This window comes from Mustela nivalis (assembly GCF_964662115.1).
Source record: "Mustela nivalis genome assembly, chromosome: 1".
Taxonomy (NCBI): domain Eukaryota; kingdom Metazoa; phylum Chordata; class Mammalia; order Carnivora; family Mustelidae; genus Mustela; species Mustela nivalis.
This window is the reverse complement of record NC_139020.1, coordinates 40,704,554-41,281,269: the sequence shown is the minus strand read 5'-3', so window position 1 is coordinate 41,281,269 and position 576,716 is coordinate 40,704,554. Positions and strand designations below refer to the sequence as shown.

At 34.9% G+C, this 576,716-nt stretch overlaps 1 protein-coding gene across 2 annotated transcripts; it reads right to left on the bottom strand.

The window, feature by feature from the left end:
* Positions 1-143,459: 143,459 nt before the first annotated feature.
* On the bottom strand, positions 143,460-507,648 carry EPHA3 (EPH receptor A3). 2 transcript variants are annotated; one of them, XM_082745038.1, is made up of 17 exons: positions 507,433-507,648; positions 488,118-488,182; positions 409,797-410,457; positions 273,483-273,638; positions 272,440-272,775; positions 223,070-223,194; positions 220,071-220,233; positions 212,620-212,722; positions 211,850-211,917; positions 206,583-206,708; positions 200,132-200,317; positions 189,586-189,647; positions 187,765-187,974; positions 167,268-167,417; positions 165,556-165,749; positions 151,996-152,151; positions 143,460-146,266 (listed from the first exon to the last, which is right to left on the bottom strand). In XM_082745038.1, exons 1-17 carry the CDS (start codon positions 507,518-507,520, stop codon positions 146,161-146,163), a joined length of 2,955 nt encoding a protein of 984 aa, XP_082601164.1. In that variant the 5' UTR covers positions 507,521-507,648; the 3' UTR covers positions 143,460-146,160. The 2 variants fall into 2 exon arrangements, with proteins under 2 accessions (XP_082601164.1, XP_082601165.1); XM_082745039.1 differs by having other exon boundaries at positions 220,071-220,230.
* Positions 507,649-576,716: the final 69,068 nt, after the last annotated feature.

Genomic DNA, 576,716 nt, shown 5'->3' with positions numbered 1-576,716 from the left:
TTTAAGGTAGGCAGAGATGTGTGGAACAAGTCACAAAAAGTGCTCACCACAAAAAACAAAGAAATGTATTAGATTATAGTAAAATTTTACAGTTTTGTTTCTTAGAAAATACCATTAAAATAGTGAAAAACCAAGTCAGAGAGTGGAAACAATATAATTATATAAAACTTGATACTTATATGAATATACATTAATATCTAAGGTACACACTATGTATTCATAGTATATATAACATATAGGGTGTATATTTGATTTTAGAATGTACACTGTATGTATATTTAATATATATATTGTAATTATAAACATAATATATAATTATATATAAGTTATATATAGAATCCCACTTTATATGAATTATATATTAATATCATATATATAGATAGTTTCCATCAACATGTGCATATATAATTTAATATTTAATAAAAAATAGAGAATCCAGTAGGAAAATAATTTACAGATACTTTACAAAAGAAGATATTTACATAAACAAAATATATGAAAAAGTGTTCAACATTATTTATCAGAGAAATAAAAATTAAAAATGCAATGAGATTCAACCACAACTTCCAAAATGGTTAATTTAAAAATACAGATATTGGGGCGCCTGGGTGGCTCAGAGGGTTAAGCCACTGCCTTCGGCTCAGGTCATGATCTCAGGGTCCTGGGATCGAGTCCTGCATCGGGCTCTCTGCTCAGCAGGGAGCCTGCTTCCTCCTCTCTCTCTCTGCCTGCCTCTCTGCCTACTTGTGTCTCCAGGACCCTGAGATCATGACCCGAGCCGAAGGCAGCGGCTTAACCCACTGAGCCACCCAGGCGCCCCAGCCAGTTGAAACTCTTAACAGAACCGCTTTGTATTACACTTTATTGGATTCTAAATGTTATCACATTTATACCCTATGTCCCAGCAATTTCACTCTTAGACATATATTCAGTGGGAACACATGTGTATGTTCATTAAAAGCAATGCATAAGAATATTTACATCATTATTTTCTTTTAGCCCCAAACCAAAAGCAATTGAAATATCTATTAAGAATAGAAAGGGCATGGGTGCCTGGGTGGCTCAGTGGGTTAAAGCCCCTGCCTTTGGCGCAGGTCATGATCCCAGGGTCTTAGGATCCACTCCCACATCTGGCTCTCTTCTCAGCGGGGAGGCCCTCCCTTCCTCTCTCTCTGCCTTCCTCTCTGACTACTTGTGATCTCTGTCAAATAAATAAATAAATAATCTTTAAAAAGAAAGAATAGAAAAGTAAATAAGTTATGATATATCCATGGAAAGCAACGCTACCAGTAATGTGACTCAGCAACCAAGCCTGTGTTGTGTGCCTGTGGATCTTATAAATCTAATGTCCAGCCCGCACAGTCAGACATAAAAGGGTAAATGCTGTATGATCTCATTTAAGGAAAGTTCAAAACCAGGCCAAACTAATGGTGCTATAAGTCATAGTAGTTTTAACCTTTGGGTAGGCGAAGTAGTGATGGAATGGATGAAGGGACTCTTTGATGCTGTGAAAGATTCAATTTCTTGATCTACTGCTAGTATTTTATGCATTCAAGAATGATGTAAAAATTTATCAAGTTATATACTTGCGATTTATCTGTTTTCTCTGATTTTTCAAATGATGGGAACTTAGATTAGACCAGAGTGAAGAAAGGGAGGTATAGGCCGATGTGAAGGATATTTAGGGGGAAATGTACTAGATTTTATTATTGACAGCAAATGGATGAGTTTGAAAGAAGTATTGTTGATATATTCCATGTGTACATCTTGGACAACCATGACACTGGTAGAATTTTTTCTGTGTTATAGAGCATAGAAAAAAAAAAAACTAGATTGGGGTGGACTCTGGAAAAATTGGGCCATTTCCTTTAAATCTTCTAGAAGCAAACATCAGGTTTTACTGGATATAATGGTTTTGGAGTATGTTATTGTAAAACTTATTGTAAGTGATCAAAATAAATGGAAAATTTTCTACTAGTAGGGGTTTTCTGTATAGTAGTATGGGGAGAAATCTTATTGGAATACAGCATGAAAATTATGCTTTCTCTGTTTACCTTTACTTCACTAACTAAATTATATAAAGCCATACAACACGTCTATTTTAATTTTAGTTTTTTTTTTCCAACATGTTTAGTTTTAGATAAATTATCTGTAGAATAAGTGCTCTGATCAGATTGTGTGTGTGATCATTTCTAACTTTGAAGCTTATAATTCTCATACATTCTAGCTTATCTTAAAATAACAGTATAGCCATAGTCAATTCCTTCATAATTCAGCAAGCCATGTCTTGCAACAAACTTTCACTTTCCCCTATGATTTTGTTTTTTGTCCCCCTCCAAAAACACCAATTTAAAATAATTTTAATTCTACTCACAAAATATTAATTTGTGTCAATGTTATTTGTTTTCTTCATATACCTACACTGCTATTTCCATTCCATGAACTAACAAACTGTTTCTTTATAGGTCTGTTCTATCAGAAGATTCCCATTCACATAGCTCTGAAAGGGGAAAGTGATTGAGAGAAAATTAATTTTTTTTTACCTCCAGGAATTTTCCAGTAGCATAATGGATATTAATATTCCTGTTGGCAAAGATTTCATTATATTGTGATGGTGTTAAAAACCATTTTGCTTGAATTATAAAAAATAAAAAGTCCTTGAATAAAATCTAGAATTTCTATTATGCTTTACATTTCATAATGTGTTGGCATATATTTTGTTATATAATTCTCATAAGGATGCTATGCCATTGGCACAGACTGTCTGAAGAATACCCATGCCCCAGGCCAATGAATAACTAATAATTTGCTCTTGTTTCTCACTCATATTCTTTATATTTCAAATTAAAATTTAATTATGCAAGTAATGCATGAATATCTCCATTATAAAATATTAAAATATTACTAATAAGACTAAAATTTCTTTTGATGATTAACCTTAATTTTGCCCCTTTAATGAGAAATACACATATTTATGAGTTCAATGTATACTTTTAAGCTGTTCAGAGCAAATACTTAAAATTTGCTTCCATAAAGTATGTATTTTAAGCTGTGTTTCTCTCTTTATACATAAACACACAATAACTATAGGTACTATTTAGCAATTTCTTTTGCTGTTTGTTAGCTAGTGTTTAGTAATTTGTTTTCCTTCCAGAACAGTACTTACTTATTCAACTGCATTGTTAATTTTTAGTATTGTATAATATTGCATAGTATGAGCATATAAAAATTTATCTAGTTATTCTCTAAATACATGTATACATTTAGGTTGTCCTAATTTCTGTTACCAAAATAAATCAATGAGTATTCTTTAAATATTTCCTTTGGTGCACATATAAGTGTTTCTCTTGGTAGGTCTCTAGAACCTAATGATTTGAATAAAAATATGATTTTTACTGTCACAATGACTCTCAAAGTGTCTGTTATATTAAACCCTTATAAACAGTGTATAACATTGTCTTTTGCCATAAAGATACTTTGTATTAGTTATATACAAACTTCTAATTTATTGCTTTTGCTTTTGCCTTTTTAAGAAGGCTACCTAAATACCGAAGTTATTAACATATTCTGTATTTTCTAAAAAATAGCATATTTAGGAAGTTATTTAGACTTTCTCTATTTATGTGAAGTAAGATTATTTTTTTTTTTTTTTTCAGGGTGCCTGAGTGGCTTAGTGGGTTAAGCCTCTGCCTGGGATCAAGCCCCGCATCAGGCTCTCTGCTCAGAAGGGAGCCTCCTTTTTTTTTTTTTTTTTTTTGGTCCCCCAAAAGCACTGATTTTATTTATACAGAGTCCTAAGCACTTCGGCGGCAGGGAAGGAGTGGGAGAGGTTCCTTTTTCAGTCCAGGGGCCTCCATAATGTTGGTCTGCTGCTACTGAACATGCAGACAAGTGGCATCATGGATTTGGTAAACTAACTACAATGTTTAATCTCTCTCTGCTAGAGCAACAAGGTGAGCATCAATCTCTGCTTCTGAAAGAATCCTGAATTTAGGATTTTTCAACTGTAACTACTCCAACTTCTATTTCTGAAGGTTTGAAATCAATTGATAGAATAGTAGATAGGCATGTAATTGCAGTTTCCACTCTTTACTCAGATGTCCAATAAAATTTCTTCACTTTCTTTTCAAGGAAGCTGGTTGACTCAGTTTCTTTAACTCCTGCTGCAGTGGCTTTAAACCCACAGTAGTAATCTGTCTGCCTCTCTGCCTACTTGTGTTCTCTCTGTCAAATAAAAAAATAAAATAAAATCTTAAAATTTTTTTTTTCAAAATGAATTTCCACTTTTCTGGAAAAGATTTGTTAAATAGTCTATTCTTCCAACATATTTTTGAAATACACCCACAAATTTTATGTTCCATTGGTGTATTCTTCTCTTCTGGCTATGCTTTTAAGTCCACATTGGTTTGAGTTTTGATAACTGGCACAGCCTGTTGACTGTATTTCTCAGGAGAACCCTTCCAATATAATTACATCTATAGCACTTTACTTTAAATATATTCTTTCCTTTTTGTTGCAAGCTTGTCTCTGCTAGCATCATATTGAGAATTATTTTTCAATTTATCCTTGGCTCTGTCTTTTCTCAGAGAAATTTCAAGTAAATTTTTATTTACTTTAATTATAGTTATTGACTTGTATAAACCTATAGTTTTTCCACTATTTTATGTTATTGTATTTCAAGTTCCTACCTTTCTTACTCTTCGTTATTGTAAGAAATGCTTTTTTTGTTTCATTTATTTTGTTCTACTGCTGTAAAGTTATGCCTCTACTTTTATACTAAGAGTTCCTTTCATAGACCTATTTAAAACTGCTTTTGTAACAAATTATAGAGTTATAACTGTTATTCCCCAATGGATAAGGAATATAGCATGTTTTTATTTACATCCATTTTCTTCCCATCTATTCCAGGTTAACATGTCTACAAGAGTGGAATTTTTGTTTAAGACAATGTACTATTTGAATTCACAGCACTTTCTATTCCCCCAAATTATTTTCTGACTTATTTTATTTTCTGTGTAAAAGATGAGCACCAAAGACACTCCTAATGACAACTTATAGTGACTGTATGTTGAAAAGGACAGAGTGAGAAACACATTTTTGAATCTCTCTCCCACACACTCTTTATCTTGCTTTCTTAGAAAACAGGGTCAGAGGCAAAAACTAATAGGTTACCATTGCATAGGGGATATGATACCCAGCAAGCATGAATCAAAGATAAAGAAAAGTGAAGCAAGGAAGGAGGTAGAAGAGCAAACACAAGATGGTGCACTTCAGAGCTGGTCACAGCTTTGCCTTAAAATACATTTTGTTGCTCAGTTACATGGGACATATCCAAGAAGGCCACATGGAGACCCTTGTGTCTGAAAACAGTCAACCATAGGAGAAGAGGGAGCAATTTATTTGCTGAATCTTTCCTGCCTTCCTTATGTCCTTGGTCAAAATCTTCCCCTTAGGGCATTCATACCCCATATGCCTGTTTGGTTTAACCTGGCCAATTCTCTGGGAAATCACCAGGGAAATCCAAGCTTCCTTGGGCATAATCCAGCCACTGTACAGGCACAGGGATCTCTTCTTGTCAGTTGGCACCAAACAAAGGGTCCTTCAGTCTGTGGTGTTGATAACAGTGGTGGGTCTCAGAGCTTTGCAGCTCTGGGAACAGCATGGACCTTCTGCTAGAGCTACTCTAGCCAAGAAGCAAGGCAAGTAGCCAAAGTCCTAGGGGGGTATTGGTTGAATAGATCTAGAATAGCAGATAAACTAGGTTCAGCATACATTCACAAAATCTGAAACAGAACAAGGGGAAAATACAAACAAGGACAGTGAAAACTAGATTTGACATATATCCAATTTCATATATAAATCCAGAATGAAAAAACTGAGTTAATCAGAAAGAAAATTTGGTAGTTATTGCCAGCAATCATTAGAGTTTTATACCTCACTCTAACAGTGACTATCTTTTAAAATTTATTGAAGCAATGCAAAATTTAACAACCAAATTGGGAAGAATAAAGGAATGGATGAAGGAATTATATATCCTATGATTCTTAACTGCCAATGGAATATAAATTCACATACGATAAAAAAGGTTTCTGGAAGTAATGGGTGCTTTTGGTTGGGATAAGTTGCCTGGAATGTTCCAGAAAAAAAGAAAAAATGAAACAAAACAAAACAAAAAAACAGATTGTTTAGGTGGTTACATATCATGACCAAAAAAAAGAGCAGAAGAATCTTGAGTAGACATGCCATAAATAAATGTCAAATTGCCTTCACAAATGCAGTTAGTTGTTATGTAGAACAGTACCTTAAGGTGAAGTTCTGAAAGGGAAAATCTATAAATATCCACACAAACAGTGAAAAGAATTATAGAAATTTCCTGCAACTTTTTGCAAATTGAAGAATTAAATAAATATCTTCCTGTACAATGTTGAGAAAGAAGGAAAAATCTACTTTAAAATATTGCAACACTGAATTCTACATCTGAAACTAGTGATGAACTGTAAGTTGACTAATTGAACTTCAATAAAATACATAATAAATAAATAAAAGAAACTTAAAAAAACTGCAATATAATTGAAAAGGAGCTTCACCCTACAAATTCATATGAAAATATACTTCAGACAGTATTTTTTAATTAATAAACTCTATTTTAGAACAATACTGAGTGAAAAGCACAGAGCTACTACATATGCCATGTTCCCACACAAGCCTGATGTGTGGGCATAATTTTTCAGTTTCATACCGAGAATGTGATTGCTGAATCATATGGAGAGAGTATGTTTAATTTTGTAAGAAATTGCTAAGTTATCATCCAAAATGGCTGAATCATTTTGCATTTCCAGCAGCAATGAATGGGAGTTCCTGTTGCTCCATATCTTCATCAGCATTTGGTATTGTCTGTGTTCTTGATTTTGGCTCTTTCTAATAGGTGTGCCATGATATCTAGTGTTTTAATTTACATTTCCCTAATGGCATATGATATGGAGCATCTTTTAGTATGCTTGTTTGCTATCTGTGTATCTTAGTGGTGTGTCTATTCATCATTAACTTATTTTTTAATTGGGTTGTTTGTTATCTTATTGTTGAGTTTTAAGGTTTCTTTAAATATTTTGGATAATAGCCCTTCATCATGGTGTCTTTGCAAATACTCCAGGTCTTTGGCTTCTCTCCTCACACTCTTTACGTCGTCTTTTTTGAAGTAAAAGTATTTAATTTTAATGAAGTCCTGCTAAACAATACTTTTTACAACCAAAATATTTTAGAAGATTTGTGACTAGGATTACAAAAAACTTACTGTAACTGCAGTAAAACAGACGCAGTGTTTGACCATAAGAAGAAATAACAGATAAAAAAAAAAAATCGAAAAGGTGATTCACAGACCTGTACCCCTGAAGCAAATAACACATTACATATCAATAATAATGATAATAATAATAATAAATTAATTAATACAAAAGAGACACTTGGGTAGCTTAGTTGGTGAAGTGTCAGACTCTTGATTTCAGCTCAGGCCATGATCTCAGGACCCCGGAACTGAGTCCCATGTTAGGCTCTGCACTCAGCAGAAAGTCTGCTTGTGCTTCTTTCCCTTTGTCCCTCTCCCTGCTCACGTCTCTCTCTCTAAAATAAATGAATCAACTCTTTTAAAAAATTTCAAAACATCAATTAATAAATAAAATAAAATAGAAAACAAATAAATATATAAGAAGTTGAGTGCAATGAATCAATAAATCAATTAACTGCCAGTACTCTCTTTCCAGGGGGGAAAATACAAAACTAAGCTCGTCTTAGACTTCTACACTTCTGAATCATTAAATTTTAGAAAACAAAATTTTGAAAGTAAAAGGGCATAACATTACCCATGTTAGTTTGACTCCTTGTTATGGTGAATTCCTTAATGCACTTTATTTGTGTGTGAAGCACACACAAAAGATCAATTCAGTACATTGAGACTTGAGTGTTTCTCATGTTGAAAATCAGTTTTACTATTTTTATTTAGTACTTTCATAGTTAAATTATAGATATTTGTTTTTCACATAGAATAAACTGCTTATGAAGTAAGAATTTACTACAAAGGCACACAGCTTAAACAAGAGCATTTTAGGAACTGTTATATATTTAAATTTTTGTCTAAGAATAAAGTGATTCACTTGCTTTTTGTGCTGTTCTGGGAAGTTCACTTTCCATTATAATTGAAAGACATAAAAAAAGTTTTGTCAACAAACTTCTATATTGCATAACTTCTCCCTCTCCCCCAACTTCAACTTCACTTTGGCTTAAGGCTACTTTAAAAAGAGAACAGTAAACCATTAGAAAAGGAGGAAATTTCCAAACACTGGTTTTAATTTATTATAAAAAATATGTTGTTGATTAAAGAATTCAGTTCAGTCTGATGAGAACCTGATTCGTACCAGAACCAATCTCTCCGTCTTTGTTCTACTATGTCAAAAGTACAAAGTGGGCCATAGGCTAAAAATAGTTAAGGAGTACTGTGGGACAGTTTGACAATGTGCACTTTATTTGCAAGATAAGTTAGCATGGGTAAACAAAGCTGATAGGCACCTTACACGGCAGTAAGAGAGATAAAGCTCAGTACTAATGTCAGTTATGTTTATTATAGTCATTCACTAGAGAATAACTCAGAAAATAGCAACTGAATATTTTGAATGCAGCTAACAAGCAAAAATTTAGACTTCACTGCTATACATTTACCCACTCTGTATGATTACAGAGCAAGCAAAGGAAACGTCATTCACATATATTGTAGAAGGTACGAAAGCTTGTATGCGCATTTCCCTTTGAGGATGCACATATATTTTCCAAAAACATCCATCAACCTTATATTTTACCAACTTAATTCTAGTTCAATATGATTCATATTTGTTCTATGTATCCCATTAGAATGAGATTGTAAGACCAGTTTTCCTTTTAATAATTTTTTTTCTCTCAAATGTATTTGTATTGTCTTTGGGGATTTATGGAGCAAAGGAAGAATCATATGTTTAGCCTGATTTTCTAACTCATTAGATGCTGCTCTATAATACAATCTTATATTTTGGGAGTAAACTGTAAGATAGCCAGACAATTAGATTTGCGTACTAGGAAGTAAAGGACAGTGGCAAATATGTACAAATAACCTAGAAATTATGGCATAGAATGGTGTAACTGGAATTAAACTATAGATTTGCTTTCTAGGCCAGGAAATTCAGCTTTATGACAGATGAGGATTATTGTTTAGATCCCTAAAGTTCTATGCTAAGAGTTAGAGAAATGGACCTAGTGCATCTTTCATTAAGATATCAGAAAAGAAAAATCTGGGAGGGTTTTAGTGTCAGCATGGAATCCTCCGTTAATACAGGTTTTTCAATCAGGTAAAAATTAATTCCTCAAACTGCAGAAACAAACATAGAAACAAATAAGGACAGGTTCCTTTTTATTCTTCAGTGTGTTTCTCCATAAAAGAAGGGAAGAACGGATCTTGTCACTCAATAGAATAGTGATTCTCATGATATATGATGCTTTTCATTATCACTTATCCCCTGAGGTTAAATCTGCATAGGTTCATTAACTAAAAAGTCTTTGTTTAATATTCTTTATTCTATGTCTCACAGTCAAATTATTATTTCCCATATCAATATGTAGTTGAAAGTCACAGCTGTCTGTGAAAAGTACAACAGTTCTGGTATAAAATAAAAAATAATAATCCCAGATTATTAGAATCAATTATAATATGGGTTAGATTTTATTTTTGCCTTGTGTGCTTCTTAATTCTTTCCCTCCTTTTACAGAGGAAGTGACTGCAACCAATCTTATTGTTTTAGTAATTTATGAGAAAGGCAAGCCATGATAGCACAAAGAGAGCTATTGCCTCACTGCCGCTTCCCCAACCTAACTATATAACCATGTTTGCCCAAGCCATTGCAAATAGAAAAACTCTATCTCATAATGATGGCGTTACTGTATTACCACCCTGTCAAGACATCTCTTTGTCTTCCCTGCCAAAAAGATAATTAAGGCCTAGGATTTTCTTGTATAGAAATTCTAGAGCCACAGCTGGGAGGGAGTCGAAGGCTTTTTATTTTAATCACTTAATATAGTCACTTAATAGATTATTAGTAGATTTTCTTTTGAAAACTATTGTTGTACATTATATAGTATGAAACTTGTAAATAGTTTTATTAAATAACTAAATATTCAAGTTTTAATTGTGTCACCTATAATTTTGTAGTATCGTTTTTTTTTCTTTGTAATACCAACTTACCATTTTGTAATTTTGTGAAACAAACAACCACATTTACCAAATATATTTAGAATTTTATCACAAAATCTTCTGAGAAAAATTGATTCAGGGTAAAAAGAAAAGAGGAAAGCATACCATATAATATAATACTAACATTGTGTGTTGCTTTAACCTAATGTCTGTGGTCTATAAAGTCTACTTTTAATTAAATATTGAGCAATGGACCCATGAAAACTTGCAAAACTGTTTTATAATTAGACATAGAATGGGGTCAGATAGGCTAATTCTGATATAATCCTTATAAATGAAGTCAGATTATTATATTAATGATATCTTTCCCCTTTTTATAAATTAAAAAAAAATTCTCAAGTATTTTATATTTTTAACTGTGTTTTCAAAGCAATAAATAATTTTTATTTAAAATTTTCCCTATATTGATTTGTATAAGCTTTATTTTAAAAGTACTTTATTATTATCATCATTATTATTATTTATTGAAAAAATGATGAACATACAGTGTTATGTTAGAGATAGTACTTTTGATAACAGAATGTGTCAAGGAATTTTATTTGCCTGTAATAAATTTTTCAGACTGTGTATCAGAAAAATTCAGTAAATTCTTGATATCTTCCAGCTGAACTATAAATAGCTTGTCAACTATAGTCTTATCAACATTTTTTGTGAATATAAACATGATTGATATTTAAACCAGAAGAGTGTGATCATTTTTTAGTTTAGATAGAAATAAGCCTCTTCATGATGACTGGAGACACTCAGAAAAGTTCCTCTTCTACCCCAACTCCAAAAAAGGGATGAAATTGGTGAAACCTCTTGCATAATGATCATTGAAAGAAAATGCTTGTTGGTATATACCATAATTGTTTTGATTATAGAACTTATCTAGGGAGAGGTCTTATCTAAGACTGCCAACTGTCTATATTTACTGGTGATAATGATAATATAAATAATAGTGATATAAATAATAGTAATTATTTCTTGAATTTTCACAGTGTGCTAAGTATTACATTCAGTGCTACTACAAGCACTGTTCCATTATTGTCCCAAATAATACTGAGAATAACCCTGTAAAGTAGGTACTGCTAGCATTTCTGCAGCAGTGAGGGGAAACTGGACCTTCAAAGTTAAATATTTTATCTCGACCACCCTGATAGAATGTCTCATGGCCAGGACTTAAATCCAAATGGCTCTGTCTCAGGATCTGCTTTCTCTCTAACCCCATCATTTTTTTTTTCTTTTCTGCAAAGATAACATTTTCAGAAGTGAAGATTAGCCAAATCTAAAGATATTTTTGTGAGATTAATATTCTAATATGCATCTTTATCTCTATTCATGTTCTTTCCCACAGAAATTTTATGAGTAACTGTAATTTGGCTGAGTTGAAGATGACATTTAGCTTCCTGGGTTTTATACACCATTCTCCTGGAGTCTCCATTCTCCAGGCACACCAGATTTTGTATTTTTAGTAAATATTGAAAGAATCTTATATTTATTGTGGAACATTGGTTCTAGCCCAAGGACATAAAAATGGAAACCTCAACGTGGAATTTTATAAAGTCCTGTGAGAATGAACTTGAACTTATTTACAGTTAGGATTTGGGCATATTCAAAATCTCTTGATGGACTGAAAACCCTCATATGGGGTCAGAGAATGGAAAAGAAAATTGGGGTCTTGAAACAAACAAGCCAAAACAAACACATGGACAAGTTAGCTGGAGTAAGTGAAACTGAACATGACAGTTGCTCTAATTCAGTAAACACGAAAAGAAACAGAAAATCTATATCTTTTAAACATATCTGACTCACAACCAAAGTTAGGAACCACTGGCATAAAAGAAATGTGTGTTCATAAAGTGTGCAAGAGCTCTGCTATGATAAAAACCTTTGAAAGAGCTTGTCCCAGGAGGCATAAGAGGTTTCTCTGTTGACCTATTTTGAAGAAAGAGCACGTTGATGAACAGCCTAGAAAAGGTCTGCAGCTACAAAAAGGACGCTGATGGACCCAAGGACTCGGTAGCAGTGAAGGCAGAAAACCAACAGTTTCTATGGCCCAGAAAAACAGTGAAGGCAATGCTAGAAAGCTGTCTCTATCCAAAGGTGAGGGACCCTCACCATCTTGTTTATTAGTTATGCTTAATATCTAGAATCATATTTTACTCATAGGAGATGCTCAATCAGTAATTGTTACATAAATGAGCAAAAAACACTAAGGCCAAAGACCCAAAGACTTGGAATGTTGCAAGTATCACAAAATATCAAGTGATAACCAAGCAACATTTATTTATTCACACATGCATGTCTCTCCAGATACTCAGATGATTAATGAAGGAGATACAAAGGAAAAAAATTGGATTTTTTTGTTTGTTAATTATGTAAGTGAAAGCTTAGGGTTTGAGATTTATAACACAATGCATTTAAAATATCATATATGTATATTCACAGATGCGACAAGGGGATAATTTAAGTTCAAATAGAACTTTTTGATATGTATTTCTTCCTTTCTCTGAGATCTGGTCTAAACCACCTGGCAGATGGGAACTCTAGACAATTGTAGTTAATGGCTAGATCTGTCTTCACCTACTTGGTTAATTCAGCCTAACCCCAAGATTATTAAAATTCATATGTTTCTGAAATATGGTCTCAATTGACTGGTTCCTTAGAGAAATATATATTTGCCAGTGTAATCACAGAGGCCCAAATTCCTGGTAGGCACTTAATATTACCTGTTTCAATAAGGATGAAGCAGCTGCTCTGTCTCCATTCATCTTTAGCAGCTCAAACTAATGGAAATAAAAGATAAGAAGCTCCTATCCAAGTTATACTTGCATATACTTCTGTATGTATTATACCTAATATTATATATGCAACTATACATGGATTATATACATATATATATTTAATACATTTATTAAGTATAATTTACTACCTGAGGCAAAATATCAGGGACAGTCTCACTTCTACTGTGAGAAAAATTACATCATTTCATTCATTTCAAACCAAGTAAGATCTGGTTATTTTTTCTCCACTAGTCTGTAGGTGAAGCTTTTTATTTTTATTTTTATTTTTAATTTGACAGAAAAAGACACACAGAGAGACAGAGAGAGGGAACACAAGCAGGGGGGGAGAGAGAGGGAGAAGCAGGCTTCCTGCTCAGCAGGGAGCTGGATGCGGGGCTCAATCCCAGGACCCTAGGATCAGGACCTGGAGCAAAGGCAGATGCTTAATAATTGAGCCGCCTAGGTGCCCGTGTAGGTAAATCTTCTTAATAAAAGTTTGAAAATTCTTCATTTTGATATTGAACTTCCTGCCCTTTTTAAACATGTGCCTTAATTAGTTGGAGACTTTAGAAAGTTTCTCTCATCACCACCGTATATGGTATTTAAATTGTTTGTTAATCAATGCAAAAATATAGACCTCATAGTTTTTTTTTTTTTTTATTTCTTTCACTTTTGGTTTGTTTTATTAGATGTGACTGCTTTTACAATACCTCACTGTAATTGGTACCAGACAGTGCACTGTCTAGAATTAACACATCAAGTCTACAAGGTAATTCTAGTACAGTATTTAAAATTAAAAATGAAACACAACATCTGAGAAAGACATATGTTTGGATTCGTGATTGACAGCTTTTCTGATTTGAATTTAAAAAATTGTTTTGCTTTAAATGCAAAAACAATTATCAAAATATAAATTTCTTCTATTTTAAAAATATTTGTGTATATTGTATCACTGGCATTTCTTCTCATCTTTCAGATATTCCCCATACTATACAAGACGTTTTTACCAAGTGAAACCCAGGTATCCCAGGTAAAAATTTTGTAAGTCTAGTCCCATTTGTTCAACATGGAATTACACAAATACAGAAATTTTAGTTCTACCTAATAAGGTTTAACTGTCATATTGAAGAAAGGAGACAGGTGCTGGACTCAGTTATTCATAATATAAAATCATTATCAAGCACTTAAGCTCATCTAAAAGAAAACTTTTTATTTGATTTTAAGTCAAATTTGATTTTAAGTCAATACAATGATTGCTTTAACAAAAATAATGTAGTCCAAAAGATGATGATCTCTTTTTGATTTGGGTGATGCTCCTCATTTGTTTTATTTTTTAAATGATTTTATTTATTTATTTGACACAGAGAGAAAGAGTGAGAGAGGGAACACAGGTAGGGGGAATGGGAGGGGAAGAAGCAGACTCCCTGCTGAGCAGGGAGCCCAGCACCCTGGGATCATGACCTGAGTCAAAGGCAGATGCTTAACAACTGAGCCTCCCTCAGTTGAGGCAACCCCTCATTTGTTTTAATATCTAGGGGTTATCATTCATATTTGAAAGTTTTTGAGTGTAACACTTGCCTTATAAAGCCAATTTCTAGGAATGATTAACAGGATTTGACATGAAAATAAATCTAAATTAAAAAATCATACTTTCAAAATGTTAGAAAAATCTATGGAAAAGAGACAGTTTTTTTTTTTTTTTAATGAATCATGTGGGATTATCTTTGTATATGGAAAAAAGTGAAATTAGATCTCTCCCTCACACTAGTCATAAAACTGCAAAAATAAATTTCAGGTTGATTAAAACTTTCAATGTAAAAGCCAAAAGTATTAGAATGAAATATTTAATATGTTTATGGATACTTTAAAATGCTGCTAAAATACCATTAGTCCAGCAAGTCCATAAGCTTCTCTGTCTGGTATGATTTGATTAATTCTGATTACATTTAGTAAAGGCTTTAACAACATTGCCATCGTAAATATTTATTTAATAAAGTCAGGGAGGGGTTGAGTGCTGATCAAGATGTAGTCTTCTTTTAAATTATCTGTTATTATTAAAGGAGTGCATTAGCAGGTGTGAACAAGGAAAATAAGGCAAAAACGAAGCACCTCAAACTGATTCTTTCCTTATTGTCATGTTCTGAACTGACAGAAATGATTCCAAACAGTTGCTGATCAGCAATTCAAAAGGATATTCTATTAAGTTATTTTGAGTATATCTGTTTTGTGATAATGTAAGATGTTAAAATAATATAACCTCCGCCAGTGAACTTGAAGGTAGAAATCATTTGGCAATCTAGAGACAAAAATGTTCCAAGGCTAGATGCTGGAAACAAGGCCAGTGTGGATGTGGGTTCCCATGTGGTATGAGCTGACAGGGACTACACAGCTCTCCTTGCCAACACTGATTCCCCATTGACATGTCCGTCAGTTGAGAGAAAATGTTATTGGTATGAAAGTTGGAGCTGTGGGAGAAAAGGCATAGAAATTTAGAGACAAAAGCAGTGAGTGTCTGAAAGATCAGTGTTAAGACAGTGCTGAATCCATAATTTGTTTTGTTTTGTTTTGTTTCACATTTTGTTTAAGGTCACCTAGGAGAAGAAGAAAAGCAATTAACATACTGAAAAGAAAATAAATCACTCTATCAATTATATAATTTATGGAAAATTCTGGGAACTTGGTGACCTATGGGAATCTTCCTTCAGTTTACTCCCAAATACAAAGAGTTCTCCCTTCCTGACAATAGGACGCAAGTGAGACTAAGACTTTTCTCCCTTGAGGAATGGGCAGCGTGAACTGGAGCTCCAGGGGAGATGGGAAATCTCTGCAGAGACATAGTTACTATTGGAGGCAAGGTCAGCATCAGTTTCTTGTAAGTGTGCTGGGTTTCTTTGGCCTGTAAATGGCCACTCAGGAGCTAAATGGGTGAAGCAAATTGTCTCTCACCCTATATCTGGGCAAGTGCAAGCAGCAAGTCTCTTTAAGGCCCTGCATTCATGTTGTGGTAAACTGCCTTTTTCTGGGTTACTATGTATATCCATCACTTATAACACAGAATACACTCATCAGAGTACCAACAACTAGCTTTGGTGACATGATGAGGAAAATTGGCTTTCCCGCTGAAGGGTTCAGATGCCAAAGAAAAACATTCAGTTGAAACAAACAGAATGCATGTTCAGCAGATAGAAATGAGGGTAGGAGTGACAGGTAGGAATCTGAATAAGAAAAATATATATGAGTTCTTAGGAAATTGAGCTGAAGTCCAAAGCGGACTCCCAAGGCTAAACAACAAACCTGTTCCCAATCAAATAAACCAGTAGCTCCATGGAAGGAAAGAATAGTAAATATTCAAGCCCAAATTAGTGGTTGGAAATGTAAGAAACAGCTCAGATTTTCAAGAGTATAAGTTCAAAATCATGAAGAAAAGATCAGAAGTTGGAGAATATAGTCAAGTGGAATTGTATGAAAATAGCAGGTTTATAAAGTGAACTACAAACTGATGATGAAAAAATAAAAGTTTAGCAATAGAAGACAATTTTATTAAAGTGAAGAGCTAAATAAAGACATACCACAGATAAAGCTATGTGAGTTCAAGATCATAAACTGATAAAAAAAAAAAAGCACACAAAATCAGTCATTTCCTGACAAAACCTCTGAACCCTAAGAATCCAAAAAGGGGGAAAAAAAAAAGAGCAGAAAGAACAAGGTCCCTACAGAGGGAAAAAGAGTATGTTGTCATCAGACTTATCTGCAACCCTGATTCTAGAAACAAGTATAGCATCTATACAATGCTGAAGCTGAAGACACCAGTACAAAATAGTGCACTCAGCTAAGTTATCATTTGGCAAATCTATCTAATAATAATCAGAAATCCAGAGAGTTTATTACCCACGGTGATCTTTTGAGGAAAACACTCAAGAAAAGCCTGTGTCATTTGGAGTTCTTATTATCAATAACAAAATATATTCTGAATTCATAAGCAGAAAAATAATTTGTTAAAGGGAATTAGATGCACAGAATTTCTAGAAGTCCAGATTGTCAGGATTAAATATAATATACTATGTCTGGATTACCCTAGAAAAAAGATAATAGGAGAAATCCCATTCTCCATCTTGTCGATTGTGTCTAGAAATGAATAGAAATGCCTGCATTAACACATAACAGTGAGGAAGGTTACACCTGAGAAGGAGAGAGAGAATGGGAATAAAATGTAAAAGCGGATGGCTATATTTCACTCTTTAAACTTAGATAATATTAGAACATTTTACAATCAAAATATTTTCAAATATTGTATTATAACAATGTAGGATAGAAGAGAATTTCTATTCATAGTTTCAAAAAAAGGAAATAAAAGATAAAAACCACTGCAAAGTTTGACACTTGTTTTGCCTTTTGAGATTCACAGCTTTTAGTTCAATTAAAGAATGGAATTCTAAGCGAGGCATTCAGCGTGGCCTAATAAAACAAGACCCTACCAGGTAGATTTGATCAGTGTGAATTAAAATATTTCATACACTTGAAAGATAAGAAATTAAATGTGGTGTGGGCCTAAATTGACTCTTTTTTTACTTAGATCTAAATAAAGGACTGACATTGTCTTAATGGAAAATACATCCACCCGTATACCAAGGTCATCACAGCTTAATTGCCTCAGATTTCAATCAGTGATTTATCAAATATGAATATCCTTTGGGATTAAATATATAAAAGCCTGAGCCCATATGTGTAAACTATATTTTGTGATTTGTATAACAAAATATATCACCAGCGACCTTGTAAAATGCATGCGTACCCATGAAGGCAAGAACCAAAATGCATTGTTCATTGTGCAGAACTGACAGAGATAATAAATAAAAAGTAGCAGAAATGTGAATGCAATGCATTGTAGAATTAATTCAACGATTTGTCAGTTCTTAGTTTTGCCAATCTTTCAATAAAAATATTCTTAAAAGTGCAATGTTATTTTTTAGTAAATTTTTTTAAGCCTTTAAAATTCTATAAAATGACAATATCAGCTTTCTTTATTGATGGACAAAGTAGGACATCTTAGTGGCAAACTTGTTTATTCAGGAAAGAGTGGTTGGAATGTCCCCTACATATTTGCATGTATAAATATAAACCAAATAGGAAGACACTGTATCTGGAGAATTGTGAAGTAAGTACTCAAATCTCTCCCAAAGTTGTTTGGAGTGTAGTGATGATCTAGAGGTAGAAAATGGACATATTTGAATTGGGCCAAAAATATCTTCTGCAAGGAAAGGGATTGAGACCATAACCACTTTTTTTTGAAGTTTAATATTATTAATACTTTTCTGATGGAATGCCATGTACTTAACTGATGTTGACTACAAAGAAATTTTTCTTTTAAATTCACCAGGAGAAAGACTTTTTATTGCTAACTCAGACTCACCCTCAGGACTGATGTTTTATTTATTATTTATTTATTTATTTATTTATTTTTATTTTTTTTAAGATTTTATTTATTTATTTGACAGACAGAGATCACAAGTAGGCAGAGAGGCAGGCAGAGAGAGAGAGAGAGAGAGGGAAAGGAGGGAAGCAGGCTTCCTGCGGAGCAGAGAGCCCGATGCGGGGCTCGATCCCAGGACCCTGAGATCATGACCCGAGCCGAAGGCAGCAGCCCAAACCACTGAGCCACCCAGGCGCCCCAGGACTGATGTTTTAAATGGAAGGTCCAGTTCCAGAATATACATGGCTAGGGCTGGCAGTCCTTTTTAGAATTAAATTCACTGGTATGAGGGTATGAGCTGTGCCTTTGAGAATAAACTGAATAGGCTCTAATGTTGGAATCCAATACCAGGATTGGTAGAAGAGTCTGGATCACCAAAGAAGGGACCCCTGCAATGAAGAAATATTCATTAGAATATGTGGGAGTAGTGTCCAGTTGCAACATCATATATAATGAGACCAAAAGCACAAGTGCCAGTGTTTGGTCAGTTTGGGCTACTGTAACAAAATACCATATATGTGATGGCTTAAATGATAGAAATATATTTTCTCACAGTTAATCTCACACCTGAGATCTCACACCTTGATCTCACACCTGAGATCAAGGTGAAGGTACAATTGGGTTTTGGTAAGAGCCCTTTTCCTGGCTTGCAGTTGGCCACTTTCTTGCAGATGGCTGGTTTCTTTCTGTGTCTCCACATGGCAGAGAAAGAAAGACTACAAAGCTCTCTGGTATCTCCTTAGAAGGGCACTAATTCCATTATGAACGAAGGCCCCACCCTCATCAAGACATAATTATTTCCCAAAGGCGCCCTCTCCAAATGCCATCATACTGGGAGTTAGTGCCTCAGCATATGAATTTTGGGAGAAACTCAATTCAATCTACAACAACTAGGAACTTACCAAATTTTGCCTGTCTTTCCATCTGTACCTTGCAATAAGCATATCCTCTATATGAATAAACCCCTGGATTTAATGGAATGATGGAGTACTAGAGAGATTTTAGTCTTCTGATTAATCAGAAGAGTGAGTTTTCTAGAAATTAACTGGAATTAAAAGAAGTGTAAACAACCTTTTGACATTTCCAGAATGGCTGGAAATGTCAGAGTTTTATGGATTCACCTCCCAACAAAATAACAATAAATGGAGATGAATTATAAAACAACAACCAATTAAAATCTCTGGAATTTTTTCCAAAACCAAACAGTGCATGAAGACACTTCATTCAAGAAAGCTACTAATTTAGGTAAGAAGGGGAGTCTGTAGCATTTAAAAAAAGACTTTCTCCCTCCCTCCAAGCCTCAGCTCAGCATGACAAAAGCTGCATTCCTAGTGTGTATGGCCCAGAAGTGGAGGAATTCTTTACTCTAAGCTCCCAGTCAGGGGCTAAGGCATCTCCACAGAAGGGGCCTATATGTCATGCACTCGCCAGCTCCATGCTGCAGAAGCTAATTTGAGGAGAGGGCAGCCAGGAGGTTGGGTCTCCTTTCTTAACCCAGCCATAACTTGGTAGTAACAGAGCCTATAACCCAGGCAAGGCAGGTCAAGATGAATGGAACTTCTATGAATGAATGGAACTTACTTTCATCCCAGTTTCACACAGGGCGAAGTTTCTATGCCTGAAAAAGCAAGCCTATTTTTGTCAATGAGACCATTTTTGTATGAGAACAAATGAAACTTCTAATGTGTTTAACCACTAAGATTTTATAAATTGTTATTACAACATATTTTATCTCAACCTGACTACCACAGGCAGTGTTACAGGAAGTATAAATACAAGAAAGTCTGAATTTTAAAAATTTAAAATTCCAGTGTAGTTTATTGGGGATGTAGTTTAAGCATGTTTGAGTATTTCCATATTTAAAATTTAATAGAGGGCATTTTACTTATTTTTTAAATGTTCTTTATTAAATTTTTCATTTTTTCTCATATAAAAATTGATGAGAGACAGTCTTCTTTTAGTTTTTTAAAATTATTTTATTTTACTCATTTGACAGAGAAAGAGAAGGAAAGATCACAAGCTGGTAGAGCTTCAGGCAGAGGGAGAGGGAGAAGCAGGCTCCCTGATGTGGGGTTAGATCCCAGGACCCTGGGATCATGACCTGATCTGAAGGCATAAGCTTAACCAACTGAGCCACCCAGGTGCCCCTGGAAGTCTTCTTCTAAGCCATGATTTCAGCATCTATGTGGCTCCCATGTCAAAGACAGAGAGAGATGGAAGAATTATTACACTGTCACATAAATGCCTTGGCCAAGAAGTGAGGAATGTAAATTTTGCTAAAGGCCATTTAAAAAATAAATAATTCTCAACACTGTTGATTTAAATTATGATAATGGTGGTAAGTTAGTCAGTAAAACTATAAGTAGTATGTGGTGCACTTTTACTGGGAAACTTGAAAAAAATTATAATAAAAAGTCGTGGTTAAGATGTAGGGAAAATCACAGGGTGCCATGTCTATCTCTAATAATGAAGGGGCAAGGACATGAGATAGTTACTATAAACTAAGGAGAGAATTGCCGGGAATTGTTGCCAAATCTGTGCTGTTAAAATTAATCATGGAATAAAGATGGGCCACGGAAAACGTGCCAGATAAAGAACTGGGGTAGTAAGTGTAAGGACCTCTTTAGCCAGCGGCTTCCATTAAGGTTAAACAATAATATTGCTTAACCCTTAAACTATTCCTGCTCTCCTTCCTCCAGGGGACTTACTTAGAAACAAGTCCTAGAAACCAGCCCCAGGTAACAAAGCCCAGATACAAGGGTGGGTTAGGCCAGGTGGAGACATCCCATCAGTGGGGGGTTGCATACTGTCTCCCTAGCTACCAAGGAGAACGGGCCCCACCTTTTGGGAGCCTTTTGGGCACCAATTCTAACCAAGGTGATAGGCTAGGTCAAATGTCTACTATAGGGTAAATTATAATTCAATTGGTCACCTAGCATCACTGTGCAGCTTTCTCTATGTGTTACAATTTCATTGGTCACCTGTGCGTGGCCAGGCCCAACCACATGGCCTTTGCCCTTAAAAGCTAGTCTGTGAAACAGAGAAGGGTCACCCTCTCTTATAAGAGGAGCGTCCCCGAACGTTCGGTCTGATTCTTAATGCTTGATGCAGAATAAAACTTTGCTTGACCTTCCCTTTAATATCAGTCTCGCTCCTTTAATCACGGACCCATTTTGGGGGGAACCTAACATAAGCACCCTGAAAGCCCTCTCTTCCCTTCTTCAAATGTCCCACCATTGTCATTCACTGAAAAAATCTAAATAAAAGTCCAAGGTCAAGGTAAATTTTTGTGGTGGTCTGTACGGGTCATCCTCTGAGGATGCAGAGCAGGATACAGAAAAGTGAGCATGGGTCTGAAGAAGCACAGGGAAAAGTTCATCTAATGAAGCTTTTCTAACTAAAATTTCACTCTCACAGGGGTTGCATGACATTGTAAGAAAAAACTCACCTGTTACGGTGACTCAATCTTTAGCTTGAATAAGAATCAGCTAGAGGACTAAAACGAAATTAGTAGAATTCTTTCCAGAGCTGTTATCAGCAATGGGGCCTATGAATGTGCATTTCTATGCTATTGGGCCCACACTTGGAGAACCACTGAACTATAGAACCAGAATAGCCAACTTTTAAATCCTTGCTCTGATTTTTAGTAACTTGGAACCATGACTAATCTCTCAACTTCGCTGCTCTTCAGAGATTTACCTATTCATATATTAAAACTCATTAACTGCTAAATAATTTTTGAATTTTTTGAAGAGAATGTTTGTGTTTATGTGGAATGACTTTGTAGACATTACTGTGAAATTTCATGAGAAAATCCCTAGTACATTGTTTGGTATTTGAAAAATATGAATATACAGTACTTGTATTCATTCTAATATGTTTTAAGTAAACAATTAAATTAATTCAACCAGAAATAATTTAAAGCCAGTGAAAATCTATAGAAAGCTATAACATTCAACGTGCTAAAATAATGATAAATATATAACTTTATTAATTAGTCTTGATTAAATTATTTGTGTATACAATCCTTACCTAAGGTAGCAAATCTATACATAATAGCTATATCATATTTTGTGCTCATAGACTCTATGAATACACTGCAGCCGTATTTTCATTATCTCTTAATAAATGACTCTCATGCTTTATTTGAAGGCAAATGGTAAATGAAATTAATAGTAGTTTGCTCTGTGTAGTAAATGAAATTTTGCTCTGTGTAATAGGCAATAATGGATCACCTTTTGTAATAAGCCAGTAATGTTTCATTTATATTGTACCCTCTGGGAAATTAGATGTCCAGGATAAGTAAAACTTTCCAGAGAATTAATGCTTAATCCTTGAAATAAAATATTTACTCATCATTGCTTTGTAAAACACTCAGACAAATAATTTCTTAACTTTTAATTTTTTTATTTCGATATTTCAAAATGATTAAGTCACATTATGAACTGTGGTGCTATTAACATGCTCTAATACCATGACACATGAAGAGAAACCTTTGAGACAAAATATATGATATTCCCCTTATCCATTTCCCATGCCTTATTTTGCTATTCTACCTCCTTTATCCAACAACAGAGCAAATCTGGAATATGTAATGCTGTTTTCACTCAAAGGATGCCAACTTCTTTCTGTCTTCATGTTTGTAGTTCTTCTTTTATGCAGCCCTTCCTAAAATCCTAAGGTGGCTTTCTGCAGCAGTTAATATGTGCCCATTCACTCATCATTCCCCTCTACGTTCTAGTGTATCCTCTCCAACCAGGAAACCAAGAGCTTATTTTAAAATGAATTAAACATATTCTGTATCCCAGATGAGGTATAGGGCTGAGGGTTAAGAATATTAATTTGGAAGAGATAACCTATTTACTTACAAATTTAAGATTTTTCCCAGATGATATTGCCCCAAATGAGGACTGCCACATAAGAGATGGACATTTTTATTATATGATTTGATTACATTGTTTATGATTATTTCATAGTTGTCTATTAAATATTATTTACTTAAATATTAGAACATTTAAATTAGCACAGCAACTATTTCTGGCTTCCCACATTTATTTCTTCCTGTCTTTAGATATGTGTATATAAGTCCCAAATAATGAGAGACTCTGGCTCTCTTGTGGTTTTTTTTTTTTTTTTTTTTGCCACACACATTCAGTTTCTAAAATGGTAGTTCTCAACACTGGATACTGGGTGGAATGTGCCAGATGTCACTTGGCTGCCATTCATAATCACTTGCTTTCTGAGCCCAGATATTTTGATAAAATGAGTCCAGGTAGGGGCCTAGTCCTCAGTGGTTTTTGAATGTTCTCATCTGCTTTGATGTGCAGTCATGATTGAGAATGAGTTACCTAGACTAATGCCAGATACAAAGTAGATGTTCAATAAATATTTGTGAATAAATGAATAAATACATAAATATTTATTGAATGCCCTTTAAATGTCAGCTCTATGACAGCATCAGTGAAACATTGGTATAAAAGTCACTACCTTTACCTTTAGAAACACCTGGGTGGCTCAGTCAGTTAGGTGACTGCCTTTGGCTCAGATCATGATCCTGGAGTCCTAGGATCAGGTCCTGCATCTGGCTCCCTGCTCAGCAGAGTGTCTGCTTCTACCTCTGACCCTTCCCCTTCTCACACACTCTCTTTCTCTCTCATTCTCTCTCAAATAAATAAATACAATCTTTTTTTTTTTATTTTATTTTTAAAGGTCACTACCTTTAAGACACTCCTGATGATTTAGAGGTGTTTGTACTGCAATATCATAATCACCTTCATTCATGGATAATGTGGCATGGCCTCAGTAGTAATCATCCCATTCACCAATATATCTCCTTTCCCTGTGTTCTCTGAGCTGAAGACAGCAACACCACCTGCTCTTTCATCCTCTCCAGAAATATTTGGATCATCCTAAATACCTCTTTCTTTGTTCTCATATCAAATTGATCCCCAGGTCTTATTTTTTGCTCCCCCTGCAATATTGGAGGGTTTTTTATTTTTCTATCACTTTCTTCACACTACCACCATATGCATACTCCATTCATCTGAATCCCTTTCCTAATGGCTCTCCTAGCTTCTAGTTTGGAACACTTGCAAACCATTCTCAGATTGTTCTAGAACACAAAACTGGACACATCTGTCCTTTCTGACTTGAAACCCTTCAATGCCTCCTCATTTAATTCAGAATAAAATCCATATCCATACATTTTTTTTAGGACCCTGAAATATGGGCCACCCCTAGCTTTATTTCTTAAGTGTGGCTTACTTGCACTCCACAATCTAATTCTAATTACCTGTGCCTTGAACCCATCTATTACTCTCTTTTTCTCTCTGGATTTGGTTTTGCTATTTCCTCTGCTTATAAGGCTTATCTTCTCTTCATCTCAACCTCATTTTACTAATCGTTCCTCCTCGAGTACTTATCTGAGACTGCCCATCTTTCAAGACACCTTCACTAATCCCCAAAGAATATTTGTTTAAAAACATTCAATACATTACAAAGGTAATCCTTCTTTTTAATAGCTCACATCTTTCCTGGAGCACAATTTTACAAGGGAGCAAGACTAGGTTAACATCTCCAGTTTGGCCATGCACATGTATTCAAAATGAGAGTTAGAGGTATCCTCAAATCCTGTTTAAGGATTCCAGTGAAATAGGAACCTTCTAGGTTTACTTGGGATCTCTGGAGTACACTTCTGAACCTCTACACTTGAATAATCACTCTATGGCTTTTGACATACTTACTGGCCCACATTTCTAGGTTCCATAATCCCCCAGACTGGCAGCATTGGGTACATGTAGTTACCCTGTCCACTTCCTAGGTCTTCCTAGTGATATGTTTCTCAATATTGTTTGATTCTGTTCACAAGGTATATTATTATACTATCTCCACAATGTTAAGGGGATCAGTGAAAAAGACTGGTTTCCTGATGAAGATATGCAACTCACTGAAACAATAATCATAGGTAGTCAGAAGTTGAGGAAATGGAAATAGATATTTACCAGTACCTACAATGTGACAGCACTATGTTGGCTGCTTTGCAGATTTTATCTTTTCTAGAATTCTTTAAGATATATGAGCTTCTCTCCATCCTATACATGATGACAAAGTTAAGAACTGAAGAAACCCTGGGATTCAAACTCAGACATGCTGACTTCAGATTCTACACTTTGACCATCAAAACATTCTGCCCATAAGACAGTTGTAATATGTATGAAATCTTGCTGCTCTATATATCCTATAAGATTCATAAGAAGCTTACCTCACTTAAGCTATTGAACATTAGGGAGTTGGATTTAAAATGGATCACTTGTGGGAAATCTAACAATGGTGAGGCAAGCAGAAATTTGATGCATATTAAACTTGAAATATTATGAACAAGGCTAAACCTTATGCTTTTTAACTATTCTGTTCTTATCACCGGAGTTCAACAAGAAGCTGAATGTTTAAGCAAATATTTTGGTTACAAGCTTAGGGACATATTCTTTGAGGTCAATACACTATAATTAATGTAACTTATGCTTTCTCTATAGGCTTTCCTTTAACATAAATAAAGGTAATCCAGGGTTCATAGCAGAGATACATACACAGTCTCCGCTACTTTGCAGGAAAAGAACAAATTCCAGTCTAGTTTGGCTTCCTGGAAAATTATTTAATTTTATCTCATGTCCATAAATGCATTTCAAAGGACAGTATTATGAGCTCAATTGTGCCCCACACAAGAAGATATGTTGAAGTCCTAACCCCAGTATTTCAGAATGGGACCTTATTTGTAAGTAGAGTTGTTGTGATTGTAATCAGCTGTAATTATTTAAGATGAGCTCATAATGAATTAGCGTGGCCCCCTAGTCAAATATGACCTTGTTTTTAGAGTCTTCAGAAGGAGCCAACCATGCTGACACATTGATTTTGGACTTCTAGCTTCCAGAGCCATGAAAGAATAAATTTTCATGGTTTCAAGCCACTCAGACAGTGAGGCTTTGTGATGGTAATCTTAGGAAATTATTAGGAGGAGCTTTATCTGTTTTTGATTAATGTTACTTTAAAATTTTATAAATAATGAATACAAATATACACTAAGAGGATGCTAGAATTTATATAATCCTCAGGTACACACACTCGACCAGACTGAACCTCTCTAGAAGTTATCAAAGTGTAATCTTTAACTAATTTACATGGCTATTTAGTAGCTGAAACATAAAAGTCATCAGTAAAGAAAATGTGCTGTTTTAGAATTTTTTCAAGTACTTTTCCTAACTTAAATATGAGTATAATACTATAATACCAAAATTAGTTTAGTTCCATTTTACCAAGGTAAAAACAGGAGTATCAGTGAACTTTCTAATATTACAAAACCAGGAATTACAATGTTTAATTTAAATTCCATCTTCTTTCCACAATGTATATGTTAAGATCACTTGTTCACTAAATTTGAAACAGAATGTCTTGGTAATAAGTGTAACTTCTTTCATTACTGGCAGACTGAGGAAATAGCATATTATAAAGTACTTCAATAGAGCATCTCTTCTCAATCATGTAAAGGAAAACCAAATTAAAATAATAGACCATAACTTGTGAAATTATGTTGAAGCTGGATATTTGTTAGTTTGTTTACAATATGTACTTTAAAAATATGTCTTCACTTGGAATTCTAAACCAATTGTATAAATAAAAACAAAACAGAACAGCATACAGATTGAGAGAAAATATTTTCAAACCATATATCTGATAGGAGATTAATATCCAAAACATGTAAGGAATTCATACACACAGACACACACACACACACACACACACACACACACACAACAGAACTTGATTAAGGACCTAAATAAACATTTTTGAGAAGAAGACAAACAAATAGTGAACAGGTATGTAAATAAATGCTCAATATCCCAAATTATGGAAATACCCATGAAAGCCACAGTGAAATATCAAACCATGCTTGTTAGAATGGCCATTATAATGAAAAAAAAAAAATAAAGATGGGTGTGGAGAAAAGAAAACACTTGTACACAGTTGGTGGGAATATGAATTGTAACAGCCATTGTGGAAATAGTGTGGAGTTTACTCAAAAATACTAAAAATAAAATTACTATATAATTCAGCATTCCTTCTTGTGGCATATACCAAAAAGAAGTGAAGTGAGTATCTCAAAGAGATATCTGTGTTCTCAAGTTCATTGCAACATTATTCATAATAGTCAAGATGTGGAAACAGTCAAGCATGTGTCAACATATGAAAGGATAAAATGTTATATGGATATCACATATATATATATATATGATATTACTGAGCCTAAAAAAGGAGATCTTGTCATTTGCAGCAGTATAAATAGAGGCTGGAAGATACTATACTAAGTGAAATAAGCCAGACCAGAAAGAAAGAAAAAAAGACAAAAAAAAAAAAACAAAAAAAACAAAAAAAAAAACACCACCCACTCAATCTCACTTACATGTGAAATCTAAAAATTTGAATACATAGAAGCAGAAGGTAGAATGGTGCTTACCAGGAGTAGTGAAGTGGCAAAAATTGGAAGATGTTGTTCAAAGTACAAAGTTAAATTTTTGTAGGGTAAATAAGTCTAGGGAGATAATTTACAGCATGGTGACAATAGTTAATAATACTGTATTGAAATTAGTTAAAAGAGTAGATTTTGTGTGCTATCATTACATATACAAAAATGGTAAGATATGTTAATTAGCATAACTGTAGTAATTGTTTCACTATGTTTATGTGTATACCAAATCACATTGTACCCCTTAAATATACATAATTTGTAATTAGAAAATAAAATTAAAAGGACACAAAAATTAACTCTTAAAGTCCAGAATCAAAATATTACTATAGAAGAACTAACTATATTATACTATATATAGTATATAATATATATATTATACACACTATATTATATATTAATATATATGATATATTATAATATATATTATATATACTATATTCTATACTATAGAAGAACTAACTTGAAGTGGATATCAATATTTGGGGCCTCTGTAACAAATCTTTAACATTATTTCTGAGCATTGAAACCTGGAACATCCATTGCACTTCTGTGTTCTCAAACGCAGACTGCATGCTCTTGCACCCACTATAGTGTCCTAAGATAAACCAGCTCTCAACTGCCCTTCCCTGACTTCTACATCTAGTTTATATAATAGTATCTCTGCTTCAAGCAACCTCTTGCCAACAATGTCAGTCCACTTGACCTATCATCTTACTGTCCCATTCTTCATGTGCCTACACCTGAGTAATTTCTCATTGTTGGAGGTAAGTTGTAAAACTTTATTGTTCTGGAGTATAAAACAATGGTTAATGGCCATGTGAGGGCCAAATTCCAGCTCCGCCACTTATTAGCCTGTAACATTGGTCAATTTAATTTATTTATTCTCAAATTCTTCATCCATGAAATAAGAAAAATAATACTAACTCCATAAAGCTGCAATGACAATTAAATAAGTTAATATAGCAAAGTCTCTAAAATAGCACCTGATTCATATTAATGCTCTATGAATATTATCTATTAGCACTATTATTGGTGCAATATTGGTGCAATACAAATGTATGTCTTTAATTGTCAACTCTCTTTTCAATGCACATTGTCAATCCCACTGTGATTCACAAGTCAACTCACTCTATTCTTAGAAAGGCTAATATGTATCTCTAGCACTCCACAAAATCTTTGAGCTCATCATTTTCCTTTTGCCTTACTCTTCAACAAATGGTTTTGCCTCCTATTATTATAATTGATCTGAAAGTCTCTCTTTCAGGTTCTTGTTTGTAAATTCTAAGTTTGTAAATAGACCAGTGTTTCCATGCATTTTTTATATATTCTTTCTCTTATAATACCAGAAGGGTCCAGCATATTATTTGAAGTTTATTGTTTAAATTTTTCAGCCTGTTCTCTGGATTCCATCTTCATCTCCTTAGAGACTTTGCTCTGTGAATCAATTTCTCTCTCTGTTTCTGAATCTCTCTTACTTATACCTTCAATGTCTCCTTCACAAGTGACTCTTGCCCATCAACACTTAAACATATTCAAGATTCTCCTGTGTTACATGCAAAGTGAAAACCAAATCAAACAAAAATTATTAAAAACAATTAAAAATATCTTCTCATTACCATCTTTTCCAATGATCAAACTTTTTTCTTTCCATCACAGGAGATTTCTTGAAAAAGTTTTCTATGAGTCCTGACTTTCAAACTGACTTGTTTGAGTGTCAAATGAAATAATATGTATAAAGTCTCACTCCTGAATGAGACAAATGGACAAAAATCTGAAATACATTTTTTTAATAAAAGTCAATTATTCTTGCTAATATGCCATCACCTTCCAAAAAGTAGGTATATCCAAAGTAACTAAATAATTTACTTTTTCTAAATGTAATAGAAACTTCCCAGGCCTCAACATCAGAATATGATTGTTTTCTTGCTGCTTGACACTACTGTTATCAACACTAGTTCCTGGATATTTTTCCCCCAAATTCTCATGTTTACTCCTTCCCAGTGAGCTTTTTGAGATTTTTTTTCCTTTGCTATGGCTTAACTTTTGGATTATTCAGGTTTTGTCTAAGGACACTGCCCCTTCTATTCTAGGGAAAGATTTAGTTGGTAATTTTTGGTGGGCAGTCTAATGAAACTCTCCTTTTGGACTCTTTCATACCTACTTTTCTTTCCTTTATTTATTTTTTTAAGGATTTATTAATTTATTTGAGAGAGGAAGAGGGAGCATGTGAGCAGGGGAAAGGGAAGAAGGAGAAGAAGAGAATCACAAGCAGTCTCCATGTCTAGGATGGAGCCTGATGTGGGGGCTATAGACCACCTGAGCTGAAATCAGAAGTCAAACACCCGGATGGTTCAGTGGTTCAAATCTTCAAAACCTTCCCCAATCTCATGCATAATTGATGATTTGGCTTTCTATTTCTATAAGAAAATACAAGCAACCTGGAAAGAATTTTCACCGGTTCCCATAACCACATCCACCCTCATTGTTGTCCATATTCTTTTCTATTCCAGCAAATGAATTGTGTATCCTGGACAAGTCCAAACTCTCAATCTGTGCTTTGAATTTTGTCTCCTGTCACTTATTTCAAGACATTGTCCCATAATTTTTTCCCCTTTTGCTCCACTATTTATTTTTTCTTTCTTTAAATTTTTATCAACATACAAAAATGCTGAATTCTTTCATCTTAAAAATTTTTTTCTTTATTCTACTTCATCACTGTTTCTACTTTCCCCCTATATCCAGACTTCTTTCTATAACAACACTGTTAAAATGAATATTCTCTTTTTCTTAGCTTCTTTATTCTCCATCATTTGGTCTTCTATATCACTAATTCCTTCTTCTGCCTCATTTATCCTGGCAGTAACAGCCTCCATTTTTTATTGTACCTCATTAATAGCATTTTGATTTCAACTTAGTTAGATTTTAGTCCTTTTATTTCTCCAGAAGGGGATTTTATTTCTCCAGAAAGGGGTACTCTAGTATCTTCCATGCTTTTATTGAGCCCAGCTAGCACCTTGGTAATCATCATTTTGACTCTAGTTGGCAGCATCACAATTCCAGAATCTATTACAAAGCTGTAAGCAAAAAGACAGTATGGTACTGGCACCAAAACAAACATATAGATCAATGGAACAGAATAGATATCCCATAAATGGACCCTCAACTCTATGGTCAACTAATCTTTGACAAAGCAGGAAAGAATGTCCAATGGAAAAAAGACAGTCTCTTCAACAAATGGTGTTGGGAAAGTTGGGCAGCCACATGCAGAAGAATGAAACTGAACCATTTCCTTATACTATGCACAAAAATAGACTCAAAGTGGATGAAAGAACTCAATGTGAAACAGAGGAACCCATCAAAAACCTATAGGAAAACACAGGCAACAACCTCTTCAACCTCAGCCACAGCAACTTCTTCCTAGAAACATGACCAAAGGTAAGGGAAGCAAGGGCAAAAATGAACTATTGGGACTTCATTGAGATCAAAATCTTTTGCTCAGCAAAGGAAACAGTCAACAAAACCAAAAGACACCGGGCAGAATAGGAAAAGATATTTCCAAATGACATATCAGGTAAAGGGCTAGTATCTGGGTATGAGGGTGGCTCAAATAGTTAAGAGTCTGCATTTGGCTCAGGTCATGATTCCACAGACCTGGGATAAAGTCCCACATTGAGCTCCTTGCTCAGTGGGGAGCCTGTTTCTCTCTCTGCCTGCTTCCCCCCAGCTTGTTGTCTCTTTCTCTCTCAAACAAATAAATAAAATCTTTTTTTTAAAAAAAGGGATAGTATCCAAAATCTATAAAGTACTTACCAAACTCAAAACTGAAAGAACAAATAATCCAATCAAGAAGTGAACAGAAGCCATGAACAGACATTTCTGCAAAGAAGACATCCAGATGTCCAACAGACACATGAAAACGTGCTCAATATCACTAGATTTCAGGGAAATATAAATCAAAACCACAGTGAGATACCACCTCACACCAGTCAGAATGGCTAAAATGAACAAGTCAGGAAACAACAGATGTTGGTGAGGATGTAGAGAAAGGGGAACCCACCTACCCTGTCAGTGGGTATGCAAGCTGGAGCAGCCACCCTGGCAACAGTATGGAGGTTTCTCAAAAAGTTGAAAATATAGCTATCCTATGACCCAGCAATCACACTACTGGGTATTTACCCTAAAGATACAAATATGGTGATCTGAAGGGGCACGTGTACCCAAATGTTTGTAGCAGCAGTGTCCACAATAGCTTAACTATGGAAAGAACTTAGATGTCCATCAACAGATGAATGGATAAAGAAGAGGTGGTACACACACACACACACACACACACACACACACACACAATGGAATACTGTGCAGCCATAAAAAAACCCAAAATCTTGCCATTTCAACAATGTGGATGGAACTAGAGGGTATTATGCTAAGCAAAGTAAGTCAATCAGAGAAAGACAATTTTCATATGATCTTTCTGATATAAGGAATTCAAGAGGCAGGACAAGGGGTTGTTGGGGGGGTAGAGCGGACAAAAATGAAACAAGATGGGACTGGGGAGGGAGACAAACCATACGAGACTCTTAATCTCAGGGAAAAAACTGAGGGTTGCTGGGGGGTGAGGGAGATGGATAGGGTGGCTGGGTTATGGACATTGTGGAGAGTCTGTGCTATGGTGAATGCTGTGAAGTGTGTAAAACTGGTGATTCACAGACCTGTACTCTTGAAGCAAATAACACATTATATGTTAATTTAAAAAAAAAAAAAGAAAGAAAAGAAAAACAATGAACATTCTCCAACTTGGTTCTTCTTAGTTGGTCTTGAATCCAGCGTCATCATTTTTATCCCCACAACAACACCTAAATTACAGAGATTTCTCCTCCAACTATGGTTTCGCTTTTTGCATTTCAATTACCTATAGCCAACAGTGGTCCAGAAGCAGATAATCCTCCTTCTGACTTAATAGTAGAACCTCAGTAGTAGCCTTAAATGTTCAATGTCTGTGTCATTCACCTCATTTCATCTAATCAGTTAGGCATTTTATTACCTCCTATCATTACAAGAAAGTGAATATAGTTTAATAAAATATTTTGAGAGAGACTACATTTATATAACTTTTATTATAGCATATTATTATAACTGTTATTTTATTACTAGTTATGATTGTTAACCTCTTGCTGTGCCTAATTCATAAATTAAATTTTATCCCAGGTGTGTATAGGTAAAAATAGAGTATATATGGGGTTCTATACTATCCGTGGTTTCAGGCACTTGGAACATATCCCCTGTGGATAAGGCAGAATTGCTATCCTTTTGTTGAATCATATTAATGCTATGTTCGGAAGCTGATGGCCAACCCTCCTTTTTCATCTTAACTTCTCAGCAGCATTTTTTCCCAATTAATCACTTTCTTCCTGAGTACTTTCTTCTATTGGCTTATCAGACAGTAGTCTCCTAGAGTTTCTGCCAAATATGCCCTTTCCTTCTCTATGTAATCTGTTGATTTTTTCTCATCTCCCTTATCTCTAAACTTAAGAGTACTCAGAGTTCAGTCCTTGTATGGATAGCCACACTTTTATATCTACAGTAACTTTGTGGATGATCTCATCTGATTGTGGTACTTTAAGCCCACTGTATGCTGACAATGCTCATGTTTGTATCTTAATTTATGTCTTCAGCCCAGACTTCTCTTCAAGTGCTAAATATTTTCTCTGGGATGCTAATGGGTACTTTGCACTTCGTATGTCTAAGTCTGAGCTCTGTATTACCCTTCAAACTCAGATACTTGTACAATTTTTTTTTTTTTAATTCCAGTTAATGGCAACTCTATTCTCTAGATCCTCAGACAGAAACACAAGAATCATCCATGAGTCCTTTCTTTTTCAAATTATATTTTCCAGCAAATATGGCTGTTTAAGGCTTTAAAATATCAGAATTTGAGGATTTTTCACTATCTCCAGTTACTTACATCATACTGCAAGCCACTGTTACTTTTTGTAGTCATGGGAGGCAAAAGCAGAATTATTTAACGAATGGTGCTAGAAGGTTTGGTTGAGGAACCAAAGAGCCTGAGAGTAGTGAGCTTGTACTGACCCACCTGAAGGGGCGCTGCTTCCCCTGAAGCCTGAGTCTCACTCCCCAAAAGGCCTCTGGTGGTGAGGGCTGGTATTCTCAGAGAAGCCTTGGCACATATGACTCCTAAACTCAGAATATGTTTCCATCATGAGTATTCCCTCTATACAAAATGATTTTAATGTTTGAAATCTAAAGAGAAAGGATAGGAGAGGGCAGAGAACGGAGAGCATACAGGTAACTGGTAATTTGACAAGAACAGTTTAAGTGGTGTCTGGAAGTAAAAAATCTGATTGCTGCAGGATTAAAAAGAACGAAGGATTTAATTTTCCTTTAGGTTGAAAACTTCTTCACTGACATCTGTTTCTTAATCACACTGGGTATGTCTGTCCTCAACCACCTACCCACCCATCTGGCTATTCTACAATAGCAAAACTCTATCTTAATTTCCCTGCCTCCAGAACAGTTTCCCTCCCCCAATCCAGTTGCAACTAACTGAGACTAAAACCTGAAGTTTCTCAAATGATCTACAAGGCTTTTTAGTTGTGGCTCTTTTCATCTCATCTACTGCACTCCCTCTGGCTCACCAGCCCAACTCCATTGACTTCCCATTGTTCACTGATCCAGTCAAGTACATTTCTACTTCAAGGTTTTGCCCTTGATGTTTCCTCTGCCTGGAGTGCTCAGCACCCTGAAATCACAATGGGTTGTATCTTCATACCCTTACCTATCATGTCATCTTCTTAGTGAGTGCTCAACCCAGACACCTACCTAAACTGCAATTTCCTTATCACTGATGTGTTCTTTCTAAATTCCTTTCCTGCATCACTTTTCTTAGAACTCATAATTAATAAGCTTTTATATTTTATTTATCATATTATTTGCTTTACTATAATGTAACTGTGAAAATAGGGATTTTTGTTTGTTTTATTCACTGATATATTTATAGACCTTATGTCTATAAGGTGTTGATAAATATTGGTTAAATGTATAAATGGTCTTATGAGGACTGAAGTAAATTTTAGTAAGCTGAAGAATGTTAGAGGAAGATTTCAACAGAGCTGAGAAACTTGGACTCTCAATTTCCCCTGAACATCCTGCAGCAGCAAAATCAGACCTCCCCAAGTTTGAGGAAACTAGACATTAATTTTTAAAAACTCTTTTAATTATTATCTTTGGTGGTGTCTCCTCCCATCCACCTTGGGGAAGGCTCTTGACTTTTCTTTTTAAAGGGGGAATGGAATATAAAATTGTTTAAACCTAAATGTATTGATATGTGTGGAATTACTTGGAATTCAGGATTTAGTTCCAGCCCCTAGGATGAACTTCAGTGGTTTGATTTGTTGGATAAAGAAAACATAGACTCAGTAGTGGCCTAGAATCAAAGACGTTACAATGCCAGAACTTCCCTGGCATACTACATAGAGAAAGGATTCCAAAGGGTTAGGGAATGGAAATATTGGAGCAAATATATTATATTTATCTTGATGACTCCTCCCTAACAATATGAACATCTTACTAACTGGCCTGGTGAAGAGGCATTAGCAACCTCCCTATATGCTTTAATTAGACAGGTGTGTACCAGAGTACACAGTAAGGCAGTAAGCCTTGAGAAGTTTCAAAGGCTCTCACATTAATAATTTCCTCTCGTGTTGGTGAAATGTTCAGGCTATTCTTTAAAAGTGAAAGACAATTTTGTATTGCTGTTTAGGAAGAAAGATGACAAATTTTAATGTTTTGTCATTTTGTTAAATTTTATATTGTCTACTCTATCCCATTTACTGGGACATCCATAATGCTATCAGTGCTGAGTGGAACCTGGAATAAGAGAAGACTCTTTAGCATACCCAGTCTGAAATGTGGGCTGCTCTGCCACCTGTACCTAATGACATGGCATAATTAATCATGAAGAACAACAACAAAAACAACAACAAATCATGAAGAAAATCTGTCTGACAGATAGGGATGTAAGATGGAGCCTCTGGCAAGCCCCAATATTTTAATAAGTGTTGAGACCATACCTCCTGCTTTAATCATATACTGAACCTATCATATCCATAAAATTATGATGTTGGATAGTAACAAAAGCATTTCATTGTGGAATGAATGGAAACGGCATATGTGAGACCAAGCTATCAAAGGTCTACATTGCACAAGTAATTAGCATAAGCAGATGGTTCGAAATCACAAATACCTACTCCTAGAGCTTCACCACTTTCCATTCAATCCACATATAGGAGTTCATGGAAATTTACTTAGAACCAGTTAACTGAAAGAGAATAAAAGAGTAGGCATGCTTTACAGATGGGTATGCACAGTAGCATGTACCATTAAGAAGTGTATAATTGCTACATTACAGCCCAACTTGAGGCTATAGGAGACAACAGTGAAGAGGAATCTTTAACTAATTAAATTTTAAGCACCATATCTAGTTATTTATACAAAAATAAATGGATGAATATGTATGTTTATTTAAAGAAAGATTGTGTGTGGTATGGGTCTATATTGGTTCTTAGATAGTGGCTAAGTCTTGTCTTGCTGGAAACAAAGAATAAAATTAGAATATTTATGATGAGGAGGATCAGGAAAGATATGGATGAACCTCACAGAAGGGGTAAAAAGAAAGAAATCATGTACCAAATTGATATCTTCTAGAGACACTCACTTCAGAGACTCCATAATCAGGTAGACGAGGTGGGCCATCCTGTTGTCAATCAAACTTGTTTTCCAAATATTCCACTGTCTCCTCAATGGGCCATGTACAAAGAATATATGCAGAGATATGGGCTAGGACTGGGCTCAAAACATATAGGCTTTCCCTCATTAAGACTGGTCTGGCTGCCACCTGCCCAACCTTTCAATAGATGTTATGGTTAGATTATTTTTGACCCCTTCTTTCAGATGCAAGGAAGTAATTTGTCTTCATGAGAATATATGTACATATTCCAAATATGAACTTGCCTTCCCTGTCTGATATACTTCTGCCAGAACATCCATTAGTGGATTTTACATAATGCTTTATGGCCTTGTTATTGACACATCATTGCCTGCAAACAAAGAACTCATTTTAAAGTGAAAGAAATGTAACAATGGGCTCATGTGGGAGAGATTCATTGGCTTACTATGAACTTATGAGAAAGAAAGTATTTGAAAGAATAGTGTTATGGCCTGTTGAAGATTCAGTTGCACCCCAAAGTTATAATGCAGTCCAATGGATGATTTCACTTTCTCTTTAGTTAGAATGTACAAGTCTGGGAACCAAGCTGAAAAGAGACCCCTTTAATTTATATATTTAATAATCCATTTCTTGAACTTTTGCAGCTCACCTCTGGAAGGTACTCGTGGCTGGAGGAGGTGTGTATATACGAAGGAACATAATCATGGTTCTGTTAATTAGGTAGCTGAGACTACATACAGGGCTTTCAGGACTCCTTTGATGCTGAAAGAAATGTAAAGAATAAAGTCAGTCCACTGGTCACAGTGCTTATCCCTAATTATGTAGGGAAAATTGGTCAGGAGCTTTACCAGCAAGGCAGAGGAAGACTCATCCAGGGAAGTCACTGAAGTACCTCTTATTAATGCCATAACGAGTTATAGTCATCAATGGCAAACTGCATCAACCCAATAAAGACAGGTCGTGCAAGGGTTTGGATACTATAAGAATAAATATTTGGATCATTCTGCCAAGTAAAGATGCTGTCAAAGGGCAGGAAGAGATAGTTTCAGAGAGTAAGAATAAAGAATGGTTGGTGTAAGAATAAAGGCATAATTATCAATGTTTAGCCTAGTGACCAGATCCACAGTTGGACACTATGATGGTTCTAACTTACGTTAACCATCCTCTGCTACCTTTCCTGAAAAGTTAAGGTGATGGTTATTGTTTTAATAGTGGTTCCATGGGGAATATGATGGAATTGAGATTATCCTTTAATGAGAAAGTGTCTCTCTAGTCTGAGAATTTTTCCTTCCATAAAGTATCTGGAATGGACAAAAATTGGTAAGAGTAGTGGAATATACTTTATAGTCTCCACTAGCTCTCCTTCACTTTCAGGCCTACTCTCTACACCTTGCTACCTACTATGTATTTTAGAGGCTAGTCCTTATAGGTCAGTCATCCATCCTTAATGTCTGGTTTTAGTTGGATTTGACCAATGCAGACACCATTGGAAGGTTGGTGGAAAAAGAAGATGGGCTGAATTTCTGGTAAATGCAAAATAATGATTGATTCTTTCAACAAGTAGAGTGCCTATTGAATGGTTCTAGGACTGATTGGGATCTCATTTTTTTTTCCTTTTGTGTTTTTAGTAATGTGGGTAGTAAAGATTACCACAGTTGCAGGTCCAGAGTGCCTTAATATCCTTTTATTCCCTCTTAATACTGGGCATATGTTTTAGAATCTTAATCATTGGATTAACTTCAAAATCCTACACAAGTATGTCTTCTGTTTTCAATAAACTGTAACTAACACAGCTAGTTTTCTCAGAGAAGGAAAACAGATTCCTTCTTCTTGCAAAGGAGTTCAGGGAAATTTGGTACTTAATGATCCTAAGGTTTACTTGGGTACCTACATTCAGATATACCCACCCCAAGTACTATAGTCTTACTCTTTCTCCAATAATACCCTTACTTGTATATAACATACACAACAATTATGTATTCATCTTTGATTTTGGCCGTATTATTAGCAATGTCTTCCCTGAAGCTTTAAGCTTAAATTCTAAATTTAAATTCTAGATTTGAAGCTCTCTTCTTGTGCCCTATATTTTGAGTGGAGCCTTCAAAGTCCTTACCTTGTTTTTCCCAAGAGCTCTCTTGTGCCAGGGGCAGTGATGATTCTTCCTTGCATCCTGAATAAGCATCATTATTTCCATGGTGAATGATCAAGTGGAGAAATTCCTTGATTTCTTAAAGTCTCGCTTTTGACTGGCACTTTATTCCAAGCAACCACAGGCAATAATTTACATAATCATAATACTCCTGCAAATCATTGAGTAACAATATTCCACCCAAACACATTCATCTCAGAAGCTCAAGCTGAGGACTTTTATCTTGGGACAACCTCTGGTCCCAAGAACTATATTGGTTAATTCAAACCAGTTATGAAAGTTCTACTGTGACTATTTAAACAAATATAATTAATTCGGGAATCAGTTACATAGATAATAAAAGAGCCAATACACCAGTAGGGATCTATGAAAGAGATCCCAAGATGAGAAATAACAGGAATCTTTTACCATGGCTAAGCTGGAGGGAAAAGAGGGGGAAGTATTTCCTCCAGAACCAAAGAACCTAGATCCTCATTGGAACACGAAATTGATGAGGCCAGTCTTGTAGCAGCAGCTGTGTCAGAGATGACACTGGGCCCTATTAGTCCTTTTCTTTGGCCAAATTCAGCCAGAAGTCACTTCACACAAATATCAAGAAAACGTAGCCTGAATAGATCCATGTTTTTTGATACTCAGCAGAGAAGGGGGAAAGAGAGGAAGCAGCTGAGGTCAATGAGTCAAGGGGTTGTAGAATGTTCCTAAACTGAACTGAATTCAGGTTCACTTGAGAATGACTTCAGGGTTCACTTCCTGACATTTTTCAGACTACTATGGTTCCAGGGCTTAGCTCGAATATTTGACTCACTTTTTCTTTCTCGATGTAGTTTCACTTTTATTCAGTATCAGTTTGTAGAAAGCAGAGATTAATTCCAGCCATCTCATCTAAATACAATATATAATACTTTTAACCCGGCAGAAAAACTGTTAAAACAGGAAAATATACACCACTGAACCAAAGAAAAATTCCTACCAGTTTCTTAGTGTACACTAAAGCTCTCCATAAGTATTTCTCTTCTATTACTTTAGTCCTTGAGATTCCAAATTCCAACCTAAAAATTTCAGTCAAAAGAGAGAATTGAGAGCTCATTCCTTATTGGGTAGATGACAAATGGTCATAAATGAGTCTGTAGGTCATTTTTTTAGGTATATATAAAACCAGACACCTAACACCCAAAATGGCCATAACTCAGTCCAAACATTCTTTCAATCAGTATCTAAGAAAGAATAGATTACTTAAGTAACCCTTCAGTGAAGACCTCAGAGTTGCTGTCTTTTTGGCCAGCTTGTGGGGACAAGTATCATCAGAAACAGAGAATGAGATTACACTTGTCATCAGAAGAGCAAGGTATCTGTGTTTCATCTGTTATTAAAATGACTTCCTATTATCTTTTTTGAGTAATAATCAAAGTCTTTTTTCTAACTAGTAAGACACCTTCATGTCAGAACTCTGAGCGTGACCTTGCTACCTATGAATCACGTCAGATGTCAAAGTCAGTGTATGTTTTTCTTTAAGATGGTAGACTGTATATGCAGCCATTGGTAAGAGTAAAATATGAGCATCACTGCTCAGCCTTGGAAGCATCCTGCTAATAGTTATCTTAAGAAGCAGGATTTAATGTATTTTATATGAATGCAAAAAACATTTGCCTTCCCTCTTCAAGGAAAAAAAACCCCTATATTATAACTGGTGAATATTCACAAGTAGTAATTCCATAAACTTTCTGAAATATATCCCAGTGCTATGAGGGGATTCTTATTCTGGAGTCTTAGGCTGTATTTCTCCTGCACTGTCTTCAATAAAAAAAGAAAGTTACTGCTCACTTTTTTATCATAACATTCTTTTCCCAGCCAGAAGTCAGTTTTGTTATCATTTTATCACTATAATTGCAATTCTACTTTCAGTCAAATATATCTTCTATAGCTTATATGTGTTGCTTATAACATACATTTATATTACTTATGTATTTTATTACTTGCAGTGAATTAATTACTATTATTATTGTTTATATATTAAGAACCCTAGCATTCTTAAATAGACTCTTCATATTTGTGAATTTTTTAAAATGTTATCTACATTTGTCAACTATTAAATTTAAAATCCAAAATGTTCCTTCTTTCTGTTTATTTCTCTTTTTTTCCGCAGCACTTTGCTCACACCTTTAACTACGAATAACCTCACATTCTTTTTACATATCTACTTTCTAACCACTCCTAGTGGGCGAGAATGAGAATTTCTTACCAGTGTTTTGGTTCGGAATGCCCCCAGACCCCAGCACAGAGAAGAACTCAACAACTAAATAAGTCAATGGATGAATGACTCTAAAATAAATGTAGTGCTTATGTATATGGCAGTGTTGAGTTGCTAGACAGTTGCTATATCTAATCCTTATTTTGATCCATATTAAGTAATTAGTCTGCTGGTGGGTTAATTTTAAATTAAAAATAAGATGGCAATTGTCTTATGAATAAATTAGAACGCCCCCTTATGTTTATGTAAGTCCATCTTTCATGTATTATGAGATTCACATAAACAGAGAACAAATGTATTTTGTGACCATCATTTCAGCAGTGATAAACAGTGCTCAAAATCTAGTAGATGTTTTGTAAGTATATGTGAAGTTATTTAATATATTGATAAATAAATATTTTTAAAAAGTGATAGCCTATACCTTTTGTACAGATTCAGAAAAAGAGTAAATAGAACAGTAGATAATAGTAGGCAAACAAACAAACAAACAAAAAACAAAACTAGAATGTATTTAAACTTCATTTTCTTAAAGATTTCAATAATGAGGGTAATAGTTAATTCTTTTTGAGCATTTTTTTGGCCAGAAACTATAATAAAAAATTTCTATGAATTGTATATTTAGACCCTCCCACAAAAGCATTTAGAGTAAAGAATCTCCATTTTTTTAGATAAGTAGTATGAAATACAAGGACTGAGTAAATTGCCCAAAATCTTGTATCTCATAATTAGCCTTGTCTGTCAGTATTTAAATCTATGTAATTTAACTTTACTGACCATAATCTTTTTTTAAAGATTTATTAATTTATTTTAGAGAGAGGGAGGAGGGGACACAGCAGAAGGAGAGGGGGAGAGAGAATCTTTTTTTTAAATTTTTTATTTATTTTTTGTTTTTTGTGGTTTTTATAATTTTTTATTTTTTATAAACATATATTTTTATCCCCAGGGGTACAGGTCTGTGAATCACCAGGTTTACACACTTCACAGGAGAGAGAATCTTAAGCAGACTCCCCACACAGAGCCCAACCTGGGGATGGATCCCAGGATCTTCAAGATCATAACTGGGGCTGAAATCAACAACCAGGCACTCAAATGACTGAGCTACACAGGCACCAATCCACTGACCATAATCTCTTACCATGATGCTGTGTTAACTCTCCAAGCACAAAATGAATTTATTATTTTGAGTATATGCTAATGTACTACAGACAAAACAGATGTTAACAAGGTGAGCCAAGTTGAAGATGTTTTTCCCTTTGCTTTGCTTTATATCTATTATGCTCTGAAATGAATTGCACTATTTCATTGTTCAAGGATATATTCTGCACAAAAGCAGCAAGCACTTTCAGCAGACCTGCTTCAGAAAAGTATTCAACACATTTAACAGGTTCAGCCAAAATTAGGACATGAAATGGGTCCTCTCTTTAAAACTTGTCCATCATTTTAAAGATTGGTGTATTTTCTTTCCCAAGGAAAACTACTAGGTTGTTTTGTGACTTTTATTTTCCATGAAGAATTACAGTTCCATTTCAGCTAGCAGAGATGCTACATAATTTAAAATCATTAAAAATCATTAATACACATAATAGGAATAGATTTTAAGGGGATTTGATTGTGATAGACTATTAACTCGGCAAGTGGCATTTAATATTACCTCCAAAAATACTATTATTGTAAGAGTTACATTATTTTTGAAATAATATGTAGCTATATTGATAGCATCAATCTATAATAGACTATGGATCATCGTTTGGATTTGCCTCAATGAGAATAATAAATGTATCAATTGTCCTAGATTATTTTTTAATCCTTACTTATTCTTTCATTTTTGGTGTTAAATTATATATTCGATTCTTTCTGTTTTCCTCCTCCCCTTCTTCTTCTTCTTCTTCTTCTTCTTCTTCTTCTTCTTCTTCTTCTTCTTCTTCTTCTTCTTCTTCTTCTTTTGGTGGAATACTACAGGATTTCTGAACTGCATAATCAGATTTTAGCTAGAAATTGTTTATCTCTCTAGGAAACACATATCCTTTTAAGTTACAGGAAGAAACCATGCTTCCTATTAACTCAGAGAATACAAGTATTCACGGGAAAGGGCAAAATTTAGGGATATTTCTTAAAATGCGCTGAAATCATAGCAGAGGAAAGTAGGTTTCCACATTCTTGGCAGGTTGCTTGTAAGTCTGAAAGATACACACTCTGTTTTGAAATATCCTGTGACAGACTCACCACATCTACTGTAGTGTTTATATAAGGAACTCCTCCAATGGTTCACCTGCTTGCTTACTGATGAGTGAAGTTGTGTGTGTCTCAACTGGAACTATAATTGGCACTTACTCTCCTTTCAGAATACTGGCATTTCTTTTCAGGAAGTTCTTAGCTCAGGGGGAGCTAAATGAGGTCAGGAGGATCTTTCAAGTAGGTGAGATCATCCATCAAGTATCAGTTCATTTACATTCTCCACATTTATTTGAATAGCAACTAGTACCGCCTATTCAACAGAATTGTAGAAGTTTTAACAACGTCTTTGCGTATTTGTTTCCTATTTCACATTTAGTTGTCAGAGTCAATTTGCAGCACTTTCTAAAGACATTCTTTCTGCCTAGAAATTTACCTGATTGTAAAAATGAATAATAGTTTTCCTAACCACAAAGAAATGACATTTATAAATCATTTTAATGATGTAATAACTTAAAATTGTATTTTAAGTGGAATTATTAGAAATTCATGTTTTCTTATAGGTAAATAATTTTTTTCCCTCAAAACAAACTCTAACAACACATAATGATACCAAAACTGTTTATTGAATATTTAGATGCCAGGCACTATGATAAGCACTTTATATATATAGTTCCTAGTTCTGATATTTATTTCATATGTTAGTATTATTATTTCCACTTTACTAGTAAAGAAATAGAAACTCAAGAAAGCTAAACAATATTTCAGTACCCTAGTTTTTAAAAAACTTATTTGATACAGAAATAGAGAAAAGAGTAGGGAGAGCAACAGGCAGAGAGAGAGGGAGAATCAGGCTTTCCTCCAATCAGGGAGCCTGACATGGGGCTCTATCCCAGTACCCTGAGATCATGACCTGAGCCGAAGGCAACCACTTAACTGAATGAGCCACCCAGGTGCCCCTCAATACCCTATTTCTAAAAAGAGATTAGGCAGGATTTAAATCTAGGTAACTTTGGCTCAAATATATATATAATGTTCCAGCCTGCATCCTGTTTTATAAATGGGAATATATTTCCCCAATGTTAGTGTTGGTCAACTGAGATTGAATACATTCCAAAAAGTAATTTTTGAATTTTTAAAAATATATTCTGGTAGCGAGGATTTTTAGAGCAGTGAAAATATTTTATATGTTACAAAAATGGATATATGTTATTATGTATCTGGCCAAACCCATAGAATGTACACTGCCAAGAGTGAACCCTATGGAAAAACCATGCATTTAGGGTGATTATGTTGTGTCAATGTAGGTTTATCCTTGGTAAAAATGTATCATTCCAGCAAGTGATGTTGATAATGGGGATGGTAAGTGTGTGAGCTGGCAAGGAGCATAGGGGGCATCTCTGTATCTTCTTTTTCATTGTGTTGTAAACCTACTAGTACTCTTAAAAAAATTAATAAGATGGAGAACAACAAATATTAGCAAGGATGTGGAGAAAGGGGAATCCTTTTATACTGTTGGTGGGAATGTAAGCTGGTACAGTTACTCTGTAAATAAGTATGGAGGTTCCTGAAGATGTTAAAAATAGAGCTACCTTATGACCCAGGAATTGAACTACTAGGTATTCACCCCAAAGATACAAATGTAGTAAAAAAGGGGGCACCTGCACCCCTGTGTTCATAGTTGAAATGTCCACAATAACCAAACTATAGAAGAAGTCGTGATGTCCTTCTATACAGATGAATGGATAAAGAAGATATGGTTCATATATACAGTGGAATATTACTCAGCCATCAGAAAGGATGAATACCTACCATGAATGGAACTGGAGGGTATTATGTTAGGTGAAATAGTCAAGCAGAGAAAGACAATTATCATATGGTTTCACTCATATGTGGAACATAAGGAATAGAGGACCAAGGGGAAGGGAGGGAAAACTGAATGGGACGAAATTGGAATGGGAGACAAACCATGAAGAGACTCTGGACTCTGGAAAGCAAACTAAGGTTACAGAACGGAGGCGATAGGGTAACTGGGTGATGGACACTGGGGAGGGTTTGTGTTAAAATGAACCACTGTGTATTATGTAAGGCTGATGAATCACAGAACTGTACCCCTGAAACAAATAATATGTTATATGTTAATTAGTTTATAAAAAATAAAAAATTTTAAAAAAAAGAAATAAAAAAAATTAAAAACTAGTAAAAAGAAAAGAAAACAAACTTAGTATGATTTCAATTCTTTTAATTTTACTGAGAATTGGTCTATAACCTAGCATTTGTTTTATCCTGAGGAATACCCCATGTGCATTTGAAAAGAATAAATATTTTCTGAAAGCATTGAAGACTAGACTAAGGATTTTGAGGTAGATTACAGAAAGTCTTTGTTGTTTATTTAATTTTTTGAGGGGATGCATTGGAGAGTAATATTATTTGGATTGAGTTTTAGGATAATAATTGATGGGATAAAGTGGTGAGGGAGATTAGGGGCTCATTGTAATTGTTTGAAGAAGACATTATTGTCACAGTTTATCTGTATTCAACCCAGAATAATTGCCACCTCTTGAAGACTATTCTACATTGCATGGAGAAGCTAGAACACACATTTACTAGAACCACCTCTTATTTTTTAAAAAGACTTTATTTATTTAATTAATTGACAGAGAGAGAGAGAGAGACATCAAGAGACAGAACACAAGCAGGGTGAGTGGGAGAGAGAGAAGCAGGTTTTCCTTGAGCCAGGAGCCCAGTGCAGTATTCGATCCCAGGACTCTGGGATCATCACCTGAGCCAAAGGCAGACACTTAACAACTGAGCCATCCAGGTGCCCCCAGACTCATCTTTTATATACAGTTCCAGATTTTAGTAATGGGAGCACTCTGCACATGGTTTGAACAGCAAAAGAAAAGGAAAACCCATTTTCCTCAAGGTAGAATTGCAGCCAGAAGAACGAGACAATGTGAAGTTCCTAGCAGGCTGCTGAGAAGCTCATGACAACTACTCACTTCTCTGCTGCAGAATGAGACCGTACAAATTTTAGAGATTAGTGAAAATGTGGCAGCTCCCTTCCAAGCTTTTGAGAATCACGTTGGCGCTTCAGGCTAGACAGTAAATGTCTTCTTCCCTAACCTTCAGTGGCAGCAACCTTACTTTTGGCATTGGCTTCCTGCCTTTTCATTCCACAAACATTTCCCAATGATCATGTAAGCCCCTAGTAATACATGAAACCTTTGTACTCAAAATACATTGAGTTACTTCTTCTCTTTTTTTCTGACTTAATGCTGATTGATGCAGTTTTAGTGCTGTTAGTCTAGAGTAATAGAATCTATAAGATGGGACTCTGAAACTAGTTCTGTAATCCTATTGGATTTTAATTTAGTAATAGCTTCATTGCCAGTGAAAAATGGAAATTGAAACACTGATGGTCCTTACAATACAGTTGTGAAATGGTGAATTAAATTATCACAGATAATCATATACCAAAATAAGACAGACTTTAGGAGACCAAATAACTATAGCAGTAGATACAATGGAGGAAAAAAATACAAGAACCTTGGAATGAGCTGATATCTTTTAAATATATTGGAAAATTTGAAGAAAGGAAATAGATTCATTGCTTTTAATTTCCAATTCAAGGCCAAGGCTCTGAAATAATTTCTTATCTGTTATAGTCTTAGGGCTAACATTTGTGATAACCAAACTCAAAGCCTGCCCTTCCTGCAGATAGCTAAATTATTTTAAGAGCAAATCAATTTATAGTCTTGCTAGTTCTTTTTTGTTAAAAATTATGGTATTGATTTGGAATAAATAGAATCTTGAGAATAGGAATGGAATGTTTAAGAAGATGTTGATAAATCTGAATACCTTTCTTACAGTTATGTGTTGATTGTGTTTTCCCCAAATTCATGCATCGGTTCTAACCCCCAGTACCTAAGAATGTGACACCTTTTGGAAATAGGCTTATTACAGGTATAATTCATTAAATGAGTTCATTATGATGGCCCTTATCCAATACAACTAGTGATTGTATTAAAAAAGGACAATTTACATACAGATGCAACCTTGCACATACAGAGAATGACGTGAAAATGAGACAGAAATCTGAGTGATGCATCTAGAGGTCAAGAAATGCCAGATTTTCAGGAAACCATCAGAAACTAAAGGACAGGCCAGGAACATATTTACCCTTACAGTCTTTCGAAGGAACCAACCCTGCTAATGTTTTGATGTTGAATTCCTAGCCTCCAAAACTGGGAAATAAAATTTATGTTTTTTAACTTACCTCCTTTATAGTACTTTATTATGGTAACTCCCACAAACTAATACAAATGCTATCCCCCAGTAAGCCTACTTTAGCTGAAGTAGTAGCCTTGTTCTCTGGTAGAAGATTTTAGTTTTCTCTTTACAGAACTGAAGGAAGTACCTTTATCATTAAAAATATATATATATTTTTAGGCCAACTATTACAGTGGAAGTTACCACCATTGAAATTTGCATCCTGAATGCAATGGAGATAATAGAGGCTCAGAGAAAGAAAGGAGAAGCTTCAATAGCTCCCCATCAGAAGCCAGATGGGTATTGTTACTATAATGAGTAGCAAGAATAAAATAATAGTGAAAATGGCTTTCCTCCTCGAAGCGTTTGTCACTGATTTATTGATTATTATGATTAGGACCTATGTATGCGCATCTATTAAAATATTGCCTTGCTTATTTAATAGTGATCCCAAAAGTCAACTCTAAAGGTGATCCTCTCAGCAACATTTCAAGCATTACATTTGCATGTTCAACATTTTCATTTGTCTAGAAGAAGAAATGGCCAGAGAGGCAGATCTATGTTATTTCATGGAAACTAGCTAATAGTTTGGCTGGATGTAAGAGATTTGAAAGGGAAAAAGAAAATTAAGATTGACAGGAAATTCTAGGGAAGAAGTAGGTGGATGAACTTTTGTTACAGAACAAACTGGATACTCACCAACTAGCTGCACACGAGTCTGACTAACCAGGTGGATAGTGTAATCTGTATGAGGGTGTGAATCTGCCACTTTGCCAGCCACCCCAGGCCTCACTAAGGATGGGAATGTTTTTACCAGTGGAAATAACAGAGGTACAATCCAACAGGAAACTCAGATGGTCATCTATCTTTAGTCACATTTATCTTTTTATGCCATTGACATAAATCATTAGTCAAAGAAAAGGCTTACTTTTCTGACTGGGATAACTGAAAACACAGAAGTGCAAATACATAATGGGGGTCAATACAGAGGTTCTCACATCCAATAGTAAAAGTCAAAGGCCAGGTGAAAGCATACTGATGTGCTAAAATGCTAGCTGAGAGTAGAATGAACATGAAATGGTTAGTGGAAGAAGGAAGTTAAATATCATCCATAACCATGTATCTATACATGTGCTTGTTTAATTGTTTAGTATATATACTACATTTACTTGTTTAGGATATACACATATACACACCACACATACACACACACACACGCACACACACACACGGATATATATTATGCACACAAACTATTTTGGAGTTTATTTTATCTCTGTCACTTCTTATATTTAATACAGATACATTAGTATTGTTTAGCCTTGCATTTCAATGTTTCAGTTACGGATATCTAGATCTTCACAAAGCCAAATATGGGTAGTTTTGTGATTAATGAACGTCATACTCAGAACTGTGAAGTGGTGTATCGGACTTTTTATCTCTCCTTTCAAGGAGAGGGCAAGCATCTCTTCAGTTATATGGGAAAGACCAGAGATTATTCAAAAGGAAAAATACGGAAAAAATGATGTTCACCAAAGACAAATTCTGCAATTACCAGTTTTCAACTTGATATCAGCACTTCCAAATCTCCACTGTATTTTTGGGAAGAACATTTCCCAGAATTGTTTTCCTTGTTTGACTCAAGGCTAGTTTGCTAATGAGAGGGACATAATCCAAGATATGAGAGACAGAAAGAAGGAGAAATCAAATTCTCACTGGCATCCACTTCCCACTGAAGACCTTGTGTTTTGTTGTAGGCTTCGCTCCAGGCAGGGACCCCAATGTAGGACTGGATCCCAGGGCCCTGGGATCATGATCTGAGCCAAAGTCAGACACTTAAAGACTGAACTACCCAGGCACCCCAGCTTTCCTGATCTTTAATCAACATTTCACTGATTTCTACTCTATCAGTTTTTTACAGCAATGATCTAAATCCATATTAAAAAATATATATTTTGATTGCATAGAGTGGCTTCTGTTTTCATGGCCATGTTCTGAATGATACAGTGATTATGACCCAAGTCTGAGAAATAGGTATGAAAAAAATGCAGATTTTTAAAAATTTATTTTTAGCATAACAGTATTCATTATTTTTTCACCACACCCAGTGCTCCATGCAATCCGTGCCCTCTATAATACGCACCACCTGCTACCCCAACCTCCCACCCCTCCAAAATGTAGATTTTTATTTTATGTAAACTATATAGTCTGTTTTATTAGTGGCTTAGGATATGGATAGTATTTGATCAATTACAAATTAATCATACTTCATTTTGTTTTCCATTTGAGAAGTATACTTACAATGTGTGAATGACATTTATAGGACTTATGAAAAAAAAAAAAAAGCAACCCTGAAGTTTCCCAAGAAAAGAATGCTGTCACCTACATAATTGTTGGTAGAGAACATACTTCTGTGTATAAATCTATGTATAAATTCTATGCAGTGGATAAGCAAGATCAGTGTTAGATTTTCTTTTCTTCTTTTTAAAATTGGTAGCCTAACATTTTCCCAAAACAGTTACTAAAATTTTATTTCATTTTAAAGCTCATTTTCTTATTATTATTTTTACACAGCCTCTCAGCAACTATTGTAGACCTGAACTTAGGAATTTTTAGGCAGAAAAATGGATTCAGTTTTTAGTACATTCAGGGAACTAACAATTTAAAGTAGGAAAATATCTGCATTTTCTAAATTGACATCACTGTTGCTTGGTATTAAAATGGTTTTTATTAAACATATTATTATGTAATTGTGAATTATGCATCATAAACTAATGCTTTTAAGTTTGTTCAGAGTCAATACATATTTTGAAATCAGATCACAGCTTTCAAAGTTAATCATAACTTAAGTTGCTTAGGTGCAATAGCCAAAAATATTCAAAATAAATATAAAAGAAGGGATTAAAGACTCAGGATTAAAAAAGCACTTTATATCAATTTACTTCAAGTAGATTGCTTTCAGGACTGCATGAGCAAACTCATTCACAATACGTTTTAGAAAATTGAGTCATAAAATGAAATAGAACAACAAAAATTGCAAAATATGGGAGAATATAGGCAGCAGGATAAAAGCTTAAAATTAGAATTTTTCAGTATTAGCTTTAAAAGCCTATTTGTTCTCAAAAGTATTTTATTATAATGTTAATAAAATTTTTGTTTGTTTTTGCCAGCATATCATAGATTATAGACAGGATCTTGTCCAGGGGATGGGGCCATTAGTTTAGCTAAATATCATAAGTAATAGAAAGAAATATAATGTACTAAACTTGACTATATAAATCAGTAAGTCACTAGCAAATTTTTAGAGGAAAATGGTAGATTATAGTAACAATCATTTCAACAAGTTTAGTAGAAACATTCCAAAGAACAAGAAATATCAAGAGACATGGTCTTATTAATGACTATGACACAATAATCTAATTTAAAATAATTGAATTATTAGGGTCAGTTGAAACCTGTGTGATAAACTACACTTCATACATCAAAGTCAATTAGTAACTAAGTCAGTCATAACGCCCTTCAAACAAATGACTATATTGATTCACATTAAAAGAATTTAACTGGAAATCAAAAATACCAGATGCAGTAAAGCTTAGTGATGATTCACAATTTCTAATGTAATCAGAAACTAAGTCTTTTAATACATAATTGTTGCTACTAAATATAAGCTGCTTAGAGGGAAGTGAGAAATAATATCTATATTATAAGATAATAAGATATTTATATAAGATATATATAAATATATATATAAGATATATAAATATATATAAGATAGATATATAAGATATATGTTTATATATATATCTATCTTATATATATTTATATATCTTATATATATATTTATATATCTTATAATATCTATAATATATATGTTATAGATATAATACATAATATATAATAAAGATATATATATACCTTTTAGGTGTTATACAAAATGCTAATCACTATCATGTTTTAAAAACAACAATAAACCTTGAAAACATTCTGCTAAGTGAAATAAGGCAATCACAAAAGGAAACTACTGTATTATTCCACTAATATGAGGTATCTATAGTAGTCAAAGTAATAGACAAAGAAAGTAGAATGGTGGGTGCCAGGGACCAAAGGATAGTTAATGGATACAGAGTTTCAGTTTTGAAAGATGAGAAAAGTTCTGGAGGTGGAGGGTAATGATGACAGCACAGAATTCAATATACTTAATGCCGCTGAACGATATACACTTAAACATGTTCAAAAGAGAACATTTTATGTTATATATATGTTATCACAATTTTAAATAAATAAGACATTATTTATTTCAAAATAAATAAATAAACATTATTTACTTTAAAAAAATGTGTGATCTCAGGAAACATGGCAAGAGATGTGCAATAAGAGAGTATGATGTCAGTCATGATATATAACTGCAACAGACATAATGTCAAAAAATTGATACAGAATTCAGCCTTCTCCTATAGGCCTGCCATTACAGCTATGCCACATTCTATTAATCTTAGCTCACCTTATTGGATTTAGGGCATCTGGAACCTCTGTTTAGTTTCTTCCAATGTTGTGAGAAGTCATGCTGATCTGCTGTAGTGTGTATCGTTCCTTTGGGCCTGTTCTCATGACATGAAAAGTTTGGGAAGCATTGTTGCTAAGTTCTATGAGTTTAGAGGAGTAGAGATCACTATGCATTGAAATCCATTTATGAAACTACATAAATAAGACACTTGAAAAAAAGATCGTAAGTTCTGAGTATAGTTTTCGTAGATGTTGTAGTTGCACAAATTGTTGGAGAAAACACGTAAGAAAGCATGAGGCATGGGCAAAAAGTGATGAGTAACTCAGCTTGGTTTTATTCCAAAGAACAGTGAAAGATTTGTAAAGTGGATTGAGAAAAGCTTTGGGAATGACAGGTGATAGAGTAGATGAAAGCGGGTATTGCAGATTTAGTCTCCGGTTTTTGAGTTTTATTTCCTTCAGAAATAATCCGATAATACATAAAATCATCAATTGATGCTACCTTTCTTAATTGTACTATTAACAGGGATAAAAAAAAATCTTTTGATTTTGGAATGACATCTTGAACTAAAAATTGTATTGTAAGAATGCAAGCAAAATAGAGGAATGATTTTTTGATGTATATATGTGTATCGTTACAACATATATAATCCTTTGACAACTGAAGAAAATAATCAGTCTCTGAGACCAAAATAATTAAAGAAAACTGTGTATATTTGAGCAATGACTTTATAATATAACCAGGCTCTATAATAATGCATATCTTTGAAATACAGTTGCAAATAACAGAGATAAAAAAAATCTTAGAGCAGACATCTGACATGGTATGTGTATTCCATTCAATAAACAGTTTTTATGATATCTTCTGTAATTCTGTTACAGTTTGCTGGAACCTCAACTTAATGAAATGAACAGTGACTCGGATGACACTATTTCTTTGCTAAACTGACCCAGTGTTTAGTCACAATTTGTTAGCAATATATTGCAATTTTAAAAATCTTTACCATCTTCTGAGACCACCCTGATTTGATAATTGGAGGTCCGCGTACCTTATTATTGTATGTCATTCAAGTGTCATGATTGGAGTAGCCTCTGAGTTATATGAAAAATGTTAAGTCTCAGGACATCGTGTATGATTTATGATGATTGTTTTCTTCTCAATTTAACTAGATTCTCAAGGGAGCTGAAAAAGTATCCGTCATCAAATTACCCTCAGGCCTCTGAAACAGAAGCAGGAGAATTGTGAGTCCCTTGTAACTGGCAAAGGCCACTTCCTCCCTAGTGAAGATATTTCAAAACTGGTCCTGGCAAAGTAAATATTTCTAAATGTCCTTGAATTCTGCAGGGTTCACCTACTTCAGTCTTGAATCTAAGTAATAAAAATAATGTAGGAGGCTTAGGCAAGAGGATGAACAATGAAATGATCTCTGTCATGGTTGCCGTCATATTTCTTTTCTCTAAAATGGTATTGATAATTTGAAAACCTATTCATACTTTCTAAGATTTTTTTCTCTTTCTCTTTCTTAGCTCTCAATAATATCTCCTTTGTCCTAGAAATACCCTGAGCTTAATTACATACAAACTAATTTAGTCACAATTAATTGAGAGGTTACTGAAGGTACAATGATACAAGGCAGTGCTTCAAGAAATTTAAAAAGAAGTTGCACTGTCCCTAATGTTTTGAAATGAATGGTTTGAAAAAGGTAAAAAGTATATGTGCTGGAAATTGACACAAACATTTAAAGATACAAGAAAGCTTATTTTCTATGATTTGGGAGTAATTGTTTTTACAATGACACTAACTGACCTTCGAACACTCACTCATTTAGTGATTGCTAAATTTTCAATATGAAATCTGACATACTTTGCTAGGTTTTGCCACGTGGCATTTTTTCTACCTTCTGTATAGGTTTTTCATATTGCATGAATATTAATATAACTACCCACATAAAATGAGTTCTTCAAAACAAGTTCTTCCTCTGCCTTATTCACCTTTTGATCTGTAAGGCATAATACAATATTCTTTTTTTTTTTTTTTTGTAAGATTATTTATTTATTTATTTGACAGACAGAGATCACAAGTAGGCAGAGAGGCAGGCAGAGAGAGAGGAAGGGAAGCAGGCTCCCTGCTGAGCAGAGAGCCCGATGCGGGGCTCCATCCCAGGACCCTGAGATCATGACCTGAGCCGAAGGCAGAGGCTTTAACCCACTGAGTCACCCAGGCACCCCTACAATATTCTTTTTATGTTAAATATTAATTGGATATTAAGTGAGTCAGTGAATGAATGAATGAATGAATGAAGCATGGAATTGAAGGATACCAATTCAGGTCACATACCACATCTTCTTGATCCATTCATCTGTTGATGGTCATCTAGGTTCTTTCCATAGTTTGGCTATTGTGGACATTGCTGCTATAAACATTTGGGTGCACGTGCCCCTTCAGATCACTACATTTGTATCTTTAGGGTAAATAACCAGTAGTGCAATTGCTGGGTCATAGGGCAGTTCTATTTTCAACATTTTGAGGAACCTCCATGCTGTTTTCCAGAGTGGCTGCACCAGCTTGCATTCCCACCAACAGCGTAGGAGGGTTCTCCTTTCTCCGCATCCTCGCCAGCATCTGTCATTTCCTGACTTGTTAATTTTAGCCATGCTGACTGGTGTGAGGTGGTATCTCATTGTGGTTTTGATTTGTATTTAAATATAAGATTTTTATATAATAAAGGTGTCACTGCGTATCAGTGAAGAAAAGATGGATTGACACTTAAAACAACTGAGCCGCCTTCTAAGAGATATTTAGGTGTATATCTGACTCCTTAAAACAAAACAAAACAAAATTTATGGACTGATGTTTAAACTCTCTGAAAAATGAACCCAACTGCACTCAAAGAAAATATGGAGAGTGTTTTATACAATATTAGGATGTGGAGGTAGAATTGCTTAATATGATATCAAGTCTAAAATCTTAAAGAATGATTGATAAATTTAACTTAATAAAAATAAAAATAAATTATATAAACAAAATCAAAAGACAGGGAAGTTTTAGAAACATTTTTGTAACAATTATCATAGTTCAATTCTTATTGACTTAACATATTAAGTGCTCCTAAAATGAAATGGCATACATCATGAAAACAGAAGTTGCTGGAAGAAAACACAAATTAATTTTTTAAATATAAAGAGATGCCAATGTCATCTATGTTAAGAGAATGAAACAAGAAGTACAGTTTTGTGAAAGTTTAAAATTTTGTACTTTTTTATGTGGGACAATGTAAATATCCCTGTGGGACAATTATCTATCATGATTTAAAATGCAAATTATTTTGAATTGGAAATTGCATGTTTAGGAATTTATCTTACAGATATTCTAATATGTTTAGAAGTCTGTACTTCTCAGGTATATGCTCTCAGTCCCTCAAGGCATTCTTCATATGATACGATTTTTAGGTCTTACATAATTCTCACTGTCACTAATTTAGTTCTTATTTACTAGTATTCTCTTGAAAATCTGTCAAAATTGTTTGACTAATTAAAAGCACAGAGGTTAATATATTTCTGCTCCCTTAATAGTGACACTACACTGATTACTGTAATTTAGAATTAAATTTTTCTGTCACAATATACAGTTAGTTTATATGTATTTATTTATTTTTAAAGATTTTATTTGTTTATCTGACAGAGATCACAAGTAGGCAGAGAGGCAGGCTGAGAGAGAGGAGGAAGCAGGCTCCCTGCCAAGCAGAGAGCCCGATGCGGGGCTTGATCCTGGGACCCTGGGATCATGACCTGAGCCGAAAGCAGAGGCTTTAACCCACTGAGCCACCCAGGAGCCCTAGCTCATATTTATTTTTTGATGAGTTATAATCAGTTGTCTGTGTGTGTGTTTGTGTGTATTTGGTAGACTTTATAAACTAAAGATATATTTAGGATCTAGAACAAAACAAATCAAAATTTAATCTTTGCTAAATAAGTAAAGAGATAATGTCACCCAGGTATCTACATTTTTGCTTCCATGGGGTAAACCTTCTATCCTATAAAGCGGCAATCAAGAAGTTTAATCTTCCTCTTTCTTCACAATCTTGGATCCTCTCAGGCATTTTCTAGAATTTTGGGTTTCTTTGTGATTACCTTGATACCAAGATGATTCTATATAGGAGTCTACACAAGATGTGCTTGATTCTTCTCAAGCTGCTTCAGTTGAGCTGTTCAAGAAATCACTAGGTAAATCAGACTGTTTTCCTCCCTGAGCCATTCTTACTACATCAGTGTCTACCAATATAATTATGCCAGGTTACCATGGGAAAAAAAATGCATTACTTTTTCTTAAAATAAGCAATTCTAAGATAAACATTTTATGGTAGCTTCAACAAAGGTTGAAATGGTAGCTAAGTTGCAATTCCCCTATAAGTTAGAAAGGAAAGAGTCCTTCAAGACTTAATCCTTCATGGGGCGCCTGGGTGGCTCAGTGGGTTAAGCCGCTGCCTTCGGCTCAGGTCATGATCTCAGGGTGCTGGGATCGAGTCCCGCATCGGGCTCTCTGCTCGGCAGGGAGCCTGCTTCCCTCTCTCTCTCTCTCTGCCTGCCTCTCCATCTACTTGTGATTTCTCTCTGTCAAATAAATAAATAAAATCTTAAAAAAAAAAAAGACTTAATCCTTCATAGGATGGTGTGTGCAATGGATCTCTTTCTCCTCCTGATAAATTTTTCTCGCTTGGAGCTCTGTCTTGCTCACATATAGTCCTCTCTTCAACTCTACATGTAAAAAAAATTATAATTTTTTTTCTTTCGAAAGGAAAAGTAATGACCCATTGTACATTAAACTCAAACAATGTCTCAAGTTTTAGTTAATACTCATAGACGTTCTTTTGTTAAGTTTTTACAGGTTTCCAATGGTAGATACTGCTAGAAAAGAGCTGTATATCTGTCATTTGTTCCAAATAGTAGTAGTCTTACATGAAACATTATTTCTTAACATGGCTATATTACAGGAAAATCCAGATAGATTTTTCAGTGTTTTCCATTAGTGCTTTTTTTTTTATTCCTACCCAAAGAGATTGGACCAGCTCTTATGCTGCAGTTTAAATTAAATTATTGTAATATTGAGTCTCACCCAAAATGGAGATAGATTGGTTTACTGATGGCATATTTTGTAGAATGGACAGAAGTTTTAATGTTTCTAGTTGCTGATTTCTCCCTCCCTCCCTCCTTATTTTTTTTTTTTTTTTAATTCTAGGAAGTCTCTGATGAATTGATACAGAAAGCATGAAAGTGGGACTTATGCAGCACATGCACAGCCAGATAGGTTAACAAGACAGATTACACTTGATCTTAGCCAAAAGACTGAGAAGCGAAAACAAGACAGATTATTTCAGGAGAAATGTGAGATAATTTAGTCAATATGTAATATTGAGATAGAAATGTTTTAAATGACTGATTTGGGTATTTAGGAATTATAAAAATACAGGAAGTCAAGATGTAAGTTATGACAAGGAAGACCAGAAAGGTTAATCAATTAAAAAGAGTATTTTTACTGCTGACAATAATGAATCAGATGTGCTATAAACAAATGTGGAAAATGTCATAAAAGAAAAGTTATTAAAGTGGTGGTAGCATTACAATAGCTTTGAATCATCCAGAATTATCAAGAATAAATATAGAGCAATCCTATATCTTAGGTCTTCAGGGACTGAGCAACAAAAGCAGTAGTAATTATTGTTTTCACGGATGAGACGAATTAAAAGGAAACCTATTTTTATTTTAAGGCTTGCATGTGGACTGAAAGTGAATAAAAACTTGAGGTTTAGACAAGTTGTTCTTAAAGAGTGGGAGTCCTAAAAAATACTGTTAAGTGGCTGAGGTGACAGGGAGAAATGTAGAGAGAGTTTGAGGGGGAGGTAAGTAATTAGATAAAGATTAGCATTGAAGACTAATGGTGAAGAATCTGTATTATTGTCATTTACAAACCTTAAGTGGATGGGCATATAAAGCTGCTTGCCAGGAAATACCAGCCACGAGACAGAGCCAGAATGAGCTTTCATGACAGCTACACCAAACAACAGTCCCATCTACATTCATTCCTTGAATTTTGATTCCACTTGCCCTTCTCCCCAGTGGTAATCTCTGGATGCTCACTGTAACTCATTTCTTTCTTACTGGGAGAGGCAATCCCCATAATCTGTATACTTGTACCTCAATGTCAGGATGATTTGTTTTTGCTACTTGCTTCACCATTGCCAATGAGTTTATTTGACTCTTTTGCGTGTCAGCATCTTCATGCTAAAAGAAAATATTCTTACCTGCAAATAAGGCATAGTCCTTAGAAGGCTTTACCTATGTTGACTTTCTCTATGTGGTTCTTCCTGGGGAATTATATTTCCCTGTTTAGGAGGTTACATCTCCAAAGTGCAATGTTGTGTGCTAGTGGTGTGACCCCTTATGAAGCTATCTTAGCTTTTCCTAACAAAGTAGAGCCAGATTTCTTCATCTCTACTCTTTCCGGTTTACGAAAACTCCTTTCCAAGAACCTGGATCAATCTTTAAGTCTGTTTTACTACTACTACTACTATTATGGCTGCTACTAATTTTCTTCAAAGGATTAGTTCCAAAATTCCCCTCATTAGAGATCTTAGAGATAGCTGTATACATAGAATCAATAAATAGATGGTCTCAGATTCCTGGCAAAGGTCATAAATAAAGTTTCCATGTGATTTTGGTGCATTTAATAGAGGGACCAAGATAAAACAGAACGATTCATTTTCTTGGTTTCTAAATATCCAAGCTTAATCTTGACTTTGAACATAACATTAAAATTTACAAATGATCTGTCACAGAAGTCTTCCTTCTCAAATAGACATGGCAATAATGAGTAAAGGTTTATTATAGTATATTATAGAGTACATGGTACATATTTTTGCCATTTAAAACACTCTGTGATAATAGGTGAAGGTTTGAATTTAGAAATCAGACACATTTTCAGTTGTCTGTTCTGATGCCATACCCTGTGTAATGGTCATTAACACCAGATTTCTTGCAATTAACCAGTCCTTTTGCTGTTGATTCTGTTTCAGTAGGCATTAAGTCATATAAAATATTCAAAATAGTTGGGTTAAACACCTCACCCCCATTTCAAAATATTATCCACACATGTTTAATATAGAAGAGTAAACAAATAATAATGTCTTGACTCTCATTTCAGTTTTCATTTTATATTTCTTATCAGACATTAATATTGCTGAGATGCATGCAGCATTTGTGTTTTTCTGTTTCCCCCAAATAGGCCTTGATCATTTCTCTAAGTAAATGCTATCTTGACTTGGGCCCCTGAATCCTTGCTCCACTGCAACGAAAACAAAACTGCAGAGCTTGATATAACATGCCTCTCCTGCTGAGTCCCTGTCGGTCCAGGTGTTAAAAATTGGACACTTTTTTTTTATGCCCCTGATATATGAAAACAAAACCAGAAGGAAGCTTGTCGAGGAAACTGTGTTTTAAACAGTAGTAGCTCAATCTGTTGATTTACAGGCTACTGATTTACAAGCTGTGAATGAATTGAAGCCTTCAGCCACAGGAAGCTCTGCCATTGGGAAACCCTATAGCTCCAGCTGGAGCCAGGGGACCTGCTTGACTGCTAAGAGGAAAACTCACTCCAGGAGCCCTCTGTAATCAGAGTTGTTAACCAGAAGGAAATGTCTTCAGTGCTCTTACATGGCTTTTAATCAGATACTGACAGAGTGCCTTTGATCAACACATTTGCGCCGTGAGGTTAACTAGAGGGTTCAGTATGTCCACATAGATTTCACAGTCAGCTCCAAATGTACACAACCAACAGAGAGACTATTCAAACCTGATCCTGTTGCCGGCTCCCTCTCTGTCCTCTCCACCTCCGGGGTCTCTTGTGGGGATTAATGAACTGCATTTTTCAAGCATCTTGCCATCTCTGAACTAGAATCGAGAGGCAAGCACGAGGCATTGTTGTGGAAGACGGCTTGTTACTTCTTTGATATCTCCACACGTCTTAATTGAAACCTTAGACAGAGGCTCCAGCCTGCTGCCCTGTGTTAGGCCTTCAAGAACACAGTGGTGGAGAGAAAGAAACCTCAGGGAGGAATTATCTCACAGACAGAGATCACTGGTGGGTGAAATGGCCCCGGCTGAGTTATTTTTCATTTGCCAGCTTGGTTGGTATCCAGGATCCGTGACTTGAAATGAAACTACTCTGTAGTCACAGAGCAGAGAAACAAAGTTGGCACAGAGGTGCCAGAGAAAACGGCTTTCAAGGTGAATCCCACGACGTTGAGGAGAGAATTATATCTTTTTCTGTCTCTTTAATTGCCTGTGAAGGATTCCATGTATTTTGTGTTAGCAGACAAGATGAATTAACTCTGTCTCATTGTAGGGGAAAAGAAATGGCTGGGTGTGCATTGATCTTGATGTCAGGAGATATGGATAAGCTGATAGTATCTTTGAGTACAGATTAAAGCAACACATTACAGGGTGAAAGTTTATTCCTGCACTTTTACCTATTCATTACAGTTAAGTATGAACATAAATAATCATGAAAATGTGCAAAACTACAGATAGCAGTCAGGTTTAAGAGAGTCAGAAATAAAATAGGAGTAGTAATAGTAGTGAAAATAATAATAAACCTAAGAGCTTTCTTTCATTTAGGTGTTGGCATAGGATTGACCATATGTATCCAAGCGCTACCAAGAAAAACAAAGACAATCGTTAGAAAGAAATATCTTTTTTTTTTAATCTTAAGTATTCAGATCTATAATTTTAAATAGTAAATATAAATTTCAAAATACAACTGTGTTTATAAGTACTTAAATCACTTGGTTTTTATTTTTAAAACCCCCAGGAAATTGAAGAATCGCCTTTCATGATATAGCTACTGCCCTTAAAATATGGAAAAAAAAATCATTGAGGAAAAATGAGAGATAAGTGGTTATGGTTTTTTTTTTAATATATTATCTTGAAACTGCAAAGTCATTCAAGCTTAGTGAATTATTTTTTTCTTGCTTTCTTTGAAATTAGCTAATATTATTCTAGTTTGGGGAGAAACTAGTATCTTTACCACCCGGACACCAATGTTTACCTCAAATGGTGTCATAATCTATTTGTCTGAGAATCTATAGGTTAGAATTTTACAGGTTACATATAACTTATTATTTTTTTAAGAGGGAGAGAGAGAGACTGAGAGAAAGAGAAAGAGAGTGCAGGCACTTGAGCAGGGGGAGGGAGAAGCAGACGCTGTGCTGAGAAGGGAGCCTGACATGGGACTTGATCTTTGGACCCTGGGATCATGACCTGAGTGGAAGGCAGATGCTTAACTTACTGAGCCACCCAGGCACCCCAAGTTACATATAATTTAAAATAAGTAAATGTTAAAGCTTTTCTCAGTAGAATTCATTAATTTTGTTTTTCACTTAGTTCTGATTTCATGAGGAGTCAATTTAAAAATCAAAATAAAACATAACATTTTTAAAATTGCCAACTACAGTGCTTTAATGAGTTTTAACAAAGTTCTAACAACACTGGTATAATGGCAAATATGTTAAGTTAGGAACTGGTACAAGACTTTGAAATGTGCCAATAGATCACTGGATGTCCTTTGAATGAAATACTGGGAATTGCATAACTGACCTTCTGGAATTATGTGAGTCTATAGGGGTGTCTACCTGTGATAGATAGAGGTTAAATTGAAAAAAAAAATGAAGTGATGCAACTGTTTCCTGGATTTATTTTATATAGCCATGTAAATGATTTTTGCTCATGGCAATGCAAATGGATTTATGCAGAAAGCTCTAGAATTCTTATTTGAATTGATTTTAACAGCTTGCTGTTTCTCTCACTAATTAGTGGATTAAATAAAATCTTTGAAGACTCTTTATTTCATATTAGTATGATAGTCACAATTTACCCTGTCTGAAAATTATACTGAAACAGACATGAGGCAGAAAAAGGAGTTCTTTTAATTAAAATAAAAGCTAGCTTATATTAGTTTTCCATTATAATGACATTATTAAAAAAATAATGTTAGATCTGCTGGTTAAAAATATCTTCTTACAGTGTATAAAATTACAGAATATATATTGGGGAGTATTTTTTTTCATTCATTAGCATTTCTTAAGAACCTATATCAGTGTTATATGCATTCAGTATTTATTGTTCCACATGAAACAAAATATAAAAAATGGAAATGAGAAATATAACCAAATCTAATGGAAAGGAATATATATGTAAATACCACAGGAAGGACGGAAATCTTATTCCTCCCTCTCCACAATTGATTCTAAATAATGCCAAGTTCCATATTACAGTGTACCCCCAAAGGGTGGGAACAGAACTTTTAAAGGTGTAATCTGACATCACAAAGGAGTTTTTTCTATTTGTTTTTGTTTTATTTCCTCTAATTTTTAAGAAACCAACATGAAAATTGGGCTACTTTGATAATACAAATGTGTTGGGGTTCTGTCAGTGGACAGGGAGCAATGATTGTGAAGATTTTCTCAATCTTAAGATTGGGCTTTTATTCTAAACATAAGAATTTAACAAAATAAAATGTTCTCCATAATTAATCTTTTGCAATAGAATTATATCATTTTTCCCTTTCATACAACCTATGAAAAATAAATGTGTGTGAAGAGTTTATTTTGTACTGTTCCATTTTGAAAACTTTAGGTCAATTCTTTACTGGTTTAAGGAATTTTATTATGACATGCCTTGTGTAGTTTTCTGTGTTTCTTCTGCTTAGTTTTTATGAAATTCTTGGAATTAAAGGCTTAAAGTCTAATCAGATCTGGAATTTTTTCAGCCATTTTCCCCAATATTTCTCCTCCTCATAGGATTTTAAATCCAATATAATTTGTCCCCATAGCTCATTGATGTGATTTAATTACTTTTCAGTCTTTTTGTCTTGTTAAGTAGGTTTTATTGTTGTGTCTTCAAGTTCACTAATATTTTGTTCTGCAGAAGCTAATTTATTCTTTATATCCTTCAGTGTATTTTTAATCTGAAACCCATTTTTTATCTCTAGCAGTTTGGTTCGGCTCTTTTTAAATATTGATATGATGATGTTTTTCTTTAATTTCTTGAATATACACTACATATTCATAGTAGTGATTTTAATATCTGCCTGATAAGTCTAGCATCTCTATCATTCTAAGTTCTTTTCTACTGATTGAAGTAATTTTATTGTATGAGCTGTAACCTTCTGATTTCTTTTCATGACTGGTAATCTTTTTATTGGTTTCCAGATATTGTAAAATTTCATTTATACATGCTAGATTTTTGAGGGCATCCCTTTAAATATTTTAATCTTGTTTTAAAAAGACATAGTTAATTTACTTGGTTACCATTTGATTCTTCTGAAGCTGCTTCCGGCAGGATCAGAGTAGTCCTTAGTCTAGGCTACTCTGGCCCCAATACATGAATTTCTGAGTATTCTACCTGAAGTCCCTCTTATCTTTCACCCTTGAAAACATGATCTATTATCAACCCTATATGACTTCAGTAGTTATTCTGTCTCCTTTCTGCAGACTTATGTAGCTTTTTCACATGATGGTCAGTACTCAGCTGATGATTCAAGGAGAATCATGGGTATTTCCAGAGTTCTCTCTGTGTAACTCCATTGCTTCATTTATATTGTTCGGGCTTCCCATTGTGTAAGGCTGGAGAACGAGTATGATTCCTTTTACCTATAATGGTTGGAAGCATAAGTCTGTTCTGTGCCTCAATTAAACTGAGTCTTCTCTAGCTTTGGGGCTTTTTTTTTTTTTTTTTTTTTTAATGTCTTGAACTTCGCATGATTGTTAATTGTATAATATCTGGACCAGATACTAAAAGCTATATGCCAGGCAAGAATGAAGAGCTAAGTAGGTAGCCACCAATGACCTGAGCAGGGCTTAATATATGTGTAACTCCATGCCATAAAGGTAAGTTGTTTGGTGTCTTCAAGAAGAGAACACAGTTTTGTTTTTCTTTTCATGTTTAAAAGTTTATGAAAAGTATAGAGGGTAACATAGTTTGTACTATCTTAAGTGCTGATGAAATGGGCTGCTATGAACATTTGTGCAGCTTGTGCAGTGCACAGTTTTTAGCTTGCCTTTCCATTATAGCCTATAATCTTTCCATCATAGCCTATAATATATATCTGCAGAAGTGATATCTCTTCACGGAGCTTATAAGAAATATGGAATTTCAGGTCCTGCTCCAGACCTACAGACTCAGAATCTGCATTTTAACAAGATCCCGGGTCATTTCTATGCTCATGAAACTTGAGAAGTGTAGATGTGCATCATGTCTTGGAGTGGGGAAGTTCACAGCTTGCCTAGCAGTATGTATCCATCTGTGGGATCCCAGGTTGTTAAAGGGTCTCCCTCTGATAAGCAAGATGACTTGCAGAACATTGTTGAGGCCTCTGGGTGGCCAACCACAGGTTTTTTGTGTAAGACACAGAGACCCTGGAGAATGTACTATTCTCTCTTTTTTCTTTTCTTCTCTTTTCCCCAATACTGTTGTATTGGAAAAAACAAAAACCAACAAGACAAAAAACATAGGTCTTCCTTTTCCTTTACCACTCACACAGAACACCTCCCTTCTGACACTTCTGGCCACCAACTGTGTGGGATGTTTTCACCACACCAGGTAATTCTTCATGATGCCAGCTCAGTATCCCACAGTTGTTTTTTTTTTTCTTAAGATTTTATTTATTTATTTGACGGAGAGAGCAAGATCACAAGCAGGCAGAGCAGCAGGCAGAGAGTGGGGGAGAAGCAGGCTCCCTGCTGAGCTGAGAGCCCGATATGGGGCTCGATCCCAGGACCCTGAGATCATGACCTGAGCTGAAGGCAGAGGCTTAACCCACTGAGCCACCCAGGCACCCCAGTATCCCACAGTTTAACTCAATTGTGACTCTATCTAGGGAGCGTGTCATATTTTACAGATTAAAAGTTCAGTCCCACAAAACTTCTTTGTCCCACTTCAGATGCTAATCATGAATAACACGTCGCCAGGTTGCATACAACTTCTGTCTGTCTGGCTACAAATCAGGGGTTCCCACAACCCTCTCCACAGGTTTGATTAATTTGTTAGAGTAGCTCACAGAACTCTGAAAAAGGCTTTATACATTTACCAGTTTATTAAGGAACATGCTAGAAGATACAGATGAATAGTCAGATGAAAAGATACAAAGATCTGGGAGGGTCCTGAGTGCAGAAACTTCTATCCCCATGGAGCTGGGGTGTGTCTTTCCCTCTCCCTCTTGGCACACGAGTGTGTTTGCACACCTGAAAGCTCTCCAATCCTATCCTACTAGGATTTTTATAGAGGTCTCATCACATTGGTATGATAGATTGCTAACTTCCTCTCTGTCCCTTCTTTCTTCTCAAGGATTAGGGGCTGGGACTGGGAATTCCAAGCTTCTAATTGTTGTCTGGTCTTTCCCCTGGCCAGTCCTTATCTAGAAGCCACACTGAATCATCTCATTAGAGCAAGATACTCTTGTCACCTAGGAAATTACAAGAGTTTCAGGATCCCTGTGACCCCAGGAACCGGGGTCAGAGATGAGTGTATACATTTTCTGTTATCTCACCACTCTCCTCTGGTTTCCATTGGCCAGCCATGGCTCCAGGGTATCAGACACAGCACTGAAGGAAAAATTATTGTAGCTTTCTCATGCCCATCAGAGAATATTATGTGCATTCTCTCTCTCTCCAAATATTTGTACCCTGTAAGCCACAATATGAAGCCCTGGCTTAGCTTTATCAGAGGCATTCAGTGAGAGTGTCTTGATAATTCTCAATAAAACAGAATATCTATCAAAGGATTATGCAATTTATGTTTGCATAGACATATGCTATTCATATCTTTTCTCTTTTAAGTATAAATCTCACATTCTGAAGTAATTATATTGTGGGAAGTTGGCCAATTTCAGTATACTTAATACTAGATTGGATACATTAATTGCTAGCTGAATAAAGAGGGGGAAGTTCCCTCCTAACAGATTTTCCCCAGCTCTCTTGTTAATAATCCCCAGCAGTTCTTAGGGAAGAGACCTGTGTGCTTCACTCTACCATCAAGCTGCCGGGTTGCCAACTGGTCAGTTAGGATATCAAGCCAAACTGAAGGAAATAACCAAGACTTTAATACTTTGCTGAGATAGTGTAACAGGCAAATATAGGCACCAGCTCTGTAGGGTTCCTCCCCCTCCACCCCCCAAAAAAGATGGGTCAAGTGGATCAGCATAGACAGGGGGAATCTTTTCACTACTGACATCTCTGAAAGAAATGCTCTTGTCATGTCATCTAGTACTGTGGACCCACAGTACTAGAGAGAGGAAAAGGAGGAAGTCTAGTAGTAGAAAGAAGTCCTGGGTAGAAAGAAGTGTCTTAGTCAGATCCTCCCAATAAAGAGTCTTCTGAAGGGAATAGGAGTGCAGGATATGCATCTGAACATGAGTCCTTGACTCATGTCTCCATAAAATTGCAGTGCAGTAGCCATGTGCTGAGCCCTGTGCGGGGAGGGCAGCTTCCCTCGCCCTGAGGCCTGCCAGGAAAAGCCTTGTCATTGCCTACGGTCAGGCACAAAAGATCACACAAAGCATTTTGGCCTGGAGCTGGACTCCTCACATACAGTTGAAGACATCTGATACAAAGATACAGACTTAAGTCAGAGAGTTCTGGTATACCTCTGTAAGATTGATTGCATGGGATTCACATATGAGGTTTTTGTCAAGACTGACAGTGTCGCTACACACATCTCCAGGCACTGCTAGACAGGATCCTAATAGGCAGGAGTTAAAAGTCTTAGCTGAAAAGTTTATATCAGCCTGAAAGAGAATATAAAACATTTGTTTCTCAGTGGAGATTGTGTCCTTGAGCAATGCCGCTCACTGTTTTCAAATGTTTGCTTACCTGAGGGTAAATATTTATTATTTATTTGGCTTTTTAAAATTTTTGTTCTTTGTTTGAAGCATCATGGATGAAGTTTTGACAATGCAGATATTGAGGTTAATCTATTAGCTACTTTGAAGGAAAAAATTTTCCAGGTCTTTCAGTGGTAGTTTTGGTAAAGGGTGATATCCTTCAAGGCAATATATTTTTGTTGTGAGTTTTAGCAGTTTTAGATTATATTTTGCTGATTCTATTACAGAAATGCCTGTAGCAAGACCGCAGGACTTAATTTCTTTTCAATACTTATAGTCATAGACATTCTTTATTCTTAGTGTATACTGCCTCCCTAAACTGCAGTACATATTCCCAATATCATATACTCTTTCCCTTCACTCTAACTCTGCCTTGGGCCATAGCTGCCTTTGCCAGCAGGCAGGTTCCACCTTGAAATCCTAAGCACAGCTTCTCACTAGGCTCTTACCTTCTGTCTGAGTCCAAGGCAAGGGGAAATAGCAGTTTGGACTTTACAGGCCAGGAGACACCTCTGAGTCCCCAAGAGTTTTCTTGGACATATCGAATGGAGAGAATTCCTTCGAATAACTGGAATTCGGTATTCTTTTAATCAGAAAGTGGGGTGTTAGAGATATTCACTCAGATTTTAAAACTCTTTCCTTATCTTGAATCATTTTTATTTTTTCTAATGTCATGGAACTATTTAAACTGGTTATTTTTGGAAATGGTCAAAACTGATTAGAATTCTCATGAAGTGGTAGCTAAGAACTCATATGATACATACGAAACAATGGCCATGAACTTTTCAGTAATCTGATGAACAAAAATGAACATGGACTTTTAAGAATCAACACTGGTTTGTAAGTATAATGATACTGGGGTAAGAATAAGCCTTTGAGTTTTCATTAGAATGCCATAAAACCCTGGAACATACAGCATGGTCAGTAAACAGCTGAACATATTAATTTTTCTGCAGTATTTAGATGACTAAAGAGAAAGGTATGAATGGCTTTTAAGAGCTACATTTCAAATCATATTATGTAAAAATAGAGAAACTCTCTTAGAGAGTGAAGAATAATGGCATTGTTCTCCAGGTTCCCAGGTCAACAGAATATCGCTAGGTCTGGGAAATGTGCTACAAAATTGGAAAAAACCGTGGAAGGCTCTCTAATCACGATTAAGAGGATGATTTATAAGAAATTGAAAATGTTTTCCAGGGAAAATATGTCTACACTAGGGGAAAAAAAAAAAAGTTTGGCTATTGGCTAGTGAAAATTTCTCAGGCTTTATCACATTGACAACTCTCAAAGTCTAAGATGTATTAATAGCTGACCAAATGTGTTAAAGTTCATTCGTGTTTTCAAAGTGAAAAATAGTTCAGCATGATACCTACATATCCAGAAAGAGTTAATATTTGTCTGCTATTGTGACTAATCTAATTGACAGGTGTTATGATGGTTATGACTAGAAACTTAGCTCTGAGTAGTTAGCAGATAAGAATTTAGATTCCAGAAATGTGAATCAAGCACATTTTTGAGGAACATAACGTAGTTGCCACTCTTTAGATGAAAACTGAGGTAAGAAATAAGTGAAATCTGTGTATAAGAAAAATAAAGTAGTTTAAAGTAAAATATTCATGCCTGTAGTGTTGCATCTCTCATGCCAGAGAGAGGAAATCACATAACATAAATCTTCAGAAAGGAATCTCTTTAGGAACACACACCTAATTTCTAACATGACTCTTTTCTGTTTGCATTTATGCCATCAGAACATTTCTCCAAGTCAAAATCATTTGATCTCAAGAAACACCCAGAAAGCCTTCCACAGAACAACTAGAACTGGTTGCTGATTCAAACTCTTCAGAATAATGCTGGAGGAGCAAATTAAGAGGTTAAAAACCAGTAAAGCTTAGGCTTTCTAAATCATGTCTTTATTGCGACACGTACATGAGAGTGAGTTTTAAAGTGTCTCTATTTACTTTCTTCCTCATGGTTGGAAATACAGATTTCCTGAAACAGAACAATCTAAACCCGTAATAAAAATGAAATGTTGATGGCACACTTTGTGGGGCTCCACACTCCTTCATGGTGCTGAACAGACCCAGTCAATAATAACAGGATAGCAGTGGGTTACTCAAGGTCAATATTCTGGTTACATAAAGAGAAGCTTTGAGATGACTGTAGCTAGTGTAATGAGAAATTAGAATATTGATGAGGACATTTTCTGGTTTTAAGTTCCAGGGGAAAAGAGAAGGAGGTTATTTATATTTTTTATTCCAAATATAAATTTTAAATATCCATTTTATTGTTAAAAGAAGAATTTATTTACTACCTAAAAAAGTGGTGAATAATTTAAATGTGTCAGGACTTGGGCTAGGAAATTTAGAAGAAATAAAAATTGACTTCTTCTTCCCAAACTTTCAATTTAATAAAAATAAGACATATAAGTAAATATAAGAAAGATGATAATAATAGAATGCAGTCTTATAAACAGAGAAAATTGTTAAAATTGAATTCCAACAGAGGAACCAATAAAACTCTAATACTAATACAATGTATTTTGTGGATAGAAAAAGAGGCAATTCAATTTCATACATAATTGGGAGCACTCTAAGTGAAGATTTTATTTTTTGTGTGTATGTGGGATATTTTTGAACCTTTAATATGGTAACGTATGTGGTAAATTTACAAAAAGTATATGTAAATCAATTTTGAATATCTTGAATTTGCTATCCTACACAGACTCTGAGGGACTATGTCTAGAACACAGTTGAAAATATGAGACAATGGCTTACTGAGATATGAACTGCATACACAGGTTTGTGTTTCAACCACAAAGGCTGTTAGTTGCAACCATGAATTTGGAAAGGAGAAGGTGTAAAAGCCAGGTAATATAGTAAGAGATCAACTGTATTTGAAGAGTAAGAAAAGAAACATAAACCTGAGAAGTCAGATATATAGAGAGAGAATGAGTAAAGGACTACCATTTGAAGCCAGCGGGGGTAAGTCTGTAATGGAGTGGCATCTATATTTGGATGACACAAAAATCAAGGGAAGTAAAGACTTAGGGATGGTTACAGAATTTAGAATTTGGGTGGCACTGATTTTTTAAAGAAGTTTCGGCAAACTGTTGAAGGCAACACACAGGTGGTAACTTAAATAATGACTATGAAAAAATGAAAACCAAACATAAACTATTTCTCAAGTTATTAATACATAAAGAAGGACTAGCCATTTGATGGCACCTTGAAGATAAAAACAAGGTGTATAGAAACTAGGTTTATTGGTAGAAAGGTTAACTTTCAAGAAGAAAGGTTTAATGAAGAGGGAAGAAACCAAGAAAATTAATTGTGAAGGATGAGCCTGAAGGATTGGGTAATGGTAAAAAATGAATTGGTTTCCTTTGAAGAAGATAATGTAACCTTCTTTTTAAAAATTTTTTTTTAATTTTTCTACAGGGGAGGAAACTTGGTAGAACATATCTTGCCTGACAGTTTCTCTTCCTTAGAATGATGTTCTCTCATGTCACCGGCATCTGGTTTTATAGGTTTTGTAGCATTTATACTTACCTTTGAAGCATAAAGTATGCTTTTAACATATCTACAGAAGTAATTTCCTTTAGAATACTACAAAATCATTCTGAGCATTTTGATTTGGCTGATTGTGGCACTCCTTTCTCTAAGAGGTAATTCAATTCTGGAATTCAACCTTCTGGAAAAATAGCTCCACTTGTATTTACTTTATGATGGAGATATAATTCAGACAGCATGTCATTTACCTTGAGCAAATAACATCCCTTCATAAATGGAATTTTCCCTCAAATTTATTAAAAGTGGATAATTACCTTGTCCTCATTTTTTTTCAAATTTATATATTGAAAAATAATAAAAAAGGAGAATGCGTGGAATGATAAATGATATCGATTAATAAGAAATCAGTAAGAAGCAAACCTTATGTATTTTTTAAATCAACCTTTACATTACTTAGATTAAAAACTGTTTCTTAAAATAGAGGTACAGAATATATCAAATTTCATGCTAATGACCATCCACTGATAATCATCTCAAATTGATTACAAATACACACACACATACACACAAGGCCACAGGAATTTTTTATACTTAATATGTCTGTTATTATTTTTGAAGATATTTCAAAGCCATACTTGATAGTCTTATTCTTTTTTTTTTTTAAAGATTTTATTTATTTATTTGACAGAGAGAGATCACAGTAGACAGAGAGTCAGGCAGAGAGAGAGAGAGGGAAGCAGGCTCCCTGCTGAGCAGAGAGCCCGACGTGGGACTCGATCCCAGGACCCCGAGATCATGACCTGAGCTGAAGGCAGCGGCCCAATCCACCGAGCCACCCAGGCGCCCCGATAGTCTTATTCTATAAACAGAGTCCCAACAATTGAGTTAAGACATTTCAGAGTACGCTCTTCTAAGTCAATTAAGGAAAATTATTGCTTTGTCTTTATTCTGAGTTGTTGGTCTAATACTCCCAGAATGGGCTTTGTTCTAGGTATTTTATTTCCTACAAGAATTGGAACATAGGGACACTTGGGTAGCTCAGTCAATTAAGCTTCTGCCTTTAGCTCAGGTGGTGATCCTGGGGACCTGGGAGGCAGCCGTGCATCAGGCTCCCTGCTCAGCAGGGAGTCTACTAGTCCTTTTCCTTCTGCCCCACCCCTACTCATGCTCTCTTTCCTGCTCTTTCTCACTCAAATAAATACATAAAATATTAAAAAAAAAAGAATCAGAGCGTAGGTTACTCTTATACCCTAACACATCAGAAAGCAATGGCGACTTTCTTTATCATTGTTTGCCTATTCACTGAAAAAGTTCATTACTAGTACGATTTACCTGACAAAATTCTTAAAGTTGACAATGCTCGCCATTACTTATGCTAATAGAAATATGCTACCAGGTGGATCCTTCTCCTAACATTTATCCAGCTTTAACTGCATGCACAGGAAAAATCCCCAACACTCTCCAACTGCCAGTAATTCTGTAATGTCCCCCCAAAAAGATCTATTGTTCAAATATTAGCACTAAACAAAATCCATGTAATTGTTTTGTTTTTGTTTTTGCTTTAATTAGTTTCAAGGGTAGAATTTAGTGATTCATCAGTTGCATGTAACACACAGTGCTCCTTACATCAAGTGCCTTCCTAATATCTATCACCTAATAATCCTTTCCCCCACCCACATGCCCTCCACCATCCCTCACTTTGTTTCCTAGAGTTCAGAGTCTCTTATGCTTTGCCTCCCTCTCAAGTTTCATCTTATTTTACTTTTCTTCCCTTTCCCCTATATTCATTTGTTTTGTTTCTTAAATGCCACATATGAGTGAAATCATATGGTATTTGTCTTTTTCTGATGGATTTATTTCAGTTAGCATAATACCCTCTAGTTCCGTCTATATCATTGCAAATGGTAAGATTTCATTCTTTTTGATGGATGAGTATATATGTACGTGTGTGTGTGTGTGTGTGTGTGTGTGTGTGTGTGTATACACCATATATATACCACATCTTCTTTATCCATTCATTCATCAATGGGACATCTGAGCTCCTTCTGTATTTTGGCCATTGTGAATATTACTGCTATAAATATTGGGGTGCAGGTGCCCCTTTGAATCACTATGTTTGTATCCTTTGAAAAAATACCTAGTATTGCAATTGCTGGTCATAGGGTAGCTCTATTTCTGACTTTTGAAGAAGCCTCCATATTGTTTTCCAAAGTGGCTGCACCAGCTTGCTTTCCCACCAACAGTGAAAGACAGTTCCCCTTTCTCTACATCACTTGTTGTTACGTGAGTTGCTGATTTTAGCCATTTCTCTGGTGTGAGGTGGTATCTCATTGTGGTTTTGTTTGGATTTCCCTGATTTTGAGTGATGCTGAGCATTTCTTTATGTGTCTATTGGTCATTTGTATGTTTTCTTTCTTTTCTTCTTTCTTTCTTTCTTTTCTGTTTTGTTTAAAGACTTTATTTACTTATTTTACAGAGAGAGAGAGATCACAAGTAGGCAGAGAGGCAGGCAGAGAGAGAGGGAAAAGCAGGCTCCCAGCTGAGCAGAGATCCTGATACAGGGCTCAATCCCAGGATCCCGAGAACATGACCTGAACTGAAGGCAGAGGCTTAACCCACTGAGCCAACCAGGCTCCCCTGTATGTTTTCTTTGGAGAAATGTCTGTTCATGTCTTCTGCCCATTTCTTGACTGGATTTTTTGGTTTTGCTTTTGGGATGTTGAGTTTGATAAGTTCTTTATAGATTTGGAATACTAGCCCTTTATCTGATAAGACATTTTCAAATATCTTCTACACTGTAGGTTGCCTTTTACTTTTATTGACCGTTTCCTTTGCTGAGCAAAAGCTTTATCTTGATGAAGTCCCAGTAGTTCATCTGCCTGTGTTTCCCTTGTCTTAGACGTGTCTAGCAAGAAGCTGATGGAGCCAAGGTCACGGAGGTTGCTGCCTACGTTTTCCCTAGGATTTTGATAGATTCCTGTCTCACATTTAGGACTTTCATCCATTTTGAGTTATTTTTGTGTACGGTATAACAAAGTGGTCCAGTTTCATTCTTCTGCATGTGGCTGTTCATTTTTCCCAGCACCATTTGTTGAAGAACTGTCTTTTTATAGAACAGAAAACCCAGAAATGGACCTTAAACTCTATGGCCAACTAATCTTTGACAAAGCAAAAAAAAAAATATCCAATGCAAAAAAGGATCGATGTAATTTGAAAGAAAAAACTAAAACAGTTTGTGATTGATGAAATGTTTTAAGCTAATTTTTTTAATAACTTCTTCAAAATCGCTGAAACACAGTACAGCTGTGATGATATTGTGTATAAATTGGGTACAAATTCATATAAATTGGGCAGTGCATTGTTAGAAGGAGGCAGAAAGTAGGGAGCAGATGCTTCAGAGCAGCTGCCCGAGAAATCAAAGGTACTAATTTAGAAAGAAGGAAAACACTCCCAAAACTACTAAAACAGAAACTCACATACACACACTTAAACACACACACGGACCATGCTGTACATGAAGAAAATAATATGAACAAAGTTAAGTAAATATGCTTAATATGTACTTGACCCAGTATCCTAAATGCATGAACTGCAGAGCACTGCTATTTAAAAATTCAGATTTCTTAGCAGATGGATTGGAAATCTGTATTTTTACAAGATCTCTGTGTGATTATCTGTGCATGATTATTCTGTACACTAAAGTTAGAAAACCAATACTAGAGAATGGAAGAGGAATAAAAATAAATCCAGTGATAAAGACTATAGAATAGCTATTTTATTTCTGATACACTAATATAAAAAATGCATTAGTGAAATAATAAATAAAATGAACATTCCAGGGTCATAGCTTTTTATAATTAAGTTCACCATGGTAAAAATTGGGAGCCAAGAAACAGAATGCTTATGTTTCAATTTTTAAATAAAACGATTACAATATGTTGAATTTGAGTACTGAAGTAAGGTCAAAAGGAAAGCACATTCATGATTATTGAGGAAGGCCAAAGTGTACAACATAGATACATAGGAAGGTAGGTTGACAGTAAGCAGAGAAAAAGGGAGAAAAGGATATAGTCCCATTTTTCCAAATTCAATAATAAGGGGAAAAAACACAGAATTGTTTAAGTTAGGTTTAAGAAGTTTATATTTTTCAAGTTTTCTATTTTTTATAAAATCCACAACTCTTCCAGTGAAGGTCAAATGTCTATTTCTCATAAAAAGACCAGTCTCTTCCTGCGTACTAACCTCATCATCTGACAGATGTCAGATATTATAACATCATTCTCATTGTGCATGTCTACATATAAGTCAAGAACCAAAACATAAATAAACAAATAGGACCACTGTGTAAGTCCCAGTACAACAGTAATTCTGTGCTCTGGCTTAGAGATTGGAAACAGATGTAAACCTTTGTAATTATGCATGTTTCAGGATGCCTTCCAAGCACAAAGACAGGTGCTTTAGAAATTGTGGGTTGAACTGGCAGAACGGAAACATTATTTGTCTTTCTGAAGTGAAGAATGAGAGATTAGAGTCAATGCAAACACATTAATCATGAAATGAAATTTTCAGGACGGTCACTTATTCGTGGACTTCTGGTGTCACCCCAAAATAAAAGTTTTAAAATTGCTTGAGTTATTTTCCTATGTTTACTAATGAATACATCATAAGGATTAGGATATGGTATAATATCTGAAAATATGTGGTATAATATATGAAGGTATAATAAAGTATGCTACATGAAGGATCATTACGGAGGGCCTTTGCTCTTCTCCACAGTAGCATTTCACCCATTCCAGGAAAATGGTGCCTGAACTTCATCTTCTGACATACAGATATAACACTGGGAAAAAAAAAAAATACCCCCAATAACGGTCATTAACATGCATGTGAAATGCCAACATCCATTTTCCTTTTTTACTTTTATAATTGGGCTCCAGTTTTTTAGGTGATCGTGGTACTCCTTGCTAAACACCACATTTCCCATCCTCTCTTGTAGCTAAATATGACAAAGTCCTGGACAATTTCATGTAAGTGAACATACATCAGACTTCCAGTAGGTCTCCTTAAATGAACATCCTCCCCTCTTCATTTGTGCATAAGTTAAGTCCTTTCGAGAATGGAAGTCACATGCTAAAGATGGTGGCGTATATACATAGATGGGAACCAGTGACTTAAGGCACTGTGTGAGAACAATGAAGCTGGTGTACCAACTTTTTCTCCTACCATCAGAATTCTCTAATGTAGTAGAGAAATAAGCTTCTTCCATCTTATTCACACCACTGAGTATTTAATGTTTTTGTTTGTTTGTTTATTCTCAGCAGATCCAAATTCTCTATGCAATACAGATTAAATTCAACCAATCTGTATGGTATGTTTATCATTTATCATCTTCTATTTGAGGCTACAGTGGTGGATCAGAATGGACATGTTTAGTTAACAGTCTGGTGCAGGGGTCCACAAACTACAACCCATGGGGAAATCTCCCCACTTTCTGTTCTGGTAAATAAAATTTTATTGAAATACTTATTTTTCTTGTCTATTGCTACTTTCACACTACAATGACAGAATTGATTAATTATGCCAGAGACCTCATGACCCACAAAGCCTGTAATAATTACTATCGGGGCTTTTCAGAAAAAGTTTGACAACCCTGATCTGGTGGGAGTCTAAGACACGTAAATGGACACTTAGAATAATGTGTGGTACATATGATAGAAAGGGCCCTGGATTCTAGGTAAAAGGCACTGAATAACCTGGACATGAGAGACCAGTTCCCAGAGATGGTGATGTTGAAGATGAACTTAGCAGGATAAGTAGGTGTGGATGAGATAAGTGAGTCAGTGAGACCATTCTAAATTCAGGAAATCGTACAAGCTCAGAGCTCAAAAGTGACAAATCCTGTCAAGGGAGATGAATATTAAAAAGTGCCTCATGAAGAATAAAATAATAACACCAAACTTAGAAGTCACTACAGAGGCAACCAAGAAGGTGCAGGATTCTGCTCAGGAGAGCTTAGAAAAATTAAAGTCATGATTTACTTGTCAGTGAACTGCTGGGTATTTGCATCTTAAATTTCATTGTCTCTAATTTTAATTTAAAACAGAGACACATTTTATTTTAGGAATGCAGTTAAATTAGATGCAAAGTGTATGAGAGTGTGTCAGAGAGAGAGCAAGCAGGTGCAGAAATTGCCCTTGAACCAACCTTGCCCACTAGGCCCGGATGCCAAAATCAAGCATGAATAACAGGCACCTGAGTTTCTTGCTGAATTGCAGACCCCAAGATTCACCATTTAGAGACTCTGATTCAATGATCTGGGATTGGGCTCAGAAATTAGGAATTTAAACAAATAAAAAAAAAATAATCAAAGTGATTCTGCAGAATGCTGCTTTAGAACAGACCCATACCTCAGAACCTCTGGAACATCTGAAAAAATTAGAGTGTTAAGGGATATCCTGAGATAGGGAATATAAATCCAAGGGTTGTGCACTTGAATCTATGTTTTAATAAGTTTTCCAGTTGATTCTCATATGCAAAACAGTTTCTAAAAAATATTTCTATGTTTCCAGTTCTGTTGCACAAATTCATAAGCATTTATGACAGTTACTACACAGGGAAGCAAGGAAGCAAGGAGCAGTGTCTCAAAGCGCATACAGTGGTGATGTGAACATGTAGTAAAAGGGCTAACTCTTGTCTCTTGAATCTGTGTTCTGCTTTTTCCCACTGTATCTTTCTTGAATCTCTCTCATCCTGTTCCTGAGGCATTCCTGGCTTTGCAGCTCCACATAAAGAGAAAAATAGTCAATGTGAGGCTGTGAACAGAGTCACTGTTTTATTCAGAAACCACTTTCTTTGCTATAATTTCTGGAGTCGCTGTCATTCCATTCCCACATGTTAACTAATATTATTTAATAACATCTAAAATGCCTCTAGAACTTCGCTTCTTAAAAAGGAACATCATTTACATTATCTTATTTGATCTTGCAAGGCTTTACAAAATGCTTTGGATTAGAAGTATGGATTATAGCATTCATTTTCCAGATGAAGAATGGGAAACACTGATATGACTGTAGTTGGTCAGAAGAGCAGCCCAGGCTTAAACAAAAATATTCGAACTCCAAGTCTATACCTTGAGTATTTATGCATATTTAACATAGTAAAAGGATAACCTGTTAAGAAATGACTCACTGTAGATGTAAAACACACACACACACACACACACACACATTTTTAGACAGCTATTTTGAGATAAAAGGTTCTTTTTTATTATTTCCAAAACTGTAGTATTCCCTAGTTATCTTTGAAGAATAGATAAGGTTCTGGCAATTCTTAGTTAATTCTTCACTACTGAGATTTGCTTTGCATTAGTCCTCAAACTAAAAGTGAAAGGGCTCATAAAGAGAACTGGATTTAAGGTACTGGAAGGGGTAGAGGAGCACATGTGAAAAATGAGTTTTAACTAAACCAAATAAAGCTTCTGAACTTGAGTCCACAGCTGCCAACATGCAGCAGCTGATCCTGACTGTGAGACTGAGTGTATTTGCAGTGCTGGAGGCACTCCACAAGTGTGGGTCAGGAGGGACAACCAATGTTCTAGAGCTCCTCCTAGCCTATAGAACCAGAAAAAAACTATCTTTCATCTTCATCTTGCTTTCTGATCTTTAGCTAGATCATGCCTTTGGCAGAACCTTAATGTAAACCAGCTGCAAAGGAGTTGGGGAAATATATTTTCCAGTTCTAGCCTCTTGTGATAGCAAGACGAGCACAGAAGGGCAGATATGAAGATTAGTGCCAACAGGAAATTGATGGCAGAAACTTGTCCATCGAAAAGTTTAAAATAACCTTGTACTTCATCTACTGAGAAGAATAAAGATGTAAAATAATATGTAACTTTAGTAGGAGATAGGAATGTACATGGTTAAAAAGCTATATTTTAAATCTTCAGTTCCTATGCAGAATAGCTAAATTCTCCACCTTGTTACATGCTCCATTAAAATATGGTCAAAGAATTGCATGAACACAATGGGAAGGCAATTGTAACTTAAAAAATTTTAGAAAGTAATAAAAATCAATGTTAATTTAAAAAATCCTGTGATTGTTTTTATTTAAGTAAAACATTTTGCAAAGAATAAATATATACTCTGCACTGTATGTACAGATGTGTAAACATGTACACAAAACACAAATATATATACTTACTATTATGACTAACTTCAAATATCTTCCTGGATGTATAACTGGATATCATATCTTATATATTATATATACTTATATATAATGTCTATGTACATCTCCAGAAAGAGTTTTGAATTTAGTAACAATTTAGAATTTTAGTTTCAGCTAAATTACTTTTATTGGCTCAGAGGCAGACATATTTTTAAAATAAGGAAGTGTAGGATTCTGGGTATCTATTTCCTAAGTTGATTTGCACAGTGTACAAAATTTGAAACTGCTTAAAATCAAATTTATACAAACATGAAGAAGACATTTTGCAGTCTCAATTTGAAATGAGAAATCTCCTTCAAATATAGTATACAGTTCTTAATCTCCAGTTACATTTACTTAAGAGATTTCCATTTCTATTTACTAGATAACTCAGAGTTGCAATTTAGCAATAACTTTGCATTATTTCCTTGTACTCTGTTTGGTACACATGGATATATTTGATCAGCAGGTAAGTTTAGAGACATCATTTTACACTGTTCCAGTCACATCTTAAATTAGCACATAGTTAATTCTTATCAGACATTTTAAAAAATAATCACAGTGAAGAAAATAGAAGTACAGCCTAGCAAACATCATGTTATGTCTTAATTAAATCTGGCTAACAGTGCTCCCTTTTTTACTTTAGGTAATGCAAGTTTAGGTGCTATCAGTGAAAATGTATCCTAATAAAACTTTCTTTCCAATAGACAATATATACACTCAAAGTAATAAAAACAAGAAGACTCTGGCCAAATTCTTGACAAACATATAGTCAGCCAATTTCCCTTTTTAGATGACAGAAATAGGAGAAACTCTCTGTTGAATTCCACCCATAGTCTTTGATAGCATCAACAAGGCAAAATAACAAGGAAAAAGATACTAGAAATCTCTGATTCTCATGATAATGTAGATGACATCTATTTTACATTTGTTTCAGACTAAAACACTACTTTACCAAATATTTTGGCACCTTCAGAACTAATCATGGAGGGTTCAGAGGTTATATAGGAACTTTCTGTACTTTCTGCTTAATTTTCCCATAAACCAAAAATATATGGTAAAGTTTGAGTGAGAACAAAAGGAAGAAAAAGCACATGTGTTAGGTGAAGGAATATACCATACACCAGTGATTTTTAAATATAACCATTATCAGAATCACCTGGAGGGCATGCAGAATAGATTACTGTATTCAGCCTCCAGAGTTTCTGGGCAATATTTTATAAATTATGTAGATATAATAAGTTTTGAGTTATTTGATAATTGTTAATGCTTTACTTAATTTTAAAATATCATTTGAGGTACTATAAGGATGGTGACACAAATCCATTATTTTATAAACATATTTAGGAGGAACTGTTTGTAGTCAATTTTAAATATCTAAGAATTTTTTTTTATATCTTTTGGGATTTTTTTAATTTGCTAATTAGGAAAGTGGTATTAAAATGTTTAGAGAAAACATCTTCATAGTTCTTTAGGAAGTTAATTATTATACAAAATATAATAGAAGTGATAGCTCCATGCCCCAACAGACAAACATTCAGTCATCTAAAATATTCTGAATTTTTGCCAGGATTTTAGAAAACATTCACACTTCTATTGTTGTTCTGACTTAATGAATTGACACAACAAAAGAAAATATTGAAGTATAAATTCCAGTTCCATGCAATAGTGATATAGGCTGATAAAAACCTGTATCCGTGTGGAATACTGTCACCTACATAGAGTTACCCAATTTTACTGATCCTTTTGCCCCAGTTTCTCAGGTGTGCAAGAATGGATGGCTCCTCAAATTGTGTGACATTTTGTTCTGGCCCCTTATTGTCCATGGCAACTGATATCTCCAGTTTAGTTCTTTTTCCTTAAGCTTGCTTCATCTATTTGGGTTCTTTAGTGATTTGATTTGAATTTTAGGATTTTTTTTTATATCGTGAAAAATGGAATTAGATGTTTGATAAGGATTGCATTGAATCTATAGATTCCTTTGGTAACATTTATTATTTTCCATTTTCTGTGAGTCTGTAGGAAGTGGATAATGAAGTCCAGACTCACTAGATTTTCTTGGGATCACTCACCTATCTGTATTCAGCTAGTTGGTCACCACTGAGCAACTCTGTTATTCTCCATTTTCATGTTCCAAATGGTTTTTCAGGACGAGTTGTCATGATGGTGAAGATTTCTATGAATCAATGGAAGTTTTTAAAGTCTTTTTGAGTTCTAGGAGTGGATATGTCATATTGATACTTCCACCATACTGTATTGGCCAAAGAAAGTCACAAGGTTAGCCCTGATTCAGGGGTCAGGGAAACAGAGACCACCTCTTGACTGAAGAAATTGTAATGCTACAAAGCAAAAGGGATGCCTAGGGGGAGAAGTGGTGAATTCAGCCATTTTTTTGTAGTTGGTTTACTACAGTGTTTTTCTCCCAATACAGGCAAAAATCACAAACATAATTTCACAATAAATCATTAAGTGAATTCTGAAATAGATGAGGCATAGCTGAATTTCAAATTAAATTAAACAAGATAATTTCTGTAATACGTGTGGAAACGATGGCAGCATGTTGCTTTGGGTTGAGGTGATAGCTAGACAGATTTATAATAAAATAAATGGCCATATCCAAACATATTTATTTATAGAAAAGTGTCAACTTAAAGAGACATTTCCAGTGGCAGAACATAAGGCTTTATTCTCAAGCAGGTTCTATGTAACACTTATCACCATTTATAAATGACTTGTATAAAAACATGACTCTCCAAATAGAAAATGACACGAATCTGGAAGGAATAGATAGTATTCTGGATGACAGTATTAGTGTCCAAAAAGAACATGACAGGATGAAATAGGGATCAAATTAAATGTGGCAAATTTTAACATAGATAAATTTAAGGCACAGCAATAAAATTGAAATCTCAAAATGTCCAATTATAACCTGGTTTAGCTGGATAAGCATCTTAAGGGCTTTAGTGAACAGCTGCTTCAATAATAATCAACAGTATGTGCAATTTACATAAAACATCTGTGAATATAGGTCACATTATTATCTGAGCTATGTATATTCTAGAATAAAGTGATAATCTTTTCCCCAAACTTCAAAACTTACTATGCCTTCACTCTATAACTAAGCTATTGAATATACTAGTGATAATTAGTTTTAGCACTATTTCTGATATTGAGTTTCAGTTAATGTCTCAATGCCATTTGAAAATCAATTGCTTGGGCATCTAAATTCTCATCAGTCTGTAAAAGAGCATTAAAAAATGGTTATATTCTGTGTCAAATAGCAGATATTGTAAGTATCACAGTTTCTGATTATAAAGTAATAAAATTAGAAATTAATAGTAGGGCTTATTCAAACTATCAGAAATGAAAATAAGAAAAACATGATATCTAGGTTTTCTACTATTAATAGAGATTAAATTTTAAAACACAATGACTTATTAACTTAAAAATAATTATAATTATATTTTACATAAAATTGATGATATATGGTCAAGCTTTGACTCAGTAGAAAATATATAGAGGCATTATTTTTAATTTAAAAGAAAAGGATAGACTTCTGATTTCAGCTTGAGCTGTGGAAAGCTGGAAATAATGTAATTCCCATCCTAAAAACAGGAAAAGTCATTATAATCTATAAAATTATTACCTTTCCTGAATCCACTGGATGAATGAAATCTTAGGTCAACCGCTTTATAAGCTTCCAAAAATTTGGGAAGCAATAGGTCATTGGTAAATTATTCTCAACCCCTGAGTGAGAAAGATTTCAACCCCTAAAACAGGGACACAGGGCAAGCCTAACACTGAGGCTAGGGACAAAAAAAATGACAAAAAACAACAACAACAAATAAAAACCCTTAGCAGAATGCAGCAAGCACCAAGTATCATGCAACAGCAGTCTATTTTTTATGGAAACACAAAAAATATACACAAATCTTCTATGGGGCACAATCACAAAGGGAAAACCTAAAGCTGAGAGTCAAGGAAACTGAGGAAAACTTTCTGGCCAAGCACGCAAGTATGAGAAATTCTAGGGGATTCTGAAGCCAATGGTAAACTGAAGGTAGCCATGACAATAATAAACTCAAACACAGCTCAACTCTGAATAAGACTGACCCAACCCTAAAACTGACAATCAAGATGAGGTCTAGTATATTATTTGCTATAGTAATTATTCCATATGCACTTAAAAGCAATGTGTTCTGGGTATGAAACATTCACTATGACAAGTCATATCCTAGGCCTAAAAGGAAAGCTAAACCTCAACAAATTAAAACAACTAAAATCAAACAAAATAAGTTCACTGGTTAAAGCGGAATTCAATTAGAAATCAATAACCACAACATCTGAAACATCCTCAAATATTTATAAATAAAACAGCACAGTTCTACGTATTCCATGGGCTAATGGGGAAGTAAAAAGAAAAAATTGAAAATGTTTTGTATTGATTGACAATAAAACACTATATATCAAATTTGTGATGTTCTACTAAATAAAGAAATACTTAAGGGGAATTTTATGGAAATGACACTAATATTAGAAAGGAAGAATTATCATAAGTAAATGATCTATAATCTCATTTTAAGAAACAAATATAAGAAGAATAAATTAACAAATATAAGCATAAGAAATGAGATAATATCATAAGAGCAGAAATAAATCAATTTTAAATAAAAAATAAAATATGAAGGAAATCAAAAGGTGTTTCTTTGAAAAGATAAATAAAATTGCCAAATATTGAGCCTGACTATCCAAGGCAAAAGGAGAGAAGCAAATTACCAGGAACAGTAAAGAAAGAGGGGACATTATTACAAAACCTAAGAATATTAAAACTAAAGAGAACTTTATAAATAATTTTATACTTTAAACCCAACAACTTGAGTGAAAATAAATTCTTTGAAAGACCAAAATTCATTCATGAAGAAACAACCTGAATAATCCTTTCATAAATTAATCTTTAAAGTCTTTTTATACTTTTAGTTCCTGGTTTTATATAAAAAGTTTGGAAGTCAGCATGACCTCTTAACAAGTGATAGAAAGCTAAGCAGAGGAAAAATGAAGAACTCTTCTTGAATCTGTGAGATAGGAAAGAAAGAGCAAGAAACAAAGAGAGGAGGAAAATATGTAAAGTAATTATTTAATGCATTATTTTATAAAGAGAAAAATCTAAGGACAGCAACTGTAGGAAAATTAAAAAATAAATTTTAGAAAATTTATAGACAAAATAATTTATAATTTGAGAAGATTAATATATAGATTAATAAATATTTATTTTTAAGACTGACAAACAAGAGCCAAATCAAAAACCAAAGTACACAAATCCATTTTGAAAAAAGTGACATAAAAATGAACAAAAATATTCAATTATAATTAAACAGAAGATACAAACAAAATTAATAATTTCTTTGTCAAGTAAAATTTTCAAAATTAGTTGAACAAAAATTTTCAAAATTATTTGAACAAAAATTTAAAAATGTTAGATAAATTGTCTAGAAAAATCAGAGATCTACTAAGTATATCTTGAGCTCAGGTAGATTTATTACTAATTAATCCCAAGCTTCCAAATGAGAAAAAATGGTTCTTCGATATTAATTTTTCTTCAACATAGAAAGTAGAAATAGTAAACTAAAAGAATAAATTTAAAACCTATCTCTTTTTACAGAAAAAGAAAAAAAAAGGCTAAAATCTAAACATTTTAAAGTTTAAGCCAGAATTAAAAGAGTAGGTAAAAACAAATATTGGAAAAAACCCACTTTGGAATGCAATTCTTTTTATCTTCCTAATCTTATTATTTTGTGTTCATTCTAATTCTTCAGAAATATGCTACACACACACACACACACACATACACACACATACACACACCCACACAATTAGACATGTCACCCAGGACTGATCATTCTTATTAGTCCAGTTTGTTAGATACCATGAGAGGTTGAATTTAAGCAAGAATAATATGAGTTCTTTCCCTTTCTGTCCTATACAGGCTTTGGATATATATCAATGATAAGGAGATCCTTATTAAACTCTGAATGCAATTTTATGTTTATAATAAAATTTACATTTAATGTACACTTTTATTTGCGTTAAATAAAAACATTAAAATAGAAATAGAGTTTGTGTGGTGGAATCATGGGGTGTTTTCTATATTTCTCAACTTTTCTATTGTTTTAAACTTGAATGTGTTTGTTTATATATTAAAAGTTAGGAAAATATAAAATCATGCACAGAATGCATTGTCCCACAACTTTTGGAAGGACACATTTAATTTAGTTTTTAAATACATAAAGATCTGCAAGAATTCAGACTGCACTTTACCTTTTTTTCCTCCAAAAGCTAAAGGCAGTAGTGAGAAGAGGTGAAGAGTAGGACAAGAAGTTCCATCTGTGGACTCTGAAGAACAAACTGAGGGTTTTGCATGGGGAAGGGGAGGGGGGTTGAGCCTGGTAGTGGGTATTATGGAGGGCACATATTGCATGGAGCACTGGATGTGGTGCATAAAATAAAACTAAATTAAATTTATAAAAAAAAAAGAAGTTCCATCTGCAACTGTGAAAATTAATTGTGATACTTAACTGACTGAGACACCAGGTGCCCCAATTCATATGCTTTCTTTAGTCATCTGTACACTCTTTGAATCCATCGTCACTTTCATACTGGTCTATAATAATAAACAAGATACTTTAAAACAACTCCTTTGCATAATGCCTTAACTTCAGGTTAGGCAATATGCAATGCAAGTCACTTTATTCAAATAGAGAAAAACTTCTATTTAAGGCACTTTCATACATAATTAGTAGCACAAAAGGATCAATTTGCTATGGAAACTTTCCAAGTTTACACTGTCTATTATTTCTGTCAAACCAGATTAATGTCTTACCTATAAATTTAGCACCTTTATTAGCCTATTATTATTTCAGAAAAGCAAAACTATTTAGTCAAATTCCCATGAGAAGTTTTATAGATTTGGCTTTTTTTTTTTTCCTAAAGCTGTCAATTCTAAGAGCACCCACAGTTCAGCCCTTTCCTGTTTCAAGGAAGAATGCCATTCCCATTGGTGCCATCCTGAAAACACATTTCTTTTAATATACTAGTCCAGAGATATTAACAAATTTGTCCTGTAATTCTTCTATCCCTGCCCTTTCTCCTTGGATAATTTTTACATGAGCTAATATTTGACACCCATATTTCTCAGAATGGACTGTAAAACACGTCTGCCCCCCTCATTAGTGAATGACCAGCCTCCTGTTCTCCTGCCCAGTGTGCAGCTGACAAGAAGCAGAACAATTTGACAGCGATGTGTGTGGGGGCCAGTGGTTCCGTGGAAAATGGGAGGAGAGGGGAGCAGAGTCTGCACTGTCTAGTATGTGACTTTACATCAGACAGTTTTTCCTAATAATAGGAAACGTAAACCACAAATTGGAGGCAGCAAACATGGTGATCAAAAATATGATTTTTATAAAAAGCGCTATTGTCATTATCTCACTGTTTGGCCTCTTCAGAAGGACCACACAAGCTTCACAGGAAGACTATTGTGAGAATCAGTAGCCAATTGTGTGCAGCACAGCACAGATATCATGTAAGATTTTGGATTATACCACTTTTTGGTTTTTTTCCAAATTGAAAAAATGTGCTAAATGGGTGTAAGTTAAGACTACATCTCATTCAGTTTGATCTGTTTCTCTCGTATCTTCTTCTAAATGCCCCGGAGTGGCTCTAAATTTATAGTAAAATGGGAAGGATAACATTTTTACCATTTAACCTAAAAGAAGATTTCTGCAAGAAATTATGAGTATGAAAATGTTTAATGAATTTGAAACATGTACATATGTATTATGCAGTTATGTAGTCAACCTTCTATCTTATTGGATAGGTCATGACTATGTCTTTTGATTCTGTATTATTTTGATGATTTTTCCCTCCTGTGCCCAAATACACAGGCACAGATTTCTATTTTTGAGAGCTTTTAGTGTTTTCCAAGAAAATTCATGATATTTAGGAATTTAAGGGAATTATCATAATATTTTTTAAAAGATTTTATTTATTTATTTATCTATTTGAGAGAGAGAGAAAGAGTGCATGAGTTGGGGGAGGAGGGGCAGAGGGAGAGGGAGACACAGACACCTCACTGAGCTGAAAGCTCAGTATGAGGCTGATCCCAGGACCCTGAAATCATGACCTGAAGCTGAAGGCAGATGCTTAATCGACTGAGTCATCCAGGTGCCCCTAGAATATTTTCTATACCTAAGGAAACGTGTCCTTAATGGTATTAGTTATTATTTAGAATTGTACCTTAAAGGTACAGTGTAGAAACTTTGAATAAAATATTTTATTTCTCAAGGAAATCTGTAGTTCATATTTGGTTGTTGCTTTAATTAGTATATTCATACTTAGGTTATAGGGTAAATTTTGTACCTGTAAACCTTGCCTTACTTTCATATTAGTGTTTAGTCAGGAACTCTATGATGTCATATTTACATTTTGCTAAGTAAAAACCTAGATTTATTCTGAATATCTTGCTGGATTGGCTCTGTCTCTATGTGGAGTGGTTTTAGGGATGGGGAGAAGATCCTACAATCAAAAAACTTCATCTCATATAAATATACTTAAATTTATGTTAAGTACCCTCTAGAAGAAGGATCACCATAAGTCATTATTAAATTTTCAGGCTTATTCTGAGAGCATATTTTAATGAGAGTAAAAAAGGGAAATATAAAGATCTTGCTCTTCCCCTTCCCCCACCGACCCCCGCTGCTGGAGTAAGAAAATGGTGCACCCAAATGGACCCTAGTATGCTCAAGTTTAAAGAAATAGAACTAAATTAGAATCTGTTTGCAGTTATCGATAGATAAAATGATTTTTTTTATGTAGTATGAGCTAAAGAAGGAGATAAAGAGTAGGAAATCAAGGATATCAAAACCCATAGTAAAATAACTGTTTTTCAAATTCAACTAATTTGTCTTTCAACATGGGAAGTTTTAAATAATAACCTTGCTGGTTTTCAGGGAACAAAGTTAAGAAACAGATGATAATGCCACCTGATAAAAATATTTCCTCATAACATTTCTGTTAAGATCGAATTTTCTTTTTACTGTTAACTCCAGTCAAATACAGCCAGACTTTCTGTTCTTACACTCTATTTCAGTTCTCAAAATAACGTAAGAATCCAATGTTTTCTCTTAATTATTTAGCAAAGCTAAAATGCAGATTTATTGGTCTTATTAAAGTGAAATTTAATGTCATGAATGTATTTTCACGATGTCAAATCAACTCTGTCTGTAAGAGCAAACTATGACAACTGAAAAGAAAGCTCTTTTCAATCTTGTTTATACTTACAATTGAGTGATAAGACTTTCAGATTTTTAAAAAAAATGTTTACAAACAATTCCAAAATAGAAAGGAAAATAGATTTTTAACTTAATTGTAGTACCATAACTCTCCAATGGTGAGGACCTGCTGAAAAGAGCTCTTAAATCCAATTAAGATAATGAAATGTTCACACAATTTTATTAAGCATTAGCTTTTTAAACACGAATGACTGCTTAAACAAAGTCAGTAAACTAGGAGAGCATGCTTCATACATTCTCTTTTAAGATGCCCTAAAGTCATTCATGTGTAGTGTGTAATCAAACACAATGTTTCTCCTTCCTTCACTATAATTTTTTTCAGAAATGTTTAAAGTCTGCTTATTATATGATTTAACATAGCATGATTTTTCCCTGAGCACCCTAGGGCTCAGTGTTCTCACCTTGTTATTATTCATGTATCTATCGTAAGTTATACATGTATCATAAGTTTACTTGTATTGTTGATTATAATCTAGAGGATTCATGCTTTAACTGTTGAATTGTACTGAGAGTCTTTCAAGGCCAGAAATACTGCTGCATCCTTTCTCTCCATAACACACAGCATGTTTTCCCCTCCATGACTGATACTGAAAAATACTTACTATTGAAAATACTGGACAGGATATTAGACAAAGATGAGAGTTTAAAGAGGTTCATATGTAGAGCAAACTATCAGTAATGGGTCTGTTTGAAAACTGGATTTAACCTTGATAAAAAAAATGTCTGGAACTAAATACAGAACACTATTACTGACTTGTTTACCATTAGATGTAAGCGATTTATTCCTTCCAAAGACTTACATTTTCATGATGATAAAAAAAAAAATCTTTAACTACACATGTTTTATTTAAATATTATTTTAATAAGTACATTTTGCAATAAACTGGAAGCGTAAGTACTCTAAGTAACTTTATAGAGTACAGTTAATATAATAGGCCAAACTATAAAAGAAGAAACCAAGTAGAGATGAGCAGCTATAAAACAGAGCCAGTTGTATGTACAAATAAATTAACCCGTAAACAAAATCCGTCTCTGCAGAAATATCTGCTAATCAAGGAAATGACTTCTCTCTGAACTGAAAAAGGATACTTCTTCCAGACAAGTGATCATACTGGCAAATTTATGATAAACAAGAGATGTATCCTGTGTTCTTAAAGTTGTGGTAGCGAAAAAATGCAGGGACATGCAGCAGACAAAGCATCGACGAGGAAGTGAGGGAAATTGAGCAAATGTCTTCTGAGAATTGTAAGGATAATTCTCTCATTAGAACAGTTAAAACCAATGTTTCTATTGTTTTGTTTTTGATATTTGGCAAACTGCTGTTAAGTGTCTCCAAGTTATGGACAGCCTTGAAATTCTAAGAAAAACTGATGGTGAATTAGAATGAAATGTGTACCATAGACTTCTAATCTCCTGAGATGTTCCCTCAGAAGGAGATTAACTGTTCCGTTAATCGAGGAAAGCTTATGATGTACTACCATTTTGAAAAGAACAGCACACTAGCGTATACAAATCTGTGAATTATAGGAGAAAAACACAAATCCAAGCATGCGTACACAATCCTGGCTAATTTTATTTAACTCCAAGTGAAATCTTTTTGCAACCTAACACCCATGAAAGTGTCAGAACTGGTATTCCATTAGCAAATCTCGGAAGACTAGTACATTGTTTTCTTCTGGAACAGGTGAGAAATATCCTGATTAATTGTAATAGTGTTTGATGGCAATTCAAGATTACTGAGTACATATTTATTGCAGTGAAATGTATGTGACTTTAAAACATTTTTCTCTGGACTCTGCATTAAAATCTTTTAAATTATAATGTCATGGTAATGTAAACTAATATTTGTGTTTTATAGATTAACAGAAAAGTTTATAAAAGCTATTGGTGATTTCAAAAACTATTTACAGGGGCATCTGGGTGGTATAATCCGTTGAAAGCCTGACTCTTAATTTTGGCTCAGGAGTGATCTCAGGGTCATGAACTCAAGGTCGTGGGATTAAGCCCCACACCGGGCTCCCTGCTTAGAATGGAGTCTGCTTAAGTTTCTCTCATCCTCTGTGCTTCCTTTTGGCTTTCTCTCTCTGTCTCTCAAATATATGTATATTTATATACATATTATATATATGTATATATATAAATTTTTAAACTATTTTTATGGGCATCTATTTGAATACCACAGATTACAAGCATCACTTGCTACAGGATAGGAATAGTCATGATATAAAGTACCTCTTTTTGGAGGGATTACTATATACCAGGCAGTGAGAACTTCCTCTTAATGACTGAGACTCCTTTTTTTTTTTTTTTTAATGTTAGTGGCAGAATTACCACAGAGTTCAGTCTATAGATGTCAGACTCCAAAAGATATGTAAATTTTAAGCTTTTTACCCCAGAAGGAAATAATAATCTCTAGGACAGAAACCGTTTACATGTTAACTCAGAAAGTGTCCTGAAATGTTGCAGTAGGATTTCCATAAGCAGAGGAGAGAAAAGAAGTCATTTCAAAATGTAATACCAGGTAATGCTCAGAATACGATTGCCATAAATTAGCTAATAAAGAATCTAATTTTTTTTTTCAATCTGTGAATGGATATAAGATGTGCTTTCTTTCCTTTCACTCCTAAAAGAAATATACTTAAATTTGTTCAGTGTAGTCACCAGAACAACTTTCTAGATGTTCATTAATCCCCCACCCCCTTCCCTGCTCTTGCTAGAGCTTTGACTTAAAGATGGGAAAGTGGAAGTAGAAAGGAATCAGGTTTGTAGTGGACCATTATTGCCAAAGCATCTCTGTTGCTCTGAAAAATCTGTTTCTGTCCCATTGAAAGCTAGGAGCTGGCTGACCGGGAAGGTGATCAGATTTCCATTAGCAGTGGAAGGAGTTATCTGTAATAAGGATGAGAGAAAGACACAGACACCGGGGACTGGAATGCAGAGCACTTATATCATAGGACTCTAAAGCTGAAAATAGAAGTCTGTGTAAAACTTAGGGAAAGAATAGTCTTCAGAGAGTCAGAGAACCATCAGTGAAAGCAGCCTGTTGGTAGGTGAACAAAGGAAGTCTTTGTGTGAACACAGGCTAATTAAGTCTTGCAATTACCGAAAGAGCTTTCTTTTGTGTGGAGGAGAGAGACATATAAGAGTGATGTACAAGTTCAGATTGAAAATACTTATTCATATTCTTTGGGAGAGGGGCCATTTGCCTATTAAACAAAGCCAATGTCACCCATTTCCCGCTTTGAGTAGACATGGGGAAAGCGGGAAGAGACGGGCTTCTAAAGTAGGTGAAATTGTTGGCCATGAAAAGTGCTTTTGACTCACAGTTTCAATGGATTTAACCTTTATTAAATATAGAACCCCTATCAAAATAGCTATAAGCTGAGAGAATCGCTTCCAATACACACTCCTTTTCTTAGTAGTCATAGAAAAAACAAAGCTCGATAAGCTCTTGCGGCTGAAGTATTCTTCTCCCATATGGGAGTTATTATTTCCAGTTCAATGTGTCTCAAAGTAGGGGTCAGGTCTCCCAGAGGCCAGAGGGGTCTGAGAGGGTTAACACAGAACAGAACTACAGAACTCTGAAGTGATCAGTGTTGATGATGGTGGTGAACTCTGAGCTATGTAAACCAGATGAAAAGGCCTCTACTCACTAGCCCTAGCCTTCACTTGTCACCTGGCACATGTCCAAATATACTCCATCTCCGAGAGGGGGCTCCAAACTGCTATTGCATGGCCATGGCCACAAGGAAGAACTTAGGAAAGTCAGCATCTGCTTGCTTTTCTGTGTGGGAAGCATGGAGACAGCCTGAGAACCTGAAGCAAGTTGAGCAGAGAGGAAAGGCAAACTTAGAGCAGTTTCAAATATGTGAAGGAAGTTTGTCGATCTCTTTTTGGCGATAAGCCAAAGCTCAAGGTACTTCAAATAGTCTGGCCTGGGAAAAGGCAGACTCTGATTTCTTTATTTTCTTGAGAAGTTCTTATCCAACTATTTTCTGATGGTTCCTCCTGTCCCTCATCCTTCTGCTTCGTTCTTGAGATCGACCCAGCAACGCTGTATTTCCTAACTGTAACTTCATCTGAAGAATGTCTCAGGAATCCATGAAGTAACAGGGGGTTCATTCTTAACCACCTCATTACGGTGTGTTCTCTGAGCCCTTACGCTCTTACAATCAGTGACAAACAAATAAACTGAGAGGAGGGAGAGAAATGTTTATGATCCCCAGACACAGCCCTTTCATCATTCACCATCTTCGTTCTTAGAATGGCAAAGAGATCCCCTTCTTTTCCCAACCTGTTGACACCCACTGTAATTACTCCCAGCAAGGTAACTCTCTGAGGCAATGTTTCACTTCTCCTTAATCACACAAGCAGCAGTTTCCACCGTGTCAGAACTGACGAACAGTGACACCCTCCTGTTGGCCAGGTCATTTGTTGGCAGAAAAACACCACAGTCACTTTAGTGTTCATCTTTCAAAATTTCTCATGCAAATGAGGTACGGTAATTAGTGCTGACCTTCTCCTATCACCAGCTGCCAATCAGCTGTCCATCCTCCTCAGACAGCAGCCGCCTTGTTCTGTGCAAAGATGGGCCTATGAGGCAACATGGTAGCCCTAGTGGTGTAAGAGGGCACGGCTGGAAAATGAGCTTCCTGACAGACCACAGTGACAGACCCAGGCAGGACAATAGGTGGTAGGTATTAAAAATACTTCTTTTCAAATATCTTCTAGGAAACACCCAAGTGTGTAGCATTAGGATACCTGACCCCAAATTCAGATTCTGAGGCCGCATTCAGGCCTACAGAGCAAGAATGCCTGTGTATGAAGCCCCTGAAAATAAATTTTGCACAGGCACCTTACCCAGTTCCCTCAGCGCTCAAGTTTGGGAATGACTGGTTTCCAGTTAGCCTGTGTACCTTCCCACGCCTGGGCCAGAGCACACGCTTTCCCAGCATTAAATTCAAGCAACATCGTTACATCTTTTTTGTTGTGTGAGATATTACAGTTTGTAAACATGTGAACAAGGTGTGGCACCTGCCCTCAGGGTTTTAGAATTTCTTAACCTAATTAACATAGTCCATCAAGGACTGTAGAATCTCAGCTATGAAGAAATACTTGTAAGCGAGAAATACCCAGCATGCACTGAGAAAATGCCCTAAGTGTGAACGTGAGTTTCTTTGCCCTGCCCCCAGCATGAAGTACTCTTCATGTTACGTATCTTTAATACTTAGCCATTGTTTAGAATTGAAACTTTAGCACAGACTTTTTTTAACTCCTTTTTTTTCCCGTTCCAGGATTTATTGTTTATGCACCACACCCAGTGCCCCATGCAATACATGCCCTCCTTTTCTTTTTTCTTTTTTTCAAAGATTTTATTTATTTATTTGACAGAGAGAGATCACAAGTAGGCAGAGATGCAGGCAGAGAAAGAGAGAGGGGGAAGTAGGCTCCCCGCTGAGCAGAGAGCCCCATGTCCGGCTCAATCCCAGGACCCTGGGATCATGACCTGAGCTGAAGGCAGAGGCTTTAACCCACTAAGCCACCCAGGCGCCCCAATACATGCCCTCCTTAATGCTCACCACCAGGCTCATCCATCCCCCCACTATCCTCCCCTCCAAAACCCTCAGTTTGTTTTGAACGCAACTTTAAGTTGAAGATCAGCTAATAAACTGCTTCATCTCTGGCAGTCTGAAAAGAAGCATGTACTTAGAAAGCATGTGCTTAGTTGTTTTCAGATATGTAAAAATATAGGTGAAATATCTGGAATTTGGCTTATCTCAAAATCTGTAACTTCTAGAATGTTTGTGTTTCATCAGCAAGATCTAATAGATGATTTATCATGAGCTTTTATTTCCGCATGAAGTCAAAGATCATCCTAAAGACTGTCGAGATAGCCCCATCCAGAAAAAAGATAAGAAATTCATCAATAGATAAGAAATTTTTAGTCAATGATAGAATAAGTATTCCCAAATATTCAGAAAATCAGTGAATTAAGCCTACCTGAAATTCAGTGGTGCTTATATGGTTTGGGAGAGTTTATTTTACAAGAAGATAATAAGTGGACATCTTTATTTTTTTGCATTTCTTTTTTGAAGAATAAAACATTTAATTTTGGTGGAGAAATACTCATTCTCACTTTTGAGATCATCTAGGTGATAATAAAGATTCAAAGAAGTTATTTACTTTGACCAAAATTCTTACTTAATGTCTTTTGAACTGCAATGTATAAGGTCTGGTCATTTCCCACTGTGCTGGCTATTCCTCTTGGATAAGATCTGACAACTAAAGAGCCATTTGCTTGGTGTGGAAAGAAAGTTCCAAATCTGGAAGGTGCTGACTCAGCTGGGCAGGAGGTGGTAAGATTAATGGACACCAAACTTTGGGGAAAAGCAGTCTGAGTGTTAAGGGCCTTGGTGGGAGAAACATTCCCCAGTGAAAGAGAGAACACACACTTCGCCCTCCCATTCACCCCATGGCCAGACATCCTGTTGCATATGTGTGAGTCCCATGCAGGAGGACTATTGGAAATTTGTATCTCTATTCAATATTGACTGAATTAAAACCAACTCATCATACATTTTATCATACACATGAACTTCTGAAATACTTTTATAGGAAGTCAATTTTATTTTCTTCAATAACATATGCATTCTACTGGAAATAGCAAGAATAATTGCAACAAAGAGTCTGTCGAAATACACATGAAAACAAGATACACTCAATAGCATAAAGTACAGCTTACATGCTGCAAGGTAGAACGGGAAATTGTGACTAGATATGCAATGGAAACATAACAATATATTAAAAGAAAATACATGGCATACCACCTAAGGATTGTTTGATTCTCTAATATTTATTTAAAATTTGCATAGTGTGAGAGAATAGGCAGGCAAGTGTTTGTCTGTGTCTGGCACAATATGCCCCCCCCTTTTTTTTAAGATTTTATGTATTTATCAGATAGAAATCACAAGTAGGCAGAGAGGCAGGCAGAGAGAGAGGGGGAAGCAGACTGCCTGCTGAGTAGAGAACCCTATGCTGGGCTCAATCCCAGGAGCCTGGGATCACCACCTGAGCTGAAGACAGAGGCTTTAACCCACTGAGCCACCCAGGCACCCCTGTTTGATAGTGTTGCAGACAGGAAAAAAAAAAAAAAAAAACCCACACTTTGCACCTTCCTATTTACTGTTTGTCCGGGATGTTTGACACTTGAGCATATCCCGTTAGTAGACTCCCAAAGAGCACAGTAATAGAGCAGCGCTAACGTGATCCAAACCATGTTTAGCTAACAGACAATTTGCCAGTATGGGTAGTTCAATTTCAAAGCTAGCCTTAATTCACATGGTGAGTTAAAAATATTAGAGTGCTGCAGATACAAAATGAAATTTTTTTTTAAATTCTGTAAATATTTACCAAGTATCTGCTCTGCACCAGGGGCTGTTTCCAGCCACTGAAGATCTAGTGATAAATAAATGACTCATCAAGTATGGAAGAGTGCTAATATTCAAAGGGGAAGAATGGAGAGTTACACAATTCAAGGTCAATGTAGATGCAATCTAGAATGAATGTCATCATTCTCTATTCTCTCAGTAGACAAATAAGTAAAGACTACAGTTTTTGTGCCTTTTACCTGGCTGCACATTTGCTCTTGCTCATTTCCTTTGTAAATTCAATGTTCCGTGCACAATATAATGGAGAATGGAGAGGAATAAACGAGAAGACCGAGAAATTGGTATCATCTTTCACACTAATTAACCTTCTGACCTTAATTTTTCTGAGCCTCAGTTTCCTGAAATAATTCATAGAATTTTACGTAAGAGATAAAATGAAGCTTCACTTATGGGAGGTTGTACTGTACGAAGACAGAATAGTTATAGACTGTTTTGTGAGTTTTCGCATTAACTTTTTATCAGTTACATCCAGGAGAAAATGTTTCAGATGCAGTTCACAGACAGCAGTCATCGCTGTGTGTATATTGGGCAATTTCCCTATACTTGACTTTTCATTTCTTATTTGTTCATATCTACTTTTCGAGGTAGGGGGTAAATATTCGTTGTAGAGGAAAAAGAAAACTAATACATTTTTTCCAGTTAAAAGAATTATACTGAAAATACATACATATGTATAGGAACTTAAAATACCTACAGGGCCTCATGTTTTACAATCCTGTTGTAAAGTCTCACTTTTATGTTGTCTCAAAGGAGCAAGTCAAGAATGCAGGGGTAGGGATCCTGTGGTGAAATTTAGTAGAGTGACGGCTAATGGTGAAATGAACAATTTGTCTTTTGAAGAATGGTGAGAAAACTGAGATTTTCTCCTTTTCCATAAAATATTTTTATTTATAATCCTCTTTTTTAACACACACACACATCCACTCATGCACAAACACGCACACAATCTCCTCTATCTCCCTGAAACAGTTTGCAGAAAGTGCTGAGTAGAATATCCTGATCTTTTCCTTTTTAATCCTTGCTTATGGCAGTGATTATTTTACCAAAAAAGAGAGAAAAGAGGACTATTCCAACCTGAAAAAGTTCAAAAGTCCCTGTTGTTTAATAAATAATTAAATGAAGTCTTAAATACTATTATTCCTTTCTATTCCTTTCTCTACCTTTAAACTAATATAAACATGTCCTTCCTTCTAACAAACAAACAAAAAAATTTGTTAGTTGTTTGAAATACATCTCCTGGTGAACACTTTACACTTTAATCTCTAAACCATTATTTTCTTCCTGGCTCAGCAGGAAATTCTGCCTGTCATTAAATCAGTAACCCCTTATGTTTATGACTAGCAATAACTACAAGAGCCAGACTTAGGTGTGGAGTAAAACTTGTCTAATTAGCATCAGTCCACACATTAGCATATGTTGATAACAGTGTTTCATAGGTTATAATATTTTGGCATCAGTGACAGATAACAGAACCTAGCATAATTCTTCATTATTATTTTATCTTCTTGCTATAACTTCTCAAGCATTTGTTTGTCCTTTTTTTCTTTTTTTCTTTTTTTTTTTTAATATATTTCCAGAATTTCTCCCAGCATCATGACCCTTAGGTGCCTTGTTCTTGCTTTGTGAAGAGGAATCACATATAAAGATGTTAACATCTTTATATCACCAAACCTCTTACCCCTCTACTTTACAGTTCTGTCTGTTGATTTAGATCTGCTTCAAGATCCGTAATTCATCGTTCAAGATACTGGAAATTGACTGATAATTGTATAAAATCCAACTATTGTAGTATAAGGAAAAATAAGTAAAGAAGGAAAAAAAAAGGAAAGAAAAATTGTAGAAGAAATGAACCATTCCTATTAAAATGATCTAATAGTTGTTTAAACAAGTTCAACTCAACTGAAAATCTACAAGGATACTTGATGAGACTATATATTTTTTCCCTAATTTTCCTAAATGGCCATAGGTGACAGTGTTAAAATACATAATATGATACATCATTTGATAGTTTATTTTTAAATAATCACCCCAGGTGAATTTTTATTAGAACCATTAGAATGGTTTGAGATCAAAACTAAGATTGTAGATTATACGTTCATTAAAGTTCAGGGTGAAAAAAGAGACAGCCTTAATCTTACCATTTACAGCTTTCTCTGTTGGAAAAAATTCTGATTCTAGGAATGTTTTGCCCCCATCCTTAAAAAGTCTAGGAGCTCCTTCCTGAAGCCTCCCAATCCCCCAATATGTATTTTCCCTTGCTGGTTTCTTGTCCTTGGGTGTACTTCTTTAGATGCTACGTGCAAATTACAACCCACCTTTAACTGAGTTGTTTTGCTTGCCTACTCTGTAAGTTTCAGAAAGTCACCACCTTACATAGGTGGGTGGTGACAGTACAAAGAGAAATTAGGGAACCCAGATATGTCAATAAGTCCAATCTAGGTAATGAGTTACTTACATAACATCTGGTTCCAAATAGTTTTGTTTGGTGCCTATTACTGTTTTGTTTCTGAACCAAATCATTCTTGAAAGAATGAGAAATTTATTCTAAGTTGGTGTTGTTTCTAGTCCTACTCCCAAATAGGGACCCAAATATTTTTCTCTTCTACCATACAACTCTCAAGAACATCCCACTCTTGGTATACTTTCATGTAATAACTTCCCAACTTAATTCTATGATGTAGTTTCTGACCTCTCCCACATGCTGTATGTGAAATTAACCAGTGATCTCCTCTTGTAAATTTCAAAGCTTTTGTGTGTGTGTGTGTGTGTGATCATTACTCCTAATTTTTTCCAAACTGTGTGACATGTTAAACATCTTCTGCTTAAAATTATCCCTTGATTTTAGTCATTAGAGGATTCTATTTCTACTCCTTACTCTCAATGTACTGCTTATATTTCCTTAACTCCTTTTCAATGATTGTTTAAATTGTGCCGCATGACTCGTATTTTTTTTAAAGATTTTTATGTATTTATTTGACAGAGAGAGAGACAGCGAAAGAGAGAACACAAGCAGGGGGGAGGGCAGAGAGAAGCAGGGATCCTGATGTGGGGCTCGATCCGTGGACCCTGGGATCATGACCCAAGCCGAAGGTAGAAGCTTAACGACTGAGCCACCCAGGTGCCTCATGACTCATTTATTATCTCTCTGTTCTTCATTTGTTTCCTTCCTTGGACATCTCATATCTTCTGATGACTTCAATTATAAACTCCAGTAAAATGATTTCTAAGTTTACCAAACTTCTCTGGGTCAGCCCTATAAAGATGTTGTTTTCAACTGAATGTGTGATCATTGTCTCAAATTCCTTATGTTGATCAAATACATCAAGATTTTCTGACTTGGTTCTCCTCCACACGGCTTCCTGTTCTCTAAGACAAGCCAACATTTTCCAAGTTTTCACATTTGCATTTTTGTAATCCTTCCTGACTTTTTCCCGCCAATGATTGTATTCAGTAAATTCTTCCACTCCTTTTTGCCTTCATTTGTCCCTTTCTTTCCATTCTGACTGTTATTAGTACCTTCCAGTCCAAGCTATCATTCTCATATGGCTAGTTTAACAATCCCCTCAGCTATCGTTTTGCCCCCTTAAACACGCCCTACAAACCATTGCCAGAAGAAACTTTCCAAAGCATTAGGTTTGCTCAAATCCCTTTTTGGAAAAATTTGTCAAAGCTTTCGCCATTCCTATTATGTAAAACAAGACTGAATTTATTCATCTTTGTCAGTTGTCTCTTTTTATCTTCATTTCTTTTGGTTAAAATTATGTAAAACTATATTCAATAAAATTGTTCTAACACTATTTTTTAAATCTAAAAATGTATTGTCTCAAAAAATTTATATTTTTCTACTTATAAGAAAGATGTGAGATTTATCCATTTGTATCTGATAATGCTATTTGCATAACTGTATTTATATTCATATCTGTACTTTTTGCCAGAAGAGTACTGTGTATATTCCCTTTTCATCTCTTTCCATATACTAGACTCAAGAGCTATTTTAAATTTCATTTTACCTTCTATAAGATCCAGCAGAAATGTTTAGTCTTCACTCATCTTAATTCCTTGGCTTTATAATAGAGAAAGTCAATTTGCTGCTTATCACTAATTAATATTGTTCATTTTCTCCACCCCCTCCTTGACCCCCTTCACCACCACCACCACCGCTACCTCCTTCTTCTTTTTCTTCTTCTTTTGTTAAAGATTTTATTTGTTTGCTTGGCACAAAGATAGAAAGAGAGAGAGAGAGGGAGAGAGAAGGGGGCACAAGGAAGGGGAGTGGCAGGCAGAGGGAGAGGTAGAAGCAGTGTCCCTAATCAGCAGGAAGCCCCTACAAGGTTCAATCCCAGGACCCTGGGATCATGACCCAAGCTGAAGGCAGACGCTTAACCAACTTAGCCACCCAGGTGCCTGCCCCAAACCACCTCCTCCTCCTTCTAGCCCTCTTTTTCCTCCTTCTCTTCCTCTTCTTCTTCCTCATCTTCCTCCTTCTTCTCCTTCTCCTCCTCTTCTCGTAAGCATTGAGTTTCCAAGTGGGGCTTAAGTACCTTGGAGGCAGAGAAACAGTCATATAGTCTTTGTCATATCATCTCCTTAAAATATTGTACATCGTTAATGAAAACAATAAATAAAAAAAAGAAATAAAAAATAGAGAAAAGAGGATAATCTCATCAGTTCATTCAATACATATTCTAATAAATTCTTCTTTAAATGCCTTAAATTAGGTCAAAATAAAGCTCAGAAAGCTGGCAGTGTGTGGATTTTTTCATTTTAATATTTTTCTATTAAGTTTATTGTTAGTTGCTTCTTGCATCTCATTTTTTTTAAAGATTTTATTTATTTATCAGAGAGAGAGAGGGAGAGCGAGCGAGCACAGGCAGACAGAATGGCAGGCAGAGGCAGAGGGAGAAGCAGGCTCCCTGCCAAGCAAGGAGCCCTATGTGGGATTCGATCCCAGGACGCTGGGATCATGACCTGAGCCAAAGGCAGCCGCTTAACCAACTGAGCCACCCAGGCGTCCCTTGCATCTCATTTTTTTAAACCTTCACATAGAACTTGTATTGAACATATCTGATCTAGGCCTTGGAACCATGATTTTAAACAATCTTTAAAGTTCTAAAATTTAGAACAATGTTTTCAAGTAGTTATTGGGTATGTTCCTTTTTTCTTTTATTTGACTAAGACTAGGTATGAAATATAAACAACTAATACATATCTACAGAAATATAATGAAAGGAAAAAATAAAATACAAGTTAATGTGAAGCTTATCACCACAATGCAGATTAACAAAATATACAAATGTAATCTACAATGAAAATGAATCTATTTTTGCCAGTGAATTTGCATTTATATTGATTTCCATCATAATTTTAAAGGAAGTTATTTCAAATTATTTCTTATCCAGTCATAATTATAGCAAACCATAAATTTAAAACATAGTTTTAAATCATATAAGTATGTTTAACAATACATTGTAATCAATATTAAAAGAATATATTTGTGATAAACTAAAGCTTGAAGTTTTACTTACCCTCTATTACAACTATTAGTTGAAACTCTATGTAATATTTCTTTAGAATAAAGAACCTATGTTTTGTAAGGGTTTTGCTTGAATTTCAGGCTAATTAAGAAGAAAATTGAAATATAAGATTCTTTTAACAAACTGGACCTAACAGTAATTCTCTCTTCAGACTGTCACTTTATGTTTAAATTGTGTTTAAAGCACATCATGATGTTCTGAATCTATGCGTTAGATCAAAGCTAAGCTCTTTCAAAATAAATCAGCTAATTCCAACATCAAATGTGTTTCTAGGATGAAAGTTAAACCTCCAGTTTTAAGCTATCAAGAACACTTAAGTACTATGTTTCTAATCAGCATAATATAGAATTCCAGATATGGAGTGGACCTTAGAGATAACTATTTCAACCCCCTCACTTTACATGGAAGCACAATTTATTTATTTTATTTTATTTTTCTTGGAAGCAGTATTTACAGAGATTAAAATGCAGCTTGCCCAAAGTCTCACAGCACTTATGATAATGATAAGAGGCTGATAATCATATGTTCTGGCTTCTAGTTTAATTCCCTTTCTATTATAATCTTTCTGTATCCCACTGAAGTAAAATGGAAGCCTCTTTGAGAGTTCCTTGCATGGTGGTTGAACTGAGGACAGAGTAAGTGCTTAAAATAAGCCATTATTGTCATTCCTATTATAAAAGATTTTGCATAAACATTTTACTAAGTTTGTGATTTTTTTTTTTAGGTGGTAGGTATTAAATGAGTGTTCTCATGTTTCCTTTTTCAGAAGAAAAGAAAATAATTTGGTAGAATAGTTAGTAATTCCCTACTATGAATTTCATTTCTGTTTATCTTCTCTTTTAAAGAATGTACTTTATATAAACTAGCTATCTAACTCACATATCTTAAGTATAAGTGAACTTGTCAGTGCAGTGGAAACTAACATATACAGGAATGAAATTTATCTCAGAATTTTTTTAAAAAGCATAGAAGAGAAAGATAAGTTAGTCATCTATTTTTTTCATATCATGTGTGATATACAAGTTGAGATAAAGTTATGTTTTTATGAAACATAGAGGAGGTCTCAATTACTATCACATGTTACATGTGTGAAAGGTGAGTATATTGTTAAAATGAAAGAGATGTAATGGCTTGGTGTATGCTAGAACAATAGAAACAGATCTTTAAGTTAAGGTAAATTATGTTCAAGATTAATGACTCAAAAATTAATCTGTAAATGTAGATAAGTACATATAAAAAGCACAATTTATATCTCTTAGTTTAATATTATGGCATTTTGTAAGACCACAATATAGAAGAAGATGAGTGAAAATTTGAAAAATTAGGACTAGGATAAGATGTTAAGCAATACTAGTAGAAAATTACAATGCAACAAAATGGCATTGTCAACCAACTGACTCTAGGTACAAAAATGCAAAAAAAATTCTAATATTAACATAGTTCTAAACAGCTCAGAGGATCATAGGGTAAGGGAGGGAAAACTGAAGGGGATCTCATCAGAGAGTGAGAAAAAAATATGAGACTCTTAACTCTAGAAAACAAACTGAGGGTTGTTGGAGGAAAGGTGAGTAGGGGTAACCAGCTGATGGGAATTAGGGACAGCTTGTGATGTGATGAGCACTGGGTGTTATATGCAACTGGCAAATTATTGAGCACTATACCTGAAACTAATGATGTACAATATGTTGGTAAATTTAATTTAAAAAAATAAAATAAAGAAATCACATAACATTTAGTGTATTTAAAGAAAAATACCATTCCTTTATACGTTCTAGGCTTATAGAGATCTACACGAATCCTGAGAAGGAGTGCTAGAAGATTATAGACCAAACTGATATCAGCTGGCTGCTTTTGGGGGATTGGTGGTGATGACCAAAGCAGATACTAACTTTATGTGGACTGTTTTAAATTTTGTATTAAAAAGAGTGTATTCTTATTAGATTTAACTGAAATTATTTTTTAAAAACAATATTCTAAAGTAACTAGGGAAATTTAGTGAAGGTAGCTGAAAGGTAAATAAGACATTAAAATAATGTGTAAAGCTATCAAGATTTATAGAAGTCTGAATTTATAGAAGTGTGAATAAGTAGTTCCCTATTATCACTCAGATTATGGCTCAAGGATATGGAGTTTAAATTAAAGACTATATGGCAGACTATACGGCAGTTAAAGACTATCATGTACTTCATGATGGTTGCATGGTGAAATAAATTGCTTATGAAAACTGGAATCCTCTTCTTTGAATGCCATTAGAAACATTCCGATAGGGCACCTGCATGGCTCAGCTGTTTAAGCGTCTGCCTTTGGCTCAGCTCATGAGCCTGGCATCTTGGGATCAAGTCCTACCTTGGGGTCCTTGCTCAGCCCAGAGCCCTGCTTCTCCTTCTCCCACCCCCTCAACTTGTGCTCTCAAATAGAAAAAGAGAAAAAATTCTCATAAGTCTGGGATAAAACAAGTATGAGGACTGAATGATTATGAAACAGTTAGCCACTATAAATGTCTAACCATCTCTTTTACAGTATTTCATATTAAAAAATCAACTGTCAAACACACCCTGAACCAGCATGAAGGTCCTGTTGCATAGATTCCCTATGCAATTTTATGAGACCTCTGATTCTAAGATTGGTGGGGATGAACCACGTGTCCATATCCATCCCCTTTTGAACAGGGAGACATGTGTTGAGGTCTAAGGAGGATTAAAGTTAAATGCATTTGTAATCACCTGTGAGACTTTATTTGTGTGACCATTTTATGTTTTCCAAAGATAACTTGATTATTGTTTCACCTGGCTAATTCTTCCATTATATTCTTAAAAACTCAACATAAATCCCGTAAGATGTTAAAGTGTAATCAAATGCTTATTTATTCACAAAGATTATAAGGCTGAAGTGCAAAATGAAAACACAGTAATTAAACCAACTTTCAATGAAGAAATAGGAAAAACAAATTTAATGTTAATGCTGTTTTTAAATTGAAGATTAAAAGTCCATCCAAGTTGGTCATCCTTTCCCAAATGGGATTTTGATCAAGCCAATGATATTTCCCTTTCTGCTTGAGGGCAGCTGTGAACAGGTCTCCCAATCCAGGGAAAAGCCTGATTCCATGAACCCACCCACAGAGTTTTGTAAACATTCAGGATTCTACATGTGGTATCACTCAGTTATTAAATGGAAGCCTGTTCTTCCATTGTATCCGTGTCATTGTGTGGGTTTCTCCAGTTCAGTGCTATGCATCATCTTGGATTAGACAAGCAACAAACTCTTCTGTTTGGAACTGCAAAAATATAACAGATGAAAGAATTTACTAAAAGAGGAATTGAGGGGCTAGAGAACCCTCTTTCACAACATCCTCTGGGATACATCAGCCAATGGCAGCATGAAACAGGGCTTTTGGTAGGCATCCATGTTTCCATTTCAGAGACAGCCTTGTACTAGGAACAGCTGCAGGGTAGAAGGAAGAAGCACACATACACAGAAACCAAATCCTACCTAATTTTACAGAATCAGTGCTCTTATAAGAGAAAATAAATGTTTTCAGTGTGTGACTACAAACTCCAAAAAATGTGCCTTTTTTAGATAAAAGCTTGTGAGGTTATGACAGCGTACTTCTAAACTGGAAGAATTTTAATCAAATATCATTTCAACCTCAGACACACATGGCAATATTCTGTCTTGCTCTTGGTATTCCCTCTTCATTTTATATTTTGACAAAACAAAACTCTGCTACTGGGAACTTATTTCTCATGCCTCTGAGGTAATTCCCTAGATAATCAGGATGTCACTTGAGTTTTCAGTGCTCAAATCTGACATTTATAACTCCCCAAAGACAAGGTCTGCATAGTTTTACCAAGTGCTTCTCAGACCTGAAGTTCTAACACTAGAGACCCAAGAAATATTTATTTCTGCTTGGAATGAATGAAGGTGGTGTCCTAGAAGATGTTTAAAGGTTGTTGTAACTGATTCTGTTTTCACACTTTCATGCCTGAGAAATGCTCTTTCTCTTACATTGTGCATCAGGGAGAATTTACGTTTGATAGAGTTTAAGGATTTTTGAAAGGTTAATTTTGTTTTGAAACAAAGTGATAAATATCTCATCCTGCAGTTTTATTCGAAGATGACTGGAATCACTTATGTCTCCTGATGGAAGATAAAAATGATATGTGGAAGCATCCTATTATCCATGAGAGCTTCCAGTCTCTACATCAACAAGTCCTGATTTGACTGATTTGTGTTTGGCTTGATGCTACTTGAAAATAAACTTTCAGTTCCTGCCTGCACATACCTATTCTCTCTTAGAACCATCAATCAAGACTTTGTTAGCTGAAGTTCAGGAAGGCGGTGAATTTATATTGCCGATTGCAAAGACAAGGTCCCAAAAAGAGGGGATGCAGATGAAACTGAGACAGATTTTACATAGGGTAGAAGTACTAAATATTTTTTGAAAGATTCTACATATGGTATCACTCAGTTATTAGATGCTTTATCTTTCCCCGTCATGATGATAAATTTTCCTCGGTCCTGAGTAATACACTATCTCTTATATTAGATAAATTAAGAACTCTGCTCAGTATTTCTCCAAGAGGTCACTAACCATCTGTACCCCATTGCCTGAGGATACAACATTAAAAATGAGATATATTTAGCTTCACTGAGAAACAAACACTGATCTTCACTTTATGCCATATGTTATTTTCAATAAAATACCCTCTAAGAGCACATTTTCACGACCAGCTCTGATAGTGTAGGTATAAATTAACATCCTCTTGTCTTGCCTTCTTTCAAGCAGTTTTGTGTCTGTCACTGACCATGCTCTTGGTGGAGACTGTTTGCAATCACTAAAATCTCTTTGAAGATGTTCAGTAGTTTTGCCAAACATTATGACAAAATTAGACATACTTCAATTTGATTTTATAAGTGCCATCTGCCCTTTAAAAAAAAATGTCCATAAAGAGCCTTAATATGGCATTTATAGTGCAGGCCTCAGGATGACTGGCTAAGAAGGCCTCGGAGAAGCATGCAAATATATTTAAAAATCTAGACTATTCATAGGAAACTCTCAAGGAAGAGTTGAGGTGACGCCATTGCTTTCATTTGCAGCAAGAAGAATTTATAGAGGTCAGGCTCAGATCAAAAGTAATAGAAAGGTAATATTTAGAAAAGAATTTGCATCAGTGAAGATGCCTTTCCCTAAGATCAGTTTTGATCTATGCTACTGCTTTCAATTTTATATGTCATATCTTGGATTTCCATTGTCTGTCAAAAATCATGATTCTAAACATACGGGCGTAAGTTGGCAGCCAGTGAACCAGCATCGCGAGGCTATACTCAAACAGTGGTCAGAACTGTTCTGATTCCATCAATGCCTACTTGTCTCACACCCCAGGATGAAGCCCCCCTCCCCAAGGAGACCCAGGTGGCCACAACAGCTGCAGGTCTAATCAAGGAGCAGGAAGCACTATTACCTGCTGATGGCTCCAGAGGGGACATTGTTAATCCTCTTTCTGCCATGCTGGAAGGGAAAGTGAGGTCAATCTTGACCCCAACAGCCTCGTTTCCCACTTCTCTTCTTTCCCTTAATCTAGGTCTTCGGGATGTCGGAACATTTACCATTCACATGTTTAGTGCTACCAAACTAAGTCATGAGGCAGACATTGGATCAATGCTGGAGTTGCGCAGAGAAAGGTAAGCACATCAGCATTTCTCTGACACAGGAATATCATGTTTCACGTTTTATAACAGTGCAGGAAAAGTTTAAATTATCAGAATATCCTGGCAACCCTCCTGGCAGTGTTACTGGGTCAGTTCTGCCCTATGATGATTTCTACCCCAAAACTGTGAGAACTGTGAGAACTCTGTTTAGGGCTAGCCTACCCTAAATGTTTTTGGGCATTACTTCAAGATAAAGTGTCTCAGTGCAAAGAACACTGAATATCCCTCTACTTGAAGAGAGTCATTTTCAACTATTTTAAATAATTTTACATTTTCATCAGAGAAAAATGTAACATTTGCTTTCAGCTGTTTGCGAGGTAGCTCCATACTTCCCTAGTACAAAGCTATAAAGTATCTTATTAGAGCAACCTAGTCTGAGATAAACCATATTCTTCCCAGATAAGTTCATTTTGTATTATATAAAAAACATAAGCAGGCAGATTTAACACTAAATTGATTTATATATATTGAAATAAAACCTGTGTTGTATGCCAGCTGAATCTTAGAAATATAAGTACTTAAGTCTGTCCTCATTGATTAACCTCCTTCTAAGAAATCTAAGTCTCCTTTATACTTGGATATAATTAAGGGAAAAGTAGACAAAAATCTGCTGAATCTACGGCTCTCCTGAAGAGACACATTCAGGACCTCAGAAAAGAGACAACAGTTCGCACACATTACAATAGGTAAGGAGCCTCTCGATAACCAGGTGACTTTTATATATTTTGCCACAAAATTTACAAACTTAAAAAATTGCAGAACACAAATTTAAAAAACCATTTCAGCCTTTGACCATCATGTCAGTACCAAATGCTGTATTGTGATTCATTCAGTACAATACGGAGCAGCATTTCCCAGCTTGTGTCTGCAAAACAGATACCTACTTAAAAGCTTTCTGTGGTCAAATAAATTTGAATGATGTAGAAAAAGCACGGTTAAGCAGATGTTTGGGGGCTGCACTTTCTAGAGGCTTTTACAAAGAAAAGCATAGAGGTTCACCAAGAGAAGGTATCTAGCGTATAATATTTTCCAAACTTCATTGGTCACAATACCACTACTGGTTTTTCCAAAGCAGATAACTTTGTCTAAACCTGTATCTTCCCCCAATCCAGGACCCTCTGTTTTCCTTTGAACGTGCATACTTTGTAAGAATAAATTTTAACAATGTACTTTCATTGTGATCCTTGGAAATAAATCAGCTGTAGTTCCAATGGTGTGGTAACTACTCTTTTTTGGCAACAAAAGAAGTGGAAGCACAAATCAGCCTGTAAAGCTACCTACCTACCAGCAGCACTTGTACATGATGATAAGAGTTCCAATTTTTCTTTTTTAAGCAGGGATTTCCCTAATAACCTTGATTTCATTTTTAAAATATTATTTATTTATTTGAGAGAGAAAGAGAGAGCACAAGCAGCAAAGGAAGAAGGAGAAGCAGACCATCCCCACCCCCCAACCCCGAGCAGGAAGCTCAATGAAGGGCTGGATCCTGGGATCATTAACTGATCAGAAGGCAGACACTCAATTGACTGAGATGCCAAGAAACCCCTCGTTTCTTTTCTTTTCTTCCTTTCTTTCTTTCTTTCTTTCTTTCTTTCTTTCTTTCTTTCTTTCTTCTTCCTCCTCCTCCTTCTCCTCCTTCTTCTTCGTTTTCTTCTTTTTGTATGTTTTCCCTCATTTTAAAAATTTAAATTCAATTAATTAACATATAGTGTATTGGTTTCAGAGGAAAAGGTCATCAGTCTTATATAATAACCAGTGCTCATAACATCAAGAGTCCTCCTTAATCTTCATCACCCAGTTTCCCCATTCCCACTAGCAACCCTCATTTCTAAAGCATTTAGTTTACAAAAATTTCTACATATCACAGAAAAATAAACAAAATATGTAATCTGTATAACTCTTATCACAAACAGTTGTTGAGATCAGTTCTGTCTTTAATTAAACAGTAAATCGTGTCATATATTTGACCATCCATAAGGCTATCACAGAGCTTTGCAAAAGTTTATGTTTTTAGGGAATAGAAATAGTGGGCACGAAGAACTCTGAAGACTTACGTATAATTTGAAATTTATTTTTCCATCAACATTTTTAAACTCCCCTTGGTTTGTTCATGCCAAATAAAAGAGGTCAATAATCCCTTTGATGCTTTGCAACAACAAAAAAAATGTTTATAAATCACACATAATCCATTATGACATAAATTTTGGTAATTGTTAATTCTAGACAATAATGTTCCTTTTGGGGAGGGCAATAAGCCATCTAAAAAATGTTTTGTTTTGGGGCACCTGGGTGGCTCAGTGTAACCCACTGAGCCTCTGCCTTTGGCTCAGGTCATGATCCCAGGGTCCTGGGTTAAAGCCTCTGCCTTCGGCTCAGGTCATAATCCCAGGGTCCTGGGATTGAGCCCCGCATCAGGCTCTTTGCTCAGCAGGGAGCCCGCTCTCTCTGCCTGCTTCTCTGCCTACTTGTGATCTCTGTCTGTCAAATAAATAAATAAATAAATAAATAAATAAAATCTTTAAAAAAATGTTTTGTTTTGAAACCAGTGAACATAATTTAAAATTGACACTCTCAAATTCCATGACTGTTTTGTAATTATAAAAACAATGGAAGAAAACAGTGATTCTATGGGTAGCTTTGGAAATTTTTCTCCGTACTTTATAAAATGTTGATGTTTGGAAATTTTTCTCAGTACTTTATAAAATGTTGATGATACTAAAAGACAGCCAAACATTTTTCCTGAAGAATTCTGAAAATGGACAAAGGTCAGACAGAGATTCTGGAACTAAAGATCCCTTATAAAATCCAAAATTATGAGCAGCTGGTTCTATCCAACTCCTGTGAAGTGGAGTGCTCTGGTTCAAGAGTTTTCTTGTCATGCAATCAAAGGACGGAAACATTAAGATTGCAGATGGAAAGTGGTGACACACTGTAATTTCATACAGATCATGATGGTTTGGTGACATAAGAATTACTAGACCATGAGGCCTGGGGTCCATGAAATGGATTAAAGCTTTATTGCTCTTTGGAGTTCTGACAATGACAAATGCTCTCTCTGATGTTGGGATTATCTTGTCTAAACTTTTGTTTCCTTAGTTTCAAGTTTCACTTTTTCCTTAACCATCTTTTAAGATCGCAAATAACTTCCGTTTTCTTATTGTTACTGGAAGGCGTTTAGAAACACTCCCTTGGTTTATGCCTTCTTCTCTGGCATCACATCCGTCCATATACTCATTTTTCAATTTCCAATATCCTGATAAGGGTTTTGGATGATAGAATTAATGATATGGTCATATGACCTAACTCCAAATTCCTTTTAAAAAACAAAACAAAACCAAGGAAAAGTATGAATAAGAGACTTAAACAAGAAAATCCAGACACAAAATATTATGAATATTATTTATTAATACATTTATCCCACTGCTGGCATCAATTAAAGAAGCAGATGTTTGGCAGCAAACTTTTAAATAACAAGTCAAACACATCATATATGCCTTTTCTACCATGGCACTCACATGCACAGAGTTGCATAAGTAAGATCTCTGATTTAAGTTGGAAATAAAGACTTGAAGTAAATTTCAAAAAGCATTTTGCAAAGGCACTTTTTTTTTTCCTTATTAAAATGGGAAAGATAACTGATAGAAAAAAAGTTGTTTTTTTTTTTTCCTTCTGACTCTGAACCTGTTGGCACTTTTCTCTCTTCTTGCTATTCTGCCTTTGTCATTATCATGCATTGTGAAAACACTGCTTCTGGTGAAGTTAAGTGGGTAAAATCTTTAATATGAAAGGAATTGTATAGTACACCAATTCAGCAAAATTTGATGGCATTAACATTCAGTGTTTCTCTAGTACCTGATAAAAAGTGTGTGAAAGTCTTGCAGATGGAAACACATTAGGATTTTACATATTGCTAAAAATTTCCAGCAAACCAGATTGGAAATTTTGTTCTAAAAGTATAACTTTCCAACCTAGTTTCAGACTACATTTGAATTATTGCAATTGCAGTTACTCTTTAAAATACTTAAATAATTGAATAGTGGAATGGATGATCTAGTTAAACTAACTCTCCTATTACTTTTTCTGCCTTACAAAAATGAAAACAGCAATACATGTTCTAGGTATCAAATAAGAGTTACATCAGTTGGCACAACAAAGCAAGATATACTTTCCTTTAGGGAAAGTAGGCAGAGAAAAAGGTCAGTGAAAACAACTGGATGTATTGTAGATTTAACAAGACAGGAAATAACAAGTGTTCATGAAGATGTGGAGAAAGGGGAACCCTCTTATACTGTTGGTGGAAATGCAAGCTGGTACAGCCATTCTTGAAAACAGTATGGAGTTTCCTCAAAACATTAAAAATTGAACTACTCTACTACCCAGCAATTGCACTGCTGGGTATTTACTCCAAAGATAGAGATGAAGTGAAAAGAAGAGGCACATGCACACCAATGTTCATTACAACAATGTCCATGATAACCAAACTATAGAAGGACCTGAGATACCCTTCAACAGTTGAGTAAATAAAGAAGATGTGGTTCATATATACAATGGAATATTACCCAGACATCAGAAAGGATGAATACCCACCATTTGCACTGGGATGAGTGGAACTGGAAGAGATTATGCTAAGTGAAATGAGTCAAACAGAGTAAGAAATTATCAGATAGTTTCACTCATATGTGGAACATAAGGAATATCACAGTGGACCACAGGGGAAAAGAGGGAAAACTGAATAGAAAAAAATCAGAGAGAGACAAACCATGAGAAACTCTGGACTTTGAGTACCAGACTGAGGCTTACAGAAAGGAAGGGGCATGGGGTGATGGGGTAACAGGATGATGGGTATTAAGGAGGGCACATGTGGTGATGAGCACTGGGTGTTATACACAACTAATGAATCATTGAACACTACATCAAAAACTAATGATGTACTGTATGCTGGTTAATTGAACATAATAATAAAAAATGAAAAAAAGTATATTAGCACATAAAAGATTAAAAAAATTAAAGTAGAAATTTCCTGTGATTTAAAAGAGAAGGTTTTAAGAACAAATGAAAAGTTTATGGAAGTTTATTTCATTTCTTATTCTTTCATTAATCCCAGGAAATTAGCATGGTTTTTGGTACATGAATATTTAATAACTGTTGTAATCATTGGCCAGCTGTTTACAAACAACTGAAACTATATTGTGTACTGAGCATTGTTTTAAATCCTTTTTAAAGTTTTTATTTAAATTACAGTTAGTTAACATACAGTGTAATATTAGTTTCAGGTGTAAAATATAGTGATTCAACACTTCCATACAACACTCAGTGCTCATCACAACATGTGCTCTCCTTAATCCTCATCACCTATTTAACCCATCACCTGTCAACCTCCCCTCTGGTAATCATAGGTTGTTCTCTGTAGTTAAGAGTGTGTTTCTTGGTTTACCTCCCCATTTCCCCCCCTTTGCTTTTTTTTGTTTGTTTATTTATTTCTTAATTTCCACATCTGAGTGAAACCAGAGGGTATTTTCTTCGACTGACTTATCTCGCTTAGCATAATATTCTTTAACATTATCCACATCCTTACAAAAGGCAAGATTACATTCTTTTTGATGGCTGAGTAATATTCTATTGTGTATTTATATACCACTTCTTTATCCATTCATCAGTTGATGGACACTTGAACTGCTTCCATAGTTTGTCAATTGTACATAATGCTACTGTAAACATTGTGGAGAGTTTATCCCTTTGAATTAATATTTTTGTGTTTTTTGAGTAAATACCTAGTAGTATAGTTGCTGGGTCATATGGTAGTTCTATTTTTAACTTTAGAGGAACTTCCATACTGTTTTCCACGGTGGCTGCACCAGTTTGCAATTCCACCAAGAGGGTTTCAATTTCTTCACATTCTTGTCCAAACCTGTTGTTTCTTCTGTTAATTTTAGCCATTTGAACAGGTGTAAGGTGATATCTCATTATAGTTTTGACTTGTATTTCTCTGATGATCAGTGATGTTGAAAGGTGACCATGAAACAACAGAAATAATATCCACCACATAAATGAGTTTATAAAGTTAAAATATTTCTATTTCCTGAAAAATTAAAACAGGTAAATTGAGAATTAAACAGGGATACTTTTAAATCTCAGTTGTCACTAACTGTACCCCTGGCAAATGTCTGATCTTCTATAAGCCCCAGTAGCCACATGAGAAAAATAGTATCTACATCATAATTATGTTAAAAATTAAAAGAAATATTCTCTCTTTTTAAAAAGATTTTATTTATTTATTTGACAGAGAAAGAGAGAGAATAAGCAGGGGCAGTGGGAGGCAGAGGGAGATGGAAAGACGGGCTTCCCCTGGAGTAGAAAGGTCAAAGTGGGCTTCAGTGCATGGCTCAATCCCAGGAGCCTGGGATCATGACTCAGACTGAAGGCAGACACTTAACCGACTTAGTCACCCAGGTACCCCAAAAGAAATATTTTCTGTGAAGTGCTGCTCCACAAAAAGCAGTGAATAATAAATTAGTCTCTCTTCCTATATCAGAAAACTTAAAATCAAGAGTAATACAAGTTTCATTCTTCAAAATTTGAGAACTTCAGTATTGGCAATAACATTGTGTATGGCATTGTTTCTGCATAGCATAGTATTAGGAAAACAGGACATCCAGGATTTTTAAAAGTCAAAATGTCACTCCTATCTACACTTCCATGTGTTTCTTCTCTAAAGATTGCTAATGGCTTTCTTGGGCAAGCTGACAGAGTTAGGGTTGGTATCCTTAAATTTCTTAGTGAAAAGACATCTTCCACATTTCAAGATATCACCTGGAAAATAGTTTTCATAGTAAAAAGGAAGCTGAGACTCATGAAAAATAATTTTGAAAAACTACATATGTTATAGACTACACGAGATATCACTAAATTTTTATGACATTTCTAGAAAAGAAAAAAAAAAATGTATAGAGACAGAAAGCACATCACAGCTTGCCTGGGGCTGAGATTGGGAGTGGGAAACTGCGAAAGGGTGCAAAGGGAATTTCTGCATCCTAAAACTGGATAGTGGTGATGGTAGCACAATTGTAAAAATTCACTAAAAATTAGTGGGCTATTTACTTCAATAAATAAATTTCATAGTATGTTAATTATATCTCAATAATGTTATATAAAAACAAGTTATAATACAGCATTATATTTGCATTATGGGAATATCAATTTCTTTACACCACTGATTGACACAAAAATGTACCAATTTTTGCATTCAGCCTATTTAAGAAATTATACCCTTGAGGGGCACCTAGGTGGCTCTATGGGTTAAGCATCTGATTTTGGCTCAAGTCCTGCTCTGAGTCCTGCTGCCTAGGCTGCTTGCTCAGCAGGGAGTCTACTTGTCCCCCCACCCTTTTCCCTACTCATGTTCTTTCTGTCTCTCAAATAAATAAATAAAATCTTTTAAAAAAGGAAATTACAACATTGAAAACAATATGTATTATTATTATCTTTATATCTTCCTTCCAGACTCTCAGTAATAACAAGTAGAATCCTTCCCCAAATAGAAACTACATCTTGTTTATCTCTGTATCTTTCATCTATCACACAAAGTTTTTGGCACATCCATTGATAGTCAATAATATTTCTGCTGAACAAATACTGTGCATTATAAAGACTAAATATAAACCTTAAGAAATTAAATAATTTTCAATATTTCCATTTCACTAGTAAATGTGCTTTCACTGAGACTGCTTAACTATATTTATCTCTGTGATTTTAAATTATTTAGAAACACAGTTGAACACTGCATTTAGCAATAAATGAGATTAGTGATAATTTACCCATGAGAGGAAATAAAGATACCTCAGACTAAAATTTTCAATGTAATTTACTTTAACTTAGTTTTGGTTTTTTTTTTTTCATTGTTTGGGAGTTTTTCGTTAAGTTTATCTTTGCATCAAGCAAGAAAGTGGGTGTTTTACAAATTACAAAGTAAAAATTAGCAACAATATAAAATGTAACTGTTTTAATAATTTTTCATATTTTATCTGTTTCTTAGTAGTTATGAGAGTTTTGATGCCATTTCACTGTACTTTCTTTCTATATTTTCCTATTCTACCCATTTAAAGTGATTAAAATCTCATATTAATTAAATACTTATCATTTATGCTTATGACTAAATTATGATAAACATCTCTAGAGTAGGAAGAATTAGTATAAAATTTCAATACAGAACTATCTATTGACATTTTGTGTTGTTAACTTACTAGGTATATAGATATTTCAGATAAAGTCTTTAAGAATACGTCTCAGAAAAATCCAAGAGCATTTAATCTGAATCATATTACTTACAATAAAATATATGAAAATAATATATAGTTTGGGACCTCTGAATTATACTCAAATCAAGAAGTTGAATGGAAAAATAAATTTCATTTAGAAATTATACACAATCTTTATAGTATTGAATGTCTGCAACTTGGGATATTACAGGTCCTGCCTAGCACATAGTTGACACTTAGTAAATATTAAAATAAATAAAGAAGGAAGGGATGGAGAGAAGAAAAGCAAGAAAGAAGAAAGAAAAAAAAAGAAGAAAGGAGAGAAAGAGATTCTTCCATGTGTTTTTTCAGTAATGAAAACAGTGGAATCCCCAGTAAAGCTGTGTATGGCCAATTCATGATAAAAAACATGCTGTTAGCTGTATCATTAAATGATGCAAAGATCCCCTGAAGGCAAATGTCGGGGCTGAGACAGATGTCCTCAATCATGAGAGTTCATACAAAAACGTGCTCCATATGGTTTAGAACACAAGATGTATGGCTCAACTGGCCCAAGAACAAGAAGAATACACAGCAAGCAGCAGAGAAGAGGAAACAATACAAAACAGGCACCATGTTAATAATAGTGTTGATAGTATAATAACTAATGAGAGCATGCCAATTAACAATGGCTCATCTGCACGTACATGACTGAACTTTTTAAGACATGTTTTACAGTCATGTAAAGTTCAATTGCAGCATATACATAAAACTAAAGTGAAGAGGAGACTTTATCAAACCAAATCTTTTGATGTATATGCCTACATCCTTACTAAGGGTAGAAAACATTGTTAAAATTGGTTTTAGAACTAAAAGAAGAAATTACATCCAGACCCTTAGGAAATTGTCCGTCTCCTGTACATGTTTAAGTATCAGGTCAATGTGCTTTAACTCTGTTACAAGATCAACTGCAGAGATCTGCATCTAGCATTTTAATCTAATGTTTCCTGAAATAAGCAGTTACTGTTAGGAAAACCAATAAAAGTGCCTCTTGCCCACAATTTAATAAGGAGATTTCCACCATGGGTAAACAAATACAATCACAAAGCTACACAAGACTAAAGCCACTCATAAGAGCCATATTTTCTTCTTTAACAACCACATTGAATGAAATAGCTGGCCAATTTTTTCCATGCATTTACTGTGTAGGATCAAATAGTTCTGCTAATCAAAATACAAATTTGCTGAATGAATCAGATCTTCTAAGAGCCTCACATTTTTCTTTCAATTGTTAAAAGACTTTGGAAACATTTTCAAACATTTCAGACTGAATCTAATAATTTACATGTTCTACATAGCAGAAAACTATATTCACAGAGTAGCCATTTATTACATTTAACGTCTACTCATTTGAAACAACATTGCCAGTCTTCCAAATGTAGAGTCCATGGTAAGCTAGAAATATATGGTTTATAATTTAAAACCAGGAAATAGAATTTTTTTTTTATTATTTTAGTTGGGATGGAAAAATAGCTTCCATAGAAAATCAAAATATTCTGTTTCACCAAGGTAAAAGTTCAACCTTATATAAATTGTACTATTACATAGTTCAAATGTCAAAAATGAAAGCCATTTTACTAACAATGAGAAGTAGGAGAAGACTTGTTCTCTATTTTGAAAACAATTATTGATCAGTTTTAATGTAAAAAATTATTATCTGAGTTGGTCAAACGTCTAACAATGGCTCCTAAAGGTTTTCCAAAATTTACCTTTTTTTTTTGGTTTGTTATAAAAGTGTTTTGTTCTTTGGATTTATTACCTTTTAAGCTCACTTCCTTTACAGCTCAATTCTGATGAACATAAATCCAAAACCAGGCCTTTCATTGGACCAAGAAAAGTGAGTAGGGAAAGAAGAATTTACCTACTTGAGTAGGTAAACTAAGGAAAACATTTACCTACAATATTCCATTTTATCCTTCTAACTCTACTAGCTTAATACAATTATTTTAATAGACATAGTAAAAAAACAGAGTCTCTAAAATTCAGCAGACTGAATTATATTCCACTAATAAAAACAGCTAAGAGTATTGACATCAGGTCTATTTTACACTAAGTCTTGATTTCTTCCCACTGTGGTATTTTTTAATAAGCATAACAGGATGTACTTACAGTGACAATAAATATCTGATGATATTCATGTTTATTCATTTATCCATTCAAAATGGTCACTTTTTAAAAAATCTTTAGTGTTTCAAACACCTGGGGCATGCAAATAAAAAATTATTATGGCCAATCCTCCACAAGTATACAGTATAATGTCTAAGGATATTTCAGATATAGAAAACTAAGAAAAAAGCACTTCACTCAGTGAATGTGGGTTTACAGCCCACTGCTTGGATGATAGGAAGAGCAATTTATCACAGCATCCAAACTCTTGTAGGAGTCAGAAAGGACCAAAATGTTTTCATGCTTCAACATTAACTTGCACATCCATGTTCACTATATACTTCACCTCTCTATTTCACCAACATATCCAAGGCTCAGATAAATGCCTAACACAGCAAATAAACAAAAACCACATTACTTGTTGCTGTTGCTTAAACACATGGACTTTTGGCTTATTTTAGTATTAGTAGAGAACTCCAGCTAATTTGATGCTTGTGTTCCTATTGTCTCAGTTGCCAAAGTTATTAAAAATTTGTTGACTCTCACAAAACAAACTGAGGGTTGCTGGGGGGAGGGGGTTTGGGAGAAGAGGGTGGGATTATGGACATTGGGGAGGGTATGTGCTTTGGTGAGTGCTGTGAAGTGTGTAAACCTGGTGATTCACAGACCTGTACCCCTGGGGATAAAAATATATGTTTATAAAAAATAAAAAATTAAAAAAAAATTTGTTGACTATATTACTTATGGTGTACTTTTCTCTCCATGAATTATTTATTTTGTAGCTTAAAGTCTGTACTGCTTAGCCCCCTTCCCATATTTCACTCTTCCTAACTGGCAACCACTAATTTGTTCTCTGCATCTATGAGTCTGTTTATGTTTTATGTTTGTTTGTTCATTCATTTGTTTTTTTTTTTTTTTAGATTCTGCTTATATATGAAATCCTGTGATATTTTTCATTCTCTGTCTGATTTATTTCAGTTAGCACTATATCCTGTCAGTCCATCCATGTTGTCACAAATAGTAAGATCTTATTCATTATTATGGCTGAGCAATAATTCATTGTGTATATATACCACATCATCTTTATCCATTCATCTGTTAATGGACATTTGAGCTGTTTCCTTATCTTGGGTATTGTAAATAATAATGCAATAAAAATAGGGATATATATAGATAGATAGATAGATAGATATAGATAAGTAGAGATAGATATGGGTCTATCTATCACTATCTATCTATATCTATCTACTTATAGATAGATATAAATACATCTCTCTATATGTGTGTGTGTGTATATATATATAGATATATATATAAAATCAATGCACAGAAATCAGTTGCATTTCTATACACCAACAGCAAGACAGAAGAAAGGGAAATTAAGGAGTCAATCCCATTTACAATTGCACTCAAAACAATTAAGATACCTATGAATAAACCTGACCAAAGAGGCAAAGAATCTATATTCAGAATACTATAAAGTACTCATGAAAGAAATGGAGGAAGACACAAAGAAATGGAAAAAATGTTCCATACTTATATATTGAAGAAAAAAATACTGTGAAAATGTCTATACTACCTAAAGCAATCTATACATTTAATGCAATCCCAATCAAAGAACCATTTTTTTTCAAAGAAATGAAACAAATAACCCTAACACTTATGTAGAACCAGAAAGGACACTGAATAGCCAGAAGAATGTTGAAAAAGAAAGCCAAAGTTGAAGACATCACAATTCCAGACCTCCAACTCAATTACAAAGCTGTAAGCATCAAGACAGTATGGTAATGGCACAAAAAACAGACACATAAAGCAATGGAACAGAATAGAGTGCCCAGATATACCTTCAACTCTATGGTCAACTGATCTTTGACAAAGCAGAAATGAATGTCCAAGGAAAAAAGACAGTCTCTTCATCAAAGGGTGTTGGGAAAATTGGCCAACCACATGCAGAAAAATGAAACTGGGCCATTTCCTTACACCACACACAAAAATAGACTCAACGTGGATGAAAGACCTCCATGTGAAACAGGAATCCATCAAAATCCTTGAGGAGAACACAGGGAGCAACCTCTTCGACCTCAGCCATAGCAACTTCTTCCTAGAAACATCGCCAAAGGCAAGGAAAGCAAGGGCAAAAATGAACTATTGGGACTTCATCAAGACCAAGAGCTTTTGCACAGCAAAGGAAACAGTCAACAAAACCGAGAGAGAACTGACAGAATGGGAGAAGGTATTTGCAAATGACATATCAGATAAAGGGCTAGTATTCAAAATCTATAAAGAACTTAGTAAACTGAACACCCAAAAAACAAATAATCCAATCAAGAAATGGGCAGAGGACATGAACAGACATTTCTACAAAGAAGACATCCAGATGGCCAATAGACACATGAAAAAGTGCTTAGCATCCCTCGGCATCAGGCAAATACAGACCAAAACCACAATGAGATAGAACCTCACACTACTCAGAATGGCTAAAATTAGCAATTCAGGAAATGACAGGTATTGGCAAGGATGTGCAGAAAGGGGAACGCTCCTATGCTATTGGTGGGAATGCAAGCTGGTGCAGCCACTCTGGAAAACAGCATGGAGGTTCCTGGAAAAGTTGAAAATAGAGCTGTCCTATGACCCAGTAGTTGCGCGACTGGGTATTTACCTTAAAGATACAAATTCAGTGATCCAAAGGGTCACGTGCACCTGAATGTTTATAGCATCAATGTCTACAATAGCCAAACTATGGAAAGAACCTAGATGTCCATCAACAGATGAATGAATAAAGAGGAGGTGGTATATATATATACAAGGTACTGCTATGGAGCCATCAAAGGAAATGAAATCTTGCCATTTGCAATGACATGGATGGAACTACAGGGTATTATGCTGAGCGAAATAAGTCAATCAGATAAAGACAATTATCACATGTTCTCCCTGATATGAGGAATTTGAGATACAGACTGGCGGGGGGTGGTTATGGGGTAGGGAAGGAAAAAGATGAAACAAGATGGGATGGGGTGGGAGACAAACCATAAGAGACTCTCTTAATCTCAACAAAACAAACTGAGGGTTGCTGAGGGGAGGGGGATTATGGAGAGGGTGCTTGGGTTATGGACATTGGTGAGGGTATTTAATATAGTGAGTGCTGTGAAATGTGTAAGCCTGATGATTCACAGGCCTGCACCCCTGGACAAATAATACATTATATGTTAAAAAAAAATAACTAAATAATCAATCAATTAATCAATGAATAAACAACAACAACAAAGATGTTATTTATTTATTTTACAGAGTTCGCAAGTGGGCAGAGAGGCAGACAAAGAGAGAGTAGGAAGCAGGCCACCCACCAAGCAGAGAGCCCGATGCAGGGCTCAATCCCAGGATCCTGACATCATGACCTGAGCCAAAAGCAGAGACTTAACCCACGTGCCACTCAGGCACCCAAGAAATATTTTTTTTAATGTATTTTTATTTGTGTTTTTTAAAAAATGAGTGTTCTAATTACTATCATTATGTAGTATCACTTAATGGTTTAAAACATTGTCACTTAAAGTCACTAATCTCTTGTTTTCTGTGGGTTAGAAATTCAGGCATGGCATAATGAGATAGCTTTTCTCTCCATGTTTTCTAAGCCTCAGAGGGAAGACTCAAAGCCTACAGTATGGAATTATCTGAATTTTCATTCATTCACATTCCATTATTAATATTGGCTTTCATTGGGGACATAACTGGGCTATTGCCTGGAACACTTATACATGCCTTGTCTTTGTGGCCCTGGTTTCCTCACATTGTGGTGGTTACTTCCAAGTACAGGCATCTTAGGGTAGAGAGAGGAGGTAGAAAGCTATCAAGAGTTGTGAAGTCTGGGGTGCCTGTGTGGCTCAGTGGGTTAAGCCGCTGCCTTCGGCTCAGGTCATGATCTCAGGGTCCTGGGATCAAGTCCCGCATTGGGCTCTCTGCTCAGCAGGGATCCTGCTTCCCTCCCTCTCTCTCTGCCTGCCTCTCCATCTACTTGTGATTTCTCTCTGTCAAATAAATAAATAAAATCTTTTAAAAAAAAAAGAGTTGTGAAGTCTGAGATTTTATCCTATTTATAAGCCAACAATTTATCTTGTCACACTTTTTTTCCCCAAAAGATTATATTTATTTTTTTTTAGAGAAGAGAGAAAGAGCATGAGTGGGGAGAGGGGGAAAGGGACAGAGATAATCTCAATCAGACTCCCCTCTGAGTATGCAGCTTAATAGGAGGCTGGATCTCAGGACCCTGAGATCATGACCCGAGCCAAAACCAAGAGTTAATCGACTGAGTCATCCAGGTGGCCAACCCCGTCATACTTTTGTAAATGGTGGTGGAAGGCCTGAGGTTTCTGGATGAGACACAATAGATGGTTCAGCCCTCACAGTAATAGCAGAAGTCAGAGTGCCTTTAGTTTCACAATGCTAGTCCCCCAAGTCCCAATGTCCACAGAGCAATGCATTTATCTTAAGTTTTCTTTGCTGTCCTTCATCAACGTTTTGCAACTCTCATCATTAAGATCCTGTGTAATTTTTGTTTAACCTATACCTAAACACATCATTTTCTTGGGCACATTATAAATGATATTGCAGTTTTGATTCCAGTTGCCACATATTCATTGTTGGTTCCTAGAAAATGATTATTTTTCTGTTTTGATTTTTTATCCCTTCACTCTGTTGAACTCACTTACTACTTCTAAGTCTATTTTTTAATTTTTTTGTAGATTCTTTAGGACTTTTCTATGTAAATAATCATGACATTCAAAAATCGTAATGATTTTATATCTTCCTCTACAAAACATATAATTTTTAATTTATTTTTCTTTCTTCATTGCTCTGGCTACAACTTCTAGTACTATGTTGAATAAGAGTAATAAGCAAGCATTTCTGCCTTGTTCCCAGTCTCAGACAAAAGCATTCAATATTTCACCATTAAGTATGATGTTAGCTGTAATTTTTTTGTAGATTCTTTTTATCAAATAGAGGAATTCCTCTTAGCTTTCTAAGATTTTTCATGAACAAGTGTTATAATTTTCCAAATGATTTTTCTATCTCAATTGGTATGGTATGATCATATGATTTTTTAAAAATTTTATTTTATTTTTTCAGTGTTCCAAGATTCATTGTTTATGCACCACACCCAGTGCTCCATGCAATATGGGTAGGCTCCCCTATCCCTCTCCCTTCCAAAACCCTCAGTTTGTTTCTGAGTCCACAATCTCTCAGGGTTTTTCTCTACCTCCCATTTCCCCCACTTCTCCTCTCTTTCACCCAATGTCCTCTGTGTTTTTCCTTATGTTCCACAAGTAAGTGAAATGATATAATAATTGACTCTCTCTGCTTGAGTCAGTTCACTCAGCATAATATCCTCCAGTCCCGTCCATGTTGATGCAAAAGTTGGGTATTCATCCTTTCTGATTGAGGCATAATACTCCACTGTATATATGGACGATATCTTCTTTATACATTCATTTGTTGAAGGTCATCTTGGATCTGATTTTTTTTTCCACTAACCTAAAGATATAGGTGATTATACTGATTGATTTTGAATATTAAAAGAGCCTTGCATGCCTGAAACAAATTTCTTGTGTTCATGGTGTATAAATGTTTAATGCAGGGGCGCCTGGGTGGCTCAGTGGGTTAAAGCCTCTGCCTTCAGCTCAGGTCATGATCTCAGGGTCCTGGGATTGAGCCCCACATTGGGATCTCCGCTCAGCAGGGAGCCTGCTTCCTCCTCTCTCTCTCTGCCTGCCTCTCTGCCTACTTGTCATCTCTGTCTGTCAAATAAATAAATAAAATCTTTAAAAATAAATAAATAAATAAATAAATGTTTAATGCAGTGTTGGCTTCAACTTAAGAATTTTACATTAAGTTTATGAGAGATTTATAGGTGTAGCTTTTATTCTTTCTTTTATTTCTTTACTTTTTTCTTTTTTGCTTGTCTTTTGGTATAGGCATCATAAAAAAAAGGTTGAAGATTATCCTTTTCTCTTTCATTTTCCAGAAGAGATGGTATAAAATTTTTTTTTGACATGATTATATAATATGTCAGTGAAATTATCTAGGCCTGAAGTTCTTTTATCCTTTGGAGATTTTGACTTATGAATTCAATTTATGTAATGATTTATCTATTTTTATTTTATTTGGACAATAGTTTATCTATTTTGTTTGGGTCGAGTTTTGATAATTTTTAGTCTTTGAGAACTGTATCTGTTTTAATCAGTTGTCAAATTTATGAGTGTAGTTTTTAGTATTTGCTTGTTGTCCTTAGGGTCTGGAATAATATCACTTGTTTCATTATTAGTATGTATGATTTACATCTTCACTGTTTTCAGTTTTATTAATTTTTTCTAGAAATTTAGCATAACTTTTTTCGTTTTTGATTGTTTTGTAAAGAGCCATTTTTTGAGGGAGGAGTCAAGATGGCGGAGAAGTAGCAGGCTGAGACTACTTCAGCTAACCGGAGATCAGCTAGATAGCTTATCTAAAGATTGCAAACACCTGAAAATCCATCAGCAGATCGAAGAGAAGAAGAACAGCAATTCTGGAAACAGAAAAACAACCACTTTCTGAAAGGTAGGACCGGTGGAGAAGTGAATCCAAAGCGACGGGAAGATAGGCCCTGGGGGGAGGGGCCGGCTCCTGGCAAGCGGCAGAGCAACCACGCACAAAATCAGGACTTTTAAAAGTCTGTTCCGCTGAGGGACATCGCTCCAGAGGCTACCTGGGGCAAAGCCCACACGGGGTCAGCGTGGCCTCAGGTCCCGCAGGGTCACAGAAGGATCGGGGGTGTCTGAGTGTCGCAGAGCTTGCGGGTATTGGAACGGGAAAGCCGGCTACAGAGACAGAGCTGACAGTAAGCTCGCAGCTCGGGGTGACCTTGAACCGGTCGCAGGCTTGGTGAGCTCGGAGCGCGGCCGGAGGTCAGGCAGACGGGAGTAACTGGGCGCTGTTCTCTGAGGGCACACTGAGGAGTGCGGCCCTGGGCTCTCGGCTCCTCCAGGCCGGAGACCAGGAGGCCGCCATTTGTATTCCCGTCCTCCGGAACTCTACGGAAAGTACTCAGGGAACAAAAGCTCCTGAAAGCAAACCCGAGCGGATTACTCACCACGGCCCTGGATAAGGGTGATGTAATTCTGCCTTGGACAGACACTTGGGAATCACTACAACAGGCCCCTCCCCCAGAAGATCAACAAGAAATCCAGCCGAGACCAAGTTGACCTACCAAGGAGTGCGGTTTCAATACCAAGGAGAGCAGCAGAATTCCAAAGGAGGAGAAAGCCAAGCATAGAACTCATGGCATTTTCCCTGTGATTTTTTTTTAGTCTTGCAGTTAATTTAATTTTTTTCTTTTTCATTTTTTGTTTTCTTTTTCTCGCCTTCAGGTAAAATTTTTTTTTTAACTTTTACCTTTTTCTTTTTTAACGATTTTTTACTAGTTTATCTAATATATATATTTTTTCTTTTTTATATTTTTCTTAGGTGTTTTCTTTTTTTAAATTTTTTTTTCTTTTTTCTTTCTTCCTTTTTGAACCTCTTTTTATCCCCTTTCTCCCCCCTCAAGATTTTGAATCACTTCTAATTTGGTTAGAGCATATTTTTCTGGGGTTGTTGCCACCCTTTTAGTATTTTACTTGCCCCTTCATGTACTCTTATCTGGACAAAATGACAAGACGGAAAAATTCAACACAATAAAAAGAACAAGAGGCAGTACTGAAGGCTAGGGACCTAATCAATACAGACATTGGTAATGTGTCAGATCTAGAGTTCAGAATGACAATTCTCAAGGTTCTAGGCGGGCTCGAAAAAGGCATGGAAGATATTAGAGAAACCCTCTTGAGAGATATAAAAGCCCTTTCTGGAGAAATAAAAGAACTAAAATCTAACCAAGTTGAAATCAAAAAAGCTATTAATGAGGTGCAATAAAAAATGGAGGCACTCACTGCTAGGATAAATGAGGCAGAAGAAAGAATTAGTGATATAGAAGACCAAATGACAGAGAATAAAGAAGCTGAGCAAAAGAGGGACAAACAGCTACTGGACCACGAGGGGAGAATTCGAGAGATAAGTGACACCATAAGACAAAACAACATTAGAATAATTGGGATTCCAGAAGAAGAAGAAAGAGAGAGGGGAGCAGAAGGTATACTGTAGAGAATTATTGGGGAGAATTTCCCCAATATGGCAAAGGGAACGAGCATCAAAATTCAGGAGGTTCAGAGAACGCCCCTCAAAATTAATAAGAATAGGCCCACACCCCGTCACCTAATAGTAAAATTTACAAGTCTCAGTGACAAAGAGAAAATCCTGAAAGCAGCCCGGGAAAAGAAGTCTGTAACATACAATTGTAAAAATATTAGATTGGCAGCTTACTTATCCACAGAGACCTGGCAGGCCAGAAAGAGCTGGCATGATATTTTCAGAGCACTAAACGAGAAAAACATGCAGCCAAGAATACTATATCCAGCTAGGCTATCATTGAAAATAGAAGGAGAGCTTAAAAGCTTCCAGGACAAACAAAAACTGAAGGAATTTGCAAACACCAAACCAGCTCTACAGGAAATATTGAAAGGGGTCCTCTAAGCAAAGAGAGAGCCTACAAGTGGCAGATCAGAAAGGAACAGAGACCATATACAGTAACAGTCACCTTACAGGCAATACAATGGCCCTAAATTCATATCTCTCAATAGTTACCCTGAATGTTAATGGGCTAAATGCCCCTGTCAAAAGAAACAGGGTATCAGAATGGATAAAAAAACAAAACCCATCTATATGCTGCCTCCAAGAAACTCATTTTAAGCCCGAAGACACCTCCATATTTAAAGTGAGGGGGTGGAAAAGAATTTACCATGCTAATGGACATCAGAAGAAAGCAGGAGTGGCAATCCTTATATCAGATCAATTTGATTTTAAGCCAAAAACTATAATAAGAGATGAGGAAGGACACTATATCATACTCAAAGGGTCTGTCCAACAAGAAGATTTAACAGTTTTAAATATCTATGCCCCCAACGTGGGAGCAGCCAACTATATAAACCAATTAATAACAAAATCAAAGAAACACATCAACAATAATACAATAATAGTAGGGGACTTTAACCACTCCCCTCACTGAAAAGGACAGATCATCCAAGCAAAAGATCAGCAAGGAAATAAAGGCCTTAAACCACACACTGGACCAGATGGACATCACAGATATATTCAGAACATTTCATCCCAAAGCAACAGAATACACATTCTTCTCTAGTGCACATGGAACATTATCCAGAATAGATCACATCCTTGGTCCTAAATCAGGACTCAACTGGTATCAAAAGATTGGGATCATTCCCTGCATATTTTCAGACCACAATGCTCTAAAGCTAAAACTCAACCACAAAAGGAAGTTTGAAAAGAACCCAAATACATGGAGACTACACAGCATCCTTCTAAAGAATGCATGGGTCAACCGGGAAATTAAAGAAGAATTGAAAAAAATCATGGAAACAAATGATAATGAAAATACAACAGTTCAAAATCTGTGGAACACAACAAAGGCAGTCCTGAGAGGAAAATATATAGCGGTACAAGCCTTTCTCAAGAAACAAGAAAGGTCTCAGGTACACAACCTAACCCTACACCTAAAGGAGCTGGAGAAAGAACAAGAAAGAAATCCTAAGCCCAGCAGGAGAAGAGAAATCATAAAGATCAGAGCAGAAATCAATGAAATAGAAACCAAAAAAAAAAAAAAATAGAACAAATCAACGAATCTAGGAGCTGGTTCTTTGAAAGAATTAATAAAATTGATAAACCCCTGGCCCGACTTATCAAAAAGAAAAGAGAAAGGACCCAAATAAATAAAATCATGAATGAAAGAGGAGAGATCACAACTAACACCAAAGAAATACAAACTATTATAAGAACATACTATGAGCAACTCTACGCCAATAAATTTGACAATCTGGAAGAAATGGATGCATTCCTAGAAACATATAAACTACCACAACTGAACCAGGAAGAAATAGAAAGCCTGAACAGACCCATAACCAGTAAGGAGATTGAAACAGTCATAAAAAATCTCCAAAGAAACAAAAGCCCAGGGCCAGATGGCTTCCCGGGGGAATTCTACCAAACATTTAAAGAAGAACTAATTCCTATTCTCCTGAAACTGTTCCAAAAAATAGAAATGGGAGGAAAACTTCCCAACTCATTTTATGAGGCCAGCATCACCTTGATCCCAAAACCAGACAAGGATCCCACCAAAAAAGAGAGCTATAGACCAATATCCTTGATGAACACAGATGCGAAAATACTCAACAAAATACTAGCCAATAGGATTCAACAGTACATTAAAAAGATTATTCATCATGACCAAGTGGGATTTATTCCAGGGTTGCAAGGTTGGTTCAACATCCGCAAATCAGTCATTGTGATACAACACATCAATAAAAGAAAGAACAAGAACCATATGATACTCTCAATAGATGCTGGAAAAGCATTTGACAAAGTACAGCATCCCTTCCTGATCAAAACTCTTCAAAGTGTAGGGATAGAGGGCACATACCTCAATATCATCAAAGCCATCTATGAAAAACCCACCGCAAATATCATTCTCAATGGAGAAAAACTGAAAGCTTTTCCACTAAGGTCAGGAACACGGCAGGGATGTCCATTATCACCACTGCTATTCAACATAGTACTAGAGGTCCTAGCCTCAGCAATCAGACAACAAAAGGAAATTAAAGGCATCCAAATCGGCAAAGAAGAAGTCAAATTATCACTCTTCGCAGATGATATGATACTATATGTGGAAAACCCAAAAGACTCCACTCCAAAACTGCTAGAACTTATACAGGAATTCAGTAAAGTGTCAGGATATAAAATCAATGCACAGAAATCAGTTGCATTTCTCTACACCAACAGCAAGACAGAAGAGAAATTAAGGAGTCAGGGGCGCCTGGGTGGCTCAGTGGGTTAAGCCACTGCCTTCAGCTCAGGTCATGATCTCAGGGTCCTGGGATCGAGTCCCGCATCGGGCTCTCTGCTCCACAGGGAGCCTGCTTCCTCCTCTCTCTCTCTGCCTGCCTCTCTGCCTACTTGTGATCTCTCTCTGTCAAATAAAAAAAAATAAAATAAAATCTTTAAAAAAAAAAAAAAAAGAAATTAAGGAGTCAATCCCATTTACAATTGCACCCAAAACCGTAAGATATCTAGGAATAAACCTAACCAAAGAGGCAAAGAATCTATACTCATAAAACTATAAAGTACTCATGAAAGAAATTGAGGAAGACACAAAGAAATGGAAAAATGTTCCATGCTCCTGGATTGGAAGAATAAATATTGTGAAAATGTCTATGCTACCTAAAGCAATCTACACATTTAATGCAATTCCTATCAAAGTACCATCCATCTTTTTCAAAGAAATGGAACAAATAATGCTAAAATTTATATGGAACCAAAAAAAAACTCGAATAGCCAAAGGGATATTGAAAAGGAAAGCTAACGTTGGTGGCATCACAATTCCGGACTTCAAGCTCTATTACAAAGCTGTCATCATCAAGACAGCATGGTACTGGCACAAAAACAGACAGATAGATCAATGGAACAGAATAGAGAGCCCAGAAATAGACCCTCAACTCTATGGTCAACTCATCTTCGACAAAGCAGGAAAGAATGTCCGATGGAAAGAAGACAGCCTCTTCAATAAATGGTGGTGGGAAAATTGGACAGCCACATGCAGAAAAATGAAATTGGACCATTTCCTTACACCACACACAAAAATAGACTCAAAATGGATGAAGGACCTCAATGTGAGAAAGGAATCCATCAAAATCCTTGAGGAGAACACAGGGAGCAACCTCTTCGACCTCAGCCACAGCAACATCTTCCTAGGAACAATGCCAAAGGCAAGGGAAGCAAGGGTAAAAATGAACTATTGGGATTTCATCAAGATCAAAAGCTTTTGCACAGCAAAGTAAACAGTTAACAAAATCAAAAGACAACTGACAGAATGGGAGAAGATATTTGAAAACGACATATCAGATAAAGGACTAGTGCCCAGAATCTATAAAGAACTTAGCAAACTCAACACCCAAAGAACAAATAATCCAATCAAGAAATGGGCAGAGGACATGAACAGACATTTCTGCAAAGAAGACATCCAGATGGCCAACAGACACATGAAAAAGTGCTCCATATCACTCGGCATCAGGGAAATACAAATCAAAACCACAATGAGATATCACCTCACACCAGTCAGAATGGCTAAAATCAACAAGTCAGGAAATGACAGATGCTGGCGAGGATGCGGAGAAAGCGGAACCCTCCTACACTGTTGGTGGGAATGCAAGCTGGTGCAGCCACTCTGGAAAACAGCATGGAGGTTCCTCAAAATGTTGAAAATAGAACTGCCCTATGACCCAGCAATTGCACTATTGGGTATTTACCCTAAAGATACAAACGTAGTGATCCAAAGGGGCACGTGCACCCGAATGTTTATAGCAGCAATGTCCACAATAGCCCAACTATGGAAAGAACCTAGATGTCCATCAACAGATGAATGGATGAAGAAGATGTGGTATATATACACAATGGAATTCTATGCAGCCATCAAAAGAAATGAAATCTTGCCATTTGCGACAACATGGATGGAACTAGAGCGTATTATGCTTAGCGAAATAAGTCAAGCCGAGAAAGACAACTATCATATGATCTCCCTGATATGAGGAAGTGGTGATGCAACATGGGGGCTTAAGTGGGTACGAGAAGAATAAATGAAACAAGATGTGATTGGGAGGGAGAGAAACCATAAGTGACTCTTAATCTCACAAAACAAACTGAGGGATGCTGGGGGGAGGGGGTTTGGGAGAAGGGGGTGGGATTATGGACATTGGGGAGGGTATGTGCTTTGGTGAGTGCTGTGAAGTGTGTAAACCTGGTGATTCACAGACCTGTACCCCTGGGGATAAAAATATATGTTTATAAAAAAAATTTAAAAATTAAAAATTAAAAATTAAATAAATAAATATGGTGACTAACATAACATTAAAAAAAAAAAAGATTTGTTTATTTGACATAGCACCAGGGAACACAATGGGGAGAAAAAAAAAAAAGCCATTTTTTTGTTTCACTGATTTTCTTTATTGTTGTCCTGTTTTATTTTCATTAGTATTTTCTCTTATCTTTATTATTTCTTTTCTTTCACTGCTTAGGTTTTAGTTGTTGCTGGGTTTTTTTTTTCCTAGTTTCTTGATGGATTATTGATTTGAAGTCTTTCCTCTCTTTTAAAATAAGAATACAGTGCTATATGTTTTTCTCTTATCACTACTTTAGGGCCATTTCATTAATACTAATATCTTTTGTTTTAATTTTCATTTAGTCCTATGAATATTCTATTTCTTTTTAGGCTTACTCTTTTAACTATGGATCCCTTAAATGTGTGTTATTTAATATTCAAATGTTTATAGATTTTCCTGTTGTCTTTCTCTCATTGATCTCTAGTTTGAATCTATAATGATGAAATATCATATGTAATATGCTCTCTATTCCTTTCAATTTGTTCAGTTTTTCTTTTTCTTTTTCTTTTTTTTAACCCAATGTATGGTCTACTATTGTGAATATTCCATTGGCACTTGAATGCAATGCATTTTATGATATCATTTGGTGGAGTATTTTTATAACATCTATTAAATCTTGCTGGTTAATGATGTTTTCATTATTCAATATTGTTGCTCACTTTTTCTCTGTCACTTATGTTTTGTCTATATTGAAGTTCCCAACTATAATTATGAATTTGTCTATTCCTCTGTGGTTTTTTTATTTTTTGTTTTTTGGTTTTTTACCTGTAATAAATGAGAATTGGTCTAGGTATCTCTACAGGTCTTCCTAACATCCTGCAATATGTGAACAACATTGAAGACTATAAGTTTGTTTTACTTCATGTCTCTTCATGAAGGGGAAACAAAAGCAAAAATAAAGTGTTAGGACTACACCCAAATAAAATGTTTTTTCATAGTTAAGGGAAATATTAACAAAATGAAAAGGAAATCTAATGAAAGGAAGAGACATTTGTAAATGAGATATCTAGCAAGAGGTTAATATCCAAATTATGTAAAGAACTCATATAACTCAACACTCTCCCCCCAAAATAATAAGAATCTGATTAAAAGTGTGCAGAGGACTGAATAGATATTTTTCCAAGGAAGACAAACATATGTCCAACAGACACATGAAAAGATGTTCAACATTATTAATCATAAGGGAAATGCATATCAAAACCACAATAAGATATCATTCCACACCAGTTAGAATTCCTAGTATTAAAGAGACAGGAAATACCAAGTGTTGGTGAGAATATGGAGAAAAATATAGTTTCATGTTCTGTTGGTGGGAATGTAAATTCGTGCAACCACTATGGAAAACATTATAGAGTTTTCTCAAAAAATTAAAAATGGAAAAACCATATAACCCAGTAATCCCAGTGATCCCATAGTACCTTGTAGTTCCATCCATGTCATTGCAAATGGCGAGATTTCATTTCCTTTGATGGCTCCATTGCAGTACCTTGTATATATATATACCACCTCCTCTTTATTCATTCATCTGTTGATGGACATCTAGGTTCTTTCCATAGTTTGGCTATTGTAGACATTGATGCTATAAACATTCAGGTGCACGTGACCCTTTGGATCACTGAATTTGTATCTTTAAGGTAAATACCCAGTAGCGCAACTACTGGGTCATAGGACAGCTCTATTTTCAACTTTTCCAGGAACCTCCATGCTGTTTTCCAGAGTGGCTGCACCAGCTTGCATTCCCACCAATAGCATAGGAGCGTTCCCCTTTCTGCACATCCTTGCCAATACCTGTCATTTCCTGAATTGCTAATTTTAGCCATTCTGAGTAGTGTGAGGTTCTATCTCATTGTGGTTTTGGTCTGTATTTGCCTGATGCCGAGGGATGCTAAGCACTTTTTCATGTGTCTATTGGCCATCTGGATGTCTTCTTTGTAGAAATGTCTGTTCATGTCCTCTGCCCATTTCTTGATTGGATTATTTGTTTTTTGGGTGTTCAGTTTACTAAGTTCTTTATAGATTTTGAATACTAGCCCTTTATCTGATATGTCATTTGCAAATACCTTCTCTCATTCTGTCAGTTCTCTCTCGGTTTTGTTGACTGTTTCCTTTGCTGTGCAAAAGCTCTTGGTCTTGATGAAGTCCCAATAGTTCATTTTTGCCCTTGCTTTCCTTGCCTTTGGCGATGTTTCTAGGAAGAAGTTGCTATGGCTGAGGTCGAAGAGGTTGCTCCCTGTGTTCTCCTCAAGGATTTTGATGGATTCCTGTTTCACATGGAGGTCTTTCATCCACGTTGAGTCTATTTTTGTGTGTGGTGTAAGGAAATGGCCCAGTTTCATTTTTCTGCATGTGGTTGGCCAATTTTCCCAACACCCTTTGATGAAGAGACTGTCTTTTTTCCTTGGACATTCATTTCTGCTTTGTCAAAGATCAGTTGACCATAGAGTTGAAGGTATATCTGGGCACTCTATTCTGTTCCATTGCTTTATGTGTCTGTTTTTTGTGCCATTACCATACTGTCTTGATGCTTACAGCTTTGTAATTGAGTTGGAGGTCTGGAATTGTGATGTCTTCAACTTTGGCTTTCTTTTTCAACATTCTTCTGGCTATTCAGTGTCCTTTCTGGTTCTACATAAGTGTTAGGGTTATTTGTTTCATTTCTTTGAAAAAAAATGGTTCTTTGATTGGGATTGCATTAAATGTATAGATTGCTTTAGGTAGTATAGACATTTTCACAGTATTTTTTTCTTCAATATATAAGTATGGAACATTTTTTCCATTTCTTTGTGTCTTCCTCCATTTCTTTCATGAGTACTTTATAGTATTCTGAATATAGATTCTTTGCCTCTTTGGTCAGGTTTATTCATAGGTATCTTAATTGTTTTGAGTGCAATTGTAAATGGGATTGACTCCTTAATTTCCCTTTCTTCTGTCTTGCTGTTGGTGTATAGAAATGCAACTGATTTCTGTGCATTGATTTTATATACTGACACTTTACTGAATTCCTGTATGAGTTCTATTAGTTTTAGAATGGAGTCTTTTGGGTTTTCCAATAAAGTATCATATCATCTGCAAAGAGTGACAGTTTGACTTCTTCTTTGCCGATTCAGATGTCTTTTATTTCTTTCTGTTGTCTGATTGCTGAGGCTAGGACTTATAGTACTATGTTGAATAGCAGTGTTGATAGTGGACATCCCTGCCATGTTCCTGACCTTAGGGGGAAAGTTCTCAGTTTTTAATTGTGAATGATATTTGCTGTGGGTTTTTCAGAGATGGCTTTGATGATATTGAGGTATGCAGCCTCTATCCTTATTCTTTGAAGAGTTTTGATCAAGAAAGGATACTGTACTTCGTCAAATGCTTTTTAGCATCTAGTGAGAGTATTGTATGGTTCTTGTTCTTTCCTTTATTAATGTATTGTATCACAATGATTGATTTGTGGATGTTGCACCAACCTTGAAGCCCAGGAATAAATCCCACTTGGTCATGGTGAATAATCCTTTTAATATACTGTTGGATCCTGTTGGCTAGTAGTTTGGTGAGATTTTTCACAACTCAGTTCATCAAGGATATTGGTCTGTAATTCTCCTTTTTGATGGGGTTTTTGTCTGGTTTGGGAATCAAGGTAATTCTGGCCTCATAAAATAAGTTTGAAGGTTTTCCTTCCATTTCTATTTTTTTGAACAGTTTCAGAAGAATATGTATTAATTCTTCTTTAAATTCTTGGTAGAATTCCCCTGGGAAGCCGTCTGGCCCTGGGCTCTTGTTTGTTAGGAGAGTTTTGATGACTGCTTCAATCTCCTTACTGGTTATGGATGTGTTCAGGTTTTCTATTTCTTCCTGATTCTGTTTTGGTGTTTATACATCTTGAGGAATGCATATATTTCTTCCAGATTTTCAAATTTGTGGCTATAGTTGCTCATAATATGTTCTGATAATTGTTTGTATTTCTTCAGTGTTGGTTGTGATCCCTTCTCTTTCATTCATGATTTTATTTATTTGGGTTCTTTCTCTTTTATTTTTGATAAGTCTGGTCTGGGGTTTATCAATCTTATTAATTATTCAAAGAACCAGCTCCTAGTTTTGTTGATCTGTTCTTCTGTTCTTTTGGCTTCTATTTCATTGATTTCTGCTCTGATCTTTATTGTTTCTCTTTTCCTGCTGGGTTTAGGCTTACTTTGCTGCTCTTTCTCCAGCTCTTTTAGGTGTAGGGTTATGGTGTGCACTTGAGACTGGAATTCTTCCTTTGTGCTCCAGTAGTGGTTTGTCTCTCTTTTGCTTAGCTTTTTTATTCTCCATCATTTCATCATTTGGTCTTCTGTATCACTAATTCTCTCTTCTGCCTCATTTATCATAGCAGTAAGACCCTCCATTTTTGATTGTACCTTATTAATAGCTTTTTTTATTTCAACTTGGTTAGACTTTAGTTATTTTATTTCTTCAGATAAGAATTTTTATTTCTCCAGAGAAGTTTTCTCTAATATCTTCCATGCCTTTTTTGAGCCCAGCTAGCACCTTGAGAATTGTTGTTCTGAACTCCAATTCTGACATATTATCAATGTCCATATTGATTAGGTCCCTAGCCATTGGTACTGCCTCTCGTTCATTTTTTTTGTAGTGAGTTTTTCCACCATATCATTTTATCCAGGTAAGGATATATGAGCAACAGAACAAAATTCTAAAAGGGTAGAAAAGACCTCAGAAAAATGCATGCTAGCCAAATCAGAAGAGATCCAAAATCAGGGGGAGAAGAAAAAAGGAGGAAAAGAAAATAAAAATAAAAAATTATATATATATATATATATATATATATATATATATATATATATATATATATATTAGATTGGTGAATAGAGCTGAGCCACCCACTTGATTTTGGGTGTGTTTTGGTCTCTTAGAGGAAACTATCTCCCAAAATTTTTAAGAAAGAAAAAGTTATATATGTACAAAAATAAAGGTAAACATGATGAATGGATGGAATATAACTGTAAAACTAAAAATTAAAAAAAAAAAAGATTCCAAAAAAGGAATTGATAAGATAAGTTGGTTTGAAAAAGAAAAATAAAAAGGGAGAGAATGTGCTCAGGCTGGAGACTAGAACAAAGCCATGTGCTCGATTTAGAGTATATTTTGATCTATTAGAAGAATTTGTATCTCAAAATTTTAAGGAAAAAAGAAAACCCTCTATATATACAAAAAATAAGGTTAAATACAATGAAGGGATAATATATAACTATAAAAATAAATGTTTAAAAAGATTTTTTTAGAAAGGTATTGTTAAGATAGACTAGTTAAAAAACATTAAAAGAGGAAGGAGAAAAAGTTAAAAAAATAGAATAAGAAAATAATTAAATTTTAAAAATTAACTTTGCAATACTAAAGGCTCATGGGGAAAATGCCATGAATTCTATACATTGATTTCCCCTAGCTCTGGTTCCTCTGTTCTCCTTGATTGGTCGAGTGTGGTCTTGGCTGAATGTTCTTGCTGATCCTCTTGGGGAAGGACCTGTTGCAGAGAGTATCAAGTATCTTTGCCTGAGGCGGAATTGCACCACCCTTGCCAGGGGCCAGGCTAAGTAATCTGCTCGGGTTCACTGTTGGGAGTTTTTGTTCCCTGATCACTTTTCATAGAGCTCTGGAGGACAGGAATAAAAATGACTGCCTCTCAATCTCTTGCCTAGAAGAACCAAGAGCTCTGGGCCCCACTCCTCTGCCTGCCTCCAGAGAAAGTAAGTCAGTCCCTCCCATCTCCCTGGTCTCCAGCCATCCTCTGCTCATCCAGCCTGTGACTGAGCTTTTCTATTTTTGTGGCACAGCCGCATTTGGAGTCTCCAAACCCAGCAGATTCTTGCCACTCACTCCTGCACTACTCCTTCTTTCAGAAAGTAGTCAATTTTCTGTTCCTAGAATTGATGCTCTTCTTCTCTTATATCTCCTGTTGAGTTTGCAGTTGTTCAGAATGGTTTGATAACTATTTAGCTGAACTCCTGGGACCTGGTATCATTTCAGTCTGCTACTCCTTTGACATCTTGCCTCTCCCTTAATAAATAAAATCCTTAAAAAACTATTTCTTGATCTCTTTCATGTGCATAATATTTTAGAAAAAAATCATTTCCTATAAAAATTTAGTTTTATTCTTGGCCTTGTCATTCACTAATTCTATAAATTTTAGTGAGTCATTTATCATATATGTATTTCTTTCCTTCACAGCAGGACAAGATATTAAGAGTTTCTCTTGTTACCTGTGGTGATATTGAATTAGAATTATTTATCTCTTAACAAATAATTATGTCTATTCTGAATGAACTAGGCCATGAACCAGGTTTTATGTTAGATTAGACTTGCCCTTACCATATTCTTTCTGTCTCTCTCTCTAAGTGTTTAAGAGAAGCATGACCTAAATGGAATTCAACATTATGTTATTTACTGGAATCCACTGTGGAATTCAACATTATGTTATTCACTGGATCCACAGAATACAGTTTGAAAGGCAATATTTAATTATTTGTTTTCTAACAATACACTTAAACTTCATTCAACAAATACCTATTATATGTCTACTTACATACTGTGTGCCAGGCCCTATGTTAGGCATTTGATAAGTGATCCATCCCCATTAGGCTAAAATTTATAGATGTGTCATTCTAGAAATTTCCATGCTGAGGGGAGGCTATGTGGGTCAGTCATTTAAGCATCTGAATCTTGGTTTTAGCTCAGGTCATGATCACTTGGTCATGAGATCAAGCCCCATTTCAGGCTCTGCATTCAGCATGGAATCTGTTTCAAATTCTTTTTCCCTCTCCTTCTGCTTCTCCCTCAACCCTATTTGTGCTCTCTCTCAAATAAATAAATAAATAAATACACAAATAAATAAATAAATAAATAAATACATAAATAACGTCTTAAAAAAAACACAAAGCACAAAACTTCCATGCTGAAATGATTCCTCATATTAAACTGTAGTCAATTAAACCAAGAAAAATTCCTATTTGTAAAATATCTTTGAAAATTTAAACATTGAAAATCTCATCTATTTGATTCTGAAAGCACCTACTAAGCATTCATATACTGAAAAGATTTTATTACCTTAAGATATTGTACCATGGGGACACCTGGGTGGCTCAGTTGGTTAAGCAGCTGCCTTTGGCTCAGGTCATGATCCCAGCGTCCTGGGATCGAGTCCCACATCGGGCTCCTTGCTCCGCAGGGAGCCTGCTTCTCCCTCTGCCTCTGCCTTTCACTCTGTCTGCCTGTGCTCGCTCTCACTCTCTTTCTCTTTGACAAATAAATAAATAAAATCTTAAAAAAAAAAAAGATATTGTAACATGATTTCAATATTCCATGGAGTATGAAATACATATATGAAATCATATAACTATATGTATATATATATACACAAAATATATAGATATTTATATCTATATATATTATTTATATCTGTATATATATAATATATTTATATTTATATCTATATATATCTAAATGTATATAGATGTGTGTGTGTGTGTATATATATATATATATACACACACGTATATACAGTCAGAAACACAAAACAAATTGATTATTAGGGGGATCTCCAGCCTAAAATAAATAATAATATTGGCAAATTGAGCATTGCCTAAAGGATAAACATTGCCTGAAGGAGAGTATCCAAATTAATTTGACTAGAGTCTTTTTCCATTTTTGTGCTGCTGAGTTGCTGATATGAAATATATATTTATTATATGAAGCATACCTATGGCAGTTAAATTCAGATAGTGTTATCTATAACAATTTGTATTGGCTTCTTCCCAAGGCTTTTGATTTGCCATGTATTAGAATAAATGAGAACCATATGAAAGTCAATAAGTTCTTGATAGTACATGACATTCTGTGTTCTCTCATCCTTGATTTTAGCAAACATTCCAAGGTTATGGCTTCTATCATTGAGGGTGATAGGCTTCAAAAATGTAAGGGCTTTTTTCTTGGCTTCAGATAAGAATCCCAAACTTAACACTCTTCCATAAATCATTGGTGTGGAAATCTGTCAGAAAATAGCACAACAGTACTACTTTTTCCTTGTGGTATTTGGTGTTTCCAAATTAGATTATTTGTTGAATGTTCAAGGGAGTATGTTTGCTTGAAGGGTTCACCATATGTCAGACAAATCTCATGCTCTTGAAATGGAGTTCACAGAAATGAAATCAAGGGTTACTGTCTGTTCCTTCCTCTGGCATGGTAGTAAGGTTCTGCAAAAATGTGTCTCTACTAGCAGAGTTATGGAGTAACCTCATGTATGTTGGAAAGTGGCAAAATGGAGACTACCCAAGACCTTAAATCAGAGAGCATTTTAAACTTGTTCTTCAGATTTTGTTCTCATTAGTAATATAATTCTGACAGGTAATAGAGTGTGGTCATTCAGAGCATGAGTCTTGGAGTGGGTTTTGACTTCAATTCTTCCACTTGCTAGTTACATGATATGATGTGATTATTAACTGCTTTAAGCCTCAAACTATAAAGTGGATAATAACATACTCATTTCATAGGTCTTTTGGGAAAGTTGAAATAGTATATATTAAGTTTTTGACACATAGTATATACTCAGTTGATATTTGTTATTATTATTTGGAACAGATCAATATAATATACATATGTGTAATAGAAATTATCCAGGAGTTTTCAGATTGTTATTTGTTGTTGCTATTACTATTGTCTCTTCTACTATTTCTAACTTAACTGGAAAATTACCTTTCTTCAAATCAGGAAGATGATAACTCACCTAGCAGGAAAATATGACTTAATTATGACTATTCTCTATCAGCTTGTAACTGGGTTTTCTCAAAGAATTTCAGGGTGAGGACTTCTGTAAACCTCCAAAATCTTTATTTTATGGTGTATTTAATTCTACCACTTATTTTCCCCAATTGTGTCTAGATCCCCTGGGTCCACAGAATATGCATCCCAGATGCCCTGTAAGAAGGGTGGCTTTTAGTAGGCATGTTGACGTTATTTGTACATAGTAAGAGAGTAGAAAGAATCAGAAAAGCTTTGGCATTTACCTTGTTAAATTTTTATAGCTAAGCTCTGGTTCAAGGGTCTACTTAAACAACTTAACTGCACTAAGAAAAATGAGAGCATTGAGACCTGTGAAAGGAGTTCACAAAATTCTATGAAAATGAACCGGTTTGTGAAAGGAGTTCACAAAATTCTATGAAAATGAACCGGTTTTAGCAGAAATCAGTACATTCAATGATCCAAGATACACAACTAGAATATTAACTAGTTTTATTGACCTGAAGGAAATTTATACTTCTTTTTCTACAAGACCAAAAATAAATAGGGACATGGTCTTTTATTATATTACCAAAAATTGTTTTAATACATTAAGTCAACTCAGATAATTCTGAATGCTTATTACATATCAGACATGTGCAATGGATCAGGGGGCACAGTGGATTATAAGGCACAGTTCCCGGTAAAGTGCTCTCAGCCACAAGTAGGGTTGGTACCTGAAGAAAAGGGAATTTCAGTATAAGTTGATGTGTTATGCAGGATGAATCACAGGATTCCTTTGCTACACACAAAAAAGGAAACCCAGCACATGCTGGGGAGATAAGGAGAGGAGTAAATTAAAAGTTGGCTAGGTGATTCTAAACAAAGGAACAAAAGTTCAAAATCTCTGATGCATAAAAAAGAAAAAAAAATGGAAATATTCAAAGCACTACGAGGGGTTCAGTGCAGATGTGTATGGTGTGAAGAGGCAGTGGACAGACATGAGAATATGGAGAGAAGCAGGTTTTTTTTTCAAGGCAGATCTTATGTATCACTATTAGGTAGTATTCTCCATTTCAGAAATAAGTTGGCAGCTGTGAACTAAGAACAGCCCTTGGATATGTCTTCATTATTAGATGGGTTACCATATTTAAAGTATATAGAAGTTTCACAAAAACTCAGATTATGAATTATTTTAGGGGTTCCCAGAAGGTTCAGTTAGTTAAGTGTCTCCTTCTTCATTTCAGCTCAGGTCATGATCTTATTGTCCTGGTATCTGGCACCTCTGGCTCCTCGCTTAGTGGGGAGTCTGCTTGAAATTCTCTCCTTCTCCCTCTATCCCTCCCCACCACTCTCTCTTGCTTTCTAAAATAAATAAATAAATCTTAAAAAAATTAAATCTTTCTTTTTTTTAAAGGAATTCTTTTAAGAGATTAAGAATTCACATTGGATCCGTGCCTCCTTGTCCCTGAGAAATTGCTTTTGGAGGAACAAAGGGTGCTTTCAGGAGGCACCAACCTCTCCACTTGCTTCACTTATTTATATCAACTGCCAGTGCCCTTGGCATTTGTATGTGTAAGAGGAATACATAATTAAATTTGCTCTAATGTATTGGTCTGACTGATATTAGAGTTATCAGTACCAGAGAGGGGGTGCACTATTTAGGAAATGTCTTTGGTAATCAAAAAAGTAAGGAGGTACCCACAGAGATTGTGGTGGGAGGTAGAGAAAAGAAAGAAGTTAGCATTCCTTAGCTGGCATAGTGGCTTTAATGAACCAAAATAAGAAAAGCGAAGAGTGAAGGGTGAATTTTTTTTTTTTTTTTTTAAATTTTCAGGTTAATCCACTTGAAAGTGTCATTGTCTCAGTTTGGGATCTTCAAGAAACAGACACTGAGAGAGAATTAGACCTGCATGCCAGTGAAGGATCCAGGCAGGGAGCAAGAGAAGACATAGGGAGCGTTCAGATTGAAGTTCTTGTTTGAGGCTTATGGAAGGACAGAGCAGAGGAGGGGTTGGTAGGGAGCTCAGGCTGCAGTGCAGCTCGGAGAGCCCTGGGGGAGGTAGGTGGGGGAGGTGAGCCTGAGATATAACACTGATGAAAGGAGGCTGTCACCGGAGTAGAAATGGTCTTACTCTAGGACTCTCACCATGCTGCTGGGCCTGGGCCTGGTGCTGTGCTGGGATTTCTGAGAGTAGGACAGCTCAAAGTTCTCAGCTAATCGCTCTCCTTCTAGTAAGTTCTCTGTTGTAAGAAGGTCTGAACAGTTCTGGTCCAGAGCAGACCCAGGAGCCGCTAATTGAAGTTATCAGGTGTAAGTAAAGAGAGAAAAATGTTTAAAATGGTTGTCTATAGAGAATATGGAATGGGTGAAGTTAGCAAGAGGCTGATGTTCCCTTAATAGTTCTTTAGAGAACTAGCTGCTTCTTAGTATTATACATGTCCATAAGGAGGACTTGGGGCAGAAACTGCTCTATAGATTCCTGTACTCTATAGTATAGATTTCTCTTTACTTTTCTATTTAGGCAACCTTCTTCTTCCCCATTCTCTTGCAGTTAAATAAAATATGAGTTCTAGCCAACAGAAAGAGAGAAGCAATGGGTGCCACTCACAGGCAAGACTCATAAAATCCACCACAGACAAGTCTCCCTTCCATTTTACTGGCTGGGAGCAAAGGATTCCAAGGACTTAGACTCCACAAGTTGAAGAGTGTGGGATCTGAATCACTGCTAGTAAGGCTGCCTGACAAAAAGCTACTCTGGGTAATTCTGTATTTAACATTTTGCTGTTTTTCTATTTTAAGCTGATGAGATTTGGAGATTTAACTATTAACTAGCAGCTAGCATTAACTTCAGAAAGGTAGTTCAAGATAAAGTTATATATGTTTGTATAGCATAAATGAAGATACATAGATCTTTGCATCAACTCAGAGACACTATCACCTTTGAATTATTTTTTCTAAAGCTTCAGACTCACATCTTCAACATCTATTAATTTGTTAATGTTTGGCAACACCATAAATTTTGCACTCATAATTTGAAGCTAACATTTCCTTATTCCCTACTTTTAATGGTGCCTTCACTTCCACAGAGAGTCATGACCTACATTTTATGGTTCACTTTGATTCTTACCTTTTAAATAATTGTTTCATCAAATTGATAAATTCTGCTAAATCTCTGTGTCTTTGTATGCATTTCATGATTCATATTCTTTTCACACCATTCCAGAGTAAATGCACAGCGTTGTGCCTATAGCACCAAAGTAGAGTTCTAACATTGAATAATCTGTGATAGCCTCGCCACAAACCATTTTTGCAAATTGCCACTGACACTCTCCCCAGAGCACATTTTTGGATTATAGCAGCAATTATTTTATAAAACTAACACAAAATAAGAAGGTTCCAACTTGAAAAATATCTATTTGTCTACTTAGTAGAATTACTTTGGGAAGGTGACTGGGACATTCCTAACCTTGATTCCCTCACATATTAAAAGTGAGTAATCTATTTTCACAGGACTGTTGAAAAGATTGAATGAGTTGCTTTGCAAACAAATGGTAATAACAAAACACCTATTTCATAATAGTGCTAGATACATGTTTATTGAATGAATAAATATATTCTTCTTTACCTCTTTCACTTTATTTAGCTAATTTGCTGCTTACAAGTTATTCCCTACTCTAGTCAATGTTATCAAGCGCTATTTCTCCTTTAACATAATCTTAAATCTGACCTGTTTGGTGATCTCTCCCTATCGACTTTGTCTCTATGGAATTCTTGATCACTCATCTTGGCTTATATTATTAGTTAGCTTTTTTTGGTTTTCATGTATAATCATATTCTTTAAATAGATTGCAAATGACAATGGACCTACTTTATAAACAGTATCAGGTGTTTCCTAAGTTGTATCTGCAGTTGTGGTTGTTTGTTTTTCATTTCAGTTTTATTGACCTGTCCAAAACTATTTCGTTCTTTTTTCATAAATGACATGCTGATTTTCTTTTGGACAGAAACCACTCTGATACCTCTAATCCTGTAGATCATCAATTCCATTCACTTGGCCCCACCCACTGTCTCCAAGGGTAAGCACATGACTAAGTACTTGCCAATCTCAGTATTTCATTCTCCTTCCCAAAATGATTCACATAAGGTCTGTGAACTCAAAATTCTCGTTCTCCTTAACCTAATTTGTTTTTCCGTTACTTATAAGCAAAATATTTGCCAAATAAAGTTGTGTTTTTTAATGACAAAGGTAATACTTACTGCTTATTTTTTCTAGCTTATTGATAATGAGATTTAGAAAACAAAATTGATTATATAAATGAACATTCCTCACTACTGGAGAAAAAAGAAACAGAAGCACATTCTTTGTGGCTTATATAAATTTCATTATTTTGCTCTTTAAATAAGCACATATCTTATAATGTTTAAAAAAGCTTCAAAGACCACTTCTGTATTCCAATCTGTAAAAAATATTTTCATTATGTTTATTATAAAAATATAAATGTTTCCACTACAAATCATTTTACATTAGTAAGAGGCCATCTACATTGTATGATATAAACTAAATGTGTAATTTTTGAAAATACAAGTTTAAAGTAAATACATATTGCCAATCATATCACATTTATACATGGCTTAATTGATACTTAGCACAGCATAAACTGCGTGAGTTACCAAAAATAAATAATATATGTAAATCAAATTTAAGATACAAAACAGATAATATGGTACATAAAATTGTGAAGAAGTGTGTTTTCATGTTTATTGAAAGTCAATGCATGTCCTATACAAAGAGATGGCCATCAGCATTCTAGTACCTCTACTCCACAGTTAAGAATCGTACACTGTTATGTTTACATATGTACAGAGTAAAAAGCATGTAAAGTAAATTTATAAGAGGTCAGATAGAAAAATAGTGGAAAAAATGAAGAGCAATATACTGTGTATACAATCTCTACTTTCAAATGGAAACCACAGCCAAAAGAAGTGAAATAGATCTAGCAAATCTCAACTTCTATTAATTCATGAAATGCACAGATTTTGAGTATTCTCAGAATAGTAACTAAGAAAGTAAATGCTAGTATGGGAAAAAATGAGATTGAAGCCAGATTTAAGTCTTGATGAACATTCCAAAACACAAACAAAATATCTGATTTACAAAAAAAAAAAAACAAAAAAAAAAAAACAGAAAGAAAAAATATCTTTTAGCTGCTTCTAGCAGGCTTAAGTGAAATTTGTAATTAATTTCATAACCGCATATATCTTTTTAAAAAGTTCATGCTCTTATATATCCAATACAGAATTCTAGTAGGATGATTTTACTATAAGGAATATTGCAGAAATCTAAGAAATAATCTCATACATGAAGGAACACAACCTAAGCTTTATTACACTAAATTTACAACAGATTAGCACTTGTGAATTTTGATCTGTGACTGTAAGGTGTATAGTGTTCCATTGTGCATAAGAACATAAGGGTTGCAGCTTTGATTTATTCATCCAACTCTTGTGACGTATGCATTTCTCATGTCTATTCCCATAACATGATCCTATCAGCATTAGAAAGAATATAGATAGAACTAAAATGTTGCTTCACAATATATTAGTCGCTAGATCTCCATCAGGTATACCTTTTCAAATATTACTGAGTACACTCATATTTGGCCCTTATGGAATAGTAAATCTAAGTTCCTGCAATGAGAGATCTCTCCATTGTCTACAGATTTTTTTAGTCATTTGCTAGATAACCAGCTCGTGTGAAAATCAGATGCTCAATAAATGCAGAGAAGTTCAAGGCTTCTAAGTTATACACCAAAATTACAACAGGTGCATTTCAGTGGAAGACTCTTAAAGATAATATTACCTGCTATTGATGATCACAATGTTTAATTAAATTAACTAAACCCCAGTGACACGATGAGTAGTTTAGTTTTCATTATTCCCTATAAACAGTTCAACAAGTTTAAGCAAAGATATTAAGTGACATTTCAAAGCCAGTCAGCAAGTGATTTTTGTTAACTCATGCATTGGCCTCTAGGCTTTGTTGCCAATTAATGCAGCAATCTAAATAGGATTCCAATTTTTTCCAGTGTAGCTATTCTCTACTCAGGAGCTCAAATGTAGCTCCTTTACTAATGGAGGGAGTTAATGGTCTCCTAAGCACCAGAGCAGGGCAGGTATGTCATTGAGAATCCATTACATACAAGCCAGTATATTACACTAAATTAGGAGCATACAGTTTGTAATAAATGGAGAGACAAAAATGGATAGGATAATTCAAACTGAGATTTAAGTAATGTATGAACAGAGAAGGGGTTTGGTTTCTCTCTTTTTGTATACAGATATAGGTACATAGAAGTGGATGGTTCAGAAAATCTGGAAAGAAACCCATCATTCCCCATGTCTAGTTTACCATGTTTCTTACTGCTGACAATTTTAAAGAACATTTGGCACTTGGCTGTAACAAATCCAAATTAAATCATCATGCTATAAATAGAAAATAATAAAAACAATTCAAAAGAAAATAAATATGTACTTTTCTTCAAAATTAAGACACATTTTTACATGGTAATACTTAAGAAGCTAACAATTAAAAATGTATAGTACTTAAAACAACTACAAACTTCATTTCTAAATGCTTTTAACAGATAAAAGAGAAAAATACAATGAAAAAGGTAGTATATATGGCCAGATAGTTTGAGGTATAAACTCCTCTATTTTGCTTGCTTTTAAAGAAACAAAATACCTGTTACAGATTTCTTCTGTGTATAAAAATATCACAAGTCTTTTCTTTTGTGGCTATTAGTAAACAGAGCCACCATGTTCATCTTGTTATTACACTTGTTCGGCTTTTATGATAATCAGTTTATGATCAATGGCTCTATGCTAGTTCTTCATCATTCCACGCTGAAGAATTTTAATTTAACCCATCAACTAATATAAAAAAGCAATTACAAAACAAAATACACCCCCCTCCCATCCACTAAATGATAGGGGAAAATAAAGAGTCTTTCAATTCCATGTTAAGGCATTTGTATTCATATCTGAGTGTCTTATTGGGCTTGGGATTGCCACCAGCATCTCCAGCATTATCATCTGTCTGCAGAATGATACTAGATCTTCCACAGCCACCACTTTCTTCCAGAAATTACACTTTACACTGGAACTGGACTGTTTTTTGATTGTGTTTCTAGAGCTTTAATGCTACTGATGATTTTCTTCTGTGGACCAACCACAGTGACACCAACCTTTTTCATGTCACTGTAAAGAAAGAAGAAAATGTGTGGTGAGAATCTTGGTTTCCTGGATGGTATATTAGCAGAAGATTTTCAATCAGCAAATCTTGCACAAACATATATCCCAGTGCTTTGAACCTAATTTTCTGATTTTTGCATTATCCACGTACTCTATCCTGATGATTCCACCTCCATCATTATGAAGAATAGATGGTTTAATGGATTGACTTGTGTCCCCTCAAAATTTCTGTCCAACTGGAACCTCGCCATGTGACGTTACTTGGAAATGGTGTCTTTGCAGATATAATCAAGACAAGGATGGAGATGAGATCGTACTAGATTAAGGTGGGCTCTGAATCCAAAGAGACTATATTTAGACACAAAGTGACACAGACAAGAAGGCCATGTAAAGATGGAGGCAGAGATTGTGGAGTTATGTTGCTGCAAGCCAAGGAATGTTAGAATATACCAGAAGCCAGAAGAGGCAAGGAAAGATTCCCCCACTCCAGACATTTTGGATCATGTATGGGCCTGCCAATGCCTCGATTTCCAAATTCTGGGCTCCAGGAACTGTGAGAAAATAAATGTCTGTGGTTTAAGATAATAAGTTTGTGGTAATTTATTATGGCAGTCCTAGGAAACTAATATAGATGATAAATTCTTTGTGGGTCATTATCCAATTTCCTTATATCTGGGCTAGCTTGGGGATTATTTTTACTGCAAGAGCATGTTGGAAGTAACACTGTATCAGTTTCCATTTTCAGGTCTCAAGAAATTATAATATTCCATTTGTGTTTTGAGACACCATCACTGGGCCCTGAGATGCCATGTAATTCTGACTAGCTTGAGACTATGACATTGGAGAAACCATGTGCAAGCATTTAGTCTACATTGCCAGCTGTGTAGCCGTCTGCATCAGGGCAGACATAAAGGAAATCATCTCAAGCCTTCTGGACTAGACCAGATTCATGTTAGATGAATGTTTCAGTCAGCACCAACATTAGGTAGAAGAATCACCCACCTGAGCTCTGCCCAAATTCATAACTGATGACATCGTGATATACAATAAAATTGTGGTTTTGAGGTAGTTAGTTATATAGCCATAGACAACTGAAACAATTTCTTTAAAGTATAAATTCCTTTCCAAGTAAAAGCAGTGACTATGATCGATTTCCATTTATCAAAAATATTTAACTTAAAATAGTTCAAACTTAGAAACCTAGAAACCAGGCATTAAAAATAAAGATTTTTTTTATTGTGGATGCAAAAATAAAGATTTTAAGAACAAAAGGAATTTCATTTGGATGTGGGAGAGACTTAGCTAAGCATGTGCAAATGATTAATTAAATTACCTTGATTCAAGTATTCGTTCAAAAATTCACCTCTTTCAAGTCTTGACTCAAACATAGCCCTCTCAGAACTCCTTAACTGAACTTCCTATTTAATATTGCAAAACCTCTTGCACTCATACCTGCATTTCCTATTTTCTTTCCTTGTTTCATTTTCTTCTAAAGCATTTATCACCAACCAGCTTTTTGCCTTTCCTTCTGATTTATTTTCTTTATTCTCTGTCTTTGTCCCATAAGAAGTTGAATTCCATGTGAAAAGGGATTCCTGTCGGTTTTGTACTCTGTTTATCAACCACACCTTGAACAATGGCTATCATTTAGTAGTGGCTCAATATCTACTTAATGAAGGATGAATAAATAGACTAAATTATATTTACCTGGGGAAGGCCATAGAGGAGTAAAGTATTGCTTTGCAAGGAATGCCAGGCTAACTGAGAATGGCCAGAAGGAAAAATATGCATTCAAATACGTGCACATACACAGAAACATACAGAAGGGCTTCTTTCATTTTGATCATAAAGAAAAGAAAGAAAAATTGGGAGTTCAATTACACAGAAATGGACCAATTGATTTCTTAAAAAATGGGTTCCCAAGCAACAAAGGTGTACAAGCAGACACTGGATAACCATTTTAGAAGGAATCTACATGATATTTATGTATCTGCTACAGAAAATTAACCAAGATGGGGTTGCATTCCTATCACCTAGGTTGGGAATAAAATCCTGATGACCTGCTCTTACCTCCCTGCTACCTTTCAAGGGGCTGATAAATTCTCAATGTATAGCTTGTATCTTGTCTGAGTCTTCTCTGAGTTTCCTCTAGCAGCCTTGCTTCACCAGGAAGGCTAGTGGTTAGATACGGTGACACCAGACTTGCTGCTCTGTGTAACTGTGGATAATGAAACTCTCCCTTAGAGTAACATAGGCTATTTACATATGTTGATCCCCGCTTCTGAGAATATGTGTTGTACAGGGGTTTGCTTCTTTATATACCATGAATCTATCTTTTAAATGAATAAAAAGCATTTCCCCATTTATCCTTAACTATAGAAGTTTACAGACAGAAAACAGGGAGATATAAATATATTTGTACGAATCAATAGATCCTCAATCTTTTTGTATTTCTCCTCTCATTTTCTTCCAATTCTATATTATACTTTCATGACTTGCCCAGCTCTATGACTCTTGTTCCAACAGGAAGGGACAAGTGTTCTTCAGTACATTGTCCCCTTTATCACTTTTTTCCCTCTCATCATTTTTTTTTTTTTAAATAGATGTATGTCTTAAACACACTCCTCAAGAAATCTCTTGCATAAAACTATTTCATATTCTGTGCCTGGACCCAATGTAAATAAATAATACATAATTTTGTATATATTCAATGCAAAGGATTCTTGGAGAAAATATAAAGTAATTAACTCTTTAGGTTATACCTTAGCTTAGATTTTTATGTCCCCTCTAGCTTCCCTACCCTGCCAACGTGTCTCCTACCCAACCAGCCTGCCAAGTCTAAAATAGTTGTAAACATCAGCTCCTGTAATCTAAATAACATTCCCACGTGCTTATCTCATTTTGACTACCCTATTCAGAAGAGCAGTGGAAAAGTTCAAGTCTAAAGAGCAGCTCGAGACTGAGACCAGAGGTTAATAAGCTATCTGGCTGGCACTTCAAAGGCAAAGGATAGGTGATGACACTGTAAGAATGGCATCCAAGGGTGCAGGATAATGACCTGTAGCAATTAATCTGCCTAATATTCATTGCACACACTCAATGCTCTCTCCAGTTTCTGTAAGCACTCTTGCCCTTTCTTGTTCTCTCTTCCCATTTCACATTAACCTCCCTAAATCCATCGGAGGCTCTGCAATAATATTTTAAAACGTGTTATTTTGACTGAACAAAACTGCATATTTTCTGGATTTCATTTGAAAATTAGATAGCTTGATTAGCTTGTGTGTCAAGGAAGTCCCTACACTAACTGAAATAGATAATTATTTACTTGGATATGAAGCTCTATTGACCCTTTTTCTGTAACTTGAAGATCTGGAGAGAAGAAAAAAAAAGAAACTCAATATCCTTTCTTAAGCATTCTGTCCTATTTGAAAAGAATATCTAGAGTTATTTTGTCAAGAGAATCATTTCTGAATTGAGTCTGGATGACACAAAAGAATCGCATTTAAACAAAAAAGCCCAAGACTGCAAAAGGTAGGATGAAATACCAAGTTAAATATTTTATAACATTTGAGGTAAATATGTTGCCTCATTCAATTTCCCCATATTGCGTATTATGCATTTTTTAATACATTTTCATTTTTGTTATATAAACTAGGAGCATGAAGGACAGCACACTGCAGAGATCCACAAGACAATTATTTTCAAGGAGTTTTAGGTCAAAGATGTTAATTCTACATTGTCCCTGCATTAAGGAGATAGGACAGGAGAAAGAACATTGTGGGGATTGAAGTAGATGTGGAACCATCTGGCTTCGTGTGAAGGACAAATCTGAAAGAGCAGAGTCTCCCAGGAAAAGTCAGCTTTCATCTTCCGTGTACATTCACAGGTCATTCAAATAATAACAATTAAGTTAAAATATTTTCAACAGCCAAAAAGAGCTCACTGTCCAACAATGGACTGTGGAGACAGACACATCCCAAACTTGGAAGTAGAGCAAATGCCACTACTTCATCGTTTTAAGCAAATAGCCTTATTACCACATTCACAGCTCCCAACATATGACTCTATTTAAACTGTGAGCTAGCAGTTAATCATATTAACAGTGTTCTGCTAATCCACTCTAGCATGCTTTTTCATTATCTAAAAGCTCTGAGTGTTGATATTTGATGGAGAATAAACATTTGTATACCTTTGTCTTTGGAAATCTGGCAATGGTGCAGAAATGTCCAACTTTGTGTTTGTTCTTTGCTATGCCTCTGTGCTCTGAAGCAGGTGTCTTGTAGAGCATAACCCTAATTGTTTACATTACTAAAATAAGAATTTATAAAAATATTTAAATACATTAATATATCCTGAGACTGTGTCTGATCAAAATAACTACCACAGAAACTCAAATGGTATTGTTGATTGAGTCAGAAGTCTATTCAATAAACATTACATTCCACTTCATACAGAAAAGCCAACATGTGTCAAGTAGATTGGAGTGGGTTTATTTTCTAAGAGCAAATTCTCCTTCAATAGGAACGTTCCCTTCCTAAAGATCTTTTTGTGAAGTTCTGTGTTTCCTATTGGAATGCTATATTATACATGATAAGCTTTACGTATTTGTTAGGCACTTGTATCTCTATTAATTATACTGTACACTCCTTTTTGACATCTAATCTGTTGCTCTCCACAGTGACTTTGTTTAAATGACCAACAGGGTGACAATGAAAATCTTTAAGTATTCAACATTTGAATATTAAGATATTGAATGGCAAGGATAAGACTAAAGGAACTTGTGCATGGAAATGCAAAAAGAAAGTCACTATGCAAAAAAAGAAAAACAATGCAGTTAAATTAGGACATCAATTAAATTGGTTTTCTTTCACAGAGAGATGGAGAATATGGCTTCTGGCTTTTCCTTTTCCACTTCCCAATTACCATATCTTATGAAGGAGGACTAATTTTATTGATTATATATTGGATTCAGTTAATTCTTTATAAACTCTCTTTGCCTTAGACCCATGTGTTCAAAGGATTCTTATTATATCAAAGAATTCTTATTAGCAAAAATCCCTAAGAAGCACAGCATGTTATACTTGATATTTGACCTTTACACATGACACCATAAATTAACACTAATTAATGCATACTAATTATGCATATCCTGTATTTCCAATCTAACTATAAGCCTTTTAAGGAAAACAATAATATTATGTCTTAAACATATTTATAACTTCAGTTTCTAACATGATACCCTTCAAAGGATAGACAGTCAATAATAAGTGATGAAATACAATTATTTAGTATTTGTGAAACTACTTTTAGACTTTAATGTGTTTCCCTATATGCCATCCTATCCACTTAGTCCTTAATTTTCCTCTTCTATAGAGGTTGGGCTTTGTTATAAATAACAGAAAATCACAAATGCAGGAATGCTTTAATCATCATGCTACGTTTTCTTATGTCTTAAACTAAGAACTTGGGTCATTAGGGCTGGGAGTGGGTATGTATCTGTTGGTCTATCTGAGAAAGGTCATAATTCAATAAAGACACCTATTGTGGGGAGCTATGGTGAGGGAGAAAAGACATCAACACACATAAATCTAGAAGATGTCATTGACAAAGAGACCCAGGACCCAGAGGACAGTAAGAACCTCAGAGGTTCAGCTAACATGTATAGCTCATTAATTCAAAACATGTATGTCCAGCAGAAATTTCAGAATCATTCAGTCTTAAAATTTTTCTCTTACTCTGTGGAAATCTTGGCTATGGTGTCACAAGAACTGTACTCCACGCCTGTGAAGATTTCCTTGCACTGTGCTGTCCGGACACCATTAAGCCAGTCACCTGTTGTGCGGAAGGTAGTGATGTCGACATTGCTTTGGTCCAGAAGAAGATTTGATGGCCTGCAAAAAACGAAAACACCAAAGGAAGAGAGATCAGGAGTCAGCAGTGTTACTGCGTGTCAAAATTTGACACCAACATCAGCAGGAACTTCCAGACTTCATGTGGTGTTCCTGTTTATTTGTGGAATTTATCTGCCATGAAGGCTTCATCTGTTCAAGCTGGCAGCTTGCAAGAATACTGTGCAATCATCTTGTCTCAGTGCTTCCCTCTCCACTCACGACCGCTTTGTAAATCATCAAAACTTTGCCAGTGGAATGCATAAATAGACCAATACATACTTCTTCAATTATTTTCTTTAACTATTAGCAAAGATGGTGGCAATTCAGGATCCAGTTATAGTAGACATGCCATACTGAATACCTGTCTGGAAGTTCATTTGTAGACATTGTACAGGTTGCTGTCTAAAGGACAGTTGAATAACTGAGACTGAATTATGGTAGGGCATAAAATCAGCACAGATGTAAATAATGTCACATAGGTCATTAAAAATAAAAATCACAAAAGAAATAGAAAAAGTAGATGAGTAACAATAAATGAAATTCTCACATATATGACAACATCGAATGGAGTTCATGATTTATAGAGAAAGATGAAAGAGGGAGAGATAAATAGATAATAGATATCATGACTGTGGTTTATATTGCACAATACAATCATCATTAAGGGAAACTTCTAGAACTGTTTTATATAATTACATGCCTTACCATAGATCTATGCCCAACTGCAAGATCTGGTGAATAAAAGGAACAGCAGGGACATAAAAGAAACAGAAGGGACAATATTTTTATCCTGGGAGAGCCAAAAGAAGCAGCCTTTTGGTAAAATGCCCTTGGGGTGTTTTTTCAGCTCTCAGTGACCCATATAATTGTCCTTTGACTCATAAGACTGGGACCAGTTACCAGATAGAAAATTGATTGTCCTCTTTTTTCATTTTCTCCTCTCAAGGAAAGGAGCTTGAGCAAAAGTAGTTATGAAGACCTTTGTTTTGAGATGAATATTAACAACTGGCAATAATGATTACATTGAATATTATGCTTCTATACTAAGCATATTACACAGATATGAAGGGCTTTAATTCTTACAACATTGATGATAATATGTCCCTACAATAGATGTGGAAACCAAAACTAAAAGAGATTAAATCACAAATCTTGGTTTCCTCAGGCAAAAAAAGGCAAAACTAGGATTTAGAGGCAAGTTATTTTGTACCAAAGCCCACACTCCTGGCCACTGGTGGAACTTTGTTCATATTGCTTTTCTCGTGTTTCTCTTAAGTACTTTGTGGTTCCAAGATGTGGCCTCTTTGATTTTTATATTCCACAAAATGTAGAGGTCTAGTGCACAAGCACTGGAACCATAAGGCTTGGGATGAACCCTGGATATAGCTCACACTATCTGATCTTCCTTCTTTCTTTCTTTCTTCCTTTCTCTCTTCCTTTCTTTCAGATTTATTTACTTATTTGAGAGAGAAAGAGAGAGAGAAAGAGTGAGTGCATGTGCAGGTGGAGACAGAGGGAGAGAGAGAGACAATCTCAAACAGGCAGTACACCTAGCAGGATCCCAAGAGCTCAACACTGGGCTCAATCTCATGATCCTGATATCATGACCTGAGCTGAAATCAAGAGGCCAATGCTTAATTGACTGAGTCACCCAGGCAACCCCATTGGTTTTCTTATCTTGTCTGTTTGCACATCTGTAAAATGGGAATGACCATCACAGTAGATTTCACACAACTAAAGATTAAATGGGGTTTAAAAAAGAGTACATATGTTAAGTGAAACTCAGAGATGTGTAGACATGTAATATGATATCAGTTAGCTATTTGTTATTCTGACATAAGGTAATACATCTAGTCAAATGGTTGAAGTTTTTAAAACTTCAAAAAGAAAATAATAATCCCAGTTCATGAAAAATACTAGGAATGTGGTGATGCTGTTAATTATCTTTCTGAGCAACTAGAAGTTTAGTCATGTACAATCTTAGGAGCATAATAGGGCAACAATCTCGTAAAGCAGGTATAATTGGAGACCTCATTAGAATAGCCAATAACTTTTATAAGCTCACAATGATTCTATAACCAATGCTTGCAAATAGGTATGCTATTTTCACTTCTGTAGTTTCTGTTTTCATTACTGCAAATAATATATATTATTAACATTAAAAATGTGTGTGTCATAACCCAATCTTTAACTTATAATTGAGAAGGTACATTTAGATTTTTACCTTTTCAAAGTTATCCTTCAGAATGTTTCATGTTTTGTGATACTGCAGTTGAATTGAATTAGCATTGAACTCTTAAAATTTTTTTAAATTATTTTTAAAATCTCCAATGTTAGGATTTGTTAACTAAACTTCATATTTTCCTATCTATGAAAAATTAAATACTTTGCCTAAATGAAATCTATTTTTTGAGGTGCAATTTAGAATTGTCAGAAGACAGAACAAATGAAGAATATACTAACATACATTTATCCTTATTTTAGAAACAAACTCAGCTCTTTAAAGTACCAATTCAATAATATTTTTAGAAGTAGCATGGAATAAAGACAGAAGAAACAGACTTGACAAAATTAAACTGCTTAGTGTTTTATCTATGAATAATAACCATTGATTATCATTTAGGAAATGTGGTAAAGCTCATGTTCTCAGGAGGAAAAGTTTCTATAAAGCAAATCTACAAATATGCCAACTCTACTGACATTTAAAAGGAATTTTTAATTGGGAGATTTTTATTACCACTGATAATATTTCTCAACTCACTCCTATAGAAAACATGCTTAAGTGTGAGGCTAATATTCTCAAACCTGAACAATTTTGTATCGTGTCCTAACCCTGCAGGCTACTGTTGGAGACACATGAGAGAATGTAAATTGACAGTCCATTTGGATTTTGATGGGGATACATTAAATTTTTTGATGAAAATAAATTTTTAAGTATTTTTTTCATTTGATATAATGAAATATTAAGGAAATCTTAATACTCAGTTGAAGAAAAAATTGATAGCATGAGAGCTTGGTTCTGTCTGTATTTTTATCCTCTACAGATAAAATAGCTCAATAGCTAGTTCCCTCCCTCTCCTGATCATTTGTAAAGAAGAGGGCAGCTGAGAAGGGATGGCTTTTCAACCTTCTTTCCATTAAACTAAACTCAACTATTGCAATTTCATCTACCTCAAGTATTTTATTTATAAATTAAGACCAAAAAATTACAGAGTTTATAATTTCATTTATATATTATAGTTTAGTTTTAACTAACAGAGGTTATCTTTAAAAAATGGAAAAGAGACAAAAATTAGATATTATTTTAAAAATCATTGACTATCTTTCCTTCAAGGAATACCTAGAAAACTACACAATATAAATAGAACATTGTATAAATTATTCTCTTCGGGGGAATATGTAAAAATAATTTTCTATGACTCTTTAAATTACTCATCTGTAAAAAAGGTTAAATCATTGAAAATTTCTTGGTTTTGTTTTCTTTCCCAGGAACTTGAGGAATTACAGATGCAGATACACAAGCCAGATTCCAAAATTTACACAATATTCTTGGATTGTTTTAACATGGCCCTCATGGGTGAAATAGCTTTTGTCACTAGCCAGCATTACATAGAACACTGGACCCCTTGGATAAGTCACAGAATTAGCAAACAAAATTGATAGGAATCCCATTAAATCAGGTGGAGATAATTTTATAAGAAAAATGAAGTCATACTTAGAAGACAATAAAATACTAAACCATCTACAGGCAAACGTGCACACACACACACACACACGCACACGCACATGTGCATACAGGCACATACACACACACACACGCCCGCGCACACACCCCACAGCTTGTATTTCTACAGTAGCTGCAGTAAAGAATCTAATGTCGACTCTTGGTCCCATGAACAGCAATACTCCTTTATTTATGGGCTTGTGGGTATGAAGAATCAAACCCCAGGACATTTATTCAGAATATTTATGAACTGTGCCTAATAGCAAAATGCAGAACTTTTTCTTCTCAGTTCAAACTGGTTTGTATTTTTAACTCAACACTATAGCCAGACTCAACAAGAGTTTAGAGAAAATTAGTATAAACAAATTGAAATGGAACAGGACGTGCAGATTAGGGATTAGAGTGACCCCAACTGAGTTTTTCTGTTTATTACTTGGATCAAAGTACAATGAAGACAAAGAATGGCCTAATTTTAATGCCAGTGACCTCAGAATAACCAGCCCTGCAAAGTATCATTTTTCCACTTCCAGGATTTCTCTGGGGAATTCAAATAAAAATTGGTTCCTTTCCTCCTCAGAGAGGACATCTGGAGAGTTTATCAATGGATAGGAATTTGTCTCTCACTGTGAAGAGCCTGTGATGTCTCTTCATGCGCACCAAGGGAATGTACGCTTTTTTGAGCAGCTGCAGGCATTGGCTATTTTTTTTTTTTTAGACCCAGCCCCAGACTTGGGTCTGAAGGGGAAATTTATAGGCTGGGTGATGTGCTCCGTGAGCTCACACTTTTACTAGACAAATTAGATAGGTTTCAATCCATGCAGCTGTAAACGGTGTCCTGCAGAGTTCCACCTGATCTTTTACAGCTTTTCATAAATCAGTACCTACTGGCCGCAAACCGCAGTCATTAAAAAGAAATCATGGAAATTACATGTTTGCTCAGGGGAAGCAAAAAAATAACTTTCCTCCCCCTTCTCTCTCCCTCCTTGTATTTAGGCTTGTGAATTATTCTTTTATGGATTTTCATACTGTTGCATTAAAGAGGTATGCATGTATTTTCTTCCCATCAATTCCTATTTTACCTGCAAATGGTTTCATACCAATTAGCACCCAATATTGGGGACCAAATATCAATAAAGAACTGCCAGTCCCAAGAATATCTTCCATAATGAGGTTATTTCAATATTGAATTAGAATTCCAAATCACTAGGATTGAATGTTAAGTTATCCTTTTAGAATATAAAGACTCCTTTTGGTATACAAGTGGCTTTATTTTTCATGTATTAAAAACAATGATTAATACACATTTCCTTGATAAGTAAGTAGGTCCTAACTACATTTAGAAGTAAATATCAATAACAGCGGAGATGAACACTCTATGACTATAATTATCTACATTTTGTCTGTTGTTCTGAATAGTTCCAGGGAATATATGTACTCAAGTATAGTTTCTTAAAGACAGAATATCAACTATATCTATCTTTATTATTGTCTGAAATTAGTTGTCTAATTTTTCAATGATTCTTCTTGATTAATTGTTAATTTTTTTTATTTTAAACAATGTCTTCCTGCTATAGTTCAGGGGTAAATCTTGTATTTGTCAATTTTTATATGTGGATAATTATCTACATTTTGTCTGTTGTTCTGAATAGTTCCAGGGAATATATGTACTCAAGTATAGTTTCTTAAAGACAGAATATCAACTATATCTATCTTTATTATTGTCTGAAATTAGTTGTCTAATTTTTCAATGATTCTTCTTGATTAATTGTTAATTTTTTTTATTTTAAACAATGTCTTCCTGCTATAGTTCAGGGGTAAATCTTGTATTTGTCAATTTTTATATGTGGATTTATTACAATTTTGATCTTTTTATCACTCATATTAAAAATTCCACATAAGATTAAAAAAATTTAATTTGTCCTAAGTAACTAAAAATAATTTTGAGTGTATAGAGTTCCCAATAGGAAAGTAGTATATCCATGACACATTAAAGAAAAGTAAAGTCCTTGTGTTTATTTTAGTTATCTCTGGGCCTTAAGGATAAGAATCTTAGCAGTTATAGCTATTACATCTGGTTTAATTCCCCCCAATGGCAAAATTACCTACTTTGATTTTTAAGATTAAAAAAAAATCATCTGGGTCTTTGGCACACTCGCTTCCCTATAAAAGGTTCTTCATCGTATTTGATCAGTGAGGAAATTCCCCTTGTCAGTTTCAGAATTGGAGGTCAAAGTCAACGTTCGGAAATAGATTGTTTTTGATTGTTAGACTTCTCTTATAGGATGTAGTATTTGTCAAAAACAGTTATTCTCAAAAAAGAATTCTATCATATTCTCTTAGAAATCAGAAGTATTTTATTTACATGAATTTACTGCTATTAACAGGGAAACATTACTAGTGTTGCTTATGTTTACTCCTATTTATCTTGCCAAATTAATAATAAAAAAAAAATTCCTTCAAAGTTAGTGATCAATACAATGGAACAGTATATTTTAAATTATTTCAATAAACCACCTGAGTATAATTGGATCTATAGAACCTCATTCTAAATTATAATTAGAGGGATGCTTGGGTGGCTCAGTTGGTTAAGCACCCTGCTCTTGATTTTGGCTCTGATCATGATCTCAGGGTCCTGAGATGGAGCCCAGTGTTGGACTCTATGCTCGGTAGGGACTCTGCTGGAGATTTTCTCCCTCTCCCACAGCCTCTCCCTACCATTCACATGCTCTCTAAAACAAGTAAATATTTTTAAAAAAATTTTTTTAAATTACAATTCAATACATCGTTTAAGAACTTATGCCATGAATTTGGTTGCCTTCACTTTAGAACCTCATTCTAAATACATGGGATGTATTATTCAATACTTTATGCCAAAAATATGTATTCCATAAATTAAAATATTATTGAAGAATCCAAATGCCTGGAGTATTAAATTATGTAAATTTAAAGAAAAAAAAGTCTCTATTTTATTTTATATAAATGTCCATAAGTTAAAAAGGAATTTATTTAGTGCCTAAATAGAAATGAATCAATTCATCTCACATTTTTCTCTATTGTTAGTCTTCTTTATTTTTAATTTAGCTACATTCATAAAAATAACTTAATTCATTTAAATACAGGAGCTATATTTTATATAGAATATTAACCATTTGAGTATTTATATAGCATAAAATATGTACCATAAAATAATTTAAATTATACATGATTAATTCTTCAAAATAGTCTCTTTTAAAAAATGAATTTTTAAATTTTCTTGGTGGGGGTAGAGAGGGAGACCAAGAGAGAATCTCAAGTAGGCTCCATGCCGACACTGATCTCACCACCCTGAGATCGTGACTGAGCTGAAATCAAGAGTCAGACACTTAACCAACAGAGCCACCCAGATTAAAAATGAATTTGATTTATTTCTCCTATCTGTGTAACTAAATTATATGTTAAGTAGGAGAAAATTTATCATTCTAAGACCATTTTCTATTTAGTTTTATGGAAGTATTTTTTTCCTTTTTTAAATTATTTATTTATTTATTAGAGCGAGAAAGAGCACAAGCCGGTGGGGAGTGGTAGGCAGGAGAGGGAGAAGTGCCCTCCCTCTGCCTGATGTGGGGTTCCATGTTCCTGGGACCCAGGAGCATAAGTTGAACCAAAGACAGAGGCTTAACTGACTGAGTTACCCAAGTGTCCCATGGAAACATTTTCTATCAAGAACTTCTTTAAGAAAAATTTTGTTCTTTTTTTCTTTTTTTAAGATTTTGTTTATTTATTTGAGAGAGAGAGAGAAAGAACACAGAGCTGGGCAGGGGTGCAGAGGGAGGGGCACAGGGGGAGAAGCAGACTCCTCACTGAGCAGGGAGCCTAACAAAGAGCTCAACCCCAGATTCCACGGGTCATGACCTGAGCCAAAGGCAAATGCTTAACCAACTGAGTCACCCAGACTCCCCGATTTCTTCAATTCTTAAAAAAGGAGGGAACTTTGTTTACAGTTTTACACATGTGTGTTACATTTACATTTTTTTCTAAATTTTTAAAAGCACTGTTTTTTTCATTAACTTTTCACATCCAATTATAACTAAACCTCTTAAAATGTTGTATCTCATGTTACCATTGTAAAAGAATCAAAATACTTCTCTAAAAAGAACCCAATGTTATCACCCTTGCTTAAGTGAATGGCTTTTTTCTCTCAGTCGTCTTGTTTTCCCCAACACTCTTAAGCAGCTTTTGATAACAGTTCATTCTATCCACTTCTGGAAAATTCCTGGAGCTGTGGATTCAGTAATGGTCTAAGTCACATTTTTAATTCTGCCCCTGATTTCTACCAACCACTTGGTATCCTTCTGCTCTGTGATTGGTACTGTTCCCCCAAAGCTCTAAAGAGACCGTTTTCTTTCTCTCTGGGTAGTGTATGCAATGGGTTAATGCTCTGAGATATTTATGAATGTTTCATACTTTTTCTTTTTCTTTTAGGACTGCCATCCACTGACATTAATTGGCTCTACAATCCCCTTATAAGGGGCCAGAAATCCTCATGAGCTACCATCACACCATGTTACATAGGATGGAAGCATTCACCCGTTTCAATTAGCTTCCTGGCCCTTACAAACATTTTGGTTCTGGATTAAGTGATGGAGGCGTTCAGAAGCTTAAAAAGGCTCCCTAAACATCAAGAGAGCCCAGAGGCAGCAAGAAGCAGCATAGAGACAGATTGGGGGAGGGGTGGGATGACCCAATGTCAACTTCTGTGACAGACACCCTCCACTACTCATAGATTAAAATCTCCCTATAACCATGAGATATCAAAGTTTTAATTACAAATTACAATACTAGAAAAATAAAAAGAGATATATTTGTGGTAAAGCCCATCATTACTAGGGGCACCTGTGTGGCTCAGTCAATAAGTGCCCAACTCTTGACTTAGGCTCAGGTTACGAGATCTAGCTCTATGTCAGGCTCTCCACCCAGTGTGGAATCTACTTGCCCAGTTTGTGTTACCACTCTCTCTCAAAAAAATAAAATCTTAAAAAAAAAAAAAATCAAACAAACCAACCCAGCATTGCTAGATTGAGGTCTGTACCCCTAGGCAAGTTTCTTGAGGCTTTTTATGATCTTCATAGAGAAAAGGCTCTATATTGATTGCCCAGGTTTAATTTCTCCCCCAGTTTGATATGTGAACTTGTAGTTTCCTGTGGGACTTGGTCTCATTGTTCCAAAATGCTCTTCTGTCTCACAGACCTGCTCTTCCTTATGCCCTTCCTATGCTGTCAGTGAGAGCACTGTTCTCATGTCCTCCATTTTCAAAACCTAGAAGTACTCTCCAATACTTTCCCTGTCAATCTGCACAGCTCCTTGGCCACCATGTCCTATAATACTTCAGTAAAACTTTTAGAACTCATACATTTTCTTTTTGTTTCCTCTGCTCTACCCGAGAGAAAGTTCTTTCTTAAACAACTGAAATCATCTCCCAACTCCTTATTATGAATGTCTTTACTCCAGCCCTTCTTAGAACTATCTGCCAGAGACCTATTTGATAGGCAGCAGACCACATGTCACTTAAGTATCTTCCATGGTTTCTCTTTTCTTTATGGACAAAAGTCCAGATCTCTAATGATGCCACAAAATCTTCCATTATCCTGTGAAATAATCTATCAGGCTCTTTCTTCATCTTTGCCTTTTTAAATCCTATATTTCTGCAGAATTGTATGATGCCAAAAAATTTGGAAGTATCTTGAGTTTTTGTGTGTTCGCTTCTTTGCACAGTGTTCCCATAGCCTGATGTGATCTGATCTGCCTAAAGATATTTCATCCAGTGTTCAAAAGTTACTTCTTCTCTATGACTAATCATCATAGAGCCTAGTAAAATGCCTGGCACAAAGTAACTTCTAATTGAACATCTGTGGCTTCATATCAATGTACTGTCTAAACTTCAAGTTCATGTATGTCTCCTTCAATTACACTACTTTTAGGAAAATAAATCAATTACCATAAGACAAACATAACATAAAATTTTATATAACTCTCCTTCTCTTCTCACCACCGCCTGTAATATCTAAGTTTTTAGTTGGCACACCTTGACCATCTGCTAATATATCCTCCTACTTACAGCAGGAATATTCACAAAAACACTCTCAGTGGAAGGTTCTCTGGGAATTATTCTGTTATGAATCACCAACTCTAATGAAGGTTGAAAAGTGAAATGATGCATTGTAGAAGGATTTCTGTAATGTATATGAAATAAATTTTGCCATGAAACTAACTAGACACAGGCTGACTCTGGAAAACATCATCTCCATTGGAATGATGGAATAATGTTACTTTTCCTAATGGAGTTTATAGGCATAATTCTATACACTAATCTAAATAAGTCATTCAGAAACTTGAATTCTTGGTGCTACCCACAAAATCAGATGAGGACAGTCTCCTAGTGTGCTTGGATGAGGACATTTTGGAGGTGAGTTGATAGAGACATGAAATTTTCCTTAGGAGAAAATTTTAAGATTTTAGTATTATGACTAATGTCTGCATAAATCTATATAATGAAAAGAAAAAAAAATAACAAGAATTTTTTTAAAAAAATCCTTCTATTGAAATGGATGTTTATTATTTTAGAAAATGTATATTGGTGTACTTAGTAGATAGTCATTGAGTTCCCAGTACCAACTTGGTACTGGTAATATAAGAGAGACATGGCATCTGATCTCATAGGACTTAGAATTTATCTGAGTAATGGATACTTAAAAAGAAAACACACAAAAGAAATTAAATTAGGAAAGCAGTGGAAGGGTGAAGCTACCACGAGAAAACAAAAGCATAAATTTTTTTGAATATTAATTTTGAAGACACTGTGAGACTCTGATTTGAGAAGTTTGGCCATGAAGTCCTGTGGATAAAGAAGGAAGGACCTGGCAGAGATGTGAGACCAGCAGAGATAATGTTGGCAAACAGCATCTCCTAAATTCCCTGTGTGATAAAAATCACCTGAAGTTTTTTTTTTTTTTTCCTAGACCAGGATAACTGTCTATTTAATTAGTTATCCTGTGATTCTTATTGCCTGGGAATTTTTTTTAAGATTTTATTTATTTATTTGACAGAGCAGGCTCCCCACTGAGCATAGAGCTCCATGCGGGGCTAGATCCCAGGACCCTGGGATCATGATCTGAGCCTAACGCAAAGGCTTTAACCCACTGAGCCACCCAGGTGCCCCTTGCCAGGGGAGATTGAGAAACAATGTAATTTAGCACATTTCTGTGGCAATGGTTCTGCCCCCCAAAAGTATCTAGATATGCAAAGGAGGAAGGAGGGAGAGAGTTGGGGGAGAGGGAGAGAAAGGAAGGATTTGCCTCTGACAAGTAGATGGACACTTGCTCTACGCCCCTCTTATAATTAGAGAGAGAGAGAGAGAGAGAGAGAAAAAAAAAAAAAGCAAGACGGGTAGGTGCAGGCACCTAATTTTTTGTTTTGTTGCCAGAATTTCCCATCTGAGGGCTCGTATTTTCTCAATGAAGTATGTGGCAAGAACATCACTGGAAAATTAAAGGGGGGTGGGAATGAGTTTAATCAGTGATTATAAAGGATGAAATAAACATTATTTAAAATGGAAAAGCAAATTTTCTAAAGAAAAAAATGTTTTCTTGACACTGTTATATGGAACTTAAGGTTGTTAACTAATAAATTTACATTGATGCAATCCTCCTGGTTGTGTGTTTTAAGGGCAATAAATAAACATATAAACAAAACTTCCATGACTTTTATATTTAAGTGAATTAAGATATATGGGACCTCTTAGAAAAATATTTTCCTAAAGTTACTTACTTCGTGACAAAATACATAGAATTTATCAAGTACTAAGAATATATATTAGGAGAAATAATATTCAATTTCAATAAGAATAGAAAAGTGAATTTAAGAAGTATTTTAAAATTTGAGTACTAGGAGATATCCTGTTATACTATGACCAGATATTAACACCATTTCCCCGACACAGAATTGGAATTAAATATACCTTGATCATATTACATGAGTTAGAAATATTATCTTATAGAAATGGCTTGCATGTCTTTTTTATGATATGGAAAGAACTGAAAGATATTTATTTTTTGTTGTTCTTGCTTTCCCCCCATGACTGCTATTGAGTAAAGATCAAAAGAAATGGATTCAGGGTACAAACTATGGCCCAGAGAAGGGATTTCTCCAACCCGTTGTGTGGATCCAACGCATCGGGCAGATTTCCAAGAGAGTCTGTACAGTTTCTCTCTGTGAAGATTTGAGCAAGAGATTCAATCTTACAGGATAAGTTACAAGTAGTTTTTCCTGCTAAGGATATATCATCAAGTTCAATCTTAGTGACCCCTAAATGTTATTTTCAACAAATAATCTATAATCTTAGATGCTGATATTAAGACTTTGGTTCAGATTCCTCTTATTCATTTCATCCAAATATAGTGCAAAACCTGGATCATGTAGTCTTAATATAATTGTTCCTCTTAATGTTAAAATGTTAAAAATCATATGCTATTATAAAGTGCAGCAGCAAATGCTCTATCAATTTGAAAAATCATAATTCTCGGTGATTATCAGCAAAGACAGCAAAAGAGAAACAAACTCCTTTGAATAAAGCATTATGTTATATCTTTTTGATATAACATTTTTTATGAGTCATCTTTTACATGAGTCATGGTAAATCATCACTCACTATGTAGCATTTATACATCCCATTTACTACTGTGGATATATATGCATACTGAGAATATAGTTCTTTTACTACAATCATGTAATTGTCCTATGAGAGCACATATCATCAGAATGGAAAAGACCTGCTTTGCTCTTATGTGTATAATAAGAATATAAATCTTTAAGCATGACAGCTCTCCCTTTAGTTTGTCTGAGAAGTATTAAATATATTAACACCTTTTTTTCCCTTCTCATGGCCACTGACAAAATTCATCTCTCATTCCCTACTTCTCCAATAGCACTTTTTAGATACACTTTAACTTGCATTCCTCAAAATCATTAAGAGAACAGAGGAGGAATATGCATAAAATTTCATGTCTGTCACGCATTTGGAATTGCATTATAGCTTTGATGTACTGACATCTGTCTTCTGTTGCCGGACACTGACATTATTTTATACTCCGTTTTATTCTCTACAGTGTCTAACAAAGTCATTGGCACACAATATAGGTTCAAAAAATGTTTGTTTAGTTACACAGTGGGGGGAACTGCATCTGCTGGCCCAGTGCAATGTTTTGGAAGCTTTATTATTTTTGAAGCTTTATTTTAGATGAGGAATGAATCACGACTTTGCTAGAATTCACCACCACTCCAGGAGATTTCATTTTTTTCTCTTAAAATTTTTGTTTACATAGTAGAGAGTGAAAAAAAGCTACGTGTCCAGGGTTCCTATCTCCCGAAGATTTAAACCCAAGCCCAAATGTAGACTCACTCAAGTCAAGCTGGAAATTAAAAATATCTCTGAATTTCATCATTACGATTAAACAACATAAGAATTTCTCTTGGAAGTTTTTTTTTTCTTTTTTTTTTTTTTAAGGAAGAAAAGAAAGACACTTTTCTCCAGTCGTCAGGAAAACAAGCTTCAAAGAATGCAGTTAGGGAAGTGGGAGAAGAAAATTAACACAGTGGAGATACAGAAATACACTGATGTGTGAGTGAGAGCAAAATCTGAGTGTCACCTTGCTGCCGCGCTGGTGATGATCTTCAGGCTGCCTGGGTTCCGGATAAGCTTGTCCAGAATGCTGACAATCTGCTCAAACTTGGGTCTGTTGTTTCTGTCTTTCTGCCAGCAGTCCAGCATCAGCTGATACAATGCAGCTGGGCAGTCCATGGGGGGCGGCAGCCGATAGCCTTCATCCACAGCTTTAATCACCTGTGTGAGAAGCAGTTTCCAGGGACTTCAGAACTGAGACTCCTTTTATTCTCCGTGGGAAGGGTACACCAATGTGAATATTTTAAAGTTAAGTGGAAAAGTTCTCATTTTCATTTACTTAATAGGATGACAGCTTATCAAATAAATAAGAGATTATTCCTGCCTAGAGATGTTATATAAAAGGAGAGCTTGAGAGAGAGAACGTGAATTCAGGAAAGAAGCATTTGTCAAGCTCCTTTTCAGATGAAAATCAGAAGAAACATTTTGTGATATAGGAAATTCAATGAGTTATAAAGAAATTATTATGTGGTAATACAGATTTATATGGAATATTATTTGTACGTGAATGGATGCAGAAAAAGTTAGTGTACAGATTTGTTTATATTTCATTCAAATGGTACCTCCCAAATCATAGTAAGTTTTTTAGGAAGGATCCTATGTGCCGAATAATGAAGTGATTATTAGTTCATTTGTAATTTTAAATCACATAAAACAGTGATTTTCAAACTTACTGTGTATCAGAATAATCTGGAGGACTTAATATATAGATTGTTCTCCTCTGATTCCATAAGTCTAGAGGAAGGCCCGAGAATTTGCATTACTAAAAATTCCCAAGCCCTGCTAAAGCTGCTGGTCCAGAGCCCACAGTCTGAGATCCTTGAATACAGAGAAAATTTGGACAAAAGAGATGTGGAAAAGTGAGTCTGATTTTCCCAGCACTATTATAAACATAGCTGGATTGGAGAGTACAGAAAGGTTTTATTTGCAAATATGGTAAAAACAGTTTTATATGTAGTGGGAAGCAAATGACTAAAATCATCTGAGCTTTTTGTCTCATGTATCTTTGAGATCATGCTCATAGTCTTTGGCTAAGGAAAAAGAAAAGCCTCTGAGTGCTGATCCCATGTCAACAGCATTCTTTTACTAAGCATTTGCAAGACATGAATTCTAAAACCAAAAATCCTTTTCAAAAATCATATCACAGTTACAATAGAAAGTTTAACATTATTTTTCCAACCATATACTTCAATTCGTATGACTAAATTCACATGTAAGTTTAATACATTAAGAACAACAACACACAGACATTCGTTGCTTTGTCTGACACTGGGAAATGCTATGTTTAAGTAAACAAAATGCTGGCATAGATGCATTAATTAGATCTACAGAGAATGGCATACATGTGGCTTTTTAATGTTACATAGAAACAATTTTATAGCAAAAATACTTCAAACAGTCCCCGATATCTACTATCTTTTCAGTCACTTGTTTCATTACATTCTTATTACAAATGTCCTTATTTTGTCTCATTTCTAAACCCCTGCTTCAGGGAAATGTGTAAATCTGTAAGAACAACTCAATTAACATCCTTGCAAGACTTGGAAACTATTTCATTTCTTCTAAGTATTCTATTTCAATGTCACAAACTGGGAGCCACCTGGTTTCATTATGCTCCACTTCCTTGCACAGCTTGATCTCTTAATCTGAACCCATAACTCATTGACTACAAATACTTACATCCTGATTGGACATCTCCCAGTATGGTCTCTCTCCATAGGACATCACCTCCCAGAGAACAATCCCGTAACTCCATACGTCGCTGGCTGACGTGAACTTGCGGTAAGCTATAGCTTCTGGTGATGTCCATCGGATTGGGATCTTCCCTCCCTTTAAATATAAAATTATGCACATATGTGATCAAGACTGAATTTGTCAGAGTACGTCTAAAATGGAATATGGGTTTCTGCTGAACTATCTGGATGTTCTATTTTAATGCCAAGCAGAAGCAAGTGGCATGCCATGTACTGAAGTGTTTACTTACAATTAATCTGTTGAAAGGAAAACATTTAAAACTTATTTAAATACTGCTGGTTTATATCAACTATGGCACATTAATTACTCATCTGAAAAAAATGACCTAAAGTAGGCGTGCTACATGGTATATTAGAATTGAACGTGGTATCCTGAGTCAACCTTTATTGATTTAACATAGCTTTATGTTTGACCAAGCAATCTTAGTTCAGAATGCAAGTTAATATTTGTAAAGAACTATACCAAAAGAAGAACTTATACCACTCCTTGATATATAATTTCTCATTGGTATTTGTTAACTAAATAAATTTTAAGTTAAATTATACTCTTAAAACACTCTCTTCGATTCATAATCAATCATCTCGATAAATTTACCCGATGCTTCACTTCATCATGAATCACTGAAGTACCTTCCATGCACTAGGTAGGCACCACATGAACTAACTAGATATAATAACTACATTCCCAGAACTTACAGTCTAGAGGAGAATCTTGCTTAGCTGAGTTATGGGAGATATAAAGATATAACTCCCATGGAATTTGCTCTCAGTTTAATAAATATATTTAATAAAAATGTGTCGAGTAGCAGCCATATGGGAAGTATTAGGCAAGTCGCCGTGGGTGAGACAAATATAAATAACACACTAGCCCTTCTGTTTGGAAAATCTCAGGCAACTAGGAATGACCATTAGTTGTTTTGAATAATGAAATGCAGAACGAAGTATCTAGTACTTTGTTTCTCAAACTTTATTATATATATGAATCAGCTGGAGCTTGCCCCCATTAAAATGGAAGCACTGATTCAGTAGTTACAGAGTGTAGCCATGGTCTGCTTTTCTCAAAAGTTCCAGATAATGCTTGCTGGTCACACTGGTCATAGACCTTCCAGGGTCTACGCAGCAGAGATGGCTATGACGCAGAGTACGGGGCTGAGAGGCTCACTATAGAGACTGAGGAGGTCACATATGAATTGAGCCTGAAAAGATGTACAGATCTATTTTAAAGACTATTTATTTGACAGAGAGAGATGCAGGAAGAAAAGGGAACACAAGCAGTGGGAGCAAGAGAGGGAGAAGGACTTCCGGCTGAGCAAGGAGCCCAAAGTGGGCCTTGAACCAAGGCCCCTGGGATCATGACCTGAGCTGAAGGCAAACGCTTAACGTACTGAGCCACCCAGGCGTCCCTATGAGCAGATTTTTGATATAAAAAAAAGGGGCTCAATGCTGAAAAGAATTCACATCATCCAAATCATAAGGCCTATTCATAAAAAGGTTTGTTTGGCTGCCTAGCACTTCACTGGTTTTGAAGTAGTGCTGGGGGCAGGGGGATGTGAAATATCGCTATGGAGAAATGTATCTTAGGAAATAAAGTTATTGCACCACATTACACCTGAGCTTCTTCATGCTATTTGGAAAAGTAAAAGTTCTGGTTCATAGTATAACTGTGGGGCTAAGTGACAAATTTCAATAAAACCTTTAGCATAGTTCCTGGCACACAGTAAAGACTCAAGAAACATCAGCTTAGCCCTCTCATACTTGGAGGGAAATACCATATATCAAACAAAGTATCAAACAGAGAAGGAAAATGTATGTTCTCAAAGAAGTTTCCAGTGCGATTATGCTTCAGAGTATGTGGAGGAATATAATGGAAAAGGATGGAAAAAGATCAGGTTGAGGCTTAAGCATAATCCTCAAGTAAACTGAGCCAGCTTAATCCTGCAGAGGACAGGATTGATCTACGATTGGAACTTTCTCCATAAACTTGGGGCTTTTCCGTGATGCTTTCATACAAGTGAACTGCTCAAGGAGAATACTGCCATAGGTCTTTGAAGGAGGTGGGCTTTGAAGAATGCATGAAACGGCAGTGGAGCGAGCACAGAAAGGGTGACTGAGCACAACCTTCTTGAGGAGCTAACAGCCGAAGGCTACATGATGCTCTATGTTGGTGAAGTAAAATAAACCAGGTTGGGGAGACGGGAGTGAGACTAATAGCCTTGGGAGGTCCTGGGGAGACACTACAGTGCACAGTGTGCCCTGCCAGGAGTGGGATGGTTTAGAATCAGAAAAACGGAACAGAAAACTTTTATGGTCCAGTAGAGGAGAAGGTCTTAGAGGTTTCCCTTTCCTTTCTCTCTCACTCACTCATTCACTCTCTTCTTCACAGTTTGTCTTACTTTCAACATTTTAAAGGATCCTTTTCATACTCAGATTTGGAGGGTAAAAGAGTGCCTGGGTGGCTCAGTCAGTTAAGCTTCCAACTTTTGATTTAGGCTCAGGTAATCTCAGAATCCTGAGATCAAGCCCCACATCAGGCTCACACTGGGTGTGGAGGCTATTTAAGATTCTCTCTCTCCCTCTGCCCCTCTTCCTCCTGCTCACCCTGGCTCCTTTCTGAAAAGTAAGTAAGTACGTAATAAATAATAATAATAAGTAAGTATGTAATAAGTAAATATAAAATAATTTTATATATTTATATATTAATATATATAAATATATATTATTTATATATATAAATAAAAATAATAAGTAAGTACGTAATAAATAAATAAATTTGGAGGGTCTAATATTGCCATTTTCTCTGACAATACATTCAATCCTAAAAGTACCTAATAATACCCAAATTAACTTATTTGCACCTGCCTAGATCAAGTTCTGGGTCTAAGGATTCAAGGTATCAAATATCATTAATTTAGAAAAAAAGAAAATTATACATGTGACATGTGACAAAATCTATTCAGGATGCCAAATGACATCATCTGGCATGTTTTCTCTTCCTTAAAAAGCTCTGAGAATTAACAGAAGTCAAACAAAGCTATATTCACAGAGCAAAGGAAAGATAATATTCTGCAGTACCAGTTATATATCTTATCTCTGCTATAGACACTTTGCCATTTGCTTTCCTTTGTCCGGAGCCAAATTACTGAGAGCATAAAAACTGTGCTTAAAAGGAAGTCCTTTCCTTGATGAAAACTTTGTATCTATTTAGAAATATAAGGCACAGATACAGGTCATCTTATGAACATCCTTAGTTTACAGTAATCTATGAACATAGACAAAAACATTAGGTTGATAACTGTCAGGAACAAGAGACCTATTTGTTGTGTTTGACCTCAACCAGGATGAAAATGGAACACACTGAAGTTGTTTCCTCTTATGTGCTTCATCGCTCTTTTCCACAGAGGAGAGCAATGAGAATATTTTAATAAAATTGCTGAAAATAATCCAATCAAGAAATGGGCAGAGGACATGAGCAGACATTTCTGCAAAGAAGACATCCAGATGGCCAACAGACACATGAAAAAGTGCTCCATATCACTCGGCATCAGGGAAATACAAATCAAAACCACAATGCGATATCACCTCACACCAGTCAGAATGGCTAAAATCAACAAGTCAGGAAATGACAGATGCTGGCGAGGATGCGGAGAAAGCGGAACCCTCCTACACTGTTGGTGGGAATGCAAGCTGGTGCAGCCACTCTGGAAAACAGCATGGAGGTTCCTCAAAATGTTGAAAATAGAACTGCCCTATGACCCAGCAATTGCACTATTGGGTATTTACCCTAAAGATACAAACGTAGTGATCCAAAGGGGCACGTGCACCCGAATGTTTATAGCAGCAATGTCCACAATAGCCAAACTATGGAAAGAACCTAGATGTCCATCCACAGATGAATGGATCAAGAAGATGTGGTATATATACACAATGGAATACTATGCAGCCATCAAAAGAAATGAAATCTTGCCATTTGCGACAACATGGATGGAACTAGAGCGTATCATGCTTAGTGAAATAAGTCAAGCAGAGAAAGACAACTATCCTATGATCTCCCTGATATGAGGAAGTGGTGATGCAACATGGGGGCTTAAGTGGGTAGGAGAAGAATCAATGAAACAAGATAGGATTGGGAGGGAGACAAACCATAAGTGACTCTTAATCTCACAAAACAAACTGAGGGTTGCTGGGGGGAGGGGGTTTGGGAGAAGGGGGTGGGATTATGGACATTGGGGAGGGTATGTGCTTTGGTGAGTGCTGTGAAGTGTGTAAACCTGGTGATTCACAGACCTGTACCCCTGGGGATAAAAATATATGTTTATAAAAAATAAAAAATTTAAAAAAATTGCTGAAAATAGTAAAGTACAGAAAAGTGATCCTTTTAAGGAAAAACAGGGCCACACCTGTATTTCAGTTTAGAAGGAGAATCCTTCCCTGTGCGGTTTTGGACACAGGCATAAATGCTATGGGAGGGATGTCTCCTGGGAGCCCATCTTTTTAATGGTGGCTCTGCCCTGCACCATCCCTGAACTTGCCTGGGACTGGTGTAATGTGCTCTCTAAGCTAGCACGTGGTTACAGATTTAAGCAAATTATTTTCCAATCGAGTGCTAGCTATTTACTTTCACTGGGTACATTTGATTGAAATCCTCACAAAAAGGAAATGCATTTGGAAAATTAATTGGTAAATTATTTTAAAGAATACATTTAAATTTTGAGTTGTGCTGTCTTGCTAATGTTTTGTAATCATTATAGTCTTCCAAACTATAGAAATAGAGGTAAACAAAGATGGCTGGAGATTATGGAATATTTTTGGTTTTGGCAATGGTTTTATAATATACATAAATCAATTAATAAAAGTGTCTGATCATTAACAGACTGCTCATAAATATCTTGCCCTTTCTTCTCTTCTAATTCCTTCAAGTGGTTAACACATTTTGTATATTGATACAAAGGATTTATTAAATGAACATAGGAAGGAAAGCTTATGGTTAACTACAATATATTATTCAAATTTAGCAATTGTTGCTATTGCTGCTAAAAATAAATCAGACTAAGAGGAATTTTATACATATTTTTCTTTTTCCATGATTGGCAAACAACATGGAGTCACTCTGGCTTTAAATGAAACACAGGAGTTCAAGTAGTAGCTCTTGTCCAATCTGTTGCCATGAGTAAATTTTTTTGTCACAGTTTGTAATAATTTGGAATTCTTAGCCTATGAAAATCTAAATAGGTTGTAAAGCTGAGGAAATACATGCTATTCTTTTTTCTTGGGAGGCTCTTTCCTTGTCTGCCTTCTGTAACTAGTAAACTTAGTTGAACATTTTGGTCAAGTGTGAACTTATTGGTGGAAAATTTAGGAACATTCTAGGCCAAGTTGGTCACTCCAGGTTCTGTGATCCTTCTACCTTTTAATCTTATGAGTAGACTGGGATGTTCAGAAGAGTAACTGTTTTGCTTACTCCATTTCTGCATTCCTAGAATTTAAAACAAGAGTCTGACTTTCAAGTTCTCCTGTTTACAACAGCTTGTTTCCCAGAGGTGTATGTAGATTTGTGGAGAGAGAATATAATCACTTACGTTTACGGCCTTAGAGTGGTAGATTTTACTGAAGCTATTTGATAATTTGGGGCATATTTTAAAATACAGCTCACTTAGAAAATAATACATTGAACCTAGTTTTTCAGAATATACAAATATTAAGAATGAGCTAATATATAACACAATAATAACTTTAAAAAATCATACTATTTTCTTATGCCTTATTTCTCCTCATGCTATTTAACAATGTTGTTATTTCCATAATAGTAATAAATATAAGAATTATTAAACATCAAGTTTTTATAGTATCTATAAAATTATGAAAATATCCCACAGGGTTGTGCATAGATTAAATATTTTAGAGTTTTCAGAATTCTATAAAGATTTTCATTTGACTCAACAAACAAAATACATCCTACAACAACTATTTCAATTTTAATATTGCAGGTACTTTACCAACCTAAAAATAAATAAATATTGTTGTCTCTGAATATGAATATTAATCCATTCCTTTGTAGTATGAGGTAAGTACAATTTTTATACATAAAAATTAATTATGCATGGCTAAGATTCAAGTGCTGAAAATACATGATGTATTTACCTGCAAGGTAAGTTTGTCTACTACAGTTAACTCCAAAGACATATTAATAAAACAAAATCAAAACATCAAAAATAAAGAGGCCATGTTTAAAATTTAGAGCACCAGGGGAAGGAATTAAAATTTTAAGTGCTAGATGAAGAACATATGAGAATAAAATATTAACAGGAACAAGAGTCATAGTATTCAGGGGCGCCAGAGTGGCTCAGTCGGTAAAGTGTCTGCTCTCTCTCCCTCTCTCTTTCTCAAATGATTAAATAAAACCTTAAAAAAAAAAAAAAGCATACTATTCATTTCATTCTGTTTGTGAAATATCCCCAAGTTCAACCTATTAGGCTTGGTGGCAGATGGCTAAAGTGTTGTGTATATATATATACACAACATATATATATATGTTTTTTTTCCCTCACAAATGGCAATGTAGTCTACATTTCCTCAGGCAACTTATGGTCCAGTATGTACAGGAGAAATTATAAAGTACCTGAGAGGGACATTTGATCTTCAGTCCCATTTTTTACACATTATTTACACATGTTGGGTAATTTTAGAACAAGCTCTCTGTACAGTAGCAAAACGACATTTTAAGCCAGATTAATGATTTGTTGTGGGGGCTACCCTGTGCATTGTAAGATGTTTAGTAGCACCCCTGGCCTTTACCCACTAGATAACATTAGCATCCCTCCATTTGTGACATCCAAAAATCTCTCCAGACAATGCCAAATACCCCCTAGGAGCCAAATTATCCCTATTTGAAAACTACTGCTTTAGACGGTATATAATAAGCTTTACTTAGCAAGGGAAAATAATTCAGACGAGGTCCAGGATTTATCCAGGATTTTATGTAGAATAAGTGGAATTAACTTTTTCATTTTTTTTCCTTATTATTCACACCCTTTCTAAGGATATTTTTATTTCTGTTCTAGTCAAGTAAAGGCCAAGTTCTTCAGAGCTGATTTTGATACCTCCTTTTAGTAAATATAACAGTATCCTTTTGAGATGTTTCCCTCTATTTTTAACTTTTTTATGTTTTCATGCTTTTTTATTATTTTATTTTATTTTTATTTATTATTTTATTTTATTTTCTCCTCTCTTCTTACCTTCTCTTTTCTTCTTTCCCCCCTTTCTTTTTCTTTTTTGAAAAGGGGATAACTTCTTATTACTAATAAAACTTTAGTTAAACACCAATTTCTTTATCAAATGGAAGTATCTATGACCGAAGAGTTTAGTAAGAAACAAGTTTTTTACTTCCAGAGTAAAAAATGGCTACAAAAACATTAATGTCATTGACATAGTGAGACACTGGATACAAGTCCCTGAGGGCCCAATTTGGTTCTGAAATATGGGTGAAAGAAGAATCCATACATTTTAATAATGCCTTATTTCACAATAAGGCTGACTGCCTTCAGGTTGAATATCTATATATCTGAGACTATCAAAATAAAAAAAAATGGATCTATAAGAGTCTGACTCACTAAATTTCCTACAAGTCATCCCTTGTACAATTTATTCATCCTTCTGCTTCTTGTTGATCACAAAAATCCCTTTTTCCCCCTACTCCCCACCCCAATAAATTCAAACTTATATTGTTTGACTTCGTTTATATTTTTCAGGTCCAGAAATTGCTTTCTCAGTTATATATGTGCGAGACATTTTGAAACTTTAGATGCTTTTCAAATAACTGCCAAACACATCCTTCATTGGGTTACCCAAAGATTTGGAGTGATCATTTGGCATACTTCTTTTCTGCCACAGTAAAACTATTCAAGTACAACTGCTATTAATGAGCTAAAATTTTGAAATCAGTTGACAGTTTAAAGTTTGGCTGATAAAATGCTACTAGGCACTTAGAGTACTCTAAAGTACAACTAGTTACTATAAAGATGATTTATGAAGATGTATTTTTTACAATATACGAATACATTGTAAAATGAACACATTTACTTAAGGTGGTCTCTATATCCATATGTAAGCTCCCCAGATAGTTATTCATTTGAGAAAATTCTCCAATTGCCTGGAGCAACCTCAGAATCATAGCATATGGAGTATATCTAAAACCTCAATTACAAAAAAATTAAAATTTAAACAAATTTAAAAAAAATAAAACCTCCATTACAGAGAAACCTCTTTAACAGACTGAAGTTAATGCTTGTTTCCCATATTGAAAGCTGCAAACCTAGAATCAGTTCCTTTCCGTGCTGATGTCTCATCTAGGTATAGCTCAGTAATTGGAGTGCAAGAGAATTTATAGTTATTCGTTCCATCTGTTTAGCAGAAATTAAGTGTCTTGGTTTCTGGTCAATTTTTAGAATACTGTTTAATTTAATTTAGCCAAGCTTCTTAACTTCTCTGTGCAGCTATCTTGTCATTCACCAACTGAAAATTATGGGGAGTATCTCTAACAGCTGGACTGACCTATGAACCTTAGCTCCTTGAACTTTCAAATTTCTGTCTGAAACATACAAGCTTATCAAGGATGCTGATGTTTTTGACATTCATTATTTTGGACTCTTAAAGATGGTCCTAAGTTTGGATTTACTTATCTATTGGATGTCATATCTGGATTTACTCCTATAGAATTCTTAAAGAAAATTTAAAAGAGAAGAATAAAATGGTGCAATTAAAGATACTTGGGAGTCTCTGGGCAGAGGCATTACATAACTGCTACACTCAAATCCAGGATTATAGTTGAAATAGTCCCAAACCTTGTTCACTTTGTCTAGAAATAGCAGTTGGAGTAAACCTATTCTCAAAAGATCCTGCAATTCAGTTCTCTAAGCTTAATGAATTTAGACAGTTCAAATGAGGCATTTGGCTAAAAGCCTGAATTTTTCAGGCACTCAACTAAAGCCAGCTCTTTCATTATGGGTTAGGGGGTTTCAAATCTTGATTTCTAAAGAAAAGGAGTATAATTGCTAAACTCTCTGGACATTAAGGCATAATATCTCATATCTGCCCCAATTTTTCTCTAATTATATACACAAATCTCTCCCTGCTGATTTCATAAATGCTTAGCTGATCCACAGTTCACACTGCCTACCCGTGAGCTCTGTCAGGTCATTCTTAGAGTGACAAAGGACTTCGGAGAGTTTATCTTAGTAAACCCTAAGTAATTGAGTGTTTAACCTGGAGGCAAATATTGGCTTCTCAGGTTAAAAGTGGAACCACAGAGATAAATCATTTGACTCAAGGATTTAGCATCTATCTATTGTCAGGAACTGAACTTCATTCACTGTAGACAACAGTAGAAAACAAGGTGAAGGGCAAGCCAGGAAGACTCCCAGGGGAAGCATCTGTTCTAATCCCCAGTAGTTCAAATCTAAAAGCCATTGAGAGAATTGCTCCAGCAGATGTTGATTGCCACAAGAGATCAGAGACAGATGATTTTTTAGGTAGCAAAAGCTTATCCCTTGAACTTTTGAAATGTTTCAACATTATGTGAAATGCTTAAGAATTTCTTAAAATACAAGAAAATCTTCAACTTGCATTCTAAGTTATTCTATTGCTATCCAGGTAATGCAGTATACAAATAAACAACTTTTCTGTTACTTTCTGTTAGTTTCAAATTAGGTCATCTGATGTATAATGTCTATTTTCACCAAAAACAATACAAACATATACAGATAAGGTTGAAGATATTTCAGAGTTCAGTGAGGTTTTAAATATTAAACTTTTGTGTTTTATAGATACTCAACCGTAATTATTTTAAAGATTAAAGAAATTCATTTGAAAGTGTATATTTTTAGCACTCTGAACACAGTTTTCCAAAGAAACAATGTTATAAGCAAATAAATCAGAAAGACCTATTCAGTATATAATTGCAATAAAAATAACAGAAACAAAAATATTAGGTTCATTCTAGTTAGTAACTAAAAAAGTACGAAACTTGAATAAGCTTGATTTGTTTAATATTGATGATTGAGAAATAAGGAAAGATAATATAATAGGTTGAGAATCTCATAAATATCCAAAAAGACAATTCTGACTGGACATAATGGTAATGGTTCCCTTATAGGCTTATATTTAATAAATAACAGCTTGAACTAGGGGTCAATTTCAGAGCAGTGGTCAGCAAATGAAAAAGGAAAAAAGTCACGGAAGTGTATCTGAACCATGACATATAGAATTATGGTTGAAAAGGGGTGACAAGACAGAAATGAGTCAAATTATTAGCCATTCCAGACATCCAGTGGTAAGACTGACTTAGGACTTCAAGACTGTGATACTTCCCAATGCCAAAGGAGCTGGGCTGGTCAATGACTTTGGGGCACTAGGAAAATCTTCAGGTAATGTGTAATCACATATTTGAAAATGTGGGATATTCACAGCAAACTGGAAATAATATCAGAAAGTGATTTTTACTAAGCTTCCAGGCTCACCAACATTACAGACTAGACCAGTCACTATGAGCCTGATGTTTAGTCTGAGTCAAACCATTAATCTGACTAGTTAATTTGTCTTCTTGCAAAGTGAGCCTGTTGGAATTAGAACAATGATTAAAATTGATTTATTAAATTGAAAAGATTGTTAAAGCAAAATAAATCTGGTTAATTAACTTTGATATTTATATTATTTTCTCCTCCTCTATCACTAATTCACTGCTCTAATGTCATTTTATCAGGGAAACTCTTGTAATCTTCCTCACTGAAATAACATGCCCCCCCCCACACTCCACATATTCTTCATCTTACTTCTCTGCCTTGCTATACCTTTACTAGTTGGTTTATTACCCGAATTCCCACACTAGAATGTCAACTCATAAGGTCAGGGCTTTGTTTTATTTACTGTCCTAGAACAGTGTCTGGCATACCATAGGCACTCAAACATTGAATGAATGAATTATGCACTTAAGAGAAAATTTTTAGAGAAAATGTTAGAGACCGTGTAATATTTTACATACAACCTCTGTATTACTATGTTCCACTCTAAAACTATAGCTATGATTTTTTTTTCCTCACTTAAATCTGGATAGATTTTTTTCACATGTAAAATGCTTATGGTATCTATCTCTGGGAATCAGGTGACTAGAAAGTACTAGATCTCTCATTAAATATTGATGCAACAATGACAACTGAGATTATGATGTCTTCTAGCATTTTCTGATATTTGAATACATGACTTTACTTTGTGAAGCTGCATGAGGCATATCCATACTGATGCTAAGAGAGTAGGGAATAAATTCATGATTGACATTACTTATTTTGGTTCAAAACTTAAAATATATGAAGGCCACTGATTAGATATTTATGTGTTACCTTTTTTTCCATTCATGTGAGGACATATGATATATATTACTTATCAAAATAGTATGATTTTCTTTTTATATCAAACTGTTTCTTCATATTCATAGTTTTTAGTCCTTGACTACAGAATAAAGGCTCATGTTCTCTATTATTTATGTCCTTAGAATGGAGTTATCCTGAAGAGGAAATTTTAACTACTTAGCTTCTAACTACTTGCATTAGCCACTTTTTTTTTCTTTCTTATCTTGCAAATGAAATTAGGTAAAATAACTGTAGCAGAATATTTCTGGCATCAAGTTGGCAGAATTACAGAGAAAAAAAATCAAATAAATTATTATGTAAAATAAGATTTCTTTCTCCTTCATTTAACACGCAATGCCTGTGATAACTTTTCAGTTGCTTTTATCTCCTAAAAATCAAATAGTTACTAATGGGTTATAAATGTAATGAAAGGGAGAAACTTCTTATCCAATATAAAAATCTAACTGCAGAGGTGCCTGGATGTGCCTGCAGGCAGTTGTGTCTGCCTTCAGCTCAGGTCACGATCCTAGGGTCCTGGGATCGAATTCGGCATTAAATTTGTATTTGGGGTGGGGAGGTAGGGAAAAAAAAAAATTCCTGCTCAGCAGGGAGCCTGCTTCTGCTTCTGCCTGTTGCTATCACTGCTGGAGCGCTTGCTTGAGCATGCGCACTCTCTCTTTATCTCTCAAATAAATAAAATAAAATAAAATAAAATAAAATATCTAATTTCTAACCACTTAGTATACATCTTCAGGAAATAAAAAGGAAAAAAAAATGAAAGTGAAGAATATAACGAAAAATAAATCACCTGGCTCTCTCAAATTTCCCAAACCAGTTTATGTGGTAATTATATCCCTAAAATGAATTTGGGGGCTTGAGAATTGGATTGACTTTATATAATAGAGCATGTAAATTAGATAAAAGCCTATATTTTCCCAAACTTGATCTTGTTAAACGGTAAATTGATCACCATCGTGGTGGAATTTTGGATCCCATCTATTTGAACATATGAATATAAAAATGTTCATTTGCATAGATGCATGCATGCACATAAGAAATGCTAACCGCTTAAAATAAAATTTCATAAGGAAAAAGGCTAAAAATAAGTTAGTGGTAAACAGTCTTCACCAATAATTTCATGGTTCTCTTAAACTGAAATGAGTTGGTAGTTCAGTGCAAAAAAAAAAAAAAAAAAAAAGGCAACATGCCATAACTGTGCTCTGAATTCACATGATGGGAAACCAAAGAAAGGCAATTCATATTTTGTTTGTTTTTCTCAACAACAAAAAGTTTCTGATGGTTTAAGTTTGCAGAGCTAACTGCTCCATCCCCAGTAAAAGATGATTTATAGCCTTTTGTATGCAGCTGCTGTTATGCACCCCATGCCTTTCTTCAAAACATGCTATATCATATTAATACTATAAATCAAGACTTTATATCACTTGATAAAAACTAAAATATTCATTTCATTTTTAAAGTGCATTTTCATGACATAGTACCTAGAACAGTGGTTCTCAAAGTGTCCTTTATGCACTTCAGGGTGTCTCCCAAGAACATTTCAGAGGGTCCACAAGATTGAACGATTTTCTCAAAACACTAGAGCATCACACCTTTCTTACTCTCAAATCCCACGTGTACAGTGGAATTTTACAAAGGTTACAGGATGCATAATCACGTCGTATAATGGAAAGTGTCAATGTTTGGAATTTCTGCATAACTCAGTAGTGAGAAATGAGAAGAAATAACTGTGTGTGAGTACTAAAAGAAATTCTGATTTCCTACTCAGTTCCCTTATAAAAAAGAGAAAACATACAAAAGTGTATTTTATGATCTGAGCTGACACTCACATCTCAAGGAATACTATTGGGACAGAAGGCAGGAAAACCTGTGATACACTTAAGACAGTGTTAAAGCAGCAGAGAAAAATGTCTGGTAATTGTTTTGAGTTTCAAGGCTCAATGTCTTCTCAACTCCTCGGGTGTTCCATCCAGTTTAAAAGAAAAAAAAAGTACATACGAAATTAGTTGATATAAATTCTGTTCCACTCTCCTAACTTGCCTGTTGATTGCCAAGCTGTTTTTAAAATGAGATCAGTAGACATCCCATATTCATTCAGTGGCACTGAATCAAACGCCTCTCATGATTCCTTAGTGCAATTACCCTCTACCTAAAGGCAGGAACATTCTGAGCAGGAATTGGGCAACAGGCTTAGTGCACTGAGGCACTGAATGCTAATTTTTGAACCCCAGTGACTCTGAGTGATATGTGTTAAGTGTGACCGAAGTAATGTGGGTAGCTTCTTCTTTTTTTTTTTTTTTGAGATTTATATAATTTTTTATTTTTTATAAACATATATTTTTATCCCCAGGGGTACAGGTCTGTGAATCACCAGGTTTACACACTTCACAGCACTCACCAAAGCACATACCCTCCCCAATGTCCATAATCCCACCCCCTTCTCCCAAACCCCCTCCCCCCAGCAACCCTCAGTTTGTTTTGTGAGATTAAGAGTCACTTATGGTTTGTCTCCCTCCCAATCCTAGTGGCTAGCTTCTTAAAGCAGATTCACCAGAGTGTGTTTATCCAACAAGAATGTATGGCACACACTCTTAAATGGTGAACCTGTTTTTCTGAAGTAACCATAAATTATAGGATTGCCTAATCAAATAAAGAAAGTGAATGTCTAAGCTGAAAAGTACTGGTTTGGGTTTAAAAAAAAAAAAACTAGACTTCATTATATGACAATGTACTAACTTTTCTTATTTATTAACTATAAATTTATTGAGACCAGAGTTTTATCTCAGGCAAGTATGCTTCCCAAAACACTATATGCTTAAATAATTCTGAATTATGATATCCTTTGCAATCCAATTTTAAAGATAATTTCAAAATAGATTTCCCAAAACATTTTGTATAATAGCAGGGTTCCTGTAATATGTACAAATTCTCAAGAATTAGTATGGCAACACTCATTTAATTGTTTCAGTGTGTTTGTTTAAAAAACAAAATAGCAGTCCTATTACTTTAGAACATACCTAATAGTTTAGGGTAAATTATAAAATTGGTGTACCAAACAAGGAGATTACAGGAGATTAAAGATTTCTAAATTATTCGAGAAATGCAGATGCAAATTACAGCTTCTCAGAAGGAAGTTTGGACCCCCACAGATATTTTGAGAAGTTTTGAGAAAATACAAAGATGAACATTGAATAATTCTAAACAGCTGTTTATTGGCAGTTAATGAGCCATTTGGTTGGTGTAGTTTTTAATAATCTTCTGAGAATAAAAAGTGCAGAGAGCCTGTCGCATTTTTATTTCATGAATGATAATGAGGAATCTTGACAGAGCAACATCTTTTTTTATTTTTTTTTTCCCCTACTAGGGTTAAGAAATGGTCTTCTGTACCCCTGGTCCTTAAAAGTAACAGTCAGTACAAATGGAGCTATGAAAGTTAACCCAATATATTCTCTAGAGAGCAGATGATCCAGATTTGGATGAAGCTTCCAAGTTTCTACAAAAAAAAAAAAAAGTCATGCCTTAGAGTTTCCTGGAAATCAAAGCTAATATTGAAAAAAAAAAAATGCTCTAGTTTAAAAATAAGATATGGCACAGAACCTGACTAAATTACCAGAAATCTAATATTTCAAATAAAGGCCTTTTAATCAAATACTTTTTATTAAAACTGGAAGTATATCACAAACATATATATAATATACTATATATATAGTGATTGCTGTACCATGGACGAGACCTGCAAGAATGATACTTTCTGTGCAGTGTGTTTAAAGCTCAATAGTAGCAGAAGGTTATGAAGGATATCTTTAGAATGCAGAGTAGCAATGAGCAGAATAAAAAATATTTCTCAAAACTATAAATATATTATCATCTGTTGCATACGTTATCTCCTGGGATGATAATTTATAGTCATAAAAATGATGCTTTGCTGTAGAATATTGGCTAATTTTTCTGGAGATGAGAGAAGGAACAGAAGGGACACTAAAAGCACTATCCACATATTTACTCAGGTTTTGTAATTTCTTCAAGTTTTCAGAGCTTTATAGTCATAGTCACTGCTATAAATTTAATTAAACTAGCTGTTAGATATAAAATTTTATTTTATTTGTTTCGCTCTCAACCTAGTGAGCTGTATTCCCAAGAACAGCAACATTTTTGTGCAGGACACATCTTAAGAAATACTAAGATGTTAGACAGTGAATCCACTACAGAGTCTAGCTGAAAATGGGAAATGCGAAAGAGAGTGTAATGTAAAAGGCATCAGGAGAGTTCCAACTCCTTTATCAACTCATCTAGGAATATCTCCAGGACGCTGTGCTTCTGAATTTCTGGTTCTATCTCTGTGGCTTTGTGGATGAAACTCAGTCTGGCAAATTGGGTTCTTTCTCAGAATGTGAGATAGACGTCACATGACACACTTGGTCATTGATAATAGATTTGTTGAAATTGATGTTTTAGGAAAGAATGAGCTTTTAAATTTTTTTTAAATTAATAACTTTCTTTTTTTTTTTAAAGATTATACTTATTTGACAAAGCAAAAGAGAGAGAGAGAGAGGGAGGGAGAGAGCAAGCACAAGCAGGGGAAGAGGGAGGAGGCTCCCCACTGAGCAGGGAGCCTGATGGGGCTCCATCCCAGGACCCTGGGATCGTGACCTAAACTGAAGACAGGAGCTTAACCAACCGAGCAACCACCAAGCGCCCCAGTAATAACCTTTTAGAAACATGAAGAAAACAGCAGAAGTTGACATTTAAAAACTGCCCATTCTCTTGGCTGGTGCATGGGGGAATAGTCTCTTTTATATGTTGCCACTAGATGTGAAACTCTATAACAAACTATATGGAAAACAATTGGGCAATTCATATATGAAAATCATGCACATATCTGCATGCATTTTATTTATTTCTTTTTTAAGATTTTTAAAATTTATTTATTTGTCAGAGAGAGAGAGCGAGAGAGAGTGCAAGCGCACAAGCAGGCAGAGTGGCAGGCAGAGGTGGAGAGAGCAGAGTCCCTGCCAAGCAAGGAGTGCCTGATGTGGAACTCGATCCCAGGACTGGAATCATGACCTGAGCTGAAGGCAGCGGCTTAACCGACTGAGCCACGCAGGTGTCCCTCTGCATGCATTTTAACTCAACAATTTTAACTCCAGAAATTTATCCTGAGGAAATAATCATGGCCAGACACTAATCATTTATCAGGATTACATCAAAGTAATGTTAAGAATATCAAAACTCTGGAATTTGCTTAATAGTGCATTGGACAAATAATGTATGTATATGGATAAAGTGGGTTATGACACATTATTTAATGATAATGTTAAAATTCATCATTTACAAAATTTTACATTTTATATTTTAAGTTAAAATAGTCAAATTACAAAACAACATTGAGTTTGTAAAAGAAGAAATTACTGGATTGATAATGGATATCATTTTATATATCAATATGTAATATCCCATTTTATAACTATATACATAATTGATAATTACAGTTGGTTACTTTTGGTAGTATCATTAATGATGATCATATCTTTATTTTCTAAAATTGCCATGAAAAAAGAATTCTATAAAGAAATGTCTTTTCAAAGGAACCTGTCGATAAATATATGAAGAAATAATCAGATGCATTTTGAATCATATTAATAAAATTAAATCAATTAGATACTAAAACTAAAAAATACAAAAAAATCATAATATCTATTTTTATCAGTATATAGTTAAGTATACTTTTATTTATTTATTTATTTTAAAGATTTTATCTATCCATTTGACAGACAAAGAGCACAAGTAGGCAGAGAGGCAGGCAGAGGGAGAGGGGGGATACAGGCTCCCCATTGATCAGAGAGCCCGATGTGAAGCTCAATCCCAGGACCCTGAGATCATGCCCTGAGACGAAGGCAGAGGCTTTAACCCACTGAACCACCCAGGCACCCCTTAAGTACGCTTTTAAAATGGGCACAGAAGATCCACTTTGACAAAGAAAATCCACTTTTAGGGTTCTATCATAGGGAAATTATCAGACTTATATACTTAAGAATGTAGATGGATCATTTACACATTTGTATAAAATATTGAAAAGCATCTGACAAAGTACAACATTCATTCATGATAATAATCCTCTGCAAAGTAGGTTTAGAGAAAACATACCTCAACATAACACAGGCCTAATATGAGAAACCCATAGCGAACAGCATACTTAATGGTAGAAACCTGAGAGCTTTTCTCCTAACGCCAGAACCTGGTGGGCAAGGATGTCCACTCTCACCACTTTAATAGAACATAGTATCAGAAGAAATTAGACAACATAAGGAAATAAAAGGCATTCAAATAAGGAAGTAAACTCTCATTATTTGCAGATGGTATGGAACTATATATAGACAATCTGAAAGACTCCACCAAAACCTACTGGAACTGATAAATGAATTCAGTAAAGTAACAAGACACAAAATCAATGTACATAAATCTGCTGCATTTCTATATACCAGTAATGAAACAGCAGAAAGAGAAATTAAGAAAACACTTGCATTTACAATTGCACCAAAAACAATAACATATCTAGGAATAAACTTAACCAGAGAGGTGGAAGACCTATGCTCTGAAAACTATAAAGCACTGACAAAAGAAATTCAAAATGATGTAAAGAAATGAAAGACATTCCATGCTTATGGATTGAGAGAACAAATATTGTTAAAATATCCATACTACCCAAAGCAATCTACACACTTAAGTAATCCCTACTAAAATACTAACATCATTTTTCACAGAACTAGAACAAACAATCCTAAAACTTGTATGGAACTACAAAAGACCCCAGTAGTCAAAACAATCCCGAAGAAAAGAAAAAACCTGGAGGTATCACAATTCCAGACGTCGAGTTATATGACAAAGCAATAGTAATTAAAATGGTATGGTACTGGTATTAAAAATAGACATACAGACCAAAAATACATATATAGAACAGAAAACACAGAAATAAATTCACAATAATACATTCAATTAACCTTTGACATAGGAGAAATGAATATAAATAGGAAAATGACAGTCTCTTCAACAAATGGTGATGGGAAAACTGGACAGCCACATGCAAAACAATAAAACTGAAAAACATTCTTTCATCATACACAAAAATAAACTCAAAATGGATTAGAGACCTAAATGTAAGACCTGGAATCATAAAAATCCTTTAGGGGAACACAGGCAGTAACCTCTCTGACATCAGCCTTATTAGCATCTTTCTAGATATGTCTCCTGAGATGAGAAATAAAAGCAAAAATAAACTGTTGGGACTACATCAAAATTAAAAGTTTCTGCACAATGAAGAAAACAATTAACAAAACTAAAAGACAACCTTCAAATAGGAGAAGATATTTGCAAATGACATATCCCATAAGGGGTTAGTGTTCAAAATATATAAAGAAATAACATAATTTAAGATGAAAAAACAAATAATCCAATTAAAAATGGGCAGAAGACATGAACAAACATTTCTTCAAAGAAGACATACAGATGGCCACCAGACGCATGAAAAGAGGCTCAACATCACTAATCATTAGGGAAATACAAATCAAAACTACAATGAGATACCACTCACTTGTCAGAATGGCTCAAAGAAACAACACAAAAAACAAATGTTGGTGAGGAGGCAAAGAAAAAGGAACCCTCTTCCTCTAGTGGTGGGAATGCAAACTGGCACATTCACTGTGGAAAACAGTGCGGAGGCTCCTCAAAAAACTAAAAATAGAACTACCCTATGATTCAGTAATAGTACTACTAGGTATTTACCCCCCAAATACAAAACACTAATTCAAAGGGATATAAGCACCCGTATGCTTATTGTAGCACTACTTAAAACAGACAAATTGTGAAAGCAACCCAAATGTCCTTTGAGTGAAGAATAGATAAGAAAGAAATGGTACATCACACAACTACACACACACAAAGGAATATCATTCAGCCATAAAATGAGTGAATTTTGCCATTTGCAACAATAGGGATAGAGTTAGAGAGCACAATGTTAATGAAATAAATCAGTCAGAGAAAGGCAAATACCATACAATCTCACTCATATGTAGAATTTAAAAAACAAAACAAACAAGCAAAGGGGAAAAAAAGAGAGAGACAAATCAAGAAACAGACTCTTAACTATAGAGAACAAACTGATAGTTAGAAGGTACCTTGGTGGGGGGTGGGGATTAAAGAGTAGTCTTACCATAATGGAAAAAAAATTTAAAAATAACAATAAAATGATAAAAATTTTTAAAAAGCTAGAAATAATAATTTGACCAATAATTAGGAGTCGATTTTAATAAAATGGTACAACCAGATAGAACTGCTGAAAATGGAAACTTGAAGATTATTTACTGACAGTGAAATATATTCGGCAGGTATATCGCTAAGAGAAAAGCAGGCTATACAGTGATATTATGAATAATCCCATTCTAATTATGTATTCATGGATAGGTGTGTATAATAAGGAGGCAGAAAAAATCTGGAAGAAATTGACTGACAAAGTTACAAATGTTCTCTGTGGGTGGCACAATTACGGATGACTTTTCTCCTTTTTATTGCTTTGTTTTGAAATTTTTATGATGTGAGCATGTGCTCCTTAGGTAAACATGAATTTTATAATGCTTTAAAATTATATCTAGTTGGATGGAGGTACTGAGAATTTATCCTGTTTACTGAAAGTGGCTCAACCAGATCCAAAAATGCGTAAATATAAAAATCCCAAGACTTCAAACATGAGTGAATCATGCTGCCTTTCTGGGGGACACATTAAATCTATCTATGACATTTCAGAATTAGCATCATTATCCACTTTATAAATAGTGACCATCTATTTGCCCAGAAGAAGTAACAATAGTTTAATGTTAAAGGATACATTTCCTTCACGGGAAGACATAATTGACAAAGCATTGAGAGACATGACTTCTATTTATTTGCAAGTCCACATAACACAAGGCGGAAAACAAAGATAAAAGAGGACAAAAAGAAAAAGAAAGAGTGACTCACTCTTGTTGTGTAAGCTGCTTCGGGATCATCCTCTAGAACACGTGAAAGTCCAAAATCAGAAACCTTACACACCAAATTACTGTTGATCAAAATGTTTCGAGCAGCAAGGTCCCGGTGAACATAACCCATGTCTGAGAGGTACTTCATGCCGGATGCGATCCCTCGAAGCATCCCCACTAGCTGGATGACAGTAAACTGGGCATCGTGTTTCTGAGAAGTATTTCAAATACACAGTTAAGATGTGTTGCTCTTCCTTAGGGTATACCTCGGTTAAAAATCTCACATACTGAACTGTAAAAAGACTGACTATATACATTTTAGTTCTAAGAGCACTCCAGCCTAATAAGGCTAAACCAAAATAGCACAGTAGCTGCATTACTGAATACTTCATTACAAGGAGGATCCCAATATTCTGACTTCAGGTTCAAAATTAGATCTTTCCTGGTCTGTTGGTGATAGACAAACCCCTCAGAAATTTTACGTTCAAGAACAGCAAAATGAAATGAATCCTGTGGCTATTTTAGTTTTACATACTTATTTGATTGAATGTCCGTTCTTCCTTCCGGTTTTTCAGATTTTTATTAATTACTTCAGAGAAGGTGGATGTTACATGTTTAAATTATCATTATAAATAAATAATTCAGAATTAGAAATATTTACTGAATATTCATTTTCTACTCAATCTTGAGTTACAGGTTATAAAATGGAAGACAATAAAACACAAAGTCAGAGGTCTGTATTTAGAAAAGTTTCCAGTTTACTTGGATTAAAATAGAAATACACGATTTATATGATAAATAGGTAAGTAGATACACACATATGTATATACCTATGTGCATAAATGCATGCATAGATAGATATAAAATTCTATGTTTAGTTTTATCTACACAATAACAACTTAAAAGAAAAAAAATAACAACTTAAAAGAATATTTATTATAATGGTTTTAATCATCTGATTTGAAAAGTACTTGTTTTTTGAATGCTTGGGAAAATAATTGCTGGTAAAATTTGTATTTGCCTCATGAATATTAAAATAAATAATTTCTCATTTATAGAAAATTTAAAATTTTCCTCTATGAATGAATTGTACTATGCTTCCTGTCTATCTATTTCTATATTATAACACTGAAAGCATATTAAAGACAGAGTATAAAGTCTTTTTTTAACCCTTGAAGTGATTAGTGATTGGCAGGATCTTGTTCCCCAACAAACTTATTTCTTTGAATATTTGCTGAAGCAATCTTTAAAAATAAAATTTCTAAGCTAAAATCATTAAGAATATGTATGGATGCATATATATCACCGAAATGATATCTCTGAATTGAGACTCCTTTGGAATTATAAAACTTGCTTATTTTCTGAGACAAAAGCTCTGTGTGAGAGATAGATGGTTTTCTATCTAATAGCAGTCTGAGGTTACTTTAAATGAAGAAAAGAGAATGCTCATCTTACATCAATCAACGTTATTTATGTCTTACTTTAAGGATCTTTTAGAATTTTCTATTTTAACCAATGTGAATCTCGGCAGTACGAAAAGGCTGAAGAAGTTCACACAAATTTGTTTTAAAAATATAAACCTTTAACTTGGGATGCTGCAAAATAAAGATATGATTTTAGTCTTCCTCTTACTATTTAGTTCCCTCAATTTCAGTTTTACTTTAAACTTCGTTATCTAATAACTCGCAAAATATTAGAGGTTGTCTCACATTTTCAGCGATTCATTCCATATTTATGCATATATGTGTATAGATAGAGGGATAAAAGATATAGATAGATGCGGATGAGAGATAGATGAATATATATAAAATCTTCTACTTACACGTAAGAAACTGTCCAAGGAACCATTCTCCATGTATTCTGTGACAATCATGACTGGTTTACCTGGATATATGGTAAATAATAAATTAAACATGATCAGCAGAGTTCAATAGATATCATGTCATGAATATGTATAATACAATTTGATACACTGATGAATTAAAAAATGTAAAAGCTTTCCTTGTCTTCCCAATTTTGCAAAATTGCAAAAAATATTTAATAGAAATAAAACAAAAAAATTGAAGATTTGTTTTCAAAACAAGTGGCTATAACCTGTAGTATCTCAATCAGCTTATTTGGCATGGCTTTCTGTGAGCATAAAATATGCCCCCTTTTTTTATCTTTAGTTGAATCCTAGCTGATCTACAAAATGAAGTATTTCTGCCTTCTAGCCCAACATATAGCCAGGATTTCCACAATCATTTATCCTTTGTACAGACATTTATAGAGCTATGTACTAGGTGTTCCTTTTTATGCTGTTAGAGCAAGTAAATCAAAGTCCCCATCTTCATGGATCCTATATGTGATTTTCATAAAACAATTAAGATGAATAATTAGAATTCTTAAAAATCTGTATTTGATTAACACATTAAAAATATAAAATCCATGTTTAAAAGGAAAATAAAATTAAAATAGCTGTTGGCAGTAACTTATAATAACCATTTTAGAAATATGTGCCCTTAAATACAATTAAATCTTTCAATGAGCATTTAACTTTATATAGCACTTATTATGTGCCAGATGCTGGTTTAATTATTCTATATATGATAACTTTTTAAGTATTATCATTTCCATTTTACACATGAGAAAACTAAGATATGTGGAGGGTAATCAACTTACTCAATGTCATACAGCTAATACATAATAAAGCCAAAAGCAGCAACTTGAATCCACTATGCTGTTACTCTTGGAAATTTATACTGAGGGAAATATTTAAAATATGACAAGCATTAGATACAAGAGTGTTAAGTATACTGTTATATGTATGTACAAATAGAACAAATGTTCAACTATATAATGATTCAGGCAACTGATGGGTGTAAATTCTATGGATTATTCTGAATTAAAATAACAACTCTGAAGTCTGTGGCATTTTAGATAATTGTCACAGTTTAATGTCATGGGAGCCAAGCTGAAAGTATACCTCTCTATATATATTACAATAGCAACTTGGAAAATAAGTAATGCAAAATGAACAATTCAAAAAGACAAAGAAATATGAAAAATGGGTATTTTATATATAGAAAATACTAGTTAATTTTTTGCATGATTAGAATTATGTAACATTACATATTTATACATATATATATATATAACATACATACATTACACTACTTTATGTTCACACCATCTTGTGCTTTAGTGATATATATTATTCCCATTTTATGGTGTCCTTAACTGAAAGCATCATGGATTTAAAAAACCTGCTGAGGTTACACAATCAATTAGTTCTCCAGCACATTCCCAACACGGCTATCTCTGATTTTAGAACCTACAGTATTACTACACTATAGTTCTCTTCCTTTATTTTTGCTATAATATTGTTTTAAATATAATTCCATCATGTTACAAAAAAACATGCTTGTCTTCCATGTCTGAAGGACCTGAATCTAGTCTTGACTAAGCACTGTTGAAGGACCTTGAGCAAATAGCTTTTATTTAAATTGATTTTTTTCTTATTAACATATATGTATTATTTGCTTCAGGGGTAAAGGTCTGTGAATCATCAGTGTTACACAATTGACAGCATTCACCATAACACACACCCTCCTCAATGTCCGTAACCCAGCCACCCTAGACCTCCCCCACCATGCCCCAGCAACCCTCAATTTGTTTTCTGAGATTAAGAGTCTCTTACGGTTTGTCTCCCTCCCTGGTTCTTTTTAACAAACATTGATGCACCCCTCATTGTACTGCACATTTAAGTTTTCCTCATATGTTCCTTCTAAATCATGAAGTTTAGTTTGCTATTCTGATGATAGAAAATAGCTTTCTGAGGAGCCTGGGTGGCTCAGTCAGTTAAGCATCTGCTTTCAGGTCAAGTCATGATCTCAGGGTCCTGGGATGGAGCCCCTGTAGTCCTCCCTGCTGGACTGGGAGTCTCCTTCTCTCTCTCCCTCTGTCCCCGTCCCCAGCTTGTGCACTTTCTCTCTCTCTCTCTCTCAAGCAGATAAATAAATAGCTTAAAAAAAAAAAAAAAAGCTTTCTTTGCTTGCTTTTTCTTTTCATAGGTAAAAAAACTTAATTCACACTAGCTATGAATTATATGGCTTGGTAGTATGAAGGTTATACTTGCTGTATTTAGTATTTGGATGTATCCCAAGTTATAGGTCTTATTTATTAAAAGGTAAAGAAAAATTATTTAAATTCTGTAATTTTCAAATAATTTTTATATATGTAACAATTGACTGTATACCAATCTGTTTTCCTTGAAGGTACTGATTTAATATTTTGGGTAACATATCATATATATCTAGTTAATCTGGTAATGTCTGAAACGTCATTAGGCAAAAGCTTAAGCCTCTAGAACTTGCTTCTTCAAAATTCTAATTAAACTTTAGATTTAACAATATTCAGGAAGAAAGGGAAGATTCAACATTTCCTTGAAAACTTCTATCTATCCGGAACTGATCAGTCTAATGCCTAAAACCTGGTCCCAGAGACTGAGCTGAAATTAAAAGAATGGATGACTGAACAAATGAATGAATGAATGAATGAATGAATAAAATCCTTTATATGTATGTTCTCCATAAATCATTATAATTTTCTATGTTCTTGCCTTAATACCATTCTATGAAGAATAATATGCTAGCAAAATCCAATGCATACAGTAAGTGTAGTCACAGATATTTTGCCTCATACAGCCAACTCTCAATTACAGTGGCCAGTTACTGGGTTTTCATACTACCCAGACCTTTGCTTATCACTCATTTCCTTCTGGCGCCCAGCCTTAGGACCATTTCGTTTCTTGTTAGCATGTCTAGTGGAATGTTTGGCAAGGGAAATAAAAGTAGCTGAAAAATCAAACCAGTCAATTAAGCCAAAGCCCCATGACCATTCAGAAATCAGATCAGGCTGCATTTAGCTCTAAAATTTAGATATTTGTAAACACATCAGTTAATATGGGCAAGTCTAAAAATATGCTTTACATTAAGTTCAAAGATTCAGCAAACCCAAATGTACAGACAAAGAATAAACAGAATCACAAATATTCCACCTTGGAAAGCCTTAATTTCTAAGTTTTATTTTTTTAGTATCTAAGTTTCTATTCTACCTTAGTTTCCCTGTGCTTTTGATTATAATAAATAAGGTTAAAGGAAAAGAAATTCTCTGCATTAGTGGTGAGAACTAGTTCTAACATGTACTAAATATAGCTGGAAATTATTTATAAAATATCAGTTCATCTGCACGTGGATGCAATGTGTTCTTCTATCAAGGTTGCATGCTCTCTCATACGTATTTTGATTTAGAAGTGATACTCTCATGTTTTCAAGGGCTTATATTATTCGCTGCTACCAGAAATCCTAAAGTGCATATGAATATCCATAGTGAAACTCAATAAAATTATTGTTGGATGACTGGCTGAAATGGAACTTCAAAAATAAGCAAAAAAAATGTGCAGTGGAATTTTGCTTTTGTTCCTAGGTTGACTCATGAGTATAAATAAAATTATGATCTTTCATAACTAAAGAGTTCAGGGAAGCAAATCAGTCTGTTACAATCAGTTCATTTCCCCAACTATTCCCAGTGGTTCAGATATATTATTAATCATTGGACCACTGTTTGATGACTCAAGAAATGTGATTTAGAGTATATAAGAATTCCAGGTTCAACATTATGTATTTCACCACAGCCTTTATAATCACATTTTCTAGAAAAAGGACAGGGAAATGTAATAAATATATAGCCATACACAGAGATTTATCTTGTAATTATCAAATAAATGTTGGCTTTAAATTGAAATATTTTCTTTCAAACATAAAAATTATTCATCAATGATAAAAATATTAAAACTCATTGGGGTGCCTGGCTGGCTTAGTCAGTAGAGCATACAACTCTTTATTTTGGGATTGTAAATTTGAACCCCACACTGGATATAGAGAGTACTTAAAATTTTTTTTTTTTTTTAATTATTGAGGGGCAACTGGGTGGCACATTTGGTTTATTGACTGACTCAATTTTGTCTCAGGCTGTGATCTCAGGGTGCTGGGATCAAGCTCCATGTGGGGCACCAGACTCAGCATAGTCTGCTTGAGATTTTCACCCTCTTCTATAGCCCTTCACCCCACTTGTTCCTGTGCTCTCTCTTTCAAATAAATAAATCTTTAAAAAATATTGAAATTTAATTCATTTTCAAAGGAAATGCTATTATTTCCCATTACCAGTAATTGTATCTCACATATTCTGTCTCATTTCCAAAAAATTAAAAACACACTCCAATACATGAGTGTGATATATAAAATCAAAATCTTTGACCTTAGCAGCCAGCGCTCATTATTAATATGTAATCAGAATCAGAATGGAAGCAAAAAAGCATACACAGCAGGAGGTAAACTGAAAAAAAAATTGACAAATATGTTTCATTATTCCCAGGAAAAAAGACTAGAATCATCTTTGATTAGAAATAAAATGCTTTGGTTTTAGATTTTCATGTAATGTACCTAACTAGCTGATTGAAATTAGAGTATTTTCTGTGGTTTACTATTAAATCATATAAAAATACAGGACAGTATTTTCCAGATTCCATTTTAATGAAGACATTATTCATTTTAAGAATGATCCCTATTAGGATGCTTGGGCAGCTCAGCTGGTTAAGCATCAGACTCTTGATTTCAGCTCAGATCATGATCTCAGGGTCGTGAGACAGAACCATATATGGCTCTAGGCTCAGTGTGGAGTCTGCTTGTCCCTCTCCCTACTCCTCTGCTCCTTTGCCAACTCTCTCTCTCTCACACATAAATATATATATTTTTTAATGATCCCTATCACACCCACTGGTCTATAAATTAAGGAGGGCAGGGGCCAACTCCATGTTGTATGTAGTTCTAGCAGCACCTAGCAGACTGCCAATTAAAACTGATCACATGACTATCATTTCAGGGTGCCTAAGGATAATCTCTCTCTCCAAAGTCAGGCTAAGAAGCACATTCTCCAAGTCTTCCTTACCAACCATACTCCAATCTTAGTACACTGAATGCTTTACGTTACTTTACACTTTTAAATTTTATTTGTGTTTAATTCAAAACAAAATTTAATAGTTTTTAAAACAGGAACAGCTGAAAAATACAGCATAGGCTATACAGCCAACAATATACCATCCACTTAAAACTAATTATCATTGTATATCAACTATACTTCAAAAAAAAAAAAAAGACAGGAATGATATTTCTACTCTTTCTTATTTTATTCAAAGGTGGTTTGTAAAATAAGTGCAGTAACAATTAATAAATATGTAATCTGAATGTGCTCAGTTTGATTTTGCAAGGACAGCTTAGATATTTTTCCCTTTTCAATCTTTCTACATTTTATTTATTTTCTTTTCTATTTGCAAAAATTAAGACCTTGTGTATAATAATGAATTGAGTTGATAATACCAAGATTCTCATTTCTACTTTAAGATAAATGCCTTTCATGTTTTACTACTGAATACAATGTTGTAAGATTTTTGTTTTGTTTTGTTTTATGGTTTTTACATACATTTATCAGGCATACATATTTCCATGTAGGATGTGCTGAGAAACACTTTTTAACTAAAATGTTTATTTTCTGTATCTATCGAGATTGACTTTTTCTTTTCTATCTACGTTGTGAATTTCTAGAATGATTTAATAGCAAACCAACTTTGCATTTTTGGCATAAACCAAACTTGAGCATTACATAGTATCTTTTTTGATAAAATTATTAACTATGGCTTTATAATTATTCCAGTGTTACTGAATTTTTGTTCACACATTGCAGTTTTTTTTTTCTCCCTCTGAAAAATATTCTTGTATGATTTGGTGTCAAAGATATCCTCAGCCTCATGAGTAAGGGATGTTTCTTTTTCTCACTTTTTGCAAGAATTTGTGTATGATCAGAATTATACAGACAGTTATTAAACAAGTGTATAATTATGGTTCTTCCTTTAGGAGAGTTATTGTATATTTAAAAATTTAAAATTGATCTTTGGGCAGATGTAAGTCATGCTCTAACAAATGTTGTTAAGTTGCATTTAACCTTTCAAAAACATCATAAACCTATCTAAATGGGGAAATACACAAAAACAAATTCTTTTTTAAATTCAAGTGTGGCCAATTCAACCAAAAAATATAAACGGTCAATGTTGAAGAAATAAGGAAAATTCTTAAATGTGTAAAAATTGCATTCCCTGTCTTATATTTTCTCTAATATATTTGAAAGATTTTCCTAATTTCATTGTTGTGGATACTTGGATAGAGATGGTCTCAACTCCTTTCTAAAATTAGTCATGAATGTACCCTTGAGACAAGTGCAGAAGAACACTGTCAGAGAGAAGCAAACAGGACATAGCAAGAAATTGGCGTGGTCAACATAGAATGACATTTTATTTCAGCAATATCTTTATCATATGCACAGGAGATAGAAAGGTGCAAATAAATGACTAAGACTTTGCTGTAAAGTGAATGCTCACATCAGTATAGAAATGTTTTAATTATGAGAAACTGTCCAAATGTTCTGCTTACTGTATTCCTTAATGATGTAAAGTTACAATTACACTAATTATTATTTTTCTAGTTTTCAGAAAATAATCCCTCCCAAATACCAACAATACCACATCAACCTTATCTAATATAATTCCTTCTATTTCACTTGGTAAAAAATGGCCAATGTGGGTCTTCTTGAAGTATGAACATTATTTGACTAATGGTGTGATGGCAGAAATATCAAACATTTGCTAAAAATAAGTTCCATCTTTTTGAACTTCGACTAAAATTGATAACACATGTTAGTACCAAGTTCTGAGCAGAGACTATGCCCCCAGCTTTCTGCTACTTTGAAGATCAGAGACTCTCTCACCTTCTCTTGTTTAAGACCATCAAGCTCAAAACTTATTACAATTGTTTATGGTTCAATTCAAATAAATGGAAATATAATGATTGAATAAAGGGCTTTCTCTAAATGACTTGAAAATGATACTTTATAACAGATGTAGTGTTTCAAACATATAATTAATAGAAATATTGAGAAGAATTATTATTGAGCAAAACAAAAGGAATTGCTTTCAAGAATTTTTCTTTTCTATACAGCCAAGATTAATTGATAAATTCTCAAACTTACCAGGAGTAATAATTTAGGTTTTCACAGGTCTATTTCACTTAATAAAATATATACCTATATAATCTTACTTGACCTTTAAGGTATCTGGAAATAGTGAAGTAGAACTTCTATTCTGAATCAGAAGGGAAGAAACTGAGTCTCTGTGAGTGCTTTGATTTGCCACAGGACTCACAACCAGTTGGGTTGAGTCAAAACTTGAACTATTACACTCTAATTCTTAATCCAGATACTGATATAATTGGTTTTCTTCTGTAAACACAATTTTGTTTATTAAATTGTAAGCTATGCCTCACTCGTGTGTGTGTGTGTGTGTGTTTATGAACTTTACAATTAGATCGTTCTAGCAGTCATATATTCCCAGGAAAAAAAGAAAATAATAGCAGTGAATGAATAGCTTCTGGTGACCAAAATTGCCTTATTTATATGTTAAATGAAACATATTAACTTCATTTTAAGTCATTTCTATTTCCTCTCAGATGTTATAGGGTACCAGACTTAGAGATTTTAAATATGTCAGAGGTTCAAAATCTTATCTAGTTTTGCTACTCTATTATGTTTGCACTATACAAGATGACTGGGATCTATATAGTCAAATTTGGCAACCTCTTACATGCTTATTTGACCTGGGAGAGTTATCAAATTTAGAACTTTCACCCCAAGAATAAGGCAGTTGTAATTCACATTAGAATGTTATAAAATCAGACTTCAATAAGGCATTTAATGTGTAATACCTATGATTTTAAAAAATTTTTTCCTTAATGCATTCTTTTTCTGCAGTTTGGTCTTGGGTATTATTTTATGGATTTCTTTGTCAGCTGGCCATAATTAATATTTGATTATTTCATTTTTATATTTAAAGAAAACCCGCCATAATGATTATGGTTTAATGTTGCTCATCATTCAGTGAATGAATTTATAGGTAACAGCTAGCAAAATATAATGGGTCATTTCCAATAATTTAATAACACTGGAAACCAAAAAGTCAATTTACATTTGATAACATGTAAAAGCCTATCAATAAACAAATTTAAATCTAATATTTATTTTGATAGTCACTTTTATCTCATTCTTTATTAAGTGTAGGTGTTGGAAAAGTTAGGTGGTAGATAATTCTGTCCATGCTAAAATATGATGATGTTTTCCATCACTCCCTGACTGATGCAAGCAGTTATACAGTTGTGCTTCCTTGAAGCATGCGTTCAATTTAATGAACCAACACCAAAGAAAGACCTATAGGTAGAAGATACTGCTCTTTTTTCCATCTAATCAATCAATCAATATTTTTAAATTCCTTAACATTGGTAAGTTAAGAATCTAGTATGATCCAGTTTCTATTTTTATCACTCCTTAAAAATAACACGGACTCTTTCCCTTTATGAGAGTTCACATTTTGTTTTAGGTATTAAGAGTTATTAATTCTTTCCAGAAAATTTTTTAAGCTTGAGGGATTTCTTGCTATGATCAAATTATTAGAGAAATTTAAAAAAATCAAGATATAAAAGAAGTAAAATACAAAATTAAAATTAGAAACTTTTTGTCCATTGTTAGGGACAAGAGGTAAAACCAACAGACCAAGTTTCCAATGCTATTTCCAGGAATTTCTATTTAGATAAGCTGCTTGCTCTTTACGGGTTATCATTTGTTCTAATGCAAATGGAATTATTGTATCTAATTCACAGAGTAGTGATAATAATGAAATGACATCCATAGTACAATGTCAACTCAAAATACAATACAATAGTCAACTCAAAAAGAAAACCTTATGAAAAAAATCTTATGAAAATTAAGTTAAAAGAAAAACGGCCATACAAGTAAAAATGAGCTTCCTCCCCAAGGGGTGTGCTCGCAATCTGAAGGACAACCACTTGGTGAGGATGATATAAAAGGGAATAAATGGCTAATTGATTATTAAAATCCCAGTGAGACATAATTCTTAATTCTATAGGCATTAAGTAGTATGGTCTTGCCCTGGAGGAACAAAGGATTTGAACATTTTCCCAATCTTACTACTACTAGCAGTGTTTTTATTATTAATTTAAAAAATAGTTAAAAATGCTCTTCATCAGAAAATATTTCAGAGTTACTACTAGTATGGCCTAATATTAGGAGTACGAAGGGAAACATGCTTCTTACCATACTTAATATGGGCTTACAGTTTATGGTTTAGTTCTACATTACTCAGTTCTTAATCCCATTTATTATATAAGAAAACTCCAAAGGAAATCAAAGTACATTTCAATTATACCATGCTCTTGTGAGAAAGGAACTGCCTTTTTAGTCACACTAAGATGAGAATAGGTATTAGTGCCATTTGGAAAGAGCTCCTTGTAATGTTAAAGAAAAATATCATCGTGAAAAATATAATGTGTAATGTCTGTTGGTAACCATAGAATATGTAAATGTGGTGCCAATGAATTATCCCCTAAAGGATGCCAAATTTCCTGCCATATGTTGTCTTTTGCTCTAAGTAGTTTGCTGCCAATTTAGTTTATTCTTCATCCTGTGCTCTAAAATATTGAGGAAAAAAAACAATCCTAGAGCATTCTCAAGAGGTTTTCATTGGTACTGGAGCCAAAAATCACATACCTGCCTCACGGGATTCCTTTTGAGTCCGGCTGGAGAAACTATCATGGAAATAAGTTCAGATCTCTATCATGGGCAGTGAGCCAGAGTTTCCCCAGACCAGTCAAAAATCCATCTGGGACTCTAGATTAGAATTATTTCAAATCCACAGAGAACCAGGAAAAGGCCTAGGGTCTAATGTGATCCCAATCTTTACAGCTCGGAAGCAGTCCCCAAACTCCCATAATTTTCCTAAAATCAAGGGAGTAAAGATTTGGAAATTTAACTGAAACTGGTGAACAGTAAAAGAAAAGGCAGCTAGCTGGGAGTTCCCAGCAATTCCTGTCAAAATCGAGTCATCGTTTTTCCTTCTTACTCTACATAACAGAGACTTCTCCACAATTCACTTCTTAACTGTCTTTTCATCAATGTGTCTTAATACCGACCAATTTTTTTAGCTTCTATTTTTTCTAATTTTTTAAAGATCTAGAATAGCACTTTCAATATAAAACTACTTAAATATCTTTGTTCTTTTGTCAAAGAAAGACATGTTAACCCCAAACTAGTCTTTCTGTTAAGACTGACACTTATAAAAAAAAATCAAAAATCAAAATTCTTTAATGATTGAGTTTAGCTTTAAATAACCTCTGCTCAACAAAGGCAAAAATCTGTCTTTTGACTTGACTTACTCTTAGTAACAACTCCCTCTAGTCGAATAATGTTGGGATGGTCAAACTGTCCCATAATACTTGCTTCTCCCAGGAAGTCTCTCCTCTGCTTTTCTGTGTAGCCCACCTTCAGGGTTTTGATGGCCACTGAAATCTCTTTTTTTGAAGGAAGCTTTAAGCGACCACTGCACACTTCTCCAAATTCACCTGTTAGAAGAACAGAACCACAACAAAAGGTAAGGACTTACATAATAAAAAGGTATCAGTAAAGAGTAACTCTTTCCCCTCAATAATCCCATTCAAAATATTTATACCTTTGACCCACAAGATGTACTCTGTAGGCTTTCAACTTATTTCAGAAGACGGTAATCAGAGAATCCCTAAGAAACCTCAGGGGATCCACACCCTATGGAAAATGGACCTTGTAAGTGGCCTCATACATTTTTAAGTACCACATTGTGATAAAAAAAAAATATGAAAGAAACAGAGGAAAGTCGAATGCCATATCTAATAGGGTTTTAACTCCTATTCTCATAGCTACCATTTCCTGAGGTTGATCAGCAGAGCAACACAGATATTATGGGTTGAGCAATGGATTAAATTTCAGATGTTTCCAGCCATTCTGTTATTACTAAGAGAATCAGTTTAGTGATATACTCAGACTCTCTGAAAATGAGAACAGTAGCATCTGCTATCAATTCATTTTATTGGAGTATTGGCATGTCACATTACTGACATACTAGTTGTAAAATTCTCTGAGCTTCTGGAAGGAAGAAGAAAATACTAGTATCAAAAAAGGGTAAAAACCTTTTCTATAGAATTACTATAAATATTTTCTTTGATTCAGTATCTCCAATAAAAAACTTGTCTTAAATGCATGATTAACCCAGAATTTACTAAATATGGAGTGTTGCTGACTTTTAAATAGTCTAAGTGAACTAATATAAAACTGCCTAGAAATAGTTGTGGTGCTAACTTCATATATATTGTTATTAAGAAGATTTACCCATAACTCTTCATCATGTTTTGAGCTCCCTGACGGTAGACATGCTTTACATTCATTTCTCTCACCCACTGCTTGCCATGGTAATTGCCACAAAATAGTGTCACCCATAGAACGTTCCTTGTTCATAGAGGAAATCCTAATATTATGTGGATTTGTACAATACCTTAAAAATGTGTTTTCTTTTTAAATATCAAATAAGAGATTTTTCTGAAAAGGTTTAATTACATTGTTAGGGTACTATGGAATGGAAGAGCATTCTTGGTCCAGCCTTCTCGCTGTGAGTTTTTGTACAAGCTCCATGTCCCATGGCCCAGCCAGAGAAAAGCTGTCAAGAAGTGAGATGTTTCTTTCCTATATTTTGTTCAAACAAGTGGTTCAACTCACAAAAGCAGCAGGTTATCCTATTGATTTACCAGCTGCATTACTAGGAACGGCTCGCTTCTCTCCAGGAAGCTCTAAACTCTCCCAGATTTGACCCTTTCTCGGGAATCCAGTTTCCAAACTGGTGGTTTTTGGAATCAGTTTCCAAAACAATGACTTATGCTGTAACTGGTCAAATTCATTTAACGTCCAAAAGCAGTTACTTATACATTTTTTAATAAATACTCATCAATTGGCAACAGTTTGACAAGATATATTGAAAAACACAGAGTTATAATACTAAATAAGACAGATTTCATTTCTTACCTTTGAGGGAGTATAGAGAAGATAGTGGTATCTGTAGCTAGAGTGTTCTTTCAGATTACAGGGAGAATCAGGGACAGAATTTGAGAACATTCATTGACTTTTTGAAATCCCAAGTAGAATATGTCATTATAGAGTGTATTCGGAAGAGAAGTTATGATGCAAAGTAAACCACTGTTAGAATATGTAAGCAGGAGTAAAGGCTGCAGGGAGTGGCTCAGTGATCTACCTTCTGCTCAGGTCATGATCTTGGGTTCCTGGGATCCTGACTTGGGCTCCCTGCTCCATGGGGAGTCTGCTGCTTCTCCTGCAACCCCTCCTTGTGCACATGCATGCGCTCTCTCTTTTGCGTGCACGTACACCCAGAAATAAATGTATTTTTTTAAGAATTAGGATTCCTTTCATGATACTGGGTTATTAGAACATTTCCAGAGAGCTCCAGTTCATGTTGTATAACATTAATTTTGAGTAAACCATAAGGAATCATCCACAATAAGCTTTAATTTTCTCTAAGTTCTGCCATCATCATGAGCCAATATGCTGTAATGCATCATGTTTTAAATTTTGATGTTATCATCACTTATTTCTAGACAATAAATCACTTGTCAACAGATTGCAGGACAGACAGTACAGAACTGTGGACAGAGTATGGATTCTAGGGTCTAATTGCCTTGGTAACTTCTTTTGCCTTGGTAACTTCTTAGCCATGTGATTTTAAGCAAGCATCTTAATCTCTCTATTATTTTGTCTCCTGTCTGTAACTTGGGAGCACCAACTGTGTCTAACTCATGAGGTGTTTGTGCAAATAAAAGAATGAATATTATGTAAAGACACATAGTAAGTATCATCTACGTGTTGGTCACTATTTTCCTCTCTGAGTTCAGACCCACCTTAAGAAGGATAAATTACCTATCTCTAAAAAGTTAGATCAAATTGAAGCACAAATATAAAAATGATTTTTAAACTGTCAAATTCTGTATTGATGTGAGAATAGGTGGTTGTGATGATGATGGTGGTAGCAAGGTTAATGTCACCTTAGACAAGTATTTGTGAAGGACAGCATTTTGTGAGAGTACCTCACTGGGACCATCAGAAGAAGAGTTTGAATTTCAAGTTGGTTAATTAGAGTTCCTTTCTTTCTTCTCAATGGGATAACCAACATATGTAAATGTCTATCTACCTCCAAAATTCAGAAAATGATGTTTCAGTAATGGTAATTAAAAAAAAAAAATTGAAATGTGATTGTTTCACCATACAAATACTAGAAATGGTCACCAGTATATTTTACTAAACATAGAAATATTAAATATTAATTCAGTTCTCTTTATATTAACTTAAACAACAGTGTTGAAAAAATTAACAAAGATTGGCCAAACACAAGGCTGGATTTTACATGGTCTAATACAATTAACTTTGAGCCCCCCAAAAAAACAAAAAACAAAAAATAGATCCTTTCATTCCCATCATTTCTAGGTAAAAGCACAACTACAATAAGATCCTTGGAAATAATTGCTTGATTTTTTAAATCCAGTAAGTATAGCAGTTTTTATTTGTCCTTTCTGAGAATGGACACACTGTATTCTGATTTAAGATACACAGTGCAAAATTGTTCAAAGTAAAATTTCTTACACTCGTGTCATTTAAAATAGAAGAAAAAAATCTACTTGTATTTAAGTAGAATGACATTCTGCCTTCAAATTCCACTCTCCTTCTACCGTTTTAACAAGAGAAGCATAATAAAAATATATATGGAACAATGTTGATGTGTCAGGTAAGCAATGTTCAAGAATTATCTCAATCCTCACAAAAATGTTAGATGAAGGCGTTACTGTCATTATTAATGTCTAGTATGAACTTTGAAATTGGAAAGTACAACATTCAAATTTTGGTTTTCAATTAATAATTATGTGACTATAGGTCATTCAAATTTTTAGCTCATCTGGTGAAATGGAGACGACGCCTACCCAAATGGCTAATAAAATTAAATACCATGTGAATGCCTAATAGGATAGGGAATTAAATGAACATATTCTACTTTTAGAAATTTTCAGTATTTAGATTTTGAAATAATGGTTGGATGGAGGAGTAAAACTGGAAATTTGAGTCATTCTGAATTCCAATATTAAAAAAATTACTACTTTGAGTAAGTCAATTTGTGGTTCAGTTTTAATTCTGTTATTCTCAATATGGGCATAATTCTTCTAATTAGCCAAAGTATAAATAAAAGTTTCCCTTATACCTATTTCTTTTTATAATATATCCTACAGAAAATTAGAGAATTATCTCACATATGTAGAGTTTTTCTGCATATTTAATTGACTGAGAAAGTTCTGTCTTTGACTGAAAGATTCAGTACTAAAGCAATTGGAAGATAGATGCTAATCAGTTTAGCATAACTATTAAATTTTTATCAACAATATTACTTTTAAAATTTAAAAGGACATAGGAAATGAGTAAGTGTATAAATGAAAGAAGGCTGGCCAGGAATACATTGTTACTGAAGTTGTGGTGGAAATGGGTACTATTATACTATATTCTCCATTATTATACAATTTCATCTACTTTTGTAGATAGTTTACATTTTTCAAAACAAAATTTTAAGAAAAATTGATAGCTTTCAAAATCTCCATCTACTATTCTGTCTTGGTGATGACAAACCCTGAAAGGCAAATCAAGACAGACTAGAATTGGCTGGATTCAATATTATACTGAAATCTTCCAGGAGAAGTGTAATCGACCTTGAAGATATACTTGTTTGCAAACAAAACAGGCACAGTATTATTGCCCTGAATGTGGCAAATGAGGATATTGGCTACAAAAACCTGAAAATGGGGCATATGTCTATTTTTTTTACAATATGTTTGAAGAGAGAAATGAAATAAGATGTTTGTCCTGATCTTTAATGAGTGTCGGGGATTATTAAATGAGTTAGTATAAGGAGCATTTCTTCATTTATCAGATACCATTTTTATTTTTTAAAATTTTTTAAAAGATTTTATTTATTTACTTGACAGACAGAGATCACAAGTAGGCAGGCAGAGAGAGGGAGGAGGAAGCAGGCTCCCTGTGGAGCAGAGAGCCCATGAGGCTCCATTCCAGGACCCTGGGATCATGACCTGAGCTGAAGGCAGAAGCTTTAACCCACTGAGCCACCTAGGTGCCCCTATCAGATACCATTTTTAATGTGTTTTGTCTCCACCACACTGTTCTATATATCTGGCATTATCAATAACATTGACATATTTAATTTTATTAATGCAGAGAGTCCCAAAGTTCAAGGTCCTGATGTGTTTGTCTGGTCTTCTGGACACTGGCTGAGCCTAAATGGGTTTCTCCTCCTCACATCGGTTGAGTGTGCAAAGTCTTTGTGCTACCTTTGCCCCTGAGTTTTCCATGCTGGGAAGCAGTGCACTCTTGTGGGGCATTAATACCAGCACGACAAAAAGCCCCCATGTCACAGAGAAGTTTACAAAGCAGAACTACACAAATGAAAGAGAGTAATCAATATATATTTGTTCCAATTGCATTCATAGATATACTATGAGTATGTATATTCTTAAGTCTTAGATTGTGGAAAAGGAAGCTCATACTCTATTCTCCTTTTATCAATTGCTAGTTCCATATTTTAATATTACCTGCTCATGTGAGTTTTAGGAAGATAAAATATGAATAAAGTTGGAGGGGAAGATTTAGTAAATTATCGTTTTATTTAGATAATATGAATTACTCAGACTGTCCTGTTTGAATAGCAAATGCCGCTAGAATTCCAAACACTGGTTTGATGTACAGAAAGAGAAACAGAGAAATTATATGCACATCTGTGTAAAGAAGCATCAGTCATATATATAGTACTTGCCAAAAACATGATTCGATACGTTATGTATAATTCAATGAGTTAATTTCTCAATTTTTCTATTTCCTACATCAACTTTGCTTTTGTTTTTAAAACAATATTGACTAAGGAGATGATGGAATGAAACTATTGTACAATATTTATTTTTACTTTTAAGTAGTAGTTTTTATTCAATTGCACACTGCGTGTTTGTATTTGTCCATATGTTAATGTGTAAATGTGAAAATATCGTTATTTTATAAGTATAATTTTTATTGGAAATATGAATCTGCTTTAAAAATCCATAGGTGTTTGTTAATGGATCTATGATTGACTAGATTCATGATTAGAATGAAGAGATGTCTATATGAAGGCAAGCTTCAGCGCAATGAATTAAGACTATACAAAGTTACAGGCAAATATTAAAATGAACCATTTAAACTGTTCACTCAAAAATAGTTTTGAATAAATTTGAATAAAATGTGTCATTTATGATTTTATTTTGTGTTGTCTCTTTTTTTAATTCTGAAGAGCATTCTAAAATTACCTTTTTTACAAAATCAAATTTTCACTTTGTGAGCTTGTTTAAAGTAAGACACTTTCATCCTGTTATCCCCTTTTCAGCCAAATAGGCTTTGTGACACATGATCAGCACAGCCCCGGGAGGACTGAGCTCTTGCGGCTGCTGGCTCTGAAATTCAATAAATAAAAAGCTGGCCATGGTCTGTGAGTCTGTAAGTCTGGCACCTTTGAAATCATTACATTCTGTTAAATGCTCCTTCATTTATTTATTGCCTGCCTTTGATCATGAAATCAGGGGGGAAAATGTCCCTTTTCATAGCAGTATAACTTAGGCTTGAGAACTTGAGTGATCTCAGACGGCATTATTATTCATAGTTGTAAACTTGTAATTAACACAGGGTTGGGGGTGAGATTATTTTGGTGGTTACCTGCTCCAACAACTTTGTCAATGGATATGTTGGTGGCATCCAACTCCTTAGCAAACTCGTGAACTGCTTGGGTAGGGTCTTCGTATGTATGTGGGTCAACGTAAGTCCTGAGACCTGGAAGTTTTACTGTTTAAGGGAAGGAAGAAAGGCATTATTATAGCTAGATTTATTTAAGTTTTATTGATGCAATTTCATAATCACATTATCAGTGGAAAAAAAAAACCCATTACAAAAAAGTACACCCACTTTAGTTTATTCTCAGGTATCATGGCAATTGGCAGACAGAGAAGTTGAATTAAGTACTGAACCACTTAAGAAACAAACTTTCCCATAATGAAACAAAAGAGGAAACACAATGAACTTTCTCTGAAAAAGCATTAGAAGGAAAATGAACTTTCAGAAAGGGGAATCTCAATGAAAGGATGGTTCTGGATTGAGTAGACCCAGTAATTATTACCAGAAGCATGAGTGAATGAATACCATCACACTATTACACATTTATGATTCTACAAAGCCTGCAGTAAACAGATATTTATAACAAGGCCACATCTGACAATAAATCAAAGTTTGTGAAATAATTTCATAAGGTGGAATGGCAGCTATAATTACAGACAAATTAATTAAAGAACATAAAACATCATGGTTTTTGTCTGACACTATTCTCCTTTTAGTAACATTCACAATCAAAATTTCACATTGCTATTGTAGGTCTTCTTAAACCTGTGAGAATATGTATATATAATGTGAGTATTAAATGCATGTACTATTACGTGCATGTACAATTAACTGAAATCTTATTGTATAATTTTTCAACATAGTTAAGGACAATATAGATTCTCTGTAAGTTTAATAATGGTTCTAAGAAGCTAAATTCCAAACATAAATTACATTTATAGTTTATTTTATATAAACCTCCTTCATCATATATGCACTTATTTAATTATTCTGAAGGCAAAATTTTTTGTGATGATCTATAATTAAAATAGCATGGGTGGAAGATTCAGAAGAATCATTTTGGATCTGATTTTATATTAATGAGAGTCCTACCATTTGGAAAAATAAGTTATATTAGAAAAAATTTGGAATATTCAATAAATGAATTTTCTCTAAAGTAAAACTATTTTTTCTTTTTTGAGTAAGCTGTATGCCCAATGTGGGGCTTGAACTCACAACCCTGAGTTGTGAGTCACATGCTCTACTTGAGCCAGCCAGGCACCCCCTAAAACTAAATTTTAAAAAAGGGAGACGAGGCTCTATTAAAGTACTCAAACATGCTCTAACATTAAAGAATATTGTGTATGTACTAATATGATGGATTTTTACTTTTAATTTTGGTAACATTGGTAAAAAAAATATTGGTAACATTGTTTTAGCAAGGAGCAGGGATGACAAATAGTGATATATTTTTTCATTTATCACACTATATTATCAAAAGACTTTTTTAATACTAAAGTAACAAAATCAGATGTTATCCTTTCCGGTTTAATTTTTTATTGAAAGAATCTTAATGAAAAATGCAACTGAACATTCTGTGATGACCAAAGACTTCTTCAACTCCATTTTGGACTTTGCATGAAATGGGTGCAAAGACTGAAGACCACAATTATTCTGGAAAGCCTTCAGCTCAATGGACATTAGGCCAACAGGTCTAGCATTTCATAGTGTGGGCTGAGAAAGAATTAGTTCATTGACCTATAGGACATCTTTATAAATGACATGGTTATACCACATAATAATTTATGTTCCTGCAAAGTATCCATAAACGTTTTGAGTAATGAAATAGAAGCATACAAAAAAATGGATTATAAAAATAAATGGTGGTTAGGGAGTAAAAAATCAGTTGTCCTCAGCTATGTTTTCAGATTATTTTAGCTATGTTTAGCTGTTTTCAGATGACTATAGAGTGGGTTTGGGAGAGTTGGGAAACAAATGGAGAAGAAAGTCTAACACTCGTCCTACTCAAGCCTGTGTTGACAAGGAGCGCCACCATAGTGCCACCTCTCCATCCTGAGGCCAAGTGCAGATATTTCAAGAAGACATATCTAGGGAGTTACATCCACAGAAATGGGGAAGTGACAAGTCCTTTGCTCTGGCTTGGGCAAACTGTGGATTAAAATAGCTTTTGAAGGTAAGAACTGTTACTTTTGAAGCTTTTCTACTTTGAACAGCTCAGCAAAAAGAATAAATGAGGTGCCAGAGAAAGAAGGCTCTTTCTATTTTCTATTTCTATTTCTTGCTATTCAGGCACCTGGCATGAGTGCCTGTTATGTGGTTAAGGTCCAATAAATGAGAGAGACTTTTTGTCGTTTTAAGTATTTTCATGTTAAGAATGTTCATTCACAATTATTAATGTAAATGAGGTTTCTAGAGACAGAATTTGGGCTCAGAAGTGTCCATTCCTTTTGAGCTCCCAGATCAGTTTGCAAGCTTCTGCCATTATTGAAAACATTATTGCTTCCTATCAAAATAGATGGCCGAGCCACTCATTAGGACAGTGGTCTTCTATAGTTTATTATTACACTAAACCTATTTCAATATTATCAGTATCAAAACACTTTACCCTTAAAACAAGCAAACAGATTAAGGAAAGCTCTCATACTTTTCTTGCTTAGGTTAAGGAAAACAGTAAAAGTAACTGTAGACTTACATAAAAAGTCAGAAAATAAAATGTGTCAGAATCTTTTCATGAAGTCAGTTTGGTTACATTTTAATGAAGGCTTGCCTCAAAGTTTGGCTAGGCTATATGATCATTCTATTTTGATTCGTCTCTAGTAGATTGTAAGGTAAAGAACTAGTAAGGTAAGGAAATTAAGTATTACTTTTCAAGGAAAGAGAAACATTTTTAAAGATAAGGTAAAAATCAAGCTTTTCCCCCAAAATGAAAATTTTTCTTGTAAACAATTACAAATGTTTTACTTTGCTCACCTCAAGGAAATGAAGTTGGAAGCGATTTACTAGCATCAGAATTTGCAAAGACCATAATAAAATGAGCTGTCAGAAGCAAAGCCTCAAACATTTATAAATAAGCATTGGTTTTAAACAGCCTTGAAAGTGTTCTTAGAGTTACCTCTCATACCTGGCAGCCCTAGGGTAATATATGTATTACTAAATAATCTGAAAATTCAATATCATTTCCAACTAAAATCAATCAATCTCGTTTCAATGAAGTAAAATCATATATATTGCTTTTTTTATCCACACAAAGTTTAGGGAACAATACAAATATAAACATACACACATCCCCAAGTAAAATAGCCTGTTCACTGTGGGAGTTTGGCTGCTGACTTTTAACTGCTGACCCTAGAGGTTCCAGGAATCAGGTGATGCAGGATACAAGGCACATAATCCCTTCACACCAATAATTAAGGGCAACATACAGAGTAGCTGGGCTGTGTCAAGAAAACCAGATAATAAACACATGCACACGTGTTAAGCTGCACTACTTTACAGCTCGTTCTGTGCAAACACAATAATTTACATTTCCATTTTACCAGCATGAGTTGCCCTAAGGATAGCAAAAAATAAAAAGACCTAGCCAGAGAGGGCAAGGGGACAGGATCTTAGGAGGTGAAACACATTTCTTTCCTTTTGAAGCAATATTATAGGATTTGTAACAAGGCTGGAGGGAATAGTTCATAGCTAGAGCTTTTTAAAGTAATACCAAATAAATGGTCTGAAATAAACCAGCTGTAGCATTAAGACGCAGAAAGTTTATGACATGCACATAAGTTACCTTATGCCCTTATAGCTAGGATAAAATGCATTTCTCTTTTGTTTGTCTGTCATAAGAATATTGTGCATTTGAAGAAAATTAAAGTCTCAACCAACTCTCCCAGAAAAACCAACAGCTAAAACAGACTGGAGTGATAGAGGGACCTGTTTACAAGTGGGTTACAGAAATTTATCATTGTTCCAAATTCATGAGATTTACAATTTTGATATAAAAAAAAGTATGGTTTTGCTCTAAAGACAATATTTACATTGACTATCTAACCCAAATTAAGAACAACTTAATCCACAGGAATGTAACTGCTTTAATTTATGCATGGTGACTGGGACTCTGTGTTTTTGGGGATGATGAAAAAAGCTAGACAAGTATCCTGTAATTTGTTCATTCATTCTTTTACGACTTCTGAGTTGGTAACCTAACTAATCTGAAATGATGAAGTGAGTCTACTAAGAATGTACTACTTTGGCTTTTGTGAATTATTCTGTAAGGACTACAAACAGAAAATGTTCTCTGTAAACTCTGTCGCGGTGTTCACATTACATCAATTTACATTTCGGAAGACTTTTTTTTTTTTTTTTTTTTTCAAGCCACTGTATGCCCCCTGCATGTTAGCTACAGGTAATCAAGCTTTTACTTGAGTTATAACGAGAGCTATAATTTTTAGATGCAAAGCCACTGACTGATACAAAGTATGATGCTGAATTGACAATAATTATACAAGGCAACGGTGAATTCCAAAGGAAGTAATGTATACAAGAACACATTACTTATATTGAGATTATTTGAAAGCACATAAATCTATACTAACTTCCATAAGAACATTCCCTTTGAGTCCACTGATTAGTAATTGCCACATTAAACTGAGCCATAGTTTGGAAAATCAAAACACCTGGGATGATTTATTTTGCCAGAAGAAGAAGAAGAAGAAGAAAAGAGTCCTCTTATTAGATATAAACACTTCATTTCCTAAATGAAAGTATTTCTTTTAGAAAATATTAAAAAGACACTAAACTGATTAGTATTAAAATATGAGGGAAAAGTGCAGTCTTTCCTACCAGTTGGATATCGTATAACTCCAAAATAGTTTATTTTAAAGGCTCTCTCCTGCTTGGTTGACAAAACAGAGTACGGCATTTCACATAAACAGAGGTTTATATTTATTTGGGAGTTAGGAAAAGGAAAAGGTTCCTATTTAGATTTTAGCAAAGGACAAGAAATGAGGAAATTGAAGATACGCTTTGACTTTCAGCTACGCAGAGCTGACTATAGACCATACTCCACATCCTATGCATTATCTGGATAGAAACCACAGGTTATCCTTCCCTTTAGCTTAAGTATGCTGAAATGTGACCATGTAAAAATTACTTAATGTGGAGCCATGAATTTCCTTCTCCATTTAAAATTAATTTAATTTGCTCAATTCTTTCATAGAACTACTTTTGCATTCTCTTTGTGGGGAAGTTATCCAATTACAAATCAATAACTGGGAAAACTGAAATGGTAAAAACCAAAGCACCAAAACAGCTTAGGAACTTACAATGTCCATTCCCGAAATGAAGCCTTTTTTCATCTGCATTGTGTTTTGACTTGTTATAGCCACAGAACCTGGAGGTTAAGTCAAGGGAAGAAACACAGAAAGAAAATATACGTAAAGCAATTATCTATGTGCAGAATGTGCAAAGCACAAAAAAGTAAAGCATTTTCCTCAAACAATTAAATGCTTTAGTAAAAGTTTAATGACTTCATATTTTCTAAATCCTTTATAGAAAGCCTCTTTCTCTGGGGACTCTGGAAAGCTGCCTAATGAGGAGATACGTAGAGCTGATTCCCCACTGTGCAGACCCCTTCAGCTCAGTTTTTATAATAGCCTTAGAAAGTGTTTATAGTTTTTTTTTTTTTTTTTTAAACAACTGCTGTTAGAATGAATGAAGGGTAAAGTCTCCATTGTTAGTGATTAGCGCTATGCTGCGTTACCAGTGTTCTGGGTGAGAAAGTGACAGGGAAATCTGGGGCATATTTGAAGAGTAAGAGGATAATTGGAAAAAGAAAGTAAAAACTACAAGTGAGGTCAAGAGAGAGGAGAAGTGGAATGTGTTGAAGAGTGGGGCAGGAATTTAATGGAGGAAAGAAAAATCAAAACTAAAGATGGAGAAAGAAAAGAAAGGGAGGAGAAGAAAATCTAGATCTAAGTGGAGACATGCTTATTTGTTAAAATACTTCATGGACCACAACCTTTGGATGTTAGTGGCCACTGAGGGGAGGCAAGGCAATAATGAAAGTAAGTGGTAAAAGAGCCCGTGGACTCACCTCCCGATCAAGACGTAGGTGACGACTGTGAGCAGGATAATCGCCACCGCCGCTGAAATGGCAATCATCACTACTTGGCTGTTTTCCCCAGAAATGGAGAAAGCTGTGAGGTAGAGAAAAAAAAAAATAAGAAAAGGCCAGGCATTAACACACCATAACTAACATCTGCACAGAGAAACCATATTTACACTGGTTTTACCTGAAATTGGCTCACTGCTTAAGCCTGTATAGATAGAACTCTTCATTTCGTGTAAAAAAAAAAAAAAAAGAAAGAAAAAAAGAAAAAAAATTTCTTACAATGGCGCTTGAAATTTCTAATTAGTAAGATAAAGTATTCTGTTTCAATGGCATCAATCAAACACACCTTGAGTGCCTAGCGTGTGAAATATCCTGGGCTGGTTTTGTCTATCCTCACTACAGAGAAACTCACTGGATAAACCAGAAATTACCAGAGGCACATAGAGAACAGGTAAGAGTTCCAGGAACAAAATGATAAAAACAATCTAATCAAGCTTGTTTAGCCTCCAATATCTAGAGTTATTTAAATGTTTTACAACACATACCACCAACAAATTGTTCTTCCTGTATTTCCTACCTTTGTGAATGGCCCATTTGCTCACTCACTCACCTAGATGAGGTATTGGCAAAGAAGGCCCAGGGATCAAACCTGGCCTGCCATCAATTTTTGTAACGCCCAGGAGTTCACATTATTTTTATATATATTTTTAATGGTTGTAAAAAGTTAAAAGAATATTTCTTGACATGTAAAAATTATACAAAATTCAAGTTTGGGTGCATAAGTAAAATTGCTTTGGAACACAACCGCATTCAATTGTGTATTGTCTGGCCACTTTTATGCTACAATAGCCAAGTTGAGTAGGAACAACAGAGACTATACACACAAGGCCTGACATTTATTATCTGTCCCTTTACAGAACAAGCTTACTGACCCTTGAGCTAGACCAATGCTTCTCTAACTTCATTTGAACCACTTGAGAATCTTTTGGAAAAGTTGTTTGTGATCCAGTTGGTCCAGAATGGGGACCAAGACTGGACTTTTCTTGTGAGCTTACAGTGATGCTAATGCCGCTGACCCAGTCAACATTTTGACTAGCAAAGACATAGACCATAAACATGAAGTCATCTCATCTTTTCCCTTTTGATCCTTCAATATCCAATTAATTACCAAACTCTTTGAGTGTTTTAGTTTATGTCTTCATTTCCCTTCTGGATTACAATTAGAAATTCCTGATTGGTCTCTATTTACATGGCCATCAGTGTATTCCTTCTAAACCATGAATTTGACCATGTCGTTCTCCTGCATAAAAGTTTTGCAGGGCTCTCCATCACTTTTAAGATAAAATGCAAATTCCATACCAGCGAAGGTAAAGCCATTTAAGAATCTAGTCCTCTCTAACCCCAGCCTCAGCTACTAACAAACTCCATAAGAATCCCGATCTCTAGACCTTCTAAAAATATGCTCAGCTCCTGGAACAACCCCATTCACATGCTCATATTTTAACATATATTACTCTTGTAATAAATGTCGGTGCACAAATGAATGAGGGATGAATGAAAAGAGCTTAGAAGACAGAGTTTGATTATTTGAATACCATCTCCTCTCCAGAAGCCAGTATCTGATGTTCAGCCTCATCAACATCTAACCTTGGAAGGTTTTCTGGAAAATAACGCTGCTTTAGGAACAGCTAGGTGATACAAATGAAGAGACCTGGCAGATAGGCTATGAGAAGTTTCCTCAGCATCTGAAAAAAAGAGCTCCAAGTGTGGCAGGATGGCATCCTCATAATATAAACTGCTGCAAGCACTTTATTCTTTACTACCAGCAAACTGTTGTTTACACCACAGTGGCAGTCATGGGAGTGCCTGCTTCGATCTCTCCGCTGCCAAGCCTGCAGTGGCAGACAACCTCCAGCTGCTACCCCTTCAGGACCCACCGCAGCCTCCATGCACGGGCCATGCTCCCCTCCATGACTAACCGCCCTAGGGGACCAGAGCCAGGCCCTCCCTGCTCAGTGCAGGACTCCTCAACAGCAGTCTTCATTCTGGGGCTCCTCATGGTGAGACCCTCCGAGCTGCACTGCTGTCTGAGGCTCCTCCTTCTCCATGCTTCTCTTTCCCTCCAGCTCTTCACAGACAGCTGGCCTACATCCCAGCCAGAGGTGCTGCTTGACCACTTCTGCTCTTCCTGCCTGTTTCCCCTACCTACATCTCCCCCTATAAAGCTCTTGTAATTCCATCTTCACATCTGCCTCCCAGAAGACCTGGACTGATACATACCCATGCATGGGACATTGATCTGTGATTAGTCTGCAAAATAACTTAACCTAGTGATTCAATAATTCTCCATAAGCCTATAATAATAACTTGATCTCTTACTTTCCATTTTGTATCCTGTAATAACTTATAAAGCCCAGCAAGTTCTACCTTCTCTGCACATTTTAGCCAGTTGATAAAATAAAGGTCAGTGAAACTGGGAGGGGAAACATGGTAGAAGAAAGAGGACTTCTCGATTTCTTTTTCTGTCACAGGCAGTAGAACATCTCTGCAATTTCCTCTAGCTCTAAATAGCTATGGATCCTGGAGACTATCTAAAGCACATAATCAAACTGATCATTTTTGCTGGTGAAATTAGCAAACACTTTAATGAGTAATATTGACTAAATGCATAATAGAGTTGTCCAATGACTTTATGTGGCATGCTGCTAAACATTGATACCTATTATGTGTCTTAGAAACTCATTTTGAATATTTACTCCCACAAGCAAACTGCTTCTCCTGTTTCTAGCTAGGCACTGCCCATTTTAGTATAGCCTGTACATACTGCCAGCTTCCTCTCCCTAAAGCAGGCTGGTTAGGAGATCGTTCTTGTGAACCAGAATGCCTGGATTTGAACTTATATGTTCTCTGACATAATATCTCATTGTTGTGAGGATTAAATGGGTAATGCAGTTAAAACACTTAAAACAGTGCCAGGCACATAGTAAGTGCTTAATAAATGCTACATATTTTTATTATTTCATTTCCTCAGTGAAAAATTGGCAAAAAGTGCTATGGATTCCATGTCTACCCACTGAGGGTTTCTAGACAGTTGACTGTATTTCCAAGCATGCCACAGTTTCATACTCTTCGTACTTCTTACTTAGGAGATGTTGCCTTGACTCTAGGATGCTTCTTTACTCCGACAAAATCTACCACTTTAACATTACATATATATACATATTTAATTAATTAATATGCACATATATAAATAATATATTAATAAATATATTTTAATATGCAATCACAGCACTGGATCAGTACTCCAAAACTTGGAGATTCTAGGGTCATTGACCTCACTTATTGGTTATACAACCTGAGGGAAAAAAACATATAAACTTTGTGTCCTAGGCCACATAAAAAGGAAATAATAGTATTTGAATAGCTTACAGAACAGGACCAGATAAAATGATTTATAAGAATGCTTAAAATAGGGGCGCCTGGGTGGCTCAGTGGTTTAAGCCTCTGTCTTCAGCTCAGGTCATGATCTCAGGGTCCTGGGATCGAGCCCCGCATTGGGCTCTCTGCTCAGCAGGGAGCCTGCTTCCCCCTCTCTCTCTGCCTGCCTCTCTGCCTACTTGTGATCTCTCTCTGTCTATCAAATAAATGAATAAATAATCTTAAAAAAAAAAGAATGCTTAATATATTATCACATAAATACATGAGTTCTAGTATCAGACCCGTAATTTACCAATGGTATGGTTTTGGAAAACTTGCTTAAACCTCCCTATTTCTCAGTTTCCTCATCGGTAAGAGGAAGATGATAATCATTGTAAAAAGTAAGACATTTTAACCAAGTTCAAAAAATATTATCTAAATTCCAGGTAAAGATATACTTTGTTCTATTGAAAATTATGTATATGTGTTATGAATGAGAACTTTTCATATAATTTATAAAAATAAGAACTAGAAAAAATTAAAAAAATTAAAAGTACAATAAATAGTAAATTGTTAAAAGAAATCCAAACATGAGACTTTATATATATAATATATGTAAATATTATATAATATATAAATATCAATATATAACAAATAAGACTCTTATGTTCTTAGAATTTTAAGAAGATATCATTTTTATTAAAAAATATAGAAACTCAGGGGTACCTCGATGGCTCAGTTGGTTAAGTATCTGATTCTTGGTTTTGGCTCAGGGCATGATCTCAGGGTTGTGAGATCAAGCCCCACATCAGGCTCCACACTCACTGGGGAGTCTGCTTGAAGATGCTCTCACTCTGCCCTTACCCCCTTTCTCTCTCTCTCTCTCTCTCTCAAATAAATCTTAAAAAAAAAAAATAGAAAGTTGAGTTTTGTCTTTTTTTTCCCGGCTAAGACAAAAAATACTTTTTTTTCCTCATTTATATTTAAAGGCTGGAATAATTTTATGCTGAAGCAGCAAGAGTAAATTGATTTTTTTTTTTTTTAAATCAAAGTGAGGGGAGACTCGGTGAATCAGTCAGTGAAGTGTCTGCCTTCAGCTCAAGACATGATCCAGGGTCCTGCAACTGGCTCCCTGCTGAGCAGGGAGTCAGCTTCCCCCACTCTCTCTGCTCCTGTTCCTGCTCGTGCTCTCTCTTGCACGCTCTTTTTTGCTCTCTCTCTCTTAAGCAAATAAATAAAATCTTTAAAAAATAAATAAATAAATAAATAAAGCTGCTCAACTCAAAGATTTTTATAAATGTAGAGGAGGTGTTAAAAAGCTCATCTTTTCCTATCCTCTCTTCAACTGCTCTATCAATCAGTGGAAGTATTGCAAATATAAAACTTATCTGGCAAAACCCCAAGACCCTATAGTTTTCCAATGGGATTATTTCTTAAACCTCAGACACTGAAGCTTCAGAAGTGGTTCATGCAGAAGGCCACTCCAGCAATATCTATAGTAAATCTGGAGTTACATTCATGTATTGGAATTTGTTGTTCCCTTTGCATATTTACATATCAGATAAAGTTAAGTGCTGATTAAGAACATGCATGCGTGGAACATAATGAAGGTTTATCTAATGGTGATCTGACCCTCCTGTCCCTCAATATACCTAATTACTACGACAGGGATATAATGCACATTTGTTTCTTTCTCTTCCTGGGATTTGGGATCTTTCTTGGTAATGCAAATGTAGATTTTGTTGTTGTTCCCTTAAATATCATTTAAAAGTTTGATAAAAAAATTCAATTTGTAATCATTTCAGAACAAGAAACTTTTCTGCAATGACCCTGGCAGGCAGGGAGGAGCATGCAACTCTTGATCTCAGGGCTGTGAGTTCAAGCCTCTTGTTGGATGTAGAGATTATTTGAAAATAAAATCTTAAAAAAAAAAAAAGAAAAAGTAAAAAGAAACTTGTTTTGCACTACTTAAACATTAACAAAAATATTTAGAACTACTAATGTCAAATTGCAATTAAACTTTTTTATTGTGTCACATAAAATTTTAAATTTGTTTTTAAAACTTGTTCAGATGTACTCTCATGGCAATTTGTACCATTTTGATTTGAATTGTCTCAGAGAACGATTTCTCCTTGGAACCTAGTCCCAGAGTGAAGACTGTTTGGAGAAGAATCCTGCATTAGTCAGAAAAGGCCTGACACCAGTCCCCTTGCAGTGTTTAGTCCACAAGGGAAGTGTGGCCCGTGCATGGTGGCTGTGGTGGGTCCTGAAGGAGCAGCAGCTGGAGGTTGTCTGCCCACTGCAGGCTTGGCAGCATGGAGATCCGAGCAGGCACTCCCATAACGCCACAGTTGGGTAAACATGTATATCCATCACGGAGGATTAGGAGAGGTCTCGAAGTATAGACGTATGCTTTTGAGGATGGCAGCTCCCCTTTGAGTTAGAAGAATTGCCACGTTTCAGCTGTGAGCTAATAATTTCTAAGAACACTAGGTTATCAGTGCCTTGCAGGAGGTACAGCTTGTTATTATAAGAAGCCTTTCTAATCACCTGACCAAAAGTGTGCCATAAAATTACTACCTGATAGAGTAACTATTACACTAACTTGAACAGTTTTGATAATTTATGTTAATCTTCAATGTTTCTATTAGATATGGATTGTGGGCATAATAAAAATATTACTGTACCGAAGCCAACATGATTTTAATGTCATGAACAAAATATTTAAGTAAGAAATATGCATGCCAGGAGAAATGGCAAATTGGAAAAAATCAGAAGAGATTACTTTGTCCTGAAAGGGTTTCCTTTCAGGACAGTGCAGGCCATTGTCAGACCTTTCCCAGAGAGTCTCTTTCTAAAGGGTGTTCATCTTTGATTGCCTTTCTAGGCTATTTTACAATTGAATTTAAGTTGCAGACAACTGAGTGATATATATAATTTCTCCCATTAAAATTAAAATAAAACATTCACTGGAGACATAAATGGTTTATGTGCAGTAGAAAAGATTACTTCAATCATTACATTTGTTGTCCTATAGGATATTAGTCAGTTTGGGGCAAATTAGTAAATTTGTTTAAGTATTCCTGATTGCCTATATAGGTACACACACAAATATGTATTCATATGTATATATGTATCTGATCTTCAAATTTTCCTTTAAACCTGTTTAATCTAAAAAAATAAATAAATAAGCCAGTTTAATCTTTTGGAGGATATAATGAACATAAATAAAATATAGATAAATACATAAAAGTCTCCTCATTAATTAATAAACTAAATAAAATCCTTAGTTTGAATGTGTGTTCACTCTGTATTAGTACTGTGGCCATGATATTAACTTTTTAAACATTATATTTCAGCAGAGGGTTTTTCTAATCCAAAGCAAATACATTTGAAGGAAAGAAAAATACCACTGGGAAAATGTTTGCCAATTTTAGATGTATTTATGCCAAATTTGGTGTCAGACACATAAGACTATCCAAACTGCTTGTGAATGTGAATGAGGTGATAAATCACGATTTAGAAAATCCTCAATCTCCAAGTGACACAAGATGAATGTGTTAAGGATTAAAACAATATTAAAATCCTCATGGATATCAGCAAGTTTTTTTTTTTTGTGTGTGTGTGTGTGTGTGTGTGTTTTAAATAATTCACTGGATTATGCAATGAACCCAGGACATCTGGATTAACAAGTACTGAGGGTATGTTTCCATATTACATAATTTTCCTCAAAGCAATTTATGGCCAGTAGAGGACCAGTAGCATTTCAGCATTCGAACATGTTTGGTGTGTAAAAGAGAAAAACAAGAACCCAGATGCATACCCACACAAACACAAATCTGCAGACTCAATACCATACAAATTTTCAAATATTTCAAGCAATTTACTTTCAGTGTATCTCAATATGTAAGTATTATCTAAATGTTAACAATTAAAATTTAGAGAAAATGAGAATGAATTATCAGACACCTTTACAGCAGCCCTCTCCCAATACATGACGCTGAAATAATACGTACAGTCTGGGCTAGTTTCAAACTCAAACTTGCGACTGTTGGTCCCGTATCCAGCTGCCGTTCGGGCTCGGATTTGGAATACGTAAGTAGTGTCAGGCTTGAGGCTACTGATGGTAACGTTCGTGCCTCTTGCCCTCAGAATGGTATAACTTGTCTCTTGCTCCTGCTTTGAGGTAAGAAAAATCATGTTAAAATCATATCTTCATAATGCTATCAAATGATAAAAAGGTGAACCACTCAAAACCAGTTCTTTCAGATTTTAACATAGAGCATAAGACACAGAAAAGAAACAACAATCATTTCACTCTCTGAATGCAGTAGAGGCATAAAGAATTTCCTAACTTGGGTAAAATGATTTGTGTCCTGCACATGAAGCAGGGAAAGTTTTCATTCTTACCAGTTCGTGAATATGCCAGGGAAAGTATCTTTTCTTCCAGGCTAAGTCTGAATGAAAGCTTTGATCTAATTTCAAAAATAAATGTACAATGAGGAAAATACTCCTGTGAATTAAACTTAATAGGAATGCCCTACTGATTCTCAGAAAAGTATTTTTTATTGATTATGAAATATTAAACTCAGAAAAGGTCCAGGTTTTAGTATATGTGCTGCTGAAGTGAGCACAAGTCTAGGTTTTACATATAGCTCTACATTCATAACTTTCTAGGCATCAGTTATACGTGCACTGTATTTATTCTAAGTCACTGTGGTTTAGTAGAGACAAATATCTCTACTAAAGAGATATTTCCCCAAAGGATCTCCATCAGGGGACCCTTTGTATATTGTATAGAAATTGTATATTAGGGGATTCACAGTGCACATTAACAGGAAAGTTTTTTGTGTGTCGAGACTTATATAGAAAAAATGGATTTACACAGAATTGTGTTTTTCCCCTAAGGCACATTAATATACATGGAGTATTTTATGGGGAACCTGATTTTGAACAATGGTGGAATGTCCCTGCACCTGGGGTGAAACCTAGAGTGGATATCCTTAACCAAAATGACATAGAATATTACAGAAGTGTACATTACAGATATTTTGTGCTAACTAGTTAAAGAGGCTAGCTATGTACTAGATAACATGTAAGCTGGTATATTAAAAAATGAAGAGGATCAAATATATTTATTTTACAGAAATAATTATTTTATTTGTGAAAAAATTTGTTGAGCCTATACCCAAAACTTGACTCTGTGCATCACCATTAGTGAACTAGTCAAGAAAGCTAGACCTTACAAAGCTTAAATTCTAGGGAAACATTCAAAATATTTCTAAGTATTATATACATTTGGGAATAATTTTTAAATTTATGTATGTCTGATATAAATATTTATATAAGCAGATATTAAAGATAATATTGCATGTACATTTGTATCTAGTTTTAAAATGCTTAGGGAATAATGAATAGATACAGCCATTTTTTTCCTTCCACTTGTTAATATTATTTTAATACAAGGATGTGCATTGTACTTTGTTAATAAATTTGAAAGTTCAGAATTTTTTTTATGTTCATAATAGATATAAATATAAATTAACTGCATTTTTAAATTAGCCCTGTAGACCTAAAGTTTAGGTGCTTCCTGGCTTTGCTATCTGAACTGAGATGTGTCATTTTTCTTTTTATTTTGTTGCATCGTCTATAAAACATGGATTGTTACATTTGCCCAAACAATCTTGTCACACTTTTAAAAATAGAAGATCATGATCAGATGACTATTTCACAGTGCTGTCTACAGAGGAGGACCAAAAGCCAGCAAATAAGTTATCTATACTAAGACTTTAGCACAATGAAGTTGATTAGGTCTCTCTTTTCTTTTAATGAAAGGAACGTTCCTTTTCCCGCATTGGACAGTATGGGGGAAAAAATAGCATCACATTTAAGAAATACATTAACCTCAATAAAGAGAATAACTACACAATGCAAATGAATGTTTATACATTATGCTTTTTTGCCAACTGATCATACCACTAATTCTCATGTCTCTAATAATCCATTCTCATGTAGAGCAAGACATGTATTACAGGAAAACACACTAAAGGAGGGGTCATGGCTGCCAGGATTCAAAACCGAGACCTGTTCACTAGCAATGAGGCTGTGAGAAATTCGAATAATGCCACTGACTCCGTTTTCTTATTAGTGAATGAACCCAATTATCAAATTTCATAGGATCATCAGACAACTCAAAATAAAATCATGTACACAAAAGTGTTCTATAAAGTATTATATAAATATAAATACGCAATTTGATTTTAAGTCATTTGCAAATACTTTGTCAGCTGCCCACAAATATGTTTTACTCACATTAGTAGCTATAAAACCATCCAGCTCTGATAAGATCTGAATATCTTACTTTCGAACCTATCTATAATTTATAACCAGGGAGAAATAAGTACCATTTAGAGGTGATGAAATACTATAGCCTACATTCTACTTATAAATAATCATTGTACTAATTTTTATAATTGAATTATGGAACCACAATTTTATGACATGGAGCAAACTTATCCATCCACTCCCACCTTCCAAGTTACCTTGAAAGTATCAAGAAAGCTTTTCATTGCCAGTTCAATAATATGATGGCTTTGCTATTAGTTCAATGTTCCCATCTGTACTGAATGAAATTCACGTGAATGTGAAGGTCAGGAAGTGATGCTGAAGGCAATGAACTAAGGAGTAGCTCGTCAGTAGGCTAAGGAATCACTGTGAAATAATTGGTAGAACAGGGGTCTCAGCAGAGGACATAAATGTCATTTCTAATGCCATAACTCGATGGCTTAAGTTTGGTACTGACGTCTTTGCTGTGACATATTGTTATAGAATGGGGGATATTTGACACAATTATTTCAAAACCCCCCTACTGATAAATCAAAGGTATCACACGACCAGAGTTCCAAAGAGCTTTACCGCTTCTTAGCAACACCATTGGGTTCTTTGCAAGTATACAGCTCATGAAAAGATTACCTCTTTCCCGACACAACCCAACCCTTTCACATCATCTCCCCACCTTTTCATAGTATTTGACCTCGTAGTCCAATATGATCCCATTAGGGTGCTCAGGTTCCTGCCAAGATAAAGAGATGCTGTTTCTGGACGTTCGATCCTTCTTAATCGTCATGACAGGCGATGGAGCTGTAGAGAAACAACAGGAAGGGATCGTGGGAGGACACAAATCAATCCAATTAGGAAAGGTGGTAAAGGAGCACAGAAGAAGAAAGGAACAAGCAAATGCAGGCCATCATTGCTCTTATCTTTGGCAAGAAAGCACTATCTCCATTTCAAAGGCTCTGGAGTATTAATCTGGCCCCATATCAAGCCCCAGCAGCTGGATTATAGCCCTGGTACATACAGGCCTATGGAAAATGAGCTGAGATTTTCAGCTGCTGGTGGACTAGTGGCAAGTGAGCAGATGTTTTCAATCTGCTACTATAATGTAAGCAATGAAATATATTTGATATATTAAAAAAAGAACCAAACATCAGGGCTACCTATTTGTTATAACGTTGCAAAGTTATTAATGCCAGATTCTGCAGTTCATTGATAACATTTTCATATGCAACTCTGTAAGAGGACTGGAATCTATTATGCAAAAGGAGTCCCATGGTATCTATAGGTAATAATAATATTTAGTGTATTGTAAATGGACAGGGTTTAGAACATATTATAGTAGGTCTTGACTTTTCACAAAAATCTCTCATGAATAAAAATATTTATTAGGAAACAATAATCATCTGCTTTTGTATTTTTATTTCGTAAAATGAAAATATTTATTAAGAAGTACAAAGGATAAATGAAACAAGATGGGATTGGGAGGGAGACAAACCATAAGTGACTCTTAATCTCACAAAACAAACTGAGGGTTGCTGGGGGGAGGGGGTTTGGGAGAAGAGGGTGGGATTATGGACATTGGGGAGGGTATGTGCTTTGGTGAGTGCTGTGAAGTGTGTAAACCTGGTGATTCACAGACCTGTACCCCTGGGGATAAAAATATATGTTTATAAAAAATAAAAATTAAAAAAATAAATAAATAAATAAAGAAGTACAAAGGAACTGACTGCTCTTTGTGTCACAAATCTCTGGATAGATACTGAGGTATTTTACTGGGTGTTGACTCTATATTGATTATGTTTTGCTATGCATTATCAAAAAGTACAGAATAAGAATAAAAAACATCTGTTTGGATCAGATATCATACAATCACCCTCATTTCTAATGGAAGATTAAATATATTTTAAGTGATCTCCCACTTTAAATCCTTCCATTAAAAAGAAAAATGCATACGATCCCTCCGTGTACTTCTGGTTTCAAAACTCAATGTTGGTACACTGGCCAGCTGAAATATCTCACTGTGGGGTTCAGCAGCAACCCGTCCTGAGGGAATGTAACAAAATAAACTGCGAACATGAAACAACCCCAAATCAAGAATCCTCACGTGTATTAACTATTGATCATTTTCACTGCTAAACAACCTATTTTTTTATGAAGATTTTTCTCAGGTCGAGTACCATTAGAATCCTGTGTATTTGTATTCCCTTTAATAGCTAGCATTAGAAGTTTTGTATTTGTGGATTTGATGTTTCTGTGATTGTCACATGCTGACTTCTGCGTCTAACTTCTCAAACCGTTCCTGTACCTAAATGCCTTTCATTTTTACTCCTCACTTAAAAATAGAGTTTTCATGAAGCCTGCCTCATGACACTTTATTAGAAAGGGTAAGTCTAAATGAAGAATCTATTGCAGTAAGTTTCCCATCCTCCTATTTCTATTATTTGTAAGAGCTTATGAACTCTTTTGTAACTAAAGTATCATTAATTTAATGGCCTGGAAATGATTATTTAATCTTTTGCCAAGGAAAAATGTAGGTGTTGCTTTTCTGATGGAAAAGTAAATACATTTTCTTATTCATATTTTGCTCCCATTAGCAATTACTGTCATGTAACTTATCATAATTTACCTTTCATACTTAATTTTCATCTATTCATTGTAATAATTTTATTTCCTGGATTGGCCTCATCATCATCTTACCTTCCACCCCCCTGACCAGTAGTGGTTTGATGCTCTGAAATTGAATTTAAGCAAAGGATAATTTATTTTGGTTATATTTAGTTAAAAGTTTATAAATGTATTCAATGTTTCTAAATATATCACTCAGTTGTAAGTAAATAAAAATGTTAATTTTTTGAGAATTCTTTTAACCTAACCATGTTACTTTAAAAAAAAATAGCAATTCATTATCTAATTGTTAATAGAAAAATTATAGTCTTAACATCCTGGGAAATAAGTTTTGCTTTTTGTACAAAAACAGAGAAATTCCACGAATTTTCCTGCTGATTAAATCCACTAAAAGAGTAATTTTAATATATACTTAATGGGGCATTTCAAAGATGGTTGATGTTGGAACAATTTCCTAATAAACCCATGGAGATCCTACATTTATTCCATATCACCAGGAAACTGGTATATTTTCCCTAACAGTTAAAATACACTTTCAAAGAAATTTTGAAACTTATCATGCATGACATCTCTCCTTAAACACACACACACACACACACACACACACACAACAAGAGAGAAACACATTCATTTCAAAGAATGTGAAGAAGATTGTATTAGCTTTTTAATGAAAGCTTTGCAGGCTGTTTGGGGTCTGCCCAAATTTTACTGCTTCTGCACTAAGCAAGGCTTTATAACTGTTGAAATTCTTCAAAGGTCTCTGAGCAAGCTGCAGGGCCCTGTTTGACTGTAATAAATAGTCTTTTGTAATTCCACACTTACTTAAGTAGAGGCAATTGCTCCAAGCTTGTGCCATCTCTAAGTTAAATGAACCTTTTCTGATTGCTGCTTTTAGGCCCCTGTTAAGTCATTTGTTCTGCTCTTTTAATACACGCCTCTTGTGTTGGCTGCATGTCAGCAGTTTCAACCCAGTGCACCAGCTGGAATCCCGTTACATTTAGGTAATGCTCATTAATATTTTAATATTAATAAATAATTAACAGAACTTGTTTTTCTCTCTCCTAATAAATAATTTTAAGACATGATAAAACGTACTTCAGGAAGAGTTGAATTCTATGGGCACGCCTCTGTATCAATGCTTTTTAAAGTGTTTTCTAGAACACTCTTAACTCACATCTTGAAGTATAATTCATCCATACTGCCTCATGCACTCATAGAATCCGTAATATTAATGAGAAACCATAATATGGACTACATTTCTTTAGGTTAGTTTCCAGGTATTAAAGAGTGATTTGTTCAAAGTACTAATTTCTAATATCCACAGAAATTTCTTTCAGTTTATTATTATGTTGCGTAAGAGAACATGGTTTTGCAGTGTATATCATAAAATAGATTTGATTTATTTTGTCTTCATTTCTTTTTTTTTTTTTTATTTTATTATTTGGAAGAACGGTGGGTCATAGTTCCATAGGATGAAAAAAAATCATCCCAAGACTAGAGAAGTGCTCAGTGCTAATGTAAGAAGTACACAGGAGGAGAACAAGTCTTCCCCAGCAAACTGCAGGTATATAAGGAGAAACAACAATTACTTGTGAACACCCCGATATTTCCAGATTGGGCGTTTTAATCTGGTGCCTCTTTTATATACCTTAAATGATATATACCTGAAATGATTCTCTTACCAAGATGAAGAAATTGATCATAAAGTAGGCTATGGTGAAACTGGTCAAAGCCTCTATATAGTTTAGTAAATGCAGACTTCTGCAAAGGGGAATATATATATATATATATATATGTAATAAGAAAAATTAAAACAGTAAGAAGGAACATGGTAACATGAAAAATTAAAACAATAGGAAGGAAATAATTTTTAGTAAGTTAATAGCCCTCTTTAAAATAATACCTTGGTGTGTAAAATACATTTTGTGGTATTGGTGTTTGAGAGGAAGCAAATATTTGACCCTTAGCTTTTGCTATTCTGGGTACAGTTAGTTATACACATGTCCTTTGGAGAATAAAGAACGGAGACATGATATACTTAGTAAAGTAAAATGTATTATATTTTAACTGAAATATTTCTTAAAAGAATACACATACAAGAAAAATGTTGGGGGGGGAAGAGAGGTTCATGAATCACACAGTTATCTGTCCTCTATGAAGCTTTCCTATACTGACACTATACCACTGAGAAGTTCTGAACACTCCAGGTACTAAAAAAAATATCTTGTGTTGCCACAGTGGACTTGCTCATGGCTCTTTCAATTAATTCTTCTTTAAATTTTTTCTTTGTCATGACATAGAGCTATAAAGATTTTCAGATATTTTCACCTTATATTGTCTACTAGTATGTGTTTTGTAAAAGCTGGTATCAAAATACTTTTCAATTGTTATTCTAGGGAGACATCACTTTCTGGGAACGAAGGATTGAATGCTCACTGGGTGCTTACTTCCCTAACACCAGACCACTGCATCTGGCAGCCTCTTGAATCACAAACATGCAGTGGCTAGTCTAGAGGACAGAGAAACAACAGAGTATAACCCTTAATAGTTAATAACCGAACCCTAGTTATTTATTTATAGAGGAAAGGTAAGATTTCCTCTCATTGTCAGGGTAACCTGAGCCATTGACTACATCTAATGAAATAATAATAAAAAAAAATTACAATGTAGAAGCAAAAAATGTTGGGCTAAAGAGATTTCCTTGTAAAGAGATTGAGTTAGAAATGGGGCTTGTTGGTTTACAATTTGTATTTGAGTTACACTTGATACACTTACATGCCAAACCTACTGACAGACATGGAAGAGATTCATTATTTTAACTACGGTGTTTTTAAGCTAAATTTACCATTATTCTGAAGCTAAAATATGACCCATCCTTAGAATCAGGAAGTCAAAACTTCAAAATTCAACTCCTAAAGGATCTGGTTTGGTTTGTTTTTATTGGGACTTTCCTCTTTCTGGGTTTGGGAATTTCTAATGAACCTCTGAGGTATCTGTGGTTTAGAGATTGGACAAGTTAAAGCAAAAACAAAAAGGATTCAGTATTTCTTTTCTAAGTAAGCCAAAGCTTTTAAAAATTATCTCCATGGGAAAATGTCATGCAGTAAATGGTTGAAAGATTTTTACTTTGAATCAGACATGCCTTTAAAAGCATTACTCTTTTATATTTTTTGTACCATTCATTACAATGCCCACTTAAGAACATTTCCTTCTTGGGTTTTGGGGTTTTTTGTTTTTGTTTTTTTGTTTTGTTTTGTTTTGTTTTGTTTTGTTTGGAAGTGAACCCTTCTATTAAATCCAGAAACACTCTTGGGTTTGAATTAGCATAATCATTCATAGCTTCATGTTCTCAATCTCACCACCCTTACCCTGATTTCCTCAACCTGTTGTTCTCTGGAATTTCCTGTTTGGGTCTCAGGACTCACTATCTCTACAGCCTAACCAGTTTCAATTTCAGCGTTACACTCCTTTATATATTCTCCCTCACCAAGAACCCTGCATGCCAAAAGCTTCAACATCTGACAGCTGATGAATATTCTTTTTTCAACTCTAGTTTTCCAGCACTGCTTCAATTCAAACTCTTGCCATTTTTCACCTGGATTCTATACTTTTCATCTCAATTGTTTCAGAAATTCAATTTTCTACACATTTTGATGACTTCTTATTTTATAAAGTAAATGAAATATTAATATTCCCCTCCTTCAAAATTTTATAATTTCAAACAGTTTTTTTCCCTAAACCTATTAGCTAAATAATAAGAGTCCAAAAGAAAGGTTAAGGAATCTACATTTTTAAGAAGTTTGTATCGGAAAACTCTTAAGATCATATATTTGGGAAATTCTGGACTACAGTTAAATACATATATTGAAATTTATGACATAATTATTAAGATTCCTCATAAGACTACCACACACATACAGTTTTAGTATTTAGTGCTCTCCTTTCAAATTTCAAATTAAAATTCTAAAGCTAATTTCTTTGGTCATCTGCCCACAATGTGCTGCTACACTTGCTATCTGGATCTCTTCCTTTTTTCATCTGAAAAATCTCTTGTATTATTATCCTTAGAAATCAATTGCTAATATAATTCTCCCAAAAGCCCTTCCTGAATCCCTTAGGCAATAGTTAATCAGCTTCTTCCTCTGTTCTGATATACAGAATAGTTGTTCATTCTCTTAATATTTAGCCCACCACATTGTGTTGTAATTACATAATTTACTTACCAGGTGTCTTCCTACTATATTATAAGCCCCTCAGAGTCTTCGGTGCCTAATGTCATGACAATCTTGCATAAAACTAGCTATGCACTTTGGATAGCTTTACAGTAAAATATACAATATATTTTGTGGTTATTTCCTTTGAAAGATAAGTTCTATTTAGCTCTTGATGTTAAATAAATAAAATTCTAACCAAAATGAAACCTATAATGTGTTTAGCAGAGATACCATTATCTATAAAATTATGTCATTAATTTTCTATAGTAAAGAGAAAAATAATTTTCTCAACTGAACTAATAGTGATGGAAGAAAAACATTTTCAGGCATACACATTAAAGATAAATTTTGAGCAATACTGATAGAAGAAGGGTTCATTTCATAGGTGTTTATTGCATGGATTCTTCAAGAAAAGATTCCATTTTTCTTTCTTTTTTTTTTTTAAGATTTTATTTATTTATTTGACAGAGAGAGATCACAAGCAGGCAGAGAGGCAGGCAGAGAGAGGAGGAAGCAGGCTCCCTGCTGAGCAGAGACCCTGATGCAGGGCTCGATCCCAGCACCCTGAAATCATGACCTGAGCCGAAGGCAGCGTCTTAACCCACTGAGCCACCCAGGTGCCCCTCTTTTTTTTTTTTTTCCAGTTGCCTTCCACATTCCTTATTCTTTAAACCAAGTTCTCCCTTTTTTTTTTTTTTTTAAGATTTTTATTTATTTATTTGACAGAACACAAGTAGGCAGAGAGGCAGGCAGAGAGAGAGAGGAGGAAGCAGGCTCCCCGCTGAGCAGAGAGCCCGATGTGGGACTCTATCCTAGGACCCTGAGATCATGACCTGAGCCAAAGGCAGAGGCTTTAACCTACTGAGCCACCCAGGTGCCCAAACCAAGTTTTCCTTTTAATGTCATTCAATATCCACATAGAATCAGAACAATCCTCAAATATGTTGTTTTTAAAAAAATAAAACCAAACAAAACAAAAAACCCTAGTTTGTCCCCTCCTATGTTTCTCTTTTATTCTCCTATTATTACCACAGCCACAACACTTCTGACACCTCCGGTCACCAAATGTGTGGGTTTTCCCGACACCAACTAATTCTATGACACCAGCTGGGTTTTCTACAATTTAAATTCTGACACTATCTACTGGAAATAGCATCAGATCCCACAGGTTAAGGGCTCAGTCCTACGAGACTGCACCCCACTTAGATACCAACTACCAAATTGTAGGCCCCCAGGTTACTCACAACTTCTGACCTGGCTACAAATTGTAGGTTCCCATGACCCCCTTCTTCAGTTTGACTTATATGCTAGAATAGCTCACAACACTCAGGCAAATACTTATATTTATCAATCTATTAAAGAGCATGATAAAGGAGATACAGATGAATAGCCAGATGAAGAGATACACAGAGCAAGATCTGGGAGGGTCCTACGAACAGGAACTTCTCTCTCTACTGGAGTTAAGGTATCACTGCCCTAGGACAAGGATGTGCTCACAGACCTGGAAGCTCTCCAAATGCCATACTGTTGGGATGTTTATGGAGGCTTCATCACATAGGTGTATTTCCACCCTTCTCCCTTCTCAAGAGAATTGGGTAGCAGGGCTGGAAATTCCAAGCTTCTAATCATGGCTTGGTCTTTACATTGACCAGTCCTCATCCAGGTGCTATTCAAAAACTCACCCAGAGTCACCTCATTAGAATATAAGACACTCCTTGTACCCAGGAACTGATAAGAGTTTCAGGAGTCCTATATCAGGAACCGGTGTCAAAGACATAATACTGGAACAGAAGTATGCTACTAGTGTTCTATTATTTAGAAAACTACAGGAGTTTGTAGAGCTCTGTGCCAGGAGCAGGGAACAAAAACCAATATATAGTTTCTGTTATCTCACATAGGTGATATGGCTTTAAAAAATCTATGGAGGGCAAACCACAGGTTTCTAAATACAATGTTCCGAAGTGAAAGAGGTTAATATTGATAAAGACCTATTTTAAAACTCTTGTTGTTCACTTGGAGTTGATTAATCTCTGAAATAAGGAATCACATAGGTAGGAGGGGTACCTAGGTGGCTCAGTTAGTTAAGCATCCAACTCTTGATTTCAACTCAGGTCAAGATCTCAAGGTCCTGAGATAGAGCCCCTCATGGGGCTCCACACTCAGCATGAAGTCTGTTTCTCCTGCTGTCCTTCTCCCTGCTCAAGCTGGTGCACTCTCTCTCTTTCAAATAAATAGAAAATCCTCAAAAAAAAAAAATTAAGGAATCAGTTATGTAGGAAATATTAGAAATTAGAGCAAATAAACATTTTTTTGTCAACTATTTGTCTTTGAAAAATGTAGTATACTAGAAAATTTATCAAAAGTATTGAAATCTTGGGAAAACTCAGTTAACATCTTATCCAGCTTTTGAGTACAGACAAGGTTATTTTAGTATAGAAGTTTCCAAAGATTAAGGGCGATAATTGTTGAATGTAGCTAATGAAAACATGGTGGTGAGAAAGGATTAGGATGCAAAATCAAGCCCAGATGAAAGAACAAATCTTAGGTTATAACCAAGCTAACCACACTGTGAGTTTTTGTTTGCTTGTTTGTGTGTTTGTTTTAAAGCACTGAGGAAGTAATAAGGTCTCTTCTGACTTAGAGTCACTCAGGGGTAGAGCTGCTACATTCCAGCACAAGACAGACAGAACTGAATCTGGACCTTGGGAGCACTCTCTGTGGAGCTCGTGACAAAGGGCTTGCTGCTTTCTCATTAACTGCAGGAGTGGAGAAGTATGACTTAAATACATGTTAGTGCGGAAGGGGGCTGACACTTACCCTGCTTCCATTTTACAGAAGATGGTTAGAAATCTAGTAAAAAAATGAGCCCATTAGGCTGTTTGATCCTTGTGCTCAATGGAGACAGAAAGGGGAGAAAATTTTACATTGTATTATTTACATTATATTATGTTATATTTGGAAACAAGGCAAAATATATACAGGTCTTAAGTAAATTAAACTTTTATTGGCAAATTATAACTGTAGATAGATGGAAAGAGGCCACTGATAGAAATACTCTATATTTTGAGTGGAGTGGATATCTTTGTCAAATGTCATTGAATTTTACACTTACAATTAATACAAGTTACTATATATACATGTTATTTCCATTTAAAAGAAAGTAAAATATATATATATGCATATATATGTGTGTGTGTGTGTATATATATATATATATTTCTTTTTTTAACTATCTTTCTTTATTTTCTGTATTCTTGATCCTCTGGCATCTGAAGCCTTGCTGACTGGGTGGGGATAGACTGCCTCTCCCAAGGTTAGCCAATTCCTACAAATAGCAAAGACTGACCCAGGAGAGTGCTTTTCATATGAAATTAATCAATCCTGAGCCTTCTCTATCTGAATTTATACTCTAGGAGACAACATTTCCCTGCTTTAATCATCCCAAGGCTCGGTATCAGACAGCTGACAGGTCCCTACACCTCAGAGTCCACTGAAGTTTTTCTAATTGGCTAATCCTAGGTCTACCTATCTTATCTCACCTTGCCTTTCTGACAGGAATCATCATAAAGGCTCTCGCCCATGCTTTCTACTCATTCTTTCTGCCTCCTAACTGACCCTGATACTCCTCTATGTGGCCTCTATGGTGTGGCAGTCCCCCCTTCCTCTTGGGAACTGTGAGTAACAAACTATCTTTTTCATAACAATCATCTCTTGACCAATTTTTGGTCTCACTATACCTGAATAATAATAAAAACTACATTTTAAAACAACTAAATAGTGTAACATTGTCTACAAGTTATTGCAAGCAATAGACGTCCTCTCAACAGCACTATGAGGTATCTAAGAAAATACTTGGCATGCACACAATCTTGTTATAACTTTTTGTCTTAGTCCCATCAAATCCAGAGCCTTCCATGATGTCCTGTCTTTGATGTCTAACCAACAGTAAAGGTTAAAACCAGCCTATCGCAGCTTTAATAATAGCTTTAACCTCTTATGCTACTTAAGGAATAGGTGTTTCTGTACTTATAAAGTTGCTGTCTGTTGGGTTCCTGTGTCTCTGTTCATCAGCAGTATGATTTTAGCCAGATAACATCAGCAGTTAGACAATATACACTAAATCATGAACTAACACTTTTGTCTGTACCTACCCCTACTTGGCAATGCTGAGAGTCAAGGTGAAACATTTTGTTCTGTCTTTACCCCATCCTTTATGGTAAAGAAAAGATAAGAAAATGAAGAGAATGATACCACAGTTGCATCTGTCCAAGATTCTGGATTAATTATGTAGTATTAATTGGGGTTTTTGTCAGAAGTAATAAATAACTAACTTTAATTGAGGAACCAAAATTTGAAACACATATACATCCATACATGCTCACACACACACACACACACACACACATAAACACACACACACACATACACACGCAGTCATGCATTCATGTATTTGTATGACTTCGAGTGTGATCCTGTAATAACTTCACTTTCACTTATATATGTTCTTGGATGAATGATTTATTCCCGAAGGAGTGACAACTGTCTTTATAAGTATCACATGCATGAGTGAGCAACCATTACTGTTCATTGTTGTATGAATCATGAATTTTTATAGTGCATTATCCCTCTATAAATGTACACCATAGAAGTATATGTTACATCTAAATATTATTGATTCTGTGTGTGGAAGCAGAAAAAATGTTGACAGATTGTGCTTAGCATATGGCATATGTAGGTCTGGCCCATTTGGCTTGTATGTGCCTAGCAATTCTACCCTAAGTGCAGCAGAAACCAACTGAAGCAGGAAAGTCCACTTTCGGAATCACAGAGGCTGATCTCTTTCTCAAGGAGCTGAAACCTTCCATACCACGAAATCTTCAAAGGCTGTTCAAACACTGGAAATCAGATTTTCAAAGTTAGCTCAGACTTACCAAATTTTCTTACGTATAGAAATACTCATTGGCTTGGGGGAACAAAAGGGGGGGGGCAAGGGAAGAGTCCAGAAAAGAAGATCTTTGAAAGGTCACTATATAGAATGTAGAATATTTGATTACCATGAAATCAACTTCCTTAGCAGCCCTACTTCTATGTTACCTTAATGCTAGGAACTTATTTATGGTATGGTTATATTCTTAAAGAACACACTAGTCTTTATTTGTTAATTTGAAAGAAATCACCTGAAAAATATATTTTTTGAAGATTATTTATTTATTTAGGAGAGAATAAGGGAGCGGGAAGCTCAGGAGCACAGGAGGAGGGGAAGAGGGAGAGAAGCAGACTTTCCATTGAGTGCAGAACCAGGCCCAGACCTTGTGCTGGACCCCAGAATCCTTGAGATCATGACCTGAGTTGAAATCAAAAGTCAGGCACATAAGGAACTGAGCCACCCGGGTGCCCCTCACCTGAAAATTTTCAAGTAAAATAGGAAAAAGTTAAATGCATTTGGCAATTCCATGACTCTTGATATGCAGTCTACATCTCCTCAAATTATGCATCCCAAACCCATTATCTGATTTCAATTAAAATTTTAAAAATTAAGTAATAAAAAAGAGGTTGTGATTATCAATTTTTTGTTGTCTAGCAGTCTGAAGGATGCAGGTGGGAATTATGCTAATTCAGGTATGTTTGCATATTTATACAAACAAAATGCACACCAGCAGGGACTTATAGAGTTTCTAAAAGCAATCATGCTTGCAAAATTCCTATTTTGGCTGTAAAATTTGCATTGTTCATGCTTGCATTTAGTAATACTTCCCAAATTCTTTTTGTTTCAAATTCCCTCTCTCCACTCCATATCACTTGATTAAGAAATGCAAGCACTCAATTGTGATAAATAACATTTTACTTCCCACAAGCAGAAATTCTAAAAAATTTAAGCAAAAAACAAAGAGGAAATTGCAAAGGCAGACTACCTGCTGCTTAATTTCCATGATGCCTGTGGTTTGACCTCTTTGGTTCCAGGCATAAGATTAATTTATCTAAAGAATTTTTGTCAAATACCTTTTGAGCTAGCATGAGTTTTGGAAGAATTTAAATTCTCAAATCTATCCAAATAAGGAAAATACATCAATACATATTTTTGCCATTATGTAAACTCCACATAATTGACCTCAGAATTTTAAGAACTGGAGCAAATTAATTTTCACATGTAACATAAAAATTTTAGCACATTAGAAAAAAATAGCCTAAAGTTATTCCATTTTTGGATTGCATAAGTAAAGCTAAAAAGAAAATTATGTGGATACATATATAGTAATACTTGTTTCTTTTAAGAATTTGGCTTTCACTTTAATGTGTGTATTTAGTTTCCTGCATTTCTAATTCCCAATAGCTAACAGACAATTATCTTTAGTCTACACAGAGCAAGAGTTCTCAGACAGTTCTGGGCAAACTTCAGGAAGGAATATAGTTCGTGTTATCTGAGGTGTGGAAATATTCTAAAATTCATTCCCAAGTTTGTGAACTCAGGTCACTTTGTGTTGAGTTTTATTTATGAAAAATTAAATTCAATATGACGACTCTTAAATTAGAATTTATGTTTTAAAACTTGAACTTTAAAGGCAATGATAGGCTCATCATTACTTATTAAGGGGATAAAAATATCCTAAAACTGATTTGTATGGCAATGGTTGAATCAGTCAGAAGAGTTACTAAAAATTATTGAATTGTATACTTGAAAAGGGTAAATTTCATGAGATGTAAAACCCACCCCAATAAAGTTACATGTTTATGTATATATGTATATGTAAAAGAGTAATCTGAAATAAAAATTAGTACACATAGTTTACCAGTACTGACGTGTGGTTATATTAATTATATGGCTTTGAATAGTCTTGAAAATTTTTCTGCTGTGTTCCAATTTTTTTCTAATTTTCAGGCTTGTTTGTTGAAAAAAAAATTGTATTTGTGTGAAACTATTTTATAGGCAATATTACTTAATACAGACCTGGTCTGTCAGATTTCTTCTGGAATTGAAAAACAATAAGCCAAGAATCATTATTATTCACATTACACAGTCTGTGGTTTAGCTTTAGAAACATGCTTTTCAAGTTAAATTTCCTTCAAAATGCACCTAGCTAGAAAAAAACAAAATAAGGGAAAAATGCTACAGGCAAAGCAAACTTGAGGTTTGAGAGGTCTGGCAGTCCATTCTCAAAACACAACTGGGTTTTTCTACTCCAGCTACATTATACGGGGCTCACAGTTGGTTTTCAAATACACATTTATGGATCTATGTGTACATCTTGGTTTCCTGGATGGTTAACATGTAGTACTTTTATTTTTTGTTAACCTTAGGAATAACTGACTGTCAAATTGATTTGGGACTATAAAGGCTTGTTTAGTACTCTGAAAGGGGATCAGGGAACAAGAGACCTTGTAAGGCCACACGTTGGATTCTAAACAATGTATACAGTTTGTAAATGAGTGCAGGTGGAATGAATATTCCAATAATATATAATGTTCAATATAAAGCATTCAAAGCATAGGCAATACACATAATCTATATAATGTCTGTGTTCTTTCCATTCATAAATTCAGGGGAAAAAGTGTATACAAAAACATTGGGAAGTTCTTTTGATAATCCACTACTAGCTTCTAGTGAAATGGTAGATCATGAAATCAGACCAGAAAATAATCCATCTAAATAAAACAAGTTTTGAACAACAACAACAAGCCTATGTTTTTGTTCTAAAACTTGTATCAGTTAAATTTGCAATGAGGAAAGTGACTACAAGAACTACAGACACAAAAGAAAAACCTTGAGAAAAAATTTTCCAGCACATTCCATGAAAAGTCAGCAGGGTTTTACAGGAAACAATCAAGTGATTGTAGGAAGAAAACATGCAACCAAAGAATGTATTCAGTTAACATCTATAATTTAACAAAATAACATATGGTCAAAGTCACTTTTTGAAGACAAATTAAAAGGTCCTTATGGACTACAAATTGCTAACTACCAATGTTCATTTAAGGAAACAACGAATAATATTGATGACTGACTATCCCAAGACTGAATGCTGCAAAATTGGCATCTGAATACTTAGTGTTGACTTTGCTGGTAACTTTGAAATCTTAAATCAACACATTTCATCCAAATACAGATGGAAGATATGCAATGTAGAGGAAACTATGTTTATGTTTTTAATTTTTAAAATAAATATAAAATTATAAGAACTGACAACAAATAGTTTATTAAATTTGAACATAAGCTCTTTCATCATCAGAAGCCCAATACAGGTGAACAAATTCTATACCCATAGTTAGATATTTATAAAAAGAACATGGATGAAATGTAAAACCTGAATGTAATAATCTTGAAAATCCTGCACAGGAAGACATTTTTATATTATACACTATATACTATATTTAAATATTTAATATATTTATTATCATAAATATGTATGTATCATGTACATATGTATCTTATCTGTGGTTTTGCTTTCCAGGGTTTCAGCTGCCCCTGGTCAACCACAGTCCAGTAGCAGATGATCCTCCTTCTGACTTTTTGTCAATAGTCAGTAGTAGCCTAATGCTATGTTACAATGCTTCTGTCATTCACCTCATTTCATCTCATGAGGTAGGCATTTTATCATCTCTCATCATCATCGTAAGAAGGGTGAGTACAGTACAAAGGAATGAGAGAGGGAAAGAGCAAATTCACATAATGATTATTATGTCATAATCATTCAATTTTATTGTTAATCTCTGACTGTGCCTAATTTATAAATTAAACTTTAACGCAGGTATGAATGCATAGGAAAAATACCATATGTAGGGTTTAGTAGCATCTGTGGTTTCAGGCATCCCCTGGGGGTCTTGGAATGTATTCCCCTCAGATAAGGAGGCACTACTGTGCACATTTAAATATATATCTATATTAGTATCTATCTAACCTCCTATGTAAGCTAAGTTACTGATCATTTTATATATTAGATTCACACATCTTTTATTTAATTCTAACAGCTATCTTAAGAAATGAGAATTATTGGGGCTCAGTGGGTTAAAGCCTCTGCCTTTGGCTCAGGTCATGATCCCAGGTTCCCGCATCATTGGACTCTCTGCTCAGCAGGGGGCCTACTTACTCCTGTCTCTGCCTGCCTCTCTGCCTACTTGTGATCTCTATCTGTCAAACAAATAAACAAATAAATAATCTTTAAAAAAAAAAAAGAAAGAAAAGAAATGAGAATTATTTTTTCTGATTCCACAAACAGGAAACCCAGAATTAAAATATTAAGAAATTCAGCTAAAACAAGTCAGCAAATGGTGGTGCTCCTATTTCGCTTTCACGTCCTTCTCTCATTTGAATCCCTCCATTCATACCTGCCAATACTTTTTGCAATACAAATAATGAGATAATATGTTTCTATTTTAAAGAAAAGGAAAATATAAATGGTAAATTTTTTAAGGATAAAAAGTTAATGACTGGGATTTAACCCATACTCCTCTTTCCTACTATCCTACTGGAATAAGACTAAAGAAGTACTGAGGTAGTTCTCCAGAAAGACATTGGAGACAATATAATTTGTATTTCATTTAATAAAGCAACCATACTAACTAGTCTTATAGCTCTCCTTATTATCATTCTAAAGTCCTTTCTAAACTAATAATACAAAGAATATATCTGTACATGTTCCTTTTTGCATATTTTTTCTTTGTATAATTTTGACCAATTCCTTAGTAAAGAATATTAAAGTAAAGAGTTTGTGTTTCTATTACATGCTAGGCATTGTGGAAGGTACAATGGGTAAAACAATGTAAAAAGCAGATGTGTAGCCCGCCTTCATGAAGATCGAAAACATTTGCATCACTAGAGTTGGATTTCTTTACAAATTACTGATACCCCATGTTCCCCTAAATGCATATGGAACCTATTATATTAGTTAAGCACTAACTGGTTTGAAGTATTCTAACCCATCCAGGATACCTAATGTGTATTTTGTTGGTGTCCCAACAAAATCCCTTTGGAATTTACAAATGTAGTGTAACTTTTCTATTTCAAGCTGCCAGCATCTTACTCTACTTGGGAGGGCTTTCTTTGAGCATCAGAGTCAGCTCTGCCAAACACGTCAGGCTGGACATTCTAAGAATTAATATTCCTTCAATTTACCTCTCATCCTTGGAACAGCTCTCAGTCAAGGACTATTGGGGAGTTGATGTATGATAACCCAAGCTTTCTCTTCATTTGGGAGAGATAATTCTCAAGCAAATATTCAACACCAGCTCTCCCTGTTCAGCAGCAGAATTAATTTCCAGTTTCCCACAGGGGAACTTGACCATTGCCTACCCCTAAAGCGGTTGCCTTCATTACCCTGTTCCATTGTCATACTCCCCTACCTGTGTCTCCTGGGATAATCTCTCCCCAGAAAACTTGTATTCAAATTCTCATCTCAACATCTACTTATAGAAGAATACAAACTAAGACACCTTGGGTCTATGAAGAATTTCTGGGATACTGATGACAGCCAAGTCTGTCTTGAACTCTGTATAGATTTTTAAGATACTTAAACAATTTACGTTTGCTCTAGATAATAGCTGATTCTGTCATTAGGAAGTTTTAATCCCCATTGGGTCTGAGTTTAAGGAAACCAAATACAGTCACACAAACAAGTGCACAATTTCACAGAGCTAACATACACACATATATAATCTTACTCCAGCATTGTTAATGTCTCAAAGTCACTCTTGAGAGTTGTAAATGGTAATATAGGTCATATTAGAAATTATTTAAGTAACAGGACTGTGGTTGCTATAGTGGGATGAGATCATTTGTGATACGGCTTGGAAGATTAGTGGCATCCCTTTCATTCAGAGAGGATTCTGTTTTTCTATCTACTCTAAGTTACGAGTGACTCTTCTGAAACAAATGGTTAGTTTTTAAAAAATTCTATCCTTTTCTCCTATGCTCAGAATGCAGCATTGTCAGGTTAGAGAAGCAGAGGTGTTTCATTACTTGGTCATTCTTGGGGATTCCCAAGCAAATACCAAAATGTATCATGACAATGGGCCCTTAAACAAGAAGCAGATATCACAATGCACACCAGATCTACAGAATTTTTTTTTTTTTTAAGATTTTATTTATTTATTTGACAGAGAGAAATCACAAGTAGACAGAGAGGCAGGCAGAGAGAGAGAGGAGGAAGCAGGCTCCCTGCTGAGCAGAGAGCCCGATGCGGGACTCGATCCCAGGACCCTGAGATCATGACCTGAGCCGAAGGCAGCGGCCCAATCCACTGAGCCACCCAGGCGCCCTTTTTTTTTTTTTTTTTTTTAAGTGGAAAACAGAACAGAGGTCTCCTGATCTGTTGAAACTGCTTTCCTATTCTCTGATGACATTGCTGGAATATCTCATAGCTTTCTGTTACTTTCAGTTATTAATACCCAGTATACACAGGGTAAAATGAACATTTTCTGAGTTTGAGAGATAAAGGTTGGCAAACTTATTCCTTCTTTCTCTTTTCTGGTGTTGAAACACTGAGGAGAGGTTGTGGAAAAATAAAAAAGTTCACACAACTGCACTGTATTTGTTGAGTTCCATTGTTTTCTTGACTGATACCTGCTTTTAGAATTGTGTGCTAGCTTTCTGTTGCTACTTATGACTTTTTCAAAGGAACTGTGATATCCATTTCGAGCTACTTAGAAAATCCTCCAGATATATCTGGTCCCAATTTTTGAAATTTTCTTTTCCATGTGGTATACTTAGTACATTTTTGTACTATTTTTTATCTTAGTTGCCAATTCCCAAGCAATAAATATATATATATATATATATATATATATATATATATATACATATATATATATAATCTTTGCTTTTGGTTTGGAAACTCATTTTGAACAGATCTTTCTGTTGTCTTAATAAACTCTTGATAAGTATTATATATTGTACTATACATACTACCTATATCATAGTAGTTGGACCAAATGAGTTAGAGTTAACTTCTTATACCTACATTGAATAAAACCACAGAACAACACTTTTATCATCCTACAACATCCAAAGCTTTACAGAACGCAATTTAATTCTATGTTGGGGTAACATGTAATACAAGCCCATAAATGGAAGGCTGGAATAGGATTGAAAGGGAGCTAATATAGATCTCTAAATAAATCCTTCCTGCTGACTCACATGGTGAGTGAGAATTAAGTCCAGTAGAAATCAGACAAAGAGGCCGATAAGCAAGTGCCCTCTGGGAGAGACTCCTTCGCAGCGATGGTGATATCCTGGTTTCCTACCGTCTAGCAGACTTCACCAAAGAGACATCTGTCATGTAGGATTTGAAATTAGGCGGGCCTATCCAGAAATTTTCTGTTTTTACTTCTTCAGTTCCCACATTGCCACAGCACAGCAATTACTCCCAAAATATTATTTTATGAGATAAGGCAGATGTTAGAAAGAGATAGGCTATACATAGAGGCTTATGCAGGTAGCCTATGTAAAATGAGGAAAACATTGTACATTGTATTAAGTTTTATCTTGCCTGAGGATCAGTCTTAAGAAAATGGTTTTGAAGAAATTACAAATGAACACTATGTTTTCTTTAAAAGTAAGATCAAAGGAGATGAGTAAAAAGCCCAATTTATTTCTTAGGTTAATATTTACATACTTACATAAGTCTTATAAGACTTTATAAAAAGTCTTTACCCTTTTATAAGTCTTTACCCTTGCAAAGATTTGAAATTAATAAAAAAAAAATTATCTCAGGGAGTTGCCTGGGAGGCTCAGGGGGTTAAAGCCTCTGCCTTCGGCTCAGGTCATGATCTCAGGGTCCTGGGCTCTCTGCTCAGCAGGGAGCCTCCTTCCCCGAACCCCCCCCCCCAACCTCTCTGCTTACTTGTGATCTCTGTCTGTCAAATAAATAAATAAAAAAAAAATTTTCAGGAATAAATATGAGGGGTCTCTGGATGGCTCAGTTAGTTAAGCTCTCTGACTTGATTTCGGCTCTGACCATAATTCAAGGTTGTGAGATCAAGTCTAGCATTGGGCTCCACACTAGGTGTGAAGCTGCTTAAGATTCTCTCTGTTCCTCTCCCTCTGTCCTTCCGCCCTTAAAAAATAATTAAAAAAAAAAAAAGAATAAATATGAACACTATACAGCATGAATTCTATTAATTCCAGAGACCTTTAATCAAATTAAAAAGTTATGAGGAAAAACAAGACAAACAAAACACACTCATAAATACAGAGAACACCCTAATGGTTGCCAGAGAGAAGAGGGGTGGAGAGATGGGTGAAATAGGTGAAGATGATTAAGAGCTACAAACTTTCAGTTATAAAGTAAATAAGCCATGGGAATATAGAAACAAAGCATAGGGAATATTATATTAATGGAATAATAATAACTGTGTATGGTGACAGATGGTGACTAGACTTATCTTGGTGAGTATTTCATAATGTACATAAATGTCAATCGCTGTGCTGTACACCTGAAACTAATATAACATTGTATGTTAACTATATTTCAATGGAACAAAAAGGAATTGAAACCACTTTTATGGAGCAAAAAGACTAGAAAAACAAAGTGATAAAATACTTGGGAGGACCACATATTTTCTTAATCAAGATGCATTTGTTTGACTTTCTTCATGCAGCAGTTCTACGCAGATTCATCCTTGGTTCTTTTTGTGGTTTAAATGGATTTTAGGCACACTGCCCTTTAAACTATATTACCAGTGCAAAGTGAGATAACATACCTTTTGTTAAGAGTCAGATGTTAAGTTATTCTATTTGTTTTATTTATGATTTAAGGTAACTGTCTCATTCATCAAGAATAACGCTAACCACAGTCTTGAGGAGACAGAGACTAAGCTGTTCAAATGAATGACTATAAAGTGAGTAGCTTGTGCCAAAGGATGATTCATTTGATTTAAAACACATTTGTAGAATAAATTTTGGAACTGTGCACACTTGTTAATTTTCTCTTTTGTGATTTCCCTTCTCTTTTGTCAGTTGGCAATCAAAACCAACATTTAGATACTGCCAAGTTTGATGAAGTGGTTAAGAGCATTCCTGGGAGTGGCACACATGCCAATGAATCAGCTTTTTACAGTAAGAAAAAAAAAAAAAGTCTGTGCTGGTATTAACAAAAGTTGCTGTGTGGTTTTGGGTTTTTTATTTAAAAAAAAAAAAAAGTTGGGAGAATACAGAAGCCTGAGCTGAAGTGTGACGGTGACAAGGAACTATCAAAAATAAGTGATATGCTCCATCATACTATAAAGCCATAAGGTCCAAAACTATCTGAGGCCTTGTCAAGTTTAAGGTCACAACTTGTGAGACTGGGAGTTGTCTCAGGGTCTTCTCTCGATACCTCCTGTTTTCTTATCCGCAGAATCCACAGGGGCTGACTGATTCGTTTTTTTTTTTTTTTTTTAAGATTTATTTATTTATTTATTTGACAGACAGAAATCACAAGCAGGCAGGCAGAGAGAGAGAGGGAAAACAGATTCCCTGCTGAGCAGAGAGCCCAACAAGGGGCTCGATCCCAGGACCCTGGGATCATGATCTGAGCCGAAGGCAGAGGCTTAACCTACTGAGCCACCCAGGCGCCCCAGGCTGACTGATTCTAAGAACTTCAGATGGGTCATTCTTTCATTCTAAATCGGGCAAATGTCAATCCCAATTTGATTTGAATATCTCAGACCAGGTGGATTATTGGTTATGAAGAAATGTGCAGTAGCATTTTTCTTCCCTGCTTTCTCTGTGCCATAAGATCATACATTTTTGGAAGTGAACGAAGCTTTCAGATAACTTCCTAAGCTAAAAGTGAATCATGGAGAATTGCCCGATAGAAACAATGGACATGGATTTGATCCTAATGTCCATCCCCAGGCATACTCTAATAACTCTTTAAATATTGATTACTTAGCAACTATGTTTCTTTTCTGCATAGATGATCGAAGTTGACCAGGATACAAAATTTTCCATGAAAGAAAGAAATTATTTCCAGTTTTGAAAATTGTTTCATGTTTTTCTGGTCTTTTCTTTTTTCTTTTTTCTTTTTTTTTTTCCTTTCATATTACTCTGTTTTATACTAAGAACTAAGTAGAGGAACATAAAGGAGAACAAACTTCACCATCAAGTTTCCCCTACTAATTCTGAATGTGTCAGACAAGATGGCTGCACGTCACTAAGTTAGAGAAGACCCTGACTGACAGTTGGTACTTAGGAGACTTCCTCCATCTCTTTGATAGGGGATATTAAGGTACCAGCCTCATTCTTCCTTTTCTCTTATGTATCTTCTTAGTTCCCTATTATACACAGTAGAAGTGGACCTAACATAAAAAAGGTTCCTGTATAATGAATACAAGGTAAAGAAAGATAGTTAAGCACATGTTCATTAAATGAGTAGAGAAGCTAATCTTTCATGGAAATTTAAGACATGAGAACAGATAGAAGATAGTTTTGTTTAAATATGGGTAAGTAAAATATTAGGTAAACTGTGGCCTTTAATATGAATCAAAACTTCTCAAAATCATCAATCAAAAAAAAAAAAACCTGAAATTAAGAAATATATATGTGAACAACTAACATGAAGTTTTTGCCAAAATGGGCCATACAAAAAATAATTTACAGAGAACCTGAGCACCTTGAAACATTTATTTTCATATAGTTTAAGAGTTTTCATATAGTTTAACACTAGTTCCATATTGACCTCCTCAATTTCTTGGTAGTTCCTTTATTTTCTTAGTTGATGCCGCCTAGTGAGCTGCAGATGTTTAGTCTAGGTGCACAAAGAAGATAGAAAGCAAAGGTACCAGTTTGAGAGGGCATGTCACATTTTTACTTTTTAGTTCAATAACTTCTCAGTCCTTATCCAATTCAGTTCAGTTCAGTTCAGTTCTGTTCAAACACTGCCGATTTCAGGCAAAGTGACTTTCTAGATTCACCCATACTTTCCTCCTTTTCTCCGAGGGTTGATGAAGCAGGTTTTCCTATTCCTGTCTATGGCTTAATTCCATTCTTTCTTACATATCATTCCTTAAGTCCTTGAAAGCCCTGCCTATCCTGTCGGTGATATTAATTAATGCTATTTTCCTTTGTGTGGCATACTTCCATAGAAGAGACAGTGATGGTTAAGAATGCAGGTACTGCTGAGGCACCTGGGTGGCACAGTCAGATAAGCCACCAACTCTTGGTTTTGGCTCAGATCTTGACCTTGGGGTCCTGAGATGGAGCCCCGTGTGGAGCCCTGTGTGGAGACAAGCATGAGGCTTTGCCCTCAGAACAGAGTCTGATCAAGCTTCTCTCTCTCCCTCTGCCCCTCTTCCACCTCTGTCTCTCTCTTTCTCTCTCTCTCTCTCTCAAATAAATAAATAAATAAATACATGTATGTTTTGGGGAAGAAAAGAGAATTCAGATTACTTGAATTCTGATTATGATGCAGCAACATCTGTGTGAGGTTCAGCACGTTACTTCCTATCTTTGCCTTAGTTTCTTCCACTGAAGTATTGGGAGGACAATCATTTCCACCTTATGGGCTGTTATTCCTAATAAAATCAGTATTAGATGATATGCAGAACATGATTAGCACAATGCCTGCCACATAGCATGTACTTTAACATTGCAATCCAGCTTCTGTTTCGAAATTTTACTCTGAATTGTCTTGAATAATCAGATACTTTCCCAGCTACCAACTACTGTAGCTTTATATTCTGATCTAATTCAGTGAAACCTCTAGTATTTGAATCCTGTGTGCCTCCTTTCCTTTTTCTTACATCTCTTTCACTTAAAAACTATTCAGAAGTTCAGAAGTGCCTACTTGGATAGGGACCAAGGAAGCCAGTGAAGAAGACAAATGTGGGCCATGCCTGGATTGTGCCCTCAGGATCTTAGAGTACAGCAGGGAAGATTAAATGCATATAAAATATCATTCTAATGAAAATTAAAATAGGAGAGCACCAGAAGGGATACTGCTAACTCATAATGTAGTGCTCTGGAAGGTCAGATGAAAGCACAATGACTTCCGGCTAAGAAAAATTAGAGAAAAGAATAGTGGAGGAGCTGGCATTTACTATGGGCTTTTCAGAATGGAAGACATTTGGACACATAAGTAGTAAAGAAGTGTATTTTAAGTAAAGGTTACCAAATTGGCCAGACTTCTTATGAGAATAAGAAAGGGTTTTTTGTTTTGTTTTGTTTTGTTTTGTTTTGGGAAGATTTACTTACTTTACAGAGAGCACGTGAGTGGGGAGCCGGGCCACAGGGAGAGAGAGTCCTCAAGCAGGATCCCCACTGAGCTTGGAGCCTGGTATAAGGCTCCATGCCAAGACCCTGAGATCACAACCTGAGCCAAAACCAAGAGCCCCCGCTTAACCGACTGAGCCACCAGGATGCCCCTAGAACAAGAAAGTTTTAAATTCACTTTGTAACAAGGAGTAAAGCAGATTATGGTTGGAGTTTGCATAAACCCCGCTTGTGAAATGTCTTACCTTCCAGGCTAAAAAGTCTTGTTTTGGCTTGTTTTGTTTCCTGTGAATGATAGGGAACCATTAAAGCTTTTAGAGGAGGTAAGTGACCTGATCAAACCTGCATTCAATAAGATAAGTCTTGTCGTGATTTCATCATACTTCAGTATACATGGATAAGACAGGGTACCTGCCTTTGGGAAGTCACAGAACTGGCTAAAAGCAAGTGATAGAGCTGTGAACAGGTTCCTACAGGGAAGTGAGAGGAGCTTGCTTACTCCCAGGGGGAAATGGAAAACTTATGAAAGGTGACTCATGAACTAGTTTTTGAGAGATGAGAAATGAACAGGCATGGAGGGAAATAGCAGAACCTCTTGTAGGTGGTAGAAGTTAAAATGTTTAAAATGGCATGAAACTGTAGAGAGTTTATGAAGAGTACAAGGAATTGTATTCATGGAGCGTAAAGTGGAAAGGTATTAAAAGAAAAGTAAGCATGGAGCAGGTCACAGAGGGCTTTACAAGCGATAGTAAAACACTTGGACCCGAGGCATTCTGTAAAACCAATGAAGTGGAGAAACAACTCCAGACCAGTGGTTACTGTAATAGTCCAAGTGAGAGATCATGATGACAACCCAGGTTTAGAGATACCTGTGAAGACAAAGGATGTCACAGAAGTAGGGGAGAGCTTGTGTTGGTGGCATTAAAGGGCTCATGTGACTATATATCCACTTGTTAGACATTTGATATCCATTCTATTCCAGCCACCGCGGAAATACATCAATAATAGATCAATGTGCAGAGTGGACAAAAATCCCCTGCCATCATAAAGCTTATATTTCTTGAGGAGGACCAAAAGAAGAGATGACAAGAAAATAAAACTTCATAAATAAGTTCGCAAATGGTTATTTCCTAGAAGCAGGCTGAGCTTTGGTCCCACAGCCAGCTTCTTCTCCTATGCTCAGTAGCAATTGGTTGCTGTTCCCACGATCTTATTTTGGGCCCTTTTTTTTTTTTTTTTTTTTTTTTTAATTCTATACTCTATATCCATTCCTTCTGTCTTCAACCCTTATGATTCCCAACTCTACAACTCATATTTAAGTTCTCTCCCAAGAATCAGACTTTGTCAGCTGCTTACTTTATATGATCTTTTGGATGACCACCTGCATTTTGCCTTATTCTCTTCAATTTCAAAATGCTCTATACTATCTTATGCAATCTTCCTCTTTGTCCTTTATTTCATACTTGCTTATGTCGTTTTCGTATGTGAGTGAGCTGGAACTCTGCCATGCTCTTTAATGCACACCTACTTACTTTGTACATCTTGGTTTTCAGATCTGAAAGGTCATCTCCTTAATTTCCTCAGGCTTAGTTCAGACCTTACTATCCCCCACTTGGGTTAGTGTTAGTTTGTTAACTGGTCTCCTTGCCACTTTACTCACATCCCTAAATCACAGGTCAGATCTTGTCACTCTTTCGCAGAAGAGTTCTTTTGTGTCCATCCTGTCCCGGGTCATCTATAACATACAGAAGTACCCTTAGATATAAAAGGAAAATAAAAAGTCCTATGCATGCTTGACATGCAAGGAGTTGCATAGGCTCTGCTAGAGAGATGGGTTTTCTATACCAAAGAAAAGTAGAAGACAGATATGTTATTCAAAAGTCACTGACTGTTTCGATCCCTATTCTTTTCTGTCTATTGTTAATGTTGTTACTCCGTTGGCTCAGGAACCAATCTTTCTCAGAATGTCTCATACAGAACTGAATATTAAGGAACAGTGGCGCCTTAAGTGGCGCTGTAGGGTTAATGAATGCTTCCAGGTCGGACCCTGACAGCACAGGGCTGTTGCTGTGTAGGAATCCCGGAAGTCAGAGTGTAGAGGAAAGCCAAGATATGCTGTATCTGCTCTTGTGCCTGAGCTCGTTTACTTCAGTTAAATTCTATACCCTTGACTAAATCTGTTTGGAAATATTGGTTAGTTAGTGTATGCCTGCTTCGGTCCAACTGAATACCACCGGAGGAGTGCAGACCTCAAAGCACTTTCCCCATCCACATCCCTCATTCAGTGCTCCCTAGTGCTTCCCTCGCCTATGCTTCACCTGAATGGTTTCTCTGGGAGAGACAATTACCTCCCTAGCCTCTCTGCTTTTCCTGAACTGTAATGCTCTTATTCCCTTTCGCACTGATCAAATGCTTATTTATCTCTCATTGCTACCTCAAAAACCCACCTCTTCCATAAAATCTTTCTTGATTTCCCAACTGGAAATAATCACTTCTTTTCTTTATACTGATACATTTTGATTATAAAAAGTATATTTAGTTGATTAAGTGTTGAAATAATTATAAGTTCCTTGAGGGGAACAAGCATGTATTAATTATTATATTCCCCCACAACACAGCACAAGGTTGGTTGTAGAGCATAGTCAATAAATATCTTTGGAGTTAAATTGAATAATGAAACATTTCATTGTTATAATGGTGCCATCACTTTACAAAACAAATTTTAAGAAAAAATTTTAAAAACAACAAAGACTGATAAAAATGCAGAAGAAAAAATAACTGAACACTAGTTAATACGTATTTTGGGTAAGGTCTGTGTATTACTGATTAACTTAGCTTTACTCTAACAAATTTGGGAGGAAATCAAATATAAATGGATGTCAAAATCCTTTACAATTAAATGGATTCAGAAAATATTGATAACATAATGACAGTCTTTAAATATGTATGAAGTTTAGAAAAATTAAGCATCATCCTTTGAAGCCAACATAATAAACATAAACCTAGTTTTCAGTGGGTGCTTCCCATCTTTTATTTCTACAAATTCGGTATGTATGGCCTTAGACCAGGCAGTTAATCTAAGCTCAAACTGAGCAAAGACATCAAGTGTGAAAGGGCTGTAGATTTTCTGCCCATCTGCAACTTTGAAATTGGGAAAAACTTTCTCCCAAGCACTTCCAAGTGCTTGCTGACCAGATTTGGCTCTAGAGTGTTTTAAATATACATTGTCAGAAGCCACTTTTATTTTCTGAGCCATTAAATCTGTAGGATTGACTTGAAGTTGGTATACATTAATGTGCTGAAAAAGCTTCTGAGTGATTTGTTAAAGTAATTCCATGTTTAAAAATCACTGAGCTGAAGGTGTGCATAGATAGCTCCACCCAAAAGATGATAAACAAGCTCTGTGAATGGTGCTATTGGTAGCCACAATACTGTCCTAAATTTAGGGATGTCCCTTGAAAACAGAGAAGGGGAAGAAGTATGGTAAAAGCTGTCTCATCAAATTTGATACTGTTTCTAGAATTCTGTCTGAGGAGGTACATTTGAAAGTGATCTCCAAGGGGTGCCTGTGTGGCTCAGTCTGTTAAACGTCTGCCTTCAGCTTAGGTCATGATCCCAGGGTCCCGGGATCCAGCCCCACGTCTGGCTCCCTGCTCAGTGGGAAGTCTGTTTCTCCTTCTGCCCCTCCCCCTTACACTTGTGTACTCTTTCTCTCAGATAAAAAAATAAAATCTTAAAAAAAAAAAAAAGGAAGAAAGGAAGTGATCTTCACAGACCTGTACCCCTGGGGATAAAAATATATGTTTATAAAAAATAAAAAATTTTAAAAAAAAGTATAATGTGAGCATGAAAATGTTTAACAATAAAAACACACTATAATGTGTGTCGTTGTACCAATTACGTCGCTATGGATAAGCCATCACCCAAAGGAGGTCTTGAAACTTAGTATATTTGGGATAGGATTGGGGGGAGTATATTCTCTGATGCAGTAACCATTGTATTCCAAAGAAAACCTAAGAAAAGAATCCCAAAGAATAATCAAGACTCACAGAAAGAGAATATCAGTATGGTCAGTGGGTGAAATCCAAAGATTATTATTGTCTATGGAACAACTTGTCCTGGCCTTTTCCTTAAATATATAGTCTAGAAACTCACTTGGAAGAGAGACTGCAATCACACAGAAATATGCACACGCACACACACATGCGTGTGCGTGCACAAACACATGTACCCTATTACCATGGAAACTGTAATGTAATGGTTAATTTTTTTATGTGTCAACTTGGCTAAGCCACAATACCCTGGTATTTCATCAAATACCAGTCTAGGTGTCACCATGAAGTTGTTTTTCAGATGAGGCAAACATTTAAATCAGTAGACTTTGAGTAAAACAGATTGAACTCCTCAGTGTGGCTGGGACTCATATAATCACCCTGAAGACCTTAACAGAAATAGGCTGAAGTCTTTCCCATGGAAAAGGGAATTCTGCTCCAGAATGCCTTTAGGCTCCGCGGCAACACTCTTCTTCCCTGAGTCTCTAGCCTGCCAGACTGTCCTGTAGATTCTGGAATTGTCATCCCTCACAATCACACGAACCAGTTCCTTAAAATAAATCTCTCCCAATCTCTCTCTCTCTCTCCTCCCATACACACGCGCGTACATGTGCGCCCGCACACACACACACATGCACACATATACACACATACTTTACATATACATTAATATAATTCAATAAATGCTTTCCAAAAATACTTATAAAACCAAAAGCTATGTAAAAAAAGAAAAAGAAAAAGAAAAAGATACAAGGCTTTATTTAGTATTAATTGATAGAATTATTGTCTTTGGTGCCATAGTCAACCATCTTACAAACTTCACAATCTGGGCTTGTATAAGTCCTCTTTCTTAAAATTCGAGGAGGAAATGGAGGTTAATGGGCCGGACTAAACTCTTAACTTGAGTTGACAAATATAACCCTGGTAAGTAAGAACATTTCCTTTTAACTGTGAACAAATACAAAACCACATTCATCTGGCATATTTTTGGTTCGCATTGTGTTGGTGATTCTTTTTTACAGGACAAAGGCTGATGACTCAAGCTTCTCTGACATTTCCCTCATGTAGTGTGCATCCTGCCACCTGTCAGTCTGGTGCTTTTCATAAACACTCGGTCACATATGTTAAACACGTTCCCCCTTGTCCCACTTCCCAACACCAAAACACACGAGCACACTATTCACACAACATTCAAGGAAAATGTCTTTCCGCTCCACTTTCAGCATTGCTCATTAGAGTGGCTGTAGGAAGCTTTCTGGTTGTAGCCTTTGAGACTAAAACATCACTCAATCAGTCAATAACAAAACACACACAAAAACTGGAATCCAAGTGCAGGTGACTACAGTTAGGATGAGAAGCCCTATAAAGAGGTATTGACAATGAAAGCAGCTGCCTGGCACCAACTGCTGTATGAAGGCAGCTGCTTTCTGTACATCTAGGTGGAGCAAAGCTCACTCCTAAGCAGCAGTTGCTACCCTCACAATAACTATGCAGGCTAATCTCCCACCAGCCCAATGAGTATTTGGAGAACAAAAGGAAAATGATTGTGTTTCTCCCTGAATCATAGATATACATAATGAATTTTTGTCTTCAGATGGTTTATTTCTCAAGACATGAGACATAGACATCTCCAAAAGAAACGAACACACACTTGATTAATAGCAGCAAGTTCCAATTTGAAAAGACGAGATGGGCCAATACACTTATTTTTGAAAGAAATAATAGTGGTTATTATTTCTGGCATGGGGTTGTCTCACATAGCCATTCTTCAGGTTTCAAACTACAGCATTGGGTTTTCAGTGCAGGAGCCTTTAGCGCTTTCAAATTATAATCAGGTCCTTGGGAAGGGTGGGAGTGATCATCATTTTTCACACCTTCACTTGGGATATATTTAAGGCACAGTGTTAACTACATATGCACTCTATGTTAAACACATACACAAATCTTGCTTTTCCCATAGTACTAGTGTAGGTCATCATTCCATGATAGACTCCATTACCTCCCATTCGAAGAAGTAACAAAGAGAGAATTATTAAATAATGATCACAGGCATCTCTCACTGCTTGTGAAATTCAAGTTATTATCACCTCTCCAGGCTAAGGGAATAGCAAGAAATAGTCAGAGAGGAGAGCAGCGCAGGTCTGTGGAGATGAGTGCTCAGAAAACGCTCATCTTAGCTCTAGGAATCCTTGAAGGGGGAATCTCATTAAGTAAAAGCAACCTTTTAGTGTTCCCTAGACTAAACTGTGAAACATTTTTGAAAAGCAGAAAATCCTTATTTATGGCAGGAATGTTTGAAATTCAAAAGATAAATGCCATTCGGAATGCAAGCATGTTCTAGGTATCTAATATGTAATGGGACACAGCTGTGATAACAGCCACTGAACCAGGGGCCTCTCTATATCATGTCATTAGTTGACTTGTTATAAGCCGATCTTCTGGTCCTTTTTATAAGGGCCACTGGGGTAAAAAATAAATATATCATGTACTGAACATCTGTGGTTCTGTCACAAAGCACCACTCATATCAACTTTCAAGCTCATATCTTGGGCTACACATGACACCCTTTTAAAAAAATGGATCTCAACAAAATATATAGATTAGGAACTCATGGGCCTTTATTTCCAAAGGATAAAGGATACGAGAAGGCCTGAGCTATACTCTGGGCAAAAACTAATGCATCCTTTTTTCTTATTGTTTTAGTGTATTCTTCCGGGTTCAAAACCATATGTGCACTCTAGATAAGATTCAGGTGATTATTTTATATGTGAGATGTTAAGTGAGGAAAGGAATGTCAAGTGTCCAATCTATTGACTTAGTAAATCATCAAAATCATGAGTCAGTGTTTAAGAACATGCAATTATTAGTAGCAATTCCTGCCTGAGCCCCCTCCCCCAACCTTTTTTTTTTTTAAATTTTTTAAACAAATCTATCAGGTCATAAAGAGGTTCTTTCATCTTTTTATGATCAAATAAAAAAATAATGTTTGTTTCCTTTAGGAAGAAACAGGCAAAGTAAATAAAATATTTGAAATAATTAGGAAATTATACCTGTTATAAAGTATTTCAGAGAAAAGTAAACATTATTAATCTACATAATGAAATAGTTCATGATATTAAACACTAATATAGTTATGAGAGGCTTATTTCATAGAGAAGGTATGGGGGAAGGAAGAAATCCAGTCAGGTTTTAAGTAATCTAGGTAAGATATGATAGAACAAGCATAGCAATGAACATAGTAAGAAGTGGGCAGATTCTGATGGATTTGGAAGGCATATGTTTTTATGAAAATGCTGATGGATCACATGTAACGGTGTGAGGGAAAGAAAGGAGGCAAGCATAAATCTAACAGCTTTGGTCTAAATAACCTGGAAGGACACAGTTAGTCTTAAGATGAAGATATCTGTGGGTTAACAGTCCCATATTAGCAACTGACAACAAGATCGTATGGGTGAGAAGAAGAATGCTACTCCAAGTGGTCCAACTTTACCCTTAGCGGTTTGTGGAAGGATCTTAGGAGCAAGGTGGACAACATTTATCTAATTAGTGATAAAGTTCTGGCAAGTGATATCACTTTTCTATTTACAGAAGTGAAGTTCTTTTTGAAATACAGTTCAGGATATGAAAACCGGGGCTTGATTTAAGTACATTGTTAAGCTGTTAAGAGTCCTGGTGACACATGGTTGAACTAACTTCCTGAAAGTAGTAAGTTGTTTACTGACAGTTGGGAAAACCACTGTATTGGGAAGTCCTGGCTCCAAATTCTCCTCAGCTACCTAAGCTAGATAAATAGGGCTAGAGAACTAGTCTTAAAACAGCTTTTTCTTCCATCAGTTAGGGTAATGATGCTCCAAATATAGAGATTTTTAAGGCTTCAATGATACCTATAAAATACCCAGTACCAGTATTTAGCAAATTGCTGGCACTCCACACCTGGTTGATACTTTACATAACACATATGCTGATTTTTGTTTCCATTCAACATAAAAAGTAGCCTTTAGGCTACTACAACTGGAAGATACACACAAATACACACAAAATAGCTAATGTCCACCAATCCAATAAGAAATAACAAAACAAAATAATAAATAAGAAACTACTAATAGCAGAGAAGTGATTATTTCTGAAAAAAAATATATAAACTTTTAAAACTTCATCCAGTATTCTAAAAATTATAGTAAATGGTAATATAAATACCAGTATTAAATATGAAATCCACATTTAGAATCTTTTTAAGTACTTCCCAAGAAGATAAACTCATCTCCCAATTAAGTGTATATGCAGGTTGATTGATATAAAGAATGGCAGATTATTCCTTTATATCTAATTTCTCTGATATATTTCTCTTTGAAACTCATTTCAATAGCTTTTTATTTGTAAGAGAGTGAGCAGTGTCTTTTAACTTTCAGAAATAGGTGATATTTGTAAACATGGATGTCCTAATAAATATTAGCAGATAGAGTAGTAAAACCTGGCATACTATTAAGTCATCAGTGTTAAATTATGGCTATGTGTCTTTAGAAAAATTTTAATTCATGCTTATAAAGATTATTATAAAGATTATTATGAATGTTTCTAAAATTTTGACATTTTCTTAATTTGCTGAGATAGTTTTTTCCATAATAATTACTATCAATGATTTCAGTGTATTCTAATTTCATATACTTTATGTGGTAACTGTCTATAAATTTGTATATTTAAATAGAATGCTTCATTACATATAGTTAAAAAGCTTGGTTGATCAGCAGAAGAGTGAACGCGCAGATTGATGAGTGAGACCGATGTGGAGTTTCACTAAACAGATGTAAATATCTGGTCTTATCCCACTATTATAAGTTTGTATATTTTGACTAAGTGCTTTATACAATCCAGACACATTCAGCTGGAATATCATTAAATTTGGCATGAAACTATCACTTAATTTGTACATAATTTTCCTTTTTCCTGTTTGTGGAAATACTTGAGATAGTATTCTGGTTTTTAGCATCTAAAGTCTCTCCTTTAGAAATAATAATTTTCAAAAATGTGAAGCTATTACACATAATTTGGCATTATCTGTGAGTTGAGATAAATCTGTTTCATTGGGTGGCTTCACTGAGCTGCTGATGCTTGTTGAAGTCTCCTGGCAGCTGGCTTTGCCTGCCTTTTCTTGGCCAAACCAATCAATTTCATGCTGGTTGCTTAAAATCTTTAAGATCTCTTACTAAACTGAGAGCTCCTTGAAAATAGTAGCCACATCTTAATCATCACTTTATCCACAGTGCACCCAGGATAGTACCTGGCGATACTAAGCACTCGGTCATCACTTAGGCAACAGAAAAAAGCAATTAATCATGTGTGTGGTTTACGGACAGAGAAAACAAGGAGTTACCTAAAAGTTATTTTGATCTTCAAGACTGCATTTCTTGCTCATGTGCCAAAAGTTCATTAAATATACTAACTACCAAGCAAGTGTTGGTCACTTAATAGTAGCAAACATTATACAGGATATTACAGGCATTGGTTCCCATCTTTACCCTATCTCAGTGTAGAGCTAATCCTTATTTAATAAATAAGAAAGAGTAAAAATACCCAAATGTAATCAACTTAGTAGAAAAGAGATTTTCTCCTCACAGATCTGTTAGACTTTATAAACATTTTATAATTTCACTCTTTCTGAGCTATACATTCTTCTTGAGCTTTGAATATACACACACATGCACATACACACATAAATAGCAAGTTGTAAAACTTCATTCTTTATCTAGCTATTTCATATCAGGACTTCAGTAAGGACATCTATCTTCTATCTGTAATAATAAGCATTTATGAAAATAGCTTAACATGGATGCATATTTCAAGGAAGATTGATGGGATTTTTTTTAAAACTACTCAGAAATAAAAATTTCCAACTAGATCAAGCTTTTCTACCATATCAATTCAAATCAATAAAGAACTATGTTATGTTCTTTTGTTATGTTCTATATTATGTTTACTGAAAGTTAATGGCATATTAGGCAATGTATTTCAGATGTCAATGATGAGAAACCTTTTTGAAACCATTTTTTTTTAAAGATTTTATTTATTTATTTGACAGACAGAGATCACAAGTAGGCAGAGAGGCAGGCAGAGAGAGAGAGAAAGGGAAGCAGGCTTCCTGTGGAGCAGAGAGCCCGATGCGGGACTCGATCCCAGGACGCTGAGATCATGACCTGAGCCGAAGGCAGCGGCTTAACCCACTGAGCCACCCAGGCGCCCCTGAAACCATTTTTATATAGAAGGAAAATAAATTAAGCCTTACTCAATGAAACAAAAATAGAGAATCTTTTTCCTGGTGTATTGGAAATCTGCATAACTGTAATAAGTATTCCTTAGAGGATATATACACAACCTCCACAGGTGGAAAAAGATGGACAAACTTGCTCAAAATCTGTATGCAAATAACAAGATGAAAAAACACATAAATAGAACATGAAGAAAAACATTTTTCTTTAATATCTGTAGAGAGCATAATTTTTGGCATTTAAAATATGCTCTTGGAAATATAATAAACTTACTGAAATATACTTCAAGAAAGAACTAATATTCTAATGATAAAAGATGAGTATTTCCTAAGTCATTGAATTTCTTTTTTTCCTTTTAGGAATTTGCTTTTATTTCTTAACAGATTAATATGTAATAGGCATGGAGAAGCTACAAAATTTTAGGAAGTCACACAACTTCTCAAGGTCAAAGTTCATAAGGTGTATTTTTGTTTTCCTAACTAGCTGGTTTTGAGGAACCATGGAGAACAGCCTTCAAGCTTTATTCATCAAGGACAGCTCCTCAAACCTCCTTATGGCCTTTTTTTTTTCTTTTTTTGACACACAATATTACATTAGTTTCAAGTATACAGCATAGTAGTGTTTCAATTTCTCTATGTTATGCTAGGATCACCACAAGTATAGCTACCATCTGTCATCATACATAGCTATCATAATATCATTGACTATATTCCTTATGCTGTGTTTTTTTTTTTTAGGTTTTATTTATTTATTTGACAGACAGAGATCTACAAGTAGGCAGAGAGTCAGGGAGAGAGAGAGAGGAGGAAGCAGGCTCCCGCTGAACAGAGAGCCTGATGTGGGGCTCGATCCCAAGCCAAAGGCAGAGGCTTGAACCCACTGAGCCACCCAGGTGCTCCTATGCTGTGTTTTTTATTCCCATGATTTACTGATTCCATAACTGGGAAATCTGAATCTCCCACCCCTTTTGCCATTTTGTTCAAGTTCCTGGCCCCTTTCTTGGTTTTTGGCGTTTATAGTTCTATTCTGGTTTTTTGCTTATTTATTTATTCATTTGTTTTTTAGATTCCACATACCAGTGCAATCATGTTGTATTTGTCTTTCCAGTCTTATTTACAGTATTTTAAGTAATCACGAAATCTTTGTTTCACATCACAACATTGTTTCTTTGGTTAGAATTTTATTATTTTAAGTCTATATGAAATGATTGTTACAATATTCTTTTGTCAGAGGAAGGATTCCTATAAATAAAATAGCAAATGAGAAAGGAGATTGTTACTCAATTAACACCACAGAAATACAAACAATTATAAGAGAATGTTATGAAAAACTATCTGCCAACACAATGGACAAACTAGAAGAAATGGATAAATTCCTAGAAACATAAACTACCAAAACGGAAACAGAAAGAAATAGAAAATTCAAACAGACTGGTTACCAGCAAATAAATGGACTTAGTAATCAAAAAACTCCCAACAAACAGAAGTCCAGGGCCAGCTGGCTTCATAGGTGATTTCTACCAAACATTTAAAAAAGAGTTAACACTTATTCTCAAAATATTCAACATAGAGAAAAAGAAAGAAAAGTTCCAAATTCATTCTGAGTCCGGCATTACCCTGATACCAAAACCAGATGAAGACACCGTAAAAAAGAGAGAAAGAGAGAGAGAGAGAAAACTGCATGTCAATACATCTGATGAACATAGATGCAAAAATCCTCAAAAAAATACTAGCAAACCAAATCCAACAATGCATTAAAAAATAATTCACCATGGGACGCCTGGGTGGCTCAGTTGGTTAGACGACTGCCTTCGGCTCAGGTCATGATCCTGGAGTCCCGGGATCGAGTCCCGCATCGGACTCCCAGCTCCATGGGGAGTCTGCTTCTCTCTCTGACCTTCTCCTCGTTCATGCTCTCTCTCACTGTCTCTCTCTCAAGTAAATAAATAAAATCTTTAAAAAAAAATAATTCACCATGATCAAATGGGATTTATTCCTGTATTACCAGGATGGTTAATATTTGCCAATCAATCAACAGTATACAGCACATCAACAAGGAAAAGGATGAGAAACATATAACTATTTTGATAGATGGAGAAAAAGCATTCAACAAAGCACAGCATCTATTTATGATAAAAACCCTCAACAAAGTAGGTTTGGTGGGAATATACCTCAACATAGCAAAGACCATATATGAAAAGACCACAGCTAACATCATTCTTAATGGGGAAAAACTGAGAGATTTTCCCCAAAGGTCAGGAAAAAGAAGGATCTTTACTCTTGCCACTTTTATTCAACACAGGACTGGAAGTCCTAGCCACAAAAATCAGACAACAAAAAGAAATAAAAGGCATCTAAACTACAAAATTCACTGTTTGCAGATGATGACTATACATAGAAATCTTGACAGACTCCACCAAGAAACTGCTAGAACTGATAAATGAATTCAGTAAATTTGCAGTATACAAAAATCAATGTACATTGCATTTCTGTTGCATTTCTATACAATAGTAATGAAGCAGCAGAAAGAGAAAGCAAGGAACTGATTCCATTTACAATTGCACCAAAAATAATGAGATACCTAGGAAGAAACTTAACCAAGGACAGGAAAGATCTATACTCTGAAAACTATAACACTGATGAAAAAATTCAAGATGATGCAAAGAAATGGAAAGACATTCCATGCTCATGGATTAGAAATGTTAAAATGTCTACATTAGACAAAGCAATCTATACATTTAATATAAATCCTATCAAAATATCAACCACATTTTCACAGAGCTAGAACAAACAATCTTAAAATTTGTATGGAACAAAAGTCCTCGAATAGCCAAAGCAATCTTAATTGTGCTTAATTGCATCACAATTCTGGACTTACATTACAAAGCTATATTATATATATATTATATTATATTACAAAGCTATAGTAATCAAAGCAGTATGGTGCTGGTACAAAATAGACACTCAGATCAGTAGAACAGAATAGAAAACCCAGAAATGAACCCACAACTATATAGTCAATTAGTCTTTGACAAAGCAGAGTAAATATTCAATGGGAAAAAGAGACGGTGTTGGGAAAATTGGACAGCAATGTGCAAAAGAATAAAACTGGACCACTTTCTTACAACATACACACACACACAAAAAAAATAAAAATAAGCTAAAGACCTAAATGTAAGACAGGAAGCCATCAAAATCCTAGAAGAGAACACAGGCAGTCATCTCTCTGACATTGGCCATAGCAGCATTTTTTTCTAGATATGTCTCCTAAGGCAAGAGAATAAAAGCAAAAATAAGCTACCTGAACTTTATAAAAATAGAAAGCTTCTGCACAGCAAAGGAAACAATCAACAAAACTACAAAGCAACATACTGAATGGGAGAAGATATTTACCAATAATAGATAGGTAAAGGGTTAGTATCCAAAATATATAAAGGACTTAAAAATCTTCACACACAAAAAACAAATAATCTAATTAAAAAAATGAACAGACATTTCTCCAAAGAAGACATACAGATGGTCAACGGACACATGAAAAGATGCTCATTATCACTTACCATCAGGGAAATGCAAATCAAAACTACAATGAGATGTTACCTCACAACTGTCAGACTGGCTAAAATCAACAACACAAGAAACAACAGGTGTTGGGGATAATGTGGAGAAAAAGGAACCCTCTTGAACTGTTTATGGGCATGCAAACTGGTGGATCCACAATGGAAAAGGTTATGAGGGTTCCTAAAAAAGTTATGGTCCAGCACTTGCACTACTAAAGAATAGGAAAACACTAAGTCAAAGGGATACAAGCACACTACGTTGTTAACTAGCTGGAATTTAAAACTTAAAAAATAATATTTTGTATTGATTTCTTCCCATATCTCTGCCCATTTCTTTTCTTCAATCATTATGGACATTCTTTGCTTGACTGTCATTTTATTATTCTTACCTATCCTTTTAATTAATTAATTAATTAATCTATTTATTTATTTATTTATTTTTTTAAGTAGGCTCCATACCTAGCATGGAGCTCAATGCAGGGCTTCAACTCACAACACTGAGATTAAGGTCTGACCTGACAACAAAAGTCAGACAGATAACTGATTCAACCACCCAAGCACCCCACACATCCCTTTTTTTTTTTTTTTTAAGATTTTATTTACTTAATTTACAGACAAGTAGGCAGAGAGGAAGGTAGAGACTGAGAGAGGAGGAAGCGGGCTCCCCGCTGAGCAGAGAGCCCGATGCGGAGCTCGATCCCAGGACCCTGGGATCACGACCCGAGCCAAAAACAGGGGCTTTAACCCACTGAGCCACCCAGGCACCCCACATCCCTTTATTTTATGGATATTTTTGGGTCTTGTCTTTGCTCAAGTTTCAGTAGAATAGACCAATATAGCCTACTGCCTATTAGACATTTTGATTAGACCTTCACAGGGACACCTCTGTGCTGGCTCAAAGCCTATATATACATAGGCATACACACATACACACACACACACACACACACACACACACACAGATGTATGTGTGAATATGTGTGTGATGAAAGGAGCAAGAATAGCTACTTACACTGAGAGTTGTTCCACATTACACATACGAATTATAATTCTGAAAGAACTGAGGCCTAAACCAATCACATCAAATAGATTTCAGAACTTGATCTCATGTTTTTATATTTATTCGTATATATTTTATTTCATTTTTTATTTCCCTCTGGACAAAACAAGCGGTATGATTATACTGGAAATGGGGCACAATGACTTTTTTAAGCACTTCCTTGGTTACTTATGCTGTCTCTCATTTTTTTACTCCTCACAACAATCTGTGTGAAGTATTTTATCTATTTTAGAAAGGATGCAAGGGCTCCAGTTTAGTCCAGTAACTGCCTTAATTCATTTTTAAATAAAATTGGGAATAAATTCCTCAAAAAATAAAAATAATAATTAATAATACATATTAATGTATGTAATATATAATAATAAATAGTAAATGTTTTATAAAAAATATAAAACAATAGCTATGATAAGTGACCCATTCAGAGGATCGGATTGGGAGCACAGAGAGTCTTTTTGGACACCCATTCCAGAACTCTCCTACCCTGACATATAACCTGTCCTTTAAAGCTAATTCTTAGACAAAATTGTGAACAAAGATTTTCTCTCTTTTGATTTGTTATAATTATTTTTTTTCCTAATGAGATGAAAATAAAAACCAATAAGAGATTATTTCTGGATCATAACAAGTTTTCAAGGTAAATGCTATTTATTCATTTATTTATCTTTAAATATTTGTGTTTTTTATTTATTTTTGAGAGAGAGAGAGAGAATGGGAACAAGTGGGGGGTGGGGCAGAGGGAGAGAATCTTCAAGCAAACTCCCTGCTGACCACAGAGCTCAATGTTCCTCAATCTCAGGACCCAGGAGATCATGATCTGAGCTGAAACCAAGAGTGGAACAGCTAACTGACTCAGCCATTCAGGCGCCCCCAAGATAAATATTCTTAAAGTAGCATTGATTAATAGTAAGCACAATCTTTCAAAGCTACTTTAGAAATTTGGGCTACTTTAGAAAGTTTGGGATAAATAACTCTCTAATAAGGCAATTCAGGTTTCTAGTTCTTATCAGCATTGCTCAAATCATGTGAAATTTTGATTTTAAAAGAAAAAGTATCATATGATCTACATGCCAGTCAGTCAAGATTTTACAATAATACAATAACCATTTTCATATATTTCTTTTTTCAGCATTACTTGTTTATTATGAAAAAATTTTGTTATGAAAGAGTCTGGCCAATGGTAGTAAAACATTTGCTTCTGAGAACAGAGTATCTTCTCCTTTTAGATATGTTCATCTACTCAATTTCTCAATGATTTGCACATATTACAATTATTCCCTAAGGACCTTCCATGTTTAATTTAACCCTTAAAGGGTAGAGCACATTTAAAATTTAAATCATTGTTTTTTCTATGTTTTGAAACTAAAAGTATTCTGTTGGGGGCAAATAAGAACAATAAAGATTTCTGTTGCCAAAGAAGAATTTTTTGCTCTTGGAAAGATGCAGTGAAGATGGCACAAGTTAGCATTAAATGGCTATTTCTTTCTTAGAATTTATATGCTTTAGTTAACACTGCATTTCCTCCTCCAGCTGCTTGTTGATATGTCTACTCTTGTGAACATCCTTTAGGAGAAGCCAACAAGAAAGACAAGCACAGTCCAGGCACCTGTCTGCTCCATGGATAGTAGTTATGCTAAGGATCAGAAAGGAAGATGGGATGAAATTTTTTTTTAAAGATTTTATTTATTTATTTGACAGAGAGAGATCACAAGTAGACAGAGAGGCAGGCAGAGAGAGAGAGGGAAGCAGGCTCCCTGCCGAACAGAGAGCCCGATGCGGGACTCGATCCCAGGACCCTGAGATCATGACCTGAGCTGAAGGCAGCGGCTTAACCCACTGAGCCACCCAGGCGCCCCGGGATAGGTTGAAATTTAATTTGGATCCTGGAATCCCCCGTCTTCATCTACTTGTTATCTCCATAGAGTTGTTGCTTTAAGTTCACATAAAAGTTCTGAATAACTGTGGGGACAGTCTATGGTTCTGATTTTGTTTAGCTTATAGCTCCAGCTGCTGATCTATAATCTGCCTCCATCCCAGGACATGATGGCTGAAAGGCATCATTAATGTGTTAAACGATGTGGAAGGCTTCAGACACACGAGGACATATCCCCCAGAGTGATGTTCCTAGATGCACAGGTATCTGCCTCAATTTCAAATCAGAAAGAAAGAAGCTAAATGATCACACAAGTAAAATGCACCAGGAAAATTATAATATATATATTCACTCATAATCTCTGAGCCTGACTTGGGCCTCACGTGTTCCCTGAGAGAAATAAAAGGGTGAGATTTCCATTTTCAGGGCTTGTTAATCATACTAGTGAAATAAGGAGGGCAGGATTCATCATAGTGCATTACTGGAATCTTACCTCACTGATTTGTGGTTGATTTTCATCACACTTTATCATTCTAACTCTCTTCACTGATGTTGCAAAACACCTTCCTCCCTGTTCTGGAAGAATTAATGCAAATTCTTCTGGTATCTACTTTACTTTCAGTCTACATCATTATGTGACAGCATATATTTCTATAAAGACTACACCAATATGTGTTCATATTTTAATAACAGATGCAACTTTGTGCCTTTTCTACCTTTGTACTGAAACATTTGCTTCCTCAGAAACGCTAAAGACTGATCAGCTATCTTTGACATGAGATGTTCCAATATCATATCCATATATTCTGTTCCTAAATTACAGCAGAACAAGGAAGATAGAGTAAACATATTTCAAAATCAGAAATATAGAAGATTTAGAAATATTGTCTTATCAATGTAAAAAATCAGAGTAGATTCTAAACTTAGCCAAAAGGAACTGATAGTTCTTGGATTCATTTTTTTTTTAAACCAAAAATCTTAATTTATTCTTTCTTGTCATTAAATAAAAATTCAAATATACAGACACATTCAATATTTATTTTTTAAAAGGATGTATTGCTTATTTAAGATGTATTAAAGATACCTGTTTCTTTTTCTACTAATGGACAAATCACATCTTATGATAGAAACTATACACCTACATTCAGAACTCTAGTAAGATAAATTGAAAGAGGAGGGAAAGTTCCATTCACTCTAGGTAAGAATCAGGGTCACGATAACATTCATAGAGAAAAAGTAAGTTTAAATGGAACTAGAAAAAATTATTTAAAATGTGCATACTTGGAGCAAAAAAAAAAAAATCAAGATTGGGGAGATATTGAAAATGGAAATAGTAGAGCAATACTAGGACCCAGAGAATGGAGAGACATCTCTCTCAACTAACATAAATTCAGAGAAACAGGATGGCATTTACCTAAGTGTCAAACTATGGGTAGTTAGTCCAAAAATTCTAGGATTGATGGTAGTAACTCAGTGTCAACAATCTGGCAACCAGGAATCCAAGTAGAAAAAGGTTCAAGTCCCAAAAAACTATTTTGGGGGGTTTGGATTTATGGCTCAAAAGTTTTAAAAATGCCATGTTAGATTTGAAAATAATAATTACAGGGGCGCCTGGGTGGCTCAGTGGGTTAAGCCGCTGCCTTCCGTTCAGGTCATGATCTCAGGGTCCTGGGATCAAGCCCCACATTGGGCTTTCTGCTCAGCAGGTAGCCTGCTTCCCTTCCTCTCTCTCTGCCCGCTTCTCTGCCTACTTGTGATCTCTCACTGTCAAATAAATAAATAAAATATTTTAAAAAAAAAGAAAATAATAATTACAGATAATGTTAATACTCATATAAGTCCAATGATGTTACCTATTTCATTCTTTCATTATAATTAAGTCACTCAAATGCCAAGAATTTTATTCATTGACTTTATTTTCTGCTCTTTTCAATACTTCTTCTTAAAACACAAATTGAATGAAGTTACTCTTCCACTCAAAGTGTTTATCTCTATCCAACATCCCATTATGCAACATTCAGGTTGCTTGGTCTTCCTTGACTATTCAACCTGAGTTCTTGTTACCCCTTAAACAAGACCAATTTCTTCCTTTCAGCCTAGCCTTCAGGAAACTCAGCTCCAATATTGTGATATGATATATATACTTCTTTTTACGTCTATCTGCTTTATTTCTATTTTTCAAAGTACATTTAATTCTTCTTCAAAGGTTTCCCCAAAATTTCTAACTAATTTAATTACATAGTGTCTTATGTATATTTGTTTGTTTCATATATATTGCTTTTTTAAAAGATTTTATTTATTTATTTTAGACAGAAAGCACATGAACGAGCACAGGCATGGGTGGAGGGGAATGGGTGGCAGAGGGAGAAGCAGGCTCTGAGCTGAGCAGGGAGCCAGATGTGGGCTTCATGTCCAGGACCCGAGGATCATGACCTGAGCCAAAGGCAGACGTTTAACTGACTGAGTCACCTAGACGCCCCCTCATATATATTGGTTTTTTTGTTGTTGTTATTTTTTTTATTAATTTTTTATTTTTTATAAACATATATTTTTATCCCCAGGGGTACAGGTCTGTGAATCACCAGGTAGGGAAGCAAGGGAAAAAATGAACTATTGGGACTTCATCAAGATCAAAAGCTTTTGCACAGCAAAGTAAACAGTTAACAAAATCAAAAGACAACTGACAGAATGGGAGAAGATATTTGCAAACGACATATCAGATAAAGGACTAGTGTCCAGAATCTATAAAGAACTTAGCAAACTCAACACCCAGAGAACAAATAATCCAATCAAGAAATGGGCAGAAGACATGAGCAGACATTTCTGCAAAGAAGACATCCAGATGGCCAACAGACACATGAAAAAGTGCTCCATATATATTGTTTTTAATTCTGTACTTAGATTGCAAATTCCTGCACGTCTTGGGCACATATGGCATGCAGGTAAAAGAGGCATTCAAACATATTTGTTGACCTCTTAACACTTTTTACACATATCTCAGTGGAAAAAAGTTGCTAAGAAGTAAAATATTTTTATTTAAATTCCTACTTTTTATCTTGGAATCTATTACAGACTATTACAATTAATCACATCATTTACTTATAAATGCTATAACCAAGAATTTTATTTTATTTGATTTTTAAAGATTTTATTTATTTATTTGACAGAGAGAGATCACAAGTAAGCAGAGAGGCAGGCAGAGAGAGAAGGAAGCAGGCTCCCGGCTGAGCAGAGATCCAGATGCGGGACTCGATCCCAGGACCCTGGGATCATGACCTGAGCTGAAGGCAGAGGTTTAACCCACTGAGCCACCCAGGTGCCCCTATAACCAGGAATTTTAGAAATTGACATTAAGAATGGTGAACAAAGTGTGAGGATCTAAAACAACTGAAAGGAAAAATCAGTAGCATGGAACAACTTCTTATATGTGTAAAAGATGAACCAAAGATGCTTCCAAGTGTTAGATTAGGATCTGGTGAACTAGGGAAATGATGGTTATCTTGGCAAAGAGGAAAAAAAAAAAATAAGGAAAGAAAGTTGTTTGAGGGAGAATATATTTAATTTTGAATGATGAAAATTTCCATTAAACAATCATTCATTCAGTAAACATTTGAGTGATTACAAGGTGCTAGAAGGCATTGTTCTATGTCTGAGAAATACAAATGCGAACATCAGAGAAGATTCACAGCCTCATGAAATCTATATTCTTCCTGACACTTTAACATAAAGATACAAATAGGAAATTATTGAAGGACTTGCTATCACACGAGGGCAGAAATCAAACCTTAGTATGAATGAGAGAACAAAAGAAGTAAGGATTACACTACAAAATGTGTGTGTGTGTGTGTGTGTGTGTGTGTGTGTGTGTATTATCTTAGTCTGAAAATTAGGAGGAAAAATAGGATGAAATCTTGAAGATCACACACTTATGTCAATATTATTATTGCTGCTTCTGTTATTTCATTCTTTGTAACTTCCTCTAAGATGAAGGAAAACCTCAACAATTGCCCAAAAGGCAAAGATAAAGAGACAGGAGCGCTTGTGCTGAAGGTGCTAGAGGAGAAGGAAATTTGTTTGAGAGCACATTCTATAAAAATTCTGGAATCGGTGAAAGTTATTAAGTACAAAGTGAGGAAATTAGACTTAAAGAAGGCAGGTTTGAGGTGGGGGGAGTAGTATGTTCTTCCTCTTAACCTTTACAGTCTTGAAAGTGAGGACAATGTAATAGGAGGCAAAACACTTTGCTGTGTCTCCTCTAATCTCAACACTCAACTCACAAAACATTTCGCTTCTGGTTACTAAATGTGTAACACACACCTTGCAATTCTGACCCATGAGCTGGGTCTCCTACAACTGACTTCAATTCTGATACGATCTACCTGGAATTAGCATTGGACCCACAGGTTAAGGGCTGTCTCCCTGTCCTCCGTTCAGCTGCTAATCTCAAGTCCAGGTTGGTATCTGTGATTCTCTCCCACCAGCTCTCAATCAGAGAGAGATTTCTCCTTGGGTCCAACTAATTTGCTATAGTAGCTCATGGAATGCAGGAAATATATTTTTTAAAGATTTTATTTATTTATTTGACAGACAGAGATCACAAGTCAGCAGAGAGGCAGGCAGAGAGAGAGGAGGAAGCAGGCTTTCCGTGGAGCAGAGAGCCCGATGCAGGGCTCAATCCCAGGACCCTGGGATCATGACCTGAGCTGAAGGCAGAGGCTTTAACCCACTGAGCCACCCAGGCACCCCCAGGAAACATTTTTTTACTAGATTACCAGCTTCTTATGAAAAGATACAACTCAGGAACAGCCAGATGGGCGAGATGTGTACGGCAAGGTGTAGCCGAAGAGGCACAGAGCTTCCCCCTTCTTTCCAGGCATGTCATCTACCAGCACCTGTATGTGTTCACCAACCCAGGACCTTTCTAAATCCCAACTTCTGGGCTTTTAGGGAGGCTTAATTATATAGGTAAGAATGATTATATCATTGGCCCCTGGTGATTGAAATCCATCTCTAGCCCCTCTCCCTATTCCTGGAGTTGGGTGTGGGAATAGGGGACCTGAAAGTTTCAACCTTCTAATCATAGGGTTTGGTTCCTCTGGCAATCAGACCCCATCCTTAGGGGTTTTCCAAAAGCCGATTCATTAACGTAAATGCAGGCCTGGTTGGAGGGGGTTATTATGAATAACCAAATATACCTTTATTACTCTCATCACTTAAGAAATTCCAGGGGTTTTAGGAGCATTATGTCCTGAACTGGGACCAAGACCAAATGTATTATTTCTTATTATAAATCACAGTATCCCCAAGGGAAAATCATCTGTGGAGAAGGAGAACATGAAGGTTGAGATTAGGTTTGCTGAAGAGTAGAGATGATAAGGACGGTCTAGCACAGAACCCCTCTAAGAAACTCTTTGACAGATGACTGAGAAGCAAGGACCAAATTTACTAGGGATGGCATAAGTTAGAGTAAATGTTCCAACAATCTCCCTCTCTGTCTCCATGGCTAAGCATTTATTTTTGTAGCCACATGGCATGAGTCACAGGATGACAGAAAGAATTTGAGGGTAAAAGAATGGAATTGGAGTTGGGAGACATAAATAAAAAGTTTGATCTCTTGATGAAATGTTGAAAAGGCCTCTGGGATCTCAGTTTTTCTAGATGTAAAATGGGGGTGGGTGAACCTCAGAACTGAAAGGCCCTAAAGTCTCTATTAGTGCTCCCTATTTTAGCCTAAGATCATCACATGCTATAGGATAGTGAAAAGTGGCCAGCTGCTAGGATGGAGGTTGAGAATAAACTGAGACAGTCCACTAGTGGAATGATTATTTCCAGAACTGAGAAGTAAATACATTCATTCAGGGAAGAAAACAAAAAGTCACAACTTACACCAAGTTATAACTTTACAGATTTTTTTTTTCACAATCTGCAATTCTTTCTGAACATGTTTGCCAGATTCATAGATAGATACAATCTTTATGTAGAGTCCATGCTTTTGATCTCACTGGCATACTTTGTGAAAGTATTGAACAAATATCCGAATTTACAACATAATCCTCTACAATTTAGAAGGTGGCTTATCATGTGGTCATCGCAAGGCTTTCACAATGTAATCAAGCGAAAAATCAACAAACTCAATCTCAGAAACTAAATTAAACAGGACACATTCACGTTCCTCCTTTATATCCTTGTCAAAGATAGAGAGCCTAGGAGGAATTTAAACACCATGGCATCATATCTGTCACAGCCGTATCTTTCTAGTGGTAGGAGTTCATTTTTCAAGGCTACCAGTCCATTAACCTTCACAGAACAAAAATAAAGCAAAACAAAGAAACACTCCCTGAAGAAATGGCATTGCTCCTAATCTTGGTTATATATCTTACTGTGGGGATTTGAAGATAGAACAAAGACCTTTATCACCCCAGGCACACGAAATGATACAGAGACCCTGAAATAAATATATAAAGTGCTTAGTGGTGCATAGTGTAGACAAATTTGTAATTTTTTACAAAAATGATAGTGGGGTTAGAGAGAGTAACTGATATCATCCCTGTTAAATTTGTCTTACCTCGTGATTTGTAACTGGGAGGGCCAAAGCATCAACCCCATTTATTTTTTAATGTCTTGGCCTGCTCTTGGTTGCCCTTACCTCGATTCATTCACTGTATATATCTGGAACTATTAGTTTCCTGATAAATGCATTGTCAGAAAGCCAGAGGCCAATGATAAGATAGGAAATAAGGAGCTCTTGCTTGTTTTTATACGTTGCTGTTTGACTTGGGAGATAATTATAACACAGATTGATGCTCCTATTTTAAACAAGGTAGTAAATCAGCATGAAATGTAGGATTTGGGAAAGCCATGTGCCACATAATTATAATTTCTTAAAATCCCTGTGTTCACCGAATATGAGAAGCTGTAATCATGCAATATATAGCAACAGAATTACTCATCTCTTTCGCTCATAGAAGACAGTTAAGTAAACCTAAGTTACAAATTTTTAAATACTATTAGTTATGAAGTTTAAATGCCGTTAACTGAAGTGAAGCAAAACATATGTTGTTTGGTCTGGGACCTAGATTCCGGTGGGGAAAAGTACAGATTCAGTAAACCAGATTAAAATAATGACACAGTACACTTCATTTAAAAGTCATGGCTTTTCCACAAATAAAGTTTACTTATCACCAAGAGAGAATGTAAAAGTATAAGAGTTCCATCAGCATAAGCGAGCAGAAGCAAAGTAGGAACAAAAGAGGGGTGTGGAATCAGATAGGGAGACGTCTGCACATGGACTCTGCCAGGGATAATAATCAAAATACCTATTAATCACATAGCAGGGACAAGGTCCCCTCAAGAAGGAGGAGTTCCAGTGCAGGACTGCAAAGACCTCCCCCTACCTCCCCACCCTATGCCAGCATTTATCCTTTGGTTGCCAAATTATGGGAGAGGACAAGTAGAGCTGAGACACTGCGTTTAGCAGGCTACCCAGGGCACCTGAGAAATGAACCAATACAGAGCTATTTGTGTAACTCCCCTGCAGAAGTAGTTAGAACTACTTTGAACTAGTACAGAAGTGGTGCAAAATTTTAACCTTGAGCAGACTCATTCTGATGCATAATTATGGAATATTAGCCCTGGGTGACAGCTCTTAACTGTGCACCTTTGGTGTTTTAACTAATCTTCCTGAGCCAGCCAAGTGAAACAAAAGAGTTGTCTTCTAGCTAGTTTTTTGGCTGCTGCTCTAAGACCTTTCCCAGCCAAAGAGAGAATTTAATCAGCTCTCTTTACCTTCGCCAACGCCATCCAGTACACCTCCTGCTATCCTCAGAGCAAAGGGCGAGTCCCATGAGACAGCAGAAGGGCTTCCAAATTCAAGCCACATGCAGGTAAGAGGCAAAGTTGACTCTCCATCCTGACTTCCAGCTCCAAGGTGAATCCACCTGGGAGCAGACCCAAGAATCTGTAGTTCTAGTTGAAGCATTCTCAGGCCACATTCTGTCTCTTCCTTTTCTCCCCTTTTGGCTCCATTATTTATTTCCATATAAACAATCAATGGTATTTCTGTCTTAAGCTGCTTGGAAGGTAGTATCCCTAATTACAGTATCTTAGAGCAACAATTTTATACAATGAGCATCAGCTTAACTTTGCACAGGCTTTGCTGCCTACAAAAGAAAATGGTTTATTTCTCATTCATCACAGTTATCAATAATGGAAACACTGTGATCACCTTATCTCAAAGGGGCACCATGGGTGTGTCACATGTGTAGACTTTGTCAAGTATGACCTTCCCATATGTTTGAGAGAATCACAACTGAAATCCCGTAAATAATTTTGGACTCCTCACTGCTTAAAAAACAAAACAAAAACACAAAAGCCATAGTCAAGAATTATCAGAGAAGGAGAAAACACAGAGAAGATTAAAGGGGTGATTGAAAGAACAAGATTTACTAATAGTAAAGGGAACAGAAACGTTGTGGATTTAAAGACAAAGAAAGCTGAGAAGTATGCTTATTGTTTAATTTTTCCATTTCCTACTAAAGGTCATTGTCTTACAACCTGGCAACGTAGCATTTTGTTCCAACTGGAAAAAGATTGTTGGTGAAAAATAAAAAAGTAATTTATATTTGCAAATTTTTAGATCAGTCATTTCAACTCTTCTTCACTAAGACCTCTTTTCACTATGCTTCTCTACAAGTTCCTTTGAATTTTAAGTACAAATTATATCTATCAAATAAAATGGATTTTCTTTTTTTATTAATCAGAGAATAATCTCAGCAAATAAAACTCAGAGCTACTGAGGAGCATAAAATAGCTGAATAGTGATATAAAAATATGATATAATTATAACATAGATAAAGGTATTTCTAGTTTTAAGTATTCTGCATAACCTTTTGCAAGCTACGTTTCAATGTCTGTTAAGTTCTTTGGAATATCAAAATGTGTCAAGGAGGCCCACCAGTACCATCTCCAGTGTTCCAATTATTTAAAGATTCCCTATTGAAAAGCAATGGATTAAACCAGTTTAAAATTATCTAAAAAATTTGATCATTCCAACTTAAAGAATTAAATTGAGTTATTCAATGTAGCATAACTGTCTAAATGTGATGGAAAAATAAATTCTGGGCGTCTTTCTAAAAAATTGTTTTCTCAACCTTTTTTCCACTCCCTCTGTCAAAACCATTACTTGGCTCAGAGATGGCAGGAGTAGGAAGACTCCAGCATGTACTCACCAGCCTGGTTGGTCGTGATGCTGACTGCAGCGACCTGTCTTGGTGGCGAGCTCAGCTCTGACACCCCGTTAATGGCATCGATCTCAAAGGTGTAGTTAGTATGTGCCAGGAGGTCTGTCACTGTCACCGTGGTGTTGGTGAGTCCAAACTGTCGAGGGAGGAAGCGGACATTTGGGCTGCATGGCTCACACTGTTTTATATTCCACCCACATTTTTTACATATGATGTTGAAGGTAACATCTTTCCGGCCTCCTGTGTCCAGGGGCCAACTCCAGTCCAGGATGACCGAGGTCTCGTTTATATTAGAGATAACATTTCTTGGTGCAGATGGAGGTCCTGCAAAGTAGTTCAACAAAGATTAATGAGCCTCACTTCTGTTTTCTACTACAAGGGAAATAGATAATTTACAATGGAACTGAAAGAGGTAAATAACCATCTTGTCTCTATTATATACTTTTAATTCATCCTTAGAGGATCCATGAGATTATAGACACATGGATTCAAGAGCACTGTCCTCCCTAAGCCATGAACGGGGGAGTTTTGATTTAAGTTGAAGATGCATTCACATAGTCCAACAAGGGAATGTACTACTAAATTCAATGCCCTCGTGAATAGTTATGAAAACTTTACTATTAGTTTTATAAATCTTAGTCCTTTTTCCCTGTGACCTATGACCAACACATAACAAGAGGGAATAGAAATGTAAAAACACAAATCCCATGACTATAACCTCCCCTAGTCTGTCAAATGTAATACAAGATCTAAACCAAGATAAAGAAAATTCTCCTTCTTTCTGGGGGTCCTGTTGCAGGAAGTGCTTTAAAAACTAATTCATTTTGCGTGATAAATGTTGCATTTGTGGTGAGCCAAGCATGGAGAGTGAAGCAGAGAAAGCTTTCAACTTGCACATGGATAACAGAAGGAAATGGGCCAAATGCTTAAAAATAAATAAATAAAAATAAAAAATTAAAAAAGCGCCATAACAAGAATTAAAAATAAAATAAAACAAACATGGAGGCATGGGTTGCAGCAAAACTACTCACGGGTACAAGCCATGGATGGAGGGTCTTTGTCTGCTCGGAAGTAATTATTCTCACACCTGCAGTTCACTGAACCATCTTCCTGAGTAGAACTGTGGGGTGGGCACTTGGCACATTTCATATTACCATCCGCAGCCTTGTAGAAACCTGGTCGGCAAGCTACAAACAAAACGGCTCTTTTAAATTCTGAGATAATTTTGAAAATGTATTTTTGAAAGTATGTAAAACAGATTTCCGAATGTTAGGGTATGCATTCATTATGAATAAAAATCCACCCCACCGGCCCCCCCCCAAGAACTTACAGAAGCAAATAATGTGGCCCAGTGTCGTTTCTCCACATATACATTTGAATTTACACCAAATGTTAAGGGGAAAAAAACCCCGAAGATTTAGATTATTTTGGCACTAGAGTGTGAGGAAATTTCCAGCTCATGTTTTCACAGCTTTCCTTGGCATTGAACTATTTGTGGAGAAAATACAGCAAAGCCATGTCATCATGTAGCCATTCCCTTTTAAAACATGATGCAATGTGTACACTTTCTGTACTGCAGTTAGCCCTGCACTACATACTCGCTCGGGTTTTATGGGTTTCTGTGTGTACAACTCTATCTCCACAAATTGTAAGCAACTGAAGGAAGAAATCGTGGCTTCGTTATTTTAAGATTCTTGATGCGTGGTTTCCAGGAGCAGTATTTTTTTTTTTTTCCCTGCCTTGACAGTGTTGTTCCTTAACTTCTATAGCAATGGCTTAAACTGAGATTTTAATGTATTTCCTTGTTTGAATCTCAAAAACATAGTGAGGTGTAATTTCTATTTCAGTATAGTTCCTTGTCTATATCTCAAATACATGGGAGGTATAATTTCTATTTAAACTGATCTACTTGTGAATTGTTACTAGATTAAGGTTGCTTTTTTTTGTTTTGTTTTGTTTTAAAGATTTATTTATTTTAGGGGCACCTGGGTGGCTCAGTTGGTTAAGCATCTGTCTTTGGTTCAAGTCATGATCCTGGGGTCCTGGAATAGAGCCAAGAAGGGCTCCCTACTCTGCTCAGCGGGGAGTTCTCTTCCCCCTCTGCTCCTCCCCTTTTGCCCCTTCTCGTGCTCCTGTTCTCTCTCTCTTAAATAAATAAAATCTTTAAAAAAATATTTATTTATTTTAGTGAGAGACACCAAGATCATGACCTGAGCTGAAGTTAAGAGTGGGCTGCTTAACCAACCGAACTACCCAGATTCTCCAAAATTAAAGCTTTTTTTTTTTTTATTAATTTTTTAAAAAGATTTTATTTATTTATTTGACAGAGAGAGAGAGTAAAAGAGAACATGAGAGGGGAGAAGGTCAGAGGGAGAAGCAGACTCCCCGCACAGCTGAGAGCCCGATGTGGGACTCCAGGATCATGAACAGGGCCAAAGGCAGTGGTTTAAAAAACTGAGCCACCCAGGCACCCAGAGTAAAGCTTTATAAGTAAGTGTCATCTTTTTTTCTAGACATCTCTGAATGACATTTCTTTAAGTCCAATTAATCGTGATGAAGTATTGATTTCAGCTGCCCATTTAACATTCTTCATATATTTACTGTTTTAACAGAAATATGCCTCTACTATATTAGTTTTGCTTAATCTGTATATTAAATTCAAAATGCTATAATGTTTCATGTGATCCAGTACCAAAGTTAAATTGAGAACTGACATCACCACAAAAATCCTGCAAGAAGTCTCTTGACAATGTTTTGAGGATTCAATTCAGGCTCTAAAGTTTTTAAATTTCCTCCAGATTATCTTTGGAAGTTAATGATTTCTTAAATCTCTAAAACTCAATGTCGATGCTACATTGAGATTTGATGACTTAAACAACTTAGAGAATATACCCTATAGATTGCCTTTATCACTGAATCTCGGAATTTTCCTACATCAGTTTCATATTGTGAATAACAGGTTATTTGCATGCAAGTAAACCTGTGCGGACAAATGTTAACTTTCATAGTCATTAAATGCGTTTTGAAAGGTAACACATTATTTCCATAACAGTGTGTCTTCCTACTGAATGTTTCTTAAATAATACACTGCCAAGGGAAATCTACTGTTAAGACCCATGATTACAATAACTAAAGATGACAGCATTTGTTAATCTAGTCTTGCTGTTTTCTAGTTTCTATCAAGAATGGCTGCATTCGAATTATCTAAATCAAATAAATTTCAGTGCCGCATTGAGAACCACACAGATAAATTCTATTGCCCTAACCAAACACGGATTAGGATTATAAACTTTTGAACATTGTTCTTGAGCACAGGTTAGAAACCACCACTCATATCTCATGTCATATTGCCTCAGGGGAAAATGATGTAAAGTATAAACACTTAACTTCTGGTTTCAGTTTAGCTCATTGAGCGCCTTTAAATTTGCAAGAGGGCAATACTGAGTCTTTAAAAGCTAGAGTTGTAGTGTTGGCATCTACTTTGTTTTTTGGTTGCTGGGAAGCTTATCTGCATGTTTTTATTGGAGGTTTTTATGGCTTCTGCAACATTTAGCATAAAGGTATTCACTAAAAACTCAATCACTTTTTGTTAATATTATAAATGGCTATACTCTGGGATATTTAAGGAAAAGACGAGACAGTCATACAATCACTTCTTAGCTCCAACACTGGACTTCTAATAATAACTTCAAAGTAGCTAGAGTAAATCAACCTAGAAGTTAAGAATGTGATTCAAACTAGTAACTTGATTTTCTCTAAATAGGATTTGATAACCTTAGATACAATACTAGTAAAAGGTAGGTAGACACACGCACATTCCGTTTAACAAATCCTTGGCAATCATTTATTTACTCTTGTTCAGGCTTTCTGTTAGCCTTGAAGGTACAAATGCCCCTAATTCTGTCTATCTTAAAAGGGCCTTGCAATGAAAAGCAGGCAACAGACATTTAACATAGGCCACAAGGAGCAAGCATTCCATTTTGACTGAGCTGTTGGAAGGAACTACACAGAAGGAATCTCATTTGAGAAAGATTAGAACATATAGTAAAAGCTGGCCTGTAAGTAGCATAATTAAATACACAAATACGAACAGGAAAAGAGAAACTGTTAAGTAGAGGAACACGATGGTTACTGTTGGTCGCATAGTAAACACCTAACTCTGCTTTCAGCTTGCTGATAGAATTTTGATTTTGTTCAGAATCGCAGTCTGCTGAGTACTCCTTTACACAGATATGATTGCAAATAGTTATGGATGTCTCAATTGATGTCTAAAAGATGGACAAAAAGATGCAAACAGAAATTTGATGAAAGTCTTCGAAATCTCTCCCCCCCACCCCAAGGAGATGGTCCAAATGTAACAGAAGCCACTCTACCTACATTATTCCAGCATTGATTCTCTGCATAATGGTTTACATGTGACAATAAGTTAAAGGCCAAGAAAATTAGATGTATAACCTTCACCTGATTCAACTAGCACCTCTCTCAGGATTTCTTATAATGTCAGAAAAATAACACCATATTTGTTTAAGTCACAATGGGCAAATTCTTCATCTCTACAGTGGAAAATATTTCTAAGGGATGGGAGACAAGCAAAGAATGCAGTTGAGAGGTACTAAGTAGAATTACAAGCTAACAGAGCTAAAAAGATCCTAATAAATCACTTTGGCCAGTCTGTGTATAGTCCGTCTGAGGACCCACAAGTCCAGGACTTCAGGTGCCACACAACTGGGACAGCCCCTACTCTGCCTCTTCTGGTGGTAGTCAGGTGATTGGCTCTACTTCTCCAAATTGTTAATATTTATGAAATTACAACCATACAGAGTCCAATAATAGATTCAATAGCAACATCCTAAATTGTGTAGACTTTTTTACTCTTTCTGAAAAACTTTCATAGGTACCATCTCAATTGAATCTCACAACAATTGTATTGAAATCATTGGGGCAGATATTAATCTATTCATTTTACAGAATGGACAACTGAAGCACAAACAGCAAAAGTAGCATGCCCCAAGATAATGAAGAATTCAATGGCATAATCCGAAAAAAGAGATTTTCCCACTGTTTATTTTATATAAATCACCTACTGAAAACAAATAACTCTCTAGAACCTTGAATTATTTTCCTACTAATTGTAAGCTGTTGTTATGACATTGAAGAATAGTCATTTAAAACTTATTTAATTAAAGAAATGCAAGTCTTTCATCATCTACTCTTAGAAAATATATCACAAAGGGTAATGTTTTCTCATGATTCTCTAGGATTTTCTATTTGATGTCTGTAATTGTTATGGGGGAAGATGGGCAAGTGTTTTTTGCTGGAAGGGCAGAGCTGTTAAATTCAGGAATAGCACAACTTACGGTATGTGGGAATTTTTGTTTTTGTTTTTTTTTCCTTTCTTGCTACAAGCAGGATCTTTAAATTTTCTACTAAAATTTTCCAACAAATTTGAGAATATGACTGAATAATTTATATTCATTAATAAAATTATACTGATAGGAAACACTCCTTAAATTCATAAGGAGAAATTCTTTATATAGTATACTTGCTTTCAAATTTTTCCCATCAGTAAATAATCTCTCTTCTCTCTCTTCCTTGCAGTCAATCAATTTGTGCTTAAGTACCTATATACCTATTATACCATCTTCATCTTTCAAAAAATTCCTCCTGGAAGAATTTGAACCTTTAGTTCTAAGGAGCATAAATACCTGTGTTTTAGTATCTTGCTTATAGTAATAAAAGCAATGATTGTAATTTAAGAGCACCTCCTTTCTCTTTGAATGCAAAACTAGTGATAAAACAATCAGCACATTTCTTTCATTCAAGTAGTATTTCAGGGACTAAGAAGGTTTAGCATAAAAAAAATCAGGTAAAGGAGTAGAGAGTAATGTTTTTCTTCCTTTCATTGGTCAAGGGAAATCTTAGTCAACTTACTACAGAATATCACGGAAAAAAGAATGGACAAAATGGATACTAATTCAGATTTATCCAGTTTTAAGTTTTAAAATTAAACAAAACAAAACAAAGCAAACAAACAATATATGCTATATAGTTAAGGCCTTCCCTGGTTCAGGCAAGCTACTAAAGCAATATTCAGCTAAGGTGGATACACACATATTCGAAATCACTGGCAGAATGACAGAATTCTGATTTACAGATTTCTTCAGGTAACCTGGTATATATGTTATTCTCAAACACTGGTTAAATTACTCACAGATTTCAATCCCAGGGTAGTAAAACCAAAGAACAACTACACAGTTTCATATCATTTGAGTGGAGGCAAATTACAACCCTAGTTTTTGTGGTCCCAGAAATGTTTTATTCCCCTGCTTTATTGAAGAATTTTGAAGTAGTGAAATGTGGTAGGAGCTCTCATCTTTGATTTTGGGTTGATGAATCTAAGTAAGGTGAGCCATGAGTCTAAATTAATAATCATTAAAAGCCAGAGGTGTCACTTCCTTAAACCTTACTAGATAGCAGCATAGATTTACTAAGTAATGAGCATTGTTTATACAACATTTGGATTTTTAAAATTCATTTTCCTCAGACAAATATGTATTAATCTCCAAAATGACCTAGACACTTTATTGTGTCCAGTCTTACAGTGATAAAAGCTGCAATCCTAGCTTTAAAAAGATCAAATCCATATGGCATGGCTTAGAAATGGATCTCCTGGCTTGAAAATGTGAGTGCTAAGATCATTTTCAATATGACATTTTAATGTCATTCTCATCAAGAAATTCTTTCATTTCTCTTTTTAATCCCAAGATTTCAAGTTGTTTTCAGCATTTTACAGGAAGAGCACTGGACTAAGAAGGAGAAAATGCAGGTTAGGATCTAATCTTTTTCTGATAAATGGGTATCATCCCAAAGGCACTGGCCAAGAGTATACAAATTCTAATTATGTCCTTGGGATAGCGATTTCTTTTTCTATCCCTAAGTCTCAAGTTCCATTTGTAGTAATCATAGTATGTTCTCAGGTTAGAGCCTGAGCAATATAGAGATAGGACTTACTTCCTATTCATTTTGTATGCAGAGTGTCTAGCACATTGTTCAGCACCTAGCACTTGATGAGATACATTTTGAAGTGAATGAGTAACTTGAACCCAATTTTAGTCCCTATACTTCTATTTTTTTCATTTGTCAAGTGATGGGCATGGACTAACTTATCTCTAAAAACTCTTCACATTAACACTTTAAAAGGTTAATCCTTTGTGTACCAAGATTTGTAGGATTCCTAGAACTTTCTAGGTTGCAATAAGTAGATTGAAGTACTTCACTTTCCTCACTGCTTTAAGGATTAAAATTTGCCACTGAAATTACAAAATAACATAGAGCAACAAGACAAAGAAAAGAGATTCTCTTCTGACTTAAAAGAAATATTCTTGAAAAATAAATGACAGATTTTTACTCTTTTCAGTGTTTTTCTGTATCAATGTGGTATGTATTCAAAGGACATGTTGATTTCACGATTGAATGGGTTGAAAAATAAATTGACCACCAAACAATTCCCTATTTCATAGTTTTATCATAACAAATAACACAATAAAACCATATGTGATCTTACACACAGTTCAGATGGAGTAGATGTTTAAAATTTTGAAAATCTTAAGGGAATGAACAAAAATTAAAATATGATATTCTCTTTAATTTTGTAAAATGTAAGAAAAAATTTTTCCTTTTTTTTTTTTTGAAATTTTATTTATTAGATAGGCAAAGATCACAAGTAGACAGAGAGGCAGGCAGAGAGAGAGGGAAGCAGACTCCCTGCTGAGCAGAGAGCCTGATGCAGGGCTCAAATCCCAGGACCCTGAGATCATGACCTGAGCTGAAGTCAGAGGCTTAACCCACTGAACCACCCAGGCACCTCAATTTTTTTTTCTTTTTTTAATGACAAGGGAAATAGGCACAAGATTGAAAATAAAGTTTAAAAGAGAATACATTTCTCTTCTCTGTCTACTAAAGGTAGACTTCTAGTCTGCCATGAGTTTTTGTCTGTCCTTACTAATCTAGATTTTAGTTCCTCTATTCTAAGCGCTGAGTTAGTGAGAATATGCTTGCTCACTTATTGAGCAAGCCCCAAAACTTATTGAAGAACCCAAGTTGGGCCACAGTAGTACAAAAATGATAAAGTCCTTGCCAAATGTTAATCTGTTATTGAGAACACTAAAAAATGTGAATAAAATAATAGAATGAAGCCAAAATAATAATAATTTGTAGTGAATGAATGAAAAATATTTTGGGAATCTGCTGATTCCATATTTATGAAGTGGTAACAATAAAACAGGAACTAAATACTACAGGTCAATAGGTAGGTTAAAAAAAATCCAACTATCAGCTTTGGAAAATAACAAAGAAAAAGAATGAAATAGAGAATATTATGAGCACTGTGTATACAATGAATAATAATTATAAAAAGGTTTCAAGATAGAATCTTGGCCTTATTCCCAAAGCACATAGCATACTTTCCTCCAAGTCATAATTGATGGCTTTAAGCTACGCTGATACAGAGAATGGGTAAAGTTACCATAGTGAAAGGAAAACAAATGCACTTAGTAAACCATGGTGGCTACTGTTGAAAGAAAGTAGACAGCCTTTCAATTGCAAAGTGAATTTTGTCTCCAGTTGACTAATGTGGTTGACTTTTAAGAGAAAACATGGTCCTAATTAAGGGTTAAAAGGCTCATTTCAATTTGAATTAACTTTAAATTAAAAATAAAGCTGTTGGTAAATAGGTCCCATTTAGTATTCAGACTTTAGCTCCATAGACACAGGGCTATATTATCAATTCCCAGCCATAAACACAAACTAATGACCAGAACCAGCACTGACTAAACAGATGATTTCCTGGCCTTGCAATTCCAGACCTGACAGGGTCTATTTGCCGGTACAAGGTCAAAGCAACTGTTTATTCCCAAAATGAGCTGCACTCCACAATCTTACAGGAACTCTATTCTTTGCCATTTGAATAGAGGTACAATGCTTTGAGGCAAGGCCGAAGGATTTCAATACACTGGAAGTGGCTACGTTCAGTCATTAAACCCTGCCTGCAATGTGCAGCATTTACAAAGTGATCAAGTGTTTCCTTCTTCTGTTCCTTCCACTGTTCAATAAAAGAGGCCTAAGGCAAAATGCCACCACACCATTAAACACAACAGAATCAATCACAATCTGGTGTGGCTCAAAGATAGCTTAGTAACAAGACTTTATTGTGTTTGTTGTTGTTCCATCAGATTTAGCAAGACAGGTGCCAGTAGACCTGAAATATGTCCAATGCACAGTGGCCACAAAGAGAATACTAAAACAGCCTCCGTCCTGCAGATTGTCGCATTTGGCCAGCTTTTCCGTTGTCTTCCACTTTCACGGGAGAACTGTGGATCCTCAGAGTAGCACTTATTTGAGCTTTTCTGTTCTTAATTATCAGTGCCCAGAGATGAGACCCATTAACTAAGTTTACAAATTCATAAGAATACTATGTATATAACAAATAAGGTAAATATTAAAAGAGAGGAAAAGGAGGGGTGATTATGAAAGAGAAAGTCATTTTTATGGGGTTTTATTATGAAGAATGTAAATGTAAAATGCAAAGGGCCCAAATCTATACTCAAGGCATACTGAGAGACAGCCCAGAAAAGACTTTCAGGATAGTGCCAGAAGTCTTCTGTAGACCAGAGTAGCACTGGAATGTCTAAGAAAACTATTCCTAGGAAGGGGTTTTGGAGAAGGTAAATCACTTCTATGCTTAAGAATTACTATAGATGAGCATTTTCCAGGCTGCATTGGAACTGTAATTAGGGCACGGGGAGATCACCAGGCCAATACTTACGTTTATAAACTAATTTTAGAATAGAAGTTCCATAATAGATTTGTAATCACCCAGAGTAAGAGTTTGAGACACAAATCATGAAAACCTTAGATGTGATCTCCAAAGGATCTCTTGCATGTAAATGCACAAAAAACAATTAGGTCCTGTGCGTATTTATATACACAAAGATGTATTTATGATATTGACAAATTAGAAAGAATACCTCAAACTAGAAAGGTAGTTAAGTTATCCCATATTCATACATTTTTACAAATAAATTATGATGTGTTCATACATTTATCTGACAGAGTTGACATCTCACACAGAAAGATGTTCATACCATTTTTATGGGGAAAAAGCAGGATAAAATAATAAATATGTAACCCTGTTTTTAATTTTCTTAGTAATGTTATCACTTATCTAATGACAAACAAAAACTAAAGGGGTTTTAGAAGCGAAAAGGCTGTAGCACGTACACACAAACATATCACAACACTTCAATCAATGAACACTGTGTGTGTGTGTGTGTGTGTGGTGTAATTTGAGCTTTAGGTACATGTCAGAAAGTAAGAAACTAACTATGCATACTATGTGTGGTTTAATTTATATATTGAAATTACTCTTACTTTACTACACACACACACACACACACACCCCTCGCACACATTTTCGCTATGGTTTTTACTAGTTCTTGTTTCTATTATACTGCTCTAGGTATTTTCTTTTTCCTCTCCTCTCTTCTTTAAAAAATCCAACGTGGAGGAAAATTATCATTGACTGCGAATGTCAATAGCTCCACTAATGTGAATTTCACACTTCTGATCACAAGTAACTATACTTCACTTGGGAACATTTAAACAGAAAATAGCACAATCTTTAAAAACCAGGATTTTAAAGAAAACCTATAAAAGGTAGAAGACTCAGAGGAAAAACAAACAAACAGAAAAAAGAATTTTATGGATGCTGCAAGAGACAGTGCAAAAATATTTGCCATCTTAGTTACACAGTTAATTATCTACTCTCCAAAAAAGAAGATCACCACCTAGAATTTGAAAAATGGTGACATCATTATATTTTATCAGAAGTCCTTTAGATTTGCTTTACTTTCTCGATAAGTTTATTTTAAAATAATGTCTATTTTTATCTTGAAGAAACACCTTTGCAACTTTCAAATTTTTATTTTAACACATCTTATGGTCCTATCAGCTTTCTATCCCATTTTTATCTTGTGAAATTTATTAAAATGACTGATAACATTGTGGTCAAAAATGATGCATTTAAAAGAAACCTACAGGGGCACCTGGGTGTCTCAGTCAGTTAAGCTGCTGCCTTCAGCTCAGATCATGATCTCAGGGTCCTGGGATTGAGCCCCATATCGGGCTCTGGGCTCAGCAGGGAGACGGTTTCTTCCTCACCCTCTGCCTGCCTCTCTGCCTACTTGTGTTCTGTCAAATAAATAAGTAAAATCTTTAAAAAAAAGAAAAGAAAAGAAATCTATAATGTGTCATTTATGTGTTAAGTATTCATTTTATGATCACAAAATATTACCAACAGGAAGTGTGTAATTAGAAGTATCCAGTACCTTCATGGCTAACATTTGTAAGATAACATAGAAAAAAATGAATTACTGTAATTCTGAGGTCTCTTTTTTCATCTATATTTATGTTTATGGTAAATATTTATCTCCAGATAAAAAGGGGATTTCTATTCAACATATGCTGAAATTTCATTCTCTAAATGGGTAAGAATGAACTTTACAAAGGAAACATAAAAAGCAAATAGAAGTCCATAAATAGATGCCCATGGGACCAACAAAACCATTAGTCAAATAAGTGTTTCATAAAAATTTTAACCAATCATGTATTTTGAAACTGTTAGGGAAGACATAAATGTTCATAACTGTATCGAATAGCATGTCTATATATTTTAATTTTACATAAAATTATTTCCATCCTATTCAAGAAAAAAAATATTTTTCTCCTTGCATAAGAATATGAAGTTTTCAAAGAAAAAAGAAGTCACTATGAGGTTTCACATGCATATGTCTATTCTAATATATATGCAAAATATCTCTCCTTAATTAAGATAGAAATAAATTTCTCAAAATATAGAAAAGAATCTCATGGGCAGAAGACACAGCAATAAATCATAGTATTTAATGGTGTTATTACAATAAAAAGGAGTGGGGCACCTGGGTGGCTGAGTCTGTTAAGTGTCTGACTCTTGATTTTGATTCAGGTCATGATCTCAGTGTGGTGAGAGCAAGTTGGCCTCTGGGTGTGGAGCCTATATAGGATTCTTTCTCTCCCTCTGCTCCTTCCCCTGCTCAAGCTCTCTCTCTCTAATAAATAAATAAATACTTTAAAAAAGAAGTAAAGTAAAAAGACCAGGTTCGAATTCCTTAAAGAGGTTAATTTTTAAAGATAGAGGCAATCGTTTTTGTTCCTGCATAATTAGACTTTATTATTCACAACTTAACATTTGACTTGGGAGACAGATCATTGAATAAAAAAGATAAGATTAAATTAAGTAAAATTCATCTAAGAGGAAGAAAGAATTAAAGGGTGAAGCTATACTAGAAAGATGAGAAAATATGACTGAAGAAATATTAAACTGCATTGCTTATAGCTGGCAAACATATACCATTTTTCTGGTACAGAAACTGGGACACATTAGAAATTTGGAACATAAGGATGAAGAACAAAAGAGGACATCTGCCATTTTTGTCCACTCTGTTTGGTTATTTTACATAATTTCAGATTTGGTCACCTGTGCTGAGCGTTGTTGCCCTGGAAGGGAAGAGGGTGGTGGGAGCCAGAGAGAAAAAAACAAACAAACAAAAAAAAAAAAACAGGAGAGGGAAGGAAGGTGGAGAAGAAGGTGTGTGTGTGTTCCTATTTAAAACCACTGAGTAGATTTTGCAAGTTTCTTTCAAGACAGAGGTCGTTATGTATTCCACCCATCCTCTGGAATTATTATTTAGAATTTTGTTGGCTTACTTTAGAAATGCATTTAGCTTAACTTCTTCTATCCTACTAATTTAGCGGCTTATTTCTTGTACTTGAGGCTAGAGAAGTAAGGGACTGTTCAGGGAATGGACATTAAGTCACATCTTATTCCAGAAGGCTTTGAAAACCCAGGCAGTGTGATACATAAGAGATGAATCATTAAACTCTACACCTGAAACTAATATTACACAGTATGTTAACTGGCTCGAATTTAATGAAAAAATTGAGGAAAAAAAAGAAAAACCGAGGTAGATTGCATTACCTGTTTGCAGCACCTTCCCCATATCTAACCACTTGAAGAAAATAGCTCTCACCTCCATGTAATATAATAAATGCCATTTCCTGCAAATCTCCTCCATGTCTAGCACTGCACTTGTACTTCACTTCTGTACTTACAATGATCATGTGGCACAGGTATTATCTACTTTTTCTTGAAGAGATGATTGAGGCTTAATGATATTAATAAGTGCATTGGCTGCTTATCCTTCTATTAAGTGTTATAACCAGAAGTGAAATCAAAGTCTGGAGATTTCTTAGACACAGATATTTATGTGGTTTGTATTGACTGCCTTCTCATTCTGTAATATTTAAAGTGATCACAAATGTGGACTGGCAGTGAATCTAGCACCTTAAAATTAATGCAAAAAATATATATATGGTGTAACTGTAAAGATAGTAGGCAGATATTACTGGGCATGTAGAGAAATTGCTTCCCTCATTTTGTTGGAGTAACCATGGATGGTTTTCTTCTACAATATCTCAGGGCTCCACCTAGCCAAGTGAATAGCTCTGATGGAGGAAAATTCTAGTCACTGAGAAGTGGGAATGCTTCACTGTTGGCAGACTGAGAAAGTATCTCTGAGCTGGATATCTTTGCAGAGGAGTGTGCCAGCTCACCAGAGAACACATTTTCTACTTTCTCTATGTTATCAGCTGAAACAAGGAACTTTACTGTGTAGAGCGGGGGAAGCCATACCTTTAAATAGGCTCCAATCAAAACCTAAAAGGGCGAATGCAATTCCACTTTTTTGGTTTAGTCTTCTAGGCATTTAGAACTCTCAAGAAGCCTAGGGAAGTAAAATATTCAACTTTATCATACAACTGGATAGGTCATTTTCACCAAAATATAATATTGTATTTGGAGTTCTTCAAAGTGTATATTGAAGTGTAAACTGCTCAGGATACCAACAGGAGTGGAAAAAATAGCACTTTTCCCAAGACATTGGAGTAGATTTGAGGCACTTCAGAAAAAAATGCCAAACCAGGCCTTCCACAAAACTGCTGATCTGTACTTGTCACTCCAATTAAGTAGGAGACCCAACTAAGCAACAACAGATTTAGAAACCAGTCAATTTTTTTATTAATTAGAACTGGAAAATGTATATCTAAAATGCCTGCACATAACTTATAACAGCTGGATCCATATTCTTTTCCTTCCATGGAACTCTTGGTTTCATAATACGTTCAACATATTTGATAATATATAGTAGGAAGCTATACCTAAAATGCAGAACATATTTTTGTGACTATACAAAATTCCATTCATGTTCAATAATAGCTGAAATTGCCTGAGAACACAGTCCAGCACCCGTTGACTGTCTTCACACTGCACAAGCCACAGGAAACTCCCCACTACCTGTAATCCTTCCTTCCAAAGTATGCTCAACTCCGTTGATAATTGACACATCTTGTCAAGCAATAAAGTTATGAGACTTACGTATAAACTAAATACTGAGATATAATCATGCTTTTACAAAATGTATCAGTAACATTATACTCTTTAAAACTCAACTCCTCTTATATTACTGTGGTGTGATAGATAAGATAATGAGCACCTCATGGGCTTTTTCTCCCCCTTTATTCCTTGGTGCCTATTAGAATGCTTGGCTCATAAAAAGCAACTTTTGAGAGAAGAATGAAAGCCTTATTCATCTCTTCATAGCAGTGTCCCATTATAACATTTCCAATGCACATTTACTAGGTTCAACCACTCATAAACATTTCAGAATAAATTTCCCTTTAAAGAATCAGGCTCATGCTATGAATCAATTATAAAGCTTCATAATGAAAAAAAATGAAGGAAGATGGACAATTTTTAAAAAAAGTATGTGTTCCATTAGGTGCTAAATGCAGAAATACATGATATAGTATGTATAATATATACATAATATGTAATTATATATATATATGATTAATAGTAATCATACATTGTACATAAAAGCTAGAAATAAAAAAAGCTCTAAATTTCTTCTAAACATTTCTTTTGAAAAAATTCTTGAGTTATGTTTAAACAAATATCCCCAGGATAAAAGGAAACATAAGGCATATTTCCTAAAGGAACTTTGTTTCCTAAGTGAAGATGTTAAGTTAGTTCAGAACAAAAGGGAGTACGTGGATTTCCAATTGAGTAGTATAATTATGTACCATTGCTATGGTATACATATCATATCAAACCATCGATATGGTATACATATCATAATTATTGATATGCATACCATCTAACTTTGAAAAAGAGGACTATCATTTTCTGTGATACACATAAAACACTACAAGATTTATGTGATATGCGAAAGACAGAGGCAAAAAGTGAACAACAGATCATTCTGGGGTGAAAGTCTTGAGGTAAGAGTTTTGAGAGTTTTTAGGAGTACTGTTCACAATAAACCCAAAGTGGAAATAATCCATATCCATTAACAGATGAATAGATAAACAGAATTTGGCACATATCTACAATGGAATATTATTCAATCATAAAAAATGAATGAAATACAGACACCTACTACAATATAGATGAGCCCTGAAACACTTTGTTAAGTAAAAGAAATCGGATGGAAAGATCACATATTATATAACTTCACAGATATGATATATCCCTGAATAGGTAAATCCATAGGGACAAAAAGCATCTGCTTTTCAGTGATTGTGAGGGCCTGGGGGAAGAAGAAATGATGAAGGACTGCTTTGTGGGCCAGGGTTTCCTTTTGAGGTGTTGAAAACATTTTGGAATCAGAGAGAGATGACGATTGTCTAGCCTTCTGAATATATACTTTAAAATAGTTAACAAATGTTGTTGCTCTTGTATGTTATGGGACTTTAAAAATTAAAAAAAAAAGCGTTTTGAGAGTTTTGAAAGTGAAAGAAAAAGAAAGTATAGCTGAAACAGCTTCAAATCGGTCTGGGGAGGCATGCAGACAAACCAGGCATGCAGTGCTGTGTTTATATTAAGGGTTTGTTTTTACATAGTAAGTGTTGTGGGAAGTCGCTGAAAGGTTTCATGCATGAGATACCCATAATCATATTTATATTTCAAAGAGATCATTCTTGCTCCTATGGGACAGATGCATCAAAAGGAGTCAAGAATGGAGTAGACAGATACTACTATAATAGTCCAAATTAGAAATATTATGACATAAATAAATAGTTATGACCATAGGAAGAAGTGTATTCATTTGAGATATATTCTCTAGATAATATTTCTAGATCTTGGAGAAAGAATGGATGGAGAACACTGGGTGGAAGAAACCAGAAGAACTGGCACCTAAGCTTCTTGTTCAAGTTGTTGGGTGCTATTCCTATTGTCTGAGTTAGGGAGTGAGTGACTATATAAGGAAAGACACACCATTTAAGTTTGGATACATTGCACTGAGTTAGCCAAGTAAGCATTTGCTGTACTAAACTGTGTGGCATTTATCATATTTGTACTGTAAAGAAACTGATTCCAGTACTCCAACATTTTCCTTAACTATTTCCAATAGTTAAGGAAAATGCCAATTTAACTCTTCTTGGTCATATACATTTTTGTTTATAGACAACAGATGAAATTCATTATAAAAAAATATGGGTTTCCAGAGAAACCAACATGATCAAGCGATCTATAGGATTTTTTTTTAATGTAAGACTACTGAACCAACAATTTAAAATGCAATGTCAATCCTGGAAAATCAATAGGAGTTATCAGTTTGGTGTGCATATTATAATTGTAGGAACACAGTTTTGGATGGTTAGGTTCAAAACTTGACTCTTCACTTTTTTTTTAAAAGATTTTATTTATTTATTTGACAGAGAGAGAGAGATCACAAGTAGGCAGAGAGACAGGCAGAGAGAGAGAGGGAAGCAGGCTCCCTGCTGAGCAGAGAGTCCAATGCGGGGCCTGATCCCAGCACCCTGAGATCATGACCTGAGCCAAAGGCAGGGACTTAACCCACTGAGCCACCCAGGCATCCCTTGACTCTGTCACTTACTACCTGTGTAACTGAGCCAGTTACAAAGTCTTTTCATATCAGTTTCTCTGTGTCTATAAGATGGGAGAGTAAAAGAGTCTTACCAGGATTTTATAGGAATTAAATGAGAACATGTAAGTTTCAAGTACATATTAGAAATTAACAAATATTAAAATATATTTATATAAATAATTAAACATACATAATGTACACAAGCAAACATTCCTAAAATCTCTGGCATGAATCAACAGATTTTGCAGTGTATTTGAACTATATTAAACCACATTTGCCTTTTCCTAATTTTCTTCTTTTGAGATGTATTAAGCATTTGTTTCTCCTTAAAATATGATTGCAACATCATTCTCAATTAAGATTCTGTTTTTTCCAGAAGATTCACAAAAATATATCACAAAAGAGCACCCTTTTGTCTAAGTCCCTTAGTGACAGATGTTCAGCCAGTTCTCTACTGTATCGTGTATTCCCAACTATCCATTTGTGACCCTGGAGATTTCCACAGATGTCTTATACCCATACAACTTTCTACTAAGATCGACAAACCAGAGCAATGTTTTGCCCTTGGTTCCTTGTTGAAATGCCAGCCCATCTCATTACACACTACTAATACCTTTATCCTTCTTTGAAATCTTTATATTTACTAGTAGAAGGACCAACACAGAATGGGTCCCTCAAAGGTAATTGAAATGATTACCTCCAATTTGTAGTTCAAAGCCTCTTTGCTTCTTTATTCAGATTCATTCTTCCCACCCCCAATACTGGCAGTTTTTTTTTTTTTTTTTTTTTTGGCTGCTGTATGCATTAGAAAATACTTAGAAACTTGGCTGACTTCCATCCACATCTTGTCCTCACTTCTTGAAGGATCTTTCTTTTACTGAGTTTCAAAATAAATCTGACTCTAAAATTCTTTAGTTTTCCTGAGTCTTATTTCTCCATAAGTACAGACTGTTGCTAAGGTGATACTGATCTTTTTAACTTTCAGCCACTTGTCCAAATCTGTACCATGTTGGCACTGACCAATGTCTCCCCTGTCTGATAGCTTTTCTGACAGTTAATGAGAAGTAAAAGGCTAGAGCTATTAGTCCAAATCCTAGAGGATAAATGTCCAGATTAGAAAAACCACATTCACATATGGCAATAATTGGCAGCTCTTTTAGGTGATCACAGCCTTATTTCCAAAGACCCAATGGATACATGAATAATTCCTTAGTGCCAAATAGGAAGCTCTCCTGAATAAGATAAGTATATACTGCTTTTGGGGGGGGAGGTACAGTTATTGCTTTTTTTTTAATGGACTTTTTCAATAAAACAGATTCATCTAAATAGTTTATGACAGAATTTATATAATTCTACCAAAATTCCAGACTTAATTAGCACTTGGCAATAGAAACCTGAGAAATAGGATACTTCAGTCTCACATCTTATAAGGTATTAGATATTTTAATTAACAAAAGCCAATATGTTTATATATCTAAATATCATAGTAGCACTAGGAGCAGCAGCTCAGCAAATAATATTCCTTCAAGAACCTTAATATCATTTATTGAATGCTATTTAACTAATCTATTTCATTCTTTGATTTTTCAAAAATAGCAGAACATGAAGTCTATGTAAAAACATTTATTAATTCACTATTTAAAGATTCAATTTTATATGGAGTCATTTATTTATCCTTCAAAGTCCCTTTGCCCAAGCTGGTTTTCAAGACTCTATTGAACTCCTTTCTGTTTATCTCTAACCTTTCTGTTTAATCACACGTAGTAATAAATGGAACATTCCACAGACTCACAAGCAATCAACAAATGAGTAGAATATTGCAGCTCTTCTAAAGGAAAAACAGACATTTAAAGGGATGGCTGAATTAACAATGTGGCTTTAGAACATATCTTAGAGCAGAAAATATTTTCACTTATTTTATTTTAATATCTAGATGTTTAACTTACTATTATTTTAGTTTAAAGTGTAAGTGCAACTTCCATATTCAACTCTATCCTTTCATGTAGGAGGAAAAGCAACCTCAAGACTGAAACCTCAATAGACCTGTGTTCTAGCCCTGAATGGCCCTATTTTGGCTGGGTGCTAGCTTATGTTAAGGGAACTTGTCCTAGAGCCCAGCTTCAGAATGAGAAGAACCTGACAACAATTCTTCCCCTCACCTCTTGCTTCCATTATACTAACAGCCTAGTTCTCTGAGAAAATTAAATATATATATATATTTTCCTGAGTCAGTTTAACCTGGGATGCATGTACTTTTGATAATATTTTACTTTACAGACATGTTCCCATACTGAACTCTGGGAACAGTCTAATATGACAAGCCAGTGGTACGAAAGTCCTCATGAAGGTACAGAAAATTTTTATTATCTAACATTCTTTCCTCTGTCGATTGCCATAGATACAGAACGGATTTTTCAACAGCCAGTATGATGTTGATTCTATTTTAGGAATTCCTTTTTAATTTTACTTTATAGAGGAATTTCTAGCTTCTATCCATATAGATAGGCAGTTATTCATCACATGAAAAATAATTTTTTAGTCAATAGGAACACGTTTGCACATACAATCCATTAACAGTTTTTCAGAAGTTGTAAAAGACTTCCAGATACTTCCTATGATGTTGTATCTCTATATTCATTGCAGGTAACTTAAAACAAATTTTTGTTAATTACGATCTTAAATAAGCATATAATTAAATTTAAACAAGGATTAAAAACCCTTGCCATGTAGCTCCATGGCTTAAAAAAAAAAAAACCACAAAAAAACAAAAAACAAAAAAACACAGGATTGTTTTATTTAAAATCCCATATCCTAGGATAAATAGTCTTCCTCATCTATTTAGCATTGGTCTCCCAGGATTAGAAGATGACACAAGATGCTTCAATGATTACACTGGAAAATATGTTTCCCCTAAAGCAAAGATATTATCCATGTAGTCACCTTTAGTTTCTTATCTCAAGTTACTCTTTCATTTGCTGAATTTCTATTCCTCTGTGTCAACTATGACTTGAAAATTAAACACCTTGGGACACTAGGGAATAGCATGAGAGGAACACTATTCTGACCACAGCTGGAGGCCACAGAAATGCTGTTGCACCAGATGAAGCGAAAGGCGGGGATGTCTGGGGAGCCTAATGTCAGACAGTTGGCACTTGCATCTGGTTCCCCCCTCAGTATTTTCTATTTGAACTCTAGGTACATGAATGTATGCCTATAATTCTTCTAAATATTACTAATAAGACATGATGTATAATAATCCATATAAAGCAATGAGTTGCCCTTAGAATAACACAAGTTTTTCAATATTAGAAATTTCTAGTGCTCAGAATTCAGAATATTTGGAACATAGCCATTGCTTAAATACATGCATTTTTTACAGTAACAGAAAAATATCTTATTTATAAATGCTTTATATGTATGTATAATGTATACCATTACTTTAGAGATAAACCGAAGAGTATTTTAAATTCATTTCTATGGATATTTATAGAAAGCAGATTAAGAGCAATTTGTTACATCATGAGCCTCTACTGAAAACATGTTAATCTTTGTAGGGAATTTACATGGTTGCTTAGCATTAAAAGAGAGAGAGTCTATTATCAACATTTCAAGGGATCAGTTTGCACAATCTGAGGTCCCCAGTTCTCCCAAAGGATCAGCCAATCTTCTGGCAGGACAAGTTGGTCAAGTCCCCTCCACAAGATAGGGTTTCAATGGGTGGCTTCATTGTGTTTAGCCTCTTCCAGTTTCAGTTTTCTCACGATCCTGACTGGTATTCCTGACTTCCGTTGGTAATTTTGACCCTTGGGTATATAGTTCAATTTTAGTATATTATATTCTTATTATCTCTCTGTGGGGCTCTCAACACTATTTTATTGGAAGTTCATTAACAAAAGGAATTTTGTCCTATATATCTTAGAATATTAGATATCTTAACACTGTTTGACACAGTTAATGCTTGTTGAAACAAATTAACACATACATACGTGTACACATACATGCAGGGTGTGTGTGTGTGTGTGTGTGTGTGTGTGCGTGTGTTTTGGGTGGTTAGTACACACACCACATCACAGTGTGGGGTCCCCTCGTGATCTCTCTCCTGCCCCCACTTCCACTCTCAGTGTCTCTAACCAAAGTTCTTAGATTCTACAGGAAAAATAACTGAGAAAAAAGAGAAACTATACTTACGAATAGAAATTTAGAAAACTGCCTACATTTTGTTTTTTTGCTTGTTTGCTTTTTTAAAAAATAATTTTATATTTTATTTTATTTTAATTTCAGTATAGAAATATACAGTGTTATATTAGTTTCAGGTGTACAATATAGTGCTTCAGCACTTGCATACATCATCCGGTGCTCCTCATAACAAGTGTCCTCCTTTAATCCCCACCACCTATTCCCCCATCCTCTCACCCAGCTCCCCTCTGGTCAGCATCAGCTTCTTCTCTGCAGTTAAGAGTCTGCTTCTTGGTTTGTTTCTCTTTTATTTTCCCTTTGCTCATCTAAAAAAACTGCCTATATTTTGGAACCTGGAAAGAGCAAATGATACTGGGAAGGAGATATACAGAGTGATGAATGGGATATATGCATACTAGGGTCAATTATTTCAACACAAGCATGGACAAGAGTAAAATATTCTGAAGGAAATACGTAAAGTGTAAGAACTGGGGACGTGTGGTTTGAGTTATCAGACTTTTAGCCTAAGGAACATTGACATTTGTCATTCCTTTAGGGAAGGGTGTGTGCGTGTGTGTGTGTGTGTGTGTGTGCGTGTGTGTGTTTAATTCTGATTTCATTTCTGGAATCACAATTAAACACAATTCTGTTTAAATGCAATTGACAAAGTTTGAGCGTTTGTGTAAGGTGTTACACATTTTCAAGTATGTATACTATAAGAAAAATCGTTATTAATATCAGTTCTTGAGCTTGATAACTCTATCATTCTCCAGTAGTGTCATTTTTGTATCTTTACAGATTGTGAGTTGATTCAGCTTGGCATCTCCAAAATGAAAATTCTACAGTGAGGTTTTTGATGAATGTAAGCTCTTATTTGGAGATGCAATGCAATTAACCATAAATACCAACAATATATCCTTTCTGTATCAAACTAGCCTGTCATCTGATCATCTATGTGCAAAGTCAGATACTTTATCTGGCCATTTTGTGTTAAAGGAATGAGGGCCTGGATACATAAAGGGATTTCAAGAAGAAGTCAAATTACTCAACTGAAATCATCTGAAAAGGAAAGGATTTGAAAAGAAGCCAAAATAACCAAGTTATACAAATTATCATCATATCCCAGCCCTCCCCTGTGACAGAAACATCCAATCAAAGATTGGGAGATTGCTTAGAAAAGAAACTTCTTTAATAGTTGTTAATAATGTACAAAATTATACCTTAACATCTCATTCCAGGAAGAGAACAGTAAGTTTCATTTCACTCCAGAAAGCATGATTTCCATTCATGAACAGTATAGCTTTCTAAAATATCTCCTCAAGTTATTATGGTGTTTTATAACCAAGCCTGATTGTAAAATATGATGTTACAAAAAATCAATAATAAAATATTCATATGATCCAAGATTTTCCCAAATTGAATCTGACTGGGTCATGGCAGTATGCTGATGTCTGGAATGCAAGTAATATACTATATTATTGATGCCTGTCAAATAACGGAAATTGTTACAAATTAATTCATCCCTAACCTAATTAACCCCGTGTGCAATATTATATGCATTCCAGACGAGTACTGTTTTGCTCTGGCCATAAAACTAGGAAGGACAATATTTCAACCTATAAAATCGCCTTTTAAGCCACTTAGAAACCTCAAAGAATATTGCTTATGTAGAAGTGATGCAAAAGAATGCATTACCTCATCTGTTTGAATTATTTTTGGTCTGATACAAAATGTTCTAACTTTTTTTAACTATAAAAATAATCTAAGGAAAATGTCTAGTCTGTCCTACATAGTGAGTATATAGAATACTTTCATATTAATAGTTTGCATTTTTAGAAATAAAAGCTATGTACATTTTGGAGGGGAAATGGGGAAGCCTTAACATTTTCTTGATATCACAAAGTAAAACTTGTTTTCTTTTTTTTTGGTAAAAATTGTTTTCTATCCAGGATATCCAATAGTTCTGACTTTACAGGTCAATTTATATCAAGATACATTTTATCACTGCATATGGTTAGGACTATTCCTTTTGGAATTTGTGGGAAGGTTGTTAATTTTTAATGGAATTTTGCTATTTCTCTTCAACTCTCTTTAGACCTTTTCTTTCCCATTTCCATTTGTCAATAATGCCCAGTCCTTTGGTAATGCAGACCCTGATTCAAATATACCTAGATTTGAAATTTTCCTGTGCTCCAAATCTGTCTTGGATCTACAACACATTAATATTTATCAGTTCTTTATTTTCTTTCCTGCTAGTTGAAAATGCTAGTATGCTGTATATCTCTTAGTTTTTTTAACTTACTATTAAACAGTTAAAAAAAAAAAAAAAGGTAATTCCAAAGAAAAAAATCTAATTGTGGAGATGTTCTAAACTATTTCAAGCTGACTTTCTGTGACCATCATTTTATATCACACTGCAACATTTTCTTTTAATTATAGCCAAAAATTTCTAGTTTTTCTAATTTTAGAATAACTTGATACTTGAGTAATAGATTTTAAAAGAATGAGGGTGGCCTTGAAAAGCAATAGAAAATGCATGCAGATGGTAAATTTGGATCTCTGGAAGAATCAGTGTTTTGCTGCCTTCTCAGTGATCTTGTTAAAGTTATTCAACCTCTTTGAACTTAATCTCCACAGATGCAGACTAACTACAAAAATGTCTGCCTCAAAGAGTGGTCATGAACACTGAAATGACCATTCATAAAGTGTTAATACAGAGCAGGTATTTACTAAAAAGGAGATTTTATTATTATTTTACAGTTACAGTTAACAACTGGCACTTATGTAGAATGTTAGCATTTTTCAACTCAGCATTTCAATCTAGGCATTGTTTTAACATACATAATTATCAAGTATGTTCAAAAATCTATGGATTTGGTTCATTTTCTATAAAAGCACATTAGACACTCTTAAGAAGAAAGCTGTAGCACATTTTTAAAGAGAGTACTTCTTTCTGCCTTCAAAATCTAAAACAGTGACAAAAACAAAAGCGCTTTGTTGTTAATTTCCATTTTAAGATATCTTATATATAAGATATATATATATATATTAGATATATATATGTACATATATATGTTTATGTATATATATCTAGATATATGTAGGCATCTACATACCTATAGCTATATTAAGAGAGAGGGCGAGATCTCTGTATTGTGCTACATGTTGTCAAAATGCGTTAGTGAAATATCATATCTGATAACAACTAATGTGAAATGATACCCCACTGATTAGAATGTCATTGATGCTGTGGCCTGTTGTTCTTGACACCACAGAAGAGGATCAAAGCATCTTTCACGGTGATAAATTTGGCAATATGGACGGGAAATAACGCCAGAGAGACTGATTAAGTGTTAACATTCCCACCTGGTGCCATGAAAATAGGACACGATATCCATAATCCAAGATGATTTCCTCCTCCTGTGTTTGCCCTTGTGCCAGCTACAGTATTTGAAAGAGTTAATACTGACAAACACTTCCATCTCCCCAGGTAAAGAACAGGTTATAAGAGGTGTGAATCCTTTCAAGAAATACTTTTTATATTTATATTAAATATTAGAAAGGTAATTCAAGTGGGCATAAAAATATGACTCATCCATTTTCCCTGCTTCCACATCTGGGTTGACAGATACCCCACACAAGCTGTCTCTTGACTGACAGTCACCTCAGTGGGCACTTTTTTTTATGATAATGCTTTAGAGATAATTCAGGGGACCTGCATCCCAGATTTGTATTTTCAAGGAATAACATGAACTAGAATATGAAGTTCTGAAACGAGAATAAGTCTTTATTTGAAACCATGCTTCATCTATCATAACTAAATTTGCTAGCACCTCTCATCTTCATGTCACTGTCTTCTCTCCATGAAACTATCTGTGAGGCAAATCCAGTGTAAGGCCTGAAGAGAAGGAACTCTGCCTGAACTGCTAGAGCTTAGATGGTTAAGAAGATAGCACTGCATTTTTATATTTCTTTCTTTTTCTCTCTTTTTTTAATAAAAATTTTTAAGAAAATTTTTTTCACAGGCTTCAAGCATCCTAAATCAAAAGACAGCAATATTCATTCAACCTTAAGGAAGAATCTCCTAAAACAAGATTAAATGTCATTGCTAATGGTAACACATTTGTGTGAGTCACTACTATCCACAAGACAAAAAAGCTTTTATTAATTCCTGAAGGTGCACTGAATTGTTCCTGTCCACTGAGTTCTGAACCATAGCTCTTGTTCTAAATGTCTCATTACATAATATGACTGACACAATCAAAGCATGCTTTCCAACACTGTCCTTCTCAAGTCCATTTTTTGTTGGCATACACTCCTGTGATAAGACTTAACATTTTAACAAACATAAAATAAGTTTTTCAGACACATTCACATATGTTTCTCTCTCTCTCTCACACACACACACATACACACACACACGAGTTTTTTCCAAATATATCCATCAGGGAGTCATTTACTGGATGTACCCAAATGATGTAATGATGTAACAGGTATTTCTATTACTAATTTGTAGATTTTAGTCAGGCTTTCTGGTCCATTTGAAGGCCCCGTGTTTACACTTTGTAGGCTGCCATCTAGGTGCCAGATAGCTGAATGCATCTTATGTTACTGATGAGGTCATCTTCGAGTAGCATGCTGAGAACAGCAGGGCTATCACCAGGCTCTGGAAATGAGGCACATTCATGAAAATGTGTGTCTTCATTCGTATCCTTTAATAATTTATTTCCAAGAGTTTTCACTCTATAATCAGTGCACTTTGGATCTTTGATAAGCACATTATAAATTGCTTTGCATTACATCACATTGATGCCCACTATATTAGAGTTCTCCCATTGTTCTAACAAAGTATCTTATTCATCTCCATGGAATCCTCATGACTCATTGGTTTATATAAGAAATTTAGTCTTATACTTTCAATGTAACAAACCAAAATGCAAAATATTGATTAACTACTTTAAAATTAGAAAAGAAGCTTTATATATAGCATCAAAAAATTGATTTGGCCATGTGCTGATAATTTCATGGTGGAAAAAGGGACTCAGTTTGACAATATTTGATATTTGACTACATAATCAGTGGCAGAAAAATTGATCTCTTCGAACATATTTAACTCATGTGTAATATACTGTAACAGCAGATCACTCAAACAACCAGATGGAGAAAGGCATGTTGAAGTGCTTAGTAAAATGAAAAGCAATATAAAATGCTAATACTAACAATATGTGTCTCTATGTGTACAATACAATATTAAATTCATATTATAATTATCTCAATTCTAAGTTATTACCACAGAATCACAAAAATTTGGAATTCTTAAAAGAATAGTTTGCTTTACAAAAATTATATGTTCCCCATGATAATAGTATATATCATTTTATTTTACTGATGACAGCTGGAATGACAAAGATAACAGAGTGCAAGTCTAATGATTTTTGCTTTTTTTCCCCTTCTGTTACTATTCACTAATATATTACTTCTTTTCTTGAATTATTTAAAAGCCCTCTGAATGGTTAAACATTAGACTTTATATTTGCTATATATATTATATAATATGATATAATATCATATGATAACAATAGCTGGGGTGGGGCGCTATGCTTAAAAAATTTCTGATATTTTGCTAGAAGCAAATTACTATCAACTTGAAGTAGATTTTGATAAGTTAGAGATGTACACTGAAATCACTACAGAGACCACCAAAAGAGTAACACAAGGAAGTATTGTTTAAAAGTTAACAGAGGGGGCACCTGGGTGGCTCCGTGGGTTAAGCCTCTGCCTTCGGCTCGGGTCATGATCTCAGGGTCCTGGGATCGAGCCTCACATCAGGCTCTCTGTTCAACGGGGAACCTGCTTCCCCCTCTCTCTCTGCCTGCCTCTCTCTCCTGCCTACTTGTGATCTCTCTCTCTTTCTCTAATAAATTAATAAAATCTTTTAAAAAAATTAACAGAGCAATTAAGGTTATAAAGGAATTAATTGCTGTATTAAAATAATGGTGTAACAGAACAAGAAAAGATTAAAGAAGAGACAGAATTGGGGGAAGCACTCAGAAAAAAACAGAAAACAAATAGCAAATGGCAAACCATACTAACTTTTATATTAAATGTGAAAGAATTAAATACTCCAAATATATGGCAGAGTCAGTCAAACTGTCAAGAAAGGAAGAATTAATTATTTACTATCTATAAAAAAATACATTTCAAACTCAAAAACAAAAATAAGTTAGAAGTGAAAAAGATGGAAGAAGATACACCATGAATATAATAACATGATAGAATTGGAGTAGCTATATTAACATCAGATAAAATAAACTATTATTAGACACAGGAGAGACATAAAGCATCAATATAGTGGGGAAAAGTACACATATAAATGTATCTGAACCTAGTTGAATGTCATTTCTCAGCTCAAAATATGTAGTTGCAAATTACTGGCAAAAATTCATCCCCTTAGCTATAGTCTGTAAATAATTTGCTCTCTTTTGACTTCTTCCTGCTTGTTTTCTGCTAATTCAGTTAGGACTCTTAGCGTAACCTTTATTTCAAACACTCTCCCTGCACCATGGCTCATCATTTTGTGCATTGCATGGCCCCTCCCCCTACTCTAAGTCATGGCCAGCTTTGTCTATTAAGCCTCCCTTTACTTCAGAGCATGCTACAGAAGATGCTGACACATTTCATGTTGATTTTATTTTATTACAACAGGTCACAAATATATGAAACCAAAGACCTGAAACAAAAAATCTTTGTGGAGAAATGGATCGATCACAGAAAGTGAGGGACTAAGAGTTTGAAAAACCACACAGATGCCATTCCCTCAACTTCTCTAACTTTGTCATTTAGTTTACTTTGAGGATTTTCTTTTCATTTTTGGTGACCCTTTTCCTACAAAATAATGCCTAAGTTGTACCATACCCAATGCCACTCTTCAGTATTTTTGGCAATTCCTCATTGGATAACAAATCCCAGAATAATTTTAGACATTACATAAAAAATATTCCAGGTCACATTACCAGCTATGAAGTGTTGAAAATACAAGTGAAAATACAGTATTCTTCTGTGCCAAGGAAGGATACTCTGAAGTCAAAGAGCCTTTTGGAAGTATTAGTAAGATACATAATAAACAATTCCAGAGCCGGGATTTATTGAAGAAAGACAATCCATATTCACTAACTCAGAATAATAAACATGAATTTTAAGAGACCGTTAATGGCTTGGACCATAACGCTCCCAAATCCATTGCATCTTTTGGCTTGCACTAAAGAGAATGTTGAACTTGAGCACATCTGAAAATTCTGAAATGCCTTGACTCAATTATGATTATAATTTGTTTTTTTCCAATCTAAGTGAATGATATACATGGAAACAAAATGAAGAATTTTAAAATTCATTTCTGTTACTCCTATCCCAATAGGAGATTTTGTTCCATTTGGACGCCAACGTTTGCATGGTTTCACTTAGATTGTTGGTCGGCAAAATAAATGTCAAAATCAAGAACAAAGAAATGGTAATATTCACCAAAAAGTCCATTTCTCCAAAATGTCAGCACTCCTTGTCAAGGTTAATAGGAGAACAAAGGAGAATGTGCTGAAGTTAAATTTTTAAATCTTTTCTTTCTCTTTGCAATCCAAAATCAGAAATACATCTTCTTTCTTTTTCCTTTTCTTTTTCTTTCTTTCTCTCTCTTATGGGGAGCATCATTATGTAAAATGTACCATGCATTTTTTTCATTTGAAAAAAAAATTGTTAAATAATAGGAGTGGCCACTCATAGAAAACTTACTATTTGCCAGTTGCCTTCCTGATTTTATTTAATTTCACTACAATCACTTGTATAGGTACCATTATGAGCTCCATGCTATAGAGGAGAAGACCAAGAACCAGATAAAGGAAGTAACTAGCCAGGAAATGGATAAGAACAGAGGTATTTTGGTTTCAGAGGCTGTGTTCCTAATCTCTATGCTTATAAAACAAAACAAACGAATTATAGGCTAAGATATCTGAAAAAGACTAAAATTTGCTTTTTTACTATTTTGATACTTAATATATTTGTCAACACATCAGCAGTCCAACTAAATTATCTAGGTCTTATATTCAAATGGCTACCAAGACCTAACAGTGCTGCATTACTGGTAATTTATTTTATTTACTGACTTCCAAGGGTTTGCTACTAATGAATAGATGCTTTAATTGGCAGAATGTGTTCCTGCCTTTTGGAGAAGTGAATAAGGTTTTGGAAATAGCAGGAAGATCCAGGATGTAAAAAAAACAGGATAAAAAAATGTAGTTTATATCAAGAAATGGAAGGACTAAAATAATTTAAGCTAAGCTTCATCTCCTCAAAGTGCTTTTAAGTGAAACTACTTACCATATGAATATACAGTTTAGAAACACTATATGAACACTAAGAGTTTTTAGGAAAGCATTTCATGATGTTCCCAAAGCCATCTGACATTATTTTGTGCATTTGGAAGAATGATTGTGATCATCTCTTCCATTTCTACTTCTTTTGTTAAAGGCATTATATTTAATATTTTTCCTATCCCTTAAAATTAGTACTCTTGTGATCTAATATGCTTTTCTACCTACTTGTCTTTTACTTTTATATATCTGCTTTATATATAAAGAACCCTAGTTTGAACTGCTCAACAGGTCGTACAGATACCAGCTCATTAAAAACTCTACTGTGCGACAGTCTGTGGACATTTTAGAAATTGTGCCACTTTTCACTTAGAACAGAGAGTTTAAGGCTTGTGAAGATCACCCTGTGGGTTTTCCGTCAGAGATGTGACTTACTATAAGAATCTTGGTTCTGAAGTAACAAGTTCAGTTTCTTCTGAATGTTAACTCACAAGATGTGTAACTCAGAGTGACAAAAACCACAGGATATGAGAGTAACAATATGGAATATTTATGTGTGTGGAGGCATTTTATTCTGTAGAAATAAGAAAGGAAGGATGAACCCAAATATCTCTCAAAGCTTTTAAGCCTGTATTCAGTTGCTTATTAAAAAATAATGTAGAAACTTGACTTAAATTACTATTGACACAGGAAGCACAGGTTTGGCAGTAAAATAAAAAAAAATGTTCTTAGTTGATGACTATCAAATAAATGAATTAAAATAACAGTAACAGTATAAGCTACTAGTTTGGAAGTGCTCTGAATATGAACAATTGTCAGAGGCAGGCCCCTGGCCAGGGCGGCCTCCTCCATTAAAAGATGGCGCCTGGCTAGTTGCCAGGTTAGGATTGCCTCATGAGACTAAGCGGAATGCCCAAAGAGGAAGTAAACAGCATTGGTTGCTAGTGAAGTTGTTCGTTTAGGTGCACAGCCTGATTCGCTCCCTCCTGTACCCTGCTCGCTGATTGGTCATTTAAACGTATATAAGTGTGTAGACTTGCGGAAATAAAGAGAGAGTAGATACATCTGAACTGGGGCTTCTTGTCATCCTTGCGGGTGGAGGGCGGTAAACAATAGGCTAAAAAAGATTCAGATAGACATGGGGCTCTGTGGGTGTGTGTTCATGTGTGTGGTGCATGTGTGTGGACATGGGCATATGGCATGAGGTTGAATGTGTACGGCAATAATCACCAAAAACTGCATGACTTTGAGAGTCTAAAACTAACAATTAGTATTTCTCTTCCTCATACGTCTTCCACCTGCACATGATTCTTGCCATTTATTCCATATTAGATATTATCAATTATAGTGCCTCGTATTCATTAGCCTCTCTCCCAATGGTCATAGATGAACTCAAGACACTGCCTTCCTATATGAAACAAACAAAATAACAAACTCTTATATTCCCCTTCTCCATGCCAAAATGCTTATGTAACTTAATTTTTCATATCCAAAACAATTATGGAAAAGGTATCCTCTCCTTTTTCTACTTTCATATGTCCATCTAATTCTCCAACTTTAACCAATTTAATTGGAACACAGGGATAAATTTCAAGAACTAATCTTCCAAATGCTAAATGGAAAGGGGCTTTTTCTTTACTTTCTTACAGTCTCTTTCATCTGTAAAGTGATATTTGGTACTTTCCCTATGCCCTCGTTCAAGAAGCTCTCCCAGTGTTGGGACATGTTTTTTTTGTTGTTGTTTGTTTATTTTTGTTTTTAATATCTTTTTGAAAATTTCTAACAATATTCTCTAATATTTTACTATCTTTTTAACTATCTATCTTCTTGGGTATCTATAAAAATTTTCCTCTGTTTGTCTCCTAAATGTAGTAATTAGGGACCAGTGATCATTCATATGTAAATGAATCTAGGGGTACCTGGGTGGCTCAGTGGGTTAAAGCCTCTGTCTTCAGCTCAGGTCGTGATCCCAGGGTCCTGGGATTGAGCCCCACATAGGGCTCTCTGCTCAGCGGAGAGCTGCTTCCCTCTCTCTCTCTGCCTGCCTCTCTGCCTACTTGCGATCTCTGTTAAATAAATAAATAAAATCTTTAAAAAAAAAAAAAAGATAGTCTAAAAAAAGATTGAATATCTTCCTGAACCCATTACCTTTGCCATTCAATCCATTTTACATGTGCATTCAACATTAACCTTCTTATTATTTTCAACTCAGCATTACTGAGTTGCATTCAGATAGCTATTTTCAGCTTCTTTTATACAAACTTTTTTATCATTCTACAAATCTCAATGCCTCAGTCTCACCATCTGCAACTAATACAGCCAAAGTGATGTTTCATAATGTTTGCTGAGTTGAATGTCATTTCTCAGCTCAAAATCTGTAGTTGTCAGTTACTGGCAGAATTCATCCCCTTAGCTATAGTCAGTAAATAATTTGCTCTCTTTTGACTTCTTCTTGCTTGTTTTCCACTAATTCAGTTAGGACTCTTAGCATAACCTTTATTTCAAACATTCTCCCTGCACCACGGCTCCTCATTTTGTGCATTGCATGACCCCTCCCCCTCATTTAAGTCATAGCCAGCTTTGTCTATTAAGCTTCTGTTTACTCCTCGCCTTTGATGATTCTGGTTCATACCAAAGCCCTTTCTTAAACTTCTTTGTCTCTATCTATCTATCTATCTATCTATCTAATCTAGTTTTAGCTATATAGTTGATGATGATGAAGAGGAGGATTTTGTGTAGCTAGACTATTTCTTTAGCAATTTTATTTATTTATTTATTTATTTATTTATTTATGAGCTAGAGATTAAGAGAGAGAGAGAGGAGGAGAGAGAGAGAAAGAGAAGAGCAGAGGAAGAAGAACAAGAAGACTGCTGAGCACAAGCCCGACATGGGATTTAATCTCATGATCCTGAGATCATGACTTAAGTTGAAATCAAGAGGTGTTCACCGTCCGTTAACCTACTGAGCCACCCAGGCACCGCTAGTGTAGCTAGGGGTTTAAACAATCTTAGGCATGACATAAACATAGAGAAGATACTTTGAAACAATCCATGCATCAGGAAAATTGAAATTCATCACATTTCCTGACACCTAGGAAAATGTAGTCTCTTATACCAATGCATATATGGTAGTATAAAATTTAATGTTAAATTTCTATTCCTTTAAATTTGAAGTTACAAATATAGGCCTAATATTTTGGAATGTCAGAGGAACAAACAAGTATTTAATGTAAGATTTATTTTTTTAATTTTGAGGATTTTTCTTCATTCCTAACCAAAGAAAGGTACTTCATCTAGAAAGGATTATGTCAAATTCAAAAGGACCAATTAATTTCACAGTTGGCAAGTATCACCTGACAAGTCATGGAAGACACAGATATCTACTCTCAGCTTTCAGGCTAGCCAAACCACAGCATAGTCAGGACCAAACAGACTCAAACCCACAGGGCTTTTCTGAGGATTACTCGCAATTTGGTATGAATGAATGGCTAGACTGAGCTTAGGTGAACTGACCTGGAAAAGCCAGGAGTCTGATAATCTATCAGACCTTAGTTTTAAAACACTAAATTTACTGCCATTATATATCCCATATCTTTGTTTCCCAAAGGCCTAACCCAAAATTCAACTATAATTTGTCATTCAGAAGTTTATATGGTCACTAAGTACTTTCTGGGATACTTTCTTAAGGGTCGAAATAGGAAAATAAAATTTTCTGAAAGCCAGTGCTAACACAAATTCTATCGTAACCACAAATATTCACAATTCATCTAACAACCTCAACTTTTGCTTTCATGATAATTTCAAAAGAGCTAATTGCTGTGAGGTGACTTAAATTCTCTGCCTAGAGTTTAATGGGAAGGATAAAGCCAAAATAATATAGTAATTAAGAAAAATGGGTTTGAATTCTTTTTTTTTTTTTTTTAAAGATTTTTTATTTATTTATTTGACAGAGAGAGATCACAGTAGGCAGAGAGGCAGGCAGAGAGAGGGGAAGGAAAGGAAGCAGGCCCCTGCTGAGCAGAGAGCCCGATGCGGGACTCGATCCCAGGACCCTGAGATCATGACCTGAGCCGAAGGCAGCGGCTTAACCCACTGAGCCACCCAGGCGCCCGGGTTTGAATTCTTTAGTTAGAATTTTGGCTTCACCATTTACAAGCATTACGACCTTAAATGGATCACTTAACCACTTTGTGCCATACAGGTTTTCACCTGTATGATGGGGACCAAGACAGTAAACTCTCATACAATGATTGTTGAGATTAATCAATATGAAATGTAGAATACTTTGAATATTGCCTAAAACAGAGTAGGCACAAAAAGAACACCAATGATGATAATAATGATGATGATGATAATGTTGATGATGACGATGATGGGGATAATGATGACGGTGATGACTGTGAGGGACTATTCTACATCTGCCGAGGGGTACCAACTGATTCTATCAATGATAATTGCACACAATAGTAGTTACTTATTTTTGCATCCACATTTCCCCTTTTAGAAAATGGAGCTCTCCATGAAAATTACTTTTGTTCTACATGACATTTGACTTGGTGTTTTATTGCTAATTGGCTAGAATAACAAAAGAAAAATAAAAGGAAGTTGTCTTCACCAATCTTTATTCTCTGCAGTGTAAACCAGAGCAGACAAATCTGATAGGACACACATTGTGAGGAAAAGGGATGCAAACCCAGAGAAGCAATGATCTGGAAGCAGTCGACGATGAGTTGATATGGTCAGTATGGAAAATGGAGAAAACATGAAGATACCTTACAGTTTTCCATCTAGCAATCAAGAACCGAAATATGGGGCACCTGGGTGGCTCAGTGGGTTAAAGCCTCTGCTTTCAGCTCAGGTCACGATCCCAAGGTCCTGGGAGCCACATCAGGCTCTCTGCTCGGTGGGGAGCCTGCTTCTCTCTCTCTCTCTCTCTGCCTGCCTCTCTGCCTACCTGTGATCTCTCTGTCAAATAAACAAATGAAATCTTAAAAAAAAAAAGAACCAAAATATGTAGTAGAATGAATGAATGTTAAAGGTTAACAAGATATTAAAGAGTAAGTTTCAGAGGTGTGAAGTGACTTATTCATGTTACACAACAAGAAAGCAGAAACAATGAGGAATTTTTATGTATGATTTTCCATATCAATCTAATATTCTTTCCTCTACCTTACAGGATGGGTTCAAAAAGGAACTGCTTGTATCTCCAAAGTGTAAATGTATTTACAAATGTTCATAGAATAAAACTAAAGTTACAACATGTCAATTCTGTCCTCTTTTAACAGATAGTATAATCTGTCATGCAGAGGGACACTTCCTTTAGCTCCTATTTTTTCCTTTATTTTTAAAAAAGATTTTACTTATCTGAAAGAGAAAGAATGAGAAGAGAGCATGAGCAGGGGGGAGGGTCAAAGGGACAAGAAGACTCCCTGCTGAGTGCAGAATCCAACACCAGGCTCAACCCCAGGACCCTGAGATCAAGACCTGAGCTGACGTCAGACACTTAACACCCTGAGCCATTGAGGCACCCCTACTTTTCCTTCAAACTATAGCAATTTTCATGTGCTTTGTTAAACAGTTAATCAGGTTGAAAAGTATAAATCAGAGAGGGCTGATGGGAAGATGATTGTAACAGTAAAAAAATTATATATGATTTTAACAGTAAAAAAACAAAAGTAACAAAACAAGAAAAAGATGTGAGGAAATGGGAAGAATTACAAGTTTATATGGGATGATTCTCCAAAGAGAAACAATTCCTAGAACAAGAGAGAACCATGCGCCATAAAAATTGCTAAGTGATGCAGTTTTAAATAGAAATTAAATTTTAGAAAGTAATTCTTAAAATGAATAATCTTTTAATCACATGACCAGAGAAGGTAACATCAAAGTAAGATGCTCATTCACCTAATGACACTTCTGGAAACATTTTCATTTTCATTTATAAATTCATCAAATATGTATTGAGAGGTGACTATGTTTCATGAACTTTTCAACGTGCTTATGATTCATCAGTAAACAAAACCAATAACCCTGCCCTCTTGGCGTTTCCATTGTAGTGTGTACTGAACAGTAGGGAAGGGAAGGGGAGAGAGGGAAAGGAACTAGACAATAAATCAGGAATAAAATAAATATATATATCCTGTTTTCTGTTAGAGACAATAGCAATTCAAATTTAAAAATTAAAAAAAATATATAGGGACACCTGGGTGGCTCAGTGGGTTAAAGCCTCTGCCTTCGGCTCAGGTCATGATCTCAGGGTCCTGGGATCAAGCTTAGCATCAGACTCTCTGCTCAGCAGGGAGCCTGCTTCCCCCTCTCTGTCTCTGCCTGCCTCTCTACCTACTTGTGATCTCTCTGTCAAATAAATAAATAAATAAAATCCTTTAAAGAAATAAAAATAAAAAAATAAACTGTGACGTTAAGAAAGTAGTGTGTGAGGGGAATATTTTAAATAGAGCAGTCAGCTTGTCAGGGATCTAATCAAACAGTGCAGGTCAAGGCTTTTATCACGTAGATACCTAAAAAGACAGTTCCTGGACTAATAAACAGGCAGGACACAGTCCTTAGGATGAGGCTCGAGTTGAGGATGTTCAGTGTACCCAGACTGATGGAACTGATGGGGAGAGTCATGAAAGATGAGTCCCCAAAGTCAAATTATGTGTAGGATTCAAAGTCAGTACAAGGGTTTCAACTTCTATCCTGAAGTAATTGGGGGAGCCATTGAGTGTATGGGGCAGAGGAGAAAATGAATTGGCTAACTTGGAAAAATATCACTTGTCTGTGTTGAGAAGAGATGGTGGGAGGGTAAGAGGGGTTAACACTGAAGCTCAGTAATCCAACTTATACTGGACTAGAAAGTGGGGAGTTTGTTGTTAAAAGGCCTAAGTCTGATATGGTGCTGGTGATGAAAATTTTATCAAAAGCCGCAGCAGGTTCTACAGATCCAAAGACCTTTAAATTTACATCCAAGTGAGTAGCAAAGCAAGGGCTAAGGAAACTACAGGAACAAAAAGTTCTCTTAGTTATGGGTTTCAACAGATTGTCAATGTAGAAGAAAATAACCTAAAGATGTTTATTGTTTTAAAAGTCAGCATGGAAAAGAAAAGGAAGTCTGGATCAGCTCTTACTTGGTGAAACTATGTTTAATTACTAAAAGAGACAGCAACTTTAAACTCCCTTTGGTGATTTTGGTTAGAAAAGCACAAAGATACACAAAAGGCTATCTGAGCTATTTGGGAGTGGCAAAAGTTTTCTGTACTAAACTTTTTAATTTTTTTTTTTCCTGGTGTAAGAAGCCCATTTTTTCAAACCATAGAAAAAAATAGTTGCTTTATTTTTAGCATCCTGAATATATTATAGTGACTAATAAAAACAATATGAGATGGTTATTTATATGAAATATTTCCAAATAATCCAAATATCTCTCAAGTATCATTTCTAACGTGGACTAACTATATATATAGATAGATATAGATATAGATATAGATATATATGTAATAAGGATGTGTGACAATCAATTCGAATGTAATAAATTATCTCCGTCTTTCTCCTGCCCCCACTTGTTTTCTCCCTTTTACCTTCCCCTTCCTTTCCCCCTCTTGTTTTCTTCCTTCCCCTTTCCCAGATATTCAGGTTTACATTTTAAGATCATCTTTTTTGAACTAAAGAGAAAATATTTTTTAAAAAATGGTACTGGGAAGAAGTTTTTGAAGATAATAGTGAACAGAAGACAGAAAAGAGCATTTAGAGCAATTACAAGCAGAAAAAGACAATGTGTGGAGGGCAAACACCATCAATCAAAATTATTTTAAAAAGTCAAGAAATATCTTGAAAGACGTTCCTGTGGCTGATATAAAAGAGGTTACTGCCTGTGTTCTCCTCTAGGATTCTGATGGATTCCTGTCTCATGTTGAGGTATTTTATCCATTTCAAATTTATCTTTGTGTATGGTGTTAAGAGAATGGTTGAATTTCATTCTTCTACATATAGCTGTCCAATTTTCCCAGCACCATTTATTGAAGAGACTGTATTTTTTTCACTGTATATTTTTTCCTGCTTTGTCGAAGATTATTTGACCATAGAATTGAGGGTCTATATCTGGGCTCTCTACTCTGTTCCACTGGTCTATGTGTCTGTTTTTATGCCAGTACCATGCTGCCTTGGTGATCACAGCTTTGTAGTAATCAGGTAATGTGATGAAATCAGGTAATGTGATACCCCCAGTTTTGTTTTTCTTTTTCAACATTTCCTTAGCAATTCAGGGTCTCTTCTGATTCCATACAAATTTTAGGTTTATTTGCTCCAGCTCTTTGAAAAATACCGGTGGAATTTTGATTGGAATGGCATTAAAAGTATAGACTGCTCTAGGCAGTACAGACATTTTAACAATGTTTATTCTTCTGATCCAAGAGCATGGAATGGTCTTCCATCTTTTTGTGTTTTCTTCAGTTTTTTTCATGAGTGTTCTGAAGTTCCTCGAGTACAGATCCTTTACCTCTTTGGTTAGGTTTATTCCCAGGTATCTTATGGTTCTATATAGGAAATGGAATCAATTCTCTAATTTCCCTTTCTGTATTTTCATTGTTAGTGTATAAGAAAGCAACTGATTTCTGTACATTGACTTTGTATCCTGCCACATTACTGAATTGCTGAGTTCTAGTAGTTTGGGGAGGGAGTCTTATGGGTTTTCCATATAAAGTATCATGTCATCTGCAAAGAGAGAGAGTTTGACTTCTTCATTGCCAGTTTGGATACCTTTTATTTCTCTTTGTTGTCTAATTGCTATTGCTAGGACTTCTATTACTATGTTGAACAAGAGTGGTGAGAGTGTGCATCCTTGTCATGTTCCTGATCTCAACAGGAAGGCTGTGAGCTTTTTCCCATTGAAGATGATATTTGCTGTGGGTTTTTCATAGATAGATTTTATGAAGTTCAGGAATGTTCCCTCTATCCCTATACTTTGAAGAATTTTAATCAGGAACGGATGTTGGATTTTGTCAAATGCTTTTTCTGTGGTTCTTCTTTCTTCTCTTATTGATTTATTCTATCACATTGATTGATTTGCGAATGTTGAACCATCCTTGTAACCCAGAGATGAATCCCACCTGGTCATGGTGGATAATCTTTTTAATGTGCTGTTGGATCCTATTTCCTAGGATCTTGTTGAGAACTTAGCATCCATATTCATTAGTGATATTGGTCTGAAGTTCTCCTTTTTGGTGTGGTCTTTGCCTGGTTTGGGGATCGGTGTAATGCTGGCTTCATTAAAAGAGTCTGGAAGTTTTCCTTCTGCTTCAATTTTTTGAAACAGCTTCAGGAGAATATGTGTTATTTCTTCTTTGAAAGTTTGGTAGAATTCCCCAGGGAATCCACCAGGTCCTGGGCTTTTGTTTTTTGGGAGGTTTTTGATCACTGCTTCAATCTAATTACTAGATATCGGTCTATTCAGGTTGTCAGTCTCTTCCTGGTTCAGTTTTGGGAGTTTATAGTCTTCAGCAAGATCAAAAGCTTCTGCACAGCAAAGGAAACAGTCAACAAAACAAAGAGGCAACACACAGAATGGGAGAAGATATTTGCAAATGACAGTACAGACAAAAGGTTGATATCCAGGATGTATAAAGAACTTCTCAAACTCAACACACACAAAACAGATAATCCATGTCAAAAAAATGAGCAGAAGACGTGAACAGACACTTCTCCAATGAAGACATACAAATGGCTATCAGACACATGAAAAAATGTTTATCATCACTAGCCATCAGGGAGATTCAAGTTAAAATCACATTGAGATACCAACTTACACCAGTTAGAATGGCCAAAATTAGCAAGACAGAAAACAACATGTGTTGGAGAGGATGTGGAGAAAGGGGAACCCTCTTACACTGTTGGTAGGAATGCAAGTTGGTACAGCCACTTTGGAAAACAGTATGGAGATTCCTTAAGAAATTAAAAATACAGATTCCCTACGACCCTGAATTACACTACTGGGTATTTAACCCAAAGATACAGATGTAGTGAAAAGAAGGGCCATCTGTACCCCAATGTTTATAGCAGCAATGGCCATGGTCACCAAACTGGAAGGAACCAAGATGCCCTTCAATGGACAAATGGATAACGAAGATGTGGTCCATATATACTATGGAGTATTATGCCTCCATCAGAAAGGATGAATACTCAACTTTTGTATCAACATGGACAGGACTGGAAGAGATTATGCTGAGTGAAATAAGTCAAGCAGAGAGAGTCAATTTCATATGGTTTCACTTATTTGTGGAGCATAATGAATAACATGGGGGACATGGGGAAACGGAGAGGAGAAGGGAGTTGAGGGAAATTGGACGGGGAGATGAACCATGAGAGACTATGGACTCTGAAAAACAATTTGAGGGGCTTGAAGGGGTGGGGGGTGGGAGGTTGGAGGAGCCAGGTGGTGGGTATTGTGGAGGGCATGTATTGCATGGAGCACTGGGTATAGTGCATAAACAATGAATTCTGTTATGCTGAAAAGAAATAAAAATATAAAAAGTCAAGAAATACAGTGTGAACAAAGGAAGGAGAAAAGAATAAAATCAATGCTACTTGAGACAATCCTGTCATAAATATTGTTACCAAACCAAACACTATTGCTGTTTTTCAAATTCTAATGTCATTTAGAACAAGAAAGATACAAGAGCAAAAGCAATGAGCTAAACTTCAGGAGAGTATTAGAAAGTAGAGAACCACCATGATTCCAAATTCAGAGAGCACAAAGACAGTCTGAAGATTTTTAGATATCTTAAAACATGTGGGGAGGAGGATATTAGAAAAATAAGCAGCCATGATATACACATGAAATGAATACCATATGGTATTCTTCATTCACATACAATATCTTTCACCACTTTGCTCCTGACTGCAATCTCTAATCACTCCCACCTACTCAGGTCTTATTCTCAACTTGTACTGAGTTAGCACAGAGTCAAACTCCTCAAATGGATATGAAAGAAAAGGCTTTTGTACCTCCCACAAAGCAAGTTAAATGTTAGAATCCCCCCCCCTCTTTTTCCCCCATTATATCAATGAGAATAGAGTAAAAGAGAGACTGTTTTATAGCAGATAAAAAGATTATCAGTAGGTGGCAAAGGGACTATAGGTAGGAAAAATTGACATTATATAGAAGTATTTTTATTCACTATAAAACTTTAAAATTATGTTACAATATGAATATGATTGACTTTAGAATATGAACTAAGTAGATTGTTTATTCTAATTACAGATGACATGACTTTTGGGATTTTACAGATGGACAATAAAATGAAAAAGCTGATGCTATGCCATCCTTTAATGTGAATATTTTTTTAAGGTTCTATTTATTCATTTGACAGAAAGAGAGAGAGATCACAAGACAGAGAAGCAGGCAGAGGGAGAGGGAGGAGCAGGCTCCCTGCTAAGCAGAGAATCTGATGGGTGGCTGGATCCCAGGACCCTGAGACCATGACCCGAGCCGAAGGAAGAGGCTTAACCCGCTGAGTGACCCAGACGTCCCCCACAATGTGAAATTTAAAATAATTATTTTATTTGTTTATTTAATTGTCCAGACAAGATTCTTTCATCAGTGTAATTAAATTTTTTCTAAAGCAATGATGTAGCCAGAGTTTATTTCTCTTTACTTACTTGAATACATCCAAAGTTAAAAAGATCAATATCACAAAATAGCTATACCACATTTTGTTTTAGATCCCTATATCCCCAGGAATGTTGCTGAAGCATCACATCCTTACTCTTACAGAGCTTTTTAACACCAACATAATATCTTAGATTAACATTCCAGGATCTGTTCTGTTATGTTGAGCTTCTTAGAAAATAAAAATAAAAATTAGAATACATCCCCACTTAACAGAAATTTGTGGAAAAGATCATGATTTCAACTCTAAGTAAGTATCCTGTGGTATTTTATACTTAACTCTCAATTTACACAATTAATATTTACTATAATATATTAGGATTCAAAGGACTGAAATTATTCTTTGAATATAGTGGCTGAATCCATAACAAACACCCACAAGCATGGCAAGATGCAAATATTTAAATATGTAAATCAAAATATCATGTGACACAGTTTAATTAATATGAAACCCAATTTTATTACTGAAAGTGGCATTTATTCATCCCTTGAGTGTGGTTAATATGCTAGTCTCTGTTCAAAGTAAGTTTAGTAAAATCTCTTTTTTTTAAGACCAAATATATGTTTTATTACTAAAAATAACATTATCAACTGTTTCTATCAGAACTATCCATAATATATCATTCCAAATAACTATTGCAGAAGACTGCACATTTATCCCACAAGGCAGCTGAAACTCAAAACATTTTTGAGAACTCTCTTTTGACACTGCCACAAGAGACATTTTATGAGCCACAAGAGAAAAATTTCCTCAGGGCTTTAAATCCATGACTCATTTTTTTTTTTTTTTTTAATTCTCTTCTTTTCATCCCTAAATGGCCTTTCTTATTTGGTAATTCATTTAACCACCAGGTTTGATGCTAGATTATTTTTTTTAAGATTTTATTTATTTATGACAGAGAGAGATAGCGAGAGAGGGAACACAAACACTGGGAGCTAGAGAGGGAGAAGCAGGCTCCCTGCCAGGCAGGAAGCCTGATGTGTGGTTTGATCCCAGGACACCTAGGATTATGACCTGAGCCAAAGGCAGACCATTTAACAACTGAGCCACCCAGTCTCCCTAACTCTAGATAATTCCTAACAACTTGAAAATTCAGCTTAGGAAAGTTCAATTCACCTTGGGAAGAAAAAATCAAAATGGGTTGCTAATGCATTTATTTAAAGAATGGGTCATAGGTTCTGAAGGTATGATTTGGTACCTTCACAGAACATCAGACATAACTACTTTATAAACAGGTCTCACAAACAATGTAACTTAAAAGTGAAGGAGAAGCAAGAGATACTCAGAAGTCTTTGGAGAATAGGTATGGCAATATGGTAAGAAGATAGAGGCTGTATATTTTGAGAGGTTTTACTTTTAAGAAATTGGTTTCACCACACAGGTTTTTCTTTATTAAAATAAATGGCATACACTATATTGACTCAGTATATCTTAGTACAGAGCAGTATGACATTGTGGTTAAAAACCTGAACTCTGAAGTCAGACGGTGAAGGTTGAAATCTGGCTCCAAAGCTTATTACCTGAGTGATGTTGGGCAAATTTCAGACAATGGAGATAATTGTTGAAAGTATTAAATGAGATCATCTAAATAAAGCCGTTTAGCATGGTGTCTGGAAACACAGTGTGTATTAAGTAATTCAGTCTTACCATTTTTCCCTCTGCTTCTTAGCTTGCGTCTGTGTGTGCAGTTTTGTTAGTACATCAAAGTTTATGTAGACTGACAATTCTAAAAGGGTTTCAAGGGTAGTTTATATTGACGTTAACTTTACTGCTTTTATTACAGAAAAAAGAAATAAGTTGGAGTAAATACTACCTTCCTGATAGAGGGGGAAAAATACATATATACGGATAGATGATAGATAGATAGATAGATAGATAGATAGATAGATAATCCAATGCGGAAAGACAAGAAAGATATTTTGGTCTTGAGACTTTAATAGTTTCTTGTGAATTAGAAGATTTACTGAGTTGCTACATAATAAACAAAATGAAGTAATCACAATTACCCAAGACATAAATATACTGTGGTTCAAGTCCTGGTAAAAACTAGCACAATGTTTTCAAGTCTTTCTTTTTTGGGCTTAGGGGTAAACATAATGTGAAAACAAAAATAAAATAATCTTATGTCCAAAAGAAAAACTGATACAGAAAAATGCAGTTACACTGTAACACTATCTCAGATTTTAGGTAGGCAAAACTGACAGTAACTGCTGCTTAGTGGTATCAGAATTGTTATTTAAGGCTAGATAGTGTACAAAACACTTACATTTTCCTACTTGATATATAGTGTTAGACAAGCTCCTGTCCAACAGGTTTTCTTTAAAATTCTGCATGTATCATTTTAATGGCAATTATCTAAAAGAAACTGGGTTCTGAAGCTGGATATATTGATATTCAAATTCTGACCCCACCACTTCTTGCTGTCACATTGAGCAGAAGACTCAGATCAATATCCTCATTTGTAAATTACAGATGGTCATAAAAGCTTCCAACAGTGCTGTGATGATTGAATGAGATAGTCCATGTGCAGACTTTTGCAAAGTGTTTGCACATATTGCACATTTAACAACTATTTCTATTTATTATTATTTTATTATTATATCACTATTTTTCTTCAGTTCATTTTAGTTTCAGATTTCCAGACTAAGCTCTCCTGGTGTGCCATTTTCTGTTGATAGTTTCATTATGCTCTTTTATCTAAATGTCAATCATCTTATAAATTTCCCCTTTTTTCTTTCCCACATATAATCATCAATCACCAACTTCTGCAATTTATACCATATAATCCCTCTTCTGTCTTTTCTTTTTATCCACATAACCAATGTATTAATTCAGTTTAGATAAGTATAATAATTTTCTTACTATTCTCCCTAATATCTGTTTCCCTGTCACTTCACACTGATTATTCTTGCTCAAAATTGGTTTCAGCATCCTATTACAAACTGGTTCCACAATTTTAATGGTTTACTGCTGCCTTTATGTAAAATTATAAACTTGAAGTTTCTAAAATCTAGAATTTGCATACTTCTTTAAACATATGATCATCTTTTATTGCCCTCTTAAAATTATCTCTTCTTTGATCATTTTGCACAGCATACTTCTAATATGTAGTGTTTATCTACATGGAAAGACTTTCTCCAAATGAATATACTAGCCTCAGACAACTTACCAACACTATACTTTGTCTATGTAGGGGTCTCTAAATGTATAATTCTCAGTAAATTCTTATAAGGTTGAACTCTTGTGTTTACAAACCAGTTAGTGGTTAATTATATGTTGTTTTTTATCTGTTCTGTAATGTTTAATTGACCTATATCCTATACTTTTTACTCATTTTAAGAATCTGCACCATACTGGGATGCCTGAGTGGCTCAGTTGGTTAAATGTCTGCCTTTGGCTCAGGTCATGATCCCAGAGTCCTGAGATCAAGTCCCAGGTCTGGCTCCTCGCTCAACAGGGAGCCTGCTTCTCCCTCTGCCTGCTGTTCCCCTTTATTCCCTCTCTCTGACAAAAACAAAAACAAAACCTTCAAAAAACAAACAAACAAATAAAAAAAAAAAGTAGAGAGCTGGTATTTAAAAGAAAAAAAAAAAAAGAATCTACAACACACATTACTCTATAGGATTGTATACCTTCCTCTGCACCTCTAATATATAGCCTTAAAACACTCACAAACAAATATTTCAAGAGAATCAATACATAACAAAACTCAGTCCTTGAGTCCTCACTGAGATAGAGTAACAGGGACTAGATTGACTATATCATAAGAAAAATAAGAACAAGAAACAAACAAACAAAAATGTATGAAAGAACAGTTTTTAAGTCGCTGAATACCAGGCAACAAAAACAGTGAATCTTAAGAAAAGGGAAATGGCTAAGATGAGTATTTCAGTGTGACATCTTCCTGCCTTTAGATTTTCCTGGTGGCAATATGGGCAGGAGGAACCAGGAACAGAGCTCAGGAAACTCCCTAATTTCAGGAACTCAAGCTGAAATTCCAGGGAAACTAAACTGACTAGAGTTCCCAGGAAAGAATAGCAGAGAGGAGAGAACTGCATAGAGAGAGAAAAAGGTCATCTGTGAAAGATCCCCTCCTTCATGTTTCAGCAGAGCATTAACAGCCCATGAGTGAGAAAACCTCTTAAAGCCAAGGAAAGAACTACCCAAAAGTATTGGAGGCATCATGTTTGGTGCTCACACAAGGCTAGGAAAAATACTTGCTCTCACCAGCCAAATTGGAAAACATCAAGATTCGTGAAGCATTAGGTAAAGTACATGTAAGTGTCTTACCTCAGTAGTGAGGAATACTCAACCCTTGGTTTAACAGTGCTGTGATCCCACAGAAAAGATCTTAAAAGCAAAATTCACAAGGATAAATCTGCTTCCCAATTATGTAAGTGTGCACCATAAAAAAAGCTCAAGAATATTTATAGGAATACAAAAACACCTAGAACTTAAGAAAGTGAAAGTCACAATGATTGGAATTTAAAAAAAAAATTACAAGTCTTGTAGAAAAATACAACGCCTAATGAAGATGAAAATCAGTCAATCAAAATCAACCCAGAACTATCACAGATGTTAAAATGAGTAGGCATGGCCATTAGAAGTGTTATTAATGCTGTATTCCATATATTCAAAAGGTCAAATACATAATGGGGGATAAAAAAAGGATCCAAATAGATTTCTAAAGATAAAAATTACAACATTTGATGGGGTGCCTAGCTGGCTCAGCCTGTAGAGAATGCCAGGGTCATGAATTCAAACCCCATGTGAGGTGTAGAGATTACTTTAAAAAAATTACAACATCTGATAATGATAAATACACTGAATTGAATTGGTAAAGATCAGATACTACAATGAAAAAGATTCACGAGCTTGAAGGCATAGCAATAGAAACTACCAAAAATGAATACAGAGAAAAACAAAAAGTGAAGAGCATTAATGAACCCCAGGACTACTTCAAGTTACCTAATATATGTGTTACTGAAATTCCCAGTGGGGGTCAGGAATATTTAAAAAAATAATAACTGAAATTATTCCACATCTGATGAAAACTAAAACCCCACAGATCCAAGATCAATAAAACTCCACCAAGGCACATCATAAACTGTTCAAAACCAGTAATGAGCCATCTGATAAGCAATGACAAAAAAGGTACACCTCACATAAAAAGAAATAAAGGTCACAACAGATTTCTCATCTTGGAACAGTAAGATTGAAACATCTTCAAAGTCCTAAAAGAAAAATGTTTCAACTCAGAAGTCTATGCCCAGCAAAGTATCTTTCAAAAAAGCAGGTAGATAAATTTTGTCAGACAACCAAAGTTGAGGGATTTATCACCACAGACTTAAACTGTAAGAGAATAGAAGTCTTTAGGAAGTAAGAAAATGATACTAGATAGAAATGTAGATTTACATAAGAATGAAAAACAACAGCATTAGTAACTACACTAATAATTATTTGAGTTCTAAATATTTTAATCTTTTGAAAATGTAATTGAATTTTAAACCAAATATTAACAATGTATTATTAAATTATTAAATGTATTATTATTAAATGTATTATTAAATTAAATATAAACAATGTATTATTAAATTACACAGCACATGTGTAAAGATGAAGATGTTTGAAAGCAACAATTTAAAGTCTAGGAGGGAAGAAATGGAAGTATACTAGTACAAGATTATTGTATTATATATGAAATGGCATATCACTTAACAATGGACTATGATAGGGGCACCTGGGTGTCTCAGTCAGTTGAGCATCCAACTCTTGATTTTGGCTCAGGTTAAGAGATCGAGCCCTGTGTCAGTCTCTGTGGTCTGCTGGGAGTCTACTTGAGATTCTCTCTCTCCCCCTGCCTCTCCCTTCCCTCAAATAAATAAATAAATAAATAAATCTTAAAAAAATGAGTAAGGGTAGACTATGATAATGATTTTATATATATATATATATATAAAACAAAGAGTTTGAATTTGATTAACAAAAGAAATAAAATATGGGGCGCCTGGGTGGCTCAGTGGGTTAAGCCGCTGCCTTCGGCTCAGGTCATGATCCCAGAGTCCTGGGATCGAGCCCCGCATCAGGCTCTCTGCTCGGCAGGGGGCCTGCTTCCTCCTCTCTCTCTGCTGCCTCTCTGCCTTCTTGTGATCTCTGTCTGTCAAATAAATAAATAAAATATATATAAAAAAAAAAAAAACAAAAAACAAAAGAAATAAAATAGAATCATAAAAATATACTTGATTAATCCAAAGGACAAAAGAACAAGAGAAAGTAAAGAAGGAATAGAGAGGGTGCCTCAGTGGCTCAGTCCATTAAGTGACAACTCCTAATTTTGGCTTAGATCATGATCTCAGGGTTGTGAGATCAAGCCCCATGTGGGGATCCATGGTTGGCTTGGTGCCTACTTAAGATTTCCCCTCTCCCTCCCCCTCCACCCCTCTTATCCTGCTCCCCCCACTCTGAAAAAGGAAGAGGAAAAGGAACATAAAATAAATAACAAGACAATGATTTAAACCTAACTATCAATAATCACATTGAGAATAGTCTAAGCAACCCAATTAAAAGGCAGAGATTGTCAACTTAGATTTATTTATTTATTGTAATCTGTTCTTTAAAAGATTTATTTATGTATTTGAGAAAGAGCAAGAGCTGAATGGGGGGAGGGGGAGGTGGGGCAGAGGGAGAGGGAGAAAAGCAGACTCCCCTGCTGAGGATGGACCCTGACTCTGGGCTGTATTCCAGGACCTGAGCCAAAATCAAGAGTCAGCCACTTAACTGAGCCACCCAGGCGCCCCTCAAGTTAGATTTAAAAGTAATACTACATGTTGGCTAACTGAACATAATAATAATAATAAAAATATATAAAAAGTAAAAGCAATACCAAACTTTATGGTGTTTAAAAGAAACATCTTAAATATAGACACATATGGGTTAAAAGTAAAAGAATGGAAAAGATATAAAATTCTAAAACTAGAAAATAGGTAGCTTAATGGTTTTATTAAATTAGACAAATGACATTTCAGAATTAAAAATATTGAGAAGATAGGGGCACCTGGGTGGTAGAGTCACTTAAAGTTGGTTTTGGCTCAGGTCATGATCTCAGGGTGGTGAGATTGAGCCCTGAGTTGCACTCAGTGTGGAGTCTACTTGAGATCCTCTCTCCCTCTCCATCTTCCTTTCCACTCATGCTATTTCTCTTTCTAAAATTAATAAGCAAATCGTTAAAAAATTATATTGATGGAATAAAGTTTATCTCAAAGGAATAAAGGTGTGAATTAATCAAGGAAACATAACAATCATGTATGCTTATACAAATGAAGACAGAGTTCCATAAAAAAGAGAGAGAGAGAGAGAGAACAACAAGGAAGAACAGGCAAATACAAATTGGTAGATGGAGATGTTAATACCTCTCTCAATAACTGATAGAACAAGTCTGGAGAAAATCAGCAAAGATAGAAAAGACTTGGCCAGTACAGTCAAACGATTTGAACTATTTGGCATTAATAGAACACTCCACTCAGTAAGAGCATAATACATACTTTCCTTATGGTCACACAAAACATTATAAAGGTACATTATGTTTTGGGCCATAAAAGAAATCTGAGTAAATTTTAAATAATCCAAATGACACAAGATCTGTTTTGAAAGCAAAACTGAATTAAATTTACATTCAGCAATGATAGGAATACTTTCTGAACAAATGTTCTAAATACTGGAAATCAAATAATAGACTGAAATAAAACACAGTTCAAAGAAGAAATAAAAATGTAAATTAAAAAGCATTTTAAATTGAATGAAAATGAAAATACCACATATTAGAATTTGTATAGTGCCAATAAAGCAGTACTTAGAGATAATGTATAACACGAAGTACCTATGTTAAAAAAGAAAACTCTCAAAAGCAATGACCTCAGCTCACACCATGAAAACAAATCAAACACGAAGGAGAAGAACAAGAACAAGAAGAAGAGGAAGAAGGAGAAGCAGGAGGAGGAGGAGGAGAGGGAGGAGAGGAAGGGGAGGGGGAGGAGGAGGAGAAGAAACAGAAGAGGAGGGGGGAGGGGAAGGGAAGGGAAAAATAATAAGGAGGAGAAGAGAGAGGAAGAGAAGGAGGAGACAAAGAAGGGGAAAGGAATGAATAAAAAGGAGGGGAAAGAAGAGAGGGAGGAAGAGGAGAGGAAGCAGAGGAGGGGCAGATTAAAAATAAGCTGAGGAAAGAAAATATTTAAAATCACAGCATATATTGATTAAATAGAAAACAATAAAATGTAGAGTATCAATGAAATCAAACATAGGTCTTTGAGAAGATCAGTAAAGTCGAAAACTTCTAGCCATAATGGTGAGGGAACAAAGGAAAAATAACAAATTACATATATCAGGAAGAAGAGAAATGGCATTACTATAGATACTACAGTATAGGAATTAGAAGAATAAGTGGCTGTTGTGAAAATGTTTATTCCAACAAATTTGGCAACTTAGATTAGATGAAGAAATTCCTTGAGAGATGAAGTTCACTCAAAAAAAGAAAAAAAAACCTAGATGGTCAAATATCTATGACATAATTTCAATTTGAAAAGCATGAACAAAGTTGGAGTACTAACACTTATGATTTCAAGACTTAATTCAAGACGTTGTGTTGCTGGTGGTAAGACAGAAAAATAGGTCAATAGAACAGAAAACAGTGCAGTAACAGAATCACACATAACTGACAGATGATTCTTTAGAAAGGTACAAAGGAATTTAGTGCAAAAGTCCTCTTCTTTCAACAAATGTTGCTGAAGCAATTGGATAGCCATTGCAAAAGATAAACTTCAAGATTTGTATCACATTAAAAAAATCAATTAATATGAATCATACCCTTACTGGGAAAAAAAAAAATCTAGAAGAAAGCACAGGAGAAAAACATTGTGATCTGTGTCAGGATACTAGTTGGCAATTTATAGCTGACAGGTCAAATTCAATCTCCCACCTATGTTTCTAAAATGTGTGCGCTAAGAATACTCTTTAAATATTTAAATGATTGAAGAAATTTTTAAAAGAACAGTATTTCATAACATATAAAATGTGTGAAAATCAAATTTCAGTAAATAGTTACTGGCACACAAGCACATTCATTCATTTGTACTTTTTGTGTGTGTCAGCTTTCATACTACAGGCACAAAAATGGTTAGTGAGGTGGAGGCTATATAGATACAGGGCCTAAGTTGCTTGCACCTGGACCTTTAGAAAAAAATTGCCAACTCCCATTATAGGCAATTTCTTAGATATAGCAGTAAAAGCACAGTCCATAAAAGAATAAATTGATAAATTGGATTTCATCAAAATTTAAAATTCACCTCTTCAAAAGACACTATGAAGAGAATGAAAAGCATTAAACCACAAACTGGGAGAAAATATTTGTGAGACAAATATCTGATGAAAGAATTGTGTTGCATGTACAAAGAAATCTCAGACTCCATGGTTTAAACCCTCAGACCCCCTAAAAGTACAAAATATTTAAACATGCATTTCACAAAAAAAGATATATGGATTGGAAATAAACACATGGAAAGACGCTCAACATCATTACTTTTATGGAAATGCAAATCAAAAGTAAAAAAAAAAAAAAAAGTATAATAAAATAACAAATATGCACCTATGAGAATGGCAAAAATTTTTCAAAAAATACTGACCAGGGCGCCAGGGTGGCTCAGTGGGTTAAGCCACTGCCTTCGGCTCAGGTCATGATCCCAGTGTCCTGGGATTGAGTCCCACATTGGGCTCCTTGTTCAGCAGGGAGCCGGCTTCTTTCTCTGCCTCTCCCTGCCACTTCGCCTGCTTGTGCACTCTCTCTCTCTGACAAATAAATAAATAAAATCTTAAAAAAAAAAAAATACTGACCATACCAAAAGTTGACAAAGCTGTGAACTGGAATTCTCAAGTAGCTCTAGCAGGAATATAGTAAGTTATAGATACTTTGAAAAACACTTTGCTACCTTCTTACAAGCTTAAATGCCACATGATGCAGCCTGCCCACCATTTGATATTCATCCAAAAGAAATGAAATCCGTGCTTAAAAATATCTTATGCACAAAGGCATACTCAATTCAAAGATTTTTGAAATTTAGAATAAATTTCAGCAACCACAGTGTGTGTGTGTGTTTATGTGTAAAGAAAGAAAGCAAGATTTTAAAAAATTACATATAGAGACTATGTAAAGATTTTAGTATATGAATTGTGGGGTCCTCAACTGATAGGCTATATTTTCTGAAGGTCAAATACAGTTAAAATGCTTTATCCTGTATATATTTGAAATATATTTGAAATAAATTTGAAAAATGCAATATTGTATTCATAAACAGCTTCTAAAAGCAGGGCATTCGAGGCAATACAGTAAGATGTGTTTTCTCTTTCTGTTTTATTTATTTATTCATTTATTTATTTATTTATTAAGTTTTAGTTAACATATAGGGCAGTATTGATTTCTGGAGTAGAATTCAAGGATTTATCACATCTATACAATGCTCAGTGCTCATCACAATACCCTCTTTAGTACCCATCACCCATCTAGCTGATCATCCCTGACCCACCACCCTCCAACACTGAGTTGATTCTCTATCATTAGAGTCTTACGGCTTGTTTCCCTCTGTCCTTTTTTTCTTTTCCCTCTTCCACTATATTCATCTGTTTTCTTTCTTAAATTCCACTTATGTGTGAGATCATATGGTATTCCTCTTTTTCTGACTGACTTATTTTACTTAGCATAACACACTCTAGCTCTATCCACATCATCATTGCATCATTGCAAATGGTAAAATTTCATTCTTTCAATGGCTGAGTAATATTCATATATATATATATATATATATATATATATATATATGAAAGTGGTCCACTTTCATTCTTCTGCAAGTTGCTGTCCAGTTTTCCCAGTACCATTTGTTGAAGAGACTCTTTTTTCCATTTCCTACTTTGCTGAAAATGAGTTGACCATATATTGGATCCATTTCTGGTTTTCTACTATGTTCCATAGATCTATGTGACAGCTTTTGTGCCAATACCAGGCTGTCTTGATGATTATAATATAGCTTGAAATCCAGAATCATGATACCTCTAGTTATGGTTTTCTTTTTCAGAGTTACTTTGGCTATTTAGGGCTTTAGTGGTTCCATACAAATTTTCAGGATTATTTGTTCCAGCTCTGTGAAAAACGCTGGTGGTATTTTGATAGATAGCACATCAAATATTTAGATTGCTTTGGGTAGTATAGACATTTTAACAACGAACATGGAATGCTTTTCCATTTCTTTGTGTCCTCTTCAATTTCTTTCATAAATGATCTATAGTGTTCAGAGTACATATCTTTTACCTCTTTAGTTAAGTTTATTTCTAGGTATCTTATTGTTTTTGGTGTAAGGTATGTTTTCTAAGTTCTACATAAAAGCTAAAGTAAATTACTTTTATAAGTGCCTTCCTTAACCTCCTCTACTTTCCTAATTAAATAATTCTTCACTTATTATCAAAGGGATTTCTCAAAATAATTATAGTATCTTTTTAGCAGAATTTTTGGAACTAGAAATATTTAGGCTTATTAGTCTATTGAGTCCAAATCTTATTGCCACCAGAACATGAGAGTTTGTCAAGCAAGTATTAATTTGCCTACCAGGGTGTTTACATTCATCTCTGTTCCCCAGGCATTGGTGGAACCATGCATTCAGATGAATCTTGCTTTAAAAAGTAGACTGAGGATCATACATTATCACAAGTTCATTGAAGAACAGAATTTTAATTTATCCTGGTCAGCTGGCACATGTTCCATAAACCAGGCCAAATTTTTAGCCTCACAGGATGGAAAGTTCTGATCTTTGAAGTGACAGACTCATAAAATGGAGCAAATGATCCTTACACATAATCTCATGCAACATCACACTTGAAGGTCCTCAGCAATTTACTAATAATTCTTCAGTCTTAAGTACCTACAACATTATAAGTTATCTTGTATCTGTCTTCTTCTTCTGATTTTATTGCTCAAGAATTTTGTAAATAACTTCCATCTATTCTCATCTTTTTGTTATTATGGAAGACTGGTCTCAATTAGGTGTTAATTTATAAAACTGGCAAATGTGTACTCTTTCTCAATCTTTCTCTCTCTGACATAATTCTTAGAAAATATTTCTGAATAAAAATCTGAATCTTTTTTGCAGACTTCTTTTCCTCTGTGATACAAACTATGGATGAAACTATATGCAGTTGAATTGTGCACCATCTATAATTATTTCTTAGATATTTAATCAAAGTACATGAGGGAGGGAAGGCAGTCTAGGCCAGCTCTCATATTACATAAATGATGGTACTTGGGATGAGAGAAGTTCAGTGACTTACTCATGGCCACAACATGAGGAAATTCTTAAGCTGGACTTGGATCCAGCTTCACTCATTAATTAGTTAGACATTTGAAGTGATGAGCCATACATTTTGCTAACTACAAATCCTGTATAGAGAAAAAGGCACAAAGCCCGCCATCTGAATGAGGACACATCCTTCAACTCAGTGGATTCTTGGTATCTATAGTTCTTTCTCAAATCTGCCATTAAAGATACATTACATTACAAGAAAAATACTTACAATATTATATAAAAAATATGGGTGAGTCTAGTTTATTTCAATTACAAAATACACCAAATAGCTCTAAAATAAAGAAGTCATTTATTGAGGAAAGACTGCTCCTAGTTTTTATTTGACTTATACATCTAGCAGTAACGGTGAAAACAAATTCTTCATGCAGTGCTAAAGCTTAAAATAGGTAGATGTGATTTTTATTTACACATATGACTTCAATCTCCTTTGCAGTAAGGTACAACTTTACTGTTAACCAAACACATGGTTACACTTTGCTTTTAAGTATACCAAAAAAGAAAAAGAAAAAGAAGAATTTGTAAGATATTTTAATTTTAAATTAACACTTATCACAGTTCCTTTTTCATAGTTTGCCATTATTATTTTTGAGTGTATTTTTGAGGAGTTGTATCCATTCTTTCTAAACCGTGAATGATGCACATGTGAAAACACATTTTCCTCTATATACTATTCTGATGAGACCACACTTCTAACAATATTTTGTTGTTGTTGTTGATTCAGCAGAGAGAAGGGACAAAGAATATATGAGTGAGTTTAGTAGAAATCATCAGAAGATTGTTGGAAATAATGATACTATTCATTAAAATAATATTCATACCTCTACAAAGTCTATAAAGGAAGACAGAAGTTTTGTTTATAACATTTGTATAATAAAACTTCAAGAGAAGTGTCTAGTTAAAATGATATGATCAACAGAAATGAACATTTAGGATAGCGACAGAGTTGTCTAACGGGGAGTTAATAATAGCCTCACAGTTTGTATTTTTTTTTTTTTTTACTTTGTATTTGATAAAACATACGAGAGATCTCAGAGGATGACTCTTAAACTGAAGCCAAGCAACACAAGCTGTTACATCAGGTGATTTTGAGCTGAGCTTTCTTTGATGCTTATAATCCAGAAAGTTTGATTTACCTATAATAGCATCACTCACCAGAAAGTCCACCCAATGTAATACAGTGTAAAAGAATTCATTTCTATCACTCAAATTTGAGTGGAAAGAAAGGAAGAACGGCAGAGTGGCAATGAATAGGAATCACAGCTTTTTTGTCTTCTCTGTGCATTTCTTTTCCTCTGTGTCTAAGTCTCAGCTCTCTGTATCATCCTCTTGCAAGAGTACATGCACAAAATCTCCCATTCTTAACCTTACATCACTAAGAATTCAGAAAATTAGGGACACCAGGGTTGCTCAGTGGGTTAAGCCTCTGCCTTCAGCTCTGGTCATGATCTCAAGGTTCTGGGATCAAGCCCTGCATTGGGCTCTTTGCTCAGTGGGGAGTCTGCTTGTCCCTCTGCCTGCCTCTGGGCCTACTTGTGATCTCTGTCTGTCAAATAAATAAATACAATCTTAAAAAATTGGGGGAGGAGTCAAGATGGCGGAGAAGTAGCAAGCTGAGACTGCTTCAGCTAGCCGGAGATCAGCTGGATAGTTATCTAAGGATTGCAAACACCTGAAAATCCATCGGCAGACCGAAGAGAAGAAGAACAGCAATTCTGGAAACAGAAAAACAACCACTTTCTGAAAGGTGTTTTCTTTTTTTAAAAAAATTTTTTTTTCTTTTCTTTTTTTTTCTTTCTTCCTTTTTGAACCTCTTTTTATCCCCTTTCTCCCCACTCACGATTTTGGATCTCTTCTAATTTAGTTAAAGCACATTTTCCTGGGGTTGTTGCCACCCTTTTAGTATTTTACTTGCCCCTTCATTTACTCTTATCTGGCCAAAATGACAAGACGTAAAAATTCAACGCAAAAAAAAGAACAAGAGGCAGTACCAAAGGCTAGGGACCTAATCAATACAGACATCGGTAATATGTCAGATCTAGAGTTCAGAATGACAATTCTCAAGGTTCTAGCCGGGCTCGAAAAAGGCATGGAAGATATTAGAGAAACCCTCTCGAGAGATATAAAAGCCCTTTCTGGAGAAATAAAAGAACTAAAATCTAACCAAGTTGAAATCAAAAAAGCTATTAATGAGGTGCAATCAAAAATGGAGGCTCTCACTGCTAGGATAAATGAGGCAGAAGAAAGAATTAGTGATATAGAAGATCAAATGACAGAGAATAAAGAAGCTGAGCAAAAGAGGGACAAACAGCTACTGGACCACGAGGGGAGAATTCGAGAATTAAGTGACACCATAAGACGAAACAACATTAGAATAATTGGGATTCCAGAAGAAGAAGAAAGAGAGAGGGGAGCAGAAGGTATACTGGAGAGAATTATTGGGGAGAATTTCCCCAATATGGCAAAGGGAACGAGCATCAAAATTCAGGAGGTTCAGAGAACGCCCCTCAAAATCAATAAGAATAGGCCCACACCCCGTCACCTAATAGTAAAATTTACAAGTCTCAGTGACAAAGAGAAAATCCTGAAAGCAGCCCGGGAAAAGAAGTCTGTAACATACAATGGTAAAAATATTAGATTGGCAGCTGACTTATCCACAGAGACCTGGCAGGCCAGAAAGAGCTGGCATGATATTTTTAGAGCACTAAACGAGAAAAACATGCAGCCCAGAATACTATATCCAGCTAGGCTATCATTGAAAATAGAAGGAGAGATTAAAAGCTTCCAGGACAAACAACAACTGAAAGAATTTGCAAATACCAAACCAGCTCTACAGGAAATATTGAAAGGGGTGCTCTAAGCAAAGAGAGAGCCTACAAGTGGTAGATCAGAAAGGAACAGAGACCATATACAATAACAGTCACCTTACAGGCAATACAATGGCACTAAATTCATATCTCTCAATAGTTACCCTGAATGTGAATGGGCTAAATGCCCCTGTCAAAAGACACAGGGTATCAGAATGGATAAAAAAACAAAACCCATCTATATGTTGCCTCCAAGAAACTCATTTTAAGCCCGAAGACACCTCCAGATTTAAAGTGAGGGGGTGGAAAAGAATTTACCATGCTAATGGACATCAGAAGAAAGCAGGAGTGGCAATCCTTATATCAGATCAATTAGATTTTAAGCCAAAGACTATAATAAGAGATGAGGAAGGACACTATATCATACTCAAAGGGTCTGTCCAACAAGAAGATTTAACAATTTTAAATATCTATGCCCCCAACGTGGGAGCAGCCAACTATATAAACCAATTAATAACAAAATCAAAGAAACACATCAACAACAATACAATAATAGTAGGGGACTTTAACACTCCCCTCACTGAAATGGACAGGTCATCCAAGCAAAAGATCAGCAAGGAAATAAAGGCCTTAAACCACACACTGGACCAGATGGACATCACAGATATATTCAGAACATTTCATCCCAAAGCAACAGAATACACATTCTTCTCTAGTGCACATGGAACATTCTCCAGAATAGATCACATCCTTGGTCCTAAATCAGGACTCAACCGGTATCAAAAGATTGGGATCATTCCCTGCATATTTTCAGACCACAATGCTCTAAAGCTAGAACTCAACCACAAAAGGAAGTTTGGAAAGAACCCAAATACATGGAGACTAAACAGTATCCTTCTAAAGAATGAATGGGTCAACCGGGAAATTAAAGAAGAATTGAAAAAAATCATGGAAACAAATGATAATGAAAATACAACAGTTCAAAATCTGTGGGACACAATAAAGGCAGTCCTGAGAGGAAAATATATAGCGGTACAAGCCTTTCTCAAGAAACAAGAAAGGTCTCAGGTACACAACCTAACCCTACACCTAAAGGAGCTGGAGAAAGAACAAGAAAGAAACCCTAAGCCCAGCAGGAGAAGAGAAATCATAAAGATCAGAGCAGAAATCAATGAAATAGAAACCAAAAAAACAATAGAAAAAATCAACGAAAGTAGGAGCTGGTTCTTTGAAAGAATTAATAAAATTGATAAACCCCTGGCCCGACTTATCAAAAAGAAAAGAGAAAGGACCCAAATAAATAAAATCATGAATGAAAGAGGAGAGATCACAACTAACACCAAAGAAATACAAACTATTATAAGAACATACTATGAGCAACTCTACGCCAACAAATTTGACATTCTGGAAGAAATGGATGCATTCCTAGAAACATATAAACTACCACAACTGAACCAGGAAGAAATAGAAAGCCTGAACAGACCCATAACCAGTAAGGAGATTGAAACAGTCATTAAAAATCTCCAAACAAACAAAAGCCCAGGGCCAGATGGCTTCCCGGGGGAATTCTACCAAACATTTAAAGAAGAACTAATTCCTATTCTCCTGAAACTGTTCCAAAAAATAGAAATGGAAGGAAAACTTCCAAACTCATTTTATGAGGCCAGCATCACCTTGATCCCAAAACCAGACAAGGATCCCACCAAAAAAGAGAGCTATAGACCGATATCCTTGATGAACACAGATGCGAAAATACTCAACAAAATACTAGCCAATAGGATTCAACAGTACATTAAAAAGATTATTCACCACGACCAAGTGGGATTTATTCCAGGGCTGCAAGGTTGGTTCAACATCCGCAAATCAATCAATGTGATACAACACATCAATAAAAGAAAGAACAAGAACCATATGATACTTTCAATAGATGCTGAAAAAGCATTTGACAAAGTACAGCATCCCTTCCTGATCAAAACTCTTCAAAGTGTAGGGATAGAGGGCACATACCTCAATATCATCAAAACCATCTATGAAAAACCCACCGCAAATATCATTCTCAATGGAGAAAAACTGAAAGCTTTTCCACTAAGGTCAGGAACACGGCAGGGATGTCCATTATCACCACTGCTATTCAACATAGTACTAGAGGTCCTAGCCTCAGCAATCAGACAACAAAAGGAAATTAAAGGCATCCAAATCGGCAAAGAAGAAGTCAAATTATCACTCTTCGCAGATGATATGATACTATATGTGGAAAACCCAAAAGACTCCACTCCAAAACTGCTAGAACTTATACAGGAATTCAGTAAAGTGTCAGGATATAAAATCAATGCACAGAAATCAGTTGCATTTCTCTACACCAACAGCAAGACAGAAGAAAGAGATATTAAGGAGTCAATCCCATTTACAATTGCATCCAAAACCATAAGATACCTAGGAATAAACCTAACCAAAGAGACACAGAATCTATACTCAGAAAACTATAAAGTACTCATGAAAGAAATTGAGGAAGACACAAAGAAATGGAAAAATGTTCCATGCTCCTGGATTAGAAGAATAAATATTGTGAAAATGTCTATGCTACCTAAAGCAATCTACACATTTAATGCAATTCCTATCAAAGTACCATCCATCTTTTTCAAAGAAATGGAACAAATAATGCTAAAATTTATATGGAACCAGAAAAGACCTCGAATAGCCAAAGGGATATTGAAAAAGAAAGCCAACGTTGGTGGCATCACAATTCCGGACTTCAAGCTCTATTACAAAGCTGTCATCATCAAGACAGCATGGTACTGGCACAAAAACAGACACATAGATCAATGGAACAGAATAGAGAGCCCAGAAATAGACCCTCAAATCTATGGTCAACTCATCTTCGACAAAGCAGGAAAGAATGTCCAATGGAAAAAAGACAGCCTCTTCAATAAATGGTGCTGGGAAAATTGGACAGCCACATGCAGAAAAATGAAATTGGACCATTTCCTTACACCACACACAAAAATAGACTCAAAATGGATGAAGGACCTCAATGTGGGAAAGGAATCCATCAAAATCCTTGAGGAGAACACAGGCAGCAACCTCTTCGACCTCTGCCGCAGCAACATCTTCCTAGGAACAACGCAAAAGGCAAGGGAAGCAAGGGAAAAAATGAACTATTGGGATTTCATCAAGATCAAAAGCTTTTGCACAGCAAAGGAAACAGTTAACAAAATCAAAAGACAACTGACAGAATGGGAGAAGATATTTGCAAACGACATATCAGATAAAGGACTAGTGTCCAGAATCTATAAAGAACTTAGCAAACTCAACACCCAAAGAACAAATAATCCAATCAAGAAATGGGCAGAGGACATGAACAGACATTTCTGCAAAGAAGACATCCAGATGGCCAACAGACACATGAAAAAGTGCTCCATATCACTGGGCATCAGGGAAATACAAATCAAAACCACAATGAGATATCACCTCACACCAGTCAGAATGGCTAAAATCAACAAGTCAGGAAATGACAGATGCTGGCGAGGATGTGGAGAAAGGGGAACCCTCCTACACTGTTGGTGGGAATGCAAGCTGGTGCAGCCACTCTGGAAAACATCATGGAGGTTCCTCAGAATGTTGAAAATAGAACTGCCCTATGACCCAGCAATTGCACTATTGGGTATTTACCCTAAAGATACAAATGTAGTGATCCAAAGGGGCACATGCACCCGAATGTTTATAGCAGCAATGTCCACAATAGCCAAACTATGGAAAGAACCTAGATGTCCATGAACAGATGAATGGATGAAGAAGATGTGGTATATATACACAATGGAATACTATGCAGCCATCAAAAGAAATGAAATCTTGCCATTTGCGACAACATGGATGGAACTAGAGCGTATCATGCTTAGCGAAATAAGTCAAGCAGAGAAAGACAACTATCATATGATCTCCCTGATATGAGGAAGTGGTGATGCAACATGGAGGCTTAAGTGGGTAGGAGAAGAATAAATGGAACAAGATGGGATTGGGAGGGAGACAAACCATAAGTGACTCTTAATCTCACAAAACAAACTGAGGGTTGCTGGGGGGAGGGGGTTTGGGAGAAGGGGGTGGGATTATGGACATTGGGGAGGGTATGTGCTTTGGTGAGTGCTGTGAAGTGTGTAAACCTGGTGATTCACAGACCTGTACCCCTGGGGATAAAAATATATGTTTATAAAAAAAAAAAAAAAAAATTTACAAATATTGAAAAGTTCTTGGTTGAGGTCAAAATATCACGTTCACAAATATCACGTTCACATTCCTCTGTGTTAGGACAATGAATGCCTTGATATGAATTAACTGTAAAGATAACAAAAAAAAATAAAATAAAATTAAAAAAAAATAAAATAAAATAAAAAAAACAGGTTATAATCTAAAAAAAAAAATACAATCTTAAAAAATCAAATACTTTTATAAGAAAAAGAATTCAGAAAATTAGATAAAACTATAATTTCTAATATGAGATTTATATATGCTACATATCTATATGCATTCTATAGATATGACATATCTATTACACTATATATTTATATACTATATGTATCTCTGAGAAATTCAACAAACTAAAAATTGTTCAAGGCATTCAAATAAACTTGCCTGGCACAGTCTGTCTGCTCCAGGATCCCATTATAAAGGATGGATTACTTTAATATATAACATATAATTTCTCTCCTTTTTCATAGAACACCCTCAGGAGTAAATTCTGAAATCATTAACTTTTAGAACCAACTTTAATACCAATTTTAGCCAACTATAAGGGAACTGGATTAGCATTCCTGGCCATCAGTAGGAATAAAGAATAAAAGGCAGATCCAAGCAACAACTTCCTTCTACCAAACTACAACCCCACACTAGAGAAATTCAGATACGGAAATTTAAGGTCTATACACCTCAATGATCCCTGATGATAGGTGGCTACCACACACTAGCTCTGTGACAAGGAGCATGTCAACTCACCTTTCTGTTTCAGTTCCTTAGCTTGTAAAACAGTGTAGTAATAGTTGTTATCTCCTAAGGTTGTTCTGATGACCACAAAGATTAAGATATGCAAAAATTTTGTCCTTCACATAGTAGGTGTTACATTAATATCATCTGTTACTATAATAATCATATCATGATTAACATGTCTATTAGTAAAACTTTACCATCAATATAGGGTAAAAATATCTTCAGAATGCTTTATTAAGGCCAAAAGACATTTAACAGAAATCTTTCCATCAATCTTAGTTTAAATAAAAATGCTTTACATTTTGAAGTTTAAACTTTAATCATCTTGAAAGTTTTCTCATCTTTCTATAACACTGAAGAAAGGCAGTATCATTTATGCAATAATTATGATGTTTTTGAGTTTAATATACCTGGTAATGGTAAAGGTTTGCATGAACAGTATTTATTACCAAATTAGTTATAGGGACCTTTGGTTGGTTTTGCCACCTGAGAAGATGCCTGGGTTACGGTCACCATTTGCCATTAACATAGAAGGATTGTCTCAAGTCTATATCCGCATTGGTTCTTTAACAACCCACAATAATGGAACATTGAAGTCTATAACACTTTTCATCACATAATAGTTACTGTGCTTGTCCACACACAGGCACTTTAAAATAGATATGCCATATACTCTGTATCCACTCAAGGATTCGAGATAAAGTCTATGAAAGTGGCTATAAATGTCAACATTATACAGCATCATAGTCCTATATTTGTGGCAGGAAGGCGTATTACCAGTTTAAGGCTGTAATCATTCATGTCTTACCAAGTAATGGTATGACACATCCATTTAGAAAGATGTTCTGTGCTCGGAGAGTATTGTATTAAAAAGACAAATGCATATATACCCTATCCTAAATATACAACACTGACTATGTATGTGAGAAATTGCTTTTTATCATGGTAACTATTATAGATAAACATTGAATGATTTTTTAATGGTACTCTTTTATAGCTGTGGCTAAGTCATCTTCTGTTAACGATGCATGCACATCTTAGGCTTTTACCTTTTCTTCCAAAAAAAAAAAAAAAAAATTCTGGTGTGTTTTTCTTATCCGGCAGTCATCTCTATAGAACTGGGATAGTAATCTAAGTTAAATTACCAAATTCAGACATTTTTTTTTTAGTTGTCAAAAAAAAAAAAAAAGATAAACTATTTGACATATTTTCTTCTATTCTTAGGAAAAATTTGAAGTCAATGTCCCACCTTGGAAGAATCTTGAGTGGGAAGAAAATAAGTTTCAACATAATTGACCCCAACTTGGGTCAGTATCGACCTGTGTAATCTGGGCAATTTCCTAATTGTCCATGTGTAAGTAAGGGTGTTGACCTCAGTGATCTTTTTGAAAATGCTCTGCTTCTAAAAAACATTTAAAGCTGAACTAAAAATGTTTGCTCACCCTTCTTTTATTCCTTTCTTTTGTCCTTAGGGTTTTTTGGGGAGAGGATATTTAATAACCTTGTTTACCTGTACAATATATATTTCCAGAATGTTATAGTTATTCCAGAGAGTGATGGCTCTTTCTTCTATTTAGCTATCACACCCTCCCTGAACTCAGTCAGCCCACAAGCAGCAACAAACCTTGTAAATGTCAGTCTCACTGACCTCACCATTATCACTCTTTTCTGTTGCAAAGCATCACTATAACCATAAAAGGGCACTTTTACCATTGGGTCCTGATGGCTTGGTTTAGAATCTCAATTTTCTTACTATGATCCCTATAGCCTCTGACTAGGCATTTAGCATTTCTGTGCCTCAATTTTCTCACCTGTAAAATGAGGATAATGATGGTGCTTGCCCTCCAGGACTGTTCTGTATTTTGAATAGCCTTATTACATGTAAAGACAGAGAACAGTGCTTGGTACTCAATAAATGTTAGCTATTGTTTTTTTTTTCTGTTTCTAACTGTTATGCAGCTATAAGTGTTGTTGTTGTTGTTGTTGTTTTATGTTAAAAACCAAGGATAATTTTAAAAATTCTTTCTATCAACAAAGTATTTCTAGAGGGTTCCCCATTAATCAGGTTTAGTCAATAAAGTAGATCATCTTTGTGTTTGTATAAAGCTTACATTCCAGTGGGCACAAAAGGATGATATCCAAGTGAAATTAAAAATGAGTAAGATATTTTCAGGGACAGATAAGAGTCACTAAGAAAATTAAACAAGGATGTGTGACAGAGATGAAGAGGGCCAGGAGAGTAGAGTGGGGGTGGGGAAAGAGCTTTAATTGCTCATATGCATAATCTCTCTTTTTTTATTTTTTTGAGGATTTTATTTGACAGACAGAGATCACATGTAGGCAGAGAGGCAGGGCAGAGGGAGCAGGCTCCCTGCTGAGCAGAGAGCCTGATGTGGGGTTCAATCCCAAAACCCTGGAATCATGACCTGAGCTGAAGGCTCAACCCACTGAGCCACCCAGGCGCCCCCATATGCATAATCTCTTAATGTTGAAGTGAATCAAGCCTCAGTTCTTGCACATTATCTCTGCTTTGCTTATGCAACCCTCCTTCCTTACTGCACCAAGTCTCAGGGCTTAAATATGACACCCAAACATACCATATACTTTGATTAGCTTCCTCAAACCTGTGACACTGGTAGTCACTTACTACAATAAGTGACATTTTCCCTTCATGAAGATCAGAGACCCTGGAGACATCCTGGCAACTTGTTTTCCTGTCTTCTTATATCCAATGCAGGAGCAAATTCTATGAACTCGAAATATAGCCAGTTCTTTCCACCTAAACTGCTGCCACCATGTGCCCAGACTCCCATGATTCTTGACTGAGTTCCTGGAAACCTTCCTAACTGCTCTTCTGGTGTTCACCTTTGCCCACCTACTGCTGAATTCCCACACAGCTACCAGAGTAAGTATAAATTGGATGATGCGCCTCTTCTGTCCAAAGGCTTCAAAGGCTCTGAATTCATTCAGAATAAAAGCAGAAGTCCACCATGGATATAAGCCTTCCTTGATCTGTCCCAGCTCCCTTATGTTATCCTCCTTACAACCCACTCCTCCCTCTCTACTTCACTCTGAATCTGGTGAACTGACCTCTTTAATATTCATGAAAAACACAAACAAGGCTTCTCTGCTCCAGGACTTTGCTCTTCTGCAAATACCTGGCATGTTCTTCCACCATCAGCATGGTTTGCTTCCTCCATTCCTTCCTGACTTCATCTAAACGTCACCTTTGCAGTGAGGCCCTCTTTACTAGCTTTTATAAAGTTGCATCCTCAATCCTTAGCATTTGTTAACCTCCAAGTGTTTTTTGGTTTGTGTGTGTGTGTGTTTTGTGTGGTTTTTTTTTTTTTTTTGCTTTATTTTGCTCCATGATACTTATCACCTTCTAACAAATTTATTTATTATATTGTATTATTTCTTCTCCCTTAGGGTATGTATACCATAAAGGCAAAGATTTTTGTCTATGTCATTCCATGCTGTATTCCAATTGCAGAGGCAACTGCTTAGCATATAATGTTCTTTCAAAATGAATGGAATGAATGAATGATTTAAAGACAGAATATGTAGTCCAGGAAGCTTCTCTATGAAATAAGATTTTTCTGAGCCCTAAAGATCAAGAGGCAGACAACCCGCAGACACTCTGGAGGCAGAGAATATTCTAAGTAGATGCAATGACCTTAGCAATTGTCAGCTATTGGACAGAGAGAGGAGAGACGTGAAATGACTTGCAGGTTTAAGTGATTATTCTACTTCTGTATTTAAACAAAACAAAACAAACAAAACCAGGAAGATCATTGTTTGGAAGAGAGTTAGTGAAGAGGAGAGTGATCCGAGCTAAGTTCTGAGGAAGAAGTGGATAGTTCATTTCAGGGTTTCTAGGCTTGGGGTGCTTGGGTGGCTCAGTGGGTTAAAGCCTCTGCCTCTGGCTCAGGTCATGATCCCAGGGTCCTGGGATCCCAGGGTCCTGGGATGGAGCCCCGCTTTGGGCTCTCTGCTCAGCCTCCTCTCTCTCTGCCTGCTTCTCTGTGATCTCCATCTGTCAAATAAATAAATAAAATCTTAAAAAAAAAAAAGTAAATTTTACTTTAGACACAGATGGAAGTACTGTTAAGGGGGATGATTAAAGGTATGGGTTGAGTAAAGTGATATAATCCAGCATTGCTATTGTTTTTGAAAATTCATTTGCCTTGCAAGGAATAGGAAGTTATTTTTTACTTAAAGAAAGTAATCTGGGAAATCACATGATGAAGATTTTTAAATCAGTAACATGAAAATATCTGAAAAATTAAGTCCCTGATGCTCCATATTTGAGGAGAAGTTCATGGTAGGAAAAAAAAATTCACAGAATTCACTTTTTTCAATATAGTCTAATATTCCTTCATATTCTAAATTGAATTTGTCAGTGGTCCTATTACTGTTACTGAGAATTGTTTATTTTTCTGAAGGTTTCACATGGTTAACAGTTTCATTCACTTTCCCTGAGTCTTTTAAAAAAAGCCTACTAAAATGTAGCAAGTTGCATTTATAAAATTTTCTAAATGATGTACTACAGATAATGACTATGGATTTTTAAAAATAAGAATAGATTTTATGTGATCCAAAACATAAACCTGTGACACCACCAAATGTGGGTTTTGGATACAGATTTGACTTCATTAGTTGATTTTTTAGAATTACTTGGTATATAGTTACGTTCATTGTTACATATATGTGCATGAAATTCTACATAGCTATTAAGTCAATATGTTAATAAAATAATAGCAACAAAAAATTTATAATAAATTTAATGTGATTACATTAATTTAACTAATAATACATTAATGATAATAACATGCTACTAAAATTCTAGTATTTTATACTGTATCTGTATAAATGTCTACAAATGTCCTATATTTACGCTAGCATATCACTAAGATACATCACTAAAAGCTAAGTCAACAAGGATACATGGATAGAAAAGTCCATGGAATTTCAAAAGATTTTTTTTAATACAAATGCTATAATTGATGCACTGCCATTTTAACTTAAAAAAAAACTAAACATATTCCATCTGTTCCATTATGATTATTTTCTTTGTTCATTTCTAGTGCATATTTATATAATGAGAAGGAAGAATTTTCAAGTTTGTAGAAACAGCTAAGTGTCAAAAATACGTGCAAGGACTATAAATTGTCTGTTTTGTATTTCGCCATGCTGTATGATGAGATTTGTATATAAAGAGTAGAATAGAGAAGAAAAAGGGATAGAAATGTGTATTATTTTTGAGCTATTTTGTCACCCAGTTATCTTGCTTCTGCTTTGTTCTCATTTAAATTCTTATTTCTATGTATGTCTTTTAAAAATACCAACATATTAAATAAAAACATGGGAGAGAGCAAGGTGTGTATCAAAAAAAATTATGATCTTCCATTAAAAGTAATGATCTATTTATTCCCATGAGTATGGATAAACAGAGCATCACGTTCCCATTATATAGGAAGGCAATGGGTTTGGAAAAGATTAAAAAAAGGCAGGAAAAGAAACTCTTGAATGAAAGGTACACAGCAGATGACCTATACTTTTTAAAAATCTGCCCCCAAGAAAAGGTGCTTAGGATTTATGATTAATCAACAAAAATAGATAACTTCTAAATTAGAGGATAAATATCAATATTAACTGCTATTTCTTCAACTCCTTTGTGTCTGGCATATAGAAAATGTTCAATAAATTTTTATAGAATATCAGCTTAAATATCACTTCTCAGTGAACTTTGAAAATAGGTTATTATAGCAATCATCACAATTCTGATTAAATCATTTTTGAATTATATGTATGTTTGCTCAAAGATTGAAAATGTCATAGAAGACAACATAGTGTCTATATTTACTCATCAATGTATGTTGCCCTAGATATATGCTCAGACCTAGTAGATGTTCAATAAAACCGTTGAATGAAAGACTGTGTAAGTGGATCTTCAAAGGAATGTGAATGCCATGATGGACATTTGGTAAATAGCATTCATTATTTATCTATTATCATGAGCTAATCTTCTAAATAAAATATACAAGTCTAAATGCAAGTATTATGATTATGTGACAGGATACAGATGTTCTTTTGGGAAAATAACTCAAAACTCATTATTTTTATAGATAGCAGTGATGAAGACAGTATTGTTAATAAATGTAATATAGTATATATGGTTATATCATACTTATTACTGGGTGGTATGTCCTTTCTATATTTTAGAGCTATATATTGAGTTGAAGCATGCATAAATACAATGAAGATGGTTTCATCCACCAAAGCCATGTCTTATAATTATGTTGATGCATTGCTTAATTCCACTAAAACCCAATTACACCACGTTTGACTCCCTGAAACACAACCATCCCCTCCAGAATAGTTCACTCAGTACTGAGAGATGAGAGTTCTGACATCACTCCTCTGTGCTTTGATTTGTGTACATTGCACAACAGAGGAAGCATGGCGACAGTGCCACACACTTCCCAACTTCACCTCCATTTTTTCCCAGTCTTCTAGAGCCATTTTATTGATTACTATTAACTCTGAGATGATGTCTTTATACCAGAATCACAGAATGGTAGAAAGACCATCAATAACCACGTATTCCTTAAGTTCTGTTTGAAAGTCCAGCTAGGGATGCCTGGGTGGCTCAAATGGTTAAGCGTTGAACTCTTGATTTCAGCTGAGGTTATGATCTCAGGGTTGTGAGCTTGAGCCCTGGGTTAGGCCCTGTGCTGGACCTAGGACCTGCTTAAGGAAGGATCTCTCTTTCCCTCTCCCTAAGCCCACAAAAGACCATTTAGTTTCCTAACTAAAATATCAGTATTTTCTATAAAACAGTATTCAAAAGAAATGGAGAAATATGAGAATTGCTAAATAAATCCACTTGTACTTTCAAGAGATAAAAGCCATTACATGAATTCCATATCAAGCTGTTTTGGTATAATATTTTATTCTGTGTTTCCCATAACACAAACATACACATAGACACATGGGGGCACACACAAGTAATGTTGAAACACTGTATTCAGTAATTTTATTTATTTTTCTGAGATTTTAATACTATGAGTTTATGAAATGAATACAGTATGATGAAAGAACATTGCCAGATATTATGCTTTAATAATATTTTTAAAAAGATCATTTCTTGTTATTGAAGTATCTATTTTTGTATCATAACTAGTTGAATGTGGCTTTTCTCAGTATAACATATAGTAAAATTGAGTGTTTAGATATTATTTATGGTTATTTTTCTTTTCTTTGGTGATCACTGGCTACTTAGCAAAGAGGACTGTAATGAACACTTAACACTTAAATTAGTAGTCAAATGTAAAGCATAGTTTCCTTACCCTAAATTTAGGATCATTCTAAATAAATATTACAAGATCTTCTAATGTGACAGATGGTGTATTAAGGAAGATTTTGTAGCTTGGGAAAAAAAAAGAGAAGAAAAGAAAAGGAAAGGAAAAAAAATTAAAGTCTTATGTTAAAAATCAGCTTACACACTAGTTCACTTCACTGAATTTTAAACAAATTAAGTAATTTCTTTGAAATTTTAGTAACATTTATTTTGGACATTTATTAAATACACATCTAAACCAGTGACCAAAGGCAGTTATACATCAAAAAAATGAAAATATAAAAATTAATTAGCTACGGACACATGAAATATATGAATATAACTTATTCAATAACTCTAAATATTTAAGTGTAAAACAAGTGTTTGTTCCTGACATTTTCTCTAGCACTTTCTAGAATGCTAAACAGAGTATGTAAATTTCATTACTAAGAAAACACTCTTTCTTTAAAACTCATATATTTCTTCCTATCTGAATGAGGTTTTGTGAGTGTGTGCACATACTAATAAAAAAAAAAAAAAACTCTAAGAAAACAGAGTGTAGTTTCTTTGATATAGCTATTTACTTGTGAAACCAATTTTAAATTTTAAATAAAAGGCTACTCCTGGAATTTAAATGATACATAGTCTGCCATTCAAAAACCTAGAAAAGAACCCCACCTTATACACATTTGGTTCAAATTTTCCACAGTTTAAACTACCACCAGGCAAGTCAAATGCATATTTAAGAATCCTCAAGTTAAGGACGCGGTTGTAAACACACATAAATATGAGCTCCGTCACACCCCTCCCCCAGCATAAAGCACTTAAAGTAATGAAATCTGTCTTCTTTTTAGAAGTTAATTTGCACTCATTTTAGAGCATTTCTTCTGGGAAATTAAGGCAAATCTCTGGGGTAATGGGCCTACTATCAGAAATGCTCTACCTGAGAAGTTGATAATTTATATATACAAATCTTTAATAAGATTTATCAAACTTTGAAAATAGAGCAATCTCTTTCACTTTATTCCTAATTTGTGTAGTCATGGTTGTAGGTTATCGAGAAAGGGAGAGGAGAAGGAGTCACAAAAATAGGACCTTGCACAAGATCACAAGGTAGAGGAAGCCCACAAGCCTTTTGGAATGTCCTCCTGCTGGGTGTGCACATGGCATTCCACTCAGCCCATGAAACACTGGATTGTTTAGCAATGGAGGACCCTGAGAGCAAAGGGAAGGCTGTGTTGCAAACGTTTTCATTTAATGAAGTTAGTAAACTAATCATGTTTCCAGGACTCTTCCTGACAGGTTGATTTCCCACCTGATAGCGCCAAGCTTCTCAGGCTCTCACCACCTACGGGGCAGAGACCTGCTTCTAGCTACACTTGTGGCAAGTTCCAGGCTGCCAGTAGGCCACAGAGGCTGAGCAAACTTGATACCCTGTCTGAATAATGTCCCAATATGCCTGGGATTAAGAATAAATCTTTTAAAATGAAAAGTAAAGCAGGAAATATATATAACATACTCGCCTTTGGGGTAAAACTCCTCCAACAGAAAAGTATTTTGACTCTGTTTTAAAGGACTGCTGGGGAATTATACATGTTTTAGAAAGGCATCTTGTGTAAAAAAAAAAAAAAAAAAAAAAGTATAAACCCATGATAAAGCTTGTAAAAGCAAAGATCTTTGTCAAAAAAAAAATTATTTTTGAGACAAGCCTCACAAATGTTTTTTGGAAAGGCAGCTGCAGCTAAACTCTTGATAGCAGTGTGAGAAGTGAGAGAGTTAAACACCCCATTGAAACTATATTCTCCATCCAAGGAGAACCTGATAGAGAATCTTTTTGTAAAAGATTTTTTTAAAAGGAGACAAAAGAGTAAATCGTTTAAATTGCATTAGCTAATACAGAGGGAATTTTCATAAATGGGAAAATGAAGAGTTACTGAAAAGTAAAGTTTCAGGAAATATTTAGAGAGAAAGCGACAAAACACTAGAGCATCATATTATGACAACAAATAGAATACACCAGGATCATTTTCCCCATTAAATGGGTAGCTTAGAATTTGAACTAAAAACCTATGAAATAAAAGTTCTCCAGAGGGTGCTATTCCTACACTAACATATCTTAAAATGCTCAAGTGAAAATACTTTATTTAAAAGCATTGTGTTTTCACAAGCCTACAACAATTCTACCATTGTCGTCTAGTTCTCAACTCTTATTTTGTGGTGCAGATTTATTTTTGTATTATCCTTTAGAGCTCAGTGTCAGCTTAGATTTAAGCATTTTTAAAGATCCATCTAGTCATCTATTATGGCCACATAATCAGGAATTTTCGGGGGTATGGGTGAGCCCGGTGATGGGTATTAAAGAGGGAACGTATTGCATGGAACACTGGGTGGTAAACACAAACAATGAATCATGGAACACATCAAAAACTAATGATGTAATGTATGGTGACTAACATAAAACAGTACAAAAATTATTAAAAATTAAAATGAAATTATGAAGACAAGAAACAAGTGTTGGTGAGGATGCGAAGAAAAAGGAACCCTCACATACTATTGCATATGAATGTACATGGGAATATAAATTAGAAAGCCATTGTGGAGAAAAGCATGGACATTCCTCAAAAAATTAAAAATATAAAATATTGTATGATCCAATAATTTCACTACTGAGTATTTGCCCAGAAAAAATAAAAACACTAATTCAAAAGCAAAACAAACAAAAAACAACAACAAAATAATTTTTAATGCATGAAATACCCATTGTAGGTTGGCTAGAAACATTCAAAATCTTAAAGGATTTTTTTGTCCAGTTACATTTTACTTGTGTTTTAGATATCATTACCTCATTAAATGTGCCTGTAAATCATTCCACTTTAAAATTCAGAATTAGAGTATATGTTTTATTATTACTATTCTTATTATTAATAACATCACTGTGATTTTTGCATGAAGGCAAGAAAGTCACCAATTTAGAGAAAAAAAAATTACAGTTTTCAGAGAAAATGTAAGCCTTGATATGAGACTATTATTCCCAGGACATGAAAATCGGTGATACAGCGGCAAACAGAGAGATGGCATGGTTTCTGAAATTCTGATACTTCAATGCATTTAGCTTGTTTCTTGGGGAGGTGGGAAATGGGATAAGTAATGCTATTTTATATGGATATCCATGCAATTAATCATGAGCTTTACAAAATGACATCTTAAAAGGGATCTACGTGTTGAAAACTGTTAAATTGATCCTTAGTATCACTTTGGAAAGTATAAAAGTTGCTATGATCTCCTTAAGTTAAGACTACAGCTGGATAGCTTCAACATAGACTAACTTTCAGATATCCTCTTTAATACATAATGTGTCCTTTAGTGCTATAGTAAAATACATCATTTCCTGTGTTCTGTGGGAATCTAGACTTCCTGAGAGGCCTATTCAGATTAGAATCATAAATCTTTCTCCTGAATATAGAGAGCCTGGTAAAACTTTCTCTCTCAATCAAACGTATTTCATATTTTCTTCCCCAAATAACATCTAAGAAGTTAAGAGAAGGACTGTTATCAATCTCTGCTGCTTTTGACTCCTGTGTTTTTAATTTATATGCACATTTTAAATCGCCATATTAAAAATAGAAGAGAGCAAGTTATCTCAGAACACTGTATTATCAGAACTTTAATTAGGAGCACTGTGGAGAAATTTGCAAAACCATTCTCTTCACAGTCAGGCATCCATTGGAGCATTCCTTCCTACTCAATCAAAGTATATTCAGTTTAAAGAATTTGCAAGTGACAGCTTCAATCAATAATTTAAGCAACCTGGCAGAAGCCTCACTCCGAACAGCGCATTGCTCTATGGACATCCTATCTGAGATAGAGGGGATTAAGAGAAGGTGTTCCGAGCTTTTCATACTACAGCTTATTCTGTAAAAGACGGACATATTTTTACCGATGGCATTCTGTGACATTGATAAATCAATCAGACTATGTTCTGGAGGTTAAATTACCTATGTACAGTTTGAGAGCAGGGACACTTATACAAGATGCATATCCTTGAGAGCATCTATTTTAAAAATGCAGGCTTCCATTTCTCTGATTTCCTGAGAGAGCACTCTTGCCTTGTGGCCTCTTTGAGGGTTTTTCCCTGGTTTTTTTCCTCCTCTGTCCTATGCTCACTGACTGCTACTTATCCCCAGGGGTCCAGCTCAGACATCACCTTCTGCAACCCTCCAAAACTTGATCGAGTATTTCTCCTGAGTTACGCAGAATATGTAATGTACTGCATTACAGTGTATCCCTTTTAAATGAAGGAAGAGATTTTTCCTTACTCATTATTAATAGTACCTGTCCTCAGCAAAGTTCATTGCTCTCTGTACTCTGCAATATTTATTTAATGAATAAAAGAAATGAAGAATTTTTTTCATGATATGGAGTTGGAATAGTTAAACCAAATATGAAGAGCTCCAGTAAAACCACACAAACTAAAAATTATATCCTGCCAGCTACTAACTAGTGGAAAATGCTTGAGGATTTTAACACATTAGTGAGAAAATTCAAGATTGTAGGAGTGTGATAGGAATGAGCATGTTTGTGAGCTGGATAATTTGAAGGCATTTTCACATACAGTATCTCATTTGAATTCCCTAGTATCCAACAGAGGTAAGAATCTAACTTTCATCTGCACAGATGAGGGTTTGGTGCTGTCACAAGTTGGGAACTTTGTTAGTCCAATTACAAATGTGCATTTTCCTCATTACAGACTGTGAGGATTAAGGAACAATATAGTTGTAGAGGAAATCTGGTTTCCTCTATCATTAGAATGCCTTGTCTTAGAAACATCACAGTTCTGTGTCAATGGATTTTTCTTTCTTGTGTCATGTCTTCTTGATTTTAGGAGCTGTCAGTGATTTTTAAAGAACAAAAATCTCCAGGGAAAAGAAGGTATAGAATTGATATTGCTCCCTCCAGGACCGTCTCCTAGCGCATCTAATAGTTGGAAATTTGGATTGACATGTATATGGAACCAAGTATGGTGGGAAGATAGGGACTTTAGAATCTCTCAGACTTGAACTTCAATTTTAATGAAACTACTTACTAGCTGTTCATTTGAATAAGTCACAACCCCTCTAAGCTTTAGTTTTACCATTAGTAAAATTTTCCAAGTATTAATGTATACTGAGTAGAATGTTAGGAGAATTGGAACAAAATATAGATGTGAAGTGCCTGACATACATATCAAACTATGAAATGGGAGCATGAAACCTCAATGATAAATGTCTACAGGAATGATGAAAATCCTCCCATTTGATAGCTATATTGGGAGGAGGAGCTTGGTAGTGATTAAGTAGCAATTTCAGTTCTTCTTAAATTTTTGTGTTATCTTCCCTGTTCCTCCTCTCTGGTTTCCACCCTAACTCACTGTCCAGTCTTCAAAAGTGCAAAAAGCTATAACAAAGAAGTACAAGGCAGGCATTTAATTCACTATATGGAAATGATGCTTTACCAATACTGATGTCCACTTCTTGATAAGTCATTTTAATTATGACACAAGTCTTTCAGACACATTTTTCTGTTCTCTATGAATTCACAGAAATCTAGGACATTCAGATAAAGATAGCATTCCTTACTCATTAGAAAAAAATTTAATACAGATCATTACATAAAATGTCTGATGATTTTACCTAAATGATGTGTCTCCTAAATTTTCTCCTTTCTAAATATCTAAATATTAAGTATCTGCAATATTTATAGAGCACTAAAGAATACTTTTGAACATTAAAGTGACAGAAATTGAATGATTTATTTTCTTAAACTTTTAAAAGGTCAATACCTTTAAAATATGTCAGAGAGGGCAGAACATCAACTATTTGGAGACTGGACCAAACGGGAAAGAGGTAGATGAGTTGGAAACAACAAACAAAGTCAATCCTCATTATTGGTGAATTCTGTATTTGTAAATGTGTCTCCTCACTAAAATTTATCTGTGACTCCAAGGTCCAGACTCGTGGCTTTTTCATTGGCCGGTTTGCACAGAACAGCAGAAAAATATTTGACCCGCCATGCAACGTTTGAAAACAAGGAGAAATTCTGTCTTCTAGTTTCAGATCTCATTCTGTAAACAAATGGCCTTTTTGCAGTCTGTTTAGTGCCACATTTTTCACATTTTTTTAAAATATATTTTGCTAGTGAGTGTGATGTTTAAATCGGCCCCAAAGCAGAGTGCCAAAGTGTTGTCTAGTGTTCTGATGCACCTTATAGAAAAATACATGTGTTAGATAATCTTCCTTCAGGCATGAGTTATAGTGCTGTTGGCTTAGAGTTTAATGTTAATGAATCCACAATATATACTAAATAAGGTATCTTTAAACAGAAACACACATAAGTCAAAGTTATGTGATGATCAGTGTATGAAAATGGGACCAGATGCTCAGAGGAAACAACACTTGCATTTCCTTAAGAGGAGCAATCCAGTATTGTGGTGACTTTATAGGACATAACTTTCAAGAAAAATGAGAAGTGACTATGTGTGCTACAACTATTTTACTCTTAGCATATTTTTTGCCATTCTAATATCTCCTTGAGTAGCATTCATTGACATGCATTGTATTTATTCAAATTCTCTTCTGTTAGATTTTACTAAAAAAAAAAAAAAAAAAAAAAGTTGATGGAAATGGGGGAAAAGTTGGCTACTAATCTATGAATATAAAATTTTATCTAAGGTATACTCAGTGAAAGATATAAAATAAACAGAAGAAAGGCAGAAATGGACAACAAAGAGAAAATTACATTCCTATAGCTTTCTAAGTCTCTTTTATTACTTTATCTCCTTTGTACTTCTCTCGTAGGTATTTACAAGCATTTTTATTTTCAATTAACACAAAAGCAAAGTGAGGCTTAGAGAGACAACGTAACATCTTTATGAATACATGAGTGGGGCTAAAATAGCTGGTATAAAGAAACCTTTTGGCTCACAATGCTTATAGCAATTACTTGAGTAAACTGAAAATAGATCTTCTAATGATAATACTTGTCCTTCTGGCCTAATAAACCACTTTCTTAGACAAGGAAAACATTCATTTCCATTAATGAATACATAGCCAGTTAATGAAGATTATTATTTTATAAAGAATATTAAAGTCAGACTTTATTTCAGGTCGGAGATGGGTGGTTTCTTAAGGCTTTTATAGTAATGATTAGAGAACATTAATTCATTAAAATATGTCCCAGATTTACACATTTACTTTCAAACATCTATATTACCGAGTTGTGAAAAATAATCCCTTCATTCACCTTATAGTATTCTAACTTCCCATGCGTTCCATAGTTATTTTGAAACATAACAGATTATGAATATGAACAAAGAGAAAGAAAGTAAATATAAATGTGCATCAGACTACACTAACAGGAATGATTTCAAGATATTGAACAAGCAATTCTCTCACACAATGAGAAAAATGAGAAATATGATTTCATTTATTGTAAGCACGCACGGATACTTAAAAATCTGGCATAGCATAAGTTTTATTTTCCATTTTCTAACAAATATTAATGGATTAAAATGCCATGATACTCATAACAGACAAAGTTCAAAGACACTACATTATTTGTAAAAGATGGTGTTTTTGTTTCAAAGCTGATACAATTTTCTGGCAGTCTATCAATAAAACCACAGGTGTGAGGAAGATGGCTAAATTATATGACTTATGAAAAATTTTCTTAATTTGAATGTTAAGTAAAAATTATAACTAGAAATTGTATTTTTATTTTTAAATATAGTGGCCGAAAACTGATAATGCTACTGATATAATTAATGGTAAATACAGACTCATTTGATAGCATTTTCTTTCCTTGTATTTCTGGTCATTTCTTCTTTCTTTCTGTTTTTCCTTATTCTTCCTCTTCTTCTTCCTTGAATACAAATCAAGATCTAAAATATCTTAGAGATGATGAGGTCCAAAGACAATGAAGACCAAAGAAAGACATTTCATGCAAGTCACTTAGCTTCGCCAGGAGAAATTTAACCCTTATAGAATTCCAGGCAAAGAAAAGGTAACATTTTACTATGCACATATTCAGAAATACATCCAACTTTACTATACCCCACAGAAAAATAAACTTATTTTGGATTTTTAAAAACATTATCTTAGATTGCTATTTCTAAGTGTTTTCCTTGTTATTTGTCTTTTTCTTTTCTTAACTTGTGTCTTCCAGGATATACAAAAGGTGATAGAGTGACTGCATTTAAAGATTTTTCTTCTTCAAGTGCCTGGGTGGCTCAGTTGGGTGAGCATCTGCCTTTGGCTTTAGCTCTCATCATGATCCCTGTCATGCACTGGGCTCCCTGCTCGGTGGGAAGTCTACGTTTCCCTCTCCCTCTGCTACGCTTTCTCTTTCTCACTCTCAAAAATAAATTAGTTCATGTAAAAAAAAATCCTTTTTTCTTCACTATTGTTTGGTTTCATAGTTTCTGATGAAGAAAAATAAACAATTTCTTTTTTTGTCTCAGCGCTGAAGCAGAGAATATAATGTCAATATGGAAGTAATACATGGTGAGAATAATCTATATTTTGTGTACACAAAAGTTACAAATATGTAAAAGAGAGGGCATTATTCTTTCCATATTAATGTTCCTACTTGATTATTTTTTTTAAAGCATTATTGCTGCAACTTGGGAAATATTTGGTGAAGGAACACAGATTTTGTTTGCCTATTTGCTTTTAAATTAATTTTTATCAGAAAGAAATGGAAAAGAGAAAAATGACATAGAAGGGAAATTTTGTAGGAAATACTATTTCAAAGTTGGCGTTGAATTTATTCAAAAAGTTAAAACTACAAGGCACAGACAAAATTTGATAGAACACAGATCCTTGAGTATAACTTTTACTGAGTTCCACTAAAAGTGGGACATGCATTTAAAATGGTTATAGTGGACTGAATGCATACTCAGGCCACAAAATTCAACCCACTCTTGTTTCTCTTATGGAAATAAGATAGAAGTGAAGGTCAGGCTGGCTGTAGATCAGGAGAAGCTGTCCACATGGCTCACACTGTTAGTCATGAAGAACAGGTGGACCAACAGCTGGCCAAAGACAGACAGGCACAAACTAGGAGGCAGTGGACAGTCTGTCAAAAGGAGGGTGGAGAAGGATTTCAGAGTCTAAGGTCAAAGGTAATCCCAAACCCAGTCTTCTCCAAGTCAAGGATAATGCTCTAACTGGCAAGGATAATGATTAATAAGAGTACTACTAACAGCGGCAATAACAATAACAATATGAGATCTCAGTTACTAAGCATTTACTGTTGGACACCATGAAGAATGACTTAGTATATAATATTAATGGATCCTCATATAATATTTAACTCCCATACCATGGATAATAAAACTGAGTTTTGGATTTCTTATTCACAGAGGATACACTAGCTTCTTGAGGTCTGCTTTATATACACTTCTAGTGCTCCTGACACCCTCGTCGGAGAGGGACTATTATCATTCACATTCTAAAGATAACTCAGCACTGAAAGACTAGGGACTTGAAGTCACACAGCTCATAACTGAAAATCTTGTCATTCAAAGCTAGGCAGTTTAACTGCAGAATCTATGCTCTAAACCAGTGGTTCTCAGACTGCAGCATGCATCATAATCGCCTGGTAAGCACATATTGCTGGGCCCTATACACAGAGTTTCTAACTCAGTTGGTCTGGAGTGGGACCAGAGGGTATACATTTCGTTTTTAAATTTAAAAAAAAAAAAAAATCTGAAGTGTAATTGACATACAATATCATATTTACATTTATAACATGCTCCCCAGTGATGCTGATGTGTCTGGTCCGAGGTTCACACTTTGAGAACTATTTCTCTAAATTCCTTCTTGGATGTGGGAAGTTCAGTGAAGTTGTCTATACCTCACAACTTAAAATTTGTAAAATATGTAAAATATGTAAAATCAATCTTCCCCATAAGATAGTTCTAATGATCAAATAAGTTATCTCATAAAACTGCATCTGATGCACAAGAAATGCTAAGTGCATAAAAAAGGTCTTATTATTGGAAAGCAAGAGTTACAAAAGCAATATTTGAATTATATTGTAATGTTTTAAAGAGTTGGAAAGTAGAAACAGTCATGTCATAAAACTATCATCTTCTTTTTTTTTCAATTCACAGGTTTATCCTGTGTACTTGTATAAGATACAAAACCTTGCTTTGACCTCAAGTTCTTTTTTTTTCCCCCTTAACTTGTAAATAAGAAAAATTATATCATTTACCACAACACAGGAAGGTTGAAAAGAATAACTTGTAAAATTATTTTATAGCACTTTGTGAAAATAATGGAGTATATAAAAGCTAATAATAAATTTCACCTTCCTCAAAGAACATTGTAAATTTTCAATCTTGGCTGATTTACTGCTACAGCTTAAGTGCTAAAATTATAGACAGGAATTTTTTTCTTGAAAAAATCATCACGGTTAGGCTTTCTCTTTTAATAGGTCATTAATATAATTCATAATTTTCTAATTGTCTAGTATCCTGAGAATACATTCAATTTTCTCACTTTCAAGGACATTGATTATGTAATAAAATTTTGGTTGCTTAAAAATAATAAAAACAGAAACATGAGAAACATGATAGACCACATATGTTAAGAAATAAGAAAAGGGAAAATCAAATTTGGAGATTTTAGGAAGTTGAAGTATCCCTTTAAATTTTTGAGAATGCAGTGAACTTGAAGATGAGTGATTCTTTCTTATTATTTCTTTCTACACAATGAAGATTAGCCATATGAACAGACATATCTTTCAGCAGCAATAGCATTAGGAAACATGTGTTTTCAGAAAGAAGAAAGTTAATCTACTGAGGGCAGTTTGAAACTGGTGTGGCCTCCTAGACGAGGTGTCAGAAGTTGTGAATTTTAATCCCTCTCAAACACCACCCTATACTCCTGACTTGTGTGGCCTAGGGCAAGTGACTTGTTTCTTTTGGCATTTAAATGCATCCTCAGGAATAATGGATAAAATTACATTAACCTACCACAAATAGGAAACTTCATTATTTTTCTGAACTACATCAGCAAGTCCATCCTAGCTATTAGAATCTTCATGTGTCTTTTCTAGACTTGACCTTAGCCAAAAGGTGGAGAAGCAATTCACGTTATCTTTTCTGTTATCGTAAACAATTGGTTGAAACTTTGTTGAAAGCTAATGTGAAATGAGACCAATAACAGAAGGGAGCTTCCAACCAGCTAAAATTACTAGCAAAACATACTTGTAGCCTAATGGAATCACACTGTTTTAAAACAAAAGCCTATCAGTTTATCTGTTATTCTTTTCTCAAACTTAAACCCAGGATCATCTCAGAAACTTGTTAGCATTATGGTATAAAATTTTTTATATTTAAAACAGGTTAAGTCTTTACTTAGTTCCCACTTATTTTCAGCATTTATTATTACTATTTTTTTTTACAGTTCAAAAAGATTGAAAGTAAGCCCAAGTTTAAGTAAAAATTAAACAATGATTAATTCTGTGTTGTAAGACTATACTGGGACAGCCTTCGTCAAGATATTTTTAAAAACTTAACGGATTAAAAAGCAAAATCTCCTTATGAAGTCTTTATTTTGAATATGCCTTCTACCAGCATGAAGGACTTTTAATGCTCATTTAGTCACATCCTTTCTTTGGGATTCTGCTTCCAGGCTACCAGGAAGAACACTGGGGCTGTGACATGTAAGTCTGTCAGTGATGCCTAAGATCTTCTTTTTAAATGAGAATAGGATTCCAGAATGAATAAATCAAGTTTCTCCCTCTCTGCCTAAGAGAGTAACATCTGAATTATCCACAGTGTAAAATAACCAAGGATAATTAATTATATGCTTTGAGTCAACCCTCACTCATTTCCAATTCAAGTATACAGACATCTTTTTTTAATGTAGTTACAAAGAAAATAACAATGATACTATCATCTTATATTTCTTAAGGTTTTGCCATTATAAAATCATAAAAAAAAAAAAAAAAAGGTTACTGGCCTCCAAAGATCTTAGCCTTTTCAAGGTTTAATAAGTAAGTTTCTGCTTCTGAAGAAAAATGTATTAGAACATATTAAAATAAGTTTTGAAAATATTTCATATTTGGTAAATGACCATGATATTTTTCATTGTTAAATTGTTTTCTAATCTACTCTTGTTTCTGAATTTTACTTTTGATGATGTACCTTTTAATAAAATTAATTTTTAAGTAATCATAAGAGTGATATAGCAACAATTACAGTGACAGGAGAGAAAACAAAAATATAAAGAAATTTAAAATGTAAAAAAAAAATGCAAGTAAAAAAAAATATATATAAAGAAATCTAAAGTGTAAAAAAATATGGTCACTCGTAATGATTGACTATTTGAATGACTTAAGAAAATTTATATCCTCAAGACTGGCAGAAAATTAAGAAGTCTTTTATAAGGAAACAGCCAACTAAATAAAGAGGCAACCCACAGAATGGGAGAAGATATTCACAAAAGACACTACAGACAAAGGGCTGATATCCAAGATCTATAAAGAACCCCTGAAACTCAACACCCAAAAAACAGATAATCATGTCAAAAAATGGGCAGAAGATGTGAACAGACACTTCTCCAATGAAGACATACAAATGGCTAACAAACACATGAAAAAATGCTCATCATCATTAGCCATCAGGGAAATTCAAATTAAAATCACGTTGAGATACCACCTTACACCAGTTAGAATGGCCAAAATTAGCGAGACAGTAAAGAACAAGTGTTGGAGAGGATGTGGAGTAAGGGAACCGTCTTACACTATGGGTGGAAATGCAAGTTGGTATAGCCACTTTGGAAAACAGTGTGGAGATTCCTTAAAAAATTAAAAATAGAGATACCCTATGACCCTGCAATTGCACTACTGGGTATTTAGCTCAAGGGTACTGATGTAGTGAAAAGAAGGGCCATCTGTACCCCAATGTTTATAGTAGCAATGGCCACAGTCACTAAACTGTGGAAAGAACTAAGATGCCCTTCAATGGGCGAATCAATAAAGAAGATATGGTCCATATATACAATGGAGTATTATGACTCCATCAGAAAGGATGAATACCCAACTTTTGTATCAACATTGATGGGACTGGAAGAGAGTATGCTGAGTGAAATAAGTTAAGCAGAGAGACTCAAGTATCATATGGTTTCACTTACTTGTGGAGCATAAGGAATAACGTGGAGGACATTGGGAGATGGGGAGGAGAAGTGAGTTGGGGGAAATTGGAGGGGGAGACAAACCATGAAAGACTGTGGACTCTCAGAAACAAACAGGGTTTTGGAGGGGATGGGGATGGGGGTTGGGTGAGTCTGGTGGTGAGTATTATGGAGGGCACATATTACATGGAGCACTGGGTAAGGTGCATAAATAATGAATTCTGAAACACTGAAAAGAAATAGAATAAAATAAAATAAAAAACCAAAGAAAAGCCTTTTATAAACATTTACCTGTAAAAACAGACTCTTTTGTCAAAATCTATAAAAGTCATTAAAGTTCATTGATTTATATGTTGTGCTATAATTGAATTTAAATCTTCAATTAAATGTTGACACATCTACAATATGAGACAGAACTTTTAAAAATCATGCTAATATGAATATCCAGATTAATCTAGATGGGAACTAATCCGGTTTTAATAAGACAACAGTTTCCAGTGCACATGAGGGCTATGGGATGTGGCAATTAGGAAGGACTCTAAGGAGTCAGTTGACCTGGGTTCAAATCTTATCTCCTTTACCTAGTAACTATGACCTAGGATAAGTCTGTAAACTGTAGGTCTACTTTCCTACTATGTAAAGTGGAATTAATAATAAAATTTATTTCATAGGTTTTTGGATATTAAACTGCTAGTGTTCATCAGACTGGAAAATCCTGAGTCACAAAAAGTTCCCAGACTTCCAGCTCAAGTCTGGAAAACTTCCTTAGAAATAAGAAACAGAATTGCCTTGCATGTATTCTCACAGTAACTTCTTTCTCCTCTCACATTCACCTGAGGCAGAGGACCTTTGCCATGGAGAAGAGGAGTGTAAGAAACAGGTTGCCCAGTTGTCAAACCTTTCCTCACTCTTAGGACTTAACTTTTAAAGTGTTCTAGGTTTCATAATGATGAAAGAAGCAAGAATACTGCTTAATTCCTGACCTCTGCCATTGTTTCTATTATACTTTTCCCTAAAATAATAATATCAGCAAATAAAGGGATATATCAAGAAACCAGATGCTATTTCTTAAAAAGCAAGGGCATCATTTTATCTATTTGATTGTAAATGAGAACAGGAATTCATTAAATAATAAAAGTCATATTACATTTTACTTTCTACATTTCCCAAAAAGCATTTCAGGAAACAATGGTACATCAGATGTTTACAAGGATTATTAAAACAAGTCTTTAGAGGGGAATTTTCTTCAGAAAATAAAATGTCTTTTCTGTAGAACTACTCAGAGCTGTTACCTTAATTGATGTGCTTAATGAAAGTGAATGTGTGAGGGAGAATACTAAATACAGTATTTCCCAGAATTATTTGGCCTGGGATTCCCCATTTATCCCCCCATCGCTCTAAAGGACTAAAGTTCTCTATGATGCCAGTTTTGGGAAATTTAACTTTTGATAAAAGGTTCCTTAAAAACAAAGAGAATTTTTTTTGCATTTTTCATTTATTATATTATACAATTTTGGAGATACATTTACACTAAGAAAATTATGATACTAACAAAAGTTAAAGTAGATCAAAGAATAGTCTTTGTTAATGCTGAGAAGAATTTTTAAACTTTAATCAACTTCCAAAAGATATTTTAACAATTTGGAATGCCTAAGTTCCATCCAAATCTTGAAATTATCAAAAGCATAAGAATTGTTTTCCATTCCACCTGTGTTCTCAATGACTCTTTGGAATTTTAACATGGATTTGGACATTTTGTGCATGGCATTATTTTAATTCCTAAAGTGGAAAAAGCACGTGTTTTCTTTGAAGATAGAATTCCAATTCTGCCTTTATTCATTAATTCAATAAGTATTTCTTAAGATCTTAGAGTGCCACACTTGGATCTATGCTTTTGGGATATAACAGCAAATAAGACATATACTGGTTCTGTCTGCTCTCATAGTTTAAAGCCGACCTGGAGACACAAATATTATCCAATTTAGTTTAGAAATTACTTAATGTAATAAGTACTTGCAAGCATAGGTGCATGTGATGATGAATTTTATGTGTCAACTGGACCAAGAGATTCTGGACATCTGGTTAAACATTGTTTGTGAGTGTGCTTGTGGGGTTTTTCCAGAAGAGATGAGACTTTGAACTGGTGGACTAAGTAAGGCAGAGAGCTCTTCCCAATGTGGGTAGGTATCATCCAATCCACTGAGGCCCCCAGGAGAACCAAAATATGGAGGAAGGTCAATTGAATTCTCTCTCTCGTCCTGATTGCTGAGAAATGAATCTTCTCTTGTTGTGGGACTTGAATGTACATGATAGGCATGTATAGTTCTCAGTCTTCTGGACTCAGACTGGAATTTATGCCACTAGCTTTCCTGAGGTTCCAGTTTATAAATGACAGATTGTGGTACTTCTCCATCTCCACATATATGGAGATGGAGAAATCCATCTCTCTCTCTCTCTCTCTCTCGCTCCCTCTCTCTCTCTCCTATATATATATATATATATATATAATAGCCTGGAACACTATTTAACAATGAATATATGTCTCCTATTGGTTCTGTTTCCCTGGAGAATCCTGACTAATACAGTGCAGATGAGTATCAATATGGAAATTTATAACAAAGGGAACTCATCTACTTAAGAAATTAATTAATATGTAAACCAAGACTAAAAGATAAATAGGATTTTATAGAGAAAGGGATCATATAGATGTGGAAGTTGATGAGGAAGGGAACATAGAGGAGGGCTGACATCTATGGGCCTTTAGAATTGTGCATCATGCCACAGAGAGTATTTTTAAACCTTGAAACCTAATGGCATTTTCCCTGCTGGAATTAAGACTTGCTTGGGACAAATCACCCCTTTATTCCTTCCATTTTCTTCCTATGAGAATGGGAATGTCTATCCTATGACAGTACCACCATTGTATTTTGGAAACACATGACTAATTTTCTAGTTTCACAGGTATGCAGATCAAGAAGGTTTTGCTCCTACATATATCATATGAAGTCTCATTCATTCTTGATTTAAATGATAAGACTTCAAATTTATTGAGTCCATGATATTTAGATGAGATTTTAACTTAGAGCTGATGCTAGAATGGATTAAATTTTAAGAATGTTGGAATGGGGTAAATGTATTTTGTATAAGGGATGGATATAAATTTGGGGGCCACAGGGAAGACTATTGAGTCCTCCCAAATTTATAGTATCCCCTCAAAGCTAAAAAACACTGGAAATGTAACCTTATTTGGAATAGGGTCTATGCAGATGTAATTAGTTAAGATGAGGTCTTGTCTTAATATTTGATAAGGATGGGCCTTAAATCTAATGAGTGGTTTCCTTAGAACCTACTCATGGAAGACACAGAAAAGAAGACCATGTAAAGACAGAGGCAGAAATTAACAGTAACACAGCTATCAGTTAAGAAATGCTGAAAACTGCTGGCAAATGCCCAAAGCTAGGGAAAGAGTCTTCTCTAGAATGTTCTGAGGGAGCCGGGCCATGCAAATACCTTGACTTCATACCATTAGTCTCCAGAACTGTGAAAGAGTATTTTCTATTGTTGTAAGCCACCCAATTTGTAGCTACCTGTCACAGTAGCTCTAGGAATTATTTCAGCTTCTCACCAAAGTAAATACCTTGGGATATTTTTGTTTGCATCATTATACATACTGATAACAATGGTCTGTAATATGCCAGTTTCTTCTGAGGCTATTATATTATTACTTGGGTTTTGTTCAGTGGAAAACTAAAATTGTAACTTTGTAATATTGCATGTTTTATGTTTTACCTAATATTAAGTATGGCAAATAAATAATATCAAAGGTATATTAAGGACAATACTATAATATCATATTATCTATTATTATACTATATCTAAAATAATAATACTATATAGACAATGTTATAACTGTGTGTGTTTACATGTATATTTCAGTATCTGTGTGTTTGAAAGTTAAAGGTTGCATAACTCTGCAAGTAACTACTTAAAAATATAAAATGGTTGAAAACGACTTTTGAGGAAAAATGTAATTATAATATACCAGTGTTATGAACAAATCAATATCTGATGCTTGTGGTTAACTTTTGTTTAAATAATTATTTTCCGGGTATGTAAATCTAAACAACTTGCATGTGGAAATCAGTTTTGTCAAACATAAAATTATTTTTAAAAAATATTTATTTTGGGAGCACCTGGGTGGCTCAGTTAAACGGCTAACTCTTGGTTTCAGCTCAGGTCACGATCTCAGAGTCATTAGATCAACCCACACCTCTAGCTCTGCACTCAGCAGTCTGCTTGAGACTTTCCCTTTCACTCTGCCCCTCCATGCCTCTCTAAAATGAATAAACAACATCTTTTAAAGATATATTTATTTTGGAGAGCCGGGGTGGCTCAGTAAGTTAAGCCTCTGCCTTGGCTAAGGTCATGATCTCAGGGTCCTGGGATCCAGCCCCGCATAAGGCTCTCTGCTCAGAGGGGAAGCCTGCTCCCCACCCTCCCGTCTGCCTCTCTGCCAACTTGTGATCTCTGTCTGTCAAATAAATAAAATCTTAAAAAAAAAATAAAGCTATATTTATTTTGATCCTCTATATATACAAATCCTGTGCTAAGTGCATACAGTTTACAGGGAAAGAAACAATCCACACAATTTAAAAATGCATATAAAATAATAAGTTCTCCATAGGGTGTGGTCATAGAAAAGAACAAATAAGTGCATTTTCAATCCAGTGGTCAGCGCACAGCCCTCTGAGTATATGACTTTTAATTGAAGGCTGAAGTATTAAAAAGAGCAGAACACACAAAGAATAAGGAAAGTGATCAGCATTATGATAGAAAACACTGCATGTGTAAACACAGCCTAAGCAATGAATTGCAAACCCAAACACGTCAAGAGGAAAGAATATGCAAATGCCAGCATCATAAAATCAAATAACTCTAGAATTACAAAATGTAAAACCATGTTGGGCAGACTTCCGCCCAAGAGTGTCCACATAGGCTTTTGTAGACTGAGTCTGAAAGCAAACACCACCATCACTGGTTTCATAGACCATCTTATCATCCACTAGTAAATCTTACTGGAAATTAAATGGCATGCGAAGAAGAAGAGCAAGCTCAGCCAGCAAGCCAGTGTCCTTTGTTGGAGTAAAACTCCACAGAAAGAAATGTAGAAAGAATGGATGACAGCAGGACCCCTAAGCAGCTGCTATGTGCTGAGCAGTAGCTAGACAGCCTCAAAGATTTCAGTGGAACGCGGTGGACGCCCATAGAGTCCTAACAGGAAACAATGGCAAAGGGCAGTCCTTCATGAATCAGCCTGGTGTGGAAGTCAGCACAGAGCGATATTTTGACTGTGTACAGAACAAAAAGGCAAAGAAAAAAAGTAATATTATGTTCTGTCAATAGTGCCTACAGCAGCAGTCCAAAGCCTCTTATTTTCTTGTTTCTTGTTGGAGATTTCAGTCAATGGTATACCTACAAAGTGATCAGACACAGTATTTTCTTGAAATAAAGTATGTCCTGCTTCTCACATAGAAACTTCTAGTACAGAACTTCCTCAATATATGATGGAGTTACATCCCAATTAACCCACTGTCCATTGAAAATATGTCAAAATGCATTTAATACACCTAACCTACCGAAGTCATAGCATCATGCCTTAAATGTGCTCAGAACACTGACACTAGCCTCTAGGTGGGCAAAGTCATCTAAAACAAAGCCTACTTTATGATAAGGTGTTGAACATTTTGGGCAATATACTGAACAGTGTACTGAAAATGGGAAACGGAGTGGTTATGTGGGGACAGAATGCTTCTGAGTGTATCAGCAGTTTACCCTTGGGATCCCATGGCTGACTGGGAACTGAGGCTCCCTGCTACCACTGCCCAACATCACCAGAGAGGATAACACCTTAGCATTACGCTGGAAATAGATCAATATTCAAATTTTGAAGTACAGTTTCTATTCAATGTGTATTCCTTTCACACCATCATAAAGTCAAAGAATTGTAAATTGAACCATTGTAAGTCAGTGAGCCATCATAATTCGGTGACTTTCCAAGATTTGCCAATTAATTCAACACTTACATAAGAATATCCACTATGCCCCAAGCATTTTTTTAGGCCCTTGGTACCATCTATAAACCAAATACATACCTGTTGCAACTTCCCTTGTAGTCAGAAAGACAGACAATAGACATAATGGTTAAAAAAGTCAATGTATTAATAGAAAGTGTTAAGCTCTCTGGGAAAAAAAAATAAGTCAAAATAAGAAGATTGGGAAGTTCTTTGGAGCAGCTGCATGTAGTAGTATTAAAGGCCACTATATTTGATATTTACTCAACAATTGCAGGTTAGTGACAACATAGTGATGACCCTCCCCTTTCCTATCATGCTCTTCCTACCCCATGTTTAATATCCCTCAGATAATAGACGAATCCACTTCAACTCAAGTTACTTATTGATGTTTAAAAACATGCCTTTCCTATAGGAAAGCTTTAATTTTAGTTCAGAATTGAGATCTCTTGTGAGTTCTGCTGAAGTGTGAAGCCTCTAGCTCTTCTAGTTGTTAGCAAGTAAAGGACATTTATAAAAGGGGTATTCACGCTTTGAAAGAGTGTGTAAAAATATTAAATGCTGCCAATACACTGGTCCTTCAAAAGTTTTGCTTTACTTAAATAGAGTTGATGCTGTTTGAATAGGAAATTTTAAACTGAGCAAAATTTTTAGGATTCACTCTACATACAATTGTAAATATATTATCCATTATATAGCCTCTCATTATTTAGGGTGAATGCAACATCAAAATGGAAATAATATTAGTCACAAAACTAAATATATAAAAGTCATTCTCTATTTGATTAGTGTAGAGAAGAGTGATTTCAGATATTATCTGCTGACACTGACTTCTTAACAAGCAAAGGTATGTTTCCAACATTTTTTAATAAGAGCTTATACAGATGTACATTGTTACTAAGCACACGGTCTAAATGTGGATTAAAGTGGTTATTTTAGTGTGGAGAAAATAACCTCTTTAATCCACAGAAAACAAAAGACTGTTCAACCTTCTTAATTAGTGCCTTCATAAATAGTATCAAATGATAATAATGTGGAGAAACATGAATTCAAAAGTATCATTTGATACTATTTATGAGGGCACTAATTAAGAAGGTTGAACATTCTTTTGTTTTCTGTGATGTTTTTTCCACCTAAATTTGGAGAGAGTATACTTAGAATATGGAGAAGAAGCAGGTAGTTCAACTTCACAAAGTAAGATCACGAGTTCCTCATATCATGTACTTTTGCTATGTTACAAAACAATACTCAGGCTATCTTTTCTTTTTTCAAATAAACTTTCCACAAACTATAATTTCAAATCAGATTTTCTTAATATTGCACTTATCTTTAGCCATAAACTTCCCTATTAATTGGCTCAATTTGGTGCTTAAGACAATATAAAATGAGGTTGGAATTTTAGAATATTTATGGACCTAGGTATCTCCCTAAATTGTCCTATTTGTTTAAAATAATATCTTAAAGTTTACATTTTTGCAAGAAATTGACAATTGATCTCTTCTGTGAGTGCAGCTTACTAATAAACATGTGCAATGTACTTTCAAGTTCAAACTATAACACTTGTCTACATAAAAACTAAGAGAACAGAGGAGTGTTCTAATGATTAAAGGCTGGCCTAAGCCAGGCATATTTTTGAGAGCTTTTATTTTAAAAGAAAGTGTAACTTTGAGGTGGAAAGGAGAACATAGCGTGGGTGTGAATTTTATGTATCTTTTAATTTTATAAATCCATTCTTTTCAGAGAAAAGCTCAAGAGTTCCTCAAATATAAGTGTATTATATCTGTCTCAGTTATGTACTTGGGGGATTTTATCCCTAAAGTGAGGTATAGTTAACCACTGGAAAAAGAAAAAAGGGATAAAATACTGTAGCATATAATTTATAGTTATTAACAGGGAAAACTTTGGGTTTTTTTAATGTAAACCTATAACTCCTGCTGGGATCAGAAGTATCATTTGCAGAACTCTTTTAACCAGTGTTTCACCTCTCCACTTGTCAATGCATAAATCTTTTTCTATTGCCTGGAATAACTAAATGACATCTAGCAATGGGGAATTACTAAGTTGGGGGCAGGGAGAAGGAAAGTCAGTTTAAAACAAACCAGTTAGAAGAACTAAATTCTATCAAGGTCTTCCCTAAATTAAGTTGATGTTTTATAGGATTACTTTAAAGGATAGGATAAATACATAAAGGAAAAGATATATATGTTTTATACTATTACTTTAAAGGAAATGATATTATACATTATTACTAATATGGTATATAATATTATATCATATATTACTAATATATCATCATTATATTACACATAATATATATTCTGAAAACTGTATTGTACCTGCTATTGACATCTATTAAGGTAAAGCATTAGAAACTTGAACAATATTTATAAAATATGAATAGACTAAAGTTGAATATTTCCTTGTTATTAGGACTTAGAAAAAAGTATCCATTTTTTTAAATGCTGAAAAAGAAACTGACTAAAGGGATATGAATTTCTTTTTTAACAAAATGCATTTTGCATCTGTGTTACACTTGAGAATTTTCTTTTTTAACACCAATAGCCAAAAATATAAAATGTTCTCTCTTGTTCAGGAATTTAGTCTAGCATAATACATGTTAAATATGGTCCAAACCAGCCCTGGAATTCAACATTTCTAAAAGAATTCAATGAAACATTAATTATCATTGTTCTTGGCAAGCATATGTGGAAATTTGGAAATGGTGTACAGTATGAGAAATATATGGAATCACATTTACTCTGCAAATATTTCATATTTCTTTTTAAAAGAACTGTTCCTCTATGACATGTTTTTGCTCTATAATTTATTATTCCTGAATAGACGACCTACAGAAACTGAGATTCAAAGTATAATCCATAATTTTCTCCCCCTTAGGCTGTATATAACATAATTATTTTTATCCATTTCCATATGCTCCTTTTCAAAAGACAAAACAAAATGCTGTCATTAACAAAGAACATACATAACATATTTAAATAGAGATATCCTAGGATACTTGCAGTGATACAATGCCCCAATACATTTTTTTATTAAATAGACTATATGGCTAAAAATTTGAATTTTTTCATCCCCATGCAACAATAGGATGGAGTAAAGCAAGATATGTCAATGAACTAACTTACTCTATATAAGACACATTGTCAAAAAATTAAATTGCTATTAAAATAAAAATGGTATTTGAGTATTATTGTTAATTATACTTGATTAACATATTTATCTTTATAATTATGGGAGAGTCAAAAGAGCATGGGCTCAGTAATCAGATTGATTTGTGTTTAAATTAGAGTTGTACCCTTTGCTGATTATGTTACCTTGGAGAAATTATTTAATGTCTCTTAACTCTATTAATTAGATTTATATCACCTACCTTCAGGGTTGAGATATTATAAAAAACATATCTAACACATAATCTGCCTTCATAAATTTCAGTCACCTTTCTCATATATCATTTTTAATGTTTATATATGATAAATTAATTTGGCCTAGAATTGTTACTGTGATTGAAACATTTATCACTTTCTATAGATTATTACATTCGTCTCCCTCTTTAAAGAAATAACCTTAATCTATTTGAAAAGTTAAAAAAAAAAAAAAAGTCCTGAAAAGAAGTATGTCCCCATACGTACTGATTCAACAGGGTTTGTTTATTTTTATCTTTTCTTATTTTTCTGTTTATAAAAAAGAAAAAAACAAAAAAGCGAAAAAGCCCAATTGTTTGACAAGATTATGGCAAAAGAAGTTCAGTATGGCCCAATAGTTAGACACTCAATTTTATTTTATTTTATTTTATATAATTTTATTTTATTATTTTATTTTATGATTTTATTTATTCATTTGAGAGAGAGAGACAGAGAGAGTGCAAGCAGGGGGTCAGGCAGAGGGAGAAGGAGAAGCAGATTCCCTACTGAGCTGGGAGCCTGAAGACGCAGAGCCTCATCCCAGGACCTGGAGATCCTTCCCAGAGTGAAGGCGGAGGCTTAATTATCTGAGCCACCCAGGCTTCCCCTATTTTTTTTAAACTAAGAAAGTTGATTGATTTTATCCAAAACAAAAATTTTGGATACTGAATTCTGAAGATTTTCAAATTTCCCAAAGTGACATCATTATACATGATTTTTTTATGTCGCACTGCTTAGAGCTAAGGCTGACCTTTTTTGCTTCACGGTCTCAAACAACTAAGTCTACATCTAATGTTTCTAACAATTTCATGAAATGTTGTTACTAATATTTGCTGATTGCAGGCTCATGAAAAGATCTGTAGAGCTCACTTAGATGAACATGACCAATTCTTGTCAAATTTGCAGTCTCATGGAAAGATATTACTAAAAATTCACTGGGAGAAACTTTACCACTAGAGGGATTTATTTGTTTGAGGCTTCATGCAGAAATAGTATTACAGACAAACACAGAGGGAAAAAAATGGTAGTATTTTTCATCCGGAAGCCATCCCAAGAAAGTAAGAGAAAAGAGCCTGAGTAACAGGCAATGATAAGATAGTTTTGGACCTTTAAGCAAATTCTGATGAGTTAATATACCTAGTCTGTAGAACTCCCTGGAACCTCCAGACTGGTTTAAGCATTAGGTTAGTACAGGATATCAGCAGCAATAAGAACAGAAAGTAACTGAGATTAGATTCTTAAAAGCCTGGCTGAGGAATCCGGGATTCGGTAGAAGACCCTGAGGGCTTAAGGAAGTAATATGACTAGACTCATAAATTAAGGAAATTAATTTTGCAGTTCTTCCTAGGGTAGAAAAAGGTAGGGAGACATAAAAGACAAGCAAAACCCAAAAGCAAAACGAAACCAAAACAAAAAAAAAAACCCAAACCATAATTTGTAATACTTTGTTAATACATGTGAGAATTACTAAAACAGTGTGGAAAATACCCAAACTGACGAATAAATATGAAGGGAAGAACCAACTGAATAAATGTGTGAGGGTAGTTACATCAATAAAGCTTCTTTGGGTCTAGGCAAGGAACAAAGAAGCGTTTGCTATTACAGGAAAGTGGCTCACAGGAGCTGATTTTGTAGGGAGGGTGTTGACTTTGGTTTTGAATAAAATCAATCAACTTTCTAGGTATTAAAATAAAATTGTCCATATTCAGAATATAGTACTAGAAATATGGAACCTCAATTAAAAGACATTAAAAACTGGAAATTGTTGGTACTATTGGGTACTCAAGAATGGACTCAAATGAACAGTGTTGGTTCCTAAACTAGCACTCCTCTTCGTCTTATTTTCCAACACAACGTTAAGTATCCATGATCCTCTTCCTCTCCCTTGCTGCCATTACCCTCAGAGCACGCAGATTGTATCCCAGCTTTAGGGATGGAGGGTGATTGTTTCAGGACAGTGAGTGAGCTTGTGACTTGACTATCATCAGTGAGACATTATATAAAGTCAGCTGAGAGAAGTCTGAGGGAAAAATAATCCCCTCTTAGAGAAAAACCTAGGAAGACAATCTCTCTTCTGGAGATAATGCCTGGAATTGCCACAACCAAATTAACTACCAGCTCCCAGTGATAAAACTGCAGGGATTATGGCAGAGCAAAGAAAGAATCTGGGTTCATTATAGTGTTTTTTATTTCAAATAACAATACATCCTGAAACACATCCTACCTCTGCACCTCCTGCCATGTAAGCTAGACACATTTTCCTGATTTTTTTCTGTTGGTTCAACTAGGGGTATCTATTATTATACCCAAATGCAGTTCCCGCTGCTAAAAACATTTAAAATTTTTTCTATGTCAAAGGACCAAAGGGAAATAAAAATGGGAACAGAATACTGGCATTGGAAGTTCATGTTTTAAATTGGGAAAAATAGTCTTGTAGATCCACATTGTGGAGATTAGAAAAGGACCAGGGGTGATAAATCACAGAGTTGTAGAAAGACAGACTTTCTAGAATGCGTCTGGTTAGCAACAGAGCACTTGCTTCAGAGAGATCAGGGAAGATGAGAATTGAGAAAGAAGGTCATTAATTTGGAACCTGGAAGTCTCATGTTGTGAACTCCAAGAACATCATTTCCACATGGTACCACACACAAAAAAATGGGCAGGGATTTTATGATGAAAAAGTACAGACAACATATGCTGTAATTCATTAAGGAAATGATTAGATTTCCTTATTAGCTTAGATTAAGGAAAGGAAATAAATAGAGTAACTTGAGCAGATATATTGAGAAAGTATTTTTGTTTGTGTTTTGTTTTAATTGGGAAAACGTAGGTATGCTCAAATTAAAGAAAAAAAAAGGTAAATTAAAGCCAGGTACCATAAACGATAGACAGCTGACATAAAATAATTGAAAATTACTTCAAGCATCTGTGTTACCCAAGGCTCTTTACATTAGTATTGTCTTTACTTTCAGTCTCTGTGGGCAACCTCATCCACTCTCTTGGTTTTTAGCTGTTCCTATTATTGATCAATCTCACAAATCCATATGTCAATCATGTCTTTAGCAATGAAATTTAGACTCAAATTTTAAGTTTGCTTAATAGTTATACTTTGATGTTCCACTATGACTTTGAGTACAAAGTGCCCCAAACTGCCTTCATCACTTTATTCACAGTTCTGTATTTTCCCCACACTTCCTGTTTCTTATCAGAAAACTGGGTCACCTAGATTTCTCTCTCCCTTAGGTAACCTATTTCTATGGATTTCAGATCCTGTGTACTTTGGGATCTGTTCCTTTCTTTAGTTTTATAAAACTGGTCCAGGAAAAGGCCATCACCATCTCTTGAATTGGCAACTCAAACAGCCTCCACCTTTGTATCTCTAATTTCACTTCCATCACCAAGACCTATCTATGTCAATTGTTTGTTTCAGGACATTCAAAACTAACCCCTCACACACCTACCAAAAAGCACCTCCCCAGATATTTACAAAAAGTTCCTGGGATGTTATACGAGATAATATACTATCTGTCCCTTGCCTATTTCTCAGATTAACACTTTCCATCCCTGCCATACCCTTGGGTTTCAGCAACACCAAAATATTTGTCATCCTGCTTACATCCTACTTCTTTCTTTCCTTCAGAACTTTGTGATGACCCTTTGTCGTATTTTAGATTCCTTTATCCATTTTATCTCTTATATGCCTAATTATCTGCCAATACTTCATGCTCCACCTTAAGTTTATTTGATTTTAAAATCATCTTCTATCTCCACAAGTTGGGCTGAGTCTTTTCCAGTCTTACTGGATGATGTCCATTAATATCTACTGCTTTGAAATAATTCCCTTGACTTGACTTCTTCCTATTGTTTATATCCTAAACATGGAGCTGTTGGGAGTGAAAACTGGGACTTATATTTGCAATCATCCTCAATATCTAGAAAAGTATCAGTGCAGAGTAGATATTCAATAAATATTTGTTGGTTTGTGCTGAATATTTTTATTAAGGGATCGAGTCAGCAAATACCAAATGTACTATATCTATCTATATCTATCTATCTATCTATCTATCTATCTATCTGACTCAGACATATCAAGCATCAGTAAGAACTCCTAGGACAAGAACTTCAGTTTCATATTGTCAAGCAAGAAAATCCACTCTTCCAAAGAACATTACACAGACATTACTTTCTGATGACTTCAAAGGTAATAAAGGGCAAAATGAGTAAATCATTAAAATGTAAGCAGTGAATTTTGAAAAAAGCCCAGAATATTTATTATAACTCATATTGGACTTTCTTAGATGCTATTCAAATTTCTGTCAAAGAAAAGTGATTGAAAGTATGTCCACTGTATCATAGAAAGTGCAGGGTGACTATTGTCATGCAGTATATTCATACACAAAATAATTGGGCTGCCATAGCCCATGGAAATGATGGCAACTTCATTGTGTCCCTTGCAAGCTCTTTGACACAACCTAGCGGGAGAGGCAAAGAATTAGGTCAGCAGGAGGTCAGATCTATTCAACAGAAGATCATGGTATAGACAGCTATGTCCTATATCACATTAAACGGATGTCGGAGCCATCAAAATGTTACTCCATCTTCCAAAAAAATAAAGAGTTTCATTAGAAAATACAAAATTTCAATGCCACACCTTATTCCTTTTGAAAAATTAAAACATATAATTAGTTCATAACAGGAGCTAAATGAGTTGTAAAAGTGTATTTTATAGTTTGCTGAGAGGATTTTTTTAAGCTTTTGAGTATCTACAATCCTACTTACCCCATTAAAAATAAAATATAAACTTAAAAATCTCATAATTTCATTGGAAGCTTTTATTGGGCCTTTTAGCTCTGTTGATGTTTCTCAGCCATGTTAAAATCTTCAGAATAACATGGTCTAAAGTGCAGAAGATTGTAGAAGATGATTGCCACAATCCCACATCATGTGTGAACATTATGTCACTGTCTTAAAGGGTTTCCCTTTAAAGAGTCAGTTTTTCTATGGTTTAAATTGAGCATACCCGTCATACAACACGAGAGAAAGCAAAGAAGGGCTGGGATTTTAGCCTACACTTCCAGTAAAAGGTTTTTTTTCCAGTATCCAACTGTGGGTCTAATTTATTCTCCTGAGATTCCCCATTCTAGTATTTCTAAATGATCTTGTATATGACAGGGTTTTAAATAACCTTATTATGCTCTTTTACATCATAGACAAGGATTTAGAAAAGCTGTCCTTGTACAATTTGACCCACTTCCCTAAAGACTTTTTAACCTGAAGCAAAATCCATTTAACCAGCCGAGGCTAGCACTCTGATAGCAGTAGCTGCTAGCTGGATGCCCAGTTCCATGATGTACACAGGCATCCACATCATCTCCAGATGGTCCTGAGACATCAGACTTAATTCACACTTCAGAAAAGGTGTTACAGATTAGTCTTGTCTGTTGCAGTAGGATTTTTCACAATTATGAGAGTCAACTAGATTTTTAGATTTGTTCTATCTCACCAGAACCATCAACATAAAGAACCTTATAATTTTTCTTTCCCTTTCTATTTCATTATTTTTCAAGGTAAATACAACCTCTTGGCAATGTATAAATATTACTCTTTAATATTTATAACATCAACCAATTTCTTTGCAAGATACAGAAAGTCATTTTATAAGGTTTGATTATATAATAGATATGAAAATACCACAATGCTATAAGATTATTAACTACAAAATGCTTTAAAAGATAAACAAAATACTCTTTTCTACTGTCTTTCTTTCAAATATCATTTAGTTAATTACATATCTGGATACTCTAGAATGCATTAATATAATAACTTTAAATTTATGTCCAGGATAAGAACATAAAAGATATATGAATTTTTAATGTAACTTCAAGTTTGTTTGTTTGTTTGTTTTAAGACAAATTATTACTAGGTTTGGCATGATATGTGATATTTATTTTTAAAAAACAATGAAATGAAGGAGAATTAAAAAACATTACAGGCACTGATCTTCTGGTTTGGTATTTATTTATTTTTAAATGCTTCTTCAAGAATATCCAGCCACATTTACTCTTTCTGCAATTCTCTTCAATAACTCAGACTGACTTGAGTGACAGCAAGTGACAGAAGCATAACAGTTCATCTGGGGGGTTAACTGCAATTGAACTTTGCCCAAAACAATCTGCTCAACTGCATTTTCATAAGAACAAGTGTCACTTCATTTCCAAAAACAAATGCTTAGTACAATAGCAAGAATTTGGAAAAATTAAAAAGCCAATACTTCCAATATGATCATTCAACTGTGCACTATGTAGTTGATTAAATGTTCTCATAATATGATAGCCACTAATAAAGTTGCCTATCAACATCGCTATTACTGTTGCTGGCACCATGGTGAATAAAATATACAGGCACATTAGAAATAAAGACAACCTGAAGCACTTCTTTCTATTTTCTATTCTATTTCTTTTCTCATGTTAGTATTTGTAGAAACACAAATTTTACAACCACTAATTAATACTTTTGTAAATAGAAAGAATGAAAAGATATATATATATATAAACATATATATTTATTTGTTACTAGGATTAAGGGATGCTTAACTCTAGGAGCCACCAGGGGCTGGTGGTGAATATTATGGAGGGCACATATTGCATGGAGCACTGGGTGTGATACATAAACATTGAATTCTGGAACACTGAAGAGAAATAAAATAAAATGAAATGAAAAAAATAAAAAATAAATAAAATTCAATCTACTTTAAAATGAAAAAAGGAATTAAGGGATGGAATAAAATATTTTTGGGGGGTGTAACTCATACCATTCTGAAAATCATGCTATTTAAACTTTAATATATGAGCATACATACCAATTTGATTAAGGTTTTAACTCCTAAGCAAAGCAAACATAGGATATAATAAAGTTATTTTCTTTTAGATTTCCTTAAAATGGACAATCCTGAAAACCCCATTTGACTGACTCAAAAAATCATCTTAGTTTTGGTTAAAATGTCTCACTATGGGCAAATTTCTCCCAATATTTTTTTCAGAATTATTGTATGTCAATAATGTAACATAAAGTTTGCATTGCAAAAATATAAAATGAGATGTGGTGGCAATATTTTTACATTTTCAAATGTAAAAATAATTCCTAAGATCCAAATCCGGACAATGTTTTGTGAATTCTAAAAACAAGCATTGTTAAAAGTAGTATGAAATAAAATATTAAAAAGAGAGCCTTTTTTTTCCTTCCTGAGTGGAAATATTCTCATACTTTACTAAATAAAATGGATTAAAGGTAATGAAAACACAAGTAATGAGATAAATAAACCTGGGGAGTAAGATAATGTTTACCTAATACCTGTCCTATGCTCTGGAGAAACTCATCCAATCAAGTTTTAAATCATTATAAACTACAGAAAATATGAATTATAAAGGAAATACTAAAATATTTTACTGCAATCACAATTTAAATGGTTCTCACATTGAACTATATAAGAATTCTTAAGTTATTTTATTTAAAACATTAGTATCAATGTGTGATCCTAAAAAATTGTTGTTGTTGTTGTTGTTGTTGTTGTTTTTAACAGGAATTGTCCATGTATTTTAGCCTGTGGCGGGAATAGCTGTCTCAGTAGAATTACAGTTCTTGACTTGAACCTACTTGAAAAATCATCAGTTTATATGGCAGCATTTGTAGCAATTAGATAAATACATTCCTCTTTAGACTCCGAGTTGGATTCCCAACTCTGCCAACTGTGCATTTCCTTTCATATCCTCATTGATTGGAAAGCACCTTAAAAGAATCAACCTAGGTTTTGAAATCACCATTTTATTGCACTAAAGGACAACTTAATCTTGTTTTCTGAAACAGCGAAGTGTAATTTTATTTACTGCCCCATCAATAAGATCCTGAAACTTGAGATTTATAATTCTGTTTGATGGTTCCTTTAGTTTATCTCAGGGGGAGAAAAAAACTATTCAATAATTATAGGAATATTTAGTTTTTGTTCTTGTGATATATTTTCTCTTATACTTTCATTTTTAAGATACTCAAAATTAAAGATATTTTTACTTGCATTTTAAGAAGTAATGAAATATTTAGATTAGAAACAAATAAAATGCACTACATTCTTTAAAAAACAGTGTAGAGATTCTTAAAAAAAGCAATTGACTAATAAACCACTTAAGTTTCTTCATTTTAAAAATGAAGAATATGATCATACTTGGCAAAGAGAGTTGTTATGAGGATTAAAAGCATCAATATATACAAAAGTGATGGAACAATCCCTGGCATAAACTAAGAACTCAATAAATAGTAGTTAATAATAGAAGTGATGGTATTAATTAACTGGTAGTAGTAGCTGTAATAGAGGCATCCTAGTCGTTGATGAAGCAAAAATAGTTGCGACAAGATTGCTAAAATGTATGAAAATCACCATTACTGTAGTATATTTGAGCTAAATGCACTGGGTTAGTGTCAAACGCCAATCAATTTTCAATTACCTAATATTTAGCTACAGGAGGTCAATAGTGACTGGTTGATTCACTGATTAGCATGTGGTATGAAAATTCCCACCAGAAGCGTGGAGTAATTGGGTTTGAGTAAAATAGTTAATCGCCTTTTCCTGATTCTCCCTGAGGAAAAACAGGAAGAAATCAAAAAGGACAAACATTAAATATAAGGTTATTATCCAATGACTAGTTTTGTTTATTTGCTTTTGTTTTTTAATGTTCAGACTAGATATTGGTTGGTTCAAATTAACAAAATGGTGATTAGATTACTGTAGGTAGGAAGCCGTGAGGTATATAATGAAAAGAAAATGAGTTTTTTTTTAAAGAAAAAAATATATCTTTCCTAAAAGAAATCAAATGTTTTGTTTGATTTTGTCTGTTATCTCTGTTTAGTTTTCAAGAACTACTGCTGCTTAATAATTTCTCCATTTAGCATTTCAGTTTTAAAGTTCTGTCTCAAAACTTGCTCTGTAGGGACTATTGAAACTAATTGTCTCAAATCAGCTTGTCAATCTTTCAAACTTAAATTAGTGCTGCTTTGTGTTTATTGGCAACCAATTGTCATTAATTATTATTACTTTATTACTTTTCTACCATTTATCATCAAATACATAATTATATAATTATCCATTTATCAGACACATAATTAAAAAGATGAAATGTGAATAGCCTTATTTCCTTGCTCTATTCTGAATTTAAAAGAAAATGTCTCATAAATGAGCATGTTCTATTCATATAATTAGAAAAAACAATATATGATACATTTGTTCTGGAGTAGATATAAAAACATCATGTAACTAGGGACTTTACAAATCAGATAGTCACATAAAACAGAGAACTATTTTTTATTAAGGTGTTGTAAAATGTTTCTTATTCAATAGAGCATTTCACCCTTTAAAAGGATACAAATATACTACATTTACAAGATGCTTGAATAGTTATATAATAGTGTATGTACTTCAAAATACCAGTAATGTTTTTTTTTTTTCTCCTCAAAATCTTAATTGCATTAATTATGCATTCCCCCAGTCAAACACTCAATGAAGCAAGCATTACAGTTACTGGAAGCCTTTCAGAAATCTGCTCAGGAAGTTGTTCTCCACAAAAAAAAACAAACAAACAAACAAAAAAAAACCCACCCACCTAAACAAAAACATCACCCCCGCCCAAAGAAACCAGAAAATCACATCCTAAGATGATATCACTGCTTCTACACAGAGATTCTCTAGAAATACCATACAAATATATTATTTCAACCATCTGACCTGCTTTCTTCCCAGAAGTAGAATCTTGGGAAGAGCAGCCCCTGCTTTGGCCCCACTGGGGTTAGATGCCAAACTCTTGACCCTTCCTCTTGAATGTGCTCAGTTGTCAGTTTTGCCTACCGCAGCTGTTGGATATTCCAGAGGATCAGATGGCCAGAATAGGTCTGGAATAGACCTATTAGCATCTCAATACAGCCTCTTCAGTCCCCTTTATTACCAATTCACTCAAATTAATTAATTTTTAATTTTGCACTACCTCAACTATTATAAATCAAGTGAGCCAGTGAGACAGAAAAGCACACTGAAACATGAAACTGCCTGTGGTTTAAGTCACAGAGGCTCAACCTATGCAATCTGTCACTTTGAAGATCAGAAAAAAAGGAAAATTATCCTGTGCAGAGATTATTGAAAAAATATATTTTGATGAATTATGCTCTTTTCAAAAGGTCACAAAAGAGAAGAGAAGTGGTGATAAATGTCTGTGATGTGTTTAGATCCTTAAACCCAAGATATGGATTCAGAAAGACCAGCTCACTAAAAAGAATGCTCCTGTGATTTCCCATTTATTTTATCTGAACCTAACATTTTATTGTCATATTAACTTCTATACTGTACAAATAATGACTTTGAGTTTTAAAATTCACAGCACCTGTAATTATATAATACTCTTGAAATTTAAGAATTATTATTATTATTATTATTATTTAGGTGCAGCTTTAATTTCCTTACAGAAGTATCTTCTAAAAGTGTGAGTGATTTGGATTAGATAATCATCGGAATTATAAACTGGTATTTTGAAATGCAGAAAGCAATGAAATCACTGGCAAAATATCCCTCTGTGTTCCTTTATCTTTAATTTACTTGAACTGGTCTCAGAGTAAGAAAGCATTTACTTTTAACACTACAATCCTCTTTGAGTGAGGACTGATTGCTTTTGATATTCCATAGTGCAATGTACATAGTTATAGATATATCATACGGAGCTTTCTTTTTGACTTTGAGCTACAAAGTAGAAAGAGCAAAGATTAAAGGTGTTCAATCATTCCACCATACTGTGTAACTTCTTACATCATATTCTTGAGCAAGGAAATGTGGCCAAATTTAAGATGTATTTATACCATGACGGGTAGGATTTTTTTTTTTTTAACCTAATATAAACTTAGCTGTTTGAGACAGAATACAATTGGTTTCTGTTTCTGAGAATAATAAAGGGTAGATTCATGGCTACCAAGTAACTCCTAGAAAGTTTTCTTTCCCTCTCAAATATAATCAAGCCCATGGTGTGGTTTATTACAAACATTTATGAAGTCATTTAATTTTAAATATTTGCAACTATTTTATAAGTACTTGGCATTTAAAGTTGTGGAAATGAAGTAAGTAATTTGTTGAGGTTAACAATGCAGTAAAGGAAGAAAGATCAACTCATATTTTAGACCACCATTTCACAAATATTCCTGGGCAAAACTGCTTCCCAAAACCTATATTTGTTAACAGATAAATTACCATAAATGACAACTATCCACATTAAAACAAATATAAAATGAAATACTTCCCTAAACTGAGGGTTGTTAAATTCAAAAATAGATTTCTTATGTTAGAATTGTGGTTAAAGTAGAATAGTATCCTGATATGGGACTGCCTTAATTGTGGTTCTGACTGGAAGCAGAAGATAGCAAATATAATATTGAGATCTTTAAAAAATGTAATTATCAATTCAAAATTGGGTTCACATACCTCAACAATATTTCACACTATTAGCATAATGAAAAATTTTCTTGCTTCCCAATTCTTTATTGTTTTTATTGAGATTGTTATGCAAATTCTGTATTGGTTCTTTGGCAGAGAATGTTGGGCCAACTGCCAAATTAAATAGAAATCGCCCACATATTTCCATATGCTACCCCATGTTGTGTAATTATCTCCCTTAAAAATGTACTTTTCATTTTAGTACTTAATACTCAACATACTAATACACAGTAAATGCCAGTTATTTAAAGAATATACTGATTTTCTCATTTACCTTTTTTCATTTTTAGTGTATAAGAAAGTAACTGATTTCTGTACATTGATTTTGTATCCTGCCACATTACTGAATTGCTGTATGAGTTTTAGTAGTTTATGGGTGGAGTCTTTTGGGTTTTCCATATAAAGTATCGTCACCTACAAAGAGAGAGAGTTTGACTTCTTCATTGGCAATTTGGATACCATTTCCTTTTTGTTGTCTGATTGCTATTGCTAGGAATTCTAATACTATGTTGAACAAGAGTGGTGAGAGTGGGCATCCTTGTTGTGTTCCTGATCTCAAAGGGAAGGTTGTCAGTTTTTCCCCATTGGGGGATGGTATTCACTATTGGATTTTCATAGATAGATTTAATGAAGTTGAGGAATGTTCCCTCTATCCCTATAGTTTGAAAAGTTTTAATCAGGAATGGATGCTGTATCTTGTCAAATGCTTTTTCTTCATCAATTGAGAGGACCATGTGGTTCTTCTCTCTTCTCTTATGATCTATTCCATTTACTATAGCACCAAGAACCATAAGATACCTGGGAATAAACCTAACTGAAGAGGTAAAGGATCTGAACTCAAGGAACTATAGAATACTCATGAAAGAAATTGAAGAAGACAAAAAAAGATGGAAGACCATTCCATGCTCATGGATCAGAAGAAGAAACATTGTTTGTCTAAATTACCTAGAGCAATCTGTACTTTCAATGCCATCCCAATCAAAATTCCACCAGCATTTTTCAAAGAGCTGGAACAAACAATCCTAAAATTTATATGGAACCACAAGAGACCCTGAATTTCTAAGGAAATGTTGAAAAAGAAAAACAAAACTAGGGACATCACATTGTCTGATTTCAAGTTTTACTACAAAGCAGTGATCACCAAGACAGCATGGTACTGGCACAAAAACAGATACAGAGACCAGTGGAACAGAGTAGAGAGTCCCGATATGGACCCTCAATGCTATGCTCTTATAATCTTCAACAAAGCAGGAAAAAATATACAGTGGAAAGAAATCTCTTCAACAAATGGTGCTGGGAAAATTGGAGAGCTATGTGTAGAAGAATGAAACTTGACCATTCTCTTACGCCATACACAAACATAAACTCGAAATGGATAAAAGACCTCAATGTGAGGCAGGAATCTATCAAAATCCTAGAGGAGAACCAAGGCAGTAACCTCTTTGATATCAGCAACTTCTTTCAAGATATGTGTCCAAAGGCAAAGGAAACAAAAGCAAAAGTGAACTTTTGGGACTTCATCAAGATCAAAAGCTTCTGCGCAGCAAAGGAAACAGTCAGCCAAACAAGGAGGCAACCCATGGAATGGGAGAAGGTCAAAAATGACACTACAAAGAGCTGATATCCAAGATCTATAAAGAACTCCTCAAACTCAACACACACAAAACAGATAATCATGTCAAAAAATGGGCAGAAGACATTACTAGACACTTCTCCAAAGAAGAAATACAAATGGCTAACAGACACATGAAAAAATGTTCATCATCATTAGCCATCAGGGAGATTCAAATCAAAACCATATTGAGATACCACCTTACATCATTAGAATGGCCAAAATTAATAAGAGAGTAAACAACATGTGTGGGAGAGGATGTAGAGAAAGGGGAACCCTCTTACACTGTTGGTAGGAATGCAAGTTGGTGCAGCCACTTTGGAAAGCAGTATGGGGATTCCTTAAGAAATTAAAAATACAGATTCCCTATGACCCTGCAATTACACTACTGGATATTTACCCCAAAGATACAGATGTAGTGAAAAGAAGGGCCATCTGTACCCCATGTTTATAGCAGCAATGGCCACGGTCACCAAACTCTGGAAGGAACCAAGATGCCCTTCAAAGGACAAATGGATAAGGAAGATGTGGTCCATATACACTATGGAGTATTATGCCTTTATCAGAAAGGATGAATACCCAACTTTTATGTTGACATGGATGGGACTGGAAGAGATTATGCTGAGTGAAATAAGTCAAGCAGAGACTCAAGTATCATATGGTTTCACTTACTTGTGGAGCATAAGGAATAACACAGAGGACACTGGGAGATGGAGAGGAGAAGTGAGTTGGGGGAAATTGGAGGGGGAGACAAACCATGAGAGACTGTGGACTCTGAGAAACAAACTGAGGGTTTTGGAGGGGAAGGGTGTGGGGGGTTGGGTGAGACTGGTGGTGGGTATTATGGAGGACGTGTATTACGTGAAGCAACTGGGTGTGGTGCATAAACAATGAATGCTGGAACACTGAAAAGAAATAAAATACAATAAAATGAAAAAAAGAAAAATATACTGAATATTGTCATTACTATTCTCTCAGGTATCTCAAAAAACCCCCTGCTCTGATTGCTTGATGTTAGTATGCTGAGAGACAACTGTTCTTTTCTTCTGAAGAAGGGCTATAAGTCTAAAAATTAACTCAGCTTTACTCTAACATAATCTTACAAGCTACAAAATTGATCATGATTTAATATAATGGTCAAGTTATTCTTGTGCACAAATACTAATCATCCAGCACCAAATAGCTTTTCATACAAGTTCATCATAATCATAGGCAGAAAAGCTTAAGGAAAAAATGTCAACAAAAAATAAGATTTTATGACAGTTATGTATGTCATCTGATTTATTTCTTTTTATTATAACTGAATTCATAGAATGAAAGTAACAATCTTTGGTTTATGAAACCTTTTTTAATTGGTTCATGTATGGCAATCATTTATGTATTTATTCATTTGCTTCCTTATTTGTTAATTCATTTGTTCATGCATTCATTCATTTATTCATTTTTTATTGGATTATAATACTGTAATAAGTGTAGATCAATCATCCAGAGTATGAACTTGATGATAATTACAAACATCTAACCATATTATTTCCCTAATCCATTTCTGTCTCCCTTCACTTCATGTAATCAATAACCTTAGCTGTATTTTCACCATGATCTTGATTCCTCCTATTATATGTATGAGATACATATATCTTGATTTCATAAATACTTGTAGCACTTTAAAATTTTTAGTTCTCTTTAACATTAGAAAAAAATAGTCTCATGATAGATACCACTTTAAGGACTTTCCTGTCACTTAATATTATATTTCTAAGATTCAAACATAGTTTTATATCATTATTTTTCCTTAATTTGGCTTGATGTATACTATTCTATTGTGCAAACTTACTATAGTTCATTCATCCATTCTCTTTTTATTTAGATTATTTCCAGGCCTTATATAGCTTGAACAATGTTTCATGAAAATTCATCTTCCTGAACATAAAGAAGAGTTTTCCTGGAAGATATATATATATATATATATATATCTGTATCTATCTAGGAAAATGGCTTATATCTTGTGTTAACCCAAAACTATTTACCAAAGTGGTTAGAACATTTAAATTCTCATGTTATTATTTAGACTAGAAGGTGTGAAGCCACACCTTCTCTAAGACTAGAAATCTCTAATTTAAATAAATAAATAAATTTATATGTAATATATATGATATATAAATTTTTATACAAATTATATATAAATATATGATATATGTGTGTGTGTGTATATATGGACCTGGATGGCTTATTTGGTTAAGTTCTCTTTTTTTCTTTTTAAGATTTTATTTATTTATTTATTTATTTGTCAGAGAAAGAGAGACAGAGAGCACAAGCAGGGTGAGAGGCAAGCAGAGGGAGAAGCAGGCTCCCCGCTGAGCGAGGAGCCCAGAGCAGAACTGGATCTCAGGATCCTGAGATCATAACCTGAGCTGAATGCAGACGCTTAACCAACTGAGCTACTCAGTCTTCCCAGCATCTCACTCTTGATCTAAGTCAGGCCCTAATCTCAGGGTTGTGAGTTTAAGCCCTATGTTGGGCTTCATGCTGGGAATGGATCATACTTGGAAATACACACACACACACACACACATATGTATGTATGTGTATCTATATACATTTAAATATAAATTTATAGATAAATACATACTTTCCAAGTAGGCTCCAACCATATATTTATATATAAATTCATCTATATATACTTTTTCAACTAAATAGTTAAAAATGATAATTCATTGCCTTTTTGACTTGTGTTTCTCTCGTCATTTATTATATTGAACATTTCTTCTAATGCTTATTGAACACATATACTTACTTTTGGGGGAAATTTAATTTATGACTTTCACTCATTTTATTTCTTTGCTTAATTATTAATAAATGTAAATTCCTTATTTATTACTAATGCATATATTTTTCAGTTGTATGTGTTGAGAATAATTCCTCTCAGTTTGAAACTTATTTTACTCTCTTAAAAAGTATTTTGAAAAATCGAATTTCTTAATTTACTATAAATAAAAATTTAGTGTTAAGGTTTTAGGAGGGTTCCAAAACAAGAACTGATGATTATAGCTATATTCAAGAAGTTTTAATAAATGTACAGATATATCATGTTCATGGATAAGAATAATCTATTGAAAATACATCAATTTTTTGTAAATTTATGTACAGTTTTAAAAATTCCAATAAAAATCTCAACAAGAATTTTCATAGCATTTAATAACATGATTCTTAAATGTGTATGAAAGAATAAAGGATAAGAATTGTCAGTAATATGAAGGGCAGGAATGAGAGATTTGTCTTTTCAGATATCAAGATTTAATATAAAACTATAGTAATTAAGAAATTGAAATATTGACACAGGATAAATATATTTATGTAAAAGATATTTTATTTGAGGCTTAGACCTCCATATTGCCATTAAAAGTTATTTTGTTCTATCCCTTTGAATGTCAAAAGATTGTTTGAGAAAGAGTCCACTTTTCATGAATATTTTCTTATTTTACAAAACTATCAATGGGTATCAGGAAAGAATTTATCTTGAAAACAACCCAGCTAAAGCCCAACCAATCACTATATCTTGTTAAAAAGACTCATCCTCTTTTTTTTTTTTAAACTCAGGTATACTACTGAAATTCATCTCTAGAAGTAACTAATAGTCACCATTACCAAGGAAGAGAGTAGCAGGTTTTATTGGTCCATATGTACCAAATCATAACAAACCAATATTACCTTAGTTACAAAATTGACAGAAAAAAACAATGAAAAGTAAATGAAATTCAGTCACACAGACTGAAAGGGAGTACATTACTGTGTAGTTTAATAATTACTTTTCCCACATGTTTTGTAGAGCTTTAAAGATTTTATTGGTTAAAATACATGAAAATGGTTGTCACATGGAAAATTAATAACATCAAAATTTAATGTAAGTTCTGGTATAAATCAAATTCTCTTTTCTATTGCTAGCCTCAGTTACTTCATTAATGTTATTTTTATTCTATTTTTATTTCTGTTTATATAGCATCATTAATCTATAAAAATATATTTAAATTGATCTTTCATTTCATATCAATTTTAAGTTGCATTTTTTTTCTTTTATGGCATAATTTATTAAATTCCTAGCCCATATTCTTTGCCTTTTATTTATCTGAGAAATGAAACACTTAAAACTACAACTATGGAATATACCACTCAGACTTAAGCCATTTTATCAGAGGCTTCCTTTCACTGTTCTACCTTCCAACTAAAACACTTCAATCACAATCCCCTACTGTCATACTTTTTTGCTTGTACAAAAGATAAGAGAATAGAAAAATCTCAGTCACTTTAATGATGGCAACAGTAACTTCTATAATTCATAAGCATTTTGTACAAACCTTGGACTTCTGAAAAGACCAACTGATAACTGCATGAGCTAGAAAAAAAAAGGTAGGTCTCACTAAAGAGAAAATAAAGGGGAACGTTAAGTTCCTCCAATTGACTGTTTAAAAATAGCAAATCATCATTATAGAGAACTACAAAAATGTCACATACCCCAGAGTTTCTCCAGAAGAAAATATGTATAAAAACAAAAATGATTTCACAATTAAAGTTTTAAAGATTAACAAGACATTGAAATCCTGGCACATATTATCAACTATTTTTTCATGCTTGTCTATTTTAACCCATGTATCATTTAGCATATAGAGGGCCACGCTAGGCTCCATGACAAGGGAACTCTGTAGCCCACCTATTCTATAGGCAACCCCTGAAGAACAGCAGGACTGGGAAACATTCTTTCCAAGGTTCTCTCCACCAGGGCATTTCTTTGGATCAGAGAATGGGTGTCTCACATTCCAGCCAGGATTTTAAATAAACATGCATTTCAAACAGAGTCCCACCAAGACTGTTTTCTGTTTTATGGCATACTCCTGTGATTACATATGACTTCAGATTGAAAGGAAGTTACCTGATGCAATGCTTCAGTGACATGTGCATCCTTTTTAAACATCAGTGACAGAATTAAGTTAAAAATCTAAATATAATGAAGTATTATTCTACTATTCCTACCCTATGCAGCCTCAGGCCATCTTAACGTCTTTGCAGGATGGAAAATGTAATTGAAAGTCTACAAAGAGAAAAGTTCCCTTTAGTTAACTTTCTGCCTTTTCCAGCCAACAAACTCTAAAATACATTCATTTATCTTAGTTATGCCTTCCACTGTTTCCCTCGGACAGAGGTAGCACTACACTAGACTCCGGTTAGAAACAGCACAAGACCTGTAGCCAAATCTAATTGAGGGGCCACTGTGATTTTCACTCTCCCCTTGCAGTCTTCAGACCAAGCACAATTCAGCACATGAGAAAAAATAACAGGCAGTACAAAGTTCTTAGGGTCTGGCCCAGCAGGGGAAGTTGAAGCAAAAAGTCATGTCAACAACAATAACAATGAAAACATTTTTAAAAGCTTTGATCTTTTGAATAGCCTCAGTACCAAAGGCAAGCCCTGCTGTTCATGCCTTAACAACAGGGCAAAAAGAGCAGACAACCTCATTTACACTTGCTAGTTCAATGCCAAAGGCAGAAAAGTAGAGAAGACAATGCAGGTCTATGGGGAAGCTCTGCAGTGAAGTGGATAGCCTTGTTTTTGCATCTACTACACTAAACAAATGCTACCAATAAAGGAAACTTGAAACTTTCTTATTTTAAAAATTTCTGTTTTTTAAGTCATTCATCTTCTAGTATGATAAAGTTAAGTGAATAATACGTGACAAATAGCCAGAAGAAAATTTTTTTTCTGCTTTTACATCCTAAACTTTCTTTTTTTTTACTTTATTTCTTTTTGATTTCTTTTACTTTTATTTTATTTTTATTAACATAAAATATATTCTTTGTTTCAGGGGTACAGGTCTGTGATTCATCAGTCTTAACACAATGCACAGCACTCACCAATGTCTATCATCCAACCACCCCATCTCATCTCTTCCACCCCCCTCCACTCTTTTGAAGTGTCACTGCATTTATGAAAGGTGAACATTTAGACGTGGAATATTTGTGGCCATTGCTATTGGGATAAATACCAAATTTTACAAAACTTGAAACTTGGTTATCTCTGAATATGAATTTTATATTCAAAATGGGGATTCATTTGTCCACAGCCTCAAAAAGCAAGTTGCCTTATATATACTGAAATCTGGTACAAGAATAAAAGAGAATTGACAGCTATGAGTCAATAACATTAAAAGTTCATTCTGTCTACTATTTGTCTACATTTAATACTAAAAAGGACATGAATGAATGATAGACCAACAGCTAAGTCTCTTCTAGCCTGGAACATAGGATTTAAAAAAAAATCACATTCATTTTGAGTCTGTGTTTAAAATTAATTATGGATCACTTCAATTTCTTCTTGGCTACTTGAATATTCTCAAGTTTGAAGAGACTATTTTGTGTAACACACTGTAATATTAATTGTCTTTCATTATGTAATCTGGCATAAAATTGGGAAATGGCTTCTGTGACTAAACTGGATTTTTAAAAATATTATTTTTCCTCCTTAGGACTTAAATTTTCCCATTAAATTAAAACTTAAACATACCTCCAAAACAAGGTGCATTCGTGGTTTTTCCATTTTGTTTTATTTTTATTAAATCTGTGCATATCAAGTATGCCCTTTAAAATTACGTGAAGTCTCAGACACCTTTCCGTTTCCAACATAAATTTGTATTTCAAGCCCTTCAACAATCTGGTCTGCTATACCCAATCTGGCCCATCTGCCCAGACACACTTGTCAAACTACCACTTTTACTCGTTTGATCTCCTCATTGTCCCAGCAGCAAAGCTTTCCCAGATCTATCAGCCTGGCCAGAAATGGGTGTTCCTGCCCAACACCAAACTTGCGCTTTCTATTTTAAAAATATGTACATTTGAAATAGACTTTATTTTCTTAAGCAGAAGTAGACCCTTGTCATTCTAGTCTCTAAAGTCTTACGACACTGTAGTCCCTAGACCAGCATTGTCCATATGATCTGAGAGCTTCTTAGAAAAGCAGAATCTCAGGGCGCTTGGTGGCTGAGTCCCCTGGATGGCTCAGCTCTTTAAGTGGCTCACTCTTGATTTGGGCTCAGGTCATGATCTCAGGGTCCTGGGATCAAACCCCACAAGGACTCTGTGCTCAGTGGGGAGCCTGCTGGAGATTCTCTCCCTCTCCCTCTGTCATTTCCCCTGCTTGTTGTCTCTCTTTCTGTCTCTCTCTCTCAATTTCTCAAATAAACAAATACATCTTAAAAAAAAAATGCAGAATATCAGCACCACCCTACCCATACAGCCTTAGAGTCTACATTTTAAACAAGATCTTCAGGTAATCCATATGTAAAGTAACATTTGAGAAGTCCTATTCTGTACTGCCAAAAATATAAGCAAACAAACAATACCAACAGCACAGCCAACAAGCCAACAACTAGTAGCTAGAAATGAGGAGCCTTTAGGGAAAGGAAGAAAAACGTAAATATCAAACCAACTGCATTCTTTCTAAACTAGGTGTTTAATAAGAGACACAACTAAAATCTAGGTTGTGTTCATTTAGGTACATATATACTTAGAGAGGTATTCCTACAATATAGGAAGTATTTCAAAATCTGATGATATGCTCCACATGTTGCAATTAGTTAAGTGTTTGTTCTTTTTTTTTTTTAAGGTTTTATTTATTTATTTATGGTGAGGAGGGGCAGATGGAAATGGAGAAACAGACTCCCTGCTAGGCACGGAGCCTGCCTCAGGGCTTGATCCCAGGACTCTGGGATCATGATCTGAGCAGCAGGAAGCCATTTAACCAAAGAGCCACCCAGGCACCCCTAAGAGTTTGTTCTGGTAGAAGTTCTCAGTATTTTGTACCATAAATAATTTACTAATGTAAATTAATTTACTAATGTAAATTAGTAAATTATTTATTACTAATGTAAATTAGTAAATTATTTCTTTATGTAATGAAAGAAATGGCAGGTACATTTTTTGTCCAATAAAATGGAACTGAAACCATTATTCTTTATGGGACGCTTGCGTCAATAAACTTTATCCTATTCATCTTAGTGCAAGACATTAATAAGCAGCTTCATAAGATTGATCTAAGGGCACTGCCTGCCCAGATTTATCCTGAAAAGGCATATGGTGGGGTGGGGGGGGGAGGTAGATCCCTGAACTCAGATACAAAGGTAAAGGAGACCTTGTCCTGATTCAAAGGGAGCACAAAAAGGTGCTTCCAAAACTAGTTGCACTGCCACTCATTAGGAGGACCACTGGAGCAAAGAGGAAGGAGTATTTCACTCTGCCTAGGGAGTACAGGTGTTAGGAAAAAAAGCTGAAGAAGAGAACGAAAAGTCCACTAGAAAGGCCTTGTAGGAGTTTCCAAGGCAGACTGAGGGCTTCTGGTGTTGGCTATAATCAATTTAAAGGGTCTATCTAATTTAAAGAAAAAGTGAGGTAAGTAATTCTGTGGCCAGACAGAGCACACCAAAGCCTGGATGACTTTGATTGTCACCTCTCTTTTCCATGGGCATTATCTGCCCACCATTAGTACAAAGGCAAAGTCCAATTAGATATGGGTTCCCTACCCTCAAAGGGCACGTGATGTAATGAGCATTGGGTATTATATGAGACTGATGAATCATTGACCTCTACCTCTGAAACTAATAACACACTATATGTTAATCAATTGAATTTAAATTAAAAAAATAAATTAAAAAATAATAAAAAAAAAAATCAGCAATTACTAGTGGAATGTAAAAGAAATTTGCATGAAGTCCCAAGGCAGGGGTGGGGTGGGGAGGATGTATCTTTGTTTGACCTTGGAAGACTAGGGGGAACCCAGAAGGCAACCTTAGTTTAGAAGGCAAACTCTTGGTTTTAAAAAGAAGAGAGGGAACAAGAGTGGGCAAGAGAGATATATTTGGGGCAGTTCCTAATTAAAACAGCAGAAAGAAATGGTCACTTACTGGCTAATGTCATCAAGGGGAGGTGGTCCCAAACCTCCAGATCCAGAAAGTACCAGTTCTGCAACAATTTTTGCATTCAGAGAAAGTATATTTACCTGCAGGAAAACTGCCATTAAAATAAGTATAAATAATGCTTTATAAATAAGGCATGGAGTAATGTGTATTATATGTAAACAATGAATCTTGGAACACTACATCAAAAACTAATGATGTACTGTATGGTTAGTAACATAATACGATAAAAAATAACAATAATTAAAAAAATAAGTGCAGGTATGCCAAATATATGTCCCATAATTAAAAAATCTGTCTGATGATATTTGCTTTTCTTCCTTGAATTTGCTTTTAATTCTCAGATGACACATTCCAAAGTGTTTTTCCAAATAGCACCATGGTTTATTTTTATTTTTTTTTCTCCTTCTCTTAAGTAAATTCAATTATTAGAAATATGGAGGCGAGACATTTATGTTAAAAACATAAGATGTTTTTAAGAGTTTAATGAATTGCTTTTATTTAGAATCAGTGTTAGAAGGAATATTACAGAAGCATAGATAGTTAGGCATGGAGAAAGCCAGTAATGAGGGTCTCCACGCTTATGCTTTAAAACAAAGACCAGAGCCTGGAACATAAAGATTTAGATTCAGTTGTGTGTATGTGGGTTGGTATGGATGTGGGGTGGTGGAGTATGAGCATGTTTGTTAGGGCAGTGGAGCTCCATCAGTAGGATGGAGCCGTACTGTAAAATTGAAGGACGATAAAGCCAGATAAAAAGACACTTGATTTATTTACCTAAAATAGTGTCTTGATCAACTAACCTCCTCTAATATGATCAAAATCATCTAGCAATATGCTTAAATTCCTTGTTATCTTCATATTATTTTTCTCCTTTATTCTACTAAAAAATCTTCAACAGCAAATCCCACACACAATACTTGAAGAAAGTTAAAAATCTTTGGCCTAACCCACCCATCCCATCATAACTTTATATCCATACAAACCAATAATATTCCAATAAACACTATAAAATTCAAGCAAGCTAAAATGTTCTATGGTTCAGGGATAGAAGTGATAATTCTAGGGGAAGACTTTTCCTATCTTCAAAACTTTACACTAATTTAAGAGTATAAACTTTACACAAAACTTTACACTGATTTAAGATTTACTCACTTAGATTTTAGTTTCAATGTTACATCCTTTTTTTTTTTTTAAAGATTTTATTTATTTATTTGACAGAGATCACAAGTAGGCAGAGAGGCAAGCAGAGAGAGAGGAGGAAGCAGGCTCCCCGCTGAGCAGAGAGCCCCATGTGGGGCTCCATCCCAGGACCCTGGGATCATGACCTGAGCCGAAGGCAGAGGCTTTAACCCACTGAGCCACCCAGGTGCCCCTCAATGTTACATCCTTAATGAAACCTTTGTCTTCTGTGTAGACCCTTCTAACTGGGTGCTGCTGCTAACTGTTTGCGTGACCTTGGTAATATACTTAACTGCTCTGGATCTCCATAACTTCATTACTAATATAAAGTGGTTGGTATTAGATCTATGAATTTCTAACTTTATTACTCACATGCACCCTAAAATAATCTTTTATAACCTATACTACTGATTCAGATATTTTAAGTTGGCATTTAAAATGTTTCCTCATGAATGTAAATAACTGGGAATGATGTAATTTCCAGCATATTGTAAATACTGACATTTAAAAATAAAGCTGTTATACCACTCTTTAAAATGCACCCAGTGGAATCTAAGTACCATGGTGACTTGATACCCACTATCGTGTAAAAATAAACAACTGACAATTTATTAGGTCTTTTTTCATTTTGAATGACAAGAAATAACCGAAAACCACTTGACCTGAAATAGAATTTGATGCACACCCATTTCACATCCTTAACACCAATTTTTAATTCCCATTTAATACTTATATCTAAAGAAAAATGCACCTTAATAAGATTTCAGAACCAGCATGAGAGAAATGCTTTTCTTTAGAAGAGAATGAAAAGAGTGATTGTGCAAACGTAAGTGGGAAAGAGAACGACCTTGAAAATCTGGGCTTAAACGCAAGTTTTCACACAAGTCAACATCAATACCTACGGGAATTGAGTACGGGAAAGTTCATTTCCTTAAAAGTGTAAGTGTACATGTACCCCTTGGACACTCTCTTGGAGTCTCCACTTTATATGTACCTCAGTTTAAAGAAACTGCCGTCCATCCTTCTTTGTGTATTTTTATAGATCCCTCAGGTGTTATATTCTACACAGTACTTTGCATAATGTCTTGAATTTAATACTCAACCAATACATATATATACAATCATAATTTCTAAAGTGTATCTAATTGTACATACACAAAATATGTATTTAGATGGACATGGCATTGTTATTAGGCTTTTCAATACTTATTCCCAAACATATTGAATTGTCTGACAACAGCAATACAGTACAATAAGCTTGTGAATATACTATATAGGCAGGCTTCCCGATTTGCATTTTCTACAATTTCTTTTCTGAAGAACACTATATTTCAGTCATGTTTTCATCTTCAGTATTTTGCTTTCTTCCCAGAACTTTGTGTACCACTTAACCACACATTACCAATTGCACATTTATCCTGTTCATGAATATCCACCAATAGGTGAAACTATTTTCAGCAGAAACTTTTTCTTAAGTGAATCTAAGCAGGCATTTTATCTGGGGACCATGTGTCTAACAAAGCAGCCATTTCTAACTAAGGATACCAAAGTCAGAGTTACAGCAAATTTACTTTGCAATGTTATCACACATGCCAAACATAATATTGAACTACCAACAAAATGACTGCTATGCACAATACACTATAATTAACCTTGTAAATTCACTGTGCTTACAGCCTTAACATGTATGTACTTTGGTGAAAGGAACCACAGTGCTGAAAGCAAATGTGAAATTTGGAAAATAAATTTTTGGAAGCTTAAGTCATTTGACCTTTCCAGTTTAAACAACCTAATATAGGAGTTAGTCATTCTTGGATATGGGACATTACAAATAAACTGCCCAAAATAATAGTCATCATGTTCTGGGATATCCTTGCTCTGAATTATTACAATAAATTTCCCTGAAGAGTTTAAATGAATAAAATAATAATTGTCAGCCTCCTGAAATCACAGGTAAATCTATGAATCAATCAATCCTCTAGTATCTGAGAACATATAATTAGGAGTTACAAGTTGTTCCTGGAAAGGCATAGAACACTTAAGGAATTTTAGTCCAAAGATTTAATTTAATTTTAGTTCCAGGATTTAAATTTATATCATGACTTATAAGATGTTTTCCTTAGCATACTGAATTCTAACTTAAATATTCAATCTTCAGTGATATATAAGCTCCTTACTTCAATTTAATATTTATACAAGAAACACACAGGAAATAAATTATGATTGATAAATGGGAAATCAGATCTGGGAGTGATCCCTTGGGCTTCTATCTTCAATACCTAAATGAGACTACCTCCGAAGTCTGAGGTGAATTTCCAGAATTTCTGAGAGAGAGACTATTACTTATTTCTCAAAAGCAATTTAAAACAATTCACTTAGAAAAAAATGATTTAGCACTTAGTAGCCACAATTAAGATATCAATGTGAGAATGTCTGTCTCCATTTAAAAAAAAAAAAATGTGTAGGGGCGCCTGGGTGGCTCAGTGGGCTAAAGACTCTGCCTTCGGTTCAGGTCATGATCTCAGGGTCCTAGGATAGAGCCCCGCATTGCGTGCTCTGCTCAGCAGGGAGCCTGCTTCCTCCTCTCTCTCTGTTTGTCTCTCTGCCTACTTGTGATCTGTCAAATAAATAAATAAAATCTTTAAAAAAAATGTAGAACTGAAAACACTTAGAAATATTCATTTAAAAGTATGACATATATGAATACAGATACCAATTATATATTTGACTGAATATTTACATATAAAATGCAATGACTGATTATCAGGTCTTCACTTAATTTTCTCTTTGAACATTTTAAATTAAATTTATGTAATATATGTGTAGTCTGTCCCTTATTCTCTCTCTCTCTGCCTTATAATTTGTGCTCTGCTTTCTTACTGTTATGAAAAGAGACAATAGACCCAAAATGGAGTCACTCATGCTAAATCCCAGGTCAGAAAACCAAGATTTAATATCCAATCTAATTGAAATTTCAAATGTCTCCCAGGAATGTAATCTTAAATTAGGAAATCTGGAATTTTCTGGTCAGTCTTAGTGAGGTTATCTTCCCACAGACCATCTGCCCACAGTCCCCCAAAGGAAGGTGATCTTGTTTTAAATAATACACTCTTTTCCTTGCCTCACCCCCTATAACAGCCTTCCTTTTTGTATAGCTCTTTGGACTTTGGAGTTCCTTTCTGTTTGCTAGGTGGGATGGTGCCCAACTCGTGAGTCATTGAATAAAGCCAATTTGATCTTCAAATTTTACTCCGGTGAATTTTGCTTTTAAATACTACCTATATGTACTTATATCACCATACTTATTCCTACACCTCCCTCACTTACTCACATTTTACACAGTGGAATGCATTTGAGGGATTTAAGTGTGATTAAAGTCTCAACAATCATGCTTGAGCTTCAGACTTTATGATACTTGCCAAGTAGCTAATTATTTGGTCCTGAAAAGGAGCTGATTTTCTACATGATAGAGAGAAAAATACTGTCACAGCAAGGTAATTCAGAACGTATTAACAATTCCGAATGGTATGACATGCCTTGTTTTAAGAGAAACAACCCTGAACCATGTTAGACAGACCATCAAAACCAATTACTGAACAAAGCTATTTGATTCTGAAAAACTATCCAAACAGGATTAGTCTAAGTTCTAAATATGTAAGAGCTGAAGATCTCTTAATTTGGAACACAGAAATATTGGATGTTATAAGACAAACGTATTGTTTAAATTTTATTTTGTTTGTTTTGACCTTCTATTTAATATATAGCAAAATTTTGGCTCTCTGGATTCCTGGAACTTAGGTAAAGCAAACGAACAAAATCTTTCTAGATAGCTGATGCGCCCCCACCCACCATCACCAAGGCTTTAGTCTTGTTATAAAAGCTAACACTCATTAAGTCCTTACTCTGTGTCAGAATCTGTATTGAATAGTTTATAAACATTATCTCACTTTATCCTCCCAATAACACTACAAAGGAGATACTTCTGTTATCTCTTCTTTTTTCTCATTTTATGTGTGAGGAAATGGACCCAGACTAGTTAAGTCCTTTGCCCACAGTCACATAGTGAATAGGGGGTAGAGCCAAGATGAAATCCAAACTCCTGATTTATACCATTCATAACAGTTAAAGTAATGATGCTTCAAATCATTGTCTTCTTTGAGACATTGTAAAATGTGCAACTAATTAATTTGTTACCAGAGTGGAGAGAATATAATTTAAACATTTATTGATAACTTAAGGCCACAACTATGAGTATTTCTACTTGTTTTATGGACTCCGTAATCCTGAGATCTTCTCAGGGTTTACTCAGCCATGGAAGGCGTTGGCCCCATTTTGGCCCCAGGCAGATGAAAATGATCACTTGTGTATGTTATCATAGCCCTTCTGCCTCCTGTCCTATTCCTAAACTGCCAGTTGTGATGTTTATTATATTTATGCTACTTTGCCCCTTTTCAACATTTAGGCTTTCATCTATCAACTTTGGAACTCACTTACTTAGCAAGTTATAACTATATGTCTAAAGTAAGGTAGACTCTGACTGCTGTCTCAGTGTTGTCATAGGAATAAAGAATTTCACTACAAAAACTTGAGACAAACCCACAAGACATATTTGTCATCCTCCTTAAACTTAGCAAGGGTGTTTTCTTTACAAGTATTTGGAAAAATAATATATCCTAGAAAATATACTAGGCTATTATGGCCCAATTTTATGGCTGTCATCAGTTTAAAGAATCTGATAATTATTAAACTAAAATAAATATAGAAATATGTGACTGATTGATATGTATAAAATCTTACAGTTGGTGGAATATGTAAAAGTTCCATCCAATCTACTTTCAAACCCAGTGCAGCTTCAGAAAACTGTTTTGAACAAACCAAAAGCTTTCAGAGGAAGTACAGAAGGTGCTCAAAGATTGATAGAATACATTCCCTGAATTTCTCAGACATAGAAAGATTACAAGGACATTTTTTTTCTTATCATTACAATTATCTAAGCAACAACACATAATCATGTCCCATAACTGAGCAGCAAATGAATAACCGCAAATAAAATGTAATTACTAAATTACAACCCTTCAAATCTTTCCATCTTAAGACGGATATTCCAGGCTGGATCATTTCAGCTGTAGATAACAATTTCCAAATGCTTTTTCATCCTCTCTTTGCATTTTTGGGAAGAAATCCATTGCTTTTTCAATTCATTTCTTTCTTTTTATTTTGCTTTAAATTGGGATGATAGTCTCACAAATCACTGGAAACTTTTTACTGTGTATGAGAAATTAGATAATGATTTTAATTGTCTATTTTTTCAATATTTTAGAGTATTCAGATTGTCTGGACTTTATAAGGGTGGCTGTACCTTTAACATAAACTAGTGGCTATTTCAAGCACACTTCCTTCTTCCGAAATTACTTTCCTGTCACTTCATTTTTGTTGCCTGTCTTCTAAAAAAAAGATAAAAAAGACGTTAAAAGATATTTAAAGATAAACTGGTGTGATGCAAACTATGTGTTAACCAAAACAGCAGAATTTGTTTTATCATTTTGTTGTTAGATTAACTATTTCAACCCCGTACCCTGAAAGTTTCGATACTTTGTCAGATATTTAGATCATACCTCTATTTTATAGAAAGCTTAATTGTGGGAAATGATTTGTGTAGGAAGGAGTGATGCAGTTTCTAAAATCACAAAAAGGTCAGGGCATAGCAAATAACTAGGTATGTGTGCTCCTATACCCACCATGTGTGCCTTCATGCAAGAAAGTTACCCATATTTCACTATCACTCCATTTTTCCTATTTTATACTGATACAGTGCATATGTTAATAAAGAAACAAAAATATTAGTAAGTAAAGGAGCCATCAATATTCCCACAAAAGATGTTGTTATTGTACATTATTTTACATTAAAAATGTAAAATGTACAAAATGTACATTATTGTACATTTGAACTAGGCTCAGAAAGGATTCACAAAAGAGTAGAAAACACAGCTGCTAATCTTAGAAAGTTTACAATCTCTAACAATAGCCAAGTATGCTTTTTATCCACTTAAAAAAATTAGTATTTATATTTTAGTATCCAATCTGTTATCAATATTTTATTGTTATATTTCTCTCCTAACTCTGACTCTTAAAAAATATTTAGGTCAAGACATGAAAATTTTATATATATATAATTATCTATCTATATCTATTTATTATAATAAAATGCTATAAACAAGATTCAAGAATATAAAATCAGGAATCCCCATCATCTTATTCTAAGGAATCTTACTGGATTTTTACCATGAATTTAGATATGTATCAAGTCATGTAAAACAAATGTAATCCCGCAACTGTGCTGAGGAAATCTCAGGTTTATTACTGGACTAAGAGTGTACAGAGAATAGAGCTGACAATTCCTCGGCAGTGCTGACCCTTGTCTGGAGTTTACAGCATGAACTTGGCTACTAGCCAATATGAACAATGTTTAAATTTTTTTATGGCAGCTCAATGAGCTTTCAAACACTCATCTGCTTTACTTACTGTGCTTAATAAAAAGCAAGCCCATGTATTTTCTCATTTCCTTTTCATCACTAATTAGAGTAACCATCAACCTTATGAAGGATATAGCCTGCTTTTTCTTCCAGCCTCTTTTGCCCAGTACCTCTGCACTGAAGCACTAATAGAACACCATTATCCCACCCATCGTCATTACACAGATTTGAATATAAAGCAGCATATATCTTGTCACTAAACTATACTATATACAGTAGAAGCCCTTGGGAATTACATCTGTTCTTGTATATCAACATTTTAAAGGAGTTTTATTGTATAAATGAAACAGTTGCTTTATACAAGCCTTTATACTCTGGAAAGCTTAAAGGGTTAAAAATTTCTTTTAAAAAAATGATTTATTCATTTATTTTAGAGATTGAGAGACAGATTAAGAAAGTGGGGAGACAGAATCTTTAAGCTGATTCCCTGCTGAGCATGGGAACCCCACCATCTATAGGATCATGACCTGAGTGGAAACTAAGAGTTAGAAGCTTAACCAAGTAAGCCAGCCAGATGCCCCACAAAATTTCTGATAGCAACACAAAACTTTGTAACCTATGACACCAATAGCATTTCCGAAGAGAGGAATTTCATATACAATCTTCATATAAAACAATCTGATTGATAATTTAGGAAACATGTACATTTTAAGCCATATTTATTTATTTACCCAAAGGAGTATAATGATTTATTATTGTAATTTTAAAGATATGCATATTATATTTATTAACTTACTCTGTGTGCTGCCTCATTCTAAAAGCAATACAAAGAAATATAAGAATGTATGCAGCAGTCCAATACCATCTGAAGTTCCATTTGATATTCTATTCCATACCTCATTCATCTTAAATTCTTTTAGAAACAAGATGTATATTTATAAGTACACATATTATAATACCTATATATATATGCTAAGTATACAGCACAAATGAATGTGTGTATATGAATATATATGCCATGCATCCATATATGCATCTACACATGCATATATGTACATGTCCTGTATGTCTTTAGGCACATACAGTTACACACATGTATACATATATATATACCTGCATATATTCCTACATACACGTACATACATTCATATATGTATTTCAGTGTTTGTAAGCTTTGAACATACCCAGTATGTTAGCAGATACATCAGCCATCTCCAAAACTCATTCCCAATCTGCCACTTGGAGATCTGTCAAACTAATAAAGAAGCATATTGTGCAAGCATACACACTGAGCACATAGCGAGAGTTTTCTGGGTCCTGGTTCCCCCCTCACCATCATCTCCTATCAATCATGGCCTCAACAACAGCAGGGGCAATGGAAATAGAAGCAGAGGTAATTAGAGGTGTGACCAAGTTCCACATGCACAGAAAATAAAGACAACAACTACCCTGTTAAAACATGTTTGCATTATAGTCTTACCCAGTTCCATACTGAAAAAAGAGAGAAGGATTATGTTAAAGAATAAAGTTCTTGCCTCTTTAAATAACTACTGCTAATCTTTTTTACCTCAATTCTAAAAACCACTTTCTTTAGCCACTCCCTTAGCTGCAAGAACTTCCAAATTTTCACATTATTGTGACTTATAAAGTATCACCAAAAGAAAAATATTAGTTTATTACAGTATAAGAAGGATTGGGATTCAGAATTAGACAGAGCTGTGTTTACAACCTGGCCTCATGAAACAGGATGAATTAGTAAATTATCTTAGCCCTGTCCTGGTAAATATGGCTAATAATATTTACTTTGTAAGGTTTTTGTTGAGCATTAAATGGTATATTAATTCCTGAGTACATACTTGGCAATCAATAAATGGCCATTCAAATGTATTTATCACTCATCCTAGAGACAGAATACCTAAAATGCAGGATGCAATAGAAAACTATAAAATATTGCTTGAAATCTGAAGAACAGAGTACAAAGGAAACATATGGGGGAAAAATAAAATTGTGAAATAAGTGATGATGTAGAGAAAAAGGAACCCTTGTGCACTGTTGGTGGAAATGCAAACTGGAAAACAGTTTCGAGGTTCCTCAAAAAATTAAAAATGGATTTGTCCTATGATCAAGTAATCTCACTACTGGGTATTTACCTAAAGAATATGAAAACACTAATACAAAAAGATATATGTACCCCTATGTTTGTTGAAGCACTAGTTTGGAAGAAGCCCAAGTGTGTCCATCAATAGATAAATGAAGAATAAGTGTATATATACACTTATATACTTGTGTGTATGTGTGTGTGTGTGTATATATATATATATATATATATATATATATATATATATGCCTAAATAGATTTCTCATTTCACATGAAAAAATTGTATTTTAACATCAACAAGGAGTGTTGCAAGGGCACAGCTAATTGTAGGATGTAGGAAGACACAATTCTGCACTCATTTATAGAGAATGCAAGCAAGATACCATTACCATGACATGAATCAATTTCCAGAAGTGTAAACAAGCCAGTAGCCTGAGAAACACAAGCATTCCTGGCATGGGAGTCTGAAATCAATGTCTGCAATGGGTCTCAGAAAGAGGACAGAGTGGAAAGTGTTGAATGACATCCTCAAAAGCAGCCTTACAGCAACGACAGCCCTGTGCTGCACAGGCCAGTTCTAAAAACACAGGCTGGTGGGCTTCAGGTTCCTTATGTCCCTGGTCCTCCTCGCTAGGGAGGCCAAAGGAACGCTGGCCACACACAAATGTTCTGCATTCAAATTCCTGTTTCACCACTTACCAACTGCAACCTCTGGACAACTGTCCAGTTTCTCAACTTATTTAGTCTCCTCTCATGGGAAACGGGGACCTGACGGTACTTTCCCCATAGGTGTTTGGGAAGATAAAATAAAGCACCAAGCTCAGTTATAAGCCAGAGGACAGAAACTGCTGATGTTAAGGTGATGTTCTAATATCAAAAAAGGAGGAGTCTTAGAATTAGAACCAAGGAAGTTTTTATACCGAGTTGTATATATTAATACAATGTGGTCCTGTAAATAACCACATCTACCTGTCATCTTTACATTTGTACCACATTACAGAAAAAAGGGAATCAAATGTCAGATTTGATTTCATGTCAGCACGTCAGAGTTCGCTAAAAGGGAACTAACTCCATAGCAGCTGTCTGAACCCTTTGCTTAAGGAAACGCCCTCAATCTCCAAATGCTTTTTCTTTGATATCTCTTTTATCACTCTGCTCACATTCTCAGTCTGTGTACTACCAAATTCCAGCCATTAAATGTCAGTCACTGTTTTTAAATATCTACCTTCATGTGAAGAGTCCTGAAATCTTTATTCTCTCTCTCACATAAAGAATCTTAGTACTGATTTTCTTTGCTTAAGTGTTACTTTCCAATTACCTAAGTAGTTAATAAGACTCCACATGCCTTTAAAGTTATAGAAATTTCTAAGTCTAAATAAATCCCAAAAAGGAAATGTCCTGAGGTACCATCATGAGATGCTTGAGTTCGGGTTCCAACTTGGGCTCTGCTAATGTGTAATTTGACCTTTTAGTCTTTATTTATGTTTCTGTAAAAGGAAGGGTTATTCTAGACCAGGTTTTCCCAACCTTGACATAGTTTGCTTGGATGATCTGTTGTTACAGAGGCTGCCCTGTGCATTATACAATATTTAGCCACATCTCTGTCCTCTAAACTCTAGATGCCAGTAGCAATCCCCACCCCAAGCTGTGACAACTGAGATGTCTTCTTCAGACATTGTCATATGTCCCTTGGAGGCAAAATCACCTGGGCTGAGAGATTAGTCTATGCTTTATTCCACGGGTGGTACAATGAAAGAATCTGCATTAGCATATTCCACTGATATTTCCACTAAAAGCTAATTACTGTGAGGGCAGGGACATTTTTTTTGTTGTGTTCAGTGCTATATTTCCAGTGTATATTGGTATAGTAGGTATTCATTACATTTTGTTTGATGAAAATGAATAAATGATGGAATATTTAACTCCATGGAAATTGAAACCTCTCCATTTATTACCTCTTAGCAACACATTTTGATGAGTCTCTAAGCAATATTCGTCTTTCATGCTTACTCCACTTTTTTTCTTCCTAATGAGCTTATGGATATTGTACTTGCTTCCTTTTAACATAAATTCAGTTCAGCTACCCTTTAGAATCCAAGGTGCTTGGGAGCAAGAACTGTATTGTCCTTCCCTTCAGTTCAGCACATTAATCAATTCTGGATGCCATAAAGCCTTTATACATGTTGACTGACAGATTGGAATATCCCATCTTCAATAGAGCAGCATGAGATAGGCAGCAAGTGGATCCAAATCTCTGGAATATAGATTTTCCTATCTAATAATGACCAGAGAAACAAAAATGTTCCTTTCCAACCATTTATATATACAGATTCATTTCTGAGTTCCAGAAAAATTTACATGTTCTTTATGCATTACTTCAAGAATGGTATTCTCTCATCTCACAGCATGTGCTTTCTTTTTCTTGTTGAAAGTAAGTCTTCATGTCAAAAAGCAGCAGATGTTCTCAATTACAGTGTCAACTTTTAACCTTTTGTGGCATTATAACTGACCACTGAACAGAGAATTCAGGAATATTTTACATGGAGGGTCTTTCATTTTTAGAAGCCACTCTTACTTCTTATTTTTATTTTTGACTGTTCATATGATGGCTATCAGTTTCATGATCTCGACTCACCCTTGGAATCTCTGGGTCTCCTCTCACAGAACAAATCTGTGATCAGAAGTCCAATACTGAGTGTTTCTAAAGGGCAATCAACAGAAACACATCTCAGAGGACTACTGGAAGAGGGATAAATAACAACCCAAATAAGTTTATAATACATATTTCCTACAGTATATCATGGATTCTGCTTCCTAAAAGAGACATCCATAAGTGATTACAGTTATCTGCCAACAGGATGTTTCGTCCACATCCTGGAAAATGAGAAGCTACACGAATAGAATATACATGCAATCTCTCTAGTCATATGATTCTTTCCAAATGGCTCTCCTTTGGAGCACTTTCATCAAACATTATCAAAATGTGTATTTCTCTCCACAATTGCTTTCTATTAAGGTTTAGTGCCAGCTGTCAGAGCTGTAATGTAAACCCTTATTAGCTCTTATAAGTTCTACTCTGGAACTAATAAGGGATTGTCAAAACTCCAAACACAGACAGAGTGGGGGAGAAATCACAGGAAAGAAGGTGGAAAGTATACAACGAATCTGTACTTGCAAAGCACTCTTTGTGATACCCTTACCAATGTCTTTCACAGAATCTCAGTATCTCAAGAGGGAGAAGATGATCTACTTCTTAGTTTATTTTGCATAAGGTTTGGTCTCCCTTTCTCTGAGAAGGGTTGATGAAAAACAATGAAACAAACTGGAAAAGTTCATGAAATCTCAATAATCTCTCTCCCTCCCTTTTTTTAGAATCATAACCTGCATTCTGAACAAAACTACATTGGCTTCTTCGAATTTTAAAATATAGAATCTCTGATAATTTCTGAATAACTGGACAGAAAAAGCATGTTGATAAAGATGAATATTCCCTACAAGATCTATAGATTATATATCAGCTTTAAAATACTTGTTTTGCATAATTGCATGAAGCACATCAGACCAAGGAAGAATATCTATACCAACCCCCAAGTAGGCTATGTTAAAGAAATGAAATTTCAATAGTTCCTTCAGAGCCCAACTACCTGATGGTATATTATGGTGGCAGATCCACGAGCTATCCGACAAGGTCACACACACTAAAACACCAACTAACTAAAATTTTTATATATTCAAAATAAACAATATTCCACCAGTCACAGAGAAATGGGCTTAGATATGTCCTTCTTTGGAAAATTCTAATCACTTTTCAGATGCGTTTGCATTTAATAGATATTTCCTTAGTGGTACACAGTGTACTGATCTTCCTTTGAAAATGAGACTGAAAATGTGATGACAAAAATAACTTCTTTCAAGTAAAATTAAAGCTACTTTACTTTTTACAACTGAAATTACTTTTTCCCCATGTCTTAGATTCCTATAGTAAATACTGTATTGGGAAGCTCATTCCACATTTTTCCACAAACACACTCTCAAACAAACTACTTGAATGAGAAAATTATTTGTGTTCCCCAAAGACTATATAATTAGCATAGAAGACTTGCCTAAATAATTATTTCTACCTTTGAAACACTAGGCTAGACAAAGTATCTGAAAATTCACAGATTTTAGCATATTAAAATTTTTAAATATGTTATACTAAAAGCAAATACTGTACAGCTATTTGACAAGGGATGATCGTGAACTGGGTTAAAACCTTGGGAAAATATCTTAATACTGACTTATAAAATGTCCCTTCAGGTCAAGACAAAGACTAGAAAAAGACATATTTAAAGAAATGTCTTATTATTTTTATCTCTTTGAACAGTGAAATTTGACATGATTATATAACTAAAGTTAACTTGTATAAAATAAACCATATAGTTAACTTGTATAAAATAACCCATATTTTACTAGCAGACTGTAACTCTCATTTATTTGTAATCCTGTCCTAGACTAATATTTATAAAACCATCTGTGATTTTTAAGGCCTTTTATAGTGGTTCATTGATGATCATCTAACTTGTGCTTATTAATTATGAGGTATTCCAATAATTAGACATGAATTCGTTCTACTCCTTAAATTTAACAACAGTCCTATTTCTCCTAAATATGTTTGCAGTTAAATTGTCTCTGACTGCTCAAAGTAATCTGATTTGTAGTTTGTATGGAATGAAGAACTCACGTTTCTTTCTAGTATCTTCTTTTTTTTTTTTTTTTTAAGATTTTATTTATTTGACAGAGAGAGAGATCACAAGTAGGCAGAGAGACAAGCAGAGAGAGAGGCGGGAGCAGGCTCCCTGCCTAGCAAAGAGCCCGATGTAGGGCTCAATCCCAGGACCCTAGGATCCTGACCTGAGCCTAAGGCAGAGGCTTTAACCCACTGAGCCATGCAGGCACCCCTCTTTCTAGTATCTTAAATATGCAAATAGATGCTTTAAATTTATACTGTTTGTTTTTAGACTCAGAAATGAACTACAAACAAAGAAACAAATGAACTACAATACTTAGGTAACTCGCAAGCCAAATGCACTCTTTATTTTCCTCTCTTTTTCATATTTTAAGAGTTTTTACTTAATATATGGTATATTGCCATAATATGATTGAAAGTTTCTAGTAATATCATATAGTAATTCATGTAAACACATTTGTAATTTACTTCATACAATTTATACCGTTTTCTTCACTGCTTTTTTTTTCTTGTCTTTTTACTTTTTTTTTTTTTTTTTACTATTTAGGTGATTCTTAAATGTACATAATAAATACCCAAAATAAATGAAATAGATATAGTTCATTCTACACACAGTCAAGTAAAATGTCTGACAAATATTTTTACTTCTCTGATTACTTTTTTTGATTCACATGAATTCCTTCTAGGCAAGAACAATATTTATTGTTATAACTCCCCTAATACCTAAGCTAGTCTTTTATACAATGAAATATTAGGACATAGCACAGTAAAAAAACTTCTGGGTTTAACATTTTTGAAATGTTGAATTTTATTTTATCTTGTTATTGTTTGCCTGTTCCTAAACTACATTTTCTTAAATCAGTTAAAACCTAAAAGCCTCTCTGGATCTACAACAATAAAAATGTCCATATCTAAATTTAAGGTTGCTGTTAAATAATCAGCAGGAAAAAAAAAAAAAGAAGAAGACAAAAACAAAAACCAAACACGAAACACGCTAGAAGGAATAGAGACTGAGTCAAACACCAGATGGGAAAAATCAAGAGTGACTGATGTTCAGAAGAAGAAAAATAGAAGCTAACAAGAAGAGAATGGAGGAAATATCACCTATGATTGAATAGACTAGAAGCTTAATGAAAATAAAAATGAAGTGTCCTCAGGAGAGGAAAATCCTACTTGAAAGAAGGTGGACAACCAGTGAATAAATAATGAATACATAGATAAATATGTTCATTAAAGGCATTTCCTTTCCCTTAAGGTATCCCTAAGCCCTAAGGTTTAAAGTAAGAAAGAGACTGTTGAATGGATGAGTTTATCACATCTGTTTTAACATAGAGAAACAAGAAAGCAAGGAAGATTACACATTCCAATGATGCTGAGGACTAACAATAATGATGATTTTCAAATACCCTTTTACTGATGAAGAAACTGATAAGCAGCATTTTTGAGGCTACTGAGTGCAAGAACTCAAACAGTTCTCAGTGACAAGAGCCTTTTGTTTAATAAAACAAATAAATGCAAATTGATGTTTGAGGGCAAACTTGGGTGGATTGGGGGGGGGGGCAGGGGTCTGCACTGTGCTAAAGGTACCAGAAGTTATTATACAAATTGGTGAGAAGATATAGAAACTTGTATAAATCAAGGGCTTTATAGCTCTTATAAAACTGTCAAAATATCTGGTTGCTTGAAAGTTATGCACATTATTACTTATCAGTGGCATATTTTGTAATAAAATAAATGTATTGGTTTGAAATGTCATGGGTGTGCAACTGCTAAAGGTAAAGTGGGATTAGATAGATGTAATTTTAAACTCTGGGAAAACAAATAAGTTTTTTATAATTCAAGGTAAGAAATTTCAGTGCAGTAATTAAAGGATGAGTCAATAAGTACTAGGTGTATAAAACAAAAATTATTTCAGCATTTATATAAATAGAGCTTTGCTTTATTACAGGTATGATAGTCAATTGATTTTTTGTAAGTCAGAAAAACTATTCATCATAAATTCATAAAAGATAAAAGGTATTCTCTCAGATACCAGATACTAATTAATGAACAGATGAGATAACGTAATAGATCATTAATTAGTATCAGGATAGTTAGGTGGATCTAGTCTTTTTTCTTTTAAATTTTATTTATTTATTTGACAGAGATCACAGTAGGCAGAGAGAGAGAGAGCGAGAGAGGAAGCAGGTTCTCCGCTGAACAGAGAGCCCAACACGGACTTGATCCCAGGACCCTGAGATCATGACCAGAGCCAAAGGCAGAGGCTTAACCACTGAGCCACCCAGGTGCCCCTAGGTGGATCTAGTCTTAACTTGTTGCAACTGTATGTGATCTAAGAGTCAAATGTGCTTATTTCAAATTAGATAAAATGAACATCATTACGCATCTGAAAGACCTAGTAGATTCAAAAATAAATAGCATTAAGCATATTCACTCTAGAACTTACATTCTAAGGATGCATACTTGGAAGAGTTCATTCAGTAAGTATTCATTCAGTAAGTATCTAACTGAGAACTTAATTATACTCTGTTAGTTCTAGGCATGATGTTCCTAGAAAAGGACAAAATGCAAGTAATTTGCTGCCTAGTGCCCAGCTCCCAGCACGTATTGCCCGGCATGGAGCCCAGTGGCAGGCTCAAACTCAAGACCCTCTGATCAAGACCTGAGCCTAGATCATGAATCAGATGCTTAACCGACTGAGCCACCCAAGTGCCCCCAGAAAAAAACAAATAGACAAACAAAAAAACATGCTTCTGAATTCATTACAATATATGAACTCCAAGAAGTTCCAGAGGGTGCAAACAGACTCAGTAGTAGGTGCCAAATTCTGAATGAGATTTTCAATTTTCTCTACCTCTTCAAGAGTAAGTAGAATCTCCAAATCTTTTGTTATTGAAACCTTGACAGCTTCTTTAAGAGTTTCTGAATTGAGAGAGAAATGAAATGAGAACAAGAACTCATGCCCTAAGTCCTAGGTGAAACCAACATAATTATGGATAATCATCAAAAAGTCTAGCTATCTTCATACATCACATCAAACACACTTTTCTATTAAGCAGCTGATGTACAAAAACAAGGAATAAAGTTGGCACTCCACAATGAATGCACAGAGATAAAACACAGAGCAACAGATTCTTCAGTGACGTTAATAAGGTACTTGGTACATTAAGTCTAAACAAAGTTTGTAGGAGCAGGAATATTTATAGTAACCTCCTGGGATCTGCCTCAAATGTAATTAATTGGCTATATAAAAATCCATTAGCATTCTCGTTTTTTCTCTCCTAACTAAATCAAAGCAGATAGCAGAATTCATTAACCAGGATTAAAAAATAATAATAAATTTCACAAGGTTTTCTTGGCATTAATGCAAAATTTCTTTACATTTCCAATCTTAAAAAGTTAAAATAATTATACTGGGATGTAAGAAATACTAATGATTTCTCTAGTGAAATAAATCAGTTGTATCTTGATTGTTAATGATTGAAAGCAAACAGCAGATAAATTAGGTTTATAATTTTAATATTTAATAGTATCATTTTAAGGCTTATTAACATCCAATAAAAGCAACTCAACCTGCAATTTGACCACATTTAGCCAGCTCACCCAGAGACCAGAAACATTGCCCAAATACTTAAGCCATACACAGTAAATTAAAAGAGATAGCATGATTTCCTCCTCTATCATTAAACTGAGAGAAAACCTATTTAAATGAAAGCCATATTTTAAAATTATATATTACAGAAACTACCAGTAAACCAAGTCTCATGCATGATTTCTTACTTTTCATATTAATCATTATATCACTCTTTATCAGTTGAAGTATATGTAGTTATTTTTTTAAGATATTTTTTATTTATTTGACACAGAGAGAGAGAGAGAGAGGTCACAAGTAGGCAGAGAGGCAGGCAGAGAGAGGAGGAAGCTGAGCAGAGAGCTGGATGCTGGGCTGGATCCCAGGATGATGGGATCATGACCTGAGCCGAAGGCAGAGGCTTTAACCCACTGAGTCACCCAGGTGCCCCTGTAGTTATTTTTCATGTGTATTTCTATTTTACCAAACTTATCCTAATAAGCACTCTCTCTTTTTCTGCATTTGTGGTTTGCATGGCATGCAATTTCTGAATTATTCTTTAACAACCAATATTTCTTTCAGTCTTTTCTTGTGTTCTCCCTCTAACTGTTCCTTAAAGGAGAAAGATGTACCACTTTATCTTCTTATCTTTCCTGTGTTCATTCTTTCTTAGCAGAGTAAAACAAAACCAGCAAAATAAAGCATCTTACTGTAGAAATTTTAAATTTCCTATCACTTATTTCCACCCACACCAATACCTCCTTCCTCATTACCACTAATAATTTATTTTTAGTTTAAACGACCATTAACTTAGCTCTGTTTAAAAATTCAGTTAAAAATCTATGTTTTTTGGAGTGCCTGGGAGGCTCCTTCGGTTAGGCAGCTGCCTTCAGCTCAGGTCATGATCCCAGATTCCTGGGATTGAGCCCCTCACTGGGCTCCCTGCTCAAAGGAGAACTGCTTCTCCCTCTCCTTCTGCTTGCCATTCTGCCTGCTTGTACTTGCTCTCTCTCGCTCTCTCTCTCTCTCTATTGAATAAATAAATAAAATCTTCAAGAAAAAAAAAAAAATCTATGCTTCCTTAAGAGCAAAGACCAAAGTATTTACCTCCCATTCCCCAATACACACAGATTTTTGAAATATGAACCAAACTAATTTAGCAGGGATAATGTTCATTTCTGTTTTTTTAGTGAGCAACACAGGATTTGGTACATACTATATACTAGAGACTCAATAATAGTTGAATAACTGAATAAATAGCCAAAATATATTCCCACTCTTTTCCTCATTTCAGGAAAAGTGCAGTTTTGAAGGTTTTCATTTATATACAAGAAAAGTGTAATGCTATGGTTAGAATTCTGGTTCTGTAAAGGACAACATTGGTTTCAATTATAATTCTGAAATTGATGGGTGAATTTTTTGACAATGAAGTGTCTTCATCAATATATTTTCCTATCAAATGGATATTGTCATATCCTCAGCATTTACTTAACCAAACTTTAACTGTCCCAGTTATCCATCTAGAGTGGAATAAATGGTTCAGAATATTTCATTACTAAAGTGAGAAAATGACCTGGCTATGAAATCTTTATAAAACCTCCCTGCGGAACGAGCTCAGAACACAAAACTCTAATGGTACTTCTACACATTTTGAAATTCAATAAACAAATTATAAACTTTATTGTCTGTAATGAGTAAGCTATATAAGGTAGTTAGCCTCTTTTCCTTACTCCAAAAGTTTCTAATGCTAGCAAAGATGATCAAAGTCTTTCATTCAAAGGCATTTCATCATTAATGAAAAAATCCCATTATGAATTTAGAAATACTCAAAATTATCTCTCCTTCCCCTACATTGCCAAAGTCTTTTGTACCCCTGGTGCAAGACTGATTGGTCTGGCTTGCATTAAAAGTATCCATTTATGTATCTGTCTTTCACAGGAGATGCTGAGCCCCTGTAAGGTAAATACAATCCATCTATGTTTCCCTGTGTCTAGTGCATTATTACTTTGTACTAATGGATTGTCAAAAACACTTATTGAATTAAATTTGTTAGACTTTGTTGTATATCTAAGATGACTGGTGATGTATATATCCAGATTTTATACATATCATCCAGACTAAAATTAGTCTTTCCAAAATATTACATTTTGACTAGTAGCTCTTCTTTTTAAAAATTCTAGAAGCAGAAAGATGTGAGAAATAAACTGATTTATATTAAACCTTATATTAACAGATTTTGGTTTACTTTATGCCAATTCAACTGTGGTCCTACTCCTCCTTCAAGTAGAATTTGTGTCTTATGGGGTTTCTTGGTCTCTGTCACCACTGGACTAAAACATAGGGAAGCAATGTGGATTGAGGTTAAGATGACAGCCTTTGGAATCAGACTGCCTGGTTTCAGATCTCTAATCCAACACTCACCCATTAAAGAAACTATGGCAAGATATTTAACTTGTGAAAGCTTTGTTCTCATTTTTTAAGATGTAGATAATAATAAGGTATGCCTGTAAGTTACTTGGAGGGGGGTGATAAATTAGATAGCTCATAGACATGACTTAACAAATAAATACACTAGCATCTAGTAAATCATGAACATTAAAAAAAAAAAGGCTTTGAGTTCTGATACAATACTTAGAATGAAATAGACACTCATTAAATATTCTTTTAAATAAAGTGAATGAGTCATGTTTTCTTTTGTGTTAGGCAACTGAAAGCCTATGGTTGCTTATCATTGGATTATAAGATTATGCTGAGATGTTTAAAATCTAGCTATATGTGTGTTCCAAATAGTGGGTATATCAAGGTATTACCCCATCATTTTTTTTAAAAAGGATGATACAATATCCTTTTGGAAAAAAATTTAAAAAACAAAAACTGATCTCATGAAATACAGGAAGTTTGTTTAGCTATCTTTTGTATCTGCTTCTTTTCTGAGGATTACCACTCTTCTCTGTGCCTAAACAGAAGCACGGCTGCTAAAATGTTGACTAGTGAGAGTCCTAGCATGCTGTTCAGACAGCCTACAAGTTTACCAAAAAGCCAACTGAAAAATTAAAAACTAATAAAGGAAACCATAGCCAACATAAGAAACACCAGCACCATCACTGACAACAACAGCAAAATTATAGCCAAGAACAAGATACAGAATAAATCTCGTTCCTGAGTTCCTGAGTTCTAAAATTTTAAGACATAGTATAGTAATGCCCAAAATAATATATTTAAACAAATATTTGTTAAACATGTAAATCAAAAGAAAGTAGAATACCTCAACACATTGTCTAATAATCTGAATATACAAAGTCTTTGTGATTGTGAAAAGAAAGGAAACCAAAAATCACTTGGAAACATCAGCAAATGTCAAGACATAACTATAAGAAAATATTCCCCCTTTAAACTGCATCACTAAAAAAAAAAAAAAAAATCCTCCCCTTTAAATTACAATCACATCCCATTTCAAGGGCAATCTCTAATTCTACTACAATTATTTTTATTATCTTCAAGATCTTTGTCTTAAAACAATCGGCTATTTTTATATATTTATCTCATTCTGAAACTAGTATTTTTAAATGCTGAGAGAGAAAGTCTATGATGATATTGCATTACTATATGAAAAAGGTGCTGTTGACATCCTTCAACTTAACAAACAAATTTCAAGAATATAAAAATTTCACTTAAATCCTTATCTATAAGGGCATCTAGGTGGTTAAGTCAGTTGAATGTCCTATTCTTGATTTTTGGCTCAGGTCAGAGTAGAGGTTATGGGATTAAGCCCCATGGAGAGCTCCGTGCTGAGCAAGAAGCCTACTTATGATTCTGTCTCTTTTTCTCTCCATCTGCCCTTCCCCCTACCTTGTGCTTATTCTCTTGCTCTCTCACACAAAATTTAAAGATTAATTAATTAAATCCTTATCTCTAGGAGTGATCTTGGAATACAACTGAATATCATAGTAGTTTAAAAAGCAGTTAAGTAAATTAGAATGAGGTTGAAAGTAAAGCAATTCTCACTTATTATGAACTTTCTGAATTATAACTTCATATGACTCTTTTATTCTTCTACTAGTTTATCCTTAAGACAGTATGTAACATAAGTTTGTAAGCTTTATTTCTACTAAGACTTTTATGTGATTCTTTTTACTTCACCAATACTTATTTTTCTATTTATGTTTCAATAAAATTTTATAACATATGAAAATTATTTAAAATCCAAACATCTAATGATTAAGTTTCTTGCCCACTGCCATATTTTAGGAGATAGTTCTACATACATTGATACATATTATTGAGAAGGAGACATATCTCTTTCTCTCCTGGTGTGGATATCAGAGACTGGTTCCAGAGACCAAATTAGAAAAAATGGCCAATTTTGAAATTCTTCCTGAGTTAGGTCCTTATTATTTTATTTAAAATAATTTTCACAAATATTATATATACATAAAGAGTACATAGAGACAAGATATGTTTCAAAGTGGATTATAAAGGCCACCGAGATTTTTCTCCACTCATGTATATAAAGAGTAGTATCTACCATGTTGTTTCAATTTTAGAACTTTCAAAACCATACTTAATAATGATATTTCTGATGGCATTTGCCAAGGATCTAAATAACATGGAGAAGTATGAGACTAGAGTGTAGCCCTTGCTGTCATTAAGCTTTTTCCATAGATTATGTTTATAGTCAAAAACAAAATGTTATGTTCCATTTACATTGTTAGAAAGGTTAATTAATGTATAAAGTATATTCATTTCTGTTGCATGGTATGAGATTACTGAATGGCTAAAAAGAGAACACCAAATTCAATTCCTTTTTCAGAGTATAACAGCAAACATAGGTATTAAAACAGACCAGATTCCCAAAACTAAGTAGTTAAATTCTCCTTATATTTATACACCTAAAATTAAAAAAAAAAAAATTTCAGTGTGTTCTTTTTTTTATTTCAGTGTGTTCTTAAACACAAACCTTGCCTAATGAGAAACTAACAAATTTGGGGATTAAGTGGAAGTTTTCATCTGATATATCAAATCTTATATGAAAAAAAAGATTATTTTTAATTAATTTTATTTCAAATGCAAAGAAAGTGTTAATAAAAGTCATCTTGGTAACTGTTCAGATTCTTTGCTACTGTATTAAGTATCAAATATACATCCAGCCTAAAATGTGGTACAGATATTCTCCTGGGCAGCCTAAAGGGCCAAACCATGAAACAAAATAATTTCTTTAAAAATTAACCTTTTATACATCAAACACTAAGTCATAAACCCTGGATTTTTAAATAAAATAATCTTTATTAAAGCACTAATGCATTGTAAGTAAACAGGTATTTGACATACAGACATCACTGAATGCTGTATTTTATAAAAATAAAGAACATACCACTGTGAAATAGAAAAACATATAGTCAATCTAATTCTGTTGAAATTAGATTACCTGAGTGCCAGTGCTTCTTTCCTTTACATAAAAGAGAGATTTTTTTTTCTTTCACTTGATCTAGAATTATAACACCAGAGTCATTAAATAGAAGACAAAACTTAAAAATAGCATATGTAACACCTCTCGTGGGGTACAGGCCAGAACCACATAGTCAAACACTGCTAATATTTCTAGAGTGAACTGTGGATCAACACATCAAGTGAGATAAATTTGGTCTATAAATGGACTGTTCAGTTTGAGGCATGTTTTGCTGCCAATGAGTTCAGGCTGGGTTCATTTCTTTCAGTTACTCAGTGATAATAAACTCACAGTTAAGCCACACCACTATAAGGAAAATAGAGAAGACTCTTACCTTGGCACATAAAACCTCTTTCTTCGTAGCCAGCATTGCATGAACACTTGCCAATGGGTACAAGCCATTCACCCTCTGTACTGCAGTACATCCTGGGAGGATCTTCCTCCTTAGAATTGTTAACACAAGATCCTCGAACCTCCACCAGGGATTGGGAATCCATGGGTACTGTGTCTGGAAACATAGCCAGATTCTTCACTGTAAATGGGCACTTTTTGAAGTACACTCTTACGGACACCAAGGCAACACAAGCACCAACATCTTGAAATGCCAGATAGAATCCTTTTTTGTTGACAGGACCTACTTCTCTAACCTCAGTGTTGAGTTTCAGAATACGGTCCCCAAGATCCATTTGGGTGAAACTTTCATCAGCTGCAATGGTGTCAATCTTTGTAAACTGATGTTCTCGAAATTTGACCCCATGATCATCATCGGACTCCATGTAGTACAAGTTGAAAGTCTCCTTGCAAGTTCCCAAAACCAGTGGAATGCTATTGCAGTCCCGTAGAGTGAACTTGAGCTCTACATAGATCTTCTGAGCTGAGTTCCTAGGGACCCAGTTTGTCCTCAGCCAATTATTTTGACTATGATCCATGACATTGCACACCTGGTAAGTCCTGATGGGTGTGTAATGTTCATCAACACCACTGATCTCTTCCCACTGAAGCATCAAAGGAGGAAAAAAAATGAGAAGCAGAATTAATGAGTGAAGCATAACGAATAATAATGAACACAAAATGAGGGTGTTAATGGAATCACAGGATATACAAAATTAATAAAGTTCAGTGTTACTCATTAAAGATCATGACATGAAGCAATTCCGTAACATTCTTATGTAGGTTTATTATTTGCAAGATTCTCTGAGTTCATTGACACTAAGTAATTTATAATGTTGATGCATACATTTGAATTGTATTGTGGTTTGTGGGATATTCAGGCGCTTAACGGGGCGCCTGGGTGGCTCAGCGGTTTAGGCCTCTGCCTTCGCTCGGATCGTGATCTCAGGGTCCTGGGATCGAGCCCCGCATCGGGCTCTCTGCTCAGAGGGCGGCCTGCTTCCCCCCCTCTCTCTGCCTGCCTCTCTGCCTACTTGTCATCTCTGTCTGTCAAATAAATAAATAAATAAATCTTTAAAAAAAATTAAAAAAAAGTTGCTTAGCGATTGATTATACCTAGACAAATATTCCAACATCAAAATGTCAAATTAGTTATCTCAAATAACACTATGAAATGGTTCTGTTGTACGGATGGTTTTGTGTTTTATTTATTTTAAAAGAAAATGAAAAATACTGCTGCCTAAAATAAACATTTATTCATTTTTTCCCAATTTGGTCTAGAATTTGGTAAAATCAGTATCTGGCAAAATTAGGTAAATCTAAATGATGTCCTTACCATATATCTCCAAACATGACATTTTTTAACACTCTCAGTCATTTCAAGGAATACATGTTGGTGTACCACAAAAGAGAATTTGAAGTAAAAATACAATCATGCCTCCTTCTGCTAACAAAATAAAATCTAATAGTTATATGCAGAAAACAAAAGATGTAAATGTAGTGAACATTTCAGTTCTTAGTATCTTTTACTCACATTGAATTTTACACAAACAAGAAATAAGTGGCTATGTGGGGTTTTGTTATTATAGCAGCTAAGGTTATCCTAACTTTTTTTTCAATGCAAAAAACACTTAAAAAGTTTCAAGACTTTCCAGGAAGTCTTTCAGAGAAGCACTGCTTTCTGTGATCCTGAATAGGTTTGGGAAGCTTTTAAGCTGGCATCATGTGGTTTGTGGTCCTACTTATGATTCGGCAACTATTAGACCAGCTGTTTCTGTTATCTGTGTCTACAACTTTTTTGCCATGCCAAATTTTGCCTTGTGCTGCCAGGAAAATCTCTCTTTTGTCATGTTATATTTGAATTCAAAGCCTTCTAGGGCTGCGCATTGTCTACACAAATAACTTCAAACTCTTTAGTTTGGTATTGGCATTCTTCCAAAAACTAATTCCAAAATCCATTTATGTTTTTCTAAAAGTTTGAATGCAGATTAGTGAATTACATGTTTCACATATTACGTTCTTGGAGAGTGAACTTTTCTACTGTTGTCAAAAGCCATGTTAGATCTTCTTTCGTTTATGGTATAACACCAACTCGACCATACTCTTTTCTCCTTGAAGCTGTCCATACCCTTACCATTCTTAAAAAGCTTTCTGTAGTATATAATCTCTATTTTTTTCTTTTTTCCCAATTTATATTTAAATTCTAGTTAGTTAGCATACAGTGCAACAATGGTTTCAGGAGAAGAATTCAGTAATTCATTGATGTACAACATCACGAGTGCTCTCATTACTCCCCATGACCCATCTAGTCCACCCCCCAAACCTACTCCCCCATCAACCCTCAGTTTATTCTGTCTTTAAGAGTCTCTTATAGTTTGTTTCCCTCTCTTTTTTCTCCCCTCCCAGATGTACTATACAACCTTTATTAAATGCCTTATGCATTTATAAATTTAATCCATGATGAATGCTAACCTCTTCATAGCCTCCATAATCTGCAGCATACAATTTCATCTTTTGAGAGATGTATAAAAATTATTTTTTCTCATAATAGATCAGGACTCATTCAAGGGAGTGCAAATATAAACCTCTTAAAATAGAAGATATTTTAATTATGTAAATAAATATATAACTGAAATCCTTGTGAAACCCATTAGAAATGAGTTCTGAATTCTTTTCTCCATTCAGAGAATAAATGCTTTACATGGACATTTTACAGAAAATTAGATCATGGATATTATTATTTAAAATAAATCAACTGGCTTAAAATTTTTTAGGTCAAGGCTTTTCAGGGATTTTTTTTTTTTGTCTTTTTAAAAAAATCCGAATAGATATGAGTTTGTATTTCAACTGATGAATTGGTTGTAAATATTCCTGCTATTAACATTATTTTACTAGATATCAAATGAAGGTGATGACCATTTTTCAAAATTTGATATAAAATGCAATTTCAATTATGGAGGTCTCATTGTCATTTAACATTTTTCCTCTCAATGTTGATTTGGCAAGCTATCACAAGTCCTTGAATGCAGAGGTATACATTGCAAGAAGATAATGCAAACAGCACTATCATGCTTTGCACATAAAAGGTTGCAAAGAACAATTATTACTTCATTAATTTTTAAAGAAGACCATATTGCTTGTAAGTGTTGGTGGTTTGCCTACTCACTCCACTTGCAAAAACAACAACTCCCAAGCCCTAGCATTTGCTGGGGCTGAAGACAGTAGAAATAACATCCCTAAATGAGCATTTGTCTCAACAGTAGCAGCAACAGAAATCGTTAATTAAAGCTGTGGCTGTAATGTTTACACTTTAGAAATTTAAAGAATGCCCATGTTTACCCATTCTTCCTACTCCAAGAACTAATGTGTAATGTTCATAAATTATTAGAAATATCATATTGCCATAGTAATTATCCTAAGGAAAAATTGGGTTTAAAAAAGAAAATGGGTGAGTGGGCACCTGGGTGGCTCAGTTAGCTAAGCAACTGCCTTCAGCTCAGGTCATGATCCTGCTAGGATCCAGTTCCACATTGGGCTCCCTGCTGGGCAGGGAGTCTGCTTCTCCCTCTGACCCTCCCCCTTGTCATGCTTTCTCTCTCTCATCCTCTCTCTCTCTCAAATAAATACATAAAATCTTCAAAAAAAAAAAAAAAGGTGACATACAGAATTGGTGACATATATAATCAAGTGGTACAAAGAAAGCATATTTCCCTTTATTTTCTTAATTAAATAAAAACGTCTCTGCAAGGGATTTTCAGCAGTAAGATGGTCTTCAGCAGAAGGGGGTACAGAACCAGAAAGAAGTCAATTTTTTTCTAAAGGTTAAATTCCCCCAAATCACCAATTCTGATGTTTAGTCTAATTCCCAAATTCTTATTCAGAGCTTTAATTATTAGACCACACAGGCCAGAACTGAGTTCCTTGTTTGTTTGTTTGTTTGTTTTCTTTTTCCAAGTTATTACAACCATAAGAAAATCATGTATCCAGACTTCCTATCCCTAAAAAGGTCATTCTGAAACTTATTCGCAGAAGCAGAGACAAGGTAAACCTCCCCACTATCAAAACACATGTAGGATACAAAAGAGACAATTTGTATTTTTCTAGATAGAAAAGTTTCTCATCATTGAGTGAAACATGTATTTTTGGAGGAAAACACATTTTTTTCAAATAATTAGTTAGCATTTAACCTAATAACTATCATTCTGATAAATCACAATTATAGTAATTATGGACTTATACTCTATATTAATTATGCTTTTGGATACATTTTTAGTTACTTGCATAGAAGGAATGAGGAGAATTCTTACATTTTCTTTAAGAACCTGCAATATGTTTAGTGCCTAGGCTAACACAGTTTGGGAAATGCTTAAAAAATAAGAAAAAGAACTTTTCATGATTTACCTTATAAGATTTGAAGCCAATTTCTTAGAAATTTACAGATGACAATAAAGAGAAAATGATCACCAATATTCTTATGTTTATAATATCACATTTGCATTTCGAAGGCTAATATGAAACAGATGATGCTGCACTTTGCAAAATGCTAATGATGACTAATCTTGCACTCAGTAATTGTAATATTAAGTTGATTCATGTTATTCTTTCTCCCCTCATGTTTTGTAGTCCCATGTTTATTCCCCTTTGTTCACACACACAGCCATTTCAAAATTCAGTGGTCATCCTAAAAATATTTGAACATTTACTATGCATCAACATTTTCACCATGGATATGTATCACCACTTATCACAGGAAAAATGTCACTACAAAGTGTAAGGCACAGCTATATGTACAAAAATCATCATATCCCCATTTTTTAATAAATAGTTTTTTAGCCCATTCTGATCTGAAGAGCACACACACACACACACACACACACACACACACACACACATATTTCTAATAGTATTATATAAAAAGGTAGAGTAAGGTAAAACATTTGGAAAAAATGAGGTATACAACTGGCTTTTTTGGGGGTTTTTTTGTTGTTGTTTTTTAACTTTCTTGTTGTCGATGTCAGTTTTTGGCCAAATCAGAAGTTTACATTTGTAACCAGGAATTGAGGAGAGAGAGGGGGATTTGATGTTGGAAAACCAACATCAGGTAGATGATAAACCAGCATTTGTTTAGTCTAAGAATAGAAATGACCAAAAGGGGCATACCTGGGATGACATGGCTGGCAGTCTTTATAAAATGACTACTATTCACTCCCCCAGCTACCTTCAACCCCTAAATATTCTGCAAAAAGTTTATTACCATCAAATTAGAATTGCCTTATTTAAATGGAGAGGACAACTTCCCACTTTGGGTCAAGTATACTGAAAGTATACTGAAAAAAAAAAGGAAAGGAATGAAAGGCCAGAGATTATTTTCTCTTAAAGTTTTCATTTATTTATTTGAAAGAGAGAGCACAAGCAGGGGGAGAGGGAGAGGGAGAAGTTGATTCCCCACTGAGCAGGGAGCCTGATGCGGGGTGGGGAGGGATGCCATCCGAGGATCATGGCATCATGAACTGAGTCAAAGGCAGCCTCTTAACCAACTGAGCCATAGGCACCCCTGGCCAGAGATTATTAATAAGGAAGCCAACAAAAGATTTCAGAGAGTGAGATGAAGAGATAGGACCCAGATGATATGAGTCCTGTGCAGAATTCTCAGGAACATTGGATGCACCATGGTACTTTTTGTAGTTATAATAAGCAGCAGGCTGTTAACGACAGTGCCTTCAGAAAGTTTGTTGGTGAAGGGGGTGGCTCTTGGGACCACATTGGATCCTCTGTGTTTACTTTAGCTAGTACCTCATAATTCAATCTCAGTAATTCTCAGTTCCTTAAGCCTCTCAACTGAGGCAAGAACCAGCATGTTCTCTGCTCCACCATTCTACTATTTGATTTTGGTCGTTTTCTTTCCAGCTGGAAGTCAATGGTACTGTGCTGAGCTCTCAGTGCGGCTGTCACATCTTTCACCTGTAGGCGAATGTGCCATATTTCTGACCTCACAGTCTATCTATTTCCTTATGTTGATAGTTCTTATTTCCAGCTAAACCTTAGCCAGGGAGCTTTTTAAAACTATTGCTTCATGTGTATCTATTCAAACTAATAGTTTGCAAATTGCTTAGGCAGTTCTAATGTATCTCTAATGTTGAGAAGCAACTTTCTATGTCCCTTGCCAACTGGATTATTCACCTCTACTATCTAGTTGACTTGGCTGCATATTCCAATGCCAGTTTCCAAGACATGAATCTCCTAGGAAATGATATCTAAAGTTTCTAGATAGCACTTCCTCTTCTCTGCGGAATGGCCTTGTGCTCAGCCCTCATCCCAAGTGTCTGAAGATTTTAGGTTTGACAAGTCCTGGACATGGTTTACAGAGACTCACCTGAATAACCTCATCTACCTCCTATAAAGATTTGTAAGATTCTATTATAACAAATAAAGTAAATTTCATCATAGTGTTCTTCTATTTCACATTTAGTGGTAAATGCAAAGTGTGTGCATTACAAAAAGATCTAAACTGTGTGGGAGAGTTACCTTCAAGCATGTATTTCTCCTGAAGGCAAGAAAACTAGTTTTAGACCTGTTACTTTTTTTATAGTTTGGTAGTTTCTTACTGTGATTTTCTGTGGTGATTTGTGATCTTCTAAGATGCCTCTCTCATAGAAGTTTTTTTTTCACTTTCTTTTATTAATTTTTTATTTTTTATAAACATATATTTTTTATCCCCAGGGGTACAGGTCTGTGAATCACCAGGTTTACAAAAAGTTTTATTAAATTATTAAATATTTTTATGTAAAGCTTAGTTTAGAAATCATGGATAATAAAAAGATAAGTTACATGTGATTTTTGGTATCCAGAAGTTGATGCTGGACAGAGAGAGGCAGAAGTGTTTGTTGCATAAGGCAAATGATGATATGTTTGTTCTTCAAGATACGGCAAGGAGCTGTGGGAAAAGGAAGGGTTTCCACTATAAAGAAAATTGTGGGAAACCATTAAGTGTGAGCAAACAGAACAGTGTGTGGGAACTGAATCTGTTTAAGGAAATGGATTTCAGTACAGACACTGAGCAGTAGTCTGTGGGCAGTTACTTAGAAGAGAAAAGCCTCAGCCAATGTGGAAATATCACCCAGCATGCCATGTCTTTATTTGCTACAGTGAGTAACCACTGAAAAGAGGCACATGGTTAGCTCTGGACTGGGATCTGATTCTCCAAAGAAAAGAAGAGGGCTATAGAAAAGCCACTGCAAAGATTCAGAAGGGAGGTTTTAAGACAACAACCTCTACTGAATGAATGTAACACTGAATATTTTCCAGAAGCTATAAAAGGATGTAAGTTTTTGCTAAGCAAAATAAGTCAATCAGAGAAAGACAGTTATCATATTATCTCTCTGATATGAGGAATCTGATGTGGTTGAGGCAGCCAGGTGGCTCACTTGGTCAATTGCCTACCTTCAGATCAGGTTATAATCCCTGGGTCTTGGAATTGAGCCCTGAGTCAGGTTCCCTGTTCAGAAGGGAGTCTGCTTCTCTCTCTCAATCTGCCCTTTCCCCCAGCTTGTGCTTGAGCACTCTCTCTCAAAAAGATAAACAAAACCTTCAAAGAAAAGACATGGTCACTGATTTATTCATTCATTATTCTTTCTCCTCTACACAGTCTCTGGTTTGGCTAATCTCCCCTCTCAAACATCTAGCTCATGCCTAAAATCAAGTACCCAATTTACTAAGTTTATTAAAATTAAATATCACAAAATGTGCCCAATATTAAACTTAAATAACTAAAAAAGCACAGGAGTATGCTTTTGGGTACATAGTGCATTGAATTTTAAAAATCACTATTTTGTATAGTTATGTCTCAAAGAGTGGCCCTAGTGAGTTAGATAAACTCCATGTTTATAAACATTTTTGCAATTTAAAAAAAAAAAGTGGGGAATGAAATTCTAGGAGCTATGTGTCAGCAGAATTATAATAAAGATTTTTAGAATAGATGGTGACAAAATTTTGGAAGATGAAGATAAGAGTCTTAAAGTCTAGGAGATGGTGGGGTGGCAATAAAAAAACTTTCAAGAACAAATAAAAATCCTTAAAAGTCTACCAAAAAAGTGAATTTCTAGTCAGGAAATGATGTGCAACAGATACAATGTACTATATAAAATTTACTATGGGGAAATTTATATCAATTCACCATTGTCAAAAGTTTTCAATTAAGCCTTCTATTTGAATTTATTTTTTTCTACAAGGGCATAAATGTCAATATCAAAGGATATACAAGAAAAGTGTAGTTTACACTATACAGTTGTGATTTTAAGGGTGAAATACTTCTATTTATAATATGAGACATAATTGTAAATATGTTATTCTTAGGACAATAACCATGAAGGATACCATTATCTAAAACTTATCTCAGCAAAGAGGTCAATATGGTTAAAAAATAATTTAATAAACCATTTACCTATTCCACAAAATTTGAAAAAATAATTTATATTTATCAGAGGTTTTCTCATTCTGTGGTCTTATTTATATATATACAAATGACTTTACTCCTTATGGAATAAATTTCTTTTGAATATTAGGGACTAGGACATTGAAACTATCATGTTTCCAATTCTTGGAAAAATGTTCAATATGAAATTGTCCAATAAAAAGGTAATTTTAGAATTCAGTATAACTGCTTGGAAATAATGGGGGGAAATTCCATGCACATTGGCTTAACTTGTCTAGACTGAAAACTGTGCTAAGATGGACATTTACAGAATTATTACAAATGGCCAACTACTTAGAAATTAATGCATAGCAGTGACAGCAGTACATTTCATATCAGTTGTGAGATTCATGTAATTTCCTGCTATGATAATGGGTCACAGCCACAGTAATTCATAGCAATTTACGATATACCTGTGGAGCACTCACGGTGACGGAAATGAAATTAACTCATGTCACTGTAGAACATATGCTAAGTTTTATAGATCTTCAGATAACTAAGTTTATTTCTAACACACGAAGTATGATTCTTGAGAGCAATTCCCTGAAATGTAAGCTGCTTTACAGCAATGATTTTAAAGTTGCAGACTTTTTCTTCAGTTCTTTCCACAGGGAGGGCAACCTTGCTTCAAAGGGACTTTTTAAATTCTTTCTCCATTGAGTATCGTGGGGAACCCAGATTAAGGGTCTAAACTCTTTGGACAAAGGGTCCCTGGATTAGAAACCTAGCTCTGCTACTTAATAGAAGATTCAACAGACTATGATTTAATTTACAGATCTATAAAATGGGAAAAAAAAAATAGCAAACTCTGGAGACGCAAATAACAGTGGACTATCCATTTAAAATAGGTATAATAGTGTGCAGCACACAGGAAGCAGTAAACAAATATTATTTATTACTCTGCCAAAGCTAAGTTGGAGTTTCTGGGTGGCTTGTTGGTTAAGTAGCTGCCTTCAGTCCGTATCAAAACCCCAGGGTCCTGGAGTCTAGCCACACGTTGTACTCCTTGCTCAGTGGGGAAACTGCTCCTCGCTCTCTGCCCCTCTCCCCTGCTCCCTCTTTCTCTTTCCCATTTGCTCACTCTCAGATAGATAAAATCTTAAAAATAAAACTAAGTTAACAGAAAATGTCATCAGAATACACAGATTTTTTTCCTTATGAAATAATACAATTCTTTTTTTTGTTTTTTTTTTTTTACTATTCTAGTGTTTCTTCAAATTTATTTAAGGTTATCAAATTTGTGACAAGTGTAGTTGTTTAACTGTTTTGAAATTCAATAAATATAGTAAATGACAAAAGTTAACTGAATATTGGACTACTTCATATTTTTATTATAAATGAGTCTGCTATCTTTTATCTATGATAAATTTGCTATTCTATGTGGAGTGAGAGTTTTGCCCATAATATTCCACACTTTACCAAGTACTACATATATTTCTATAATTTTATTACACATGGGCTTTCAATTCCTTTCACTATTCTTTTTTAAAAATATAATCTATCTGAATAACATTTTAACAGTCATATGCTATTTTTTAAAGACTTACTTATTTATTTATTTATTTTTAGGGGGCAAGGGCAGAGGGAGAGGCAGAGTGAATCTTAAGGAGACACCCTGCGGAGCACAGAGCCAGATCTGGGACTTGATCTCACAATCCTGATATCACGACCTGAGCCGAAACCAAGACTCAGATGCTTAACGAACTGAGCCACCCAGGTGCCCCATTCATATTCAATAGTTTAATAAAATAAAAATATATATTAAATAAATTAAATTAGTAAATTAAACTAAAAATATATATTATTATGCGCTTACTCCATACTGATCAGTGTGTTATGCCAATTATCCCATATCTACATAGAGATAATAATAGTTTCACATAGGATTTTTCACTTGCTTAATAGATGATATTGATAGTTAATAAGTGGTTACATAGTTCTTACCTGATAATGAAGTAAAATAATTAAGTATCAAGCACTTACAAGTGACAAAATTGTTTTCTGGTACTACATTATGATAAAGATGCAAAAGTCATGGTTTCCTGCATTTGGAAAGGAAATGCCTTTTACATTTTAAAAACAGAAATATGTGTCTGTAAGTCTAACAGTAGACAGTCATTCATTTATTCCACAGAATACTACTATAGTCCAGGTACTCTTCTATGTCCTGGGGACCTCTTCTCCTTCATGAAAAAAATAATAATAAAGCCACAGTGTTTTCATAAAGCTTATGTTCTACTTGAAAGAAAACAAGTAATCAAAGAGTAAGCACATATACAAACACACACAGGAATACATAAAATAGGTGTAGTGGTGACGCTCATCACAAAAAAAAACAGAGATAAAATGTAGGCTAAGAGGAGACAGTGGGTTGATTAAGATGGTATTTTCGATGAGGTAACTGGGAAAGAGGTCTCATTTTTGCAGCCATTTGAATGAAGTGAGAAACCAGGCCAGAGCGTATCTGCTAATAAAGCAACCCAGGCTAAGAGCATAAACGCCATTGGCTATGAGACGGAGGATGGTGTAAAAATCCAGGCAGAGCACAGAGGCCACTCTGGCTGAAAAGGAGTGATCCAGGCACGAAGCGGTGAAATACTGGATCAGAGAGGTAGTTGAATACAAAAGCATTTAGGTCCTCAATGACTATGTAAGGGACTTTGGATTTTATTCTCAAACAAAATGAGAATTCAGTAAACGGTTTGGCCAGAAGAGTGACATAGTCTGACTCATGTATTAAAAAGGTTGAGGGCTGCTGTGTAGGAAATGAACTGTAAGGAGAAAAGGTCTAAGAAATGAGATCATTAGGAGGTTATTATAATAGCTCAGGTGACAGAGGACAGGATGTTACTTGTAGAGAATAAACCAAACCCTGGAATTATTTTGGTAGTAGAGCCAAAGGACTTGATGATGGAGGAGGGTGGAGAATGTGATATATCCACCAAAGAATGGCAATCACCAGTGTGAAACCAGAGAAAGAGAATAGCAGCTAAGAGGTGGCATTTAGGCAAGAAATTTCAACATGAGTGGAATTTCAACTTGTAAAAATAGGTGATGATGGAAAAAGAGGGGAAAAAAAAATCCAGGCACAGGAAGCAAGATGGAAAATGCATATAAACACAAAAGTATCAACTGAGTGGTTATCATGAAGCTGCTGAAGTGAAAGAATGAAGATCCCTTGATTAATTCAGCATTTACTTACTACACACCCTTTATACACTAGGGATTCTATAAGGTGCTGGATTTATAGCAGCAAGCAAAAATGACCTGAAATTCCTCTCCTCAAGAAGCCTTCATTCTAGTGGAAGAGACAGGCTAAGAAACAAACAAAATAAAAACAAGATAAAGAATAAAATTTATGTTTTCTTATGTAGTAGCATGTTTTAAGAAGAAATAATAAAGGAAGCAAGGAGACAGTTGGAGGGTGGGGGATTTAAAAACAACAGCTCAGAAAGACCTCACCAGAGAGGAGATGTTGAAATAAAGACCTGAAAGGATGGCTCAAGCCAGAGGAAGATATTTGATATTCACTGAGGAGATATTTGAGTAAAGAAGTATGGACACACCAGGAAAGAGCATTCACGGCAAAGGAAAAAGAAATAGAAGACCCTAAGGAATATATCTGAAGTAAAAAACCACGAAGAGTGAGATGTATGTGGTGTGTCCTAGGAAAAGGGACAAAAAGAGTATAGCAGGGGAGCAGTGGGGAAGTTGGAGGAATTAAGGTCCAATCTTGGGACATGAGCAGAGGACCAACAGGGCTCTCATTGAAGAACCTCAATCTGGCAACTTTACAGGAAATAGTAGAAAATTGGATAAGTGGGAGATGCTCTCGTGAATGGTTTGGAATGTAAATGAGATTTTTCTCATCATTCAAAAGATTGAAACCAAGATCAGATTTAGGGACATCATTTTGACAAGAGTATTTAGGATGGATTGTTGGAGGAGTGGGGTGAGATGAATTTGAGAGTTATTGTGGTTAGTTAAGGAAGAGTGAGGGGAGTTTGGCCATTTTGCTCATTATTGATTCCCAGCACCTGACAGGGATCTACATCTTCTATTAATTGAATGAACACATGAATAGGTTAATTTTTGAAAGAGAGTAGTATTTCAGGAGTAGGACTACAACTTGGAAACTGATGGAGATTTGGCTTGAGAAAATTAAAAGCCTGAAAATGACTCAGGTTTTAAAGCTAACATTTGATAATCATACTGACCATTTTATGAGGATGTTACTCATGGTCATGGATGACCATGTTATGAGGATTTCTGCTTTCTCAGAAATGCATCATTTTATCCTTTCAAAAGCTCTATGCAGCAGGTGCTATTATCAACTAATTCTAAAGAGAAGACAAAGGAAAGCTCAGTAAGAGATCCAACTACTTGCCCCAAATTGGACACCTGCTAAATGGTGGAATCTAGACTCAAACTCAGAACTTTTCCATTACAAAGCCTTTCCTATTTTTCAGTAATCTGTGTTGGTGACTTAAAAATAATGTCATTAGAGAGAGACAGCAATAGAGGTAAGAAAAATTATAGGAAGAAGAGAAGCAGTTTTATTTAATATAAGCCAAGTTTATTATGTCAATGTAAAACACAAAGACAATTTCAAGTTAGAAAGGTCATCTAGAAGTCAGGGGGAAAAGGGGGTATAAGAGTAGAAACTCAGGTTTTGAAGTTGCATAATTAAAGCTTTGGAAATGGTTACAATGATTAAAAAAGAAGAAAAAGGCATTTTAGAGACCGTTTTTGAAATGCATTATGTTTAGACATTAGGAAGAGAAAGATGAGCTGATAAAAGGAATGGAATGTTTTAAAACTGCTTTTTCAAAGCATCTATATTGAAATCATCTCCACATCACAATAAGGTTTTTAAGTTAAATATAGTAAATACTGCTGAAAAAGGAGCACTATAGAGGTAAGATTGAAATAGGAAAAAAACAAGTCAGAGATAGCAGACAGGAGAGAATTTCAAGAATTTTTTTTTATTTAATATGAAGAATAGAATAAAAGGCCTATAGTCTGAGAAGAATAAACTAGTAAACAGAAGGATATTGCTGACTTGGTGACTTATAAAAATATTTTTGTTTTTCAGGTAACATGGCTTTTTCCAAAACTTTATGGAATTAAGAAAGGTATTATAAAAGAAGTTGAGTCAGTAATTGTGATTAAAAAAAATTATAGTTGAATAGAAAAGATTCAGAGGAGTCCACAGATATGGAGCCTAGAATATCCATCTACCACATATAGATACCTTGAGATCTTCTTTACTAGTAAAAAAATTGACATCTGGAGATGAAAACGTCCAATATCAAAATGCTAATAAGGATCCAAATAGACCAACCAATGTTCAGTTCTTATGCTCCATCTTATATTAGTGTCAATAAACCATACTCCCTCTATAAGACAGAAAGGATTGATTTTCATGTCAGTTTTGGTAGAACACTGATCTACTATAAAACCCATAGAAGTTTCAACTGGAAATTTCCCCTTGGTTATAGGCAAAAATTAATGGGTTTGAAACAAATGCAGGAGCATGGTATTGTTATATTTTTAGATGAAACCTGATGCTTTATTTTATATTATGTTTAAGCATGTCTTGAAATATTATTATTTTTTTAAAAAGCTACATTCCAAAAGAATATTTGAGAATAGACTTAACTCTATTTTAATCCTGACTTAAAGACAACTATAATCAAAATAAATGTGGTAAATATTCCACTATGAAAACTACCACATGATCATATATATTCTACAATATACAGCATATAGTGTTTCAAAGTCCAAAGTGGTTGTGATTAGAAGTAAAAACAATGAAATAAAGTGGAATGTTAAAAATCCAGATGCTCAGGATTAGAGATAAGTGTAACACATGAGATGTTCATAAAATATTAAGAATGAATGAAAATGTGAACATGGTGAACACGGAACAATGGTCCAATATTATTCATCTAACATTTAGATAACAAATAAAAATACTGGGAGAAACTTATAAAACTAAATGGCATATATTCAGAACATTATTTTGTGTACTATCTTTTTTTCAAAGAAAAAGGAATTGATTTAAATAAAAATAATTGAGAAAAATTTTCTAATGACAAATTAAGTTGTACAAAATAGGTTTATCAAATTGGAACAATTACTCCTATAATAATGCCAATGCCATTATCAATTGGGGGATAATAATTATGTTCAAAGCCATTTGAACTAAAAAAAAAAAAAAATCCAAAAATCAGTCATAACTTAGAGTTCTTGTTTTCTTCCTTCACAGTTTGACCATTTATTTGCATGTGTTATCTCAAATGTTCCTATATCTTGTAAATGGCCCACCTAAAGAGAAGGTATTCAACAGAATATATTATTTTGAATTTTCAAATTTATATTAACATAAACTAAAATTTTATGCCATTGTACCTCAAACTAATTTTTGTTCAACTTTCTACAAAATATTTCAGAGACTATCCATAGATAAATTTAAAGTTTAGGTATAAATAGTAGGTATGCCAAAATATGTTATTTAAAAATACTTTTCTAGTTTCTCTTTCTAATTATACAACTGATGACCAGTTCTGATCTCTAGACCAAATGAGGCTAAAGTTGGTATTTTTTAACAGTTGTCTGTGCTAGATTAGTAGCAGGATGCTTCCCTATGTTATTTTCCTAATATTACATGTCTCCTCCCCAAGCCTTCAGCATCTAGAGCTATTTGGCACTTAAAATGGTAATGTGTACCAGTTCGTTTGCATTATGATCCCCTTCAAAATATAGAACCGAAGTCAATTCTGGGTAATGAATTAGGTTATGGTACTATACTGAGGAAAACTAATATTAACTCTAGGTTTCCAGATTTTTATAAGTACACTTAAAAGAAGATGTTCTGGTGAGATGTCCTAGTCAATTTTATACTCTAGTTATTTGAGGGCTAATTCTTAAATCCCATAACCATCTAGGTTGTTATAAATAATTTAGTATTTACCTTATCAGATTTATTAATATAATCCTCATAACTATTCTAAAGTTTAAAGAATTATTAATATCTTCTTCCCATCTCTGAAGATACTAAACTTCCAAAAGACTATACAAGATCCTATCAACACTCTCTAGGAAGTGACAGGAGATTTGAACTCAGTCATTCTCATTCACAGATTGCACTTTTCATCACACTTCTCTGTTGACTTGGCTCTGCTTATCTTTTCCTTTTCCTGGTTCTTATCATAATTATTTGGGGGAAGTGAAGTTCCAAAAGACACTTCTCTGCCACTCTTCCACTTAAAAAGGAATCAAATTCCTGTTTTCCCTGCTTTGCAGCTTCCCACTGCCTACTCAGTGGACCACTCTTCGATCTTTAAGTCTCCATTCCTATGGCATCTTGTCAGTGAAGACTTTTATTTCCCTCTTCGCTAAGCTAAGTCTTGGTCACTTGTTTCTCAGTTTTTCACCCACTTCACTTCCTAAATAGACCTACTCTTACATATACTACTCCCTATCACATTGATTTGCTTAAACATTTTTCTCCAAAGGGGTTCCCTGAAGGTAAATTTGTGATATTTAAGAGTACAAATTCTCTGTGTAGCTGCAGAATCCAGTGGAGTGCTTGAAAATTATGTATATTTGCAGGGGCAGATCATGTGAAAGTATAAAGTTAGCTGGGCACAACAGGGACTCAGGAACTATGGTAAACTAGGAAGTACACTGATAGTCTGAAGAAATTCCACTTTAATTTTTTCATAAACACTCCATCCTCTGGTCTATAATAATATATAGCAGGATTCATCTAATACATATTTGCTCAACTAATGAAAGAAGAAATTGTATTTTAATGTTCCAATAAAAAGAACAACAGGAAATGGGTAAGCATTTAATCAAGTGTTATGGGCTAAATTGGGTTCCACCACCACCAAATCCATAGTGTTGAAGTTCTAATACCAGTTCTTCAGGATGGAAGCATATTTGGAGAGAGGTTCTATAAGGAGATGATAATCTTGAGATCATTAGGGCAGGCCCTAAACCAATATCACTTGGTATCCTCAGAAGAAAAGGAAATTTGGACACAAACACAGAGGAGAGACTTTGGAAGACAGAACAAGAAGACATTTATCTATAAGCCAAGAAGAGAGGCCTGGTACAGATCTTTCCCTCATCACCCTTGAAGGAGCCAACCTTAGCAACACCTTGATCTTGGACTTCTGGCCAGTAAAAAAGGTATGTTTCTATTGCTTATGCCATTCTGTAGTACTTTATTATGGAAGCCCTAGCAAAGAATACACAGTGTAATAACATCTATGCAAAGTTGAAAAGCCTATTATTTCAAGTCAATGTAGTTTTGGGTGCCCAGTTAATTGGTTGATTTATCATTGTGTTCTCCAAAATTTCTGGTTCAGATTTTTTCATAGATATGCCTGGCAAACAATGAGTTTTGAAGAGAGTTAGAAAAAGAATTTAAGATTTTTTTTATTATAATTGGGCCAGCCCCCCCCCCCATTAGTTTTCTTTATCAGCTTGTCTTAGCAAGGGTTAAAAAATAAGGTAAGTTCAGATGAGTGTGACCTGATTTCAATGAGATATATAAAATATAAAAACAGATGCAGAAAAACCCTTTAGTTTAAGTAGTCATGGTGTCAGGAAATGGTTAAGTAGTAAAACCTTGAACTGCTACAGATGGAGGATGTTTAATAGTGCTGCACAGGAAGTATGTAAGAGTCCAAGTTTCTGCACAATGAGAGACTGTTTTCAGCTAAGACCTAATGTTGAAATTATGCTTCCAAATAAAAGTAGCCGAGGTTAAATTTTATTTTCCATTATTATATTTCTGCAGAAAATAGTAGGGCTAGTGAACAATAGAAAGCATATATAAATAATAAATTACAGAGCATACTAGGCAAAATTAATGCCTTTTTATGAATTCCACTGTTGAAAATGGAGTACTCAAAGTGATTTTTTTAAAGAGAGTAGCTGATATAAAACATATATATATATATATATATATATTACAGAAGAAGGAGAAGGTTCTCTTTTGGAACAAAAGCAACTCAGTCAGGGCAGATTAATATAAGGCAACCAACAACCCACAGTAACATCATCTGGAAATCAGAGCTTTTCAAGAAGAAAAATGAAGCTCAAACCAAAGCTAGGTCTTTTAGTATAGTTTCCAATACTATGCTTAGAATAAAGGATCAGACTTTATACCAATGTAATAAAAGTCTGGACATTAATATCAGAATCCCACTTTGTATCAGATAAAGCCTATGGTATACTTCCTACTTTATAATATAAGATCAATCCTTGTTTAGTCCTATCCGTACTTGGGAAATACTCGTTTATTCCCTTCAGAAATTGTCAACATCTTCTAAACAGATTAGAATCTATAAAAACCACTACACTCAAGGCAATACCAAATGAAGAAAGAGTTTGTAGAAAGGGAAGATAAAATAATGATAAGCTTTGTCAAATGCTCTTAGTACCTGAGAAAGGTGAGGGTTTAGGACTGAGCCATTCAATTTGGCAACATGGAAGTCATCAGTGTGCTTGTTATAGAATGACTTTAACTGGCTTATGCCTATGTAGATGTGTTTCATCTATTTGTTTCTTCATGACATTTTATTGAAGAAATAGTATGTGTTGGTACTACAGAGGTAACTATGTAAAATAAGAAATCCATTTATTTCCATAATACACATAATTAAATCAGAAAACAAATGACAACAAAATGCCCATTAAAATTCTGTATTTCTTCAGATTGCTTGTTTTTATTTAGGATATACTAATTACATAATTTAAAATATATTTTAAAGTTCTCAAACAAAACAGATTGATGTGCAAAGAAGTTATTTGTGTCAGTTAATATATAATAGATTTCGGGCGCCTGGGTGGCTCAGTGGGTTAAGCCGCTGCTTTCGGCTCAGGTCATGATCTCAGGGTCCTGGGATCAAGTCCCGCATCGGGCTCTCTGCTCAGCAGGGAGCCTGCTTCCCTCTCTCTCTCTCTCTGCCTGCCTCTCCGACTACTTGTGATTTCTCTCTGTCAAATAAATAAATAAAATCTTTAAAAAAAATATATATATATATAATAGATTTCTTTTCCAACAAGTCAAGAGAATTATTATATTGCATTCGTCAACCCAGTTTTTTAAGTGATGCCACAGAGCTATGTCATGGTCAATTATCTCAGATAAGTGTCTATGGTGAAAGACGGCTGCTTAATTTAGCTTTTTTATACACAGGCAAATGCACACACACAATAGACATCAATAAATATTTTCTATGATATTTAACAATTAATTCTAGGGATACACAGTTGAGCAAAACAAGGGGACAGTTTGTAGAATTATACTGATATTACAAGTTCAAATATATCACTTCATTTAAGTTGATTAATGTTTACTTCATATTTACTTTTTCATAAATGTTCATGTCACTTTACCAACATCTATCTTCATATCTTATTCAATGTAATAATATTATACATTTACCTTTTTAAAACACTAATTTTATATTAAAATAACATAGTAAGGGGGTTTTAAAAGTAATTCAACAAAGGCAAGGTATGTACGTGAAAATAAAAATTTAGTATGTAATACCCAAAATGAGTACATTCACAGTGTGAAGTGAAAATCTGAACAGTACACTGTTGTTAAGTTCTATACATGTTTATAGTCCATATAAATATGAATAAAGATTTTAAATTTCAATTTAATTAGAAAAAGAAAAACAAAGCAGCAATAATTTTGTATAGGATAACTCAGAGCTCTACAAAATGGACACACAGAAAATTAAAGATTAAAAGCATAGCTCAGGTAACAAAAATTCAATAAATTCAACAAACAGGTGCATAACATATCACTTCCTTGGTTTCACAAGTCTTTGAAATGCTATCTTTCTACACAATGGAATTTTCTATAGGATTCCCTATCCACAACATGTTTTCCTATTGTCATTTACCTAAACACTGAACATACTGTAGAATCAGTACTGCTGGGCTGAATGAAACTGTAAAAAGCACCAGCTGGCTGTATTCCGAATGGCACTTCTCCAGGTCTCAAATGTCTTATTTATATACAGTGGAATTCTGCCAGCTGTTTAATATTTAGGGCTAATAAATGTAATTGGCAGTACTACAAAAGCACAACTAACAAAATATCAGAAAATACTTCTCAATGTGAAGTTTGACTTGTTCTTATTTCACATAATTCAATTTGTGACACTGGAAAATAAGTTTAAGCAATTTTTCTTTTGAAAGAATAAAAAAAATTAAAGAAAAATGTAAACGAAGCTGTAGGTGAGTTGTAAGCTTACCATCTGGTCTACATTTTATTAAACCAGGGGCATATATTGATAGGTAAAGCTTATACCATTATACGGATGAACAGAGGTATTTAGACAGGTCCCTGGGCCTCTCAGACAAGGTAAATGTTAGTAAGTCCTTAAGGAAGCCACAACCTAGTGTCAAAATAAATTAATATCACATGAAAATGCACTGATGCTTTACCAAGAAAGGTTTATATAAAACGTATGATGGAGCCTCTAACTGTGCCAGTCAAAAAGATAACATTGTGATTTAGATGTTCATTTCTAGAAACCAACAGTAAGCATGCATCTCTTGATGAAAGAAAGAAAGAAAGAAAGAAAGAAAGAAAGAAAGAAAGAAAGAAAGAAAGAAAAGTAAGGAAGGGAGGGAGAGAGGGAAGAGAAGGAGGAAAGAAGGGATGAATGAAGGGAAAGAAAGAAAACCTTCCTTAAAGAAAACAAAATAGGTACTATAATTTAAATTTGATTGACAAGAAGGTGAGTGGTGTGCCTGGGTGGCTCAGTGGGTGGGGGATGGGAGGTTGGGGGAACCAGGTGGTGGGTACTAGAGAGGGCTCCGATTGCTTGGAGCACTGGGTGTGGTGCAAAAACAATGAATACTGTTACACAGAAAAGAAATAAAAAAATTAAAAAAAAAGAATTCAACTCTTGCTTTAGGCTCAGGTCATGACCTCAGGATCCTGAAGTGGAGTCTTACATAGGGCTCTATGCTTAGCACAGCACCTACTTGAGATTCTCTCTCCCACTCCCTGCCTTTCCTTTTACTCTCTCTCTCTTTTAAAAAAATAAATCAATCTTTAAATTTGATTGACAAGAAGGTGAACCTCTCCTCAAAATACTAAGACATACTTAACTATTAAGTCATTATTTCATCTAAATTAACCAAAAAATGACTGCACCCTGAAAGTGACATTATATGAATCCCAAGCCATTATTTGCATAATAGTGCGACCATGTGAACCCAGAATGCTCTGATAGCCTGGGGAGTAGAAGGGCAGGGCTATGATTGCAAATACCCATGTGAAGTGAAAAATGGAAGAGTATAACTGGAGACTGAACATATTCTTCAAATTCCAACTATTCCACACTTAGCTCTAAAGAAGATAAAAAGACCTAGTTCTTTACCTAATAGTGAAATATAAGGGGTAGAGATGATGCAAAACTAAATAGTTAAGAGATCTGAATTCTAATTCTGCTTCTAGGAATTTCTATGTGACATTTGGTAATGAGTAGCTACCCCTAAGTCTCTATATTCTAATCTTCTACAGATCAAACATAAGTCCCTTTCTGTATAATTAGTCATTTAAATGTCCATTTCATCTTTAATTAGTGCTGGATTAACCATCTCACAGATTGGCATGTACCTTGGAGACAGCAGGGTCACCAAACTTCAGTTTTTTAGTTTTTTTTTTTTTTTTTTAAGATTTTATTTATTTATTTGACACTCAGAGATCACAAGTAGACAGAGAGGCAGGCAGAGGGAGAGGAGGAAGCAGGCTCCCTGCTGAGCAGAGAGCACAATGCGGGGGGCTTGATCCCAGGACCCTGGGATCATGACCTCAGTCGAAGGCAGAGGCTTTAACCCACTGAGCCACTCAGGCACCCCTAGTTTTCTTTTTTTAATTTCCAAAATTTATAAAGATGTTGGAAATACTTAAAATTGAAAAAAAAATAAGCACAAAGAAGTTTTTGTCAGGAGAAAAGCTAGAACTTCACTAAACTTATACTACTAACACTGTTTTTACTTTATTATATATTAAGTAAAAGCATAATATTTCAGGATTTGAGTTCTTAATTGTCCCCTGATTACAAGTACGCATACATAGACATATGCTATCTTCATAACAGTCATGTAGATAAAGGACAAACTCGTATCAGAAGAATAATCTAGAAATAGGAAAAAAGCAGACAATAAAATCAGCTCTTCTATTATAGACACACAGAAATCAAGAACACGCCATCCAAACTGAAGATACCAAATTCCCAGATGGCAACAGATACAAAATTTGCATGGGTTTGGATGATTTAATCCTAGAGTAGTAGTTCCTTGCTTGATATCCAAGTATCATTACTACCTTCCCTTTTCCTAGTCCCCTTGTCTTCCCACCTGATTCTCCGTCATCTTGCTACAAACCACTCAGACTTACTACAAAAGCTGGGAGAATACGGTAAAACTATTGAATTTCTGAGTTTTGTTTCACTTTATTTTAACAATTAAAAGGGATACTAGGAATTCTGGCTTGGAAAAATTTGAGTGCCATGAATGCAGTATCTTTTGTTAATGTTTTTTAAAGAGCTTTTCAGCATGTGTTTATATTTTGAATTATACTCCTGAAAAACGTAAGAGTTTGGTTGTTCCGCTGCTTGTTTTTTTTTTTTTTTTAAGTCTCCTACTGACTGCTACTTTGTAATTTCTGCATATGATTATTGAAAGTAGGATCACTTATGGCATATTGAAACTAAATTCAAAACAACCAGAATGCAATTACATTAATGCCAACATAAACCACCAACTCAATGAATGGAGGTCTTTTAAGCACAAATAGAATGCGATGGTTTTGATACCATATAATCCCTGTGGCCTGGAACCTACTAAGATACCATTGCTGTGCAGACAAGGGCCTCCATTTTGATGAAGTCACTCAAACTGATCAACCAGCCAATGAACTACTTTTACACGGTTGTCCTCAAGTTCCCTTCTTGAATATTAATTAATTAATTAATTAATTAATTAATTGATTCTTAGGGGAACTGCTTACTTTCAGTTTTAAACTATCTGAGATAAAATTGATCATCCTATCTCAGTGATCTCTGCAACTATTCAATCTTTGACACATTGGGAGAATACCAACAGCCTGAAAATTCCCAATATTGCTTTGAATCAAGTGAATATTTTAAAATGAAAAGAACAAATCTTTAAGCAGCAAGAATAACACCATTAAAGTATTTATAAAAATTACACCCTTAAAACATTTTTATATTCATAAGATACTTAATTATTTAAGTCTCAATAATTCTATTAACCCACAGAACCTCACAGACTTTTTACAATCATGATTGCATTCAAGCCTTGAATTTTGCAAGGGAATTTCAGATACGATGCTAGTGTAAAAATCTGTAGCTATTACTTAATTCCTGAAAAATGACAGCTACTCATTAGATCATTCAAAAAATGTGTAGAAAGGTGTATAATTCAAGATTTCTACTTAAGCAAAAGCCAAATTTTGTAGATCCCACCCAAAAATAAGATTCAGGGTTGTTTTAGAGTGAGCTGTTACACTAAATTTCCATAGATCATGTGGCTTAAACAACAAGTATTCCTTTCTCACAGTTCTAAAATCTGGGAAGTCTAACATTATGGCACCAGCAGATCCAGAGTCTAGTGGGGACCCACTTTCTTATTTGCAGATAGCCATCTTCATATAGTATCTTAACATGACAGATAGCAGAAAGAAATTCTCTCTGATGTGTCTTATAAGTGCACTAATTCTATCCAAAAGAACTCCATCATCATGACCTAATTACCCACCAAAGGCCCACCTCTAAATACCATCACATTGGGACTTTAGACTTTAACATATAAATTTTGGGGGGAACAGAGATGGTCAGTCCATAGCAAGGACTATCCAAAATGAGATGTATTCATCTCAAGTGCTCAGTAAGGCATGTAGGGTAGGAAGACTACATCAGAAATTCAATTCATGTTTATGTGGTCATCTTTTTTAATTCATATTTAATTTCAATTTTGTGTACAATATGTTCAGAGGTACGTGTACACATAAATCTATAGATATCTATAATTATATACCAAATGAGAGTTCAAAAATTATATTAATTATCAGAGTATATCATCAAAAACTTTAATCGTTTTAAATTATATTGGGAATCTGACTTCAAAAATTATCTCCCTGGATCTTCAAATTAAAATCACATTTGCAAATCAGTCAATGTGATACAACACATCAATAAAAGAAAGAACAAGAACCATATGATACTCTCAATAGATGCTGAAAAAGCATTTGACAAAGTACAGCATCCCTTCCTGATCAAAACTCTTCAAAGTGTAGGGATAGAGGGCACATACCTCAATATCATCAAAGCCATCTACGAAAAACCCACCGCAAATATCATTCTCAATGGAGAAAAACTGAAAGCTTTTCCACTAAGGTCAGGAACACGGCAGGGATGTCCATTATCACCACTGCTATTCAACATAGTACTAGAGGTCCTAGCCTCAGCAATCAGACAACAAAAGGAAATTAAAGGCATCCAAATCGGCAAAGAAGAAGTCAAATTATCACTCTTCGCAGATGATATGATACTATATGTGGAAAACCCAAAAGACTCCACTCCAAAACTGCTAGAACTTATACAGGAATTCAGTAAAGTGTCAGGATATAAAATCAATGCACAGAAATCAGTTGCATTTCTCTACACCAACAGCAAGACAGAAGAAAGAGATATTAAGGAGTCAATCCCATTTACAATTGCATCCAAAACCATAAGATACCTAGGAATAAACCTAACCAAAGAGACACAGAATCTATACTCAGAAAACTATAAAGTACTCATGAAAGAAATTGAGGAAGACACAAAGAAATGGAAAAATGTTCCATGCTCCTGGATTGGAAGAATAAATATTGTGAAAATGTCTATGCTACCTAAAGCAATCTACACATTTAATGCAATTCCTATCAAAGTACCATCCATCTTTTTCAAAGAAATGGAACAAATAATTCTAAAATTTATATGGAACCAGAAAAGACCTCGAATAGCCAAAGGGATATTGAAAAAGAAAGCCAACGTTGGTGGCATCACAATTCCGGACTTCAAGCTCTATTACAAAGCTGTCATCATCAAGACAGCATGGTACTGGCACAAAAACAGACACATAGATCAATGGAACAGAATAGAGAGCCCAGAAATAGACCCTCAAATCTATGGTCAACTCATCTTCGACAAAGCAGGAAAGAATGTCCAATGGAAAAAAGACAGCCTCTTCAAAAAATGGTGCTGGGAAAATTGGACAGCCACATGCAGAAAAATGAAATTGGACCATTTCCTTACACCACACACAAAAATAGACTCAAAATGGATGAAAGACCTCAATGTGCAAAAGGAATCCATCAAAATCCTTGAGGAGAACACAGGCAGCAACCTCTTCGACCTCTGCCGCAGCAACATCTTCCTAGGAACAACGCAAAAGGCAAGGGAAGCAAGGGCAAAAATGAACTATTGGGATTTCATCAAGATCAAAAGCTTTTGCACAGCAAAGGAAACAGTTAACAAAATCAAAAGACAACTGACAGAATGGGAGAAGATATTTGCAAACGACATATCAGATAAAGGACTAGTGTCCAGAATCTATAAAGAACTTAGCAAACTCAACACCCAAAGAACAAATAATCCAATCAAGAAATGGGCAGACGACATGAACAGACATTTCTGCAAAGAAGACATCCAGATGGCCAACAGACACATGAAAAAGTGCTCCATATCACTGGGCATCAGGGAAATACAAATCAAAACCACAATGAGATATCACCTCACACCAGTCAGAATGGCTAAAATCAACAAGTCAGGAAATGACAGATGCTGGCGAGGATGTGGAGAAAGGGGAACCCTCCAACATTGTTGGTGGGAATGCAAGCTGGTGCAGCCACTCTGGAAAACAGCATGGAGGTTCCTCAGAATGTTGAAAATAGAACTGCCCTATGACCCAGCAATTGCACTATTGGGTATTTACCCTAAAGATACAAATGTAGTGATCCAAAGGGGCACATGCACCCGAATGTTGATAGCAGCAATGTCCACAATAGCCAAACTATGGAAAGAACCTAGATGTCCATGAACAGATGAATGGATGAAGAAGATGTGGTATATATACACAATGGAATACTATGCAGCCATCAAAAGAAATGAAATCTTGCCATTTGCGACAACATGGATGGAACTAGAGCGTATCATGCTTAGCGAAATAAGTCAAGCAGAGAAAGACAACTATCATATGATCTCCCTGATATGAGGAAGTGGTGATGCAACATGGAGGCTTAAGTGGGTAGGAGAAGAATCAATGAAACAAGATGGGATTGGGAGGGAGACAAACCATGAGTGACTCTTAATCTCACAAAACAAACTGAGGGTTGCTGGGGGGAGGGGGTTTGGGAGAAGGGGGTGGGATTATGGACATTGGGGAGGGTATGTGCTTTGGTGAGTGCTGTGAAGTGTGTAAACCTGGTGATTCACAGACCTGTACCCCTGGGGATAAAAATATATGTTTATAAAAAATAAAAAATTAAAAAAAATAAAAATAAAAAATAAAATAAAATCACATTTGCAATCAGTTTTTTTTTAAGATTTTATTATTTATTTGACAGAAAGAGAGAGAGCACACTCCTGCACACAAATAGGGGGAACAGCAGAGAGAGAGGGAGAAGCAGGGACCCTGAAATGGGGCTTGATCCCAGGACCCCAGCCTCATGACTGAGCTACCCAGGTGCCCCAACAGTCAGTTTTCCTTTCAGATTCAGAAATGTCCGACATTCTAACAAGTTTTAGTGCTTACTTCGTATATTTTAATCCAAAAACTAAGCTATTTATCACAGATAATTTTTATTCAAAGCATTTTAAATTAAAGTAATATAGACCGTATTGTTCTGGAAAGCATAATGCATGGAGTTTTATATCATATATACATGGTTTTGATCTTTCAATGTTTCCTCATAAAAATGAGAAAGGAACATCTTACTTCCCTGACATTGTTACAAAAGTAGAAAAATATGCTAAGTTTATGTTGGTTATATCTCAATTTTTGCATATTTATTATTTCCAGGTAAAGCAGAAAACTTACACACTGTGCACACACAAAGTTAATACCTATGATTTTTTTTAAAAACTGTTTAACTGAAGCCATTTTTTTAACTCAAATTTTGTATATGCATTGACTTTTCATTTAATTTTTCAACAGACTTCACCATACTCCTCTTTATATCATAATGTAAGATAAATCTTTTGAAATTACTGAAATGAGTAGAAATCTATGTGGACTATCTGGAGAGTCAACTGGACATCTATTCAAACTGTAAAATTTCGTACACCAAACTATCAATACCTTCCTCCTATTTTTAAAGAAGATACTGGTATATTTAAACTCTCCACGAGGAATAGTCATATTTTCTTACTGCCCAGGCTACACCACTAGCAATTATACATTCCCAGACTGATCTTTTGCAGATGTCAAAGAAATTTGATGAAAGAATGTTCTCAGAATGGAGGCATGGTTGAGATAGCAAAGTTCTGCCACTGAGTATGATATGCCTTGCTTTAGGAAATAAAGGATGGTATGAGACCCGTATTTATTTTTCACTGAAAGGAGGGCGGGGGGGGGGGGGGGTGGGTGGGTAGGGAGATGATTAAAATCATTAGGAAAAGTGGAGGAAGAAGAAAGAGAAAAGAAATTTGTGATAGTATGGCCAGTAAATAAGAGAAAAATTACAGTGAAAAACTAACATAAATAAAAATAGAAATAATTATTATCATTTGTCAAATAGTCTGTAAGTGCCCAAGGTTGGCTAAATAGTTTATATGCATTATTTCATTGGCCTAAACAACAATCCTCGAAAAAAGTACCAATATTTTGCCAAGGAATAATGACGTGAAGAACTTGAAAGCGGGTTTCCTATTGGAGACATTCACCTTGCCATGCTTTGCAGCGCCAGCCTCTAGGGCATGCGCTCTGCGCAAACGCACAGGGTTCCGAGTTTAGGGAGATCGCTCTTGCTTAAGGCTCTGAGCCACCATCAACGAATTGCTAATAATTTTCGAGCAAGGGTTTATTATTATGTCCTGTGCCCCTCAAATTATGAAACTAGAACTGATACCTTATAATACTGGAGGGCATATAAAACATGATTATTGACTGTAGCACTAAAAATGTACAAACTTAAATAGGTTAAAACATCAGCGTATTAAATGTTTCAACATTTCCACTACCATTTTCACCATGTTGGGTTTTTTGTTTGTTTTTTCATTTTATTTGGTTGTATCCCCTTGTCAGCTGTTTATTGATTAGCTACTAAAGAGATCTATTTGAATGTCTAGCTGTCTCTTCAAAAATTTCCATCAGTGTATGAAACTGAACTATATGACACAGTATAGAATTGTTATCTTTTGTTGTAAGAAAAATATTCTTCAGTAGAAATCAGGAGAGTCAGACAGCATGGCATTATTCATTTATTCAATATATCTTTGCTATGTTTTCTCAGCTAGATTGTAAATTCCTTAGGAATTCTTCTGTGTTCTTCAGAATTCCTACTACAACTTGAGAACAAGGCAGACGTCCAATAAATACACATAAATTTACTGAAAGTCTAAAAAGGAATGAACTGTCATATAAAGAGAACAAGTAGAATAAGGGAGTAACTTAAATAAAACTAGAAGATCACTTTAAGTGTGTCAAACACAAATTGCTTGATTATAAGAGCACTTGGGTTTAAATTAAAAGAAGCATTTTCAAAATTATGAAAGCAAATTTTAATTACTAGATGTTAAAGAGTACGGAAAATGTTCTGTTTAAAATGGTTAACCACTCATTTGGCTTGTCCACATTTTGTTCAAAAGGCTGTGACAAAACCTTCTTCTTTTTTTTTTTTTTTTTAACTCTTCTGGAAATTATTTTAGCTCCTCCTATATAAGTAAGTCTTAACAAATTAACACAAACTAAACCTGCTGGAGTATTTCCATATGAATTTCACTTACAAAAAAAATGTATTTCTTTCATGTAAAGCACAGGTTTACCACCTCAGAGTTTCATGGAAATAAGTGTTTTTTTTTTCTTTAAAAAATAATGACAGAGAAAAATAAATGACAAAGCTGGAGTCAAGGAATCTTGGAAACAGTCCAATTGTTTTATCAGCTGCACCACAAGGCAAGTAAACCTTAACCTCGTTTGGCCTTATAATGCTACTAAACTGATGCTTTTCATACTCTGCATTTTGCATATATGAGCAAACTTCGCTCCTCAGTTTAATATGCTGATTACTGTAAGATAAGCATAATGTCAAAACAACATTTGACCCAAAGCATCTAACCAGTGCTCCTGTCTCATGCCAGTTGGTAAATATATACACTATAAATTTAAGGGTATGGTCTTATCTTTCTCTTTGGGGAATTGAGCATAAAGCCTTGAAAATCAAGAGAAACTAACTTGTGATTCACTTTACAGTAAAGTGGAAAACTTACAGTAGAAAGGAACAACCGGTTTGGAATTGCACAAATACCAATGTCTAAACATTTCACATTCAAGCCTGATAATATATTAAGATATTTTAGATATATGGAAGGAAAGGGGGATCATTAATGGAGATCACCTTGGGAACATACAGCTATTTTGACATCTTATATTATTGGTATACTGTGCATTTATGAATTTTTAAGGAAGAAGGTATTCACTGTTTTCTAGAAAAACATCGAAACAAAAGAACAGGTTTCCAGATATTCTCAATTACACATCACATTGTTTTACTGTAACTTCTCTCTTCGTTGATAACAAGAATACAAAGGAATTAAAAAACCCACTTGAGTTACATTTCTGCATATTCAGACATTTAAATTATTTAGCTTCTCTCAGCGTATTTAAAAAAAAAAAAAAAAACCCTGCTCTCAGTGAGACACTGATTTCATGCTGTGACAAGCTCAAAAATGAAAACAACTACACAGATGAGAGGGTTTTTCACTAAACCGCAGCACTAAGCACAAATGAAATCCTGCTGGGAACATGTATCTACAAGTGTGAGTGTGTTTGACTTGGTAACACACGTTTGTGACTCTATGTGTTAATAGGAAAAAGTAAAAAAAGGAGCTAGACAAGGATTTCATTGTCCATGTTTCTTGAAGACTTTTTTTTTTTTTGTAGTTAGTTTAAAAATATTGGCAACGTTTAAACATAACACTTAGCATTGGCTCAAAGGCTGTCTTGACTACATTTAACCTTACAGTTCCCTATGCTGCCCCATCAGTGACTTCAGCCCAAACAAAAAAGATGAGACAAGATTTGAACTTTATGCTTTTACATTCCCCTTGGACTAGTCTGGACCAAAGATCGTAAAGAAACTCAGTACAGATCATATGATTTCTTTCTTCTTCGATGATGCAGTATGCATTCTATTATGTAAGAAATAAAGTCAGACCATAACTCCTTTTTAAAGTTCTCCTCCTTTTTCTTTTGGATTTATTTAAAACTCCTTCTCTGATAAGCCTGTCTATACCCACCCCACTCCCATGTGATTATTGAGGGAAGAATCAGAGATACAGAGATCAGTATTACACTAGGAGAAATGCTAGAAACATAGCAATTAGTCTTCCAAATTATTTCTATTTCCAATATAACTTGATAATTTTTTGTTTAGATGTCTGGAAAACATGAAAATGCACATGAAATAATTCAACACTGAAATATACCAAAATCATGTTTCTAAAATAGCTGGTTAGAGGATGAAGAAATTCTTTTCTTCGGGGGGAGGGGGTTTGAGAGAAGGGTGTGGGATTATGGACATTGGGGAGGGTATGTGCTTTGGTGAGTGCTGTGAAGTGTGTAAACCTGGTGATTCACAGACCTGTACCCCTGGGGATAAAAATATATGTTTATAAAAAAAATTAATAAAATATAAAAAATTAAAAAAAAAGAAATTCTTTTCTTCAAGTTAAAAAAAGAGAATGCAAATTAATTTTATAATAAAATATAAGTGATATATTTTAGATTCCTTGCTTTTACTAAAAGATCACACTGTAGTAATACATTACACCTATAGTTTTTAGACTGTGACTAATTTATTTTACTATTTTATTATGGTATGATATACAATGGCCAAAAGCAATAAACTTATGACCTTAAACATAAATTGTTTGTTTCAAGATTCAGACACTACTAATAAGTAGTGATTGATATAAAACATACCTTTCATTTTTCTTTACTTATCCTAAAAATTTGATATGAAATTGTTATTTATCTCAGCAAATAAAAGTTAAAGTATTCAAAATGTTTTTTTAGAAAGTGGATCTTTTAAAATATGTCTTGGAAATAATAGTATTTTAAATATTAAATTATATCATTCAGAAATAGTCAATAATCCTACACTTCAAATTCCCTAAAATATATGCTCTTGATGCACCTGCAAGATCTGTCCTAATCCACAAACTTTATAGATAATGTACCATCTACTGTATTAAATAATGGATTCACAAGGGCCATATTCCCAAAGGTCTAAAAGTTTAGAAGTTTCTTTCAAGATAGCTGGTGCATCTTTGCAACGATGTCTGATTCCACAGACAGATTTCATTTCTAATTCCCAAGCCAACTATATGTAAAATTATAAATTCTTTAATAAAATTCCTTTACACATTATCTCATCTTTCTACAAATGAAAACAAAGAACCATATAGAAATCATACATATTTCTAAGTTGTAATGAATAACAAAAAATGTTCACGGATAAAAAAGGCTACATGTGGGACAACTGGGTGGCTCAGTCAGTTAAGCATCTACCTTCAGTTCAGGTCATGATCCTAGGTCCTGGGATCAAGCCCAACATTGGGCTCCCTGCACAGCAAGGAGCCTGCTTCTCCTTCTCCCTACTTGTGCTCTCTCTTTCTCTTTCTTTTGCTGTCAAATAAATTAGTAAAATCTTAAAAAAAATTAAAAAAAAAGAAGAAGGCTACATGTGCCTCTTGACTATAAGCTTTCAAAATATTATTCAATTAACAATAGTTTATGGAAATAATGCTAGAAGAACTGCACCTTTAGGTGGCTTAATAGAATAATTGTTCTCAATATTTCAAGACTATCCATATTCAAGATGAAGTTTCAATATTGGTAAAATATTGGTTTTAATATTTTGGTTAAATTCTAAATAGAAGTCCATTTCAGTAAATACCTAGCAATATAGTTCACCTCTTGGAATTTTCCTCCAACATGTTAGTTCCCTTTAGGGGGTATTGTTCTTGTTATCTCTAGACATTATATCTTTGCTTTGTGCTTCAAGCTTCTTTGGGAAGTTCTGGGTCGAATAAGTTAATCAATCAGTAACATTTCCTTGAATAGCAAGCTATCTAAATAGGACAGAAATAAAATGAATAAGGGAAAGAGAGGTAAGAAAGAGGAAATACAGTAGGACAGTAGCAAACAGTGAATACAATTATAAAACACATGGGATGTTGTTGACAAGACCACAGTTTAAATTACCCAGAGGGGAATGTACACAGCGCTGTGATAAAACAGTGCATTTAATTTGCAATCACTAATTTGAATTAACTAACTTGAATATCTGCTTTTCTTTTCTTTTTTTTCCTCTTTCTTCTTCTTCTTCTTCTTTTTTTTTTTTACATTTCCTAGCATTTCAGTGGCTTTTCAAATCCCTTTGTAACAAATGAAATCTTAAACCTAATTGACAACTTCAAAAAATGTTGATAAAAATGAAACCTTAAGGAGAAGTGGAGAAAGGTAGCCCTTCACATCTCCAGCGTGCTGTCAGCCTGTGTCTGTCTTTAAAGAGGCTGACTGAAATCTTACCAATGGGAGAGAGAACATCAGACCAGAAGAGAGAAGGCAGATGTATGAGAGATAAATATTTTTTGTTGTTGTTGTTAAAGTTCCAAATGTGGACAAGCAATCCAAGGCATCAGACTTGCAGTCGCTCCTGGAGTCCCCCCAGAGATTTCAATACTCCGTTGTTAGTGTACGCAGAGGCATACGCAACACCCAGTGCTCAACTGATGGCAGGTAGCCGACTGACATTCTGCACATGCTTAGAGGTAAAACTGTTTGTTAAGACCCCAAATCAGATATAAGAAGAAAAACTACTTTTTTGACATTTAAGAAATTCCAAGTAACTATGAGAAGTGATAGAGGTAAGATGTATGCACACACACGAACCCTTTAATGCTATGCTACATGTAGGTAAGTGTTTTGGGTTTGCAAATTAGTTATTCATCAGTGTCTAGAAAAACATTGCGTGTGTATGAGTAGTATGTCTTATATCTGTGCTTTATGTGTATTTGCTGTTGCTTGAGTGTCTGAAACACTAAAAGCAAATCTGTATGTCTTTATTTTCATTTTGTTTTATTTTTTAAATAAAGTCTGACTGCCACTTTCAGCACCTCACTTGGAGGTGTCTGGAGACTTGGAAGGTTGACTACCCTACGTTCTCCTACAAATGGACCTTGAGAATTTGTTTGGAGGTTCTAGCAGGGGAACCCAGTTAACTCGTATGCCCTTGACTGAAGGACAGTCCTTTTGTATCCGAGAAGGTTGTCCTCTTTCACCCAGCATGCAGCTTCTGAATGGATGCACATGCGGAGGGGCAGTGAGGGAGGAAGCGGACAGGCGCCTAGCCAGCCGGACCAGCCAAATCAACTCTGGCTATAAGTGGGGCCTCAGATGTCCAGCCAGATTGTCCTCACACCCTGTCTTTATTTTAATTAACATACCAAATTGAAATTATATGTTTTGAAAGTCATTTTTGGATTTTATTTATTCGCCTCATGACATTTTCCTATGGGTACATTCAAGATAAATTCCAAGTGATTTATACCACAAATTATAACAGTGACAATCTGCTATTTGTCAAATAAGTACAAATTATGTATTTATTTATATGCTTACAGTTAAGTACATTTATAACACTCCTTGTTGTAAGCAATATTTAAGGCATCTAACATTTAAGTGGTTTACAAAGCACTGCCACTTGCAACTCTGTGAGACATGCACTTATACTTTCATTCTACAGGTGACTCTACTGAGAGTTAGAATGATTAAACGACTTCAACAAGAATTAAGAGTAAATGGCAATAAGTTATCTCCAAGTCAAGTTTTCAAACTTGGACACACGTAATCTTTCTACTGTGCTATGTCTCTGATACCCTCAGATTGAAATATATTGAGCTCTGCATCACACATACAGAAATGGAATGGAAACTGCCAGAAGAAGATTTGGGTTGGAATTGGAATATTGAAAGTATCTCTCAAAAACTAATATGGAACTTTTACCTAAAATAAGAGGTTCGAACCCAAGATCACCTAGCTAGAGGCAGCGGTAATCACCAAACAACACAAGTAAAGAAAACAAACAAAACAGATTAAACCTATATAGAAGGGCAAATGAAGTCCTGGAGAATAGAACTATGTTGACTTCTTCCTCTTCCCTCACCTCCTTCTCTCCTCTCCTCCGCTCCTTCCCCCTCCTCCTCTGTCCTCTCTTTTTAAACACTAGAAGTATCAGAACATAAGAGAACCAGGATAGAATTCCAGGCATGATTCAGAAATCAAAAGAAAAATTTTAAAGAGCAACATTTCCGTTAAGGAAAATATTTTAACTTGTAGGAATAAATTATTTAAAATGGAATAATTTTGTGAACTAATGTTTAGGAAGAGTGATATTAAAAGTCTATGAGAAGGAAGCAAAATTTCACTAATGCATTCAGAAATCTTTAAAGTTAACATTTAACATACTTAAAATAAACCTCCACATACTAAAATATATATATATATATATATATATATTTGTCCATTCCTGTGTTTTAGTATTAAAAAAATGATGTGCTTTAATAAATGATCAGCAACTATATTGCACCTGTAAATCACAAGTTTAAATGAATAGTTTAAAGTTGTCTTGAGCTTGTACTTGGAACGGATCTTGCAATATGAGCATGGCTGGTATAAAATATATCATAAAATATTGACACTTTTCCAACTTAAAAGGGTGCCAAATTTTCCTGGAGCAAATTGTACTTGTAAACACCAATCATTTTTACAACACTTTAAATTATCAAGTGCTGGCACTTGTGACCCAATTTGTTTAAGCGTTATTTTGGATCACATCAAATAAAAAGGGCATATTTTCAAAGACAACATTCTACTGCCAAACACAACCTACTCATGTTTATTTCTTCAGGTGAAAGGTTCAGGGTCAAATTTTAAAAAGGCTATCACCTTTTTTTCCCTTACGAAACCCTTACAAAACATATTGTCATCATATTTTCAAAGCTTAGCTTAATTAAAAAAGAATTATACAGAATGAGAGATGTTGCTATTATATACCTCTAATTAAACTGAGACAAAACTAGCATAACAAAATGCAATCATTTTTTTTTGTTTTGCAAATGTTATTGTCATCAGATTCAAAACTTACTGTGATTTTTTTTTTAATGCAGGACCAGAAACTTACAATCATTGGCATTTGATTAAATTGGCTACTATAAGTTCTTTCCAAATGTCCTACTTTATGATGTATTATCACCTCCAAAAATATTATACTGTGATATTTGTTTCATAATTTTACCTGATGCTTAAGGAAAAAAAGAAAAGAACTTTCCATCAAGATAGGTACTTCTGAGACTTCTAGCTCTGGCTTATAACTTGAAAATTAAGGGTAATAATGAATTCTGATTTACATTCAAGATAGGAATTCCTGGGGGAAAAAATGACAGCCTTTTGGATTATAGCGCAAATGCATTCTCTCTAAATCAATCTCTCCATAAGTTTACTTCCTAAAGTGATAAGCAAATTATATAAGTGCATGTACTATTTAGAAATGAATTTAAAAAACAAACCCAAACAGACCCAATCTATCTACAGATAATAAGTTCATTGCATGTAGCTGCAAATAATCTACAGTCATACTTCACATGATACAGCACTTGGTTATGAAGTGTAAAGTAGCAAAGGCTACACACAAAAAATCTCATCATTTTTTGTCAGTGAATACATTTATATATATGTATATTACCTACATACATATGAAACAGTTTTGCAGATTCTGAAACCTCAGTGCTTTTTATAAATTTAAAAATGTTTATATAATAGCTTTTTCATTAAGACTTTTTTAACTTGTGAAAATCTTTTAAAACCTTTAATGAATTTATAATCCCAAACTCAGGTTGCTTTGGTCATTAAAATAATCTAAAATGCATCAAAATACTGTTTCATAGCATTTCCTTTTGTTTCCAATACAAAGAAGAAAGCAAGACAATTTTATACCTATCACAGCACATAATTACATAATAACTGATGTCCTATTTTTATTAACACTATGGAATAGATCACCTTTCTGAGTGAAATATTAATGATCCCTTGTTTTCTTTTCAACATTACTATTTCATATAAAATCAGTATAGTGATAGGGAATGTTTTCTTTCTCTTACAGGTTTTTTTTTTCCCCCAACGATGTGCATACATATTATTCTAATAGCTTCCAATGGATCCACTTGAGTGACCAATGGAAAGGTTAAGTTAGACTAAGAGAAAGCATTGCAACTAATTAATATGTCAGAGGAGTATAGTCCCAGCCAAAAGAGTTAATGAAGCTTGCTAAGGACACATGTGGGCCTTTTGTAACGCAAGCCTGACTGTACAGCCTAGTTAGGTTAAATTGTCTGTCAGTTACTGGCCAGTTGGCCACCACCTGGCTGCCTAGGCCAGTCTCTCCCCCATCCCCAACAGCCTTCTTCCCAGCTCTCAATGGCAAGCTGCTGCCACTAAACATCTAGAAGCCTCTGACAAGGTTTGGGCACACAATGGGCTCCTGACAAGTGAATGAAGGGCCAGGGTGACACTCTGAATGGGGAAGATTTTCCCCATTTAGACTCATAATGTTCACAACAACACCCATAAAAAAAAAAAAAAAAAAAAAAAAAAATCCCATCCTTGGTGTCAGGCCATTAACATTTATAACAATATGCTAATAACCTTCTAGATTACTTTCAGTTTCCAAGGACATTTAAATACATGAATTGATGGCTTCAAAACTTAAAGGGAGTGGTGGGGGAGGAAAAAGGAAGGGGTAGTTGGTTCAGGGAGGAGGAAGAAACAAAAAGCAAATGGGAGAAATTGCAATCTATCTCACAGAAAACTACTTTCAAAAGCCTTCCACCCAAACAGAGGGCTTCTGTCTATGGAAAGATTATAATCCAGGCTCACACAATGCCCCCAGGAAAATGTAATCAATGATATGCACATCTCTATGAGTCTGGCATTTAAACATGACTTGTGATCAGAAGGTAAATCTTGATTCACAAACTATTTTTAAGTCAAGCCATGCATCTTTGGTTTTGTGGTTGTGTAATTACCCTTCTCTCAATGGCCTCCTTCGGGTGCATTTCCAGAATACTCCAGGTAGAGTTTGAACATCTGCCCAAATAACAGATTATTTTTTTCAGTACTGTAAAATATCATATCACAGGAAAAAATAATGACATTTGGAAATAGGCCCTGCATGAGGCTGCACCCTGAAGTGATTAAGAAATGAGTGGATAATCCTGGATAAATTATAAAGGATGTTTTCTTCCCCATTACTTTATGATTTGCCAGTTTTTTATAATAAAACAAACATGAGATGGAGTTTTAATATTATGTCCTACCATATTCTCTCAGCATAAGCCTCAAAATTAAGTATCAATTTATGTTATCATAAGAAAAAGACCTACCATATACACCACCTGCTATACTGTACGTCAGAATCCATTGCTTCTGCCTTAAAGAAAGACAACAATTCTTTCTTTAGTGCTGATTAGGGATATTCAATCAATTTGAAAAACTGCTGCTTCCATAGATTTCAATATTGAGCTCTTGCCATGAAATTGAATCTGCCTGATTTCCAATGAGAAAAAGCATTTGAAAAATATGATGTGCTTATTTTAAATCCTGTCACAAGTGACTTACCAGATATAGCATAACATTTCACTACAATTTAATGGGTAAATGCTTCCTTTTTTATAGTTTTGAAACAACTCTCACACATCTGGAGCATCAAAATCTGCATGTAACACAGAGGCTAATTTGTACCCATCTGCAAAAACAATACCCATGAGGTGATGTTAAACAGAACCCATTTTTGGAGAATTAAATCTGTTACAAATTGTGCTTCCCTATCCAACTAAGCAAAAGTATCAGACTGTAATCCTTGAAACATGGCTATAAAAAGTACACATTTGCTTTTTGTGCTGTAAACATCTTTTATTTTTAATGAATCCTTAGACAAGTAAATACTGAAATTAACTCCATGTAATATTAATAAAAATAACAGTAGCAATGTGCATTCCCCTATTATTTTGTAATATTGTGATTTAGGATTCAGTATTTCTATTTGTGCTTGGATCCCATTGTCTACCCTCTTGTCTATTTTCCTTAGAGAGAGTCATCACAGGAAACACAGAAGAACAGTATAGAAGACACTAGTTCATATGCCATTAGCTCCCTGGCCACACTTTGTCCCCAAAGTTCAAAAAGTTTGAAAGATCAGTGGATATCTTTACTGCCAGAGTACTGCTATTCCATTTCTATCAGGACAGAGAGCTAGAACAGGAGGGTGTCCTTAAAGGTTTGGATCAGTGAAATCCATATAATAAACTACTTATGAGGGAAAGGGAATAGAATAAGTCAAGTATCCCCACAATTAACTTACGTAATTCTACTTCTGTGATTAAGTCTTCCTTTTATGAGGAAATTTTTAAATATAATACTTATTAGTATTAATTTAAATGTTAGTAATATTAATGTTGATATTAGAATTTTTTGACTTCTGAATCACTCATTTGGCTCTTTCCATCACCACCATCAACCTTATGGGATATACTAATTAACAAAATCTTTCAGCAAAAGTAGACCCAATGCTATAATTTCTGTGAGAAAATGTGACTCAAAAACCAATGTTAAGGCATAAAGTGGCATTTACATTCCAGTAAAACTGAAGTTGTGTTACATTTGGGTTTTAAACCAAAGAATAAAAGGGCAAGAGGAGTAACTTGAGAGAAACCTCTCTTTTTATGGCCTTGTGATCCTACAAAAACAAATTTTTCAAGTTAAGGGACACAGAATTCTGACATATACGGTGTCTGATAATATACAAGAAGAAATGTATGGTCACACATTAGTTTTCTTCTCTCCATTTGTGGTATGAGTTACATAAAAGAACTGTTTTACATATAACCATCAACAAATGAGTAGATATAATTTATGTCCAGATTATTTGAGACTGTCATTTATTCTACATATAAAAGGCAAGATCATTTAAATAATTTGTCACAATTAAAAGTAATATAGAGCAATAAAACTGAATCAGATGTAGCATTGAGGAAGCATGGGTGAGATGAAATGAAAATGAATATATGACATCTGTAAGAAAAAAAATACACTGCGTTTGGATATCTTAACAAATATTTTTATAAGAGAGAAAGCATATACAATTAGGAGAGTGATACAATTCAACTAGTACATTTTACAAAGGCTGTCTGGAAATTTCATCTTTTTATACTTTTTAAGTTACTTCATGTTTTTAGAAAAAGGAAGTCTAATTTTACATTCAGATGACTTAAATGGGCTGAGGCTTTTTCACTAAAACAAAGATTGGCTGTTTGTCCAAACCTTCAGCCAAGAGGCAATTGTTGTCTCCAGACAGAGACAATTGTTAGTGTTTATTCTACTGAAAAATGCAAATATATTGTGTCTCTGAATATTTGCTTAATTAAAACAAAGCTTTATGAGCAATTAAGGAAAAAGATAAATCCATGAAAACTCTTTTTCTTTAAATTTCCTAATAGTTTTATCTTCTAATGATGCACCAGAATTGCTCAACAATTTTCTATTTCCACACACTTACATATTACAATTATTGAAATATATCACAATCATTGAAAATTGTTATATATTATTATATGTACAGATAAGGTTTCTTTACCTAGCAACAGGAATTTAGCATGTAGCCAAATATCTATTTTATTCTTACCTTCTAAAACAGATGTGAAGGAAGAAATTCCAAGTATTCTTAAGTACTAATTAAAGTGCATCTCTGCACTTCAAAAGCATTGCATTTAATTCATTATCAGTGTACTTCTTTCCCTTAACTACAGTTTTGATTTAGTATACTAATCTCTGAAAAAGTTTCCATGAAATTAAAACTGAAATGAGGTTTCTTAATTACCGCAAAATTATGTTTAGTTTATATTTACCATAGTTCTAATTCTCAATATCACACAAAAATTAGGTATAAATTAGAAATTTAGAAGTTCTACAGCAACAAGTGTTCTTTTTGCATTTTGTTTTCTGTTTTTTAATCATAGTCTCTTTAATAGTTGAGGTCTTTACAGTATGATTTAAGAAACAACCTGTGAAAATTACACATGTGTGTGCGCGCGTACACACACACACACACACACACACACACACAACGTTCCACTTTGAGAGATCCAATAACAAAATACCACAGTTGCCAAAGTTATCTGCTTCCTATCAAGACCCATGTTTGGCACAAGAAGTATTCAATTCATTCATCATTGTCAATGCACTAGTACACTAATTATTTCAAATTGTTTCCTCAGCCAGAGGTCTAGGACAAATCAGGCAAGCCAAAAATAGCAGTTATGAATAATTATGCATAATTTACCTCAAGGCCTGGGCCAGTCTATCATTAAAACTTTTACTTGCCACGCTGTGATCTCTGCTAATTGCAAACTTTAAAATTAGTTCAAGGTTGTCTTTTTATCCAGTGCCAACCTCAAACCCTCTTCCTAGCCACTTTCTGTTATTTTGAACACTTCAAATAAAATGTCATCAGAATTTAGTAAAGAATATATATACTAAATGAAAGATGGAAATTAGTGGAGAAGGTATTGTTCCCAGCTTTTGAAATGCTCAAATATGTTCACAAATGGTATAAAGATGAGGGGTTAGAAGTCAAAATATGGTAATGACCTAGGGGTGGGAATTCCATCCTATTTGAGAAGAGAAGAAAGGGTTTTAGCAATGTGCAAATATTTCTCTTCAGTGGCAAGTCAGTCCTCAGACATTCTCTAAAGTTTCTTAAGAAAGGGAATCTTGATATTCTGCTGTTCATTAGAAAGTTCCCAGTGTACTCTGACTTTGACTTTCATTTAAGACAAAAACAGAAGACACCTGAGCTGTTAACACTGCTACCAGGGTTTCCAACAGTTCTTTTCAACTATGCAGCAAGTATAACACACAACTGAAGATGATACATTTTAATTTCTATTTATTCTTTGTAATGTGACTTCTCCCACATAGGCAGAATGTTACACACTTCATTATTCTTCCTCATTTCTCCCCATTTCCCTATCCATGCTGCATTTTGTAGTTACACCTTATCTTCCTATTGAAGGAAAACATTAATTAAAGAAAAAATGGATGTGATATTTTAAATAATCTGTCCTTCACTTTTCCAATTTTACTTCAATTTCAACCCCCCCCCCCCCAGGGCCTTGATTTTAGGTCATGGAGACATGTATCACTAAGCTGTCATCCCCCTGAATTATTTTCTTTGTGTAAAATAAAGGATGCTCCATTTCACCTCAGACACATTTTGAGGAGAAATGGGCCAATTTGCTGGAATATTTTTCCTGGCTGTGACCTGTCAGATAAATGCCCGCTCCACCCCTTTTTAATAACACATTATACTTGCTGGTTTTCTGTGCTTGTGTTTTTGTGCTGTTTGTTAACTGATGCTCTCAGAGAATCACCCACACAAGACACCTCTTCAGTATTGCCAGGTAAATTCACTCAAAGCATGAGCGCTCTCTGGGCCCTCCTAAAACCTCATTACAATATATTTTGAGAGTCTGAGGTTTCTGCTAAAATGGTGCTTTGGAAAACTGGTTGTAGGTAGATGGTTCCAAGAAGCATAAGAAAAAAGGAGAGCAAATCTGAGGACACTGGTAAATTTGGAGAAGAAAAGGAAAAGCCTAGAGACAGAAGCTAACAGATTTATCTTGAACATTCCAAAGAATTCTGCCATTTTTATTATTGGCATTATTTTTAGTCTTTTGTGCTAAAAAGAACCTTGTAATATGGCTGTTAAGATGGTACCAGAGAGAAAATCATAGAACAGTTATCATACCTTAGATTTGTCGCCTTCAAAGTTACAGATAGCCAATACCTGCCTGACCTCCCAGTGTGCCTCACATTACTTCAAGTAATAGGGGATTGAGCGAGTGCTTATGTTGAAAGGAGCTTACACGTGCTTGGGTATATTTTGTTCTTCCTCACAGAAATCTTATAATTAAGTAAATTAATAAGAGAAAAACCTGAACAAAAAATAATTAAGTGAAGGAGAAGATAGGAAAGTAATAGAAGGTATACAGGGATGGTTGCTAAGCCCTAGACAGTTGATGGTGGGGAGGGGTGCCTGGCATTTAAGCTGAGGACCCACAGGATGATAACAGAGGTTTTGTGGTGGCAAAGGACTCAGGATTCAAAGTCTGATTACTGAGGTTCAAATTCTGCCACTTACATGCTGTTCATTAGACTTTTGGCAAGTTACTTTCTCTGGCCTCAGTTTTGTCATCTGTAAAATGAAGATGATGACAGCACGTAAAACCATAGGGTGAACAGCGTCTGAAGAACCAGGGGAAAGTGTTCTGGGAAAATGAAACCACAGGAATGAGAGCATTAACAGTGGACAAACTATATTTGGTGCTCCTGAGAAACTGAAAATTGGCCATGAAAACCACAGCATAATCTGGTAGAGATGAGGTCTGAGAGCAACAGGAGCCTTATTATCCAAGGCCGGCATCCTTGGAAAGGAGTCTGGATTTTGCTCACTGTGCAAAAGCTGATGTAGGCTCTTCCCTCAGAAGACGTGTATGTAAGTGTTCAAGATAATGGTGTGCTGCAGAAAGGGATGACGTGAAATGGGCCTTCTCTTTTCATTTTGAAAAGTAATAACATTAAAATTAAACCAGGATTAACTTGAGATTTGCATTTTAAATACATCACCTTGACTGCAATAGGAAGATTTTAAAGGGGAAGCCAAAAGGAAGAGTAGTGACATTTTTATTACCTGTGTGAGAACAGTTAAGAGATGGTCGTCTGGACTGTGATGGCAGCACTGGGGATGGGAAGAATTTGACCAATGTGACATGTGTTTGCATTGCACTGCATTTATTAAACATATTTCCATGAAAAATGTCATTTCCATGGAAAAGGTTTTATATACCGATAATACATGTCAGGTGGGTTGTATAGTATGATGTTTCATTTTAATTCTGAATTAGATCAGTTTTAGCTAAGGCATTGGCAAATTGTCTTATTCTTAAATGAAGATTCTCCTTTTTCTTCTGCAGCTTTCCCAGCTTTTCAATCATTGCTAGAAAGGACACTAGACTGGCTTTTCCCACGGATCTCAGTGGGATTGTTTAGAATGTTGAGTCAGAATCCCTTACAGAATGTTTCCTGTATTAATCTGTTTTCTGTTACTAATCCTTCATTGATTAGAAATAGAAGTGACAGAAAGACTGTAAGGAGCCCCTGCAATCTTTAAAAGCCTAGTTTCCAAAGTATATGAGAATCCCAAGTCAACAACGTAGCACTCAAAGACATTTTGAGTAGTACTACCAAAAGTTTCTGTGTAATTGTATAAATTACACTTTATTTATGTACCTTGATTATAATAAGTTTACTCTTTCTATTAAATATGTCCATAGTCCATGAGATATACTACATGGCTATTCTATTTGGTGTTCTTAGGCAATTGCACAACAGCATATAGTCTGTTAGCATAATTTGGTGCTCTCAGGAGAGCAAGTGGGAAGAAAACCATATGCATTCATTGAATTATCTGGAGATCATTTCTATGGCCTACCTATTTTTTTTTTTTCCATGAAAGGAAAAAGGATTACAAAGGCATCTACAATTTTGTGTTAGGAAATTTCTAGTAAGTTAGAAGAAGTCAAGAAAAACTAATGGGATTCACACTCAAGAGAAAATATGATAGAAACAGAGTTAATGAGCAGAAGAAGCTATGGATGTCAAGAATCAGGAGGGGTCAGGTGTAGAAAAGAGTTCTGGAAAATGTCTCCCAATAAAGTTTTCCTGGTTGATTCAAACAATGACATACACTCTACAGCAGTTCCTCAACTTCTCTTTGGGAGTGTGGAGGCAGAACTGGATTTTGTCTAGGCTTTCTGGCAGGTCAATGTATCTCTAGATCCGTTATTTTCCTGTGTTCCTTTCTGTCTGAAATGCTACCTCCATCTGAACAATTCAGTATTATTACTGGATTAATCTGAGTTATTTCTATCCCCTTGATACTATTTGATACCATTTTCCATCCTGGTTGGTGCTTTTAGCTACTTTCCATCCCAAACTAGGCACAGCCAAATGCTAAAAGATCTCCTTCTTAAATCTGCCTCAATTCACCTGGATGAACCCACTAGTTCCCATAGTAACCTTAAATAGGGATCCTTTATTTTAGAACATTTGTGTGTGTCTCTCTCTCCTCCCCAGTCCTTCCATCTTGGAAGAATTCTTGTCCTCTCCATTGATTCAGATTTGTCCAGGAGTGTTACATTTTTCTCTGCCACTCAGCTGTAGCAAAGACAAGCAGGCCATGCTAGAAACCAAGAAACCCGAGAGTCTCCCAACTCTGTAATGAAGTTCACGTTCCTACAACTAGTTTCAGTTTAGGGTATTTAAAGTTTCTCATCCCTATCAGTCTGTAAGGGAATGCATTAGAAAGTAAAGACATTGATGAAAATCCTACATTTCACTTTTATGTCATAAAAATATAACGCATATTGGGAATGAATTATAAAACATGAGTAGAATAGAACAGAACAGAATAGAAACAAGGTTAGCTTAGTGAGCCAGTAGTCATACAAATGAGATGTTGTGAGAAGGTTTCCCTATTCTACCCCTTCATCTCTCCCCTGCCAAAAAATAAAAATGTTATACTTGAAACAAAAAGTTAATCAAGTTATTATTACCCTTTAAAAATTCAAGTTGCCATTATTGAAACCTCACTGTGAAGTCTCAAAAAAGTAAGATAGAGAATAACATGATTGAACAATTCTATGTATATAAAAAGGGGGATTATATTTAAATTTATGCTCTTACATGATCCTCACATATAAATACACAACTAAGAACATGAATGGCATCTGGAACAAAGAAAAAGTGACCTACTAGCAGAGTGGAGTGAACCATATAAATATATTACCTATTCAAAACTCCTTTTTACTCTAGGGTTCCGAAAAATCACGGTTCTTTCTCCAAAATACAGTCTGATAAAATCAAACCGATTTCCATGGTGACACTAAGGTGGCATTCGTCTTTTCTCTCTACTTGTCTCATAGTGTTCAGTGGAGTTTTCCAGAAGCTCTACGATGTGTGATGAGATCATAGCTTTAATGTTAACATCTAGTAAGCTTTTTGTTATATATTTGGATGAATTAGTAACTTATTTAAATCTCTTAGTTTAATTCCTATTAGAGTAATTATTGCAGACATAACCCATATAAACAAAGCTTCAATAATTTTTAAGGGCATAAAGGGGTCCTGAGAACAGAAAGTGGGAGAACCACTAGGACATAGGGGTGAAGAAAGAAAAATGTTTGTAAAGTAGAAACATTTGAGATTGTGAGATGGAAGCAGTTGGTAAAGTGAGGCGAGCACAGCAAATAAAATCTCTTCGCTGCTGGATTTGCTATGAAAAGCCTGTTAAATACTCGCCAAAAAGATACACCAAGTTTTAACAACACTGGAGAAACCTTGTGCTACGACATCAATTAGGGATGGGAATAAACAGGATACGAGTTTGGCTGTACGACATGATCCCGGCTATATTGAAAGAAGTGTACACAAAGAAGAACAGAACAAAATATAACCAAATCTGAATGTTGGTTTTCTCTGAGTATTATTAGTATGCAAAGCTGTTTATTATTTACTTATGAACACTCATTTACAATTAGTTCCCTATAAATACAGATTCATTTTATAATCTTAAGAACTTTTTATAAGGCCTTCACATGAAATCTTCTTTCATTCTCCTAAACAAACTTGCAGACAAAGAACCTGAATACAGCCATCACTTTATGTAAGAAACTGTTATTAAGAAGATAACCCATACTGAATTTTTTTCTGTACAGTTTATCAAATATTAACATATTATACAATTAACTTATTTATATGTATATTGTCTGTCTTCCCGTGAAGGAAAGTAACATCCATTAAGGTTGCTCCACAAAATTACCAACTTCTATCATATGATATTTATACTCATTTGCTGTATTTGCAAAGTGCCTTCACCTGATAGGATGAAAGAAAACTGATTGCCAACATTTTCTTTTTATTCAAACTCTTGGAGTATGTATGATTTTAGGATAAAGTTCTTAGGATGTTATTTTAATTGCAATATTTGTTTATATATACCCAAGTCTAGTATAACCTCTCTATTTTTGGAGAAACCCTCCCACACCCCAGGAAAAAAGGAAAGAAGGGAAGGAAGTAGGAGAAAGAAGGAGGGAGGAGGAGAGAGACAGACAGACAGCTGAAGCAGAAAAGAAACAAAAATAACCAAAACCCATGTAAAGTCTAGTAAGTAGTTTCTTTTTTTTTTAATATTTTATTTTTATAAACATATATTTTTATCCCCAGGGGTACAGGTCTGTGAATCACCAGGTTTACACACTTCACAGCACTCACAAAAGCACACACCCTCCCCAATGTCCATAATCCCACCCCCTTCTCCCAAACCCCCTCCCCCCAGCAACCCTCAGTTTGTTTTGTGAGATTAAGAGTCAATGAAACAAGATGGAATTGGGAGGGAGACAAACCATTAGTAAGTAGTTTCTTAAGAAGTTATGCTCACATCCAACACCAAATCTCTCAAATCACTCTGTGAAGCTAACATTTTATTACACTGATACTGAGTATACTCTAAGATAACAACTAAAACCATAAAAATAATGAAAGCAATAGTATTAGGGATGTATAGATATATATTTTTCCACTTTGTATTCCCAGAAGCTGAGCTTACTTCCCTACATTGGGATACACAACCATCAAATGCTCCCCATTACTGTCTGTGGCTCCAACTAGCAGTTGGTGCCTGGCTCATCCAATATTCCCAGCTAGGACTATTAGAGAAAAAGAGAGAGTGGAAAATTTATTCCTGTCACAGTCACCTCACAATGCACCCAGGTTCCTTTGGCAGCATTTTCAGTTGGTACCAGCCAGTGTCTAAATAAAGCTGGTGACTACAGGAACCACACCACTGGATTTTGCTGCCGCTTGCTGTGGTCCCTGCTGGACCCTCCTCAACTTGGGTCCTGTTGCTTTTGAGCTCAGTTGGTCAGGTCTTGCTGATTATTATCATTTTATTATCATTAAATTTCTTTCCTGACTAAATCAGCCTGAATGAGCTTCTGGTGCTTATAAGTAAGAACCCTGATTCACAAAATGAGTATCTAATTTGGAATAAAGATACTAGTATGGTATAAATTGCCAGGACTAAAAGTAAGGTTTTACTAAAAGTAAAACCTAGTGTATCAGAATGCATAGTAGATGTTTGATAACTATTGACTTAATGAATCTGTGAAATCTCATTAGAAACATTTAATCAATAGGCCAGCCATTAGTACAAAATGAACTAATAAGTCATTAAATAAATAATGCATATACTCTTTAAAAGAAACAGGCAATGGTATTTATAATGTCCTTGCCTTACAATAATGTATTATTTAGGCAAATAACAAGAAAAAAGTCATTTCCTTTCTTCTTTCCTCATTCTATGTTTAAGAGATATTTTTTATTTATGTAAGGAAATTAAAGTCAAGTGCATTTAATTTTTCCTGTGCAATACCTTATGAAATGTTCATTCTTTTCAGATAGAACTGATTTTAAATTTGAAAAAAATAGCTCCATCCAGTCCTCCTTTGGCACTATTCACTAAACAGTGCTCCTTGGGACATTAGCATCCTTTGTAATATTAAACTATTCCTAAGAAGAAAAGCTCATTGTAAAATAGGTTGAGAAATAACAGGTTTATAAAGAAGCAAATCATGTCTCTTTAAAACAGGACTTTTCAAAATTTTTAGAATACTGTTTTGATATCTGGAAGGAGACATGACAAGTAGCATTTTGTAACCTTATTTTACCTTTTATAAAATTTAACCTTAACGTTTTTTAGACTAATACATGGTCTTCTTATGGGAAAATCTGGGAATTCTTGACCAAATAACGAAGCCAATCAATAAATTGCATGTTTTTTAAATCTCCTTTTAATAGATAGTAAAAATTAAAACCCCACCAACTTATAATTGTACCCTAATTGATAACTAAGAGACAAGGTCTATAATTAGAAACCATATCCTTCTACCATTAGCATTCAAGGTAATGCTCACTGGAGTGATAATACTGATAGTGACATACACTTTTTTTTTGGAAAAATGATTTAGAACATTCTGCTGCTTAGGTTTAAATCCTGTCTCCACTATTTACTAGTTGTATGACCTTGAATGATTTACCTACTTTCACTGTCTTTAGTTTTCTCATCTATAAAGTGATAATAGAATGTGCCTCATAGGGTTATCATGTGGATTAAATAAATGAATATTATAAAGCACTGGTATATACTGAACCATAGAGTGTGTGGTTCACCACCATCAGACTTTTGTATTACTTTCTCAGGCTTTTCTCTGTCAACCTCAGTTAAAATTTCAACCCTACTCATGGACTCTCCTTATTTCCCTGCCCTGCTTTAATTTTATTTTTTTTATTTTTCTCCATAGTATATGCTGCCATCTAACACCACAAAGACAATAGTTTATTGTCTATATTTCCCACTTTCCAAGACCAATTCTATTTACCATTGTATCTCCAGAGATATGTAGAGGCAACTTCCTGGTATTAGTCACTTGTAAGATAACTGTGAAATTAATACATGCACATCATCAGTCTCCAGAGTTTCATCTCTGCTTTTGGGTCCCCATAGCCTGGTCTTCATCCCTCCAGTATTACCCTTTTACAACATTCATCTGCCTGCAGCAGCATGGTTATTCAGATAACCATGAACTTAAGCACATATTCCAGAACCCAAAGGAAATCAGAAAAAAAAAAAAAAACACCTAAAAGAAATGTGATATTCTATGCAACTTGTTCCTCTTCCTTTTCCATCAACTTTGCAAGAGATCTGGTTTTGTGAAAGAACGCCATAGGAATGTGCTACAGGTGTTATGGATAACAGCTGAAGCAAGAGAAAGTGTGCACAGTAATAAAGGTCAAATAGAACTTGTTTTAATTTAGCAAACTGAGAAGATTATTTGTAAGTTGTACTAAGAAAGAACTGGAAATTGTTTCTAATGAAGGCATCCTCTTTAATCTTCATTTTTCTCAAGTAAAACGTGGGAATAAGAGATTCAATCAGAAAAGGCTGGAATTTGGTTGGCCATGACTAGGACACTGGATCACAGTACCTTAGTGTCCTGGCTTCTATCCCAGGAGAAACCTCCACTTCATCACATTCTCAACCTTATATATCTGTAAACCAGAACTGTCCATGAAAGTTTATTCTATTCCTTCAGCTTTTGCACTCTACACATTAAGAGTCAGACACCTTGTTTCAGTCACATTATCTGGCTTCATTTGTGCACTGATGCTGTGTCAATTTTGAAACCTTTCCAGGCAACAAGGGGTGTCCTGTTTTCTGTCCTAGGCCATCTGGCTGCCCTTAGTTACAATTTGTTCAGGAAAAAAAAAAAAAAGTGTAGTGGACATAAGAGTGACTATAAAGAGAAAAAGGAATGTGATGTTACCAAAAGTAATCAGAAAAATGTATATATTTAGCACTTTCATAGTCTACTTATTTTTTTAATAAAATGTTGCTGCTCAGTCTGGCATTATTATATTGTTTCAGCTTTTGAATGTTAACTTGCTTTGATAATTTGCCAACTAAGTTCATTTTTATTCTTGTCTCAGAAACAAAATTTTCACGAAGAATAGTGGAAGAAAATAGCACATGTTAGAAAACCAGTCCTTGAAGTTTACCTCACAGTGGAATAAAAAAAACAAACAAACAATAGATTATTTTTTCTGCCAGTGTCTCAGTCATCTGAAGCAGCCACTTTGGCCTAATTTTGCAAAAAGCACAGCAAATCACTCTTCCACACACCCACACAGAATAAGAAGAAAATCCCTAACTATATCCCAAACAACTTACTTTAAAAATAAATTTCATTTTTTGAAGATCAGCTAAAAATAAGAGTGCTTGACCCTTACTTTGTAACATGTTTTCAACTTTTTTTTTTTTAATCTACTTTCTTCTTGTTTAGTACAAGGAAGTCCTTGCTTTCTAGCATCCAAATAAACCTCATGTGAGGAACACCCAGATACAAAGAAGTGCTTTTATAAAAAAACAAAAGTCACATGAAAGCAGTTAAGTTTTGGACACATTTTTCCCTGAAAAGTCTAGTTGTGTCCTCGTCCTAATGCCCAAGTCATTCGTGTTGTCCTGATAAGATATTTGGTACTCCTGTTTTTGTTTGTTCGTTCATAAAATACTCTGGAACTTGGATGTAAACTGTATCTTCTTCTCAACAGCCTCCAGTCAATATGTCCCTCCAAGTGACTAAGTTGACTAGTTTAACAATCACCACACTGTTCATCCCATAAAGATTGTTATTTCTTTTCCTTTAGATACTTACAATCTGTTTCTTGTAAAGTTGAAAGGAGGTTGTTTTCTCATGTTGAAAGAACTGACAGCTGTAATTACTCCTACCATTGCAGCAAGACTTGGTTCCCAACATTCGACTACATACTGTAGAAAGCATGAATCTGTTCAATGTTTTCAAAGATGAGAAAGGGTAATCTCAGAAAAGAAAAATCACTAATGCCATATTTTCACCATTTCAAGAAAATGCAAGCCTCAATAGGTAGATAAGATTTTTTTGAATTAAACTTGTTGAAACATAGTTGTAAAACTGTGCATATTTTGTTATACTTTTTTCTTTTACAAATTATTTCTATGAAGTGTAGCATTATGAAAAAGTACTAATCCTTTTCCTTTACAGAATTTCTAGCAACAGTGCAAAAGCCACTGTTAAAATCAAAATGGACTGTTATCATAGGTGATCCAATCTGAAATCTTATTTAAAACTTTTTACCCTCTCATCTGTTGTAGCATCTTCTAGTTAGTATCATGCTCAAAATTGGGAGCATTGTTGGGAAGATTAAATGAAGTAATATATATAACATATGCTGTTAGTGTCCCACACAATGTCAGCACTCACTAAATGTGATTTGATAATCTTACTACCATAACTAGGAAAACTAATTTATATGTTTCCTGAACTTTGAGAAATTTGTTTTAAATGACAGAATAGGTAAAACCACAGTTACAATTTAATAAAAAATTTCTAAACTATTATTTTTTTTAAAGATTTTTATTTATTTGACAGACAGAGATCACAAGTAGACAGAGAGGCAGGCAGAGAGAGACAGAGATGCAGGCTCCCTGCTGAGCAGAGAGCCCAATGCGGGGCTCGATCCCAGGATCCTGGGATCATGACCTGAGCCGAAGGCAGAGGCTTTAACCCACTGAGCCACCCAGGCATCCCAAGAATTTCTAAACAATTAAAGTTGAAGAATATAAATGTAATTATCGATATTTTAGAATACTGCCCATTATTTACCAATTCTACATATAATTCTGTACCTATTTGCTCCAAACCTCCTCTAACCTGAGAATCATACCATATATTCATCTTTTTATATGTAATGTACCATACCATCAGACACAATTACAGGAAGTGCTTAATAGATGCTGCTTTGAATAAACTATGATTCAGGAATTAGATTAAAGAATTCTTTAATGAAGTTTTATCTTTAGAAAACAAAAATCTCCCAAGCCTTTTAACACAATTATCTCTCTATTCATTAATTCCCTTTCTACATTCAATGGATGAAAGAACCAAAATGTAATGATTAAAATTATATGAAGCTTTTTGGGTAGGACTATTACTAAAATGCAGATAAGACTGTTATTTATGAAGGATTTTAGGTAAAGCCTGGTCTTTTTAGATCAGTAAAGAGAAGCTGAAAATATAATAAAATTACTCTGTAGTTATCTAGGATTTAAAGCTTGTATATCAACTCTTGTCAATGGATTGTAGATAAACAAATTTATCACATTTTACAATTATGATTGCTCTACCTGAACATTTTATAAATGCTCTTAGACACTTCAGCGTGACTTGAAGAAGTTGGCCTACTGAGTGTATCATTTATCTTTGGATGAAATATATAGAACTGCCTAATGTCTCAAATTAAATATTGATTTTTTTAAAAGCTCCATCCTTTTTAAATCATCATCTTTTTGATCCTGAAAACTGTATTATATTCTTCAGTTGTTTGAACAATCAACAAATTACAGACAGTTGTTTACTAAATGGCCATCGAATGATTGACTTTTTTTTTTTTTTTACAGGATTTAAAAAATTAACCCTAGCTTGATCAAAGGATTGAAAATACTTTTCATTATAGCTATCCATTATGTAAAGCAATTGCAGAAACCAGGGCCCAAACCAGTATTTTCAGAATTAATAAAAGATGACAAATCTCTGTACTCCATTAACACAGCTTTGTTAGCATCATTTAAGCACACATAGGCCACTGATACTAATAACATTTTCTGAATAATTCATAGGGAGGAGATACTATTTCTTACATTTATTAATTTATTGAAGTATTCAACAAATATTTGTTTCAGGTCTTGTCTGGGTTCTGGAAATAAAATGAAAAACAAAGGGCCCCCAAATGCCTGCCCTACCTTTCTAAAGGGAAGGAGGTATAACAATGATAGTAATAATAATAATAATAATAATAATAATAATACAGATAATGTTAGAAAATGATAAATGTTATAAGAGTTGATAAAAGTAGAAAGTGCCCCATGGAATTTTGGGGGAAGGAAGAAATGAAATTTATAATAGAGTGATCAAGGCAACCTTACTGAGAGGTTGGCATTTGAAGGGTTAAGAAATAAAGGATAAGAGGGGGAACCTGGGGGATGGGCTACATTTGCAGGTATTGAGAAGAGTAAATACAGACAGACACTCAGAGATGAAAGCAGATCTGACTTGTTCAAGGTCACTTCAGAAGCCCACCAGGATGGAGGAGCATGAAGAAAGGGAGAAGATAAGACCATTAATAACACCGGGGGGAAATCATTGGGACCTCGTAGATAATTCTGATGGCTTTGGCTTTCTGAGTGGGTTGGAAAACCACTGCAGGGTTGGGGGTAGCCAGGGACATTTTAACAGGATCACTCCATGTCAAAAATTGATCATAAACTGTAATGGGAAAAAGGCAGAATTAGAAAGCCCAACTTTTACAATAATCCAAGAAAAAAAAAATCGTGTTATCCTTTTCTATGGTGGTAGCAGCAAAGGTGGTAAGAAATGATGATATTTTTGATATAGTTTAAACGGAGAACCAACAAAATTTACTTACCACCACTGCAAATGAATTGAAAAAGAAAAAGAAAGTCAGAATTGACTCCAAAGTATTTGACCTGATCACCTGGAATGAGAAAGTGGCCACTGACTGACATGAGGAAGACCATAGACATAAGTTTTGTGGATCAGATAGAAAGAGAAAGAGAAAATCAGTTTTTAATAAGCTTGATTTGAGATGAAAATGTTAAGGAGAAAGTTGAATACATGAATCTGGATTCTGGAGAAGTCTGGAAACAAAAAGGTAACAACAAAGTCAAAAAAGCCACGGATGGGGGTGGGCAGAAGGCAAGAACAGGTATTTCATGAGCCCCGTGAAATGAATATGCAACATTTCTGTCTGCTCTTAGACTTATACACACTCTTGAGGGAAAAGCTGAATTTGGAGTTCTGAATGCCTCTTTCCCTAATCACTCCAGCTCATTACAGAACTCTTGAGTTTCTAAACATCTATGGCTTTTATTACAGACATAGGTCAGTTAGTTATCAGCAGACAGCTCAGTGCTTATGAAGGCTGTGCTTATTTAAATATATTTTATTCTAGGGTGCCTGCCTGGCTCATTTGTTAAGTGTTTGTCTTCGGCTCAGGTCATGATCCTGGGGTACTGGGTTCTAGCCCTACATCAGGGTCCTTGCTCAATGGAAAGCCTGCTTCTTCCTCTCCCACTCCCCCTACTTGTGCTCCCTCTCTCACTTTGTTTCTCTGTGTAAAATAAATAAATAATAAATAAATCTTTGAAAAAACATATATATGTATATATATATACATATATATACATATGCTTTATTCTAATCTATTCTTAGTTTTCTCTACTGAGCTATTGTAATTTATAAATATACACAAAATAGTTATAAGAAATAGAAAATAAGATAATTGGATAATTTAACAGATAAATACTCAAAATTTAACTTTGAGAGACTTGTTCTAAACAAACCCAGGAAACTGGTATCAAAAATGTTGGAATTTAGTTCCTAGCTCATAATGAATCTTTTCAAACTGCTCTCAACATATATAGGCTTTTGTTCTCTCTTTCATTTGAAATACATGAACAATTGTTTTGTGATTTTTCACATCCGCTTTTGTATTCAATATATTCCTATATTTGTAAGAATAATATTATTCTCTACTACATTGCATTTTGATTCTGCAAAAAGTTTCGACTGGATGGATAGGAAATGTAAACATGCTCTTTAGAAAATTAAAATTAAGTTTCAGAAAGTTGAAATGATAAATGAAAAAATAATGCTGCAAATTCCAGTACTTTTTTATATGTAACAGTATGTATTCCGTTAGTCCTCCCTAAAATGTTTAACAGTATGAACACTTTAGGTCCTGAGAATTATTCATAAAAACAGATGAGTAAAATCACCTAGACATCTTGAATGGTCTTGACCCTAAGTTAAAACTTCCATATGTGAAAGGAGGTTGGGGGTGGAGAAGAAGGATCTGTGGAGTTTCTGAGAGCCTTTAATCATAATAAGAAACAGCATGAGGAGGTTGTTTCAGGTTTACTAGAAGTAGACAACTATAGTATTCTGCTAATTCTAAGGTAGAGGTGACTTACGCATATTGTGTTGCCTCTGATTATTCTCTGATCTAGAGAGAGGATTTGGGATTATAATCAGATAAACAAAGAACACAAATTAATATGAACATCATAATGGTGATGACTACTTTTGTGATCCAGAGAAAGATGAATTAAAATACCCAAGATTATATGTGAAATGACGTAAACAAGTCCACTTTATAATCTCAAGGTGGGACAAAAGTCTTTATCCAATGAAAATTTCCTTTCAAACAACATTTTGTTTTTAGTATTTGTAACAGTAGATAGCTATGATTTTAAGAACAAAAACAGAACTTTCAGCCTCTTACCATTTTTATTTAGATTTTTTTTTACTTTTTTATTAACATACAATGTATTGTTTCAGTCATATAGGTCTGTGATTCATCAGTCTTACATAATTCACAGCACTCACCATAGCTCATACCCTCCCCAATGTCCATCATCCAGCCCCACTCTTACTAGTTTTACAAGTAAATGTGAATAGACCACTGCAAACAGTATTTGTAAGAATATTGGTCCCCCTCCTGACTTGGGCTTCAGGTTTACTAGAAGTAGACAACTATAGTATTCTGCTAATTCTAAGGTAGAGGTGACTTATGCATGTTGTGTTGCCTCTGATTATTCTCTGATCTAGAGAGAGGATTTAGGATTATAATCAGATAAACAAAGAACACAAATTAATATGGACATCATAATGGTGATGACTACTTTTGTGATCCAGAGAAAGATGAATTAAAATACCTAAGATTATATGTGAAATGTATATGACAATAAAATGGATTTGCAAATTTCATGAATATTTAATTACTATATTTTCTTTAGCTTCTATTATTTATAATGTCATGCTTATGTACAAAATGCAAACTGTGTATTTATATACATCCTCATACCAGATTTAGGCTTTACTAAAATAAAATACAATTTTCATATCAGTTGGAGATTATATTCTACTGATAGAGACAGAAACAGGAAAATCTTCACTAATATGCAAGGTCTAATTTTTTAATAAGAAGAGTTTTTCATGTGAAAAGTTGCAATGGCAGCTTTCTGAAATCATCAGCACACTAACTCCTCCTACCTCCTCACCACACTGCCCCCAGGATGTAGCTCTCATCCCAATCTGTCAAGATGCATGTTTAGTGCTACATTACCCAAATGCTTACATCACAAGGGGACCCATGTCCTTGTCATATGGACATACTTTGATTCTACAGAAGCTGAGAAATGGATTCTTTCAGCAGGACACAGTGTCACTCTAAGTAAAATAGGGATTCTTATCATTAGCAGAAAGGACTGAATAGATTTCGGGATAGACAATTAGACACAGACGAATTTCAGGGGCACACAATCCAGGCAAGATGACCAGATCTACCCCTCTGCTGTTTCTATGAACCATCAATTGCCCCATTCCTCTTATGATATTTAATCTGTTCATAATATCTCCTTCATTAACAAAGTTACAGCATTGAGCATGTCTTCTGCTGCAGGGTTTGCTCTTTAGCAGAATACAGCAAAAGGTGGTAGAACTAGTACCAATTTATGAACTCTCAGTTCAAACTAGTACAAATTTAGCAACTCTCAGACTAAAAATGTCAAACTAATGAGTGTTCAACAGATATGCACATATTAATCTGTCACTTTGATTGCTTTCTATGAGGTAAGTAATCATATAGAAACTTAACGCATATTAACTTTAAGTTGATATCTAGCAAACACTTCAGTCACATAAACTGTCAATCTGTTATCAATATTTTGAGGCTTTCTCAAAGGGGTGTATTTGCATTTGGGGAAGTTACATGAATTCTTAAAATGTGGAAATGACCATTAGTCATAAAATAAATGAAGCCATCTATTACCTGTACTATGAGGCTTCCAAAATGAGGTACAAAGGCCCCTGTGATTAATATTTGTTTTAGCCTTTTTAAAATTCTCCTAATTTTTAGCATTTAATGAATATTATTATCTATCTATACATACAAACTATAAACCAGTTACATATACACTAGAAATGTGTGTCAAATTTTGCTCTCAAAATTTCTTGAAGACCACTGATGATTTCACATCTTGATCAAAATTCAAGGCATTTGTTCAACTGATCAATATACCCCATGGAAGTTTAGTTGTTTGTTACTATTTTGCCTTTCCTGTCCGCAGCATATATTGCATAATTAAGACATAATTTGACAGAGCATGTACTTAATTGGTCATGAAGACGTTGGTGTGCCACCAATACTCCCTAAGAATCATATCCTTTTCTATCCCAACTGTGTTACCGAGCAGACGCCTGAGACACATGGAAGTGGGTATATAGCAACAGAACCTTTGAAATATCTACCCCTGTGATGGGCTGTAGTCAAACCTGAGAACAAGCTGGTACTTGTCCACTGGAGTATATTTTGGTGCCTTGCAAATTCTATTACAAATTTTATGGCTTTTTCCTAGGGGCAGAGAGGAGGACAGAGAAATCCACCTAAAATTTCCTATTAATTCATAACAATCACCCTTCCTTTTTCTATCACATATTGACATACAAGTAAATATGTTTGCATTTAAAGAATATTAAGTTACTTCTTTTTATTTTATTTTTATTTTATTTTATAATTGTCATGCTGAATGGCAAAATGCTGAATTAATGAATGGTTTGTTAAAGATTTAGTGATGGTTTTTAGAAAGTATTTCTTAATTTTTAGATCAGTTTGAGGTTTACTTAGCAGATAATACAGATTTCCCATATAACTTTCCTTGCCATACCCCTCTTATTGTTTAATGTATTACATTAGTATGATACATTTGTTAAAACTGATTAAAGTGTATTAACTTGCTTCTTATAACTTCTATAGTTTTATAAAGATAAAGACCTACAACTTTTATATTTTTGCAGCATTTCTATGGTACCTTTTTTATTCTTCCTATGCATTTAATGTTACAGAAGTACACAATAACCAACCAGAGTTCATGACCAGTATCTGATGGATGATGTAGCATATCTGTATGACGAGTTTCAATGGTTTTCTGTTTCGGAAAAATAAATCCAGAAGATGACTGGTATGTTAAAATAGTGATTGTTCCATCTTCAAGTTAATACTATTAAAAAAATGTGTGGTACTTCCTCAGTAAATAGAGTATTTTCAATAAATATTTATAGAATAAGTGAATAATTTTCAAAGGCAAAACTTCATACAAGTTTTAAATCTGTATCCATAAAATCATGTCAGACACACCTGGTTTTAGGAAGAAGTCAATACTCCACAAAGTCCACCTAATTATAGAAGATTTTACAATTACTTTGACATGGTATTCTCTATTTCAATAGACTCCTGAGGTTTTAGGACCTAGCTGCAATTTTACTGTTGCTTTTAAAGGACTATGATCCCTACATCATTTTGTGCTGGCTTCAAAGTCTGCGTTATGCTATCCCAGTTTCTAGTGGTTCAGTACTTTTAGGTCCCAGTATTGATGTATGTCTTCACAATTGTTTCATTATATATTGTGACTTTAATTAAATTCTGTTCTCTATTTGCAAATGCCTAATTTAAGTAGATTCTGTGAAAAATTAATTTTTTCTGACCATTTTTCAACCTTTAAAAATAAGAAACCTAGAGAAAACTAAATTTAAATTCATTTGGGGGCTCTATTCCGTGAAAGATGGAAACATTTTGTGTAACTTCTTCTATTGACATACCATCTTAATTTACTCATAAGTTCTTTTCCTTTGCTCTTAAATAAAACTTACTTAGCACTTCCTGTCTTCTCTGCTCATCAATAAATTTTTTTTTAATCCAATAAATAAAAGAGAAAGAGAAATGGTGGGATAGAGAGTCTTTCCTGTAAAATCGTAAAATCACAGATACTAATCCTCACTATCATTTTTAGACACTGTAAAAGCAAATATAGTTGAATATGCTCTTATTCTTTATTGTGATCTTTTAATTGACTGTATTATATGGCCATGTTTTCATTTTAAAATACTTTAGCTTTCCAATAATTAATAAACACACACATGCATGCATGTATATATGTGGTATTAGTTGATATTTGCATAATACCTTCGAAACGCAAGGCCATTTATTCTTTCTCCAAATTATTAGCGCACTTCGGATACATAGCTTATCATTTCTCCCAAATGACTTCTCCTTTTTCATTGAACTCTATTACCTCATGCTCCAACCCTTGTTTTTCTTTAATTTTTCTAAGATAAAACATAAGGACTTTTCTATTTTGGTTACCTTTTTTTTTTTTTTTAAATACCAACTACAGCATGGTATTGTCAGATAAGCTGTTTGAGTTTTACTAAGCTTATTCTTTGCTAATATGTGGGTCATTCACTATTTCAAATTAGTCAGTAGTCATCATCTCTATCTTAATGCCAGCATCCTTTTCTGCCCCATGCTATACTTCTTGGCAAAGAACCTCATGAGTGAGACTCAGTCATAAGATCAGGTTCCGTAGAAATAATTATTAATTTTCAAAATTACCCTCTGTTTCATTTTTAACACTGTATTTCTTTTTTTATTATTATTTTAATGTTAATTTTTCTTCTTTCATTCAATGATTTATTTAATTGTATTTTTTTATTATTTAAGCCAAAATTCTTTTTACATACAAGTCCCTTCTTCAGTTATAGTGGCTGGACTGAAATCTAAGAACAGTTAAGATGGAGGAAAAGATACTGATTCTATACATATTTAAGAAAGAATCCTCGGGAAATAGTGAACAATTGAATATGAAAAACAGAAACAACAAATCAGAATTGATTCAAAGGTCTTTAGATCAAGGACTAAGTAGCTATTTAATGTATTATCTGTGATATGTACTTTAGAAAGAAGAGTAGACTTTTAAAATTTGAGGTATTTAAATCGATTTATTCAGTGAATAGGATGCAAGGAATTGAATATTATACATTTAGACAAATCAATAAGGAAAATGTCATAAGATTGTCTAAGTATATAATAAATATCATTCTACATTATTTTAAGTCATTGGATAAGAATTGGTTAAGATCACAGAACATATCCACCTGAAAGTTGGCTGTGTCTACATAATAGAATGGTTTTAAGAATGTTTATATAATGGATATTATTATTATTAAAAAAAACAAAGCTTTTTACGCACTTACCTGAAGAATATCTCTACGTAAGAAAAAGACTCTTTACATCTCTGTGTGTGTCTGTATCCACCTATATGTGCGTATACACATAATCAACTAAAATAAAATATTTCTAACACATTTGATTTAAAGAAAGTGAAGCAAATTCATTTGGAGCAAAAATTTGAGAACAGTGATTTTAGGCAAAAAAAAATCAATTACCAAATCCTCTCCCTATCCTTCCCTCTCTCTCTTTCTCAAATAAACCATCAGAAAAAATGTTCTTTATAAGAATTTTTTTTCCTTTAGTGAAGGAAAAGAAGGAAAACAAACTTGTCTATATAAAGGTAGATTTAATTTTGTTATCTTGTGAGATACTGTATCAAATCCTGTAGCATCATCAAATATTTGCTATTGATAATATACAAATTATATGATTGCTAGTCCCTAACTTGTTTTAAATTTTACAACCAAAATCAGTCAACCAACTATTGTATTTCAATTAGACTATGCTTATTCTGACTTTTTTTTTTTACCTCACTTTTAATCAAACGCTCATTGCCTAATAACTAGCTTTGGAAATTGAGAAGTATAAATAATTACAATTCATCATTACTATAGACACAAAGTGTTTGGAAGATGAAAAACTAATAATATTTGAAACTCTAAGTAAAAATAAATAATTGAGTGACATTGTAAAATTAACAAAAAATGTAGAATTTATCATGTCTTACAAGGAATAATATGCAAAGAAACTGACGTCTTCATATGTTTATATACTTCCTGAGTAAACTGCATTCAAAGCTTTGTTGTAACTTCAGACCAAGGATTATGAAAGAAAACCAGATTCAAAAATGGAGCAGTCCTCAGGAAGTTCAGAATAGAAACAGAACATGGACAAGACTTGTTTGGTAAATTCAGAATGCAAAAGGCTATGTATAAAACTAGAAGTGTATGTAGACAGGCAAAGCAAATACAAAACAGCATCACACATGGAGGAATCTTAGATGCATATTGCTAAGTGAACGAAACTAGTCTGAAAATCATAGATACAATATGATTCCAGCTATATGACTTTCTGGAAAGGGCAGAAGTATAGAGACAGTAAAAAAATGAGTGTTGCCCCAAGAATGAGAAAGGGATGAACAGGTGGAGTACAGGCGATTTTGAGGGCAGTGAAACTGTTCTGTATGATGCTGAAATGGTAGATACATATGTTATGCATTTGGCAAAACCCAGAGAAAGGTACAATACAAAGAGAGCATTCTAATGTAAACTATGGTCTTTAGTTAAAATCATGTTTCAATACTGGTTCGTCATTTTTAACCAACACACCTCAACAATGCAAAATGTTCGTTACAGAGGAAATCGGAGAGGGGGAGAGTATATGTAAACTCTGTATAGAACAGATGTATATACTCTGTACTCTTGGTTCAACTGTTCTATGAACCTAAAACAGCTTTAAGAAGAAGTCTGTTAATTTTAAGTTAAACTGATGACAGTTAAACTCGTATGTTGTAAAATGTATTACTAAGTATAAATTGATGGGGAAAAATATCCTTCTTCCTGCAACGGAAGTATATTAGTGGAAAAACGAGTGAAATCTAAATAAAGACTATAGTTTAGTTACTAGTAACATATCAATGTGAATATCTTAGTTTTGACAAATATACCATGGTTATATAAGATTAGGAGAAACTAGGTAGAGTAAATGGGAACTCTTTGAATACTCTTTGCCACTTTTCTATAATTCTAAAATCATTCCCCCAAAACAAACTTTTTAAAACCAGCATCATACATGATTATGAAATAAATAAACAACAGCCAGAACTATATGTCCAACTACTACAAACCACATTCACCTTTGGCTCTGAAAGCTGGATGTACACGAATGAGACAAACACAATTATATCAGAAACTTCTTTGGAGCAGGGATTGTTTCTGATTTTCTTTTAACTCTAAAATGTCTATAGGAAGAGCTGCTTATGCATATTCAATGGCTGACTCTTAAATACCTAGAACCAAATGAAAACAGATTTTCTGAAGGCACTTAATAGTGCAGCTTGTGTTGTATTAATTAAAATGACAGCTTTTCATTTAGCTTTGGTCTCCCTCATAGAAAGACTACATTACATATTCCAAAAAAAAGACAAAAAGTATTACTAGAAAAAGCAAAGAGGATCTGGTCTCATGACAGACAATGATATCTTTCTCTTCTAAATTATATAGATATCATATGGGAATTCAGTATTTAAATATTTTGCTAAATATAAAGCTATGGCTCTTTTTGTAAGCAAGCTTTTTATTTTTCAAATTAGTTATATTTTATGAAATATTCCCTAAATAACATTTAGAAATTCTTTCATATTCAGATATCTGCTAATTCACTAAAAGGTCAAATGGATTTCCCCATCCTACTGTTAAACATATTACAGATAATTAACTGTTCAATTTTATATCTTTGAATATGATCTTTACTTAGTACTGTGTTAGGCCTATGCTCTTTTTTGAAAGGTATGAAGTGAACCTCATTGGGGTGAAGTTATTCAAAGATTTGATGAATCAGCGATTTAAATCATTATACTAAATACTAATTGGTTATAAGAATAAAAATGCAGTTATGTAAGATTCAAAGAAACCACTGTCTTTTATATATATATATATATATATATATATATATATATATATATATATATTTTAAACCCCCCTTTTTTTAAGATTTTATTTATTTATTTGACAGAGAGAAAGAGATCACAAGTAGACAGGCAGGAAGAGGTGGAGGGAGAAGCAGACTCCCTGCTGAGCAGATGAGGAGCTCCAATCCCAGGACCCTGAGATCGCGACCTGAGCCCAAGGCAGAGGTTTACTCAGCCACCCAGGTGGCCCTATTCTTTATATTTTAAAAAAATCCTTCTTTGGTACATATTAGTCGTGGTATTTCATGAGAGACGTACATCTTAATCTTCCAAACTGACAATTCGGACCTATGCATGTTTACTGAGCATGTCCCACAAGGAACACATAAAATTAATTTCATTATAATTTTGAATTAAAATTTTATAATTAAAAATATTAAAACATCCATTTATTTTATTTGACATATTTTTGGATAAAAGGAATGAAAATATTCATGAGAATCATAAAAAAAAAAAAAAGAGGACCAAGGCCACAAGAATTATTTCATTTGTTTATAAGTGCCTTGAGATAGTTCATGTTCTTTTTGTTTATATTCATTTCCTATGGAATGATTCCCTGATCATACCCAGTTAAGCATTATTCCTCTTCTGTTTAAATATTGCTTTAAATACCAACCTATGTCTCTTTTGGGAATCATAAATTCTACAAACGCTACATCTAATCAAATGTTAAAGGAAATATTCTTCAAAGGGAAAGTGCATACTAAAAGAAAAGCTATCTGGTGAATATTTCCTAAGGCTGTTAATTGTTTAAAATTCTATTCAAAATTTCATCTTTTATTTTCCCTTTATCTATGCTTTGTCTATCACATATCATGAGTCTATTTTACAACATTTCTTCAGAAATTACCTGTTTTGTATTATAAATACTATATTATATATAATTAATATTGGGGTAAAATCTTTATTTTTTGCTTCTAAATACCTTCTACTGCCAAAATACCAATATTGGACCTCCCAAAACTTTAGAAGTACATTACATGACCTTCTACGGCTGACTATGGTCATCTATTTGAAAATTTAGTCTTCATGGCTTCTATATTTCTCTGTAATTCAGGAATATTGGGGTAATGATATGGACTTTCAAATACTAGAAGCACGTTAGATACCACTGGGTATGTTATGATATGTGTTATAAATACAAATATCCATGAGTGTGCAGATATATACATGAATATTATATGTTAATATTATAGGTTTATATCAACAAATACATATGCCAATACAAGGTATTAAAAATTTATTCTCAATCTTAATTGACCATCTACACATGAGAATAGATCACATCTCTCCTTTTAAATTCAATTAATTTCTACCCTTTAAATTTCACAAAATGAAACTATTCAAATTTATTTTCAGGTAAATCCCTTAATATTGATCTAGGACACTGATTTGCAAAGTATGGTGCTGAGACCAGCACCATTAGCAATGCAATCTCTAACCATGAAGTGGTGTCCTACAGTTGATCCAGAGGCACTTGCGCATCTAAGAAGATTTTATCTAGGAGATACTAATATACATGTGAGTCATCATTAATCACCCATCGTATCAGAAATTATCTTTGAATCCTTCATCTCCTTTCCACCCATATCCAGTTGGCATCATTTCCTATAGAGCAGATATCATAAATGACACCACATTCACGACCTCTCTTCTATGCCTTGCCAGGTATCTTTCTCAGATGACCTTAGAAACCAACTCTTTTTTGCACCTCCGGTCTAAGTGCACAGAGTAAACTTCCAAATTCCTAGCCAGTTTAAGAATGTCCTGTAAGAAAATCCAAACCCCTGACCATGGTGCATGAGGTTCCTCACAATCAAGATGAAAATTTTCACTTCTTTTTTTTTTTTTCCTTCACAAATTATCACTTTATTCCTTCTATCCCTTACTTTCAGATGGTATGGACTGTGTTTTTTGCTCAGCATAAAATGCTGTTTTACAGTCTGTGCTTTGTGTATGGGACACCCAGTCACATATACCTCATAAATTCCAACTCATCCTTAAAAGTTTAACAACCTCTTGCAATCATTTTCCCTGATGCAGGTCAAACAGAGCTGATCCCACATTCAGTGCGATATTTTACCCACTATTTATCTCAATTGATGATTTTCATCATATTGTAGTTGCTGGTTCATGGTGTCTTCTACCAAACTTTATGCTTCACCCAGAAATACATTCCTCACTTCTCTTAAGAGAAGCATTTTAGAGTAGGGGTGATGTATGCAGCATAAGGAATCTGACTAACTGATTTTCATTCCTGACACAATTATTGGGTGTAAGATCTTGTTTGAGTTATTTAAACACTTTGGTTGTACTTTTTTTCTACGATGAAATGAGAGTAAATTTTGTACAATTGTTGTAAGATTTAAGTGAAATGATATACAGAAAGCAGGGGAATACAACATAGCACATGGTAAAAATATTACCTATGGGTTATGTTTGTATCCCTACTCCATATGATAGGGCCTACCACATATTAGGAGCTCAAACAATTATTAAACAACATGATGGGGGTGCCTGGGTGGCTCAGTGGGTTAAAGCCTCTGCCTTCGGCTTAGGTCATGATCCCAGGGTCCTGGGATCAAGCCCCGCATCAGGCTCTCTGCTCGACAGGGAGCCTGCTTCCTCCTCTCTCTCTGCCTGCCTCTCTACCTACTTGTGATCTCTGCCTGTCAAACAAACAAACAAAAAAAGAATCTCCTCCCTTAAACAACATGATGAATGAGTATCAATATACTAATGATTTTACATACCCCTTTTATACTGCATAAGCTATTAAGAATACAATTGGCTCTGGAAATTAATAATACCCATATACTTTCCTTTCTAAAATAATGCTTGGGACACCTGGGTAGCTCAGTCACCTGATCAGCAGGGAGTCTTCTTGAAGATTCTCTTCCTCTGCCTCTTTCCCCATACACACACATGCACATGCATACACACTGTCTCTCTCTTTCTCTCTCTCTCTAAAATAAACAAATCCCTAAAAATAAAATAAAATAATAAACTAAAACAATGCTATCACCCTTAGTCTTCCCCCAAAATGTTTATCACTACTGGGATTTTCTTTGAACTAGGATCATTTATTTTAGAAAAGAAAAAGTAGGTATTTTAAAAGTGATGATCACTATGGTAAATTTCACCACAAAATATTTCTTGGATTATGTAACTCCTGTGTTTTTATATTTTAGTGTCCAAAATGTGTTGTTGAACTAACTTGTTAATCTAATTTTTACTCATCAACTTATCTGGAAAACTACATGAGAGCACCACTTATTTCTGTCAAAATGATTCAACAAAAAAAATCTATATTAGCAGTGCAGAATGCAAAAAAATATAGCTAGCAATTTAGAAACATTTTAAATCTGGAAGGGGATTATTGGCTTGAAGATACCACATTTATCCTTGTTTTTAAACTAGTACATTAAAATGATGTATTAATTTTTAAAAAGATCTCAAAATATCCAATAGTTCTTATGAAAACTGAAATTAAATGGGATTTGCTTTGGTTATAAGCTAACATTTAAAAATGTCATTTCAGTTCAAGTAAATTTAAATTTATATTTGAATCTAAGCTAAAAATCAACTTGATTTTAGAGTTGTCAAGAGAATGAGTTAAGAATCTTTAGTCATCAGTGACAGTTCATTCCCTAGATCATAAATCCAGCTGTTTGTGGATTGTGTTTGTCGGGGCGGGGGAAGATATATATACACAAGAATAGAGAGCTAATAATAATCCTATACAACCCACTTTCTTCTTGGGCTTATGAAAGATCGGCATTTTTCAGCTGCTGAGAAAAATAGCTTATATTGACTGATGTATCGCAAGATGTGGTCACTATTGAGGGTGCTGTAAGACAGCACACTCAGACAAAATAGTTCTAAAACTTGATGATGTATAATCTGCTAAGTATTAAACCACACAATTTCAAAATCTACTTTGGTATTGTCCAGACCAAGACAGAAGGGAATAATGAAAAAAGCATGGACTCAGACCCAGGAAGCAATAATATGACCTTGGTCAAGCTAAGGTTTAGCTGTTTGTCAACATGAGTTTGGGAATTACACTAGATGACTTCTAAAGTCACTGCTATCTTTAAAATTGATTATCCCTTTGAATATATTCTACTGCTCCAAATAAAATAAAATTTTGCTACTCTTAATAAAAAGTGAAGCAACTTGGGGTGTCTGAGTGGCATAGTTGGTTAAGCATCTGACGCTTGGTTTCAGCTCAGGTTGTGATCTCCAGGTCCTGGGATCAAGCCCCTCATGGGGCTCTGCATTCAGTGTGGAGTCTGCTTGAGATTCTCTCTCCCTCTTCCTCTGTCCCTCCCATTCAAGTTCTCTCTCTCTAAAATAAATGAATAAATCTTAAGAAAAAGTGAAGCAACTCTGTCAATAAATATTTTCACAAAATTCTACTATTTTGTGAAAACCTAGAAATTCACAAAATTTCTTGTAGTTTATGATTACATTGTTGTTTATTGCCTTTTGAACACTCATGAGAAGAAAGAAATTGAAGTCAAAATTATATCACTAATTCGACATTAAAAAATGGCCACCCATCACTTATATTCAACATTATGGATACAGATGACAAATGGATCTAGGGAATTGCTGAGCAAGCACAGTTTGCAAGATGGATTCATATCACTCAGAAGCTTTAATCCTCTTTGGAAACCTTTGACTAAATTCATAAAGTTTATGACCACCAACTCTCTTTGGATTCCATGGCATGGAATAAATATCCAAGTGTAGACTGGGAATTAAAGTTCTTTGGGGAGCCTGGGTGGCTCGGTGGGATAAGCCTCTGCTTTTGGCTTAGGTCATGATCTCAGGGTCCTGGGATCAAGCCCGGCATAGGGCTCTCTGCTCAGCAGGGAGCCTGCTTCCTTCTCTCTCTCTCTGTCTGCCTCTCTGCCTAATACTATAATCTCTGTCAAATAAATAAATAAAATCTTAAGAAAAAAAATGTTTAAAAAATAAAAGTTCTTTGAAACCATCACATGGCATCCTTCCTCTCTTTCTGTACTGGCTCTCTTCCATAGTAACTAGATCCGTAGTTCTATTACTTCATATTGAGAAGAGAGGTCACCATTTTACATTTTTCTGAATTTTAGCTTATCCTTAACCTCAGGCCCAAAAAATCCATTGACTGATACTGTCACAGGGAAGGGAGACTTAATTACTCTTACCATTCAAGCATTTTATGCCCCCCTTTCTTTCTTTTCCTTTTCTTCCTTAGTTTACAAGACAATTTTCATTTCCACTGAATCCTCCAATGGTCTTCAACTTACTCAGTTCTCCAAATTCAGCTTCTCTGTTTCATGCCTTTATTTAAAAAAAAAAATTCACTAATAAAAAAAGATTTAATTTTTTTAGAATATCCCTTCTTTGAATATTAGCAAAATAGTTAAAATTCAACCTTACACCAAATCACTAAGCTATATAATCAAAGGGATACAAGCAGATCCTAGGTTCCCATACAAGCTACCCATGGGAACTTTCACAATGCTTTTCTGGTTTTTTTTTCTGACTCTCGTCTGTTCTTCAATTAAAACATCCCCCATAATTACCTAGATTAAAATGTTGCCTTTGAATGTTATACAGTATCTTTAGTGTGGCACATAAAATCCATCAAAAGATGATGCCTGTCATTTTCTAGGAACATCCCATAGCCGTTCCCTAGACAAACTTAAATTATAGTAACACTTTGATGGAAGATTTTCATATTCTTTTTTTTTAAGATTTTATTTATTTATTTGACAGAGAGAGATCACAAGTAGGCAGAGAGGCAGGCAGAGAGAGAGAGAGAGAGAGAGAGAGGAAGAAGCAGGCTCCCTGCTGAGCAAAGAGCCCAATGAGGGGCTTGATCCCAGGACCCTGGGTGGAGGCTTTAACCCACTGAGCCACAATTTTCATATTCTTTATTGCGATTTTTTAATCACTTAATTCATGACTATTTAATCTCTTTTATGGTGATCAATGGATGCCAGATGTATAAACAGCGTATATATGCAGTTCAAACTAAATTCCCAGATTACATGAGAGAAAGGTGATGATTCTAAAATGAATCATTATAGCAAACTGCAAAGAATAAATTCCCCAAGCTACTGGTCAAGTACTTACATTCACGTGTTGCATGTTTATAAAATCTTAAATGAAAAACATCCAGAGCTATATTAATCATGAATTGTGCTGTATTAAGAGGTTGGAATGAACTACAATACAGCATCAGGCAGCAAATGAGTATCTTCCTAAGTAATGGTGGCCTCATTACAGCAAATAACAATATTCTAGTACAGTGATTCCCAAACTTGAGCAGCATCACAATCACAGAGGGTCTATGAAAAAGCAGATTTCTGGGTCCCACCCCTCTGGATTTCTAATGAAATAAGTCTTGGTCTGGATTTCGCCTTGTTGTTTACATATTTTAAACTAAGGATTTCAATCTATATATTTATAATTATTATTTTATATATTTATTTGCATATAAATATATATCAGAATGAATAAAAATAACTCGTAGAAGTGGACTACTCAGAAAACCCCTTTGATGTTTCTTTTCATATGTCTCATGGAAAGGGGATGAATGATTTTAGCAACCCCCGAGAAACCGGCATCGTTTTTCATTAAACTGAACAGCATTAGCAGAAAACAAATAACTGTAATCAATGGGCTATTAAGGTTGCAGAAGTACTTAAGTGGTCTGTATTGTAAATAGAATAACCTTTAAATGATTTCAGATGCAATGGTTATCATTTGGAATGTGGAACTTCTTTAAAAAGTGTTTCACACTATATTTTTGCAGGGCATATTTAATTTTTTAATCTTCCAAAAAAATGGCCCACCAGACAATACCAAACCTAAGGATCAAAATCATTAAGTCATGAAATTAAAAAAAAAAAAAGGAAAGGAAATAAACTTTGGGCAAATTATTATTTTTACAAATTTCTATCAAAATTCTTGGCTTAATATAATAAAGAATTGAAACATTTTCCCACTGAGGTGTCTATGTTGTTTTTATATCTTATTTCAAAGGAAAATTTGGAAGCTTGAAAACATAGTGTTTTAGTATATTTTTTTAAATATTAAAGGAACTGATGGTGTCTGGGTGGCTCAGTTGGTTAAATGATGGCCTTTGGCTCAGGCCATGATCCCAGAGTCCCATACCAAGTCTCACATCAGGCTCCCTGCTCAGCGGGAGTCTGCTTCTCCCTCTGACCTTCTCCCTCTCATATGCTCTCTCAATAATTCTCACTCTAATAAATACATAAATAAAAATTGAATGAATTAATTAAATTAAATATTAAATGAACTGAATGTTTCTCAGCAATAAAAAAGTTGATATTCAGGCTGCTATATACTATTTTGCACATTTCAACAAATTTAATGTATAATGAACTGAGTGAACGTAGGAACACAGTTTGCATGAACACAGAAATATACAACATTAGCAATGGAAAAATGGTTTTTATTTTCTTAAGGCACTGACAAAAATTATGTTAAAATAAATAAAAGGTAACATTTTTATAAATTAAATGTTGCTAGAATAAATTCTACCTTTGCTTATTTTTACCACTTATCTACATTTCACCTTCGATTTTGGTGCATTTTGTCTCAAAGAAAGGTGAGAAATAAAAAACTGAAAAACTTTGCCATGTTTTTCTAATTTGATCAGACAGCCTTCCTTGAAAGGTCAGCACAATAGGTGAAAGTGACATATTGAAAATATATAGCATTGTTCATTCTAGGCATAAAAATTTCAAATGACCCAGAATCACATATCACATGTGTCAAAAATTTGATTTTTCTAGATCAACTATTCAGCATATGAAGCAGAATTTAGACTATGATTCATAAAGGCAGAATCCCAAGTGGATATTGTTGACACCCAGTTGTCAAAATATTCTTCCTGCCTTTCAGAAACCATTCACAATGTGAGAGCTAGAGATCTAGTAGCTAAGACTTAAAATCCAGACTTCAAAAACAGCAGGAATTCCAACACTGAAGGCAAATTACAGTAAACTGGAGAACAGCAAAGCAATGACTCATTTTAGCTATTATTTTTATTATTCCCACTCCTCTCTACGATTCATTCAATTCTAAACATTTCTACTTTTAGTTAAATGAAATTTATTTGCAGGATTCTGGCTTTTTAACCTTCAAACAACAGTCAAGATGAACTTCAATATAGAACTGTTTTTAGCTAGTTTTCTTTCTTGTTTAAGACAGATTTATTTATTTATTTGTTTGTTTGTTTATTTATTTATTTATTTCAATGAGAGCACAAGCGGGAGGGAGAGGGACAAGTAGGTTCCACCTGACTGGTGAGCCCCATGCAGGGCTCGATCTCAGGACTCTGAGATTATGACCTGAGCAGAAATGAAGAGTCAGATGCTTAAAGGACTGAGTCACTGAGCCACCCAAGTCCCCCTAGCTAATTTTCTTTTCAGTTAACCTCCAATTCATGGGCTGTTTGTAATTAACTAAATAGCCCTGCTAGTACAAACAACAGCATAATATCATATGCAATATAAACATGGATATCTATACGTTATATGCTTATAGTACATATAGTATGTGTTTATATTATAATTTCACTTAGCATTTATACCACAAAAAAAGAGAGTGGAGGCATTAATAGACACCATTTGAAATAACAGATAGGAAATCAAACTTTTACAACAAATACATAACGTCAACTTAGTTATACTTCCTTATTTTGGAAAGCGTTTATATTTCATTCATTCAGGCAATTTTAATTTATGGACAGCTATCCCAGGGACTGAAACTGTGGAGAATAAAAGAGGAAGTTTCATGATGGAGACTGGCTTCATAGGGTTTTCAGCTTCCTGGCTGAAATAAGTGTCAATGAAATAACTGCAGAATGTTAATGTAGAATTACAAGCTGTGGAGGTACAAGAGAGAACAAGGAAGATGAGCTTAACAGTATAACGTGCTCACCTGGGGGGTGTGGGTGGGTAGAGGGGAGGGGTGGCAGGAGAGTGGCATGTGAAAGAGTCAGAAGGTCTCCCTGAAGGAGAGAGATTAAAATTTTGAGGAAATTCTCATCACTTACAAGTTTGAAATAAATTAAAGTGGACATGCAACTTTTGACTCATTCATCCATAGTTGACCCTTTCCATTCAAAATATAATGCCAAGACTTTATGGACACTTTTGTTTGCACAGATTCAATAGCGTAACAACCCTGTGATGTCAAAGGCCATGTTTGGGGCTCTTAACTGAGAAGAAAACGTCAGGTAGTAATATCAATTTTCCTTCTCCTAAATCCAAATACAAGATGACACATAGAGTCTGAGAGCTAAGATTCGAAGGGGAAATCCTCAAATTTATTTAAGAATAAGAAATTATATGTGTATAGCTCTTTCACATGCACTATCTCGTATATTTTCTCATAGATAACATAAATATCTTATTTGTTCAAATATTCACTACAAAGTGCTGTGACATGGAAACTATTATTATTCCTCTTTTAAAAGTAAAGAGAAATGTTAATGAAGGTTAATTAGCCTATGTCGGACCAAATAGTAATAAATAGCAAAGCCAGGGGCGCCTGGGTGGCTCAGTGGGTTAAAGCCTCTGCCTTCAGCTCAGGTCATGATCCCGGGGTCCTGGAATCGAGCCCCGCATCGGGCTCTCTGCTCAGCGGGGAGCCTGCTTCCTCCTCTCTCTGCCTGCCTCTCTGCCTACTTGTGATCACTGTCTGTCAAATAAATAACATCTTAAATAAATAAATAAATAGCAAAGCCAGATTTCAAATGCAGTTTTCCAACCCTAAACAATGTAGCTCACTGTATTTTACTACTCTACATATGATCTCTAACATCATACTAAAGCACTGGGAAAATACAAATAACATAATACAATTCACAAAATAATATAAATATAATTATCCATTGCTGTATCCCTCATTTGGAATTTAAGATATTTGATCAGGAAATTAAACATTGTATCCTATCAGAATCCCTTTCATTTGAAAGTATGGGAAATACTAAGAGTGATTTAAACAAGGAAAATTCTTTTACATAACTCAGTGGTTCTGCCAGGTCAGGTCTCTAAGCTAATTTCTCCAGGCTAACCCAAGTGGGTTAGCGCTTTTCTGGTCATGAAGGGACCAGATGCTCCAGACAAGGACACTGGGCCCTCACAGGGCAAGCCTGGAGACACAAAGTTCTTAGGCTCTCCCCATGTCTTTTTATTAGCAGGAAAATTTTTCCAGAATTCACTGGAATTCTGCTCTAGATTCACTGACTTTATTTATTTTTGCCTAAACCAGTCACTGGCAAGTGATCATGATTAGCTCTCAGATGAGTCAACTTTGGCCGCACAGAGTCACAGAGGGGCTATTTTCCAGGGACACAACAGAAGTTGAAAACATAAACAATATAGGTGCGCCATTCTCAAGAAAAAGCCAGGAAATAGATGTTGGGGACAACCAACAGGGCCTCTTTGCCAAAAGAGCATTTTGGTTTTGTTTTGTTTGTTTTAGCTTGTTTGTGTACATTATCAAAAGCGAGGCACCAATAAATTTCTAAGGAAATCTTTAAGGAAAAAAAGTTCTAAAGAAGTTGAAAAAAGAGGAAGTTAGAAAATTTTAAAAAAAAAAAGCTCTGCAATTACTAATTTTGAGAATTCTTTCTATCATCAGCTAATATACATGAATCACTCATTTCAGGCTATGCTTTTTCTATATTTCCTAAACTCTCTCCTTTTTTTAAAAAAAAATTTATTATATTCAGTTAACCACTGTATGCTACATCATTAGTTTTTGATGTAGTGTTCAGTGATTCATTACTTGTGTATAACATCCAGTGCCCATCACAGCACGTTCCCCAACCCTCTCCTCATGCCCTTCTGGCTATCTGAGCTTCTGTAATTAAGTGAATTGGGGCTCATAATTCCTTTGTACTATTTGCTTAGCATATCAATACTATTCTAATTATACAGCTCCACCTCCCTCTGATCCTTCTTCTACATTGACACATATACTAAGAAAACTTATGTGGTAGATTGGCATTATCAATCAATCAACCAATCAATAAATTTAAATACTAGACATATTTAAACAAAAGACTCTTTCAAAGTTGTAATAAAATATGTAAATGGGTTTTTACGTATGTTGATTGCCCCCTAAATCAAAGAATATTTAACCTACTGATTACTAAAATTTCTGAAGATAATTATACCCAAAATTCGAACATTATAATTCACAGTTCATAAAGACAGCAAATGTCATTGCTATGTCTGCTTTATTAGTGCCCAAACTTGTCCATAACAAAAAAAAAAAAAAAAAAAAAAACTCTTATCAAAAAATAAATTGTGTTCATAACCCCCTGATAATTTCAGTTTACAAACTTTGAGTATTATTTATAAGAATTTAATTTAGAGGGGTGCCTGGGTGACTCAATTTGTCAAGCATCTGACTCTTGGTTTCAGCTCAGGTCATAACCTCATGGGTCATGAGATCAAGCCTTGCTGGGGCTCCACACAGAGCCAGGAGTCTGCTTGCAAATGATTCTGGCCCTCTGCCCCCCCCCCCACTCTCATTTGCCCTTTCTCTCTCTCTCTCTAAAATAAATACATATCATTTATTATGATTATACATTATCATAAGTAAGGCACCAATAAATGTCTAAGGAAATCTTTAAGGAAAATTTTCTAAATAAATAAATAAATCTTTAAAAAAAATCATTTAAAGAAAACCAAAGTCTCATTAAATTTCCTCCCAGATACTCATTTGGAGAAGTTTTTCCAGGCCTAATGGTATAGTACTATAATTTTCACCAGATTTCCTCTAAGATTTCCTCATTTTAAAATAGAGATAGAAATACTCCTCCCAAGAAAATTACATAGGTTAATTGTAAGTTTTTATGCATGAATACATCTCTGGGGGAAAAGGGGAACAAAAATAGGAAAGAACATACATGAAGGAATGACTCATCGTTGGGCCTTTTCACCCAAATATATTAATTTTATATAGCTTTGGTATACAATCATTTTTTTAAAATTCATATTGCAAAAGATTTGGAATTTGGATGGGAGTAAGGCTGAGACTTAGAGAACTTGCCAGCAGTCTCCCAGTTTCTTTTTAGTGACCACAGCTCCTGACAAAGCACCATTATTCATCCCCTAAGCAAGGATTTCTCAACCTGGGCAGTGTTATTTTGGGCCTGATTATTCTTTGTTGTGGGAGTTTGCCCTGTTTATTGCAAGATGTTTAGCAGCACCCAGACCTTCCACACTAAACGCCAGCAGTGTCCTGCCTTACCAGTTATGACAACCAACAATATCTCCAGACATTTTCAAATACCTCCATGGAGCCCATTCAACATTGCCTCCCTCCCTACCTACCTCCCCCATCACACTGAAAACCATGGCCCTAAATCAAAAGAGTAGGATTTTCCTTGCTGTTTCCAACAACATGCGTGGACCTTTAGGACATTATGCTATGAAATAAGCCAAACAGAGAAAGATAAATATTACATAATATCACTATTTCACAGATTTTAGGGGGGGAAAAAAGTCAAACCCATAGAAACAGAAGAAAAGTGGGTGTCAGGGACTGAGAAGTAGGAGAAACAGGCAGAAGTAGGTAAAAGAGTACAAACTTTCACCTTAAGATGAATAAGCTCTGTTGATAGAATGTAAAATACAGTGAGTGAAGCTGGTAACACTGTATCGAATAGTTAAAATATGCTAAGAGAATAGAATTTAAATGTTGTCTCTCACACACACACACACACAAAGCAGGGTTTTCAGTTATTTAGTATGCTATAACATTGTTATTACAATTTTTTCCTCCAAACTTTATAATCATATTTTAGTTAACCTACAAACAGATGCACTGCTTTTATTGGAGTTAATCAATTAAGACAGTAACAAGTTCAAAATTGTTTCCAGCACTACATTTCACTTCTTATGGAAAAGCTGTAACAAAAATATCATGATATTTTTAACTATTTCCTTTAAAAACAAAAGATCACAAAATTAACCTATTTTTGTTATATTGAAAATGGCACTGGTTAGGCAATAAAAATAATTAAAAATAAAAGCATAAACAACTATAAAAGCAAGGATGTTAAATTCCAACTGGTAATTAACTATGCAGTGCTTTTACTTGAGAATGTCACCAGTTCAGGGGGCGCCTGGGTGGCTCAGTGGATTAAAGCCTCTGCCTTCCACTCAGGACATGATCTCAGGGTCCTGGGATGGAGCCCTGCATGGGGCTCTCTGCTCAGCGGGGAGCCTGTTTCCCCTCTCTCTCTTTGCTTTGCCTCCCTGCCTACTTGTGATCTGTCAAATAAATAAATAAAATCTTTTTAAAAATTTCATCAGTTTCTCAAAAAGAAATGAATATTAATCAAACATATTCCAAATTATGTTACTTATTTCAATGTGGACATTTTGGTTAACACAATATACGATTTAGAGGAAAAACACACTATACAGCACCACAGGATAATAATTCACATCTCTCTCTCTATATTTTTTTTCTCTTTTTGCTTTGGGGTCTTGGGATATTATAAATATCATGACCTGTTGGGGAGATTTTTGTTTTCCCTGATAGTTTTAAAGATAACTCCGAAAACTTGGCCAGTTGTCTTAGGCTTTTTTTATTTAACTTTACTTTTTCAGAATTCCAAGATTCATTGTTTATGCATCACACCCAGTGCTCCATGCAATACTTGCCCTCCTTAATACCCACTACTAGGCTCACTCAACTCCCCATTCCCCCCTTCCCTCCAAAAGGAAAGACACAGCTGCAAGGAGATGCACCAGGAAAACAATGAAGAGGAAGCCCAAGCTCATGAGGTTGGCTCTCTAAGGCAACCAAAAGCCAAAGGAAAACTGAAAACTGTTTGCTGATAAAGCCACAGAATTTGTGGACAAAAATGAGGTAGGAAATTGGGCAAGAGATGGGAAAAGCCAAGAGGTGAGTTATCCTAAGGAGTGCTTCTTAAATCTAATGTGCTCAGCAATTCCCTGGGGACCATGTTAAGACGCAGATTCTGATTCAGAAAGTCTGGGGCAGGTCCTGAGAGTCTATATCAAAAAATCTCCGGGGAATTGATATTGCTGGTTAGTGCACATACCTACCACACCTTGAGTAGTAGAAAACATTTCTCTAGAACATTTCTCCCCACCCCCAACATATCTCTGGAAGCAGAAGTGCCAGTTTTGTTTCATTACAATATCTCTAATATTAACATGGTTAAATGTATTCACTTACACAGTATTTTCCCCAAAAGTCTTAATATATAGAAATATTTTTTCTTTATACCTTCTTCAAAGGAAATCATGAAATAGACTGTTGCTTTGAAATACATGTTAATTTCTTGTTGTTTTTTTATAAGCCTGTATAACTATCTGTTAGTAAAATGTCACTGTGATTTTTGCTTTTCATACATCGTTAGGCAGCAAGTTTCTATAGTGGATAACCTGACGGAGTAATGAAAAACGCAAATTTCTAAAATCAGAATTAAAATTAGACTTGACTTTAGGGTGATTAGTTTTAAATGAGTTTTCCAGCTCAATCTGGAGTTTTGATTCACTCTTTCTGACTACCCAGAATGTGCTTTTATCCTAATAATTTGATTCCTTTTACACCTATGGGAAGACCAAATCCTGGCTTACTTCATATTCTCTCCTCCAAAACAACCAACCAAGTCCTGATTATGTGATAGGTTTTGGCATTGTGTCAATGTCAAGGTGTACCAGGAAGAGAAGCAGATTCAAAGATGACAGATAGATGAAGTATCTCTGATGTAAAACATCCGTTGGTGAAGAAGAAGCTGGCAGTACCGTAAAAATCAGTATGTTTAGGCACAAAAATCTAAAGACTGAATATCAGCACTAAGTGGAAGTAATTATAAGCTCTTTAAAAAGAGGATGAGTAGAAGGAAAAGAAATACACAAATTTGTTCCTACCACAGGTATTTCAAAATAACATTTTACATTTTCCACAAGCTATACTTGGAAGCAAAGTATGTTTAGGCACTTATTACACAATTTCGTAAGAACAAGAATTTTCCAAATGTATATGATGATCCTCCCCCAACCACCACCAAAAAAAAAAAAAAAAAAAAAAGAAGAAGAAGAAGAAAAGAAAAGAAAAAGAAAAGAAAACAAAAATCTTTCTCACAGAATCTTATCAGAAACGGTTGGGTCACAAAAATTCTATACACTTTAGTAATCTATGTCTGGCTTGGTAATGTATTAAAGGTATATAAAGAGTTTAAATTTAAAGGTAGTCAATTTTTTTTTTTCTAAATGAAATTTCCCAGGCTTAAGCTGACCTTGATATGCTGCAGACATTTTAAGTGAAGAAGTTAAAGCAATGTGAAGAAATTAAGAAATAAAGATCAATGAACAAAGAATTTAAGGTTTTACAGAATTGACAAATATATCCTTCTTGGATGGTCTCCAAGGCTGCTTTTAATGCTATGACTCTGCAGGTCTCTAAATACATGCTTTCTACATTACTTGAAATTTGAAATGTCTTCTCAATTCACCTCTTCTGATCACATCACAAAAAGAATGTTAGATGATCACACTCAGACCATCTACATGATGCCAGTAAAAGGTTTAATTAGTGTCATCAAGCAACTGATGGCAATTGATTCAGAAGGAAAAAATTAGACTTCAAAAATTTTAATAGTTCCATTGGACACAAATATCTGGCTCTCTTGGTGCATGTATTGAAGATACTGATAAATATATATGTCACTGAAGTAGAGGAGTTCATTTTAGAGAACATACCAGTAATTCCCTCTGTTCTCTATGAGACAATGGACAGAATCATGTTTCCTTTCAACAGTTTACCATACTCACCCCATGTGATGGGTAAGAGATCCATCCCAGCTCCCCTTGAATTGTTTTTGAATCCAGTAGATTGACTAAAAGAAAACACAAACACACAAATGCGGTTAAAATAAATAAATTTCTATTTGCCTCTGTGAAGTTAACATTGCCTGTTGTTGTTGATATAAGAATAAGACCATGTTTAAAACACAAGACTCTTTATTTTTGTGATAGGAATATGAAAGAAAAAGAAGAAAATGGCAAAGGGAAAGTAATCACGGAAACAGTTAAGGAATTAAATTTCTCTGGCTTTTTTGACTGTGCTTATTTATAATGATAGATCAATATTCAAAATATTGATAACAGTTTTTGACCAATTAATTATAGGTTTAAGGAAGAAATGGTAAAAATGAAAAACAGGAAACATTAATGCTAACATGTTATCAAAATAACTTAGAAGACCATTAAATTTAACAAATTTACATATGATTTCACTATGAATGAACTTCTTTAATATGCTTCCATAATGAACCAATATTTCTGTTTGTGTCTGTTAGGACATCTTTTTTATTGTCTGTGTCCAATAGAAGAATTTTTAAGACCACATAAATTATCTTCTTATGTGTAATAAAAAAACATGCTTAACTAATAATTCCAGGAGAAATCAAAACAAAACTATGTTTTATAAAATTCCCTGGAATAAGCTTTAGTTATTTAAAGAAAACATTGTTACTCAAAGGCTTTAATGATTTTACTTAGAACTTTGCTCTAGCTATTAAAAAGTCTGATGAATAATAAGACACAACATGAATGTGTTTTCATTTTGAACATATTATTAAAGAAAGACAAATCATTTCTTTTTAATTTTTAAAGGTTTTATTTATTTATTTGTCAGAGAGCGAGAGAGAGAGAGCAAGTGCACAAGCAGGCAGAGTGGCAGACAGAGGCAGAGAGAGAAACAGGCTCTCTACCAAGCAAGGAGCCCGATGCCGGACTCAATCCCAGGACCCTGGGATCATGACCTGACCCAAAGGCAGAGGTTTAACTGACTGAGCCACCAGGCGTTCCAAATCATTTCTTTTTAACGCAGAGGGTAATAATTGGTAATGAATTAAAAATTAAAATATAAAAAGATACTTCAAGTTGAATTAATAACGAAAGGCTCACTTTGTTGATCTATTAAACAATGTAAACTATGGTTTTACCTCATCCTTCATCTAAATCAGAAAGCAATCCCACAATTGACTAATGGAAGACGTAAAGGAAGTTTACACAAAATAGCTATGTATTATTAACACAAACCAGAGCAGGTGAATCAATAAATACAATGAGAAATCATTTTCAGTTTCCATATATACATAAATCAAAATACAATGTTAATACACGCACTGTGTAAACAGGTCCTTGTGTTGTCAATAAAATATTTCCTGATCCGTAAAAAACGCCATCACCCCAAATAGGAAACATTAATCTTATAAAATGTTAAGTAAAAGAAAAAACTTATTTTATAGGTGTGAGATTCTAAATTTTCAAGAACTGCTTTTTAGGGGAGCCTGGGTGGCTCAGAGGGTTAAGCCTCTGCCTTCTGCTCAGGTAATGATCTCAGGGTCCTGGAATTGAGCCCCCGCATTGGGCTCTCTGCTCAGCAGGGGGCCTGCTTCCCCCTCCCCCTCTGCCTGCCTCTCTGCTTACTTGTGATCTCTCTCTCTCTCTCTCTGTCAAATAAATAAAATAAAATAAAATAAAATAAAATAAAACTTTAAAAAAAGAACTGCTTTTTAAAAGAAGGTATTTGGTTATCTAGGTGAGTTTCAAAAAATCCTCCTGACTATTAAGTTAGAAGACATATAATTCTCAAAGTTAGAATCTCTAAGTTTTGCTAGTGAAAGTACATAAACGTAATTACACTGGAATTCCTTAATGATTAAAGTTTTTTTTTTCTTACAATGAATTAATCCCACTGAGAAGTAATTATATTTAGATAAGAGAAGAAACCAGTTGCTGCATGGATTACATAGTGCAATTTCCATAATGGTATTATTTCCCAGGATATCAGTTTAGAAATGAATAGTCTTAATTGTCTTGAAATTATCTGTCAAAAATGATTTTTAAAAACCCTCAACCAATTAATCAATGTTACAGATAATATTTCAGATTAATCAATGTTAGAGAACTTTTGAAAATATGAAAATTCACCTTCAGAGTAAAGCATCTTACCAACATTCATTCTAATAGATATGTTCTATTGATGAATCCTACTTTGACAGTTCTATCAGTCATCAGATGATTTCTCTGAGTTTTACATATGATTTGCATAGAATTTACAATGCCAATATTCATCATTAGATCATATTTGCAATCCCTTTAGGAGTCTAAATGGTTCAATGTATTTGTGTGTGGTGTGTAATAACTGAATATGTACTAAATGAATATGTGTCACTCAACTCGCTAAGTTAAACGGCTGATTTAATTTCAATATTACTAACCAGAGGAGGAAAGTGTTTGAGGCAAAAGAAGACATGAATATAGTCTCCATTTAGTCAATGACTTATTGGAATGTAGGCTGTTAACTAAGAACTAAATACCCTTTAGTTTTCTCTGATGATAATGAGGGAGAAGGGACCGGACTAATCATATCTGCATTTGGTGTCTACTCAAAAGAGAATAACTAAGCCAAAAAGAATTATATCACGCTGTTGATTAAATAAGTATAATAAATTAATTGAATTTATTTCATTTACTTGGAAATGGAAATTTAGTGTACTCTATTTTACGTGAATGAGGAAAACACAGCAGCATCATTACCCATGATTCTGATTCTGTTGTCTATCAAACATAATTATATCTGTCCTGGTTATCTCACACTGTTGCATCATGTGATGATCAAATAATAGAAACGTATTTAAAGCCTCCATGAGTTTATAACATGCTATACAGATTTGGTGTTCTTGTAAAATTAATACCTGAACTCACAACCATACTATGTTGGTTTATGAATTGTATTTATAATCAACCATGGAGATATAACCTAATAGAAAAGAAGAGTGACATCAAAACACTTTTTAAAAGCTTATGTTTTGACTTCATATGGTGCCTTTTGTTTATAGCCAAATAAGAAAAGCAGAATCTAAGAATACTAGCCACTTTAAAGTGAATGATTGCTAACCTGGGACTTCCCAGGATATAACCTCAAATCTCCTGTGATCTGTTGTGCAGCAGTCTGAGTGTAGCATAATTGAAATAAGAAAAAGAGAAAGTTAATGGAATTTGAAAGTCAGCATGTTGCAAGTGAGTTCTCTGGATATATCAACTAAATCCAACATTGCAATATAACATACTGAATCCGACACTGAATCACGCAAGAACTTGGGTTTCTAATGCTTTCTCTCCTAAAATAGAGGTACAACCTGATCATAGCCTTTCGGTGGTACCAACATACAAATGTTGGGACACATGGAAGAAACAGAATTGTGACATACAATTATATTCAGTTTTTTGAGTTTTAGTGATGATTTGCAATGTAGAAGGTTTATTTCAACTTCTGAAAAAATTCTGAGTCCGTGATTATAACTTTTAACCAAGAAGAGTTAGGAATATTCTTAAGGTCAGATGGAGGATGGCTTTAATCCTTTAATAACTGCCTTTTGCCAGATTACTTTTCAAAGATATAAATTGTTCCTTGCCACTGTTCATATTCTAAAGGTATGATTTCTAAATATTTTTGTTTTGTAACAGGAAACATTTCATTTCATTAATTTCAGCTTATTTTCTCTTTAAAATAATATTTTCAATTTAAAGAGCTCTATGGCATATATTAACTTCTTAAAGTGATTTAAGCCGAACACATTTTAAAATGTCCTGGCTCTGAGCAGAGCAATAAATAAGTGCTCTTTGGCAAAACTGTATTTGGAAATCATTACCCAAAGTCTGGATGTATATAGTTCTGGGTTTCTTTAACATGTTTTACCCTGCCTAAACTTTATTTCTTTTAAATAAAAGATGTATGAATGGGTAAAGGGGTTCACATTCATGAAAACTGATTTCATGAATCATGAAAGGATTCATATTCAGGAATCCTTTTTCAAACTCACTGAGTTGGCTTTCAAGTGGGCACTAATGTGAATTTGCTGAGCAAAAGGAATTATGTTCTCTGATGGGAATTAGAAGGGGTAGAATGGAGAACAGGAATAAGAACAAAGTAAGAATAGGTAAGTTGGCTCAAACTGGAGCAAGTACTTTTAGAAAGGAGAAAATCTTCCTGTCATTCCTGCCACTGATCTTTACTGTCACTTTTCCCACTTAGCTGGATTGAGGGTTTAAGATGTCCAGGAGTCTTGGGGCACCTAAGTGGGTCAGTCGGTTAAACGCCTGCCTTCAACTCAGGTCATGATCCAAGGGTCCTGGGATTGAAGGCCCACACTGCATCTTGATCTCCCCTCAGTGGGGAACCTGCTTCTCCCTCTTCCTCTGCCTGCTGCTCTGCCTACTTGTGCTCTCTCTCTGTCTCCCTCTCTCTCTGTCAAATAAATAAATAAAATCTTAAAAAAAAAAAAAAAAAAGATGTCCAGGAGTCTTGCCCTCTCTTTTTTCCTATTTTCCATCATAATGGAGAGACAACCAAATAAATGTCCACTCCTTGGTTCATTTGTACGAATAGTGTTATGAAGAATCTATACCAAGAATTTATACCTGTTCCCTTCTTAATAATAATGCAATAAAATTTTTAAAGGACTCGATTACTAAAATAAGTGTTTTCAACACATATTGCTAGCTAGTGAGGACAGATTAAAAATTTAAGGTATACATTTCTGGAGTTTTCACTTGGGGAATCATTAACATGCCAAGATTTTTTTCGAGGGCATTTCAAAGTTCTGATTCATGTGACCATGTATCCAGTTAGAAAGACTGAGAACTAAACTAATATTCTGTCTTGCAAATTAAGGGCTGCAAATACGCAGATATTGCTAAAATAATTTTTAAAATTAAATGACACAATTTCTTACTGAAGTGGAAGATCTTTTCAATTATCTAATAACATATCACTTCACTATGCTTTACAGTAATGCTATTTGTATTTTATGAAATGTTAGTTGCATTTTTTGAAAATATCGAGTTATAAAAATTATCAAATAATTAATTCTAGGTGATCAGAGGAGTTTAATGGCTAAAGAATTTAGACTTTTATAATAACAAACATGTTTTCATATGAAACTATAAAACATTCAGCTAAGGTGCCTTTAAAGCCAATTGCAAATAACTGTAGAACCACTACAACAGAATAGGAATCCATCCCTTTATTATGTCTTGCATTTACTAAAGAAAAATGAAATTTCCTTTCCTATTCACACTATCACTGTCATTGTCCCAGCCACATTTCTTGTACACTACTTATCTTTATCATTTTCATCACTTTCCGTTACGATAAAAAGAGTAGGTTTGCTCTAGGTTACAGATAGCAGAAGGATCCTTTAATCTGTTTCTAGGTTGCACTTAAATGTCACAAATAGAAGAAAATGATACAGGAAGTGATAAATTTTACTGTGGGTGTTGTAGTTCTCTGTGTAGTACTCCGGTCAACTGTAACATGGAATCAAGAAACCAAGATGTTTCTTCTGACAGAAGTACACCAAAGCTCAGCTGTTCATTTTATTGCACATACTAGGATATGCCATTGAGAAGAAATTTAGAGAAGTCAAAGTTTGACTTATGTACTTATATATGTCAACATAACTTTTACCTACTGTGATTACATATTCTTAACTTATAACTCCTGCAGCCTTCCTGTTTATATTTATTTCTACCTAAATATAACTAGAACCATTTCAATACATTGAGTTAATATTGTATTTCATAGACTAAAACTTACATAATGTTTGAGGTTATAAATGAAGTCAACAATAACTTATTGTGTGCTGATAAGTCTTCCTATAAACTTTGTTAAACTTTACAAGCATTTCGTGTCACAGAAAAGTATTAATTCGTGATAATTTCTCCATCCAGCTGCCAGCTAAAGTCATTATGTAAAAATACAAATAAAAATTCTGTAGTGCTAGCAGTTCTGTGAAAAAAAGAAAAAAAAAACCTTTTGTCACATGGTATTTTAAGGGCTTATTTATGTGATTTAGGCAGATTTCTGGATAACGTGGTATACTATTAACTTACTCTTCCTTATAAGCTTTTCCTCCTGAGCAATAATGGATTTACTTCTATATAGGTCCTAATTACAGAAGTAACTGTAATTAGTTGCCTCATCTCAATCTTTGCGAAGAGCAAGGAGATCTCTTTGGACTCAAAACATAGTCTCACAATAAGATGTTCGTGTTTTAATGACTAGAGTTGTTCAAGGAAATAACAGAAACACAGACCAAAATTCTGCTTGAAACCTGGACACTTCACAAATGGAAACCCTGTGCTGTTTCTAATGTGTTAAAGTTTTCTCTTTTTTTTTTTCCTTCTTAATCTGAGAAATATAAAGTTCATTCTAATATCGTACTATTACAGAGAAAAACAGCTATAAAACTATCACTAGGGAATGTGTTCTTACAACAAATTAGTCCTTTCACATAAATGAGTGGGGATGGCCTACTGTCAGTGAAGTTTTAGTGAGTTAACTATCCCAGCTTTAATAACAGTGGCTAGAATGGCAGGTCTCTGTCTCTGTGCATTGTCAACTGATATTACGAATCATTTAGATAAATAAAATGTATTTCCCAAAATGTGAAACTTACTAAAATTAGATTAATGATTTTATTAACACTGTATTTTTCCAACATATTTTGCCTTTTAAAGTGTTCTAGAAATAACAGAACTTGTTTATTTCTAATTCAGAAAGACTTTTCTGACAGATTAAAAAGTAAAAAATGAAAATATGCAATTCTAAAATTATAAAAATAATTGCTAAGGCAATTACATATTCAAACCTTAGCATATATATTTTGCCTTCACACCATAAATTGAGGCTGCCTTGGAATACGTTTTTTTTAATCATAAAATCTTGATTATCAAACATCAACTACTAAATGAAAGCTGTCTGTTCAGTCAGAGTTTGACTGATGGCTAAGAAAATGAAACAGAATAAGCACATTTGCTTTAGTAGAACAATTCTACTATAGCATTTCTTTTAGAAATAAAATACTCCTGGACACCCTTGGATATAAGGATTCAAAAGTTTAGCAGAGAGAACAAAAAGTGCAGTGATAACATTTAATTTCAGTTTAAAAGCACTCTCTGGACATAATTATGCCACAAAACATGTTCTTTTTTTTCTTTTTTTTTTTTTTTAATTTCAAAAAATACCCCTTGCAGAATAAATTGATTTAAATTTCTAGAAAAGTAAAATCAGGGTCTGGCTTTGGCTTCATCATATTCGGGGGTACAACTACATCTGGACTTTACGTCACACATTGGGACTGGCAGCTACACACAAAGACATGCACACATATAAACAAACTCTTCAGGTATAAATATGGGTCTCTACAGAGGTCCACAAAGGATCCAATGTGGAGTCACATGCTTATCTGTTTAATTCAAAACTTTCCATCTTAGAAGTATGGTATCAAGGGAAAAAAATCAAAGCATTTGCACTGGTGATAGAAGTTTGTTTTTTGTTTTTTGTTTTTAAGATTTTATTTATTTTACAGAGAGAGAGAGAGATCACAAGCAGGCAGAGAGGCAGGCAGAGGCGGAAGGGGAAGCAGGCCCCCTGCTGAGCAGAGAGCCTGATGCAGGGCTGGATCCCGTGACCCTGAGTTCATGACCTGAGCCGAAGGAAGAGGCTTACCCCACTAAGCCACCCAGGCGCCCCAGAAAACTTTTAATGTGTCCCTTAAAGAGAAGGTAGAATTCGGAAAAACCTCAATGTGATTTCTCTTGGTAGTAGAGTTGGTATAAACAGCTTATAAAGGCTTCTATTTGGGGATCGTTCCTTTCTGACATGCAATCATGTTTGTTTCCCATATACCCTCATGCACACGTGAGTATGAATCTATTCAGACAGAACTGACATTGAACTTAGCTATATGTTTACTAAGAATAGCTATTTCTGAGTGTTCAGTACTTTAAAAGGTGCTTTTTACTTGTATATATACTTAAAATGCACCCATTCCGATTATTTCTAAAGTTTTCTAGACATACGAGGTAAAATAATTGGAATTAAAATTGTGCTACCACATATTAGACAAATCATTTAATCTTTTCTGCCTTGTTTTTAACTTATTAACTTTTATATTAAAAATGTTTTTTCTATATCCCAGGTGTTCTTTTCTGGGAAGCTAACTGTACCCTACTATAAAGATTCATATTGTATTTTTGTAATTTTTACATCTATGCTAAAACACTAAATTTTCATATAAATATTTATTTTGTGGTCATCTCTTCCACCTAAGTTATCTTCAAGGGAAGAAGATATACTCTTCCCAATAATTTTTTTTTTCCAAAGTCCAGTACATAACTAATAGTCATGTGTGTACTGTTTGATAAATAAATAAATACAAACAACAAATTGTAATATGGAACATGAGTTATTTTTTCTTAACATATTTCTTGATTCATTTTTAATGGTTTTTAGATTTGTGGCTCTGAAATTAAGTTTGAATTCCTAAGCAGTCACTATTAGCTTAGAGTAGTAAACCTACTGCAAACCCAGGCAAACATAAAATAAAATATTCTTAATTAGTTTCCAAAGGGCCACCTTTAGTTCTTTTCTTCTCTAATTCTACATATATTTTTAAAAGACATAAACATTTGGAATAATTTTGGACATTGCTTGTAAGGAAAGAGAAAAAAAAGTCCTTATTCAACACACAAATGTTTAAGAAAACCTGTTCATTCAGATAAAATACAAATAATAATGACTGAAAAGCATTTTTCAAAAAAAAAAGACTATTGAAGCATTAAAATTTCAGATCAGAAATGTTAAAAATGCCATAATAAAATCTGAGTTTGCCTTTTTTGAGTTATCTAATGTAAATGAGAATTAACGTATCTAGGGTAAACCAGATCATAAAAATAAACCAAGAGAAAAATACTATTCCCTTTTTTTCTGCTTCTTTAAAAACATTTTCAGAATTTAGAGATAGCTATATTTGGTGAAATATATATTGGATGAAGTTTTTACACCTAATGAAAGAATAACAACCCAATTTAATTTCCATTTATAATTTCTATGATTATGCCAGTTCTTTACATTCAGTTAAAATGCAAAACCAACCATAAATAGCTTTGGCATATGAAAGGGGAAAAAAATCACAATTTAGACATAACTCTAGCTTTATACTATCTTTGAATACTGTGGGTAGATTAAGGGGTCCAGTTGGGAAAAACTTATAAAATTAGATAATGGCAAATAACTTACACATGGTTATTTTTATCTTTCCTCATCACAAATTTATAATTCAGAGAAACAGAATTTCATACCATCTAGATTCTAAAAGGTATATACTCATTCATAAAATTTTGCCCACAGTGTGGGGATAGTTCCATTTTGTACAGGGAGAATACTATCGGTGACCTAGACACACAGACACCCTCACACATATATGCACACAGTTCTTGACATTCACAGACACACAGACACACAGACACCCACACACATATATACACACACAGTGCTTGAAAGGGGCTTCCCAACCTAACTTCTCCTTAGTGTGAGAACTACCATTGTATGCAATAAATAAATACATCTTTCCAAAACCTACAGATTTATATTAATTGCTAAACTATATTTGAAGATCAGGAAATAAATACATGTTAACTACTAACAAGCTATTCTCTGTTGCCCTTAGTCACCCCAAGGTAGATAAAGAACATCTGAATTTCATACTGTTTGGAAGTCAACCAACTTTATCATAGACAAAAAGTTAATTTTAAAGCCTTATATTTTTATCAAGGGAGGGTAGGGATAGGGGTTAAAGGAGAGGTATTACTCTTTACTGGGCCAGTAGAATTTAGTCATCTATCTTTCTTTTTTATTTGAAAGAAGATAAATGAACCTCACCTTAAGGAACATATAGGAAATTCAAGACAAAACCATTTTGATATTGATTAATCAGCAACAAAATTAACTCTGGCTTATCCCTTTGCTCCTGTACCTTTTGAGACCTTGCCATGTAATTAGTCAAGATTTTTGTCTTAAAACAAGAGACAATTCAGTTTGGAGACTTTAAAGTCAAGTTTATATTTTCTTGAATAAGAATCCCACAAACTCAAATATAAATTAAAAGTTTTAAAAATAGGAAAAGTAGTTGTTGACTCTAATTACCCAGAAGCAAGAAAAAAAAAAAAAAAAGTTTGTTGCCAAGCCCTCATTTTTGTTTACGGCAAAATGTGCCAATAGCTTGAGTGGTTGAATCATTCGTTGGAAAAATAAAAGATAACATATTAGATTTTTTTGGGGGGGGGTACATTACAGTGAAAAAAGCAAGATACTAAAAGCAGCTTTCTGATTTGAAAGACTAATGTCATCAATATGCTGTTTTTGCTCTTTGCCAGGTTAACAGAATTTATTGCAGCAATTAATGCAAAACATATGTGCTGAAGTACCCACATCAAATATATAATTGCCCCCAACTTAATTTGCTACCTTTCAAAACCCTGTTTTAGCTACCTTTTCTCAATGCCTCCACTTAAATAGAGTACAAGTGTTTTTATGAAAGAGAAGATAAATCATTATAAGTTATTTTCTCATCTTCAGTAATTTCTACATGATCTTTTAAATAGGGAAAGGTTTCTACAGGGAATCAAGTCTACTTTTTAGACTATGTTCTATTTTCTCCATTACTGACTTCTATAACAATTCCTACGGTTAATTCACACTCGATTTTTATTATATAAAACTCATAATAATAATAATAATATTTGTATTATAGTGACCGTTGCCTCACAATCTGTGTATGGAATTCCTAACAAAATCTTTTCTCCAGCATGAGGAAAGGAGTGTTGGAGTGTCAGGAAGGAAAGACAGAGGTAAGAACGTGTGAAGAAAAGGCAACACAGAGATTTTCTTCAATTCCTCTGCCTACATCAAATTTTCTTTACATTATTTTCTTGGTGTGTCCCCCACCCACGCATATAAATCATAATTTAGGAGTGTAAAAAAACTATGCCATTTCTAAGCACTTTTGGAAGCACTTTTTGAAAAGTACTTCGAAGCACAATTTTTCATTCCAGGAGTCTTGGTATTTCTAAGTTACTCTTGCAAAGTCACAGGACACAACAGCGAGTCACTAGGATTCAGGTTCAAAAGCAAGTGCATTTCCTGAAGAGAAGGATGCCTCCCTCATTCACAGGCATTGGCGTACAAGAGAAAACATACGAAGTTAAAACCAAAAGACAAAGACAAGAGAGGGCCTGGCTCAGTTACTACTTTATTATGATTTGTTTCCCAGTTTCCTTAACTGTAACAATGGAAGGTGTTTCGGGGCTGTTTGAATGATTAAATGTGGTCCAGTAAATAGTGAATGATAATGTAGGGTAAAAATCTTTCTAGCCAGCTGAATTCTGTACAATTATTACGACAGAGTTGGGCATGGCACCGAGGCCATATTTAGTCTCGGAATCCCTTGGATTCAAGAATTCTATTTTTCATGAAAAATACTAACGTTCCAACACAACCACGGAAACATCAGCATCATCCTACTACTAACCTATCTTGATGGCAGGGCTCCCAGAAAAATTCTGGCCCATTCCAAGTTTACTCGCAAAATCGGAACAAGGAAAATCCCGTCTTAATAAAATGGTGCCAATCAACTGCGGGGCTGCAGGAGAAAAGAGCTTGCACTGGGGTGGAGGGTGGGGGACTGGGGGGAGCTTATGCAACATGCCCCTTATGGCTCTCACGAGGGGCCCAACAGGTGGCATTAGTAGGTGGCTTTAAAGAAAACGGGGTGTGGGGGAGGGGGTCCTTATTTTAGTTTAGCGAGTGAAGAACTTAGGGGAAGATTGTCTGGAAGACCAGAAAACAGCCCAGAGGTCGGTCAGACAGCAGCAGGCCCGACAACTGGGCGTCTCAGGCGCTCCTGTGTGTTCCAAAAGAGCACCAGGTGGGTTCCAGACGCTTTCCCTACACTGCAGGGAGTTTGTTCTAGAAGCCTGCAGAACGGAGTCCCTCTCTTCCCCTAGTCAAGTGGTGGCTCCATGAACACGTATGTGTGGAAAGGAGACCGCGCCACTTCCTGACGCCAAGCTGAAAAGGGTGGCTGAGAGTAACGGCGGGGGACGGGGGCGTGCGCCAAGGATGTCCGGTCACAGTCTCCAGGCAAAGTCAGGACGTACCTGGCCCGTCGTAGGCGCTCGCGCTCTCTGGGCGGGCCCGAGCCCCAGGTGAGGAGGGTCCAGGTGGTGAGGCGGTCGCCGCCTCTGCCAGCGCCAGCAGCTCCGCGGCCGCAGGCAGAGGGCGCACGATTACCTCTCGCCCGCCGGGTCTCCAGCCCGCGCTCGGTTTGGGTAACTTGGCGCGGCCGCGCCGCTCACACCCACCCTCCGCCCGGCAGAGAGCCGCGGGCCCCGCCGCCCAGAGGAAGCCCACAGCAGCGGTGGTTCCGCCTTAGCCCGCCGCCCGCCCGGCATGCGGGAGGCCGGGGCAATGGGGGAGGGGGGGTGGGTGTTTGCGGCCGCCTGGCGCGGAGACGCTCGCGCACAAAGAACCACCCGCCTCCCGGAGGGCTGGGGCAGGGGCTGGGGGCTGCAGCCCCGGAATTGAGTTTTTATCATCTGATCTTTAAGCACATGCAGAGAGTAAGACTAATGAATGGTTGAGAGATCCCGCCCCCCCCCACCCCCGCGCTACTGAGCCTGATTCTGCTGGCGAATTAGTTTGCAGTTGAGATGCCCTGGTGGTGGGTGTGGTGGCAGCGAGGAGCGCTTGCTCATCTCTCAGCTGCCACACTGAAGTCACTACCCGCGAAGCCCGGCTTCCCCCTAAAATTTCTCAGAGCCCACGTCTGAAGGGTAATCGATATTGTATCATCAAATGCGGGAGGCGTAACGCGAGGAAAAAGAAACGCCGTCATGCCCTTCTGTGACCACCCCAGTCCCCAGGGCTAAGATTGTTCACAACAGTTTGTTTGTACAGTGCTGCCACTTGTTTTCCCCCTCCTTCCTCGCCTATTATTCTGACTTCACCATGTTGGTTTGGATTATGTGGATTTTCACCCTTTGCTTTGACTGGAACAGCAGGACATGGTTTAGAAAATGAAGGGAAGGAGGGGGCTGCACACTCTGGGCTTCCAGTTTAATAACATCACTCCAAGTTGGAGGCTTTATTTGCTGAACTGGTTTTGATTCCATCCACTCTCCACATGCATTTGCCCAGGCACCCAAAGGAGGAAGCATTCTTTGGCGTACACTCTTAAAACTTTCCTGGATAAATATTTTCTTCTGGGGAAAATCAAAAGTTGTATAAACTTTAGAGAAGAAACAACGCAACGCGCCCCCCCCCCCGCTTTTTTAAAGTGTGCAGGTTTTTAGGGTTTGAATAAAAATTGATTAGCCAGATGTTTCAAGTGATAAATATTTTATTTTAAGCAAAATATTTATATATTAACAGTGGATTTAGAACCTTTGCACGTCTCTACTTCCCCATCTTTCCACTCAACTTTTTATTTTCTTTTCACTTGCAAAGACTTTTTTTCTTTGTAATCGACCACCTTTTTTTTATTTCAGAGAAAGCTGGTAGGAAGCAAACTAAAACTTGCTGACTTTCAGACTTTTCCAAGAGAAAACCCCCTGCCAGTTTTCAAGAACTACCTGATACTAGGCAGTTTGTAAAGGACCCAGAGATTGAATTTAAGGGGAGCAGTGCTCCCACACCCCGATTCCCACCAGGAGTGTCCTCCTAGTTTGATTTGTGGCTTGGAATTCTTTGCATTTTATAAAAGTCACAACATTACTTTTATTTCTAAAGACATTAGGAAAGAATTGTCTAAGGCTTTCAAATTTCTGAGAAGCAAATTTCAAGTCCTACTTTTTGGTGTACCTGGATGAATAACATAATGAATGTTTCACACCACCAGTCATCCCTTTATTTGAACAATCTGTGGAAAGCTACTTGTCCACTTTGTAAGAGCCCTGCACTGACCCTCTCTGGTGATAAAATCCAGATCTCTGAAAACAGAACCCAAAACGAGACACCTGCATCTGTTTTTCTAAATCTTTTAATGAACAGGAATTGCAAGAACAAGGTTTATTAAATGCTTTAAAGGAAAAGTGTGTATCTTAAAAAATAAAGTTGAGGATCTTGACAGAAAATGATTTGTAAATTTAGCGTTCTTCCAATATATACATATTTCCCCTTACATCTAGTATCTGTGCCAAACAAAATCACTGGGAATGACTAAAATCAAAGGTAACCCAAATCACAGATTTCTTAGTAAGTAAATGTCTGTAAAAACTTATCGGGTTTTGATGATTTGTGGAAAGTTTTATTAATATTTACTTGAAGATTTTATGACTTGGAAAATGTAACTCTCAAGAACAGTCCTTGCTCTTTCCATTTGCGTTGAAGTTAGTAAATCAAATATACTGTGAAAATATGTTTTGCCTTTAAAAATCCTTTGCATATGTAACCAATTATTTGATATTTAAAAATTGCATAGATTTTATTTCAGACAAATTCCAAAGCTTCAGAAACAATCTTAACATTTAAGGTACTGTATAAAGAAAGTTACTATGAGAGGCTAATAGAAGTGAGGATGTTAAAAAAAAACACACCAAAATTTGAATATTGACATGTGGATAATATATTAATACAATAAAGAATTTTACTAAATCTTTTATTTAAAGATAATAAGTTTCTCAAGAGTCAAGGTGAAATTACTAATTGTTTACATGAGCAAGGCACAAACCATCATTATATTCAATTAATTAAGAAACTTCACATGAAACTTCCTAAGCCCATTAAACAATGTTCTAAAAAAGCCTTCAAGTTTTGATTGTTTACAATATTTTGTTTAAAATTGTTTACATTAATTTTAAGTGCTTTTCATTTTTGCTCCCAATTTCTAGCATTTCATGGAAAATACAACTTTATATAAAATGTAACCATGATGTAACACATGGCAATGGCGTTTTATCATATGTAGTTTCCCTTTTATAGTTTCAGTTGTTTCTGAATTATAAATATATCCAATTGACCTTAAATCTTAAAATAGGCAGAAAAGTGATACCAACTACAGTACCAACAATAAAGTATAATTTTGAAAACTTGATAGCTGGTTTGTTTTTCTAAATCTATTGTTAATGCCAGAGCATTTTTGGTTTAGAAGAATTCTTAATTGCTCACTTATGACAAGGACTAGAATGGTGTAACGGATGAAATGGAAGAGTGAGGAGAATGGACATTTTTCCCACTTGAATTGTTATCATCAATATTAGTTGTTGGGAAGATACAGATTCAAAATGAATTAATTTCGTGATAGATTTTGAGAGGTTACAAGAAGTTTCTTTCCGGCACAATCAAAATATTATCGTAGCAATTCAGGTTGTCAGTAAAAGCTTAAACAAATTTGCTGATAATCCTGTTAATGACCTAGGTCAAGTGTTAACTGTTGTGGGTTATAAAATAGTGAAATTAAGGTTTCTCCTACCTCCAGGCAAATAGCATAGTTATAACTATTGGGGGGTGGGGGTAGCTATTAGGGAAGCTATTAAATTACGAAAATGTATAATGCATTCAATTATTTAGTCTAGCATGATGAAATGCTATTAAAAGCAAATGTAAACCCTCTTCAAAAAAAAACACCTATAAAGATATGACAGCTTAGTCTCCATAAATATTTCAATCACAAGGTATTATTATTTGATAATAATAAGTGTTTATATATGAAAAGTGATGCCAATTTATAGTGATTGTTAAAAATGGAATAATCCATTGTTTAATTGTTTGTCTCTAACATTTGCTTAGTAGTCAAAGGGAAGCATACAGTGTTCATTTGCAAATTTTACTTTTAAGCTTTGAACAATCACATAGTCCCCTCTAGTACTTAGAAGATTTATGTTCAGCAAAATACATTTCAAAGTGTCCCAGCCACTCCAATAAAAGTCTCCCAAAATAAGTAGTATATAAATATGCAGATTTAATTTTATTTACTTTTATTTTGAAAACTTTGATTTCCAATGTAAAGAGCTCTATGGGTAAATGTTAATCGAATTTACAAATGCTTCTGGATAGAAAAATGATTCAATGCTTATGTACTGATGAATTTGCAGTACATTCTCCTCAGACTCCTTCAAATGTAGGAAATTATTTAAAGAGAATACTTTATCCATTGCTAAAGAGATTGATACTTCCATTTTATAGCAAGTTTTTACCTCTTTGCAAAGTTATTTTTATTTACTATTATGATCATACATTTGGGGTCAGAACTGGGACCAAATATATGAAGTTCTTAAATAACATGTAGTCTAGCAATGCTATTTTACCATGAGTAGTGATTTCCCATTGTAAGTCTTTTATTGGTGTGTCATGTAAACAGAGACCTGATAAGATTTTAGCAATATTCTATGCAGCTTTACTAAAGTTTCTATTTAAGTAGATAGGCCAATTGTTAGTTTAAGCAATCATTGAAATTACAAATAATCTATTAACGTTGAGGAGGCCAGTGATAGTATCACCTGGCATCATTTTCTTGAAATTATATTAGAAAGTTATTGGTAACTGGATTAATAGAAAGAAAGTTCAGATGAAACTTTTTCTAAGTTTTTTTTAAACTTTTTAATCATAGGCCCATGGCATTTTAATATTGATATTTGACTACCAGACCTCAAATTAAAAGAATATCACACAAGGGAAAGCAATTAACTCAATTGCTTGGTTTTGTTACCTTTTAATTATATCATGTCTAACTTCATAATAGATTGTGAAATAAATTCTAATAAATTTTACTAGTAGATTTCTAGTAAATTTTCTTTGGTGTTGAAATAAAATTTTTAGCATAGTATTTTAAATACAACTTAGTATTTTATATCTCAGTTCTCAAAATGTATACCAAAATCTATATTAAACAGATTCATCTTATCATTATTACTTCCACTCGATATATGAATTTTCAGAAGCATTTTACTTTCTATTGAAATGATATTGTTAGAAGAATTTCTTGGAAATTTTGGCACATACTTGGATTTTTCGCTTTTCATGTTCCTCAACTCAACTATGAAGACCTAAGCTATTGCATTAATATTTAAAATTTCACTCAAATATTACTCAAGTTAAATCATTCATTTTAAATTTTATTTCAAAGTTTCCCTTCATGACCTCAGGAGGGAAAGGAGACACTACCCATAGGACATGATCTGGAAAGAATAATGCCAGGAACAATGGATAAACTTTTATCCCAACAAATTAAATGTAATTGTGTCAGTTTTCTGCATATAGTTCCCTTTCTACATACATTCCTGCCTACATAATCATATATACATTAGATACTGAAACATATACAATGTGTGGCTTAAAAGAAATTTACATTTGATTATTCCTGTTTCATTAAATTAATTTGCAGTAGTTTTATATGAGCATGAATAAGTTTCAAGGGTCTTTTTTTTCTCCTTGCAGTTTACTGAAATGTTATGTTTTCCACAAAAATACTTACTTTCTCAGCTCTATCCCTGTGCATTATTAATTCAGTAAAATCCATTATCTAAATAGTTTATAAATATTCCATCTGGAGAAATATAATTTATCATAGCAGTATGGGAATAATATTGTTAGACTTCTAGTTATTGTCAACTCTTGAATATCTTCAAAAAATAGGATTAAACAACACTAATTTTAGCTTACTGATATATTACTCATTATACTAATGATACTCTTGCCTTTCATTCAATAAAAAAATGATTGGCCATTACTTTCAAATAAAGATTTTAATTTTATTTGTTAAAAAAAAAAGTCATTTATAGGTGATCCAATGATTTTCTTAATTCTTATATTTTAGAATTTTCACTTTCCCAGTTAAAAAAAAGACACAGAAAAATTTAATGAAATCCATCAAATTGATAATGGCAGTCACTAAGGAAAGAACAAAATTAAACTGCTCTATTAGCAGTGAAAGTAGGTCACCAAATATGAAAGGCAGTTTTTAGATCTAATTAAAAAGTTTCTAAATATTTTGAGTATTTACTAGTCTTTTTTAGATAATGCATACAATATACAACAGGGTTGGCTTGCCAATATATTTTTAGTGACAAAATATATAAAGAAGCATTTTCACATCTTGCTCAGTATTGCTAAATTGCAAAACATTGCTAAGTGATATTGTCATAAATTCAAAATGATTAAAAGGAAATCAAAGCAAGTGTTGCTTTAAAGCACTCAATTATTTAGAGAACTTTGTCTTAAGAGTCAATGATTGTATTCACAAATCATTAGGAATAGATCACAAAAGGTATATATGAGAAAAGCAATGTATCCATCAAATACACAATCTTATATAGGAAGCATTCGTGTCCTCAATATTACATTTGCACTTTAATCCATTGAAAAGGAATGAACACCCATTAGAAGGAAAATAAATAACCCAACATCAGGAAATGCCATTTGCTGCATATGGATATTCTTTCTTAATTTGTTATTCAGTTATTTACTATACCTACCCAGAACTTTTCACTTTTCAACAAATACGTTCCCTTATTTGTATATAAACTCTTAAACAAAGAGAATCCAACCTAAGCTTATTGTAATTCCTGCAAATATTACTTATGTTAATGTGGCATATGCTGCTCATTAAAACCTGTACCATAGAGCAAACCATCGCCTGGCGGGATACACATCACTTCAATACAGCATTGCAATATAAACACCCACACACCACAATACACACACACACACACACACACACACAGAGGCACACACACACCATCAGTTTCAACAAACTCTGATTTCCCTTTAGTCCATTCATAAATGCCACGATCCTAAGTAGGAACAACCTGTCATTACCTTTAAACATACTAAAGAATCTAGCGAGGAGGGTTTAATTTTCTTTTAAACTTCTCAGAGTACTACATGGTCATAATTAGAAATAAAATACTGCCATGGCTATTTGGCAATTAACATCGTGGGTTGTAAAACTGGAGGATCTTTCTTTCTTTCTTTCCTTTCTTTCTGCTTTAAATTGACAAACAAGGTAATTGTTTGAACTGGTATTAGAGTAAAAACACATTTTGGGTTTAGGCAATCCAAAATTCTCTCTTAAAGTCTTTTAGAAGACAGCAGAAAATAAAAGCACATCTTTAGTTTACTCTCAGAGGAAACTGCTTTATGCTGAGGCACCTTAAGGACCTGAAAAGGTTTCAGTGAGAACGTGCTTTGAAGAGCGTTAGCCCTGCGGGGCAGGGCTGTTTGCTGTACCTAGCTTACCTTCATTGGAAGGTTGGAGAATCAGTTCCCCGAAGCAGTTGAGAATGGAGCAGCTGAGGAGGAGGAGGATGGAGAGGTGACAATCCATGTTGCTGGTGCAGAGGGCAGTGAGAGGAGCATATCTCCATGAAGCATGCCACTGATGTGAGGGGGAGCGCTCTGATTGCTGGAGAAGTTACCATGCTCCGCTCGCAGGCTGATGTCAAGTTTGACACTGGAGATAAGGAGGAGTCTGGCTGCCTTTCCTCGAACCTCGCTCAGGGACTTCCCTGGGTCCTAGTGCCGTCGGAAGCGAGCGCTGTAGAGGAACGCGCTGCACGCGGAGGAGCCTCGGAGACTCGCAGACTGCTCTGTGAGCAAGGGGTGGGGCTGGGGGGGAAGGGTGCGCCGCCCATAGGCAGGAAATCCAGAAGTTGTGATGGGGCAGTGGTAGAGAGCAGTGGAAGGTATGGAAAAACACCCGCTCTTTATTTCCAGTGAAAAGCAACTGTTTTATTGTTTGCTATACATGCTCTGTAGGTTAATTCCCTGAAGAAACCAGAAACCCTGATAGGAGTGTCATATGGCAGTGTGAGTGGAAGAGAAAGTGAAATGCCAGAAGATGTTTGTATTATAAGAACAGGAGCCTTTCATTTAAAAAGAAAAAAAAAAAAAAATCAAAGATGATTGTATAATTCAAAGGAAAATTAGGATTATTCCTTCACTACGTTCAATATAATCCTAACTCTTATGAGTCCTTTGTGGTGCAGGAGGACACTAACACACACCCCAGATCAGGAAGTCTTTCAGTTCTGTACCAAGTGGTCTCAGGGCTTTCAAATAGACTTGGCACAGGGATTTCGATGTACATTGGGTATACTTTAATTTTCCAAACTGAGGAGTAACCTTCACCATGCTAAAGAAGTGAACAAACCTAGCCCCAGGAATAGCTGCTGGGCAGCATTTACTTTTTTCTGTGCTGTGGGTATAATACAAATCAAACCTGAAGTTCTTGACAGCACATCGCTACCCCTCTCCCTCACCATCCCTGTTAAGATCTCTGGGTTCTGTGAGATAAACATGGCATAATTCACAGCTCCACTTTCGGCTTTTCAGCCACTTCCAATCTGATAATAGTTGGACACTGTTCTCTTTAACATTCCAAATCCAATGCCTAAATAAAGTGTCCTAGCACTTTCTCACTTTACACCATGGCCAGAAATGATTTCACTTATTTCCAGTTCCCTTGCTGGATAATATAAGTGCAATCTATTTTAGCTGAATAATTTTGTGATTTATATTTTGAGAACTATCCTCGCTTATCCTTAAAACATCCCCCAGAAAATGATTACTCAAATATCCTCCTTCTCATCTCTTTTCCTATTCTGAACAGAAAACAAGACTTAGATTCCTTGCACAACTCCAGAAAGTAAGGATAGGTTGACAACTTTAAGATCAGTGATCAATTTTAGAGCACTAAGTTGTAGAATCTAAATAAGGGTTTGAAAAGGCCTTGCTAATAACATATTCATTTCACAAACACGATGTTTTTAATGAGAGAACACAATTTTCACATGAATTGAAGTTAAGAGCTTCTGAGAATAGCTTGTTGGCTGGGATGGGGGGGTTGGGAGGTGGGTTGAGGAAGTGAGAGGAAGAGTGGCCCTGCTCACTTTCTATGTATGCCTTGTTACTTTGTATCTCTAACTTCTTCCCACATTATGTCACCGGAGGCTGTATAACCCTCTTCAAGTGCCAAGTCTGTCAGAATTGAAAATAATGACAGATACTGAACAGAGGACTCAGATAATGGTGACTCTGGGATTTTTTTAAAGTTGCAACACAACTTTAGTCTTTCCATAAGGCACAGTTCCATTGTTCTAGGGTTAGATAAGATTTTTCTGAAACTTGAAAGAAAATAAAGTCTTATTTGGAATGGCAGTTTATAAACATTTTGGAAAAATATGCCAATGTGCTGATATCCACATGCACTGGCTTCCCCTTACACTATTCTCTCTTCACAATTAACTGCTGTCACTGGGGAAAGAGGCATTCATGTTTGAAGGAAACTACAATAGTGTGAAAATGGGTAAGAAGCAATTCTTGGCCTGGGAATATAATATAAACAATACAAGATCTCTCAATTGTAGACTCTCTAAATCAAGAGACATCAAACAATAAGTAAAGCATTTCCACAATCTGAAATACTTATTAAAAATCCCTCTGCCCACCACAGATTTACTGAATTAAACCTCTGCGGCTGGGACCCAGGAACCTGCAATGTGACAAGCTCCTCAGGAGATCCTTGTGGTGATCCCAACATTTGAGAACCACTGCTGAGTGTGAAGAGGGAAAATCAGAAACGGAATGATGAGATCTGAAGCAATTTTAAAAGTAAAACTAAAGTACTATGAGCTGAACTACAATCTAGTAAAAAAGAAAGAAAACACAAGATGAAATTAAAATATATGCGTGAGGTGAAACAAACCCGAAGAAAATCTGGATTTGGGCTTTGAGGAAGAGGGCAATGACCAACCTCTGCAATGTTTAGTTCACCTAATATTTCAGTTTAACAGGATGTGAATGTCTAACATGTGCCTTATCTTGTGCTAGACGCTGAGGGTAAAATCATGAAGAAGACCTTGTCCCTGTCCTTTAAAAGAATTTAGAATCCAATATGGCAGGTGTTAGATAGAGGTAGAATTTTTTTATAGTGTGGGGTGGCGGTTGGGGACAATTCAAGTTGGGGTTAAAGGATATTCTTCTAAAGGAATAGATGGCGATTGAGTGGCATAGAAAAGATTTATTTTGAAGAGAAGAGAGACTATATTTGAAAAGCATGCTTTCTGGAAGAAATAACAAATGCCTCTATTACTGGAGCATAGATTTTTGAGGTGAGGTGAGAGGGTATGAAAAAGAGGAGGCAGGAGGGATAGGAAAGAGGAAGGTTAAAAAGAATTTTGCGAAGTCTTTTAAGGAGTTGGGCTTGAAAGTGATATGGGACAGAAGAGAGACCTACTCAATTTGCATTTTAAAAAGATCATTTTGCTGGGCAATTGGGTGGTTCAGTTGGATGAGCAGTTAAACTTCTGACTCTTGATTTCAGCTCAGGTCATGATCTCAGGACTCTGAGATCAAGCCCCACATCAGCCTATTCTCTCAGCGGCAAGTCAGCTTGTGATTCACTCTCTTCCTTTCCCTTTCCTTGCCTCTCCACCCCCCCAACCGCCCCCCCCCACCGTGCTCATCCTCACTCTTACTCTGTCTCTCTAAAATAAATAAATCTTAACAAAATAAAATAAAAATAAAAAGATCATATTGGTATATTTAAGTGGGGGAGAGTAAAAAGGAAGCACAAACACCAGTTAGGAGCCAAGAGACCAATTGGAATCCCTTTGCAACAGAATAGCCAATATCATGTGGTGATAGAAGTGGGGCTCTTTTTTTTTTTTTTTAAGATTTTATTTATTTATTTGACAGACAGAGATCACAAGTAGGCAGAGAGGCAGGCAGAGAGAGAGGAAGGGAAGCAGGCTCCCTGCTGAGCAGAGAGCCCGATGCGGGGCTTGATCCCAGGACCCTGGGATCATGACCTGAGCTGAAGGCAGAGGCTTTAACCCACTGAGCCACCCAGGCACCCCAGAAGTGGGGCTCTTGAATCATACTAAATTGGTGACTGCTCTTACTCTATTACTCTTAGTAAAATTCTAGTAATAATAGATCCTTGTGATAAGGATGTTGTAGGATTAGATAAGATTCAGGATGGTACAGATAAAGTCTAAGCCTAGTGCTTGACACGTTAAAAACATCATATATATATATATATATATACACATATGTATATATATATACATACATATATGTATATATATTTTTTAATCTTGATCTAGAAGAGAGATCTAGAAGGTATGATGCTGAACACTTCATCATAGACTGATTACAAGAAATGAGGTGGGTGGAAGTTTCTAGGAGGCCTTTCAATCTCTGGCTTGAGAGGCCAGTCAGGGATGAGGGTAGTCAGGGATGTGAAAGCAAAGATGGGCATGAGATACAACAATTTCTGTTTTAGGTGTATCTACATAAAATGGCCCAAGGAAAAGTCAAGGGTAGATGAACTACTAGGAGACAAAGATCCTAACTGGAGTTCTTCTTTTGGGAATAATTTCTTGCAAATAATTATTATTTTTTTTAAAAAAAGGAGGCTCATCCACATAAATCAAGTGTTGGCAGAAAGATGAGTTGGCCACGGATGAAAGAAACCCTAGCATATACCAATACTTAGAGGACAGGAAGAAATAGAGATTAGAGAGCTAGAAGAGATGAACATATCATTAAAACTGTTTAAGGGTTTCACAAAGAATTCATGGCCAGAAGTGCATGCAAGAAAAATATTCAATAAAATATCGACTGAATAGTGACAGCTGGATTTGACAGCCAAAGATTTTGATGACTTGGGTGGTTGCAGTTCTGGAGGAGTAATTGGGCATCACGTAAACATTGAGCTGAGGGAGTAAATGGAGTGAGGAAGTAGATAAATGTACTATTTTTTTCAAGAAGGTGAACTTAAAGGAGAAGGCATGCCTAGGAAAGGAAAAAGCAAGAGGTGATAAGAGTACTAAAAAATGGGAGAGGGTTGCAAGATTCTTCTCTCATGTGCTTGACTGACCAGTGATACAAATAACTGAGAAGAACTTTGGTGGATCAAATTTGGGGTATGGAGAAAAGGTGGGGAAGTAATGGCTTTTGTGAGGGACATGGCAAGATACAAGTGCAGATATTCAAGCCAATAGGCAGGTTAGACACTGCAAGTTAAACACTCATTAGTGAACTGGTAATAGCTTAACCCACTGGAATAGATGAAATTGTCCAGCAGGGGGCGCCTGGGTGGCTCAGTGGGTTAAACCGCTGCCTTCGGCTCAGGTCATAATCTCAGGGTCCTGGGATTGAGTCCCGCATCGGGGTCTCTGCTCGGCAGGGAGCCTGCTTCCTTCTCTCTCTCTCTCTGCCTGCCTCTCCATCTACTTGTGATTTCTCTCTGTCAAATAAAATAAATAAAATCTTAAAAAAAAAAAATTGTCCAGCAGGGTCACAAACAGTCATAAACATAAACAGTGGGGGAGAATCAATTCTCTTAAATAAAATATTCAAAAAGCAGACAGAGGATGTATAATTATCAGAATTAATTGAGTAGGAGTAAATGTTATAAAATAAAGTTAAGAGAGAATGAGTTGGAGATGGTAAGACAGATGAAAATTTCAGAAAGGGAGAGAATCAACAACAACAACAACATCAACAAAAAAGATGTTTTCAGTGAATAGAAAGACCAAAGGACTGGGAATCCCCACCCAGAAAATCATACTTAGAGCTGCAAAATTCTTTAGAGCTTATCATTTTACAGTTAGAGAAAGACTAAAACATTAGTGACTTCATTCTGTTCACACAGTCAAAGACAACAATAGAGAAAGTATCTGAAAGCTCTTGCCAGTATGCAAAAAAAACATTAAAAAAAATACTTACGAGGAACTTTATAGGAAATCTTCCATTACCTAAGTGTTCGATGCTGATTAGAATAGAATAACCCGGGGCGCCTGGGTGGCTCAGTGGGTTAAGTTGCTGCCTTTGGCTCAGGTCATGATCCCAGAGTCCTGGGATCGAGCCCTGCATCAGGCTCTCTGCTCGGCAGGGAGCCTGCTTCCTCCCCTCTCTCTGCCTGCCTTTCTGCCTGCTTGTCATCTCTCTGTCAAATAAATAAAAAAATAAAAAATCTTTAAAAAAAAAAAAAAGAATAGAATAACCCAAGAAAACCTCTTGAAGAGTTGTGAATTTTGGGGACAGTGACTAAGTTTTGGACTTGAAAATAGTCACAGTAGGTTGCACAAATTAATTTACTGTATTGTAACTAATATTCCCTGAATTAACCTATCTCTACTTTAAACATGCAAGTTTATGCTATCAATATAAAAATGCCTGAATTATTAAAAAATGCTAATTGTAAGTTACGAAGATTTCGTTTGATTTTTATAAAGTCGTCAAAAGGAAAGTAAAAAAAAATCAGAAATGTGATTTGCTTGTCAGGATCAACCAGTGCTATTCAAAACATTCTATTACACTGACTTTTATTTTTTATTTTTTTTAAAGATTTTTTATTTATTTATTTGACAGAGAGAGATCACAAGTAGGCAGAGGCAGGCAGAGAGAGGAGAGGAGGAAGCAGGCTCCCTGCTGAGCAGAGAGCCCGATGCGGGACTCGATCCCAGGACCCTGAGATCATGACCTGAGCCGAAGGCAGAGGCTTAACCCACTGAGCCACCCAGGCGCCCTACACTGACTTTTATAACTACCTCTGAAACATTTCTTTATTTTAAAAAACAGACTTTACTACTACCATTACTTCCTAATCTTTCATTTCTCTTCCCAAAAGACAGTCAAAATAAGCCAAGAGTCCATCTTAAAATCTAAGGAAAACATCCCAAAGCTCTGAGGAAATTCTGAGCAAGAGCACATGGAGTTTGAGGTGGTGGGGAAATGAGGGAGCATTTGGCTGAAACAGAACCAGTTTCATAGAACTTTTGAGTCTAATTTTTGAGAAAAAATCATATGTATTTACACACATACATTCTCTATATATACTCACATACATACATGCACACGCGGAGGAAATACTGTATTGATACTCTACCCAATAATGTTTTCTAGAATGGGTTGTCTCAATTTTTAACAGGCAGAAGATTGGGAGCTTGTAAAAATGCAGACTCTGACTTTGGAAATCAAGCACAGGGCCTGAGATTCTGTATTCTCACAAGTTCCTTACACCATGTCTTTTGCAGGTCTGATAATACTTTGCATAGTAGAGTTCTAGAATATATAGATCTTGTTTGGATAAATTAGTATAAATATGTAGATATCACATAAATACAAGCATAAACATATTAAAAAGTCAGACGGTTAAAAATAGATGAAATACATGGTCCAATGGATTCAACTTTATCTTTCAGTAAATTTCCAGATAAACCTAATGCTCCCACAAACTAGTTAGATAATACTGTAATAAGCTAAATCACTCTCTTCTTGTAGGTAAGTAGTCAAGACTAATTCACCATTACTATGAATTCTTCCTCTGCTTTTATCTAAATCACTCTTGTAAGCATCTTATAATATACTGATCTGCCTTGTTATTGGAGTGTTTAAAGGGTATGAACTGTCTACCCAATATTTTAAGTTCTTTAATGACAAAATAAATATCAGACATTATCTAGAAGAGAGAGGATACTGCTCAACACAAGAATGTATAATAATCTCTTTCATTTTATTTTAGAATATGTTGAACATGTGATAATTACAGTTTGATAATAATTTCTCAAGGTATGTAATTGAGGCCAAATTTCAACTATCCAGGGGGATTTGCAAAGCTTAACCTGCATAAGAAAACCATTGTAAAAACAAACCCATGACTTAATTCAAAATGAATTTGTGTTTACAAGTACTAGGACATTTATCTAATGATGAAAAATTAATATCCCTTATTTCTAATGGATTAATTTTAATTACAAAATAGCATTTTAATTTTCTTGATATACTGATAGGTAGTTCAGTAAAACAAGTATTAGAAATATGGCTTAATGATGTCATATATATATCATACATATATGATTTTGGCTCAGGTAAAAATGTAGCTGCAACCAGAGTAATTTTCAACAAAAAGCAAAAAGTGATAAAGGATTATTAACTAGTCCATGAACGTATTTTGAGAACACATGGCTTCAATTTTGTTTCTCAAGTATCTTGTAAGCCTGAACATAAAATAGAATTACTCAATACAGAAAAATTAACTGATTATGTGCTTGTCTAACCATAGTCATCTATTCAGCTGGGAACCGGAAAAATAATCCATATTAAGTCATAGGGATCTTATATTCAACAGTGTCAAACATTTGTGATTTTTCACGGATGCTCTTGTTTCTACAAGTGCCCAAATAACCTCACCTGCTTTTCCAATTTGTCCCCTGGACTGTGCTGTGGGTCAGTGATCCCTATTATGTCATGTCAATACAGTGGTTAAATAATGATAAATAATTTAAAATGTGGCAGGTAATCCACGTCTTAATGTCAATCATCTTTACCCATACAGCATTTCCCAAATTAAAATGGAAGCTAAACTCAAGTTCTTATATATCCAAATATATTTCCTTAAATAAAAATTATGTATTTTGCATATTTATTTGAAGCTCAAAGGAAACTGAATTTTAAAAATAAACCAAGGTCAAAGGAATTGCTCCTAAAACATTTAAATGTAATTACAAATATACTAATGACATCATTTTTCTTCTAATAAAATAAGATACCTCCTCCAGTTCCTAATCATAGCAATTAAATGATTCAAAATATGCGTGTTGTATTCTTATTATTTCAAGTGTACTCACTTAGCAATGTCTATTATTTAGTTAGTTTGGGCTCAAATAATCAACAGTTATTTTTTTGAAACCCTTGTACAAGTAAAGCCCGAGTAAAAGAGTGGACCTCTTTAAAATCACTTTAGTGTACAATAAATTTACAAGTCACACTCACATATAAGAATCTTGTCTGTTGGAGGTACATCACATCGAAACCCATGAAAGGTTGATGTCATATGCCAGTACTCACTTCACTCGATTTCATGAAAGATCTAGGAAGTTGCTGTAGGCCATGCGGTCCACTAGAGGGCTCTGCAGAAGCAGCAGCCACTGCAGGGGAAGATTCAGGTGTGTAGATCAGCTCATTGACAAAAAGCACAGAGGTCTTCCTGGGAGTTAGCACAACTTTATTTTTAGGTTTAGTTTGATTGGTCTCCTGATTGCTAGTAATTAAGAAGGGTTATGGAGGCCTATGTGTGAGTTTTATCTGCTCATACAACGTTCTTTTACTTCCCTTATCTGGACCCAGTGTTGAATTCATCATAACACTAAAGAATCAAGAAAACAAAGAATCACATTTGATTTCTGGTCTAAAGAGATCTATTCATGTCTACATTAACAGGTGTTGAGATAAGTGATACAGTTTCTTCTTTATGATTCTCTCTTCCACACAGTTACTTCGTTAAACTTCCACATTGAAATGGACGACGAGAATGTGTGAATGTAAGATTTGCAGTATATTTGAGATGCTTTTAGCAAAATACGAGTTAATAAAATTTACTGAAAAAGTTAAAGGAATATGGTGAAAGTGACAATGACGCAGGATCTCCAAAATGGATAGTCAGTCATGTATATGGCACCTAGGGTGGACAGAAGAGAGACTCACCTGTTGTATTAATGGTAAAGGTGCTACCGAGAGCAACAACTATAGCAAACACACAATAATTTGGTTTTAGCACTTTAAATTTATAAATTTACATCTTTAAGAAGGGAACCAAATAAAAATGTATAGAACAAATATTCTAATATCCTTTTTGGACAAAAGTATACCTGATGTTCCCATGGAATGTGTCTAACTCTCATTAGTAAAAGCGACACCCCATCATGATTTTCAAGAGAGACATGATGCAATCTTTGAATTTGAATAAGTACAGAAAATTATCATAGGGTTGAGCTTTTCCACTGGAGGAGAACATGCCTAACTTAGAAATACAAATTTATTTTCTATATTTGCTGCAAAAACATGAATTATCTATTTTTAATAAACTTCAGATTCAAAGTTTGCATAATTTCCACAATATTGTTTCACAATCTTCTAACTTAGAACTATTTTTGATGGGTTGATGGAGATCCTAACATAATAAATAAGCCAAACATAACAAATACCACACTATGACAAGCCTGATGAAGCCCAGAATACTGCACTTTCAGAAATGTAAAGATGACTGTGAACACTAAGTCGTCTATAGACTGACCACCTGTCTCCAACGTTTGAGACTGCCAAAAGATGAATTCATCCAAAATGCCACATAATTAGTAAATAAAATGTGAATTGCAGGAGAGCAAAGGTTTTGGTCCGTTTTGTTCACTGCTGTTATCCTAGCATCTAGAACGGAAGCTGGCATATTGTAGGTCCACAATCAATATTTGTTGAATGAGTGAGAACATAATTCACATTCATGATAATGTACTTAAAGCTTTGCTCTATATTCTGCTTTGTCCCTTTTTCAGACTCACTTTATGCCAGACTTCAACACTCTATATAGCAGCTTCATTTTTTAGTTTTCTTTTCAAATTGTTGAACATAGCCCAGAAACAAAGGCAGAAGGAGTTACTCACATAGCAGTGAATTAAGATTTACTCCATTATATTTGGATAAATTAATACATTTGCCTTTTGGACAGTAAACTTAAACTAGCATTTTTATACCCCCATCCCTTGAAAAACATAGACAAAACAAGTTGACTAGACAATATTAAGGGTCATTTAATTGAACTATTGACCCTAGAAAGAGGTATCTGGAAATTATTCTTCAGGCAACCATTGACCTAACAGTAAAAAACCTTTGTCTGTATATTGATTGAATTTATTTAACAATCTTTATGTTAACTTATTTATTTCCATTTGTAATAAATTGACTTTATACAGAGGAATTCAAAGAATGATAGAAACAAGACAAAACTACAACTTAACAAAACAGTGCAAATAATTCAATTTATAAAGTTCTTCTCTTTATTTTAGTTTTTAAAATTTAAAATCCTCGAATTGCAGTATTTTATTTTGAGGGTTTACCCCACAAAATAGGGAGAAGCCATGCTTATACCTTTAAAATCCCAATAAGTCAAACCACACAATCAGAGATCTCTAGGCCTCATGCTTATATAAATAATAAGAAAATAACTGTTAGGTATGAATATTTGAAATGATTACTGGAGAAATCAGTTGTTATATCTGGTCAAATTTCAATTTTAGACCTCCTCAAAAAAAGCCATTTAATGTCCATAAAGTTTAATTTATATTTTTAATTAATTATACCACATGTAAGTGATCTTCATTTTAGAGCCATCAGTATTTAGCAAAGTAACAATATGTATTTTCTTATTTGCTTAATAACTCAGTGTGGAATAGAATAAATGCAGCATCTGATTTCAAAAGAGAGCCTGGTAAGCAGCTGTGAGATTTACAGGTTTTACTTGCCCTCTGGACAAGCATATTACAGAAAAAGATAGTGCCGCTCAAGGTCTTTCATGTCATTCTATACGTCACAAGTCAGCTCATACCTAGTATAGAGTCTTTTATTTGTTTAGTTTATCTTCCTCATCAATATTCAACTACCTGAATATCCTTATGTAGCCACTTGCATTATTTTTTATCAATCTCAAGACTATAAGGAAAGAAACTAGAGAAAAATCTTAATACTTTAATCATGATATTTAAAGAAAAAAAAAACCTAGCTTCTTCATCTTTATTAGTATATTTAGTTACTCAAGAATATAAGAATAAGCAGGGTTAGCTTTGGGTGAAGAAAATCTTCCTAGTAGGGCTAAAAACAGAAGTCAGCCCATTTAACACTTTGCTGAGAGAGATTATTATAGAGAGGATTTCCAACTTGGAAAAAATGAGTCTTTATTCCCTTGGATGCTTCTTTGTTTTATGGAGCATTGAAGTCCTAGAATTAAGGCAGTGAATAATATTTCAGTAAGACTTCCTATACTGAGAGATTCTTCAAAGCATTCTTAGGCCATGGAAACCTTGAAACATATTTCAGCAGGTCATATTGCAATAGAATAACTTGAAAAATTATGGAGGAAAAAGAAAATGGCAGATGTAAATTTCATGTATAGAAAATTCATAATATCCCTTACATCATCTCAACACCCTAAATATGTTCTACGACATATTTTTGCTCAATAACAAACTCTCTAGAAAGCAGTAAGTTCTTGGAGAAATAGGGTAAATACAACATTAAGTAATAGAAACAATGATTCAATCTGCTGGATCAAGACACCATTTTCTACCACTTTATGCTGTGTGCAGGAGCACTTAACAAATATTTAGAAATTCCTACTTGAGGTATCTGGGTGGTCAGCTGCCTTTGGCTTAGGTCGTGATCTCAGGACTTGGAGATTCCCAGCCCCCATCATTGGGCTACCTGCTCAGCAGGGAGTCTGCTTGTCCCTCTCTCTCTGCTACTTGTGCTCTCTCTCCCTCAAATAAATACAATCTTGAAGAAGAAGAAGAAGAAAGGAGGAGGAGGAGGAGAAGAAGGGGAAATTCCTACATGATCTCCTTTGAGGACTTTTTGAAGAGGTCTTCTGAAGAAAAAAAAATTTTTTTTAAAGATTTTTATTTATTTATTTGACAGACAGAGACCACAAGTAAGCAGAGAGGCAGGCAGAGAGAGAGGAGGAAGCAGGCTCCCAGGACCCCTGGGATCATGACCTGAGCTGAAGGCAGAGGATTTAACCCACTGAGCCACCCAGGCGACCCCTGAAGAAAAATCCTTTATCTGTACTTGCCTACCTATCAACTGGCAAATCAGCTAGCACACTTGGGGAAGAAGGCTACTAATGTAGAAATTTGTCTTACCACTTGCTAATGAATGGCTTCCAGGGGAAGGACAGACTGGGTAATTAAACCATGATAGGCAGAAACTGGAACAAGAAGTGAAGATGAAAGTAAATGTTCAAGCTCAGGACATACAGAAGGCATGAACTCTAGAGCTAATTTGTAACAGGCCACAATTAAAGATCAATAGATGTAGTTTATTTGTGATTTATATGGAGCCATTTTTCCTAATGCTTAGTATTCCTGTATTTTTCTTCTATGCATATAAAAATGGCAAGTGAAGTAAAATGAAAGTAAAAAGTAATACAATATTATGAAGTACATAATACAGTATTCTGAAGGTACAGGTACATCTCCTCCCCCACCCCTTGCTGTTTATCAGCTGTCTTAGGGGCTTTAACTGAAGTGGTTTTCCTAAAAATAGTCCTTTGATTAAGAAGCACTACCTTTTTCTTTTTTTATTTTTCTTTTTTTTTTTAAGATTTTATTTATTTATTTGACAGAGAGAAATCACAAGTAGTCGGAGAGGCAGGCAGAGAGAGAGAGAGGGAAGCAGGCTCCCTGCTGAGCAGAGAGCCCGATGTGGGACTCGATCCCAGGACCCTGAGATCATGACCTGAGCCGAAGGCAGCGGCCTAACCCACTGAGCCACCCAGGCGCCCCAAGAAGCACTACCTTTTTCTTCATGGGTTTTACAATTCCAGAAATTATGTGTTTTAAAAATAAAATTTAGAAAAGTACAAATTGAATTAGGTATTAAGAAAATATGTTGATTTGCTAAATATATTTTTTGCTATTTGACATTATACTGTTGATTTATGTTTCCTATTGAGCTTTTTAAAACAGCTAAATTGGATGAAAAATATATAATATGAAATAATATTAATTTAGAAAGTTGATAGAGAGTGTATCTGTGGTTCAGGGGAGAGAGCCAGCATGTCACTTCCACTCCTCCAAAGATATATCAACCAGAAAATAAAGAGCTATATATAGTAGCTATAACCACCAGGTAACATGATCTGTCTCTTACCAATAGCAACATTTAATTTCAGACTCTTGGCCATAATCAAAAATTAACTGCAATGACCTGAATAGAGTTCATTAGCTCTAACTTGTCTGTAGAGTTCCACTGTTTATAAAAGATACCTAAAATATTGTGAAACCATTGACACTTTATTTAGTAGGAGAAAGAGAAAATTCTTGTCGTTAATCAGAACTTACAAGTTCACTCTAACCAGGGTAAACAGGTTAATTTTGTACAGTGACATGAATTCCAAGGGGATTTAAGATCAACATATTTGTCTAAGGGAATGATGACAACTGCTTGAATGTAGTGATTACAATCTTGACAATAAGACTCTTTTATTTAAAGCGCATGTGAACATACACAAAAAACCTCTTTGGATTAGTGAATATCAAGGAGAGATAATTATTTTTGTCATATTATGATAAAATTCTAGTTATAAAATTCTAGTTGCACCACTAGACTAAAAGATTGAGAAATCTACAGGCTAAAATTAGAAGGATTTTTTTTACTTCTATTACATTTTACAGACCCAATACACTTGAGTATATTATTGTGGTTATGGGAGCCATGTTATAATACTGTAAATAAATGATTTTACAATGATACAGTTATTTAATTTGAATGAGGACTTTGGAAATAAGATTTTTTTAATATAAATATAAACTCCCGATAATCACATGGAAATATAATAATTTGGTTTGTTGTCTTTAATTTCAGGAATTAATAGTTGAATAATAGTCAGAAAGTTACACTGTCCCAAACTTTCTGAGCAAAGAAAAACACAAAAGTTTACTCAACATGAATACAATAAATTTCCAGAGATTAGCAAAACCTATGAGTTAACAGAAAAAGCCTCATTCTGAGAAGTTTCTGTCTCATTTCCACCCAAACTTAATATGTAATCCTAAACAAAAGTCTCTGTTGTTCTACTGTCAATCTGCAAAATGAGGTTTTGTTTTGTTTTGTTTGACCTGTGATTTATAAGATTGTCTACAACCTTAACACTAGAAAGTAATCAAAGTAAAATTACATTTTAATTTACTACACGATTTTTTTTTTTATTTACCTCAATCAGACATTGTACTATTGGTTATAGTAACTGGTATGCTGAAACAAGTAATCTCAATAGTCATATATTTGTCTGCCTTGCCAGAGCATATTCATATCATTATGTATTTTGTCATTTTTTTTCTTTAAAACTAAAGCTTCAAATACTATTAGATTTTTTTTTTAAGATCTTATTTATTTATTAGAGAGAGAGTGTATGCATGAGAGAGAGAGAGAACAGGGGCAGGGACAGAGGAAGGAGAAACAGGCTCCCTGCTGAACAGGGAGCCCGACGTGGGGATCGATCCCAGGGCCCTGGAATTGTGACCTGAACTGAAGGTAGACATTTAACCAACAGAGCCACCAAGGAGTCCCCCAAATACTATTAGATTAACAAATGATGCCTAAGTTACTAGTTGTCTTCTACCCATCTGATTCCCAGGAAGCAAGGCAGACAGTTCATTAGATGAGTCTCTTCAGAAAAAAAACATGACAAAGCTAAGTAATATTGAAAGGAACATACAAATTCCCTAGGTCTTCACCCACCCTACTACCTCTCTCATATTAACATGACTTAAAAGTAGTATTTGAACAAAGGGGTATTTCTCTTATATATACAATGTTTGAAATTTACAAAATATAAGGGAAAAAAAACCTTAACAACACCTTCATTTATATTCTTCCAGTTTTGTTTGTTCCTTTGTATGTATACATTTACATAGTTCTGAGCTTTTAACAAATAAAAATCCATCAGGCTATTCATTTTCTGGCATTTTAAGCATGGTATTACCAACATTATAAAACCACTTTCGTAATTACATCAACATTGAGTCCTGTGAACATATCATACTTTGACGACTTTTTTTCCAATTTTAAATTATAATTTTCATTATGTATGTATTTCATTATGTATAATTTTCATATATTTTCATTATGTAAATTCACTTGAATTTTAACCAGTGTATATACCTGTGAAACACCCTGAGGAACATGATGTAGAATATTTTCATTACCCACAAAAATATTCTCCCGCCTGGTCACATTCCATTGCTGCCTCTGTTTCTCCGTCCCAGACAACAATTGATCGACTTTTAGATACAATTCATTAGATTGTATTTCCCAACATTTTAATTAAATGGAGGCTTACAGTATGTATAATTTTTTGTCTAACTTGCATCATGTAGGGGAATGAGTTTCAGATCATCTATGTGGTATGCATGAGTAGTTTGTTTCTCTTGGTTGCTGAGAATTAATCCATTACATGGATATAACATTTTTTTTAACCCGTTTTCCTCTGAGTAGGCATTTGGGTTTTTCCCAGTTTTTAGCTATTGTGAATAAAGTTTGTAGAGAAATTCATGTATAAACATTTTTTGAGTATTTATTTTCATTTCTAGTGAGTAAAAACCTAGAAATGAAATGACTAGATCATAAGATGGCTGTATTTTAGCATTTTTTAAAAGATTTTATTTATTTATTTGACAGAGAGAGACAGTGAGGGAGGGAGTAGGCTCTCCCTGCACAAGCAGGGGGGGAGGGAGAGGTAGAAGCAGGCTCTCCACTGTGCAGGAAGCCACCGGATATAGAACTTGACCCTGCACTCATGACCCTAGCCAAAGGCAGATGTTCAACAACTAAGCCACCCAGGCGCTGTATTTTTAAGAATTTAAAGCAACTTTTTGATTTCTCAAAAACAGTGTACTAGAGAACCAGTTGTTCAAAAAACCCTTGTCCACACTTGACATATCAACTTAGTCATCCTAATGGTAAGTAGTGATTTTTTACTGTGGCTTTTGGTCACACTTTTCCTGATGATTAATGTATCTTCTTGATGTTATGCATCTTTTCATGTGATTATTGACCAGTTTTTATATCCTATTTGTGACATCCATCAAAATATTTCACCCATTTTTAATTGGTAGTCTGCATATTATTGAGTTATGAAGATTAGTTATATTTTCTGAATAGAAATTCTTTGTAAGATAAATGTATTATGAATATTTTCTCTTATCTTTTGGTTTATCTTTCTGTTGTTTTAAAACTGTATGTTGAAATATAAAAGTTTTTAACTTTGAAAAGTTCAATATATAATCTTTTTTCCTTTATATATTGTGTTTTTTGTCCTACCTAAGCAGGTTTTGTCTGCTTCAAAGTGCCAAATGTACTCCTATGTTTTTCTTCTTGATTTTTTGTAATTCAAGCTTTTCTATTTAAGTATTTGACTGATTGAGAGCTAATTTTTGTATGTGGTATGAGGTATAGTTAAATGTTCACTTCTCCCATACGTGAATAGCCAGTTATTCTAGCACTATTTATTCAAAATACTTTTTTAAATCATTGAATTGTTTTGACATGTTTGTCAAAAACAACATAGCTTATGTGTATAGATCTATTCCTGGATTCATTATTCTGTTTCACTAATCTATATGTCATTTCATCAATACCACACTGTCTTGATTACTAGGGATTTAGATGAAGTCTTTAGATTGTCCTATAATTTAGGTCTCCCTTCTAAACATTGCCTTGGCTTTTCTAGGTCATGTGTGTTTACATATACAATTTTACATGAGATTTATAATTTCTGCAAAAAACGTTCTAAGAATATGACTGAGATTGCAATTAGATTAAGAATTGCTATCTTGAAAATATTGAGCTTCCTATATATGAATGTTATATTTACATTATTGATATCTTCTATAATTTCTCTTAGCAATGTTTTTTTTTTATAATGAAGACTTTTTTTTTTTAAGATTTATTTATTTATTTATTTATTTGACAGAGAGAGATCACAAGTAGGCAGAAAAGCAGGCAGAGAGAGAGAGGAAAGGAAGCAGGCTCCCTGCTGAGCAGAGAGCCTGATGAGGGAATCGATCCCAGGACCCTGAGATCATGACCTGAGCCGAAGGCAGCAGCTTAACACACTGAGCCACCCGGGCGCCCCTTAGCAATGTTTTTTAATCTTGAATGTAGATGCCTTGCACATCTTTTTTTAAACTTTTTCTGTGTTTTATGTGTTTTGATGCTATTGTAGATTCCATTTTCTAGTCTTTTGCTGCCAGTGTATAAATATGCAGTATATTTTTAATTTATAAATTTATAAAATGTACTTAAATTTATATGCACACTGCTGCCAGTGTGTAAATCTATTTTTATAGTTTATAAATAAATAAAATATGTTTAAAATATATAATTAATTTATTGTGTTGACCTTTATCTTGCAACCTTGATAGATTCACTTATCAGTTCTACTGGTACTGTATATTCCTTAAGATTTTGTATCAAACAATCTTGCCATGTCTAAACAAAGACAGCTTATTTCTTCCTTTTTAACCTTCATTGTATTTATTTTTATTATGCTATTGCAATGACTGAGATCTTCAGTTGAAAAAAAAAAAAAGAAAACTGATGAGAGCATCTATCCCTATCTTTCTGATCTTGTAAGGAAAACATTTAGTATATCATTCTATTGGTCAAAATCCTCCAGAGAAACAAAACAATAGGGTGTGTGTATGTGTGTGTGTGTGTGTGTGTGTGTGTATGTATAAAAGAACTGTATCTATATGTATGAACTTGCTGTAGAACCAAGAAAAGCCAATGTTGAAGATAAGGTCTGAAAACAGTCTCCTGAAGAAGTCACTCTTTCTCAGAGGATGCTAGAGTTTTGTTCTATTTAGGCCTTCAACTGATTGGATGAAGCACACCATGTCATGGAGGACAAACTGTTCTACTGAAAATCCACTAATTTAAATGCTATTCGCACCCAAAAACATCCTCACAAACACCCAGAATAATATCTGACCAAATGTCTGGGTATCTTGTGTCCCAGCCAAATTGACACACAAATCAGCCATCACAATTACCATTAATTATGATGTTAACTGAAGACTTTTCCGGATCTCATGAATGAATGTTGAATCTTGTCGAATTCCTTTTCTGACTCTTTTAAAAGAAGCACATGGTTTTTATCCTTAATTTGGATATGATGAATTACAGTGATTGATTTTGAATATTAAAATAAATTTATATTCCGGGGATAAATCCTACATAGTCATAGTCCATTATATTTAACATTTATTGTATTCAATTGTAAATATTCTGTTAATGATTTTTGGATATATATTCACAAGATATTAATCTGTAATTTTCTTTTTTCATAATGTCTTTTTCAGGTTTTGGCATTAGGACAATGCTGGCCTGATAACATGAGTTAGAAAGTCTTTCCTCCTTTGCTTTTTATGTACAATTCTCTGTTTACATATAATTATTTGAATGTTTAATAGATATCACCCATAAAATTATCTGGTCCTGGAGATATCATAGGAAGATTGGAAGAATTAATTCAATTTTTTAATTTATTTGTCTTATTTGATTTTTCAACAGTGTTTTTTAAATTTTCCCTGTAGTTATCTTACATATCTTTTGTTAATTATTTTTAGTAATTGTCAATTTCAGATTTCCTGATTTTATTGTTATATTTCTTCAAGGAATTTGTCATTTTATTCAAGTTTTTTATTGCCTTGGATTATGTTCATTTTTTATGTATATGTATGTGTGTGTGTGTATAATTCTACACATTACCCTTAAAACCTGTTAATTTTCCCTGAATTCTTTTTTTGTAACCTTGAATAGTTGTTGCCATTCTACTGGCATGCTTCTCTGATAAATGCAGAATGGCTTTTATGATATTTAGAAGTTTCAGAAAGCTTTTTCTAGCGGTACTAACACTTTGTGAATAGAATATATATCCCTACCACTCTTTTCTACCCATTTCTAAGATTCTGTAACTATTTGAAATCATAGAATCACAAAATATTTAATAGATGTCAAGAGACATAGATAATTTAATATAAACTTGCCCTTTTGTTTTTCTAAGTATGATAGAATTCCGTTCTTGCCAAACATACTGTTAATGCTTAATTAATAAGCTGGCTCAACCAGCTCACTATGTTTGCCCATGATTGCTCAAAAGTAAATGACAGAGGTAAGGGTAGGCAGAGAAGACATTACAATTCATAGCAAAAGTACATTAATTAACTTTAATGTAAACTATGAACTAGCACATGTGGCCAAAAAGTATGTAAATTCCTTTGCATTTCTCCATTTCCAGTCCTTGTTGAAATAAAATACCAGTGAACTACAATAACTATAATGATTTTAGACTGTCACTGGTTCATTATGTTGAGGTTTAATGAAGTTTAAACAGTTTTTTTCAAAGTTGTCCAACTAAAACATTACATTTGTTTCTCAAACCTTAATTTCTAAGAGGATAATAGCAAATATGTTTGAGAGAATATTACCAATATACACCGATGGGTATATATACAAAGACATGCATGTATATATAGCAAAGATTTCAAGTGAAGTTTTCACGAACATCCCCCTAATGCTAAACTTTACAAAACAAATTAATTCCTCAGGTGAATAAGCTGCCATTTTCAGAATCAAATCAACACTCATGTTACAATAATATTCAAACACATAAAGCAAGTTCCCAATTAGAGGTACTTTGATTTTCTGTTTCCTTCTCAGAACCTGTAAACCGATCTGAAATCACTAATAGCTGTGTCTGAGATCCGTGAGAATTCTTCTGCTCCCCCAAGAAAAATGTCTACAGCAAGAGTGATACCTCCTGATAACCTCAAAGAACCTAATCTTAGTATATAATAAGATAGGGCTTTTTATTTGCAATTCATGAGGGTGTTTGCTCATAGTCAAATGAACCAGGGGGGACTTAACCCATCTGTGACTTGTTAGGTCTTCTGTGATGCAAAGTAGATCTTTGTGTCTCAAATCAAGAAATGTCTTACACCAATTAGAATGACCAAAATTAACAAAACAGGAAACAACATGTGTTGGAGAGGATGTGGAGAAAGGGGAACCCTCTTACACTGTTGGTGGGAATGCAAGTTGGTACAGTCTCTTTGGAGAACAGTGTGGCGATTCCTCAAGAAATTAAAAATAGAACTTCCCTATGACCCTGCAATTGCTCTACTGGGTATTTACCCCAAAGATACAGATGTAGTGAAAAGAAGGGCCATCTGTACTCCAATGTTTATAGGAGCAATGGCCACGGTCACCAAACTATGGAAAGAACCAAGATGCCCTTCAACGGACGAGTGGATAAGGAAGATGTGGTCCATATACACTATGGAGTATAATGCCTCCATCAGAAAGGACGAATACCCAACTTTTGTAGCAACATGGATGGGACTGGAAGAGATTATGCTGAGTGAAATAAGCCAAGCAGAGAGAGTCAATTGTCATATGGTTTCACTTATTTGTGGAGCATAACAAATATCATGGAGGACAAGGGGTGTTAGAGAGGAGAAGGGAGTTGGGGTAAATTGGAAGGGGAGGTGAATCATGAGAGACTATGGACTCTGAAAAACAATCTGAGGGTGGGGGGGTGGAAGGTTGGGGTAGCAGGTGGTGGGTATTATAGAGGGCATGGATTGCATGGAGCACTGGGTGTTGTGAAAAAATAATGAATACTGTTTTTCTGAAAATAAATAAATTAATTTAAAAAAAAAAGAAAAGAAACAGGAAAAAAATAAAAAAAATAAAAAAAAGATTAAGCATTACCAAAAAAAAAAAAAAAAAAGAAATGTCTTAAAAGCGTTGCACCAGTTTCTGCCCTGTCCTTTATGTGTAATTCAATTTTAGCATACTCGCAGAATTGTGCAACCATTACCACAATCTAAATTTAGGACATTTTGATCACCAGAAAAGAAACCCCATACCTATTAGCTATCAATACTTAATTAACACTAGTACTCCCTCCCCTACCTCCACCTGCCCTCACCCAGTTTTAGGTAATCACTAATTTACTTTCTACCTCTGTACATGTGCCTATTCTGGAAGCTCCATAAAATAAAATTATATAATGGATGGTTTTTGATGAGTAGCTTATTTCACTTACCATAATAATTTCATCGTTCATCTATGTTGTAGCATACATTAGTACTTCAGTCCTTTTTATTCATAAATGATATTCCGTTGTAAAAATATATCACATTTTATTTATCCATTCTTCCGCTGATGGACATTGGGGTTCTTTTCAGTTTTTGGCGATTTTGAATAATACTGCTAGAAACATACACAAATTTTTGGTGGATATCTGTTCTTGTTTTGTTTGGACACATACCTAAAAGTGAAATTGCTGAGTCATATGATAACTCTATGCTTAACTTTCTAAGGAACTGAAAACTGTTTTCCAAAAAGGCTACACATTTCTACATTCTCATCGGCAATTAACAAGAAGTCCAATTTTTCCACATCCTCCCTAATACTTGTTATTATCTGTCTTTTTAATTATAGCCATCCCAGAGGGTGTGAAGTGGTATCTCACTGTGGTTTTAATTTACATTTACCTAATGGCTAATGATGTTGAGCATCATTTTACGTGCTCATTAGCTCTTTGTACATCTTCTTTGAAGAAATATCTATTCAAATCTCTTGCAATATTTTAATTGAGTTATTTTCCTTTTTAATGTTAAGTTGTAATTGTTCTTTATATATTTGGGTTACCACTTCCTTATCAAGTATGTTAATATTTTCTTTCATTCTTTGAACTTTTTATTTCCTTAATGTTTTAGAAATGTTGCTACTTATGTATTTGACATGACATCTCATATTTAAGAAGTTCTCGAAACTATTGTCTAATTCAAGGAAAGAAAGATTTATACTTGTATTTTATTGTAATCCTTTGTGTTTTATTGTAATCATGTGGGTTTAACTCCTACATTTAGTTTTATGATTATTTTCTAATTAATTTAAGAAAAGGATCTAACTTCAATTTTTTGCATATAGACATTCAGTTGTCCTAGCGTTATTTGTTGAAAAGACTGTTTTCTGCAATGTATTTTCTTAGCACTCTTTAGTTATCATCTTGCTGTTGCTTCTTCTTTTTTTAAATCATTTTATGCCAGTCAAGGGATTAGCTACCATGACATCCCCACTATTACCTTTCTTTTCCTTACCTCAAAGCCAAAAATAACGTGTTCTCTTACAGAAGAGCAGGCCTTTGAGGTCATAGAAGACACAGCATCTACCATCTTTAATTTTTTCCTATAAATAAAAAACTATTTCCTTAGTCAAAACAAACAAACAAACAAGTAAACATGCTGTAAGTCCAACCCAAGTAACTGCTTTTTTCACAAACATGAAAATGATTAACAAATTTGCAATTTTAATTTAGTTTTAAGCTGCATGCTGTACACATTCAGGTTTAAGCATTTTGAAACACTTTGTTTCTTCTTGAAACACTATCAAGCTGCAAAAATCAAGTTAGTTATCAACGACCATGAGCTCAGCTCTAAGATGACAGCAGTGGATACATCCCTATTCTAGGAATCACCAATTTGTTCCTTATTATATCACTGAAATACTTCGTGCCTATGGGAGGTTTCAGCTGCAGAGAGCAAGTTTCCCAAAAGAAAATTATAGGATTTAGAAACCTTTGTAAATTACATGTAACTTTAGCTAGAAGATAAGTTATCCACGTGAAAGGATCATAGTTTTTAAAGGCTTTTTTGCCTTCACACTACAATACTCTAAGAAGAGCTTTTTAAGTTCTTGCAAGAAACACAAACAAATGAAACTAAAAGCTACCTGTATGGTAGCATTGTCCTATGATTCGGCAACAGAAGTGATGAGAACAGTGGTCAGTCTTCCTGTCTTTTCTTACTCTTAGATCTGAAACAAAATCCATTTTATTTTAAATAGATCTTCATCATAGAAATACAGTTGCCATGTTAGTTGAAATGGTCTGTCCCTAAAAGCCTCCCATTTATCACCTAAGGAATGTTAGAAGATTTACAGTAAAGTCAGCCTTTTAAGTATGAAAGATGTGTGATATCGATTGTGGTGGGAACAGCAAAAAGTCTGCATTTTAAGCAACTTTGTCTGCCTTGAACATCAGCAGATGCCATTGATGAATTCCAAATAGAAACATTTGGGATTCTATTTGAGATTTATCCTCCTTTATGCTTTTTTCTCAACTAACATTATCCGCTCACTCAGAAGCACTTACGTTCCTGGAACAAGAACAACAAAAAGAAATAGCTATTGAAATGCAACAGGGTAGGATATTTCTACCCAGGGAAAAGAAATCTTTCACATAAATATATTTCATTTATAAGGAATATTCTGAAAGACTTATAATGTCTGCTTTAAAACTACCAGGGAATACTTTGATGTTAAAAAAAATCCACTTATATTTAAATAAAACAATTTTCAAAGTAAATCCCAGTGTCCAAATATTGATTTTGATGACAATATTATCCATGATTTGTAACAAAATTTATAATAATATAGTTCCCCATGATGCTTATAAAAAGTATGATCCAAGTACAGAATTTACTGCTATTTCTAACTTAGTGTATCCAAGAAGACATATGACACCAGATTTATTTATCTTTACTAAATTTAACAAATGCATAATACAAAACACACACAAATCCATGAAAATTTGTAACTATGAATACTTGGTTAAGAAATGTAACAACCTTGGGAGCCTGGGTGGCTGAGGTGGTTAAGTGACTGCCTTCAGGTCAGGTCATGATACTGGAGTCTCAGGATTGGGACCCTGCACTGTGCGCCCAGCTCCATGGAAAGTTTGTTTCTCCTTCTGACCTTCTCCCTTTTCTCTCACTGTCTCTCTCTCAAATGAATAAATAAATGATCTTTTAAAACAAAAAGAAATGTAACAACCTCAAATGCCTTTTCTTAGACACTATCAGTATTAATATATATAAATATGAAATTGTGTATTAGTATCCCATGTTCTGCCTGACTTATTGGCTTAAAAACAAACTCTAGTACCAGTTATAGTAATTGTTCACAGAAACAATGATAATGTTTCAAAAAATTTTGAAACTCATGACCTTAAATAATTTATGTAGAAAAAATTTATAATAATATTATAACAAAAAGAAAAGACAAAAAATGCCAAATGGAATATTGGTTAAATAAATGCCATGTGATAGAATACTACGCGACTATAAAAAAAATACCCTTTCCAAGAGTGTCTAATTACAAAATGTTAATGATAGAAAAGTACGAAAAATAATCAGACTGTGGAACAGCATGCATTATAATTTGGAACATGTAAAAAGTGGACATATACACAGAGCAGTTTAGAAAGAAAACACCAACAAAAAAATTAACAAACAATAACACTGGGTAGTAAAATCAGGGAGAATTTTCATGTTCTTTGTTATATGTGTTCCTTTTTTTTTTAATGTGCATGTACTACGTTGCAAATAGAAAAAAAAAGTTGTTGTCATTTGCTTCCTAATGCTAGACAGTTAAAAAACTGACAATATGTAATAAAGCAGCTGGATCATCAGAGGGGGATAAATATTCTGTGGTCTCTATGTTTAAAACTTAAACAACAGCTATTGTTCTGAACAGATGATGATGGCTTCTGCCAGGAATCAACTGAAAAATTAAGTTTCAAGATAGAAAGATACTAAATTACTAGATAATTCTAAAACCAAAAGCCAATTAATTTGATCTGCTATATTGAAGACACACACACAAACATGTACATATACACATAAATACATGTATTTACATAGGTATCCATAGTCACATGTATACATATCCAAAAATATACATATATAGTTACATATATGCATATATGTATCTAATCCATATAGGATATATATGTGGAAATCAAAGGATATATATATATATCATATACATATATTTATTTCAGTGAGTAAAATATACTGACATCCCACATTAGCATATCTCAAAAAGTAATAGACTGTACTAAAGAATGTAGTAGAATAAAATTTTATTTTAAATGAAGCAAATGGCCTGTTCTGGATGGATAATTATACTGAAAACAATTAGCAAGGCAAGTATAATGAAGAGAGAGTTCTGCCCTGGACTGACCTCTAGGAAATCTATATGTCTTCTATTTTCACTCTAAGCAGCATGGCCAAGCTGGCTCTCCTCAATCTTCCCTCTAGGCTGCTAAGAATTCTTAAATTCTTTTTCATAGGTGAAGAACCAATGATTCCAACTGTCTTACTCAGATTTTATTTTCATGACTATCCATTCTTTACTTTCCCTTAAGTTTCAGATAGGGGAATTCTTCTCTTCCTGAGATTTATGCCTGAACTGCTGCCTTGATATAATCCTTTCCCACATACCCACCTACAGAATATTGCTCCATTGCCTATTTACACTGTTTCCCTTCAAGGTGTCATCAATTTCTTCCTCCATATTGACACAAATAGTCCTCCACACAAATAGTCTGTTATCACCACTTGCTGAAAAAAAATACTTTATTTACCCAATTCCTTTTTTTACGTAGAACCCCACACTGTCATACTTTTATTCATGCATTTAACCAATATTTATTGAGCACTTAGTATGTGCCAGGCACTATTCTAGGTACTAAGAATATAGGATTGGACAAAACAGAGGAAATGCCCACTGTACGGTAGCTTACATTCTGGAAGGGGGGGGAGGGAAGATTAAAAAATACATCTTTAATATGTCTGGTTATAATAATAAGTACTCAAAAGAGAGATTAGAGTGGGATAGCAAGTCATGGAAGAAAGAGTAGCCTCTTTTAAATAAGGTGGCCATGGAAAGTTTACTTATGAAGGTGATATTTATGAGAAAGATCATGGAGAGAGTGGGGGCGATGAGTTCAGAAAATTAGCAGAAGTCCAAATGAAGCAGAGGCATTTAGACTATGATACGAACTTTTAATTTTATTGGGAGTGAAATGAAAGTAACCAGTGGGCTTTGAACAATGGAGAAACATGTTAACTTCATTCCAGCCAAACGTCTTTGAATCATAATCCACTTTCATCATCCCTAATTTAGTCACCTCATGTTTTCACTGCACGTGACTTCGGCTAGCACTATACAACTAAGACTATGCTTAAAAAATGGCCAATAATTTTCTCATTGTTGTTTGCCTAGCCTCTTCAATAAACTTAGTTTGTTTGTGACATGACTGTAGCTTTTGACCTAATTTTCATCCATTTTCTAAATATTCACAATCTCTCTTGACTTGTCTTTTCTGGGTTTTTTTTTTCATTCTTTGTTTTTTGTGGTCTCTTTATGCTAGGACCACTAGATAAGTTCTAAGCAGATTCACGTGAAATTCCTACAAGTAGCTCTAATTCATATTTTGCAAGGCAAACCCACTTCTTCATCATAACTTCCCTCTTCCAAGTGACCTCAATTACTTCTTCTTCTGTAGTAAGACTCCTGCTGCCATATCTAATTTGTTTCCTTCTTCTCAACAATTACACTCCACTGCTCACCATTCCTCTGAGTTCTACAGCTATGCCGACTTCTTAAATTATTTTAATATTTCTCCTTTCCATTTCCAGTGTGTCTTCTTATACTTCTGGAGGAAATCCATGTCTGTATTCCTATATCCAGAAACTTCTCACTTTCCTCCAGGAGGAAAAAAAAAATCAGTCACACATCCATCTCTCAAAAATATAAATCTGATCATCTACAACCCTGATCTAATCTCAGGTATTTCTGCATCCTCAAATGAATAAAACTGGCCTCCTTCACACGATATCCACAGTACTCAACAAGGCCCAACTCCACTTTCCAAAGCTTCTGCACTCAGACATGGTCATAAAGCACTTTCACACTGCTCTAGATTTGTTCTTTTTGTCTCCTTACCTGAGAGAGTGAGCCTTCTCTATTTTTTCTACCTTTTTCTAATGGATAGTAGCCATCTGTTACAATTTACTTGAGCTGTCACTTGTATAGACATTTTTTTCCCTTTTTTTTCAGCTTTTCAGTTAGAATTCCTTAGTGCATTTTCTGTAACCCAATATTATTTCATTTATTAAAGCATCCTACCAATTTGTGTTGTGCCATAAATGTGAAATTTGTACATATCAGTCTCCATCATTACAATATAAGTTTCTTGAGAATCAGAACTCTGGTTTTCCTTTAGGTAACCCTAGTTCTTTACATATGAGAATGATTCAAAACCTAGTTTTTAAATTCCACTGAATGGGGTATACTCTCCCAACAATGCAGTTATATAGAACCTTTTAAAATAATAGTCATTTTGGGGCACCTGTGTGGCTCAGTTGTTTAAGATCTTACTTCAGCTCAGGTCATGATGTCAGGGCCAAAGGATTAAGCCCTTGTTGGGCTCCCTGCTCAGTAGAGAGCCTGCTTGTTCTACTCCCTTTGCCCTTCTCTCTCCCTCTCCTCATGCTCTTGTTCTCTTTCAAATAAATAAATCTTAAAAATAACAAATAAAATAATCATCATGTCAAAATAAAAATAGGGAACATACATTGACTACTGTGATATATATTATGAGTTCACTATTATGTCTTATTTTAATCTTCCAAGCACACAGTAGGATTGAAATTTACCCAATCTCTCGATGATTGTCAAGGCCGTGTGATGTACTTTTACTCACATATGTAAATACCGTGATGTATTTCCAGGGACTTAAAAGCTGGTCCATAATTCGTTATTTTCTGTTTTCTCTCTTTGTGACCTATCACATTCCAGCTTGTAAATCCTTCATCCAGCTGGCTCCTATGATGCACATTGTATCATGTGCAGGAAATAAACTTTTTTAATTAAAAAACTGCAATATTGGTGTTTTTAGTTAATATAGAATAACTAAGCTTATATAAAAAATGCAACTATTTATTATACATCTTTTAACTATCTATTATGTGTCACTTTCTCTGCTGCAATACAGCTTCATGTAAGTTATGTCATTCAATCCACCAAAGCAATGAAGACAAAGAGGTTGCAGGGCTCCATCTCACGATCCTGGCACCATGACTTGAGCCAAAATCAAGAGCTGGATGTTCAACTAACCTAGTCACCCAGGTGCCTTTATAATCAAGTGTTTTTGTTGTTGTTGTTGTTGTTTGTTTGTTTGTTTGTTTTTTGTCAGAGACAGGGAGCACAGACAGAAAGAGTGGCAGGCAGAGGCAAAGGGAGAAGCAGGCTCCCTGCTGAGCAAGGAGCCCAATGTGGGACTCAATCCCAGGACTCTGGGATCATGACCTGAGCTGAGGCAGCCGTTTAACCAACTGAGCCATCCAGGCATCCCTATAATCAAGTTTTTAACCACTTCATAGCATTGGGTCCTAAAAAATTATTAATTTATTTTAAATTTTGTAAGTTCCTATTGAATGCAACATAGCATAATCTTTAATGCGCCCTGTGTCAGACTCTTTGGGTTGAATCTCAGCTTGCCTCTTACGAATTGTGTGACATTAGTCAAATCACATTCTCTCCACAACTTTGTTTTCTCATCTTTAATAAGGGGATATAAATCGCACCTATTTTATAGAGTTGCTGCACAGATGAAAAACATTTGAAATGATACCTGATGACAATAAGTACTCAATAAATTTAGATATTGTTCTTATCATTATTTATTTTAGTCCAGATACTAAGATGAAAATGACAATATGTAAAGCAAGTCATTATCCTAGTCCCAATATCTCAAGAAGAGGTAAGCAAGTAAATCAGTAATTACAAACTAATATAGCACTATGTAAGGAATGTATAAGGTGTTATAGGATGATCAAGAAAAAAGAACATCATTCTCACCCACATACAGTGAACTGCCCCTCCGTTTTGACCTGGTGAGCCACTGCCGATAATGCCTTTGACACTGAGGGATAGCCCTAAAGTAAGAGGTGAATGGTGAAAGTGGCATGATAGAATGCTTCCTAGCATCAGTTCTAAGAGTAGACTAACTCTGGGGTGCATGGGTGACTCAGTCGCCTGAACATCTAGCTCTTAATTTCAGCTCAAGTCATGGTCTCAGGGTCATGGGATCAAGCCTTGCATTGGGCTCTACACTCAGTGGGGAGTCTGAGAGTTTCTCTCTCTCCTCTCCCTCTGCTTCTCCCCTCACCCCCTGCTCCCTCTCTCTCTCTCTCTCTCTCTCTATCTGTCTCTCTCAAATAAATGGATAAATCTAAAAATGAAAGAAAGAGAAAAAAGAAAAGAAAAGAAAGGAAAAAAGAGGAAAAGTTGGCCCAGCAAGGGAGTGTCATGACATTGTGAATCAGTTTAACACATGAAATTCCTCATAGGAATGAGCATGAGAGGGGCACCTGAGCAGGGGAAGGGGTGGACATTTGGTTAAGCAACCGACTCTTGATTTGGGCTCAGGTTGTCATCTCAGGGTCATGAGATTGAGCTTGGAGAAGGTCTCCTGGCTTTCCATAGGGCCCCGGCTCTGCTTCAGCTCTGGACTCTGCTCTACACTCAGTGAAGAGTCAGCTTGAGACTTAATCTCCTTCTGTCACTCCTTCTCTATCTCTCTCTTTCTCTCTAAAATAAATAAATAAATCTTAAAAAAAAAAAAAAAAGACTTTCCAAGAATGAGCATGAGAAATAGAGAGTCATCCCAAACAAATCAAGAAGTAATTAGATTGAATGAAGCACTACCATAAAGAGACAAACTAAGACTTTTTAATGCTGTTAGGATAGCTCCATTTTTTTCTGGAATGGAACTGTATCAATTTTTGTTGTTGATGGAAAAAAAGTAATTTCAGAAGTTGTCCACAAAAATCTCAGTATTTTACAGACTCAGATGAGGACTGACCCCTTTGGGGACAGAATGTAAGCAAGAAGTTATGTTTCCTGATTTCCTACTATGTATCCATTCTTCACCAATATATATTATAAGAAACAAAACTATAACCTATAAATACTTGTAAAAATATAGCTTATAAGCTATTTCCATTGTCACTGTAGCCATGGGAAGATCTGTGATACAGGCTGGTGAGAAAAGAAGGAGCATCCTCTCTGGATGGCACTGGTCTATCTCCAGAGCAGCCTGAGGTTCCCTCAGCTTTGAGCAGAGAAAGGTGAGAATGAAGGTTGCAAACAATGGGACATATAGCTGTTTTGAAAGGCTGTTATTTGCTCCATGATGATAAATATAGAAAGATGATTAAGTGTAAAGAATTCCTCAATGAACAAATATTTAGCAAGCATTTACTCTGTGCACTCTTCCAGATGCTGCAAAGTGATGATCAGGAGATTAGATTTCAACTGTCATGGAGCTCAAATTCCAGTGGGAAAAAAAGACATCACAAGGAAATAAATATAATCAACTTAGTAATGTTTTATAGTGTTAGAAGTATAATGAAGACAAAAGGGTATTGTGACAGTGAGTGTCTAGTGGACTGTTTTGTTTGGGTGAATTTGCCTCAAAGAAATAAAAATAATCGGAGACCTGAAGGACCAGGAAGACATAAATACCTGGAGACCTGGGGGAAAAGTCTCCCAGGTGTAGGTATAGGTATTATGCAAATATCATAAGAAAGAACAGACTCAGACTATGAGAAACCCTGAAGAAAGCCAGGATGGTTGAAATAAAGTAGAACTGTGGGAGAGCTGCAAAAGGTAAGCTCAGGATGGCAGACAAGGTTGTAACTTCACAAAGATTTATTCTTAGGGTGATAGACTTAGGATACAAATTCATAGTTTATTCTGGGTGGACATAAAATCAAATAAGTGCTTTAGTAATGGATTAAAATGATCTGTTTGAAGATTTTTTTTAAAGATTTTATTTATTTATTTATTTATTTATTTTTAAAGATTTTTATTTATTTATTAGACAGACAGAGATCACAAGTAGGCAGAGAGGCAGGCAGAGAGAGAGAGAGGCTGAAGCAGGCTCCCTGTGGAACAGAAAACCCAATGCAGGGTTCCATCCCAGGACCCTGGTATCATAACCTGAGCCAAAAGCAAAGGCTTTAACCCACTGAGCCACCCAGGTGTCCCTTTTTGTTTTGTTTTGTTTTTTTTTAAACAGATTTACCAAGATGTAATTTAGATGCCATATATATCCCCCATTTAAAATGCACAATTCCAGATAGATTCCTAGGAGGAATTTATCAGACATTTAAAGAAGAGTTAATAACTATTCTTCTTAAAGTGTTCCAGAAAATAGAAATGGGAGGAAAACTTCCAAACTCATTCTATGAAGCCAGCATTACCTTGATCCCAAATTCAGACAAAGATCCCAATAGAAAGAATGACAAGCCAGTATCCCTGATGAACATGGATGGAAAAATTCTCAATAAAATACCAGCAAATTGAATCCAAGAGTACATTAAAAGAATTATTCACCACGATCAAGTGGGATTTATTCCTGGGCTGCAGGGGTGGTTGAATATTCACGAGTCAATCAACATGATACACCACATTACTAAAAGAAAGGGCAAGAATCATATGATCCTCCCGATAGATGGAGAAAAGCATTTAACAAAAAACAGCATCCTTTCTTGATAAAATCCATCAACAAAATAGGAATAGATGGAAAATATTTCAACATGATAAAGACCATATATGAAAGACCAACAGCCAATATCATCTTCTATGGGAAAAACTGAGACCCTTTCCCCTACAGTCAGGAACAAGACAAGGATGTTCTCCCTCACAATTACTATTTAACATAGGACTGGAAGTCTTAGCCTCAGCAATCAGACAACAAAAAGAAATAAAAGGTATCCACAATGGCAAGGAAGGGGTCAAATTTTGCCCTCTGCAGACATGATATTCTGTGTAGAAAACCCGAAAGACTCCACCAAAAAGTTGCTAGAATATATGAATTCAGCAAAGTTTCAGGATATCAAATTAATGTGCAGAAATTTGTTGCAATTCTATATATCAGTAATGAAGCAGCAGAAAAAAACATCAAGGAATTAATCCAATCTGCAATTGCACCAGAAACAAGGTACCTAGGAATAAAGTTAACTAAAGGGATAAAAGATCTAAACTCTGAAAACTATAGAACAGTGATGATTGACACAAAGAAATGGAAAAGAAATTCCATGCTCACGGATTGAAGAACAAACATTGTTAAAGAATCTCTATGACCCTGAACAATGTCCTATCAAAATATCACCAGTATTTTTCAGAGTTACAACAAATAATCCTAAAATTTGTATAGAATTACAAACAAACAAACAAACAAAACCAAACAGCGAAAGAACTCCTGAAAAACGGAACTGGAGACAATATGATTATAGATTTCAAGCTATATTACAAAGCTCTAGTCTTCAAGACAATATGGTACTGATACAAAAACAAACAGATCAATGGAACAGGACAGAGAACCCGGAAATGGACCCACAATATATATGGTTAACTAATATTCTACAAAGCAGGAAAGAATATATAGTGGAAAAAAGACAGTCTTTTCAACAAATGGTGCTGGGAAAACAGGACTGCAACATGAAGAACAAAACTGCACAACTTTCTTACACCATACACAGAAATAAATTCAAAATGGATCAAAGACCTAAATGTGAGCCAGGATACCACCAAAATCCTAGAGTACACAGAGAGCAACCTCTTTGACATTGGCTGTGACAATTTCTTACTAGACACATTGCCAGAGGCAGGACAAACAAAAGCAAAATTGAACTATTGGGACTTCATCAAGATAAAAAAGCTTTTGCACAGTAAAGAAAACAACAAAACTAAAAGCCAGACTATGGAATGGGAGAAGATCTATGTAAATGACACATCTGAAAAAGTGTTGGTGTCCAAAACCTATAAAGAACTTGTCAAACTCCACACCCCAAACCAAATAACCCAGTTAAGAAATGGGCAGAAAACATGAATAGATACTTTTCCAAAGAAGACATCCAGATGGCTAATAGACACATGAGAAGATACTCCACATCAGTCATCAGGGAAATACAAACGTAAGCTATAATGAGTTACCACATCACACTTGTCAGAATGGCTAAAATTAACAACACAAGAAAGAGATGTTTGTGAGGATGCAGAAAACGGGGAATACTCATGCACTGTTGGTGGGAGTGCAAACTGATGCAGACCCTCTAGAGAACATTATGGAGGTTCCTCAGAAAGTTAAAATCCAGCAATTGCACTACTAGTTATTTACCCAAGGGAATCAAAAATACGGATTCAAAGAAGTACAAGTACCCAAATGTTCATAGCCGAATTATCAACAATAACCAAACTATGAAGAGAGCCCAAATGTCCATCAACTAATGAAAAGATAAAGAAGAGGCTGTATATACGCAATGGAATATTACTCAGCTATCAAAAAAGTGAAATCTTGCCATTTACAACACAGATGAAGCTAGAGTGTATTATGCCAAGTGAAAGTAAGTCAGAGAAAGACAGATACCGTATATCACTCATATGTAGAATTTAAGAAAGAAAACAGATGTACATAGCCAAAGAGGAAAAAGAAAAAAGAGAAAGAGAGAGAGAGAAACAACCATAAAAGACACTTAATGAGGGGCGCCTGGGTGGCTCAGTGGGTTAAGGCTCTGCCCTCAGTTCAAGTCATGATCTCAGGGTCCTAGAATGGAGCCCTGCATCGGACTCTCTGCTCAGGGGGGAACCTGCTCCTCTCCCTCTCTCTTTGCTTGCCTCTCTGCCTACCTGTGACCTCTCCCTGTCAAATAAATAAATAAATAAATAAATAAATAAATAAAATCTTTAGGAAAAAAAAGACACTTAATGATAGAGAACCAACTGAGGATTGATGGAGAGAGGTGAGTGGGCGATGGGCTGGGCAAGTGATGGGTATTAAAGAGGACGTTGTTGTGGTGAGCACTGGGTATTATATGTAAGTGATGAATCAAAGAATTCCACTCCAGAAACAAATACTGCACTGTATGTTAACTAAAATTTAAATGAAAACATAAAATAAAATGAAATTTACATTTAATGGTTTTCAGTATATATACTGAGTATGGAAACCATCATTCTAATCTAATTTTGAACATTTTCATCATCCCTAAAAGAAACCTTGTACTCATTAGGACTTTTTGTCCACTCTCATTTAGCACCCACTCATCCTCCTCTACCAGCACACACACATCACAGGTTGCTCTACACAGCTATTAATGTACATTATGCCTTTATAGTTCTGCTTATTCTGGACATTCCATTGAAATGAGATGATATAATGTGTGGTCTTTCATAACAGACTTCTTTCATTTACCATAAAATGTTCAAGCTTCATCCATATTGTATCATGTATCAGTACTCAGTTCCTTTTTGTTGCTGAATAATATCCCATTGTATATGTATGGATTTATCATATTTTGTTTATCCATTCCTTAATCGTAAACATTTAAGTTGTTTCCATTTTTTGCCTACTATAAATAATGCTATTGTGAATATTCATGTACAAATTTTTGTGTGGATGTATTTTTTCATTTCTCTTGGGTAGATATCTCGAAGTAGAATTGCTGATATGCAGAGTAGCTCTATACTTAGCATTTTGAGGAAATTATTTGAGGAACTGGGGATTTAAGATAAGTTCTTCATTCATGCCTATGGTACTGGAATTATTTCTTGGCCCATTTCTATTCATCGATGGTCTCATTCTCTACACATGGCTCTGGTATCTCAAACTTTGCAGCTTTGCTGTTTCTTACAGTTACATATCTTACAGGGCTTTTGGCTTCAAGATGCAGGAAACTGAAGCCTTTGTACTGGGTCAGTGTTACACCTACTCTATTCTATTGGCCAGTCAGTCCTCCCACATCCAGGTGGGTAGAAGGATAGATTTTACCTCTTATTAGGGATGTGGCAAGGTCATGAGGCAGAAAATTAAGTGAGATCAGAGATTCAGACATGGCTATTTCTGAAAAATAAAATCTATTATAGTGGGGCAGTTAGAAGATATTGCAAAAATTCAAGGGAAATATAATAATGGCTTCTACTAGAGTGTTAGCTATGGAAATGAAGAGAAGTACACAGACCCAGAATACTTCAGAGATAGAACTTGAATAGGGTTGGGAGGAGGTAAGAAAAGCATGACTGCTGTACCCCTAACTTAATTCTTGAGAAGCTCTGATAATTGACACTGTTTTCAGTATACCAGAGGAGAAAGTGTTTTAGTGAGTTTATTTTCTTTTGTATGAGTCTGTGTATGTGTGTGTACATGTGGGGGTAAAATCTGATGTGAATTTCATATTCACTATAATGTGCCTTTTACATCTTTTACATCTCATAGTCTAAAGTTCCTGAGAAAACTAATGACAGAAGATATAAGTTTGGTTGATGTGCCATCTTTGTCCTGTTTGTTCTCAGAGGTACTTCTCATCTTTCCCTTGTTGTGCTTTGCATCATAAATGAGCCAATCACTGATGACTATATGTGACATTGGGTTTGGCTGATGCCAGGCACTGGCAAGAGACAAGGGGAATGAGTGTTGATAATCAAGGGTATTTCTCTCCCTCTGCTCTTCCCTTGAAGAAGGTCTCTAACAGTCACTGAATATCCTTGGTAACTCCTGCTTCCACTCCATAGGCTGGTGTGATTCAGGCTTCCTTCTGGCGAGTCCCTGCCTCTAATATCTGGTGATTCTATCTCTATTCTTTAATCTTCTAATCTATGAGTGTAGCTGTTCGTAACATGCTGGTTACCTTATTGATCCTTCCTTTTCTTTTCAGCTCTTTTATCACCAGTGTACCAACTGACTCTATTAAAGTCCTTTTTAAAAAATCCCTGCAGTGGTTTCTGTTTTCTGGATTAGTCTCTCACTGATAGTAGTTATCAGCATATAGATGGTCCTGAAAGCCATGGGAAAGAGTAAGATTAACAACCATGCTGTTCACAGGAAAATAGCTCAAAGAGGGCAGGAGTTTTGTCTATTTTATTCAGCTGATGTATTTTCAGGGCATAGAATACTATCAAAAATATACGAAGACTCAATAAAGGTTGTTGGATCAACAAATCCATTAATTAAGGGAATCATTATTAACATTCAGATCTACTTTGATTAATTTTTAACCCAAATGTTCCTCACTTCAAAAAAAGGTTTTGAAAATATATTAAATGTATTCTTTCCCTCCTGTACTTTTATCAGTGTCACTTTGTTTCTTACAAAACACAGAACAATGAACTAGGGAGAGGAAGAAAAAAAAAAAAAGGAGGAGGCAAATCATAAGAGGTTATTAACTACACAGAACAAACTGAGGGTTGCCAGGTGTGGGGAGGGTGGATTAAAAGGGTGATGGGAAGGGTATTGTGCCAAGCATGTTGTGTTGTATGTAAGTGATCAATCACTAAATCCTACTCCTGATATTACACTATATGTTAACTATAATTTAAATAAAAACTTGAAACAAACAAACATAATATCACTTTGTTTCAAGGTAGTAGTAGGTTTGGTGAAAGGTGATTAAAGTTGTTGCAAAAGGGATGAGGAACAAAGATTAAATTGTATTCAGCAGATGGCATTCAAAATATAATTTTACAAATTCAGGCTTGAGAATACTCTCTTTGACTTATTAAGAAACAAATCCAGAGGAATCAGAATAAAGGGTTTCTTCTACTTTATAGAGAAAAATCCATTTCATCTGTGAAGCTTTGGTAGATGAGTCTTTGTGCCTGAGGTTAATAGTAGCATGTAATATGAAGGAAAGGTCCAGTTCAATAAGGTTGACTAAATTTCTGCAGCCACTCAAATGAAAGACCAGGAGGACCTAGAGGATTCTATATTCAAGGACCACTGCTGCCTTGTTGCTAACTATCATCTCCCTCCCCAAACACATGTACACCAGGTTGAGCTGAGGACAGAAAAAAGAGTAAAATCTGAAAGAACATTTATCTGAAGAAAGAGAGTTAGCCAAATCAACTCTACAAAAAAGAAATTTGGACTAAGTTCAATTTTTAAGCAAAAAATAGACTTAAATTAGAAAATACTGGAATATTTTCCAATTGCTAAGCATCTCTCTTGTTTAGTGGAGTTTGGCTTTATGGAAAATGAGAGCAAAGAAGCTACTTTTCTTTTTGCACCCACCTGTCTAGAGGAATAATTCTGACACCCTTCTGCATTTTGAATATCGAGTATTTAATGTTATATTAATCCTATTCTGTAGTTCCTATTTACTCTTTAATGCTATATCACACCCTACATTGTCTTTGTGACAAAGTGAATGACTATTGTCTTACAAAGTTTTTTAAAAGAAAGTTCATAAACATTTGTCTGGCAACTAGCATCTTCCTCAAAATATGTATGTTTAGGAAAAGAAAATAATTAAACTCTGGGGAAAATATTGACAAGGTAACATTGACATTTTGATATGCAAAATGACTTTAGGATACAATTCCACCTATAAAGGTGTGTCTTTTTACAGTGATACTTCAGATAAACTTTTCTCATTTTTATTCAAAATGAAAAATAATTGTTTTGGTGATATAACAGTTATGTCAGAGAGGACATAATATTATAAATCTTTTTATAAGAATTTAGCTAGGGCGCCTAGGTGGCTCAGTGGGTTAAAGACTCTGTTTTCATCTCAGGTCATGATCTCAGGGTCCTGGGATCGAATTCCGCCTCTGGCTCTCTGCTCAGCAGGGAGCCTGCTTCCCTTCCTCTCTGCCTACTTGTGATCTCTGTCTGTCAAATGAATAAATAAAATCTTAAAAAAAAAGAATTTAGCTATATATTTCAATAAAGTTTTCATTTACTTACCAGGATATTATAAGGTAAAATTGAACTCTGTTAAGATCTGGAGACATCTTTATCATAAAAACCTGTAACATTCAAGTTAAACTATAGTTTATTGTGAGACATTATTGGAAACCTAGAAACACAGTTGTAGCTATTCAGGAGCTGAAAGAAGTGTTCACTTCATGGGTGATCTTCCACACATATAGTTGATGTGGAAGCTGCCCTGGCAATAATGCTATTCCTCTTTCATATCCAGAGAAATAATATAATCTTGACCTTTTCTTCCCTGATCAAAACACACTCTTGCCTCATGATACAGTGGAATCAGAGTTGCTGTTGCAAGAAAAACCTAAACACATTAAGTTTTCATAAGAACTTTTACTCCAATCATAGTTTATGTATAGGTCCTATTAAAAGTTTATTCTCAGACCTCATGGTTTTGAACAGTCCATTTTCATATTTGAAACATTACTTTTTATATAACTAGAAGGGTTGCATGGCTTCTAAGAACTATTGAAAAAAAAAGAAAATGCAATCTGGCTTAAGATACTATTTTCAGAGAAATTCCTACCTTAAAAATGCATGCTGAAAAGCATTAAAAGAGTTAAAATGGATTGTTTATTGCGGGGGCTTTAAGGTTAGTAGATTTTCCCACGGCAACTGGGTACAAAAGGCCTCTTAAGTGTTTAGGCATTGAAGAAAATAACAGTATTCCATTAACAAGTTTCTTTTGTTAGCAAGTTTTCACTTAAGAAGAGTTTTCATTGAATTGACATAAACTAGTGCATTACAGATGTATTAATTTAATACCTCTCTATACTTACTATGGTTAATCCTGTGTTTCACTGACTTTTAGTCATTTTCTTCACTTATTCTATTCAAATATTAATATAAATAGTATTACTCTACTGATACATAGTAATTTTTTTCTTATACACAACCACTCAGTTAACAACAATCATAGTGAAAATAAAAAATAGTAAAATAATAAATTTATCACATACTAAGTTCAAGTAACCCCATGCACACAAAACATTTTATCCTAAATATGTTTATAGTACAGTATTGAGACTGTTTGTGTATGCAACTAAAAGTATTCCTAAAACTATTCATGCTATTGTACCTTAAAATAAAAATCAATTCCAATAGGAGTGTTTGAATAAAAAGTAAGCTTATCTAGAGTGTTCATTTGCACTACTATATTCAACTATTAATGTTGAAAGGATATAAGTCACATGTCTATAGTTTAATATTTTTCTCTATTCTTAATCAAAAGAAAAAGGGAGAAAATAATAAATACTATTATATAAATATTCTAAAAATGCAAATGATTTATAGATGAATGCAAGTCTCTTAACTGTGAATATGTCCTCAACACCAGAAAAGGCTTAATTTCAGTCATTATCAATTTATATAATACAAGAAATGTATTATTAATGTATTTTGGCTAAGCAAAGTGGGATTCTTTTCAGAAAGTGATCTTTATGAAAATGACATGTTACTATTAGCAGAGGGAAGAGTTAATATTCTAACAAAATTGTTCTAATTTTTGGACTTGTTCTAATTTTTAGACTTTTTTTGGAAGTTTTGATCAAATTACACAGTTAATATTTTAAACACATTTTTAAAATTATTATCCAGATAGCAAGTGCTCACGTTAAAAAATTTTCAACTATTGAAATGATATGCTTTTACCCAAAAGAAGAGTTTGAATCGCAGAAAATTTTTCAGAATAATATGGAAAGTAATTGGTCTTGGATTAATTCCAAATGGTACAACATAGAACAGATTGACTCTTCATTCATTATGGAAAACATCAAAACTTTTTTAGGCTAAATATAGATGGTATAGAACGTATGTACATATCATATGGTACACTTAGATTTCTGCAGAATGATATTTTATTATTTTGTGTCTGGAGACCTAAAAAAAAAAAAAAAACCTGGGAAACCAACTGTTTCTCTTATTTTTCATGAACTTCCGCAGAGTCTGTATCTTTAATTCCTTATTCACACATTGTTGGAACAGTTGACCCTTGAGTTTGGTAGATTAATGGCATAGCACCAAGTGGATATCAAACAAATGTGGCACTTCTAAAGCTGTAGTACCAAACTGCAAATTGGAAATACACCCCTGGTTATACTATCAACAAAGGAGACCCTTGATGTGTGATTCCACTCATCATTCCTCTTAAGCCATTATCAGACAGCTGAGATCAGACAACAATAAAAAAAAAATGTGCTTGATGGTTAGTATGTCAGAAGTACGTTATTAAAAACAGTAGGGACAAGGGGAGAGATGAGAGGAAAGGTATTGGCTTCTTTGTTCTATGCCTGAAGGGTCTGTTTGAGAAGAAAAGAATTCTAAGAAGTACTGCCATGTATCTCCCTATCATGAAAGCCTTGCTTTCCTCTCTGTTCATTGGATAATGACGTTTATGATTTTTTTTTAACTTCATAATGAAAATGATTAAGAGCTTGTTTTAATGGTATACCCATTTTTATCAATTTCAACTGAAAATCCATTTTTATCTGATTGAATTTCTGATCTTGAAAGATCTGAATGTAAATTACCTGGCTTGAGTTGGACCTTTTCCAATTCCCCCTAAGTATATTAGAGGATAAGAAGAGTTAGGAATTGTTGATGTCATCCAGATCTTGCAACTAAAAGTCAGTGATAATCAATTTTTTTAACATATCATATCATACATGGTTTAGCTAAAGTAAGGGCTTAAAGTTCAGAAGAAATACATGAGAATGAGTCAGTATTTTATAGTTCCACTTGAGACATTTCCTAAAGAGAATTTAGAAATTTTTCACCTAAAAAATTACCACTGATATTAAAGATAACCAAATTATAGTCACAGAATAGAATTTATAAAATAAATTTATAAAACATAAATGGAATTTACAGACCTTGCTAACTACAGGGGAAAATCAGAATTATATATATTAATATGTAAAACTATTTTTTTCATTTTTCTAAATTTATTATTTTGGGCAATACTTTTAATTATTTTTAATCCTTTTTTGAAGTAATTTTTAATACTCATAATGTATATCCATTCAATAACTTATATAACTACAATCTCAAATATTTATGTAAAAAGCTTAAATTCAGAATTCATGGAATTAAAATTTTGATAAGTCCTAAATTTTTATTTCTAGATTTCCAAGGTCATTATAGTAATAAAATTTCCTTTCTAAAATCTGAAAATTTAATCAAGTGTATTGTGTCTGTAATCACTTAAATATGATAATATAAACTGTATTCCAGTGTGCATTGGGAACAAATACAAATGTGTGCAAATATTTATATATAGATGTGGAAATATTTGTTTTTGTTATTTATATATGGGGGATAAGAGACAAATGCAAATATTTCCACATTTTTTTAGCATTTATTGTAAAGACACACTGAAATACTTAGTACATATTATTTACTTTTTGAGTAGAAATGATTCATGTATATACAGTTGGTTTGAGATCTTTCAGTGTGAAAACAATTTATAGTTTTTGAAAGGACATTGTTTTCAATAACAGTAACATTTTTGCCAATTGCAATAATTATATTTATTTTTCATCTAGAAACATTATCTGTTGAAGGATATATTTCTGAACACATCTATATGTAATAAAATACCTGCCATAAATAAATATATAACATTTGCAATTATGCAAATAAATACCTCAGAAATATAAAATTTACTTGGTAAATTTTAAAGATAAATAGGAATAAAGAATATTGTCTCACTTTTATTTTTTTAATTTATTTTTTAAGGTTTTATTTTTTTTATTTGACAGAGAGGGAGCAAAGTAGGCAGAACAGCAAGCAAAGGGAGAAAGAGAAGCAGATTCCCTGCTAAGCAGACAGCCCGATGGACTCCATCCCAGGACTCTGGCATCACGACCTGAGCCCAAGGCAGATGCTTAACCGACTGAATCACCCAGGAGCCCCATGAACATTGATTTTTAAATAAGTAATTATGAGATAACTTTTGAAAAATAGAGAAATAAATGGCATTTGCTTTTCTGATTTAAGATTATTGGTAGCTTGATATGTAGGTCACACATCCTCTCCTTGTTACCAACAGGTACTTTGAAAACACATATGGGAATCACCACCGAGCAGTGAGTTCAGCTGCAAGTAACTGAACTCATGTGTAAAGAGGCTTAAATCATGAGGATGTTTATCATTTTCCTAACCAAAAATCTAGAAATAGTCTAAGGTTTAGTTCAAAACCTTTATATCATCATCAAAACTCTTTCCTCATATTGTGTTTTGCAGAACTTTTTCTTTTCTTTTTTTTTTTTAAGATTTTATTTATTTATTTGACAGATAGAGACCACAAGTAGGCAGAGAGGCAGGCAGAGAGAGAGGAGGAAGCAGGCTCCCTGCTGAGCAGAGAGCCTGATGTGGGGCTTGATCCCAAGACCCTGGGATCATGACCTGAGCTGAAAGCAGAGGCTTTAACCCACTGAGCCACCCAGGTGCCCCAGAACTTTTTCTTTATACATTTTTGCTTCCTGGTCAAAAGATGGTTGCTTCAACTCTTGGTATTAGGTCCATGTATAAGGCAAAAAGAATGAGAAAAAGGAGGAGCTCCTGGGTGGCTCAGTCACCCTAGCCCAGGTCATGATTCCAGGGTCCTGGGATCTAGAACCCTCTGTGGGGCTTCCTGTCAGCAGGGAGCCTGCTCCTTCCTCTCTTCCCCTTTTGTGCTCTCTGTATTGCTATCTCTGTCTCTCTGTCTCTCTCTCTCTTTCTCAGATAAATAAATAAACCCTTAACAAATTATTTTAGAAAAATGAGAAAGAAGCAATGCTAACTTTTGAGAAATTTTCAGCACAATTTTCTTGTATCTCAGTGTCCAGGAATGTGTCTCATGGACACCCCTGATTTCAAGGAAGCCTGGAAAAGCAAACATTTGGCAAAAAAGAAACACACATGGTTAGGCATGTTGTGTCCACAAACAGAAAAATGACTTAGTTTATTTTAAAAAATACAAAGTAAATAGAGGGAAAATACTATTGAAAACAATCATTATTTTCATTTACTTTTAAAATGTATTTTATTTGGTTAGACTGAGAAGCTAGAATGCAAGGTGTTTAGTTATATTTTAAGTGATCCTTTATCTTATCAAGAGTAATTTTCTCTATCATCTTTACTGATAGAGAAATATGGACTATTGATGAGTACTTTGGGATAAAATCAAAATTAAAATTTTTAAATTAAATTGTAAGTTGCAAGATATTATATCAATGGAAAGTTAATTATCTTTTAAATACAGTATAGGTTTATTTCTAAAAGTAAAAAAGTATTTCTTTGTTTTAAGAGATTTATTTATTTATTAGAAAGAGAGATAGAGAGAGAGGAGTGGGGGGGCAGGGACAGAGGGAAAAGGAGATGCCCACTGAGTTCAGATTTTGAGGGGACTTCATCTCATGACCCTGAGATCATGACCTGAGCCAAAACCAAGAGGCAGATGCTTAATCATCAAGGTGCCTGCAAAAAGTTATTTCTAATAACTACCTAACATCCAAAATGCCTTTAGGACATCTTAAGTTTTTGATGCCATTTTTTCATTGTAACTTACACTATATCGTACCTCTACAGAATACAGCAAATAAAGAATAGTCTGGCAGTCCTTAAATCAATCAAGCTCAAGTTGGTTTGGTTTTTTGTTTGTTTGTTTTGTTTTGTTTTGGGGGGGAAAAAAACAATTATAATCCCTTATTATAGTTAAAGTGTATTTTAAGTTACTAAACTAACTTTCAGTATTTCTCCTGCTATTGACTTTTTTTCTTCAGGAAACTAATCTCAATAAGGTTTCTATTTAAGATCTCAGAAAATTGTAGCATAAACTTTTCCAAATGCTGCTTTTTTAACTCAGGCAGGAAGGATTACTTCTAAAACATTCTTTGCATGCCCCACCCTTTTTAACTTCCACTATCATGAGAAAGAAAATAATTGGGAATGAATGAGATGAAGAGTAAAAGAGAAGAGGATCATGGGGAACAAATCTATGTTTAATTCAGGGAAACTCACTAATGACATCTCACTAGTTAGTTTAAAACTATCCGAAAAGAAAATATTCAATTGGATTTTTGATTTAAGGAACGATAAGTATAGGATGTATTCTAAGAAGCCACTTGCACAATTTTTTCTCTATTCAGGAATATACATAAGCAAACTTAGACCACAGAGTTCCAAATGGAAAATCTTACTGTAATACAGCTACAAGGCTCCTTTAATTCATAAACACAAACACAGACACATACTCAACAACAACAAAATTACAATGGTTGTTGGTCTTCAGTCTTGGGAATTTATTTCTTATTTCAAAGTAAATAATCCATCTCCATCCATTTCCTCTCGTTCTGTCCTCAATGGAGATGAAGAACACCTGGACGAGTGCTTTATGTAAAGCACTTGATATTGCTGAAAGAGTTGTAGTACCTCTTATTCATGTCTTCCAAAAGCAGAGTTAACTTTTTTTTTTTTTTTCTAATACCATTCTGCATACAACCTATTTCCCAAGTCTTTACTATTTATTTTCAACTTTGGAGTTACCCCAGTTCCATCTTATTGAGTAATGACTCTCAGAACCCAAGAGAATAGCCAAGAAATTACCCAGAGGAAAATAAAGTCCCATCAAATGTTTCTGAGCCTTTTAAAATTGAGGAAGAGGAAAGGAAGTTCTTGACATATATAAGACAATTGAAAACCTTAATCAAAACCATTCTTCTCTCCTCCCTTATATTAGTAATTTTAAAAGAAAATATGATTTCACATGCTTTCTTTGAATTATCCATCCTCCAAAGTATCAATGGCATGTTTAAAACTAAACAAAACAAAATGCAAAACCTAAGCAGGTGAGTTTATTATCTTGTGGTATTAAATATGTGTGTTCTGCATGCACACATGCACACGCACATAGAATTTCTTTTCCTCATCCTTCTTTCTTATACACAAGTTTTCAAATGCACAGAACTCATTGGGAACTCCCAAGTCAAGGGTATATTCTTCCAGGTTCTTGAACTTGTTTGATTCAATATATTTTTCCTTGTTCGTTCTCATAACAATATTTAGTTTGCTTTTTCCTTTCCTCTTTGTTTCTCTACTAAATTTCTATTCTGACAAACATTCTTTAGGTTGTTGTAGGAAATATGTTCTATTTTTAGGTAAAAGCCAAAAAAATTATAGGTTTTTTTTTTTTGAGATATTGGGAAAAAAACTCAAGCAGAACAAAAAGAACAAATTGGAATAGAAAAAAAAAAAACATATTTAAAATGGCAGCTGAGCAGGGTCTATGTGTGTTCATCTTATTTCCTGCCACAACTAGCTATTTATAATATATTTTACAGAAATAACTAAATCATGATTTTACATAGAAAATTATTTGGAAGCCTTAATGGGATTTCCAGTATTGTCCATTACACTTAGAGTAATTTTTTTTTTCCTCAAAGTATATTATAAGGTCAAATGAATTAAAATGGTGAGGTAGGTAGGTACTATTTAATATACAGATTCTGGGACACATGCCAAATTCACTCAGTCAGAATATTTGTGCCAAGGCCCAGGGACACCAGTGTTCCAAGATCAACAGTTGACTTTAAACTTATGTTAATATGAAAACCACTGATGTAGAAGCCATAGAACCCAAGAAAAAATATTCCCTGTAGTTTTCATTCTAACTCCAGACCCAATGAAAGAATTTTCAAAGTAGATGCAGTCAGTTTAAAATGAACATCAAGAGCTAATTGAAACTAAAAAATAAAAATTAGTATAAATCATAGAAGGTTATCTTTCCCTCTCCTTTTGCTTGTTGGGAACTCATCAGTGATTTTTTTAAGCACAGGTACGGAATGGGATCTCTTTTTATCCCTGGGACAGTTCTTCAAATCCATATTGCAATTCCACTTGTCATGTAGCGAAGCAGTGCCCTTAAAATATTGAACTAACTGACCAAGGGGAAGACCCTAGTGTATTACACCCTCAGGGTAGACCTGATGGGATAGAATTTATTATGTACAAATCCTAAATTAGCACAGTCTTTATCATGCAACTCATACAAAGTTACATCAATGTGCTGACCAATGTGTAGGACTTGCTAGGATCCAGGAATGTTCCATGGATTTTTTAAATTTAATTTTTTTTTGCCATGTTGCAGTTTACTTGCCCTCTCACACCAGAGTACCCAAATAATGACACTGTTTTATGTATCAGGCTTGATACCATTTTCCAAAATACTATAATGTTCTTGATCACTTCTGAGATTCAGAGAAATATTATGAGGAAGACTGGATACATTTTCACTTTCACAATTAACCAAGGGACAAATTGAAACTCAAAACGGTAAATAACCCATGAAAGTATCTTGTGTATTTCAGACTCCAGATTAATGCTCAGGGGTTTTTATTCTAACTGGGATGCATTCTCTATTACTCTATATAAATAACATACTATAAAGTAACATGATATTTGCTTATAGTTTATACATTTTTTAAACAAAATAGACATGATTTTATTCCTTTACCTCACCTTCACTAAAATATGAGCTCCAAAATAGCAAGCTTTGCCTCTGTTTTATTTTTCTACAGTTGCTAACTAGACTAGTGAATGGCAAATAGTGGGTATTAAATAAACAAAGTCTGAATATAAATGGGCCCCCCAAATAATTGTCATCTTTAATTTGTCTGATTTAAAGGAACTTTGATTTTTTTTTTTCCTAAACATACCTGAATTTATTTGAGACAGCTAGAATATCTTCTCGTTTTTTTTTCTTTTTTTAGTGTATGTGCTGGTGAAGTGAGCATTGGAATATCTTCTTAATGGAAGTTCATAAAATACTATTTATTCATAGGTTTCTGTTCAATTGTTCTGTTGTTTTTCTCATCAGGTTCAACATCAGTTGTCTATGGAAAACGAACTGGATGATCTTCTAGGTATGTTGCAAGCTCTAACAATAAAATCTTTGTGGTTTAAAGATTAACTGGTGTCACAAAATTAAGATCAAGAAGTTTAATTGCAATAATTTCCAACAGAGGGGCGCCTGGGTGGCTCAGTGGGTTAAGCCGCTGCCTTCGGCTCAGGTCATGATCTCAGGGTCCTGGGATCGAGTCCCACATCGGGCTCTCTGCTCGGCAGGGAGCCTGCTTCCTTCCCTTCCTCTCTCTCTGCCTGCCTCTCTGCCTACTTGTGATCTCTCCGCTGTCAAATAAATAAATAAAATCTTTAAAAAAAAATAAATAAAAATAATTTCCAACAGAATTTCCAAACCCCACAGTTAGAGAATCTGGAGAAATGTGTGAGTGCAAAACATCTGATGAGGTCTGTAAGGCTGATATGCAAGAGAAATGTTTTAGTTTATTGGTAGATGTTTTATTTTCCTCATGCCAAAGTAAAGCCCAGTGATGTCTAATGATTCCCCATGTTTTGCTGTTATTGTTGTTGTTTTTGGTCTCTTGTATTTCATACTATGTTTGCAAACAATTACATCAGCCCATGGGGAAATAGTTCAGAAACCTAACAGCCTTCTCTGAGCCAAAACCATTTGTGCACTGAACAAATAACAGCAATCAAGTGAATATCAACATGTAGGAACATAGCATAGATGGCAGATAAATCTAAAACCACCAGTGCAAACTGCCACTCTAGTCAATACATATAGCGAACGTATATGTCAGACATACTATCTATCATGGGCATGCATTGCTCTGGCAGTTTCTATTTCCCCTTTTATTATGGAAAGTGTATATTACGATAGTTTCCAGGTCAATGAAAATGTGAATTTAAATTATTAATCCACCAGGTAAGGGTGGAGTAATTTAACCCTGTTTGACCTTTATCACTTCAGGTAAATTGATGTATTAAAACTGTATATATGTGTGTGTGTGGGAAAACATAGTAGCGCAAAAAGTACATCTTTATAACACTGTCATCAATCTAACAACAGCATTTTTAATATGTTAATTTGAAATAGTGTGGAAGAGTATATGTACAATGTGTTTATGTATAGTTGGTGTGATCTTTCAAGAAATAGCTTGCTTTTTCTACCAAAGCATCAGGCTTTTTTACATAACAAGAGCAAATAAACTTTAAGCTTTCATACATTGAGTAATGGTGTCATTAAAACCAGAAAGAAGTTTCTAAAAATTCACTTATAGATTTCCATTTGTAAATTCTAATACAATGCCTTTCTTAATAGGATTTTCAGAAAATGACAAAGGCTCAATCCACTGCTAAGAATTTCCTATGCTTTCTTGACTCCATGCTTCAGTAGAACTGAATGTGTGTATGTGAAAAAAGTCTTCAGTTACCCCAAGAATGTAAAGACCTTTAGCTATGAAATAAGATCTTTCAACCACTATGAATTTCTTTGGATAAAGGATGGGAACTCATACACTTATAGGAACCAGGCATTTTTCATGTATGTATGAGTTAAGATAGGATAGCGTAGTGAATTTGGCTTTGAGCTAGTCTGTCTATATCTATGTGTCTACGCATCACTATACTGAGTCTATATCTATGTCTAGATCCACATCTGTACCTCCAGATGTACATACTTCATATGTACATCTATACAAACATCCCTAGCTCTACATATATTTGTTTATCTATCATCTATCTCTATCTATCTATCTATCTATCTATCCATCATCTAAAATCAGGACTCTTCAGCCTGTGGATCAGACACAAGCCACTCAGGCTTAGAGTCACAAAGCTATTTTGTTGCAGAGTTTGCAGGAAAAGAAAAAATACTTTTTCCAATGTGTCACAAGTGTACCAGGAAAGTAAATTAAGCTTTTAAAATACTTGAAGTAGCCTCAGTTTCTTCGTATTTAAGAACACTGAAACAAAACTTACACTGATTTTTATTGTTGCTAACTCTTGGATTACCAAATAATTGCTATGCAATTTATTTAATATGAGTAACAGTGTGATAATCTACATTGCACGATATCCTGAATTAAATAATTTTGCTGATAACACAGAGGGCAAACAGTACTATAAGCAATACTTGATTGAACAACATCAAGATAATCAACCATTTTGACTAAGTTTTCTGTTAAATGGTTGTTTCTTTTCAACAGTATGGCACTGTTAAATGAGGAATTGGAGGACATGTGCTACAGAGTGGAGGTGGTTTTAGGGAAATATGGATCTTTCCTAAGGAAGTGCCAAGTCATATTAAGTCACTAGCCCCAGCCAGTGCTTTATGGAGGTAAAGTAGCCCATATATTTTAGGTAGTAAAATCTGACATTTTAAAGAGGGAAAGATGCTTTTACAGAAATCCTTAAAATAACATGAAAGAAATAGTATTGAGGGACAGAGAGTGTGGATGGAGAATTTTGACTGAAGTTCTTTCCAAGTGTAAGAGGAAGTTTTAATATTGTAGATAAAGAAGAGACAATTACAGTGTTCTGACTAGGACAGAATAGTAAATTTGGACGGAAAGGTCTTCATTGTTTAAAATGGATGTGTGCCACTGAAGCAGTTAATGAATTATCTTGATTTCCCTCAATGGGATCTAAAGTCTAAGTTTTCAAATGAACACCAGGAAATTGGCTTGAGGAAAAAGTGAGACACAATATTATTATTTTTCAAAAATTTTTCACTCAACGGTGAATATTAAATGCCATTTTTCCCATAGACTTTGAAATGCCTTGGCAGTTGTAAATAAGTCAATTATTCACCCCAAGTTTTATTTATATACTTTATTTATTTATACACTATTTATTTATAAAGTTTTACACACTTTATTTAGCCAACAAAATACTTAACATTCAAAGTGAGTTTGTTCTGATAATCTATCTAACCTAATTCAGAAGACAAATATGGCCACTGGAAACTTGCAACAATATTATGGAGGCAGAGAAGAATCCCATTAGAGGGGTTTAATCCCTAGAATGCTCAAGGACTTACTTTTGACACACCCAGACAACGACGTAATGAGACAGTACCTACCTTGAATATTTTCATCATATATAAGTATTTTAAAATTCTTGGCCTTAGAGGAAGATAAAATTATGGAATTTGGGGATCTCAAGTATATAAACATTGCATTCCAGTGTCCCCAGTATTTTCACAATTTCTTTCTTTCTTTCAATAGTCTAATCCACACAGCTAGAAATGACCCATGGGTTATTCATGTATATGATAAAGTCATATATTTTCCCACCCCAAATTATTCATTGTTATTGGTAGAATATAGGGTAATATACTTTAAACACTATAAAGTACTATATAAATAAAGATGTGGTAAATTTCAGGGGAAATAAATTCCAGAGTGAATTCATAAAGATGATATATGATTTGAATTAGTACCTTTTATAAAGAATTGAAATACAATTTTTTAAATCCTGTGCATCTATATTCAAATAATACATTCTCTCTTCTGAGACACTGATTTTTCAATAAAAAGGCATTTCCCCTCAGAGGACAATATAGAAATTTTATCCTCTGAATAAAATTATTAGGGATTAATATAATACAGAGGGAAAGACCAGTTACTTGTGGAAACTTCTAGATATTAGCACATTTAGGGCAATTGATAAATATTTCTGCAAAAACCTCATTTGAAAAATTCTCATATAAGTGTGGCACAGGTGAAATAGCACCTTAATGCAGGCCGGGAAATACTTAAAATCAAAATAAGAAAATGCACTCATGGTGTGCCTGGGTGGCTTGGTCGTTAAGCGTCTTCCTTCGGCTCAGGTCATGATCCCAGGGTCCTGGGTTCAAGCCCCCATCAGGCTCCCTGCACTGCGGGAAGCCTGCTTCTCCCTCTCCCACTCTCCCTGCTGTGTTCCCTCTCTCTCTGTGTCTCTGTCAAATAAATAAAATCTTAAAAAGAAAAAAAAAAAAAAAAGTAACTAAAGTGAGATCATTTCATCATCTATAAAGTGAGGAGGATGGATTAGAGGGTGATCCCCAAGAATTATATCACAATTATACCAAACGCAAAGAGAAAGGTAGGCACGGAACAAGGTTCAGAAATTATTTGGAGGAGGCAGAGTCACATAGAGATGAATGCTAAAAGGCCATCTGTTGTAATGTGCCCAGTTTTAAGCCCAATTTGTATAGCGTGAGCCATGTGGTGATGAATGTATGTACCAGGGCTTAAGGGAACTGGGTAAAATGAACAGACCAGCATGAAACAAGACAAATGAGCAATGACTGAGTGGGCCCCAAAGAGGAAGGAGCATGATTACTATGGCTACAAAGCAAGTTATGTAATTGTTGGCACGTGCATTGTTTGTGACTTGTGTAAGAGTGGATGGAAGTGGGGAAGCCCTGGGTTTATTCAACAGGGCATATTTTGTGGCTTCTGGGTTGGGGTTTGGCTGAGAGAAGTGTTACAGGCGCCTGTGGTACAGGGTTACACATACTTATCCTTTTTCATTTCCAATTATAACAAAGTATACTAGAATAACATGAGGTATTGAACCATGTGTTCTATGTTTGATATTTCTTAGCTATTAAATTCTGTAAGTATTTTTCCTCCTATTTAAACTTTTGTAAGCTACTTAATAGTGTTTTGCAACCATATTAACTCTTTCAACCCACCACGGTGTGTGGAAATAATTTCTATGAAGATAATGCATTATTTATTGTTAATAAAATGTATAAGGATTTTCTTAAAATGAACCACAGATCCATCTCTGAAAACTTCTTCGAAAATTTGTTGACATTCTTTAGGAAGCTACAGTCAGATTTTGATGTGGTGAGCAGATTTCAGTTTTGATAAGAATTTTACAACTTATAAACATTATGACTAGCTCCCATTTGCAAAATTTTGGTAAATACTTTAATAGTATCCAAATAAGCTCAATGGATTGATTTTATATGTGCTGTTCTACTAAATACTGCCACCTTCCAGCCAGCTATGATAATATTATAAACCTGAGATTTATAACTATTTGTATTAGGTAATAACATGTGCCAGGATCCTGCCATGTACTTAACCTTAATTATTTCATTCAATCATGAGAATATTTTGCATGGAGGCTATAACATTATTATTCCTGTTTTACAGAAATGGAAACTGAGTTTTTAAGATATTATGTAGCTTATCCAAGGCTACATACCTTAGGAGTTTCACCTGTGGGATTGATGACTTAAGAGTTTGAATTCAGGGCCTGGTATTTTAGCTTTTGCACATGTTATTCCCCTAGACTCTCATGTTCGTTGAGCTCTACTATGAAATACAGGAGTAGAGCAGTACTTTCTTTTTTGACAGTAATGATGGATACAGGTATCTCAACAGAGGCCTTTACCTGATACCTACAGTAGAATCCTCTGGATAACAGAGGAGAATGGGCTGCTCGTTTCAGTGAAGCCAATCTGAGCTGTGCCCTTTCTACCTTAGATGGGTATTTGAGGAGGGGAGTGGAGTGAAAAGAATAATAAATAGAGACCCCAAAAGAGTAGTTCATATTATTAGAGCAGAATATAGTAGAAGAACAACTAACATTTGTTAAATACACATTAAAAGACTTTGAGACCCCTCCTAATCTAGTGACCTGTTTTGCTAACCTCACTTTAATTACTTCTTACCTTCCCTCATGCTTCATACCACTCTACTGACCATCACTGAAGATCTCATGATGCTTCCATGTCTTAATGCCCTTCATCTGTACTGCCCCTTCTCTTTGTGATCCATTTTCTCTTCCACTCTAAAGCTCATCATTTGTTATGGTAGCTCAAATGTCATTTTCTTATAAGAACTGAGAAAACTCCCTGAATCATGATTCCATTGTTTTTAATACTTCTCTGCTTGGGCTCACTACATTGCATTCTTTCCAGCTGACCACTAGTGCCCTCAAGTTAGGGAAAGCATTTTAACATCTAACACTTCGTGTTCTGATGTGAGCTAGGCTGGAATATAATGGCATGCTCTGTGTTAGAAGTGAAAATGACATTTTGAGCCTCACTTCAGTTTATTGGTGAATGGGTAAGAGAATAAACAAACCAGAATAGTGTTGGGAGAGGTGATTTGCCGTGTGCTGTGTGTCCTGTGGGTCCTTGCTGGGTATACCAAAAATATAAGATAATGACTTCTCTTTGCTTGGGCCAATTTTCAGGATGGCATTTACAGTGAGGGATGAGGAGTGAAAATAAGTGTACTTTCCACTCATGATAAAATCATAAAGTCTCCAAGTTTAGTATCCTCAATCATGACACAGATTTACTGTGCATCCTTCATATGAGTCCCTGTGCATCCTCTTCCTGGTGCTTGGAGGAAGGGATCACAAGGAGAGCTGACACATGAAGCTCACATGGCCTGCTGTGCCATGTGAAGTCCTTTGCCTATGACCTAGGAGTCTCATGTCTTGTGTCAATAACCATGAAATAGAAATAGGCTAATTTATTAGATCACAAGCAAAAAATTGGAGTAAAGTCAAAGAATTCTCACAGCTCTTGATAGGTACAAGTGATTGCACATAACTTGATATTTTCCTAATTCTTCAACAAAATAAATCTAAATTATCTTAATTTGGCTTCCCTCCACAAACAGATCCTGAGTCAGGAATGTGAATCCCAGTAGCTTATTTGTGACTAACAGAAAACACGGTGAGATTAATAAAGAAGTGAGACAAAGAAGAGAACAGTCAACAAAGGGTTGGTCATATATATATGAAAAAAATATATATATATATGGATATAAAGCCAGTAGTCACTGTAGATGATGGTCCTTAAACCCACTGAAAAACTCTAGAAGTCAATGTAAAGCACATGCTTCAGTGTTTTCCCATCTAAGAGAGAGGGTGATAGGATATTTATAAACCAATTCCTATCAGTCACCAGTTGGGCAGTACTCTTAAGGGGCATTAAATACTTGGCATTTCCAGGATATCAGGCATGTGGGTAGAGTGGTCTCTAGATTCGGAGAAAGGCATCAGGCTTAGAAAAATACAGATACTAGAGTTGGAATCAACTTGTGTCCTCTGAAATTGTAAGGCTAAAGAGATGTGGTTGGGCAGCAAAATATCAAATAAGTGCTAAAACTGGCCCTCATGGGAGTAAGAAACCACAAGTTAGAGGAGCTCATAGTCATGAGTTTTTAGCTATTGATGCCATCAGATATCAGGGCATGGGAGCACATGTTTTGTCTACTAACAGCGTATTCTGCTTTGTTTCATATAGGTATTCTGAGTTCTTTCTATTTTTCTTTTTTTTTTCTTTAAAGATTTTATTTATTTATTTGACAGAGAGAAATCACAAGTAGATGGAGAGGCAGGCAGAGAGAGAGAGAGGGAAGCAGGCTCCCTGCTGAGCAGAGAGCCCGATGTGGGACTCGATCCCAGGACCCTGAGATCATGACCTGAGCCGAAGGCAGCGGCTTAACCCACTGAGCCACCCAGGCACCCTCTTTCTATTTTTCTTAATGTCATCTTACCCCTTTATATAATATCCTAGTAATGAGGTCTACTGTGTCACTGTGATCTACCACAATCTGCCCAATGCATATTTATTAGAAAGAAAAAACAAGAGTGATGAAAGTGTAGCTGGTAAGCATCCTGAAATGCATAGCCAAAAGATCATTGATTAACAAAGATTAAATAGAAAGGTTCAAATATATTTTTTATGGTACAAAGGTACCTAATGGAGAGAACAACCTTGCATAATCCAATTTGATATGTGATTAAATTAGTTGGTTTGGCTCATACCTTTCCCTAAGATGAAGAATGCTGGCCAGCTGAAATGGATGCTGGGAAACTCCTGGGGCATCATGTTATCCCCAAGGAGGACAACTCACTTGTGAATAATCAGGAATTGGCTGTACAGGAAAACCTTACTATTGCCAGGGTTTCCATTCAGAAATAAACAGAAGTTACTGAATGTCTGAGGGAAAAAGGTAGAACCAGCATGAAGAATGCCTACCATATGCTGAAAACCATGCCACACAACTCACATGAATCGCACATTGACATTTTCCCCTTAACGGTTTCTAGAGGTTTCTATTTTATATAGTGGAGGAAACTGGAAAGTTTAAGTATACTTTTCCAAAAGCACAGAATAAATAACAGCAGATTAAAAGTTCAGGTTTGTCTGACTAAAGTGATGATTTCTACACCACCCTTGACTCCCTGCGAATCACTTATATCATGCTGAGCACAGGTGAAAATGTAGTAATATTGCAAATCAAATCTTTCCTTCTAACATGCATCACACACACACACACACACACACACACACACACACACATGTGTAATAAAATACAACACCCTATTTTTGTGTTGTCTCACTGCTGACAACTTTCAAGTCCCAGCATTCCCCTTTCCTCTGCTCCACACCTGGTCAGGCTTTAGAAAAGCCTAGGTGTTCCCTCTTTTGATACAGGTGGAAAGTTCAAACCTTTCCAGTCCCTGTTTTCATTGAGGAACTCTCATACTCGCCTCACTCCTAACTTCCTTAAAAATCTCAAAGCCAGTCTCCCCTACCCACTTTCGTGATCCATGTTTGGACCTGCTAGATACAATCCTACTCTCCTTAGGAAGTCCTATTGAATAGTAACAAATCTTTTCAAACCTTCTTGGTGCATGTGTGGCATCATCAATCTTGACATCTGAACTAAATATTGGGTAGAGGTTCCATCTCTTTGTTGTGAGTGATGATAACAATTGGCAGAGGAAACAGAATGACAGATAATGGCTACCATCACTAGGGAGATTTCTTCTCTTACATTGGCTTGATAACTGGATGTGCTTGCTGGCAATGTTGTGTTTTAAACTGTGCTGGTTTGTGTTCCAATTGGTAAGTCCCACTTAATTTCACCAACTTGAGTTTTGAGTTTCAGTAATTAGCATTTAAGGACAGAAGTATGTGACTGGGGCCCTCTTTATACAATAATTTTTTTAAAAGCGTCGCTTGGCTTTGGTGCCTGTACAATATAGGCCCTAGAATAACTTTTTTAACATCCATCAAAATGCACCATTTGGCAAACCTTTATGATTATAATCAGTACTGGAGCTCAAATTACAGTTCAGCTTGGAATCCTACTACATTTAATTGTGGTCTTCCCCATAACCTTAGGGATGTTCCTGAATATGAAACAGAGGACATAAAGACATGTCTTAACCATTGGACCTTAACCATTGGATCTTAACCATTGAACTATTTCCTAGCCAAAATTCTCCAAAGCTGCAGTGACCATTGCCCTAAAATATCCCATAGTAGGCAGAGAGGATCTTACTCAATGAATAAAAAATTAAAATTAATTAATTTTTCGATATTTACAAATGGTTTGACAAAATGGGACCCCATGGTCATTTTCCTCCCTAGTTAAAATAGTTAATACAGACCAATGTAAATTAAAACAGGACCTTCAAAAATTGAAACTTGTGATGGAAGACCTAATTAAGGAAAGGTTGATTATTCACCCTGCTTTTCTATTTAACAGCCCGGTTTGATCTTTTGTCGAACTGGGAGAGAATGAATGGCACCTTATTCCCCCAACCTTAATGTCTTGGTCCCACTCAGTAAAACCTATACCCAATATTATCATAATTTATTTGAATTACTGTCTCCATCCACCAATTGGTAAAATGCTTAGTCATAGGTTTGGCTTGAATTTTCTGATCAGTTTCTCTTTCAACAGCTTCTCAAGTTGTAGTTGGCTTTCACCTCTGAAGAGACCAATGCACTTTTATCTGACTGCTTAAGAAGTGCTACAACAGTCTCTCCATCTCATGTGATCCTTGCAGACAAGTTCTTAACCACATCCAACTCTCTCCAGGAATACAGGTATGATATTATTTTGATGACATCACTTTCCAAGGAGGTCCATTTGACATACTCATTTGGGCCATACAAATCTTAACAAAAGAGCTCACTAAAAGAGACTTAGCTATTGTACCACAAATAACATTAGACCCCATAACCTCAGTTAAATTCTTGAAAGTAAACTCAGTTAAATTGATGAAGTAAACTGAAGCTGCTTTGGTAGTGTTAAGAACAATCACTGATCTATTCATGACACATAATTTTAAAACAAGCTGGTTGTCCTTATTGCTGGTTGTATACTGGGCTCTTCCAGAAATAGAGGTTCTCACAGGCCCTAAACCCACAACTCTCCATACCCAACTGTCCTTATGTCTTGGATTATAGAAGCAGCACTCCACAAGTTCAGCATAACCATGGAGCATTTCTTCTAGAGAATAGAGTCAAACATGGCTGCTAACATATTCCATCAACAGGAGGAGAGTTCCTTCTATCCTCAATGTGTTGCCAAGAGCCACAGTTCTAGAGGAGAACTCTTTTATCCTAAATGACTTGGCCACTTGGGTAATCCCTTGAGTACATCTATGTGAATAGAAAAGGAAATTCATATAGTTTTTGGACAGCAATAGTGCCATCATATATGATGGATACTAATATTACCTTATTATTCTTTTACCATGATGTCCCTGAACAAGAATAGAATCCAAAGATCAGCATAATTCATTGTATATTAGGCAGCCATCTTAGCATTGGATACCTTGGCCAATAATTGGTCCCATCTGCCATTTACAAGTTCTTGGCCATTGCCAATGGTTTGGCCATCTAGTGTGGTAACAGCAACAACAATTGTTTAGCCAAACTTACCTCTTTTGATGTAAGAACTCTTATGATCTCTTCGTCAATATGCAAAAATTGGATTAGGATTACATAAATTCCTGTACATACTAAAGACACAATACAAGATACCACCAAAATACTCATTATCCCTTTCAGAGTTCCTGACTCTGTTCCTAATAGTGACCAAGGCACTTATTTCACTTCAAGAGCTGCATAATTTTGGACTCTTGAGCAACACATTCAATGGAACATTCACTTCCCTTACCAGCCTCAGACTATAGAGACTCAGGCCTTATACAAGATGGTGATGGCCTATTTAAATTAGTTCAAACTCAATTAACCAAAACACTACACACTTCAGTCATCAGTCAAATATTAGAGGTGAATTGTAATAGATTCAGTTATCGATGTTTGCTTGACAGCTGACAGATGTCAATCCCAGCCACTCCCTTTCTCTGTCTGCTTTATATCTGGGCAAGCTAATAACAAAGTTGATTCTTTGGTGCTAGTGGGAATTCCAAGCCACATAGGCCCCTTTCCATGTGAGGGAACACTTGCTTTACCATCACCCATTCTATCTACCATAAAAAAGCCTAAAGATGATTTCTGTTCTCCACTTTTTCAAGCTATTCTCAGAACTGCTTGGGACTTCATCCTGTTTTTCTCCCCAAGAAATCCTCATTATGTTAGTAATAAACCATTGCATACTCTCCTGATGAATCTGTGGCATTATCAATCTTGATACCTAAACCAAATTTTGAGTTTGGGAGGGGTTCATCTCATCTTTATGAGTGATCACCAAAAAAATGCATTTCAGTTATTTTGGTATAGTACACCTATGAAGTAGTGACTCTTGGCATTATGATATAGTTCAATTGTATTACCATTACCAAAGAACCTTAGATCTTTTCTGAAAGTGCGCCTTTAAAAAAAAATTATTTATTTGAAAGGGAGAAAAAAAGAGAAAGAGAGAGCACAAGCTGGGGGAGGAGAAGAGGGAGAAGCAGACTCCCTGCTGAGCGTGGTACAGGGCTCAATCCCAGGGCCCTGGGATCATGGCCTAAGCCAAAGGCAGATGCTTTTCAGGTGCCCCTGAAAGTGTATCTTACCTTTGAAAATGTAAAGTTCTAGCTGAAATCCCTTAGAGTAAACTTTTCTTGCAACTAATATGTGGTCCTTCTAATATGTCTGGCTAAGCCTTATAAAAAAATATTTTAAAAAAAGTCTTCCTTTTTTCTCCAATTCTGTGTGTATTATACAAAATTTAAGCCTCCAAACATTTCAGAATGTCCATCTAACTCAAAACAGCAATGTTCTAACTGGTTCTGCATTCGGTTTTAAAAACAAAGTGGTCTATTTTGCCAAGGTTAAATTGCCATTCCATGCTATATTTAGTATGTATTTCATGGAAATTTTTTCCAGGATTTATACTTCCTGAATATTTACACTTGACTAACTTGAATATCTTTAAGAAAAGTTATCCAGTATTCAAAAAAATTAAATTTTCTCTTCATTTGCTTAAACCTTTGTGAATTTTTTGAGCAGCAAATCCTACTCTCTTGTCATTATGAACAGTGACATTTGTGAAAAGCATTGAGACATCACCATTTTAACCAAAGCATGTCTGAAGGTAAGATACCTAGAAGGGTGATATTCTGGTTGTGAGTGTTAGAGTTAAGAAAATCTGGCACACTGCCCTAAGTCAAGTAGGGAAAATTAAGAGGGCTTAGGGTTGTCTTTCAGAAAAGAGTTTCAAACATCAAAAAGAAACTTGAAGTTAAGGAGAAATTAAAATGGTAGGAAGAATAGCAGGATTAGTAGGTGAGATCATCAAATGTAAAAGAGAGCTGGGCTCTATGTCCAGGAAAACTGTTACAAGGAACTAACCCTGCATCCAACAAGTGCCTGCATCCAACAAGTGTATGCTGAAGGTTATCTTTCATACAGTGCCTAGGGTTTGTGTCACGCCCGGGTTGCTGACACATGAAACATGGTTTGTTTGGCCACTGAGGACAGGCAGAGTGAGCAGCAACCCTTCAAGCTAAATCTATCTCCTTGGTTTCCTGAGACTGACTTCTGGTTTTAGATTCCCTTTGGTTTTGGGTAAAAACAGTTTGTACTGTAGCAGAGTCTCCTTTATTAAAATCATCATTGATTTTCTCTTTCTGCCTCTCCTGACTTTCCTCAAGAGTTGGGCACTTTGTATGAACCTCAATTTCAGAAACACACATATACACACATACACGCACACACTGAGACATGCTCCCTGAGAATAATTTCCATAACTGTCTATTGCTTCCATTGGATTATAACCTTCTTGAGCTTAGGAAATAGATTATATTCATCTCTGGATTCTTTACCTCCAGCATATAATTTGATGTATGAGGGTCTCAGTGTGGTGTTATCTTATTGAAAAGGAGGCAGACTTATATGGGGCTACTGAACAGTTGTTACTAAGACCTTACTCATAACCCATGCCAGAACTGTTGTCTCTGTTGGTGGCACTATCTCATTGTAACACTCTGAACACTCAGAGCTTTCATTTTTCATATTTTCTTACATATTATGTTACATCATAATTAATCACCGAACCAACAGCTCCTCTTATTCTGGACAAGATTACATAGGTTCACATTTGCATCTCAGACAAGATTACATAGGTTCACATTTGCATCTCAATGTATTGTGCAGAGATACATTCAATAAATATTTCACTTAATATTTCTTTAGAATGTATTTTTGATACTATGAATTTACTAGTAACTATGTGAGATAAAATGACTAAACACTGTTCACTTAAGGAATGTCATATTCTCTCTCACATAATAGACATTCAACAAGTATTTGTTGGATGAAAGGATAACATAAACTTGTTGGTCTAAAAGAGCATTGGACTATTTATAGTTTAAAGTGGAGCAAGTTGACCGCGAAAGCTGAAGTTAATTACACAACTCACTCCCTGTAAACTCTCTCCTTGTGTAGTTGGGAAGGGTCAGTTCCAGGCACAGTTTCCTGACATTAAACTTTTCTTGTCAAGAGTTACACATTAACATTTCAAGCTCCAGAAGATATATATAAAGCTTTCTCAGTGATTGCCTTAGAGACCTTTTTCCCTGTTTACATGGAGGCAGAGGGAAAGCGCATCCTGCTCTGTTCTGACCTTGACTCGAGAAGAATCCTCAGTTTTCTCATCTGTTCAACTTCATTCTGGAGTTGAAGCAGCTCTAATGGAGTCTGCCAAGGTGGACTGTCCTGCCAAGGTGGACTGTCTTCTCATTCAGTACGAGAGTCAATCTGGCAGAGAGTTTCTCCTTTCTTCCCAGACCGAAGTGTTTCCTGATAAAGATTAAAAATCTCTGTCATTATAGATTTGAAGATAAAGATTTAATGAGTGTCGTATACAAACCAAGGGACAGCCAGATAGGAACTCCTATTGTGTTGGGTATCCTGAGATCATTTTTTTTTTTCCATAGGAATATGTGTCAACACAATCTTCAGTTCAAGCTTATAAAGAAAGCATTCAGGATACATGGACTAAAAAAGAAAAAGTTAGAAAAGGAAATATAAACTGAGATGGCTTCCAGAAATGTGTGAATAGCCAAGAGAGGACAAAACCACAGAAGAAAAAACAAAAAGCAAAAAACAAAACACCTTAATATAATAGTTACAACCCAATGTAAGCCACAATAAATACACTGCTATCCAGATTTCAGTTAAGCAACACTGCCCTTTGATATTTAGTAAAATTGGCTCAAGCCTTTATCCCAAGTCCTGTGGGAAATCCTGTCCCAGTACATACAGGGATTAAAATTCTCGTGGTCATTTTTGACAGTCATTTTTACTTTTGTGAAACTCAGCTTCTCCCACAAGGCTTGCTTTTGAATTCATATTCATTGAAAATTTAGGCAGGTCAAGAGAGTTTTTATCTCAGCAAGACATTCTGCTTTAAATTGATCTTAGATACCCCCATTAGAGCAATGGCTGTTCAACGGTCACTTTCTGTACTTGCTTCAGCCTCTTGACATAAGTTCTCTCTTCTCTTTCTTCCCTCTGTAAGTTTAAAAATGCTTCTCCTCCGGCCTCTCCCACCAGCACACCCTCCCCCGATATCCACATTTTAATTCCTGGAAGCTGTGAATGTCACCTTAAGTGTGGTCAAGAAAAAAAATAGTAAGTCTGATTAAGTTAAGGATCTTGAAATAAGAAGAGTATTCTGTCTTGTGGATCCTAAAAACAATCACATATATCCTCTGAAGATGGAGGCAGAGGAATTTTACAGACAGACTCACAGAGGAGAAGGTGATGTGCAGATGGAGCAGAGAGAGATTTGAAGATGCTGACCTCAAAGATTGTAGTGATGCACTACAAGGAAAGGAATCAGAAGCCTGCAGCCATCAGAAACAGGAACAAGTTGGATGGCTGGTGGCTCAGGGGGTGAAGCATCCAACTCTTGATCTCTGCTCAGGTCTTGATCTCAGGGTCGTGAGTTCAAGCCCTACATTGGGCTGCAGTGTGGAGCCTACTTAAAAAAATAAAAAAATAAAAAAGAGAAGAACCTCTTTCATGTTCGAACGTTCCAATCCATCCAAGGCATGGATTCTTCCATTCTCCCCTAAAGCAGGGGGTGCAGCCTTGTCACTGTAATTTTAGCACACTTACATCAGTTTTGGATTTCTGGCTTCCAGAATGGTGAGAAAATCAGTTTCTGTTGCTCTGTGCCACCAGATTTGTGGTAATTTGTTGCAGCTGCCCCAGGAAATGACTACCATGCACTCTTCTCTTCCCTCTGACATATGTCTATTCTTCACTGCTCTTATACCCCTACTGTGTGTGGCTCCCCGTGCAGAGCCATCAGTTGTACCCTGGAAAACCCTGGTTTTCAGGATATCCACCTTGGCCAAACTACATAAGAAGAGGGGTAGGGCAGAATGGCCTGCTGCCCCCTGACAGTTGTATAACAATGTGGCCAATTCTTCCCAAAACCGTTTTCTGAACCTTAAGCTACATTGCACCTCTAAATTAGAGTTTTCCTGCATAAGCAGTCCCATCCTCAATGAATTCTGGGTAAAGTTGTGGCAGAGGGAGCCTGAAGGAGATGAAGGTATACTTGTAGTTACAGCACATATAGGGATTGGGAATCAGGGTAACAATTCCCTACAAACATGTAAATAAAGTTTGGACAATACTTCGAAGGAATGGGCAAAACAACTACACATAAGACATTGAAAGTAAAAGTCAAAAAACAGAGGAGACAAACACACATGATGTTTACCAGAGACACAAAGCTGATTCTGTGAGTTTCACAATCCCTCCATAGAGGACAGATTGGATGAAATCTATACTAACACTGTATCATAGCTTGAGATTAGGTATACTGCTCAGTAATTGGTTGAACTGTAATATTTAACATTTTGTGGAGTTTCTCAGAGTGTGATATGCAGAAGCATCAGACACACTTGTTAAACACTCAAAGAGAACTGACAATTTGTATTTATAACAAGCTGAATTTGAGAAACGGTCATCTTCATAGGGTCACTAAAATATTCCCATTTTGTCCCGTATCTCAGTTTAAGACTCCTAATATCTACCCTAGGGTATACGTAATTGCAATGGATTGTTATTTCTCTCTGTAGGGAATAAATACCATTTGATATCGTTATCTCTGATTTAATCTGCCTGGATTCCTATCCATGTCATAGAAAAAAGGAAGTTCGAAATTATTTTTTTAAGCCATCATAAGAGACAACTAAAAATCATTTATATAGAGCTGAACTGTCTCAATCGCAGTTGCTGAACATACTAGTAGGGTCAGATCTAAAAGAATTGAGAAGATATATATTCAAAAGGCTTCTGCTTTTGATTTATTTTTTTTCTTTCCCTTTCAAGAGACTCAGACTGAAGAACATTGCCTTTTGTTCTCTGGATGATTCTGAAGCTCATCAGGTATAGAGTAAGACAGACAGTAGTTCCAAGGTAACTAGGTCTGGAAACTCACAGGGGTCGAAGAACCGTAGATTGTTAGTTTTGAGTTAGTGGATTGTTTTGCAAACCAAAATTACCTAACATACTATTTCCAACTCAAGAAAAAAAAAATAGGTATTTTTGTATCATAGAGTATAATTATTTTTCCATGATTCAAGTAAGTTTAAAAGGGCAGATTATTGGTTAATTTCATTTTCCTGAATAGGGTATTTTATTTAAGCATAATCTGTTAAATGTTGGTAAAAACAAAAGCACCCAGGGTTTATTTTCAAGCTCATCATATTAAAACAGATTTGTTTTTATTTCTAAGTGAAAAATCTTTTATGTGGCATATGTATTTAGAATTTTAATTGTTTACTAATTTTCACAGTTATCTGAAACCAATGCACAAGTAAATAATATTTATTAACTGGTAAATGGTACTTCTGTTGCTTGTGGGTGTTTTGCAAACTGCTCTATTTGCAGAAGAATGGGCTTTCATATCACTAGGAATCATCATAAAAGTTATCTCCTTCATCACTGCTTCTGAGGAGTAAAAATTAAGTTCAATTGAGGGAATTCATTAACTTTCAAAATATAAACAAATTGTCTTTTTCCCCCTTAGCTGGAGAGCATCAATGGTTTACAAAAGCTTGAGTGTTTCCTTTACCTAAGGAGCTAACTCTTATTTCACTAGGGTTTTTATTACACTGGAGAATAAATCATGCACTAATGGCATGTTTTTATGGCAACCTTCTTGTCAAAGAAGGCTTGTTTTGCTTATCAAGAGATGTTCAGGAAATTAACACTCTGCCGCTCTGAAAGGATCCTCAGACAGCCCAGATTGAAGAACAGATTGCTGCTGCAATTCCTTCATTCTTTTGTCACACCTTAATAATTATGCACAATAAGTACCAAAATGCCTCCTATTGTGCACTGCTTATGATCGCAGTACCACAGAGGAAGCCGATGTGAACACAATGGATCAGTAGTATTAACTAGATCCCATCTTTTATCACGTCCTCTGTGTGAGTAGATGAATGGAAATGAAAGAGCAGCACTTGAAAGGAGTACTTGGAAAAAAATGTTCCCAACTAGATATTGGAAAGAAGAAAATTGCAATGCTTCATAACTGGAGACATTATATACATTTCCATTGTATAAACGTAGACAGATGACCCACAATAACTTCTAGGTTGAAAGAGAACACAGAAGATTTGTTTTCTTCCTTTACCTTAAAAATCATTGTAAAGCATTTTTTAAAATAATTTGCTGGGCCAAAATAGAATGATTAAAAAAAATTAAAAATCAATGATAGTAAGTTGATACTTCAGAGAGTTTCTGCTGTGAACAAATTAATGTGACTCTGTCAAGAAATAATAATGTAACTAATTGGTTTTAAAAATAACAGAATTTTCCTTTTCTACAGTTTAATTTAATGTTAGAAAATAAAAGCAAATAATCTTGGATTTTATTAGTAATTATTCTGATAATATTTATTTATTGAAGTATCCCATGGCATTTATGTGCACATTTTGTAACCATTTCTTGCTTAGTTATACCTTGGATTCCGACAGTAACTACTGATTAAAATAATGTGTAGGATATTGGATTTTTCACCATCATAGTAGTAACACAAAACTAACTGCTGAGATAATTATTCAGAGGATTTGGTATGCCAAGTCTCCCTTTTAAAAATTAAAATCATTTTTAGTTTGACAATGTATTCAGTTAGCACTTTTTTTTTCTTTAAATGAATTCAGTGCCTCATAAAAGTGCTGGATTGACAGACTTTTGGAGAGGAGGCTTTTGTTTATCCCTCAAATGAGGACAGCCTGGGCAGCAGCAGGGGAAGCTTCCACTTTTAGGCAGGTGGAACTCTCAAAAAAGAAAATTCACACTCCTGTCAATACCATTTAAAGTTCTCACTTACACCAGTTTCACATGAGATAAAGCATTTTGTGGTTGTGACTCACATCTCACTCCCCTTCCCATGCTTAACTGAAGTTTTCCAGCCAGTTCTGGAATTAATATAAATCTGCCCATGTCACTGGCTCAGGGTGAGCGTCTGCAAAACTAATACCACATTTCTTAACTCTGAGAACCCATCATTTTTTTTTTTTTTAATCTGTGAAATCCATCCTTAGTCTGACTGGAAATGGGGTAAAATAAACTGGATATAGGAGGGTCTATAGGAATCTGGCTTGTTTCACATGTGTGGACATCATAAATACTTGTTTAATTCAAAGAAAATATTTAGCTTTAAACTTAAAGAGTCTTTTCAGTTGAAATTCTCCTGTTTGAGGTAGGGACCACTTCCTTCAAACGTTAGCTTTGGCCTCCCTTGAACAAAACCTCAGGGCTACATGTAGATCTCCCTGAGATTCTGACGTGGAGACTGTTTTTTAATTAAAATCCTGAATGTTTTGTCATATCATCTACTTATAAATTATTATTGGTAAAATTCTGGAGTATATTAATTAAATGACTTTGGTAAGAGATTTTTGGGTATTTCAGATGCTTAAGCTTTGAAAATATGCTATGTAAATTTTCATGTGGGAAAAATAGTTTTTTTCAATTATATAAATGTAGGATGAAAAATCTGGTGAAAGTATATACTGAAGATAGTTTTGAAAATAGCTGTCTATATTAAAATCTGTTAGTAAAGTAATGTAAAAGTCTGATAAAGTCCTACAGACTTTCAGTTACTTATTAATTTCTGCAGACAATAGGCAGTATGTTAAATGTGGATAAATATAGGTAACATAGATCCATTTTCCAGAGAGAAAATGTCATAAGGTTATTTCCATTCTTAATATGAATGGATATGGCATGTGACCGGTTCTAGGCTTTAAAGAAGAAATATTGATTTGACCAATTGACACTCTATAGACTGCAGGTGTATCTTGGAGTTATAATGGATTCAATTTCAGACTGACACTATAAAATAAACATGGCAATAAAATGAGTAAAATATTTTGGTTTCTAGTACGTATTGAAATTATGTATCCACTATACCATAGTCTAATAAATGTATGATAGCATTATATTCAAAAAATGATGTATATAACTTGACTAAAACATACTTTATTTCTAAAAATTGCTAGCATCTGAGCATTCAGTGAGTCAAAATCTATGCTTGTGGAGGTCTTGCTTTGAAGCTGATGACTGCTAAATAATCAGGGTGGTCCAGGTTGTTGAAGGTGAAGGTGGTTATGGCAATTTCTTAAAATAAGATGACGAAATTTGCCACACTAATTGATTCTCCCTTTCACCAATGATTTCTCTGTAGTAGACAATGCTGTTAAATAACATTTTATCCTAGTAGAACTTCTTTCAAAATTGGCATCAATTTCCTTAAAACCTGTCACTGGTCTGCCAACCAGGTTTATGTAATAGTGTAAAAAGTCTTCATATCATCTCCACTAAGAGTAGATTCCACCTTAAGAAACCATTTTCTTTGCTCATCCATAAGAAGCAAACCTCATCTGTTAAAGTTATATCCCGAGATTGCAGCAAGTCAGTCACATCTTCAGGCTCTACTTCTAATTCTAGTTCACTTGCTATTTCCACCACAACTGAAATCCTGAACCCCTCAAAATCATCCAAGAAATTTGGAACCAACTTATTCCAAACTCCCCTTCACATTGACATTCTGACCTTTTCCCATGAATCAGGAATGTTCATAATGGCATTTAGAATGGTGACTCCTTTCCAAAAGGATTTCAACTCACTTTTGCCCAGATCAAAAGAGGAATCATTGTCTGTGGCAGCTGTAGCCTTATAAAATGTATTTCTTAAGTAGTAAGACCTGAAAGTTGAAATGACTCCTGGATCCACAGGCTGCCGAAGAGCTGTGTTGACTGGCATGAAAATAACATTCATTTCATCGTACATCTCCCTCAGGGCTCTTGGGTGACCAGGTCTATTGTCAATCAACAGTAATATTTTGAAAGGAATCTTGTTTTTCTGAGCAGTGGATCTCAAGATTGGGCTTAAAATATCCAGTAAACCATGTTGTAAGTAGAAATGCTGTCATCCAGGCTCTATTGTTTCATTAAGAGCAAAGGCAAAGTAAATTTAGCATAACTTAGGGAGGTCCTAGAACTTCTCAAACGTTGAATGAGCACTGGCTTCAGTTGTATTAGCCCCTAGCAAGGCAGTCAGTCTGTCTTTTTTTTTTTTTTTTTTAAATTTATTTATTTATTTGACAGAGAGAGATTACAAGTAGGCAGAGAGGCAGGCAGAGAGAGAGAGAGGAGGAAGCAGGCTCCCCGCTGAGCAGAGAGCCCGATGCGGGACTCGATCCCAGGACCCTGAGATCATGACCTGAGCCGAAGGCAGCGGCTTAATCCACTGAGCCACCCAGGTGCCCCAGTCTGTCTTTTGAAGCCTGAAGTCAGGTCTTGACTGCTCTCTAGCTGTGAAGTGCTATGTGGTATCTTCCTCCAACAGAAGGTAGCTTCACTACCTGGAAAATCTGTTTAGTGTAGCCACCTTCATCGATTATCTTTAACAAGATCTTCTGGATAACTTGGTGCAGCTTCTACATCACCTTGCATTTCTGTGTTATGGAGATGCCTTCTTTCCTTAAATCTCATGAACCAACCTCTGCTAGCTTTAAATTTCTGCTCTGTAGCTTCCTTGCCTCTCTTAGCCTTCACAGAATTAAAGACAGTTAGGGCTTTGCTCTGGATAAGTTTTAGCTTAAGAATGTTGTGGCTGGTTTGATCATCAATCCAGACCACTAAAACTTTCTCCATCTCAGCAATAAGGGTGTTACACTTCCTTATCATTTGTGTGTGTTCACTGAAGTAGCACTTCTAATTTCCTTCAAAACTTTTTTCTTTTGAATTCACAACTTGACTAAACATTTGGCACAAAAGGCTTAGCTTTTGGCCTGTTTCAACTTTCAACATGCTTTCCTCACTAAGCTTAATCATTTCTGGCTTTTGATTTAAAAGTGGGAGATGTGAGATTCTTTCTTTAACTTTAACACTCAGAAGCTATTGTAGGGTTGTTAATTCACCTAATTTTAGTATTGCTGTGGCCCAAGGAATGAGGAGACCTGGGAAGAGGGGAAGGGAGGAGGGAACAGGAAGTCATAGAGCAGTCAGAACACATACAACATTTATTGATTAAGTTTGTTGTCTTATAGGGATGCAATTCATGGTGAACCAAAACAATTACAATGGTAACATCAGATATCACTGATCACAGATCACCATAACAAATATAATAGTAATAGAAAAGTTTGAAGTATTACCAGAATTACCAGAATGTGACACAGAGACACAAAGTAAACAAATACTGGGGGGAAAAAAATGGCACCAATAGACTTGCTTAAAGCAGAGTTGCTATAAACCTTCAATTTCTAAAAAAAAAAAAAAAATGATATCTGCAAAGCAAAATAAAGCAAGGTGCAATAAACAATAATTGCCTGTACTCTTCAGGATTTGAGAGTAATCAGCCATAACATTTATGATCATATAGGTCTTAGATATTGATTTGGATGGCTTAATTTATTATTTATTGAGCCATTCTTTCATCCATCATTGATATATATTATCTACCTAAGTAGTACAGACACAGGTAAATGAAGCCCTTTTTCTGAATCTGAGCATCATAAGAAGCATGTACACCTCATCTGTAACAAGGGATATGAACTAAAGGAAGAACCCTGAGCTTGAAAGTTGCCCTGTTATTCTATATACATAAATGTGTAAAAAGTCTTACTTGGATTGTCTAAATGGTCCATTAAGAGCATGATTATTCATAATAATTGTACCAAGA

Coding starts and splice junctions, on each gene's coding strand:
- EPHA3 (XM_082745038.1), bottom strand. CDS start 507,520: ATGGATTGTCACCTCTCCATCCTCCTCCTCCTCAGCTGCTCCATTCTC. Junction 220,234..223,069: donor AGGTCAAATACTATGAAAAG/GTGGGGAGATGA, acceptor CTTACCTCAAAG/CAGGAGCAAGAGACAAGTTA. Junction 200,318..206,582: donor TGACAAAGTTGTTGGAGCAG/GTAACCACCAAA, acceptor TTCTTCTAACAG/GTGAATTTGGAGAAGTGTGC.